The 576716-nt window shown below is 36.4% G+C and overlaps 2 protein-coding genes, 1 long non-coding RNA gene, 1 other non-coding gene and 1 pseudogene across 7 annotated transcripts; 3 read left to right on the plus strand and 2 right to left on the minus strand.

Annotated features, from left to right (window-relative positions):
* Positions 1 to 996: 996 nt before the first annotated feature.
* On the plus strand, positions 997 to 126925 carry PHIP (pleckstrin homology domain interacting protein). 4 transcript variants are annotated; one of them, XM_031455965.2, is made up of 40 exons: positions 997 to 1253; positions 1369 to 1427; positions 1556 to 1585; positions 1781 to 1840; positions 16774 to 16924; positions 17022 to 17120; positions 35516 to 35676; positions 48026 to 48247; positions 48529 to 48629; positions 53020 to 53090; positions 54415 to 54515; positions 54612 to 54652; positions 55565 to 55663; positions 56481 to 56634; positions 57067 to 57201; positions 68521 to 68649; positions 69728 to 69953; positions 73424 to 73561; positions 74281 to 74464; positions 77777 to 77891; positions 83052 to 83192; positions 85350 to 85426; positions 87986 to 88217; positions 90835 to 90954; positions 92549 to 92656; positions 93229 to 93353; positions 93482 to 93564; positions 97104 to 97215; positions 97396 to 97457; positions 99624 to 99779; positions 100855 to 100975; positions 104061 to 104186; positions 107088 to 107157; positions 107476 to 107529; positions 107787 to 107936; positions 115140 to 115292; positions 115916 to 116079; positions 116530 to 116789; positions 117325 to 117522; positions 121442 to 126925. In XM_031455965.2, exons 1-40 carry the CDS (start codon positions 1214 to 1216, stop codon positions 122077 to 122079), a joined length of 5466 nt encoding a protein of 1821 aa, XP_031311825.2. In that variant the 5' UTR covers positions 997 to 1213; the 3' UTR covers positions 122080 to 126925. The 4 variants fall into 4 exon arrangements, with proteins under 4 accessions (XP_031311825.2, XP_031311823.2, XP_031311824.2 ...); XM_031455963.2 differs by having other exon boundaries at positions 999 to 1253; positions 77774 to 77891; XM_031455964.2 differs by having other exon boundaries at positions 1000 to 1253; positions 77774 to 77891; positions 121445 to 126925.
* On the plus strand, positions 80262 to 81880 carry LOC135321567 (elongation factor 1-alpha 1-like; annotated as a pseudogene).
* Positions 126926 to 146215: 19290 nt separating the features above from the next.
* On the minus strand, positions 146216 to 167214 carry IRAK1BP1 (interleukin 1 receptor associated kinase 1 binding protein 1). The gene is made up of 4 exons (XM_010998439.3): positions 166853 to 167214; positions 156284 to 156349; positions 148034 to 148164; positions 146216 to 147926 (listed from the first exon to the last, which is right to left on the minus strand). The coding sequence occupies exons 1-4, from the start codon at positions 167165 to 167167 to the stop codon at positions 147656 to 147658; spliced, it is 783 nt and encodes a 260-aa protein (XP_010996741.1). The 5' UTR covers positions 167168 to 167214; the 3' UTR covers positions 146216 to 147655.
* A 56-nt stretch (positions 167215 to 167270) lies between these two features.
* LOC116154326 (uncharacterized) lies at positions 167271 to 404121 on the plus strand. The gene is made up of 3 exons (XR_004138147.2): positions 167271 to 168142; positions 184287 to 184492; positions 404020 to 404121. It is a non-coding gene; the product is annotated as an uncharacterized LOC116154326 (long non-coding RNA).
* LOC116154525 (U6 spliceosomal RNA) lies at positions 332968 to 333074 on the minus strand. The gene has a single exon (XR_004138500.1). It is a non-coding gene; the product is annotated as a U6 spliceosomal RNA (small nuclear RNA).
* Positions 404122 to 576716: the final 172595 nt, after the last annotated feature.

Raw genomic sequence — 576716 nt, forward strand, 5'->3', positions numbered from 1 at the left:
CTGTCACTACATTACCTCCAGATCGCTTAGAGATAAACATTAGCGTTCTTTCCTTTCTCTCAGGTTTACGTTATTCCTTCTTGTAAACACTTAAAAAAGCTTTAAGGTTCTTTAACCCCAAATCCCTAATTAGCCATTTACCAGCCTTTCTGTCACGAGGAAAAAGAGTATCTGAAGTACAGATCAGGAGTTCGGTTTGCCCATATAACAATAAAAAACATTTTTAAAATGTACGCTTAAGGAAATGGCAGTAATAAAAGATATATGCAGAGGTGGCTTCAGCAAATAACGGGCTTGCAAACGCAAGTGCTTAACAAAAAGCGCCCGAACCTCTATTGCAATATACAGCACTCCAATAAATTACACAACACTTTGCATAGGCTGCAGAAATAACGCAGGACAAGACTTACACAGATGCCAATCCGCAGCATTTATACACATGCACATGGCAAGAGACAGAAACCAAACACTATCATTCAACTCGGGCAGGGTGGCGCGATTCCGAGTTTGCCCAGCGTGAGAGTGCTCTCTGCGTGTGTATCTGTGCGCGCGCGTGAGAGTGAGACCCATCCTCGGGGCATTTCCCCTCTTTGGGCAGTTTTGCTTCATTTGTTTCCTATTTCTGCTACACAGAAACTAACTTCCATCTCAGCCCCAGCCAGCGCCGCTGAATAGAGCCTGTGCTGCGGCTCCGTGTGCGTCAGATCCCTCCGCCGAGCCGTCCCCGGCCCCCTCCCTCTCGCGATCGGCCTCCACAGAGAAAGCGCCTTCTAGCCAACCGGCGGCTCCGGCTCCGACATCTTCGACTGGAATTAAATAAATAAATCGCATCTTCGGCCGGGGAGGGGCGGGCGGGGGTCTCGCCACGCCGGGGGCGGGGGCGCCGGGGGCGCGGGGTCGGAGGCACTCCTTTTTCCGCGCCGGGGGGCGGGGGCGCGGGCCGAGGCCGGAGCCGAGCCCGGGGCCGCGAAGGCGGCGGACTCCTTTCTGCGGCGGAGGGATCCGCGGCGGAGGCGGCGGCGGCTGTAGCCGCTGCCTGAGAGTTGTTGTTTCCTCCTCCTCCTCCTCCGCCTCCGCCGCCGTTGCTTGAATGGTGGAGCCGAGGCTCGGCTCGTGAACACACAGTGACAGCTATAGGGCAGGCGGCGGCACCATCCCCGCTTCCCCTCGGCGGCGGCGTGTCCCGCCGGCGGCCCTGAAGTGACCCATAAACATGTCTTGTGAGAGGAAAGGCCTCTCGGAGCTGCGATCGGGTAAGTCGGGGGGCTGCCGGGGCCGCTGGCACCGGGCGATTCCGCCCGCGGTCCCCCGCCCCCCGCCGCCCGGCCGCTCAGTCTGTGTGTCTCCCCGTTCCTCTCTCCCGCGCAGAGCTCTACTTCCTTATCGCCCGGTTCCTGGAAGATGGACCCTGTCAGCAGGCGGCTCAGGTACGGCGGCGCGCGGCGCGGGCCGGGCCGGCGCTCGCCGCTCGCGGGCGTGGGGGAGGGTGGCGGCGGCGGCAGCGGGGCCGCGGCCCGGGGCGCGGGGCTCAGCTCTCCCCGCTTTGTTGTTGCAGGTGCTGATCCGGGAGGTGGCCGAGAAGGAGGTAAGGGCGGCGGCGGCCCGTCGCGTCCCGCCGCCGCGCGGCCGCCCCAAGGCCGCTGCGCCGCCGCTGCCGCCGCCGCCGCCGGGGCGCGGGGCGCGGGGCTCGGGGTCCCCGGCGGGGCGCGGGGCGGGCGGGGGAGGGGCGCGGGCGGGCCGGGGCCGGGGGCCGGGCTCACGGGGCGTCCTCTCCCCGCAGCTGCTGCCCCGGCGCACCGACTGGACCGGGAAGGAGCATCCCAGGACCTACCAGAATCTGGTGAGACATTCGCGGCGCGGAGCAAAGAAACTTTTCCCCGAGTCGAATAAAAATTGAATTTCCCGCAATTTTTTACAGAGACAAAAACTTGGCCCCAGAACCTGAAAGCTCCAAAGGCCACGGGGAGGGTCGGGAGGCCGGCGCAGGGGCCGCGGGGGGCAGTGGCCGGGGGGACCCGCACCCCGGGGCCGCAGGGGCTGTCGACAATTTATTTGTAATATTTTGTTAATGTGCTAGAAATAAAGATACGTCATGAGTGCTGTGCAGTGCAAGGCCGGAGGAGGAGGGGCCGGCGCGCGCGTCCGTGCGGGCGCGGGGGCGCGCGCGAGGCGGCGGCGGCGGCGGCGGCGGGAGCGGCGCAAGGAGGAGGGCGCGCTCGCTCGCTCGCTCTCCTGCTCGCTCTGCACGCGCGGTCGGCTCGGCTTTCTCCTGCCCCACACAATAGCTGGTGACTAACTGCTCCGAAGTGCTATTAGCATTTCACAAGCCGGCCATTCAGCCGCAGCGGAACCGTGGCAAGACGTTATTATTACTATTATTATTTTTCTTCTTGCGTTTCCTTTGCTTTCCTTACATTGGGAACTGGGTTTTTTGTTGTTGGAGGGGTTCAGATTGTATGTGTCGAGGATGGTCGGCCAGCGGCACATCTTGCATTTACCCGAGCTGATTCGCAGAAGTGTAAAGCCGGGAACACCCTAAAGCCAGAAGTTTAACAAGCTTTTTGTCGTTTTGCTAATTTTCGTGTTAGGCCCCCTCGTTAAGTTAAAAGCTGCTGGGGGGGGGCACCGAAGAGTTTTGAATTTCACACATATATACTTGCTGTGGAATGGAAATTGGCAAGTAAAAGCTTTTCGGCTTGTATTGGGAGGTAGTTTGTTAGTAGCTTGAAAGATAACCTCTTTTTCTTAATTTTGTGGGTTTTCCAAGTGAATATTTTAATTATTTATGAAAATCGACTTCTAGAAGTGAACCCATCACTTAAGTGTTATGGATAGAAGAGTAAGGTATTTGTGTTCGGGAGTTTTGTTTTCCGAATTTTCTCCTCCCGAACTGATGTAGGTCGTTAGTATGCCTCTGTGTGTGTGTGGGTGTGTGTTGGGGGGCCAGTTACAGCAGTCACCGGGGCAAATCACACCTTTTAAATCTATGCCATGCATTGATTTTTCTGAAACATATTTGCAACTGATGTTTTGAGATAGTTATAATGTTACTTCATCAGGGCTTCTGAAAGGATTAGGAAGTTTCAGCTAGTTTAGAATTGAATGTCTTCTTGAGTTGAAGGCATGACGTGATTTTTGATGTCTTTTGTTTCATTTGCATATAGAACATCTCGTAACTTTGTCTGAATGTGTTACGATTTAACATAGGATGTTGGGAAGTGCTCAGAGCTGTTGAAATAAGCCTAGGGTATTTAGATTTACTCAATTTAATGGAGACTTCACACTGCGTTCATTGCCATACTGTTTTCAAGTAGGTAGTGATTTAGGCTAGTTTCATTCAGTACTTGGCTAAAATGAATGGAGTTTGAAGCAAACGCCAATATTCGATAACTGCAGTACTTAATTTTTATGTTTGTAAATATTTGACAATCTTAAGTGGATTTCCATGTTTTTCTTGTTGTAAAATTACCAAAGATTAAAATATTCCATTTTTAAGAATTGGGCAGACAAAACTCATCTTGCATCTCTTTTCAAAACTCATCTTTGAATATCAAAAAAATCTACAACCCCAAACCACTAAAGATTGCTGTGTTGGGTTTTTGTTTTTTTATAATATGGATACTATTGGTAAAATACTTTTTAAAATGAAGTGATCAGTGGTATCTGTCCAAATTATGGGAATGTCTAATCCTTGTAGGAGTATCATTTTATTTTCCAGTAAAAAGTTACCAATGTTTATCAACTTGTTTTGAGTGAATTTCTCATCTCTCAGATATTAATAAAATGAATTTATATTCTTGGTCTCTTTATCAGACTTAGGATGCAGAAGCAGTGTCTTTATCAGTGGGCTCAGAATCCGCATATTTTGTGTGGTGGTTTTTCTTGCTTAGAGTGTTTTCAAACCTTTTTACTAGAACAGTTATGTTGGTACAGTCATGGGACAGTTAAGTATTCTCATTAGACTTGAGTTCTCTGTCCCATTGTCTCATTTCATTCGTTCAGCATATTCTCTTTATAAACTGAATCCGAGGCACCATTTGAGGTACTTTCATATCCATCAAACTAAATATCTAGGTGTGTGGGATTTGGTTTAACTTTGACTTTTTGATTGAGATTTAGTTACCTCTTAAAACATTTTAGAACACTAGGTATCTGAACACATTTTTGCTTAATAGTAGGATCTTGATATTTTATGGTGAGCTAGGTGAGCACAAAGTCTCTTGTACATTATTCTCTATTGTCTAATTTTTTTCTTAAGAATGAACAAAGTTTTATTTCCTAGCAAATTGAATTTATGTAACATTGGTTTGAAGATATTTTGATGAGTGAAGCCAAAATAACTATTGTTTACCTCCACCTGTTAATTTGTTCCTACCGTTAACTGGTAGTGTTTTAAATAGGAGAATTTATGTGTCAGATTAAAATTTCCAGAAAACTTCAAATTAACAGATATTTAGGATATTTGTACTTGTGAAATTAAAAATAGGTATAGATCAGCATTTGCAGTCAGACTGCAGATAAAATCACAGTGATTGAGTTTTGACCAAGTGGAAAGTGGAGTTTTAAAAGCAGTTGAAAAGTTAACATTAAAAAAAAAAAAAATTCAGTGCATTCAGTGTCAGTGTCATTGGTAAAGTTATTATAAAAAAGGATTATTATTATTATTATTATTATTATCTACCTTGTGATTTAAAATATTTTTAATAGTGAATGGAATTTGATAGTTAAAGGGTTTTTTTTTTTTTTGGCTCTATAGTATATGTTTAATCAGATTTTCTATTTTTAAAAAGTATGAGGTTGCTTTTAAAACAAAAGGGCATTTTTTTAAGCTTTCATCAGAATTTTTAGTTTTTAAATTGGGTCAAGCATAGGTGGCAAACTTTACATAACAAGAAAACAACTAAGTTTTGAACAAAGAGAAAGCTTTGTCATTTACTGATTTCTTAGTTTGAATAGTGAAATTAGTTGGTTTATTAAGTTTTGTTCTCTAGGTGTCACTTTAAGTAGTGGCGTTGCATATTTATGAGATCTTGAGGTGGAATTTTTAAGCATTTTTACCGGATTTGGGACTCTGATTACATTTCTTGCTTTTATAAGACATTATTTTCCAAAACTGTGTTCTTGTTTTGCTAATTTTTTATATTTATATATTTTGATAGTGGTTTTTGCTTTTTCAAAAGTAATTCTACTTTATTAGAAATCTTTCTATTCGTGGGAAAGGATTGGGAATCAGAAGCTTGTGGATTGTGATTTTAGCCCTGCAGAGTGACCTCTCGCAAGTCTGAAATTTCTCTAGGCCCCTATTATCTCATTGTAGAATAAGTGAATTGAAATTTTTCTGATCTGAAAATCTGATATTTAACTAGAAGTAGCAATGCATTGTCTTTAAGAGCTCACCTTTTTCATTGTGGAATTTGATTATTCAAAATACTGAAAAGTAGATCTAGAGAAAGCATGCAAACAGAAAAATAGTACAAATGCTTTTTATAGTGCCATTCTTAGGTTGTGAAAAGATGAAGATTTTTGAGACACTAACCAGTTTGTGGAGTACCTCTTTAATTAGTATGTTTTTCACCATGATTTAAGTACTAGTTTTCATGAATTATTGGTGGTCTTAAATTCAGAGATGAATAGGAACCATGCGTAAGATTTACTTAAGTGTGTATCTTAAGTATGCATTTATTTAGAATATGATGGTTAATGTGAAAGTTAAGGTATAAAATCTAAGAGACCAGTTTTTAGGAAAAAATAGGTACATTTAAATGTTTTTGAATCAGAGATTCTCCTTCTGTTTAACAGATAGTATAGTACTCTGAAAACTGAACCAGTATGATTTTAGAGAGGGGTGGTCTGGGTAGTACACTTACCATTTCCTTTTTTAATAATATCAGTGAAATAGTAAGCTATGCTCAGTAGTCTCAATAGCAGGGTTTTAATGTCTCATAATCATTATACTGAAGAAAATGTTAGATGTGAAGGGAATAGAAAGTGTTGAAGGGCTAAAGTGGGCAAACCATTCTTTCTTACACGTGTAATTACTGTGTTGATACTTATACCAGTATTTTATACAGTTTGAGGCATTTGCAAAAATTTTTAAATAAATACCTGTTAAATTCAGTGCTCTTGAATAATTGTGAAGTGGCATGAATAATAAAGGGAGAGTTGGATTATCCCCTCCCCAACTGTGCAGCGCTGTTTTATGGTTGTTATGAGGCAGAATAGTACTGATGGAGTCTGTTACCAGTCTGTACTATGGGTTAATAATAGTTCCTACTTTGTAAGATTTTATCATCACTGACTGGTACAAATCAAGTAAGGGTTTCTGTTTGCTGTTATCATCAGAACTTTAGTAGTAGTAGTAAAGGTTATTCCACTTACAGTTTTATAATGTATAACATTTAAGAAAAACATTATTATTTCAGAAACAAGTATGCATAATTTTCTGAATATAGTGGCTACAGTCTAAAATTAACTGTTTAAAATTTTAGAAGATACTATTAGTATAGTTACTTTGTAGATTTCAAGGATGAAATAAGTAAGCCTAAGATATAAAGTTCAGTAAATATCAAAAAATAAGTCATTTTTAAAGCATTGTGTGTAGACTTCTAGAAAATTTTTGTTGGTCTGTATAGTGATTCTAACTGATTCTATTTGTGAAACAGTTAACATTAAATATTTGGATGGTTGAAATATTCGAAATTGATTAGAGGATATATGAAGCTCTTTTGGTAATGATCAGATAGCATTTAGGAATACATGAAGGGAGCTTGGCTGTTGGATCTGGTTCCTTCTGTACAGAGATTTTGTAATTTAAAATCACAATAGTTTGTATTCTTTTTGGAAATTGTCAGAGAAGAGATACTTTGTTTTATAAATCTTGCTTAAAGATACGTAGTTTTAAGCAGAGTTTAATAAAGACCTTTTTATTTGAATTTATCCTTAAGTGAGCATTAAGTTAAATAAATCCTAAGAATGTCAATTATTTAGTCCATACAGAATTTCTTTGTCAGATAGACCAGAAGTTTTTGTTTCTCTCATCTAGAAACTTTTCTCACCTACTGCAACCATTTTTCTTTTTCCTAAATTTTGTAGTTATCATGTCACTACAGAATTGTAGCAAATAAAATTGTATCCGAAACAACTTACTTTGTACAATACCAGACAGGTTAATTTCTTTCTTATTAGTAGTTTCCACATATAAATTTTAGAATTCATAGTTTTCTATGAAGGTATTTCTATGCAGATATTCTTATATCTGTAATGCTAGGCAGAGTGGCCATTAGTTAACAGAGTACTAAGCATATAAATTTAGAATAATTTCCTATCTTAATATGCTTTTAATTGATTTCAGGAAAGTCAAGCATTGAATTAGTGTATTAGAGAAAAAAATTTTGACAGTAAATTTGTTTAGAATATTTAAGTTGTTTTTTTAATTCTATCTAAAAATGGTAAGGCAATTATATAATAGGAACCAAATTGAAAATTCTAGGAATTCTAAATGTGTAAAGTTTCTGTTATGTTTATGAGAAGCTATGCTGGTGACATGAGTAATTTGTGAAAATAAATTATTTTGGGATTAAGAAATATTGGAGAAATTATTGGAGCATATGGAATATAGAGGAGTGTAAGTATTTTATAACAGGTTGGGAAAATGATAATTTTTTTTCATTATGACATTTTAGAATTCAAGGTACTGAAAAATCAAAAATTGTGATATTGAACAGTGAAATATGATTGAGAACTTTTGGTCAAAACAAGAGAAAACTGATGTGAAGCAGATTCACCTTTAGTTACTTGTCTTACACACACATGTATACACATACATGCACACACACACAAGCAGCTTTATTTGAGCTCAGGGATCACAGATAAGAAAAAGGATGATTGGATAAGAAGTTTTTGATACTAAGAAAATTTGGGTAGCAACGTGATCTGATGCACCTTCTAAAGTTAAAACTAAGTTGTAAGAGGAATGAGATTTGTGTATAAGACTTAGGTTATTCATGGCAGCATGGATGGTGGCAGCCTGCTGCGAAGGAAGCACATAAAGAATCCATGTATTCTGGACTCCAGATGGCCCATGGTCACGGTACATGACCCATTTAGTCTCTATCTGGCTAGAGAACAGGCATGTAGCCTGTCTCAGCAGAGGTTATAGTATAAATGGAAGATATATTTACCTTTACTTGTGTCATTTGATTCTGATTTAGTTTTGGGGTGTGAAAGTACTAAATTCTAGTCAACTTGGAGAAACAGACGTTTTCTGAAACAGTTTTATACTGTCATTATATGTGTCATGTTAGTTATTTTGAGTTCAGGGTTTGAAACTGAAACATTACTAAAAATGAAACTGGTTGTTCTCTTAAGATTATTTACATTGGCATTTTAAGAATAAATAGTTAAAGAAATTTCAGTCTTTAAATTAATGGACAATAACTTTTTCTACAGAATCATAGATTTGAATTTTAAATTATACTTCACCGAGTAAGTAATATTTTAAAGAGTATTTCTTATTGCGCAAATTTTGCTTAGCAAATATGACTTGATTTTAAAACAAAACTTCAGAATGTTATTTTTTAAAGTTAAAGTTTGTCATTTTGTTGTATTTTAAATTAATTTTTATATAGCATCCTTTTTGGTTTGTGGAAACCTCAATTTTGGATAATTTTGTTCTGTATTTTTTTTTTAACAAAATACAGTTAGATTGTAGTGAATAAAATTTGGAAGAGCAGTATTGCATTTTATTTAAATGACAAATGTATATTGATAGTTGTATTGATTATACTACCTTAATTATTACCTAAATGAATTCGTAGGTGGTTGACTAAGTTGTGAATATGACAGTCTTTCAGGCATGTTAGTAAATAGACCAACAAGATTAATTTTGACACTTAGTAAGATTCTATATTAGTTTTACTATACTCTTAATTACAAAGAAATCATAAGCATATAAGAGTTCTTCTAAGATTAGTTACTCAGCTTAGAGCATTTGTCTTGAAAAATGGTTACATGGGTTCTATTAAGTTTATAATCATAAAACGTATGTGATAATGGTGGGAGGGAACTAAAGTTTTGAGAAGGAAACTATAATATAATAAAAATAACACTGAACTTGGAATCAGGAGACCTGGGTTTGATTACTGTTTCTCCTACTTTTTAAATATGTGACCCTAACCTTTGAGCCTCAGTTTTCTTTATCTGTGAAATGAGGAAAATTTGCTTGTGAGGATAAATAGATTTTGAGGATACTTGGCACAAAATAAATATTCCATATATTATGTGGAAAAGCTTATTACAGTGAGGGAAAAAATACTCAGAAAAGGTAAACTTGCTTTAAAGAATGTAGGTGTAATTTAACCTACACTTTGTAATAATGGTAACAGATTCATAATTATGAGTTTAGAAGTTTTGAGAATTTTAGGGGTTGGGTTTTGGCTTTATTTAATTTTTTTGGTGGGGAGGTAATTAAGTTTATTTATTTATTTTAAAGGAGGTACTGGGGACTGAACCCAGAACATGCTGAGCACACACTCTACCACTGAGCTGTACCCTCCCCCTGGGGCTGGGTTTTAGTAATATGCCTTATAGAGTGATTAAATACTGAACAGAATTTTAAAAACATTTTTGGTCCTGTTTATGCCAAAATAGGCCTAAAAATAAGAACTATATTGTATTAAGCTGACCTTTTAGAACTAAGAACTATAGTAGTAAACAGAAGCAACTAGCCTTTCAGATCTAAAAAAATTGTAAGTAAACAGATGTGAGAAGATCTGAAAAACTGTTTTAGAACCAATCAGGTGTTCAAAACATAGGGATAACGTGAAGAGCCTAGTCAAATCAGGTCTTATTGGGTGCCAAACATTAGGTGGATCTTATTTTCATAAGGACGTCCTAATTACGTGCTAGAGGAAGTACTGTCATTTCTAGGTTTCACAGGTAGTTCAGGTAGTTGGAATGAATGTGTTTGATTAACTTCACTTTGAAAAAGGTCCTTAAAAAGATACCCAGTTTTTTTCCTGTTTAGTTCTAGAAGGATTTTTCCCAACATGAAAGGTCAACATGTAATACATAATGAGGAGTGTTACTCAACTAACAGTGAACTCTTTTGTCAGGTACTGTGACCAGCTCCCGAGGTGGTGGCTACTGCAGTCCCAAGTCTTGCAAATGAGGACAGTCAAGACTTAGAGTAAATGTTTCCCCACACTCGGTTAGCAAGTTTAAACCTAGGCTCTTTACTTCAGAGCTCTTAACCCAAACTACTGACCTGTTCTTGAAAAATTGGGTAGAGAAGTTCTTAATCACAGTATGGCTGGTGGCTTCCAGGTTCTTTATGTTCTCTTCCTACTAATAACGCTTACCCTTTAACCGGTAGTGGCAAAATTCTCTTGGCTTAAAACAGGATGGCCATTTGTATGCAGTAACATATCAAGCAGAAGCAGGCTGGTGTAGCCAAAGATGCAGGAAAATAAACCCAAAGAGCTCAGTTTCTTTCCTGGTTCCTTTTTTGCTGTAATACACAGTTGCAGAAAATGATCCTTTTGTTCAAATTGTAATTGATAATTCTAGAAATATTTTACATTTGTAATCTGAAAAAGAATGATAACAGGCTTATGATTTGGGCCAGGAGGGCCAAGGCAAGAGCAGGATTGCCTTTGTTTCACGGAATTCTGTTACCCTTGCTGCTGGAAACTACGGATCATTCTTTAGATCAGGGGTGGGTAGATTATGGCTGCTGTGGGTAAATTGTGCAGGAGACCTGTTTTTGCAAGGCCCCTGACCTAAAGTTACTACATTTTTAAAGAGTTGTTAAATACACATGTATACATATATACATATACACACATACACACAAATGTGACAGAAATAGTATCCCCCAAAGGCTAAAATATTTACTGTCTGACTCTTTACAGAAAATGATTGCTGACCTCTGCTTTAGATAGTATAACATGATTTTTATAAAAAAAGGATATATTTGTTTAATGCTGGTTTTAACTGTTAATTATGGACGGTTAATCAAAGATTGTTGTTACCATATCAAGTGATTTTCAATTGGGATTGGAGGTGGGGTGGAGATATGAGAAGTCTGAAAAAGCTCTGACTAGCCCCCTGATTTAGGAGTAAATTTCAGTGGGATGGCATTAGGGTTTATATCCATATAGCAGGCTTTTGTATTTTAGTTGGAAAGTAGATGAAATATTTATTCAAAAGAGACATAGATTTTAAAAAGTGGAGCACTACTGATAAATATGCATTAAAATTTTTTTAAAATAATAATTATACATTTTATGGTAACTAGTTGTTTAATCTGTTTATACCTTGCTTCTAACTTTAAGAGTTTAAAATTTTAATCTTAGAAATACTGAGAAAAGAAGGGTTGGTCACTTTGATTTCCTTTAATCATTTTGGGAGAGAGTATTTAGGGTTGTCATTATTGTATAATTATAGTTTTATCTTATATTCTTAGATTTTTAAGTATTCCACTTTATAGGAATTTATGCTTTTGTGCAAGTTTGCTTAGTAGTGAAAGTGCATTTTTAAAACATTTCTTTCTGGCTCAGTTTAATGTGTGTGTTGAAAACGATTCAAAATGGTAGTCTATAGCTTTCTCACACGTTGATATATACATACATTTGAGGCAATAGGTACTTTGCAGAGGGTGCAGTATGACTGTGGCTCTGGAGTTAGACTGCCTTGGTTTGACTCATCTCTACCATTCACTAACTGTGTGTGACCTTGTGAAGGTTGTTTTATCTTTTTGTACTATCATTTCTTTATTAATGGGAATAATAGTAGAACATATCTCTTAGGGTTATTAAAATCATTAACTCAGCTTTTACATGTAAAACAATTACCAAGGCCTAGCATTTAGTGTGCAGCCAATGTGTGTTAGTTGTGTTAGTATTATTAGTATTTACCACACTTAACCTTACAACTTGGTCATACTTTTTATGTGCTCAATATCTTTGAGAGCTTGAAAGCAGCTCTGGTCATGAAAGATAATGGGTACGTTAGAATTGAGGATGCCGAGTTTTGCTTTGTTTTGTTTTCCCAAATAATAGTGTGCTGACAATTACTGAGAATTTGAATATAGACACTTTAGATATGGGGTTTTATTACAATAACATTTCAAGTTTTTCTTTTAATTACTTACTGGTAAACTAAAATAGAAGTTCATTCAAACTAAAAAGCCTAAGTTAATGTTGGAGATAAAAGGTTCATATTTGAAAAGTAAAAATCAAATATGTATAGCCATAAATGAGCTATTTTAATTAAAAATTAAAAAATATTTTAAATATTGACCATATGATGTGAATTAATATCCATGAAGAAGAATATTGAGAAAAGGTGGCAAAAATAATTTTTATTTATTTTTTAAAGTATGTTTTGGGTATGTGTATATGTGATGTATTTGGCAACAAAAAGTTCCCTGTTCTCATATAGTTTATGGTGAAGCTGAGAAGAAAAGCATTAAATTGTTCTGTCGTTAAATGTATGATCATGAACTGGTACATGAGTTAAGGAAAAGTCAGGGAGAATGTACAACCAAGATCTGAGACTGAATAGGGTGAAGGAAAACAAAGGAAGTTACATTGAAGGGAAGATCTGAAACAAATAAAAGAGTTGTCTGGGCAAGGGGATGTGGAGAAATGCAGAGTGTACTGCATGGGAAAAGCCTGACAGGCAAAAGTGCAGGTAAAGAATTTGAAAGAAAGCCTACATGTTTGAATGTGGAAAGTAGAGGCTGGAGGTTGTAAGCCTGGGAATGTGCCCAGAGAAATAGTAATGAAATTCAGTGCTCGTAGACCGTGTGAAGAATTTGGAGCTCCAAAGAGCATACCTATGAATTGTTTTATGTAGATGTGACTTGACCAGATCTGTTCTGGGGTTTTTTTGTGTTTTTTTGGAAAGAGCATTCTGACCCAATTCAGGGAATAGATTTGAATGAGGTAGAAGGCATAAGTGGATGTAGGAAAGATGAGAGTTTATTGCAAAGATGATTTGAACTTGGATTGTTATTAGAGAGATAGAGATAGGTACATAGGTTTAAGGATAGGAAGGAAAAAAATTGATTGGACTTGGTGCCTGCTTGGATATTTGGAATGAGGTGGGAGCGGGGAATGAGAAGTGTGAAAAGTATGGTTTTTTGGCTATTGTAAATAGTGCTGCTATGAACATTGGGATGCATGTATCAACTATACCTCAATTAAAAAAATAATTCTAAGAGCCTCTTACTAAAAGTTTATGTTTCCCATTTGGTGTGTACTCTACCTCATTGCAATGACTATTAAAGTCCAAATTGTTCAACTCCAGAAAAACATAAAAGGGACTCTTTGATTTGAGGTTGGATAGGTGGTGGTGCCAGTCACCAAGGTAGGGTCCTTTTTTTTGTTGGAGGAGGGGGTTTGGCTTGAGTATCACGAGTTCAGTTTTGGATATGTTGAGTTGAGGAGGCCTTGGGACTCCAAGGAAAGGTGTCTTTTAAGAAAGTGTGATATACAAGCCTAGGCTGTAGATATAAATTTGGAAATTTTTGGCATAAAGATGGTCCAAGGAGAGAGTATAGAGTGAGAAGGAAAGAGAGTCTAGAACTGGGCTCTGGGATCTCAGACCATAAGGAACCTCACTATTTAATGGCTAGATAAAGGAGAAATCAGTTTTTTTCTACATATTTTTATATATTCATTTATCTAATAATTAAGCACTTAACTGTAAGTACTGCGTTACGTACTAGCTAGACAGGTAAACAAGATCTAATCCCTTGTGTTCTTAGGTAGGACATGGACAAAGTAAATTGGCAATTTTAGTATCATGCAGGGTCTTATGAATGCCCTAAGCAGGGCAAGATAGTGGTAGGGCCTGTAAGTGTTTGCAGAGGAAGAGGATCCTAGCTATCATTAGATTTCTCCTGAGGTCTAGGTATAAAAAAACGTTAAGAACAATTAATGTGGTATGATAAGTACTACAGAGTGCTGGGAAGTGAGGTAAAGGAGTGTTTGGAAGGGAGTTTAATGTGCTGTGGAAACACAAAGAGAATGTCCACAAAGAACGGGCAGAGGTCGTGTAACAGGTAATGGAAGGCAGTGAGGCATAGACTAAGACCTGAAGGAGAACGAGGTGTGGAGATGTGTGTGCCAGTAACGATTTCCAGCAGAGGCTCAGCTTGTGTAAGGTTTTAAAGCCAGGAAGCATGAAGAGTTTAAGAACCAAAAGTATCTCTAATAACTTTAAAATGAAAGTTGATTTTGGAAAGTTGAAATATACTAAATCATTAAGGAAAAATTTAGTTGGAAAAAGTGGATTCATAATATTTTATTAAAAAGATACAGTTCTGCAATAAGAATTTTCAGGTTTACTACCTGAAATGTATTTTGCAAGAAGACCCTAAAGCAAGATCATCTTAAAACTGAAGTTAATAAATAATGAACTTTCTTGATAAAGTAAATACTTTTAACAAGAAGACCCTAAAACAAGATCATCTCAAAACTGAAGTTAATAAATAATGAACTTTCTTGATAAAGTAAACACTTTTAAATAAATTTTGATCAGTTAAAGAAGTCACGTTAGAATAGTTATCATATACAAGTTTAAAACTAGAAAGGACCTTAATAGTCTAGACTTTTACTAAATTTTTAAGTAAATTATTTTAGGGAATATTAAAGTATAAATACAGCTTAAAAATTTTATATTTTGGTATATTCTGAATGCTTTTTCATGCTAGTGCTTGAAAAAGTATGTTTTGAGTCAAGATGATATTAGGGAAAAAAGGATTCTATAGCTAAAGGACTTTGGGAAATTGTGTGTTAAAATTAAATAGATTTATATCAGGATTTTTCAGAGGCTTTAATGTCATTGTGCTTTTGTGACTCTCCAAAGCAGAAATGTCGTATGTATAATTTGTATTAGAACTTCTTTTCTGGAAGTATTCATTCTGCCGATATTTACTGACCATCTACTGTATGCCACAGTCTGTACCGTTTTAAATGATCAGAGTGTGATGATAGGGCTCCATGTTGTCTATATGACAGTGTATTATGATAAAAAGTAAGGTAGGTTCCTTATAATTGGCTTCAGCCTAGGAGAATGAATATCAGCTTACTTTTGAAAAATGTCATTCATGGTCTTCTGTAGTTAAGAGTATAACAGACACGGCAAGATAGAATGAAATGATTTAATCCCTCACTTCCCCCCAAATCTATCTTATCATAAGGAATTCATATTAAAATCGCCATTACTGAGTGAACTTTTTAAAGTTGTCATGTCTTTTTAGGCCCTTCTTGGCTATGACAGTTTCTCAGACTTTACTGGTTTTTTTTTGGTTTGTTTTTTGTTTTTAAATTGAGATGAAATTGACGTACATTATTTTAGTTTCAGGTGTACAACTTAATGATTCAGTATTTGTATATATTGCGAAATGTTGACCACAGTAAGTCGTTAACGTTGTCACCATACATACAATAAAGCATTTTTTTCTTGTGATGAGAACTTAAAATCTCTCTTCGCAACTTTCAATTACGCAGTACAGTATTATTAACTACAGTCACACTACTATTTCTTATGTCCTCGTGACTTATTTACTTTGTAACTGGGAAGGTTTTACCTTTTGACTCTTTTCATCCATGGGAGCGGACAAAGTGGGTAAAAGGAGTCGAAAGGTACAGCCTTCCATTTATCAAAAACCAAAAAAAGAAACCTAAGTGACCTTCGGTAACAATTGTCAAACTTCATCACCTCAGCACCTCTTTACATTAATACAAATTATTGAAGTTCCTTTTGTTCATGTGGATTATAATCTATTCATATTTACCATTTTAAAATTAAATTTTAAGATATTTAAATATAATAAACTCATTTCATGTTAATGTGAGTGAAATTCTTTTTATAAAATAATTATTTCCAGAACAAAACAAATTTGTGAGAAGATGGCATTGTTTTACACTTTTGGGAATGTTTAATGTCTGGCTTAATGGAAGACAGATTCTTAGATATGGTATATTCAGTCTTCTGGAACATCATATCATGTGGCGTCTGGAAAACTCACAGTACACTCATGAGAAACTGAGAGTGAAAAAGCAAATAATGATAAAAATATTAATATTTCATATTTTGGTTTTAAATGCTACGTAAATTAAGCAATATTTTGAAGTTGTTCCAAAAAGTGCTCAAACTTTTTGTGATTGATACATTTATTTTATAGTCAAACTTGTTTAACCATTGGAATTTGGCCTTTCTGTCTATAAGGTTTTTGGTAAATAAATTCTAAAATTCAGCATAGAAATTATCTAAATGTTTTTAAATTTTGTAATGAGAACATGAACTATCAAGTTTCTTTAATCCTGAACTATTTTGGAGTTTTTTTTTTTTTTAATAATACCAAAGATAGAAAACATTTATTATATTTGTAGTTGGATGATTTTTTGTTTGAAGTTTTTGAAAATTAAAGTGTTAAACTGAAACATAACCATTTTAGGTTATAATGCTGTATATTTTTTCATTGTTCAATATTTGCATTGACTAACATCTTTTGATTTATAACTTCCTGTATTTAGGTTACATTAATTCTTTAACATTTTCCTCAGTGGGTTAAATGATGGTTGGGTGGCTATTTTATTCTGTGGGTCAAGTGGTTTCACAGAATAAATGTGAATTTCTACCCCAAGTAGAATGAAATGTTGACTAGCCAGAACAAATCATTGTTTTTTAAAGTATATTTTATTTACTATAAAGAATTACATTACTTTATTTAGCAAATATTTTGTGTCTTTCACCTAATAGGTGAAGTATTACAGACATTTAGCACCTGATCACTTGCTACAAATATGTCATCGACTAGGACCTCTTCTTGAGCAAGAAATTCCACAAAGCGTTCCTGGAGTACAGACTTTATTAGGAGCTGGAAGACAGTCCTTGCTACGCACAAATAAGAGTATGAAAATTTTCTTGCAAAACTCAGTCATTCTTTTTTTCACTTTTTGTCTTTGTGTCCTATCTTTGTATCCATTAAAAATATATGTGTTTAATAGGCTGCAAGCATGTTGTGTGGAAAGGATCGGCTCTGGCTGCATTGCATTGTGGAAGACCACCAGAGTCACCAATTAACTATGGTAGCCCACCCAGCATTGGTGAGTTGTTTGAGTTCATTACCAAGCTGATATCCTCTTGGTAAAGAGATTTTGAAAATAAAAATATTTTTTACTTACTGTGAAGTCAGAGAATTTCATATTATGTACATTAACATTCAAGAGGAAAAAGCTGTCAGATTTTTTTCTTATGTGAGTAATCTATAGTGAAGAAGTCATATTAATGTGTAATTGTGGATTATATTTACTGTACCTATCTAGGCTGATTAGCTCATTGGTATTTTATTTTTACAAAAACTGTTTACTATGGGATATATCATTAGGTTGATTTAGTGGACAACTGTATCATAGTATAGATTAGTTATAATGGTGGAAACGAAATAGTTTGGTTATTTTTATAAAGCATAGTACTTTTTTTTTTTTTTTTTTGCCTTTAAAATTTCAAAGAAGGAAAACTGATGCAGTTAGGTCTTCCTCTTGAAATGTCTCCTAGATTCATCCCTTTCACTTCTACTGTTATCAGGCCCTTGTCTTACTGTAGCATCCTTGAAACTAGTCTTCTTGCTCCCGGTGTCTTTTCCCTCTCTTCTTTTCAAGTCAAACTGTGTAACACTAATATTAATCTTATTTATTTCTACCTTTGCTATGTTGTTCTTCCGCTCAAGGCAGTATAAGAGGTGATTTTAAATATTTTAATGGTGTCTATACATTTGATTTTCAGAGACTTTCATATTTTAATCATCGCCTCTTCTCTTAGTCCCACCCTCCTGCTTAGCCAGGAATGTTATTCTTTGTCTTTCTTCTGCCTGTCCAAATTCTGCTTATTTCTTCCTTTTCTGGATACTTAGACTGATTGTCAATATTACAGTTTTATGTAACTTTTGTTTAATGTTTATATAGTACATCTTTTTCCATTGTTTTACTTTTAGCCTTTTTGTATCATTTTATTTTCCGTATCACTTAGAAATAGCACAGAAGTAGCTTTTAAAAAATATAACAATTTTTATGTTTTGTCTGGGGCATTTTGTCCTTTATGTATAATTTTTGATATATTTGGGTTTAAATCTAACTTGCTCCTGGAAAGATGATCTCTTTCTGGTTGCTTTTAAGATTTTGTCCCATTGGTTTTCTGCAGTTTGACTGTGATATATCTTAGTATCAATTTTTTCTGTTTATCAAGCTTGAGATTTATTAGGCTTCTTGAATCTGTAATTTTTTTACTGGCATTGGAAAATCCTCAACCATTATCTTTTATTTAAAATATCATCTCTGCTCCGTTCTCTTTCCTCTCCTCTGGGATTCAGTTAAACATATGCTAAACTTTCTCACTTTATCTTCTCTCTTACTCTCTCTTTTATGATTTACATCTTTTTGTCTCTGATGCATTCTGAATTGTTTTCTCTGACCTGTTTTCCAAAGGTATGGTAATGATGGATGCTGATTTTTTAACATATGATTGTCCTGGTTAAATAGTGATTTCTGTATATTCTTACTAGAATGAACAGCTATTAAAACAACAAAGGATTTGAGACACTAGAGTATATTTGCGTTTAGAAAATTATACTAGGGGGTAAAACAGTTTACTTGAAAGAAGGAGAGGGTAAATGTAATAGGAGCATCCCCTCTAGGGAAAGGCTTATCCTCTCTTTGGAAAAGATGCAGATCCATATAATAAGGGCGCTATGTTATGTTGTTCTTTCAACACACTGTCAGGCAACCCTGTGGTAGGCAGTGAAAGTGCAAAAATGATTGGTAATAAATAGCTTTACTCTTAATATTGGCTATGTGAGTAATGATTATGTTCCTGGCACTACTTTAAGCATTTTCCATTTATTTTCTCCTTTTAAAACTTAAATGGTCTGTATGTAGGAAATATTCTTAATTTACAGAGAAGGAAATTCAGGCATGAAAAAGTTTGGTGACTTGACCAAGGTTACACATTTAGTGAATTGTGAAGCCAGGCTGACTCCCATTAACTCTATGCCTTATTCTCTTTTTTTTTTATGTTTTCTAGGTGACTTTATTTAGTTTTTTTGGGGGGAGGTTAATTAGAGGAGGTACTGGGGATTGAACCCAGGACGCTGTGCACGCTAAGCATGCACTCTACCACTTGAGCTATACCCTCCCCCTTATGCCTTATTCTCAATAAGCTAAATTTTCAAATGGTAAAACGGCTACTCAAGAAAGTTCATATTAGTCACTTGTTAGAAAAGGATATCAAATATTTATAAAATCACATAAAGTATTTTAGGCCAGGTCATTAATGGTCAAATAAGTAAATATTGTGACATGGGTGTAGGGGATGTAAATATGGCAAAAATACTATGCGTTTTGTGTCTCATCAGAGAAATACAACGGGTATGTATTCAGGTTAATAGAATTAATTACCAAGCATGTAACTGTTTTCTGAAAGACTTTTATTTCATTTTTAGGGTTTAAGATAAATTATTTTTCTTTTATTCAAATTTTCAGGAAAATATTAGTTCTTTATTTAAAAATAAAAACAGCTGTACTATAATAATGACAATTTTACCTGCTTTCTTTTGTTTTTGTATTTACATATAGGTTTTGAAATCTCTATAAAGAGAATCTGGACTAACCAAAATGACTCTGCTTATTAATAGTCATAGTTTAGTGTCATGCCTCATCAGTTCACCTTGATGACAATCTTGAATGTCTTGTCATTGCTGTAAAATTGTGACTAGGGTGGTAATGGAAAGAAAAAAATCATTAGGTTTTTTGGCAGAATAGTTTGCCTGCATAGTGATGCAGTGTATCATTTCGAGTTATCACAGAGTATGAGTCAGATTTCTTTTAAAAATATGAATGTTTGTAGTACTTGACTTATTTCTTCTTTTGTTGATTCCTCTGCCATTTTCTGTCTGGCTGCCTCTAAAGATTTTCTTTGCTCTTTTCCTTGGGCAATGTGGTATTACCAAATATGAATGTAAGAAAAAAAAACCTTAGCGTTTTAGCTTTTCTTAAAATATAGATTGAAATGATTAATCTGTAGAATCAGATATTTAAGTTTTGATACATTTGGGAAATACTTTAAAAAAAAAAACTTTTAATTTTGAAATAAGAGATTACTTATTGAAAAGTTGCACAAAGTGCTCCTGTATACCCTTTATGCAGCTTTCCCTAATGTTATAATCCTATATTATTTGTTATATTTCTCAAAACTACTCTACCAACATTGGTACATTATTATTAACTAAACACCAGACCTTACTCATATCTCACCACATTTTCCCACTAATTACCTTTTCCTGTTGCAGAATCCATTCCAAAATACCATACTGCACTTAAGGTTTGTTTATGTTTTTAATTGATCTTCTTGCTATAACTCAGAAGATCATTTAAGATCAGGGTGATGGTAAATTGGATTTTTCTTTCCTAGATTTTTTCAGTGAGGCCTGTGTATTCTGTTCTAGTCTTTTGAATCTGTTTTCCATTACCATTGTCATAGCTGCATGTTGGGCCTTGGTACTTTTGCCTGGAGCTCATTCATTCATTTACCAAGTAAATATTGAGTCCCTATGTTATATCTGACACTAGGGTAGATGTGGAGTTGCAGGATAAAGAAGAACATGGCCTCTGCTCTTTTAGAACTTACAAGTTGTCTGATCTGCCTCCAGTCTTATTCCTCTACCCTAGGATTTAGCTGTAAACCAGGGTTTCTTAACCTCAGCACTGTTTACATTTTGGACCAGACAATTCTTTGAAGGTAGCTGTCCTGTTCATTGTAGAATGCATACCAGCATCACTGCCTGTACCCATTAAATGCTAGGAGCAACTTCTCTCCTGCAATTGTGACAATCAAAAATGTCTCCAGACATTTCCAAATGCCCCTGGGGTAAAATTGCCTCCCATTGAGAACCACTGCTCTGAACTTTCTCAAATGTAGATATGATCACATCATGCCTTTTCTTCCCCTGTGACTTTGAATAGTCTCAACCCTGTAATGTACAAATCTGACCTTTTCCCACCTTTTCCTCTTCTGTACCTTGTGCTACTATTTGGTAGTTCTTAAAATCAGTCAGAGTCTTCATTCCTTTGTCTGCACCTATTTTATTTCTCTCTGCAGTGTCCCTCTCTTTTTTGTCCCTTCTGTGAACATTTATCTATTCATCTTTTAAAACCTAAATGTAACTGGGTAGAATTAAGTGCTTGTATTTGTCTCTACTATAGCTTTTATCACATAGTCATGGCTGTTTATTCACTTTTGTTTTTTCTACTATACTGTTAGATCCTGGAGGTTAGAACTTACGTTTTAGTGCTCACTATAAATCCAACTCCTCATCACTAGTAAATATGAAATAAAAAGGCAGTAGGTAATTGATGTAACTGATGTACTGCCATGGGACAAGAAAAATTTAGAAGTAGGTAGAGAGTTAAAAAACAGAACAGATGATTAGAAGAAGAGACTTGTTCCAAGGATAGCTTTGAGGTAAGGAAAAACCCCAGGAACTGACTTTTAGGAGATTAAGATGTATCGGTGAACTGGGTTATCAATACATTATACTTGGAATATTAAAACCCATACCTGTATACCTGTATAATTTCAAAACCAAGTCTTGAGTTTATCTCAGTGCTTTCTTATCCTGTTTTATTTTGTCATCTGCTTGTAAATCCTGACAACTTTGTACCTCCTATTAGTTGATGTAAATTGTGAAAATTGAACTAGAATTCAGTCTCAGGGCAGGAGAACCAAAGTGGTCAGCTTCTTTCCAGCCCTTTAATAATGTTTTCAAGAGCAAAAACTCTGAAAGATCCCACTAATCTGTTATCACTAGCTTCTAACTAATTTTCTAAAAGTTATGAATATGTACTTCGCATGGCAGTATTTACTTTCAAAGATACTAGCAAATCTCTGATACGGTCCTTTCTCTTTTACTCACATTATGCCTGTTTCCAGATACAGTTGATTCTGTACTTATTTGCCTATGATAAACAACCCTACTTCAGTAGTAAGTGACATAGACGGGGGCAGAAAATAGGAAGGGAAATACTTAGATACATACATTAAGGCTGCTTTTAAAGTTAAATTTGGAGATTCATTTAATGCATATTTATCCTGTGAAAAGATTATAATATATTAAATTAAAGCAATCTTTTGCTAATTGCCTTGTTTGCATTTTTCTTAGACTTACCATGTTAGCAAAGTAGATGTTTTATCTCTAGGTTTTCCATTTTTCATCTTTTTTGTTGTTTTGCCTGGGTACTTCCATATCTTTGTTGTTTTGCTTCTGCATCAAGGTTGCAGTTTCGATAGGTGTAGATAAGAAGTATTGGGGAACCCAACTGTTAAAAATATGATTGTAAAAAAACAGTTTTGCCTTGAAAAACAGCTTTACTACACAAATATCCAAGTTAATGACCAAAAAATCTTATACAGTGGTTCCCCCTTATTCATGGTGGATACATTCCAGGACCTCCAGTAGATACCTGAAACCACAGGTAGTACTGAAAACCTGTATACACTATGTCTTTTCCTGTACGTACATACCTGTGATAAAGTTTAATTTACAAATTTGGCACAATAAGAGAATAACAATAATAACTAATAATGAAATAAAACAATTACAACAATATGCAGTTGACCTTTGAACTGTACAGAGGTTAGGGGCACTGGTTCCCCGATCCTCTCAATTGTGTAGAACTGTAGAAAGTATTTATTGAAAAAAATCCTAGTGTAAGTGGATCCATGTTCACGGGTCGTCAGCTGTACTGTAATAAAAGTTAAGTGAATGTGGTCTCCATTTCTCTTCTCTCTCAAAATATCTTATTTTACAGATGTAATGTCTTTTTTTTTTTAACCTTAACTAAACACTTAAATGCAATGTGATAGTAAGTTTTGAAGTTTGAAGTGCAACAGCAAAACTGGCACAAATTCTTTTTCTTCTTCACAATTTCACTGATAGAATATTCATTCTTCCCATAGATTGTAGGAGCATCAGCATAGGATGTTTTTTGCTTTATCAGTTGAGAACTTTCACCTCTTCACTTAAAGGAAGCACTTTACAGCTTCTCTTTGCCTAATCAGAATTGCCCGCATCACTACTCTTGTGCTTTGGGATCACTGTTAAGTAAAATTAGGGTTACTTGAACACAAGCACTGCAATACCAGGGACAGTCAGTCTGATAACCCACTCGATCTGATAACGCAGACAGCTACTAAGTGACTAATGAACAGGATGTGCTAGACAAAAGGGTGATTACATCCTGGGTCGCTTGGAGTTGGAGGGCATAAAATTTCGTCATGCTGCTCAGAATGGTGTGCAATTTAAAACTTAGGAATTGTTTATTTCAGGAATTTTCCATTTAATGTTTTTGGACCGTGGTTGACCATAGGTAATTAAAACCTAGGAAAGAGAAACCATGGATAAGGGGGGACTCGTGTACATTAAAAGATGTCTTAGATCTTGTCCACATTTCTAGTTTTCTCTGAGGAAACTAGCTTGAACAAAGGCAGCAAGTACTCGCTTAAAATTAGATATAAATCTTGACTCTGCTTTTGTCTAGATGTATGCTCTTAGGCAAATTGTTTAATTTCTCAGCCTCAGCATCCTCATCTGTAAAATGGGGATAGTACCTACTATATCCCGTTATTTGGAGGCTTAAATCAGATAGCAAAATGAGACACAAAATAGACAACAATAAATGTTACTTTCTGCTCTTTCTTCCTGTAATTATCATTTAATGAATTACTTTGCTAATAAATCTTGACTATGTTTTTAAAGAGAAGGTTCCTTTCCCTTCTCATTTTCACTGTTATATTTTGCCATATTTTTAAAACTGTATTTGACTTACTCTGCAATTGGTAATTTCTTAACATTATCTGGCACTGGGCTAGGATCTGGAGTTGTAGGGTTAATTTTTTCCTTATGTGATTATATTTCTCACATAAATTATTAGAAAGATTGTTTAATATTATAAATCTTTGAGGTTTGACATGTAATGTCTAATTTAACATTTTGCATATAATTCAGTAAGTTACAATGTTGTAATAATCTGCCTTCTTTACTGTTCATTTATTCTTTCCCTAATATTTCTCTATTCAGTCTTCTACTTCTTCCTGCCTTCTACTCAGTCCATACTTAATCCTTAATGAGGTATCTACTCATCACTTATTTGAATACGTTTATTTTCATCTATCATTTTCTCAGTAACCATTTTTTCTTTGAGAACTCATTTTCTTCTGCTGGTTTAGTCTTCTGCTTTTCTAGTTACGTAGTTTTAGAATTTGTGTTGTTCTTTAACCATTTCTGACTTATGTGTGTGCGTATGTGTATATATATATTTTTGGTCTTGGTTTTTGTTTTTTAATCTGTCCCCTGAATGCTATCCATTTATTTACATTTGTTTTCTCTACTATATTGTTAGGGCCTGAAGATTAGAGGTTATGTTTTATTGTTCTTTATAGACCCACCTCCTCAACAGTAGTAAATATTAAATGAAGAGACAGCATATAATTGATGAACTGGGGTGGAACAAGAAGAGTTCAGAATGATATTCATATTTTTACTTGTCATAGGTTTTTATTTTTTTAAACCTCTCTTCTCCCTGCCCTCTCCTCTGCCGCCCCTTCCTTCTTTTTTTTTTTTTCTTCCTAAGAACAGGTAGCTGTGAGAGACTACTAAAATATATTTGCATTTTTGTTTTTTAAGGGAAATAAAGCTAATATTCATTATGCCAAAGTACCGAATATATAAAATAGACATTATTATTTACATTTTTTCTTTTGCTTAAATTTCTTTTCAAATTATGGTTGACCAAAAAAAGGGAGGCACTTTGAAGAATGACAGTTTCCTTGGGTGAGTTTAAATTGTTGTTCTTTTAGCTGTATTTTCATTTCTTTTGTAAATCATAGATGAAATTTGTTTTTAGGTTTTAGATGTAATGAGAGGTCTTCTCCCCCTGCCCCCGCCCCCCCCCCCCAGCCCCTTGTGCTGTGTCTGGCAAGCAATTTCAGTAGTAATTAGGGAGCACTGGGCATTCTGTTTTTAGTTTGCATTGTATATTTTTCCAGATTGATTCTTGGGTTTGATGTTAAATTTCTTAGCTCTGTTAAGTGAAGCAAATTATCATGTTTTCTTTGTAAAGTCTCTGACTTTTTATTTTGAATTTCTTCAGGGAAGCTTTGAAGTTAAGGATTAAACATATTCCTAGACATCTTGAAACTGGGAAGTCCGTGATCAGGCTGAGTCGGTATTTATAAAAACAGAACAGCAATTTGTTTAGATCATTAAGGAAGATGCAAGGGAAAAGTGATCTCCCACAAAGTTTTTAAAAAAGTAAAAGAAGAGCTGTTCAATAAGGTTTACTTTTAGAACATACGACAATTTGACTGCTTAAGGACAGTCAATAGATATTAGTACATAATGCTTTTGAGTTTACAAACATTTTGTTTCATTTGCTTTTCAAAGTAATTCTGGGAGACCCCTACTTTATTAATGAAAACACTGAAACTTAGGTAGTAACTAACTCAATTATGTCCCTGGTTATTTTGTTTCTGATCTTATACATTTAACTTTATATTACATTTATATAGCACCTTTTTGCCTTCTCTGTGAAATTCTTTATCCATTAGTCTTGTACCACATGTGTCCATTTATTGATTTGGATATAGGAGCCTTTTGAATTATGCCCCAGTATATGAACTCCGGAAACAAAACATGATGTTTTCTTTCAAGTTTTTATCTTGCCAAATAGATACTTAAATTTGAGAGAAAATATTCAGTTCCTTGTGGAAGCCTTAGTAATCTTGTTGGCACACTGATTAATTTTTTCTAAAATGACATTTTATTTTTTGAACCCTCTGATTTCTTTTGTAAAATTAGCTTTTGCTTTTATTTATATATCTTTGATCTATTCTCATTGTAATTAAGAGGTAAAACTTCAGTTATCCCAAAACAAATCTTTTATTATATTACCCCTGATTCTTTTCCCTAAAAAACTTCAGCTTATTGTCCTTGGGAAATAGCCCAAAATATATGACATAGCTTAGAAAGAAAGCACTGTGCAGTCTGCCCTGTACCTTCTCGGTCTCTCCTTTTGACACTTGCTTCTTGTGCTCTGTGTGCTAGCCGTACTTTGTTGCTTGAATGTTACGCTCTTTCCAGCCTCAGACCATTGCACATGCTCTTCCCTCAGCCTAGATAGAATATGCTCCCCTCTCACCTACATTCTTTGGCTGTTTGTTTTTTAGGACTTAAACAGTGTTAATTTTTTAGAGAAGTCTGCCTGACTCCCTGATATCCCCCTGCCCCATATGTTTAGGACCCTCTGCTGTATATTTCAAGATTGTCCTGTACCTTTTATTTGATGCACTTATCCTTGTAAGTCCTTGTTTCCTGTCTGTCTTTCCTGCTAAACTGCATTCTCCATGAGGGTAAGTACTATGTCTTTTCTTTTTCTCTGTTATATCCTTTAGCCCATACTTGGCCCATATAGGTGCTCTATAAATGTTTGTTGGCTCACAATTGAATGATTAAAATGTTTGAAATAAAACTAACTTTTAAAAAAATAAATTTTCATTGAATTATAAAGATATTTTAAAATATTTAAAATTGAAAATATTATATCATTGTAGTATTTTTTGTATCTTCACACTAGTTTCCAGGAAAGAAAAGAGGAGAAAAAATACTACAAATCAAGTAATTATATAATTCTAAAAAATTACAATCCTAGTAATTGTAATGTCTTTTTTTTGTTTGGTTTGGGTTTTTTTTGATGGTTATTTATGTATTTGGCTCATGATATTTTTTGTTTAACTCTTGAAATCACTTTTTCACTTTCTATATTTTATTTCAGCTAGTATTTAAATTCTTTTCAGACATTATTCATATTTGTAGTATCTGCTAAATCTTAAAAAACATGGTGTCTTTCAAACAGGAGTTACAACTAAACATCAAAATTGAGTATGTAGAGAGATTTGGAGGGCAGCTACTGTACATACTAATTATTTTAGTTGCAATTGTAAAATAAAGAGAGAAGCTCTCATGGGCATTGTGTCGTCCAGGTAATTTTTTGCCTTTTCTATTCTCTCTTGCCTCCCCCTCAACCCACTCGGTGGGTTTTTGTTGTTTTTTTTTTTTTTTGGTGGACAAGAAAATGCTAATTACAGGATTACCTTTCTAATGTTTCAGCTCCCTCCTACTTTAACTAAAGTGGAACTTCTGTTCATTATGGTTACTATTACAGCATTTTATTTGTCTTGTTCCTATATTGGTCTATTGCTTGTTACGGATACAGGATGATAGAGAGACCAGATGACCAGATGATGCTGTAGAAATAAACCAACCTATGTTGAATTATTTCCCAAATTACCTCTGGCCCCCAAATTACGAATATTAGGCTGTGATTTCCTACTAATATCTATATTAGTAACCTCAGAAGAATTATTGTGGCAAGCTTTTTAATTGTGGCTCTATAGAGAGTTAAAAAGTTCTTTATACGATTCCTTTCCCAAATAAAATTGAACCTAAACTATCTTTGACATCTTTAAAAACTTAATGGGAAAGATTGTATAAATAAAACTTATAAAAAAATTGATGGCACTTTGTATTATTTTACGGCTTTCTAATCAAACTGGATGTAAATTCTTTGTAGCGTATCATTCAATCCATTGTGAAATAGGCAGTGGTTATTCTGTAGTATAGTATACATTCAAATACTTTAATACACATAGTCTTTAGGATTTTTTTTTTTAATGATTAAATAAATTTAAATTCCTTGCTTCTTTATCCCTGGACCTGTTTTTATCCATCTTTGAATTTAAATTAATCTCTTTAGACAGTTCAGGTTTTTTTCTAGTTCTCTTTGAAGCTCCTCGAGGTAGTTTGAGCTACACTTTATTTAATAAAAATTAATCAGGATATATATGTGCTCAACGGAGAAAATTTAGAAAAGAGAATAGGTCAAAAATTAACCAGTCTCCCTGATTATCTTTTATTAATACTTTGGCATGTTTCCTCTCAGTTTTTTTCTCTTATGTTTGTCTACCTAACCAGCATGGTAAGAGTGCACTCTTTGGAATCAAACTGCCTATATTCAAACCTGGGCTTCACTTCTGGGAAAGTTATATTTTGTCCTTCAGTTTCCTTACTGGTAAGGAATATCCCCTTATCGGGGATAATAGTAATACCCACTTTAAAAGATTGGTGAGGATTAAATGAGAATACATGTGAAGTGTCTTGAACAGTGCCTAGCACATAATAAAGCACTCAGTAAATATTAGCCATTATTTTCCAAATCTGCTGCATATCATAATAGAGTTCTGTAGCCTTTTTTCTACCTACAGTTGCAGCAGATAAGACTTTTTCCATCAGATTCTTGAAGTCCCGGTAAGAACCTCTCTGTAGCTTCATTCTCTAGTGACTTGCCTCTTTATAGCCATTTTCTTAAGGATATTTGACTCCTGGCTTTAGCATAACTTCTCTTTTAGAGAATTATTTAGCTATTTTTTTGTGACCCACATAGTCATGTCATCTCCTTTTCATTTGAACATTTTTGTGATTCTTTAAAACAAAAAAAAATTTTATGTAACTTTAGCAAGTACCTTATACCACACAGTACTTTATTTGATGGAAATCGCCAACACCATATAAAGACGACTTTTTGGATTTGTAGTAAATTTGAAAGATTATTTCTGTACAAATTGCCCTCTGAGTGCCTTGTCATGGATATAGCATTATTTTGTTGGGAAAACTAATTATTGTCTAAAGGAGTAAATCAGTTTGAAGTTTGTTTTCATGTGGTCTTGCTTACATGTTTATCATTATTTTGTACAGACATACTTCAGAGATAGTGCGGGTTGGATTCCAGACCACCGCAGTAAAGTGAATATTGCAATAAAGCAAGTCATGCCAATTTTTTGGTTTCCCAGTGCATATAAAAGTTATGTTTACACTGTACTATAGTCTATTAAGTGTGCAATAATAGCATTATGTCAGAAAAAATGTACATGCCTTAGAAAGTAATACTGTTGGAAAAAAAGGCACCAATAGACTTGCTTAATGCAGGGTTGCCACAAACCTTCAGTGTGTAAAAAACAAACAAAACACTTTAGTATCTGCAAATTGCAGTAAAATGAGGTATGTTTGTTGTTTACTCAAGTTTAGTTCTGTAGGTTTCCAAACTCTTGTTTTATAGTTATGGGTTATTAATCATACATTTGGAAAGCCATTATTAACACAAATTGTGGAGATTAAAATGAAATCTAGGTACTGATTATCCAGAATACATTTTTTTGTACTTTAATTTAGGAACTGTTTATGTGGTTATTTATTATAAATTATAACTACTTTTGTATTTTATTTTCAGAAACTCTGGAAGCTTTCCAGGTGTTTTGATCAGAATCACAGAATAAAATTAGTCAAAATATAGTATAAAAATGAATCTAATAAAAAATTAGTTTAAATCTTCTGGTAAAATACTTGATGTTTTTTATCTGAGTACACTTTTTTCTGTATCAGAAAAGGGCCTAGGTTGTACCTTCTGAATTACATGTTCTTTCTTCTCTTTACCTCTTCATCTAATTCTACTGCCACAAAAAATTAGCTCTCCAGGTTTTGGAATCTGTAGCCACATGCTGCTCCTTGCATTCATTACACTGCCAACAAGGCTCTGCTTTCATGATCTGGCAGAAGTTGTAAGCACTAGTTCTAGGCCCTCCAATTCTGACTGTTAAGGAGGAACATCTTTCCTACACTGGAGTAGACATAGTATAGCATACTGTGTTGTTCATAAAAGTTAAAATAACAGCAACAAAAAACCAAACTTCTGCATTGTTGTTAATTCATAGTAATTTAAATTTTTTCCAATTCGTCTTTTTAACTAGCTAATTTTGATCTTGGACAATTCATTGCAGTTGTACCATGTGTCCTTGCCTTGTCCATTTTTTAAAGTACTTAGCAGGATGGTCTTGGAGGGTATTATGCTAAGTGAAATAAGTCAGGCAGAGAAAGACAAATACCGTATGATATCACTTATATGTGGAATCTAAAAAACTACCACAAACCAGTGAATATAACAAAAAAGAAGCAGACTCATAAATACAGAGAATAAACTAGTGGTTACCAGTAGGGAGAGGAGAGGGGAAGGGGCAGCATAGAAGTAGGGGATTAAAAAGTACAAACTTCTGTATAAAATAAGCTACAAGGATGTTTTGTACAGCATGGGGAATATAGCCAATATTTTATAATAGCTATAAATGGAGTATAACCTTTAAAAATTGTGAATCACTATATTGTACACCTGTAACTTACATAATATTGTATAACAATAATACTTCAATTTAAAAAAATGGAAAAAAGTACTTAGCAGAAGGAGAAAACCTTTTGGAGGGAGGTGATGGTATTTATGATTCAGTTCTTATTTGTAGAGACTTTATCATGTATTTTTCTGATGTCCTCCAGAATATAGTCACTAAGGTTATTGCAAATGCTTTTTTTCTGGCATCTACTGATTTTTTTTCCCCATGAAACTTGATTCAGATGGTATAGATTTGTATACAGATTTCCCATGAACTTAGTTCAGGCAGTAAAGATTTGTATAATGAGAAAAACTGATATCAATTTGCTTATGTTTATCTTTTTCTAAAATCATCTGCATTGAAAACTTGGGCCCAGCTATAGGACTAAAGTACCATGTTCCTGGATAGACAGATGTCAGTTGTTTATAAGTGAATGAAATTAAACTTAGATTTCCAGTGAATTAATTATTTAAAACTTTTCAGTCATCTTCAAATCAGATAATAATAAATCAAGAATAAGTCATTTTTGAAAGGATACGTCATGAAGGAGAATAACCAGATAAATATTAAAACATCATTAATTATAAATTTAAAATTTTGGTACTGGCAATATACATAGACATGCCATCAGCGGCCTAGCACAGAAATACATATAAGACAATTTAATGGAATAGAGAAGGATTAGTTAATGAAAAGATTGGAACAAATGGTTGATTATTTTAGGGAAAAAAAATATCTTGGAAAAAAAATATCTTTAGAGACTCACCCAAAAATGTGTACTAAAACTCAAAATATATTAAGAAGTTAAGTGAATTTAAACCACAGGAAAGTAAATGGAGATGTAAATGGGTATTTATTGTACTTTTGGCTGGCAGGAGGACCCTTCATATTAAAGCAGTAGAAAAAGTTATAAAAGAAACATACTGATAGAATTGGCAGTGTAAAATTTGTGAAATTGTGAGATGTCACAGAACAGCTTAATAGGAAAACCAAGTATGTGGTGGAAGTTGTTTCTGGAAGTATAACTTGAGAAATTGAAGTTGAGAGAGCATACCTTGCTTAAAATCTCCAGAGTCAAGTTTAAACACAAGTCTGTCAGACTTAAAGCCTAGCTTTTATTTCATTAAGGAATATATCATAGCTGTTAAAATGCTGCTTATGAGGGAAGCTTTTGCAAAATCTTATGTCATTGCTTTAGGTGATAGAATTATGTAAAACCTTTTCTTCATTTATGTTCTTACTTTCTGCATTGAGTATGCATTAGTATTATGATAAAAGAAATCAATTCTTGAAAAATGACTTGGTGTGAGCTAGGAAAAAGTGACTTTTGGGGAAATTTTATTTCTCATTTTGTTATCTAGACTGTACCCACAGAAACAATAGTTAAGACCCTACTAGTTAGATATATCTAGTTATATAAGTAGTTATATCTAACTTTAAGAAATTGTTGGTCTTTTATCTCTAGTAATTAGTTCTGTAGACTTGTGCACGTAGACTGTTTCAAAGTCTGTTCGAAATGATTTGCTGCAAATGACACTTTTCACTATTTTGCTCTTTTTCTCTCTTAATACTTGAAAGAGACTGGTATTTCAAATGGATGACAGTGATTTCTGGAAGTTTCATTTCACTTTACTGGTCTGTTCACTCAGAAAATTGAGTAAATATTTTTACTTATTCCTTTCTCTCCAAATGAAATACATTTAGCAGGACAGTTGAAATGAACTGTTTAGAGATATTTTGAATCTAAAATCTGTCCAATGAAGAAATTCATTTTTGTTTTATTTCTCAACCTAATTGTTTTATTGATGTGTAATTAATTTATTAAATCCACCAAATATGTATTTATCATCTACTGAGTGCCAGCCATTGTCAGCTTTTAGGCTAACCAAAGAGCAAAACAGATGAGAAGTCCTGCCCATATGAGCTTATTATGTTATACTTGAGGGAGGCAGGAAATAAACAGTGAACGTGATTAGCCAATAAAAGGTGGTAGGTCATGGAAACAGAACAAATACTAAGCTACATAGAGGAGGATCAGGAGTTATGAGTGATGGCAGGGGATAGGATATAATTTTCAGGGGGGCTGATCAGGTTAAGCTTCATTGAGAAGGTGACAGACATCTGAGGAAAGACCTGAAGGAAGTCAAGGAACTAGCCATGTGTGGGGAAAGTATTCTGGCCAGAAGGAACAGCCAATGCAAAGACCCCCAAGTTAGGTACATACCTGATGTGTTGGAAGAATGAGGGAGATAAGAATGACTGAAGCAGACCAGGTAAACAGCGAGAAGTAACAGGTAAGGTCAGAGAGGTAATGGGAGATAAGATTATGCAGGGTCTTGGTAGGCTGATGTATAAGGAATTTGGTGTTTATTCTGGATGAAATGAAGAACGTTACAGTTTTGAACAGAGGAGTGATATTATAGGGCAACAGTTAGGTTGCATTTAAAATGTGCTACTGACTTACTGGAGGAGGTGACATTTTAACAGGCCCTGGAGAGTAAGAAAGAATTTGCCAAGTGAAGAAGATAGAGATTTGCTTTGGCAGGCTTAATTTAAGAGTATTTCCCATCACTCTTACGAAAATAGATGTACTTTTAAACCAAAGTCATATATGCCACTTGATTTAAGGTTAAAACTATAATAATGTCATATAAAGAACTTACTCCTTTGTGACCTCTTATATCTGTTTAACCATGCTCATTTTAAAAATTGATGTTCTGGTTTAATAAAATTTAAAGAGTTCCTATAATCTAAGAGACATTTCCTTTTTACTCAGAAATCCAATTAGTCTATTAACAATTTCTTTAGAAAGTGAATGATTGCCATTTGCCTTTTCCTTCATAAAACTATAAATTTAATTGAACCATCTTGTGTTTCTTATTATTACCTAAGATTCATTTATATACTTTTTTATTTAAAAGGCTCTACACTCAGTTGTAGGAAACATGAATAAGACAGAATTTCTGTCCTTAAGGTTTCTGAGATCTGGTAGGGAAGATAGGACATTACGCAAATGGTATAGTAAAAGAAAATGTGAGTTCACTGAATGAGAGTCCTACAACAGCCTCCTCTCTACCTTTATAAAAATTCTCTACCTGTTTGATCTGGTCAGGACGTCATCAAATTCAACCTCCTCAGTTGAACTTTAACTATGAACCATACTTGTATTTTTTTCTCTAACTCCCTGTATCAAGTTTGAACCACCAGCTTATTAATTGGGAACTCTACATACTGTTTTCTGTGTATGTGATACCTTTTAGTTCTGTTGTACAAGTTTGTAAATTGGTTGAGGGCAGGGACTCTGCTAGGTACCTTCTCACTTAGGATGCAGTCATAGTATCGCTATTCAGTACTTAATTGGTAGCTAAGCATAACATAGGGTAGCGTGGAATATAGTTTTAACTGTAATATGTTTTACTTAGTGTTGTTTCTGGAAAGATTTACTTGAAATGTTGACTTTAAAGTAACTTTTTGAATGGGATATTTTTATCAATTGACTCTCAAAATGAAAATAAAAATTTCATCCCAGTTTAGGTAAAGATTCACTAAAAACTGTTTAAGAGAGTAGTAACTTTCTCTTAAGGGAAGTATTTTTTGCTTTATCAACTCTGAATTATAAATAGTCTTTATAACAAATTCATCGTTAAAAATTATGACATATATAAAAATGCTTGATCGTCGTTAAAATAATAGTTTTGATATTGTGATTATCTCCAACAGTGTTTTTATATCTGAACAGTGTTAAATATTTTAATCAAATTTGACATTTTGAGAATTTTGTAAGTTTTGGATGGAGAGAATTAAACCACGTCTTGGTTATACAGCACTGTCAACGTTTGTGTTGTATGCCATCACTTATTTTCTTTTAGAACAGACAATAAGTCTGAAATGTCATTGATTCTTAGTGTTTGGGTAAGATCATGTGAGTTCTCGTTTGGCAGGACAGTTGATGACTTGTGTTTTTGTGTGATCTTTACTCCAAATATAATATAAAATGATTGATGTAGTAAAAGAACATATAAGCATAATGTAGTTACTGCTTGACATACTATTGCTTTAGAACCTGCAAAATATTCTTCTGTCTCCTCACCAGTTCCCAAGAATTTCTTTTTTGTTTGCAAATGTAGTGTAAGCCAAACATTTATTATATGTGAATAAAATAATAAGTACTGAGATTCTTTACAATACACCTGAGGTGTTTGTATTTTACCAATTTTAGGGCATAATTTTAGGCTCTAAACCTGGGTTATGTAGTACTTTATACATGTATTTAATTTTCTGTGGGACAAAACTTAAGTGAAAACCTGTAATGCTAACTATCCAATGTAGGTGGCAGTCACAGTCAGGAAAAAAAAGCCTTATATTAAAAGATAATCTATAGGTGAATACTGTGCCTGCAGATCAGTCAGCATTTATTCATTGAGCACCCTCTCTGTCTATAATTATCAGTATAGAAAGTAAGTACAGAGGTAATTTAGAGGGAAAAGAACATTTTGGGCTGGAGTCAGCACATCAGGCTTTGGAACAGAAGACAAATTTCGGTTATATCTTGATGGTTAAAATGGATGAGGTGAAAAAGAACTTATAGGTTCTAGAAAAGGAGTCATTACACAGGTCTTGGGCAAGAACCTCAGTTAATTTTTTTTTTTTTATAAATAATGCAACAGATTATTCCTCTGTCTCCATTTCTTGCAGAGGTTTTAAAAACATTACTCAATATGTCATATTTAGAATGTTCAAGAATTGCTGGTTGATGAAAAGTAAAAATCACTGGATTCAGTTTTAACTGCTTTTGTAAGAAAAGCTATGTCATAGAGGCCTTTTAAAGACATAATGTCATATAAAGTGATTTTGGTTTTTAAAGAGCACTAGCCAGAGAGTAAAGAAGTCTGTTTTAATCCTTGCTTCATGCTTTACTTTGTGACTTTAGACAGGTCATTTAACTGAATTTACTTGCTTATAAAATGAGGATGACAGTATATGACTTAACTTATTTCAAGTGAAATAATGGGCTCTTATATTGACTGTTTTGAAGACTTTTTAACTAGGAGCCATATACATTAAAAAGCATCTATTTTTACCAACATATGAGAAATTGAAATATGTGAATTCTTAAAAGATAATAAAGAAAATTAATTTTCTGAATTATACTTATTTCCTTCCCCTCTTTTCTTGGTAGCGGATACCTTGTTTTCAAGAAAGCTGAATGGGAAATACAGACTTGAGCGACTTGTTCCAACTGCAGTGTATCAGCACATGAAAATGCATAAAAGAATTCTTGGACATTTGTCGTCTGTGTACTGTGTAACTTTTGATCGAACGGGCAGACGGATATTTACTGTAAGTAGTTTTTAAAGTATTATCTTAATTCAGAAATGAAATTGGAGAAACATTGCTTATAGTTGAACTGGAAATAAAATCTTTGTTTTCCTTTTAATGGAAAACTAGAAATTCAGGTAATTAAGCTTACTATAATAGAAAGTTTCACTTACAGTTGGACTTAAAGTTTGGAACATTCTTGAAAGACATGTTGTGGCCTTGTTACAGTTGTATTATGGTCCTACATCATGGGTAAGTGTAATTTCCAGCATTATATCAAATAATGCAGTTTGACATTTTGTAAAATGTCATACAATAGTTTTAATTCTAAACCATGGACGTTTCACCCAAAGTATGTTAAGCAGACTTAGAAGAGTCTGAGAAGTTTCTCTTAAAATAGTGATAGAAAAAATTCCAGGTGTATGTAATGTATTTCTGCTTATTACTTTTTATCCTTAGCACCTCATTCTTCAATGTATCTCATGTGTTGAGTCTCTTTGGGTTTGTTACTGTTTCTTTTAACTTGCTGAATGGAGAAAAGCAGAGCTTTTTAACTTTAAGTGAGAAAATTACTTTTGGAAATATTTCTGTTTATTTTTAGGTACCTCAACCATTATATCCACTAAGAGTAATACTTATTACCCTGTTATGGTTGTACTTATAACTAAATACTACCCTGTGGGCTGAAGGTATGCACTCATTCACAGGGTTCCCAATTTTTAAATGGGAAATGGAATTTAAAGATAGGAAGTCTATCTTTGTGTTTGAAGAGAGCAGCTGTGAATTTTATACAGTCACAACAATTATAGATTTCTCTTTTAAGTAAATTTATGCTTGTAAACGGAGATTTATTTCTATCTACTTTCTCTCCCTTACCCATATACACAGTCATCTGTAAAACAGCTAAACAGCAGGATGTGGGAAAGGACTTCATACGTATCTTTTCCCTGGTTCTGGAATCCACTTCAGGCATTTGCAGATCGTTTTCTACATTAATATTCTCCCTTTCACCTTCTCTTTTACCTCTACTGTTCTCTGTGAAGCACAATAGAAGTGAAATTTTAAAATTTTTCTGACAGGTTATTATTTTTAGGGTGAGGAACAGGTATCCCCATATTCGCTGAAGTCCTTGATATACCTACAGCAGTAATTTGCTCTCAAACAGTAATGGAAATTACTTTAGCCTATTTGAGTTCAATATATTAATATTTAAATTTAGCCCTAAAAACAGAAAGTAAATTTGACATTTCTAATGCTTAAAATAATTCTTTCAAAAATAGTAATAAACTGAAAGAATGACAAAGAAGCGTTACATTGTGTTTATACTTCATTTTGGTGAGTATAAGGTTATATTATTGCACTGAGATTATAAAACATACGTAACTTCATACTTAATTTTTCATGTTAGTTAAGTACCTTTTGTGAATTCTTTTTTGGAAAATGATAGGGATAGTAAGTATTTGTTTGTTATACTTTATGAAGTTAGTGTGTGTTTTGATCTGAATTAGACATACAGTGTCCTACAACTTTCTGAGGGAAAATGCGGTGAGATAATGGGCTGTTGCTGTCTCATGAGTTTAGTCGGGTAATAGACGCAGAGCTGAAGAGCCCTCTGAACTAGGGGTTAACAAACCACTACCCGTGGGGCAAATCCAGTCTGCACCTGCTTTTGTACGTGCAGTTTTACTCAGACTGTAGACACTCTCAGCTGCTTGCTTGGGCCCCTGCTCGCTCTGCGCTGCAGCGGCAGAGGCTGGATAGCTGTGCGGAGTCTGTAGCGTTACCATTTGGCCCTGTGCAAAGAGAAATTACAGCCCCGGTTCTGGGCATTTAGTTCCTGCTTTTAAGAGCATTTGATTTGGGGAACAGGAATGATGTGTGAAGAGGAAGCTGCTTTTTGATTATTTTCCTTTAGTTGAAGATAAAGGGAGGAAAATTATCACAGTAGTATTTTATATGGTCTTATCAAGAGTCTAAAAATGTTGATGTCTTATGTATGTGATATAATTTGCTACTTGTACCAAACTTATAGTCTCTTTGTAATTTTTTACTGGTGATTTGCAGTTACAGATTCCAAAACGTTACCTTGTGATAAGAAATGCAAAGATATGAGATCACTATTATTTAAAGCTTCCTTGTATGATTATCACCTCAAGTGGAGTTAGGGTACACATGTGCTCACTGTTACATAACTTCATTCCACTGGGAACACACTAGTTACTAACTAATGCTTTGAAAACCAGTCTTAAAAAATGATAGGGTAAGGCTTTAGGATAGAAGATTATGATTGACCAATGAAAGAGTCCTGTGAGAGAGCAGCACACTGTTGTTATTAACTAGAGTAACAATTCAGTAATGGGCCACTCAGTATTTCCTTTTTATGTATATGGTATCTTAAGACCTTGCACATTTATTACTAGGTTCTAGTGTAGATATATTTGAAAGCTTATTCCAAGGGACTTGAGTCTCTTCTGAGTAGGCACAGCAAGAGGCAGTATAGCACTGTGGTTCAGAGTGTCAGTTTTGGCATTAGGGGCTCTTAGTTCCACTCACAGCTCTACTACTTCCTAACAGTGTTATTTATGAAAGATTACTTTACCCTTCTAATCTCCAGTTTTCTCATCTCTTAAAAAAAAGAGGGAGGGAAATAGATGATGATGATGATAATAATAATAATAATAATAATAACAACAACAACAACAACAACAACAATAATACCAACCGGACAGGATTTTTGTGGGATTACATGGAATAATGCATGTAATCAGCATAGAACAAGATATATAGGAAGCAGCCATTAAGTTTTACCTCCTGCTTTTAATTTTATAGCTAGATTGAAATAAGTTTTATCCGTTTAATTTCTTACCTATTTAGAATCCTATATATAAATGCCATACAAGATTTAAACTGAAATCCTTGTAATTGATAAGTGAAATTCTATATTAGGAAAATTAACCAATATTTTGTACTAGAATATTTTAATAATGGATGCTTCCCCTTCTTCCCAGTAGTATAATGAGAAGAACCCAGAGTGGGAGGTAGCATAATTCACCCTACTTCTCTCTTAAATTTTTTTTACATGGTTTCAGAATCAATTGCCTCAAATAATATTTACTAGAGAAAAGCAGAATTAATGAATTCTCTCAGGAGTAAGCCATTCACTCATAATAAAAGAGTGTGTTGAAGACCATATAAAAAGATTTTCCCAACTTTTTAAGAAACAAAATATATCTCTCCAAATTTTGGCTAAAGAGCATAAACTATTTGCATAAATTCAATAATTTATAATAAAGCTTATGAGTTTACGCATTCCTTTAATGAGCTTTAGTCTTTTAGGAGTCAGATACCATTTTAAATGCTTAGGATATAGAGATGACAAAGTATCTGTCCCTGGAGAGCTCACAGATAGTCAGCACAATATTGATGCAATATGATAAGAAGCTTGATAGGAGAAGCACAAGATGCTGAGGTGTCATAGGGGAGAGGTACCTAGTTCAGTGTGTGTAGGAGATAGTAAGAGAAACTTACTAGAGAAGTGACACTTCAACTGAGTTGAACAGGATATTGCAGACTTACAGAAAGGCATTTACAAAGTGGGAGAATGTAACTGCAATTGTATATTATTGGAATCAATATGGACCATTATTAAGGGCTAGAGATGTTTTTGGGGGACAAGATCATCAAGATTCTTTTGTGATGTATGAAGGGATTTCTTTCCTGAAGGCAGTGGAGCAGAAATGATGGCTTTAGAAGAGTGAGTAGAAGGTTGGGACACGTAGAATTTGAGATACTTCTTAGATTGCCAAATAGAATTGCTCAACAGGCGATGGGAGCTCAGAAGAGAGATCTAGGCTAGAAGATTCAACTTGGAAATCATTGAATATGGAAATTGATTATTTTACTTGATATGTATGTAACATAAGAAGGCTAGAACTTCATCTTTTAAAGCAGACTGAAGAAAAGGAGAGGAGTCAGTAATTAAGACTGAGAAAGAGCTAGCTGCCTGAGAGGCCAGAGAAATATTTAAAAAGAAGTGGTGTCTTAAAATCCAAAGGATTAGTATTTCATGAAAGATGGAAACCTAGAGTAAAACTTGAACTGAAGGACATCTTTTGGATTTGGCAAGGCCATTAAATGACCTTAAGAAAACATGTTTCAGTTTTAGGGATGGGAGTGAGGTTGCAGTGCACTAAAGGTGGATTGGGAATTGAAAAACTGAAAAGACAATATAGATTAATCTTTCAAAAAACTTGACAACTTAAAGAAAAGGCTATTTTCTGAATGTGGAGTACTACCACTGAACTTTATACTTTTATAGTGTTGTTTTTCCTTCAGTGTTGCAATGAATTTGTTTAGAGATCTGTCTCTATTAACTTGTGAGCTTCTTAACAAAAAAGCCTTTTTCTTAAACCCTTTTAGATCTGTAGTGCCTTACAGAGTATCTGGTGCATACAGTAGGCATACAACAAAAGATGAATGAATCAACCCGTTAGTTAGAGATACAAAAATGAATAATGTCCTTTCTTGTAAGAAACTTCTGTTCAGGGAGATACATACAAAAATAACTAAGACATATTGCCTTCTACTGAGCTTTTCTGTGTTTCAGACTTGCAAAGCCCATTTATGGTTTAGAGCCTTTTACTAGTTACTCCCTTTGCCTGGTATTGTCCTCTCCAAAATACTCCTGTAACTGAGTCTCTTTTTAGCAGCTCCGGTCAAGCAAACACTGCTTTCTTAGAGACTCTTTTCTGATGACCTTCCTTCCTCGTATTCCGCTATTGTCTATCACATTACCTTACTGTATTTTTCTTGCAATATCTATCACTGTCTGGAATTCTTATTTTTAAAATTTGGGTCTTATGATATATATATATTTTTTTGTACTAATAAGTTCCATGAGGACAGATGGGACCTTGACTGAGTTGTTTATGATTACTGACTACAGTAGGAATCCATGAGTCTATACTGATGTAACTAAGTAAATAAATAAGTGAGAGAGAAGGGAAAACTGTTATTTACAGTAGAATGCCAACTGATAATTGTAGAAAGAATGATGGCTTGGCAACTGTCATAGTGGTGGTTGATTCATTTGTGTGTCATCGATGGAGACTAAGACTGGTAGATACTGATTTGAAGATCTTAGCATAGTCTTGGGTATGTTCTCACAAGACACTAATTTAATTACTCAAAAGGGGGAAATTTGCAACTTGAGAGGGGAGAAACATTGGAAACACTAACATGACAAAGTTATTTACTTCACTAGTGGTGGGATGGGTTGACATTGTGTATCCTCTGAAGTGGTGCACTGAGAAAAGCACAGCATCGTGTCTGTGGGATTCCTACCAAGACAGTATGGTCTGGGTCTGGTCATGAATAAACGTTAGAGAGATTTAGGTTCATGGTCATCCTATAGAATGTAAGGTCTGTATTCTTTATAGACTTCTGAAGACGTGAAACACAGAGAAAGCCTGAGGAAATACTCCAGATTGAAGAGGCTGAAGTGACAATAACTAAAATTTAACTGTTTGGGATCTCTGGGATCCCAAAAATAAAAATAAAAAATAAAAAATATCCCAAAAATAAAAAAGGAACATTGTCAGGATACTTGACAAAATTTGAATGGGGTCTGTGGATTGGATGATTTCCCTACTTACATAAATGTTTGTCCTTGTTATAGGGAAATACATTGGGATATTTAGAAGGAATGGGACATCAAGTCTTCAGGCTACTCTTAAATGGTGCAGATAAGACTAATGCTAGTGTGTGTATCTGTGTCTGTGTGTGTTATATGGAGAGAAAGGGAAAAAGTGGTGATGGAGCAAATACAGTGAGTTGTTAATAGTTGGTGAATCTGAGTGATGGAAGACATTGGTACGGTTCTTGAAACGTCTGTAAACTTGAAATTCAAAATTACTTTTTAAAAGTACATGGGAGGTAGTGTAGGGTTGATACTGTATATTCAGTAAGTTTGGTAGTAATAGAAGGGAGAGTTCAAGAGTATAGTAATTTATAGGAAGATAAATTTTGAAAAACTAGCTCAAGAGAAGGAACTAGAAGAGCAGTAATATGAGGAGATAATTGATGTACAGTGGTCTTAGGATAGATAAATGAATAAATAGATGAATATGGGATATATAAAGAGCAGTTTATTTGGGCTATTTAGAAAGCTAAATAATTAGGTTCACAATGAACAGATTCTGTTTTTCGATGTGGAATATTTTGTCTGATAAGAGTCTAGGTTAGGGAATGGGACTGGGTTCTAGAAGTGAGTGATAAACCCTGGGTAATAGGGGAAGAGAGATGATGAATACGTGGGAAAAATGGATTGCTATTTATTTGGGAGCCTTAGCCTCTCAAAGAAACAGAGGAGTTATGAATTTGCAGCACTGCAGATTTAGTGTGCTTATCTTCTTTTCCATAATGGTACTTGGCATCTGGGAGGCAGCATAACAAGTGATGATTACATTGATACAAGGTTAGTCATTGGTGATTTAGGTGGACAGGGAGTGAGAAAATTTGGCATGTGTTAAAACAGTTGACCCTGAAGTTTAGGGTAATTTGTAAGGGAAATGAAAAAAGGTCCTAGATAGATTGGTAAGAAAGAAAATCAGTGGCCTCTTCTTGAAAAAAAAACATTGAACTAAATTTAAATTACAAGAATTGTTAGCTGCCTGGGGAATAGGTTACTTTTTAGCTTGAAAAGAAAATGACATTGTAATGTGCATGAACAGATACATGATGTTTTTAACATTTAATTTTGTTTGTTCCAATGACATCAAGAGGTTGAGTCTGACTCATAAGCTCGGTAGCAGTAGCGGTAGAAATTAGGAATTCTCTTTGTTGATTCTGCCAAGGGATGTGAAATTGCCAAAATACTGTAAGTAGAAATCACATAATTTCTCTTCATGTCAAACTAGTAATCTTTGGTTGGTCTGTACAGTTGATGCTTCTCTTTTAGCAGAGAAAAGTTTATAGATCTGCTTTTTAATTTTAAGATCATCTGAGCAGAATCACCCTGCTGTACTGTTGCCAGATGTGTGCAGTTTTCTGCTTGCAGAAGTCAGCCATTCTTGTCATTTACTGCTCCATCTTGTACTTTTCTTCATCATTGAATAGGTCACATAGTTGTCACCGCTAATCTTCTAGCTTTTAGTTTAAATAAATAAATACATGAATACATGTATACATAAATAGTTCACTTAAGCCCTTTAAACCTTGCCTTCCAGAAACTTTAAATTTGACTTCAGATTCTCGTTTAGTTTTTACACTATTGAAGGCTTTGTATCTGAAGCTGACTCATAGTTTTCGTATCAGTAGGTAGGATATTTTTTATAGATTTTAAGGAGAATTTTAGTACTCAGATGTATGACGAAGTAGAAAGCCATGTCACAGAAACCTTTGGAAGTAACTTTCCTTTACCAGAATACCAAAAGCAGATGTGTGCTAGACATTGATTGCCTGGGCTTTCCCTATGGAGAATGTCAGCATTTGTTTTTATTTATCTGAATTTTGACTCCCAGACTTTTTATTTTAAAGAAACTTTGTAGTTTCCAAGAAGGATTTTCAAAATAAGAACTTCTTTTGGATAGACAAAAAAGTATGAATTACCTGCTGTGTTTAAGAGATCCAGTTGTATACTAGAAGGAAAGGGGCCACCATCTTCATAGTCTACTTAAAAGTTTTGTAAAAAAATAAACATAATTCCAGAGTAAATGTCTGATTCAGTTTCCTTCCTCTGTCCTAAGCTGCAGAGCATGTTGATAGTTTTAAAGGCATGTGGCTTTATCATTTTGTGTATGTGGTTTTAGGTATGGCTGGGGGAAAAAGAATATTTATAGGGTACTTTAAATTCTTATGGTTAGGCAAATCTAATCTAAATTTTAAGTTCCACTCTTTCTTTATCAAGTCTTTTCACAAATAGTATCTACACTGATTTTTCAGGATAGAGATAAGATACTCTTTAAGCTTTCTTAGCAATCTTTGCGTTAACAAGATGTCTTGACATTTAAAAGAAAGCACTGTAAGTTTGGTATATCACCTTTTATTTTGTTTGAGGATTTATGTAAGCTAAGTTACATACTGTTTTTGTTACACTGCTATCCACTGCTGAGTGATCCACTGCTATCTTATATTTGCTTGGCATCAAACACTAGCTTATTATAATTTGATTGAAAAATGAATTCCAAAAAGCATCTTCATTTCTCACCTAGCTCATGGATTCCTTAAAACTTACTGTTGCTAAAATATTATGGTGACTATGTTTCGTCTGCTTGAAATTCTTCAGTAGGTTCTTCACCAGGTTAAATTCAAACTCTTTAACAAACTTTTCATACCCTCTATAATCTTTGTCAGATAAAACCTTTGTAGCTTAATTTTTTTTCTAAATTTCCCCCTTATACTTTGTACTCTAAATTTTTCTCATCTTGCCAAATCCCCAGTCCTAGCAGCAACATTTAGATGTTATTGAAAAATAAATGAATACTTTGTTTTCTCCTGGGCATTGGAACTTTGCTGAAAAAACCTGACAGTTGAGGTTTTTCTAAAATCATGCTAATTTTAGCAGGAAGTTCACTGTTGCTTTCAGGTTTTTCCCTTTTCTTACTGCTCTTATTCTACCACATTTTCAAACTTTCCTCACTTTTTTTCTGTTACTTTTGTTTCACCCCTTCTCCACTTTTAGGAAATAATCCTCAGGTATTTGTCTTACTTCCTAAAGTTAGAATCATCTAATTTCTGTCCTGCTTGCTTTAAAATTGCTATCTCCATTACACCTCTTCTTCCTTCATAAGACTTAGAAGCGTTTGTATTCCTCCTAGCCCAGGGCCAGCCCCTGTGTTGTTGATCTCTTTCCTTTCACCATTTAAATAACATTGCTTTTGTTTTAATGTTCATAACTCTCTTAACATTTTGATTGAAAGACTATGTTTTACTCTTTAGTTTATTGTTGACCTTACTAACATTTGAGGTAGGCTTGTGGAAAGAAAGATTCATCTGTTCAAATTCTGCTCTATATTTTGGTCTTTGATGAAACTATGCTTTCTAAAATTTTTAATCCATCCTTCCACATTCAACTGAAACACATGGTACTTTTAAAAATGTTTTCTCAGTAAATTTGATTTTTCTTCTTGTCTGCAGTCCTTTTCAAGCAATTATTTATGTGTATTTGCATTTCTGATTGTCATTTTGAAAGAGTTTAGTTGAATTTGTCAGATTATACATAGTTTCACATTTCCATAAAAATAAATTAATGATCACAAGTAATGATTCATGAGATATAAACTGCCAAAGGATGCTTTAGAGTTCTGTTTGAAATTCTGCCAGGAGTTCTGGGGAGCAGGGGTGTAAGGATGGGAATAGTACACTATTCTGTAGGTCATGGAAGAGGTTAGTGAAGTACGATGAAAAATTTCTCCCCTGCAAGTTAATGGAAGAAAAGAAAGGTTAATTGGGATAATACACACTCAGGAGGAATTGTATATAGTGATTTGGTTTTTTTTCAATTTTGTGGGGTTTTTTTTTAAGCACTTGTCTAAATAGAGCAGAATTACGAAGCAATATTAAGTTGATGAACTTAATAAACTCAATAGGAACATAGTCAGACTTTTTGTTCAATATTAATTGGTGAAAAGTCGCTGGAATTTGATTTTAGATAACAGGTTGCCCCTGTCCTTTTCATTTAAAGCTGGCATTTTGGTCAAAAAGATGTTTTTTTTGTTTTTTTTTTTATTGTTTGTTAACATGGAAAATGTGTGAACTGCTTTCTATAGTAGAATATAAAGCAGACTCTTATTCAGATACATAAGAAATAAGGAGGTGACATAATTTTCACTCTTTTTATATCTTCTGCCTGTATTAGCATACATAAAATTTAATTTTTGTTAGAAATGTAGGTCAGAGCCAAATATTGCCTTAGTTTTTACAGGATAAGCAAATGAAGTTAATAAATTGACTTAATTGTGGAATTTAGAGAAATTGAAAGTTGAATAAATGTTTTAAAGCCTGTTTTTGTTTTTGTTTTTGTTTAGCAAATACCTAGTGCATTTCTGTGTGCAGGGTGGTTTTGTAGAGCAGCCGTATGGAAGTCAGTCTCCTACAGCTCCTTCATTTCCTCCAGATGGCAGTGATGTGATCCTCATCCCTCTTATTCCCCAAGCACCTGTTGTAGCCATGTCTTCTGATCCTTCTCTTCTGTAATAAGCTCAGTTCTATCACACGTTCTCCCCTGCCTGTACTATTGTAACAACTTTCAACTGATCTCCTACTTTCTAGCTCAATTCATACCGCTGCCAGGATGGTCTTTGGAAAACATAAATCTGATCATGATAGTTACTGACTTGATCACCTTAGTGATCGTACCATATTCCTCAGTTTTCCATAGAAAGTCCTTCACAGGTTTTCCCTGACTTTATCCTCTTGCCTTCACCTCACTTAGCTTGCAGACTACTTGCAATTTCCTGAACTCCTCACATTTTCATGCCTTTTGTCATACTTTTCTCTTTGGTTGCTATATGCAATATTTGTTTTTTTTTAAATAAGAATATTATTGAAATAAGAATAGTGTACTGCCACAAACAAAAGCAGCAGCAGTAGATAGTCCATAAAGATAGCTTTTACTGTGTACAAGGCAGTCCACCTTCATTTACTCATTTAGTCTTTGCAATAAACCCTACAAGGTAGGTATAGATAAGAAAAATGAGGCAAAGAAAGCATAAATCACTTTTCTGAGGTCAAACATCTAGAAAGTGGTCTCACCAGGTCGTGAATGCAGACGTTTGATCCCTAGGGTCTGTTCTCTTACACTGCGGTGCCTCTCCAGCAGAAGACCATCCAAGCATCACTGCTGCTGGATTCCTTTCCAGATTGTGGCTCTCCGTATTTGAGGAAAGACAGATTACTGTCCTTTTGGATCTCTACTGATTCACAGTATAGCACTTAGGACATGTTATTGCATTTATAGTCTTCTGCCTTGCTTTATAAGGACAGGAATTTGTCTTTGTACCTCATCCCTGAATCTCCAGTGTTTGGTACATATTTAATCACAAGGCAGATGGATAAATGAATGCATGAATCACTGGGTTTTCAAAGGGAACCTAGGAGATCATCCAATTTAACCTCCTTATTTTATAGATAAGGAGCCCGAGATTAAGTGAACATGATGGGAATACCAGATTTTAATGTAAATAATTCACTAAAGTTAAGTTTTATTACTAATCTTCAGTGGTTGGTAACACATTTAACTTGCTTCAAAGGTCAATCAGAAAAACTGGTTTTATAGTTAATTGAGAATGCTCTGGGTAGTGTTGGCAGAGTCTGGTTTAGGGTAAAGCATTGAACATGTTTTGTTAATACTGCTACCAGTATGAAGCAGATACTTGTCTATATCATTTGTTTTTGTAGATCCTATAAGTACTTTCTAATGTCAGATAAATTTGTGTATGTGTGTATATTTTTTAATGAATTAGATTGGAAGATTGTAAAGAATTGTGACCTACAATCTTTGAAATCTTTTAATAAATATTGTATATTGGGGAATGGATATATGTGGTTAATGATAATACTCTGTACTTTTTTATGTATTTAAAATTTTTAATAATAAAAATTAGGGGGAAATAGGGAGAGGTTGGTGAACTTCGAGCCATAGAGGAAAACAAAAATAAAATACAAATAAAGCCTAGAAGTTCTTATCTCTACTTTGGCTGAGTGAAATTGAAATGTTTATTTGTAAATACAGGTATTCATAGGAACCTGTGTTCTTCACATTTTCTTCCTGAGCTTATGCTGCTGCAGCAGAGTAAACAAGTAATTTATGTACTTTTATTGACTTCATGTAGATAAAATTAACTTTTTTCTTACAACCAACATTGGGTGATTTTTATATATAATGTATTTAGCTGAAGGTCAGTAATGGGAAACTCATTATGTATTACGGATTTTGGCTTCTTAGGAGAGAAAGCCCCCAAATAATCATCCTTTCACTTTCATATTATCATAGATAGGATTAGTCACTATTGTATAGTACATTCATTTTGCAGTTATAGTTTTGTTACTTTAGAAGTACAAGTTCTTTCACAAGATACCAGGTAGAGGCTACCATGGGTGGTGGGTAGACCATGGGTAGATGAAAGTCATTGCCAATATTCTACTTTTCCTGTTAGATGGTGGGCATATGAGTATTCTTTATAAGTGAATAATTTAACAAAATAAAAGCCTCATGTAGGGGAAAATTCCTAACACATGTATTTAACACTTCTTAGTACCTAAAAATATAATTGTTGAGATGTGGATATAACAGATAAGATTTCTGTATCTGTATTAAGAATTTGAATTAAAATTTATAGTTAATTTTGTTAATGTCTATTTTAATTTTAAGGGTTCTGATGACTGTCTTGTGAAAATCTGGGCAACAGATGATGGGAGATTGTTAGCTACTTTAAGAGGACATGCTGCTGAAATATCAGACATGGCTGTAAACTATGAGAATACCATGATAGCAGCTGGAAGTTGTGATAAAATGATCCGAGTCTGGTGTCTTCGAACATGTGCACCTTTAGCTGTTCTTCAGGGCCACAGTGCATCTATAACATCACTACAGGTAATCATTTTAATCCCTGCAAAATCCTATTTGGTTGTAGTTTAAAGTAAATTTTAAGAAGTCACTTTTGTAATCTATTGTATAAAGCAAACTAAAACAAAGAAAGGAATATTTCTCTTTTCTTTATAAATGTATGAACTTTAAATAACATGGTAACCATGACCTTCATCACTTCTGAGTGTTCTCTAACCATTATTGTTGGTTGCTATTTGTAGTGTAAAAATTGGTTTATTATTTGGATTGTGTCACTCTTGTAAAAAATTTTTTTTTTTGTTTTTCAGTTCTCACCATTGTGCAGTGGCTCAAAGAGATACCTGTCTTCTACTGGGGCAGATGGCACTATTTGTTTTTGGCTGTGGGATGCTGGAACCCTTAAAATAAAGTTAGTTGCTCTTTTATTTTATGGAATAAATGTGTTTAAGGGTTGAAATTGCAAAAGTATAAAGTAGTCAACAATAGGAATAATTATACTTTTTCGCCTTGAGTAAATAACAAATTAATTTTGGCTCTTCACTAATCCCTTCATTTTTATGCTTTCCTTTTTGTTTTCTTGCTTTGAAGACAGTTTTCTCATGTTAACATATTGATTTCTTTTTTATCTTTTTCCCTAGCCCTACCTCTTTCAGAATACACCTATCTTACTACTGCTTCTTTTTATGTGCTGCAGTTACATCTCAGTAATTCATTCTGGTGCTGAAAACATAATTTAAGAGTTCCAAATTCTTTGGAAGAATTGTAATTATTTACATTATCGTCTCTATAGACTTTAGATTTTATTTTAGATCTAGGGGAACTTAGGAAAATAGAATCATTAAATTTTGCTAAAATACATCAAAGTAGATAGATACATCCTTACCTCTGCCCCATAATAGCATTTAGCATTCGTGCTTTCACCTGTATTAATATATTGGATTATTGAAATAAGTTGGCTGCACATTATGTTTTGATTAAGGACATTGAGGCAAAGAAAGGCTAAATGACCTTCCCACAGTTAAAACAGTTTTTAAAAATGGCAAAGCCGGGACTGTAACATGTCCCTGCCGTCTGGTTTTGTGCTATTTCATGCTACCTCTCAAGTGGGAATATTGGGGAGAAGTGCTGTACTTAACCCATAGACAATCTGTGAATGAGGAGGTGGTGCCTACGGTGATTCTCCAGTGTTAGCATGGCCACCTCTGCTCTCAGGGCAGAAAGTCCTTCAGATTAGATACATACTTCCATAATTGTCTCTGACTTCTATTTATAAATTATCAACCCAAATTGAGTTACTTATCAAATAATTTGCATACGTCTCTTATTTTGAAACAGTAGTGTTTAGATAAACTTCACGTGTATGAACATTCCTGAAGATTGCCTCCTGGGGCAGGGCATTAGGGGCTGTGGCAGTTTGAGTAGCATAATAAAGCAAATTATACTTCATTTGAAAAAAAGGATTGTGGTCAAAGGCATGGCTCTTTGGAGAAAGCAAATTGATTTCACTGCAGTTGCATTCTAATACTTAGAATAGTAAAGGCTTTCTATAGACATTCAGATAAAAGTTGAAATATTTCACTGATATTTATGGACAGTAGCAATAGTTAATTGTTCTTTTCCTTTGAGTATGTTATACCTCCTATCTGATTGTGATACCTTTGTCTATTCTTGTCTTATTTTTGAAGAAAAAGTGATGAGCAAGCTTCACATCAGCACAGGAACAAAAGTGTGTTTACAGAATTAAACTCACTTTGTGTTTCTGGAGAATTACATTGCTAAGTACAATAAAGTTTATTCAGATCCTTGAGAAGTGAGTTATTCCATATAAATGATTTTTTTTCAGAACCTTTATGTTTACCTATTAACCCACTACCCTAACAGTTTTTTCCTATATACATTTTTTTTTTATGTAGACATAAATAAGGAAATGTATACAAATGACTCTTGAACAAGGCAGGGGTTGGGATGCTGGCCCCTGAGCAGTCAGTCTGCATGTAACTTTACAAGTTGGCCCTCCCTGTCTGCACTTTCTGCGTCTGTGGATTTAGCCAACTGTGGATCCTAAAGTCCTGTAGCATGTATTTACTGGGAATAATCCATGTATAAGTAGGCCCACGCATTTCAGACCCATGTTGTTCAAGGGTCAACTGTGTAATTTTCTGCTGTTTTTCCCTTAGCATTTTATTATAGGCATTTATAATAATTTTAATGGCTGCATTATATTCCATTGAGTTATTCCATACTTTGCTTAGTGATTTTCCTATTTTTGGACATAAAAGTTTTTTTCTAGTGATTTATAAGTAGTACTCTTTTCTGTTTGTTATTATAATTGTCCTATGAAAACTGAAGTTGAAATCAGGCATAAAAGTAAGAGTAATTTCCCTTAGATGTAGTCTTTGAGATACCTATTTTCCTTTCTTTATATATACATGGTTCATAAGTGCCAGTAAATGTGGCATATAGGCTTTAATTACTAATCAGAGGCAAAAATTGTTGCGCTGTAATGCTTTTGTATAATTTTTTGGGGTAAGTGACTTCAGCGACCCAGTCTTCAGTAATTGAAAGAATCAGTTCTATCAGTAAATGAAACCTGATTTGGAAACCCAAATCTCCTGATAAATTCACTTTTATACAGGGATTATGTATATGGTAACAACTCCCACTAATAAAGATGCTGCTTCTTAGATGAGTAATCTGAGTGACTGGTTGACTCAGAAGCTAGCCCAAAAGATCTCTGAGTAGGAGGAAGGTGTCCAAGCATATTTAGATTAGATGTGAGGAAAGAATTAGAATCCTGAAATACACAAATGGTAATAATGATTACAAAATTTTATTAAGCACTTAGTTTGTCAAGCCTAGTATTAAGCACAATATGTTTGTTATGCCATTAATTATTATGACAACTCTATAAGGATGGTGCAGTTATTATCTTCAGGACAGACAGGGGAGAAAACTGAGGCAGATACTGGAAATACAGTGTCAGGACCTCCTCTTAACCACTGCTAGACCAAATAGCAGTTATTTACTGATGGACTATCTTCAACTGGTTGAACCTAATGAAAATACTAATAATACTGCTAATAATTTACTGGGTATGCTGGCTGGGCACAGAACTAAGCAGTTTATGTACATTGAACTCATTCTCTCAGCGACTCAGATATGTTCACATGTTGACCCCCATTTTACAGATGAGGAGGCTGAGGTACAGAAATGTTAACTTGTCTGAGGTCACACCTGCTAAGTGTTAGAACTGAGAACTGAACTCAGAGGATATGAGTCCTAGTCTTGAAATTTTCCTCAAATGTGCATTTGAAAATAAATTATGTATACCTGCTTATCTGACTTTTTCTCTTTAAAAAAATATTATTAACATTTGTTTAAAATGACAATCTATGTGGTTATTTGTGTATTCTGATTATGAGTTCTAACTGGTTGTTTGGCACTTAAAAGCAATTGAGCCAAAAATTAATAAAAATGAAGCACTACAATCCTTAAGATATTAATGAAAGAAGTGCATTTAATTAATTCCCTTTATAGTTGCAGATAAATTTACTTAAATTAAGTTAGTTTAATTTTTACTCTGATCAAATATTCAGGTTTTAAGAATTTTTAATAACTGTCTTTCTCTAAACAGTATCAGCTATGTTCAGCTGTATCAGAGCCTGTGACTATAATGAAAAATTGTTACAAATGTCAATTTAAAAAAATTTATTTACAAATTTATTTTTTAAAATTTTAGCAAATACTTTTTATTGTGTTCTGTATCAGTAAGAAAGATTATTCTTATTGTTCAAAATATATAACTGATAGATCAGAAATATTTTGTACTTTTTTCCCTAAATGATCACAAGACTGAAACCATTCTGTTTTCGATAGCTATGGATTGTGAAAGTTAGGCAGTGTACTCTGGTTGAAGGCTCTAATTATTTTTTACTTATCTCCCCTAATCTGAGAAAAACTAAGTCAGAATGTATATTAAGAAGAGCTTTAAATATAGTCACTGTATTGGAGCATTATATGTACGTTGTATATATATTGTAACGTATTGGTAAAATCTGTAATTTAATTTTTATTTAATATGGTTGATTTTAACACTAACCATTTAATGTCAATAGTGTTAATATAAGACATATAATCTATAATGCAATTATACAGTTAATGTAAATATGTTGAGTGTGACCTATTTTCTATAGATCACTTTTAAATGAGCATTATAGTTGATGTAAGAGTCAGATAGTCTACAGATTTTCAGTAGGATGTAAGATTACTTTTTGGATTCTTAAAAGGCATATTTTATAGAAGGTAAAGAGAGGGAGATGTTTATTTAACAATGTCTAATATTGAAAAAGTTTAGTTATTGATGGTAGGCATACACCACAGAGACAGCACCTATTTTGCTAGTTTGTTCGTGTTAACAAATGACTGGTGTTTCCTTATGTATTTGTGCATTGCTGTTCTACTGTATGAAACTGAGAACCTGCTAAATTTGATTAGAAGTGAATGTAACTACATGTCTGTCATGTAGTTGATAACTACATGTCTGGTATGACAGTTGCTCTGAAATTGTTTCATGTGTGGATTGTTGTATAATCAGGAGCTCCTACAAAATCTATATTTAGAATTTCCACAAGATCATGCTGATATGTCATGTAATGATTTTGAGCTTGTTTTTAGGAAGGGAGCCATCTGTTGCTTCTTATTAAATTTTGTCCTTCTATAATTATTTTTTAAGACCGCTGAGTTCTGGTGTTGCTGGTCCCTTTGGGATGTTTTTAATTGGCTATTTTTTTGTACTACAGTCCAAGACCTGCAAAATTTACTGAGCGCCCTCGGCCTGGAGTTCAAATGATCTGTTCTTCTTTTAGTGCTGGTAAGATTTTTTTTCTTCCTAATTTTCCACTTAAAGATATATTAGAAAGTTTCTAGTGGAACACATTAAACTTTGGAAAATTCTTCCTGTTGTAATATAAATCATATTCTCATGCGTATGCTGGGGATAAGCATAAATTAACTTATAAATATTTGAACTTTTAACACCGTCATTCTTTGGGAGGAGAGAATAAATAGTTTCAGAATTGACTATTAGAGAGTAAATCTTTGAATAGTTATCTTAGTAGAATAAAAGTTTTAAATGTGTTTTATATTTCCATGGATTTTGTAGGTATTCATAGCTAAGTAAATTTGATAGATATTTGTTCATCTTTATTAATTACTTTGCTCCAGATTGTTTTTATTTGCTCTTAAAAAGTAGCTATATAACAATGCTAAAATTCTAATTATGTTTCGAGTTTATGTAGCAGCATTTTAAATGGCTATTCAGATAGATCTTTTTAAGCAAATTATGATCTGGAGATTTAAAATGAATTGATAGGAAAATGAAACAAATTAATGTTCCTCATACCTGTTACTTTCACATTTATTTCTAATTTTACTTTTTCTTTTCCTTTCATAATTGTGAATAGCAGTAGTACTGAAATAAGTGATTCCAAACTGACAGCATGAATCTATTTTTGCCATGCTATTACCTAAACATCTTTAATTTCTAACTTTAAGATTTCCACTGCTACTGCCATGAAGACAGTTTTACTTCTAGTAATAACACAGATATAGGCACTATATATGCTTCAGAGTACTCTGAATGCAATTATATATAGCACTGCTTTCAACACTATGGGAGGGTGTTGTTTCCAAGAGAGAGTAAATTGCATATACAAAAAAGTGTAATGCAAAGTCGAACGTATGTGCTGTAAGACAGAGTCTTAATGAGAGTTCAGAAGAGAGCATGCTCATTTGATTGCAAGTTTGTAAGTGTATACTGAAGGAGTTGGGCCCTAAAAATTTGATAGGATTTTAACAGTTGGGAAAAGGGGCAAGAGAGAGATTACAGCAGAATTAAATGGCATGTTGCCACTGATAATACTTACTGAAATCATTTGTAAGAGAAAATAAATACTGAAAAAGTCTTCCTAGTCAAAGCTTATGTGTTAGTAAACTTTCTTAATTTCAAATTAGATGTATAATACTTAAGATATATACATATATATACATAATACTTAAGATAAATATGAGTAGTTTTAGAATGAAGTATTTGTCATTCAGTATATATTGTGATTATGTTGCTTGCATTTTATTGTCTAATTGTCAGAGATTTTGAAATTGTATTTTACTCATAAATGTTCACTGTTATTCCCCAGGTGGAATGTTTCTGGCCACAGGAAGCACAGATCATATTATTAGGGTTTATTTTTTTGGATCAGGTCAGCCAGAGAAAATATCAGAATTGGAGTTTCATACTGTAAGTATTGCTGAAAAGAGTTAGATGAGTACAATTTAAATGAGTCTAACAGTTTATATTCAGGATCTTCTTTTTTGTTCATCTGTTTATATATAGGACAAAGTGGACAGTATCCAGTTTTCCAACACTAGTAACAGGTAAAATAATTATTTTTGTATGTCAAATTTAAGTCGACTTTTAAAATTACAAAATAAAGACAATTCTTGTGATTAGGTTTTTAGTTAGATTTGTTTATTAGCCACCTAAAATAAAGATCTTCACCGGTTACAATGAAAAGTCAGGATAGCCTTCACATGCATATGAACATATCTTCATGTTTTATCTGTAATAATGTTAGTTTATTTGACCACTTTTAATAATAGGGACTTTTATTCACCCTATGTATTTTCTGTACATATCAAAGTGTAGAGAAACTTTTAGTAGAGATTGGAAATGTATCATAATGTAATATTTGAGGCCAAGCTGTTTATTGATGATAAACTTAGATGATATTTTATAAATTTTCTCACATTCTTGCTTTAAATTAAAGAAAGATATTTCTTCACTTTGAGTAGAATGATCAGTTCTCTTTCTAAGGTAGTAAATAGTGCCTTTAATCACTTTATATATATATATATTTTTGTTATTTACTTATTATTGTATTATTTAATTATTTTTATTTTGGCGGAGGGTAGGTAATTAGGTTTATTTATTTTTAGAGGAGGTACTGGGGATTGAACCCAGGACCTCGTGCATGCTAAGCATGCACTGCTATCTACCACTGGAGCTATTCCCTCCCCACCTTGAATCACTTTTGAATGCTATTTCTGAGGCCTTACCATGAACATTAGGATGTGTGTGTATAAAATTTTTAAAGCCCAGGAAGATTCAGAAGTTCTTAGATTTGCAAAGAATATCAGATAGAATAATCTCTATTATATTAGAATGCTGTGTAAGTGAAGATGAGTGCTGTCTTTTTTTTCTTTTAGCATTTTTTAAAACAACTATTGGAAGGTGCATTTTGGTAAAATACATGTGATTTTTCTTTGGATGATGGCCTCCTTTTACAGGTTTGTAAGTGGCAGTCGTGATGGGACAGCACGTATTTGGCAATTTAAAAGAAGAGAATGGAAGAGTATTTTGTTAGATATGGCTACTCGCCCAGCAGGGTAAGAGATCAAATTTGAAATATTACATAGATATAGCTAGATCATTTAAAGTTGTAAAGCTGTATTACAGGTTGGTGTGACTCTCAGTCTATAAAAAGCCTGTATCATAATCTATGTTAAAATGATTACTTTTCTGTAATAACTAGAGGTGCTTTTGGAGATGAAGATGTTGATTTTAATACAATGATTTTTTTGCCATGTGTGAGAAGACCTGCTGCATTGATGATTTCTTTCAGTTCAGTGTTGTTAAGGGGATGATAGTACTGTAAGAATAGCTGCAAGTTTTACTAGTTTTTTCAGAAAGCAGAATATATTATAATGTTCATTCTGTCACAAGGATGATGTGGTATATCCACTGCTTATCTCCAGCCAAGAGAAAATACACTACACTTTGTTAATTGTTATTTTGGTTTTAATATTGTATCATTTTTCTATGTTTGTATTTGTGTGTAGTAATCTCGGATGGATGGGAGAGCAAAGTAGTCATTAGCAGGGCATGACAGCAGCAGTAAGAGATGGAGAGTGACAGCATGGCACAGAGTTTTCCTGGATCCAGAGAGTGTTAAAGCCAGTGATATTTACTCAAGGTCATCTGTTACTAGGGGCTTAAGAGTGCTGGAATCCTGATTCTGCTACTCCTTGCAGTGATTTTTGCCATCGTTCTGTGTTGGTTCAAACTATTCTTAATTACTGTGTTAAGCAATAGTTATCCATGTTAATGAATATAAACTATATGAAAATGTATTTAGGTTTTTGTCATACTGATATTTTAATAAATAATATCAGTGTAAACAAATACTGCCTCCATCACTTTCAGCCAAAACCTTCAAGGGATAGAAGATAAAATCACAAAAATGAAAGTAACTATGGTAGCATGGGATCGACATGACAATACAGTTATAACTGCAGTTAATAACATGACTCTGAAAGTTTGGAATTCTTACACCGGTCAACTAATTCATGTCCTAATGGTGAGAAAAAAGACTTAATTTTTATTTGGTATAACTAAAGCTGATTATAGAATAGAATACTTTCATCAAGGAATAGTTTTTTATGTTTTCTAGAAACTCTTACTTGCTAGATGGTCTTTGTGGGAGAATGGAAATAATTTTAAAATGCAGTTAAATAGGTTTAGTTTAGAAACAGAGATCCTTGCTGTTTTTAGTATGGAGGGCTGGATCAATAAATAGTGTTGTCAGGTTTTACCAAATGATGGCAAATCCCTAGACAGTAAAACTAGCTCAGCTTCATTATTATACATCAATAAATTTGAAGTTTTTTTTACCACTTCAATATTTCTTAAAAGACATACTTTAGAAATAGTTGCAAATATTAGTGTTTGTTTGAATTTTCTTTTTATCTTTTAATATTTATAATTCTTTGCCACTTAAAAAATATTTCAGGGTCATGAAGATGAGGTATTTGTCCTTGAGCCACACCCATTCGATCCGAGAGTTCTCTTTTCTGCTGGTCATGATGGAAATGTGATAGTGTGGGATCTGGCAAGAGGAGTCAAAATTCGATCTTACTTCAATATGGTAATTAGCAGTCTCTTCATTTTATAGTTGCTACAGATTTGGGGAGTTCTTGACACTGGTACCCTGCATATCACAAAGGAAATCCATCTAAGAATTGGTTTAGACATTATTTTCACTTTAAGTTTCAAAAAAGAGTTATTTATTACACACTTTTATTGAGATACTAAATTTAAAAGAAAATTGTACATATTACAGTACCTGTATATTGGTGATAACTAGTTTTTAAAATAGTTTTAATACTGACACTTTGATGAGAAACTCACAAGTATGAAAAGATGATATAGATAAGAAAAATGTTTGGAATACCATGTGAAGAAACTATAAATAAATATTTATATTGTGTTATTGTTTTTCATCAGCAACAGTTTTCCAGTGCAGAAGAATTTGATTCAAATATAGATAGCCATTTTAAAATTAAAGCCAAAGAATCAGGTATTCTTGCCTTTTATCAAGCTTTGATATGTTAGATATTTATTTGGGCTTAAGCCCTTTTCCTTCCGCATTCTGTTTCTTACATAGATTTTTAACATTTTGCTGAGTATCTGCAATGGTTTAGCACATACAGCTGGTTGTGTAGTGTTTCCACTCTAACCACTGTATGAAGGAAAAAGTGCTCCTCAGATGCTGCTTTTGTGTGTCTAGTGACATTTTTTTTAGTCTACTTTCTGTATATCAGGGATGCCTTTCAATAAGGAAAACAAATGAAAGCATGTGTTTCTACTATTTCAGCAATTTAATTTTTTTAAAAAATTAATTTTAACATCTAGTAATAAATTATAAAATAATGCAATAAATAGTGTGTTGTTAGAATTATTTTGCAAAGCAAAACTTTCACAAAACAGTCATTTGTAAAATACAGTGGCTTGTGAAATTTTTCATAAAAGTGGCACCATACTTGATTGATAATCACAGTAAAGTTGGTTACTTCTCTGCAGTAAGCAGAATAAAGAAGGAATTTTTATTAGTGAAGGAATTAATTTTTATTAGTGAAGGAATTAACTTTAGCTGTTGTTGTGGATATGCCTTAGTGTACGTAAGGTAAGATATAAAATTGGTCTAATTTTTTTTCTAAAAAGATCGTGTTAATTGTATAATTCTCAGTGACAGATGGATTTCCTTAGTGATTATGTGTATAGAGAATTTTTAAAAAGCAGATCCTTAAATATACTGGTAAAGAATTTTTTTCTTTTCTCCTTTTCTGTCCTTGTGTTTCTGATTTGCTCCTTTTTGGAACGTCTTTGTTGAATTAGGAAATACATCGTATCTCAGTTTGTCTTTATAGCTTCTAAAGAAAACAATTTGTGGGCTATACATGTTAATTTCATGTTTTCAAATGTCACTGATGTATTAGTAGAGTGGAGGGAAAGCTTCCTCTTATACTTGAATATTGCTTTCACCTTTAAGTTATATAAAGGTGAATTTTTCCTTATCAGGTAAGTTGATGACACTAATATTCCACATTATGATTAAGTATGATAATTGCAGCACCTTGAGACTGAAGTAATTTGCTCTTAGACCATTACAAATCAGTGATATGACCAGGAGTATGAGTCAGCCATGTTATATTGTATACTATTTAAAATTAGCTAAGGAATTAGTTATATTTTTGCCTTAAAAGTTATTTTTTTGTTTAATACTCGCTTTAGATAAAGATATTTTTCCTGTTCTTTCTACGAATAAGAGATGGAAAAGCCTCTTAAGGGTGGAAGAAGCATATTTATGTAATAAGTAGAAATGTATGGTAGCCATACAATCTTCAAACTATGAGGAAAACAAAACATAGACTAAAAAGGATTAAATATATATCTTGCTTTTAAAAAACCAGAACATGATCTACCCCTCACCTCATTAAAATACAGATACTCCCTTTAAGTTTTTGCGTGATTTTTAATAGCTTCCAAAATACTTCTACTTCCAAAATACATAGTACCTCATTTGGGGCTCATGAATACCTCGTAATATAATCAGGGTAGATTTTGTTGTTACTGATTGTGTGAATGGAGAAACTGTACAGAAATGAAGTGCTTTGCCCAGGTTTTACCTGCATCACAGAGCTATCATATGGGTACTTGGGGTTTAAACCCATGTGTTTCATCTGTTGCTAATGTGTTCTTAATGCTAACTTTAATTATGGCTGGTCATTACAAAGCTAACTTCCAGCTATATTGAGTTAGTGATATGTCCAGGAAAAAAAATGTTTTCATAATGATACTGACTTTGAGTGGATCTTTTGATTATTTAGCTTGATGATTTTCTTTCTGTCTCTTAATTTATAAGTTTCCTAAGTGCCCTACTTTTTGTTCTTCACTCCTTTGTTCATTTCATTGTTGTTCTTTTTTAATCTGTAGGCAGATAGAAGATAAAGCATTCAGCATTGCTATTAAGAAAATAACAACCATTTGAGGGAGAAGTAGAAGCTTGTGTTCACTGTCTGCTATTCATGATTGTTGAATTTTGGCTATAGTTATAACTATTTGGCTGTGTGTAGCTAATCAGTAAGTTTGAGTTACTAAAATAACATAAACATTGATCAGGTACAAATTCAATCCATGATATTAAACTGTACTAGTAACAATAAGTTCAACTTAGTAAATATTTTTTTGAGCACCATGCAGAGGGACTACTTATAGTGTCTTAGAGGATTTAAGGATTAATAATTCTAGTGGAATATACCCCATTTTTAGACAAGAAATTGAAAAATGTTTACACAAAGTATTGAGATGAAGTAATATTTCATGTGAGTTTTAAAATCGAAGCTTATGAAAGTAAATTCACCATAAAACTATGGACAGAAAATAAGGAATGAAAACAGTATCTTTAAAAGAACAAAAATTCTATTTGCAAATTCTTAAAAATACAGATTTTATCAAGTATATTTTGAGAATATTGCTTTAATATTGGTCCTTTTTATCATAATTGAATTTTCTACTTGAAATTTATAATACCTTTGCAAAAGGTAATGAAATCATGTAACAAGGCATTTTGTTGTATTAAGCATTTTTACTGTACTTTTCTCACCTATTACAGAAATTAAAAATCTTTTTAAAAATTTCTGAAAGAATAAAAATTCTTATATTTTCAAAAATGAGAGACATTGAATTTTTAAAGCCCATGTTTGATTTATAGTAATTATGTTTTAATAAATACATTTATTAAAAAGGTTAATAAATTTTAAAATATTATGAAATAATTTTTAATATTATACCTGATTTCATCATTCAGATAAATGTTCTAATTCCTTTTTTCCTATATCAAGCAGTTTTTAAAATTTTTTTTATTTTAAGAATAAAGCCTAAATCTATAAACAGATTAAAAGATTTGGGATTGAGAATTGAGAGAAAGATACATTAATTAATTACTTGTATGCTTGCATAATCCCCTAATTTATTTCATTTTGAAATCTTATAAAGAGATTCTCAACTTGGTGGTGGTATTGTCTAGAAAAACTGATGGGGTTATTTTTCTCATTTTCATTGCTAACTTTTTTCTTAATAGAGGATCTGTGTGATAAAAGCAGCTGGGGAGCGGCTGTTGGGTTTGATTTTGTTACTTAGAAGAAGTGTATGACGAATTAGATGGTATAACACAAGGCATGATATAGGATAGATAATACATCCTCCTTGCATTCCCTCGTCCCCGTGTTGTCTCATCTTTAAAAATAAAATAAAGTAATTTCAACATAAACATTTAAAAGCATTTGTTGGAAGGCCTGAACTCTCTTTTGTTTTTTTAATGAACTAGAGAAAGAAGCTAAAGAGAACATTGTAGATAAGATTGTGAACAGAAGATAACTTTATTCTTTAAAAAAAAACCCAAAACCTAAATTCTAGGCCTTAAGTTTTAACTCATATTTACATTCATATAAAAACTTTGTCAGTTATTCATATTTCAGCTGAACAGACCTTGTATAACTTGAGTGTCAGGGCAAAAGTGGAATACTTTAGGATATTTTATTGAAAGCTAATAGTGTATGATAAGAATATTTCAAACTATTTGTGTATAGTTGAGCAAGCCCATGTTTTGTCTTAGGCAGTGGCAGGAGGTAAACATCAGTATACCTTGTTTGGACAAGAGTTCTAAATTTTAGTTAAACAGTTCTAAACTCCCATTAAGTGCTAAGAGGCAGATAAATTATTCCCCAAAATAACTAAAAAATGTGTGCAAACTGTCTGAACTGAAATTGAGTGCTTTTGTAATATGCCCCATTCCTTGAAAGGGGTAGGCAAATTTAGAAGTTTAATACAAGCATAAATGTTCCTAAATACAGAGTTGTTTTATAGCCTTTTTTCCCTTTAAATTATCACGGTACAGCTAAGTTTTAACTACAGATTTAACAAAATAAATACTAAATTAATTTGAAAAGATATGAAAAGAGACTGAAATGTCTTAGTTTTAGGCCATTGATTATTAGACAGTAAATAAAAGATGTTTGGAGTGGGATTAGAAGGCCCCCACATTAGTAGCTTCCCTCACGTCTCTGGTATTTTTGCTTTATCTTTTCTGTTCTCTTTTCTCTATTTCCGTTGTTCTAGCTGTGTCTATGTCTGTCTGTCTGTCTTTCTCTCCATATCTATTTCTGTAATGTTACTCAGAGCTATGGTTTGTTGCCTTTTGTCTGGTTTTGATTTTAATTGAAGAGTACAGTATGTCTGGCTAGAAAGCAATTTTACTGAATTTGATTTTTGCTTTGCTTTTGTTGTTTCATGGGTAAATTCCAAATAACAATTTTTATTTATTTAATTAAATTTTCCTTATTTTTATAATTGTTAACCTTTCTTTTACTTAAGAGATTTTAAAAAAAAATGTTCCAGTGTCCACTAATCCAGAACAATATATTTCTCCTTGCAACGTTCCAAACAAGCAGAGGCTGCCAATCCACCACTCAGAATTTTTGCACATGCATACTTCTGACATTAACATGTTCTCAGTGTGACCTCTATTTTAGTTTTGGAGAATGGACCTGTGTGTATAGGAAAGGGAGAAGGAGAAGCTCAAAATAGGTGTATCTCATATCATGTTCTGTTGTGAATCAAGCTTTGAAGATCTTTCATCCTCTTCCTTTCTCTCTTTTCTTTTTTCTTCTTCTCTTTCTCTTCTTCCTTCCTTCCCTTTATCTCATTTGCTGTCTATCATCATCTAACAGGATGTCATATACCTGCACAATGTTTGTTAAAAGGATTCTTTGATGCTTCTCCAGTCCTTGTTTCAGTCTCTCTAGATATAAAATTACCTTCAGTCTTCTGATTATAAACTTGAGTTATTGTCATTTTCTTTCAGGTGTCTGGGGTTCTTTAGATTCTGTCTCTGTCTCTCACCTGTATCTTGGTATCAAAGACATACCTTAAGATTTTTTGCCATGAATGTAAGTTTGTCTCTAGCTTGTCATACTATATTTGGTGAATTATTTTTATGTAGTAATTCTTTGATATGTTCTATGAGTCACTATCACATGGATATTTGAGACTTAATAGTTATAAGAAGTATAGAATATTACACAGAATGTAAACATACAGTTGAAAAAAGTTTTGATTAGCAAATATTTAAGTGCTTATTTTGTACGTAAGCACAAAATATGGGGACCATGTGGAAGAATAAGATGTAGTCTTTTTTTTTTTTTCCAGCTTGCAGTTAAGTTAGGGAGATAAAATATACTTGAAAAGATAGGTATTGATAAATAGTTTGAAATGGTAGCATGACATATGAGAAAAGATCATTGCTATATCTAAAGACGTAAGTATTACTTCCAGATGGATGATCAGTGGAGGAAGAATTAGAATTATGCCTTGGAAGATAAAATTGTGTCAGAAGAAAAATAATTATAAGTAAGAGGACTATTATGTTTAAGTAGCCAAATAAGAAATGTTAAGACATGTTCATAGAGTAATTTAGAAAGTTTTTCTGAAATAGATTTTGAAAAATGAGTAATAAAATGAAAAGCATAAATTGTAGTGGCTTGTTGGTGGCCTCAAATTATCTTGTAAGCATAAAGAATAGTTAACATAGTGGGGGTTTCGGCAAATTATATTCCAGAAAATTAAGAGAAAAATAATTTGGTTGCTAGTGGTAATATTTCAGGTATGAAATTGGATAGGTGGGGGAGATCTACTTTTTTAGTGAAATTATAATGAAACATTATAGGGACAGGTGGTAAATTTGTGAAAGAAAAATATATAGGACTTGTTTTGTGACTCATTAGGGCTAGAGAGTGACAGAAAATTTTAACATATGTATTGAGAGTATTGAGCATAGGTGATCTTAATGATACTATTAATGGAAATATGAAAGATGTGAAAGAAGACTGATTTTTTTTATATGTTTATTGTAGTGTAGTATTGGACTACTTTTGTGGAAATGGCCAGCCGGCACTTGAAGGTATAGACTACTTGGTGGGGCTAGGAGTAGAAAGAAAGAAATGTTAGAATGATGTTTACCTCCTCATGGAGATACAGAAGGTAGTGTAGAGGGTTTAAAACTAAACTTAGAAATACAACTGACCCTCAAACAACATGAGTTTGAACTGTGCAGGTCCACTTACATGTTCTTTTCAATAGTAAATACTACAGTACTACCCAGTCTGTGGTTGTTTGAATTCACAGATGCAGACCGGATAAAGAGGAACTGTATATAATGGAGGGCTAACTATAAGTTATATGTGAATTTTTGACTGTGCAGAGGGTCCACCTCTATCCCTCTTCATTGTTTAAGGGGTCAGCTTTAGTCATATTTAGCAGTGGAGAAGAGAGATCTCTGGGAAAGAGATCATAGTCTCTGAAAAGTGTGTTTGAAAGACACCATGCTATTATAATGTCAGAGAGCCCAAGAAGAAGAATAAATTTCAAGGAGGACTTGATTAATAGTATTACTTCCCTCAGAGAAATCAGAACTTGAGTAAACAAGATGCTGTTAAATTTGAAGATTTGAGTTATTTTGATAATATATTTTTCTTCTGATGAACATTAAAGCTGATTCTTCAGAATCATTTTTATGTATCTACTGGTTTTATCAAACCAGTTATAACAGTTTCCTTTTTAATATTAACTTACTTATCATGGCACCACTTATTTTAAATAGCTATCTTTAATTCATATGTAATAATGTTACCATTAATAAAAGAATTTTCAATATTAAAGGAAACATTTACTTAGGAATGATCTTTTAATTTGATGACACTTGGACTATTGCAGTGTGGATATCTTCCCTTAAGATCTATTCTGTGTTTACACTTGTAACTGTAGTAGTAATTAGAAGGTGACCAGAGCATATTTGCATCACAAGAATGACAGTGTCTGTCTCCAGTATCTAGTGTACATGTTTAATTAAGTTTATTTTCCCCCAGGTTGATAAGCTTTAAAGGTTCTTTATAAATAAGGAAGGACTTTCAAGGGTAATTCTCAGCATAAATTTAGTTTCTCAGCTCTTTTATTCTTGGGATATGAGTCTGTCTCATAAAATTATTAGAGTATTTTAAAAGATTCATAATTTAAAATTGTGGAGTATTTTCTGGGTAAGATGCTCCCTTCTAATCAGTGATGTATTTTAAAAAATGAAAGAGACCCCAAAATTGACACTGATCATAGACTTGGAATAAGTCCCTAAGGGGATGATTCTGCCTAAGAAAGTCCATATTTTTGACCTTCCTGATTTGTGTTGAGTTACACTAGGAGTGCATACTTCTCATAATCAGTTTAATGTATAGTTCCTCTTGATTAATATAATTTAGACTCTATAATTGTAGTCTGCATTCTGGTGCTTTTAACATGCCTCATTTCCAGATTGTCCAATTCTTCTAAAAAGCCTTCCCAGATACTTTGTGTTAGGATTTTAGTAGACTTTAGTCATTTAAATTATCTCTGTAATTTCCCAGAGATACTACATGATTTATCCATTACTGGAGAAGAAGTCTCTTTAGTCTTAGGCCTCATTCCTCTGTCTCCTTTAATTATTCATCTTTCTGCTTTACAAAAATTATATTAGAAGTTGTGGATTTTATTCTGCCTTGAAAAAGGTACTAGTATTCTTCATTAAATATGACAATTCTGTCATCATTAGCGTTCTTAATTCATAAGTCTTTGTACTGATTTAATTTTTCCAAGTTCAGTATAAACCTCTAAGATTGTGCTGCTTGTTTCTTGGAAGTATTTCTAGAACTCTTCAGTCAGTATGAGAATTTTCCTACAAAGGAATCATTATATTAACTTGTGTGGTCTTTTCATCTCTTTAAAAAACAAAATAACTATAATCACTGAATACATTTTTCTGTTTTCTTTTAACTCCTATTCTTGAAATTATTGCACTTACTAGTAAATATTATCTCATGCGTTTTCTCAGCTTTCCTTATTGTGATTTAACTTGTATGAGTTTTATTATGTGGTCTTTGTTTACATATGTCGCAAATAATGTTTAGCAAGCATACTTGATTTTATCAGGGGAGTAGTTCATCTGTAATTCACTTATTTTGCAAATTTGTTATTATTCATTTCTTTCTGTTTTTAAACTTAGTGTGGCATGCTATAAGTACTAGCATAAGTAATATACAATATTAAATTTTATCTTGACTTATTGAGCAATAATTTTATGATAGGTTCACACAACTTTTTTTAATTGAAGTATAGTTGATACACAATATAGGTTCATATAACTTTAATATTAGAATAGAAAAGATATTTTCTTCCTTTTAGTTTTTGAGTGTCAACCTCATTTCTTTCTAATTGAACAAGCATATTCAAATAGTGCCTTCATTAAATTTTTTCTTTAGGAATTCTTAATCGTAAATACTATGACCCTGGTTGAAGAAGATGAAATCCTTTTCAGAGAGAAATATTTAACTTTGTGGGGGGGCTTATTTAATCAGCATAAATCATAAAAATAGCTAGGGTATATTTAGTTATATAGGAAAGTAAAATATTTTCCTACTTTTGTATCAACTGGAATGCCTAGATAGCATTTTGTAATTAGGGCTGTTTATTATCTAAGGAGCTTTTTCTAAAGATAAATTTGACATTTTAGATAATATGGTTATGGGTACCTTTTCTAATTGGTTCATAAGTAAAGCAGATCCATTGTCTTCTTTAATGGATAGTTAATCCAAATAAGGTACCTTTGAAGTAAGTATACTTTCATTTTCTCCACATAGAGAGTCACTTTGGAGTAACACAGTTGGCTTATACCAAGAAAATGGGTGCCATCCTGCCATATTCACAGTGGCATGTGTTACTATATAGGAAACACAGTGATCTTCAATAGGATTGCTATTGTTTCTTTGCTTTTTTTTAGAGCTTTGTAAGTTCCACCTCTCTATGTATTCTTTTCGAGATCTTCTACTAACTGTAAATATGGCAACATTGATAGCACAGGTATAGGGTTGACTAATCCTCACCACCACGCAAAAAATGTAGAGGAAGATTGCCTAAGCATTATGAAGGATGCCATACTTACGAACATGTATCAGATATCCTTCGGTGTTGCTGAGTCAGACTTTCAGATCTCTTCCTCTGTTCTACTATGTAGTTAGAATCGTAAACTTAGACTTACAGTATTAGAGTTCAAGAAGCATTTATTATGTTAGATTTTTTAAGTGGTTGGGGTTTTTTGTTTTCTCTTTGTCTTTTGTGAAATTTTGAGTGAATTGAGATAAACAAAACACTTAACAGTGCATCCAAGAGAACTTTAATTCTTTGGTCTTGAGTTCATTATGTAAAATTCTGTGTAGAGATAAATTTTGTTCATGTAATTCATTATTTATTTATAACAGTTCATGTAACTTTTTATTTGCCTAGAAAACACTGAAAAATAGAGGCTTGAATCCTGACATTTCTACTTGCCTTTCATTTTTGGCAAATACGAAGCTATATGGCTGCTAATTCCCCTACGTTAACCTGGAAAAGTAGTGAAGTATACTTGGAATCAGTTCCCTTCCTCTGTTGTATCCTCCAGCTTTCTTCACAAGCAAGAAATGATCCTGTTTGACTTACTCATTTTCTTGCTTTTGCGGTAAATCTTTAAATGTATCAGACATTACTTTCATATTAAATTTTAAGGAAAGTTATTCTTACTTCTTTTCCATCATTATTACCATTCAGAATAGCATTAATAAACACCAGTCTGCTCATTCCTTCTTTTCAACAAGCCAAAGGAAAAACTAGTTTTCTTTTTTAGGCAGACCCATTTTTGGTATTATATACATTTGTTAGGCGGAGCCCTTCCTTTTAGAGCAATGTTTTCTCTTGACAAAATGCAGACATTCCTTAAGAAGTCAACTGTTCTTCTAAATTTTAATTTCACTTCTGTACTTGGTGAACTATGCATTCATCCCTATGCCATATTTTTTAACACTAAAGAAAGAAAATTACCACTTCTCTCTTTTCTAAGCATTTCCTGAGATCCTGGGATATTACTGATAAAACTCAGTTTGTTCTAGATCAGTGGATACCGGAACAGAGAGGAGGCATTTCTTACCTGATAATGTGTGTGTGTTCCGATTCTGCTAATCCAGAAATCCAGTCACATTTGTTGAAAATCATCCTTAGTTGTTATTTGTTAGGGAGTCAACTCCCTATTTTAGTTGTTTTCTGAAATTCAGTCCCTAGATGTGCTTTAGATAGGCTAGAATTTTTACCTCTTTCAGAACACTGCTAAAGAAGTTTTCAACTGGGACATAGTCTGAAGAAGCACTGAGAGCAAAAAAATTCAGAGTGGTGATTGGCCACCTCTGTTTGATTGACAGGTTGCAGGGAGAAACCCATTCGTTCTGGATTAATGGAACTGGAAAACAGAAAACAATTATCAGGTAAAAAAAACCTTTTCTTTAACCTTTGAAATTCGCCATTTAAAAAAAGAGTCAGAACATCAAGGGAATTTATTACCAAAAGAAAAACTGGTTTGTGAGCAGTGATCTCTAGATATTACTTCAAGAGTTAGAAAAAAAATCACTATGGTTACTTCACACTGTCAGCCTTTCCCGAAAGGGCTTGATTTAAATGCAGATAAGATGGACTGTAAGGTGCGATTACATTTGAAATCTGGGTTAAAGACATGAAGCAGAATACTATGGGCGGGGGAGAATGGTGTGTTTTATTTCCTGAATTGTGTCTGGTCTAAGGATAAAGAGAGAATGCTTGGTTCTTCAAGGCTTTTAATCTGGCACTTTTCATGCATATTCACAAATTTTGTTACTATACTGTGTTTGCTATACTTAATCTTCACTTCATTAGGACATATACTTATATATCTTTTATTATTACAATTCTAGTAACAATAGTGATCAACCAGCTCTTCATATTTTAATGGCAGTTTTCTGACTGTTGGTTAAATACATTTCAGATTGAAGGCCAAGGACATGGTGCAGTATTTGACTGCAAATGCTCTCCTGATGGTCAGCATTTTGCATGCACAGACTCTCATGGACATCTTTTAATTTTTGGCTTTGGCTCCAGTAGCAAATACGACAAGGTAGAGTATGATGACCTGTGTATCTTCTTCTTATAGTTGTTTGTTTTGGTTGTTCTTTTTTTTTTTTTTTTTTAAATCCATGCATTATGTTTAGGGGTTGTATTTGAGGCGGTGTGTGTGATAATAATCTTTTTTATATTTCAGAAGAAATAACTTTTTACTTAGCCCATTAGAGCTAGATGGCAGTTCTTAAGTTGGGGTATATAAGGTGGGTGTGGGGAGTGTCTGTGGAGAGATTTCTTGAAATTATGTAAAATGGATAATATGCATTTATCTGGGGTACAATTCTTTCGCTTTCATGTGGTTCTCAAAAATGTATGGCCTACTCTTAATATTTTCAAATATTAAAGACCATATCTGAGATTAGTGACTAAAAGATTTAAATTGCTTATTTGTGGTGAGTGGTATAAAAGGTTATCATAGTAAAAATTGAATAATTCAAATTTAATAAATTCCACATTACCCAATGAAATTTTAAGTAGCAGATGTGTCAGGTATGAGTTCTTATTAATTTTATATTATTTCAGAAATTTGGGAGAAAAAGCTTATTAACTCTTAGAAAAGCATGTCATGTTAATTTTTTACATTATTATATAAACCATGCTTACTGTATACTTAAGGATTTTCTTAAATTTTGTAAGTGATTTCCTTAAAGAGTTAAGTTCAAAGAATAGATTTGTTGATTTCCCATTGCAAAATGCTAAAACAAATAATTACCATATTTAATAATTTTAAAAATAAGATAAAGCATGATAGTTCTGTGAATGTAAGAGTACTGCTTGAAAGATTTATACCTAGATTTAATTTTACCATTTAATTTGGAATTATATAACTTACTTTTAATGTTTTTTATGTATACAACCTCTTCCTTTTCTAGAGAAAATTCAGAACAGCTACTTTTCTGGTCATAAAATTTAATGTGGAAAATTAGACTTATTTACAATTAATTCAAGAAAATAATATTCTTTTATATTATTGCTTAATACCATGATATATATTAAGGTGTTTGCCTTTCATTAGAAATCTATAACGATAAATTCTTCTTTGTTCAATCTTTTATGGGCCTTTCTTTTTATAGATAGCAGATCAGATGTTCTTTCATAGTGATTATCGGCCCCTTATCCGTGATGCCAACAATTTTGTGTTAGATGAGCAGACTCAGCAAGCACCTCATCTCATGCCACCCCCTTTTTTGGTTGATGTCGATGGTAACCCTCATCCATCAAGATATCAAAGATTAGTTCCCGGTCGTGAAAATTGTAGGGAAGAACAACTTATCCCTCAGATGGGAGTAACTTCCTCAGGTAAATGCTTATTTTCAGAGACAACCAGATTGTCCTTTTTCTACTGAAGTCTTACAAAATTGCTAATTGGGTAGAACTGATGTTTTTACTTATTTTGAAAAATGAGAAGTAAAATGATTTTTTATGCTTCTTTAAATTTCTTTGAATAATGCTTAAGTATTACAAGACAATTAAGGGGCATTGGAGCTTTAGAGCAATAATTTTGGTCTATATTTATAACCTTTTGGGTACTAATAGATTAAGTCTGTATATTTGGTATGAGATGAGTCAGTTTATTCACTCATTCAGCATCATACATTGTGAATCTCCTCTGGCCCTGACACTTGCTAAGCTGTGATATTCAGTAGTGAGTTAAACAAATGTGATCCTTGCTCTTATGGAGTGAGTTAGATTATAACAGTTATAAACAAATACATAGTTAAAAATTATGTTATTAAAGCAAATAATGTAGTATGATGGCAGAGAGAATAAGACTAGATAGCCTATTCACATTGAAGATTGTTTTAAGAAGTGATCAACTATTAAAAGATTGTAAGTAAGATAGGAATGAAAAATATTGCTGCTTTTGAGGGCGTAGTAAGGGAGGGTGAAAGTCAGGTTAGTCGAAGAATTGAATGGGAGTTGAAATGAAGACAGGGTCTGCAGACTTCTTGCCTGCTTTTCACAAAATAGCACTAATTTATTAAGTGAAAATAATGGAGAGACTGTAAAGAAGGTTAAACCAATTTTGCAGTTAGGAATCTTTGTTATATTTTAGACTAGAAAAATGTTTATGAGAATAGTTTAAGTTCTTGACTCTAGAATAAATGGACAAAATTTTAAGTTGGTATAAAGGACATTTGTGGGATATAATATATAATAAGTAACTTCTAAATAATGAATTTAGATTCTGTAAGCAGCACAGAAGAAAATCAATTTCATTACATTATAGCAAACCCATCTTTTGTTTATCTTAAAAGATTGGGCATGAAATTGTAATGAAGGTGGACATATTGGATAGGTGGGGCTGCTCTTGGAACTAGTCATGCCCGTTAAGCATGGAGGGTGAGGAGAAATATTAGAGGAAGAGTCCCCGCTGCTAACTGTAGAGAGTAGTACAGGCCAGCAGACCTGAGGATCTAGAGTATGAGAAACTGAAGTGTTTCAGTATGTGAACACAGCGTGAACTCAACCCAAGAACAGGCAGGATTCAAGAAGTCTGGGCAGGCATTCAGATGAGAGAGTTCTCAATTATTAGAGAAGTCTTGATCATAGGACTGAAATTAAGATAAATGTCTTTATTCCCTTACTAGGGAACTGGCAAGAATCAGGTCTTGCCTAGGTCTCACATAGGTACCTAGACAGGGATTTCAGGCACAACGAAATAAGGAAAGGACTTGCTTATTAAAATACCTGCTGCTTAATTATTGTGATTGTTGTTTTTCCCCTCCATTTGACAGTTTATAAAGGGCTTTCATGAATAATGTCTCATTTAATCCTTGTGTCTGTAACCCTAAAAATTAAGCAAAAATATAAACATAGAACAAAAGAAAAATACTTCCTGGGAAAGCTTTAGCATCGTTTCTAATTATATTTCTATTTACAAACCTAGATCTATAGTTAAATTTATTTGGGGCAATCCCTTAGAGTTAGGTAAAAATAGATATTGGCCATTGTAATAAATTGGTTTCAATGTGGTTTTGTTACATCTACACTGAACAGTACATTTTAAATGTTTCCTCAGTTGTAAATTTGAGTTATATCAGATTATTCATCAGTGTTCAAACATGAGATGTTTTCTCAGCATATTGGGAAAGAGGCACCCACAGGCATTTAAATTTTTAACTCTGTCTACTTTTACCACTTTCTAGCTTTGTGACCTTGGTCAAGTTATTTTATCCCATTGAATTTTAGTTTTCTCTTAATAAAATGAAATAACATTATATGCTTAATACATGTAATTTCCCTTTTTCTTATACTTTCCTTAGTGCTTCTTCATTTCAGAATGTCCTTTGTATCTTACCTTAGCAGTGCACTCTAAAAGTCTGATCTCATCAAGTCCTCACTTACATACCCACACACCTAATATTAATTGCTCTCTATTCTGATGGCATATATCTCATAGCACATTTTCTTACTCATTCAGTAGGACTGAGCATCTTTATATTCCTAGCATTGTGCTAGATTTAGAATCAGAAAATTAAGATAGATAAGACAAATCATGCTTTTGAGGAAGTAACTTATCTTTCTGTGTTGGGCAGAGTAGTAAGATAGGTGCACAGTCGGCCTTCTCTATTCCCAGGTTCTGTATCCGTGGAATCAACCGCGCATAGAAAATATTCAGGAAAAAAAATAACTTCAGAAAGTTCCCAAAAGCAATTGGATTTGCCACTTGTGGACAACTGTTAACATAGTATTTACATTGTATTTACAACAATTTACATAGCATTTCATTCTATTAGGTATTTCAGGGATAGTTTAGAAACTAGATTTTACATAGGACATGTCATAGAGATGACATTTTAGTTGGTGATTGAATGGTGTTAGTGTTTATCACATTTGTACTTGAAGTGGTTAAAAGCTCCCAAACATAAAGATCTGTGTATCCTGTTCGGAGACTAGAGTCAGATAGTCTTATATGACTGATATGGTTGAGAGTTGACGCTGGAAAAGTAGGATGAGTTAAAATCACCAAGTGCCTCATACCTCAGAGCTTTTGTACCAGCTCGTACCTTCTGTTCAGACTGTATTCTAGCTCTTCACGTGGATAACTGATTTTTCTTTTTCTTGAAGTCTCAGTTCAAATGCTTCCTTCTCAAAGTGGGCTTCTTTGACTTTTCTGATTCACCATAGGTAGTTCCCTTTTCTTTCTCATCACCTTCTTTATGTTAGCAACATTTTTCACTGTCTGCAACTATGTATGGGTTTATTGTTCAGTTTCCACATTAGAACATTAGCTCTCTGGTCAGGGACCTTGATATTTCTTATTCCCACTGGGTCCTCAGTTCCTTGACATAGTTCTTAATACATAGTGGACTGGACACTCAAGAATTTGTTGAATGAAGCAGTAAGGCTTTTTGAGAAAGTCGGTAATCAGATTTGCCTTTTTTTGAAAAAAACGGTGATCTAAGATGAAATCCTTCCTTTGCCACATACTCAGTGTATGACTCTGAATAGTTATTTTGGTTTTCTCATCTGTAAAGTAAAATTAATACATACATTATTGTGTTATTGTTAGGATTGTGTGAGTGCCTGGATCATGGTAAGCACTTAGTAAAATCATCATCGTTATCTTTAATTAAGATTGAGGGGGGCATGTTTCCTTTTTTTTTTTTTTTTTCATTTTTCCTCCCATCATTTACAGTTGCTCATTTTAGGTCTTTTACTCAAGCAAAATTTATGTTTAATTCTGGACTCAAACTGAGGTTGATGAATAAAATAGTTTGAATAGCTGCCTGAAGCATTCTCAGTGTTGTTGTGGTTTTACACAGGACTGAACCAGGTTTTAAGTCAGCAAGCAAACCAGGAGATCAGCCCACTGGACACTATGATTCAAAGACTACAACAGGAGCAAGACCTGAGACGTTCTGGTGAAGCAGGTATCAGTAATACCAGCCGTTTAAGTAGAGGTAAGCAGTGGTTCTTTTAAGTGAAATATTTAAAAACCTGATACCGTCTATAAACATACAACATAGAGAAGTGATTAAACAAATTATGATAAATCCATAATATGAAATATTAGGCTACCAAAATAATCATATTTTTTAAGATTATTTAATGACCTAAGGAAATACTCAAAATATAAGGTTTCAGATTATGGATAATGAGTTTTTCGTACGTATATTCTTCCAGATTTCCTATAATGAGCACGTAGAATTTAGAAAAACTTTAAAAATAAATTTATTCAGTAATTTATGAAATAACATTCAAAGTCACATTCTCAAACATCTCATCACCCTTATTGTTGTATATTATTATACTTTAAGAGAAAATTTAAAACAAATTTATGAACCATAAATTCCTTGGGTTTGTCTCTCTTTGCTTCTTACATAGTTTCCCAAAAATACACAGTGGGCATTTTTAAGTAATGATTTTACATCTTTGGGGCTTAACAGTCAGTAGTTACGATTCATTAACTTATGTAATCAACTGAATAATGATGTTTTATTTCATTAAGCTTTTGCTTGTGGTTTAGTTCCTAATTTGGTAATTTAATTACTTGCCACGGTATGAAGTTTCATGTGGAGGACAGTGTGGAATTTTTTTCCTGGGGTTTTTTTCCCCCCTGTTACAAGCTAATGGAGAAGTGTCTCTAAATAGAACTTACTGTATTAATTTTTTCACTTAGGCTCTGCAAGTTCTACCTCAGAGGTCCATTCACCACCTAATGTAGGACTAAGGCGTAGTGGACAAATCGAAGGTGTACGGCAAATGCATAGTAATGCACCAAGAAGTGAAATAGCCACAGAGCGGGATCTTGTGGCTTGGAGTCGAAGGGTGGTAGTACCTGAGCTTTCAGCTGGTGTAGCCAGGTAAGAGGAATTGTGAATTTTTATGTAGCACAGTTGTTTGTATTCATTTTGAATTATATAGTCTTTGGAGTAATATGAAGAGCTAGTGTTTTAAATTATTCATGACTCTCGAGAAAAGTTAAATTCAAGTATATGTCCTTTTCTAGGATGATTCATATAAATAATATGAAGAGGGGTATGTTAAGGTGAGTTGGCAGAATTACAAATTTGGTTTGAACAAATAAGATATTGAGTACATATTTAAATCTTAGCTTATCTTGTTTAACTGTATCTTAAAATGTTTTTTAAAGTTTGTTATAATTAAGTTTTTTATGGATTTTGCTAATCATTCATACTATATCATTCATTATAGTGAAAATGCATTATTTATTGGTAATAGGTTATATAAATATTTTTATATATTAAAATGATTCTTTTTTATATTTAAAAGTATACATATATAAGTTTAAAAGTATTGATTTAATGTAATCCTATTAAGGTCATTGCTATGAGGGAACTTTATATTCAATTTCTTTTTATTCTTTAGTAATGAAGTATTCATGAATGAGGTCCATATGAACCCCAGCTAATACCAACTATATATTATAATACTATACTGTAGCTTTAAAAGGTGAGGAGGATCAAATGTGGCTTTAGGATTTTCTGGTTCTTAAAAGATAAGAGTAATTATGTAATTTAAAATATTTTTAATCTGAATGTTTATATATATTATGCTTTTTAGATTGGACAATACTTCAAATTTGTGTTAGATTTTAGGATTATACACCTAAACTTTAAAGTTGAATCATAACTTTATCTGATGACAAACATACCAGATATTCTTAATAAAAACATTAACTCTTAATTTTTAGTTGAGTTCATGTCTACTTCTTAATTCTAAGGTTAGGGTTTGAAGAGGGTGCAATAAATAACACCCATCATTTGAACAATAGTTCTGAAGTTTTGAAAAATAACACAAAATCATAAGATAGGAAATCAGAATGTTACTTTTATTATTGATACACCTGTGAAGAATGTGACTTTCATCTGCATAAATGAGTGCTTCCTAATACTGAACCCCAACACAGGTAGCACTGGGCCATGGTATTTCTCCCCATGTGAGGCAGCTGGTTTGTTTCTTTAAAATGCAGAGCAAAATAAATACATTGCCAGCAGAGCATAGGACTGGGCCGTGCTTATTAGCTGGTTTTCCTTCTGGAGCATACCAGTTAATTAGTTCACTCTTGCTCCCCTGGAGGAGAATGAGTAAGGAGGGGAAAAGAGGCCAGAAGTGGTTTGCTAGTTGGGTAGAGGCCCCTATTTGTTTCTCTCTAAGTATTCTTCGCCTTTTTATCTCTTTTTCATTGGGTTTAACCATTGAGCCTCTGGTCCAGCAAGGCTATGGCCATTACTCCAAAGGCTATTTGGCCTCCCTGGAGCTTTGCCCCCAAAGCTTAGCATTCTTCCTTTGAGAATCTTTCTGGGATATACCCCCTGGTGGGTAATTAAAGGTTTGTCCCTAGAAGGCTCCTAAATTGGTCAGGCTAGTATATTAATTAAAATTAAACCCAATCACATAGCCAACAAAGAGCTAATATTTATTACCTATAAAGAACCCTTGAAACTCAAAGTAAACAGAACAATCCATTTAGAAATGGGCAAAAGTATGAACAGATATTTTAAGCACTTCTTTAAAAACCTAAACATAAGAATATCATATGCTATCTGCTGATTGCACTTTTGGGGATTTATCCTAAAGAAATGAAACTTATTTTCACACAAAAACCTGTGCACAAACATATATAGTAGCATTATTTGTAATAATCAAAACCTAGAAACAACCCGGCTGTCCTTCCATCAGTACGTGATTAAACATACTGCAGTATACCCACACCATAGAATACTGCTGTATTAAACAGGAGAAACCTGTTGATATACAACTTGATTGGATCTTGAAGGAATTATGCTGAGAAGCCAGACTCAAAGGTTATGTATTACCCGATTCCATTTATGGACTATTCTTGAAATGACAAAAGTATAGCTATGGAGAGCCAGATTAGTGGTCACTAGACATTGTTGGGAGGAAGGGCTGAGGAAGAGGAGAGAAAAGTGGATATGGTAATTGAAAGGACACCGCAAACGATCTTTGTGGTAATGGAGATGTTCTGTATCTTGACTAGGGTGATAGATACACAAACCTACACATGTGATAAACTTGGATGGAACTAAATACACATAAGCACACACACAAGTAGAAGTAAAACTCGAGAATTCTGAATATTAGTGGGTTGTATCAGTGTCTAGATGTTATGATATTGCACAGTAGTTTTGTAAGATATTCCCACTGGGGGAAACCAGTTGAAAGATACAAGGGGTCTCTTTGTATTATTTCTTAGAACTATGTGAATCTACAGTTTTCTCAAAAAGTTTTATTTAAAATACCAGAATAAAAAAATTAAAAACGAACAAAATTAAATCCAAGTCCATTCTTTTCACAAGATTTAAGTTTACTCAGTTCCATTCAGAATTATGAGTATCTGCATTAGATTCTGCAGTTAAGTATAAGTTGATGACAATAATATACCCTAGTAATAAAATGTCATATTATAGAGTTCTTCCATCTCTGAATGTTACTTCCCCTTCCAACTGTGGTATCTCCAAGGAAAAATTAAAAGTTTGAAGTCTTAAGGAATTAAAATTTAAAAATTCTCTTTCCCTTGTTAGTTTTGTTTCCATGAAATTAAAGTTTGCAATTAAAGTTCGTCAGAACTTCTGTTGCTCAATTTCAGGTTGATGCCTGGATAGAGCTGAAGTATTTTCAGTAGCTGAAGCCTGACCTGCCTTTCACTGGAGAGTTTAGTTCTTTCAGGGCTTCAGGAGTTAATACTAGCTCTACCTGAAGATTCTGTTGTGCCTCATTTTTTTTAAGATTCCAGCTATCTATATGGCACATAAGATCCCAGCATAAGCCCAACACTGACACAATTTTAAAAGAATAAATAAATTCTGTTTCTCACCCTTGGAGCAGTTATCTTAGGAATAACCATGTTTCCAGATCTTAAAACTTGATTTGCCAAAAACCATAGCAGAAACAGTAATATCAAGTTCAAGTGGACAGGGTCTCTCTTTCCAGTATTCTAGTCATTTAATGCCAAATTTCCAGAGCTCACAATCTGTGAATTTAAACTCGGAAGTCTTTATCACATGCCTTTATCTGAAAAGAAAACATCGGGAATATCATTCCTTCTCTGGTACCGAACATTCCCTTTGGGGAGAAATCAGTTATAAAAATTATAGATTAAGATTCGTGGCTTTTAATTTCTTTTCCAGTAGGCAAGAAGAATGGAGAACTGCAAAGGGAGAAGAAGAAATAAAGACTTACAGATCAGAAGAGAAAAGAAAACACTTCACTGTTCCAAAAGAGAATAAAATGCCCACTGTCTCAAAGGTAAATAGTGCTTCATAAGTATAGTGACCACTTTAAGGCTTTTTTGTAATTAAACATGTTGACATTATAGATGTATATTTAATTAATGAAAAAGTTAATATAGATAATTTTTTATTATCTTTGGATTATTCTTAAGTTTTTAATACTATATCTCTTGCTTTCTAGCTTATCTTTTCCCCAGATGCCAATTGCAGTATGCCTATTGAGTTTAATAAATTATATCACAAGGCTAATAAGCAAGATCTTTTTTTTAGTTCTGCCATTGATGGTACACTCTAAAACAGTGTTTGGTTTTGTTTTTGTCCTATGCATTGTTTGGCTGTTTTGCACCTATTTGTTACTGCAGATAATGAAGTCACCTCCTGCTATAAATAATAGTTCTTTTTTCCTCCATTAAGAGAGGTAAATTGTCTCTACTACTGTTCCTTGTAGGTTTTTCTGTCATTCTGCCTTGGAAAAGTTTTTCAGTCCAGTGGATTTCAATTGATTATGCCCTAATCTGAAAGAGATACATACTTACCTCCTTGAGTGTCAAGGGATAACAATGACCCATTCTTTATTCCTTTTTTCTTTTTTAAACCATCTTAGCTTGAAAGCTTCAGAGCCTTGGGGCTGAAATTGAGAAAACCTTTATGGAACTTCTTTTCAGTTCCAAGTCACCATCTAAGCAATGATCTAAACAAAGAAGAGATGACTGGTCTCATGACCTAGCTTTGTGCTCCTTCTTATTTGAGCTCCTCGGCCCTTCTTAAGTAGTCTTTATTATTACTCTTTTCTGTTTTGTGACTCTTCAAAGGACTCAAGTATCCTTTGCTACTTTATGTTTTGCTTTACTAAGGGTATCATACCCTGGGATCAGTAGGACCCCAACACTAGAATTTCTGTTAGTATAATCTGAAATAATCTTTTCTTTTTTAGATTTGTTGTTGTTGTAAAAGGATGTGATTACTTTTTAATCCAATAGTGGTTCAAAGACCACTTCAAAGAAAGAAAAGGATTGATAAGAATGTATACGTGTGTGTGCATGCACACAGATATTTATAGTGTCTTTGGTGGCAAAAACTGGAATAACCTTTAGTGTCCATTGTAGAAGAAAGGTAGAATGTCATGACATCTATATGTCCATGGAATATTATACAGCTTTTTAAAGAAATGAATTAGAGTTCACTCCATTGCCGTGGAGAAATGTTCATGATGTATTTATTATTAAATGAAAAAAGTAAGTGGAACGGTAATGTTTATAAAATGACCTCTTTTTTGTTTTTCAAATGTTATGTGAATAGAGATTTTGAAAGCACACCTACTAGGTTATCAATAACATTGATAATTACAGATGTACAAATTATGAGGTGCCACCTTATATCTCAGTTATTTTTTCTTCTAATAATAGAGGGACACTTACTGTGCAGGTGAGTAGTATAAATTAATATAAAAACTATTTAGAAAGCAGTTATAAAGTTGATTTTCGTGGTAGATTTGGTCCCCAAATTATAGTACCTTAAATTGACTTACTTCCCTTAAATATTTATTTATTTTTCTTTAGGGAAATGTTTTTCTCTGTGATATAAAAGCCTTGGTAGGTGGTCAAAGTGTGGTATGTTGCCCTCTGTGTTGAGAACTGAAGCTCTTTCAACTTTTCTGATTCTCTTGTGTGTGAATTTGTGACCTCATGCCTCAAGATATCAGCATTCTCACTTAAAGCTACAGAGTGGAAGATCATATTGGTGAGGAAAGTACAGACGGGGTACATATGTTCTCCTGAGGAAGGCTTTTTGAAGTTGTTCTGCAACATTGTGCCAGATATCCTATTGGCCAGAATTTAGTCACATGAAATTCTGACAGCGAAAATTTAGGTTTTTGTGCAAGAAGAGAGGAACTGATGTTGGTTGACAACCAGCTTTCCCTTCTGTGTTATGTATTAAGGCATTAAAAACATGGTTTTTTGACTTGGAATTTATCCTAAAAAAATATAAAGTTTTGGGTAAAGCTTTATAAAATGAAACAACTAGCAATTTTTAATGAAATGGATTTGAGTAGGTAAATAATATTTATGTTAAATGAAAGAAGCAAGATCCATTACATTCTTAACAATAAATTACTCAAAGCTTATGAGATTGTAGTTGAACATTATTTCCTTTTTTATATCTTTTACATAGTTTCCCAAATTGTTATAAAGTTACAAAACCCTTCACTAATCCTTTTAGAGACAATCTGTGTGGAATAAATCTGGTATCCTTGTATGTGAATATGTCTTTAATTTCCCTTGGCTTTTACAAGTGACAGCCCCTACAAGGGTAGCTAAAGTGCAGGGAAGAAGTGACAAGACTGATTGTGGTGAGGGAACTGGAGAGTGGAGATGGAGGGAAGGGAATGGTTGAACTCAAGTTTGTAATATTACAAGTCTTGAGGTTACCCACCCTTCCCGCCTCTTACACATACAGAGTCTTTTTTGGGAGTACAGAGCAAGACCTAAATTTTTGCTTTTTTCTTTCCTTCCCAAGTGCAGTATTACCACCCAACACACTTAGGAAACCAGAGCCAAACATAATTCAGGTATTCAAAGTAGCATATTATTCTGAGAGTGATAAGAGGATATTGGAAACGTGATGTAACAACAAGCTGTTTTGAAGAGGGTTCTGTTTGAGAAATTGGGATGAAGCATATTGTCATTGAAATAGAGAACTCAGTGGATGGATTTAATAGATTATAGAGCACTGAGAAGTGAGTAGTAAGCTGGAAAGAGCTCTTCCAGAACGCATCAACAAGGGATAAAATGATGGAGAGAATGAGGGAAATGTAAAAAACAAATATATGTGTGTTTATGTCATATATGTGTATATACACACATATACAGATTACATGGTAAAATAATGGTAAAATAAGCATTATTAAGTAAGAGTCTTCAAAGAAGAGAAAATACGTAGAAGGAGAAGAGTTGAAAAATAGTGAACCAGAATTTCTTGGAATTAACCTCAAGCTGAGCAGATGCATAGTGTGCCAGTTAGAATAAGTAAGGGAAAAATAATATAAAGTTTAAAATCTCAGTTAAGCACGTTATAGTGAGATTTGAAAATATCTAAAACAAAGGATATTCTGAAAGTTTCTGGAGAGAAAAAGAGAATCACCTTAAAATGAATATGGTCCTGACTAACATTAGACTTTTTGTTTGGTGTTAACAAAATGGATTCCATTGAGTCACCCTGCAGCCAGGAGAGTAAAGGGGAAATTGAGGAATCAGCACCTACGTTAAGAAAATGTCTGCAACCCCAACACAGTAGTGTTTATGCCAGTTTCTTGTTGGTATGATGACAACATGCTGGAGCCAGGTGCTGACATGCCTTGGTTTAAGGGTTGGAAAGTCACCTGTAAAGATGGCAATGCCAGTGGAACCATGTGGCTTAAAGCTCTGAATGGTCTCTTGCCACCAATTCATCTTACAAGCCCTTGGTGCCTCTCCCTCCAGGTGGTATTGGTACTATCCCTGTGGGACCAATTAGAGCCAAACCTGGCATGGTGGTCACCTTTGCTCCAAGTGTCATTACAACTGAAGTAAATAGAGCCTGTTGAAGTGCACCATTGAAGCTTTGAGTGAAGCTCTTGGTGAGGACAGTGTGGACGTCATTGTCAAGAACATGTTTGTCAAAGATGCTCGCCATGGCATTGTGACTAGTGACAGCAAAAATAACCCATTAATGGAAGCAACTGGCTTCACATCTCAAGTGATTATCCTGAGCCATCCAGGCCAAGTCAGTGCTATGCACCTGTTCTGGATTGTCCCACAGCACACATTGCTTGCAAGTTTGCTGAGCTGAAAGAGAAGATTGATCTCTGTTCTGGGAAGAAGCTTCTGAAAGATGTCCCCAAATTCTTGAAAGGTGGTGATGCTATCTGCCACTGTTGATAAGGTTTCTGGCAAGCCCCCATGTGTGTTGAGAGCTCCTCTGACTTTCCTCCCCTGGGTCGTTTTGTGTTTGTGACATGAGACAGACGGTTGCTGTGGGTATCATCAAAGCAGTGGACTAGAAGGCAGCTGGAGCTGGCAAGTCACCAAGTCTGCCCAGAGAGCTAAATAAATATTATCCCCAGTACCTGCCACCCCAGTCTTAATCAATGGTGAAAGAACCATCTCAGGACTATTTGTCTTAAGTTGGCTATTTTTAAGTTGAAGTGAAAGACTAATTAATAATAATGATGCATCATAAAACCTTGAAGGAAAGGATATTTTGTGGACCGTGTTTTTTTCCTTTATGTGGCAGTTTTAGTTTTTAAATCAGTAATTTTTGATGGAAACAACTTGACAAGAAATCTGTCACAGAATTTTGAGATCCAGTAAAACAGAATTTAATGAGAAAAGAAGGAAAAAAAGTGAGGATGTAATTATAGGTTCAAAGGAGTGAAGATATAAATATAGGTTCAGAGTTATTTTCTGTAGTGCTTTAAAGATAGTGCTCCTTTTTCTTACTGTATGATTTATTGTATGCTACATTGTATAATTCTAATAGCAGTCTCATTCTTTTTTTGAAGATAAATTTTAGTATTTTCCCCTTATTTTTTATATTTGCAAGTTGGGATTCTTTTTTCAGGTGTAAATTCTTGTGTTTGTTGAATTTATTCATCTCTGTAATCGTGTTGGACTTTCAGTTATTTTGGTCATTGTTAGTTGTTTTCTCATCTGCTGTGGAAAACTTCCCACACTGGTCTGTAGCAGAAGAAAGATAGCCAGTCACCTGGTGTCTAAGCCTCATAGTGATAGGTTAGTTTTGTGATAACCATTTTGTTTTCTAGTTTGCCTCTGCCTGTTACGCATGCGTCACAGTCTGTGATCCTCCTTCTTACGTCTGTTGTGTAAGTCTGATGCGGGTACAGGAGAGTTCAGTGTTAGGCTTGGTCTGTTATTATGAATCCTTAAGTCTTTATCACTTAGATTATAAAAACTTTTTTTGTCTGATTATCAATCAGCAAGTGAGTTTCAACTATCACAAACCTGTGATTTAGTTTGATATAATGTTAAAATATTTGAGCTGGTACTGTAATCTAGTCTACGTATGTGATACCTTAAATATGAATGGATTTTTTATAATTAAAAAATATATAACTTTTAAAGTAAAAAAGTGTGCTCTTTGAGTATACTGTAAGTAAGTTTAATTTACTTTTTTCCAGAATCATGCTCATGAACATTTCCTGGATCTTGGAGAATCCAAAAAGCAACAGGCAAATCAACACAATTATCGTACAAGATCTGCACTGGAAGAGACTCCTAGACCTTCAGAAGAGATAGAAAATGGCACTAGTTCTTCAGATGTAAGAGCTCAGTACATTCATAAATTTCTGTTCCTGTTTTAAATATGACTTTTATTCTTTGCATTCACTGATACATTTATAGATGTAGCTCAAACATAGTGTTTCTAGGTCTTAAAATGGTAATAATAGCTGAAGACCTGCTGTGTATGTTCTGAGCATGGAACACACATTTATAATCTCAAGTCCACAGAACAAATGCATATGAATTAATTATTCCATCATGAGGGCTCTGGGGTTCAAAGATGTTTAGATTACATATTTACCTAACTTTAGGTGGTAGAGTGGGATAAAACCCAGGTTCTTTTTACTCTAAATCCAGACTTTTAAAATGGTACCATGAGCCTCTAGTCTGTAACTATAATCAACAGATTTGACTGTTTTGGTTAGTTTTTAGTCTCTGTATAGCTTTCTTAGTTTATAGCTTTCTAAATGTAATTTTAAAAATATTCCTTATGTATAGTTATTTCAGTAAATACCGTTGTCCCTACTAGATTACATATTCTTTCAGCAAAGGCTATCAATTTGCAGTCACAGATCAATCTTACTTAGCACTTCAGCTGTTTTCCTTCCCCTGCCCTACTCTCACTGTCACCCCTTCACCTGCAGTTAGGTCAAAGACTATGATCTGACATAAGGACAACTATACATTTTTGAAGTCATACTGTGTTTTACAGTGTTAGACATATATGGAGATTCTTCACCTATATTCTCTATGGATAAGGTATCATTAACTCAAACTGAGAATATTCTAACCATAATTTAAAAGTTAGTCTCCAGTGGCTCTATGTCCTAGTATGGCCAGGTCAAAATATATCCAATCTGGCAAAAAGATAAGTTAAGTTAATTACAAAAACGAGATACATGACAATTTAGCTATGCCACAAAACATAAAATATATATGTGTGCCAATTATTTGTATTATAAAATACTTATTATTGTAAGATTTATAGTATTATTCTTTTATAGTACCTCTTTGTTTTGTATTTGGAATGTAGAAGGATGTTTCTGTTGTTCCCCTTTAAAGAAATATACTAAGTATATTTAGATCATGTGTTTAGATATTTTTCAGTTATATTGAGCAGAGATTAAATTTGCTAAAAAAACATTTACTGTTGAATTTTGATCTTTTCATATTTGCTTAGTTTTCAGAGCTCTGTGGAATAGTTACATAATACATTGTTCATTTTTAAGACATCAAAAAGGGAAAATTTTTCTCCCAGAATATAATATTTTATTAGTAAAAGAATGTATCCCATTATCCTCATGAAAAATGATATGAATTTGCCCAGCAGTTAATAACACTGAACCATTCTTACGTAGAGTGGGTCTGAGCTTTGAAGTAAAATAACCTGAGTTCAAAATAGGTTTTGTTGCTTATTAATTGTGCTGCCATGAATAAATTTCTTAACCTTTTTAAGCTTTAGTTTCTTTCACTTAAATAACTGTTTCCTATCACTAGCACTGTTTTGTCTAGATCAAATGGGATGATGTATACAAAGAACTTAGAATGGTTTCTGACATGTGGTAAAAGCTTAATTAATGTGAGCTGCTATTTTTACTGGAGCAAGATTTTGTGACCCCCCCAAAAAACAATTTTTGTAAAGAAAATAGCTTCACAGGTAGTATCCTTTGTTGACCAGTGAATATTTACTGAAGAGAAACAGAATGTTTGGGTAGTTTTTAATCTTATCATTTGTACAAAATAATCCTAGCATTGGAATATCCATTTTTATGTGATAAAGCTATTTTAATAGTAATAAATAAAACATAAAAATACCTAAATTTAAGCTTCTCAAAGCACCTATAGAAAAAGAAAACTTAAAAAAAAAAGCCCAAGAAGTAAAATTGATTTCAAATGTTAATTTGATGTCATCCAATCTAGAAGATATGTTATGAGGCTTTAAAAAAAAAGTATGTTAATTCATCCAAGAGATTGCTCTAAATCCAATATTAGTAAATATTGTATCTTTGAATACAGTAATATTTGGATACATTTAATAATTTTTGTATAAAAATATGAGACCTGTGTTTTATAAGTAAATCTATCTTTAAATGCCTTATATGATTGACACTATTAGATATCACTGATATTTTCTATAGTCATAGAATGTTACTTTATAAAATTATACAATAAAATACATCTTCAATGTCTCCTAGGAAGGTGAAGTTGTTGCTGTCAGTGGTGGAACGTCTGAAGAAGAAGAGAGAGCATGGCACAGTGATGGCAGTTCTAGGTAATTTAATGAATTTAATGAATTTTTATTCTTCCAAATGTAATGTAAAATCTTTAGAAAGCTGAAGATTCTTTTCTACCAGAACTAGATTTCATAGTCTCTTGGGGTTGTAGTTGGTCCTTCCTCAGAGAGTTTTTGTAGTTGTCTAAAATATAGATTGTCTTTCTGACATGTTTCCTCTAGTAGAAAAAAACTTTTGGTAATTGTAACTAGATCTGCAAAATTATGCTTTTAACTTTTTCTTAGTGGATATTTTATCTTCTGAATGGTATTATATTTGTAATACTGAACCACAAGCTAGTTTCATTACTAGTTTTGAGAAATATTTAAGCATTAAATTATGAAAATAATGAGATTTTATAGAATTAACTGACTTTTACAGTGGGATTTGTTGAATGCTTATAATATTTTCTTTCAGCAATGAGAATAAACTTTTTCCTGTTAACCCCACCCCGTTTGATCATGTAAGTGAGGATTCCTTCAGCTCCTTACACTGGTGATTCACATTGTCACAGGGCCTGATGGCCTTGGCTGACCTTGCAAGTAGCAAGAAGGAGCAAAGCCTTTGGGAATGATAATTATGTTTAGCCCCCATACTTATTCCCTGGCAGCACTAGCTCTTAAAATTGCCAAAGAAAGTAAGAAGTTATAAGAATTCTTCACCTCTTGTTATCATGAACTTTCCTGTTTCCATAACAGTGACTCCCACTAATGATATGCAAGTGTTGTTACGACTGGTAGTTTTCTGTATTTGAAACAGGGCAGTAAAGGACAAATTCACTTTCATTTGGCTCAGTGGTGGAAACAAGAGTATAGGCATACATTGGAGATATCATGGATTTGGTTCCAAACCACCACAGTAAACTAAATATTGCAATAAAGCAAGTCATATAATTTTTGTTTTCCCAATGCATATGAAAGTTATGTCGATGCTATACTGTAGTCTCTTAGATGTACAATAGCATTATGTCTTAAAAGATAAACATTAAAAAACAGTATTAATTTAAAAATAATGCTGTTGAGAAAGTGGCACCGATAGACTTGCTCCATGAAGGGTTGTCTCAGACCTTCAATTAAAAAAAAAAAACCACAATATCATGTGAAGCACAATAAAACAAGGTATGCCTGTATCTCAAAGCATGAGACAGCATAGAGGTTCATGTATTAAAAACACAGTGTTGGCTTCAGCTGTTGTGGTAATTATTGTAAAAAAAAAAAAAAAAAAAAAGGCCTTCTGGAATTTATATTATGTGCTGGCAGCAGCAGATTTTCTGTAAGAGCTGAGTATTCCAGAGAGTAGCATCTGTGAATATTTGGCAGATGCCATTTACAGTGATCATGGCTGGGGTTAGTGTAAATAAATGCTCCTAAGTTAAAGATACTCTATTCTTGGATAGATGTTTGCTCTGCAGATGTATCCAGTATAGTGTCTGAAAATATTTTTTATATAAGTTCTTTAAAATCATTTTAAATTTTAAAATGAAGTCATGAAATCATACTAGAAAACACCTTAGTTATTTGATTTTTAATCTGCAATGATGATTCTTGGGGAGATAACCGGTAAATGCCCATAAAGGACATTTGAGCTAGAGGGATGAGGTAGTAGAATGAAACTCCAGAAAAATACGCCTTCAGTGTTAGCAGCAGTATTTTTAGAGGAGTTGAGGATATACATCAGTAAATCTAAGCAACCTAATTATTGATTTTAACATAGTATAATTTAGTTTCCACTAAGGCAATTACATTTATAAAAGTCCAAAATCAAGTAATTAAATATTCTGTTATACTAAAATTGAGACAGAAGATAGCATAATTGGATTCTTTATTTTGCAACATCAGTTTAGTAAAACCTAGGTCTGTTGAAGGTAAACTGAAAAGAAATGGCAAACATAATTGGTAGTGATCCATAAAATAGTAAGACCTGTATTTTTCTGAATCATCATACAGTGAAGCATAAGATATACCTAGGGTGTATGTAGATGCTCAGTGAAGTTTACAAAGCATGATCTTCTCCCTGGGCAGGAACACTTCTGACTCTGCCAGTTCAATATCTACCTGCTGCTGAAAGCATGAATGCTATACCAGGGGAGTTCCCCCTATAAAGAGCTCTCACCACCCCTCAAAAAAGGAAACCCTGTGCTGCTTTCTCAGTGTTGATACTTCCTGTGCTATCCAGGGCTATCTTTCTACTCTTGCTGGAATTGAGGAAAGTGACCCTCTGCTTCTTATTTTTGCATAACCCACAATATTTTGAACATACTCTGACTCAAAAATCTGTATTTTTCTTAAAATCATAGATGACACTAAATTCATTGTTTAATTACAGCTGCGACCTTATTTATCTTAAAATTTTTTGGAGATATTTAAGTAAGTTAAGCCTATAGGGTTTTAAGAAATTGTTTAGAAGATGATGAGTTAGAAGTTAGGAAATATTTTTAGTTCATCTAGTGTATACTCTTTTGTCATTACTTTTTATTACGATTTTTCTTTATATTTTCATAAGTCAGAGTTTTTAAGTATATTTTGTCTGTGTATTTTTAAATCCCTCTTTCCTTCTAGTGACTACTCCAGTGATTATTCTGACTGGACAGCAGATGCAGGAATTAATCTGCAGCCACCAAAGAAAATTCCTAAGCATAAAACCAAGAAAGCAGAGAGTAGTTCAGATGAAGAAGAAGAATCTGAAAAACAGAAGCAAAAACAGATTAAAAAGGAAAGAAAAAAAGGAAATGAAGAAAAAGATGGACCAGTATCACCAAAGAAAAAGAAGCCCAAAGAAAGAAAACAAAAGGTTGATATATATAGATATATGAATGTAAAAATAAATGTTTTCTATGAAAACAAAGCACTCATTTTGGAAGTGTAGTTGATCAACATAAACGTTGTTCAAGTGTATCAGCAAGTAGTAATAGAAAAAAACTTAAAAGTACATGGTTTTAAAATAAAATATATTAAGATATGTTTACTCAAGTTTTTTAATGTTTAGCTTGTGAGAACATTTACTTGTAGCATCATATTCTGAGTATCGAGCATTTAATCTTATAACATGGGAAGATTTTTCTTGACAGTTTAGTGGGATGTATTTATTTATGTAGAAAATAATGTTACAAAACATAAAGTTTATTGGTTTTTTCATTGCCTTTAGCTTTTAACCATCCTTATTAACTATTATTGCTGAAAATAAATGGAAAGCATTGGGAAACATGACCTGGAATAAGAATGGCAGATAAGAATCTTAAGTAGGATGCTACTGTAGTAACAGGCCTTCATTAATTTACAGAGCATTTGAGCCATTGTAGATAGTCCTTAGGTGAGTAGTATTGGTTTGATTACTACATCCTTTTTCTGTAGATTATTTGAGACAGATTAGAGAAAGCAAGAGATGAATGTTATAGAAATAAGATCTGTTAGCTCTTACAGAGTTGGCATTCTTTAAAAACAAGAGCTACTTAACTTTTGCTCTGAAGTAAATGAAATACAGGGGATATGTTTTCTATCCCCCAAAAGACTAAGTTGGAAGCATGTTTGTTTAAACAAATGGAAGACTTTTTGTAACCTTTGTCATTTTTAGAATTAAATAGAAGTTGTTATTTATAGAATTAAATACTAGGGAGACTATAGGGTCTTTATCTTCAGGGAGCTTTGAAGAGTTTTAAAAATACATCTGTCTTAAGTTTATTTTACTTGTATCAGTTGAGCTCTTGTTTATTTCAGCTTTATAATTATGAATTACTTTAATTTGGATATCATAGCCTGCCATCCTTTTTGTCACTTCCTTTGCTTTTGTCTGGGGAATATTTACCAAAGAAGAATACCACACATTAGCGCACAATATTTCTCTTCTTCCTCATCAGTGATGATAAATGTAGGTTGACTCATTATTTTACATAGTAGACAAATTAAAGAACACTGATTTCACTTTGTATCTGGCTAATGAGGTAAAATTTTTTTTTCATCTCTGGGCACTTTTGATGAACTTCTGAAGTTTGCAGTGTTATATTACATAATGTTTTTGTACCAAGAGTACAGTTTACTTCACCTGGTCACTTTTTATTTGATAATTTTCCGTAAACTAATACCTCAGGCTCCTTCATATAGTACCACATTTGTATCCACTGTTACTGTTTGGCGTATTTTAATTTCACTGTTTTGCTTGAAATATTACAACAGGGTCTGCCTGCCACTAAATTCATATGGGACAGATCTTAAATAGCATAAGGTTAAGATATTACAAGCTACTCATTTTAATTTGAGTTTTGTTCACATGGTTTGTTTTTAGCCTATCAGTGAATCCAACAGTAGATAGAATTGTTTTTATTCCTTAGTTTTCTTATCTCAAGTAAACACAGTATTTCCCTTCTCATGCATAGTGTTCTAGAGCCGGAAAGTAACTGAAATATCGTATGTTTATTGCATCTATGAAAAAATGGAAATATTTTCCATATGATTAGTTCTGTTTGAATTAATTAAATAAAATAAAAAGTAAGGCAGATATAGAAAATGCTTATTGAAAAAAATTCTTCAGAGATATAGTAAAGTTATCTCAGATAGTGTCTGATATATATCTCTTATGCTGTTAGGAGCTCTGGAAGCCAGGCAGTGAATTTTTATCTAATGTTTACAGTTTATAAAGTAGTACAATGGATAAAAAGAAGTATAAGGCATAGTACTTATTCCAGAAAACAATGTGACGAACAAGTTGTTTGAATCCCCTAAAAATAGGAGAAAAAAGTCACATGATATAATATGTTTAATTGGCAAATTACTTTTAAAGATAATAACTCAGAAATCAAATGGGGACATCTTATCTTAGAGTTTCACATACGTCTTCCAGAAGAAATAAGATTTGAGGTGGGCCTGGAAGAATTTCCATGGATAGAAAGGAAAAGTTAATTACCTATATCTCCAAAATTACAAAATCTCAATTCATGAGACTGGAAATTTAGAGAAACATCAGTGCATTTTATTTCCTAAGTGGTTGTAAGTAAGAACTAAGTGACAGAAATCTACTTTAACTAAAAATTCTAGGTTCCTCAATTATTAGGAATAAGATTCATTATTATAATGATTCTTGGCTATGCCACAGTCTTATAGTGTAAGTATGATTATTTCTCTTTAATATTTAACTTACCTGGCTTCATGTAAAGTTGTTAGCTATCCCAATTGATATTCTGGGAAGAAATATTTGCCTAGTGTAATTAATAGTTCATATCAAGGCTGGAATTATTAAACTTTTTTTTTTTAGTCAAAGGAAATCTTTTTCAAACACTTTAGCTGAAAACCTCAAATGTATATAAGACTGATGAAATCTGTGGATCTCAGTCTGATGTGCTCATGTAACAACAATAGCTACTCAGTAACTATTTGTAGATAAAATAATATTACTTCATATTGTTCTAAACTCTTAGAGATTGGCTGTAGGAGAACTGACAGAAAATGGTTTGACATTAGAAGAATGGTTACCTTCAACATGGATTACAGATACTATTCCCCGAAGATGTCCATTTGTGCCACAGATGGGTGATGAGGTACTTTTAAACTTTTTAAAAAAATCCTTTGTTCTATTGATGCAACTTTATATAATTTTTGTAGCTTTTGAAACAGAACTCTAGAAAATTACAGCAGTTTTATGGAGTATTTCATGTCTGTAGCTATGAATAAAAAATGTAAAATTAGGAAGAAAGCTTTAATGATAATCTTTTAGGAGGCTACTGTAAATATTGCAGTAGTAAATTAAGTATTGTAAGAAAATAGAAATTTTGTTGATATTTTAAAACTTAACATGTACTTTTTAATAAGAGGATTTTATTGCCAGTTTTCTTTTCCTAAATTAAAATATATTTATATGATAAAGGAAAAATAAAATTCAGCATTTTGTTTAGTTTTATTTCATAAAAGTATTTCATTTAACTAACTGATATTCATAATTTATTTCTTAGGTCTTTAAAAAAACTATTATCTTAGAAATATTTCATTTTTAAGAAAATATGATTGGCCACCATTTTGAATTATGTTCTTGTGAATTTGAAATGAAATTTATGTGAGATATTAGACCAAAATTTTCCACTCGGGGTTCATATCTCCCTATTTTGTGCATAAATGTTAAGAGGCAGGGTTATCTGGTATCCAAATGATTTGTAGTAATAAATTAGCAATTAAAATAGGGGCTTTCATAACAAATAAATCATTGAGAGATCCTACCTGCCTAAGAAGACTTGAAAAGCACAAAGCACTACCACATTGTTGTAATGTAGAACAGTAATAGCACCTAACAGATCCTGCAGCATCAAGAAGATGCTTAATTAAATTATATTTAATATATTATTTCAAGATGACCAGAAAGTATGTAATTCTTGGTTGAATAATTCCATTTCAAAATGTTTCTGTTGTCTTTTTAATTGTTGGTGCTTAAACAGGTAAGTCCTCATTATTCAGCACCTATACTTCATATGAAATTCCAGGCAACTGGGGCAATAATATTAATGAATAGAATGAATGTGTATAGACTAGTGGATATCCCAGAATGTTGCTAAAAACTTAATAGCAGTTTTTGAGGCTTTAGTAACATTTTTAACAAGCTTAGCAATTTTTCAGTTGTGGGAAGAACGCTTGGTGTCAGACTGCTGTGTTCAGTTAGCCGTTCTGCAGGATGGTAGTCAGAAGTCACTTAAATTTGACCTTCATAAAATGAGGATAAATACATGCCTTGCTCTCTTTATAAGAATAAAATGAATGTGAAAATACATTTTTCATTTTACAGTTTTCTGCATATGTATGAACAGTTGCCTCAAAAGTAGGTGAACAATAAGCTAAACGACTCCTAGTTACATCTTACTTTATTATGCAATGTATACTAACTTATTTTGAACTCAGAAATAAAATAGTGAAACTGAAAAGCCAAAAAAGTGCTTATCTTAAGCTCTTAATGTTATTTAGAACATTTCGGTTATGATTAAGTGACAGTAGCACAACTTGAGGAAAAGAGAAGAAAAATATCATAATATTAGAATTTCTTTTAGTTTAAAGGACATTAAATTCTCTGCATGTTTAGCTGATACTTTGCATCTTGGGTTAAAGGAAACACATTCAGGTTTTTAAATTGTGACTTTATTTACTTTTTAGGTTTATTATTTCCGACAAGGACATGAAGCATATGTTGAAATGGCCCGGAAAAATAAAATTTATAGTATCAATCCCAAAAAACAACCATGGCATAAAATGGAACTGCGGGTATGGTGTTTATAACTTAATAGCCCAAAAAGATGCGATTATGGAAAAAATTGCATTAACTGTTACAATTTTCAGTATAAGAAACTATATCATGAAAATACTTTTTTTAAATTAAAACAATTCTGGGGAGTAAAAGGTGCTTAATTTTCAAAGAAACATAAGATTGACTGAATTTGTATGTTCCAGTAATTTATGAGTTTGGTACAAAATGTAATTACAGTGAAAGTTGGACTACATTAACGTCTAAGGCAAACTTCATCTTTGTAAATTCAGAAGTATTTCTAGATTTATCAGCAGTCGTTTAAAATTATTTACAAGTCTTTGGAACTGTTTGGGAAAATTCTTATTTCAGTGAAGTTTTCCTTTTTCTTGTTTTCTCTTCGTTTAATTGAGATGTAACTTGCATATTGTAAAGTGCAAAGATCTTAGGTACACAGCTCAATGGATTTTTACACATACACACAGAGTAATAATCACCTATATCAAAATTTAAGTGGAGAAATGTCTTTGTTATGTTTAGCAGTTTGAGATTTATTTTGTGAAGGTGGTTTTTTATTTTGTGTCTTTCTCAGGAACAAGAACTGATGAAAATAGTGGGCATAAAGTATGAAGTGGGATTGCCTACACTTTGCTGCCTTAAACTTGCTTTTCTAGATCCTGATACTGGTAAACTGACTGGTGGATCATTTACCATGAAGTAAGGACTGTTGAAAGGCAGTGATTTCTTAGTATTGTAGATTGTTCTTCAAGAATTAGATAAATTTGAATGTCTTTTAGGTATCTGTAGGTATGTGACCTAATAAGCTTGTTTCTATTTGTAATTAGGTACCATGATATGCCTGATGTTATAGATTTCCTAGTCTTGAGACAACAGTTTGACGATGCAAAATACAGGCGGTGGAATATAGGTGGGTAACTTATTTAGAAGCTGTAGATGTGGTGTTTGTTTAATAAGTGATTTGCTGTTTTTCATAATTTCGATAAAGATAATCAGAGAAATCTTCTTTCCATCTGTGGGAATGTTACTAGCAAAGCAAGGTATTGTGTCAGGAATTTTTTTAGTTTTTTTTTTAAAGAATAAATATACTTTTATTAATAAATCTATGTAGTTGATGCTGAAATTCCAAACATTTTCTCTCTTACATTTTGTAATTGTTATAAGATTGTTTATAGCTATTCCTTTAGCTGTTATATGTGTTAAATTAAATTTTAATCCAAAAATATTAATGACAGAATTTGAACTTGAAACAAAAGAAGTATTCCAGTTCAAAATGTTTAATAATTTGGACTGGGATAAAACAAAACTGACATTTTTCTTTTACTGATTAACTCTTGTTAACATTAAAATTGATATTATAGTCAAGGCTCATAAAAACCTAAAAATTCTTAAAAGTTTCCAGGCATTTAAAGAGGCATTAATTTATGTATGGATGGATGTGCTATTCATTAGAATATTTCTTCTAAAAGTTTCCGACAGGGCCACTCTGTCATCTTGGAGTGGAGTGTGGTATCTATATGGCATATTTGATTTGAAAAAGCACATCAGTTGATGTGGCATTTCATCCCTCTTCCCGTTCCATCGAAAGGCATTGGTGTGGTGATGTGTCATTTCTTGTTTGGTCTTGGTAAACTTAGAAATTTACATGTGTGCTATAAAGAGAAAAATTAGGGACGTGGGAGTTATCAAAATGTACAGCAGATGTACCATTTCTCTGGAAGCTTTTTGAAAGATGTGTTCCATCAAATAAGGAAGTAAAACCAAGAAAGAAAAAGACATGGAATCTCTGTAGGAAACAGGAAATTTAGAACAAGAAAGAACCAAAAAGAATTCCCAAATAACAGTCAACAGAAGTTTCAGGATAGCATCTATCTAGCAAGCCTATAAAGCAACCAGTCCGGAAGACGTTGTCCTCCAAGAGTGAAATCTTCAGGGAGGAAAAAAAAAGAAACTGATTAATTACCTAACATGTTTGATTTTGTGGGAAATTATATTTTGAAAATAATTTTATAGTTTGAGCTATTAAAGAAGTTGGGAAACTTAATCATAAATTCAAAGAAAACCTTAAGAAAATGAAGTGATTATACAAAATTATACAGGAAAGGAATTGTTTGCCATTTGGCTCATTAGTTAACAATATTTATATAGTCATGATAAAGGAAACTGAATATGGATTAAATAAAATACACATACCTTTTATATACAGTTATGGGGAGAGAGGCCAATACTTAACGTCTAAAACAGGCAAGTAAAATAATGAGGCTATGTACTCATTATTTAGAAAACTAAATAAATTCAAGAAGAAATAGTTAAAAGTTAAAATTTTTTTCTTGGTTTTGGTTATAAGCCTTTGGTACATATGATTTTTAAGATTATTTATACATGTGTTGCTTGATAAGATAAATTTATCTTTTATTTTTAAGGACATTCATCTGTCAATAAATTGGTAGAACAAACATTAGCCATCAAAGTCCAGGAATATTCCAGAAGTGAGCTGATAATCTAAGCAAAGAAACATGGCAAGCATTGGACAAATCAAAGAGATATTTCAAGTGGATGTACATCACAGTGTTTTCATTTGGATCTTATAATTCTCCCCCCCTCCCCAATTTATAGATTACTATTTCTTCTAAAGTTAGTACTAGCTAGTCTTCTATTTCTGAAGTTACATGCATGTACCTAGCAACCACCATCTAAAATTACATCAATAATAGTTACTTCAGCCTGCACTCAGAAATGTTTGTTTACTCTAAATGGTAGACTCTGTTCCTTGTTTAACTTCATTGTCATTATCCTACATATAGTTCATTGTGGTTCGGCTCACATAATCCGGTTCTTCCTCTTTAGCATAATGCCGTCATTATGTAGGATCGTAAGAAATAACTGTGAAACTCATCACTGTGTTTACTGTAAGGTTGTGGTGATGTCAGTAATACTGTTTATTAAATTATATGCATCTGAGGAGCAATTATGGACTCTCAGTCTAGTAGCAGATCGTATTTTCCTCTTAACATAGGCTGTTAGAATGTTTGAATTTGAATCTAAATTTGGATCTCAATGCATACCCACTCAAAGTATATATATAACTCAGCAGCATGCATGTGTGTTCTATTAACTTAGCCTGGCTCCAGCTTTCTTTTTTGTCATTAAATTTCTTCTTTTTATTTTTTTAAATAAATTTTATGCCATACAGTTAGCCCTCCATATCCATGGGTTCTACATCTGTAGATTCAGCTAACCCTGGATCAGAAATATTCTGGGGGGAAAAATTCCAAAAGTTCCAAAAAGCAGAACTTGAATTTGTCTTGTGGTGGCCAACTATTTACATAGCATTTACAGCTGTTTCCATAGCAGTGACATTGTATTAGGTATTACAGATAATCTAGAGATGATTCAGAGTACATAGGAAGAAGGGCATAGGTTTTATATATATGCAAATACACATCATTTTATATATGGAAATTGAGCATCCATAGATTATGGTATCTGCAGGAATCCTGCAGCTAATCCCCTACAGATACTGAGGGACTGTATGTCTTTATAAATTTTTTAGCCCCTTTTGGTAAAAAATGAGAACATAAACACTTTTTCTTTATGGATTTGAAAATGAAACTGATTCAGATGAAATTAATTTGTTTTAAGTCCCATGGGGAACTTATTTGAACTCAAGATTTTTAGACCCTAATCTGCACTTGCCAGGCGGAAATCACTAAGTACTATGAAAGCCAAGAAAGGGGAAAACATGGCGAAAAAAGGAAGGAAGTCATTTACAGTTTTCATATGACATGGAGGGAAGCTGAGAAGATAGCTTGTTAGGGTCTTTGAGGAAAACAGTTTCAGTAATAGGACAGTAGCTGAATGTGATTGGGTAAGGAAAGGGATATAAGGATTGCTGTCTGTTTTACAAAAATTCGTTGTTTTTGTTTCTTTTTGTGTCTGTAGGAAAGGGAAAGTGAGTGTATAGATGAGTAAGTTAAGGGTGATTTTGAGATGAAGGAAGGCAGGTAGGATTTTTTTGTTCTATTTTTAGACTGGAATCTTAATTGCTACAGAAATAAGAAATTCAAGATAGACTGTAGATATTTGTTGAAAAGAAATTGTCTAACTGTATTTTGATTTGAAGAATTTGGGCATCATCCTAATGATGAATTTAAAATGCTAGATTGGTGAAAATGCTTAAGAGTGAATTTCTCCTTACCCTAATAAAATGTAAAAAATGATGCTAAAAAAGTGATGTCATACTTCAGGTATGTTTATTAAGTAACTTTTTCTTCAGTATTGCTGGTTTTATTTATTTACTTGTTTATTTTGGAGTGTACAGGACATTTTTCGTATGTCTTCTGAAATCATGCAGGCAGCTTAAATACCTGAAAGGTGTACTTTGGGAAGAAGGAGCACAAGAGCAGCATTTCATTGCAGAGTAATAAGGTGGCTTTTATTCTTGTCCAGGTGACCGCTTCAGATCAGTCATAGATGATGCCTGGTGGTTTGGAACAATTGAAAGCCAGGAACCTCTTCAGCCTGAGTACCCTGATAGTTTGTTTCAGTGTTATAATGTTTGGTAAGGAAGTATTGTATTTTGGTTCAGCCTAACTTGCTTTGAATGTTTTCCCCATCTATTAATAAAATGATGAAGATACTGCTTTTAAACACTGAAGTAATTATTTTTACAGTGTGATTTCATAAAAATTGCAATACAATATTTAGATTTTTTTGATATAAAGATTTTCCTTCCTTTAAGCTGGGACAATGGAGATACCGAAAAGATGAGTCCTTGGGATATGGAGCTTATACCTAATAATGGTAAGTGTATGTTAGGCTTTTTGTGTCTGTATTACGGAATTCATTTCTTAAATAAAAATCTACTTTGCTAATAACTTGCAGCTACAAAGATTTCTTAATGAAGACGAAGTAGAAAATACTCACTCTGCAAATATTTATTACACACCTATTATTGACCCTAGAGGTAGGGGACAGCGAACAAGATAGACATAATCCTTACCCACTTGGAACTTGTAGTTTAACAGGGAAGATTAAAATTAATTACAGCAAAATATGATACTCTTTTGTAATTACATCCACTCTGGAAAATAAGCACTTGGGAGCAAAGATATTTTTGTAACTCCAGCAGAATACTTAGAGTACAGTATAATACTGAGAGTTAAGGTTTTTGAGTGAGGCATCAGTTCATATCCGGAGCTCTGCTGTCTTCTATCTGTGTCAGCTTGGCAAGTTCCTTTAAGTCTCAAAACTGCAGATTCTTAGGATTCAGCCTTTGAAATTATATAAACTAATACTTTCCTTACAGGGTTGCCATGAGGATTAAATTACACATGTAAAGTGCTTATTATAGAGCCTGACACATGTAAGGGCTCAATGAGTAGGTAATTACAATTACCAATAATAATAATAATAACAACAACAACTGTCCTTTTGCAAACAGTCTGACACATTGCCTTAGGATTTGGGAGTTAGCTTTAGGCAGTGAGTATGACATTTTCCTCGAACTGAGAAAAGACCAGTGTGACTAAAGCCTGGAGATTGCATTTTCTTTCTGTTTCATTGCCCATTTTTGTTTTAATTAAAAAAATTCAACACACAGAAGTGTATATGCCTTAAGAGTTTTTTGTTTTAATATACCAGACTAAAAATGGTGGGGGGATATGATGACTTACACAAATTATCTTTTATATTATTATTCTGTATTGTTTGGGTTTTTTTTTTTTTTAGCAATGTGTTACTTTTACTGTCAGATAAGAATAAAGATTTTAAAAAACAAAAGGAAAAAAATCTAACTTGTAACATAGTAGAAATAGTCGTTTATAAATGGAATCGCTCGCTGGTTATTGTATTTTAAAAAGTTAGAGAAAAGATAATTTGGAAAAAGTAAACCCAATCTGGTAAACCTTAGAAATGAGAAAATAGTCATGCTGATATTGTCCAAGGCTAGTTCTTTCTAGAAATTATCACTTTGAAATACCAATAATGTATTTTTCATCTCATTGCTAAATTAGAGCTGTTTAAAACTATAAAATATCTCAATCAACTTGTAAACGTGTTACATGGCTTATCTTCTGGTTTTGCTTCTCTCCTTTGTGAAGATTTGAATTTGAAGTCACATCAGACCGTTGTGACTATGAAAGAAGTGAAGCTAATTGGGGTTGTAATGCCTGAAAGTGATTTCTTGAAATGAATTAGTGACAGTAATACAGTACTTATTTCCTAACTAACTATATCACTGTATGGAGGGGGTGATTTTTGTTGTTTTTGTTCTGTTTGGATACACATACATACACACTCATAGAGTTCAGTTACATTTGGAGAGGAGGAAGAATTTTGTAAACAAATTGCATATTTCCAGATGTTTCTCTCATGAAGTCTAGTTCAAAGAAAAAAATTGCTTGGCAGATTTGTAGATTTTGTCACCAGTACCCTCTAATGATTCTTCTAAGATTCAGGCGTGCAGAAAGCATACCTTCATCATTTAAGAGCATCATGCCTAAGAACTGTCTGTCAGTATGCATAGTTCTCTGTTCCTACACTTTAAAAAACTGAGGCTTTGACTGAAGTATTTCTGAAAAATAACCAGTTTTGTTCAGTTTCACCTGGTGTGTTTTATCAAAGCAAATATGGAGATTATATTATGAAATGACAGAGAACTTTTAAATTTGTATAATTTTATAGAAATACTTTTTTCTTCACCTGTAACTAATAATAGAGCAAGTTGTCAGGTATAATTTTGGAGAAGTAATTATATGCTCATCTAGAGGATTATTTATGAAATTAATGTTTTAAAGAATAGATGTTATTGACCCTTGAACATACTTACCTTTAATGAAAATAAAGTGTATATGTATCAAACCTTTACAAAATTATACTTTAATTTTATGACAGTATTAACTCTACTAACCTAAATAGTAAATTACCACATATTTTCACTAAATTTTCTTTTCTTTCTCTGCATTTCAGCTGTGTTTCCTGAAGAACTAGGTACCAGTGTTCCTTTAACTGATCTTGAATGCAGATCATTGATCTATAAGCCTCTTGATGGAGAATGGGGCTCCAATCTGAGGGATGAAGAATGTGAAAGAATTGTTACAGGAATAAACCAGTTGATGACACTAGGTAAATAATAGTAACACATTAATACAGATAGAAAAGTTGCCAGAAAGCAAAGGAAAGGAAAAAGGCTATGATTTACTGAAGCAGTTTTTTTCCCCATGATATCATCAATCAGTGGTTTTCAGATTTTTTTAAGTGGACTTTTTTTTTTTTAATGAGATCCTACACAGGACTCAAATATCTAAAATATTTACAAATGGGGTTGCTCCAGGTGAATTTCAGAGTGAGGGCTCTCAGAAGTACCAGGGGGTACTGCTGAAAAATCTAGATCCACCAAACCTAATTTAAAAACCCCTGACATATTTCAGCTGTATTCCAGCTGATGTAATGTGAATTGGAAGAGGAGAGCTGAAAGCTGAATTATAATTGTACAGGTAGCTATACCAGTTTTCCTCTTAACTTGATGTGCATATACACAACAGAATAATTGTAAAAGGAAGGGAGAGGATATAGGAGCTGCTTTACTTCATTTAAAAAAAGAAAAAAAAGGACAGTGACCACAAAATTTGATTAACTGTGGGTTTGCAAAGTACCTGTAAACTCACATGGTGGTTTGTACTAACCTACTCTTTCAGTAAGGAGTCAGCTTCAGAGAGTCTAGGGGAGAAATTAACATGAGTAAGAGCTGAAGGCATTGGAGACACGTATTGAACATTTTCATCTGAAGTCTTTTATAAAATGGCAGCACTTTATAAATTATTGTTTCAAATACCCTCTTAAATAATTTTAGTAATTATATCAAAACAGTAATGTCAAACACATAACATTCAGGAATGGCCAGGTTTTAATAATAGAAATACATGTGGTTGTTCTTTTAATAGGTCAGATATATATATTATCTGTCATCTGTTTTCTTCTAAGGAATCTATGAAAAACAAATATTCCTAGAATTTTGCAGTGTAAATGTAGACATAATACAAAGTGAGACTGTTGGCTAAACTGCGTATTTACTGTCAAAAGGTAGTGATAGACTAATGGTTATGTGGATTAGAAATTAAGTATTAATTCAAGCAGAATTGTGAAGTATTTTAAGCAATACAACAATAAATTTATAAACCTACTTGTTTGTTTGTTTTAGATATTGCTACAGCATTTGTGGCGCCTGTGGATCTGCAAGCCTATCCCATGTATTGCACTGTAGTGGCATATCCAACGGATTTAAGCACAATTAAACAAAGACTGGAAAACAGGTTTTACAGGTTAGAGCCATTTGCAGTAGCTACTGCCAAAAGAAAGCTAAATGATTCTTTCACCTATTTACTGATTTTCTGTAGCAGTGTCTCTCAAACTTCAATGTGCGTACAAATCACCTTTGGGGATCTTGTTAAAATGCAGTCTGGTTTGGTAGGTTTGGAGTAGGACCTGAGATTCTGCATTTCTAAGTATAGACCACACTTAGAATATAATTCCTAGATACAGTTTTTCCTAGTTACAAATATGAATTGATGGTCACTGTCTTCATTTTATATTTTATGAAGCAATCCAACGTATTTCATTTTCTCCTAGATATCACATTGAAATATTTGTTCATTGATTTTTCATAGAATAACATTTAAAAATGTGTGTTTTCTTATTTGTTCAGCCTATGAATATTTCTGAAAAATGAAATCAGGAAAATTTGGGATACTTTTCAGAGTTATAACTTAGCTTAAAATATAACTAGAGTCTAAAAAAGATGTAATTTCAATTAATTTGCATTTTCTGGTTTTGATAAACACTGAGTTCTAATCTTAGGCAGGCTTTGTAAGTTTATTGCCTAAAATGTCTTACCAGAAAGTCAAATTAAGTCTGTTGTTCTCACATAATGAAGTCAGACTTCTAGTTTTCACATTTTTATGATTTTTGTTTATTTAGCAGGCAAACAACATTTTAATTTAATATTGCATAAAAATTTTATTTTTGTGACCAGTTTTTTATTACTACAGTTCTTTACACTATTATTCTGACTTAGAGAAGTTTTTAAAAATTTAGAATAAATTTTATTGAAGTACAGTTGATTTACAGTGTTAGTTTCTGGTGTATAGCAAAGTGATTCAGTTATATATATGTTCTTTTCCATATTCTTTTTTGTTGTGGTTTATTATAAGATATTGAAAATAGTTCCTTGTGCTCTAGAGTAGGACTTTGTTGTTTATTTTATATCTTAGAAAAGTTTCAAAATCATATTTTGTATTGATATTTTTCTATGTAAAATGTGCCTTTGGTTCTTTTTATTACTTAAATTATAATTATAATTTGGGTACTTTGTATACCTGGCACTGAAAACACCATTTGTTATTCCTTACTGCCTAAAGTAGGGTTTCTCAACAAAAGCATTACTGATGTTTAGGGCTGGAAAATTCTTCAGGGCCTGTCCTGTGCCTTTACCCTTTAAGTGCCAATAGCAGCCCCTCGATCTAAAAACCAAAAATGCCTCCAGACATTGCCAATGTCTGCTGCTGCGCAGAATCACTTGACTGAGAACCCTTGGAATAAAGAAAACTGAAGTATTAGACTAGGTTCTGAAGATTTTTCTGATCTTGTTAGGTATTTCTGCTGGTGCTTCATTAATATTTGTCAAAAGCATTGAGATGACGAGGAAATCACCTGGGATATATGCCTCCCAGCAATCCTCCCCTCGAAACACACTTCTTTAAATAAATCTTTTTCAACATCACATGGTAAAACTTTGAGAGAGAAAATGGAGAAGAAATTCTTAACTATATCCTTCTTTCTCCCTAGACCCCTAAATTGTTAAACCTTAGGAGTTACACCTAGTACTTCAGAGATGGAAAAAGACATGGGAGGATAATAAGGGAGAGAAAGAATTGTTTCTACATACCAGTTGTTGGACTACATATACTTTCTCATAGAAATACTGCTCAACATGATAATTGCCAAGATGTACTACATTTCAATATATATTACAGCTTAAATAGGCTTTTAGCTTGGTAACCAATTTAGAAAAAAATCTTTTGGAGAACAATTCCTATATAAATTAGAAATTGCCTGTTTTCAACCAAATAATGTAGTTATAGATCCAAGGTATGTTCTTATTTCACAATAATGATGATCTCATGTGCGATTTCACTGTTTCAGGCTTTGTTGCTTCTCTTCTACTCATTGGCTTCTGACTTCTTACAGTTTATAATTTTCCTCTCTAATACTTCTAGTTCAGTCTTTTATTAAAAACCACTATCAGCTTGCCCTACTGGTATTAATCCTAATGCCTTATTTTACACAGTTTCTATAGGGTACCCTGAAAATGCCTGTGATTCTTTTATTAGAATGAGCCTTGTAAATGCTATTTGAAATGCACAGAAGCTTTTTTGTATCCTTCTGTATCCACAATTTTATATAAATTTTTCTAATTCCTTATAATTGTTTTCCTGTTCACACATCAGTAAGGTTTTCTGTGTGTTTTCTTCCTTATTATTTTAAGTGGGACCATATATTGGATGATACTCTAGAAGTTGTCCTTGGATTTTTTTTAGTTACAGAAATAAAATAATAAAACATCAAAATTTTAGTACAGTTGATTCTTGAACAACATGGGTTTGAACTGCACAGGTCCACTTGTGCTCTGATTTTTTTTTCCCAGTAAATGCGTACCTATAGTACTACATGATCCATGGTTGGTTGAATCCCTGGATGCAGAGCTACAGATATGGAGGGCCATATATTGTGCTCAGATTTTAGACTTCGAGGACGATGTGTGCCCCTAACTCCCCCATTGTTCAAGGGTCAACTGTAGTGTCAATTCAGTGTAAAAAAAAAATAATAATTTTCACATAGTTGTTTGTAAACTAACATGTTAACCATGTTTTTATATTTTTGTATCTCATAAGCAGGCTGTCAATTAGCTTTTCATTTTTATATGTCATTTGATTACCAGTAATATAATTAGATTGAAATTACGTGTTTCTTTTTTTATATAAAAGTCATATATGTTTATTACTAAAAAAGGTCACTGTGCATGAAAGGAATATGTGAAGCAAAAATTAAAAGCACCGCTGTTTCTCTTCTCCTGCTACTCTTTTTATTAAAGTCTCTCTCCTGAAAAGAAGGTCCTGTTGATAGTGTGGTGGGTAATCCAGACGTTTTCTGTGCAAATGCATAATGTTGCTACTCTTTTTTTTTTTCCCCTTAACACAAATGAGCTACTTTTTGAAAACAGCTTTTTAAGGTATGAGTTTTGTAATTAATCTAAGACTACAGTTGAAAAGTCAGGATGTCTTAGTTTTAAGATATATGCACGTATTTCTAAATATAATAAGGTTAACATGCATTTTGTTTTGTTTAAAGGCGGGTTTCTTCCCTAATGTGGGAAGTTCGATATATAGAGCATAATACACGAACGTTTAATGAGCCTGGAAGCCCTATTGTGAAATCTGCTAAATTTGTGACTGATCTTCTTCTACATTTTATAAAGTGAGTTATTTTTCCATACTTAATTATATTACTGTAATAATGTCAATATTTTAAAATATAAAATGTCAAAACATAGAATACAATCACTTGTTACATACGTCATGTTATACACTGTGCTATAAACTTAGTTCCACTCAAAATAGGAAGCATATAATGCTTGTGTCTAAAGAAGTGACATTTAGTTCATTGGCTGATAATAATTATGAAATCTTAGAGGTCGTGTTCTACAGTTAACATAAGAAATTATGAATCTTTCTCTAAATCCATTGTTGGCTAGTAATAGTAAGCTTTTATTGATCATGTAGTGTTTTACCTAAATTAGCTCTTAAGTCAAATAATAATTGTATAGGTGGGAAAAGTCATTATCTAGAATCTACAGTTAAGGAAATTGAACTTTTTAGAGATTAACTTGTTTAGTTTTCATTATAATTGACTGTCTGCCATTACATTTGAGAACCTTTCACCTTAAGAGTATATTGCCCCTGTCAAGTTTATGAAAAGTATTTAAGTAGGTCAACAGGAAACTGAATTTAACATTTGAAACTCTTCTTCAAAGTCAAGTTTGCTTCCAGATTCATTAATCCCATACCAAGAGTGATAACTACAATTTTTTAAGGCAGCAGGACTTTTATTTCCTTGTCTTACAGATTTATGTATTCATAGAATGAATTGAGCCTTCTAAATTGAAGCAGAGGAATTAATCATATGTTTTGTATAAAATACAGCTGTCAATTCATATTAGGATTATTTATATTATTTTCTTGTTAAGAGGAGAATAGGATATTTTATAATTTAAATGTAAATATTCAGCTGTTATCAGCTTACATTGTTACATGAGGGGATTACTGAGGCTCCCCCACCCCCCCAACCCCAGACTCCAGGTTCATTGTCATTACTCAGCATAATCATAGGGTCCCTTTTCTTGGTATTAGGTGGGTTTGTTTTTATTTGTTTTGCTAAGGAATGTAGGTAATTTCAACACACACACACACACACACACAAAAGGAAAATTAGTGAGATAAACTTTATGCCCTTTCTCTACCTTATTCTCTAAAGAAGTTTATTGCCTTGCAGGTAGTTTTAGAGATGTTATGGCTATGTTTTTGCTTTTTTTCAGTAAAATTGATAATTAGGATTATAAAAATTAGTTATCCTCAGAAAACTGTTTATACAACTTGGTTATAAAAGTTTATAATAAAGTTGTTAATCTGTAATTTTGTGTTTTATGTATGTTATATACATCTGTTTTTCCAAAGAGATGCAAATCAATGGAATCACATGATATATTGTAAATTAATATTTTAGTGAAATAATTTAGATGAAACAATTTTTTTGTATTTGGAATAGTCTGAGAAATTGTATTTCTTTCAAATAGTTATTTTGAAATGCCTTATAAGAACACCTTAAAGTAAAATAATAAAGCATTTATATTGTATATGTCTAAAAGTAAATCCCTAGCACTTTGATATATAATTTGTTAAAAACCATTTTTAGCTGGGAGCACTTTTCAAGATGTTTGATATGTCTTGAAATTTTGATTACTCTACTTTTTAATTGAGTTATTGGGCCAAATTTCAAGCAATAAATATATGCAAAGTGACGTAATAAATATTTAAAGATAGAAATGCTTAATTACCCTCTTAATACAGTTTTGTAGGAGGATAAATCTGTAAGTAACTATGGTATGAGGAAGAAGTAAAAAGAGATTGTGTGAATGTTTAGATGAGGGATAGTGTCACTTCTGGCTATGAGAGTGGGATTTCAGGTACACGTGAGAAGTATGTTAAGATCCTGTGGACAAGGTAGATACTGATTCAGGAGAAGTTAGATGAAAGAAAAGCCATTCCAGGAATAAGGAATGGCATGAAGGAGGGAAAAAAAGAGTTGTTAAGGAAATTGAGTAATTGAAATTGGGTGAAGTAGAGAGGACATGAGCAGAAGTAATACAGTGCTGTAAACTCGAGTTTGGACTATATCATGGAGGGCATTGAATGCTGATCTAAGGAACCATACTTAAAATATGAGCACTGGGAGCAAGGGGCTGTTGAAAATATTTTTACATGAGAATAACATGATGCATTCTCTTCCTTAAAAGTATTAGTCTGACTGCAGTGTCTAATGTTAACTGATAGGAAAGAGGCTAAAAGCAAGGGGCTTTTGAAATGATTTTAACATGAGAATAACATGATGTAAACTATGCCTTAAAAATACTAATATGACTGCAGATTGACTGCTGTATCTGAAGTAGTAAGAGGTGATGGAGGCTTAATTTATGGAATTGAGAAAGAGACAGATGCCAAGAGATTTTGAACATAGAATCACATAACTTGGCCAATGATTGCATTTATAAGGAGCTGGCAAGGGGAGGAATAGTGAAAAACCATGCATTCCTGTGAGAATGGTTAAAAGTTTTTTAAAAAGGGAGGAAGACTGGGGAATGACAATTAGGTTTAGACATGCAGAATTTTAGATGGTGGCAAGAATCTCAGAAGAGTCAGACCAAATTATAGAAATTTGGAGTTCGTTAACACAGGTAAACTGCAGGTATGTAAAATAATCCAGGCGAACGTTACAGTGTCGAGAGAAGATGGCTAAGGACAAAATTTTAGGGAGTGCCTACATTTAAGAATGAAAGGAATAAGGAGTTAGAAGACAGGAGAGATACATTAGCTATCTCATGTAGGCAGGCATTCTGGGCACAGCAGTGACCTGAGCAAAGCCTGGGAGGTGGGAATTGGGTTTGGTGTAATGAAATAGGCCTGAGTGGAGGCTCCACGTAGAGTGGAGAAGCGGGGGCAGATGTGTGCATAGGGTTTTGGATCTTAAAATCTAGTTTTAGTAACAGATTTGAAGAAAAAAATAACTCCAATTCTTGTATCCTAACATTTTCTTGTTATTTAGGGATCAGACTTGTTATAACATAATTCCACTCTACAATTCAATGAAGAAGAAAGTTTTGTCTGACTCTGAGGTATTTAATATTTCATCATGATTACTACATTGGTTTTGACCGATACATAAAAAGAAATTTACACATGGTAGTTTTCAGATAAATGCTGTTATGAAAGTTATTTTTGCCTAATACTGTAGTTAACTCTTTTAAAAAAATGATTCAAATTTTTTTTTAAGTGGTGGGTGGAGGGAAACTTTCAGTGAGTCAATGAAGTGTTCCAGCGTCATGTACATTATGAGTTTTCCAAAGGGTAAAGGAGATAATTGGTATTAAACAGCTACAGGATATAGTGAAACCAACAATACTTTCTGAATCTGGTAAATTCTTGCTTCAAAGGAAGAAGAGAAAGAAGATGCTGATGTGCCAGGAACTTCCACCCGGAAAAGGAAGGTAGTAACTTTTTTGTTTTAATAGAGGTACTTTATATGACTTAAAATGTATTGAGCACTTTTTTACTCTGGTGTTTTTAAAGACAGATTAAGTATTACAAATCAGTTTGCGTCACAGAAGTGCATGGTTTTTAGAACTAGGTAAAAGATATTTCTTTTATTTGAATTATTGTGTATTACTTAATTATCAAGATAAGAAATAAAAATTTTATTATGTAAGTGTTATTTTATTAATATATTTGAACATTTTTATTTTAGGACCATCAGCCTAGAAGAAGATTACGGAACAGAGCTCAGTCTTACGATATTCAAGCGTGGAAGAAACAATGCCAGGAGTTGTTAAATCTCATATTTCAATGTGAAGATTCCGAGCCTTTCCGCCAGCCAGTAGACCTCCTTGAATACCCAGTAAGTAGTTTTAAAAAGACTCTTTACTTGTCACTTTGCTATTTATGTATCTTATACGTGATAATTTGCTATTTATTTTTATAGTTATAGTTTATGTTTCATGTGTGTTCTCATTATATATTTGGTTATATAGAGCATCTAAACTGAACAGCGGTAAAACAGAAGTAACCCCAAACTAAGACTCCAAAGAACTGGGTATGGCCCCAGCTCTGCCTCTTACCAATTGTACGACTTTGAGCAAGTCATTTAGTTTTCATATTTGAATCTATTTTTGTTATATTCTTCACCATGCTTATTCCATGAATTTATTATGGAAATTATTTAGGAAACAAAAATAACAGTACTTACCTAACCCTCCTTACCAAATTATAGAAACGGAATGAGAATATTATTATTATTAAACATTAAGATAGTTTTTAAACTGAAGTGCTATATATATAAATGTAAGGTGGCATTATTTTATATATATATAGGTTATGCCAATTTATGATCTTTATGGAATCACTGTAAAAAGTTTGAGTAAACATGTTTCAAGTATTTATTTTTTGCGTGCAGTCTTGGCAATCTAAAATTACCTTAAAGTGATTTTTTTATTCCATTTTATTAAAGGTTTTACAGTTCTGATAACATTCATGGTTTCAAATGAAAATAAAAATTAAATGTTTTATAAAAGATCATGACCTGGATCTGACATTATCTGTGGGGTTTTTTTTGATGTATGTGTTCTAACTTGCGATGATGAAAATAGAGAAATTTCATCAATAGATATATATCATAAAAGACTTTTTTCTTGTCATTTAGAAATCAAGAAATATATAACCTTAAATGCAAAAGATACATCTTTAATTCCAGCAATGTGATAAACTAGGCTAATTCAAACCTTACCCCCCCAAAAAAACAAAAAACTCTTATAAGAACCAAATTAATTGCTCTGGTTTTCATTTCTCTTTGATTTTGGAACCTGTGGAGTTCCCTTTGTTTCTTGTAAGCCCAAGTATGTATTTTAGAAAATAAGTTATAGTTTATCCAGTGCTTACAGGTGTTTGTATTCCGAACATTTCCCCAGGGTGGGGGGTGTAGATAGAGAGACAGAAATAAGCTTTAATGTCTAGATTCTAGTGGTATAAATATTAACACTATGCAGAGACAGATGGGGCCATGCGAGCCATGGGGAGGAAGGAAATTGAAACTGAGATCCCACCAGGACTGTTGAAAGACTTCAGTTCACCCTCAGTGGAAAGAACAGATAATTCCTTACACATGGAAGAATGTCTCTTTTGTGCTCTGGTGTCAGAGGAGAGAAATTTCCCTTAGCTTGTGGTATGCATGGATTTAGAGTCCAAATATACACTACTCTTGTGATATAGAAATTCACCAGGGGGAAAAATCAATCCCCACTGAAAATAAACTAATGATAAAAAGAAATCACAAATTATACAAGGGAGTAATCCATCATATATACAACAGAAACAACAGATTGAAATGTTAGCACTCTCTCCCCTAAAATGTGGGATGATAGATTATTCTGAAATACCATACTTCATCAAATTTAAAACACCATTCATTCTGTTATTTTATATACCACCAAGAAAAGAAAAGGATGCTGCTAATTAAACTTTGATGTGTCATTTTGGTTTGAGAGATAAATGGAGGGGTAAGCATAAGGAAAAAACACATTATTTGAGGGATATTTTTTAAAATTTAAGCTAAATAGAACTTCTTAAAATGAAATGTAAAAATCATTGAAATTAAACTGAAAGATTAGGGGCTATGTTGAATAGGATGAGAAGGTCTAAAATATATCTTATAGGAGTTTCAGTGGGAGAGAGTACACAGAATGAGAGAGAAGCAATATTTGAGGAGTTAATGGCTGAGAAGTTTCTAGGGTTGATAAACATTTGACAAAGCATGACTTCTGAGCAGGATATATAAGAAAACAAAAATCTTTACCTGGAATAACAGTGAAAAGTCAAAAGTACAGGAAGAAAAAAAAATTTTTAAAGCAACCATACTGAAAATATGGAGGAGCCTTGAGTCTGGTCTGACTCATTTTACTGATGTGGAGCAGAGGCTCAAATTAAGCAGCTCTCCAAGATATGTAGCTATTTATTGACAAAGCAAGAATAAAAAGCCCCTGTCTCCTATATCTGGTGTACCATAAGTATATCTAATATTCTTAGAGAATAAGCAATATATAAGAGTGCAGGCTTTTTTTAATATTCAAAATGGTGAGAAGGAAATTTAGAACCCTTCTTTCCACCAGCGAAATATGTTAACAGACAAAAAGGAGCTGAAATAAGAAAAAATTTTTAATTTGATCTCTTATCTCTTGTGGTACTCATTGATGGAGGTGTGAAGACTTACGGCTATTCACTGTTTTTTTATTACTGTCACAGGGGAGAAAACTGGATGATCAGCTTTTTCCACTTCAGAATTAAGTATTTAAGTTAACTATCAGCATTACTCTAGCAGTCTGTTTAAGGCAGATCATGCTCTTCATACTTCAGTTTTTGTATTAAAATATTAGCTTACATTTTGTGTTTAAATACTCAAAGCAAGATTTAAAAAATTAAACGTTGATGGGAATTAGCATTCTAAGTATTCTACCCCACCCATTTATTCAACAGAGGTGTATTGAGTGACTGCTGTGTACTGTACTGAATGATGGAAACTCAGATATGAACCAAGAAAAATGAAGTGTTCTATGTAGATGAATTTGACATTTTAACCAAAATTTTGCAAAACATTTAAAATTTTTTTGTATCATTTTTATAACATTTCCCTCAAATCTTCAAAGTTTATAAAACCAATGTGTCATAATACTCATTATCCATATAATTACAGACTATCAAAGTGGCTAGTTGCCCTTAACAATGTAGAGAGGTTGGACACTTTTTAGGTGATGTTACCATTGTATAAAGCGGTTTTGTAGGTTTTGTTTTAACTACTCCCCGCGCCCCACCCCACAGCTGTCTTAAGAGTGAGGAGTGCAGTCTTTGGAATATCGTTTTTTTTTTTCCCCTAATGACAGTCTTCCATTAATGATGAATTTAATTTCTATAAATGGCTAAGTCATTTAGACCAGGTTTGGTACATAAGGTAGACTGTAGTACACTGTTTTTACCAAAATCAGGATTTTACTAAAAGGTACTAAGTCAAGTTTTATTGTGTGGCTTTATAAAGTGGTTCTGAAGCCACTTTTATGTGAGCCATTTCAAAACATTTTGGTCAAAGATAGTATAGTTGGACTTCTGCTTCAGCAGAGGAGCAGACACAGACATAATTTCCCCTATTCTTCCCACTAAGTAGAACTAAAAATCATGGATGTTATGTATAAAACAAACATAAGATTCTCAGAGATGGAGAGAAGAAGCCAGACAGGCTAGGGACCTCAGGACTTGAGGAATGACACGGTAGTCAGTTCCCTGGGTAGGTTTTCATATATTTGATTCTAGATGCTAGAAAAATCAGCATTCTAGCAATGCCAGTATGCTGTGACCAGAAAAGCCTGTTCTCTCTAGCCAAAGGACTAGGAAAGGAGGACCATAGCAACACAAAAACTTACAGACAGTAACTGCTCTACCCCAGCCAAAAACCATAGAAAAAATTGTGGCCTTACCCCTTTTCCACCAGCAAAGGCCAGTGGAGAGCCATTTCCATGCTTCCCAAATACCAGCCTGGACTTCTGCTCCCACCTGGCAGTAATGAGGTACTCCTGCCCTCCTTCACTGGGTAGTATCAGTGGAGGCCTAGAGGGGAATCAGGACTTTTACCACCAGTCAGTGATAAGGCCACCCCCATAGTGTCAGTGGAGGCCATGCAGTAACAAAGCCACTTCCCCTCCAGTGGAAGCTTAGTAAGGACCTTGAACTCCTTTCTCTACCCAGGAGTTTCAGGGAGCTCTTCCTCAATCTTCAGATGGCCAGGTAAAACCTAGACTTCTGCCTCCACCTGCCAGTAACGAACGAGACAGTACCCCCTCTTTGCCCACAGAGTGTTGTCAGAATAGGCCCACTGAAACACAAGATCTAAAAAATATCCAGTCTTATTCCCAAAATATCCAGGTTTCAAGACAAAAATCACTTGTCATACCAAGAAAGTCTCAACAAAGAATTAGAAAAACCAAATGGACATAGTAGAATTAAAAAGTTATAACTGAAATAAAAAACTCACTGGAGAGAACAGAGAAAAGAATCAGTGAAGATAAAACAAGGGTAGGGGAGGTTTCCATACTTCATCTGAACTGGTAAAATGTAGTTGACAGCAGTATTTTGATAACTACTTATGTGTTGTTAAACAGTAGGTGAACAAACAGGTGCAGTCATAAACTACAGCGAAATCAAATGGAATTCTAAAACTTGTTCAGGTGACCCACAAGAAGATTGGAAAAAAGTAAGGGAAGAGCAGAACTAACAGAAAAAATGACAGGAATAATTAAAGCCATACAATGTGTTTTCCAACCACAGTGAAGTGAAACTAGAAATTAGTAACAGAAAAATCTCCAAACATGTGATAACTCAACAATATGCTTTTAAATAATCCATGAATAAGGGAAGTCTTATGGGAAATAAAAAATAAATAAATTGAACTCAGTGAAATTGCATACATACAATTTGTGGGATGCAGCTAAAGCAGTGCAGGGAAATTTAGAACACTAAATTAAACACTAGTACATTAGAAAAGGAAAAGTCTCAAATCAATAATCCAAGCTCTTTCCTGAAGAACCTAGAAAAAGAAGAATGAAATTAGCCTAAAGTGAGCAGAAGAAAGGAAATAAAGGTAAATCAATGAAACTGAAAGCAAAAAAAAAGAGATAATCCATAAGACCAAAAGCTGATTCTTTGAAAAGATCAGTAACATTGACAAACCTCTACTAAGATTTTGAAGTTAAAAAGAGAAAAGACACAAATTGCTAATATCAGGAATACAACAGGAGAGATCACTTACAGACCCTGTAGATAGCAAAAGGGTAATAAAGGAATACTGCAGATACCTCTCTACACATAGGAATCTGACACCTTAAATGAACCAGTTCTCAAAGGACAAACTACCACAACTCACCCAATATGAAGTATTATTTGAATAACCCTATAACTAGTAAGAAAACTTGGCTTGTAAATAAAAGCTTTCAAGAAAGAAAACTCTAAGCCCTGGTGTCTTCACTGGAAAATTCTACCAAATGTTTAAAGAATTAATACAAATTCTACATAGTCTTTTCCACAAGATAACACTTCTACACTCATTCTATGAAGCCAGTATTATTCTGATATCAAAACCAGACGAAAACAGTACAAAGGGAGAAAATGCAAAAATTCTTAATAAAATATCAGCAAATAGAATTCAGCAGTGTATAGAAATGATTTTGTACCCTAACCAAGTGAGTTTTTCCCTCAGGGATATAAGGCTGATCGAGCATTCAAAAAATCAGTGTAATTCAGACTAAAGGGTAAAAATCACATGATCATATCGAAGCAGAAAAGGCGTTTGACAAAAATTCAATACTTAACTTGCTTTGAGAATGTACGTGTTGGATATGATATCATATGGTAGTCATGGTGGCCACAGGAGTAAACAAGAATGAGTCTTGGAAGGAAGAAGTTTATGATACTCACAGGTCCCAGAGAGGGTTTCACCAAATGCCACTTAGGGTCACAGAGGAAACACAAGTTTTTAGTCAGGTTGCAGAAGATGGGAGCAAAGTAAAAGCTTAGGCCAGACTCTATTGAGGTTGCCATGAGACAGGCAAGGCAGGGCATAGTAAACAGTTTAAGATTGGCTACTTTGAATAACTCCAGTGGGCATTGTCTGTAGTCATCTGATACCTGACACTGGGATGATTAAGGGAATGATTGGTTTGCATATGCAAGATATGTTCCCAACACAACCCTTTGCTATCTCTAAGAATTACCTAGACCTTGGGAGGGGGCAATTTCCCGTTAGGTCTGTACAGCCCTCGAAGTGCCAGAGTATAAGGAATATAGAAAATAAGAAAATGCAGTTAATATAGTCAGCCTGTGATGAATGAAGGCCAAATAGACAAGTACATAATCTAAGAAAACAGAACACCATTAGTGATAAAAACAAACTCTTAAGAAAACCAGGAATAAAGGGGAACTTCCATAACTTGATAAAGAACATCTGTTTAAGCATGATGTAAGCTGTAGGTTTTTAATCATGACAAACTGAATGCTTACCCTCTAAGACTGGGAATGAAGCAAAGATATCGGTTCTTACCACTGTTATTCAAATAGCCAATACAATAAGGCAAGAAAGGAAATAAAAGGCATTGCAGATTATTAAGAAAGAAATAAAACTGTCTCTATTTGTAAAAGGCAATAATACTGTGTGCTTTATGGTCAAACATATTTGATCATAATTTAAACTTGATAGTGCAAAGTCAAGTTATATTTCAAAAACTATAGTTACATACTCTGGGGCTTTGGAAGAGGTATAGTAGTATTTGTTCCTATTAAAAGATACCATATTTAGATCACATTATACTATTCTATATACTATTCTGTTGCTTTTTTTCTCCTTCCATTTGTCTGTTTTTAATTGCTTCTAATTTGTTGCTTTATTTTATACACAATTTACTAGGTGGAGACTTTGAGTTTTTGCACTTCTCTGTGGAATGAAGTGCAAAAGGCTTTGTGACAGATACTTACATTGATAATTCTTGATTACTGCAAAGTTTCCAATTGTAGTAATTATAGTACTGAAGTTGAGGTTACTAGAACTCAGGCCTCTCCATAAGTAAGATGTTAGCATATCTTCATTGTTTCTATCTCCTAATTTTAAAGTTACTATTACGTTTCAATGAATCAGCAGCCTTTAGAATTTATGGGTGTGTAAAGTTGGGGGTGTTTAACTTCAAACTTGTAGAGCTGAGTTTTTTTCAATATTCTTTTCATCTCCTTTTTCCAACACAACTCTGCTTCTTTCCAAAGGGAAAAAAGCAGAACTTACAGGTTCTTGAATAAGAAAAATCCTGTGTTGATTGCAATAAAATGTAGAGAGCATGAAAAAAATAAGAATTACTAAAAAAAAAAAAAGGAGCCTTAATGAGGGAAGCAAGGTATGATTATTAATAGTTCTAGGACTTGTAGTCATCACAGAAATTGTATGTGAATCCCTGTTATGAGAAGTAATACTTTGTGGTAGTAATTATAATAATAATAATGTGACCCGTTTTCCCTCTTTTAGGACTACAGAGACATCATTGACACGCCAATGGATTTTGCTACTGTTAGAGAGACTTTAGAGGCTGGGAATTATGAGTCACCAATGGAGTTATGTAAAGATGTCAGACTTATTTTTAGTAATTCCAAAGCATATACACCAAGCAAAAGATCAAGGGTATATAGTTACACTGTTTACTTCTTATATTTAAGTTAAATAAATGAAATTAGTAGAAAAGTAGGGTGACTACATACATTCTGCTTTTATTTAAAATTAAGAGCGAAATTGGCTAACTTTTTAGGTTCTTAATGGTATTCTAGTAGAAAAAAGAATTTGCATCTTTCTGCTTTATTTCTTCTGTGAAATTACATAACACTGATGTCACTAATGTTTGGGAATGGTTACTTTTTTTGACGTAGTGTAGTTGAATGCATATCACATACATACTGTCCTAGTATGTATTAGAGCTACCTGTGCTTGACTTTTCCAGCTGTTTTCTGTGTTAGTGGGAAGGAGTATTTTTGTGAATGATTCATAAAAATGAGTCAAATTGTGAATATCATTTACCTTTCTTTGGCCAAATACAAAAATAATATAAGTGTAATAATGCTTAATGCAAAAATAATTTAATTGTAATAATGCTTCAGTTTTAGTCTTTGTCAGAGGAGATTGGGAAAAAGCAATGTTTTAAATTCTGAAGACTTTTTACTAGAAAAATATTTAAATGTTAATATTTACTGAATAGGCATTTCCTTTGAAGGATAATTTGAACAGGTTTTTTTTTTCCCCTCTCTCCATAGATTTACAGCATGAGTCTGCGCCTCTCTGCTTTCTTTGAAGAACACATTAGTTCAGTTTTATCAGATTATAAATCTGCCCTTCGTTTTCATAAAAGAAATACAATAACCAAAAGGAGGAAGAAAAGAAACAGAAGCAGCTCTGTTTCCAGTAGTGCTGCATCAAGGTATTTGATTTCTTTTAAATATCATCAACTGATCTATAACTTTGTCATCTAAATGATAGAACTTGGTGGTTTTTAATACTTCCTTTACTATTCCCTATATTGCAGAATGATATATTTGACATGCAAGCTCCTATGATGTGGAGGATTTTTAATCTTTTAACTAAAGCTATACTAGTGTAAGTGCTTAAATTCAAATGCTAAATCTGTACAGTAAAACAGCATTTTAGGATAGTGATGGCATCACGCTTTCTGTCATATAACTATAGCATTTACAGCGATCCTTCACTAAATATTCACTTTTCAAAGGCTCACAACCATATGAAATCTACTACAAATCTCATATTTTAACATATGTCATAATAGTACAAATATTGAATCCAACAGTGTTATAAAACTTTTATTCATCAATGTAGAACTATAAGAATGACAATGATACTGTTTTATTTACAGCCCAGAAAGGAAAAAAAGGATCTTAAAACCCCAGCTAAAGTCAGATATCGCTACCTCTCCATTCTCTGTGCCTACACGATCAATACCGCCAAGGCACAATGCTGCTCAGATAAATGGTAAAACGGAATCCAGTTCTGTCGTTCGAACTAGAAGTAATCGAGTGATTGTAGATCCAGTTACCACTGAGCAACCATCTACTTCTTCAGCAGCAAAGACATTTATTTCGAAAGCTAATACATCTGCAATGCCAGGAAAAACAAGTAAGAATCAGCTGCAGTTTCTAAATTGTAGTATATGTGACTTCTTAAATGTGTTTACTTTGACAAATGAAATATACTGGATTTTAGTAAATTCCAGTAGACAGCGTTGGTTTTGCTTCTGTTGGTTTTGGGTTTTTTTGTTTGTTTGTTTTTTAACTTTTTTGGTAAAGAAGGTACTGAGGTTTAGTAATATCAGTATAGAATAATGCTTGAAAATGGCAACTCTGATCCAAACTGTCTGAATTTAAATCCTACTACCCAGACTTCCTAGCTGTTTGCCAAGACTTGCCTTCATAATCTTGTAGTGACTGCACAGCCTCTGAAAGGTCTGAAACTACTAAGAGTTTCTTACTTGTGTATGCCTTTGTCGTTTTTGAAAGTAGATTTGTTATGGAAGCTGTAAGCACACCCCAGGTTCTGTCCTATAGGCTAATTCAAGGAATTCACGTTAGAAGTAATCCCAACCTTCTTGCTATTGTAACGTTAAATAATTTAACTCTTCCAGATTTTAATCTTTTGTGTGTATGTGTTTTAGTTCTAGAGAATTCTGTGAAACATTCCAAAACTTTGAATACTCTTTCAAGTCCTGGTCAATCCAATTTTAGTCATGGCACTAGGAATAATTCTTCAAAAGAAAACATGGAAAAGGAAAAGCCAGCCAAACGTAAAATGAAGTCATCTGTGCTCTCAAAGACATCTACTCTCTCCAAGTCGTCAACTATCATTGAGCAAGGTAAGGTGTTGTCTGTATCTTGCAAGCTACAGTAGATCTTACAAATGATACTTCCGTTGGAGATAGCGTTTATATCCACCTTTTAGGTTGCTCCTTTAAAAGTCACATGTTCTTTATTAGTTGATAAATTTAGTGAGACATCTTTTGATTTGCAGTTTTGCTATTAAATTTTAAAAGCCAAGAGAAACTTGCTGTGTAGAAATAAAAGCATATTCTAAAATGAAAGGCTTTTAATGATAATTTGTTTTTAAATTCATTAAAAAAAAACCTAAAACACTGTATCTGAGAAGTTTGAATAAGTTGAATTTAGTTAATCCAATGTAGCACTTTTTTAGAAAAAAATTTTGTTTTTACATCACAAAATTCAATACACTGACCTTTAAATAATAATTCATCAGGATTGTCTATAGCCAGACATCTATTCAAGTATGCAAGTATCATGGCTTCTTGGCAGCAGAGAGCTCAAGAATAAGCATTTTGTGTCATGACTTCAAAAGTGTGCCTAGACCATTTCCTTTTCAGTATTCCCACCAGAAACCTCTCACACTTTTAATTTTTCCACTGAAATGTCCTCATTTTGATTAATGACGTTGGGATCTATCCACCTTTATAAGCCTAAAATCAGGGAGTCATCCCAGCCTTCTCTTCAGCAACCAAATCTGCTTGTTTCTTTCTGCCTCCTTACATCTCTAAAGTCCATTTCCTCCCTCCATTCTCACCTCCATGTACTGTTCTAGTGTCCTAACTGGTCTCCCTGCCTTACTTCTCAACCCTTCCTTACCTGGTCCATCTGCCACGTTGCAGCAAAGTGACCTTTCTGACAGTGTGCACACAGACACACAAAGAGAAATAAAATCCTTCCCTGCCTTTCAAATCATACATGGAATCAGATTTCATTGTTTTTGCTTATTATACAAGACTCCTTCCTCATTGCTTGGCTGTTGTCTAATATTCCAGTTTTTCTTCTCTTTCTCCTCTTTATCCCTTTTATGTCCCAGCCATCCTAAACCACTTGGAAATCCCTAAATATTGTTGTCCTTTTCTTCCATCTTTGGAATTTCTTTTTTCCTCCCAGTTTTCTGTTCCCTTTCAAGTCTCACTTTGGAGTGTTCTCCAAGAAGCTTTCTCCTGGGTTCTTTAGACATAATCAAGCACTTCTTTATGTTCCCAGAACACTGCTCATCGCCTTTTCTGGCCCTCATAATGGTGATAGAAAAATGCTTCTTTACATGGTCTGTCTCCAGTAGAATATGAACTCGTGTTTGTTCATTTTTAAATTGCCTGTATTTACTGTAGTCTGTACTTAGTGTATAGTGGACAATAAGTATTTGAATAAATAAGCAAATGACTTTGTATATAGGTTTTACATTTTTATATTTGCTTCCTTTCTGAACTGAATTCAAAGTTTTGGATAGTATATTGGCCTTGATTCTGTCAGTCCTGAATCCTAGAGAAATGAAATGTATGTAGAATATTGGTTCTAGCATTACAATAAGGAAGGTCTAATAACCAATCTGATTTATAGTTTTTGAGTATTACAAATATACAAGAATACCAGTACAGTATAGAAATACAGTAAGCTACTACATAACTAACAACTTAACACAAAAATATTGGCACCTGAATTAACTATTAAAAACAAGAGCAGTGTTGTGCAATTGACATATAATACAAGCCACATAATGTAATTTTAAATTTTCTAGTAGCTACGTGTAGTAACAGCAAACAGGTGAAATTGTAAATTTTAATAATATATTTTATTTAAACCATTATGCCCAAAATATTACCATTTTAACATGTAATCAGTATTTGAAAATGTACTCTGCTTCAATATTCACATTTAAATTTAATTAAAAATTCAGTTCCTCAGTTACATAGTTACATTTCCCGTGCTCAGTAGCCACATGGTTAGTGGTTACCTCATTGGATAGTACAGGTCTAGATCAGTGACTTTAGAAACTTTAAGCTCTTGAATTCCTTTTTAAAAGAGCTACATTGGTTCTTGACCATTTAGGATTATACACTGCTTTGTAAAGTTGACAAAACCTGTAGTATTTTCCCCTGAAAATACACATAAGCATATCTACACAAAATTTGGACCATTTCAAGGAGTTCGTGGAGTCTTCGAAGCCAATTTGCAGAACTTTTATAGGGTACATGAACGGGATATTGTCAGTAGTCTTAATATAAAACAAATAGAAAGATATACAGACTCTTAGAGAATCTTCAAGCAGTTTAAGTGTAATTGCTTGATAGAAAATACTTAGATACTTCATGCAAACGCACACACATTACTCCCCTCTGCCCATCGTTAGGGAAAATCACGTCTAAGAAAATCATTTGAACTGTGGGATCAGGAAATGAGGGCTTTGCTTTCTTCCTGTGCTAGTGAGTGTCTCGACTGTTATTTCTTGAAATTTATGAAGTACTGTACAATTCAAACTCATGACAAAAATTACCATTTTGAAGACGCATTCTCTTTAACAGCTGTTTTCATCTCTTTATGGATTTCCTTTAAAATACTGCATTTCAGATCACCCACCACAACCAAATAAAAAACTTCAGAATTTTGGAAGAAAAAAAGTTAGTAGTAGTACATGTTTGTCATCTCTTTCCGTCATCTGAAAGGGAAATAGCATTTTTTTAACCATAGAAAGGCAGAAGGCAGTTTATCATGATCTCTAGATCACACAGATTTAGACTTTTTTTTTTTTAAGGAGGAGAATAGGAAAGGAGTTTATAGGTAATGCTGCCATGGACAACAGCAGGCCACACAGACAAGAGGTGCCTGTGTGAGCCCAGATTTAGAATTTGATTTCCAGTATTTTTATTTTTTAATACAGCGTAGTGGCCTTTATCTTGGAGTTTGTTACAGTGGGATTTTTAATCCTGATAATAGTGGCGCAGAGTGAATTTGATCGATACATGTAGTCAGTATTGCTTATGATTATAAATCAGTCATTTGCCATTCAATTACATAAGAAGATAGGAATGTTCCAAAAACAGCCTATGAAGAAAACTGCCATTTAGTTGTTTTTTTAACCTTCTTTTTAAAATTCTGAGAACATAGTCTGTGATCAAGAGTTCTACTCTTGTAGAAAGGATAGATGAAGAATGTCAAAGCCATGGTAGTGTTTATGGAGAATAACTGATACGAATTATCCCAGCAGATGTATTCTGAAACCTCTTGCATAGGAGTTACTAGGAGATGAGATCCTTTTTACTTCTGAGGAAAATAGAGAAATATTTAGTCTATAGACTCTTATCTGATACCAGCTTATGATCATTATATCCAAAAGAGCATCAAATAAGAGGTAGAATCATTCCAGTCTTGATAGTCCCTTTTTCCTCCATCCCTAATAGAAAAAGTGATTAAAGGAGAGTAGAGGGGAATGATACACTTATTTATTCAGATTACCAAGGGTAAAAGGTCATGGATTTTACGTGGAGATTATTTTCCATATTGAGCTGCTTAAAGGTAACATTCTGTATTAAAGAGGTAAACAATAAAATGCTTTTTGGTTAGTAAGTGCCATACAAGTAAACAGGGTCATTTTGTGTCATGAAAACAATGCTTATACATTAGGATGTGTAGTAGAGGTAGTAGGAATAAGAAACCTTGGCTAATCCCTGCTTCATCATATTTACAGTATTACCTTAGACAAGTCATTTATTTGCCCTGAGTTTCATTTCCCTCATGTCATCAATGACTTCATTAAGGATCTTTCTCATCTGTGAGTTTTAAGTAGAAAATAAATAATAACATTAAACTATTAGCCTTCTGTCAGTTCTTTTTCTCATATTAGTAAAAAAGCAAATAGGATTATGTCATTATGCATAGCAGTGGCCCTACTGACTAGTTTGAGGGTCAGATAAAAAAGCAGTTCCATATGTTAAGTGCGCTCTTGTTCCCTTCCAGCAGACTGTAAGAACAATGCTTTTGTACCAGGAAGCATTCAAGTAAATGGCCATGGAGGGCAGCCGTCTAAACTTGTGAAGAGGGGGCCGGGAAGGAAACCTAAGGTGGAAGTTACTATCAGTAGTGGTGAAGTTATACACAAGAAGAGGGGTAGAAAGCCCAAAAAGCTGCAGTATGCAAAGCCTGAAGATTCGGAGCAAAATAGTGTGCATCCTATCAGAGATGAAGTAGTTCCTTCTTCAACCTGCAATTTTCTTTCTGAAACTAATATTGTAAAGGAGGATTTGTTACAGAAAAAGAGTCGTGGAGGCAGAAAACCCAAAAGGAAGATGAAGACACAAAAACTAGACTCAGATCTCATAGTTCCTACAAGTGTTAAAATGCTAAGGAGAAGTAACCGAAAAAAGACAGATGATCCCATGGATGAGGAAGAAGAGTTTGAGGAACTTAAAGGCTCTGAACCTCACATGAGAACTCGAAACCAAGGTCGAAGGACAGCCTTCTATAATGAGGACGACTCCGAAGAGGAGCAAAGGCAGCTGTTGTTTGAAGACACTTCTTTGACTTTTGGAACTTCTAGTAGAGGACGAGTCCGAAAGTTGACTGAAAAAGCAAAAGCTAATTTAATTGGTTGGTAACTTGCACCAAAATATTTTACTTCAAAATCTATAAAGCAGGTACAGTTAAGGAATATGTAGAACTAAGGCTTCTGCTTCCTTGCTGCTATGGTGGATTAGGGAATGTTATGATTTGATTTGCAAAAAAACAAACTTACAAGACACTTCACTTCTTTAAATGAATATATATATATATAAATATATACATATATATTTTAAATGTTTGCTATTTATTGCCCTTAGATAGGTTATGCATTTCAACATTCATTTAATTTACTGTTGAAAACAAAAGAAGTTGAGGCTCTATAATGAATTCCCAATTTATTTCTGGAAAAGGCAGTTCTGCTACACTCTCATGGAGCATAACATTTCTAGTGATAGAGCATTTCATGTTAAAATGGATTATTTTTGACCAAGCCAGGTACATTTCTGTTGATACAGAAGTCATGCCCCTAGGAGGACAGATGTTACCAGAGTAGCAGTAAATTAAGAAATGTGTTTCCTCTAAAGATACATACAAAACTCCCACCATTTGATACCTTAAAAAGCTTAATTTTAATTACAGAATGTTCATCTACAAAGAATCTAGAGGAGGCTTTTGCTGTATTCCATTTCTGCCAAACTTAAGAGAAAATGTACTGATGGAAAGGAAACATATCCACATTGGAAAACATTTGACTGTCTAATTTTTCAGACCTTGATTCTTATATCAATCACTCAATCTCTGTTTATTGTGCCAAAGACTGAGAATCAGTGCAGTGGAAAGCCTGTTTTTGACTGTCAGGACAGCATACACTTTTCAATATTGGAAAGGCTATATATTATTCTAAAGAGCAAGTTATTAAAGAGTTATGCTGGGTTGTATCTTTTTTGGTACTAATAGTAGAAAATAATGCACTGGTGGGTCCTTTGACAGAGATGTTTTAGAGAAAATGTTTAAGTGGTTAAAGGATTCAAGGAAAATACAGGAAAAAGGTATGGGATTTGATGTTTACTTGTTAATCTGGATTAATGTCATTTCTAAATCTTAGACATATCTAATAGGCTAAAATGACTTACAAAGAAATGTGTCTGTGTGTGTATGTGTATATATTGATAAATGGGTATAATTAAATATATATACAAACACATACTTATATACTATTACCCAGGTATAAATTCTTTTTTCAGGATTTTTTAGATAGTGGTAGAATAAAAGTAATTTTAAAATGTCATACTTTATAGTTTAATTTTAAGGGGAAGATTGGTTATTTTCAATTATTAAAGGTTAAAATAGGCCAAATCACTTTTTATGCAATCATGTTTTATACAGTGGTCTCATTGCACATTGTGTTTTTTCTGCACTTTTTACGGTATCCTTATCACGCTGGTATGTCAATATACACCCTAAAGAGAAATTCCATTTAATGATTGTGCCTTGTATTCTATTATTTTTTGCATCATTAGTAAAATTAAGTTGTCTATTGTAAATGATAACTATATGACTTAGGAGAATGTATTGCTATATGTACTGCTATGGAAAAGGAAAGCAGTTATTTATTTGTTTATGGTACAGTTAGTTATTTTATACCTTAAAAACCAACATAAATACCATTTCTATTGTTTAAAGATTATTGTCCATTTTTTAAAAAGTTTAAAGAATGTAGTATTTTCTGAGGACTGGTATGGTACAAAAATGTAACCAAAATTTTCAGATACTACATTTTTAAAAAGCGAGGATGGGGGGAAAAATATGTATCAGCATGACCCTGATGTAGAAAATAAAGTCTTTAACTGGACCTTGGCAAAATACATTACAGAATTATTTCCTTACGTATTTCTGGTAGGGATAAACGTTAGTTGTCATTTGATTGTCTTGAAGAATGGAAAAGTGACACATTTGGGCTTTTTAGATCATTTTTAACTAAATTTGTACAGAAATCCTCCTGTGAAATTAAGTAAACCATTTTCCAGATCTTAACTGGATTGCTGTGATTTTGCAGTTGAAAAATAATTTCAAAATTTTCAGGTTTTTTGTATATTTATTTTTTTCTAACAAATATATTTAACTATATAATTAAAATTCAGTAGTTAAACTCTTCATAATGCAGAAATGGATGGCTTGGTTGTATAGTAAAAGGAGTCTCTCGGTTACACCATTACTGAAAATAGTGTGTATGTTTGAAATTTAAGTCATTAAAGTAATTTGTTGCTTTTGAAGGCAATCTATTTGAAATACGTGATTTCCTGATGTTATCTGCATTGTGCTAGAAAAAATAAGACTATAAAGTCCATTTTTGTAAAAAATATGTACAGTTTTGAGGTGTGTACAGAAAAAGCATACAGTCTTTAAGAGTGGAATATACCTCTAGTATGGTGTATGAATTCTAACTCTTGAGCAAAGAAATGAGTATTTACCATCTTACCTGCAGCAAGTAAATGTATTATTCCTGTTCTAAAGACACTGTATATGTATGACCTTATTTGGATATTATTAGACACTGGTTTCTTAATAAGGCAAAAATGACTTGGATCAGATTCTTTGTAATTGAAACACCTAAAAATCTATTAGTAATAACCAGATATATCTAGGTTTTATATTTTTATGATTTAGCTTCCATACATTGGAAAAGTTGAATTGAGAAACTTAAGTCATCACCATAGTTTTGACCACTTGGAAAATAGGTTCTTTGAGACAGTACACCACATATGTACTGCTTATAGGTCAAAAGGAAATGTTGGCAGTTGTCTTAGGTGAGCAATAAAAAAATTTCGTGAAAGTTTCAGAAATAAAACTTGTGACATATGAAAAAATGTAAAACAATGTATTTTCAAGTACCCTAACCCTAATAACCCTAATATTCTCTCCCTCCACCCCAACATTCTCAAGTCCCAATCAAATCTTAAAAATTATAAAATGTTGCAAATTAGCCGTTTAAACAGTTCAGTCTAATTACAATCTCATAACTCTGGGCAATAGACATATACCTTCTTAAAGTTTTTTTCTTTGCAATCTGCATTGGACTATTTTCTGTGCGTATTTATGAACTAAAGACTTGCTGGCTTCACTATCATTGTTTCTAATATTGCACAGCTTCCCCACATATTCGAAGACTATTTGATAGCATTGTAACAAAACTATCTTCCTCCTTAAATTTAATTAGACTAATTGTATAGCATATTTGTGAGCTTGTTTAGGTCACATTTGAGACTTGAAGTTTGGCTGAAATCTAGTATCCCTTGGAAATGAATTACGTAAGTTACACTGACAGCAAAGAGCTCCTTGTGCAGCATGTACAGTAACATCTAGGACTGTCCCTCATCTGCAGTGCAGTAGATCAGTCAGGCATCTTAACGAAGTATTCAGATAACATTTTTAGCATATATGATACTATCAACATTTACACATTTTGAAGTATGATTTATAATGTAAATTAGTTCCTCTAGTTTATAGTGTTTACTTTTAAATTCTAGCATTCCATTTTATACATGCAAACACACCTACATCTCTCTCCGAAGGCAACTGGAAGCAGTTTTGATTTTCTATTTTCTACCTAATGAAAACAAATTGTTACTCTGAATGTTTTTGTTCACCTGAAATTTATTTTTGACTAGGTTGAAAGGACCAAGATACTTGAGTGTTTAAAGGGCTGTAAGTGTTCTCCTCATATGCAGGAAATAAATGATTTTAAAAGTCATAATAGGGGAAGTACTTTCATGTTCGGTGAATTACCCCCCTATTTAGTATTTTTTACAGGTTGAAAGTGGTTAAATTTAGGTGACAATTTAATTTTCCTATTGAAATTGGAAAATACATCTTTTCCTCACTTCCCTCTTTGCACTTCCCCTCAATCAAATTTCCAACTGATTTGAACTAAACTAATACTGCATTTACTAAGAAGCTGTGTTCTTAATTATATTGAGCTGAGCACTCCAGATGTAAAGTCATTTTGTACTATGTACAACACCCAAGAAGAGGTCACACTAAGTCAGAAGACTGTAAGTACTGCTTTTGACACTCCAGATATAAACCCTGTACACACTGTAGTAAAATAATTAGAAAATATTATGAGCTATAATATATATATATATATTATTTTTAGTTTTGATAGCTCTGTGTTGAAATACTTTTTTAATGCAGATAAAATCATCAGGAAATTAACCTTATATGGCACAAACCAAATACATAATAGTGGGTGGCTATGAGTTTCTACATTTAAGGAGCTAAGAAAATAGGTTTGAGGTGATACATAGTACACACACCTAAGATGCAGATGCACACATGCTCATTACTTGTAAGATTGTGCGTGTTGATTGATCACAATGAAAAGCTACAAATTGAGACAAAATACAAAGTTACATTTTTGGACCATATTAAAACTGCAAGATGTGGTCTTACTAAAGATCTTTTAGAAAACTGTTAAATCCTGTCACACGATATTTAGACGTGTAGAATGTAGCTCAATTTTTAAGAAGTAACTGACCTAGAGGGTTAAAGTTGAAACTGACACATTTTCAAATTAAAATTATGCTTATTTTGTACAGAAAACAATGTTAAACACAAGCAAATCTGTTGTATGTAATTAACAGTTTAAAAACAAAATTATTTAGCTTTATTGAGGTTTTTGTTTTTTTTTTCTTTCTGGAAACCTGGAGTATTATGTTATAAACAGCAGTCTCACACCAGAATAGCAGTGCCCTTTCTTTTTGTACATATTGATTGGACCTTTCTTTACTGTTACGTGGACACTTTCTATGTTAGTTTTGATGCATAATTCTTTGAATCCTTTTATACAAACTAGAATGTATGTGTAAGAATTCCTGTCCCTGCAATGTAGTAACTACAAACTTATTTTTAAATAAATAGAAAACTTGTTTTTCTAAGCTATTTTGTAGAGCCTCATGATTTCTTTTTTATTTTTTGTAACACAGCACTCAGCACATAACTTCAGAAGGCACTTTATACCAAAGAAGCTGTTATGTAAAATGCTGGTTCATTAATGTTTCCAATGCCCTGTCTACTTAGCAAAATGTTAAAATATACTAGCTAATTAAAGGATTGTGGGTACCCTAATGTAATTTAATTCCAAAATAGCCAAAGATTAAAAATAAGTCATTTGCTTTTCAATGTGTATACTTAAAACTGTATGGATTTATTACTATGCATAAGTTACTGTACTGGGTATAATATCAGACTTTTTGTAAAGAGATTTATTTCAAAGGAACAGTTCAACAGTTCACGTAAGTGTTTTCTCAAAAATGTGAAGTGAAGTTTATGGGAAAAGTAGATGGAGGAATGATGAAGACTTTTTGCTTGTTAAGCAGTTACACAAAATGAGATTCATAAAGCTAGTGCTGCTTTTCTAGAAATGTGTTCAGATTGGCATACATTTTTATTGACATCCCAAGAGTCTAAATTTTACTTTTTTATTCTTTTATATATTTTTATTCATTTATTTTTATTGGTAGGGAAAGGTAGTTAGTTTAACTTACTTACAGAGAAGGTACTGGGGATTGAACCCAGGACCTTTTGTATGCTAAGCATGTGCTCTACCACTTGAGCTATACCCTCCCCTGAACAAGAGTCCAAATTTTAGTATAGAGTACATAAGGCTATAATAAATGGCAATTCCAATTAAGCACATGAGATGATTTGTGAATTTGGGCTATTAAGATCATTTTTCCTTAAGAAACTTTGTTTAAATGACTTTGTATAAAATAAATTTCTAAGTTGACAAAATCAGATAAACATTCCCAGCAGCCTTTTTCTTTCTAAAGTATGCTGATTCTAATGCCTAGGTTATACTTAGGAGGACCAGCTAAGAAAAAAATTATTTTTAGCAACCAGTTTTTACTGGTTTCTCTTTTGTAGTAACATTGACTATGTTCTAGGCTAAGCTTCTCCATTAAGACCAATAAGATTAAAAACCAAAGCTCAAAATTTCTGTTCTTTGCAATATAGTATCTTGTGTTCGTAATCTTTTTGCATTTAACACATGTAACACATTTACCATATGTTGATTACCCTTTTTGGTTTTGTTTGGGGGAAAAAATAGAAATTATTCAAGAAAGTACCTTTCTGCGTGATTCATTAGACATGCTGACAACACAGTGTAACTGGCTGAACTGGGCTTGGAGTTGAGTCATTTCATCTCTGAGCTTCATTTTCCTCATCTGTAAAGTAAAAAAAAAATTTGATAATCTGCAAGGTCCCATTTAATTCAAATAGCTTATGATTATTTCTCATATGCATATAGTCTTCTGTACTCAAGGCTCAATCTTGGCTTTTCTATTTAATCCCCAAATAAAATATCCCATTTAATGTAGCTTCCAGGCAACCTGTGTCTTATAGCCATGATCTCATTGTAATGAGAGCTTTCGAACCCTGAGTTTTAAGTGTCCTGTTGCAACACACTATAAATTGTGCGTTGAGTTGAAATATTTGCTTTCTAATAATAAAAAGTACTACAGTTGGTGGGAATGTAGTTTGGTGCAGCCATTATGGGAAACAGTATGGAGATTCCTCAAAAAACTAAAAATAGACTTACCATATGATCCAGCAATCCCACTCTTGGGCATATATCCAGAGGAAGCTCTAATTCAAAAAGATACAAGCACTCCAATATTCATAGAGTACCTTTTACAATAGCCAAGACATGGAAGCAACCTAAATGTCCATCAACAGGTGACTAGATAAAGAAGTTGTGCTATATATATGCAATGAAATACTATTCATCCATAAAAAAGAATAAAATAATACCACTTGCAGCAACTGGATGGACCTGGAGATCGTCATACCGAGTGAAGGAAGCCAGAAAGAAAGAAAAATGCCATATATCACTTTAATGTGGAATCTAAAAAAAATGACACAAATGAACTTATTTACAAGACACTCATAGACATAGAAAACAAACCTGTGGTTACCAGCGGGGAAAGGAAGTGGGAAAGGATAAATTGGGAGATTAAGATTTGTAGATACTGATTACTATATACAAAATAGACAACAAAGTTCTACTGTAGAGCACAGGGAACTATATTCAATGTCTTGAATAATGAAACAGAATATGAAAAGGAATATATGTATGTATATATATATATATATATATATATATATATATATATATATATATATGTATGTATATATATGACTGAAACATGCTGTACACCAGGAACTGACACAATATTGTAAACTGACTATACTTCAATAAAAAAAAAAAACCACATTTACCTCTATAAACCAATCAGAAAGGAGTTCCTTTAATTTAAAATCCTTCAAGAGATGTTATGGTTCCATTATTAATACTCTCTGGTAGTAGGAAAACATTTCATACTTAACTATTGGGTAAAGGCTTTTCAACTTTAGTTACAGACACAAACAGAAACTTTATAGCATCATTTCTACAACTTTAGTCACAACTCAAACATAAACACAAAAATCTCACCAGTGTAGATTTTAAAAAGGTAGTCTTCTTAACTGATTGGAGCTTCACGAAAAGAAAAAGAGAAAACAATGAGATAAGATCTTTAAAACCACCTCTCACCCAACAGAAGTTAGATCCTCATTGTATCTCAGACCATAAAATAAAACTCCCAATCATTAGTGTCCCCAGTGAGGAATAACTTATCAATCATGAACAAAGCAAAAGCAAAAACAAAACATGACATATAAAAGGAAACTATAACTTCCAAGGTTCCTCAAGTCACTTAAAACTCTGGACTAATATGAAATTGAATTAATAATCATTGGATCCCTTTAAATTGTAAGATTCAGTACTGAAATATTGTCCACTAGGCATATTAAATGTTTTATTCTACTCACTTAGTAAGAGAACTGGTAAGATGTTAAGACCAGTTGAAAAAGCATTTGAAGAGGCAGGTATTTACAGAAAATTTAGTATTATGTTAAGATTGCCAGAGGAGTTATGCCACCAAAAATGGTAGAGTAGGGAATTTCAATACTCAGCCTTCCAGTTTAGTGAATCAATTTTTTCAGAACATGAGGGTAACTCACGGTCTGAATCTCACGAGGGGAGTGTTTAATAAAGAAAGCAGCCATTGAATTTCAGCAAGAGGGTGTTACAGTGTTCTCACTTACCTGCCTCCCCTCGCCGACTTCCCATCTGGCATTGGCGGCTGGGGCTGTGAACGTGGCCGCATGGATTCCTGGTACAAGCATGTGAAGCCATATGGCCTTTGTTCTGCAAGAACTGTACTTGTGTGTTTTGACCTGTCTGGTGGCTGCCGGGGCGGGGGGCGGGGGTGGGTCAGCTCGGGGACTCGCCTTCGTTTCAGCCACCTCTGAACTTTCTCAGGGCTAAAGTGGACCCCTGGGTGGGGTTTGTCAAAAGCATTTAAAGACAAATGCACTAGCCACAGCTGCCAGGCAGACTGAAAAGCGTGGAAGGGAGTAAAGGCTTTGGAAAGCTTCCGTGTACCCTGGATGGTCTGGAAGGCCACGTACATGTCCGGGGCTAGACACGTGCTCAGAAATGACTTGAAGATGCTAAGCTTTCACCTCTGTCTGACCTGTAGGCTCCTCACAACAGGAGAAAAAAAGGCTAAGGCAGGGTTGCAAACAATCTACCTAAACCTAAAGCAGTGTCCCGACACAGAGCCAGTCTGGGGGGACCTGAGAGGGGTATTTTCGGGGGACTCTAATCGTTTAAGGAATCCTATCAAATCACTAGCTGATCCCCAAACTAATGGAACAGAGACTTCAGTGGCCACACACGACAAAGAATGCAGTCTTCACAAAAACAGTTTAGAAAATTCACTAAACAAACAACTATACGTACAACAAACAGCAACAACAACAACAAAAAAACCATGGGTTGGAGGCATCATCTGATTTCCAGTTACCACGGAAGAATATTCAAAACGAGTCCTGCGTACAGCCTGGAGGGAACAAGGACCTGAGCATCAGCTGACTGTAAGGTGGACAGGACCACACATGGTATTACTCACCACGCACTCATCTGTCAGGTTAGCTGGGGTAGAGCCATGCATCAGAGCAGCACCACTGCCATCAGAAAATGACCCCGTTCCTGAGAGGCCTGGAGGACAACGGGTTTCTGAACCCTTAGACATAAGGTCGCACTTTAAAAAAAAAAGTACTGAGATTGTACCTTTATTGTAGCTGGAGATGGGTCAACCTATTCAATTTTGCCCAAATAGCACAGAAATTTAGTATATGTATTGGGAAGTGGAACCAAAACGTCCAATTTTCAACAAAAATCTGAGGCATGAAAAGAAGTAAGAAAGCATGGCCCATTCACAGGAAAATAAGGTATCCAGGTTGGCAAGGATGTCAGGCTACGTCAGTAGCACAGGCAGACCTGTTGGAGGCAACTCATGAACGGAGGTCAGTAAGGCGCTCAAAGTTGTAACGTAATTGGCAGATGCTAGGTCTTTTAGAGCATTTATAGGTTCTCCCACCTGGGCAGAATCCTCGGATGGCCTACCACACAGCATTTCAAAGGGGCTTACGTTAAACCTGCTTCTGGGAGCCACTTTGGTCCGGAGCAGGGCAACCGGCAAGGCGTTGTCCCAGGTTAAGTTAGTCTCAGCATATTTTAGCAATATTCCTTTTTAGTGCGTGATTCACTATCTCGGTTTTTTCCTGTTGGTTGTGGGTCTCCAGGATGAATGCAGTTTCAATGCCTTAATCCAGATCAGGGGATCACTTCTTTAAGGAGGGCTTTAACCACTTCAGAGACTTGTTTCTGTCCAGGTGGGATGTGCTTCCACCCATCCTGAAAAAGCATCCGTATCTGAGCCATTTGAGTAACTACTTGCCAGTCCTCAGTGGGGCAGGCTCCTTTGTGTTGGGTTCCCACCCAGGGAGCTCTGACAACAGTCTCTGGGTTATTTTTAGCTCTAGAACTTAAATACCTTAAGACTTATGCTTTGTCTTTCATGGACATACAATTTGAAGGGTTTCTTTCAATCTGGAGTCCCAAGCCGGGGCGGAGACTAACTTTGTGTAGTTTTAGAAGGTGTTTGGCACTCTTCAGTCCAAGTGAGGGGCTCAAGGGCATGTCCCTGAACAGCCTTGTTAGAAGGGCTTTCCTACAAGACCACAGTTTGGGATCCAAATCCAATAGAACCCTGTCATTCCCAGAAACCCCCTCCGTTGTCTGTGGGTCTTAGTTGTTCAAGCCTGCAGTTAGCTGCTTGTTTTCTAACAGGCAAAAATCCCACTGTCCTTGGGAGTGGACAGTGCCCAGATGCATGACTTGCCACTTACTATCTGGGCCCTTTTCTGGAAGACCTTATATCCGCAACCGGCCAAATGGTTCAGGGTTCTGATGGTACCTTGTAGATATCTTGTAGGGCTTGCGATGAGCACATCCTCCACATATTGGAGTTAAAGTCCTTCACCCAATATTAAGTTTCCAAGGTCCCTAGCCAACATTTCCTTCGAACAGGAGAGAGGAATTCTTAAATCTTTGAGGCAGGACTATCCAACAATACCACTGGACTACCTGTGTTTCTGGGTCCTACCATTCAAAAGCAAGTTGCTGGGATTCTTCTGCAACAGGAAGGCAGAAAAAAAAAAAAAGGATCTTTTAAGTCCAAAACTGAGAACCAGATGTATTTTCCCAGGGTAGTTGTGAGCAGAGCGTATGGATTAGACACCACAGGGTGCAAGTCTTGGACGACTTCATTAATAGCCCTCAAGTTTTGGACAAAGCAATACTGTGCTGAGTTTGGCTTTTTTTATTGGGAGAATAGGGGTGTTGCATGGGGACCTGCAGGTTTCAATCAGTCCTGTTTTAAAATTTTTTGAGAATTGGCTGAATTGCCTTTGGGGTCTCCTGCCTCAGAGCACATGGTTTTGGATTCAGTGTCCCAGTGTCCCTTTTTAATGGGATCTGTAGTGACCACGTGTATTCGGCCTTCCCTGGGGTGCCGTCAGCCCACAAATCTGGTCTTAACCTATTCATAGAGCTGCGGCGGGGGTGGGGAGGTGGGGGTGGGAAGAGCTCTGTCTCCTTCTCTAGGGTTTCCGTGAGCACCGTCTGCAGGTTTAGAGCATCTTCTGGTGGGACTCTGACGCCAAGCCGTTCTAGTGAAAAAGTTCCTCTCACATTTAATTTACAAGGAGATTTGTGCCGAAAAGAGGGATGGGACATGCTAGCATATAGAAGAAGCTGCTTTAGGTGAGGGCTCTCAGGAGGGTAATCAGCTCTTTAACCCGGGGCGCCTTTGCGGAGATTGGAATTGGGTGTCTCAAGTCCAAGTGAGCCCCTGGGCCTCTTTATTCATCAGAATCCTCTCTTTTTACCATACGAGATGCTCTCATTTTTTCATTTACTGCTTTCCTTATTTTACTTTAGCCTTAGGCACTCTGTTTCCCAGTGTTCTTCCTCCTTTTGGTAAGCACACGGCTCCTTCCCGAGTGGTGGTCTCCCTCCCCTCGGATGACTTGCCTTCTGGGAATCCAGTGCTGCTCCGGGAAAGTGGTGTTTCATTTTGCAGCTTCTTTCTCCTGTCCTTGTTCCCAGCTAAACACTTTAAAAGCAACATCTACCAACTGAGAAGGGTTCATTCCAAATGCACCGTCCAATTTTTGCCAATTTCTCCTGATACCTGAGGCACTTTGCTACCAAAAGTGTCAAATTTACCATGCTAGTATTTTCAGGGACTTTGGAATCTGCCTTAGTATAACAACATCTGTAGGCCTGATAAGTTCTTTCCAAAAATTCAGAGGGGTCTTTTTTTTTTGGCCGAATTTCTTGATCTTTATTCAAGCTCTTTTGCTTTGGTTCCCCCTTTCAAAGCCCTGCCAAGCAGCACTTAAGGGAGTGCTTTAATAAGGTCCTTCCTCCCTCATCGGGGTCCCAATTGAGTTCCACTGTGGGTCCCACCAGGGGGGCTTCAGGTGTAGACGATCCTCCCTGGCAGGAGGGCTGTGACCTTTCCAATTAAACAAGTCTGAGAAACCCAGTGGGCCAGTTGTTTGCATTAGGGCCCCTATGAGATAAGGACCTAATGGAAATTGTCCTGCCCAGGGAGGGGCTCCTGGCCCAAAGTGGGGAGCCTATAGGGTCTTAGATGGTGATATCAGACAAGGTCCCTGTGCCCCAGGAACTAACGCAGGATTTGCTAGTTGACCCCTGTAAGGAGGGGTAGTCCTGAGCCCCAGTGTCAGGAACCGGGGCTGGATCAGAACCGGAGGTGGTGGAAGGGCTGGATTATGGGCATGATGGCCAGAGAGGCCGGGACAGCACAGCTGGAGGAGTTAAGATGTGAAGCAACAAATCCTCACTCTCTTTCCCTTCCTTTTCTAATTTTCCATGATGTAAGAGCACAAATGCACACAGGGAATTTCATCTTCTTCACAGAATAGCTAGAGAGCCATTCAAAAGCCACCATGAAACCGTAAATAGCAATTGATCATCCCTAACCGTTCAAAGCATGCCGTTTTGCTTTGGCATCAACCAAACAGGCTGAATTCTGGGCTGGGGCTTCTGGTGATTTAAAAAAAAAAAATTTTTTTTTGAGGGGGAAGGTAATTAGGTTTATTTATTTACTTTTTTTTTTTTTTTTTTTTTTTGATGAAGGTACTAGGGATTGAACCCAGGACCTCATGCATGCTAGGCTAGCACTCTCCCACTGAGCTACAGCCTCCCCTCTTTTGGTGATTTTAGAAACCAAGTGAAACCTTTCTCTTCTCCCCGGGAATGCCCCACTCTTAGGTAAGGACAGACAAGGTTTGTTTTTGTTTTTTTCCTGTTGCTTTCCTCCATTTGGTATCAGTAAAAGTTTTAAGTATCACAAAACTGATTTGGCTGTCAATAGAGAAATAGAACCACGATAAAATGAAAACCCCAAAGGGCAAACAGAAAACAGAAAAACAGAAAATAAACCCCCAAGTTTGGTCTTGGGGTTTTACAGATACCAACAACACAGGAGACCACAAACGACATAATGAACACAGCAGGGGTGACAGGACGAGGTGCGCAGGGTCCCCAGATAAACTTGCCTAAACCCCTTGTGGAGATCCTAACAGGGACTGGGGCCATGTGTTGTTACAATGAAACATCCTCTTCCTCTGACTTGTGGGTTCAGAGCTGTAATCAGATCATGAATCCAAAATGCTCCTCAGAGGAATTTCTTTAGGGACAGTTGCAACATTCCCCATTTTTTAAAGACAGAAATATAAAACAAGCAAAACAAACAACACACAGAAACAAACCCGTTCACAAATCAGGTAAAAGTCCAGCAACTATTTCCTCTCTCCAGAAGGGAACCCCCACGCAAATACAAAACAAATTGGCTTAATCTGGAGAAAAAAGCGCAGAGAGGAGTAAAGTTTCTGGGTTTACACACGGGAGAGTGTTTCCTTACCGTGCGGAGCCCATCGGCTCCCAAAGGTCCATTCCTTGCTCCAGCTGCCAAGTGCTGGGGCAGCCTGTGTCGCTTCGGGGAATTTTGAAGGGAAGCCCCTCAGGACAAGCGGTCCCGGCAGCTGCTGGTTCCTTCCCCGAAAATTCTCCAGCTGGGGCCGGCTGGCCATGAGCAGCAAGGCTCTGGTCTGGCTTTGCCAAAATTTGCTACCAAGTCCAAGCTCATACTGCTCTCCACATGACAGGCCAGTCAAGAGGGAGACAAGCTCCTGGGCAAGGAGAAGATGATGGACTAACCCCTCCCCCAAAGAGCCATCTTTCCTGAGTTAGAATTCAGGCTTCTTTTATACTAAAGGGGGATGGAGTGAAGTCAAACACTTCCTGTTTCCGGTCAGCCTCCAGAGGGGATGTGTTCATTGCTTCCCTCCTGCAGTCATTCACAGGCGGGGCCTGGTCAGGATGTGTCCTCTGAGCTAAACAAAGGTATTTTAGCTTAACACTCATTACCTAGGAGGCACGGTTACTGAGATGGGCCATTATGTGTGATTTAAGCTTGTCGGCAACATCCCTTTAGTGATTAACTTGTAATAAGATGCAAATGTTCTTCCCTATTACACTTTTTATTGAATACCCAACAGATATTTCTAGACAAATGTGTTAGTCCAGGTCCTCCAAGAAGTAGATGACAAGATGGGATTAAACATGCAAGGATTTGAATAAAGAAAATGCTATGAAAGGAAAATGGGAGGGAGCCAGGAAAGCCTGGGCCATCCAACAGATTGCAAAGCAAGCCCAACCCCAAGCGAAGGAGAAAGGGGAGCGAGGTTGGGTGAAACCATCCAGACGGCTGTGTGAAGAGATTCTGCGGGACAAGTAGGGAGTCCTTGATTCAACGCTGACCATCACAGGTAACCCCATCTCCCAGGGACTGCTTGAGCATCCCTCGGGGAGGGTGAATCCACAGCACAAGTGCAGTGATGGAATTCAGAGGGCAGCTGCTCGGGTTCCAGGTCTACTGAGCTCCCTATGGATGGAGATGGAGTTCTTCGGGTTACAACAACATGCTTAAGAATTTCTGGCTTTATTTCAGTCATGAGGTCTGTGTAACTTTTCTGCTTACAGTATTGCCATTGCTTCTAACCCCTTGATGTATTTATTACATCGTTTAGGAATGCTGACTCGCAGTCCTGGAATAAATTTCTCTGCCTGTTTCAGCTGTTCATAATTTAATGCATGTTACGCAACCCAGCATACAAGAATCCAGGTGATGTGGCCAGAAGTATATGTGTGAAGCATGATGACAATTCTGTGAATAATAATTAAGATGTAAAAACTGTAACTTGTTAGTATTAATTCTATTAATTAGTAATGTATTCAGCATATTAAGCCAAATGTCATAATCACCTAACAAGCGAGCTGCTCCTTCATTACATCTAGGCAATGGGTGATTCACTGAAAATCTTAAAAGCAATTCTATATATGCCATATTTCACAGCAAGCTTTGAAATTGTTTAGGGGTGTTGCCTTGAATTAATTTTTTACATGAAGGACGTCATCGGCCAGAAGACTGCAGACGTGCAATTTAGGCAAAACAGCTCCACTGAACATAATGCAGGGGTATCAGATTCTAACTGCGTGAAGGGAGCTTTGCAGGTGGAGAAACATTCGTTTTCTCACGCAGTTTAAGTGCATGTCCACCAATAGCCCTGCTGTGTGAAAGCCAGACATTTTATATTGGAAGCATGAAGTATTATAATAAATAATTTTAATGTGCTGGATATTGTGATCCCAAAACTCAGATAATATCTTCTCTATTAAATTAAGATTCATTTCAGTCCAGACTTTAAAAGAAGTTACCCTCTGGGTTAGCCTTTTCATAATTCTTATTAGGTGAGAGGAAAGTTAGGAGACACACAATTTTCCTTGAATTTTGAGAAAAAAACTTTCTCTTACAAGTTATTAAAATTACCTTACAAATGTATTAATTGGTTGATCTCTAGTTAAATCAAGTTTCTTTACATTTAGAAGAACTGTCAAAATGGTCTATATTACAAATAAAATTTTATTTTGGAACACTTCATATGACTCAGGCATTTTGGCTTAGTATATACAATATTGTGGTAATTACAAATATAGATTGTAAATTTTGTCATCTTGCAGTTATGAAGGAGCAGTCAATGTCACAAGACATTCCTGACTCCCTGTTTACTTCCCCCTATTTTACTTACTACTTTACCTAATATCAGTGTTTTTCCAAGAAATCTAAGAAATGCTAATGTTTTTTACTCCTTTGACAGAAATAGTTGAAATATTTCTAGAGAAAAAAAAGTAGAAGTTTCATTTTAAACATGTTACTTAGTCATTCTCATCACTTTTTGGTCTAAACTCTATTTTATTCCCCCCCCCCAGACTTATTAAGATATAATTGACAAATAAAAATTGTATATACTTAAGGTGTACAACATGATGGCTTGATCTATACACTGTGAAATAATTACCATAATTAAGCTAATTCATACATCCATCACTTTACATTAGTTATCTTTTTTCTTTTTTGGGGGAATGATGAGGACACTTAAGATCTACTTTTTTAGCAAACTTCTTTTATACCATGCAGTATTATTAAGTATTGTCAGCATGCTGTACATTAGAGCCCCAGAACTTACTCGTCTCATAACTGAAAGTTTGCACCCTTTGACCAAATTCTCCCCATTCCCACCTCCTCCCCATCTCCTGAAAACCAACATTCTACTGTCTGGCTCTGAGTCTGACTCTGTTAGATTCCACAGGTAATAAGTGAGGTCATACTGTATTAGCCTTTCTCTGTCTGGCTTATTTCACTTCGCATAATGTCCCCCAAGTTCAACCATGTTGTCACAAATGGTAGGATTTCCTTCTTTCTGGTGGCTGAGTAATATCCCATTATGCATATGCACCATATTTGCTTTATCCATTCATCCACTGATGGACCCAGGTTGTTTCCATATCTTGGCTATCGTGAATAATACTGCAATGAACATGGGGGTGCAGACATCTCTTTGAGATGATAATTTCATTTCCTTTGGATATACACCCAGAAGTGAGATGTCTGAATCCTATGGTAGTTCTATTTTTAAACTTTTGAGGAACCTCCACACTGCTAAACTCTAAGGATGCAGTCATCTTTGCAGGAGTAACATTTCTGCCATCAATCATGCTTTCACAGTTCATTTTATACCAATTGCATAATGTGCTTATCCAGGCCTTGTGAGTTATAAACATTCAAATACTTGTGAAATTGCATGTATTGTGCACACATGTATACGGGGAAATCACATTTCTCTTTAACAAATATGGAACCTGAGTGCTCGCTAATATCCTTTCTCCTATATTTTTGGTGGCTTACTCTTTTGACTGTCTCTTCACATGGCTCTAATTTTGTAATATTTCCAAGCCTTATTCATGGTTTTACACAAGGTATAATTCATTCACTTTCATTTCTGTATAATATTTATTGTGTAAACATATCACAGTGGAACCATTCTGTTGCCAGGAGACATGGTGGCTGTTTTTAGTCTTTTGCTAGTATTAACAACCCCGCTATGGACATCACTTCCTGCGTTTGCTTTGTCCCACCACAAACCATCCCCTGCACTGTTGCTGGTGGTGAATGTGTGTGTGTTCATTAAATCCAATTCTGATCATGTTACTCTTGCTTAACAATCCTTCAACCTGGTGTCTTAGCATAACCACCTGGAATAATATTCCAGATGACCTGAAGTGATCTGGCCCTAACTTCAGTAGTAACGGAAGGAATTCCTCGGACGGACATACAGCCAACTAGCACTGGCGTTCAGGAAGGTGGCTGCTCCTCTCTTTTTGTCAGCAGAACCTACGCTGTGCTTTTCTACTCTGTACTCAGCACTACAGATGTTGTAAATCCGATGTGAAAATGAATCTCTTGTCACCATAGTTTTCCAGGAAGAATCAAAAGGAAACCTTTCTCTGGGGAGGCTGTCCCAGAAAAAGCTACGATGTGAAAAGAGCAAGAGGTGGAGGGGGAAGCCAGATGTCCCTGCCCTTCAACATGCGCTACCATTTACAAACTGTCAAGTCACTTAGCTCTCTGGATCTCTTGGCACATCTTAAAAAAAAAAGCAGTTATGATTCCAGAATGGCCTGCCTTCTAGATTGGTATAGAGGATCAAATATTACCTCCATTTATTCCACCAATTCCTACTGCGTCCAAGTCACTTGGTCCAGAGCTGAAGCAGGTGGTCTCTTGTCCTAAAGGAGCTCAAAGGCCACAGCAGTGGTTCTCACCCTGGTGGCACATGGGAATCACCCTGGAAGGTGATTTTAAAAAAAACATGTGGATGCCTGAGTTCCCTGCATCTGGCCTTGTGAGATTAGACATATTTCTTAATTTCTTAACCTATTCTACCTAAGTGCGATGGGAATAATGGAAGCTACCTCATAGAGTGGTTTTAAGTATTAAATAATTCATAACAGCTGCTTAGCCCTATGCCTGGTACGGAGTAGCAGGTGCTAAGGTGCTGGGAGTGGGGTGGGAAAAACGGGTAACTACGTGGCCAGAGTAGTGATGTTTGCTACAGTCAAGGGAAACATGCAGGTTCTCTGAAGACCCCAGAGCGTCGTCTTGTTCTGCTGGGATGGACTTCCCAGGAGCATGTGATGTCAGAGCCAAGTTTTTAACTCAAAGGTGAGTAAATTAGCCAGACAAGCGGGGCAGGTAATGGAGGTGAGGAACATCCCAGAGAAGGGAGTCAGGGATTTTCCTGGAGCCCGCGAGAAAGAATGAGATGGCTGAGAGCACAGGGGCTAGATTGTGAGGGGCCTTAAAACCACCCAAGGGATTTCATCCCCTCTATGCTGCTGGCATAGGAGCCACCAAAATGTTTTAAACTGAGTAGAACGCGATCAGAGTCGTGTTTGAGTTGGGTCACTGCATCCTGGCCTGGATTAGCGGTGATCATATTTTGAGACTGGAGGAGGGTGATCAGTGGGGCACGTGGCCTGGTCTCAGTTGCAATAGGGACGGATTAAGAGGTCTGTGGAAAAAAGGGCTAAAAAGAGGTACAATCTACAGCCTTTGTCGGCATAAGGAAGGTGAAGGATGCTGAGGACACGAAGGCCATCCTGACCCTTGGCACTAACAGTGGGCAAAGCAGGGCAATGCCACGGCCTTGGGATCGGGGTCAAGGCACGAGCTGGAGCTCCTCCGGGTGGACTGCGGTGGATCCCGCCGTGGGCGGGTGAGTGTGAAATGCCGGAGGCCACAGGCCGGGGCTGCGCGGTCCGGGGTCGGTGCGGCGGCGCCTGGGAGCGCCAACGCCCGGGCGGAGCGCGCGCGGGTCCCGAGAGCAGGGCGCCCCCAGCGGCGATGCCCGCCGAGTGCCCGCCCAGAGGAGCGCCGGGCTCGCCTCTGCGTCCGCGCAGCCGCCAGCGGCGCGCCAGTCCCGGCACAGGAGCCGCGGGGAACCGACCGCGCGGGCCGAGTGCGGGCTTCCCGGTGGCCGATCCCAGGTCCTCTGCCTTCCCGCCTCCAGCCCCGGGAGGCTCCGCCCGGCGCGCCGGCCCGGATCCCGGCTTCCACCGGGGACAGGTCCACGCCGCTGCGTGTAGATCGAGACCCCGTGTCGCAGCGCGGAGACACCGGGGACAGAGTGCGGGCCAGGCCGGGGCCTCCGCTCCCGGACTGCTTGACCATAACGGGATCGAGGGGGGACTCGGCGGAGGGCGCCTCTTCTCTCGCCTTGCGTCATTTTATATATTTTGGAGCAAGGAAGAAAGCGACATGTATAATTTTTACTCCTTTTTGGGCCCTGGGCAGGGCTAGTGTTTGTAAAGGCTAGTTTTGGTTTGATGTGTTCTTTGTCGTCTGCACCTTTCTCTCCCTTTTGGTTGATGGTTATGTTTCCTCCCGTTCGTTGCTATAACCCATTCGTCAATTTGGGATCTTGTAGCGATTACACAACCTAGGTCTACTCTGTATATTTATGAGTTTTCGAACAGTAACTACTGACTACCAGAAATGGAGTTTTCTGTCAAATGTTACCACCAGGCTAACTACTTTACATGAAGTGTTTACTGAGGAGATTATGTTCTGATGCTGATTTCTGAGCTGTATTCTGGCATTTATGTATCTCTTGAATATTCCATAATGCCCAGGAGTATGGTAGGCACATGGTAGGTAGACTTTCAATATATCACGTTTTTACGTGGAGGGAATCCAGTATACTCTTCTCATTCCTCCTGTGACCCGATCAGACCCCCCACCCTACCCCCAAGCACACCCTCATCCACTCTGGCAGATCCTGCACCAGCACCCCAACCAGGAACTCCAGTTTCTCCCATGATAGTCCACCAACCCCCTCTCCCATGAAATTCCTAAGGCTTGCCTTTAGTATCACATGGATAAATGTCCAGGCGTGGGCACCTGGCTTCAGCCTGCCTTTCAGACTCTGCGTGTCCATCTCTGTGACCCATCCAAGTCTTTTCATGCTTTTCCTTCCATCCTTTTCTTATGTTCTTACTGGAAATGACATACTGTCATGGGAAGATGCCATTTTTAATGGCCAAACTGTGAAAAAGAACAAACATATAGAAATAACATCATCACACATCTGGTCTGGATTTAAATTCCCAATGTCTCCTGCTATAAATATTTTTGTTTAGTCTGTTTGAATCAGGATCCAAACAAGCTCCAAATAATTGGTTAACATATCTTAATTAAGAAATCTGTAAGTTCCTCCTCCATCTGGACTTCATCTCAGCCTCTGTACAGCTTTCTACTGATACTGGAGTAAATTATTATTTTTTTAGGACCTTCTCCCAGATAGCGGGACTCACTACAGTAATGTTCAGATTTAGAGTTGTGGAATTCCTCTTTTTTTTCTATGAAGCTCAGAATTTTGTCTTGGAATCAGGAAGTGAAAAAGAGGGTACAAAGGCCAAGTCTCATTCAGGGGGATCCTTGATGTACTTTAAAAACACACACAAGTACATACAGTAGATTTGCTGAGAGAAGCTGGGTTAAAATCTTTACATTCATGGATGTGAGACCCTTCAGGTCAACCTGTTATTTGCCTGCTTTCCCTTCTTAAATCAATTCTTTTCCTTCTCTTCAATATACATTCTTCTTTCTTTTTATATTTTCTCTCTCATCCCAAGACTGGCCTTTCATGCTATCATCCTTTATAATTTTTTTTTACCAGTGATCGAATGTCAAAGGCTGGGCGCCCACTCATCCAAGATGCTGTAGAAGAAATTTGGGTTTAGGTAGAAGGCAGGCCCAGAGCTGACCTCTATGGTCCTTCTGCTCGAGATTGCATGTAAATCAAGATACATACCAATAGGCACGTGAAAAAATGCTCAATATCACTAATTATCAGAGAAATTCTAATCAAACCTACAATGAGGTATCACCTTACACCAATCAGAAAGGTCATCACTAAAAAGTCCATGAATGATGGAGAGGGTGTGGAGAAAGGGAACCGTCCTACACTGTTGGTGGGAGTGTAGTTTGGTGCAATGTTATGGAAAACAGTATGGAGATTCCGCAAAAGACTAAAAATAGACTTACTATATGATCTAGCAATCCTATTCCTGGGCATATATCCAGAGGGAACCGTAACTCAAAAAGATACATGCACCCCAATGTTCACAGAAGCACTATTTACAACAGCCAAGACATGGAAACAACCTAAATGTCCATCAACAGATGACTGGATAAAGAAGTTGTGGTATATTTATACAATGGAATACTACTCAGCCATAAAAAAGAATAAAATAATACCAGTTGCAGCAACTTGGATGGACCTGGAGATTATCATTCTAAGTGAAGTAAGCCAGAAAGATAAGGAAAAATACCATATGGTATCACTTAAATGTGGAATCTGAAAAATGACACAAATGAACTTATTTACAAAACAGAAACAGACTCACAGACATAGAAAACAAACATGGTTACTGGGGTGGGTGGGAAGGGATAAATTGGGAGTTCAAGATTTGCAGTTACTAATATATATATAAAATATATAAACAACAAGTTCATACTGTATAGCACAGGAAACTATGTTCAATACCTTGTAGTAATTTATGGTGAAAAAGACTATGAAATGAATATTTGTATGTTCATGAATGACTGAAGCATTATGCTGTTCATCAGAAATTGACACAAATTGTAAAGTGACTGTACTTTAATAAAAATATACTTAAAAATATTGAAAACAATCCATCTCAGAAAAATGAGAATATAGTAAAATAAATTTTAGTGCATTTAATAAAAAAGTGAGATAATCAATTCTCCATTTCTATTCAAAGTACTAAACAACTGAGTATTTTAAATGAATGTAATGTTCAAGAGTAAATTATCTGACAATATTGTGAGGTCTTAATATTCCCACAAAATGAAACAAATACAGTTATTTCTCAAATATATGCTGACTTTTGTGGTTTGCAAATAAAATTTTCAAAGGTTTCAGCTGCATATTCATATTGGCTTCTCTGCAGAACACATTAATCTGTATCACTGCATCTTCATCATTTTGGGAATAGATACAATGAAATCTATGCTCACCCCGTTGGTATTGAGCTAGTGAACATTTGATATATTAAGATGATTTTGTATGTTGATTTTATTTTATTTGATTGTATTTAATTTTGTATCAATTTATTCAACTTTAATTATACTTCATTCCCTACTCCAATATAGAATGTAATACTTCAGAATTTTCATAATTAGTTTAGCATAAACCAAGAGAAATTTTCTTTTGATGCTATTTACTTACTTGGGCTAGGGTTGATTTATTTGAATCATTTCATTCCTTTAAAATGGAATTACAAAATAATATGACTGACTCGGTAAAAATAAAAGCATAAAAACTGTTTTTGTAGGAGGTAAAATTCATTATTGCTACACCAAGTGCAAATATGATCTTTCTAAAATAGGTTTTGAAAGTAAAATTAATGGTAATGGAAACATTCACTTTGAGCATCTGTTTATTAGAAGCTGTAAGTTAACTGAATTTATTAGATATGGTTTTATGTGGCTGCAGTCAGAATTTCCAAAGCAGCTTGCCCTGAGAGTGTGTTACAGCCTTTTGGTGAGCAATGTGCGGCACAGGGATAATCACTCACTGGTGGTACGAGGTTAAGGGCCAAGGTACTCACTTAGAGCTGAGCCGGTGAGCTTAAAAGGAACGTAAGTTCTGAAACAATTTAAGAGACTAGTTTAGACAACAGTACGTCTGGCGTTGGTGTTGCATAGCAACAGACCTCTCTTCTGAGAAAGCTAAGCTTTGGAGAAATAAAAGCCTATTAGAGAAAATGTGCAAGCACAGCATGAACTCAGCTGGCTACTGAGAAGAACCTCTGCAAAAGAAAATTGAATAGGACGGTCACCAACAAGGTATCTTTGCCTTGTGTTCTGCTAATGTTGCTTGTTTGGGAAAAAGGTGTTTACGTAAAGAAAAAGTGAACTAGAGCCAAAAGAAAAAAAAAAATAGGCCGTAACACACTGCTCAGGGAAAGTTGTTTTTGACATTCTGACTGCAATCACTATAAAACTCCATCTAATAAATTCAGTTAACTTATAATTTTTTATAAACAGATGTTCAAATTGAATTTGTTTCCATTACCATTAATTTAACTTTCAAAGCCTATTTTAGAAAATTCTGTTTGTACTTGATTCTGGAATCAGTGCCCTGCATTTCCCCTCCCCACTTCTATTTGTACCAACGTTCAGGTGCACGGCTGTAAATGCTATTCTGACTTGGGAATAAAGCAGAATAACTGACAGCCGGCTTTTCCTCCTCTTAGCCTTTTATTAGCCAGGTGTAAGGAAGTGTTTAAGACACAGCCCTCCTCTTGAGGAGTTTATCATAGTCTTGTGCAGAGACAGATAAGAAAGTAATTAGGATATGATTAGTGTGATCAGTGTAAATTTTTATGTTTGAAGTCCTGGAACTATTTATCTGTTTTTTCTCTTTTGCACAAAGTTGTTTATAGAAGGGAAGGAGCAGAGGGTAGTGACAGAATCTCTATAGTTTAAAAAATGGCCACCACCCCCCCCCGCACTGCCGCCAGATGGTAAGTAACATGCTATTTGGAGGACTTTTTAAAATTCAGGGATCACTACTTTGTTTTAGGATCATTTAGGTTAATATTTTCTCCTGCCACCGAGGCTTTAATCTCTTAGGTGGAAACTAATTTTAGTTTTTTTGGTTCACTAATATTGCTTCTTATTAATTGTACTGAACATATGAAACTGATAAATCATCAGCTCTGCGTAGCAACTAACATGTTTTTGATTAGTCTTTTTGTTTTTTCACTGTTATAACAGAACCAACTCACATCCGAAGTCCAAAGCCAGCATGTGCTCCTGTGAGGTGGGACTGGTGCTCACCCACAGAGACACGGCTGTCTAGGGCTCGTTGCTGGTTGGGGTGCTGAAGCCAGAGCTCTAAAAGAGCGCCTGAAACAGAAATTTCCTCCTGCTAAACAGCTTATAGCAGGATCTTACTCTTTTAACAAAGCAGTACAAATAACCCCTCCTGAAAAGTGTCTGTTAACTCACCCGAGGACAGTGTTCCACTCGGATTAGCCACAGTGAATTCTAGTCTTTTAACACAGCTAAACAGGTTGAAGTGGTTTAGGCCACAATAGATTATGTGTAGAAACTGTTTTGCTACAAATATAATATGAATAAGATAGTAAGTGTCACTTTGATTAAACTAATTTACATAGTTTTTTCTGGAATGAGTAATAAAGCATTTGTCTCCCATATAATTTTATAATGTAGATAATAAATATGTCAACTCCCATTTTTGACTTCATAATTCATGTTTTTATTTTTATTTTTTTAGGCCAGTGAGAATTTCTCACTATCACATTTTCATCAAGCCTGACAGAGTTGGGATATCCTCAACCTACACTTACGAGGAGGACGTAACAGTATTTATGGAATATGAGGTATAGAATCTTAAATGAAAAATTATTTTTCTAGGTCTTATTTATTTACATTGAAAGTAGATGGGAATGGAAACTACATACTTTTGTAGAAATATGTTATAGGAAAGAAATATTGGGAAATTGGGTACCAAGATATATCAAAGGAAAAACCCTAGGACCCAGCTGTATGGTGGGGAAAGGAAAGCCTGTGCTGCGTTAACAGTTGGCTTACAGACAACACCTGCCGACGGGGTGTAGTGCAGCAGCAGTGACAGGCACTTGCAGTCACATTGCAAGCAGTCCTAAGGATCAGTATGCTCTCAGTGCAGAAACCTGCACTGTCCATCACGGCAGCCATTTAGCCATTCATGGCTTTCAAGTCCCTGAAATGTGGCTAGTGCAACCAAGAAACTGAATTTCAAGTTTTTACAAATTTTAATTTAAAAACTGACACTTGATCCAGTTACTAGGTTTTTCAAGTATGTCTAGAACAACCTGGGTGGGTGAATCTTTTTTCAACTACATTTGAGGAAACTTAAACACAGATCAAGTATTTCTGATGAAAATGTAATATCTGAATTGAGATGTAATATAATTATAATGTAATATAATATAGATGCTGTAATATAAAATATACACTAGATTTTGAAAAATTAGTATAAAAAGAATATAAAAATCCATTAATTATTTTTAAATATTGACTACATGCTGAAATGATAATATTTTGGATATACTGGATTAAATAAAACATTATTAAAATTAGTTTCAACTGTTTTTTACTTTTTAAAAAAATGTGTCTACTAGGAAATTTTAAATTACATATATGGCTTGCATTATATTTGTACCAGAGAGTGCTGGTATAATCAAAGGAGCCCTGGAGAAGACAGGCTTGTCCCTATATTGTCTTTTATGTCTGGCATCAAAATATTTTCTTAGTATATCTCATTATCCTTTTATCAAAAGTTACGTATTGCTCATTAATTTTTCTATTAAATGTTAAGAATCATGTTAATAACTGTGTATTTCTTCCTGTGGTAGAAATATAAAATTATTAACACATGCACTTATATGAACTGTCAGTATACAAGTATGTACATATAACACATTTATTTCCAAAGAGTATTTCCCATAGTAAGTTTGTGAGAATAGAAATTAAACGTTAAGTATTCTGTGGAACTATATTCAAGGGTTGACAGATTCAGAGGAGAAACACTTTTATATACTGTACAATATATATATTCCGAAAAAAGGAAACATTATAAAAAGTATAAAAATAGACAAAGATATGAATACAATGTATTTTGGTCAGAATTTCAGATATGTTTTTTTTTCTTCTCTTTCCCCTTTACTTCAAAAGTTACAAATACTCTGGAAGCAGCATGTATTGTTGCACTTTTGATTTTCTGTTGTACAGTTGGAGAGCTTGAGAGTCTGGGTGACTGGTGATCGTCTGTTTGGCCTTCCCATTCTTTCGTTTCTTCTTCTTTGATTAATAAAGGTTTTCCTAGGGTCTGGCCAACAAGGTTACAGACTCCTTGAGCTTTGCGCCATGCATTCTCCACAGCAACAAGACAGGCTTGCCGTCTTAGGAATTAAATGCAAAGATTATTAATACGATATTCAAAGAACAGCGGCACTGAATAGTTCTGTTTAATTAATTGATAATTTAGTTAAAGATGTGCTTAACTTACCGAAGATTCTCAACAGAACCTGAAGTATGATAGAACTGGGGCTGGCTGATGACAACAGAACTATCTAGCTTTTCAACCAGAAAGTTACAAATATTTTGCATTTTTCCAAATTCAGTAAATGTAATGCAGACCTGTAAATGAAATGACACTTGAAGTTATTTTCATGTCTGATGCATCATTTCAAATTTTGCTCTAAACGTGAATTAAAAAAAGTAAAGCCACATTACAATGAGGTCATTTTATAGTACGTAACAGGTAAGAAAAGCCTACTTGGTACTTACAACTATTTTGTCATTAAATTTATTTTTGCTTATGAATTTTATACTTTATCTAATATTGACTTGAATATTTTAAAATTAATTTTAAACCAGTCAGGGAGTTTTTACGAAAGTGAATGGAGGGTTTCCCCTTCAACTTTTTTATTTGGCTAAATTCTAACTGATAAATGTTTCACGACTCCTTAGTCATCTTTGCCATTAGGAAGCTTCCCGATTAGCAGTAATTACTTCATACTTCTCTGCTGTCACTGAGGTATGTTTCTTCTTCCAATAGTTATTTTCAGATCTCTTTGAGGAAGCTCATTTATTTCACTATGTCCTCTACCTTTAAATACACGAAAGCAGTTCTTATAAGACAGGAATACTTTAAACCTGTAATCTTAAAACTTTTTTTAGAAGAAAACTAAATCTTTTCTTCTAAGGTAACTTTACACAAGCTCAGTATGTAAAACAAAGGACAGGTACTGGAGAGCAGGCTGGAGTAGCAAAGAGAAAGAGGGGTGAGATGACCCCGAGTCACCTTGTACAACACAGAACAGTTGCCTTTTATCACGTTATCCAGTGAAGACTCATGTTGTTCTACCTGGTTTCAATATTTAGTAAATAACGTCTTTTATAATCAGTTTGTCAATTTCTATTTTTTAAAAAGCTGACTGGGATTTTGACTGTGATTGCACTGAATCTAAATACACATCAATTAAGGAAGAACTGATACCTTAATGATACCGAGTCTTTTAAATCAGGAACAAGGTGTGCTTCTCCTTCTATTTAGGTCTTTAATTTCTTAGCAGTGGTTTGAGTTTTCAGTGTACAAGTTTTTATATATTTTAAAAATCAGATTTGTCCCTAGGTATTTTGTATTTTTGATGTTTACTAGTTCTGATAGATTTCTGGAGGTTCCATTAAAATTTCTACAGCAATGATAAAAGACACTTTTACTTCTTACTTTCCAGTCTGGATGTATATTTATTTCTTTTTCTGCCTCACTGCACTGGCTAGCACTTCAAGTACAATGCTGAATAGAAGTCATGGAGTAGATACCTTTGTCTTGTTCCTGATTTTAGGCACAAAGCAATCAGTGCTTCATAGATAAGCATGATATTATTCGTAGATTTTTTCATACATTCCCCTTTATCAGTTTGAGGGAGTTCCCTGCTATTCCTAGTTTGCTGAGAATTTTTATTAGGAATGAATGTTGGATTTTGTTTTATGTTTTTTCTTCATGTATTGAGATGATCATATGGTATCTTTTTTACTTTGTTAATATGATAAATTAGACTGACCAATTTTTGATTCTGGCCATTCTAGTACGTGTGCAGTGACATTTCATTTTTGTTTTAATTTGCATTTGCCCAATAACATATGATGTGGAACATCTTTTTCATATGCTTACTTGCCATCTACATATCTTCTTTAGTGAGGCATGTGTTAGGGCCTTTGGCTTATTCAAGTATTTTTTTCTTACTGTTGTGTTTTAAGAGTTCTTTATATACTTTGGACAACAGCCTTTTAAAGTAAGTGTGTTTTGCAAATATTTTCTCTCAGTTTGTGATTTTCTTATCCTTCTTCTGATATTGTCTTTCACAGAGGAGAAGTTTTTAATTGTAATGAAGTGCAGCTTACCAATTATTTCTTTCATAGATCATGCCTTTGGTGTTGTGTCTAAAGAGTCATTGTGATACTCAAGGTCTTCTATGTTTTCTTCTGTTATTTTCTAGGAGTTTTATAGTTTTGTGTCTTACTTTTAGGTCTACAATAAGGTCTGTGTTAATGTTTCTGAAGGGTGGGAGGGTGTAGATTTGTTTTTGTATGTGGATGTTCAGTTGTTCCAGCACCAACTAGTGAAAAGATGATTTTGCCCCATTATACTGCCTCTGCTCCTTTCTCAGAGATCGGGTGATTATACGGAGTCTTCCTTCGCACTCCATTCTGTTCCACTGATATGTCTGTCTAGTCTTCAAACACTATTACCTTATATTGTTTATTGTAGCTTTAGAGTAAGTCCTGAAGTCAGGTAGTGTCGTTTCTCCAACTTTGTTCTTCTCCTTCAGTATTGTGCTGGCTATTCTGGGACCCTTGCCTCTCCATATAAACTTGAATCATTTTTTTCAATATCCTCAAAATAACTTACTGGGATTTTGATTGCGACTGCATCAAATCTATAGATCTAGTTTGGAAGAAATGACATCTTGACCATATTGAATCTTTCTATCCATGAACATGGAATATTCTTTAGGGGGAGGGGATATAGAATGGTAGAGCTCATGTTTAGCATGCACAGGGTCCTGGGTTCAATCTCCAGGACCTCCATTAAAAATAGTAATAATAAAAGAAGTTCTTCAGAACGAAAGAAAATAATATAGATCAGAAACTTAAATCTATATAAAGAAAGGAAAAACATCAAAGAAGGAATAAGTGAAGGTAAAATACTTTTATTGTTCTCATTCTTAATTGATCTAATGGATAACAGTTTGTTCAAAGCAACAGCAACAATCTATTCAATCATGTCTGCTTATGTATATTTCTTACATATACACATGTATGCTAGTGTGTGAGTGAAATGAATGACAGTAATGACACAAGAGATGGGAGGGAGGAATTAGAATTATTTTGTTATTATAAGGTACTTACAAAACCCATGAAAAGGTACAGTGTTATTTAAAAGCAGACTTGAATTAGTAGTAAATATGTATTGCATAGTTTAGGGAAATCACTAAAAAAGCTTTAAAAAATACAACTGATAATGCTAAGAAAGGAGAAACACAGGAATCATGAAATACTCAATTAAAATCACAAAAGGCAGAAAAAAGAGTGGAAGACCAAACTAAGAAAAAAGAGTAAGGGCAACAAATATAACAGTAAAGAATGTGGTGGATATTAATCTAACTATATCAGTAATGCTTTGAATGTTTGATCAACAGTCTAAACATATCAATTAAATGACAGAGACTGTCAGAGTGGATCAAAAAACACTGCCCAACTACACGCTGTCTATGAAATAGCCACTTTAGATATAAAGACATATATAGGTTAAAAGTGAATCCACAGGAAAAAAAAATCACACTAACGCTAATCAGAAGAAACTAAGAGTCACTACTGTAATTTCAGACAGAGCAGACCTCACAGCAAGAAGTTATTGGGGGTAAAGAAGGGTATTATGTAATGATAATGGGGGCAATTCTCTAAGAGACATAACAATCCTTCACATGTATGCCCCTAACAACAGAGTGTCAAACTGCATGAAGCAGAAACTAATGGAACTGCTAGGAGAAACAGATGAATCCACTATCACAGTTGGAGTCTCCAAGCCCCCTATCAGAAATAGATCCAGCAGGCAAAAAATCACTAAGGACATAGCTGAACTCAACAATACCATCAACTGACTGGATATAATGGACATCTATAGGTTACTTCCTCCCAAAACAGAATTCTTTCAAGCTCTAACAGAACCATCACCAAGATAGAACACATTCAGGGTTTGGGTCTTTTGAGCACGAGCCACCTGTCCCACTTGCTTGGCCCACTTCTCTGCTAAAAAAAAAATCTAGGCCAAAACATACATTAACTAAAGAACTTTTAACATTTGTTGCAAGGCAGTCCTAATGGCAACAAATTCCATCAATTTCTGTTCGTGTGAGAAAATCTTTATTTCTCCTTCAATTTTGAAGCATCATCTCATACTGTAGAGAATTCTAGGTTGGGTATTTTTTTCCTTTCAACATTTTAAATATTTTACTCCATTCTCTCCTTCCTTGCATGGTTTCTGAAGAAAATTCAGACATAGTTCTTATTTTTTTCCTCTACAAGTAAGGTGTTTTTTTCCTCTTGTTTCTTTCCCAATTTTTTCTTTATCATTGATTTTCCACAGTTTGAAAATAATATGCCCAGCTATTGAGTTCTTTTTTGGGCATTTATTGAGGAAATTCTCAGTCATTACTGTTTCAAACATTTCTTCTATTCCTCCCTCTTTTTTCCTTTTGGTACTCCCATTATGTGTATGTTACACTTTCTACAGTTGTTCCACAGTCCTTGGATATTCTCGGTTTTCTTTCTTTGTTTCTTTTTTCTTTTTTTTTTCTTCCAGTTTTTGTTCTTTTTGCTTTTCAGTTTTTGACGGTTTTTTTTCTTCTTCTTCAGTTTTTGAGGTTTCTATTGTCACCCTCAAGCCTAGGGATTCTTTCCTCAGCAGCAACCAGTCTACCATAAAAAGCCCATCAGAATCATTCTTCATATCTGTTACAGTGATTCTGATTTCTACTATTTCTTTTTGGGTCTGAGGATTTCAATGTCTCTCCTTATGTTGCCCATGTGTTCTTGCATAGTGTCTACTTATCCATTAGAGCTCTAAGCATATTAATCATATTTGTTTTAAATTCTCAGTTTGACAATTCCAACATCCCTGAGGTTGTATCATTCATTTGTAATAAGAGCTAGGCTAATTTGTTACAGTCTGGATTCTATTCTGGATTTTCTTTTTCTTTTCTTTTTTTTTTTTTTTTGATGTCTTTTGGTTCATTCTGCTCCCTTGCCATATCCCTCAAGGACTTTGCATGTTTTGTTTTCCTCTTTGATATTGCCACAACCTATTCTTTTTTGACCTCTTAAGTCTCCCTGGCTTCTTTGTTCCTGTCTCTGAAGAAAAGTGAACAGGGCTTTCTCATTTTAATGGTCCTTCAGGAAGGCATTCAGGGAATAACCAAATAAGGACACAGGAATTTAAGACTAAAATTTTGTAACGTCCCTGGAATCATATGTTCAGACTCTAGTTATAATGAGTTTCTTTGCTGGGATGTTAAGTAGAAAACCTAACTGATTTCTAACTTTGCTCGATTCCTGAGAGTGAAGTTCACCAATTCTATACTCTCCTTCTAATCTCTACTTTCTGAAACTCTGACAAATTATTTCTATCCAAAGGACAGTCTATTGAGCATGTAAATCTGAGATCATTAAGAGCTAGTCATGATATCCTTAACTTGACTTCCTAGTTGGTAAGTTACCAAGAAATACTGTAGCCATATGGGGTTTATATTTTACATAAATAATTAGACAAGTCTTAGGATATACTGACATACAGTTTTACGGCAACATTGTTGGTTAAGGTCATAGCTGATTAATGCTACTGAATATTTCTGTTAATTACATAGGTGGATCCACTGATGATCAAATCAGAAGGTGACATAAAGCTGATAGGACTAAGAATAAACACTGTTTGATAAAATCAAGATCTAAAAAGATCCTAACAGGCTGGAAATATAGATCAAATCTTGTGGGTAAACTTTTACAGAGATAAATGTAAAATCCCACACTTCATTTTTAAACAGCAATAACAGAGTATAAGGTAGGAGAAATATGATTTAAAAGCCACATGTGAGAAAGACACTTTTTGTTTTAATCATTAATTATGACTGTAAACTCAACAGAAGGGAACAATGTGATGCAAGTGCCAAAAAGTTAGTTCAGACTTTTGTGTGTTATTAGAAATAAACATTCCAGAATAAGGAAGATAATCATCTTTCTTTAATATGGAACCACAGTTAGGACACTATAGTTGTAGATGCCTTAGGAGGAAACTGGTTAACTAAAGAGTTTGCTATATAAGAAATGACCAAAGAAACTGGAGATTCTTACACTTGGTGAAGAAAAAAGTAGCATCAATATGATACAACTTAAAGTATGCATTTCAAGGAAGAAATATTAGTATTGTTCTTGGAGAGGTACACTATTATAATGGATGAGTACTCATGAGTCAATTCTGATTTAATGTTAGAAAAGTTTGTATAGATTAGATGTCTGAAAATGGAATTGGCTTTTTATGCTCATACCTATTGACATATAAAATATTTCACAACAAAAATGAAGAGTTAAAAAAAGATTAAACACCTGACACATGGAAACATGCAAGGAAAAGGAGGGGGAAAACTACATGAGTGGTTATACTTCTTTCTCCATTTAACAGACTTCTAATTGAATGCCTATATTATCCCAGGCTTTTAAAAATCCCTCCAAACACTGAGATTATAACGAAAAAAACACGAGAAGTGAAAAGAACAGAGAAAAGAATGGCAAAGTCAAGGTTTTAATCCAGCTCCCTCTCCCCAAACATACCACTTACCCACCCTTAAAGAAGTCATTCAGGTAATTTCTAACTTTCAATATTCTTACCTTTAAAATAAGGAGAAGCAGCCGGGTAGGTGGGAGGTTAGAAAGAGAACCTCTAAAGTGCCTTGCAGGATGAAAATTTCAGATACTATGTGAAAAGCAATGTTTTACCATCTAATCTTATTCTATATATTTAACTATCCATGAGAATATTGGTATAAGTTAGACATTAGGATTTAATGTTCACTACAGCTATAGCCACAAAGCCACACGTTGTTCTTTATGCATAGGTTGACATACTTTGCACCTTGTGACCCTCCTGTCCTGGCCTCTACTGGTGCTGACTTAAGGGCAATGATGTTCTGGACTGCATTATGTAAGAGGTCTGGCTACCAAGGAGCCCTATATAAAACATAATTAGCTTCTTTCCTAAAATTTTGAATACAAGACAATAGAAAGGTAAGTACAGAAAAGGAAGAGGAGCAGAGTTCAGCCAAGTCCTCATGTAAGCCATGTCTTACAACAAGCACACATTGTGTAGCTGGTGGGTCAGTCCCTAGAACAACCCAGTCTGAAGAAATGTTCCAGTTTTCCATGAAGCCTGGCTGTGTGTTTGCTGGAACTGTTTCTTTTCCTCCTTACTTCCTGGTGCACCCCCACAGCAAACCCCACTGACACGTGACCTGAGCCCACCTGTGTTCACTACATCCTGAAGTTCCAACAGGTAGTAACTACTGGGAGTGCTAGACCAACTCCCAGCCTGTGACCTCCATAATATCAAATTTTACCAGACCACTCTCCACGCTGTTTGGAAAGGTACTTTTTGGTCCCCCATGCTACAGAATGACATTTGCCAAATGGATCCCTAAAATCCTCGTGAGTATTTTTAAAAATGCCTTCAGATAGTTAAATTTTAATTGGAGAAATCACAAAACTATGTAAGTAAGTATTGGGACAACAGTGTGTTGTGGAAGAGGTAAGAAGCCAGGATTCTAATTTCCACTCTAAGTCTTGTAATACGATCTTTGACAAGTCTGAGCCTAAGCGATCTAAGCCTATGGTCACATCCTTAACGTTAGAAAAGTAATATATTGTCTGCCTGAAGGTAAGACTAGGTGATTCTCTGAGGTGATTCTACCTCTAAAGATTCGCTGATTAGACAAACAAGATTCCACTACTCTAACACCATTTCTGTTTGCTTCCTGTGGCAAAAAAGCAGCATGGACTAAGCACAGACCCCAAGATGCTTGGAATCAGAAACAGACAGCAGTCTTGTAACTAACCACAACTACGTGTAACATACTCTGATTTCATAAAATCCTGATCATAAAATCTTTAAGAATAAGCAAAAAGCTTGGCAGTTGTAGGAACTGAATGCTGTCATTAATTGACTGTACAAAAGTATTTTATTCTTTTTAATTTATGCAAAGGTTGAGGAATTTTTATTTTTAAATAAGCCTTAACATAACACAATAAAATTGCATTGTGAAACAAAAGAATGTTGAAAAGTGTTTCAATTCTTCATGCTATCACTTTATTAGTTTGCTTTTTATTAGGAGAAGAAATCTCTCTCCTGTAGTGTTTCCTGCGTAGTGTTAACATTACTAAAATTTTATTCAAGTGGCAATTAGATGCTACTTCCCCCTTGCTATTTTTAATCCATTTCAAAACAATTTCTCTTAAATCTCATTAAATTTATTCTGAAAGCTCACCCAGCTATGTTAACACCAAAAAATGATTTTGAGAAAAATGATCTTTTTTCAATACCATGAGAAGCATTTCTCCTATACATTGAGTTTAAGAGTAAAAATAAATGCAAATTGTCCCCGCAAAGTCATGCTGTTTCCAATTATTTGTTAAGGTAAGTACATACCTCTGCTTCCATGTGATAAGCACTTTCTACTCTTTTAAAATCCTTTGTCACAGTTACATTTTCTGACTGAAACAGAAAGTACAAGAGTATGATTACTAAATGTTTGGCTACTAAAGACAATTACGCTAAAACATAAAGTAGAAACCTGAACTTGTTAAAATCAGAATGACAAAGTACAAACAAAGAACTGGTTTGCCTGGTTTTAAAGCCTTAAACATAACATAAAATAAATTCAGAAATCTACAAATATTTGCTGAAAATTTCATCATAATTGTCACTCCATTTGTAGTAATTTTTGCCTTAGTTTATACAAAAAGTATGAACTTAGGGTGGTATATATACGAGGAATTATTTGTACATAAAGGATTCTGAATGTTGTAGGAGTATTAGAGTTTTTAAAAATGTTTAATTTACAAATAATACAAATTTACTGAGTATCTGTAGTATGCAACTTTGGGCAAGTTACTCAAGTTTTTTGAGGCTTAGTTTCCACATTTATAAAATTAAGTTATACTACATAAAATTACTTTGACGATTTAATGAGACATTGTAAATAAAGTGACGTGGAAGGCACTCAGCAACGTAGATGTTTATTATGATGTTTCCTGAAATACTGGACCCAAGCCAGTCTATTCTTAGAAAAGGAATATTAATGCTCTTTGAGTCTCTGGGTAAATAATACAGGGTACATAATTCTGACAAAAAAGTTAAATTTCTCATTTACTTTTCAAAACTGTTTTAAAATTTATTGAAATGAATCATTGACCTACTTTCATCCTTGGGGACAGGCAGAACTTCTATTTTATAAATTTTTATATCTTTTAAAATATATACTAAATAAAGATTATTATACCCATTAATGATTTAATTATAAGTTATTTTTTAGGGTATGTAGCTGCACCTGAATTTTAGGATATAAATTAATTTCAAGTCATTTCTATGATCTGGGAAACTCTAAAGAGCTTTAACCTGAAAATTTGAACTTAAGTTCCAATTATAGTTCTGATGTCTGTCACTAACATGAAAATATTAATGCATCTTTTTAATGGTAAAGGTAATACCTGTTCATTGTAGAAAATTTAGAATACAGATAAGTATAAAAGAGTAATGTATATACTGCTTGAATTTGAAAACATGAAACTTGAACTTTTCTGTCATTTAATATTCTTTTATGCATGTAAACACATCTTCTATTTCCTTGGATATCTCATTTCATATTTTTCCCCTCACTTCACTTGATAAATACATATAAAACTTCTGACTGAAAAATTATTAGAGAAATAATACTAGGAAGGGTAGCTGAAAAGAAAATATCTTTTATTGTTGCAGTTAACAGTGCTACTGTTTTTATAAAAATAACATAGGCTAATTAAGGAAAATCTAATACTAGAGAAAAGAGCAAGGAAAGTAATTATTGTCTCCAAACCTTTTTCAGTAAACATTTAATTAAATCATCTATCAATGCATATAAACATATCTAGATCTATGTACAGACTTTTTCATAAATGTAATTGTATTATACACACTGTTCTGTAACCTTTTAGTAAACTTTTTTTAGAAAAATTTAAAATCTACAGCAGAGTCGTCAAGACAGTACAGAGTTCTGTATACCCCAGTTTCAGGTATCTCTGATGTTGTCATCTTACATTACCATGGTACATCTGTCAAAACTAAAAAAACAACACTGGTACATACCATTAACTAAACTCCAAACTTCACTTGCATTTCATCAGTTTTTCTATTAATGTTCTTTTACTATTCCAGGATCCAATCCACGACACCACATTGCATTAATTCATGTCTCCTTAGCTTCCTCTAATCTAAGAGAATTTCTTAGTCTTTTCATGTTTTTCATAACCTTGAAAGATTTGCTCAGGTATTTTGCAGGATATCTCTCAATTTGGGTTTGTCTGATGGTTCTTTCTCATGATCAGACCAGGCTTATAGGTTTTAGGAAAGAATACCACAGAGGTGAAGTGTCCCTCTCATCACAACATATCAGGGGGTACACGATATCCACGTGACATCACTCATAACGTTAACCTTGATCACTTGGTTAAGGTAATGCCTGCCAGTTTTCTTCACTGCAGTTACTGTTTTTCCCTTTCCACACTTTAACTATCGAAGGCAAGTCACTAAGTCCAGCCCATATTCACTCAATATATACTACATTATTTATTTTTTTGCATAAATTATTCTAGCTTTGGCTATTGAGGTTTCTTTCAGGTTGGCTCCTATATCCCCTTGACATACTACCATCTTTTAATTTTTTCAGTACTTCCTTACTTTGTGGTGCAAGATCCGACAGGCTCATATGGTGGTCTCCCTGCCCAGCCCTACAGTCAGCCACTTTACTAAGAAGTTTAGCATCTTTTCTTTGAGACTGGTATTTGGAACCAAGACCTGGGTGTTGAGAATGTGCATCACTACTCAAGTGTCATTCCTTATAGGTCCTCTCAGTGAACAGAGTTTGATAATGTATGTACATGTTCAAACTCACATAGAAGTACATACATTATCAAACTCACATATACACAAATACCTACAACTGTTTCTCTATCCAGCTGTATATGTACTAAGCTAAACATGAGTTCATATTGGTGTTTCCAACTCTAATTAAGAACCACAGAGTTCATTCTAACCTTCCTCTCTTACCTATAATTTTCCTCTCCAACAGTGAGAAATCTGGCTCCGATAACCCACCAACCACTTATATTTCAAGCCTAGAATACATATAAAGCAGTTTCAGAACTGTTAGCCAGTAACCTGTTGGAAAACAAATTTACCAACAAGAGTATAGTGTTTATGAATCGTTCATCTTTATCCTTAGTTTCTAGTAAAACACAATTTTCCAGACTTACTTAGGATATGCCTCTCACCTCCCACCCCCACATTCAGTGCAGTTACATCATTATTTATAATAAAGTGAGGTTCATTTGTCACAATCTGGATTCTGTCCTGGAATTGAACCTTTTTTTCTATTTGCATACATTAATGTTCACTCTTTGTGATTTATAGTTCTATGGGTTTTGACAGATGTATTCACCACTCTAGTACCACACAGAATAGTTCTTTTGCTTGAAACGTTCCTCTGTGCATCTCCTTGATATGACTACTTGATATGACACTTTCCCATCCAACAAACCCTGTTAACCACTGATTCATCAGTTTTCCCTTTCCAGAATGTCACATGAATGGATCATAAAATAGAAACCTTTTTGGATCTGGCTTATTTCACTTATAATATGTATCTAAGATTCATCCACATTGTTCTGTGAATCAATAACTTGCACCTTTTTGTTGTTGAGTAATATTCCAATGCATGGATGTACTAGTCATCCAGTCCCCTGCTGAAGACATCTTGATTGTTTCCAAGTTCTAAAGTTTTAGTTTTAGCGATGAATAAAACCGCCATAAACGTTTGTGTGCAAATTTATACGTGAACATAAGTTCTCAAATAATGTTGAGGATCTGTTCATGTGTTTACTTGCCATCTGCATATATTCTTTAGTGAAGTATATGTTCAGATATTTTGTGCATTTTAACTGAGCTACTTGTTTTCTTATCATTGAATTGAGTTCTTTATATATTCTTGATGCAAGTCCTTTATCAGATACATAATTTACAAATATTTTCACCCAGTCTGTGGACTGTCTTTTTAAAAAAGACTTCATTTTTTCAGAGAAGTTTTAGGCTCACAGCAAATTTAAGTGGAAAGCACAGAGATTTGTCATTTGCTTCCTGTGCCCACACATGCACACCATTATCAACCTCCCCCACAAGAGTGGCGCAATGGTTACAGCTAATGAACCTATGACACATCATGATCAACCAAAGTCCACGGTTTACATTAGGGCTCATTCTTGGTGCTGTATATTCTGAGGGTTTGGACAAATATATAATGATATGTACCCACCATTACTGTAGCACACAGAGCATTTTCAGCACCCTAAAAATCCCCTGTGCTTTATCTCTTTATTTCTCCTTCTGCCCCAACCCCTGATCTTTTTAATGTCTCTATAGTTGGCCTTTTCCAGAATGTCATATAGTTGAAACAGTTCAGTATGTAGCCTTTTCAGATTGGCTTCTTTCACTCAGTAACTTCCATTTAAATTTTTCCATTTTTTATCATGGCAGGATAGCTCATTTCATTTTGACATTGAATAACATTCCGTTGTCTGGATGTATATGTCTTTATCCATTCATCTTCTGAAGGACATCTTGGTTGCTTCCAAGTTTTGGCAACTAGATTGTCTTTTCATTTTCTTAATGATTACTTTCACAAAGTAAAAGTTTTTTAAGTTTGATCAAGTCCAATTTATTTTTTTGTTTTCCATGGATTGTGCTTTTGGTAATGTGTCTAAAAAGTCATTTTCAAACCCAAGGTCACACAGATTTTCACCTTTACTTTCTTCTTTCTTTATGTTTTACATTTAGGTCTACGATCCATTTTGAACACATTCTTGTATGAGGTGTGACGTACACGCTGAGGTTCACATTTTGCACATGGACATTCAACTGTTATGGCACCAACTGTTGAAAAGGTTTTCCTGTCTCTACTGAATTGCATGTGTATCCCTAGTGCTGTTCTTTCTGAAGAAGAAAAAATTCTCAGAAGTAGTAAAATACTTCTTTAGTTTATCCTAGTGATTCTTAGAGCAAATTAGTGTAGTTTGAAAGCAATATATGCAAGACAGTTACCTTGCTTATAAATGTAGTTACATAGTTGGTAAACACTGAAATTCCAAATAATATTATAGGGATTGGGGAAATAAAAACTGCCTGTTGGCAATCAGACTGAGAAGTTTTAAGCAAAATATAAATGCTTTTCAACAGGACACAGACAGAAACAAAGTTTCTAACAAAAACTAACTGAACTGCAACAACAAAAGTGATTAACGTTCTTTCTCTACTTGATTGCTGCCTTTATGTAAGCAAACTCTAGCCCAATTTTAATCCTCTGGGTTTCCTATGAAAAAAATGAATACAATAGCCAATCACCAAACTGCCCCTACTTCACTGTTCCTTCCTTAGAACCACTCACAGCACAAGTCCAAAACTGTAAGAGGTCCCTCCTTATTCCTCCTTTCTGAAACACTCCTAAGGTTTTTTGAGATGCATTCTTTGCCACATCATGCTAAATAAACCTCAATTTGTTTCACTGTAGATACATTCCTGGTTGTGTTTAGCTAGGGCATCCTACATAAAGTATGGGATTTTTATTTACCTATAAAGCAGTGGTTCTCGACCAGAGGGTGCTTTTCCCCCTCACAGAACATTTACTAACGTCTGGAGATAGATTTGATTGTTACAGTGGGGTAGGGAGAGTACACTGCTATGATGTAGTGATTGGACAGGGTGAACAAATGTCCCGGTTTACCAGGAAATGACGGAGGTTCCTAAAACATGGGGGTTTCAGTTGTAAAGTTGGGACAGTCCCAGGTAAACTGGGACAAGCTGGTCACCTTATGAGCAGGGCTGAGGAATGCAGCTAAATATTCTACAATGCACAGGACAGTCCCTCACAACAAGGAATTATTTAGTCCAGGATGTCAGTAATAGTGCTGAGACTGGGAAATCCTGCCATACTGGGTATGCACTGAAAAACATTAAAATATACCAGCCTAGTCTATTAAGTTTTCCCAAGTAAGCTACTGAAAAGCTACTTTATATTTAAATATAAAGGACAGTTTTAAAAGACAGAATGGTCAGTACAAGAATAACTATATTAAATCTATGAAAGGAGCAAAGTAACATTTTAAAATAGCCATAAAAACCATGTTATTGTAGAAAGAGCCTTACAGAGAGAGGCTAAACAAAAGAAAACCATAAAAGGTTACAGAAAAAAAGGTTTGAATAAATGGACTAGAACAAACAGTGTAAAATCAGCAATTCTCCTGAAATTAATGTATGAACAACGCAAAATATGAACAGATCTTCAACTTGTAGAATAAAATGTAGACTTTTCCACTGTCTGGATTTTCTGATTGTATCCTCATGATGTCACTGAACATGCCCCTTGCAAACAGGAAACCTTTTCAGTAGAAGAGCAATGAGGGGAGAACTTGCCCTACAAGTGTTTTACAAAGATATAATAATTTAATGTTGTACTGATACAGGTACAAAACAAGGTGATCAAAAGAACTAGAATTCTGAATAAAGAATGTCTGAATATTGCAAATATAATACCGGTAACATTTCAAAACAACAGGCACAACAAATACTATGAAGTCCTCACGTCATACATTCTGCCCCTACTCTCTGCGCAGTAACTCTGTGGTTCAGGGTAAGCCCTGACAGGTCTAAACCATTCAGGATTATCACATCTAACTTGCCACAGGGTTAGGTTAAAAAAAAAAAAAAAAGCAATCCAAATCTAATCTAATTAGTACGTGACATTTCCCTGGCCACAAAGACAAGTTTTGGTTGTCCATTTAGAGTGAACACAGGAGTTTTTATTTTTATGTGGTTGCAGGAAATGAGACCTATGAAGGGTCCCTAAAAATTCCAGGAAATATTAGTCAATGGCTATACAGCCTCAGACTTGGGAAGGACCCAATATGCATTACACCAAAGGCAGAAAACATACAGAAAAGATGAATGAATTTGGCTAAAAAAAATCTTTAAAATTTTGAACATTTAATACTGTAAACAAAGTTACATGGCAAATATGAAATTGGGAAAATTTCTGCAGTATATGAGAGAGGTAGAGTTATTGATAATCTTAATTTTTATAAAGTTCCCATAAATTAATAAAGAAAAGACAACAGAAAAATGGGCAAAGTATTGTGAACTGGCAGTTTACATGAAAAAAGTTTAACCTCAAATGTAAAAAAGAAAAAAAGCATAAGAAATAACAGTAACTTTTTTTGATTATTGAATTGGCAAAGTTAAAAATTCACTGTGCCAAGGATGTATTTCTAGTGAAGATGTAAATGCATCTTCCTAATTTTTCATGAGCCTTAAAAATATCCATAAGCCATGAATTAATATCAAAAGAACATAATTAAGAACATGTAAAAATACCTAACAACAAGAATATTAATTTTGTCACCATTTTTAATAATGGAAAACTGAAGCCAACTCATATATGTTCAATCTGTTCCTACTACTCCCCATCTTAATTTGGATGTACTCAGGAACAGGCTCTGAGACAAGGATTTGAATACAAGCACTTAATTTTTAAGTTGATTCCAAGAAACACCAAAGCAGAGTAGGAAGAGAAACAGAGAGCAAAAGAAAGCCATTAAAGGGTATGTTGTCAAGCAGTCCCCACTGTGGGCAACTGCAACTCATTCCGCAGAGAAACTCTGGGTGCTGGGGTAAAACACATGCCTCAGAGTTATCCTGCCCAAGGTGAGGAATCTGGGGTCTCTGTCCAGGCACTCCCTTCAGCTGTTAGTTGAAGGCTGCTGGAGCAGGGGGAGGGGATGTTAATTTTCTGGCACCACTGGCTGGCCGACCTGTAGGTGGAGTGAATTCCTGCAGCCGGGGAAAGTTGTCAAAGAATTCACAAGTGTTGGAGGATGAAAGCTGGGCCTGCACGCACACAAACGTGAAGTGCCAAGGGATACAAAAATGGGGTTTTGACAGCATCTGCTACATTCTCCACCTGAAACTCGATTACCTGCTGCCAACACAATAAAGCAGCAACGTGTTATGGTGGTTAAAGAGCATGGGCTTTGAGGTCAAAGTTCTTGACTGGACTCTAAACTCTGTCACTTCCTACTTGTATGACCTTGGGCAATCTACCTGCCAGTAATCACTGCGGTCCTGAGAGTTCTCATCTGTAAAACAGCAACTGAAATACCACACTCATATAGTGGGAGGGAGTATCAAATGAGATAACATTTGTAAAAGGTCTAGCAATAGTAAGCAGTTTTTAATTATCCATAATACCCAGCCCCTCAGTATGGCACACAAGGCCTTCCTCCATGCTCTGCCTACAGCTTTCTTCTTCAGTTCTGTCTCTTCATCCCTGTCCATTTTCTCCAGGCACGCGTGTGTCCTAGTCCTACTGAACTGCATCAAGTGCTCTGAACACACATACGTGCTGCGTTCTGTGTGGAACTGGAATGCTTTCCCTTCAGTCACTGTTTAAGATTTGACACAAATGTCACTTCCATTATGAAATCTTTCTGGAATTCCTCATGTAAAATGAGCATAATTTCCTTTCTTAATCTGCTGTATTGTAACACGTACATACTTTGATCACAACACTACACATTAATCTATTCCTATAATGAGACTCCTTCAGCACAGTGCCAAAGTTTTACTCATTCTCTATTTCTGATGCCTAGCAACATGCCTGAGGCATTCATTACACAGCTATCAAAAAATCAATTATGAACAGGCAAATATTGGAGTTTACAGCCTATGAGGGGAACACAGAAACCAGAAAACAAAATAATTACACATTATGTTCAAGCTATTTAAAAAAGAACAGTGATAGGGAATGTTTAATAAATGTTTGATGGTTGAATAAGTAAATACTACTTAGAACTTTAAAATATTTTTCCATAGAAACAACATTAAAAATGAGAGTTATGCCTTCCCACGTAAAATTATATATGACTGTAAAACTATATATGATCGGTAAGAGAGCTGAACTAATAGTTTATTCATTTAGTTCTTCGTTCATTTTTTTCTTTCATTCATTTCAAAACCATTTTCTAAGTACACATTATGTGATGTGTATGAAACATAACCCATGAATGCAAAGCAAACAAGAGATAAAATGGTCTCTGCTCCAGAGAGGTTTAGAATATGGAGGAGAGACAAGTAAAGTGATAAACACAGAGTGGTATGTTTTATTAAAGGTGGGGAAAGGAGTGTGGGATGGCAGGGAGTGGTGTTATGTTAGGAAAGGAATGCCAAGGAGGTGAGCTTGGGCTGGTTTTCAAAGGCAAAAAAATGGGAGTCAGTCAATGAGGGGAGAGAGATGCCAGGAGATGACAGAGTTAGGCTCCATCTATTAAGCAAAGGACTCTGGGATATGAGGGGCCCTTTAAGCAGGGGAGTGATGTTTATAAACCCATATTCCAAAATTTAAAATGAATAAAGACTTTGTGAAGACCCATTATAATTCATCCTTGAAAGTAATATAAATGGTTTTTTGCATTATCTACTGAACAAATTATTTACCTGATTGCTTTCCTCCATCAGCAGAGATAACTGGGAGATTACTGACCTTTGTATGTCTTGCCTTGAACACTAAGTCTTAATGTAATTACTGTAAGTTGACCATAGTAATTTATTTTGTTTTACATACTAGAAGTTACAGTTATGTGAGCTTAGTATACATTCTATGGAATTAAGGATTAGTTATGTTTTTCAAGCAGGCCTGCAGCAATGACAGCCATTTTTGTGAGAAAACATTTTTCTATATGTTAAACTGACTTTATTTACATTATTTATAATTAGCATTTGAATTCTTCAAAACTATAAAATCATTTCGAGACATCTAGTCCAAATGATTTTTAAAATAACTCTATGTTTATAAATGCAGTACAAATATTTTTCCTCCTTAAGATAAAGACTTGTTTTGGGGGGTGTGACATTTCTAATAATAGACTGGAAGCTCTTTTATGAACTCAGTGTTAGGGTACATAAATCACGTAACTCTAGCTGTTAAGAGTTCTGTCCTGTAAAATGAGGGGACCGAGATGGTTGACCCATTCTGTACTTTCTAATTTTCGTTCATTTTAATTATCTGCAGCCTAGGATAGTTGGAAGCAACATAGATTTTGGTTTCAGAAATACAGGAGTTCATATATGGCCCTGGCTGAAATTCAGAGTATTATTTAACCTCTTTAAATCTGGAAAACAGGGCCATTAAAATCTGTCTAACACAACTCTTGTGTGGATTAAATAAGGCTGGTTTATTATTTTTTCCTTCTTAGAAACAGGCTTAAGGTAAGATTTCTTTAGTGATCTGTGTTATGGACATCTTTGGTAAGTAGACGTATCTCCCATATGTGGCATCTACAATATACTGCATTAATTTTTTTTGTAAATTAAAACTAAAAAATTTGGAGAAACTTTTTGAGTCTATAAAAAGAAAATGGGTGCAATTTCCCCCACACGTTACTGTTTGTGAAAAATACTGAAAAACCACTTCATGCAAAGCTTAACATGGTTAGGAGGAAGCAGGCCGTGATTTTCACTTGCCAATTTCGCGGTGCAACATAAAAACAAATCATTAGTGTCTAGCACACCACTTAGGCAAGCATTTACAAACCTAACGGTTCAAGTTTAACAGTTCGTCAGTTCATGGTTAAAAACCAAATTACTGCAGCAAATATCGCCGAAAAACTCCCACTCAATCTGCATTCCTTTATTGTATAAATCACGGCGGCAAATAATTACTTTCCTCTAGAAGGACGGGCCAGAGAGTCACTCTGCCAGGTCCTTGAGCCGAGCCCTGTTACGCCGATGGGACAAAGGTGTCCCAGACGTTCAATACCCTGCACGCTCCCAACCCCCGCCCCAGGGGCGCGTCCCGGTCAGCACCCCGGTCTCCGGGTTTCTGCAGTCGGGCTCCAAACACCTCCCCGGCGGAGCTCTCACCTGCACGCCTTGCTGCTGGAGGGTCTGCGTGATGTAGTCCAGTCGGCGGCAAACGCTCTTCTTGGCCTCGGCCGCCGCCTCCTTGGTGCTGCTCACCCGCACCGCCACCTGCGCCCGGTCGGGGCTGGCAGACACCTCGGCTGTGCCGCTTACGTGCACCTCTCGGCTCGAAGTTTGGGCCTGCGCTGAGGAGAGAGGGCGGCGGAGGGCGGATAGCGTCTCTCCGCCCGAGACTAGATTGTTCTCTCGGCCCCGGTCAGTCCAGGGAACCAGTTCGACAAACACCCGCGACGGAGGGGCTTGTTGTAACGACATAGTGATGGAGGCTGGGTTTCCATAGCAACTCAGAGCCGACGGTGGCCGAAGGGGCCCAAGCAAGGCAGGGCTTTCTCCCGCGCGGCGCAAAGAATGCTGGGACGGGCTTGCCGGCCCGCGAGCTTCTTGAGGACACGAGCGAGAGACTTTGTGGAGGATTTTGCTGCATCTCCTTTACAAGTTGTTGGCTGAGCGCGTTGTTCTGGTTTCTAACTTGTTTCTTTACGGCCTTCAAAAATCGTAGCGAGTTTTCTCTGCGGCCTCCCTCTTGGTGAACCCCACCTTTCCATGCCCTCCGTGTTTGCACCTTGCCCACCTCGGAAGTTTCTAGAGGCCCGCCGGACTCTTTCGTGTTTTCCAGACGCCGGTCTGCGATTGTCTTTATTTTTGTCTGACTTTACCGGTACATTGGGCACAGCTTTTTTGACCCCACAGCGCCATAGATAACGAGAAATTTCTATTGGAATGAACTCTTATCAGTTTTACCTTGGGAGTTTGTGATTCCTGGAATCTCAGTTTCATAGTCTCTACAGCCGTATTGATATGTTTCACATGTGCAATGTGGTTATAAAGTGCTTGCCGTATGGAGAGCGGAAAATAATGGATAGCAAATAGTAGTAATAGCTAAAGCTTTGGCGTCATTTCCAGCCCTCTCGAATTTTCTGTACAATTGCTGGAATGGTTCTGGCCTTGACTATGGACAGGAGAAACTCAAGCGGCATCAAAGCACATTCTACGTGGTCATTGCAGGCCCTGTACAACTTAGGTCTTGTCTGTGCCCTTCTTCAACCCAGTGATCCCCCCATTAAGTAGATTTTTTTCTTACCACTGGAATAATGAAATAATGATCCGTAAAGTTAGCCCTACTGTCTGTCCGTGAAGGAAAAAATCTTTTTGGATAACTAATTAAAAAAAAAAAAAAAAGGACAACTGTTCTCTTGAAAGGAGTCTGAAAAAGCCAACTGCAACCCTCAGGTAGTTTAACAGTTTTCTTTTCTTTTTAATTAGTGAGATCATTCAACTAAAACAGATGGTAACCCCTTCCTCTTTCATTTGGCTCATTATTGGGTAGTTTTGTATATGTTTATCTTGATGTTTATTGTTGACTAAAAATAATTGTTAATTGTTCTTTAATTTATTATTTTAATTTAAAAGCTTTTAAAGCTTTCCCACTATAATTTTTTTTTTTTAAAATTTGAGTCACCCGAAATAATGTTACTTAAATTTGGTGGAAAATTCTCTTTCCCTAAATGATAAATGTGGAACAGTTTTAGTCTCCAAAATGCACTATTGAATGAATGCATGTTATAAGTAAAACAAAACAAAACAGTAAGAGCTTTAAGTGCATATGAGTACTTAGGATTTGATAAAAATAGATTTCAAATAAATGGAAAAATGAGGAAGTGGTACAAGGATAATTCGTTGGCTGTGTGAAAAAAAGCATTGCTCTGGGTCTTATATCATGCACTAAAAATAAAATTCAAATGAGACAAAAAAAAGAATAGGAAGGAAACATGGGTGAATATAAATATAATTCTGGGAATGGGAAGGACTTTAAGCACAGTGTTAAATGCAGCAATCATAAGGAAAGGTCTGAACTAAAACAACTTAAGTATATAAAGCAAAAAAAAGTGTGTGTGTGTGGGAGCAAATAAATTGTGAAAATATTTGCATGACAAGCTAATAGGTTTAATGTTCTGAGAAATCTTACCAGAAAAAAAAAAAAAGAAAAATGGATAATGAACACAGAGGCAAATCATTGGTCAGCCAGGGCTGCTATAACAAAAGACTACAGATTGGGTGGTTGAACAGAAACTTGTTTTCTCAGCTCTGGAGACTGTAAATCCAAGATCACTGTGTTGCCAGGTTTAGTGTCTCTTGAGGTCTCTTTCCTTGATTTGCAGACAGCCTTCTCACATGGCCTTTCCTATGTGTGCAAGCATCCCTGGTGTTTCTTCCTCTTATAAGAATATCAGTTCTATTGAATAAGAGCTCTGCCCTAATGACCTAATTTAACCTTAGTCTTCTGTTTATAGGCCCTATCTCTAAATAGTCATATTGGGGGTTAGCACTTTAACATATGAATTTGGATCATTCAGCCCATAACACAAGCCAATAAAACAGAACTATTAATAGTCTATAAAATGAGAAAAAATTTTTATCCTTACTTAATAGTTAAAAATACAAATTTGACCATAATGAAATATCCTTTTTATGAATTATCATTTTTGGAAAATGTAAAGGCAATAGGAAGGCGATGGAATAGATGAAAGTAATTTTGGAAGAAAAATGGAATAGTTAGTTCATGGTAACAGAACTGTATAGTAGATAAAAGAGAAGTGATAAACCAAAGCTGACTGAAGTTTCCAGTCTGTGTAACTGGGAAAATGAAAGAGAATGATAGAGTATATCTATTTTTTCCCAGCTCACAATGACCTAATTCTCCCTCGGAGTCAGCGCTGAGCCTTTAGCAACCATTTTTGAATAGCATGACTTTTTTTTTTTACACTTTTATTTATTTATTTTTTAAACATTTTTTATTGAATTATAGTCATTTTACAGTGTTGTGTCAAATTTCAGTGTAGAGCACAAATACATGAACATATATTCATTGTCACTTTTTTTTTTCACTGTGAGCTACCACAAGATCTTGTATGTATTTCCCTGTGCTGTACCATATAATCTTGTTTATCTATTCTACATTTGCCTGTCAGTATCTACAAATTTTGAACTCCCAGTCTATCCCTCCCCCCCCCATCCCGCTGGCAACCACAATTGACTCTATACTTTATGCAATTTGATTGGACCCAGAGTAGGCATCTGATTCAAGCTGGGCCAGTTAGAGATGTTTTTGTTTTTGTTTTTGTTTTTTATTCATAGGAATCTATACACCAGATTTTAAAAATTCAGTCTCTCAGGTGTTAGACCATGACATACATTCATATATATATATATATGAATATGTACATTTTATTGTGTATATAAATACATATATATAAACTGGAGAGACACAGATTTGCCATTTTTCACATACCATTTCTAGTAGAGAAGCAAAATATCTCAATGTGTCAGTGTATAGAGAAAAGGAAAGAAAATGAGAGAATGAGAGAGAGAAAGGAAATCATACATTCTGAGAGGAACAGAGATGAGATTGAGTCCAAATGCAATTCCAATCTAAGTTTATAGATTTCCTTAGGCCTGGTTTCAGGATCATACAATATAATCAGGAGTTCTATAAGATATTCCTGTATCCTTATCATAACATCTCGCCCACCTTTTTCTAATGTGTTAGTAGGTTGACTGATAATAGAGGAGAATTCAAAGCTGACTTGCATGGCTTTCAGCCTTAAGGAATTTATAGAGCTCCACACAAAGTGGATCATCAGGTGCACAGGTCAAAGTTTCACACTTTGAGAAAATTTTACTTTTCACTGTAATTCAATTGAATGATTTTGTCATGCAGCTGCTTTTCATTTCCAACTGAAATCTGTTTATTGAACCAGTCTACCCATGCACCTACCCATAAAACCTCAGGCTTTTTCCTTCTCCTTTAGCTCTTCGTATAACTACTTCCATATAACCATTGGTGTAAGCTGAGAATGGTGGTCTAGTGCAGCTTTGGTGGGTGGCGTGGAAGTATAGGATAACCTCCTCATTCAGCTTGCTTATGCCCTCTGGGTCTGCTCATTCTTCCTTTTGTTAATGCGGCGTATCATGTTGATTGATTTGCAGGTATAGAACCATCCTTGCATCCCTGAAATAAATCCAAGCTGATTATAGTGTATGATCCTTTTTATATATTGCTGAATTCAGTTTGCTAATATTTTGTTAAGGATTTTTGCATCTTTATTCATAAGAGAAACTGGCCTGTAATTTTCTTTGTCGTGTCTTTATTTGGTCTTGAAAGAGTGTGTTTCTAGAAATTTATAATTTATCCATTTTTTCTAGGTGGTTCTTTTTTTTCTTGGCATATAACTGTTCATAGTACTCATGGTTCTTCGTATCTCTGTGATATCAATTGTTATTTCTTCCTTTTTATTTCTTATTTTATTTGGGTTTTCTCTTTTTTCTTGATGAGCTTGGCTAAAGATTTGTCAATTTTGTTTATCTTTTTGAAAAACCATCTCTGGTTTCATTAATTTTTTTCAGTTGGTTGGTTTGTTCTCTATTCTGTTGATTTTCTCTCGGATCTTATTATTTCCTTCCTTCTGTTGACTTTGGACTTTGCTCTTTTTCTCATTCCCTTAGATAGTAAGTTAGGTTGTTTATTTGAGATTTTTCTTATTTCTTGAGGTAGGCCTGTATCACTATAAAATTATCTCTTAGAACTGCTTTTGCTGCATTTGATAGATTTTGGAAAATTGTGTTTCTATTTTCATTTGTCTAGAGGTATTTTCTGATTTCCTCTTTGGATTCTTCATTGACCAATTGGTTTTTTAGTACCTTGTTGCTTAGACTCCTTGTGTTTGTGTTTTTTCCCATTTTCCTCCTGTAAATGATTTCTAGTTTCATACCATTGTGGTTAGAAAAATATGCTTGATATACTTTCTATCTTCTTAAATTTGTTGAGAATTGTTTTGTGGCCTGGCTTGTGGTCTATGCTGAAGAACATTCCATGTGTACTAGAAAAGAATGTGTACTCTGCTGTTTCTGGATGGAATGTCCAGTAGATACTTATTAACTCCAATTTGTCTAATATGTCATTTAAGACTGTTTTCTTATTAATTTTCTGTTTGGATGATCTATCCATTGATGTAAGTGGGGTGTTAAAGTCTACTACTATAATTGTGTTACTGTCAATTTCTCCCTTTATGTCTAGTAATATTTGCTTTATATATCCAGGTGCTTCTATATTAGGTACACACATATTAACAAGTGGTATAATCTCTTCTTTTATTGATCTCTTTATCGTTATGTATTGCCTTTGTCTTTTTTATAGACTTTGTTTTAAAGTCTTTTTTGTCTGAAATGAGTATTGCTACCCCTACTTTCTTGTCATTTCCACTTGCATGAAATACCATTTTCTGTTCTCTTACTTTCAGTCTATGTGTGCCATTAGCTCTGAAGTGACTCCTTTTAAAACATTTTTTATTGATCTATAATCATTTTACAATGTTGTGTCAAGTTCCAGTGTTCAGCACAATTTTTCAGTCATACATGGACATATACACACTCATTGTCACATTTTTTTCTCTGTCAGTTACCATAAGATTTTGTGTATATTTCCCTGTGCTATACAGTATAATCTTGTTTATCTATTCTACAATTTTGAAATCTAAGTGACTAAATCCAGTCTAAGTGACTCTCTTAAAAGCAGTGTGTAAATGGGTCATTTTAAAAAAATCCAATTAGCCACCCTATGTCTTTTGATTGGAACATTTGGTCCATTGATATCTGAAGTTATTGTTGATAGATATATGTACATGTTGCCATTTTGTTAACTTGTTTTCTGATTGTTTTTGTAGTTCTCTGTTCTTTTCTTCTTTTAGGTTCTTGTGGTTTGATGATTTTCTTTAGTGATATTCTTGTGCTCCTTTCTATCTTTTTTTGTGTGTCTATTGTAGGTTTTTGATTTATTATGATTACCATGGGGTTCATATATGTTGACTTATAAATATATCTGCTTGTTTTAAATTGGTAGTCATTTAAGTTCAAACACATTCTAAAAGATCTACCATTTTTACTCTCCTTCCCTACATCTTTGAGCCTTTCTCAAAGAGAGCGCAAGGTTCCAGTTGACAAATCAGATAACTGGATACACAGGATGATTATGGGAAGGTGTACAGCACACTGCTTGAGACATAGTAAAAATTTAAGTAAGCACTCAACTTCCAATGGTCTTGTATAGTCCTGCAACACTTTTGGAGCTGAGACAGCCTTGACTTTGAGGATTATCTCTGAATAAGGTAGTAGGGAAGCTCTGATGGAATAAAACTCTTACATGGTATCTAACAGAGCATAGGGGAAAACTGCTTACCTGAAACTGCCATTCACCCAGATAAGGGACAGTACGTGGTAGAGGAAAAGGTTTAAGTCAAGTCATGTCTCCCTAAGAATGGAGTTAAGACATGTAATCTTTTTTTCCCCCCAAACTTTTAGAAACATGTTCAAGTCACATTAAACTTAGAAATTATCATATATTGTGAGAACATTAAAGATTGTCCAAGGAAGGTTGTCAGATAAATAATATTCTGAGAATGGTAATAGAACTGAAAAAGAAAACAAATTATATTTTCTCAGAAACATGTTCATAAAATTTAGTAGTCAGGAATACTAACTAACATGATAACGGAAGTTCTCCTGAGATGCAATGAATAGAATGAATATAAAAATAGGGAAAAAAAATAGCAAATGACTAGCCTCATTGGATCTGCCCCTTTTCACTATCATAGTTACCATCCTTCTAGATAGCTTTCCTGTCTGTTTGCTTCTAGACTTCCCTACTGAAACCTATTGCACAATTCAATGGCCACTGCAAGAAATTTGATCATTTGTGTCAGCAATTTAGAGCCCAAGGTGATCTTTCATATAAAATTAAAGCTTCAAATCTGTGAACCTCACGGTTTCTTTTAAGTTGTTCCAGAAGTTTTTACCTATCTCTTGATATGTCTTGATTTCTATCTCATTTACAGCCAAATTAGCTTAATGATTTTCATGTATACCTAACAATTTTATCTACACTGTCAGCCATCTCACTAGTCATCTGCCTATGAGGAAAATGTTCCACTTTCATCTTAATCACTTTACATAACATACTAGTGTCAGGTATATAGTGTAATGATTCGATATTTGTATATATTGGGAATCACCACAAGACATCTAGTCAATATCCAGTTACAGATTTTGATATCACATATTTAATCCATTTACTGGCCTATTAATTTTACCCTCTGTCATTGTAACATGTGATACCCCTAACTTAAGTCACATGTTTGTTACCTATACTTGTGTAACCATTTAGGATCCAAGAGAGACTAGACCAGTGCTGTTCAATAGAAATATAATGCAAGCCACAAACGTAATTTTAAACTCTCTAGTAGTTACATTAAAAAAGTTTAAAAAAAACCGAGGTGCAATTAATTTTAATAATTAATTATTTAACCTAGTCTATCCAAAACATTAAAATTTCAACATGTAATCAGTATTATTTACATTCTTTCCTTCATGTTGATTCTTTGAAATTAGTGTGTATTTTACATTGACAGCATATTTTGATTCAGACTAACCTAATCTCAAGTGTTCAACAGCCAAATTTATATAATGGCTACCATACTACACAGCTCAGGAAGGGGCAAATCAGAAAAAACCTGTCACAACTTCTGAAGAAAAATCTTCAAAGTCATGTGCTACATTTTCTTTGTAGATGGAGGATAGCGTTATTATTATTGTTTAGGGAGAATAGACATGGGGGGGGCAAACATTCACATCACCAGGTTCAGGAGACAAACATTGCACTTATGAGAGATCATTTAGCTGGAGATACAAGTCTGGAATCTTCTTTGCAGCTCCACCTTCGGTGGTACTTTGTAAATAGAAGGCTCTTACTGAGAGTCTTCAATGGCAAAGATCAATATTCATATAATTACATATTCAACATTTATAAACTTGTAATAAAATATTTATAATTCTTATCAGAAAACTAACATTTTGAACTCATGTGCTAAGGGAAGCCACGCAAGAGCCTGAAATACAGTGACCCCAAACTAAGTTAGCAATAAAAGGTTTATTTTTCTTAAGGAAATCTAATTATTCCTGGTCTCAGTTTTCAAAGGAAATTTAACTTTTTTTGTGTAGAATATAGACTTCAGAAATCCACTATAGTGTGTTGAAATGCACATCTACCCTTGTTTATTGAAAACATAGGAATCAGTCACTTTCCAGTATGTAAAACAAAAACAGAGACATTGTTCAAAGACATTGGATTTACCAAAGTAAATAATATTTGAATGCTATGGTTACTTTAAAGATGATGGGCAGTCACTCCCAGGAAGGTAATAATATGTTGCAAGTTTGAAAGAAAATGGATTATTCAAGATGTCATTTCGTGAAAAGGAAATAATGTCCTTTATATTCAAAGCACCAAAAGAGAATTTAACACACTGTGCTAGAGAAACCAGAGATAACATTTGATGGTTAGAAAACATAGGGTTTTAAGAAAAGAAAAATGTTACCTTGTTTTCCACTTCCATCATAGAAAGGAGATTAGATACATGAAGCAGATTGGGGGGAATTCAGGGGGAAAGTATACAAATCAGATGATATAAAGAAAAACTAATAAAGCTAAATACAGATTGTTAAGTGATAATAGAAAGAGACAGATCATGTTTAACATAACCATATTTTTAAAAACTATAGTCATCATGTTGTATATTATATCCCCAGACCTTGTTTATCTTATAAACATACTGAATATTAAAATTAGAATGCAACTGTTGGTGGGAATGTAAAATGGTGTAGCTGTTATGGAAGTTCCTCAAAAAATTAAAAATGGAGGTACTATTTGATCCAGCAATTGTACTTCTCCCCTGTCATTTCTCCACTCTACCCTTCACCCACCATGCTACACAGAACTGAAGGCTAGGCTTGCTCTTAATGCAAATGGCATAGCTTTAGGGTCACAAATTAGGAGTAGAGAACTAGCCCAACTATTTTATTTTTGGTAGAAGAGAGTTGGGCTTTAGATGAACTATTCAAAACAAAGCCATCATTTTGGAGAAATGTTCCCTGGCCTTTAATTTGCTTGTAACTATCAACCTATTTAATAGCTGACACACTAGGTGACTGAGAATATATTTTGCAACTTTTTATTCTTGGAAGATTTACCAAAAAATTACATTATTAAAATTAAACATTCTATGGTTGTTATGCTAATGACATTCTTAAGGCCAAAGTGGGTATTAGGTGATTCTGACCTTAAAAAAAAAAAATCCCTGATTAATTATTACAGTCTTGATTTATATCATAGAATTGTTTGGTTTCAAAATTGGTTCTCTCTCTCCCTCCCTCTCTCTGTTTTTGAAGGAACAGGAAAAGAGTTTTGGGTAAGAAAGATTAAAGAAAAGTTTTTCATTGAGTAAATGTAGGCCTTAAGCACTATAGCTATAGTGTCTGATGGATAAAATTGCCTTATCTTTTAGGTAGAGTCATAATACTTAAAAATAATTAACCCTCCTAAGAAAATTTCAACATAAATTGAACCAATGAAAAACTCAGTTCTTTAATTCATCTCTTTGTATCCTACCATATAGGCTTTAATTAAAGAGTAATAAAGATATGTAGAAAATAAAGCAATATAGTTTCTCAGAAAGATAGTTTCTTTTTCTTTCATTATCAAAATAAGTACTTTTCTTAAGTAGGATGAAAACAGTGACTCACTTCTATAAAATTGCAATCACTATAGGGGTGACTCCTCCCGTTGATTTGCTGTGGGTCTCTTAGAAGCTGAACTATAATGGCCCCTTGACACAAAGAGCAGCAGACTGCAGTCTCCTGACAGAATAGGGAGAGCAATGAGAAATCCTGATTTCTAAGGATGGGATGGGCAAATGGTATTATACTGTGTAAGCTTTTAAAATGTATGAAATGGGAATAAAAATATGAAGTGGAAAATGGGAAATAAAATCTATCAGCTGTGAAATGGGAAGTGTGAAATAGTATAAATGTCAAATGTAAAAACAATAAAGTATGATATATTAAAGATGGAAAAAAAGAAACCTTGATTTCTAGAGAGAAGACATAGCAGTGGAACTGTTTCTTAACTTTTGTGGCTGTTTGCCACAACTCTTCAAAGTTTAAATTTAGAGTCAGAACATTTATTCATAATGCACGAAATGTGCAATTATGCCTTTTGCTACTAATTGAAGATACCTAAATTGTGCATTTTTGGCCTATTGTTCTATGGTCAATTTGGAAGAGAATGGTTTCATTATATAATATCATCTACAGACTCCTTGGACCAATCTAGAATTATATGACATATGATTACAAGATTTTTATGACACCTAAATATTGATGTTCCCCTTGGTATTTAAAACTAATCACGATCTCCTAAATTCACATTTTAATGAAGCAGAAAAAAAATGATTAGGTTCAAGTGCATAAAGCTTATGCTACAAGAAATATTGTTTTAAAAATTCCTCCATTTGCTAAAAAAATTAAAAATGGCTCTCTTAAGGAGCCATCTGTGCACTGAGTATGGAAAGGCATATATACTGTATTAAAATTTAGGAAAATACATATATTTATAGCTTATTGTACACAAAACACTTCTGAATTGGCGAGTTCATATATGAAAAACATGAGTTGCTATCCCATCATGGTGACTAAAAACTTCTTCAGACTGTTTAGTGACTTCAGAGACCTTAAAGTAATATTTTTAAGCAGTAGTTCCCCAAATTGCATGTTACTTTGTAAGTTACATACTTAAAAAGTGTGGTTTTTCACATGATTTTAATAGATATGTTTTAAAAGACTTGCTCCTCCCTAGTCCCTGTTCTAGGTTGTATTATTTTTCCCAAGTATTCATGGTCTTTCCTATAGAAGGGTTATGCTTCCCAGCCCCAGTTTGGCCATGTGCTTTTCTTTGGCTAATGTGAGTATGATCTATCGATTGATTGATCGATTGATCTATCTATCTATCTAGTCTAAGCAGAAACTTTACCTGCCATCAATTGTTCCATCGTTGTTTTTCCTCTGTCACAAGAAGGGTACATCACAGACAGGGGCTGTTCCTTTAGTTTGGATCCTGGAAAAAAGATGTGTGGGACAGAGTAACAGTCAATCTGCAGTCAGTTTATGATGTGATGTGGACCAGAGATAAACCTTCATTCTTTTAAAGAACAGGATTTGGGGGTTGCTTTTTAACCACAGCAGAAACTAGCAAAGGCTGACTTTTCATGTTACTGGAGAGTAGGTTCTTGTCTCATTGCGGAAAGAATTCAGAAACCAGGAAGCCAAGAAAAATTTCCTTATTCATCTGCTTTTAGTGTTATTCTCCGTTATAGGTATCCTAAAGCAATACTGCTTGTTTCTTAGTATTTTACCAGATTTTAGTGAAATGACTGATTTTTAATATATTTTTAATATTTTTTTTAATATTTTATATATCTGTAATAAAGTGATGAACACATTGATTTCGCACATCCATTTCATCACACATTACTCAAAACAGATTTTCAAGAAGTATGATGCAGTTTTACTTTTGGGGACTATGTTTTTATAGAAATCAAAATAGACTATGATCTAATTTGAAAGGCCTATAATAACATTGCTGAAACTTACATTCTTTGCTGAACACTGATGAATGAGACTTTTAAACATATTTACTCATAAGAAGTCAATGTGTTCAACAGATATGTGAAGTGATGCTAATAACAAACATGTATTAACTGTTTATTATATGCCAGGCATTGTGCCAGATTCTTTCCATATATAAACTCTTCATCCTCACACAACTATTTAAGATAGATATTAATGTCCTCATTTTAAAGATGAGAAGAGTAAGGCTCAGAAAGTTTAAGTGACTTGCCTTGGTCATATATCTAGGTATTATCTGAGTGAAATTCTCACTCTCAAGTTTAAGCTTCTAATCAGTATTCTACACAGATTTTGGTGCAGGGCAAAATTGAGAATTCACTGCATTGTCACTTTTTCCTCCTTCAGAGACCTCATTCTTACCCTTCAGGTACACATACTCTTCCTGATACCTAGTCAATTATCTCTATCAAGAGATTTCATTTTTCATTTGTGTGTGAGAACACTCACACTAATGTGTTAACTATGGCCTTTTAATCTTGTCTTCTCTGTTAAAGTTTCTATTTCCTATTGAATAAAATTTAGGCAATATTATGCAGGAGACTTATTTGAACAAAGAAAAATTCTTATCTCTGAAATCATACAATTCTTGAGGTTAAGTCTATATTGCCAACCTGCTTGTGTTATATTAGGATTCTTTGGAGTCTGGGAAAGAAACAGTGGAATTCTTGGTCCTGTTGCATTCTTCCTTCTGAATCTGCTCCTGATGAGCTCTTTGAAATTGGACGAGTCACCCATCTCACTTAATCTCAGATTCCTCATCTACCTTTTATTCTAGGTGTGTTTAGCCTTCATATTTTGATACCTCTATAGCGTGATCTTCCCTCTGAATACAGTATTTAAAAGTGAAAGAGTTAATGCTTTAATCATCAGACTTTCTTTAAAAAGCAGAGGGACAGTATTGAGAACTTTAGTTTCATTTCATGCATCTTATGCATACCTCTGACTTACTTTAGAGCCTAATTTATTGTATTTATTCCTTATTATAGCAAGGTAGCTTTTGTAAGAAATATTCTGTTCTGGCTTTTCCTTTTTTTATCTCACCAAGCGTTATATGAACATTACTCTTGAAATGCTTGATCTGACCTAAGTTGACAAGTACTTATTTTCCTTCCTGAAGCAAAAGCCCATTAACACTTCAAAAGGTTTCAAACCATAAGATTCCCATTACTCCAAATATTTTCTCCAATTCAGATTGATGGATTCCCACTCCATCAAATGTTTGGTAAAAGAGCATGATCATCCATGTATTCAGAAAAATGTGACACAGAAGGTGTAAAGCAGTGTTTGTATATATAATTTTTACTTCCAGACTAGCAAAAAACCAAAAAACAAGGAAAATTACATTATATGTTCTTTCAGTAATCTACTTATGAATTAAACATTTATTGAGGGCCCACTATGGATGAGACACTGATGATGCAAGATTCAGACCATCTTTTATAACATTTGAATGTACATGATTTTTACCTTGTATTTCTTTGTAGCTATACAGATTTTTTGATCAGGATAAAATGAAAAATGTATTAAAGTTGTCTGAGATAATACTTTCCTTATATTGTAGTCTCCTTCTATACCTCACTCTCAAGGTCTCACCTTCAACCCTCATGGAATTTTACCAAGACATTTTCCTAAATGAAGAAAGTTCCCTAAGTGAAACTCTAGTACCAGTGGTTAATAATATTTTCTGAAACGTATCTTTCATTTAAAAAAATAAAGCAACTAAGCCTCAGAAGACATAAATTTCATAGCTCATATCTTGAAAATAAGTCATTTTACTCTAAATACCTTTGACTTAAAACTACAATGCTGTATTAAAATTTTAATTAATAAACTATATTTTCAGAGCAGTTTGAGGCACACAGAAAATCAAGCAGAAAGTACAGAGTTTCTGTATACTTCCTGTACGCCCTATTCTACAATCTCCCCATTATTGACATCCTGTATCACAGTGGTGTATTCATTAAATTGATGAACCTACATTGATCCGCCATAACCACACAAAGTCCTTACAGTTATATTAGAATTCACTCTTTGTGTTGTATATTCTATGGTTTTGGATAATGTATAATGATGTGTATCTATTGTAGTATCATACAGAATAGTTTGACTGCCCTAAAGACCTATTCATCCCTCGCTCCACTCAATCCCTGGCGAGCACTGATCTTTTTACTGTCTCCACAGTTTTGCCTTTTCCGGAATGTCATATAGTTGTAATCGTATGGTAAGTAGCCTTTTCAGATCAGCTTCTTTCACTTAGTAAAAGAATATCCATTTAGATGTCTTCCTTTTTTTTTTTTTTTTTGGCTCGATAGCTCATTTTATTTTAGTGCTGAATAATACTACATTGTCTGGATGTACCACAGTTTATTTTTCCATTTATCTACTGAAGGACATCTTGGTTGCTTTCAAATTTGGACAACTACAAATAAAGTTACTATAAACATTTGTGTGCAGGTTTCAGTGTGGACTTAAGTTTCCAGCTCCTTTGGTAAATACCAAGTAGTGAGTTGCTGGATTGTATTGTAAGAGTGTATTTAGTTTTGTTAGAAACTACCAAACTGTATTCCAGAGTGGCTGTACAATATTATATTTCCACTTGCAGTGAGTGAGAATTCCCTTTGCTCCACATTCTTGCCAGAATTTGGTGTTGTCAGAGTTTTGGATTTTGGCCATTCCAATAGATATATATAGTGGCATTTCATTGTCACTTTAGTTTGCATTTCCCTGATAACTTATGATGCTGAGCATCTTTTCGTATGCTTATTTGCCATCTGAGTATCTTTTCTGGTGAACTCTCTATTAAGGTCTTTGAGCTGTTTTTAAAATTGAATTGTTTGTTTTCTTATTGTTGAGTTTTAAAAGTTCTTTGTATATTTTGGATTAGTCTTTATCAGATGCATCTTTTGCAAAGATTTTCTCCCAGCCTGTGGCTTGTCCTCTTGTTGCCTTGACATTGTCGTTAGCAGAGCAGAAGTTTTAAATTGTAATGAAGTCCGGGCTCATCAGTTAGGTTTTTCACAGATCATGTCTTTGGTGTGTATTTAAAAAGTCATCTCCATATCCAAGGTCATCTAGGTTTTCTCCTCTGTCATTTTTTAAGAATTTTGTAGCTTTACATTTTGCACTTATGTCTACGATTCATTTTGAGTTAATTTTAATAAAAGGTGTAAGGTCTGCATCTAGATTCATTTTTTTGGTATATAAATGTCCAGTTGTTCTAATACCATTTATTGAAAAGATTAGGTACTATACTTTTGGCTTTATGGTCCCTGAAGCTTAAATACTTCTGAGTTCTTAGCAAAAGTGGACATGGTAGCATGGATGGTAATGATAATGATAAAAAATATCAATACAAATAATTAGAACAGTCAACATTAATGAAAATGGTAGGAATAATTATAATAATAGTAATACCCAATACTATTATAATGGCTAATATTAATGTCATTAATAATCAGACCTTGGTATTAATAATGAAATAGCTACTATCAATAGCCCTTACCATATGCTAGGCAATATTCTGTGCATTAAACATGCATTTGGTCATATGGCTCAAAAGCAAAATGCAAGAGAAGCCAGATGGAGAGATCTTGAGAGGCATACTGAGAAGTCGTAAGGCGTGTTTTTTACTTTTTAAATAAAGCACTGATGATGAGCACTTGTGAATTTTTGAAAATGAAAGGTTTATTTTAAACTTTTATCTTTATACTTAGGTTCTATAGATTTAGCTTTGGTATCAACTAAATATCATCCCAGATGGCAGTAAACCAGGTTGTTGTCATGTTTGATTCCTTTTTAGCAATAAAATGTCAAGAAAATAGTGAGGGAATATATGGTACATTCATCAGTAAATCATATTCACCTTTAACTTACTGATTTTCTGAAAGCTTAGCTTAGGAAATATTAAGTATTTTAATTTAGGTTTCACTTGGAGGCTTGAAGAACTGTCACTCTCCAAAATCAAAGTTGTTGCATCAAATCATTTTGTTAGATTAAGTTTATCTACTATATAAAAAGTGAGTTGTAATATATTCTTTTAAAACTACTTTTATCACAATATTATATTGTTTAATAGCATTTAATTGTTAAAATATACATTGTGTAAGAAAGAATTTATAGTACAATAAAATTTTTTCCTATTTTCTTCTCTAATTTTTTTTCAGGTGAATCTTCTGTCTTATATCTTTACCATAAGCACTGTTGTGGATCTTATGCTTTATTGGTAATTGAACACCTGCTCATGTGTGAATGCTGGCGATATGCTTGCTTTAGTTACCTAAGTGTTAGTGTTAGACAGGGACTTAGGAGTCCAGCGGTAAATCATTTGAGTCATTTACAGCTGTGTGCATATGTGCTTATCATATCCTTCCCTAAAAGGTTTTAATAAGGGAAAGAGGAAGAAGATCCTAGATATCTTTAAGGGTAGATACATGATAGTGGAAATGGTGGCTGGAGCCGAAGACAGACTTAAGCTTTGTAATTTTGTTTAGGACTCATTGTACTAGAATGCTAGTTTTGATTGAGTCTGCCTTTAAACCATTAGGTAACAAAGTGATTCACAAATTCTGAATTTTCAGAAAGAATATCTTTAAAACGTAGTTTTGATTATTTTGAATTCAGTGTCTCTGCCTAGCTTAGTCTACATCTGCTACCTTGATGTTTTGAATAGTCAAACCATTGCCTCTCTGATTATTTAAATATATAACTGTGGTTTATGTCTAATAGCATCATAACCAGGATTCTTGTCATTCATGCTATTTTTTTTTTGGCTTTCAGCATTCTTTACTGTAGATTTTTCTTCAGAAATTTTTTGAAAGTACTTCCAAGGTAAAAAACTGAATTCTTTTGCTTTAACTTTTTATTTTGGAAATTTTAATACAATGCAAAAGTAGATAGTGTATATCCATGTACCATCACCCAGTTTCAACAGTTAACAACTCGTGCCAATATTATTTTGTTTCTACCCTCAGCAACTTCCTCTGTCATATTATTTGAAGGCAGAAGCTAGGTATAATATAGTTTCATCCACAAATGTTTCTCCAGTAGTGACCAAGTGGTTTTTAAAATCCTGATGAAGTCATGATGTAAATATATTTGATATCTTTAAGTCCACTACAGTTAGTATCTTTATTGATACTTAAATTTTTCTATATTTGACAGATAGGTGCCTCTCTTTGGGTTGGTTTCCAAGCTCTTTTGGTTAGTTGTCCCCCTTTTCAGAGGTTTTGATCACTTCCTTGTTGTCTGTTATGACAAAATGTCCCAGAGTCATCTTGTATATTTCCTACTCCATACTTTTGGTCAGTCTTTCCTCCGTTGAGTCCTGATTCTTTCTAGTGGAGAATAGAATTTCAAAACAAGAATTGGGGTACAAAGGGTGCTCATTGTTCAGAAATGACTTTCTTTTTGATACTTACAAGCTATACTTATATTCTGTTTTGTATTCTCTGTTTTATTCAGTTTATTGTATATATTTATGTGTAAATGAATTACTGTATTTATTCCATTATGTGAAGCCATAATGCATACTATAAACTACTGAATTAATGACAGTTTTTTAAAAAAAATTTACCTAAAAATATTAAGTGTCTGTAGGATAGAATATCCATTTAAAATATTCATGATTTTTTCTTCAGTATTCCAATGAAAATCTGAGTCACTGGAGTCTTCACATTTAGATGCTAAAGATTCTTTTTAATTAATTTTTCCTGTTAGCAGTTATGCATAGCTTTGTGCTGTCACACTGCTCTTCATAATTTCTGTTTAAGATCTTGACATCTTTATTATCTTGCCTCTTTTCCAGCACTCAGAATTTTGAAGAACTGGTATGAAGCTCAGCTGGGCAAGTCTGTCAGTTTGAGTGGAGGAAAAAAGGGAGGTAGAGGCAGAGCTGGTGACAGAATCTAGGGCTGCTGATCGGCTGATCTGGTGTCTGAGCAACATCAGGAAGGACTCTTCGCATCTCCTTCTCTTTGCCGTATCCTGTCCTGTGCTAAATGAGATGTAGAGGTAAGTAAACAGCAAATGTAAATAGATGATGTAGTAGAAAAAGCATGAGATGGAAGTCAGAGCAGCACTGCTCTCTGGCTCTGTGGCTTGGTAAGTTCATTAGTCTCTCCAAGTCTTAATTGCATTCTTTATCCCATTACTCTGTAATATTTTCTTTATAACACTTATACTATATGAAACCATCTTTTAAAAAAAAGTATTTGTGTTGTATCTTCTTTTTCTAAAATTCTATGAGACCAGAAACTTTTTCCACTACTGACCCAGTGCTTTGCATTCTCCCTGGCACAGGGAAGTGCTCAATAAACATTTGATGAATTATTGCTGAGTGTTTGAGAAGATAAAATAATGAATGAAAAAGTTTAGCACTATGCCTACCAACTGATGAGAGCTCAATAAATATTAAAAAAGACTCTGGAGGACATAATGCCATTCTGATTCATCATCATAGCTCTATAAATCTAGCTTGTGACAAAACATAAAATAATTAATAAATGTTTTTACTAAATGAATGAAAGAATGAAATAAACAATACTTTTATTGCCATTGGAGCTGATTTTTTGAAATAAGCAAATGATAAATAAAAATAGAGAAAGATGTCCCATTGATCTAAGTATCTGATAGTTGTCATTTTTTAAATATAATCAGTAGGCCATTATAAATAATAGGAGAAATCCCTTTATAGTAGACATATTTCTCCCTATATAATAGTGACTTTTTCATATAAATATTTCAGAAGTTTAAAAAAATTATAGTCTGACTTGTGTAACTTCCACTTGTTTGCTATTTATACTTATTAATTTTTCCTTATGGATTGCATTATTTAATGGATAGAGGACCAGCTCAATTAGAACCTGCATTTTAACAAGATCCTCAAGTGATTTATTTGCACTTTAAAGTTTGAGAAGCACTGTCTGGAGAAATTTCTGCTATCCAGGAGTCATGTATGAGAGTATATATTTCAATTTGTTGTGTAGTAGTGTGACAGTGGACAAACTGGGGTACTATTTAACTAGTGCACACAACAGTTAAAATGAATTACTATGTGTATGAACATGTATAAACCTTGTAATAATACAGCACTGAATGAAAAGAAAATGTATATATGAGAAAGATACATATATTATGATACTATTTTTTATGAAATTTTAACATAAAAGAAACCATACTATATATTGTTTGGAGATTTATACATATATGGTTAAATTGTAAAAATGTTCATGGAAATGATAAACATCAAATTTAGGATAGTTCCATTCATTTAGAGAGGGTTAGTAGGGGTGGGAGAGGTAATGGGAGAGGAAGAATGCCGAAGACTTCAATTATATTTTTAATGTTTTATTTCTTAAGGTAGGTAATGGATTTGTGTTCGTTATTCTATACACCTTGCAAAACAGAATTAGAGGAATGACTCAGTTTATTTAGCTCTAGGAAACTAGGGGAACCTTATGTGGCTTTAGGCCTAATTTGTTTAAATTGACTAGATAATTAAAGTTGATTTAACAGTGATTTGTGTAGGCACTTTTATCTTCAGAAACCAGGCTGAAAACTGATCTGTTATGTGTAAGTGTTCCTGTATATGTCATTGTCTTAGGAAGAAGGGTTATAAATCATTATGATTGAACTTTGTTCCATTTCTATGTGATCTGTTGCTATTTCTGGGAGAATGATTTTATTTATGTTCCTGTGTAATTTTTTGATCAATTTGTATAGTTCTACTGTATAATGAAGCAGAACATGGTTGTTACTGAAGCTTGGCCTCCTTACCCTGATTACCGAATTGAGACTCAAGGACAGAGTTTTGGATGAAGCAGAAAAGGCAGCTTTATTTCTTTGCCAGGCAAAGGAGATCACAGTGGGCTAATGCCTCCAAGACTGTGAGCCTGCTGGGGCGGGAAGAGGGGAATTTTATAGTAGAAGTTCAAGAGTTCAGGGGATGGTGCTGGTTTCCACAGAGATCATATACAGGGTATAAAACTGTTGCAAAATTGTTCTTGGTTTTGCAGATGCAATCCTTTCTTCTGCATATGATATTTCCTCTGGCTGTGGGAATCTCCTAATATTCCTGTGCCTAGCAAAGGGTGCTTAGGAAGTGGGTACAGGGGTCTGTGGAAAAGTGCTCTAGGGAAAACCTTGTGCAATGTAAAGTTAGGTTCATATAATGCCTTTAGCATTTAAGACAAGATGAGGCCTGGGATCTCTTGCTGTGATGTTTACACAGGCTGGGACCTGCACCTTGCACAACAGAATACCAAGAAACTATGAGGGACTACAAATCTAACTGTGTACATGCACAGTTGTGGCGAATTATGAACAGCAAGATACCGAAAACAGAAACCCAACTGCCATTTCTGAGGTGTTGGGAGCAAAAGCAGGGTACTGGGGTTAAAAGCAGGGCACTGAGTATGATCCCCGCATGCAGCACTGTGAGAGGGTTGAGTGGACCACCTAAGCCTCTTTCTTTTCCAGCCTAACCTTGGTTGGCAAGAGCATGAGAAAAGCCATTTAAACTATTATGCAATTAAGCAGTTACAAATACCATATGGTCACTGATGACATTAGGGTCCTGCCTGGTTACAATGTCATTGTTCAGAATCTATTCCTCTATGTTCACTGTCATACTTATTTCTCTATATAAAGGAAACTAAAAACCTGGAAGGTGAGTAGGTGGGACAATTGTCATTATTTTCCTTTCCTTTTCTTCTTTTCTTTCTTTTTTCTGAGATGATCAATACAATGTGGTCTTTTCTCTATTACACTTTTGAAAATTTTTATTTTGGAAGGGAACCTGCAACTCCTCACCACCTCCACCATCCATAATTGTTACCAAAGAAGTTAGATAACTAATCATCAAGTGATTGAAAAGTTAAGATCTTAATAATTATTACTAAGATATTGAAGAACTGATTGAATATATTAATATTACTAGATTTTATATTAAGAATAATTAATACTAACAAAAAAGAACAATTCGTACTTTAACAAAAAATACTGACACAGAACGTAATTTGTGGAAGGACTTTTTCCTTATAGAATAAGAGACCTAGAGGGACTTCCACATCTCTCCACCCTCCTTTTTCAGGCAACTGATGATCTGAACTAAGTTAGCATTTCAATTTTTATTTTTTGATATTATTTTATTATAAAAGGTAATACTCACTTAGACAATCCAGCAAGATACAGAGAAGAAAATGAAAATCACTCATCATCTCATCAGGGTTGACTCTTAATAAATGTCTAGAAATGGAAGTTAGTTCCTGACCTGATTTCAGGGGTTATTGTCTTGAAAGTCATAGATTGTTCTTTTTGTGTATCATTCCTGTTCCAATTTTGATCATTTTTTTTCTCTCTGAGAACAATAACTTAATTTTCTCACAAAACACCTGGAATACTTTGAAAGAAAAATTTAAACAGAGCACTCATGTATCTTCTATGTGAAATGAAGTAAATCCTTTCAATCCTTCTCCTAATACTGATATTCCCCATTTACTGGACAAATTTGCACATCTTTTAGATCTTTCCAGTTTCTCTAAAACTCATTTAAATTTGTTATTTAATGAAATTAGGACTGGAAACAAGCCTGTGGATATAGAAAGAAGAGTCAGCAGAAGAGTCTGATAATTTGTGTCTCTTTCCCCACACCACAGCTCTTTCAAAATTCAGCTGAAATTTCACCCTGTTGAGGATGCTTTCCTTAGCTGATGCCCTCACTGGATCTACTACATTCATCTTTGTGAGGATGGTTTGGAGACCCACAGGGCCAGGGAGTTTGTCTTTGCAATTTTCAGTTGTATGACCTTTGCCCTATATCCCTTAGCTCTCTTAAATTCAGTTGGTTTTATATTGATTTATTTGTATAAATGACTCTGTGTCCTTTAGTCCTTTCATTTGTTTTCTTCAAATGACATCTAAGCTCATTTTAGGGTCATGTGAGGAAAGGGCGAGTCAGATTTTCTGTTTCTTTAGTATTTTTTCTTGATCCCCTTTTGTAAATCCCCAGGAGCAAGTATGGATTATGTTTTTGGTTCTTATTTATTAAAGTTGAAAGAGTCTGACAAAGACTAACTTTGGAAAAGACCCTTTGAGATTGCTCTATTCTCAGTGGCTTCTTGGGCATGATTTCTGCCATTCATTGTGTTTTTCCTTATTTGCCAGCAACTTTATCTTTTGCATCAATAATCTTCTGTGTGCTCTGGGTTATGGAAGTGTCCCTTTGAAGAAGTTTTATGGTTGTCAGTTACAGTGTACAGGGTTTACCCTTTCTAGACCACTTCCATCAGTTCTCTTCTTGGAATTTTATTCTGGGTGATTTGTTTGAGAACTCGGGCTCTACCTCTGCATGCAGTGCAGGCCAAGTGCTCTGATTTCTTATAAAAGATTCCAGTTTGGCCCAGATCTGGGGTACAGTGCCCATATCTGTATGGGTCTTTACATTGGTGGGAGGTGTTCTCCTGGCCAGGCCTCCTCTTCCAGGTCAGTGCCAGCTCTTGCCTGTACATTGGATCTGGCATCTCCACTTCTGTCTCTGGGTATATTCTTCCAGTTACCTCTGTAAGATGCTCCCAAACTTTATCATTGGTTCCCTTTGTCTCTGACATTTAAAAATTTCCCTTACTTGCTTCAAACTCAGCTCTGTATTTTTTTCTCTAACATTTTATCTAGCATTATTGTGTGTTTGGAAAGAGAAGGAAGCTTACTCCTTCAGCTTAATCCACTGTCTGGACTCAAAGTCTTAATTATGTATCAATTTTTAAAATTGAAGTATAGTTAATTTACAATGTTGTGTTAATTTCAGGGGTACAGCATAGTGATTCAGTTATACATATATATTCTTTTTCATTATAGGTTACTGCAAGATATTGAATATAGTGCCCTGTGTTATATAGAGTAGGAACTTTTAAAAAATCTATTTTATATTTAGTAGTTTGTATCTACTAACCCCAAAGTAGATCAAGTTAATCTCATTCTTTGTGGCAGACATTGTTTCGTTTTAGTATCCATTCCTCCCTTATATCTTGCTAATTTTGTTCACAGTGACTGTGCTGAACTAAAACTCTTTTTGCCCAGCTTCCCTTGCAGCTAGAAAAGGCCAGGTGACATACTTCTGACCATGAGACTAATGAGAATATAACAATAGATGCATCTAGCACTCTCTGTTTTTCACTTTGTTCCAATACTGACTCTAATTTATTGTTTTGAACTATAGCAATGATTTTCTGACTGAGGTGACAAGCATGAGGACAAAGGTGAATGTCCTAAGGATGGTGAAATGGAAAGCTAGAAAGATCTTTAGGAACAGATGACATTGTTGGGGAATAGAATCAAAGGCAATATATCCTGCTTGTGTAGACCAACTTTTAATTGTGTAAGTCATGGTTAATTAGCATTTTTATTGTTACTTGTGTATAAGCACATTTCTAATTGTTATATTTTCTAATGTATAGAAAATATATATTTCTGTTGATATTAGACAGCCAAATAGAAGTGGGGAGACTCTGAGTGACAGCTTTCTAAATTGTATTGGACTATATGGTTTTTTGAATGATAATTGATTAGTGATATATCAAAAAATTGCTAGAATTTATAGAAAAATCAATACAAATTTGCCTATTTACATTATTTTTAGAATAAAGTGCTGGCATATCTTTACAATTGGTACATTAAACTAAAATTCTTCATATACAATTACTGGTTCATGACTTGGCTGGTTTCAGAATACACTTTTTTTATTGAGTTATAGTCAGTTTATGATGCTGTGTCAATTTCTGGTGTACAGCATAATTTTTCAGTCATATGTGAATATACATATATTCATTTTCATATTCTTTTTCACCAGGAGCTACTATAAGATCTTGTATATATTTCCTTGTGCAGTACAGTGTAAACTTATTTATCTATTCTATATATACCTGTCAGTATCTACAAATCTTGAATTCCCAGTCTGTCCCCAGAATAAACTTTTTAAAGAAAGTCTGTTGACTTCTGTTGCTTTAAAGAATAGAACTGTGCTTTGTTTTTGCTTTATTTATATGTTTTAATTTCTGGCTTTTGCATTACTCATGCATCTGAATAATATATAATATTACATTGCATTTTACATTATAATAAACTATTTGGAAGAGATAATAAATATGACCAGAGCAGAAAATTTAAAATATTAATAGGAAAGGAATTAGAAGTAATTTGCTAAGTGACCAAACTTAAAAAAAATGCTATTATAAATAGATGGGGAATAGAACAATAGATATTAGATTTTTATGTGGAAAATGGGTTGATAAGCAACTTCCAGAAAGTGCTTTTGTTTTTCCTTAATGTATATTCCTCTTTTTGTGCAGTGACAAGACATTACATAAGATGGCAGTAGGAGATTATAAATGTTCCCTCTCAGAGTGACACATTCCAACGAATTGGCCAGTGAAGTATAATAAGCACAGTTATATAATAGCTATTTTGGATTTCCAGATTTCTCACAGTGATTATTTTCTTTGTCTATCCATCTCCCTGTTTAATGGAAAGAAGAAATCTTCCAATTTTGAGTTCATACACATTTTCAAAGGAATCACATACAATGTTATACTTCAGTTTACTTCTCTCTGCCTAATTCTCTAAAAATTAAAATTTTGCTTAATTTTGTGAAGCTGTGACTTACTAGAGTAAACCAAGATTTCTTAGAATATTTTAGCATCTTAAAAATATAAGTATTTTATTGCCCACTGTAAAACCCCATTAAAATGGTATATTTTCAGAGCTTAACCATTTCCTTGTTGTTTTTTTCCCCCAAGGGTTACTGGATTATTTTTTAGACTATAGTGTTATTTTAAATCTTAGAAAATTAATCTGAGATGAGCTAGGTTTTCCAGGATGTCGTTAGATGGAAGAGATTGACAGTAAGCTTAATGATGTCCTTTGCTGCTTCCTAAAAGGATGAACAAATTGTTTTCTGTGCCTCTCTGTATTGGAGAAGCCCGTACATGAATATGACCCATCATGATTGTATATTGATAAAGAGTGAAGAAAATTTTCTGTATTGTATTTGTACTTGTCTTTTCTGAAGTAACTTCGGTGTTCTTAGCATCAATCTATAAACACCAGGGGATCATCCAAATGTGGAAAACAGTGCACATCTGTCAGTTAAGTTGGGAATGGAAACATTGAATCCATCTATATAGAATCTATATATGGATTTGTTATTATCCCTGGAGAACTGATTTCCACAAACCAGTGAATAAGTTACCATGGGAGAAACATTTCATAGATGGCAAATGTGATCTTGTTCAACGATTACTTTTTAGATTAAGAAAACTGCACTTCAATTCTCCATATTAACTTTCTAGAATACTAAGGGGCATGGCATTTCTTCTAAAATAATAAATACTGAGAATTTGGGATTTGGCAGGCTTTATCTTCTGAGATAAAGGTGCGTAGCTTTTGTCTTACAATATCATGTATCTTAAGCCTGATAAAATGTGTTGACCCAAAATACAATTAAATGTATATGAATTTATAGGCATAGTATAAACCTATTATATAACTAGATTTTTTTGTAGACTTACTTTTCTTAGAGCAGTCTTAGGTTCACAGCAAAACTGAAAAGAAAGTAGAGTGTTCCAGTTATCCCCTGGCCTCATGCACATGACCTCCCCCACTAACAATATCCTGGACCTCAGTGGTATATTTGTTACAACTGATAAATCTGTATTGTCTTGTCACAATCACCCAAAATCTATAGTTCACATTAGGATTCACTCTTGGTGTTGTATGGGGTTTTTCTGTTGTTGTTTTATGGATTTTGACATAGTGTAAGGTATAATGTGTACCTACTATTACATTATCATACAGAGTAGCTTCACTGCCCTAACAATCCTCCGTACTCTACCTGTTCATCCCTCCCACTTCCTCTACCTCAGCAATCACTGATCTTTTTTAATGTCTCCATAGTTTTGCCTCTCCCAGAATGTAATGGAGTTGGAATCCTATACTCTGTAGCCTTTACAGATTGACTTTTCTCACTTCAGCAATAGGCATTTAAGTTTCCTCCACGTCTTTTCATGGCCTGATGGCTCATTTCTTTTTAGTGCTGAATAATATTCAATTGTCTGAATGTACCACAGTTTATTTTTCCATTCACCTACTGAAGGGTATCTTGGTTGCTTTCAAGTTTTGGCGGGTATAAATAAAGCTGATGTAAACATCTGTGTGTAGGTTTTTGTATGGACTTAAGTCTTCTTTTTTATTCCAACTCCTTTGAGTAAATGCCACGGAATGCAATTGCTGAGTCATTTGTTAAAAGTATGTTTCATTTTGGAAGAAGTCACTAAACTTTCTTCCAAAATGGCTGTACAACTTTGCGTTCCCACCAGCAGTAAGTAAGAGTCCCTGTTGCTCCACATGCTCGTCAGAATTTGGTGTCAGTTTCTGATATTTTTGTCATTCTAACAGTGGTCAAACTGAACTTTGATACCTGCAAATTGGTAGTTACAAGCCACAATGTAAGATGAAATTGTAGGATATGATTGCTATTATTATTTTAAATTTGAATTTAGAAATTTTATGTTTATTACTTTCTGACCATTTAAATTTTATTATTAATCACTTTTAAAATATAATAGAGTTTACTTCTATTCATTACATGTTTATTATTTCAAGTTTATGTATTAACATTTTTTTATCTTTTATTTCTCTAGTTACTTAATACTCATTTAAATATTTCATAGTGCTACAACAAAATTTATTTTAAATTTAATAGTATTAATATTTTATAAGATTTTGTTAAAGAGTTAGCAATAAAATATTCTTGAATAGGAGGTTTTAAAATTTTTATTTTTTAAAAGAAACTGCATTATTTCTGCTTGTGGTCCTAGCTTCACAATCTTTATATTCACACCCTTGTCTTTTTATATTCGACATACCCACTGTACCAATTCTTACCCATGCAGCCTCGACGAGTGATGCGGTTCCATTCACAGTTCCCCAGCAAACTTCCATAGTGAGTATCCTTCAGTATCATTTATAGTTCTTTTCTGGGCAGCTCTTCACAGTGGAGGAATCTATCAATACTGCCCTTTACTTCAGGGTCTTAAACTATTTCCACAAATTCTGAACTAAATCACTGATATTGAACAGTTTCAGCAAACTAATTTTGCTTCCCTCTTTCTAACTTAAAAAAAAAAGCAATTTCTCATACAACTAAAATCTAAAAATCAGTTTTTTGAGGTCTGAAACTCAAACTCAGCCAGTGCTGTATCAATCCTGAAAATATGTGAAATGATAAATGCGGTGTTTCTACAGAGTTTGCCTGGGAAGTAAGTAGCATTAGGATGCCCCATCTGAAAAAGGGCAATGATAAGTTGGTGGTTTGGGGAAACGGCACAGGGGGTGTTAATGCCAGGTCCTGATGTGGATCCTGGGGTGCAGAAAATTCCTCAGGGTTTTGGAATTATGAGGAATTAGGGATACCTGCCCCCCTGCTTCCTCAGTCCCCTATTAAGGAAATTTCACTTTTCTTATGAGAGGGACCCAACTTAACAGTAATGTTGGGAGCTGTTTTATTGAGATCACGGGAGTCCTTTCTTGGGGCATTGATCCTTAGCAGACAGTTTTCTCTTTAGCTTCTGGTTACTTTGCTGTACCGACTTCCCCCACTAATTTGAGTTTCACCAAAGGAAAAACCAGTGTAATCAAAAGGCTTTAATTAAATTTAACTCATATTTGGGTACTTGGCCTTGGAGGAGAAGGAGGTGTTTTCAGGCACAGAAAGTAGCCTAAGGAAAAATTTGGAGACTTGAAAGAACATTCTGTTTGGGTAATGGAAAATAGTCTGGTTTGTTAATAATATTGGTGCTGAGGCCTTGGAGGGAGGCCAGTAAAAGGGGAAAGATGGACTTTTAGATCTCTAGAATGAAAGTGTCTTTCAAGTAAAAGACACCTCCAACTCAAAGGCCCTCTCAGCTGTGTATACGTTGCTTTTCTTTTTCTCCACAATTTCTCCCTGTCAGTTCTGTGCAGTTGGTAACTGAATTACGCTGGTAACGCTGGCCTTGATAGACAATCTTAACGTGGCCAGAGCCCTGTAAATCATGCCCCTACTACCTGCTTTCCTACTCCTGTTCTTCTATCTTTTATTCTTTTACTTGAGACTCTCTTGATTGAATCCCACTTTTGCTTCTCAGATGCTTTGATTTCTTCTGGCTTGCGCCCTAATACCCTTCTGTTTGTTCACTAATTTCTGATTGTTTATATTGGATGGAATTTCTTTCCCTGACTTTCAGCCCTGTCTGGACCAGATTCCATCTCCACTCTACCTGCACCTCACCTAGTGTTCTAGCCATATCTCCCAGGCAAAACTAATCCCTCACATAACTTGCTATTGACTTCAGCTCCCTGTATGCTGTCTTGGAGTATAATTTCCCCCTCTCCTTCTCTTTCTTAATTTTTCTTTCTCTCCATTTTCTCTCAGTAAGTTTCTCTATGGCAAGGTCTAATTTATCTTCACACTTTAAGGGATTGCTTATAAAAATATTCAATAAGTGTTTATAGAGTTGAATTCTGTTTAAGAGTTGAAATTTTAATTTCCTGTTCTATACAGTAACTCAAATTACTGCATTGCTTTTTTTCTCCTCAGATTTATTGAGGTATAATTGACAAAAAAATTATATAACTTAAGGTGTACAGCTTGATGATTTGATATACATATTCATTGTTAAGTCACCACAATCACGCTAATTAACAGATCTTTCACTTCATATACCTTTTTTGGGGGTGATAATACTTAAGGCCTATCCTCTTAGTTAACTTCAGGTATACAACACAGTATTGTTAACTATAGTTACATTGCTGTACCTTCGATCTTCAGAACTTACTCACCTCGCATAGATAAAACTTTGTGCCTTTGAGACATCTCTGCATTTTCCCACCCACCAGCCTCTGGAGTATCATTCTACTCTCTATTTCTATGAGTTTGACCATTTTATATTCCACATATAAGTGAGATCATACAGTATTTGTCATTCTACATCTGGCTTATTTCACTTAGCAGAATGTCCTCCAGGTTCATCCATATAGTTGCAAATGGCAGGATTTGCTTCTTTTTAAATGCTGAATAATACTCCATATTATGTGTATATACCACATTTTCTTTTTCTTCTTTCCCAATTTTATTGAAATATAATTGACCTATAATACTGTGTTATTTTAAGGTGCACAACATAATGATTACCACAATAAGTTTGGTTAATGTCCACCACCTTATGAAGTTACAAATTTTTTCTTGAGTTGAGAGCTTTTAAGACATACTTTCCACAACTTCCAAATATACAATACAGTATTTTTAACTATGGTCACCATGTTGTACATTATATCCCCAGAACTTAATTATAAGTGGAAGTTTGTACCTTTTGATCACCTTCCCCCATTTCCCCCACACACCACCCCATTCTGACAACCACCAATCTATTCTCTGTTTCTATGAGTTCATTTTTTTTAGATTCCACATATAAGTGAGGTCATACAGTATTTGCTTTTTCTGTCTGACTTATTTAACTTGGCATAATGTCCTCAAGATTCACCCATGTTGTTGCAAATGGCAGGATTTCCTTCTATTTTATGGCTGACTGAAATTCCATTATGCATATCACATCTTCTTTGTCAATTCATACATCAGTGAATAATTAGGTTGTTTCCATGTCTTGGCTATTGTAAATGATGCTTCAGTGAACATGGGGATGCAGGTATCTCTTCAACACAGTGATTTTATTTCCTTTGAATACATACCCAGAAGTAGAATTGCTGGATTATATGGTAGTTCTATTTTTAATTTTTTGAGGAAACTTCATACTGTTTACCTAGTTGCCGTTCCCACGTACATTCCCACCAACAGTGCACAAGAGTTTCCTTTTCTCCATATCCTTGCTGACATTTGTTATCTCTTGTCTTTTGGATGATAGCCATAGTCTCATTGTGGTTTTGATTTGTATTTACCTGATGGTTAGTGATGTTGAACATGTTTTCAAGACATTCATATGTCTTCTTTGGAAAAATGTCTACTCAGTTTTTCTGCCCATTTTTAAATGAAATTGTTTTTTTGCTATTGAGTTGTATAAGTTCTTTATATTTTGGATATTACCTCTTTATCAGATAAATAATTTGCAAATATTTTCTCCCATTTGGTAGGTTGCTTTTTCATTTTGTTGATATTTTCCTTTGCTGTGCAGAAGCTTTTAGGTTTTATGTAATCCCACTTGTTTATCTTTTGCTTTTGTTGCCTTTGATTTTGGTGTCAAATCTAAAAAATCATTTTGGTGTCAAATGCCAAGACCTATGTCAAGGAGCTTACTCCCCATGTTTTCTTCTAGGAGTTTTATGATTTTAGGTCTTATGTTCGAGTCTTTAATTAATTTTCAGTTGATTTTTGTGTATGGTGTAAGATAGTGGTTCAGTTTCATTCTTTTGCATGTGACTGTCCAGTTTTTCCAACACAATGTATTGAAGAGACTATCTTTTGCCCATAGTATATTCTTGGCTCCTTTGTTGTAGATTAATTAACCATATATATGTGGGTTTATTTCTGGGCTCCATATTCTATTCCACTGATCTATATGTCTGTTTTTATGCCAGTACCATACTATTTTGATTACTATAGCTTTAAAATATAGTTGAAATTTGGAAGTGTGATGCTTTTAGCTTTGTTCTTCTTTTTCCAGATTGCTTTTGCTATTCTGGGTCTCTTGTAGTTTCATACAAATTTGAGGATTGTTTTCCCTATTTCTGTGAAAAATGCCATTGGAATTTTGATAGGGATTGATTTGAATCTGTAGATTATTAAAATATCTATTTTAACAATATATGAATTCTTCCAATCTTGTTAACTTCTTGTTGTGTGCTCATATGCATGGTTTGGTCCAACATACTGATACCACTAAATCATCCTGTTAGCCATCTAAACTGGGACCTAGATCCTCTAAAAAGCCCTCTTTCAGCCTCCTTGTTTCAGCTAGTCATGCTCAAAAATGCCATTTTTATGCTCCATTATGAATACTTGTCTCATTGTTTTGCAATGATTTGTGCACACAGCCACCACTGGACTTCCGAGGCAGGAGTCACAAACATCCTGTCCATCTTTGGCCATCAATAACTGTTAGTTGTCTGATGTGTTGTATCTGATGTGTTGTGTCTGATGTGTTGTATCTGATGTGTTGTATTTTATTATCTGGCAAAGCTGGTAGCTCCTGCAGGTCCCCCATGATCAGTTTTTGGTGCTCAGAGGGTATGAACCAATATAAACACCTATTTATGCTACACTTGATAAAGTTATTCTTTTGGGAATCTTAGGCACAGTACTTTTAGCCATATGAGAATAATATCTAACTTGTTTATTTTAATCACCTTATTTCTGCTGTTCCTTTATTATTCTGAAAAGGAAAGTGTAGATCTTTATGTGAAATTATAAATATATTTTCTTCTTGGCTTAGATTGAAAGGAATAGGAATTTTTTAACCAATAAACTATAACCACGTTTGAGTTCTCAAGTAACGTAAAGTGACACAAGGTTTCCCTAGAATAGTGGGCTTGAAATTTTGTTGATTTCATACACATATCTGTAAAAATAATTAAGCATATACCCCAATATATAAATTTCCTAAAATATTAATGTTTTAATTTAATGTAATGATACTTACGTAGAATTTACTATGTGCAAGGCACTGTTGTTAGAGCTTTACAAATAGATTTTACCTGATTCTTCTTCATGACAACCTGTGACATAGGTTCTGTTATTTTATTACCATTTTACATATAAAGAAATTGAGGCAAAGAGAGATTAAATAAATTGTCTATGTTAAAACAGTAGTAAGTAGCAGAGCTTGGCAGTCTGGTTCCATGTTCCTGCTACTAATCAATCCAGTAACTTGCCTTTATAATAAATAAAAAATAACTATAATGAATAAACTTCTATATATTATAAAAAACCAAAATATTAATATAAAAGAATAAGGGAAAGGGGACTGAAACAGTGTTTTAAAATGTGAGGTTAATTTTATAAGAGCTGCATGTTATCAATGACTAAATATCATAAGAAAGAATATATACATGAAAACATTTATAATTGAATGATTGTGGACATAAAGTAACTCAAATTTTTTGACTAACTCTTTATCTGATCTAATTAGATCATCTTTTTAATCTCGTAATAAAGCCAATAAAGAACTTTACTGGGAGTAGAATTCTCCATGATGCCATTTTCTTGTTCACTTAAATCTTTGCATCACCAGTATTACCTTTAACATATGGTACATCCGTGGTAATATTTTAAAGTAATTGGTCCTTCTTATGAAGGTTATTTTAGATAAAACTCTACAATATAGTATGCAAATCCTCTTAACTGTTCTCTTGTAAACTGCTCTAAAGTGTAACCGAGTAAAATCAGAGAATGAATGCATGAAGATACCAACATTTACCCCTCTGTGCCTGGATTGTTCACACTTCCTTCAGGATATTTTGCTCACTGTATGAGATATGAGGTCTCTGATCCATATATTAAATATAGATGCATATTATTTTTTATTTAGAAAAAACAGAAATGGGAATTCTAATATTTTTTCTTTACATGTACCCAAAAGCATCGTCTTGAGATTTTCCTGGGAGTATGCACATCTTCCTTTTGATTAGAAAACACTTTAATGTAGCTGAAGAAGTCACCTGAATGTAAGGACTCAAATGTGAAGTCATCTGAACATAAGGATCAAACATGAAAATACTGTCATGGCTCAGAGAGACAAAGGAGGGCTTGTAAACCTGAAGTACAGTTGCAGCAGAAATTTGGCCTACAGATAAGGAGAGATACTGTTAACCTATTAAAAAAAGTGGGAAAAGTTTAAGTTGCTCTAGCTCTTTCTGTTAAAAATATTCTTTCTTTTTTCCTTCCTCCCTCCTTCCTTTCCTCCTTCCCCCCTTCCTTCCCATCTCTCTTTCTCTCTCTCCTTCCTTTCTCTCTCCCTCTTTTCTTCCTTTCTTCCTTTTTCTTTCTCTCTTTCTTTCTTTCTTTTAGTTCTTTCTTTCTTTCTTTCTTTTTCTTTCTTCCTTCCTTCCTTTCTTTTCTTTTTCTTTCTTCCTTCCTTCCTTTCTCTCTCTTTCTTTCTTTCTTTCTTTCTTTCTTTCTTTCTTTCTTTCTTTCTTTCTTTCTTTCTTTCTTTCTTTCTTTCTTTCTTTCTTTCTTTCTTTCTTTCTTTCTTTCTTTCTTCCTTCCTTCCTTCCTTCCTTCCTTCCTTCCTTCCTTCCTTCCTCCCTCCCTCCCTTCCTCCCTTTCTTTCTTTCTTTCTTTCCTTTCCTTTCCTTTCCTTTCCTTTCCTTTCCTTTCCTTTCCTTTCCTTTCCTTTCTTTCCTTCCTTCCTCCCTCCCTCCCTCCCTCCCTTCCTCCCTCCCTCCCTTCCTTCCTTCTCTATCTCTCTTTCTTTCTTTCATCAATTGCTTTGTGGTTATGTTTAATCCTTAATTCATATTTTTTGGTTGAGGCCTATAGGCACATTGTGGAGTTAACAAAATTGGACACACCCCATTGCTTCTCTCTTTACACTACTGGGCTGGGACCCATTACTTGATTCCATGAACTAATGAGCCATGAAATGTTATTCTTCTGCTAATTTAACTCAGAGAGGTCATTGGAGATTTGTCTTAACAATTGAGAGAGGGATGGAATACTTAGCTTACAAATTAGTTCACTGAATATATGAGATTTTTCTTTGAGAAAAAAAAAACCAACAGTCAAGAAAGTTATATGACAAAAAATAATTATACAGTTTAAACAAATAATTTTAAGATAAGTATTATATTATTTAGTCACTATTTAGATACGTAAAGAAGACACCTGTTTTATAAAATAATAAAATGCTATTTTTCTCTATAAATTGCATGGTCTTTATAGTTTTTCCCTTTCTAACCGATCTGAGCCAAGAAATTTCACCTTAACATTTTGATGTTTTTCACTTTTCCTAATTTAAGATTTTATTTTACCTTTTTGTATTTCAGTAAGTTTAGCTAAGAGAAATTAATAGGTCTGTCATCATACAAATGTAAACATATTTACGTAAACATATTTGCCAATGTATTTGGATAAATAAAAAATGAAAATATCACAGGGAAAGATAAAACTCCATTTTGTTTGTTTAAATTTAAATATAAGATAAATAATAATTTCAAGAAAAACACTTCCTTAAATCTGAAGTGTTATTACATCCTCTATAATGCAAAATTATTTTTAATATATGCTGATCAATACAGAATGAGTGGCACAGCTGAATAAGTTAAATTCATAAATTATATTATTTTTATAAAATATGTTCATCCTCCATTTTCACTAAATTAACATTTTGATTTTCATGCAAAGAGCAAATGGCAAAAATATTCTTTAAAAATACAGAGTTTGACTGTTTCATTCATCCTCACATATTTTTCAAAATAATTCCTGCATATGAAAAATAAAATAATATCACAGTGAAAAACTGTTGTCCTCTGCCTGCCCCCTCCAAATCTCTAGTCCCCTTTTCCAGAGGCAAACATTTTTATTTCTTTCTGCTGTTTCTTCTGTTATTCTCCTCCATATTATCTGTTTTTTTTTTAATTGAAATACAGTCAGTTTACAATGCTGTGTCAATTTCTGGTGTGTAGCATAATGTTTCAGTCATACATGAACATACATATATTCATTTTCACATTCTTTTTCATTGTAGGTTACTACAAGATACTGAGTGTAGTTGCCTGTGCTATACAGTATAAGCTTGTTATTTATCTATTTTATATATAATAGTATCTGCAAATATATTATCTGTTGATTTCCCATCAAAGTAGGGCTCTTTGAACTGCTATCATATCTTTTCCCTCACACTTCATTTTCCTGCCTGACTGTCCTTCTGATATAATAATATAATAATTTGAGAGGCAAGTTAATATTCAGTTTTTACTTTCTTATGTCTGAAAATATTGTTTACTAAAGCAAATTGGTAGTCTATGATTGTTTTTTTCATTAAAACTTTTTCTTTGTAGATAATAATTTCCTTTTTTCTTTTCACTTTCATTGGTTTTCAGTGTGCCTGCCATCAGTTTTTTAGGGCTCCATCGAATGCTTATCAATATTAATTTCCAAGTGTGTAACATTTCAAATAGTCTATCAATTTCATGAAGTTTTAGACTTCCTTCCCAGATACTTCCATACTTCTTTCCGCATCTGGATTGGTGTTCCCTTGGCCTGCTGAATTCCTATCATCCTAGGACCTCCTTTTGCAGCTCTATCCTGTGTTGGCTCTACTGTTTGCTGGATTCTGTGTCTTCATCTTTTTCCCCCTACCTTTTTATAAGGCATATCTTCCCTGCACTTCCTAGGAAGGGACAACTTTTAAAATTTATTGCGTATCCAAAATTCACTTACTTTGCCCTCATATTTGATTAATATGTTTGTTAGATTTTTTTAAGTTAAAATAATTTTTCTTTAACATTTTGAATGCATCGAATTTCATTTTAAATATAGGTCTTTGGTGTGTGACCAGACTTCTAATCTGGAAGATTTTAGATTCTTATCTTTGTCTCTGGTACTTTAAAAATGTCATCAAGATGTGCCATGAATAGGTCTTTTCACCTTCATTGTATTGAGTATTCAGTGAGACTGTTTACTTTGTAAACTCATGTCTTTGAGTCCTTGTACAATTCTTTGTCTTTTTCTTTTCGTGTGTGTTTAAGTTTTTAAAATATATTTTTCTTGAAGTATAGTCAGTTTACAATGTGTCAATTTATGGTGTACAGCACAATACTTCAGTCATACAGGAACACACATATATTCACTTCCTTGTATAGTTCTTTTTGATGAATTTCTCCTTTCCAGTTATTTCTGTTTTATCTTTCTGTTACTCCTATTATTCAGATGTTAGACCTGATGGGCTAATCCCCTAAGTCCCTTTTCTCAAATAGTCCCTAACTCTTTGTCTAATTATTTTTATTTTTTGAGAGATTTCCTTTACTGTATCTTCTCGATTTTTAATTGAAATTTTTTTCTGGATTTGATATTTTAATTTCCAAGTGCCTTTTCTTATTTTGGGGTCATTCCCTTTCATAGTGGTTTTGTAATTTATCTTTCTGCTGATAATAAATGTTTCTCTAAATTTTCTACCTGATTCCACGTTTCCTTCTTTCTGTTTAGATCACTCTCTTTCAGTGTGGTGGCTTTTCTCAAATGTTTAATGATCCTTTGCTGTCTGTTCATATTTAAGAGCATAGCAGGAAGGAACTGATTAGAAATGGCATATGAGTAGGTGGGGCTGGATTATTAAATGGAGCGTTAGGCTTTTGAAAAGGGGATCCTGAAGTGTAAGTGTTGGTAGGTCTTTTATTTTGGTTGATTGGTTTCTCTGGAGAAAGATCCTCCAGCCTGGTACTTGGGGAAATGCTAGGCTGCTTGTTCTGGAGTTGGATAGAAGAAGACAACTCTGGATGGGGTCACATCTCTGCCCTTTGTTGCATTTGAATTGCCCAAGTCTACAGGCTTTTTGGTTCACAATTTCCAGGGAATTAATCTCTACAGTACTTCCTAGGGTAGACATGTGGTGGCAGTGGGAATGGAGGGTTTGCCTGGTTAAACAAGATGATGGAGGGGACCAGTATATAGACTCAACGAGTGTTTGTATTCAGCCTGTGTGTTCCTTCTACCTTCTGATTCTTCTGGAGTATCAAGTATCTCTAAGTCTTTAGTGTCTCATGAGTCCTACAGACTAATCCACTCACCTCACTCTTGTCAACAGCCATGTCTGCAGAGACTTTAGTTTGGGTCTTCTCTTTCCCTGTTGGGTCAATCACCATTCTCCATCTGCTTTCTACTGGCAATATATTTATTAAAATCCCTCATCCCTTGATGAATCTCATGCTGTTCTCTCTGTCCTTGTGCTATTTACCCTTTTAATTCCTTTGTTCTTTTTTCAGAGGTGTCTCAGGAGGTAGAGAAGAGTTGTGTATGTGGTCATTCCATTCTGTTTAATTAGACTGACTTTTTCAAAGGCCCTGAATGCCCACCTCCTGCACTATTACTGTACTTGTTAGAGCCAAAAGTAGCACCATTTTTCAGGCTGTGAGCTCTCCCTCAGTGGTCTCACCCAGAAAGTTCTTTATTCTATTTTTAAAATTCCTCAGGGTTTGGTACTGTACATGCAGTGCATTAGTAAGCACTTTGAAGCCAGGAATACAGTTTCCAGTTCTGCAAGATATGATTATTAAGAGCTCCCTAACTGGTGTGCTGGGACATATTGATGTACCAAAAATGAATATGAGTATAACATTGATCCTCTTAGTCCTTGGGAGGCCAGGCTGGTTCTGGGCCTGTGGCCTCATGCATTCCAGTTACTGCAGTTTGTTTTACAAATAGTACCATTTTCTGTGTGAGGTACGATGTGAAAAAGGTTGGGAACACTGCTGTAAAGCAATGTGACTGATATTTTAATTTTAGGATTTGACATTTTGGACTGTTCAATCTATTTTTTTATTCAAGTATAGTCAGTTGACAATGTATCATTTCTGGTGTACAGCATAATAATTCAGTCATACATATATATATATATATATATATATATATATATATATGTATTCATTTTCATATTATTTTTCACCATAAATTACTACAAGATATTGAACATAGTTCCCTGTCCTATACAGTATGAACTTGTTGTTTATCTATTTTATATACATTAGTTAGTATCTGCAAATCTTGAACTCTCAATTTATCCCTTCCCACTCTCTTCCCCTCTGGTAACCATAAGTTTGTTTTCTATGTCTGTTAGTCTGTTTCTGTTTTGTAAACAAATTCGTTTGTCTTATTTATTTATTTTTTTTAGAGTCCACATATAAGTGATATCATATGGTATTTTTCTTTCTCTTTCTGGCTTACTTCATTTAGAATGACAATCTCCAGGTCCATCCATGTTGTTGCAAATGGCATTATTTTATTCTTTTTTATGGGTCAGTAATATTCCATGTATAAATATACCACAACTTCCTTATCCAGTCATCTATTGATGAACATTTAGGTTGTTTCCACATCTTGGCTGTTGTAAAATAGTGCTGCTATAAATGTTGGGGTGCATGTATCTTTTTGAATTAAGTTTCCCTCTGGATGTAGGCCCAGGAGTGAGATTGCTGGATCATATGATAAGTCTACTTTTAGTTTTTTGAGGAATCTCCATACTGTTTTCCATAATGGCTGCACCAAACTACATTCTCACCAACAGTGTAGGACAGTTCCCTTTTCTCCATACCCTCTCCAGAGTCCAATCTGTCTTTACAGACCATGAAGTTTGTTCTTTGGTTAATGCATTAATGCATTTTGGGAGGTGCATAAGTAGATGAATTTGACATTGATTTACTCTATAATCTACATATAAGTGACTATATATTTCTGGAATAATTTGAATTAAAAAAACTATAGGAAATTTGGAGTAGGTGGTGATGATTTAATAGAAGCTGGTATGAATTTAATGAGAAGAAAATACTCCAGTTTTCTGTAAACATCTCAAATATTGAAAGCTAACTCTTTTATTGAGAAGCTATTGAATTGCTTTTGGTCAAATTTTGCTCCCCTTCCCCATTTCTTTTTCTTCTTTTCTTTTTTTTTTTTTTTTTCCCCTAGATCTTGGTAAATGGACAAGGGGAAATTTTTGTCCTTCCTTTTAGCTTTTATTTTCTTTTGATGACTTTTTGCTTCTTTTGGGTCTCTTTCTAGTCTAGCTTTTAAATGAATACTATGATACTGTATTCTTTGATAAACATTCTGTTTTTCACAAATATTAACTTCCTCAAAGTTATTCAGAAAAGGGAAGTTTGATCTCTTACAGGTTTAGTGAATTCCTTTTACCACAACACTGTTTGCTACACTTAGTGTATTAGTCAAGATTCTCCAGAGAAGCAGAACCAGTAGGATATATTTATGTTTATATCTATATCCTAAAACATATATAATAAGGAATTAGTTCACGTGATCATGGAGGCTAAGTCCCCAGATCTGTAATTGGCAAGCTGGAGACCCAGGAGAGCCAATGGGTAGGTCTAGTCTAAAAGCCAGTAGGCTTGAAACTCAAGAGGAGCTGATGTTCTAGTCAAAGACCGCAGGACAGAAAGGACCAACGTCTCAGTTCTGTCAGGCAGGAGAAATTCCCTGTTATTTGAGGGAGGATCCATCTTTTTGTTTTATTCAGACTTTCAGCTGACTGAATGAAGGCCATCCACATTAAGGAGGGTCATCAGCTTTACTCAGTCTACCAGTTAAAGTGTTAACCTCATCTAGAAATGCCTCACAAACACACCTAGAATAATATTTGACTCAAACCTCTGGGCACCCTGTGGCCCAGTCAAGTTGACACATAAAATCAAGTGTTAACGCTTGTAGGGAATGATGACTAAAACTGTAACTTAGTAGATCCTTGATTATTATCCTAGCTCTCTGCTCAAGATACAGTATAAAATTTCTCATCCTTTGAGATTATTTAAAGATGTCTATTACTTAAAAACAAGTACCTGAAACAAATATGCTAGGTTCAGTTCTCTTTTGGTATTCATTTTCTTATAATATTTCATATATCATTCTGAGTTGGGCATTTTTAAGATGTCTACATTATTCAATAAAATTTTTATAGTTAAATTGTTATTATACATATTTAATAACTATAAGCTTCTATTTTCTTAAGTAAAATTAGCTTTCCAAGGGGAGATGGGTTACAATATTGTAGATACAAAGATGCAAAATATTATATATTTTATTTTTGGTACATTTAAAAAAAAAAAGACTCCTTGACATGTGAATTTTTTATTTAATCCTAGTAATTAAAACTCTAATTTTATATAGTTTACCAAAATATGTTATTATATTAGATTAGAACCACCCCTGAATTTTACATGGGTGGTGATAGAAATATATTATTTAACCTCATGTGTTTTTCAATGAAGCTCAGAATCTTTTATAAATGTTCTCCAGTGACAAAAACCTAATCAAAAATTTCCACTTTGCAAATATTAATTAACACTAGAGGGCATTCAAGGTGGAAATCCAATGTACTGATCACAGCTAGTGTTAGGTGTAGTCAAATGCAGTCAACTCCAAGGTGTATTTTGAAGAATGCTGACAAAAAGCCCCTCTAGTCTTAAATGCCTGCTGTTAGGAGAATGAAGGGAGAGTTATCTACCAACTGGTGATTGATCTTGCTTAACAAGAGTGTTTATGGGGGAAACTTCCATTGAGAAGTTTAAGCATATAACTTTCTATTTAATGCCAAATTAATCAAAATAACAAGTCACTTTGGTGTCTGGGAGGAGAATAAGCAGGATTTTAAATTCCTTTTACTACAAACAGGTTGTCACTGACCAAGAAACACTGGGACATCCTATACCAATTCTAGCTGGCCACTCTTTTACGTAACATGTCCTCTCATGTAACTGTGTAAGTTTCAGCTAAGCTTTGATGAATCTTCTGCTGGAACAATTATACAAAAGAATAGATGTTTAGGTACAGTTAAACATTTCCTTTGTACATCCAGCACTGATTTCCCCTGATGTTCTCACATCTTACTTACAACTCCCTTTGAAGCTACTTTGGAGATTCAGCCTTACAAGCATGCTGCCAGTATTTTTTCAGACATCTCTCTAATGGGTCTGCAGGGAAGATGTTAGATCTTTGGTGTTTAGCATAATTAGCTGGGGATGATCACATGCAGAGCCAAGGAAGCCAAGGAAGTCGAGTCCCCATTTGGTTGGCATTTACATGCACATCTTCCCCCCACTGCCCCCAAAAGCCCTTGCTGTGTATGCAGCCTTGTTGCATGGGCACCCTGTCTTCCTTTCTTTAGCACTGGGCATCTCTGGTAGTGTAATGCAGTCGTGTACATGCTCACCTTGAAGGATCAGTCTCTGCTGTTACAGGTCAAGGGCCAGCAGGCCTCAAGCTGTGTTGTTTGTAGGAGACTTCAAGCCCTGTATTTCCTCAGTGTGAGGCCTGAAATGCCCCTCTCCTGACTTGCCAGTCTTCAGTTATGTACTTCTATTGTCCCAACATGACTCCAAGAAATTTACCTTTTTGGTGCTTCCTTTTGTTCTTAAACTAAAAAAAAGTTGCCAAACAATGAGGTCAAAACAAGTGATCAAATGGGTTTAGTAAAAAAAAAAAAAGAGTCTAACGTCTTTTTCTGAAACATTGAGATTATTCTCTAATTTTTATTAAAAAAAAACTGGATTTCACATCCTGTATGCACAGCTGTGTCACTCATATCTTGGAGATGTCAAGATTAATCTGATGTCTCAGAATATCAAATGTTTGTGTGTAGCCAAATCATTCATCAGATCATCCAGATTTGGTTGTGGTTGAAATGAGACTAAGAATATTCTTTTAGGTTTTATGGTTTCCTGTTTCTACTATGAGTAGGAACACTTTGAACAGCTTTTTCCTTCTGTGTTTCTGGATCTTTTGTCTTCTGTTTATTGTATTTCTCAGAATGAGACACAAAAGGAAGAAAAAGACAAAGTAATATGTTGAAACCCCACCCCTACACCAAGCATCTAACTTGGAACCCTCAAAGCTGAAATTTTGTCTTCTTTGTTAAAGAAAGAGTTTCTGGCTACAAAAATAAAAGTGTAGATTGTGCTCAGCATAATCTCTAGTATAAAGCAGTGTGGGTATCATAAATACTCATTTAAAAAATTCAACTGACACCTATTCAGTGCCCATTATATGTTGCAACAGGCTCTCTATTTTGCCATTGGAATAACTGCAATGACTCCAGTATCCTCAGTGCTGAAGCCACGTTTAACAGCTTTAATAGAGTTGGTTTAAATAACAAGAGAATTACAGCCCTTGGGAATGAAGGGCCTCTCATAGATATTGATGTTTTCACTAGTTTGGTGCTATCTAGATAGTCAGCTAACTAGCAAACATACCAAAATCAGGAATTTATGTCTGAAATCTATAACTATAATGAACTCTACGAGATTTATTGACTGTATAATTTAAAGTCTGTAATTTCAAAATGGAAGAGAGAAGAGATAGGGCATCAGGATCCTGCCTTATTCTTCATTACACAGTGTGCCACTGGCATGAACTTATTTTGAAGAACAACTTGACGATTAAAAGATAGACTTCCTTCTACAGTTAGCAGTGTGGGTTTTATTTTTTAAATATTATTCTTATTGAAAGAGGTCAGAGAGTTCTTCTAGAAACCATGACCTAATTTGTACTTATAATTTGTAGATTACAAGATTGATATAATAACTCTGCTTTTTTTTTCTTCCATTTTTCTGGCTCATAGTAAGTACTAAACAAAAAGTTAACTATTATTAGGTTGTGCTCTTTAATATAATAGATTCTACACAAAAGAGTGATGGGCAACTGCCATTTGCTGGGTGTGTACTTCCTGCCATGTTTTAGAATAGTTGCTGCTTCAATCAGGATTTCTTGGTTGCTAATAACAAATACCACTTGAGCTAGTCTTTCAAGAAGGTTTATTAAGTTACATTGGCTTAAGAAGTGATATTAACTGAAATCCATTGCTGGATTGTTCTAGGGCAATCCTGTCGGTCCAGCTGCAGGGTACAGCCTACAGCTCATACTGCCAACACTGGGCATGCCCGCTAGGAGGGGCATATAACCAGGGAGGAAGCTGGGGTCACGTGTCTGCACCCTACGTATAAACAGCATTGGAATTCTTGGCTTCTACTTTCAAGAGAAGGGGCAATAAGGCTGGAAATTTCCCAGACTTTGGAAGGGTGTTCAAAAAGTGCTGGAGAATCAGAAAACATAATAATAAACACTATAGGCCCTTTACATAAATTATCTGTTTTAATCTTCACAACTACCTGGTAAAATGTCATCATAATTGCCCTTTTCTAGACAATGCAGAGACTGAAATATAGTAGGACTTTTTCAAAGCTCTCCGCTAGTAAATCTCCGCTAGTAAATCCGCTTGTAGATCTGGGATAGGCTATCTGTCTGCAAACCTTATACTTTTTCCTTGGCATCATTTTGCCTCCTCATGAAGCAGATGAGGATGAGGATTGTACATTCTACCCTGGCATCCTTAGCCAGTAACCAAACAAAGCAAATTAAAATACAGGGTTTTAAACAGATAGGATCAATATGCAATAGGAATTTCCTTCAGAAAGCCAGCTTCAGTACAGTCCAAGCCAAGTAAATTTTTATTTATTAGTTATTATTTGATCTAAAATGATTTCAGACTTGGTATATTAATTGAAACATGTTGATTCTTCAGGTATAGTTAAGGTATTTTGGAAGATGGAATTTTTGATGTAGAAGAAAGGCCTGCTCTGCCTACAGGCTTTGGGTGAGGGCGTGAGAGTGATTACTGAGCACACATGGTAGATTTAAAAACTACGGTCTTTTGTATTTCTTTGTGTTTCTAGAAGCACTTTTTAAATACTTAAAGGACCTGCTCATTAATTCGCTTTTCTGCTTACTCAATGAACAAAGAGAACTAAGGAACTGATTTAAGACTCCTTCAGTGAATGACCTAGGATTCTCCAACAGAATGTGTTGATTTGGCCATTACTGTTTAACTGTCTCAATGTTTTCAAAAAATTTTACTTAAAAGATTTACTACTATTCAAATCAGAAGAATTATTCTGAGAACTGAATGTTGAATTACCATGAGTAGCATTTACAAAGGAGGAAGTCTTTTCTTACTTTACTATTTCCTTTCGCCCAGTTTCTAAGCTGTTGCTGCTGTTGTAACCCAAAGATGACCAAATCCATGGTATTGTAATCCAAGATATATGGAGTGAATGTTTCATTTTTTGTTAGTTTAAAGAAAAACCCTGTGTCCCAAGCCAGTAAGGGCACAATCCTTTATAACTTGTCCTTTTTTTAGTTTTTTGTTGTTGTTGAGGGAGGCCAAATTTGACTTTTAATATTTCCTTCAAGGGCAAGTCCAAACTGGGACTGAACATGTAAAGACCAAGTTCTGAAAGGGGTGCCAAGAATGAAATTACTAAAATAATGGGAGAAAAGTATTTTCCTATTAATAACAAGGAAATAACAGTTTAAAATCTTGCTATGTGCTAAGTACTCCCTTAAAACCTTATCTAATTTTTACAACATCCTTCTAAGGAAGGTATTATCCCTGTTTACAGATGAGGCAACTGAGTCTAATAAACATCAAATAGTTTACCCAAGGTCACATAGTAAGTGTTGGAGATGTGATGCAAACTCAGGCAGCCTGAATCTAGAGCTTACTCTTTCCACCACCTGCCAGCCTCCAGTAAATGCATAACCACCATCTGCCAAGCTAAGAAAGGTTAGTTATGCAATGTCTTGCCAAAAGCTTAAGATTTTGCATGGCAGTTTTGGTAGCTGTTGTTAGTTATTCCTGGATATCTTATTTACAGATCTATATCAGAGTTTTGTTACCAAATAAGACTCAATTAAAATGATACAGAGAGCAGCAGGCTTTTTGGGTATCCAGAGAAACGTGCTCATAGAAGAAGAAGCAGTCTTTGCAGATTTGGTCCTTGACAATGCAGTTTTATTTTAGCAATTACTTATTGAGCATTTGCTATGCCAAGCATTGGGGAAATGTCTTTTTTCCAGGAATACTTAGTGACTTGACTGTGTCTTCTAAGAAATAAAGACTGTGTCATACCTGCATCGTTGTATGTAGTTTCTCCACACTTTTGGAGACCAAGGGAAAAGGGTTGGTCCAGAAAGCTGGAAAACAAAAGGAATTTGACTTGGACACACTACTTAAGGCTGAAGTACTTGGCAGGTAACTCCTGCAGCCCCAGCTCTCTGGATCGACTGACAGAGCTGAAGAGGACAGCAGGTGGTGTTCCTCAGGCCCCTGCACTGGCCTCGGAGACTTCGGCTTTAAACCTGGGTGGAAAACACTGAATCATCTGAACTATGCCATGATGGACAGCAGAAGGGCTCTTATTTGAAAAAACTCTATAATAGTGGAGAATCACTGCAAGGAATGGGAAGCCCTTATGCTTAAATTACCTTAATATTCTCAAGGGATAGAGCACTGCAGGTCAGAGGAAAGGAAAGCCACACTAATGGAGTCTTCTTGTTCACCTCTTAGGTCAGCATCACTCCTAATATAGTCATCTGACTTTTGAATAATTAATCTCCTCTAGGGAATTGCTCTATATTTGCTTCTCCTTATGTTTGCCTCACAATACATACTTTTTTTTCTTTAGGAAACTAAAAAGGGATATATCATGTTATTCCCTTTAAGCATTTAAGAAATTACCATTTCCACAGAGTGAACTATCTGTGAAGCATTTTACCAAGTGATTGTTATTAAGGATGAATATTTGATGGTAATTTATATATTTAAAATATTTAGAAGAGAATGAAGTGCCTGGCTGAGCTCTCTGTGATCTGGAGCCCAGGAAAATCTCCATTTCACGTTCCTTTTCTTGCCACTGGTATCCACTTGAACCACCACTATATTTTTTTCTTGTCTTGATCAGAAGAGTTAGAAAAAGTAATGTACACAAGCGCACTCCTTTCTTCATTTCCCACTCCAAGCTTAGGTCCTGGTGTCAACCTCTACTACTTACATAGAAATTTCCCTCTAAAAGATTGAATTGCTAAATAATTTTTTTCTCTGGCTTCATCCTTTCCCGTCACCCCAATGTTGACAACCCCTTCCATCTTGAGATACCTCTTGCCTCTGTTGCCCTACATTTTCATTTCTCCTACTCATTACTTCTTCCTGTTGGAGGAACAGATTATGGGAGAAGAGTTGGTTCCTTTTGTAGCTGTGACCTTGAAGGAAGGATGGCAGGATGGAAGGATGGGAACCTAAAGATGTCCTGGTGCTTTCTTGGACCCTTTAGAGTCTGGGAAAAGTCCCACAAAGTTCAAGGAGTCTTCCCAAGAACTTCTGTCCTGTTGAGCCTTTGCAGCCACTGCCTGGATTAGTTTCTATCCCCTTGAGTGCTGCTAGGATTGCTAAGAACTTTCCCTAGCTCTGGAGGCTTCAAGAACAACTCATCTTTAGTTCTGGAAAATATTAGGGTCAGTTTAGCTTCTGCACCATTGATATAGTGTGCATGCCACACAGGTATGGTCTAATCTCCAACTCAGAGTTGTCCTTTCATATGAGGTTATGGAAAAGAGTGTTTGTAAAAGCAACCTCTCTTACTTTGCTAAGACCTAAAAGGAAATTTTAGTTACTTGTTCATCTGCATGTTTCTGAGGAAATTATCAATATCAGGAAAACTGAACTTATAAATTCAGGCAGGAGGCAGGAAATGCTATAGATAGCCCATAATATGTATTGACAGCATAACTTTGAACACATTGATTATAGGAATGGACAAAAGTTCAGAAAATTATGTTTTTAGTAGGCAGGGAATTTTGTAGAAATTTCACATTCAGCTTTCTGTCACTTCAGTATAGGACTAGCTGTATAGTTACATATGTATGGCAGACACTATGCAACAACAATTTCTTCCTTTCTTTTATAATCCTGAATTTGCTGTGAAGCAGCATGCCATTGTCTAAGCCCATCATGACAGTAATGTTCTTTGCTACAGACTCAATCTCCCAGACTCCTTTTCAGTTAGGGTCATCTGACCCGGTTCTACCCAGTGCTGCACAAAGGGTATTCACTGTACTGTCAGAGAGAGCAGTTTTTCTCCCTATTTAAAAAGGAGAGAGTAGCCTGGCTACCATTTTCTTCCTGCCTCTGAGTGTGGTCATGATGCCTGTAATTGTGAGACCATTAGACAATAAACACAAGGTAAAAACGCTAACATGCTGATGATGGTTGACAGGATGGATGGAAAATGTCTGGGTCTTAATGATATTGTTGAACTGCCAGACCAACCCTTGCCTGTCTATATCTGAACTTCTTATTAAGTTAAAAAAAAGCCCTACTTGTTTTTCCTACTGTCAGTTGTTTATTCATTTATTGTAAGATACATTTCTCAGTAATGTAAGAGGTAGTCTTGTCTTGTCATGAACATCAATAATACCTTCTTATTAAAAGCATTCATTTGGATTTCTTTGGATATATTATGCTCTGCAATTATCTTTTAATTTGCTCTTCTAAATTCTTAATCAGTTTTCTTTAATACTTTGTATCAATTTAGATGTTCACAAATTTATATGAAAATAATAATGATCTCATAGTTATGTAGCAAATGTTGGGGTTATATCATGTGGAGGATATATCTGCATACTAACAAAGCTAGTATTGTAGCTTGTAAAATTTGTTCCAAAATTACTCTGTCATAGAAGTAGTACATTGACTTTTTTTCGTCTAGCTGTTAAGTAAAATTTTCCCTTTTGGAAGATGAAAGTAAATATGGGATATTTCAAATGGTTTATTGAATAAAAAAACCAAAGTAATGCATTTCATGTCTTTCTACATGAACTCCATTTCATCCTCCTCGCCTTTTAAAGCCACATATTAGTTGGAATAGATACTTTGGGACTTGATTGTGAGAGAATATTCTAAAAATTATATAATACTTCTGCATATTTATTCGCTTTATCAGTAGGTGTGAACTGGGGTTTTAGTAGCCAATAGGTTATTAGAATAGGGTAGCTTGAGATCATCTGAAAATATATGGTATGAAGAGAGAGAGATTACAATATGTAAAAATGTGTTCTAAAATATAAGCACCATACAAATGTAAAATGTTTTATTGATGAAATGAAGATTTGAAGCACTACTGAGTGCTTTGTGATCCGAAGGGTCCATGGTGAGTAGAAAGCCTTAGAGAAGCTTGTTTGTTTATTTTTTCAATATGAAGTAAATGTAGTCTTGAATAACATTTTAGAATTAAGTACCAAGTGGATTCTACTTGAGTGTATTATTATGTTTATGTAAAAGATGTACAAAGTTGATTTTCTTATATGTATTTATTAAAACTAAGATTTTAAATTGTAACTATGCAAATTAAGCCTTATAAAACATACAGGGCAAACTTTGTTTTCTTGTTTTATAATAGTATATATATTATAACATATACTTTAATAGTATGAAACCATAATGTATTTTAAATATTCTTCCTATTAAAATAGTATATATTTATTTTGATAATCACAGAAAAATGTAAAGAAGAAAATACAAATAATTTATAATTTTGCCTCACATAGAAAATCATTTGTATTTTGTTGTACTTTTACCCAGTTTTTAGTTTTTGTATGATGTACATATACATATATAATATTTCTATTATTATAAAATTGGACCCATGAAGGAGACTTTTCAGTTATGGCTTTAAAGCATTTTCCTCCACAGTATTAAAATTCTTTGAATCTGTATTAAAAACATTATATATGTTCTTTGATATACATACACTAAAATGCACTTTTTAATATGTGTTGTTTCATGAATTTTGACAAATGCATGGAGTTCATCTTTTCCATTAAAGCCTTCAACATATGATTATTTCATGATCTTTCCTGATAGCTCCAACATCTGTGTCATATCTTAGTCTGGTTATATTGATTGCTTTGTCTCTTGACAGTGTGCTTTCATCCCCTCTGCCCCACCTTGATTTTTGTGTGTTTCTTAATTTACTGCTGAAAGACAGGCATCTTGTGTGGGACAGCAGAGACTGAAGTGAATGGTTTTTATGCCTGTATATGGGCACTCCTGTCCTTCTGCTAGGACTTGAGTGTGGAGTTTTGAGTCAGTCTAGTCAGGGGTTGAGCTGATTTAGGATTTGTTGCTCCTGTCACTATTCTCAGTGCTCTGTGGGTTTCAGCTTCCTTTAGTGTTACCTTCCATTTGTCAGGGGCTGTCTTTCCAGGGGGTTGATCTAAATGTCTGCTCCATATTTATCTTTAGGTTTTCCTTTTACATTGTGCCTCAGAGAGAGCTTTTTTCATGTTCTTGCCCTTCTTCTAGTAATGTATCTCTCTTACTAATTATTTTATGTTAATTAACCCAGTGGTGGGGTGTGACACCATAATTTATAGTAATGTTATTCTATTGTTGGAAATGTTGCTTGTTTTATTCTGTTGTTATTTTAAAATATTTTACTACTTTGATATTGTGAAGAACCTCTGTGTCATATTTTAAAATTGTGATTATCTGAGCCAATTTGTATTTGGAGGTATTTCTATTTTGCCAGATTTGAGTTTGTTGTTTCTTTTTGAAAAAAAAAGTTTTTTTGAGTTCTCCTTGGCAGAATTGGGTATTATTTCTTTATGCTTTGTGAGTTGGTCTCATTGTGTGCTGTTAATTCAGAATGTGTTTATGAAGTGGCACAGTGGCTCTTGTTAGTGTTCAGTATCTCAGGGCTCCTTGGTTTTGGAAGAGCTGCCCCTTCAGAGTGATTATGACCATACTCTACTCCAGATTTTGTGCTAGTAGTATTTTCTTCATGTTCTGCAATACTAGGTTTTTAGGTTTGTATCAGCCATAGACTGCTGACTCAAGTGGAGTAATAGGAAAGACTAGTCACATTAAAGAGTTCAGACATTTACATTGTCTAAAGCACTTATAAAGCCCTGTCGATTTTTTTCATTGTCCCTATATTGCTGAAGATAATCAGGCCTGAGCAAACTTGTTGCTTGCTTATTGGAAAAGCTCTATCACCATAGGTCTCTTGCAAAGTTGCTGCCACCTTGGGATCCCTTTACCTTAGACTCCCACACTGCCAAGTGCCCTGTCATTTCCTCTTTTAACTTTTTGCTTATACATCATGGGTTTGATAGTGGAATTCAGAGCAAGTCAGGCCATTTCTCATCCCATCTTCTCCCATTTCTCTGCAAATTGTCCCTAAAACAAGAAGCATGAAAATGTTAGAGAGTTCTGAAGGAAGATATTTTTTCATCATTTTAGTACCAGTATTAAGACAGATATTGAGACTAAAGATTTTTCTTATTCACACTTCCTATTCCACACCCATTTTGCTCTAAGTGTACATGGTATACATCTTAAGGGTAAGGTTTTGTAGTGAGGATGACAGTGTGTTGAGCTTTAAATGACTGATGGAGAGGAGCATGACTGTAGGTGAGGTTCTCCTAGAGGTCTGGAGAATAGGGGGAAGGATGGAGGACTTTTATCATGGGTGGATTCTTATGTTACTGTGTAAAAAATGAAAGCAGCTGTGATTATTGGTGGCCCATTCTTACTACAATGGCTCCTCCTGTGTTGTGTATTTCTATAACATGCCTCTTAGCATCCAGCCTTACCTTTTGATTCTTGGTACTTACTTAAAGAGCAGTGTTATCTCTGCCTGATCGTTCTTCAGTTTCATATGAAGGAGAGGCTCCCCTTGCTGGAGTGACCACATTTCACATATATGTCTTCTTCCTTGTGCTCTTCTGAAAGCATTTATAGTTTCAGATGATGATCTACATTACCTCTGTGCTTACTTGTTTGCTCCTCACATAAAACAGAAGGCTGTATATCAAACTTCAGAATTTTCTTATTGTAACACTGCAGTTGCATGGTGCTCAGTGCATTACTTGGAGCTTCTTTTGTATTTTGAAAATAGAGTTTTTGACACTCGGATGTCCTCATGTTGTAGCTCTGTATTATTCACTAAAACAATACTACAGTTTCTTATTGTAACATGCCTTCTATTTAATAATAGGCATGGCTATCTCTGAGCTCATATTTTTATTATGTCTGAGGGATGAGAGGAAGGTTTGGTTATTTCTTAAGCTGTTCATCATAGGAGACTTCAAATTAATGGGTGGGTCCTTGTTAGAGAAATTTGTATTGGAGGTAAGTAGTTGTATTGACTACTAGCTAAGCACTGTATCTCAAACATTTCTGACCATAAACGCTGTGATCTGGTGTACCTATGAATTCACACACAAACACACACACACATGCATAACTGAAACAGGGTTTCATGAAATAGTACTATAGTATATGTGATACCCTCCAATATTGTCATTGTATTATTTTCTGTAGACATAGATAGAATATGTATTTCTTTAAAATGAGCTGGTCAAACTGATGAAGTTGCTTTTATACACAGTGCATTGTGATGCACAGTTTGGAAAATACTAGTTTCGACTCTCGTAGTTTGCATCCTGGAGTTCTTGAATTTGTTTTTCTGGGGATAGGGTTTTTAGGTTTTATCAGGTTCTCAAAAGGTCTGTGGCCCCTGAACAAAGATACATAAAGACCGGTTCGTTAGGCCTGCCCTCCCCACTCTGACTTCTCTCCCAGCTTTTACTGGGATCATTTCCCCTCTTACTTTCCTTCTCCTACTCCCCAGATTCACTAAGATCAGATCCACCCAAGATTTTCGTATGGATAAGGAAATCAGATATGCTATTTTTTCATCAGAATGGTAACAGCAGTAACAAAAGTAATACTCATGTATTTAAAATCTATTCTTTGTTAAGGGATGTATTGGAAGCTTTGCATAATTTACCTTGAATTCCCATGGTAAATGCTGCAGGGTAGCTCCCTTATTTTTTTATGTGTAAAAGCTGAGACTGAGGCAAGGTGAGCAGTTTGCCCACCGTCTCAGGGGGCAGGGAACGATCCTATAACAGTCATGAGACGCTAAGCAAACACACTGCCTGCTGCCACGTGCCTGGTGTGCTGGGAGACGTCTCTGTAGGTTGTATTTTTTGGCTGAATCAGGGGTTGAGGTTGTGGGTGAGAGAACAGCTCTGCCTGGGTTAGTGACTGGGTGGGGCATGAGGCTTAGTCTAGGGAATACACCTGCTGAAAGTGCCCCTCATTGCTGAGGGGCCCTGAGGGAATCGCTCACTTTAATAGGCTCAGGTTCCAGGGTCTGACTGTGGGAAGTTTCTGAAAATGATCCTTTTGGATCAAGAGTTTGTGGATCTGTAGCCTCATAGAGCCAGTTTCTCACTTCTCTGAAAAGAGTTCTTGTCTGATGAAGGGAAACAAGAGCCTTCCAGAGTGTCTCTGGAACATGCTCTTAATCTATCACTGATTTTTCTACCAAACAATTATAGAGGAGTGATGATACGCAGTAATTAATATCAGCAAGAGATTCATAAAAATGAAGTTGTTGAAACTGTGGTAAGATAGCTTAATTCATTGCTGTCTGCATGTGATTTCAGAGCAATCACCGAGGCTTTTGAGTGCTTCCTCTGTGCCAATGACTTCCCAAGGGAGAACTAGGTGCTTTCACCAGCATCATTTCCATGTACATATGGGGACACTGAGGCAAAGGGACATTAGGAAATGTGCCCAAAGTGATGGAAATGTTAGCTATTGTGATTGTGGTGGTGATTTCATTGCTGTATACACATATCAAAATTCATCAGATTGTGCATTTGTAATATGTGTAGTTCATGTGTACAGAGTACAATAAAGGTGTTAAAAAAAGGGAAGAAGCGTGCCCAGAGATGCGCAGTCGATAAGGAGTAGAGCTCGGTTCTCAGAGCCTGTGCTCCAGCCTCTAGGCACACGGCTGCTTAGAAGTGTCTCCTGGGAGGGACAGCCATACGAGGTCTTCAGCTGCCATCGACATGGGTTTGGTGCCAAGATGGGTCCAATTCAAGCTGACTGTTTAGCCATGAAAGATACTGCAGCCTATAATCAGTCCCCTGGGACACCTAGTTTTTCTTGAAATAAAATGAGAATCAACATCATAACAAAAATGTCTCCAACAAAGAAAGTAGATTTGCTGTTGCCTTTTTGAGGCCTCTCACACTGAGAAAAGCCTGCTGACAGAATTTTTGTTTGTTCAGTGAAAAAATAAACCTAGTTCAGTGTAAGTGAGCCTCCACGAGCAAAAGCACCTTAAAAAAAAAAAGACTGCATTTTTATTAACTAATGGAGAGAAGGCTATGCAGGTTTTTATTTTTCAAAGCTTCCACCTCTCATAGAATTTCCAACTCTGCTTTCAAATCAGAAGAGAAGGAAAAAGCCAGGAGGGAAAGTAATTCAGAATAAAAAATGAGGACAGAGCAGCATGTTTTTCAGAACTTCAGATAAAATTTTTGTTTGAAGGAAAACTTTCAGAGAGAAACAGGAGGAAAAAAAATCTCCTTTTTAGAACAAAACACGTAGTTTAAAAACGCAATTTCAAAGAACTATCAAATTTTAAAAAGTAACACAGAAATGAATTTTCAATTCCGTTTTCAAATTAGGCAGGTATCCACTTTCATATGAGGTTATATTTTTCAGAGACTAAGAAGGTTCTCAATGCTGTTTAATCCAGTCTTTTATTATTTTTTCTTAAACTGTTCAGATACAAAGAGACAGCTGACTTGGTGATGCGTTATCACAGCCAGAGAGGCTCCCCTCTGACTAGGAGGCAGGAGGCTGTGGGAGTAATGGGCTGTAATTGTGGAAATCGGTATTTTCTTCCTCAAGCAGAACTCATTTCCCTCCCTCAGCTGAGGAGGCCCATTTGGTTGCTCACTATATCTCTTATTCCCCAAACAGTGGCGATAGCATTTTGATTACTGTTTTAGAAAGGTTGTGCATGCTGATTACCCACTACCACTAGCATGCATTCTTTTTTTTTTTTTCCTGTAGGGTTACTAGATTGTGTCAATTTGTTCATGTTCTCTTACTTGTGTTGTTCGTGTTCTTTTACTTGTGTCACATGCGGCCGACTGCAGTAAAAGCAGCAATCCAGCGTCTAGGAGAGATCGTAACTGCCTCCCACCTGGAGATCAAATGCGTAACTGCCTCTTATGACATTCCTCTAACCATGTCGAAGAGGCTCTGGGCTTCAAACTAATGTTTAGGTTGGTTTTAATCCCAGTTATTCCATGTTCTCGTGATTCAAACATTTTTTTTTGGAGGCAGGGAATAGAGTGGCAATGTAGGTAGTATTAAATTCAAATAGTTTCACAGTCTTAGTAGTCTGTCTTGTTACAATCTGGGGAACCTTTCCATAATAAGATATATTTTATAAAATCACTGGCTATTTGGAAACAATGTCACATAACCCTGCAGCATGCCTGTTAGGCTTGTGGGTATTGTTTACCTGTGAGAAACTCAGGGAAACAGGAGGAATGGTTATGTGCTTGGTCAGTGCAGAGACCTGGCAGGGCTGGATGTCAGATTCCAGGGTAGGGATTCTAACCCTTTGATTGGTGAGCTTTTAAGTCGATTAAGGAAGCACTGAGGGGGAGGGTATAGCTCATTGGTAGAGAAAGGTCCTCAGTTCAACCCCCAGTAACTCTATTTAAAAAAGAAATAAAATAATTACCTCCCCCTTCCAAAAAAATTAAAAGAAAACCCAAACTCCAAGGAAGCACTGGTTATCTTCTGATCGATCAGAGTCAACAGTCTTTTCACCATAGCAAAATCTTGGCTTTTACCCTGATCTGCCAGTTTAGCACTTATGGTTGGGGAGTCCCAGATGTACCCCTGATGACCCTGATGTAATATGAGGATTGGGCTCAAGCCTTGCAGTTGTGCCATATGACACAGTGAGCTCGTAGCATGATTTATTATCTCAGTTTTCACACTGGTGTGATCAGGGCACTGTGCCCCTAGCCTTGAAGTTGACCAGGACATTTCCACAGCACTGTTCATGGCTGAGTTCCAAGGAGCTTTGTAGCAAGGCAGTGCTTCTTTTGGGAGGCCAACATGCAGGGGATCAGTCTTCCATGGATTAACTCTCACTTCTCATAGGTATGGAAAGAAGCAGGACATTTGAGCAAAAAGATTGTTACCTAAAGGGGGTGCAGTATTGGGGTGGCTTCAGAATAATACCGGAGACATTCAAAGTTGGGATCCATGGAGTCTCCCCCTCCTCCACAACTCCCACCATTTGCACAAATCTTGAGATGAGTTTTCAGCATTCATAGGCCATAGGATGGAGGGAAGAAGATGCAGACCAAGATTTGTGTTACGCGTATCTTCCTGTGCTCAGCACTTACTTCTCCTGTTTCTCTCTCCTCTTTCCTGTCTGTCTTCCTCCTAGTTTTGTATTCTCTCTAGCTCTGCCTTGTTCTCATTTGTGTTCTTTCTGTTTTCTCTCTCCTTCTCTGAGTCTCTGTATGTTTATTGCTCATTTTCTTGCTAGTCACACAGAGTAATGAAATGAAATTACTTTTCTTCATAAAGCTGGGTCTCTTCTACTTACAGAGTGTGCTGTCATGGGATTGTTTTGGTAAATTATCAGAACTGAATTTTTTTGGTGGCTCTGAGGTATACCTTGTTATCATTGTCCCACTGTTTTGTCTTTCTTTAATAAGTATTTTTATATTCTGTTAGGTAGTACTAACTCATGCAGATTAAAAAAAAATCTTCTTACCTTGCCTTTTGCTTTTCTTTTTAACAACTGGAGTGGGCTACCTGTTAGGTTAAGTTAGTTCAGAGAGAAAACAAATGACTTGGATCTGTTGTTGGTAATTAATGAGACAACCAATGAACATAAAGAGTGACTCTAGTTTCCCTTTGTAAAAGGTGAATAATGGTGAGAAGTTCAAGTCCTGTCACAGTCATAGGTGGTTATATCAGCAAGAAGATACTATACTTAGAGCACTGGGATACACTGAAACTGTCGAGCTGAGTATTTTCAGTCAGAAGATGTCTGGTCACTGAAGCCACTGAATCCTATTAGAAGAAGTTGCAGATTGCATCTGAGCTATTCCACTTCGAGGTTTACTGAGATGTGGTGGTAAAATAGTGACAGATGTGTATTTTTTTATCTATCACAATTCCTTGTGCCTTGAACCCAAGAAGAATGCAATAATATTGTGTGAGAACTTAGACTAAGCTCATTCTGAGGAAATACATTTCCCTCTCTCCCTCTGATGCCCTTCAGGCAAATGACAGTGGAAATCTCTCATGCATGTTAAAAGCTGATACCTGCCAGGAGAATGAGTCAGCAAATCCTGGATGTACTTCCAGTCTCCTAAGGATGTAAAAAGAGAGAAGCTGCCGCACAGTCAGCTCACTTTAGTGCTGTGGTGACAGGTCTTTACTCTGCCCGAGGAGGGGACGGCCTGAATGGACTGCAGGAAAGCCTGTGTCATTGAGAGCAGTCATTCAAGGGTCTGATGTAGCTAAATTATCTTACCATTAATAGTTAACTTCAAATAGAACATCATTAGAACTCACTTAATGAAACTGTCTTCACTGAGAGTTCCCAATGTTCCAAAAATTCTTCCTCAGAAAATGAATATGACAGATGGCAGACAGGAAACTAGCCATAATTGCCTCTGAGCTTTACATGATTTTTGATTTTTAACAGAATTATTGGTTCAAAGAATGTTAAAATATTTTCTTTAATTTAAAAATGTGATGGAGTCCTTTATTCACTCAAAAATCTTCGTGGCATGCCTATCATATACCAGACCTGTGCTAAACACTGGGAGACCAGGGCTCCAAGATGGTTGATCTTTTTTGTGATAGACCATCTGTAATATAATTTCATATTCCAAGAGCACTGTGGGACACAAAATGAATCAGTGGTGTTTTATAATGGAGGTAGGGAGGGTGGCTAAAGATGCTTTCAGGCTTTGTCTCCTCAGAGTATGCAGTCTTCTAGCGGTAGTGCACATTACCACCAAGAGCTGAAGCTGAGTGTCTGAAGTGATTTTTAACTGCAGAGTATAGTGGAGGTAATGGAGACAGTTTGAGACATAAAAAAAAAAATCTATGCTATCCAGGAGTTAGCCTGACTTGATGAGCAGCTGGACGATGGATTCCCCAATCACTAAACGACAGCCATGAAAGTGAAGGCAAGGTAAACAGAGTGACCTGGTATTTATTACTTTTCTTAGGGCGTCATCTTATTTAATCTGCACAAAAAAACCTATGAGATATGGGATATCCTTCTCAATTTCTTCATCTGTCAAATAATACAATCATGCTATTACCTAATTCTTAAAAATGATCATTTCTGGGGGTTCACATGAGCATTAAATCAGATACAACATGAAAAATGCTTAGAGCAATTCTTGGTACAAAGCAAGAACTCAGTGTAGGAAATAGATTATTATGTGAAACAGCATGTTAGGGGATGGGGGTGGGGTGGGGATAATAGCAGGAAAATGAAGAGAAAAAAGAAAAGAGAAGACAAAGTTGCACTGTGGAGAGGCTGGAGAGAGAGGGAGAGAACTCTGTTTCACTCTCACTACCTGGGGCCATCTCTAGGAAAAAAAGGTGAAGAGGACAAAAATTGTCTAAGATGTTCCTCTTCTCATTTGTCTGCAACCCTATTCTCAAGGTCTGACTTTCCAGAATATGTCATGATCTACGCCCTCTGTTCTCAACTATCCTCAGTTCATGTTTTTAAGGCTATGGTCCCTAACCCCCAAAATACTCTTGCCCCTATTCTGTTCTTTCAGTAGTCAATTCACCTCTTTGTTAGCTTGAGACATAGATTTATAAGTTATTCTATCAGTGGATATTATCATGTGTTCTCTTTCAAGGAACATATTTTTATTTCATTAGATGACTTACAGAGACCAAACCTTAAAGAAGACACTATGAATGAGTGTTTTAGCTTCTATGCCAGGATGGTTGCAGAGATAGATTGAGTGAAGGTAGTCTTCCCCACTGTCTTTCAGATCACAATCCTAAGTCTTCTGTTTTCTGGGACCTGTTCTCCTCAACACCTTTAAACAGCTTAAATGTCAAGTGCATTTAAATGCAGTCTGGTGAATTTCTGAGGTGGTGTAACTTCAATGTTTGGGAGGGGAAAACTGGAGAAATCCTAGTCCTTAGGATTCATTCTTTCATTTCTTCACATTTTGAAAGCTCTTCACTTTTCATAGATTGTGCTATGTCTCCAGTTGTTCAATAGTCTTCTAATGGAAGAAACAGAATTAGCCAACTGTCACTGCTTCAGGGGGAAAGAATTTATAATATATTGTATTTTGGTGAACCTTTATAACTGGATGAATTATTTTTCATTTCTAAGAGGCTCTCTTTATTAAATGACCACTAGACAATCCATAATGCTAATACCTTTTTGAATTAGTCTTTTTGGATGAGTGCTTTCCCTTTGGCTCGTCTGTATCCCAGTGTTCAGCTGAAGGAGACACTCTGGGTAAGTTTCTTCAATGCTTTAGTTCTATGTTAGAGTACTCAAGTCAGATTTCTAGTTGGATTTCAAGGAGTTACACTAAAGAAATAGAAAATTTGTACACTATTAAATACTTTTTGATTTCTGTGACTTCATGCTTTGAAGTGTCCCAATAGTCTTATCAACTTAAACTTTGTTAAGAAAAGCTTTGGTCTGGTCTAAAATATGCTTCTTTATTGGATCACATGGGAAACATAGAAAAAGGTTTCACTCCTTTGCACATCTTATCTTTTTTTTTCCTGCCCACTTTACAGCTGTTTAGAAGTTACCTCCTCATCTACTCTCTCCAGAATTAAAACTGAGAATATCATTTCTGTTTTTATCCGCAAAATGTGTGACTAACTAAAATTACATCCTTGCAGTCATTAAAAGATTTTTGACTAATCTACTAGGAATTTATACATAAGGTGTCAGTTTTTAATCAAATGTACTTTCTATAGAAGCAAAAGCAGCTCCTTGTACTTCATAGGGAGCTGTTCGGTAAGAATAGCCTTTAAGACAGGATTTGTGATTTTTAGAAGGTCCCTTCTACACCTCATGGAGGAGCAAGCACTCCAGGAAATGTTGCTGGGAAATACTTTGCTTCATTCTGAGATTTTCTAAGAGGTTTTATATAAATCTGGCCTAGGGAAACTCTGTTTTCCCAAGATTTGGAATAGTTACTAGCAGCTTCTAGAAAGAAAATCATTTTAATAATTGGACAACATTGGAATTTTCCTGAGGGCTGAAATGAAATATATAAAATAGGGACAATTCTTTTGAATTCCCAATAATATTTTCTTCTCCTTATGTTGACTGAGAAGGCTTTTCTTATGCAATTTTCAAATTAAGATTTTATTATGGCTCCCTTTTAAGAGAACTAGTTCAACTTTTCCATTCTTCTTCCAGCACCTCTATTATTGGGTAGAACTGCCCTTCTGCCCTCACAGGCTCAGTGTGAGTGGGGCTCAAGGATAAAAGACGTGGAAGGAATGATGACAGCTACTTGCAGGTTTTCTTAGGCAGCTAATGCTGACCAGAGCTTAGAGATCTATTTTTAGAATCTATTCAAAGAAACTAATCAAAATTCTGGGTTTTTATTTTTTTATTTTTTTGGATATTAGAATCGGAAAAGGGGAAAGAAAATGTTGCAGTTCAATATCCACAGTAGGAGCAATGATTAGCACACATACGTATTTTATTTAGATGACACATTTTTCAACCTTTAATGAGATTGTTGTACTGACCAGAATACAGTTTAAAATGTCTTTTTACCTATTGCACCCCTGCAATTAACTCCTGGTGGATGGAACTTGGGTCCTCACAAGGGCTGCTGGCAAGAATTTTTAAGATAGCCACCAGTAAGAGCATTTATGGACTCCTTGCTTTGGTAGACATTTTGGCTGTTAAGAAATATCAAGGAAAAGGCTAGTTACATCTTGTCCTTCCTAGGAACAGCGGCTCTGGGAGCCTGGCTGACACATAGGCTGCGCTTCACATCTGCACTGCATGGAAATCATTTTTCTCTAGAGATTATCAGCCAGGAGATCTTTGTTTTCCATTCACAGTACTTTAGGTTATCTCTTAGTGTAACTTCCATATATGACTTACAGTTTTACATGGTAAAAAAGTCAACAAATGTATGAAAAGCTAGACTAATCTTATAGTTCACTGGTGTATTGTGATTGTAAGTGCTTGTAATAGTTTGAATTGGCCAATTATCCCTCCATAATTACCTGTATGAGTCTGAAACTCTACCAAGCCTTTCACCTGTTAACTTCACTTAACACTTATGATCCTAGGCAAGCATTCACTTTTTTCATGCAGGGACTTGGAATACTGCAACATGGTAACTTGCCCACCTGAGATCACACAGCAGGTAAACTAGTAGAGCCATATTTTCCTGACTGTAAAGTCCACGCCCTACCCCAGTGTTTTACGACTTCCTTCACATCAGGGCTTCCGCTGCCCCAGCAACAGACCCTGCCCCCAGTTGCTCTCCTTGAGGGTGAGAACTGAGGGCTTTGGTGTTGACGGCACATTGACTGGGAAGCTTGGCTGTAACCCACTGTGTATATCTTCCCCGCTAAGCAGGGCCATTGTAGTTGCTTCTCATACCCAACATATTCCTGCTTTAGCACTCATGCAAGACTGATGCCATTGTCAAGATTGGAGAAAGAACCTAGGATTTCTGAATTTCTCATTGCCCTCTGGCTAATTCCCCTGTGATTTTTTTTTTCCCTAATCCACCCTTCACTCCCAAATTTTTATCCATTCTTCTCCATCTATTAGAACTACCACATATATAATATATTCATCCCAACAAAGTGTTAGGGGGAGCTGCTTGAACAAACTGATTCTTAAGTTGTAACTGCCTGATGTATCATACCTACTAGGAATATTTGCTTAGTAAACAAAATGAATTTCTGCATGTTGCAATTTCAGCCAATATGAGGGTGATAATTTGGGGCTGAGCACTCAGCATTCTACGTGTATGGGCTCTGGGAACAGGTATGGGAAAGAAACCTTAGTAGCCCTGGGTGTCTTCTTCCAGCTGTGAGTTTGGAAGGAGGTTAACGCTCATAGATGGAGAACTGAGGAGATTAGACATCTCAGTCCAGACAGGCCTTTAGAGGGGACTCAGAGTGGCTTTACATTTGTTTCACTGTCCTCTTGCCCTCCAACAACTAAGCCCTGAATTACTTGGTTGAGAGTGCATAAAAGTATTAATAATTCACAGTCATTAAAGTCACTTGCTTATAAATCATAAGCACAAAACCAATTATACCATTTTAAAGAACTGGTTTAATCTGCCTGCCTGGACGACCTCTTTGATGGCAGACCCACCCCAAGCTCTCCCAGGGTGCTCAGCCTTCATGCCTTGTAGTGTATACAAATAGCCATTTTATCTGCTCAGAATCTTGAGTCAGAGAGGAAAGCATCTTCCAAGGTCAGCAGTAAGTCATGCTTAGCTATTGGGAAATCATAGAAACATTATAGTAGAATTATAAGACAATGGGCTTTGAAGACAGTCAGAAATGGGTTTAATCCCATTTCTGTTACTAGTTAGGCAGTGTATGATCCTAAACACACTTCTTAATCTTGGTTTCCTCTCCTATAAACTAGAGAAGATAATATATTACTTTCAGAAATGTACATGAGAGTTTAAATAGCACAATAAATGTTAATTCCTTTACAGGTTATTAATACCCAGGGCTATGGGGCTGCTCTAAGCTGGCTTTTGCATACATAGGAACAGTTTATGCATGCATTCATTCATTCTTTTGTTCATTTAAAAATGAGTACTGGGCGCCAAGTAGAGGCTTATTTAAGAGACTTAATGAAATCCAGGGCTAATTATATTTGAGTATTGCTTCTTATTTGCTGGCATTTTCTTTATGCTCATTCTTGTTTGGCAGATAACTAGCTGACCTGGCATTGAGCTTGAATGTTCTCTGTAAGAGAAAATTTCTCTTCCCTGTGGATAGCAAATCCCATCTTCAGGCTTATTGATGAGATCACATACAGGGGAGCCCTTTCCATAACTGAGAAAGAAATGTCGTTTGCCTGTGTTCTCTTCCAGCAACTTCAGAGCAGGGTTTTCCTGTCTTCTATGCACTTGGTAACTACTCTTCTAATTTAGCTTTATGGTTGTATTTTAAGGTGCAGCAGGAAGAGCCCAAGTCCTGATTCCTTGCTCTGTTCTTCCACAGTCCCAGGTTGATTTTCTAGCTGTAAAGAGCCATTTTCTTGATGGAATAAACTGAGACTCAGAGGTGTTAGCTGGCTTTAAGTGTGAAACTGCAGGGTCAGGGCAGAATCAGATTAGCAGTGTCTGTTAGATTCAAAGTCAGGAAATGATGCTTGGGTCAGAACTATTTTGGCAATTACTTCCAGGATGCATGTATTTTTGTATGGAAGATCAGAAATGAATTTCTATGAAACTCTAAAACATGCTTCACTAGGAAACACTCTAATTCCTCATCCTGCACCACCCCTTGAAAAATATACAGCCCGGACCTGTGGATAAAGACATCATTTGCATTAAACTAGTAACTGCTGACAGTTTATCACCCAGGCTGATTACATTACCGGATAACACAATCAGTAATTGAGAGGGCCAGAGGGATCAAGTAAAATTTTAAAAAGGCCTTCAGGATCACTGGGGGAAAAGGCAGCTCAGTGCAGTTTGCCTTGTAGAGCTTTGAGGTTCTGGAGGTTCATTCACTTTAGCAGTTGAGCACGTACTTTTTCCCAGCCGATGCTGAGTCCTGGTGGTACAAAATAATTGGACACAAATCCTGTCCCAGAAGGATTCACAGGGGTCAGTTAGAAACATAAATAAACACTGCATCAGGACAAGTACTCTAAGTGAGTTATGTGGAAGGTACTGAAGAAACAGAGCAGGTTTCTGTGCTCAACTTTCCTCCACTGGCAGAGATCTCAGTGAAGGTGTCATTTGAGTTAAATCAAAAAGCTGAGTTGGAGTTTTTCAAGGGTAAAAGTGGGGAAGGATATTCCAGTCAGAGGGAAGAGGATGCATAGTGAGTTGTGAGAGAACTCACGGGCACTTAGGGCTGTGTAACTGAGCGGGACCCTATGGGGCCTTCCTGGGACAGACCACTCCCCTCATGTTCTCTGCCTGCCTCTTGTTTGTGGAATAGGTGTAGTCTCCCAGGCCACCCCTGAGTCACAGAAGCCTGGCTTAGGAATGAATGATTGCAAGGATGTGAACATGTGGTGACAAAAGTAGCAGTTGGGCCAGGAGAACTGGTAACAATTTAAATAGTAAATCAGCCATGTGGCAGTCACAGAACCTTTGGTTCCCTCCTGAAACACATGGATAACAGTGCCTGATGCACATTTCCTGAGCTGTTTCACAGATTAAAAATCCCCAACCAAATGGAAGAAGATGACCGTGATGACCTTGATGACCATGAGTGAGTAGGCCCCCTACTTACTGGAGCCTGAGGATTGATAACATTAATCCCTGTGATGCTGCCCTGTTACTTCACCATCAGCCAATCAGAGAACTGTGTGTGAGCTGATCACATGCCTTGTGTCTCCCCTCCCTCATCTTGCCTCTAAAAATGCTTCCCTGAAACCCATTGGAGAGTTTGGGTTTTTTGAGCATTAGGTGCCCTGGACTCCTTGTCTGGCACCTTACAATAAATGCTGCACTTTCCTTCACCACAACCTGGTGTCAATAAATTGGCTTTACTGTGAATGGGTAAGCAGATCCAAGTCTGATTCAGTAACAGGTGGGTGGAAGGTGAGGCTGGGGGATGAGGCTACAGAAGAGACAGGCATGTAGTTTCCAGGACGGTATCATTATCCAAAAGTGAGCAAATATAGAATGTTCATTAACAAACAAGTTGTGATTTCAGATTTGTTCCCTAAGAAAAATAATTTGAAAGTACAGATATTACACTAATTGTGTTTAGTTAGAAGAGATCTTTTCCTGAATGTTTTAAATTCAATTTAATTGAATCCAATTATAATTTTTGGTGCAACTGCAAAGAATTTTGAAAAAAAAAAAAAAAAGTCTAACTAGGAAGGCAAAAATAAAAGTTAAAAAAAGTTTCTACTGCCCTGGACTTGATAATCTAGAGCAGAAGGCAAATGTAAACTCCAATCCAAGGAGGGCTTTGAGAAGTGCTATTTTAGATGCTCATGGATCATAGATCTAACCTGCCACCTGAGTGGGGTTGAAGTATGGTTACATTGCTTTTGGAGGACATGGGGTGACAATTGGGTTCTGAAACATGTGGAGGTTTTCAAGAGGAATATATACCCCAAACTTAGATGCAAAGAAGACAAGACATGGTTCCTACCTTCAAGAAGCAATTACAACGGGGAGACACAGAAGGCTTCTGAGTGGGAGGACATCACATAAACCCTCCAGCTACTCCTAGTTGAAATCACCCGCAGTTTTCTCCTAGATGACTCTGGTCAGATTTCTTGTCTGTCGCAGTATCTGTGCAAATATTCCTTCCAACATGGTCTGCTCTCTCAGTTCCTTGGCATCCTCATGGCACAATTGGTTTAGTTGTTCAGAGTAAAACCTTGGACTGATCCTTCACTTCTTTGTTTCAGGGACCACATGCAATCTTCAGTACCTTATAGCAGCTCTATATTAATATATCCTGAATGCAGCATTTTCATTCCCTCTGACTCTATCATCCTAATTGCTTGTCTGGATCACTGTACACGGGGTCCCCAGTTCAACTGGCTTTTTCCAGCCTTTTTCAATTTCACAGTCAAAGGAATTCTTATAAAATAGTAAGTCAAGCTATCTCACTCCCTGCTCACGACCCTCTCAAGACTTCTAATCACATGTAGAACAAGATACAAAGTCCTTACCAAGGCCTTTCTGCACTAGTAACTTGAGATAACATTCTCAGGTCAGAGCTAAGTCCTCACTTCCTCTGGCAGCCTTCTTTGAACCACTCAGGCTGGGTGCTTCTCATGCTCTCACCAGCTTGTGTCATGCTGTCTGTGTTTCCATAGTCATTTCTGCCACATTGTGTTGGAGTGATCCGTTGATATGCCTGTCTCGTTCATTTGTCTTCACAGTCTGAGCATCTAGCTTAGACCCTGGCATAGAGTAAATGCTCATTGAATAGTTCTTGAACAGAAACTGTACTAAGGTAAATAAGACGTGGTCTTTGCTGTCAAGTTGCCCAATGATGCCATTTGGTGAGACAGGTGTATAAATGAATAATTATGCTACAATGTGATAAGAACTATAGCAGTTATATAAAAAAGTGCATCTGGCGTCCAGTGGCAGGCACAGCCAGTACTGAATCAGTGGAGTGGTCACTGTGCTTTTTCCTTGGTGAATTTGAGCAGAATTTATATTCATTTAGGAAAGGAAGAATATTGACTGCAGAGATATTAGATTTTTTGTAAAGTTGTAAAACTCTTAGAAACCCTCAGATAGGAAAAGTTGCTATATGATAGTGAAATATTAACCAAAGAGCACAGCTGGCAAGCTGGGTTTTCACGTGCCTTTAAGGCACATCACTGAATCTATTGACACATATACAGTTTCCTTCTTGTGAATTAAGGGTTTTACAAAGCCTGGCTTCTTTAATGTTCCCTTTACATTATCCTGCAAAGGGTATTTTTCTAAGTAGTAAAGATCAGAATGATTAAATAAGACAGCTAAATAAGATGGGTCTAATAACAATGAAAATGAACAAGCTCTTTACCCCTCAGTGGTTGGGGATGTTAACTGTTGTGTATTCTCTTTGTTGAAACCACTGCAGTTGTTACAAATGCTTCATAATAACTTAAGCTGATGTGTTTTCACACTGAGCATATTGATTCATGGAACAGACACAAATTGTGGTGGAAAGTGTTCACTGAATATATTGTGAAAGCATCTTGGTTTGATGAAAACATGAATTTGGAGGATGCATCCACCTATGTTAGAAACTCATCTTTGCCTCAAATAAGCTGGGTAGTATTGTGAAAGTGTCTGAAGGTCTCTTAAATTTGTTTTCTTTCCTGTAGAATCACAATACTTTCAACCTTTTCTATGCAGAGTTGTTTTGAGAAAGAAATTAGATAACACACGAGAGGCTAACACAATGTTTGGAAGATAATACCTGTTTGATTTTTAAATATCTGTTTTTTTTTTTTTCCTATAGCTAATACTTTTCTACTTAGAATTCTCCTGGGTAAATATTTCAAGCTCCTTTTAGATTTTACACTCAAGAATCTTTTGCCTTTATGCTCAACACCCCATATTTCTATAGTAATAATGCTGTCTGATCTAGTATTTAATGGGTATATGTCATGTCAAACATATACCGAAAAAGTGATTAACCTCAACAATCTCATTTCTTTCTTATTTATTTTGGTCCATTTTACAGATGAAGAAATAAGATGTAGAGAGGCCAAGTAATTTGTCCAAGTTAAAACTAGCAGACTTCAGTGTTAGCATTTCAACCCTCAGAGTTTGACTCCAAAGTTGTGTTCCTAAGAGCTGCCTCTTAATATGATAATCACTTTCTATCTTTTCTCTTCTCCTACCACATTAAATTCTACTACATCAGATAAAGAGGATTATGTAATGATAAAACAAATCTGTTTCCCATCATCTTTATAGCTTAGAGCCAGAGCCAAAGAGCTAGAGCAGAAAGGAAAGAACATCACTGCTGAGAGGACAGCAGCTTCAGTGGCCGGAGGGGTTGTGAGGGTCATGGGAAATCTCAGCTACAGGAGGGGTGGTGATGGGCACTTTAACCTCAAAGCTCTCTCATGGTAGAATGACTGGGCTGGTGCTTGGCCATAGGTCTTGGTTAGTCTGGGAGCTCACTGAACACGGAGAATCATTGGTTTCTTGTCAGATTAAATCACTGAGTCTGGGTATGACAATATCCATCTTGGGTCATCTGTACCTAAGGGGGATTCTGGGGTCCAAAGTAGAGGGCTATTCTCTATAAATCCCTAGTCTTTGAGCTCAGGGACTGTTCTGCACAAATTAAGTTGTACATAATGAAGTATTTTATTCAAATGCTGTTTTTTTCTCAATTAAAAAAAAGAATCAAAGTTCAAAAGGTAAAAACTATAATCCGTGGCTGTTTGTACCAGCGAGCTGTCAGGAAATCTACTGGGCACTCTGTAGGGTTGTGGTCCCTGTCGCCGTCCAACCCATGTAACACAGTCAGGTTAGATGGCTCTCCTCAGCCAGCGGTGTTCTTGAGGACCCTGACATTCAAGACTCAGGCCTGCAGGCACACAGAATAAAGGCCACTCAGCTCCAGTCTCAAGAATGTGTCCTCTTCGTTAATATGTGATCACATGTTATGCATCTCTTCAGGTTGTGGCTTGGATTTTGAGTCTGTAAAGGATGAATGAATGCTGCATGGAAATTTATGCAAAATTGGCAAACTAACAAACCACTGATTTTTACTCTGTTTCACTTTTGCTGTCCTAAACTCTGGTCCCTAATCTATCCTCTGAGCAGCTAGGCTTGCTTGTGAATAGCTTTTGTATTCACTTGCCTAGAGCTTTTGTACAGCTGTTAGAAAAATTTTGAATTGAATGTAGTTGAAACTGGGGTTTATGTATTTATTTATTTTAACATCACTCTGTTACTGCTGTAAGGCTCTCTCTTCCCTCAGTTGCCACCGATTACCACTGATGAAGGGGAACTATGCACTAGTGCTTAGCACTTTCCTAAGAGAGAAGAGTAAAATTTCCATTCGTAGATGAAAAATCAGAATTTTAGAAATAGTAAAGGACACATACAGGTAGTAAGAGTTGAAGTCAGAAGTCTAAGCCTCATGGACACAAAACTTCTAACCAATGAGTTTGCTTTTATCAGCTCTATTTTTCTTCAGTTTTGCCAACATAGCAAGTTTGTAGCTACAAGGTGTCTTGAAAAACTTACCAAATAAATAAATCTTCGGAAATAATGTTTTATTCATCCTACGAGGGAATTAATTCCCAAAATCAGTGAATAAATCTTTCTCAGACTGGTGATAAAAACAGTACAATTAAATTTTTATAGTGTTTACCGTTTTCATGAATAAAAACACATTTTTTCCCTCTTAGTTCCATCTCAAGTTAATAGAATGTTGGAAAGCAGTGAAGTCTGTGAGCAGAAGTTAGTGTTGAATGGGCATTTTGATGTGCCAGGTAAGGAGAATTTGCCAATAGTGAGCTAACTTCTCTGGCTACATTTCCCCCTCCTCAGTCAAACAGTGTTTAAAAGGAAACATTTCTGAATTGTTTTTACTAATGATTGAACAACAGCATGGCCACATCTTCCTCCTGGCTCTAATCTTCCTACTCCCCAGAACAGGTTAGAAATAAAGACACAATGACATGGAAACAGCTCCCAGAAACTGCATTTCCAACTTTGTTATTAATCTCTCAGATCTAAGATAGAAGTACGAAAGTGGAACACGCAAGAAAATAAGGTAGGCACTTGGAGTGAAATGAGATCAATTTGTTTAACGCAACTAGCATTTCTGTAAGCTGGATTTCATGAGTTAGCTTTTTTTGCTGGCCATAATTCATAAGAAAAAAATCCTATGTGAAGACTTTAATACAGAGTACAAGAAGATATGCATCCAGAGTGAGATACCATCTTAAAATCAGAGGAAATTGACTTGATTGAATCTGTGGGTTTTTCTGCACCAGGTTTTTGTTTATGCTGAGTCAGGGCTTTTATTGTGTTTTGAGCCATCATAATAAAGGATATCACAGCTGTGGATATGAATAATAAGTGCACTTCCCCAATTAAACCAAGTCATAAGGAGCCCAGTGGAATCAACTGGTGTATGTTTTCTGTATTAACTAACCCAGGAAAGGGATGGGGGCTGAAATTTTGAAAGGATCTTCGTAACTGTTTACTCAGAATGATTCATTTTTCTGTACTGAAGGACAAAGATGTCTTTGATGTCAATTTGTGGTAACAAAGGTCTATACTTATCACTTGCATTTAAATATATTAGATCTAGGAAAAAATGTCTCATTTTCTCTATAGTAAAAAGTGTATGAAAGTAGAAGTTTTCATCATCATTAATTTGATGTTTGTTTATGTTTCTAAGATCAAATTTTGGCTTCAGATCATAGAACAACTGTGATTTCAATTTTGTTCTTAGCCTCAGAAATACTGAATTAGAAATGCAAAGAAAAACCATGGCTGTGGCAGGCTCACATACAGCAGGTTGAAGAGAATGTTTAGTGCTAAACTGAGAAGAGGAGAAACGAATTTGTATTTGAAAGGTATTTGAAAGTTATAAAACACTATACAATATGTATTTATTGCAGAAAACCTGAATTTAAAATAGAATTTCTCACTCTGAGAATCCTCATTGCAATTTTCAAGATGTTTTTATAGTTCTAAACTTTTCCAGTTCTACATTTTTTATTGTTGTTGCAGTTCTAAGCATTCGGACTGAGTGCAGTTAATAATTACTAATTTTTGAGTAAGGCACCTCAGAAGATAACAGAATAGCTCACAGGTGGGAAGCCAATTTCTTTGACTCTCATACCATCTCTTATCAACTTAACACTATAATGAGGCTGAGTCCTGCCTCTGGCAGGAGAGAGCACTGTGACTGATTAATAATGTCTATAAAGGAGTCGGGAGGGAGGGGAAATTGCGGCGTACAGATCTTGTAATTGTTCTCCCTAGACTATTTAATAGGAAAGAAGTCACAGATCCAGTGGAAGTGTCTGTCCAGCATTTAAAATAAGAGCATACCCTGTAGTGCAACTCTGTGTTCATTACTACAGGGTTAAACCCCGTTCCTAAGAAATTTGCCTCCTCAACTCACATCCTGATTTACAGGTATTTAGCTTCGTAGAATGTAGCCACTGCTGGCCTATTATTCTCCTACAACACATGAGTACATCTGAAGTAGAGTTCCAGGTATTTAAAGCAGAATTACCTCAATATAATACAATCTGCAGTTAGGACTGAAGTATACCAAATATTAAGTCAGTGTCCTAAGAAAAATGTAGCTCTTTAGGTCAACAAAATCCAAATCTGTAGATGCCCTTCCCTTTAACCATGTGCCTAAAGAATACTGCACCTTCATAGGTAGGGCTCGTTAGCTGAGGACCGACCTAGACTCTGTTTAGAAATCTAGGAAACACTGTTGATAATGATGTGGGCTTTGCCGCATGTCTGCTTGGACTGTTAAAAAATCCTTCGGTCATACTTCCTTACCTTCCTCGGAAAAGGAAGGTGCTCTTGTTACTCTGTGGTATCTTTTCTGTTCTGTTTGCCCCATGTCTTATCAGTTTCCTTCTGTCTTCTCTCACACTCTCTCCCTCTCCCCCAGGACCTGTGGCAACCCCTTTTTCCAGTCAATCTTTTGTGAACCTCTTCCCATTCATGTCTCTTAACCCTTCTCTCTATGGTATAGTCTCCTTACCCTCATTTCTGCAAATTTATTTAGTGCACAGATAAAGATCAAACCAGGATTATTCAAAAATCTTAAAAGTAATGGAACTCAATTAATGAAATTTTTAAAGAAAAAAAATTCCTTTAAAGTAATTTAGTCAGGATAATTCTTTTAGGGGGAGAGGTTTCAGTCAACTGCTGTTTCACATTTGTTTGTTCCAAACTGCAAATTACTTTTTTAATTGTTCATGGAATGCAAATAAAATGACAATCCTTTCCTACCAGATGTGCTGGATAGGCATGAGGGCACAATCATTTTCCTAACCAATGTTTTCATCAAGAACCAATTCAGAGTCTTAGAAGTACTTCCTACTTCCATTTTAATTGAACTCCGAAACATTGCCTGAGGCAGGTTTGCGTTCTTAAGTGCTCTTAAAGGCCTGGGGACCGGGATGCTAGGAGTAGTACAAAGACCGCTAAATTGTGGCTTGATCTTGTATTGGAAGGCAAAAACCGTATTTACATTCTGTTACAGGGGGCTTTGAGATTTACACATTTGAATAAGAATCAGGATGGATGTGCTGAGGTCCCAGTAGGATGGTACTGTGTCAGACTTTCCGTATAAGTGCCTGAGTGCCAAGGGTTCAGCAGGAACACGTAGGAACTGAGCCAAGTAGAGTCTGGAGGTAGCTTCCTTTTTCCTTTTTTTATCTCCTCCCACTTCACAGCAATGTAGGCATTGTTCAAGACATGTGAAAAATTAAAATACCATAAAGAAATTTAAAAATAGAAAATCTTGGAGCCTTACCTCGTATCTTGTGTTGGAGGAAACATGAGGGTAGGCCGTGTGATGGAATAGTAACTGTACCGTCAGTCTGAAGTCTGCAGTTTCTTAGAAGTGTGACTTTCCTTGCTTCTCATCTGGGACATGTATTCCTCATGTGTAGAATGACGGGAATTGAGAAAATGATCTCTGCAGTCTTCCCTAGTCCTAAAATGAGAGGAGTCTCTGGAAGCTGACAGAATGGAATAATTGCGGTGATGCCTCCTCAGAGGACACGAGGCTTGCATTTGTTCTGTTCCTCTCTCAGTCTTTCTTCTTTTGCCCCTTCCTTTTTTCTCTTCCTGTATCTTTCTATAGTTGACCTGCTATTTTGTTGGCCAACCTTGGTCATCCAGTCACTTCTTAGTTGGTATCCATTTCAGAGACTGCAGTACAGGAAGGGACTCTCTGGCCTCCCATCTGTGCGGAAACCAATCTGCCTGATGTCACTGTGGCACTGATTTACTAGTTGTCTATCGCATCTAGACCCTTCTCCGTATTCACCTTCCCTGTCACTGGAACATCCTGTTTTTCCTCTTACATATAACTGGCTCTATTTATAGTTATTGTCCAGATGGTACTTAATTAATGCCGTCTCACCTACAAGTTCCATCTTTACTTGCTGGGCCTGGCTTCTAAGACTCGTATTGCAGGATCTGCCTCTTAAACTGCTTCATGTTCCCTCAGAGTTTACCTGTTACAATTAAAAACAATATAGTTTTATCTGTCATGTTCCATTTCTTGTTTTGCTCATGTACACTGGTATTTTTCCTTTACAAAACAAGACTAAAAGTAAACCAACTTGCTGGAGGTGTGTCTGTTTTATGTTTTAAACAAAATTTAGATGATCAAATCTAGTTTTTCTCTTTAATACTCATTTTTTTTTTGTATTTAGGACTTTATGTCTCCCTTTTTGTTTTCCTTATATTTACATTTCTTAGGTTTTTCTTTTCCTATGAGCTGACTATTTAGTTGGTTGATTTTCATTATGCTTTCTTTGTTAAACAGTGAAGGCTTAAGGCTTAGTACATACGGTGAGCTGAGCATGGTTATTCTCTTTTCCTTAACAAGTCTGTTATTTCCAAATGTAATTAAAGTAGAAAGTAACTTAGATGTCATTTGTCCCTCAGAATTTGGGCATAAGCATTTAACATTTTTGCATAACCAAAGCTTAAACTTACTTTTATGATTTTTGAATTTTAAAAAATTCTTCAAAATGATAAACACCTTATCTTGTTTTAAACAAGTTTTACTAACATGTAACTATCTACATCTCTTGATTTGTCAACTTTAGTGAATATCTATTAATCCCCTACTTTGAAAAAATGAGGAAATTAGCTCATTATATTATCTTTTCCTTTCTCCTCCAGTACCTAAACTCCGCCACTCTCTGTCACATACTTACTTTTAGTTCTTTTATAAGTTGCCTTTATAGCATTGTATGATACACTTAAACATCTATTTTTTGACCAGTTAATCTCAGGCAGTACCTGTTGGCTTTGTGCTGTCCAAGATGGAAGAATAAGCACATCTGTGCTTCTCACCATCTCTCCCAAGTTTTCCCCTCCCCACCTCTGTCCACCAAACATATCATGGCCTTTAGTTATCCATGTTTATTTCATCTACATTTTATCTTTAATTATAGTTAAATCTTTCATGCTCTGTCTACAGATTTAGTCTAAATACTTTACCAATAAGGAGCTCGAACTGTTGAGTACATAGATAATCTTTACTGAACAACCAGGAAGGGGTTTGAAGCTATAGGAGGTGATGTAATCTTAGTTCATTAAATTTGGCTTCTTGAATGAGAACTATAATTTTACAGTTTTGAGGTATGGAAGTAAATATTAAACTTAAATAAATTTAATATTACAATATTTGTTCATCTTCTCATTATGATAATTCAACTTTTTCACCAAGATTTTGTCACCAAGATTCATTCTCTTCAAGACAGTCTTCTCAGAGCTTATGACATCCAGACCTACTTTGGACTGTGTGCCTTTCCATCTGCTATAACCTTGTTATCCTGGGGTTTTACTGTACTCTTTTGGGTTTGGTTTACTGTTTTTGTGTCTCAGTTCTTATGTTTTCCTCTTTCTTTTGTTTCTTTTTAATTTGCTAGAGAACATCTTTTCATAGTTCTTTGAAGAAGAAGAGTATGTGAGTAGTGAGTTTTGAGTCTGTGAAATTTTGAAAATATTTTTATTTTGCCAGCATATTTGAGTAGTAGTTTAGCTAGGCTCAAAATTATTTATTTATCTTGGCCCAAAATTATTTTTTTCTCAAAACTTTGAAGGCATTTTCTCAGAATGTTTCCGGTATCCAGTATTGTTCACAAGAAGCCTTATGCTATCCTGAGTCTCATCACTTTGACAATCATCTACTTTTTCCCTTTTGAAAACTTGTTAAATTTTTCCCTTTGTTTCTGGAGTTCCGAAATTTCTAAAGAGTCTTCATAAGAAATGTTTTTTACAGTTTTTTTATTAGTAAATGTTAATTTTTAGAATAGTTTTAGATTTACAGAAAAATTGAGCAGATAGTAGAGTTCCTATATGCCCCACCCCATATACTGTATTTCCTCACTTAGTAACATCTTATATTAGTATGTTTGCTATATTTAACTAATCAGTATTGATACATTACTGTTAACTAAAGCCAATAGTTTATTCATCTTTCCTTTTTTTCTTATTAAATGACTTTTTTTTTCTATCTTAGGATCCCACCCATGTTACCACATTACATTTATATTTCATGTCTTCTTAGGGTCCTCTTGGCTTTGACAGTTTCTCAGACTTTCTTTGTTTTTAATGAGCTTGACAGTGTTTAGGTGTATGGGTCAGGCATATTGTAGGATGCCCCTTTGTTGGAATTTTTCTGAAGTTCTCATCATGATTAGATTGAGGTGGTGGGTTTTCGGCAGGAAGATCACAGAACTAAAGTGTCATTTTATCACACCATATCAAGGGTGCACATTGTCAACATGATTTATGCTTGTTGATGTTGACCTTGATCACCTGGTTGAAATAGTGTTTTTCAGGTTTCTCCACTTTCAAGTTACTCTTTTCTCCCCCTTTCCATACCATACTTTTTGCAAGGAGGTCACTGTGGGCAGCCTACACCTAAAGAGCAAGAAGCTCCCCTTCCTTTAGGGTTAAATATCTACATAAACTTATTTAGAATTCTTCTGCAAGGGGTATTTGCCTCTTCTCCCTCATTTATTAGTTAATTTAGTCATTCATTTACATCAGTATGGACTCATGATACTTACTTCATACTCTGGGTTATGATCTAATACTGGTTTGCTCTGTCGCTCAAATTCCCCCTTTGGACATGGGTGCCCTTTCAGTTGGCTCCTGTACCTGTCTGACGTACTCCTATTGCTGTGCTCTGCTTTGCTTTTTTAAAAAAGTACTTCCTTCTGTCACTATAAGAGCTCACGTTGTGTATTTTCTGCTCCAGCCCTAGAGTCAGCCATTTCTGCAAGGAGCCTGGGTCTTTTTACTGAAAAAATGGTATTAGAAACAAGATCTGGGCCTTAGATATTCTTGTTCCTGCTGGGATGTCACTGCTTCTAGGCTCTCTAGAGGACAGAGTGTAAAATGTATGTGTGTGTAGTAATCCAGGCACACACGCATATTTTTCTGTAACCAGTAAAATGAGCTCTTACTGATGTCTCCAACTTTAATACATTACCACATGGATCACTGTAGCCTCCTCCCTTGCTTATCTGTGAATTTCCACTCCAATAGTGAGAAATCTCGCTTTCTACCTACTGCTATTCATTTACCTAATTGTTCAGTTCCAGTGTACACGTATAGGAATATTAGAATTAACTTGTATAGCACGGAAACAGCTTTATTAACCGGAGTACCGTGCTTATGTGTAGTTCCATTTGCCTTTACTTTTATAGATTCTGTTTATTTCCCAAGTTACTTAGATCAGCATCTTTTCCCCCACCCCTTCCAGTGAGGTTGCTTGATGCATTGTAATACAGTGAGATTCTTTTGTTAAGTTATACATTCCATCCTAAATTATTCCTACTGAAAGAGGGATGTTGAAGTTTCCAGATATAATAGTGGACTTGTTTATTTCTTTTTGCAGGTCCCCATGTATATTTCCTTTTTTATTGAAAGCATTTTCCCCAAGCACAAAATAAAAGTGGATTTCATTGACTTGCAAGTGACCAATACATGGTACTAGATTTATCTTTGTAGCTCTGTTAGTTGAAGAATTTTAATTTCACAATTGATGGGAATGGTTCATTTTCAAAACAGACTTGCAAATTTGCCAAGAGGGAGAATATTGTTCCTTAATGATAAAGTGGGAAACTGGGGCATCTAGAAGTTAGGAGTTATTTAGAGAGTCTCTTCATGTCTAGATGTAGGTCCAATTACTCTGTCTCCATCGTGTTTTGCTGAATAACAAGAGACACCTCTGTTTCTGAAGAAGTTGATCTGAATTTACCCTAAATTATAAATTTTAATTAGTGTTGGCATAATGGAGTTTATGGGGTACTTGATTCTCCAAAATTAATGTTCTGTCATTTAGCACAAGAAAACTTCAAGGATTTTGGCATGATAGGGAAATGAAAATTTTTATTTAAATTCAGAATTATCTTTCTTAGTTTTAAAGGAAACTTGTGAAGTCAAAGCATTATTGAATTGAAATGGAACAAAATAAATGATATATGATTTATTTGTATGGTGCCTATTGGTCTGCCATGAATAATGAGAACATTTATGACTAATAGCAGATTTAGTACTTATATCACACTGGCATTGGATTAAAGTGCTAACACTTTATAATTGCCTTTTTGTAAACTTGTGCCTTGATAATAAAACATATTTTTTAAAAGTACATGACTGGTTATATAATTTTGTGTAAGAGTAGTTCATTAAGAAAGGAAAAAGCAACTTTAGTGAGTCTGTTAAATAAAATCACCCAGTAAAAGCTCTGATGAGCCATAAAAGATAATACTGAATAACAAAGACTTTCTTCCCTCCCCTACCTCATCCCTTCTGTCTGAGAGTCATTAAAGTATGTATAATATGCTCTTAAAATTATGTCTATCGAAGCATACTTACCCTTTGCATAGAAAGAGATAGTTCAAGGTTATGCTAAATAAAATATTACATGTGCCACCTCCGTGAAAAATTGCCTAAGGCAATAAGGGTTAAATACATTTATCTGTCCATCTGCCTTGTGTCCCAGATTCAGCACCAGTGTGTGCCCTGAACTGGATTGAGTTTTCAGAAAAATCCTCAAAAAGACCCTCAAAAAAAGAACCATAGCATCAAAGAGCTTTTTAATTAGGGTTCTTTGCCAAAAAACAAAGGTATGTCTCTTACCCATCATTATTGAAGTACACAAGTTAATAAAAGGACATCTGTACTTTCCATAGAGAGTAGTTAAAGGTAAAAGAAATATGGGTGGGGATAGAGAGGAGAGGGATAGCACCAACAATTATTGATTGTCTGCTGTATTCCAGGTTCTTAAAAAATAATTAAGCCATCATTATACTAAGTGATTTATGTGGATTATTTCATTTCATTCCTCACAACAAGAAGAGGCTTTTCTTTATTGGCTGCTGTTGTTGCATTAATCTCCGTTAGAAACGTCCAGATAGGGTGAGTGTGAGGTTGCGTTAGGAATATGGATAGTACAGTATATTACTAGTCCTGTGTCCTGGGCTGAAGAACCAATTAATAGCAACTCCCCAATATTAACCCTGGGAAAATAAATTACTGTGGCATCCATCTTGGAAAAGGAGGTTTGAAATGATGAAACAGGTCTTCTAATACATTGGAAACATTTTAGAAAATCCTGATTAATTTTTCAGCAACTTCTAGTGAATTTCTAATTAATTAATTAATTAACTTACTTATGCATATAACTGACATATAACATTACATTAGTTTCAGGTGTACAATGTAAAGATTCAATATTTGTATATATTATGAAATGATCACAGAGTCTAGTTAACATCTGTCACCATACATAGTTGCAAACTTTTTTTTCCTTGGGATTAAAACTTTTAAGATTTGCTCTCAGCAACTTTCATATATGCAATACAGTATTACTGACTATGGTCACCTTGTTGTATATTACATCCCCATGACATTTATTTTAAAGCCGGAAGTTTGTACCTTTTGACCCCCTTCAAGCATTTCCCTTGTCCACTCTCCACCCCACCCCTGGAAACCACCAATCTGTTTTCTGTATCTATGAGCTTGTTTTTGTTTTTTAGACTCCACATATAAGGAAGGTCATATGGTATTTGTCTTTCTCTTTCTGACTTATTTCACTTAGAATATACCCTCATGGTCTATCCATGTTTTGCAAATGTCAAGATTTCATTCCATTTTATGGATGAATAATATTCCATTGTAGTGGAGTCCTATTTTAATACTTAGAGAAAGAATTCAAAATTATATTTTGACATAAATATTGATCTAGTTACATTGTTATCATGTTGATTATTTCTTCTGTTTCAAAACATCTCAACAAACACAGGTATTTAGAGAAATTTTCAAACAGCAGAATATACCATTCCTATATGTGTTGTTTCTGAGGACAGAAGAAAGATTAATAAGTGAAAATACAGGAGGTTTATTTATGGGTCCAACAAGAGAAAAACAAAGCAAATAATGGATGTGGTAGCAAATAATGGATTGGGTTCCCTGGAAGCAGTCTCTGAGACACAGTTTAGCACGGAGGGAATTTATTGAAAAGTGCCCCTGGAAAGAAGGAAAATTGTGTGGGATTTTACACGAGAAGTTGAGCTGCAGTGGAAGCCCAGTGTTCCTTCAGAACTGTCTTCAGTTGGGCCACAATGGCTAGGCCTTCTTACTCCTACATCCATCATTGACCATGGGCATCCTGAAATGGGGGTGGTGCTGGGCAAGGCAGCTCTATGCAGCTGAAGCAGTCTCTGGAGAAGGCTATTTACTATTAACACTGCAGTAGCTGGGCAACAAGTCCTCCACTGAAGAGCGTCTGGTAGCACATCACATGTCCACCATGAAGAGTAAATTTTCCATGACTGGTCATGTTCAAGTAGAGCCTTCATGATCATTCACTAGAAAAGCTGAAGAGGAAATTCTTGTGTTGGGAACAGGCATTGGTGTTCTTTGAGATTCCTTCCAACTCTGTTTTTCTATAAGCCATCAAAAATAGAAATGACTTGACTTAGCGCTGTTTAATCTAGCCTCATGAACTTCTGAATGGAGATCAAACTCACTGAGACTGGTAGAAATTTGATACTCAAAACAGGAAAGAAAAAAAAAACACCTTGAACTTATTTTTTTACTTTAGTGCCTCTTTGACACCAAGTAATAAGTAGGAAAATGAAAGACCATACCTTAATGAAATTGCTGACCGTTAAGAAGACCACTAAGAATATCAGAAAAGGACTTACATTTTGGCGGAATCTCTCAGAATATACCATATATAATTTTTCATCATGCAGTGTAATATGTCTGCATGTTCCAGTGAAAAAAAATTAAGAGTGAATATGCAAGTTTACTTTCTTGAGCACATTAGTTAATACTATTTCTTGCAATGAAAATGGGACAAGTCTGCAAACTGAGAGGTGGGTATTGATAGGCAGTTGCTGAAAGACCTACCTCCTCATACTTTGTAAGAAGACAGATGGCAGGTAGAGTAAGATAAAGTCCTACATGACATACTTATTTATTCTAAAACTCCTAACATAGAGAAATACATATAGTTAAATGACTATAGCAAAAATGCTTAATACAAGTATTAGCAGAAAACCTTAAAAGGAAATATTTTTAAATTGGTGATAAATTTCTTATGAATTGTGATGGGGACACCGTCAAGTACTTTGCTTGCTTACAGTTTTGTGATTTGTTATAAGAAACAGAGAGCTCCACATTCTGAGGAATTTACTTACTTTTAACTGAATCTATCATCCATGAATAACCTCCATCATTCTCAATCTGGGCCACAGGAGAGTCTCTCTTCACTTCTCCCTCTCTTACCACAGGCAAAGTCATCTTTAGGATTCTAGGCTAAAGAAGCAGGCTTTTTACCCCCTTGAAATGCCAGCCTTCACTGCAGAGGTGGATTGGAAAATAGATTAGAGTGGGTGTTTTCACGTGAAGTTTTCCTGCAGCCTCCTGGTGCCTGACGCACCCTCCATCTGATTGTGTGGACGTGGGGTGGAGGGCGGGTGGTTAGTCAGGCATCTGCAGAATTGGAATGTAAGCTTTTCAAGGTCTTTCTGGTTTTTATTTTGGAAGAATCATGTTGTCTTTTTATTTAATAAAATTTGTATTCAAATGATAAAAAAAAAAAGAAGCAGGCTTTTAAATGTACTACAGGATATTAGCTAATTTGAAGTGATTCAACAGTGGAGAGAGTGCTATTTTTTTTTTTTTAAACTTCATACCACATGGTCTTAGGCCTTCATTTTAGTGACCACTCCTCCCAGGAATAGACTATCCTAGGATGTGGATAGAATCCAAGGTTGTAAAACTCCCTCAAAGAGTTCAGTAAGTGTATTTTGATTTGTCCTAAATCTCTCTTCCAATTGAAGACACCAAAATCCAAGATACAAGAAACAAGGGCTGTTTATTCATTTCTATTTCTTCTCCCTTTGGACTCATTGCCCCCAAGATGGATAAGTGCTTCCCCTCCTAGCACACTTGTGTTCAGCCATGGTCCTCCTCTTTTTGTACTGGAGATGCTGAGTGTGCACCCACAGATTCATGGGGGATTAAAAATCACTATGTAGGAGCTTCTGGTATTTCTGTCAGGAGCCCAACTACATGACTTCTAAGAAGAAAGAGGAGAGTCAGACGTAGAGTCTTATTTTTCCCAAGTATGTGTGTCTATTTCCATGTATTTTATTCTAGAAATGTCCATGGGTTACATTTTCCAATAAACAAAATTATTTGAGGTTAATTGTAAAATTTGAGTTTGACTTTAAAAATTTTTTTCACTTCATTGAGCTTATTTTACAATAGCGTGTACAAGGAGTAGGTGAAATTTTAATGACTGGCTCAATATCGTGTAATTTTAGTTGTTCACAGTAAGAGAAAGAGAGAAAAGACCTAGTGAACTGGGTCTTCGGGCCTGAGATCATAACTGTTTCCCTTGTTTTCATTCATTGCTGTAAGTTAGAGAACTTTCACAAAATCTGCTCAGTTTCCTGTCCTACAAAATAGATATAACATCTGTTGTCACCTGAGGTGAGACAAATGAAATTTATCATGCAGTAATATGCTTTGAGACTCTGAGAAGAAAGGTTTAAATCAATAGAGATATTATTTGTGTTTGATCTTTGAAAACTGTGGGGATTTTTAGAAATTATTAAGTTCTATACATACTTTCTATATATAGGATATTTTATTCTATAAAATTTCTGATAAAGCACAAAGATTTTCAGGTATTAATGAAATTTTTGTGCCTAAAATGCACATTTTACTTTACCTTTATGATCTCTGCATTGCTGTTTATCTAGATCTCTTTTTCTTTGAAATCTAAATTTTAAAAATAATTCAGTATTATAATTTTGGGGGCATCCTTGTGAATTTTTTATTAAATAGATTTGATATCTAACATTGTTTAAATTTAAGATGTACAATATATTAATTTGATGCATTTGTATATTATGATTGCCACTGTAGCAATATTTAGCATCTCTATCATATTACGTAATTATCCTTTCTTTTTAGTGGTTGGAATAATTGAGTTCTAGTCTTTCAGCAAGTTTGATGATTATAGTACAATATTGTACTATATTATTATGCTGTGCATTGGGTTTCCATGGCTTATTTATTACTTGCTGTAAGTTTGTACCCTTAAACAGCATCTAACTTACTCCTCCAACTCCCACTCCCTGGTAAACACCAGTTTACTCTCTGTTTTTATAGATTTGGCTTTTTTAGATTCCACATATAAGTGATTGATATCAGTACTTGTCTTCCTCTGTCTGACTTATTTCACTTAGCATAATGTGCTCAGGGTCCATCCATGTTGTTGCAAATGGCAGGATGTCCTTTCTCATGGTTGAGTAATATTCATACACACACACACGTACACACACACACACACACACAAACACATATCTCACATCCTCTTTATCCATTCATTCACTGATGTGCATTTAGGTTGTTTCCATATTTTGGCCATTGTGAATAATGCTGCTATAAACATGGGAGTGCATATATCTCTTTGAAATCCTGTTTTCAAAATGTATCTTTTGAACAAAGTTTACTAACTTCTTAAAAATCAGAGACTTAGTTTTAAAATTGAAGCATGTTTTTTATATTAAAAGGGGATAAGTAGGATATTTTGAGTCCTTGATTGTGAATGAAAGCTTCCCCAACTTTTTTCCCTCTCTTTTGCCTTCTGTAATATCTGCTTTTCTCTGAACTCCTCTTGTTTTCTGTAACCGAGATTGTGTTTTACCTAAAAACTCCCAGTATAGTCACTTGATTTTACTTCTGTCGGGTACAGTCTCTCTTTTTATCATTTTTCTTCTTTCTGTGCTGTGACAGTAATCTTTCTTCTTTGCTCCAATCAAGTCTAGGCGTATTTTCAGCTTTCCCTCCCATCTGAGAGCATTTCCACTGCCTCACATTATATTAAAAGCACATGAGCAATCTCCTGCAAAGGAACCATTATAGTTCTTGGGTGGAATTTTTCTAGCTAGTTATTTCTGTGGATTAGTTGTTTAGAATCACAGATTAACTGGAAAAACACAGTCCAAGCTAATGTGCAACTAAGCAATCATTTGTGAGGCTCTTGGTGATAAATCTTCAATTTTCTTTCTTTGTGATATTGTCTCTCTTATGTTTCTATCAAGTCCAATTCAGTTCAACAATTATTTGAACACCTACCATCTACTCAGCTGCATGTGAGCCTGAGTGTGTGTGCGTGTGTGTTAAGTAGAATATTGTCCCTGTTCATGAGGAGTTTACCAATGGAGTTAGGGAGCTGTGAAGAAGCAACAAAGATTCTGTTGTCTACTATTATTTCTACAGTTTTCAAAGATGAAGTGATAAATCATAATAGCTCCATTGAATCAAACTTTTCTTCCTAGGATCTCAAAGAATATAATTTCAGGATAAAATCTATTTGAATGCTATCCACTATCATAGTGCTTATTCATTGAGTTGGTGAATTTCTTTCAATACCAAAAGCAATACCCTCAAGTTACTTATAGTCACTCTTTTACCTGATGATTTGCATAACTTCCATAAATAAAAGCACTGCTTTCAGGATAAGAGCCACCATTGATTGAGCATTTACAAGCATCACAAATATTGGTAAAATTTTTCTTTACTCAACTCTTATTTGTTAAACACTTACTATGTGCCAGACACTGAAGATAAAGAGTGGAGAAAATATTCTGCCGCTGAGGAGTTTATATTCTGATTGGGGAAACTAGAAAGATGACAACAACAACAAAATAAGATAATTAAAGCTTATAATAATTGCTATTGAAGGTAATGAGATACCAAATAACATAGGATGGCCGTTTAAAAGTGGTATGGGAAGACATCTGTAAGGGGATGGTATACTTAAGAAACTATTCAGGAATTAAAAGTTGTTGTTCATCTGGAGGGCTGGGGAAGGGATTATAGTCCCAGAGAAGAGTGTGTCCCCTGACTCTGCAATGGGAAAGGACTTGCTGGGTTTGAGGAACAGACAGGAGGATGGTGAATGTGTGAGGAGCAGGCTTGTGATGAAGTTGGTGGACAAGAAGAAACTGAATCATGCTGGACAATGCTGACTGTGTTTGAAAGTCTAGTTTTTTCTTAAAGAGCAATTGGAAGAGCCCATTAAATAGTTTTAAAAGGGGGAAGAATGTGACTTGGTTAAATGTATTTAGTGAAAAAATAATGCTCAAGTGTAATAAGATATTGAAGTTCTTTCCAAATCACCAATGAGAGGCTATGTTTGTTTAGGAGTATTTTATTCTTGACTTTTATTTTACTGTGTTCTAGGACTTTGAATGTTAGTAATCAATCGGTATAGCCTTTGGGAACACAGTTTAATCTCATCATCATAATCCATCAGGTATCCTTACCTCCTGAGAGGCCAGGAATAAGTGGGAATTACTTAAATTTCATCTTTATTTTGAGAAAGCAATGAAATTTTCTTAAATGAAAGCAAATAGGTTAGACTGTCTTCCCAGAAGAGCGGAAGATCTTACATTTTAGTGTGGGTTGGGGAATAAGGGGGCAAGAGCTCCGCAAACACTCCAGCCCCTGCCATTCCTGCTTGCTTTTGTAAGAAGATGTTTTCACCAGGGCTTGGTTGACGAGGGAACAATGAATTCCACTGAGTTAGGGTAATGTCTAGTGAAAAAAATCTGCGTATGAGTCAATGGGTTTTGATTATACATATATAACTTCCTGTATTTCTTTGCAATTTGAAGTATATATTATAATCTAGGCCAGATGTTTATAGCACTATATGCTCTGATTAAGATATATGTGTTTTGTTAGATGAAAGCATTGGGGGGTTGGGTGGAGAGGATGCCTCTCAAGGAAGGCCAGATGGGTTTTATTTTTAAAAGTGGAGACAGTGTTTGAGAATAGAAAATTTGTCTCTGGCAGAGACAATATCTAGCAGACATCACAATTTCTAGGGCATTATACATGGGAAAATGTTATAATTTTATTTTTTTCTAGATACCAGTATGTCCCATTGTTCCATGTTCTCTTACATTTTACTTTCCAAGTAAATCTCTGGAAATTCTTTCATAATCAATTTAAAATGCTAAGCAAATCATTTCAGTGGGATAAAACACAAAATTTTCCTATAAAATGTGTTACATTTATTGGGAAATTTATGCCACAATTTCATATTTAGAAGTCTTTTAATTCAAGACACCCTACATACAGCTTTTCCTTTATTCTATTTGGTTGTTTAGAAATACGGCCTCTAATAGTGAACACTTGAATTTACAATGCTGGAGAAATGTATTAACAAACTTTTTTGGAATCCAAGTGTAAATACCGTTCCTCAAACATAAATCTTTATTTAATTTAGTGACACGGTAATCTAACCAAACCATTTATTGTTTGCTTCACGGAATGGATAAGACAATACGTACTTCACCCACGTGATTGTAAGATTTAGTAAGTACTTCAATACATTTAGTATTATTGATTTTACTATGTAGGCTTTTATTCCTAATCTTTCCTCATAGCCAAAATGTATTTAAAAATAGCTGATGGAGATTTATCTGTATGCCTGATATCTGTTTTTCAGGGTTAAAACCTTTAATCCATTATGTTTCTTACATTTATTTTACAGATTTAGATTATAAAATTATATATGAATCTATTTTTGGCTCTTATTCCATTAATGTTACACATAATAGAAAGTGATTAAACCCTCAAAATTAGTAGGACTGCTTGCTCGGTCACACTGTGTGAACACACATTAGCTGACAGTCACAGTGGCGATTGCGTACTGTGATACTGTTCCTGACGTGTTAGTAGAGCATGTGTTGGAGTTGTTTTTCTTCAAGTACTGATGCAGTCAGTCTCAATGCAGGGTTGCCAACACAGATGGGATTGTACTTGTAGAATGGGTATTTTTAAAACATCCTTGGAAGAGCATGAGGAACTGGGATAACATTGGTTCTGTAGATGGTGTTAACACACAACATTGAAAGAAGTCTACAAAATATAAACAAAACGCTGATCCAGAGCTTGTGGTTTAAGGATGTGTGCCTGTGCACAAGATACTACTACCTAAGTTTCACTTAGAAATACTAAACTCTTTCTCTTTAAAGCTAAAAACTGTCACCTGGTTAAAAGATAATAAGGATGCACCAACAGAAAGTAAAGCAGGATGGTTAACACAAACTTTGTGAAGCTGGTAGTGGGTAAAGCTTCATAAGGAGTATAGGTCCTAGGCCCATTAAGATGGACATTTTGTTTTGTATCAAAGGAGTAAGGGGCCATTTTAGTTTGTAAAGTTTGTTGTTAACTGTTCTGGGAACAACAAATATGCTTGCAAGTGAAATTGTAGGATAAACCCAACATAAAGTAAAACAAATGCAATATTCTTTTGCATGTGGATATTTTCAATACTCCCCCTTCCCCCAGATAGAGACCTAGACATGGATTGAGACCTTCTCAGTTCTTTGAACGTAGGCTGTGGTAGGTGAAAGGCTGCACGCCGCACAGGAGCACATTCGAGCAGCTGGGCACGGGCAGTGCTTCCAGCCCAGCTTGTCAGAGTGATGCTCATCACCCCCTGTGATAGTGCTAGTCACAGCCTCGAGTCATGGGCTGAGATGTTTGTGACAAGGCAGCTAGATTTAGCCCAGCTAGTCACCAGGACTATCTAGGATGGTTAAGCCTCTGCTTAGGGGGAAGATGTGACAAATAGCTTTCAGTATTTGTGATAGATCACTAAAGCGATGCTTTATCAGGATGAGGAGGTACAAGAATTTCTGGGTGGGAGGTGATGCATCCTAGATGATTCTGAGATGTCCCACTTTTCTCACTTGTGGGGGAGTCCACTTCGATTGAGAGTCACTGTTCTCAAGATGGATACAAAACTTAAGAATTTTAATTCCTAAAAGGGAAGCACAAGGCAACTTCCACATTTCTCAAACATTTTCCCACTGAGATCCATACTAAGAAATACATTTTATACCACAACCCACTACGCTCACGTGTGTTCCCTTTCACATACAAACATAAGCACACACACTGTTGAATAAAACTTTCAACTAAAAAATACCACAATGTTCTCTGTTATTTTCTTTTCTCATTTATTCTATTGTATTTTAGAAATTGGTGGTATTAATCAATGAAATCAATTCTCTTGTCAATTAATGGGTAGCCACTCACATTTGAAGAACAGTGAGCTATCTAATATCTGCCAGTACCTTTAAGTAGAAGGCAAGTGTGTGTTAACCAAATGCAGGAAGAAAATCTTGCCTCTAACACCACATGCCTGGCACACCCTCGTCCCAAGGCCTCCACGGTTTTTCCCTCTTCCTGGAGTGCTCTTCCCCAACTTGCCCAGTTTGCCAGCTCACTTTCTTCAGGCCTTTGGTCACCTCCTGAAGACGGCCTTCACACCCCATTTAACTTTGCAGGCTCCTCAACACTCGCTATACCTCTTCCTGCTGTACTTTCCCCTGCAGTTCCCTGTTCCATGCTATAAAGTGTAGCGCTGCTCTGCAGTATCATAGCATAACCACCATCGAACATGCTAAGTGACGTTAGTGCTTTGTGATTTGTGTGTTGTCAGTCTCTCTCCACTAAGATGTTAGCTCCCACACGTCAGGGGATTTCTGTTTGTTTTACTCATCATTGTATCCCCAGGACCCAGAACAGACCTGGTATCTAATAGGTACCCAATGTATATTTGTTGAGTAAGTGAATAGTTGACTGACTGAATGTGTAAAAAAATAATCCTGTGTCTCAGAATAAAGGCAATTCAGCAGAGGAAGTAATTAAATGTAATTCCAAATTTTATTTCTGTTTCTCTAAGAATTTTAAAGAGGGTTTAATTTGTTATCTTTAGCTGCATATATTTGTCTTTTTTCTTCTGCCAACTCTCCCACACGTCAGCAGCTGTGCTGCGTCTTCTCCTCCTCTTAACCCCCATCCTCACCTGTGTCCACAACGCTCTCCTGCAATGCCCATCTGCATGGCTTTTCTTCTTCTCTCCTCCTTCCCATGCTTCCTCATCTCCATACCAACAGTGGAGGAGAGAGATTCCTCTGTTTTTACCCCTCTGCTGTGCTGGGGCTAGAAGCTCCCGAGAGCATCTGGACACTCTGTGCCCCATCATCACCCTCTCTTCCTGTGGGGCTGCCCAATAGGAATGCTGAAGCATATCAACAAATCAGGGACAAAGGTATGTTATTTTGTAATAAATTTCCTATTTAGAAAATGCTGCATCTGAAAAAGACTGAATGAGAAGGGCTCAGCTTTTCTTTATTAATAACACCACTATTGGAGAAAACTGAAAGTTTGACAGGAGTCTAATGAAGACTCATATCTACTGCTTCCAAAAAAGAGGTGGAAGGCACATTTCCTCCTCAATTATTAAATTGGCATCAATCACACCAGGAACTCAATTTTCATGTTGATGTCTTCTAGTATAACGCAGCTACATACTCACAAATTTGATTTGAGTTACACAGCACCAGTTTTTTGCAGTAGAGACCATTTATACCAATTAAAGGCAACAGCCTTTCTATCATCTTGTTCCACTTGGTTTTTAACACCTTTTAGAGAGAAGAGGTAGAGAAGATGGTTTGGTTATTCCTTCAGCTTCCCTCCCTTGCCACTAGTACGCCTTGTAGAAATATTATATATCTTTATATGAATATACTATTTAGTATTTCCTTGCCTTTCCTTTTAAGGATTAATTTCAGTTTCTAACTTGGTCTTGGATTGATAGTGTGCAACTGTATAAAATATAACTATGATGGCACTTACTCCTTGGAATATCAAGAGACATCTTAAATCATATTACTGACTTCTTAAAAATAACATTTCTGGAAAGTGGAACAGAATGAGCAATTAGATGGTTCTCATTTTTCTCTGATATTAGTATTCTAGGCATGGAATTTCTTCTGTGATAAGACACAGATTGAGGTCTGGCTAAGTATGAATATAGATGTGCACTGCATGTGAGCAAAAGACAGCCCCACCTGGATCTCTTTACTAGAGAGGTGGACCCATCTCTGAGCTGCTGTGAGTGTTTTCCAGCCAAGAGTCCAACCCCCTTCCTTCCAGGTGGAAAACTGTGGAGCCATTCATACCCCTCATGGGATCAGATTGAGCTGAAACTCATCTTTGCTTATCTTGTTCCTCTGTTCCATCTTTATTTCATTCCTCAAAAAAAAAAAAAAACTCTCACATAAGTATTGTTGTCTGAAGCTCTGCTTCTAGAAAACCTAACCAAAGGTAAGATTTGAGAGAGTAGCAGTTCCAAGAAACAGATCACCCTGGGAATAACTGAGAAAATTTTCTTTATTCTTTGGGCCTTTCTGTCTTTTTGAAGATCATAAGAGGGAGAAAGTCACACTGTAAATTGTATTTTATGTTTTGGTCTGGTCAGGACAATTCAATCATTCTTTTTGTGGAACTGTAGGTCTCTGTCTTTGACTTGAGTCAGTTAACTAGAAATGTTTTTCCTGTTCTAACTTTCTCCTTTCATATATTTTTATCAGTAGTTTATAGATATTTAAATTGGATGTATTGAACACCAGAGATATCCATTAGCACTGGACCAGCCCAGTTCAACTCCAAGGCACATAAATGGTAGGGGACTGAAGGCTGCTGCAAACACCTATATTGGAAAAATCCATGTATCTGCTGAATGTTGGAAGAGGGGAAGAAACCCAAAATGATTCCATTCCTCCTTCCAAATCTTGAGCAAATACCTCCTTACAGCAGAACACTAATTGCACTTAGAATACTGGGGAAGGGGGAGTTGGGAAAATGCATTTCTTAGGGTTCCATCCTCTGAGAACTTAGAAGAGAATTGGTAGCAGGTGGTGAGGAGGAAGGGAGAGGAGGGAGATGCTGCTTTCCCAAAGAACACAGTATTCAGTAAAACCTCCCTCTCCACTCTAATAAGTACATTTAACCAAAGATGGATCCATCTGCCTCTAGGAACTAGAAAGAGGGAATAGTTCAGCATATTGAACATGCTTGATTTAAGTTGGCATTAATATTTGATGTCAGCTCTCTGGCTTAAATAATGAAAATATTGAGATACAAGTAAAAACAAGTCCAAAGCTAGCTTAATGCATGACCTTGATTTTTTTCATAAAGGGAAATTGTACAATTTTATAAGATATTATATTATTAGGTTTATTTAGATTAAAAAAAGATGTATACTTTCTTAAAAAAATTGGAGACATAGATGGCTTCATTTGAGATTAGTTTTGAATTTGATCCACAGGGAGAAGTTTGTGAGAGGAAAAGGAAAATTTAGCTATCAGAGCCAAATGGTTGGATGTAAATGGAGTTCAGATAAGAGTCTTAGAAAATGTGAATTCTGAAAACAAAACAATAAAACTGATGTAGAAGCATAGAACAGGAAATCTTGTTTTCTTGTTAAAGAAATATGAGCATATTTTTAATTTGACACAAGATTCAGCAAAATATGAAAATTAAAGCTTTCTTCTTCCATTTTACCAAATGTTCCCTGAGGAATAATTATTACTGTCTGTATATTCTCTTAATGATATCAGCCAGAGTGCAGGCCTATTTCTTGGCATCCTTTATCATCAGTTCCAAATGCATTTGGTCTCTTTAAGCCCCGCATGTTCAATTATATAAGTGCATATTTCTAAGTCCAGAGCATTGGCTATAGCTGTTCTTGGTGTGAACCTGAGGGCGCCTGTTTTAATCCACACAAAGCCTTCCTTAGTGGGGCAATATACTCCTCTACTTATCCGGCCTTGTCTCTTCTACTCCCCAAGACCTGTTCCCAAAAGGGCCTTTCTTTTTATTTATCTCTAGGGATCAAGCATCTCTGGATCTCTCTGGCAGTCTCTCCCCTCTGTAAGGGTTCTCTTTTTTTCCTTAGCACCTATTCCACTGCCCTTTTGGTTCTTAAATCCTTGTTCTCTGCACCATCTCTTGGGTTTCACCTATTCTCCTTCTTGGCTTTTGGCCTGATTTGTTGGCCTCGTATTTTTAATTTTTTAAAATCCTTCTGGATTTGACTGGACAAGGCTTGTATCAGTATAAACGTCCCTCTTAAAAATGCTTTTCCTGCTTCGAATAGATTTTGTTTTATTGTGTTTTTATTTTCATTTGTCTCAAGGTGATTTTTCTCTTTGATTTCTTCATTGATTTATTGGCTGTTTAGTGGAATATTATTTAGTCTTCATGTGTGTGTGTTTTCAGTTGTCTCTCTGTAATTGATTTCTAATCTCAACTGCTGGGCGTAGCCTTCAGTTCTGTCCCTCTGAGAAGCCTTGCCTCAGATGCCTGGCAGCTGTGGAGCATATCATGTGGTCTGCCTGGGCAAGGGGCCCAGTCAGCAGCCCTGTCCAGCTGACAAGCAGAGCCTCTGGCTGCATGTAACCGGGGAGCCTGAACGGTGATCCTACGCAGCCTTAGAGCTCATCCTGTGGTCCCACCTTCATGGAACCCAGCCTGCTGCTCCAACCAGGCAGGGTGCAGCCTCCTGCTCTGACTGACTGTTGACCATAGCCTGTGGCCTGGCCCAGGCAGGGAGCCCAGGGAGTGGCTACACACAATTGTGAGCATAGCCTGCAGCCCCACCTGACCAGGAATCCCAGACAGCAACCCAGCCCGACCACAGAGCACAGGCTTCAGCCTCACGCAACTGTAGGGTACAGCAGGAAGCCCAGGCTGACCAGAGAGCCTCTCCCAACAGCAGAGTACAACCAACAGCCTGCACAATTGCAGATCCCAGCTTGTGGCCTTGCTCAGCCTCAGAACACAGGCTGCAGCCCCACCTGAACATGACGTCCAGCCAGTGGCACCATTGAGTCAGGAAGCATGTGCCTGAGACGCCACTTGACCAGGAGTGATTGCAGAGTACAGTCTGCAGCCCTGCTCACATATGCATATGGAAATATAAAATTCACCAGTAAATGTATAGTCAAATTCATATTCTCTAATATTGTAATGGTTGTGCATAGTCACTTACAATTCTAGTTTAAAAGTTAAAAACAACTATAGCTATAATAATTTGTTAGTGGATACACAGTATAAAATGCACATTGTAACATCAGTAACCTAAAATGGGTGAGGGGAGTAAAAGTATAAATGAAATTATAAATGAAGAAGAAATTATAACCAATACCAAAGGAATACAAGGGATCATGAGAAACTGTTGTGAACAATTATATGCCAACAAACTGGACAAACTAGAAGAAATGGATGAATTTCTAGAAACATAAAAATATCAATACTGAATCACAAAGAAATAAAAAATCTGAACAGACCAATAATGAGTAAGACCAGTGAATCAGTAATCAGAAACCTCCCCAAAAAGAAAATTCCAGGACCTTTTAACTTTACTGGTGGATTCTCCCCAACACTTATAGAAGAATTAATCTCAATCTATCTCAAATTCTTAAAAAAAAAAAAAAAGAGGATGGAACACTCCCAAACTCATTTTTTGAGACCAGGTTTACACTGATACCAAGGCCAAACAAAGAAACTACAAGAAAATAAAACTACAGACCAATATCCCTGATGAATAAAGAAGCAAAATACTGGCAAACTGAATTTAGCAGAATAGTATAAGGATCATCTCACTGATCAAGTGAGATTCATCCCTGGGATTCAAGGATGGTTCAACATATGCAAATCAGTAAATATGATACATCACATAAATAGAATGAAAGATAAAAATCATAAGATTATCTCAATAGATGCAGAAAGAGCTTTTAACAAAGTTCAACATCCACTTATAATAAAACATATCAACGAAGTGGGTATAGAAGGAACATACCTCAGCATAATAAAGACCATATATGACAAACCCACATCCAACATTATACTCAGTGGTGAAAGTTTGAAAGCTCTTCCTTTAGGAACAGGAACAAGAAAAGGATGCCCACTCTCACCACTTTAATTCAACATAGTATTGGAAGTTCTAACCAAGCAATCAGACAAGAAAAAGAAATGAAAGGCATCCAAATTGGAAAGCAAAATGTGAAACTGTCACTGTTTGCAGATGACATGTTACTATTTATAGAAAACTTTAAAGACACCACCAAAAACTATTAGAACTAATAAATTCAGTGAAGTTTCAGGATACAAACTCAACATACAAAATTCAGTTGCATTTCTATACATTATAACAAACTATCGGAAAAAGAAATAAGTAAAAACAATCTAGTCACAATATTATCAAAACAATACAATACTCAGGACTAAATTTAAACAAGGAGGTGAAATATCTGTGACTGAAACCTAACTATAAGACATTGATGAAAGAAACTGAAGAAGACACAAATAAATGGAAAGATATCTTGTGTTCACAGATCAGAGGAATTAGTATTGTTAAAAAGTCCATACTCCCCAAAGCCATCTATTGAATCAATACAATCCCTATAAAAATTCCAATGGCAATTTTACAGGAAAAAGATACTAAAATGTTTAACCACAAAAATGTCTCTGAATAGCCAAAGCAATCTTAAAGAAGAATAAAACTGGAGGCACTATACGTCCTGATTTCAAACTGTACTGCAAAGATATAGTAATCAAAATAGTACAGTACTAGGATAAAAACACACATAGACCAATGGAACAGAATTAAGAGCGCTGAAATAAACCCCTGCATTAAATGGTCAACTAATATTTCACAAGGGAGCCAGAACTCTAAGGGGAAAGGACAGTCTCTTCAATAAATGGTGTTGGGAAAATGGATAACAACAGACAGAAAAATGAATTAGGACCCCTATCTTATAGCACTCACAAAAACTAACCTGAAGTGGATAAAGACAAACCTAAGACCTGAAACTGAAACTCCTAGAGGAAAACATAAGTAAGAAAGCTCCTTGACATCAGTCTTGGGATTAATATTTTGGATATGACACCAAAAGCACAAACAGAATAAAAAATCAATAGGTGTGACTATATATATAAAAAAAAAAGCAGATGCTAAAAAGCATCTGCACAGCAAAAAAAAAAAAAATCAACAAAATGAAAAGGTAAGCTACAGAATAGGAGATATTTGCAAATAATATATCTGATAAGGGGCTATTATCAAAATATATAAGGAACTCATATAATTTAATAGCAAAAACACAAGTAATCTAATTGAAAAATGGGCAAAGGACCTGAATAGACATTTTTCCAAAGAAGGTGTACAAACGACCAATAGGTACATGAAAAAGTACTTAATATAATTAGTCATCAGGGACATGTGAATCAAAACCACAATGAGATATAATTTCACACCTGATAGAATAGTTGTTACTAAAAAAGACCAGCAGTAACAAGGATGTGGAGAAAAGGGAAACTTCCTGCAGTGTTAGTTTTGTAAACTGTTGCAGCCACTATGGAAGACAGTATGGAGGGGCCACAAAAAATTAAAAACAAAATTACCATATGATCGAGGATTCTCACATCTGGAGATGTATCTGAAGGCAATGAAATCATATTATCTGGAAGAAATGTTTCACCCCCATGTTTATTGCAGCATTATTTACAATAGCCATGACATGGAAACTTCATCAGTGTCCATTGATGGATGATTGGATAAAGAAAATGTAAGATATATATGTATATAAAATATTGTTTAGCCATACAAAAGCCATTTGTGGCAACATGGATGAAATTTGAGGACATTATGCTCTAGTGAAATAAGTCAGGATGACAAATACTGTTAATCTCACTTATTTGTGGAATCTAAACAAAGAAACTCATAGAAACAAAGTAGATTGGTGATTGCCAGCATGGGAGCACGGGGGAAATGAGAGAAGGTGGTCAAAGGGTACAGACTTTCCAGTTATAAGATAAATAAGTCCTGGGGTTTAGTGTACACGACTATAGTTAACAGTGCTGCATATATACCTGAGAGTTGCTAAGAGTGGATATTATAGGCTCTTATCACAAAAAAGAGAGGCAACTGTGAACAACAGATGTACTAACTAACCTTATTGAGTTAATCATTTCTCGGTGTTTTTACATGTATCAGCTAATTTCATTGTACACCTTAAACTCACACAATAGTCAATTATAGCTCAATGAAACTGGAAAAAATAAACCCTCTTCCTGCTTCACCCTCATGTAAGAATGCATCTCATGGGGCATATTTTTTGAGTTCCCATTCTATATTGAGGATTTCCTATTCATGAAAATACTGAACTTCAAAAATGCCACAAAGAAAGACATTGAAACAGAAAAGGAAAGAACTAGAGAACATTAAATACAAACCAAAATATGAAACTTGTTTAAAAATTTTCTAGCTTCAGTGTCCTACACCAGGGATGTTTTGAAAACTTGGACTGGAAACTCCAGGAAGCCAGGCTACTATGTAGTAGTTTAACCAAATAGTCAAGGAGAAAAAGTGTGCAGGTTTGGAAAAACATAATTCTGAACTGTGATAAATTTGGCATAAGGAATAGAAGAAAATATGGCCACCTGGCTCCAAAGAAGTGGAAAGAATAGTTTTTATGTCAGGTAGCAATTTATCTTGGAATAAAATTAGGGTACAACTAAGAAAGAAAATGAAAATGGATATTGGAAACTATTTAGCAGACTCTGCCGTACCTACAAAAATAATTTGATTTACTGCAAAATTTTAGATGTAGGAAGAAAATGTTAGTGTAATGATGGCTCCCAACCAGTGATACTACTGGCTATAATAATCAGTTACTGGGTGTCCAAATGCACTTCACGGGAGTAATGACATGCATGGTGTATTTCCACTGATTATAATGAAGTCTACTTTGATTTTCTTTATTGAGTTTTCAGTTTACGATGAAGAGAACAGCGATAAGACAAAAAGAAATCTATTATATTGGTCTGTGCACAGAAAACACATACCAATTTTATTTAATAATTTTTAAATTTTATTTAATAATTTTCCCCTGTCAATTTTATTTAATAGAGAAAGGACGCCAATAATCTTAGCTCATAAACATTGATTTCTTGGTTCCCTCACTGTGTCTTGTATTTGTTCCCCAAACTTGGACTTTGTGAGTACTTTGTTTTAACATTAGTGAATGATATTTAATATGGAAATGACTATCAGAAAACCATTACCCCTCTGTGGAACCAAGAAAAATCTTAACCCAAAGTAAAACTCTTAAAATATGCCATTTTTAAAATCCTATTTCCATCTTACAGATCCTAAAATTGTAAGCTTCAAAGCACAGGAAACAAAAGTTAGCTCCTTGTACATATCTTATATGCCTTTATTTACTTAAACTTAAACTCCTCACTTATCTAAAATAGAAGAAGGCTTTTGAAAGCAAAAACCCTTGGCTCTCCATTTGCCTTTAAATGTACTTTGATTTCCATAGAAATCAGTTGTAGAGTTTGCTATTTCTCATATGACAGTAGTAACATATTTTGTGATAAAATTCGGGAAAGATTATTAGCACAATGGTTTATTTGTACTCTCTGCATATCATTTACATACAGAAAATGTACTTGTTTACAACCAGCTTGTTAAACTTGAAAGAGATATATTAATTCATGAGAAGTAGATAAAAAATGGAATTTGGTGTTGCATTCTATCATCAATTCTTCAGGTTTTTATTTAGTTCCTACTGTGCGGGAAGCACTGTGCTAAGGCTGATTGGAGAAATCATGATGATGCAGATAATGGAGCTGTCCTTCAGACTGACCGCAATCCAGCTGGGAATTAGAAAGGGGAAGTGGATGGGAGAGCAAAGTCTGGTTTTAGTCTACACTCTAAGTAAATGCAGCCCTATCTGACACACTCTTGAGTGACCTGGAAGTCTGTTTTACTAGGGGCTATGGGGCTTTTTGATAATGAGCTCACTTTATGTGGAAAACAACCTAACCTAGTAATGAGGCCTTAGTTACCCACTGGAAGGAGAGATTTCAGTGTGACATAGTTTAGTTTCTGGCTCAGACCACCATGTACTCCTGTCCATAGACAAGCCATATGTAGACACCACATGTGGTGCTTTTAGCTAAGATATTGGGGCCTCCAAACTAACTTGGTGGCCCTGTATTTGTGTGTCATATGAAAGGGGCTTAAAGAATTCTCTCTCAATTGTAGATGGACTGTCAGGCAGCAGGTACTTCAAGGGTCCCAAAGCGAATTCAGGTGAATAGAAGCGGTGGTACAAAGAAGGAACATCGCACGTTAGGGCCGGCAAGGAGATGTGACGTGGCAGATGATTAGATTTTTATCCCAGGATACTCAGAAACAATTAGTGGTGGTGGTGGTGGTGGTCATATATGAAACTCTTCTGGGGGCAAGTGCATGTTCACAGGAAGTTGTAAATATTCTAGAAGAGGCATGTATAGAATGCTGTGGAAGTTCAATGAATGGAGAAAGTACTAGCTGGGAGGGGCAATGAAAACCTCATGAAGGAGATGACGTTAGAATAGGTCTCGAGTGACTTGGATATTCAGAGATGGGAGTGTTTCTGGTACATAGAGTTCAAATCAGGCAATTTGGTTTTGGGATGAAGGGAGACAGGCAAGAGAAAATACCACAGAGTTTATTGGGGGAGATTATAAAAAGAAAGAATTGTTAATATGATCAAATGTTCCAGAAAAGATGAAAAGGGCAAAAAAAGAGTATTAGATTTATTATCAGTAAGAGGAGGACTATTGAGAGCATTGAAGATTGGAGAATGGATGGTGAAAAAAATACACAATGGATTTTTGAATAAAAGTCTAATGGATTTTATTTATTGTCCATCCAGATAGTTATTTCTTGAATTTCATGACAGCAACATACACAGCCTGGCTCAGTGACAACTGTAACTCAGGGCAAGGACTTACGCCTCCATACCAATGTTCTTCTCTCCAGGTAACACTGTTTCTTTAAATGCAGTGGTGTGTTAGGTTCTTGTCACACACTGTATCCAAACAGTGAGACTTCTGGGTGTTCACCAGTCAGAGTACAGATGACCTAGTAAATTTAATTTAATGCTGTTTTAAAGGTAGCCACTGGAGGGCATCACTTTATTTAAATGAAGGGAGTTGTAACTTGAAAATATACTGAACTTGAAATAATACTTTCCAGAGAGGACCTAATCTAGTATAAAGGAAACTTGGTTAAACTCACAAGATTCAAGTTCTAATTTTTCTAATCCCAGTTCTTTCACTATCTTGCCTGCCTTTGAATGCATTTTTTCAGTCACTGATCCCTCTTCTATGAAATACATGCTACTTTCCAACCCATAAAAAACTAATTCCATAGAATAGTATAGGTTTTTAATTTTGTGGATCATCTGTTTTGTTTCCCAAAGCCCAATTTATCTCCCCTCCTTCTCTTCCAATACACTCATGGATGAATGTGTGTGTGTGTGTGTGTGTGTGTGTGTGTGTGTACAGTTTGGGAGGAAAAGATAAGGTGCTTATAAATGCAATAAAATGTAGTATCTTATTAACATGGAACTTTTATCTCGCACATAAGTGATTGATTTGACTTTCTTTAAAAGTTACATCGCTTCACACCCTCACTGTACTAATTTCAGTATTCCCTTTCTCCCAACAAATATGCAACCAAACCTGATATACAGCTCACCAAGGACAAATGAGCGTTAGGAATATGATTCTAAAAATCTAAAGACAACTTTCTCATGTTTCTCCTAGAGATAAAAGCTTCTTTATTAATTTTTGACTCTAAAAGTAAAATATTACCTTATTAATTTAGGTGGAGCCCAGAAATAATGGAAAGCTTGGTCATGTATTTCTAAATCTTCCCAGTTCTGTTATTGACTTTGCCTGTCTTTGGACTTTTCCAGGGAGGGAAAATAGGCCCAGGTGTTAGCAGGATCAGGTACAACAGAGACCTCTGACTCGGGGCTGGAGTAGGAAAATGCTGTAATGATAACTGAGGTCCTGCGGTCACCTTTCTATGATCTCTGTCTGCTGAACTATTCCTCAGGCCACAGTAAGGAATTGCCAGGCCTCCTCCTTACAGTATTCTGTCATGTGTTCCCATCTAATATATATGGCAATACACCGCCTAGGCCCCCAGCTGCAGGTGGAAAACTGTGATATGTTCCAGATTTGAAAAGCAGAGAGTAACGTTCAGATTGCTGGACCCAACTTTGTTTCCTTTCAGGCAATTTTGAAATAAATTCATTATTTGAGCATACCTAACTTACTCAAATAGAAAAGTTGTACAATTTTAGTGCATTTGACTGTTGAACTTCTGTTTACATTCATTTTCTTCTACAATAACCTTGTTGTTAAAAATGCACACCATTTTATATTGAAAGCTACATTTTTGTGTTTTAATCCAAGGCTATTGCTCACCAATGAGGTTAGCTGAAAAGCAAGTAGGTTGGTTCTAATTTTCCGTTTTCCAGAAATGTTTTTATTCATCAACCACATTTCAATTCTAGTAAATGCCATTTTCTAAATAAGGTTATATGTGGGGATAGGCTTTACTGGAGGGCATACTGGGGTTTCCTCAGATCAATATATGTGTCATCTTCCTTGAGGATGATAATAGTAAAAATTTTTCTCAAAACTCTCATCAACTCTTTCTAACTTCAACATCAATTAAAGTTTCCAGTTTGTTTCACTTTTAGTTCAATTATGAATTCCATTACTGTCTTGCTTGAGTCTGCATAAGGCAGATATATTTAGTGATAATCATTTTATGTTTAATCTAAAAAGTCGACTCTTTCATGACTGTCTATCAAACATCCAGTCTGATGCAAGGAACATTTTTGGATCAATGTAGATGCTGGTCAAAGTGTAGTCTTACAGAGATTTTAATTCATAGGCACAGTCATCAGATTTAGCCTTGTGTATATGTTCAACCTTGACATGGTTTCAATGTTATCTGCAGTTTTTAGTTCAACTTGGGCATTATTTAAAAATGTTTGGTACTTTTTTAAAATACTGATTTTTTTTTCTACAGACACTTTGCAAAATGCATGTTCTCATCTAGTGTGTAAATATGCCATGTAGCTGTCAAATAGTCCATTTAAGTGACTTCAATAACACAGGAATAACACTGTTATGCACTTCATGGTAACCTTATAGACTGCAATTCTTTATGTTTAAGGCGAAGAGCAGCCCTCACTTTCATGCATAAGCAGCTCCATGCTGCAGCATGGAAGAAGAATTATTCCATTGTCACAGTCCCAATCAGTGTGCGGCTCCTTTTTAACCTATAGCCCAATTCACAGGTCAATATGCCATTTAGACTTTAAAGAAAATGAAGAGTTGATCTGAATTCTTAGTTTCCTGATGTCTTAACTAACTTTTAGAGATCCATCAGTGTTAGCACACTGAAAGTATTTGCAACTCTTATCTCTTTTTTCTTTCTGTCATTGGCTTTGCAATCTATCTGATTATCTAATTTTATACTACTATTGTGCATTCAGCTTTAGCAAAAGGTGTGCATACCTGAAAGAGAAAGTAACTTATTTTCATTAGTGCCAGCTAGAAGTTAATAACCAAATAAATAAGAAATTTTAATGGAACACAAATTATTCCCTGAATCAAACAAACTCCCCTAGATATTCCATCTGTAAAGTCAAGATAAGACTTCGAAGACAGTAATAGCTCACAGACTAGCTCCCTTTAACTCTCAGGTACGTTATCTTGAATCATACGTAGACTGCATACATTGTAGTCAACTCTTGATTGTCTGTGACTGGTGTCAGAGAAGAATGAGACTTTGGGATGCACCCCACACCCTTTTTTCTACCTCTAGCTACCCTTACCACCCACTAAGATAGGTCCTAGGCTACTGATGATGGGGAAATGTCACCAGGAAGAGGGATAAGGGAATTATAAATGCTTCAGTGTCTGCAGGTGTGTGCCCCTGCCTGCCTTGAGCTGGCTGGAACTACAAGCAGTGAGTTACTAGTCATTCTGAGATTCAAGCATGATCTAAAGATTGTATTCCAGAGATGCTTTAGAAATGATTTCTCTATGGGGTGTGAGGGTGAACTACTAGATATAATAATTCATTCATACAAGTAGTTTCATTTTTCAAGATAAGTTCCATGTAATTTTCCCATCTGATTTCATAGCACTGTGAGGAAGATCTGTGCCACAGGGATTATAAGTTTTTTCTATCTCTGAGGATAGGGCATGTTAAATGACATGCTCAAGGCCCGTGGTAGGTGAGGAAACTGACACTGAGACCCTGATCTTCTGATTCCTGTTCCTACTACTTCTCCCAGCTGCTCTGTATCCCGTGTTTTTCTTGTGTCAGGATATGCACTTTAGAAATGTAATCTTTTTGGATCCTCATAATAGCCCTTTTAGGGAGGTACTGCTCCATTTTACAGAATCCCGTGTTCTCTCCAACAGTTTGCGTCCAAAGCTGGAAGCTGATAAAGCAACAGTTACAAATGTTGTCTTAGATTATCATTGCTTTTCCATTGCTTCTGAGGTGCTGAGTTGATAACTGTAACTTCCTTTCTCTACTTTGAGATAAATTCAATTTCTTATTTAAAAAAATACAGGCTTTTGTGTTCATTTCTAGTCCCTTTGTAATAGCAGGTGTTAAAAATCACATTGTATATACCCCTTATTTTTCTCTAAATCAGTTGGAAGAAAGACCAATAGACAGTTCTCTGCACCACAAAATGTCATACAAATAAATTATTGACCCCAGAGGGCACTGGTGTCACGCTGTCCTCTCAACAAAGATCGAAGTTACTAGGGTTAGAGACAGAAGAGAAATATATTGGTTATGTGCCAAAGGATATATTTACAATATAATGGTTTGTAGGTCTCAGTGAAATACTTAAAAGAAAAAAAAAAGACATGAAAAATTTACTTTCTTGTTTACTTCTGCTGTAGGTTATTAAGTGACAAAATACTTCCTGATGGCACAACGGCTGGTTTTCTGTGTGTGGGTGAAGGGTCTGTATATTCAACTGTGTTTCCATTAAGAGACTGATTCATGCAGTTCTGAGCCAAACTGCAGACTCCCTGCCCCCACCACCAAAAAAAAAAAAAAAAAAAAAAAAAGAGATCCAGGAAATAAATTCCAGAATTTGGGGCCTACACTTGACATGATAGCAAGAACTTGATTCTGAGTTACAGTAACAGATAAAATTGAATTTGCTCCTTGATCTCAAGCAAGTAACCTAGGTTCTCAAAATTCTAAAGCTGTTTTAAGGCTGGATGTGCTATGATAATTCATTGTGTGGTAATAATGCTTAAAGTTCTCCTTGCTCTTCTTGTGACTATATGATTTTCATTTTTAAAACGAATAAACTTGTCCCTATTAATCACAGTCAAGAAACATATGTTTTGAATAAACACCAAATTCTCCAAAATTAGTGAATTAATCATTATGTCTGTTTCTATCTTTCTTGAGTCTAAAAAATTGTATCTTTAGTTCAGTCAAATAACCTTTATGCCTTGATTGAGAGGAGTTGACCATGAAAAGATTTACTGAACTTGGCTTTCTGACTGTGACTTGAAGAATGAGTACTATTCAAACATAGTAGAAGAAGTCAAATTTGGTTTAATCTATTAAGAACTATTAACAACTAAAGACAAATGATTTTAAGAAATTGAAGAAATAATTATCTTTCAAAACCGACTTCTAGAAGAAGTGTAAGAAGAATTCAGTGTTTGTTGAATATTCCTCTTCAGCTTCAGATTTTAGACCCATTCTGTCCTTAATTGTGACAAGCTCCTCCTTGGCAACATTGTTAAAGCAGCAGAAGTGGTCAGGGGACTCTGGTGCAAACTAAATTAAATAGACATTTTTTTTCCTATCTCACATGTAAAGGAAGACTAGCTGGATTCATTTATATTTTAGTGAAAAGTATTTTTTTTTTCCGTAAAGAGCCAAGTAATTAGAATGCTCCTCTCCTTTTAAAAAATGTTCTGGGTATTTCTACAGTTGCATTAATCTAACCTCTTCTCCACCCTGTACCATTTTATTAGTCAATTAGTCAAAATTAGTCAATTAGTCAAAATATCAACAAATTAAAATAAATTTATTCTTTCATCTTTTTTATTTGAAAAATATCATTGCCTGATAACTATTCTGAAATAGAAAGTAATAAACACTATTTTTTGAGCCTTTTATGATAAAGATTACTATGGTGTAATCCTCAACTTGTAAGAAACTCAAAAATCCATATATAATATATATGAATGCACCGATATATATTATAGGAAAAATTGTGCTGCGTATCAAAATAGTAGTACAAGTGCAATGGAAATGCAGGGAAAAGACTTATTTGAACCAATGGGTGTGAGATAAAGTAGCATTTGAACTGGACACTGAGGAATGGAGAGGGGTTAGGAGGAAGATAATAATAAAAGCCACAGAGAGTAAAGTACAGATGCAAGGGATGGAGAGGAGTATGGTGTGGTGTGTGTCCAGTGTGTGCCTAGTGGCAAATAGTTGTGAAGAAGACTGAATCTATATTTTTGAAGGCTTAGAATTCAAAGTTGAGGAGATTGTATTTTGCTTTGTATTTAATGGAAAAACATGTAAGAAATTTGAAGAGTCTACAAGCTATTGTTTTAAGGACACAATGGTGGCAGCAAAGCACCAGATGAATCATAAGGGGAGAGATTAGAAACAGGAAGACTAGCTGCAGAACTGCTGATGTCATTCAGAGGAGGGAGATCAGCACAGACTTTGCAGAAAAGATGGAAATGGAAGGCAGGTAGAGTTTATGAAGGTGCAGAGAGGATGATGTGTGAGTGCGTGTGATGAAGAAAGTACTTTGAGAGTAGAAACTGGGACATAATGGATAATGTCTGCAAATCTTTGGGTTAAATGATCTGCTTTCAGGTGTACGTTAATCCTTTTAGGAGAAGCCCTTTCTGTTGCTATGATCTGCAGCATTAAGATAAATAGGTTTGATTGTGATTCAAAGACTGTGGTGGTTTTATTTTTGTTTTGCCACTCTTGTTTGAGCTGTTGAATTTAGATGAAAATCTGGTACATGAACTTTAAACTATATCACAGGAATGTTAGGAGATAGTAAAAACCACAAAGGAAGAGTATTTCTGACCCAGTCCTTAGAATCATATTCTTAAGTGTTTTGTTCAATGTTCCATACTTGCTGACTACATGGTCTATTTCTAAAGGTTGTTTTTATTCCCATGGTATCCAGAGTATAAAAAAACAGCAGGAAAGTAAACTACAGTATGATTGCATGAGAGGGAAAAAAGAAAGCTTATTTCATTTTAGGCTGATTGTATGCATCTCTGGGATTTGACTTTTCTTTGTGCTGGCATACTTGGAGGGCAGTTGGTTAAATAGGAATAAACTGATAAATTATATGTATAAATTCATATAAATAAATGATATGTACAAATATAAAGACAAATTATATACATATATAAGTTTACAAATATAAATTTACTTGGTATCTTTTGAATATTATCACATTAATGAAATAGGTGCATCCTGTAAAATCTAGAAGTCAAGTCCACGTCAAATAAAATATCTTACTTAAAGTCAACTAAGTAGTTATATTCTAGTAACTATCAATTGAAGAGATTATTCAAATATAGATTCTTAGATCTTTTAATTTTCTTCCATATTTCAAATGTCTGTTCCTTCAAATATTCTACCCTCTTACCTCTGCCTTGAAATAAACTTGAGAGGAAAATATCAAACAAAAGCAGTCCATTTTGTTATTTATTGTCTTTCTGCAGACGGTTACTCAGTGGAAACCATTTTCCTGACATGTTTGCTTACAATCATGCAAACACATGTAGTATGTGGTCTTTCTGTTTGTCCCCTGCATGTTTTATTAGAAAAAAACATTATAATGTAATCAACATTTCTAATTATTTACTCCAAGAACTTCCTTAATGCTCAGGACATGTTGGAATTACAATTCCATTGAGTTTGGGAAATCTCTCTATTCATTATTTCTTTCAGGAGCATTGTTTTGTCATTGGATTAAATAGAAGTGTATACTTGATTTTTAAATTTTTGTTTTTAAGTCTAAAAAAATGCTCAGTAGTTTTTGATATGAGCTAACAGAGCCCCAAGTGGAAGCTGGGGTGAGAGTCAGTGCCAGATGTCCTGCCAGAATTTATAAGTGAGGTATCATTATGCTATTGAAGGAGAGATTTTTTTCAGGTAACATCAAAGGATGACATCAGGTTGAAATCTGCAATAACATTGATAGATAATGAAAGAGGAAGGTTAGCTTTTGTAATGCAAAGAAATGTACGTTAGAGTTTCTTCTGGGAGCAATAGAACTTTTGACATGTAAGACTCTGATATTTTATGATCAGTGAAGAATAAATTTGTGCTTGTCAACCTGTCCCCTATTTGGAAGAGGTCATGGAAATGTAGAGTCTCTGAAAAAGGGAAGAGGGATTTTATGCAGAGTAGAGAGTATTGCTTTTGAATTAGTGTTGCTTCTGTATGGCAAGAAAGGTGTATAACTTCTGCAAGCACTTGGCAAATCCTACACTGGGACAAACTAAACAAACATGTGACGGAATAAAAATGAGGTCATGGTAAAATGAAGATAAAAATAGAATTGCCCCCAGACTAATTACTTACAAGAAGCAAGAAGTCAGTCCTTTCTGGAATTAAAAAAAAGAAATCTCTTTTCCTTTGAGTAAGAGAAAAAACACTCATTAGCTTTTTTAAAGTTGGCAACTAAAATTTGGCAGCTAAAACTAAAGTTGGCAACTAAAAACATACAAACAAGTCTTTGACACTCAATCAAACATTGATATGCTACATTTGGATATAATCATTAAAATTTTTTTAAATGCCAAGGCTGATGATTAAAATGAAACAGATCACTCTGATGTTCGAATAAAATAAATATAATACCAAAATTCAAATCAAATTTTTGTAAAGAAAGTTGCCAGTTTCTGTCTATAAACTTGCATCTAACAAAGGTGGGGCTAGAGATGGCACTGCTTTTTAAGAAGTGTTTTAAAATCTGTGAATTTGACACAGTGCTGGTCAACACAGAGGGCTGTTGAATGAGCTAGGAATTTGCACAGACACAGGCCAACTCACTCAGATGTTCCCCGAGTCATACCCTTTGTTGCATCTCTTGTCCTCCTGTTGGTCATTAGCTTAGAGTGCATCTACTCCATGAATGTTTGTGTTTATGTCAGCTTTGTGAGCCTTCCCTGCTGGAATCAATTGCTTCCTCTTCAATATTTCCACTTATACGTTCTGCCTTCTATTCTAATATTAATATATATTCCTCTGTCTACCACAAATGTACATTTCAAGATAGGAAGTTTTGCCCTGGATTTAATCTTGGTAACAACTGGCACATGCCTTACACATGATAGATTCTGGGAAATATTTGTTTAATACATGAACAAAAAGGGACATGACACAATCAACTGATTATAATCACATTGAAACCGTATGTCATTCTGATTGGAAAGGATTTTCTTGTCATTCTGCTCATGAAATGATATTAATATGCCTCTGGGTGTAGATACTGCTATGCTGACTTGCTGAGTCCAATTAGTGTATGAATTCTGTTTTAATTTCGAGAGATGTGTCCAAGGTATGTCTTAACTCATAATTGGAATTGAATTCCCATAACATTTCATTAGGGAGCACATCAAACTCATTCTCAGTTTAAATGAGAGTGAGAGAGCTTCATGGTCTTGCAAGTGGACTGGCTCAGAGCTTTTCTAAATCCTGCCCAGCAGGACAGTGCACAGAAGAGGGCATTCAGTGCTGAGACAGGGCACCTCAGAATTGTGAACATTTTTATTTTGAACTAATTGCACGAGTCTTTTGTCAGGCAGACATGTTTAATACTGGGGTTTTGAGGTACCCAAATACAAAGATAATCTGGAAAAGAAGTAATTTAATTTATATTTTTTCTACCTAAATATTCCTCCATTTATCAACATTAATAAATCTTCTTTCTGTCATCCCTAGTCACTGATGGTAGATTTTCAGGAGATAGAATATAAATTATTTCCTCAAATATACTGACTTTTGCCTTCACTGAACTTCAGCTCCATGATGACACAAAGCCATCTGTTTTCGGTGCTGCCTCTCCACCAGCAAGACCACACATCATTTGAAGTTATGTTCCATCATTTTGAGTTCTGCTTCGCCATTTGGGTTATGCTACCTCTTCGATGGCAAACTCTAGGTAGAATATAATGATAGCTAATGTTTACTGAGCAGATACTAAGTATTTGATCTAAATACTTTACATATATTCACTTATGGACTCTCAAAAAAAAAAAAAATCCTATTTACCCCAGTTAGTGAGGCAGGATTAGGATTTGGTCCCTGAAAGTCTGGCTTCAGAACGTGTCTACACTGCTGGTCAGTGAATTGTCCTCATCTTATTTAAACTTCCCTGACTACCACTTCCCCCAGCTCCTTGTTTCTCTTGCTTGGAGCCTTCAGTATGAAATCCAGCCACTTGGTTCCTTCGGCATCAAGTCAGTAGTCATCCAGTGCAGCAGTGGCACTGGCCATCCCTCAGACATCCTCTGTCCCCCCAACCCCAGCCCTTTAATCCCCCACCCACTCTGGTCATTCTCCAAATCTAGGCAACCAACCATTTCCTCAGTTCCCCTTCTTAAGAAAGTTATGTTGAGTAAATGCTTTAAAAATTCAAGCTCTCCAACCTTATTTGGAGGTTCTTGCTATTTAGGTTCTTGCTATTGTTTAGTAAACTGTTTATTCAGTCTCTTAATTATCCCCTATTACCTCCCTCAGGGTGAATGCACCTAAACTTTTTCATAATTCTGAAGTCCTCAATATCCTCTAGGTCTAAAGTTCCGCAGATAAACTCAATTCTTAGTTTACTGAGAAATTTATATATATTTCCTCTTTCTAAGACTCACAATTGTAAGATTCTTTTTCTTATAGCTTTTTAATTAAAATTTTTTTTGTATATATTTATTTTTTATTGTAAGTTTCTTTTTATCCCAGTTTCAGAGGAAGAAAGATTCTTCAATTTTAAGGTTGACTTCTTGTTTTTCTTCCTTGAGCAAACATCTTTTTTATTGAAACATAGTTGATGTGCACTATTGGGTTAGTTTCATATTTGCATATATGATGAAATGAAGCAAACAAAATCGTGACACCTACACCCCAATACCTCTGAAGAGCGTAAATGCAAAAATTGAACACCTATCCGTGGACAATAGTGAATTAAGAGGGAAAGTAAGAACATTAAGGTTGACTTCTTTACCTGTGATTTTGATCTATTCCCATATCGGCTTCTCTTGTTTATTAATTACTCCTTCTTGATTTTTCAGATTCCAACCTCTATTCTTATTAGTGCCTCCTTACTAGCAGCTTCACTCTTTTCAGTCATCTTTACTGTGAGAACAATGCAAAGCAGAACACTTCTATACCTTAACCATCTACACTTTAATTTACCTGCCTCATCCTCTGTTCTTGCTTCCCTGACAGAGTAGTTTACTTACTGTCTTTTATTAATATCATTCCTGTACACTGTGCCATGAAGCTTAGGGTAACTGGCCTAAGGCATTCACCCCATGTCCTCTTTTCTCATCCTGATCCCTCTTTAGCTTTCTAAAATTGGGAATCTTGGTCCTGACCGGTTGTAGGAGCTCTGACTTATCATGCTGCCCCAGATGAAAGCAAGAAGAGAGACTAGAAAATCAGAACACTAAGTGATCCTAAAGGCAGGATCGTGAGAGGACGCTCTCAAACGTGGGCTGTCCATAAAGAAGTAAGAGCTTGTAACGTCTCCAAAACCTTTCCGCTAGCACTGAGGGCAGCTACATCCTGGCCTGGAAACTAAGTGATGAAGGAAGGGGGGACCTGAACTCCCTCTTTAGATAGGAGAGTGCCACTGATTTCAGGCTTGTTTCAAAGCTAATTAGTCCTAGGCAGTAATGGATCATTTGTCCAAGAGTTCACCTGAATGCCTGATGTATGGCCTGAAATTATGCCAGTTTCCAGAGCTTCTATTGGCAGGGCTCATATACCTGTAACAGCATGGGCAGGCAGCCCATGTGGAATTCTGAAGGCGATAGGTGTGGGTGAAGACCATGATTCATTATCTTTAATTCTATGTGGTTATTAGAGCTCTCATTTTTCTCCAGATGCCTTGCCTCTTTTGGGACAGCTCTGAGGCATAACCTGCCCTTCCACTTCTCCTTGCAAATAGCTGAAGCTAGGTTAAATCCTATATGAGGTTAAATTCACCTAAAATAAGAGAAGTTCGTGTATTACTTTTAGAATTATTAAAAAACAAAACAAAATATGAATTTACCATTTTGAAAAAAAAATTATCCTTCCAGATTTCAATACCTGTCTTTACCTTGAGATCCAGGAAGGGCTGTTTGTAATGGGCTTCATGATTTATATAATTGTGAGCACTGACAGAATAAGAAAAGAAAATTTTAAAATGTATTGTAGGAGCTGCTTCTACTTGGTAGATGAGCACGCAGGGCCCATGGGATATCATTTTATAATTTAATTAAGTGCAGCTTCCTTCATGGTAAGCCTGCTAGCACATCTTTAAATGAGTGATACCAAATCTTTCAAAAGTCGGTAGCCTTTACCTAAATTTGTGCCTATCACACAGTCAGTGGTTAATTCTCTAGTGCATCCAGTGGATTGTCCTAACGTTTATTATAGAGTGTGAGAAAAATTTCAGTGAATTTTATGACTAAAATTAATGTGTTGACATTTGATGAGTTGGTATGAGGACATAGGCATTCACTCAAATCCCTGAAATCAGTACTTTTCACTAAATATTTTTTCAATAGAAAAAAATGAGTTATTTCATAAACATAATTAAAAAAAAATGGAACTTTTGAAAATAAAGGTTCACCAAAACCACTTTAGAAAATTGCCAATCAGACTAAAGCTGTTGTACTATGTATACGTTGGTAGTTAATTTGCTAAACATATTTTTGAACAACTTTGCTACTTTCTAACACGCAAGTCCCATCATCCTTCAGTAAAAACAAAAGTCATTACTTTGACTGAATGAAATCACTTGTCTCACTGCTCTATTAAACTACACCTATTTTCAGTATTGCTTTGTAGTTATTAATATGTAGTAAATTGCTTAAACTATATAAATTTAATTCTAGGGATAAGAAAGTATCTTGCGTTGAGTGTGGCTCCACCATTAGCATCCCCCTCACTCTGTCCCTGGCTCAGTATGTGGCTTTGGACAATTCATTTTATGAACTGAACTTACATTACTTAACTGCAGACATCCATTTTTTGTGATTCATTACTGATCTGCAAAATAGAGGGACTAAATTAGATATTCTCTAAGATGCCTTCCCCTTCTGAATATCAAAACATTGTTAAATAGAATCTATTTTTTGTTACCAGTTTGCAAAATGGAAATGGGAAATTGAGGCAAGTATCAAGGAAAGTGCCTCTTGTGATGCAATTAGGAGCTCATTATGTCTCTGGAATAGCTTCTTCACAAAGCTTAGAGGCTAGAGAAAACAGCTTCAGTACAATTTCAAGTGTCAACAATGATTTAAGGGAAGCGGTTTCAGGCATTGTTTCCTTTTATTACTGAGCAAAAGTTCTTCAGATGGTTATTGAGATGACCTCGGAATCAGGAGAGAAAACAATGAATCACTGATGAAGAAAAAAATGAATCTTAAAGAAAATCTTAATAAAGCAGCATTTATCATTCTTGCTTCTTGATTTATCTTCTCAGTCTGAATTAACATTAGCTTTTCCTCTGTGTGACTGATGCAGCTTTGAAACGGCATTCTTCTCTAACTGAGCATGGTGAGTGAAATCCGGATCCCTGTGCTGAAGCAGGAATATCAGCATTTACAGCTTCCAGCCCCCTCTGCTATGCTTTGGTAAATGTGTAGACAGCACCTGATACTTAAACCAATATCTTAGCATGGTAAAATGGACTAAACCAGGAATCTCCATTGGTTGGTCATTCTGTTCTCTTTCGATGATCATTATTCAGTTTAAGTATCATAGAGAAAAAATGAGGGCCAGCCCGGTCTCTGATACATAGTTTTCTTGTCTGCATTTGTTTGTGATTACCTTTTGTCTTCTCTTTGGTTTCCTTTGTAGCCCTTTTTTCATCCGACTAGTTCTCCAGAGCTCTTTAACATAAAATGATCTATGGAAGTAATTCATATATATATTTAACACCTTAAATATATATAACTTTTGTCAAAAATAAATAAAAATTAAATAAAAAAATGAAAGTAAGAAAGAATGGTTGAACAGGAGGCTGAGAGTGGTCAGCTCAATAAAATTACATGATCTTGCCATGTTTCCAGATGAGAAACAATATTTAGACTCAGGACCCATTGACCGTAGGGATGGTCCAGTCGCCAGGAGATAGAACCCTGCAACACCATGGCAAGTATATACTATAGTGATTCTCCCATGTTCTTCCCAAAGGTTCACACACTTTTTCACTCTGATGATTATACAGTGAGGAAAGGATAATACGCAGGTATTTCTAGGGCTGTTGAACATGGGAGACCTGAGATCATGGCTCCCCCATTAGAGAAGTGATAAGTGGGGGGCTAGGAAATACATAGAGTCCTTGGCAACATCCAGTTTACAGTGGATCTACTGAGTCTGTGGTCTCACTCTGTTTATTCCCCCATATCTGGATGGATAACTGGGATTGACATATTTGGCAGCTGAAGAAAACCTTACACTGAGTCTGCCTGGGAGGGGGGTCAAAGCCAAAGCCATCATACTAGGTAAGACCAAGTGAGAGGCCCAGATACTGTCCCCCACCGCTTTGCTAAAGTAGAGTATTAAAAAAAAAATCACAGTTTCTGTATTTAGCTAAGATGAAGAAACAAGAACTATTATAAAGAACTAAATGAACTGAAAAGAACTGAAAGGAAAGCTAGATGAAATATATGAAACAACAATTTCCAAAATACTGGCTATCAGGCAAGGGAGGACGGTGGTCCCTGAAAGAAGGAAAACAAATTCGGTGAACCCTACAGTCCCTACAGCCTGCTGCCTGGATAGTGTCTCTAGGCTGCTGTGCAGAGAGGGGAGCCAGGTGGAGCCATCCTCCCGAGTTGAGGAGACAAAGCTGAAAGTCCAGGGAGGCCCAGGGTAATCAGAGTTCTCGGATCCAAACTCTGGAGAGTAGAGAGCGTTGCAGACAGAGAGCTCCAGTGGCTCAGCATGTGAAGACACCATCTGAGGCTGGGGAAAGAACCACCCAAAAGGAGCAATACACAGAGATCACAAAAAGCTGGCAAGAGTTTGTGTTCCCACCAGCCAGAGTGGAAAACCCCATAATTCATGGGGCATAGGGTGGAATATTCAGAAAAGCATTGCCTAAGGAGTGGGGAAAAATTAATCCTGTCCTGCACTCACCTCAAAACACTTAAAAAGCAAGTCTCAAGAGGATTATACTCTTTCCAAGTAATTTAATTGCACTACAGAACAAAGCTCTAGAATATATATATATCTCAAGCACATATTAAGTTTTTAATAACTTAATATGCTTCCTTTCCTTAGAGTTAAATCTTCGCATTTTGAAGAGAAGACTCTCCAGTGTTAGATTTTCTGGAAACGAGGCAGATGTGAGGAGGAGCAATTCAGGCCACGAGGTCGTCTCAATGGCCCTGCGGTCACATCCCACGGAGCTGTCGTTATTAAACTTGATAATACCATTTCTGGGACCCCATTTCAGATCTACTTAATCAGAATCCTGTTCATTTTCTTCATAGCACTTTTTGTTTTCTGGTTATTTTTATTTCTTTGGAGTATTTGTCTCTTTCTATATTAGGCTATAACCACCAATGACAGTCAGCAGATCTATGAATACTTTTGTGGGTCTATGTTGGAATCATAAATTCTAAATAAAATTTAGAGACAACTATGCATAGAGAAACTTAGATATTTTTGCATTTTTCTTGTTGCATATTTAATAACTAAAGGAAAATATTTGTTAGTAGCAAGCAAATGCAAATAACTTTTTAAGCACTAATTAGTAAATGGATAGTTGGATATTACTCTCTGGAATTTAAGACTTGTGAAGCTCCTAACGTGTTGGTGAAGTGTAAATATGTTTTCACTTACTAACAGCTGTAATCAAGATAATAGGCTTTCCTGTCGCTATTAGAAACATGGCAATTGGATGTGCAACTTAACGAGGAGCACAATTCCAGCCTTTGCTGATTGCTTCCCTTCCTTTGAACAAGAGTCAACCTTGGATGGATAATTGCTGTTAATTTAAATTCATCTAGCTTCCAAGACAGCGGTCTGAGAGGAAACCGAAGTGTGGTGTGAAGTTTATTTAGCTTTAGATAGAGCAGATCTGGGAAAACGAGGGAAAGAATAAGGGGGAAAAGTCTTTAAGATTTCTGACTTTTCAGGAATGAGGGCGTTTTAGACCACTTTGCCTCTTTATTTTCCTCTTCTTCCCAGCACTGAGTGAAGATTTTTCTGAGTCTGTGTTACCTATTGCTGCTGAGGGGGATTTTACTGGCTAAGGTGTAGCCCTCGTTTTGCTCACGCTCCACTTCTTCATGTCTATTCCCTGATGCTGAGACCAAGTGATGAGTGGATTGGGCCCTTGGGAAGAGATTAAGTGTGTGCATAGGAAATTTGCAAGTTGGCAGTTCTTCTCATTTGCTTTCTCTTTTATGTGAAATATGTGTGGCGAATTCAGGCTTTGTATGAGCTTTTCAAAAACAACAATGTGATTTCTGGCATGAACTGTAAGACAGTGCAAATGCGTGCATATTTCCCACACTCTTCACACCCCCGAGGCATACAGGATATTCCAAAAGGACAGTAGTGCTTAATTCAGTTCTCCCTTTAAATGCACTTGGTTTCATAATTTATTAATCATGAAGACATAACTATGTCCCTATTCTGTTGTGTACTGACTGTATGTACATACGTGTGTGTGTGTAATATAGCTAGGTATGTGCATATACCTTAATATAATATTGTGTGTATATATGTACACATACAACATTGTGTATATGCATACACACCTATAAGCAACACTGAGCAAATTTTTCCAAATAGTTATTTTTTCAGGTTTTCTGTCTAAGTGGGGCAGGAAGAAGTGTAGATAAATATAGTTCAATGAGTATCACTCTAGGGCTTGAAAAAATATTGATCTTTATGTTTATCAACACTTTTGTTCTTCCCTACTTACACAAACCAAACATGACCTGAAAATGAACTACCTGAATATGTGTGGAGAATATTGCATATATATGCGTGCGAGAGTTTTTCAGGAGTGAAAGTCCTAGCGTCAACCTGTTCTTTTTTTTTTTTTTTTTTTTTGTCTCTAAAAAGTTAACTGAATTATAGGAAGAAGATAGGGACTGTGAACGAATTTTGTTTGTATGATTAGGTTGTAGATGCCTACCTCAGGACTGGGAGTGAAAAGCAACTCAACTTTCTCATAGATTTTTGGGGTTATCTGTTGTGAGGTGATTCAAAAATATGTCTAAAACTTTTACATGTCTAAAACTTTGACCTATAAATGTAGCATGCATTTCGAAGGAAGGAGGATCTAAATTAAGGAAGGAAAAAAAGATTGCCAAACATAAAAATCTGTTACGTTTTCACAACTTGTGGTAAAGAAACTACCTTTTACAAATCTTCGTTATTATTGCTGCTAAATAATTGCTTGCTTATACAAATAATTACCTTTATTTTATTCATTTAAAATTTTTTTTTAAATTTAAGCAATCTCAGATGACAAAGTAAAGAGCAGCTCAAAATAGTGATATATTTTGGGTTTGCTAGTAGGAGAGAGAGTGAGAGAAACAGAAAACAAGAAAGAAGGAAGAGAAAGGGAGAGAACAGGAGAGAGGAAACACGGTGAGAGAGAGAGGGTGGGGGGGAGAGGGAGGGGTGCTCTAAGGAAGAGAAGGATGATGAGCACCGAGGGAATCTTCCTCTCCAGGCCTCCTAAGTAGCAGCGTCATTGAGTATTTCCTGGGATTGCATATGGAGCATCAAAAGACAGCTGTCACCATCAGAGCTGGATGTTTATTGGAGCAGAGCAAAGGAATTTGGGGATTGGCCTATTGTATTAAGAGGCCCAGTTATTCCATTAAGACAAATGATAGTCTTTAAATGAAACTGATCATTTAGCAGCTGAGATTTGACTTCCCTGTGTACCCAGTCTCCCACTGTAATTTGCTGCCACTAAACAAAGCAATGAATGGTGTTCAGCTTCAGGTTAGGACACAGAAAAAAGTGTCTGCCCCATTAAAATAAAAACTATATTTCAAAATTTGGCAGGCAGTGGAGTTAGTTGCAGGGGGAATTATTGGAAAAAGATTGAAACTGCTTTTATGAATAGAACACTGAGAAAAGCAATGGCAACAGAAATAAAATCTACTGCTACAGTGATGTTTCTTAATTGACACATTAAATCAGGTTAAATCCCCAGAGGACAGTGGTCCAAGCCAGGATGTTGTATAGTTGTGTCAAGGGCCTCCTTTTCCATTGATATTTTTCTTTTAATATTACTTTTTAAAAATATTATTTATTTTTAATTGAAGTATAGTCAGTTATAACTTGTCAGTTTCTGGTGTACAGCATAATGCTTCAGTCATACATATGCATGCATACATTCCTTTTCATATTCTGTTTCATTGTAGGTTACTACAAGGTATTGAATATGGTTCCCTGTGCTCTACAGTGGAAACTTGTTTATTTTTTAACACTACTTTTTGATGCTAATACTTCAGTGTGTCGTGGTTGAGTGTCCTCCGCAGATGTGGATGCAGGTAGCTCTTTCTCCCTCCACCTTGGCTCTCAAGGCCCTCTCCATTGCCACCTGTACCCGACGTCCCTGAGCCTGTAACAAACGCCATCCCTGCCTGGGCTCTGGGTCCCTTCCCTTCCAGCCTCCTTAGGAACCTACTCACTGTCATCACTTTTCTTTCTCTCTTCAGCTTCTTTCTCATTAAGCTTTTTTCAAAGAAGCATTTAAATTTACTCAAATCTTTCTTATATTAAAACAACAACAGCAACAAAGCAAAATTAAAAAAAATCTTTTTTACCCTACTTCTTACAGCTACTGCTCTACTTGACTTCTTCCCAGCAGACTGTCTCCCACCAGTGGACTGGTTTGACGACTGCCTTATACTCCTGCAGCCACCTCTCCACTGCAGACAGGGTGGCCTCAGGCATGGGAGCAGGCAGGGCAGGTCACACAGGGCTCCTTATGCTGGTGCTTTGATGATCTGCAGTGTCTGGCCTCACATTCTTCAGAATTTTGCCTTTGATGGTGTGTTTTGTGGGAAGTCTGATGAGATAATGGATCATGTTTCACACAATGGATTATACTTCCAGGGGCTTTGAACTTCAGCTCTTGCATGGGGTTGCCTCCTGGGAAGGGTTCTCAGCACCTGGCTTTAGGTCCCTGCCCAGGGACTACTGTCACTCTTGCCCCAGACAGCGACCAGGTTGCTTTGTGGGGAGAGGAGGGGCTGCATTTGCTGTCACCCTCTGCCGCTAGAGGTCACTGGGGCAAGAGCATGAGGGGGGTGTTGGGAGGGCACCCAGTGGCCTGGGGGTGGTGATGTTAAGGCAGCAGCTGTCTCCTCTGCAGGCAGCACCAGGGCAGGTTGAGGTCGGGGAAGGGGAGTGGATTATCAGGGGCCTCTTGGTAACCCCGGATCCTGGTACCTCGTGCATCCCTTCACAGAGATTGCAGTTCCTTTCGGGTGCTGGTCCATTGTGGGTTGGCGCTTGGAAAGAGGAGATTGACCTCTTTGCCCCTGGCTGGCCTGCAAATTCATTTTGCCCTGAGCCTTGAAAATTATATAGCCAGTCCTGATTGGAAGCTGTTCACTGTGAGGTCACCGTGACCTACTTCCTGCAAAACTCAAGCTGCTCCCCAGGGCTTGTTCTCCCCAAACTCTCCAGAGCATCAGCCACCATCGACCACTCCTTCCTCCTCTTCACCTTTCTTCTCTCCCCTCCACGTGCCCCTGTTTCCCTCCTGTCTCTGCATCCCCATCAGTCTTCTTTGCAGGATTGTCTTCCTTAGCCCTTGCTCACTATTAGTGCTCTGGGTGGTGGGGTGGGTGGGGAGGGGCCTTGGTTTCAGGGTTTCTGCCCTGCTCATTCACATGCTCCCTTCTGATGACCTCCATCCCACTGTGTGCTGACTGTCCTGCCCAATCCACATCTTCTGTTCAGACTTGAGTTTCAGCCCTGGCTGTGTCCAGTGACTGAATCTTACTTACAGAGCCCACATATTCTTCTCAGGTAGCTGAGCAGTTCATCTTTGCTAATTATAGCTGCTGCTTATTCAGCACCTCCTAAAAGCTAGGCTTGTTGTTTATATATTTCTTTCTAGGACTCTCAGTTTTGCTTCAAGGTAAGAATTGTTGAATACATTTTATAGATGAAGGCTTGGAGAGCTGAAGAAACCATCCTGAGGTCACACAGCTGTTAGATTACTCAAAAGTTGGTTAAATTCCAAAACATATTTCTATCTGCTATAGACACAAAGTACACAATGATATTTGTGTTAGACACTAATGAGCTATTTTGTTTACCTCTTCTAATAATGAGCACTGGTTACGTGCCGAACACTGTGTTCTAACTGCTTCAATATGGTAACTCATTTCATCAACAACTTATGAGATAGATACCATTACTGGAGAGTTGGAGAAACCAAGGCACAGGAGGGTTCAGTAACCTAGGTCACAGGTGGGAGGAGGGAGCCAGGATCTCAGCCCAGGCGGTCCACCCCCCAGCTCTGGGCGTAGCTACCTCTCTGCACTGCCTTCCTGCTCTGTTTGGTGGTTAACCAACTCTGGGAAGCTTGGAACGTGGTTCGTCTCACATTCTCAGCATGTTAAACAGTGGCAGTGGTATACTTTTACACCATCTCTCCTGGGGAAATATCTGGGAGAAAGGTAGAAGATGAGGTTTCTCTAGATGAAGCATGGCAGATGCTGTTTTAATCTTGTTTAGCTTCCTGTAGTACATTTCCCGTTCCTGGATGGAGAGCTCGAGTATCACAGAGTCCTGAATAATTCTTTTGAAGTTTGAATTAGCCATAGTTATATAACAGAGGGGACTAATAAAATGCTGAAAATGCTGAGATAAGTAACTATGGAGTCACCATTTAAAAATGTATAATTGATTCATTAATCAAATATTTATCGAGTGACTGTTATATGCCAAGTATAGTGCTAGCTTAGGGGAGACCACAGTGAACAAGGCAGTTTCTATCCACAGAGGCTTCCTTCTTCTAGGTGAGACCAGAAAGCTCCATGGGGCACATGGGGAGCAGCACTTAGAGAAATCCCCAGGCAGGAGGAAAGCTATCTGTTGAGGGCAGGAAAACTAAAGAGTCTCAGATGAGGTCTACCAGCAGTAGACTTCACCTTACTTCCTGTATGCATACTAACTATGTAAGCGCTCAATGCCTCACTTTTCTCATCTGTGAAATGGGTTCCGGCCACGTTGTGTTATGAGAAGGATTAAATGAGCTAATCTCTGTAGGGTTTAGAGCATAATATGCAGTTACTAAATGTTAACCAGTATTACTATTATGATTACTGTCATTAGAGCTGAAGCTGAGTGCAAGGAAAGGTAAACCTGTCTCTTATAGAGGAATGTATTATCCTAAACCTACCCAAAGGATTCAGTCAAATAAGCACTCATAGCATTTAGTGAGACAGGCCCCGTTTGGGCATAAGAGTCCTGTAGCATTATCTGTTCCTGTCTCTGGTTGCCCCTGTACCACACAGGGGATTCTCCGTAGTTGTGGCTGGAGACGGAGTGGAGGGTGGCAACTCCTGCTGAACCCTGGCATGTCTGTTTCTGAGTTTCTATCTCAGCAGATTGTTCTAGGGGGAGCTGAGAAGTAGATTCAGCACTCCAGGCTTCGTCTGAGTGTATCAACATCACTGGCTCCAACTCAGGCTTCTCGTGTTGCTTTCCTGGAACCGTGTCTCTGGGACCTGGGAACTGCTCTCACTGGTTCTCCTCCTCCAAGTCGGACGATTCAGAAACAAACTTGATTTTCACTAGATTATGGCTTCTAAATTCATTTGAAGAGATACAAAATAAGGCAACAATAGAAATAAACTCACAGTTTACTGTTTAGAAAATTACTCTTACTTTAAAATGAAGTCACTATTCTGTTCTCTTATTTTTCCAAGATGAGATCATTGCAGCCAAACTTGTAAAGGTAGAGTGAGAGGGCACTCTGTCACTACTGTGACTGACAGGAGTCTCCACTTGTGTCCTGATCAGTCAGGGAAACAGGACCCATACTAGAGATTTTGACAGAGACAAGCTAAGGGAGGAAGTTCTTTCAGTGCTGGAGAGCTGAAAGAGTGAAGAAAGGAGTCGGGATGGAGATCATAACTGAAGCCAGCAGCTACCACTCCCTGGGCTGGGGGACAAAGGGACGGGGTTGGTTTATCAGAATCTAGAAGCTCAGAGGTGGTCCTGGGACTCAGACCTCTGAGGAGGGTTGTGTGTCCTGCTGCTGCTGGTACGATGCAAGGGCACAGTGAGACTGGGAATATGGGGGAAAGGCTCAAGATTGGAATTAACTGTCCCTACCAGGGCGATGGGTCATGGCTGAAGCAACTTGAGAGGAATGAAAACCAAAGCAAGGGTGTAGGAGGCTCTGTTTTCCCTCCTCCAGCCTCGGTCTCCTCTAGCGCCCTTACCCCACAGCCTGCAGGAGCCCACCGCCCAGGGTGCAGAGGAGTGGGTCTGCTGCTGAGGGAAAATTGTTTTGTAATCAGAACAAATCCTTTGCCTGCTTCAGAGGTAGGCCCCTGGATGGGCCCAAATCTCTGCAAATGCATGGCTGCTCCTGTTGGGGGCTGGCTACCGGCATAATTGCTGAACTGGACACGTCTGCGTTTTGGTGTTGATGCTATGTTATTCAGGGACAACTTAGTGAAACTAGCTCCCTGGAGATTCTGCGTATACTTAATGTAATTTTCATCACATTCACATGGGACAGCCACTTCAGTCTGCAGGCGTGCATTTCATGTCTTTTAGAACAAAGAGCATTTTTCTTTTCAGTAAGCTGACATGAACTCCTGGCCATCAGTTTAACTCCTGCTCCTTTTTCTTCAATCTTTACACCTAATCCAATTACATTAATCTTAAATCAGTCAATCTATCTATCTATCTATCTATCTATCTATCTATCTATCTATCTATCTACAACTGTAAAGGCAAATACAAATTAAGAATAAGAGGTTTAATTTTCTCTGTTGAAAAAGCAGGAAGAGACTGGTCCCCTTTTCTTAGTGCATTTACTTCTAGAAAATTTATAGATTCTTTCTCTGTCTCTTTGAAATGTATATAAATCTTTTTAAAAGCTAAATGTTCTCTTCACAGCTTTATGACCCAAGAATGCCTTTCTCTAAGACTTGGGAGCCATCTCTTTGACATATAAATATCTAGGGACTTAGCTCCCCAGTGTCCAGGTCTCAGTGTGAGGTAGCAGTCTGACTTGGCAGTGCCTCAATGCAAGTTTTTCTAAAGATGTGAGAAGTTTCTTCGTTTATTTTCTTTGATAAAGCCAATTAGCAAACAGATAACCACCCCAGTTACCCGGTGAATCTAGGATTACCTATATAAGACAAAGGGAGTTGTCAAGTCCTCTTACTTGAGACTAGTCACTGTGTATCTTGAGAATATGCAGGGGGTGGGTTGTATCTGCTTGGCTGTATAAAGGCTGGGATTTCTTTCTGTCTTTGCATCTCTTAGCAGATTGTCTGTAATGCACATCATGTTCTGGTTTCATGTTTATTCCGCAGTAAAAGAGTTTCTTTCTCCACTACTTGTGTGGAGAGGATTTCTGGGTTGGGAGATTTTGTTTTTAATTGCATTTATCTAACTGGCTGCCTGTCTACCTGCTTCTCTCTCTGTTTCTGTCTTACCACATCACTTGCCATATTTATCTGCCTTCAATATTTGTCTCCTTGCTTCTATTCTTGCTTCCTCTGTACAGCCAGCTTGTGGCCTTTAGAAAATTCAGTTCAGCTCATGTCATTCCTCTTCCTAAAACCCTGCAGCAGCTCCCACTGTAGCTCCGATGAAACCCAAGTCCTATAAGCCGTAGGCGATCTGGCCCTTTTCCAACACACCGCCTCATTCTTGCCTCTCTCCTACTTGCTCATTCTGTTCCAGCCATGCTGGCCTTTTGTTTTAATTCCCCAAACCAAGCTCTTTCCCTCCCATGACTTCCCTATGTGCCGCTCACTTGCCTGGAATGCTCTTCCCCTCACTGTCTATGGTTTATTACTCAGCCAGTCTTAACCTAAATGTCCCCTCCACAGAGAGGCCACCCTTCACCCAATCTGAGTTAGGCTGGGCTCATTCCTTACAACATTATACCCTTTTTTTTCTCATCAGAGTGTTTGTCAACATTCATAACTATGTATATACTTGTTCCTAGCTTGTCTGTCACACAAAGACAGACACCGTGTGTCCCCCGCACCCCACAGTGACTGTAGGTCCAGTGCCTCTGCAGCATCTGAAATGTGGTACACCCTCAGCAGCTGTTTGTTAAATACGTGGATCTCCACCAACGTTCATCTTAAAGGGAAACGTCTCTAAATATCTGTCCCCTTTTTCCTGTTTGTGGTCTCTCCTGTCAGTCCCGAGGGTGGGACTCACACAGAAGGGCTGCGTTTGGAACATGAGTCTTTCCAGGGAATATATCAATTTCAGTGCCTAAAAGCCTATGAATCCCAGCTTAGAACTTTCTGGTTTTCTTGACTAGCTCTCTGTTAGTTAAATCACAGGTCTGAGGGGCAAGGCCTGTAGCACGGCCACTTCTGGTGGCACACTGGGGAGACGAGCACTCCTCGCGGCTGAAAAGAGCTCTCGGCCATCTGTTAACCCATCGGGACGCTTTTTAGCTTGCGTTAGAAGCCAGCGCTTTACTGGAGAGAACGGGGTGGGGGGTGGCCTGGCTCCCACTTCAGTAAGATGGATGGTGGTACTGGTTTTGCTGTGGGTCTGCCTGAAGAAACACGTCAGGTCACTGGGGGTGAGGCTGGCCACTGCCGCACAACTTACTGCAGAAGTTCAAGAAAGAGTGATTTTAATGAAACAGAAGCTTAGCTTGTGAAGCCTGCAACCAGGCAAACAAGATTGCTTGTAAGTAAGTGGTTTGCAGACTCTTTTGGTAAATGTTTTCCCCCTTTGTTTTATTTATTTATTTTCACTCCAATAGCACAAGACATTGGTTACTAGTTTTATCTTTCAGTGCCCTTAACAAACACATCAATGGACCTGAATAGCATTAGTGATGACAGTGAAGAGCTCGCTGCCCGGTTTCAGTAATGAGGCACAGAATGCCTTAAATAATATGTTTTAAATAGAGATGTTGTCCACCTCCCCCTTGTCCCCTCAAGGACTGAGTAGGAAGGATTTTGGGAACAAACAGATTTGTCCTCAGGCACGGACCACAAGGCTGGTACCCACTTGTGGTCTGATATTTAGTTTTGATTAAGTAGAAGAGCAGAACTTTGGCTCAACTGCAGGCTGGTTTTGCGTGCTGCAGATTGCCCGTGGGCCGTCACTCTGCTTGGCCCGGGCTGCTGCTGTCCTGCTTCTGCGGAAGCTGGAAGCCGCCAGGCCTGCCGCCCTTTGTTTCGGAGCCGCCAGACTCCAGGTCAATAATGCAAGGTGAGCTGACTCTGCCGCCTGCAGAATGCCTTTCCAGCCTCTGAAAGTGCTGCTTCAGCAGTTGTGGGCTTTGACCCACAGCGAGGAAACTATCAGATGCTCTCAGGGGCTGCCTGTCTCCCTGCTCAGCTCCTCTCTACAGACAAAAGGGGATTCACATCAAGTTTAACCATCGCTGAGAACAGAGAGGTCTGTGATTTCCCAAGAGCTTCTTCAGAAAACTGAATCTCATCCCAAGTCTGAATCCTTGGGCAAAGGGAGCCAAGAGTTAAACAATTGACTCTCTTAATGTGCTTGATATACTGTTACTATCAATCTTTTATTTGACCTCTGTCTGCCTAGGATTGGAAGCACCCTTCTGTTTCCAAAACCCTTTTACACTAATTTTTAATCACGATTTCCAGGATTTCTGCAGGTATGCTGCACAGAATTATCTGGGGGCTTGGGGATGCTTCCTGGCCTAGCCCTTCCTACCAAGTCAGATTCCTGGGGGTGGGCCTGGGAATCATTTTTAACAAGTGCTGAAAAATATTCTTATACTCATGAGCAAACATTTGAAATTCACTGAGGTGTGTAGCACAGAGTAGATATCCCCATAACTGTTAATACGTTAACCTATTGATATGAAGCCTCATAGAAAATGAGATCTAAACAAAAAACCCGTCATCTTTTTTAATGCATCCTGCAGAGTGTTTCTACTTGAGAGTATGATCTCCTTAAATAAGACAGCTAACTCGCTGTCCCTAAATGAACTATTTGATAATAAGGGCAAGCAACGCATTTGTCATTACAGCTTTGCTGATTTTTGTAGATACTGAAGATATACCTAAGTTCATGGTTAATGTTACCACAGTAGCGATGTAATGTGGGGAAGAAATTATTTGGTGGCAGAATTTCTTTTAAAAGTTTTATATATCATACTAATTTCCTTTTTATGGAATCATTAAGGATTTGAGTCACTTAAATTGTTCAGTTATGATTTACCATCTTCAAAGGGGAAATTGTATGTTGTAAAAGCTATTCACACTTGGATTGGGGACCATAAAAAGTGTTGGAAAATATTTATTGTAGTATATATGGGGGCACTTTAAGAGCTTCTCTTTACTCACTTTCTGTAAGGAAGAATCAGCATATCTGAATAAATTAGATACTTGTATGAACTGACTTTTTACATCTTTGAAATGGGTAATAAATGCTGTGTTGCTTGTACTGGTGGAAGGCAGAGTGTTGTGACACTGTGGAAAATAATCTCGGGGTTCCTGAAGCTTTAGCACACTGTACCTTATGTCGTTTCTGAGGGGAATTTCTGTCATTCGACATTTGCTGATTGCTGAGATCCTCAGACTGGCTGTTCACGGGGATAAGTGTGTTACCTGACTTGTCTGCAGAGCCGTTACCATGCTCAGTTCCTAGAGAAACCTCTCACATTGTGAACTATCTCTTACTGGAACCCGGAGGATAAATCCAAAAGGATCATAAGCAGTTTGCGAGTCATTCAGTGTAGCTGGGGCTGAGACTTCTTACCGTGAAGGCTTTCCCTGTACTAGTTAGGGTCAGAGGCTCGGAGCCCGGTGCTTCGTGCAGTTATTTTGTGCTCTGAATACCAGCAGCACAGAGCTGCAGAGACATGACTGGCTTGTGGAGGCCAGTCAGTCCAGTCATTTATCCTCTGTCTGTCCCCTTGATGGAACTGGTTGCCTTCTTTCCTAGTCACTCTCATATTTTTATACATTGTTAGAATTACACCAGGCAGAGTCCGTGACGGCAGATCTTATTTATGGAACCGTATTGTGTAGGTTAAAGGAAAATTACATGGTACAAGAAAGTGACAAGAGCAGAACTTTGGTTTATTGGGGGTTTAGAATTGTGTTTTTTCCTTTGTCAGTGTGCAAATTAGTGTGTACCTGAAAATGAGTAGAGGATTCTCTCCACAAAAACAAAAACAAAAAAAGAGAGAGGGAAAAGAGAGGGAAAACCCCCCTAGAAATTTTGGAGTCATTTTCTGTTTCTCCCCAAATACAACAAATAGAAGAGAGCCTTGCCTTATACATAAGAAAGATTTAGCATTTCTTTGTGAAAATGACACACTGTTAAACTTTCTCTCCTGGATTACTCCCACCACCACCTCCCTACCTCCATGGCTCTTTTAGTCATTGGATTTAGTCTGTGAGGATTGCTAAGTAGTGAATGACAAGGAGAAAGCATCCATCCCAGGAAAAGGGGAGAGTTTGCGGCAGAATCACTGAGTTTTGTATTTAAAGAGAGAGGGAAAAAAAGGAGAAAATGTATGTATTTTGCTTTATCCAGTGTGCCTGAGCTGCACTGTAAAAACTTCTTTTAAGATATTTCTATTTTTAACTCATTGCCTTAAATCCTGCTATAAGAGGTCAAAATGACTACAATTCATTTTGTACTGGAAGATGTTTTGGGAATTTTAAACTTTAGTAAGTTACTCATCCCAAGGAAATGGATAGAGTAGAAATAATTTCTTTTTTAAATTGAAGCATAGTTGACTTACAGTGTTGTGTTAGTTTCAGGTGTACAGCAAAGTGACTCAGTTTTATATATATATGCACACACACACATACACATACATGTAAATATTTATACACACACACATATATGCATTCTTTTTCTTTTTCATTGTAGGTTATTATAAGATATTGAATATAGTTCTCTGTGCTATATAGTAGGTTCTTGTTTTTTATCTATTTTATATATAGTAGTGTGTATCTGTTAATCCCAAACTCCCAATTTATGCCTCCCCTCCCCTTCCCCTTTGGTAACCATAAATTTGTTTTCTATGTCTGCGAGCAGTAGAAGCAATTTTGCTTACGTCCCTTAGGCTATCAGATCAGTTAAAAATTGTACCACTTACTCAAATTTCAGTTGGATCCAATTTGCCTGACACTTGTCTTTTCTTGTTCTGCACAACCTCCTTGGGATCTCAAACACTCACAAAATTTCAGCTACCGAGCATGAACTAATGGGTCCCAAGGCTAGATTTCATTTAGACCGTTCACATGGGAGTATTTAATATTGTTTTGTAGAGGCTAACAGGTAATGCTGTATTTTGCAAGAACCATTGGCATGTGATGATTTAAAGGAAGAAGTATCTGTTTAATTTATGATGACGTTATCAACAAAAACTCTACTGATTTCTTTTATAATTCAAGGTTATGATTCTTATTATAAAAGCCATAATTGTTAGCTTTATATTTAATCAAGAACAAATGTATTAGATCCGTGCAAAGTGTACCCAAGTAGATTCCAATAACTGTGGGGAACTATGATGGACATAAGAGAATTTGTTCCTTCAGGTGATCAAAAATCATGTTTTGTTTTTACTTTAGTAACTTTAAAAGATACTAGTTTGATACACATATTTTTTTCTTCTTTTTTCCCTGTCTTCTTTTTTTCTGTGAAGATGCCCCTCCTAAACATTTGGATTCATTTAAAGCATTTTTACTCATGTCACATGGGTCCATTAGATCAAAACAAAACAAAATGGTGAGAATATGTAATCAATGGCTGATTAATGAACTATCACCCGTGAGGATATAAGTCCATCTCGTAACCTACTGTGCATTAACCACAGTAACTACCCTAAACTAACTAAACTACCCTTAGTCAAGGGTTGACTATGGCTTTATTTTAATGGTGATTTTGAGTTATCTTTTGACTGCTATTCATCACTACATCTCTTTATCTTAGTTATTTTGTCTGCCAAATCTCTTAATATGTTGTTATACTGCAGATATTTGATAAATATTTTTAATTTTTATTTTTTTATTGAAGTGTAGTTTATTTACAATGTGTTAGTTTCTGATGTACAGCAGAGTGATTCAGTTATACATATATATTCTTTTTCATATTCTTTTCCATTATGGTTTATTATAGGATATTGAATATAGTGAGGACGGGGGAGGGATAAATTAGGAGTTTGGGATTAGCCAGATACAAACTACTACATATGAAATAGATAAACAACAAGGTGCTACTGTATAACACAGGGAACTATATTCAATAAATATTTTTGAATGAATGACTGATACTAGAAGGTCCAGACTTTGGAATTTCCAATTAAAGTTGAGAGAAGGACCTCTACAGTGGGGTGTCTGAAGGTTTGTTAGCTCATACTGAATCCCTCTTCTTCTAAACTTTAAGCTTTTTTTCCCAGAAGGGCAGAAAAGCCCCCAAACCCTATTTTGGGGGGAGTAGCTTCTTTTGGGATTATGTGCATGTCTCTTTGTCTTGTCATATTCATCAGTGATAAGTAGATTTTTTTTTTATTGCTTATTGACTGCTCGAGACTCTGTAAAACGTCTTAATTTGGAAGACAGTAAACAAATACAATTGAAATAGGACAGATCACACTTGATTTTTGGACCAGACACCCTGAAAGTTTAAAGTAGTGTATGACTTTGGGGGCAATGCCTTGCATGGAAGGGTATTTGAATTATCATAAACCAATTTAATTGCTGAGTTCTTTACTACTCTGCAGGGCTTCGTCAATCACATCTGTATGAAATCATCAATAAAGTTGGGGGGAAGTTGCAGCTATCTTGCTGAAAACCTTTCCTTAGGCAGAGTTAAGGAAGGGATCTGAGAGGAGCTGGAGTGGGCTGGGCTGAATTAGAGTAATTCCATGAGATAATGTCTATAAGATGTGGAAGAGGCACTAAGGGACTGCTCCAACCTCAGGGAAAATTCAAAAGAAAGTTTAATGTGAGGTCTTTTCAACTGTGTGCTATCTCCCCTCTCTTAGACTGCTGGGTTTTCACTCTGACCTGTGGCTTTCTTCTAATCTCTTCTCCCATCTCAAACAACTCTAACTTTGAACTCTACCCAGATCGTCTCTTTTGGGAAAGTTCAAGTTAGTGCTTACTTGTTCTACACTCTCTTTTTGGCTCTTCTTTTCTCTGCTTCTGTCTTTTTCCAACCTCCTAAATAAAACTTTCAGCAAGATATATACAGAAAATATTGCAAAATTGGAATTCATACAGACCCTAAGTTCAAATCTTTACTTTTTTTCCTTTTATTAGCTGTTGTGGGCAAGTAACACCCTGACCCATAGAGTTACATTGGTGAAATTGTGCTAATTATATACATATTGGCAATAGCTAGAAAAACTTATCAACTAAGTCTGTCCCCAGAATAGACCCAATCTTGTATGCAGCTTCTTAGAAATACATATAGAGTCCAGAACAGTACAAACAATTCTTATGTGTACTCTCAGGGTCAATTCTTGGAGCCAGTTTTACTTCTTGTGCCTTTTTGTCTGTCTCTCACTTCTTTTCATTTTCTTTGCCTCTCCTCACCTAAATTCTGTCCCCCTGTAGCCAAAGCTCATTTGTCTGTAAGTTGCTCTGAATCTTTGGATTTTTTTTCAGAGTGGTACAGCTGTAACATAGACTATTCTCTTACTAATATTGCTGTCTCTCCTAGCATAGTTTTGATGCATTCTCATACATGAAGACCATCTGTCCTCCAGGAACAAGGATGAGGGGAGACTGAAGGGATGAAGGGGACAGAGAACAGCAGATTGAGTGGGGGGATGGGGCAGACAAATGCATGAAAGGGCACAGAACTAGTTCTGCCACATGTATAAAGCACCCACACTCAAAAGATAGTCTAAAACAAACAAAAATCCTCACCTCATACCCATTTTTTTCATTAATATCTTGCATTAGCAAAGTAAGAGGACTAAGGTGAATATCTACTAACAGATTAAAATACAGATGGTGGGGAATGGAAGGCACCAGGCTGTTTGCTGTTATCAGTGCAGTCATGTGAGTACCAAATGCTGGGCATGCTGGTGATCAGGACAGATGGTTCCCTGCCTTTTTTGGAGGCTACAATCCAGAAGACTCAGAGTAATCTTTAATCTGTATAGTTTGAGTCCATTGGGGGAGACATTTAGGTAAACTGAGTCCTACAACAGCTGGATCTTTATATAGTCAGGGGAGGGAACGGGAAATACAGACTTTAATGTGATAAAGGGTAAAAACTGCTCAAGGAATATCAGAAACGACTTCCAAGAAAAGTTGTGAAGTTTTCCATCCATAGCTTATCGCCGTAGTTACCAAAGACTCCTGGAATTCCTTTATCTCTCTCCTTCTCCTTCTTCTTTTTCCATATTTATTGAGATATAAAGGACATATGACATTGGCTTAGTTTAAGATGAACATCATAATGATATTGACATATGTATATACTGTGAAATGATTACCACAATAGATTTAGTTAAACATCCACCACTTCACATAGTTATTTTTCTTGTGGTGAAAACTTTGAAGATTGAACCTTAGCAACTTTCAAATATACAATACAGTATTGTTAACTATAGTCACCATGCTATAAATTACATCCCCAGAAATTATTTATCACTTATCTAGAAGTATGTGTCTCTCTCTTCTTGAATACATACACCCTGCTTGCCCCAACTCACACTTACCTAATCCCCTCTTTCGGACTAAGAATTCCAAGAGGCATTCTTGACAAAGTATTATGTTTTATAATGATTGAGACTTAACATAAATACAGAGAATTTGTACATATGGCTTAAACTCAGTTTCTGCAATAACTTCTTGGAAATTCTGAATCTTTCCCTAATGAGATGGGAAAACAAAGTATCTAGGTGAGAGATTACAAAATTGACAGGGTCATAAAACTATAGATAATTGTCACTCTCTAGGGTTCTTAATAAAGAATAATAAAACCATAACTATTAGAGCCTTCCATAGTGGTGTTGATTTACATACTTAATGAGCATCAACTGTTTGCCAAGCACCATGCTAGATGCTACATATAAAAGGATGAGGAAATTGTTCCCATTTATGAGAAGCTCACAATCAAGCTAAAAAGACAGGTATTACAAAGAAACAAACAATTAGAGAAAAATGTGGTACCTATTTTAAAAATGACATGGATGGAATAATGGAAGAATAGGTTCTAAAAATGCTGAGAAGTTGGGTGGCAGCTTAGACAAGGAGGATGTCTGGATCAATGCGTATCTGCTTTAAAAGAGGACACCTCAAACAGTATATAAGGAATGAAAAGGAATTCTGCATAGAAAAATGACAGAGGAAGGTCAAAGATGTTAGTGTGCTGGCTCATGCAGGATCATTTATCAGGCCATCCAATTATAAACATGTTGTGCAGGGTGTGAAAGGCTAAAGAATGATGCTAACTCTAATCAAAAGAGATTTCCGATGAGACAGAATCTGACAAATGAACTGGAGTTCACCAGCATATACCTTTTAAGGAAACACTGGGATGGAAAATGCCACTAATGTTTCTTGCAGGGGCAGTGAAAGCTTCCTTTAGATTTCAGGAACACTCAGCTGGATGTGGATCTCAGCTCTGCTACGTATTTTCTCTGCAGCTTGCTGACTTCTCTGACCTTTAGTTTCCTTGTCTCCCTACAGTACTCTCATAGAGCTTAGGAAGTGGGGGTGGGATTCATTCACTCACAGCTCTGCTGAGCATCATGTTAAATTCTTTTCTTATTTTATCTAAGATAATCTTCAATAGCCTCAATATGTTATATTGATTCAACAGGAGAGGAAATGAAAACAATTAGCCCAAGAATATATGGCTTGTAAGTTGTTGAGCCTGGGATGGAATCTTAATTTATCTCACTCCAAAATCCAGGCTTGTATAAACTATGTACTCATTTGACAAACTGTAATACGTGAAAGCACTCAAAAATATTAGTTTTGTTGAGTTAACCAATCAATAATTATTTAGCACCTACTGTACTCTAGGCACTCCATCCAAAGCCAAAAGTAAAGAAGAGCATATCAATAGAGAGTTCAGTGAGGTTAAAAAACGATGCACTCTTCTATCTGTAAAAGGGAACGATAAACTCGAAGATCAGACCTCATCTCCCATGGAAGCAATTTGTTATTACTTGGAAATTTCATTGATGGTTATAACCATCAAGAAATCAACTTAAGAAATAATTTTCGATCTAAAACCGCAGGTATACAACATTAAGGTATTCCATGCATATATAGCTATAAATGTATAAGCTAAAAGATAAGAATTCTAACAATGAATTCTAGAAAGAGTCTGATATAGATATCAACATATATAAACTCATATATCTATATGCCATTATATCAATCTGTCTGTCTTGATACATATTTATACATCTATCTATCTATCTGTCTATCTCAAGATAATATCAGAATTATGCAAGAAAAATAGTGAAGACCTGATAATGGTTTCTGAGTTTAATAGCAGTGCTCATTGAGAAGGACTTTTGGGGTTATAGTTGGGGATATATAGGAGTGGCATTAGCTGAATAATAACTGAAAGGGTGGTTTAGCCAGCAAGTGCTGTATGAAAGCGTAGAAATGTGAAATTAGCACAGGATGTGCAAGTAATTACAATTTGTTATCACTAGAATATGAAGAATAAGGCAGTGGTTGTTTGAACGTCAGTGGGAGAGGCAGAGAGGCTATTGTGATTTTATTGGAGGAGATTTTCTCTGCTAGAATTTTCTTCATTGTTAGATTTTGCAGTATTAAAAAGGGACAAAAATAGATAGCAGCATAGGTATAGAAGCATTAGCATTAGCATTGATGTCAGCAGTATACTGGAACAGTATAGACCAAAATGGGATGGATATAGAAAAAGAGATCAGAAGATAATAAAAAACAATGACAAAAGAAGTGGGTCCAGATCAGCATAAGGTTGCTCTATACCTCAAAAACTCCTGGCTAACATATTTGCTCCCTGTTGAGGAGGAACTGATGATTAACATATAGTTACGAGTCTATATATTTTAATTTATATAAATGCATTTACATATATATATAAATGTACATACATGTATCTATATCTAATCTGTATCTATCTATAAACACTTAATTGTGAATTTATATAACCCATGTCCTTGTACTTTATAAATATACAAGTTACATTTATTTAAGTAATTAATGTGCTAAGCATCTACTATATTTGAGGCACTATATGAGAAACTTGGTTTACAAAGAAGGATAAAACATGGATCCTGGCACTTTAAGTACAGGAGGAGCAGTGAATGGGCCAGGTGAACCCAAATGATGATTGTAATTGCCTTTCTGGTTCCTAGAGCAAGTGGTTTTACTCCTTACCTTTCTAGATCTTCCCATCCTGACTCATGGCTTTTGTGCTTCTTTGGTTTTGGTAATTCACAGCTGCAGGAGAGAGAAGCATTTCCCCAGTGGTCCAGCTCTGCAGGACCAACCTTAGGTGTTTTCCTTGGCCTTACATTTAGGGAAAGAGGATCAAATAGTCCTGCCTTCAAACCCATTTAACATTCTCAAATAATAAGGACACGGGAGATTCCTTATATTTAACATGGATTCCCTAAACTCTACCATAACATAAATTATACTGCATTTTCTCAGGTATGTAATTATGTGGAGTCTGTAACCTGCTTGGGTGAGACTGAAAAGAGGATTTATGTACTCAAATTCTAGACTAAATAAATCTAGGAAAAAGATGAAGGCATTTTTCACTTCTACTAATAATTAGCAACATAGCTAACATGGATCAATTTTAATTGGAGAATTGAAATAATAAACCAGTTAGCAAAGTCAGCTGTTTAAAAATCAGACATATTAGGTTTTTCTGCCTCTAGCTCCATTGCTTTTTGAGTATTAGAAGTTTCTATGGATATATTTAAAATTGTGCTTTTCAACAAGACAAACATTGATATTCAGTTAAAAGAATCTAAAAATGTGTCATATGACGATCAGATTATTTAAACAGAAAATTGATAATTTAATGTTCTAGATTTTTGGTCATAATGCTAGGAAATATTTTACATATATATATATATATACATACATACATACTGAAAATGTTTCTTAGCTTGAAAATCGAAGTAAAGCCTTTTCAGAAGAAAACAGTGTTACATAATATGATTAGAAAAAAATTCTCTGATACAGGTTATATTTTTCTAATTCACGGAAGAGGACATTAACACACTTCATCCCAAAGCATGAGACAACTTGATTTTTTATTGTTGTGATTGAAAAACCACATATATGAAATCCACCCTCTGAGCCAATTTTTAAGTGTACAGTACCTTATGACAACTTGAGGTAGAATACAATGCATCTCTTCTAAAACTTTGCTTCAGAAATATATTTCTTAAGATGAACTTCTTTGTGATGATGCTCAATTGATCTATCCTTCTAAAAATATTCTATTTCAGTTCAGAAAATATTCTAGATGAGTTTTATTCTCAAATTCTTCCAAAGCAATCACGTTTTCATTAGTGATTAACCTCTCCATATATAGCTATATTTTATTTCAATCAAAATAATAGTATTTTATTTGAAATTTGTCCATAACAATTTATCAACTTGTCCTAGCTAATTTTAAATAGTTTAAAACTTTTAATTAAGTGCACAAGAAGATGGCTATCATTACAATGGCATATGTCACAGGAAGCAAATGGATTCATCTTACTCAGCTACACTGTGTATACCAAGTGCAGATGGTATTCTTTTTTTTTTTTTTAACAATCGTTTCCAGAATAATCATGCTAAAATCCTGGTACTCTGTGCCATGTCTCCACTCAAAATTATGCAAAGATTCTCCTTTGATTATTGGGTATATCTAAATTCCTTTAATGTGGCATTCAAGATTTTCTGAAACCTAGTTCCAACTTAGCTTTCCTGCCAAGCCTCACTACCTAGGGACAAATTATAAATGTTTACTTGTAGTAGCACATCGCAGAAGTCAGGGATTGGAGAGAATTGACATGGCTCAGGATTCACACAGCAGAACAGGAAAGAGATGAAAGGCAGAGCCTGCACTAAGGGATTGCTCTGGAGGTGGAATAACTAGGCATCCTCAGAGGATGCCCAGTACCAGACAACACAAGGTGAGGAATGAGAACTAGTTCACTCCAGTGGTTTGAGAACAGTATCAGTTTCTAGTCTACCGAAGACATAGTGGAGAAGGTTGCTGATCAGAAATAAGAAGAGGCAAGAGATGCTCCCAAAGGAGGTAAAGGACAGACCAGGTGCTGTGCTCCATCTGAAGGCTGGGTTCAGAATCTGGTAGAGACAGAGCAACAGTAGCATAGGATTCTAGTGCTCATGAAAAGTCATTGGATTTTGGATCTGTTTTTGAGGATGGCTTAATTTTAACTTCCATCAGGTTTGGAAGGGCTGGGATTGTTGATGTACTTCTTGCCTTAGTCAGGACTGACTCAGGGACCAGGGTAGACTAAACTCTCAGAAAAATATCCGAAAACTTAGATGTGGGCAGCCAAGAACATCAAAGAGGAGGAAATAATCAGAAACTGAAGCCTCCAGCCTTACCTCTCCCTCCTCCAAACTGCCACCTGTCTCCCTAAGTTAGCGTTCTTTGCAAATGATTCTTTTCCCCTTTCTTCCAGCCATTGTGCATGGCGTACTTTGCTTAAGTGAACTATCTTCCCCTATAACTAGCAACTGTTTCTTTTCACAAACATTTATTAAACAAACACTGCATGACAAGCACTGCTACAGAGATAAAAGACCTGGTGTCCGTTCTCAAGATGCTGTCTAAATCCCAAGTTGTTCACTGTTTGCTCTTTTCTGCTAATTTCTTAAGCTGTATGACTTTAGATACTTTACATTTTTACGTAAATGTTAATATGAAATTCAGAATGTGTATTACCAACCACCACCGTTGGATTGCAACTTAATATGGATATTGTGTATTAAAACATCTTTCTGCCTAGCATTATAGGCAGGATAAAACCTTAGTAAGTACTAGCTGATTTATTGGCTCTTTTAGTCTTAAAATTTCCTGGTTATAAATTTTGCTTGTCACTAGGGCTTTTGCAATTATTTGTTCATGTCAATATCTACACAATTTTTTCGGATATTTAAAAATCTATTAAATACTTTCACATTTTAGAGGAAAGGGTTGAACTGTGAAAACAGAAGTTCTGTGGCAAATGATTCAAACTTCAGGATGATATTTATTTATATCGTTAGAATTTATGTAGGGGATGTCTTTATTTTATGGTCCAATTGGCACAAGTTTGCTTCCAGGGGCTAACAAAGTCCATGGCCCTGCAAAGCTGAGGAGAATTACCTAAAGTCTTTAGATATATAACTGAATAGCTCAATCTTAGTACAATGTTAACGTGATCTTATTTTTGTCTTATCTTATTGCCTATAACATTATTTATTGCCTGTAATGAGTTAGATTATATTAAAATTTTGAACAATTATCTTAATTAGATATTATCCAGTCACTGATGAATCACAACAAAATTTAAGGAAGAGAGACTTAGATAAACACCTTGGTCAGTTATGGAGAAAATTATAATTGGGGAAATTTAATTCAAATAGATGCTGGCTGTAAGAGACTCAATACATAATGCAAGAAGCAATTCTACTGGCCTTCTGAAAAATTATACCACTCTGTTTTTTTCCTTCAAATTTAGAATTTTTCCTTAATAATTAATCAACTTTATAGTTGAGGCTAGATATTTTCCAGTACTATTGAATTTGGGTAGGGCATTCTCCTTGATAACCAAATATGACAAGATTCTCAGGTAGAATGTAATTCTTGAATAGATTTTTCACAGTACAAAAGCATTCTGGAAAAACATAGTTTGTATGACACAAGTTATTCTTGTTTGTTGTTGTTACATATAGAATATTGGGTAAAACAAAACATCTTTATTGAAGGGATGTTTTTCAGTCCCTTCTACAATAGCTGTGTCTACTGCACTTACTGTACTTTTCTGCCAACTCCAGTAAGGGTGTCGATATGGAACTCGGATGGTAATTCTTTACATCTGATTCTCACAAGGCCTTAGTAAGAATGTCTCCATTTTTTTGTGGTTAATTTGAGACTAACACATACATAGCCACATTTCCCTTTTCAGATTAGGTCTCATTTAAAAGGAAAAATACTCCTGTGTTTCTCCTTTACTGCTCTCACAGAACACTTCTGTGATCAGATGTGTCAATTTTCCACACCAAGATATTTTCTGACACCACATGGGTGTCCTACAATTCAATTCAATTCTAACACTAACCAGAGCTAGGGCAGACCCGACAGGTTAAGGGCTCAGTCCTGCAAGACTGCCCCTCAGTTCAGATGCCAGTCGCAAGTTCAGATTGTCACCTGTGCTTCTGACCAATAGGCTCTAAATCAGGGTTCCCATGATCCCCTCTTCAGGTGCAATAATTAGCTAGGGTGGCTCATAGAACTCAGGAAAATGCCTAAGTTGACTAGTTTATTATAAAGGATATAATAATGCATAAGATAGATAATCAGATGAAGAGGTACACAGGGCAAGGTCTGGAAGGGTCCTGAGTGTGGGAGCTTCTGTCCTTGTGGATTTAAGATGCACCACGTTCCCAGCCTATGGGTGTGCTCACCAACCCAGAAGCTCTCCAAACCCTTTTGGGATTTTATGGATGCTTCATCCTGTAGAGTCATGATTGATTATTATCATGAAATCGTGACTCTCCAGTCCCTCTCCCCGTCTTGGAGGGGTTGGAGTGAATATTCTGAGCTCCCAATCAGGGCTTGGTCTTGTGACCAGCCCCCTAACAGCCCACCAAGAATTGCATCATTAGAACAAAAGACACTCTTATCACCTAGGAAGTTCCAAGGGATTTAGGAGCTCTCTATGAGGAAGTAGGGTCAAAGACCTAATATTAGAACCAAAATGCTCCTAGTGCTCTTATCACTTAGGCAACCTTACAAGGGTTTTAGGAGCTCTGTGCCAGGACAGGAACAGAAAACAATATATAGATTTTCTATTAATTCACTGACTTTCTTCCACAAAGAACTGCCTCAGTTTACATTATTTTCTTATGCAAGTTAGTATAGCTGTGTATACATTATAATAATTATTCTCTTTTCAAAATAAAAAATTTTTTTTTCCAGATTCCTCTAATGTTTCCTTCCCATTTTCTTCTACCTCTTTACCTGGTAGGTGAGTAGAAGAAGGAACACACCCTTGCTCATCCATTAGGGAGAGAATCTTGCACTGACTGAGGACCTGACATATTCTGGATCACGGGAGTGAGTGACTGCACTACTCTCTGGTAGAAGCAGCAGCAAAAACAGCTACATCACCAGAAGGGGAGGAAGTACTACAATGCATCATAGTGACTTTAAGTCCCTTGAGCGTCACCCTCCTCCGTAGTGACTGGTGAGAGACACAACACTGCTTAGGAAAGAGTTAGGGTTGAAGAAACAGGGCCTGGGTGAAGCTCTAATCATAATAGCAATAATATGGCAGGTAGTCATTTTTAAGTGCCGATGATGTGCCAGGCCCAGTCTTAAATAGTTTCCATAAATTATTTTATTCAATTTTAAGAACAGTTAATTGTTAAATCATCTTATTATTCCCATGCTCTTTCTCATGAGAAAACCCAACTGTATTATTAGAGTGAGGTCTTTTCTGGTTTTATTAGTGGAGATTATTTTGTTTGGTCTTCTTTCTGAAGACCTCCAGTGAAATGATAATAGATCCATAATTGAATCTACAGCTGTGAAAGTAAGATACTGTGGAAAATGCTGATAAGATTATTTTCTTCTATTGAGCACTTTTCTAGATTCCAAAGGGAGGTGCAACTTCATTGAGGAGTCTGGAGTATGATGCCTCTTGTTTTATACCAACTTTTTCTTCCAACTGAGATCGGCTCAACTCCTTATTTTTTTTTTTTTTTTGAACTATCAAACTTTTCAATGAATTCTCAGAGTCTTCTGCCTCTATTTCACTTACAGTCTATTTTTTCACAGAACCATCTGAGAAATTGTTCTTAAACCCAATCCTGAATAATGTCGCCTTTCTTTCAGAGAATTTTGCACATTGCTTACAGAGTGAAAATTGACTCCTTAGAATGACAGAGACCTCATCCTCTTGCTCCATCTACCTGTTCAGTGTTTTCACTCTTTCATTCATCCTACACTCCACCAATCCCGATTTTTTCAATCCTAAGGAAATCTTAAGTTTGCTACTGAGAAGGGTAAAGAGTGAAGATTTTTGAGCTAAGATACCCAAGGTTGAAATCCTGGTTCTGCTTATTCCCAGCTGTGTGACTTTAGGCAAGTCATTTAACCTTTTTCCTTGCCTCATTTTCTTCTTTATAATGGGGATAATTTCAGTTGCTATCTCATAGAGTTATGTTGAGAACTAATGAATGAGCTGACATATGTAAAGCACTTAGGACAGTGATTGGCATAAGGAGAGTGCTATGTAAAAGTCATTTATTCTTTTTTACTTCTGTTCATTCATACTGTCGTATTGACCTGGAATATCTCCCATTTCTACCTCTCAAATTTGACCTTCAAGAGGCTACTCAGATGCTATCTTCACTGTTAAATCTTTCTAGATTCACTCTCTCCAGCCCAGCAGTTTGTCATTTTACCCCCTCCCCATCTATGCCTGTATCTTACTGGATTTGCGCTTATGCCATCTGTCACATTGTGTTTGCACATAGTGTTTTTTCCCCCCGGGTCTACTGTTGTTCCTTGAGGACAAAGACTATATGCTCAGTGTGTGGTGTAGTAGAGCAATATTTGGATTCCCAGAGACCTGGGTTCAAATTAATTGAAGCCCATTGAAAGCCAGTTACCTAATGCCTGCAAGCCTTAGTTTACTCATCTTTAAAATGGTGCATAACAGCTACTTCATATTGTTATGTCGTTATTAATCATCGCTGTGATATTAGCTCTAGCCCCTTTGGTATTTTGGCAAGTTCTATAGCTATGTTTTTCACAGTTCTTTTTATATATTAATATGTAGGCAAGCATGAGAGTTTATAGGGAGAATTCATTAAAAAGAAATGGTAAGAATTTCACCGATAACTAGAAATATTAACATTATGGGACACTTCCCCCACCCCTAACACTTGAAATCATGTGGTTTATTGGAGAACATTTTATGCCTTTCAGTGTTTATATGACATGGCCTTGTTCTTTCCTTAGTGGTACCATCAACTATAATCTGAGCATCTTTTTTTCCCACATGTCCTCTCGCAGCAAAACTCTTCATGAGCCAACATTTCAGAGGAACAGTTGTTGATTATTTTAAATCCTAGAAGTTTGGAAGTTATATGGTTTAATAATTTTGGAGGGCTTCTTTTTGGAGTTAATTTACTTAAGGCATACTCAGTATAGTATTTTTCTTTATGCCACTTTCTGCATAGGCTGTTCTCAGAAAATCAGTTAAGACTTCTGTTCAGTGCAGATATCTACAAACAGAGCTCAAATGTTCTGTATGTACTTTAATCTAGTATCACTCAGCTGGGGCAAAGAGAGCTTGTATTACTGCCTGCACCTTTTCAGATAAAAAAAGTTGAGGATGAAGAATTTGAATATAGGTTGAAGAAAGACTTTGTGTCTCTGTACCTGTTAATACCTGCTCATTAGGTTGAAGGTTTTCCTCAACTTGTATTTTTTCTTCAATTATTCTTCTCCATATGTTTTTCAGATAATTTATTGGGAAAATATAAATAAAAAATATTTTGAGGGTATTCTTTTCTATTTCAACCACTGTTTTCCACTACAGAAAACTTTGACAGCTTTGACAACCTGCCTTTAGAAATAACAGAATGGAAGAGCAGCCATAAATAAATATGTTTATTGTTGTTGTATTAGTCAAGGTTCTCCAGAGAAACAGAACCAATAGGAGATCTATATCTATATCTATATTGGGAGAGTTATTAAGGAAATTGGCTCATGTGATTATGGCAGCTGAGAAGTCCCACAGTCTTCCACCCGCAAGCTGGAGAACTAAGAAAGCTGGTGATATAGTTCAATCTGAGGCTCAAGGCCCAAGAACCAGGGCTGGTGTCTGAGGGCAGGAGAAGATGGATGTACTAACCTAAGCAAAGTGCAAATTCACCCTTCCTTTGCCTTTTTGTTCTATCCAGGCCCTCAACGGATTGGATGGATACATGCCACACTGGTGAGGACAATCTTCTTTACTCAGTCTACTGATCCAAATGCTAATCTTTTCTGGAAACACCCTCACAGACACAGCCAGAAATGATGTTTTACCAACCATCTGGGCATCTGTTAGCCCCGTTGAATTGGCACATAAAATTAAGAATCACAGCTGTGTAATCTAAAATAAAATTGATAAACAAAATTGAAATCTACATGAATGTTTAGTGTTGGGGAAATGCTTAATACTATGATATTTTTTCTAAGTCACACAATCCTAGGAAAGTCTAGTTCCCCTCCATCCCTGTTGTAGAATTTTGTAATTTTTAGGGCTTGATCAGAGAGAGGATTTATGGTGAGTGGTAAGAAGGGTGTTTTGAGACTTATCAATATAACTTAGAGTTATTGAAGTTGTAACATACTAAGACAGGAAACACCTTTAATAAAGTAACCTTCTCAGAGTTGAGTCTAGCTCTTCGATCCTCATTGAGTATTACTTTGCTGCAAGTATCCAAACATTCAATATATCTACACTTCTGAAAGTTTTAAAATTTTGAGTAAAACTTGTTAAATATAGCAAACACACACATGCACCAAGCAATACTCAGAATTGAGAGTTATTAACAAGTTATTTTATTTGCCTCAAATCCTATTGTAATGTCACAAAAAAGTTGTCTCTGTAAATACTCAACCTTATGGAGACAACAAAAATTTATTTAGGCTAATTTAAAATAAATTATGAAATGACAAATACATATAATCTGTGGTAATATAAAGCATAGTTATAAACACTCCAGATGATATACAGTGAAGTTTTGTTATTAATTCCCAATTCATCTAAATTGAAATTATTGAGCACTTTTAGTCAAATATCTGTTTTTCTTTTTCTTTTAAAATTACAAGTCTTTACTTCTGTGATTTTTGAGAGTTCAATTAAAAAAATTTATTATCACATATATAGTTTAAGTTGACTGCACCTCACTGACTCCAAGAATACCCCAAAAGAGTAGCTTAAGCAAGAGAGAAGATTTTTCCTCATGCAAAAGAGGTCTGGAGGCAGGCAATTCTCCATTATCTGGTGACTCCTCGGTTTCATCAGAAATACAGGCTTCCATGTCTTGTTCTTCATCCTCAGCTTCTGGCTTTCCTGCTTCAGGTTACCTTGTGGTCTGAGATGGCTTTGGGGGCTATAACCCTTACATCTGTATCTCAAACAGCAGGCAGTTAAAAAAGAGAACATTGCCACTTGATGTTAAACCAGGGTTTTATAATTAAGGGAGAGTGGAATAATGGATATTGAGTGGGAACCAACAGGCTTTGAATCCCTCCATATAATCTGCAAAATGCAGGCTGCTAATTGGTTATTATAATCAAAAGCTTATTTCTCTATTTGTGTCATGCTGTGGCTTTGAGCTGTGTCTGTGTGTTTTTCACTCCACTGCCTTTGTGTTTTCCCTCTGAAATGCACGGATTTTTAACTGATTTGTTTTTGGTGGGAAAAGTAACATACTAATTAAATTGTTGTTGGAAAGAATCCTTTATTATTCAGAAATGTGGATACTGTAACACTTCCTACTTAGAAGGATTAAGTATCTTCCTTGGCAGGCATATTATTGTAAATCATCTCATATTTGATAATTTTAAAGACTATATAGTGGTGATATTCAGAAAACAAACACAGGATAGCTATGTCATATTTTTATTTATTTGACATCATATCTCACTATTTGCCAGGTACTCTTTTTAAGTCCTTTGCAAATATTAACTCATCTGCCTTTTCCACTCTCATTTTCTGAAGAACATATAGTGGAGTTTCCCAGAGGCCACATGACTTGTGATGATATCACCTCTCTGATGGCTAATGGAACTTGTGTTTATGATTCTTGCCCTTTAAAATTTTTTCAGCTTTAATTTCTTATATAATAGATATCAATAGATATAATCCACACCAACAATAGCTTTTTGGAGTCCTCAATAATATGTGACAGTGAAAAACAATTCTGAAACAAAAAAATCACTGCTAGAACATTTTAGTAGATTAAAAAATTTGATTATCACAGTTCTCTAAATTCCATCTATCAACTGGCATTTTAAAAACCTATTAACTATGTTCACAGTATAGAGTGCTAAGGTGAAAACTAAGAAATATGAGATTACAGTTCTGTTGAAGTAGCCAAGTGTGTGTGTGTGTGTGTATGAATCAATGAGCTACTGGAATGATAATACTAAGCAAACACACCAAAACTAGTGGCATTTATTATTGCACACAAATCTATAGATTGATTGGCAGAGTCTGCTGATCTCGGCTGGACTCATGCATGTATGGCAGAGTCTGCTGATCTCGGCTGGACTCATCCATGGATTAATTGCAGGGCTGGGACTGGGAATGCTTCAGACAGGATGAAGGAATATGCACCTCTTCCTCACATGGCTCATTCTCCAAAAGAGTAGCCCAGATGCGTTCTCATGGTTATAGGAACAAAGTTACAGGAAAAGAGATGCTAGGGTGAGCAAGTGAAAATGCTCAAGGATTTGCCAAGCCTCTGCCTGGTATCATGTCTGCTAATAGCCCATTGGCCAAAGTAAGTCACATGACCATGCTCAGAGTCAACAACTCACCCACCATGAGAAAGAATTTGGGCCATCAGTGTAATCAGTGTACCAAAGGGTATGTATCTGAGAAAATATTTAAAATTATATTGGAGAAGTATTTATATGTAAAGAAAAATGTGACACTGTAACAATAGGAAGGACATAGTACATTATTTTGATTTCTTTGTTCCAGAAACTCATGAATCAGTCACCTTCAAAATGGAAAATGAACATATTGTATAAGAAACTTATAGCATTTAATTTTTATAATTTTCATTTTCTTTCATCTTTAAAATTACCTTCTGTTTAAAAAGGTTGATTTTTGAAAGGAAATGTAACATCCATTTTCATTCTGGTGGGATTTGAGGAAGAATTATTAATGTGGTAGTATTACCAAAAATAACTTACAGAATCTCATGGCTCAATATTGAGAGACAAGTTTGCTGTATAAGAAATGTAAACAGAACAATGCGGTGCTAGATGGAAAGTCCAACAGGTGCCCTCTTTACTGAAGGTTGGTCTCTTCATTGAACTCTACCCTATTCTTAATCTTGAGTCCTTTGCTTCATGATGTCTGCATTCAGTCTTTGTCTGGGGACTTTTCATCCTAACTCACCTCCAACGTCTGCTCACCAGTGAGAACCCTTGAAGCCATGTCATATTTTCATTTCAAACTCACGTCTTCTACTTTGTTGCTGCTTGCTTAATTTATAGTGTTTTTACTCTGTGCTTCTTCATTTTAACACCTTTGAGAATTTGTCTCATATGAGGATTTTATTAAGAGAATGCTTTCTCTGACATTTGATTTTGGGGGAGGCCATTACAGATTCTAACATGGTATTTTCTTCATTTATCCCATCGTCTTTTTTCTTCTCTTTCCATATGCTATTTTGAAACCATGTTACCCTAAATCCCTCTTGCTGCTTGGAAGATGGGGATTGGTTTAAGGACTCCACACAATAGTGTTAGTGATTGGAATAGTTTACCTTTCCCACGGTGAACTTTCATTTAATAAAAGACAGCTGGAAAAGGCAATGAATTACTATCTAATGGTGGAATATCAAATTATTCGGAACCCATGTATAAGTTTTTTCTTTCTTGTTCATAATAAAATCTAACATTTATTTAATGCTTTTTATGTACCAAGCACCATATTACATTATCTCATTTAATTTTTACATCAATCACGTAGATTTTTATTTGTATTTCAGACATACATTGAGGCTGAGCTCAAACAGCCTGTGGTCACAGTGCTAAAAAGAGGCAGAATTTCAGGCTTTAGAGATTGGAAAGATATTTCAAAGTTCCTCCTTTAAGGAGGACCTTTCCTGTAACCCCTAAGAGCCCATCAGGCAAACTTAGTATTGGACTTGGAGAAAGAGATTCTCTGCTTGATTTTTCACATCAGAGTATTTCTTTTGTCCTTATGTGTGACTCCACCCTTCTGCAGAGTTTTGATGCTCCACCCTCCTGCTCTTCCTGCGCTGGCTGCTCTTGCCTTAGATTCGTGTTCTTTTTCTTTGTGACTTTCTCTGCCTTTCTCCTCACTTTTGCCTTCTTTCCTTCTGCTCCTCTACCTCCTCATTTTAATAGTACCCTAGAGAATTTTTGTTTGTATTCACACTATCCTGTTACAAAGTAATCCTATTTTATTTCTCTCTAGACCTACATTATTAAAAAATTTATCATGGTTTTGATGCATTGAGCAAAGTCATGATGTGAAAGAATCTAGTGCAACCACTTTACGCAGAATAAAGTATCCTTCTGTAATGTGAGAAATCACCACCTAGTTTTTGGGTCTCAAAACAGTGAGATGTCTTTTAGTCATCTAATTGATGGGGTTAAAAATGGCCTTAAAACATAAGTTTTGTTTTTTTATTTTATATTAATAGTTATTTGCTATTCCATATTTAGATTGCCTGAAACCAAATGCAATACCATTTTTTCAACGTCCTTCCCTCGTCCTGTGTGGATGGCATTCCTAGCATCATACTTGCCTAGATTAAAAGCATTAGTCATTGTCACTTTCTCCCTTGTCCTCTCTCTCACATTTAAGGCTATCTTTCCCACTTTTCTCTCTTTTTCTTTCTCCCTCCCACTACTACTGCCCTATCTTGGTTCAAAATTGTTATTTTTTTCTTTATTATTATTGTCTCCTGACTGGCCTCCCTGTATCAAATGCTTATTGTTTCAAAATACCCTCCATAGTTACACTTTCAAAAATGCGTCCTTGAAACATATTCCTCCATTGAAATACTTCCAGTAGCTCGTCCTTGCTTAGAGAACAATTCACGTCTAAATTTGGGGCTGACTTACCAGATCTCTCTAACCACTCTCCAGTCTACCTTCCCAGCCTCAACTTCCTTTTGATCCCTCATATGTCATGTGCTCTGACTCACATTTACCTTTTCTGCAATCCCGGCAAGCATGTTTATCTCTTCCACTCCCCGTTCATCACCCAACTACCTGTACCATCCCAGGATCCGCATAAGCACAGAGACGAGGAGAGAGCTAATGAGCTCAGAAGGGAGAAGCCCCAATGGTAGGACCCTGAACTGGAGCAGTGGTCAGCAGTACCCTCATTACACATGTTTGTGAATTAAATAGGCAACTTCCAGTCTCCTTACTCTAAATAACATCCCACGTGTTTGTGGCTGAGAAATTTGCCTGCCCAGGCCAACTGTTTCTCTCTATGGGCTGAGCTCCATTTTTGCACCCACAGCCAGTCCCCATCGAGGTTACTTCCACCATAGCTACCACCTGAAGTCCTGCTTTAAACTAGAGGTAAATTCCCTCTTGCCAATCCCCTTCTCGCCTTGCTGCTGGGCCCCACCCTCCACATCAGAACTCATGGCTGTCTCTGTTCTCCAGGGTGGAGCTCAAGTTCTCTGAGCTTGCAAAAGATGTTTGGTTTAACAAGCTACTTAAATCAATTGCCTATAACTTGAAAGTTTCCTTTGTTATTAAAAGTTATCCTTCACTTATACCTTTAATGCTAACTCGTATCTCTTCTTCTGCCACCCCCGCTCGAAACTAGGGCCCTGTCTATGGCAAAGTAATTACAGGAACAGAATAGAGCTCTGAAATATCTCCCTGCTTCCCTCCCCAGCAGCTTTTCTGTCTAGATAATTGCAGGATAACTTGCTGTAATGATACAGATGAAATTGTACATAGGACCCCGTTGCAACGACAGCCTTCAGATGCCTGTGAAACCTGGGCAAGTTCTTCTTATTCCTTTTCTCTGAATTCTGCATATATATATATATATGTTATATATATATATATATATATAATATTTTTTTTCAGTAATTTGAATGGACGTTTGTTTAGGGAGGTTTACAGTCCCTGAATGTCAGATGTTTCCTTATTCATGGACATATCACAGTTCAAAATGCTGTTTGTATTTTCTTTACACCTCCAAGAGAAACCAATTATCTCATCTTAACTTCTTTTTTTATTTTGGAAAAGTGAGAATATGCTATTTTCAGTCACAGGGAGGAATGCAAAAGTCTACGCTAGTGAATATTCTAATTCAAGCCTTGCCTTCAATCTTTGAAGGTTTTGTTCACTGTCAAGGTAATTATTCCTTTCTTGCTTTGCTCCTCTAAAGTGGTTTTCCCATCATGCTTTAATGATGCTTTTTGTATTTTATCATAATTGTATACTCTTCTGGATACGGGGCTTTAAGAGCAGGGATCGTGATAGCATCCTTTGCTCTACAGTCTAGTACATTATCAGACAGAGCTAATACAGCTAATAAAGTTTGACTCACTTATCTTCACAACCATGGAGATGAGCACTTAGCTCCTGACAGACAGGCTTTAAGAATTGTGGATGGAATTGATACATCAAAGACCTTTAAATAAAAGTTCTTTTGGGCTTAGGAAATATGGCATTCCATAAAACTATACTAGCAACCACTACCATCTTTTGAGCCCTAGGCAGTGTAATTTACATACAATCCGTCTTTAATCCAAATCTCATCCTAACACTATTTGCCAGGTATGATAGTCTTTTACAGTGGAAAACTGAGGTTTAGGAGTTAAATAACTTCCCCAAAGTCATCAGCTATCAGAAAGTAGAATAGGTCCTCATCCCAGAACTGCATGAACTCAGAGCGCATATATATATATAATTAAAGTATAGTCAGTTACAGTGTGTCAACTCCTGGTGTCCAGTATATAATGTCCCAGTCATATATATACACATACATGTGTACATACATATGCATGTTTGTTTTTATATTCTTTTTCATTAAAGGTTATTACAAGATACTGAATATAGTTCCCTGTGCTATACAGAATAAATTTGTTTTTTATCTATTTTTACATATAGTAATTAACGTTTGCAAATCTCAAACTGCCAAATTTATCCCTTCCCACCTCCTTTCCCCCAGTAACCATAAGATTGTTTACTATGTCGGTGAGTCTGTTTGTTTTGCAGATGAGTTCATTAGTGTCCTCTTTTATCTTTTTTTCTTCTTTTTTTTTTTTTAGTTTCCACATAAGAGTGATATCATATGGCATTTTTCTTTCTCTTTCTGGCTTACTTCACTTAGAATGACTATCTCCAGGTCCATCCAGGTTGTTGCATATGGCATTATTTTATTCTTTTTTATGGCTAAGTAGTATTCCATTGTATAAATGTACCACAACTTCTTCATCCAGTCATCTGTTGATGGACATTTAGGTTGTTTCCACATCTTGGGTATTGTAAAATAGTGCTGCTATTAACATTGGGGTGCATTATCTTTCTGAATTAAGTTTCCCTCTGGATATAGGCTCAGGAGTGGGATTGCTGGATCATATGGTAAGTCTATTTTTAGTTTTTTGAGGAATCTCCGTACTATTTTCCATAATGACTGCACCAAATTACATTCCCATCAGCAGTGTAGGAGGGTTCCCTTTTCTTTACACTCTCTCCAGCATTTATTGTTTGTGGACTTTTAAATGATGGCCATTCTGACTGGTGTGAGGTGATATCTCATTGTAGTTTTGATTTGCATTTCTCTGATAATTAGCGATATTGATTATTTTTTCATGTGCCTATTGGCCATTTGTGTGTCTTTATTGGAGATCTGCTTGTTTAGGTCTTCTGCCTATTTTTGGATTAGGTTGTTTGTTTTTCTGTTACTAATTTGTATAAGCTGTTTATATATTCTGGAAATTAAACCTTTGTCAGTTGCATCATTTGCAAATATTTTTTCCCATTCTGTAGGTTATTAAAACTCATATTCTTAATTCAAGGGTTATATTGCTTTTCAATATATTTTATGAATGAAAATCCCAATTTAAGTTTTAAAAAATAGAACTGATACATTGACCTAGTATGGGTATTTAAATGACAGCTCTAACTCAGGAGTGCTCTTTCTTGGCACAGAGATACACCTCCCTAAATCTCTATTCCTATCTGCATAATCTAGGCTTAAGTAAACACAGTCTTTTCTTACCAAGGTTATGGGGCTGTACAGTAGCTATTCAATTCTACATTTCCTGAGCTGTGTCTGTGTATTACACCTTGATTGTATTTTCATAGATAGAGAAAGCAATGCTTGTTTTTCCAGGATTCAAAAGCATATATTTATTGGTTCTTTAGTAGTTTACCATACAAAAAATCAAAGTTTACTCACCATTTTTCTATTCACTCTATTGTTGGGATATTTAGATAATTTCAGTGTTTAAATTAATGTTGAAAATAACATCCTTTCCTATAATTTTTGCTTCTGATTATTTCCTTAGCAGTGGAATTACTCAGAGAACACTAACACTTTTTAATAGCATTCCACAGATTATTTCCAAATCTATTTCAACAAAGGGTGTACATATTCACATTTATATCAGCAGTTACAAAAGCAGATCATTCAAGGTATATTTAAATTACTTTAAACATACAATTTCCTTTAGTTTTTGAGCATTTTTAAAGTACTATTTTCATAGCATGAGGTTAACATAAATATTTTATTGATTAAATCAAGCCACCCAAGAAATTTGGAAATACCTTAGTTTTAGTGGTCATTTTTTTTTTAACATTTTAAGAAATTTGCTACTTTAATAAGCAACAAATGACACTTTGATTACTTTATTCTTATAAAGGCAGAACAACTATTCATTTGTTTAATGCCCATATATTTCTTTTCCTTTAAGCTGTCTATTCATGTCTTTGTCACATTTTCTGTTGGAGATTTGCTGGTTTTCATGTTGTTCTATAATTGACCTTTATATTTGAAAATGTCATTCCTTTGTTGTATCTGGTATATCCTCCTTTTCCTCTTTCCTCAAGTCTCCAGGTGATTATAGTGAGAATCATTTTTACAATCTGGAATTCATCTGCCCTCCAGTTTTCAGATTTTCCTCTACCTTAGATTTTCCTTCTATTAATTTTGTTTCCTGCCTTCCTGCAGTCTATAAATTCAGCATATTAATTTCATCTGTTTGTAACATAGTTAAGACAAACTTTTGTCACTTTTATGCAAACATGAACTCAAATTTTGTCAATAACATTTTGCATAAGACAAACCTTCATTAATTCAGATTATACTTCTTGTGGATTTACATTTTTTCAGTGATTGGACAGGGTAGTAGAGGAACTCACACATATATTCTACTATAACCCCAAAAGTTATGCTTTGTTTAACCTTAGTTTATTTAAATTTCACAAAATATAATGAATTAGGCATCACTATTCCCCTGTTTTCCAGCGTAAACACTGAGGCTTGAATGTTCACTTCCTGAGAACTGCATGTTTTACAGAGCCCCACAGGCCTCCCAAGGCAGATACCTATTGTATTATTATGTTGCTTCCTCACACTATACGTGAATAAAATGCCAACTTTCTAAATTAATAGTATAGAAAAAGATCATTCAAGGTTTATTTAAATTACTTCAGACATACAATTTTCTTTAGTTTTTGAGCATTTTAAAGTAATTTTTTCATAGCATGATGTTAATACAAATAGTTTATTGATTAAATCAAGTTACCCAAGAAATTTAGAAATAACTTAGTTTCAGGCCTTTGCTATATTAGACAATTTGCTTGAAAATACTGTGAATTCCGCCTACCCCAGCTGAGAGTGGCTGACCTCCCCTTGTCAAAATTAGGGAGCTCTCCCTCTGCCCCATGACTGGGTAGAAAGCCCAGTCAAAGGACTGGTTGAAATGTAAGGAAGCCAAGTATATTTTGGGAGGAGGATCAAATTCAAATCCTATCTCCCAAGCTAATACAAAATAATTGTAAATTCTGGGGGAAAACAATGGAATATGTCCCCTGACCTTTGAACTGTATTCAGTTTCTCCTTAACTAGACGGCCTGGAGTCTACACTCCCTGATAAATGGGCAGACATTTCCTTGGGCTTTTCTCAGCTTTTATTCTTCGATTCACTGAGAGTGCAGCCTACAAGGATTTGATTTCTCTCCATCTCTCAACCATCCTCTGTGGAAAGGAGATTGAAAATAATCTGTGGTATTCTCTTAAACTCATTTGAGCCTTTTAAAACTATGTTCAATCAGTTTAAGGCAGGGAACAATTGTGTAAACTTAAAGAACATTGCTGCATCAATAAAAATATATCCTTATAGTCCTATTCAGAAGTAATCCTCTTTACTAAAATCTAATTCAGTGTCTCTAAGGATAAAATAGAATTTCAGGTAAGATAAGATTACTTCTAGTTAAATGACTTGGAGTTTTAATAGCTCTTAGTCCTAGGCACACAGACACACAAGCTTTTTCTAATTTTCTGTAAGGAAGCTTGTTTATATCTAGCTGTTTTTAACTAATGTTCTTCAAGGCTGTTATGCTTGCTTAGAAAAGGAATAGAAAAGAAACTAATTAGATCCTTAGAAATGCATTAGATTTTTATTGGGCTATTCTATGACATATGTTTGCTTGTTCCATATGTTTTAATATTTATTTTCTCCTTTAATACTGAAATGCAATTGTTATATGAAAATATTTAAATGGTCCACAGTATTTCTCTTTTCTCCTTAATATATGCAAATTATGCTGTATCTTAGTATCCATGTAAATGATGCTTGTAACTTACAAAATATTTTATAATTAAAGTCTTTCCAAGAACAAAATAAAACACCCTATTAGATTTTATGGAAACATAAACTGGGGCTAATAAAGCCTTCAGATTGGGTCTAGGTAAATGCTCATAAAACCATGACAGCTAATTATGGTTCAAATGCTCGTGTTGCTGGTGGCAAGCTTAGGCAAGCTTACCTCATTCTAATCTTCATTTCTTTTCTTAATCAACACATGCCTATCACATGCCAGGAACATTGTGACCCTCAGCATAATTAGGACCCCTGAGAATTTAAAGCTTTGGGTTATAAATGAAAATCTCTATCAAATTGCTCACCTGGCAACTTCCTCCATCCAGTTTTGTTCCCAGAGTCTTATTTCCTACACAGCAGATAGGATGAACTTGGAAAATATAAATCAGAACAAATCCCCACTCTGCTCAGAATCCCTCTAAAGCATTACAATTGGGATAAAATGAAAACTCTTTGTTGTGGCCTATTGGGCCACACCCAGTCCAGTTCCTTCCTGGAGCCATACTTCCCTCCCAACCACTCCTTCTGATTCATTCTTCTCCAGCCACTCTGACCTCCTGGCTCCTCTGCCAAATAGACCAAACTTCAGTCAGTTCCCAGCCCTTTATATTGATGGACCTGCTTTCCGATCAACAGATAGCTCACGCTTCCTCTTCATGTAAGTTTGTGCTTCAATTCTACCCACTTTGGGAGACTTATCCTAATCACCCCATTGAAAACAGCCCCTGCTTCTCCATCATACCTTCCCCCTTCTGACTTATTTTCCTTCCTAACATTAGTTACCACCTCAATCTAGAATATCATTGATTTGTTTTCTTACCTATTGTTGGCTTTCCTCACTAAATGTAAGCACCTTGAGGGCATGAGCATGGTAACCACTGTGTGCCCAGAACCTAGAACTCTGTATGATAATGGCGGGTCACTCAGAAAATATCTGGTGAATCACTCAATTTGAAACAAAATGAGCCATGTTTCCCTCTCCTGAATCCCAAGTCTGTATTCTGAGCCCTATTTCTTATCACTTTATACTCTCTCTCCCAAATTACACCTTCTTTGTGCTCTTTTTCAGTATTTTCCCCTTGTGATAAACTTCTTTTTTAAGGTCAGATAGCCTCAATTAGAATCCTATCTCCAGAACTTAACTTTTGAGTGATCTCTTTCTAAAACTCTTGTTTTCTCAATTTTAGAGATAGTAGTAGTAATTACCTCAGGGCTATTGTGAAAATTTATTAGGGATATTTCTTTATTCTTATATTATTCACCTACTTGACAGCATTTGGTTACTATATCCCTCTTGGAATACTGTCTTCCCTTAACATTGACTGTAAGCTACTCTCCTGTGTTTCTTTCCATTCATTCTGCCCTTGCCTTTCTACTTCTGTCCAAATCCTGAAGCTAAGGTGGGCCCTCTTTTATTTTTTTCTCTCTCCCCTTCCCCTTTCTCATCTCTCCCTTCCTTTTCCTCCTCTTTCCTTTCTCCTCTTCTCTCTAATACATCATTCTTTGGTAAAGCAAAGCATTTTCATTCTTTAAATAACTTCTACTTCGTAATATGCTCCAAGCATTTATCTATTCCTTGACTCCTTGCTGACTTGAGACATACAACTAAACGTATACATCACTTCACTTGTTCAAAGTTAGATCATATCTTGCTTTATTTGCTCAAAACAGTTGTCTTGATTCCTCTCCTCCACCTCCCCAGTTATTTCCCTCTATTTCCTACTCGTAAATGTCACCATCATGTTTTCAGTTGCTCAAATCCAAACCTAGGTCTTACGCTTGATATCTTTCTGCTTTTCATTACCCACACCCAATGGACCAGCAAGATTTGCACGTTCTCCCTCCAAAATATATGTTCAATCATGCATCTACCCTTCTTTATCATTTTTTTGTATCACTGGAGAAAGTCTTCCAACTGGTCTTCTCTGTCCTTTCTTGAATCACCCTCCAAATCTATTTTCCAACATGCAGCCAGAGCATGTACTTCTAGTCACGCTACTCTCTTGCTTAAAAACATCTCAGTGGTTTCCCACTACAAGTTCAGTAATACCAGCTTCCTCATTATGGTCTACTGGGCCCCCCATAGCCTGACCTTTGTTACCTTTCCTAATCCACATCTTACCCATCTCTTCCTGCCCAATCATGCTCCAGCCTCCCTCATCTCTTCTCTCTTTTCAGACAAACCACATTATTTCTTGCCTTAGGGTGTTTTTTTTTTTTTTGTTCTTCCCTTTGCCTGAAGCCTTTTTCCCAGACTTAATATGGTTAGATCCTTTTCATCTAGATTTTAGCCTAAATATTATCTTCTCAGAGAGGCCTTTCCACCAACCCTGTGCCCCCACCTCCAAGTTCTTCTCTTATATCTGCAAACTTATTTCCTTTATTACAGTTGCACAATCTGAGCTTTGCTTATTTATTACTGATTACCTTGTTCACTGTCCATATTCCTTACAACCCTCATATCCATGAGGGCAGAGAACATACCTGCTTTGTTCACTGTTGTGTCCCTGATGCTTAGAACATTGCCTAAACCATTCATTCAACTAATGTTTGTTGAATGAGGTAATGCATATAATGTACTTAGTATTGTGTTGGCAAGTGGAAACTACTTATGGGCAAGTGGAAACTACTCAATAAATGTTAACTTTTGCTATGATAAGTACTGTTTCTCTTTTAACCTGTGACTTCAATGTTGTATCCTGTGGGTGCGATAGAAGGGAGAGACTGATTATTGTTTCAACTCAATGCTTGAAACAGTCAGTTAGATTTCCTTCTCCCTTTGAATTAAACCTACAAGAGAGATGCTTTTAGCAGCAGGGGAACTGCTGGGTTATGTTATAGTCTTTAGTCCTGGTAAACTTGGGTTGAGGGACACATATTCATTCATTCATTTACTTATTCAAGTTTTCTTGAGCATTTATTATGGTCTCATGTCTACTTTAGCTTTGTGAAAGGAAAAATGATTCAAATTAGCTCAAATTTCCAAGGCCATATCCAGGTGACTAAACAAATCATAAACTTCACAGCAACAATAGATTGATGACGCACACAATAAGTGCAGACAGGGAAAATTTGTATGCCTGGAATAGCGTCTGGCGTGAACCTGAAAGAACACGTAAAGGGGAGTGCCTGTGATGGCCATTCCAAAAACTTTAATGCGTCTTTTATGGGGAGCTTCTTTCCAAATATGTTCTTCTTTTAACTTTCACTCTCCTTTCTGGGACAATTGTGGAACCCATCATTCAACTGAAAAATCACATATTTACCCTTCAGATAATGACCAGACTGGGTTGACTCTATGCCCATTCATTAATTTACTTTCTTTATATTCCTGTTGTTACTGCCTTTTTTTTTTTTTTTTCTGGCACTTGCTCCTCCACTCCACCCTCCATTTTACCGTCACAATCATTTTTATAAAGCAGAGACCTGATATGTCATTGTACTACTTAAAATTCTTCAACAGCTGTTGATTTCCTTTTGTTTCTTGTGTGTGTGGATGGCTTGGTTAGATGCCGGCTTGTATGCCTGTGATACTACTTCCCGTGACAGTGCGTCTTTTTGCACTGTTTTTGAAGAGAGCACTACTGCTGTGCTCTTCCTGTAGAATCTTTGTCCTTCATGGCTGTGTTTCCAGTCCCCAGCACAGTCCAGGGTGCACACCAGGCCTCCTGTTTAGAGAAGCCTTCACTTTTCACTCTAGCAAATGCCCCTCCTTACACCAGTCTCTCCTTCACAGTTTGCTGTTTTGTGATCTTCATAGAGCCTTGCATCTTGGGAACTGTCTTTATTAATGTGTAATTAAATGAGCTTGATGTGGTGGATGCAATTATGAAATAGCATTCATTTAATCCCTCCCAAATCCTCAAACATTGTAGGCTCTTCCAGCCCTGTCTCAGGAGGTTCCTCAGACAAATCTCATAGTTTTTCCCATCTCACTTGGATATTCGAACAGTCTCATTTTTTGTTGTCAAAAAGTTCAAATTTTAAATTTCCATTACTCATCCAATTTAAAGAATTGTCCCCATTTCCTTAGTTGAGAACCGCACTTGGCTCAGAAATGTGTACTTTGAGGGGGTAGGATTAGGATGAGGGTCTGCTGTTTTGCTCTCTCCTTACTTTGCGCTTAGACATTCCTTCCTTTCCCAGCATATGGTGCTGGATCTGTTCAAGCTGAAGCTGGGACCATTGTCATCCTCTCTTGCCCATCATTTCCACTCTGTCTTAATAGGTGTCCTAAACCTGGCTCTTTCCCTGAGCCTGTATGTGTTCTGCACTGGATCCCAGAGTTGCCGCATAGAAGTAAGCATTGGTTGCCCACAGTTGTAGCCGGCTGGTCCACACTTGGGTGACCATCGCCTCCTTTTCTCTGGCATCTTTCCTTAGTTCCCAATCAAAGTGTTGTGCACTTTGCGAATAAACTACTTACTGAAATATTTGACTTAAGATCTTTCTATAGAGCAAAGGTTGATTACCTTTTCTGTAAAACCAAAAAGTAAGTATTTCAGGCTTTGTGGACCATATCAGCTGTGTCTCAACCACTCAACTCTGCCACTGTAAACCCCAGAGCAGCCGCAGATAATCCATGAACAAGTGATTGTACCTGTGTTAAAAATTGAAAAAAACACTCCCTATAATGGGGAATTTGCCCCTTTCTTTCTGTGTATCTATTTGCTTTTGCTTTATATATGTTATTTTATTGGACCAGTAGAAGCTTGGAGCTGTAGTATCTTCCTGTTGAACTGAACCTCTTATCATAATGTAGTGTCTCTGTCAATTCCCAGTGATAATTTCTGTTTTAACATCTGTGTTCACTGATATTTAAATAGTGACCCCAGCTTTATTGTGTCTAGTATTGACTTGACATATAAAAGATAATCTTTCCTTTTACATTCAGCTTTTCTATATCCATAAGGGATGTACATAAGTATGGTGTCTATGTTACAGACTGAATGTTTGGGTTCCCCCCAGAATTCATATATTGAAGCTCTAACCCCAGTGTGATTGTATTTGGATATGAACCTTTGAAAGGTAATTAGGTCTAAAAAGAGATCATGAGGGTTCCTATGATGAGATTAGTGTTCTCTGTTCTCATAAGAAGAGGAAGAGACTAGAGCTCTCTGCCGTGTGAAGATACAGTGAGAAGGGGGCCATTTGCAAGCCAGGAAGGGAGCCTACACCAGAAGCGGAATCTGCCAGCGCCTTAATCTCAGACTGAGCATCTAGAACTGTGATATATGAATGTCTGTTGCTCAAACTAGCCAGTTCTGTTAAGCACCCTGAGCTGAGTGAGACAGTGTGCCTCTTGTACACGGCATATATAACTGAGCAAAACGATGTTCGAAATTCTCACTCTCTGAACTTTACTTGGCAGGTTTTTAAACTTTATTTTGATTAGTGACATATTTGTACATGTTTCTATATTACTTTGTGATTTCCATTTTATTCCACTTCTTTATTTATTTTTTCTTTTCTTGTCTTTTAGATCTTCTGATAGACTATCTTTGCTTTGTTATTTCATTTTCCCTCTTCTGTTTCGTAATCATATTTATCTTTCCAATTAGTTATTCTTGAAATATCATATATATCTGAGTCTAAATATTATGTCAAAATTCTTCTTCAAAAGAAACATGAACCATAAAATATAAAGACTCCAGTCACCTCCCACAAATTAGATATTGTTTTCCTTTTATTTCTTAATTCAAATAGTTTTGATTGAGCATTGTCTACATTTTTGCCAATTATTTTTGCTCATTATTTCCTCTTGCATCTCATAGTTCTTTTTGGTGTCATTTTCCTTATATTTGGAGTACAACTTGGTAGGTCTTTATGTAGATCTGTGACAGTAAACACTCTCAGTTTTTGACCATCTTATTCCAAAACATAGTTTTGCAGGTTTACAATTCTAGGTTGGCTATTTCTCTTGACATTCTGGTAACATCATTCAACTGTTTTCTGATCCTGAGTGAGTAGTTTAATCTCTATAAGACTTAATAGCTATGGTTATAGGAACAAAATAATTCGAGCATGACTGGGTTGTTCACTCTGGGTCACTTGGACAGAGCTTGCTGAGACCTGGGTCTTCCTTTATGTCAGTGGGAGCAGCGACTCCTGGGACTGTGTCTGTTTCTATGATACAAGAGGCTAGGGTATCTCTTGGGCCTGTTTCTAGGGCCTGGGAGCTGCTTTTCCAGACAACATCTGTATACTGCTTGCAACCAAAACCAGACTGCACCCAAGACACAGTCTATTATTTCCTTCTGACACAACTGCTATTGTACATACACTGTTAAAGGTAAAGAACATGGAATCACAGTGAGAGTTCAGCTGACTATCCTGCTCAGCATGTGTCACTATGAGGGAATGAGCAGACGGGAACCTCCACCTTCTGTGTGCTGACTCTGGTCTTTGACACTTTCTCCTTTCCCCGGTAAAGTCTGCTGCTTGGCCAATGCTGTGTGATTTTTCAGAACTCATCTTGTTCCTGGGACAAGAGATTCTCATCACTGTCATGATAGTACCAACACCATGTAGTTGCTGTGAAGGTTAAACGAGGTCATAACATGTGAGGTACCTGCTACAGAGGGCGAGCTCAGCAGTTGTTGTGTGCTATTTAGGTTGCTAAAAATATGAAATTTATTGATCTCTCTCTAAAATGTTTCACCTTTAATAGTGTATGGACATTCTATCCAAGGCAGATTTTCCTCCCCATATATTCATGTTGCCTAGTAACAGTCACTGGCTTCTTAGAGTAAAAAATAAAATCAACGATAGCTTCTAGACACCAGAGTCTTTGCTAATACTTGGATGAAAACATTTGCTTAAAAATTAATCCCATCTTGGTTATTAATTATGAAGTGCTTTAACAAACACAAAATGGGTAATGATTGTTTATTGTTTTTCATTTGAGAGAGTGCATCCACAGCACAGAAGCAGAAAGAATCTGAAATTAATTAGCAGTTGATCACAACAGCGTGTCATCCTATACAATTTATACAACACCTGCCTTGATTATTGTTGAATCCATGAAGGAGAACAAGCATAGCAAACTGTCATTTGACAAACAAGCAACCTAATTAAAAGGCCATCAAGGACAACAAATGAAACAGAAATGAATCAGAAAAAATACTGTTTGCTAAAGTCAACCGATTATTACTGAAAAGTGAAAACACTAGTGCATAAAATAATGTTATCTTTCAAACATATATTCTTGGTACAGCTTTTGGTGGAGGGCTCAGTTCAGCAAATTTTCTTATTCTTTTAGTTGCTTGAGGGTACATATGGAAGACCAGATGCCATTGCTGTCTCCAGGGGTTTTGGGAAGGCAAGACAGGATATTAAGCAATTAAGAAAGACATTACAGAAATGACAGGGTTTTTTAAGCAAATTTAACACTATTGATGGGTCTTAAGTTGCCTTTTAAAAATATAGGAGAGAGATGAATATAAAATACTTGGTGACCGTGGGTCAGAGTCATTGTGCATTTTGTAATAGATGTGGTCTGATATTGTATATGTGTAAGTATGTGTGTGTGTGTGTGTGTGTGGATGAGGGTACAGAGAAAACCATAATACTATTAGGGATTTCAAAGCTTTCAGGATTTAAATTTTTTTTCGGTTGATAAAGCTCTTAATTCTGATTCTTTGCCCTAGGACTTCTCAATAATTTTTAGTAAAATAGTGCAAAACTTTATATTATAGTGAGTGAAGACAAAGACAGTTATTCAGTATATCTGTGCAATTCTGGAAGTTCATCCTCTTTATTAGACAGCTTGTTCCTTATTTTGAGCAATGTTCCAAGCCCAGGGTTCATCTGTATTCACATCTTCCAAAACATCTTGGATCAAACATGACCTTGACGGAAGTTCAGAAACTAATGCTCAGAAAATTGTAAAGAATGTCAAGAGACTTAAGTTTCTAATATTGGCAATAGAACAAACAGAGAGAATAGATGAGCTACTTGGCATCAATGGTAAAATTTTTGTTAGTAATAAAGAAATGATTATAAATAGTGCTGCTATGAACATTGGGGGTGCATGTATGTTTTCAAATTAGCATTTCCTCTGGATATATGCTCAAGTGTGGGATTGCTAGATCATAGGGTAAGTCTATTTTCAGTTTTTTAAGGAATTGCCACATTGTTTTCCATAATGGCTGCACCAAACTACATTCCTATCAATAGCATAAGAGGGTTCCCTTTTCTCCACCCATCTCCAGCATTTATCATTTGTGGACTTTTGAATGATGGCCATTCTGACTGGTGTGAGGTGATACATCATTGTAGTTTTGATTTGAATTTCTCTGATGATTAGCAATATTGAGCATTTTTTTCCAGCCAAGACATGGAAGCAACCTAAATGTCCATTGACAGATGACTGGATAAAGAAGATGTGAGACACACACACACACACACACACACACTCACACACACACTGAAATACTACTCAGCCATAAAAAGAATAGAATAATATCCTTTGCAGAAAAATGGATGGCTCTGGAGAGCATCAAACTAAGTGAAGTAAGCCAGAAAGAGAAAGAAAAATACCACATGATATCATTTATATGTGGAATAAAAACAAAAAAGGTCATAAATGAACTTATTTGCAAAACAGAGACAAAACTCACAGACATAGAAAGCAAACTTATGGTTACCAGGGGAGAAAAGGGTTGGGGAGGGATAAATTGGGAGTTTGGGATCTGCAGATACTAACTACTAATATAAAATAAATAAACAACACAGTCCTACTGTATAGCACAGGGAACTATATTCAGTACCTTTTAATGGAGTGTTATGAAGAAGAATATGAAAAGGAATATATATAAAACTGAATCACAATGCTGTATGCCAGAAACTAATACAATATTGTAAATCAACTATACTTCAATAAAAAAATAAACTAGATATTTTGCTTCTGTCTTTTCTACCAAAATGAATTATTTTCTGAGAGAATTCTTAATAACTGATATCTAGCCTATGCTTGAACAAGTCCATTGATGGCAAGGTCACCCCCTCTTGAAGTGGTTCGTTCATCTTAGTGAAAACAAAAATTTGTAGAAAGTGGCTATAACTGAGGCTGAATATGTATGAAAATGTAAACAACAGTAGGAGGTGAGAGAGGGCAAGAACATTTTTCTAAAAGCATGAAAATGTAGAGTTCATAACTGTAGACTTGGGAGCATAATCTTAAATAACAAATCTAGAAAATATCATTACAGAGATTTACTGGTATGAAATGAAATATAAGACTCTAAGCTTGGATTCAAATACTAACTTCACAAATAAACAGAGGAGGGGATTTAGCAGCATCACACATGAAGGGGAAATTTTTCTAGTTGAAACTGAGAGTAAGTTCAGTATGAGTTAAAATGGTTTGTCTGACAAAAGAGATGAAACAATTTTCTGTTTTAAAACTTTCTTTTAGGAGATAATTTTCCCTGTTAGAGAATACAGAAGCATAACAGAATCTATTTTCTTTTATTATTCATCAGAATTTTACCACAGATGTCAAGAAGTCACTCTATCCCTTTTCTGTTTCATTTATTGCTAAACACAGCCATCTTAGGATAATTAAAAGAAAGATAATGTCTAGAATGAGGGCATGATAATTCCTCTGCTATCTGTTCTTACAGTATAATGTTTAGACTGCTCTTGGAACATGGCATTCAGTTTTGGAAACCAGATTATAAAAACTGCGTGAACAAACAGTAAATATTCAGAGAATGGCCAGAAGGGTGGAAGGACTTAAAACCCTGCCCTACAAAATATGGTGGGAGGAATTAAAGGTATCTAATCCAGAAAAGGGTAGATATTGGAGAAATATGATGTTGAAATGTTATGTTCTGTCATTTGGGAAGGAATTTCGATTTGTTTGACCCATTAGATCAATGACTGGAAGCTAAGAGGAGATAGTGTTTCCTCAACTTAAAGAAGAAAATTCTAAAATTCCAAATTATCTAGAAATCAATGGACATCTATAAGAGGAATGAGCTTCCTGTCAGTAAACATGTCCTTTTTTGTCTCTGCTGGGAATGCCCCGACCATGCAGAAACACGAGAATATTCATGGAGCACCGAATCCTGACATTATTTAGGATTCTTTCCTTGCTCTCCCTCATTTCTTTCTCCCTCTCCTCCCTACCACCTGCCCCCGCCATGTGTCTCCTTAGTGGGTCAGCATTTCAGATTACTTTGACCACCCATCTCAGGATATTCAGAGCATCTCGTGATGCTTAAATGCAGCTATGAGCTCTTGAATTTCCTTAAAAAAACACAAAATGCCTTCAAACTAAGTTTGTGTGTGTTTTTAACAAAAATTTGTGTGGCTTACTTAGTTGATCTGTCATGAAATATAGTGATTTTCACAGAGTATGGTTTCCTGCATTTTGGGCAATAGATACATTCCTGAGATGTGTGAAGACTCAGTTTCATTAAATGAATCATATGAAAAGTGTGTGAAATAAGTGCTCCGTTTAAAGAAACCCTGTGATGATTCCTTTTATAAAGTGGTCTGCAACATGCATAATAAATCCTCATTGTTACTCTTTTACTTTTTTGTCTAAGTTGGAATGAATTTTAAACGTATTGTGTATGAATAGATCATAATTGCAGAGAGAGCAGGGTTTTTGTGAGAATATCATAGAATTTTCGAACCCACAGAAGCAAATTACAACTTTAAAAAGGAAAAAGGATAAGAGAGAACATTATTTTTAGCAAGGTTGGTTGAGTTTTCTTTCAAGTTTCATTATTTATCCAAGTATTAAAGTTCAGATCCAAAATCAATGAGTAAAAACTATTAAACCAAAATTGAAAGCTTAGAAAATCCTGTGAGAAAGTTGAAACTGAGTGATGTCTTGGGAATTGCAAGGTGCATCATGGAAAAGCAGGCATGGTATTGCATATAGAAGAAGCACTGACTGAACTGAATTAAGGAAAAGTATTTGGGAGGGGGGTATAACTCAAACGGTAGGGTGCATGCTTAGCATGCAAGAGGCCCTGGGTTCAATTCCCAGTACCCCAATTTAAAAAAACTAATAATAAATAAACAAATAGACCTAATGACCTCCCCCCCAAAAAAATTAAAAAAAAAAAAAGAAAAAGTATTTGGATAATTTTTCAGAGGTGTTACTCATATGTCCTTTTATCTCTGGCTTTTGTCAATTGTCTAACCTCCATGTTGACCCACATGAAACTTCTCTCCTGAGAGCACATGGAAACACATTCAGAGAGACTTATTTCTGAATTATTTTCTATTTGTCTGTCTGTTGGATGCCCTTAATTTTGTATGCTGCAGAAAGTCCTATATCCTGTGATAATTTTAATGGATTCTGAACTGATAATATTTATGTTTAATGCTCTCTAGCTTTGGGCAGTTGTGCTGCTCCGCTGAGGAGAATCTCATCGTCCATACATGTCATCTCCCTGTCCTACCCTCTTTACTATGCTAGTTGCTTTTAGGGCTTATGTGGCTGAGCTGTATTCAGTAGTGTGTTCTGAAGAGCTCCTGGTGTGTGGAGATTTACTTAAGACAGTCCCTTCAGTCCCTTTGCAAATCATCTGGATTGTTTTGGAAAAAAAAATACCTAAAATAGAGACCTTTTAAAATACAAATCTTGTTCTGTTTTGTTCTTTATATTACAGCAATAATTTATTATTATCTGACAGGATTCCTCTCTTAGTTTAAGCAAATACAAGAAGATTATTTATTAAAGCACTCTAGGCAGGGAAAATTTATGTCTACCGGAGAACAGTTTGCTTTTTTTGAACTTTAGGAATTTTCTGATATTTTTCTCTTTCTTGACATTTCATCTCTTCCTAAACATATCTACAGAATTAGGCATAATTTTTAGTATCCACAGGCAGCTTGCATGTATTATCTCATTTAATTCCCATTTATAACCCAGTAGAATAGGTATTAGCTCTAGAGGAAACATTACAGTGGCATTACCAGCTGGTCATGAACATTACTCACCCGGAGCTGGAAAGTTCAGGAACAGCACAAAGAGCCTGGGGTGGTGTCCTGGTCACTTTGAGTGCTGGGGTTCTCCCTGTGCAGATCTGAAAAGGGCAGAGTGGCCCATGGTGGCAGCAGCAGTGGCGGTGTCCGTGGTGGGGGCTGGGGATTGAAAAACCCCCTTCACGTAAACCACATAGATGTACGAGATGTGCACCAGGCAGATGTAAGAGAGATTGATGGACTACAACTAATTTAGTCCCAGGAGAGGAGAACAAGGTGGCAGTGTTTATGTTGAGGTGATACTTTCAGTGTTTGCCTTTGGAAAGTCTAAGGGGTGAGCTAGTTAACTACGTTTTAGCAAATAAAGGATGTTTGATTCATAAGTTGCATTGCTTGTTCTCTGTGTCTACAGACAAGCAAACCAGAGGAAATGACTAAATTTAAATTTTGCCTGGACACAAGGAAAATCTCTGCATATCAAAGTTATAAGGTCACTCATTCATTTATTCATTCAGTCAGTCAACAATATTTATGAGCATTTAATAGGTGCCAGAAATGTTCTAAGGACTGGGGATATAGAAGTGAACTGAGAGTCCCAGGGCTGACATGACTGTGTGTGTGTGTGTGTGTGTGTAGGCAACAAACAAATGAGTAGCTAAACAACAGCAATAATCAGAGAGTAATAAGAACTGTGCAGAAAAATAACATCACATAATGTCACAGAGAATGACCCAGTAGCTACTGTTGATTAGCTTAGAAAGGCCTTTCTGGAAATGGCATTTATTCTGAGATCTGCATAGCAAGGAGCTAGCCGTGAAAAAATGGGGGTTGGAGTGGAGGGTGAGGGAGCCTCAGCGTAGGGACTCTACCCAGAGAGAACAAGCTTGTTGAGTTGGGAAACCTGGAGTGTGGGTGTTGGTGAAGGGTGAGGAGTCATAGAGGGAGGACAGGATCAGCTCTTGTAGGGCTGGGCGAGCCAGAGTGAGCGGTCAGGATTTTACTCCAAGTGTGATGGGGAACCTCTGGAGGCTTTTAGGCAAGATATTGAAAGATTGTGATTTGCTGTCTCCTTATCTCTAAGATAGGGTAATAATATATCTTATCTCAATATATATTCTATTTTTGTGAAAAATAACTTACCACATATCAAATGCTCAATAACTGTTTATTAATGATAATGACTATTTTTCTTAAGAGTAAAATACCATACAAGCTGTAAAGCTGATCTCTTGGAGATTTAGAGAAGAGTAAAAATGCCAACTACTTTTATTAAGTGCCTCCTCTTTGTTTATATGATCCACTCTAATCTGCACTGACTTTCTGCAGAGGAGACTTACTTTTAAAGAAGTTAAGATACTTGCTCAAGGTCACACAGCTGATAAGGATAGAGTCAGAATTTCAATGTCACCTTTGGTCTTTCTGACTCTGAGTTAATACTCTTTCCTCTGCGCCAGGCAGCCATCTGGAGAATGTGTGCCCTGTATTTTCCTGATGGCCTGCGGTTCTAGCAGATGATCCTTTCTCAAAGGCCTCTGGCTTTTACTGAGCCTGGATTTCATGCGTAGTTTGCACATAAGCCATATATCACAATGCAGCCTGCAGTCATTTGTTCTGGGCATCGCCATATTTGATTAAATGATCCTATAAAGTGATATTTATAATTCAAAGATTCTGTTCTCTACATCTCTCCATTTGATATGTAAGTATCAAGAGGAAAACCATCAAAGAAATAGCAATCGACTGATGAGAAGGTAGTGCTAAAGGCACTCTTTAAATTTAAGATGTTATTATAATTGTTATTATTAAATGGACTACTGGGAGATGAACGCAGTAATAAAAAGATTTCTTTAGCTAACGAAACTGATGCATTCTGCATGGAAGAAAATTGTTCTAAGGCACTAATACATGGAAGATGATTGAATGAAGGGCTTTGTAGTGGGAATTGAAGCAAACCTGGGACAAGGAGGCTGGTACTTGGGTTTCATGGATTGGAGAAGCCTGCAGAGACATGATGGCTTGCTCAGTTACTCCTGGTGCAGGTGACGTGAGCTTCTTCCGCTGCTGGGAGCTCACTTCCACTTTGACCTCCACTCTGATGATACTGCACTTTGCTCTGTCATTATTTGGTAGGCTATTGAAATTCTTCTGTCTTCAGAGACAGAGAAATGCAAACAATTAGGCAGACGTCTGTAGTTAACACGGAAAAAAATAAAAGATCTGCCCTCATCTGCTTTTGCTCCTCTGTCATTAAATCAGTTATAATAAACCGATTTGCTACAAATACTGCTATTTCTGTTTGAATTCTAAATAGCTTTCCAGTGAAACAACTGACATTAGTTACTATGATGATTTTTAGTAAAGTTTTTTTCTAAAACTCTGAAGACTTTGAATCATCAAGCAGGTGTCATGCATAATGCAGAATTTAATCTATATGCACAAATGTGTCTCTTTTCCCCTCATCTTATTCATCTTTCTTTCCATGAGACTAGAATCAGGGATTTGGAATTAGAAGATTTTAGGTGGTTTAGTTTTTTTTTTTTCCTATATACCAAACACTATTTTAAGTTTTTCAGTAAGCAAGAACAAGAAAATGCCTGGCCTTGTGGGAAGAAGCCCACTCTAGCATGGTGATAGCCAGCAAAGTATAAACGGCAGAAACCCCTGAATTAGCTAGTCTGCTGGAAGATGTTGGTTGCTACTGGGAAAAGAAAAAGGAGAGGGAACATTTGAAGGAGGTGAGTGTGAGCTCTTGGTATATTTAGCCAGATACCTTTTTGTTCAAAAGGATCATACACCGGTGTCCAAGGTAAAAAGGAGAAATTAATTATATCTATGCCATAGAAAATGGAGGAATTCATATGCCTATTTGTGCAGAAAATTTTCAAATAGATTTTGCAGAATGTTGTTTCCCCCTGAGTTAATTGCATGCCTCGTTTAAATTACTCTGTTAAAATCAATGTCTCACAAGGAGCGCCATCCCCTCCACTACTGGATGAGCATGTGGTATTGATGTCTCCCCTTTTGTTCTGAGGAGTGTGCATTAAATCTGATTAAAACAAAGAGTAAAACAAAACATCCCCCAGACTTTGGCAAGAGAAACCAGATTCGTATTGAGGCTGCAAAGAACAAAGAGCTTTAGGTCTTAGGAATTGCAATTTGGGAGACACAGACTCGGGTAAAACAGAACCAAGAGAGTGTTCCAGGGAAGAGTCAGGGGCTTGTAAAGGCAAAGGCCACAAGGCTGTTAATGTTGTCTTACAAGAATGGTAATTGGCTCTGATATCAAAAGGAAATATTTGCCCTTAAGAGACAGGCTGTCATGAGTTATTTAGGGTAAGGGACTCATAATTGTCTTGAGTTTCTGGAACACTGTCTGGATGTTCTGGTTGCCTGAGTTAAGACAGTAAGTGGTCAAAAGTTCAGATTCCGTCCAGGCTGATATGTGCATAAGTCCCACTTCCTCAGTTGCCTCCTAGCTGCATTTTAGAGAGCTCTCTTAGCAATATCAACTACATTTTGATTTTCCTTTCCTAGCTCCAATATCTTAATTATTTTTACATCTGGATTCTGTTCCTCTCTGATCTGTGTTGACTTTGATTTCTCAACCATCCCTGTGTCTACCTTTTGGAGATATCAAACTAGACCGAGTTCACCTAATCATGAATACTGTGGCCTTGCAAAGAGCAACCCTGTCTGCTCCACGTGACCTGCCTTCACTTGTCAGGCTATTCTGGCCTCATTTGCTAGACAACAGTCCTATAAGATAAACATCCTGATTATCTCTATTTTACAGACTAAACCATCAAAAGTCAAGAAAAAAGTAGAGAGTTTCCTCAGTGTGACACACTTGGAGTTACTGCTGAGATAGAAACATCAGATGATGGATAACTTCATAGAGAGTGAAACTGAGGACAGTCATCAGTTAGATCCCTTAAACCATAACTTACTTAATAAGTAATATCCTGTAACTTGCCGTCACAATCAAGCTTGCCTTAATTGTGCTTGCAGATTGCATACCCTCCCAGCTTCATGTAGCTTCGACAATATATCATAAGACTCCTTTAACCATCCCCTAGAGAGAACACCTCTGATGTACGGGTGCTATACTAACAGTTGCTTAAATTGTTTTTCAGAAACATGGAGCTAGTCTTGTCCAGATCAAACTAGTCAGACCCCTGACCATTCAGCTAGGCCTGTGCAAGTGTCCAGTGGATGACCTTTCGATGTCAAAGTACCGAAACCTCCACCCTCTGATCATACCTACGCTGCCATTTTCTGAACATGCACCCCACAAAGAAGCATGTAACTGAGTTACACTTGCATAGACGCTGATTATTTCACCTTTTTCTTGCTTCCAATCATCTTTTCCCATGTCTCAGACGACCCTGCCTTTTTATCTCAAAAATATCTCACACACCAAGCCCTTGTTGGAAACGGATCTGAGAGTTGACCTCCTGTCTCCTCACTTGGCTGCCTTATGAATAAACTCTTTCTCTGCTGCAACCTTTGCATCTCAGCATCTGGCTTGCTTCATATCAGGCAAATGTACCTGGTTTAGTAACAAGAGTAAAAATTCAGAGTTCAACCTCATTTTGAATTTTTAAGATGTATGATTTTAGATGGATTGTTATGATAAGTCAGAGCTGACATTATAGAACCCAAACCTTGTGCCAGTGATTGTTCTAATACTTTACATATATTAATTCATTCTGTACAACAGTCTTTTTAGAGAAGCACTATTATGTGACCATTTCACAGATAAGCAGACTGAGGCACAGAAAGGTTAAGAAATCTAGAAATTACCAGAGCTAGGATATGAGCCCAGGCAATCTGTCTCCACTCCACTATACTGTCTTATAATAATAAAAAAAAATGTAGAATGTACTTAAGAAGGCACAAATATGGGTGTTTTCAATTATTCATAACGCCCTGAAGGAGGTAAAAGTTTTGTAAAGGGCTGGAAGCTCAGCTTTAGAAGGGTCAGGTGCAGTAATGCCTGATGTTTGTACAGAGCTCTCCTCCAAAGAGATCAGTAATTTGCTTCAGATCACTGCCTACCTTCTGACCTAAGGCCTTTTTTTGTTAATAAGGAAAAAGATTAAAGGAATCAAGAGGAAAAAATGCATTCCTCTGTTTAAATGATCAAATAAAGTGGTGATTGCTTCTGAATAGTCAGCTAAAAACCTTAGCGTTAGATGTGAACCAGCCTGAGATTAGGAGGGTTTAAAGCTCTCAAACAAATCTGTGAGAGTGGATCAAGGTCCATTCTACATCAGAGCTGATTGTAGGTGGATGTTTAATGAGCAGATGATATGTCTCCCTAAAACAGATAAAAACACCTTTGAAATGTAATTTGACATTCATACACCTCTCCAAGGCTCAGCCTTTATATATCATTGTGGGCTTCATACTCCCGTGCCAGGAAGAGGAAAAGAATCTGGCAGCAACAGGAAGGTTGCAGGGCTCCCTGAGATGGGCTGATGGCTTGAGCTGCAGTGGAATCAATGCCAGCCTGACAGCTCAGCTCATCCCCTTCACTTAGACGTGCACAGGGAGATGGCCTCGGGGAGATGCGCTGGAATCTGGAGTGCAGCTTCAGGCTGGTACTTCTTAAACCACGTTTAGGTGCTTAAAAGTAAGCCAAGGAGGAAAATTTCTGAGAAGGCACCCCAGAACTCCCTCTGGACAGTCAGTGACTGTGCGGGGCTCCCAGTCCTATAGCATCAGTGGGCAGTCACACTGTGGGGACCTGGAGAACATCCTCCAAAGAAAACCTCTTTTTTTGCTTCTTATGCTTGCTCAGGGTTTGGGAGTGGAGGAAGGAATTGGTGCAGGTCATCTGAGGATGACTCCAGAGCTACTCTGAGCTCCATGCCGTGTGACTGAGAGACGTGCTTTAGTTTTCTTTTTTTTTTTAAATTAATTAATTTTTTAAAATTGTAGTATAGTCAGTTTACAATGTGTCAATTTCTGGTGCACAGCATAATGTTTCAGTCATACATACACATATATTTTTTTCATATTCTTTTTCATTATAAGTTACTACAAGATATTGAATAGAGTTCCCTGAGTTATACAGAAGAAACTTGTTTATCTAAAAAATATGGAACACTTCAAGAATTTGCGTGTCATCTTTGCGCAGGAGCCATGCTAATTTTTTCCATACCTTTCCAATTTTAGGACGTGTGCTGCCCAAGTGAGCACCATGCGTTTGTACTGATATAAGAGCTCAGGGGTCGTTTGTGTCCAGTGGGGCTCAGCGCAGCCCTGACTGTCAGTGGTCTCTCTGAAACTGGTTGGAAGCTGAGAGGAAAGCAAGGGAGTAGGGACAGAGCCTGTGAGCTCACAGGCTGGCCCTTCTTGGTTTCCTGTGGGGTCCTCTGGTCTTCTCCGGAGCTGGCACTCCGGGATGCCCCTGGGACATACTCAGTGCTACCAAAGCTATTTGAGGCAAGGCACCTGCAGCAAGGAGGCTTCAGCCTTCAGTTATTGGAACCCAGATGACTACCTGGAACACTGCATCTTGTTTGCAACCTTACTACAGTGTATGCATTTATAGAACACTCTTTGATATTAAAGAAATTGGGAGTGAGAACTCAGATGCGGGCACTTTAGCTGTAGAAGGTACTAAGTGAAATGTTTCTGTTCATTCCTAATGTAATTTCACCTTTTTTGAGTCATATTATTCATCTTCTGAACCCTTATGAATGCGATAAAACAATCAATAATTCTTTATTTAACAGACTCTAAGATTTCTCCATGTTAGCCACCGTAGAAGGCAAGTACAAAATTCTTGTTCTTAGGATCTTGATGGGAATACAGGATATATACTAACATAAATGAAAGAAAAGACATTCTGGGAGGTAAGGAGAGGAGCTGTTAATCAGGTGACTTCAGACAAGTCATTCACTCTAATCAAAATGTAATTTCCTCAAAGGAGCTAAGTCTCTTCTCAAAAGCAGTTCTTCAAAAAGCCATCAATAAGGTTGTGGGATCGCTTTCTGACCCTTAGAGGAGAAAAATTTCCTCAACCTTCCACTTCTTTCCAAGCCTTGCCCTTACAGGGGAAGGGCTCTGCTCAGAGTGGTCAGATGCAGACATTACCAGGGCCATGTTTTTCTGGTGAGGGAGTGTCACTGTGTTAGAGGGCGAGTTTCGTCTCTGACCTGGCCCTCCCTCCACGTATGGAGAGCCTGAGATAGGACTTGGCTTCTCAGGACCTCCAGCCTCCATCAGTTCCTTTGCTCCTTCACTCCCTGTACTTTATCCCAGGACCCTTACCTCTCCTATTGGAAGATCCTCAGCATCCTTCTTGTCCAAATGGCAGCTTGTGCTGGGCGATTTCCCAGACATGGACCAGGGAGCACCTGCCACATGGTGCTGAACACCAGGGGAAACAAGGTCCTGCCTGCTGCCGCTCTTCTTTCTTGGATTCCCAACACTGGTGTGCGTGTTTTATGTCAGACTTTCCTTAGATTGCAGTAGTAAGGCCTCACCCTCAGATCTGGGGGTGATGTACCCTCAGGTTCGTTGGAGAGATAGGAAGTAGGAAATCTCATCTGGAGTTTCCAGCATATGGTAGGGTCTCCATCCAGCTTTCACTAGACCATTGTTTTGAGGTTTCAATGGGCTTCATCAAGCTTTTAACATATCTAGTACTTTATTCCCCATTTGGCCTTGTGTCTTTGCTTGTTTTTTTCCCCAGTTACATTCAGGTATTAATAAATAAAATTATCTCATTTTTAGGAGTTGAAAAATCTAGTGCTAACTAATACCAAAGTTTCTAATCTCATGTAATCCAACTTCTTCTCTCCTCCAGGTTAGGCTTGACTCAAGTTCCAAGATCTGCAGTGTGATGAGTATAGTCTCTCTTTTCCATGACCTCCTCTGGTACTTTCCTTCTTCTTCTTCTCCCTGTTTTTAGCTCTTCTGGAGTTGAGGGGAGTACAGTAGGGACGAGACAGGAAAGGGAAGCAAAAGTGTTGTTCAGAGCTGGGGTGATCTGAAGAGTCTCTTAGCTGTGGAAATGCTCTCAACTGGGGCAGACTGGAAGTCAGTAAGGGAAGTTTGAATAGGAGAGGTGAACATAAGTCAGGCCTCTAAATAGTGTTCTCTTTCAAAGTACATGGTTGGGTTTGGACTGCACGGTTGGCATCACTAATCAAAACATAATGTTCTTTGCATCTAGTGCTTCCTTAATTGTTACCCGTGGCAGGTATTTGCACAAGAAAATGGAGGTTCTGACAACCACTTAAGAAATTAACAGTTGAAAATAAAAAATTTATAAACTGACAATATAATTTAATTTTCACCATGTTTACTTATTAACTTTCACCAAGTTTTTTCATACCTTCCCTGAGCAGTAAAAAGCAATTTATCAAATCTCTTTTGAAGAGGCATTCAAATCTTCCTCCACAAAGCATGCCTTTCACTAATCTAAGTGAAAATTGTTTAAAAACAAATACATTTAGAAATGCACCAAGGGGATACTTGAGGAAGCTTGGTATAATCAGGATTAGTTCAGAAAATTGAAGCTGGGAGCCTCCTTTTTATTAACTAATTATTTTCTTTCAAGATGCTATTCACTCTTGGGGGAAAAGCACTTCACTTTATACTCTAATATTTCCATAAATTTAATTGGAGTTCTTTTCTCAGGTCATGTCATAGAAGAATATTTAATAGGTTTTATGACTCTGGCCTTCTGGAGTCTCCCATAGTCCTAGAGTCACAAAGCAATCTGAACGATTTCTTTCTTACTTACTTCTTTTGAGGAAAAACATAGATGTACAAACTCTAGAGTTGGGTTATCTAAAAAAGTAAACATTGATGTCTTTTATTTTCCTCTTCTCTGCTTTAACCAGTCTTTCAATTGTTAGAAATTGTCATTTTCAGGAAAATCAAAAGCTGCACACGAAAGGTTAAATAGACTTCTGAATAATCTGGAGGTGAGCAGGATTTCTAGAAATAAAGATGTTTGGATTCTTTCCCTTATTATAGTTTCAGATATATAGAAACTCACTGGAGAGTTTGCTGATGCTTAGTGAATTAGAATGCTTTTTGCTGTGGGAGTTATGTATAACTCCCACATGTCTGAGCACCAAAGGATCCTTTGACCTTTGGTCAAAACAATGAGGTGGGGTCTTTTCATTGCAATGGTGTAGCACGTCATTTGGCGTAATACATGTGAGACTTTCATTGGTGAGGAACAAAATCAAGTTATTGAAATATTGTGCATTTTTAGATAATGAAGCCAGAAATAATGTCTTCTTGGCATTTTCAGGGTGGGCAAAGAGTCAGATTAAGGTGAATGGAAACGGATTGATTCTCTATGATAACTTTAATCAGTATACTTGAGAAGGTCTTGCTGCTATTTAGGACAAGTGGTTGTTCTAGGGAATCTGTCTGGTTATATTTCAGGAGAAATATGTTCCCATATCTAATAAATTTCACCCTGCCCCCAGTTTGAGAATTCAATGAAGTAACCTCTGGGGAGGTGCCTACTCTGGGAGGCAGTTCCATGGATTGCATTGGGAGCTATATTTGTACGTGTCACCCGGCCTGTGTACAGGAACAAGCACACAGTGTTATTTTTTTGGGATAATGATCTGTGCCCTTATTAATTTATTGCCTTTCAGCTCCAAATTTGCTCTCCATTTATGCCCTGTGATAAGGCATCTCTTCTTCACACTGAGTGTGGTGTTAACTTTTCTCAGTAAAGGGCTCTGGAGGGACACGGCAAGGAAGGGGCTCTCCTGCTGTTTCCTGCTGCAGCAGATGGAGGTGGGTGGGTGGTCATAGCGGTGTCAGAGTGCACACATTTGGTGGAACTCTGCCCTCACCATGGGCCTGGAACCCTGAGCCACCTCGCAGTCTCTGCTTCATTATCGCCTTTCTACACCTCTCTTGAAAAGAGAACTGATGTCCCAATGGCTTCCTGTCTGCATCAAAGTCTCCCCGACTGCTTTGGCTCCCAGATTCCTCTGCAGCCTGGAGGGGCCCTACCCCTTCGGCATGCCCCTACCACTGTGCTCCTCACCTGTTCTTCACCTCCTTTCTGGAGGACTGCATCCTGCTTGCCCATGAGACTGCAGACCAGCTCCAGGCTGGACAAACCAGCAAGCTTTCCTTCTCTCTTTGGGCTGAAATATACCTTCTTCAATATGGTCTGATCCCCAGCCTTAACAAGGGGACCCCCGCCTCCCACATTTGTTCTTTGAGTATTCTCCCACAGCCCTAAGGTACCATACAGAACTTCTTTATATTTTATCTTTATCATGGTTTATTCTTTATATTAATCTTCCTCTGTTTAAGCCATTTTGTGGTTCTGTCTCCTGATTGAACCCAGGCTGCTACATGTCAAATCTTAGTTGTCCACATGGGCATAAAAAAGTGACTTCTAGGTAGCATCCTGATTGAAAAGGGAGACACTTTGATGGAAGCCAGCATAGTATCCTCCATGCAGTGCCTGTGTTGGGTCAGCAGATGTTTCATGTTGAGGCGATGCTAGAGACGACGTGTAGATGGGTGCTCCATGGGGCCACCCTGCAGGGTTGATGCCTCCCTGGGTGTCCTGTAGAGAAGGCTGATGGAGTTCCAAAGGCAATACCTGGGACTGGGTGGCAAGTGTGAGTGATAAAGAATAAGAAGTTTCAATGAAAGAAGTTTCTTTCAGTGAAAGAAGTTTCATTCAGTAAGTTTTACGCAGTGCCTCGTATGTGCCGCTGGGTACTGTCCTAGGAAGTGAAGGTACGGGAAGGAAACACAACACAAAACACAAATCTTTGCATTTGGTTTTACTCACATCTCCTTATCACGTTATCTTTTGCCTATCTGACACTTCATGGTGCTTCTCACTTTGTACTGCTATTCTTATAATCAACAGAATAAATCATTTCATATAAGTGAGTCTTATAGAGATGCTAGAAGTGTATGTGTTTGGGGGAGGGGCTGGAGCCATGGATTATGTGCCAATGGCCATGTTGAAGATAAACTTAAGTAAAAACACCTTACTTTTGGACAAAGAGATTTTACTACCTTCAAATGAATAGCAACTGAAAATTAAACCTAGGTGGTGTGTAGAATTGGCTTTGAACTTCTCATTAATTAAGAGTGCTGGTGGTTAATTAGAGCCTGGTGGTTCTAATTACATCGGTTGGGAAATTTGATCATTAGTGAAATGAAACATGCAGCTCTACCACTTTCTTAAGAGACCCAAATGGTACCTGGCGTGGTCCATGGAAGAATCAACGTGACGGTTACCTGTTCCCCACAGGAGGCTCCGTGGGGCAGGGCCTCACTTCTTGGATCCTTGTAGGATTTTCTTTCGGGTGTATTTATTCCATCCGTTTGGAGCTCTGCTTTGCTAGTCATGAGAGGGACTAAGTCTGTCATCAGTGGTTTGATGACAGGACATTTTAACAGGGCACCTCAGGACAGCCAATTGTTGATTTTACCTCCAGTCAACAAACAGTACCTTCGACATGTTGGAGGGGTTCATGTTTTCACTGAAGATAATCAGTGCTTTTTTTTTTTTTTTTAAAGGAAGGAACTGACAGAATATTTTTAGATTCTCTTGTTTGTAGTCCAAATGGCCTGAGCTGGAGGGAAACCGATGTTTTACACTCCTCATTTCTGTGTTTTCACATCCCGCGTGTTCACATTCTCTGGGTGGCTGTGGACACACAACTACATTTTTGTCCTCTGTCTTTCTCTTCACCTTCCCCAAAGTAGGAAGGAAGAGGGTGGCCAGTGGAGGAGGAAGTCCTCTCTGGATATGTGATGTGATAGGATATAGAGACGCAAAGTTCTTTTTTTCCCTCATGCACCTCAGTTTTTCTGTAGATAAAGATAAAACTTAGCTAAAAAATTTACTGCCTCTTTCTGAAGGTTAATGCTACCTAATCCTTGGGGAAAATACTCCCCACACTTTAAGTAAGGTGACAATATGTAAAATCATGTTCAAGTTTCATGGTATACACATTACAAATAGCTATTTCCTTAAACTGGTATTTTCATGTTTAAATTCCATTAGGCTTTAATTCAAAATCCTTATTTAAGTGATACTACAGAGCCAGCAGTTTAAAAACGTGTGTAACATTGAGATGAGTGACAGTATTTCAATAAAGGGCTTATAAGGATCTTGAACTCTGGGATCATTTTATATTAATAATTTGATTAATGAGTCTAACATGCTTTATTTCACTATAAATACAATTTAAAAAATACAAAGTATTTCCAAAAATAATTTTATTAAGCCTTTAATGCATGTTTGTTATAACCGTAATTACCTATGGTAATATTATCTTCCACTTATATGTCCCTTTTATTAGGCTCTGAGTGCAGACCTTGACATATTATATAGACTCAGTAAAGGGGAAGCTGTTATTACCACCATTTTCAAATGACAGTCTTGGTGAGCAGAATCAGGCAGTGCACTCTGCATGCGATGCAGTTATTCAGAGAACAGAACGGGATACCTGTGCCTTTGGGCTGAGGGATCAGGGTTGGAAGAGCTCCCGTATTATCGAGGCAAGAGAGCAGGAGAAAAGAGAGCTCATCCTAGAGATCTGGATTGTAGCTTCAGCTTTGCTGCTAACCTACTGTGTGAATGAGAAAGTCAATTAACCTCTCTGAGCCTTGGTTTCATCATCTATAAAGTGAAAGGATTGAATTAAGTGTGCTCTAAGATGCTTCCAGTGATCAGATATAGGAATTTAGTTTTTAGTTCTTTTGAGGATTTAGTTTTTACGTCTGTGAGATGATTAATAGCCAAGTGCAAACCAAGGAAAGGGCGTGTTTAAGTTATTTGCTAGCCTCAGATTTGGTAGTCAAATCAGTGGTATTTCAGGCTGTGCAATTTATATATATTTCCATGTAGAAGCTCTGACTCCACAGGTCAGACATTCAGAGCAGCAGCAAAATAGCATAATCTATTTCTCTAGGGATTGGGAAAGGAAATCTGGTGGTTTTGGCAGTTCATCTTGGCTTCTGGTAAAAAGCAGTTGTATCCAGGAGCTTTAAAAAAGCTGCTCTTTATAGCTTAAAGCGGAAAGGAGATTTAGTGGAAACAGCAATGAGAGGATGTTTTCCTGGATCTGGTTCAATAAGCACATATTGAGCTTCTATTAAAGGTCTACAACCTTTTATTTATAAATCTGAAATCCAAAACGCTCTAAAAAACCTGAATTCATTTAGTGGCAAAACCTGACCCAAATGATAGGAGGCTGTGTGAATTTTTTATTTATCCCATATTGTGTGAATACTCATTTCTCTCATGGAAGAAACTGCGATGCATTTGGTTTGGGAGTGTTGCCCCAGGACCCACCAGGAATGCTCTGTAAGATGTCGTACATGGTCTGGAATAATATTCTAAGCTTGGAAGGTTTTGAATCCCAAAGCTCACCTGGCTCTCAGGGTTCGGGGAAAGGGCTTTGGGTATGTCTGTGACCGGGGTGAAGGCAGACAGAGGATGGCTGGAGAGGAACTGGGTGAAATGCAAAGGTAAATAGGATCATATCACTGTTCTCAGAGCTCCCAGACATAGTCACCAACACAATACGGTGTATTTTAGAGAAGAGCTATGTACAAAATTTAAAGGCACTCATAGAGGGCACAGTACTTCCGCTGGGATTTTAGGGTGTATCACAGAGAAGTGGAGAGTTGATGTGGGTCCTGAAGGATGAGGGGGTGTTTCTCACGGGGAAAGAGGTTCTAAACAGAAATAAGAGAGGAATGCACATTCATGGTGTATCTGGGGCTCCGTGGCTTCTCTGGGGCTGAATTAGGGAAGCCATGGAGAGGACGGAATGGGACTGACTGAAAATGAAACTGGGATTATTGTTCAGTACTTGGATGCCATGCTCATAGCGTTCCTTGCTCCTGCTTAGGCTGGGTTGCCTAGAGACAGGCCCCGAGAGGGATGTTTGTGTGTAAATGCTTTGTCAAAGAAGCACCCCCAGACCTGCTAGGGCGTAGGGCAGTGGGACAGGGAAGTGCAAGAAATCAGAGGAGTATTCTTCTTGGGCAAAGTTCCAGAGGTGGCTTTAACTTGATCCTAAAGAGGGCAGGATAGTGAAAGGTAAGCCTTAAATACTCCTGTGCCTGTAGTCCCTGGGCACGGGGCACGGGAGACACAATGGGTTGGTGATGTACATTTGCAGGCACTGCACCTATCCCGGCCTGGGTTCTCCCCAAAGCAAGTGTGAGTGCTGGTGAAGGGGAGGGGTAGGTGACATGCACTAAAATGATGACTGGAGATCCCAGGAGAGGGGACAGAGTGCCAACATTCTCTGCCGTATCATTTGGTGACCTCTTATTGCAACTTACTGCACTGAGAACTTCAAACAGTCATCTCATTTAATTCTCATAACAATTCAACAAGATAGGTCATATTTTCCACTTTACAGATGAGAATTCTGAAGCTTGGAAGGTCTAGTTAGTGGAGTGCTATGCTTAGAACGCAGTTCTTTCTGGCCCCAACTCCCTGTGGACCGCAGGATTCCCTAGACCATTATTCCCTAACTCCCTCCACTTTCCATCCAAGCAACTCTAATAATCTGTTTTACACACTGCTTCTCTGCAAACTTTCTTCTCTGAAGGAATTGTTCTGAAATTTAAAAAGTTTCCAAACTGCCTCAAGTAATGGATAGTCAACAAATGCTTTGAAGAGAAATGTGATGAAACACTTCTAGAAAAGTGCCTTCTCTTTCCTTTTGTTTGAATTTTCATTCTAGTTGATGTGTTTAAGAATTCCCAAATAAAGTTTTCATAGTACAAGAAAGCAGATTAATCTTCTTATGTAAGTTTGGCCCAATTAAGGATGTTATCAAATCAGGACTGATATTTATTTTGTTATTGCTAAATTTTGTTTTTAATTTAGAATTCCTTCAGAACTTTTTAGGAACCAAGTTAAGTTTTCAGTGGTCAATAAATGAAAAAAAAAGTGTTGAAACATTTAATTCCTGAAAGTTCTGAATTATGTCCTGTCCATCTAGACTTAGATAAATTCTAACTCTGTTCATTTCCGGTAGTTATAAACGTCATTTGGAAGGTTCTAAGCAGGATAGTCAGAGAGGCTTCTCAAATAAATTATGACACATGTTTTTGGAGGTAAATGTGTACATGTGTTAAAATTACTAAGACTATCTCTGTCTTTCTTTCACACACACACAGAGGTGTCCAGAAAGTCAATTTTGCTTGCTCATTCATTTAACAGATATGTGTTGAGAATCTTTTATATGTCAGGTAGCAAAGAAAACAGTCAAGATTTCTGCTTTTAAGGAATTTATAATCTAGTAGAGGGGAATAAATTACTATGATTCTATCTCATTGTTGTTACTGCAAACAAAACAAACAAAAACAAATCCTAAGCACTGGCATTTGAGAGTCTGAAAAAAGCCGTTTCTTTAGAAATTAGACATTTTATATTACATGTTTAGCTGCAAAGCAAATAAATCTCCTAAGAATTGAACTCAACAAATATTTATGTCTACTCTATGCCAAGCACTGTGAGTGAGCACTTCTAAAATGAGTGATAGGAATTTCTCTGTTGGCTGCAGTGAGAATGGCAAACTAAAACCCCGTGAAAAATATTTTCATGTGAGTGATCGCTTAAAATTTCACTAACTGCCCAAATGGTATTCATAGATGGGATTTCAAAACAGAACAAATACTCATAGACACCATACATAGCCTAATTGAGTTTTTAAAAAAACATTATCACAGAATGGGCTTTTTTTCCTTACTTAAAAACACTTGGGGAAGAGTTGCCTTTTAGTGACTTCTTTATTCATGTGCAGTTACTCCTGTTGGAGTTATTTCAGAAGTATTTTGTTGTCTGTAGGAAATGAGCAGTCCAGCAAGAGTTTTCACTTTAAATACCTGCAATCTTTCACTCAGCTTCATTTCATCCCACCTCTCCTGGCTTTTCTGTCTTTTCCTGTGGTGTTTTATCAGTTGTATCAATCTTGATGTGCAAAGAGAAAATAAACATTCCTGAAAAATAAATCTGTTCCTGCGTGTTTCTCCCAGACTGCCTCCCAGATTCACTGCCAGCATCAACACGCTGGCTGGGGGTGTCACGAGCCCCAGCCAAGTCAGCCGCACCAGCTCCAACAGGGCACTGAGGAGGAACTGGGACTTCAGTCTGGGGAATGGTGGTGCAAAGTAGTTTCAGTACACATGTTCAGCAGAAAGGAAGACCGGCGTGAAACGTAGTCACAGAGCCTGTGTCATCTTGTCCTGTGTCTCTGCTAGAGAAAAGAGCTTTCATCTTGTTCGCATTGCCATTCTCTTCCTTGTTGCATCCACCTCGGGCTCCCCTGCCCTCTCCACCATGTTATTCTGGGCTAATTCTGGCTTCTCCTGCAATTTGGTGATGCCAACACAGGTACTGAATTTATATTCCCTTCACTTATTTTAAACCCACCCCTTTTCAAAGAGCCAGATAAAATTTTACCTCTTTTTACTAAACTTTCCTTGTCAATTCTAGGACACCCAGATCTCCCAATCTTCATGAATAGTTTTATGGCCAGAATCAGAGTTAACATTTTCTCCAAACTTTTTCATGTGTGTTAGTTTAATTCTTCCAATTATTCAAGGGCAGAAGGTGTTTTTATTCTTTGGGATTTTGTCTCACGGTGCAGAGTACGCTCTGCTGTTTTCCATACTACTAGTGTATTCATTCAACCACTGAAAAAAATTCCTTAACTGCCAAGTTCACAGTTGGGTGCAAAACATGCTATAAAACATAACCAGCTCTGGCTTTCCAGAATTCTACAGTCTAAACAAGGAAAGAGTCATGTAAATATGTGTAACAAGATTGGTGTTAGAGATGCATTATTCATTCGTTATTGAGTACTTCTCGGTTGGTGAGCAATGTATTCACAGCCCTTGCAGTCCTGGAACTTGTTTCCCATAGAGCTGAGGGTGTCAGAGGACTGCAGAGGACCAAGGATACAGAAAGGCAGACTCGCTCTCTCTCTGTCTCTCTCTGTCTCTTTCTCTCCCCCTGGATGACAAGAAAAGCAAGCAAAAAAGAAAATAAGATGATAAAGATGATGAATAGCTATGAAAGAGACTGAGTTCTGATTTCTCCAACAAAATCTGAGAGGCTCTTGCTGTGGAAGTATCTTTTGTCCGTAGGCAGGTAAGATATATTCTGTGCTGCCTCCCAGAAGGTGGGGTGTACAGAACTTAGAGTCCAGGTAACTGGAGGTGTGGAGAGCAAAAGTGGAAATAGAGAGACCACAACTGCCATGACAGCCGCCCCACCAGCACCACAGTGAAGTGTCTTTAACACGCATCCTTTGCTCTGGAGACCTTAGAGAATGGGGTGCTAAACTCAGAAGCAACAAAGCCCCACGGTTCTTACACGCCAGTCAAGGAAAAGTCCTCTCCATTCCTTCACTCTACATGTACTCTGTTCCCAATGCAAATAGGCTTTTGCATCCACTATTTTACAGAAATTGTTCTTTAAAAATTCGGAAGTTGCTCTTCAAAAAGTTAGCAATGGCCAAAAAGACATTTTCTGTACACACACTACTGGGCTTCTCTGTTGAATTTAATTCTGCTGGTGTCTGTTCTCTTCAAACTATCACTTTCCAAATTTGAGTTCTGTGTTGCTGTAGAGTGCTCCCTTCTGCCTCTGGACTCTCAGTCCTTTTTGTGTCTGGTCTCAGCCATTGTTTCCCCTCCTTCTATGTACTCTCCAGGCTGATCTCAGCAGAGCTCATGGTTTTCAGTACAACTCATATGTTTGCTCCTGACAAATCTGTCTTATGTCTGGATTCTTCACCCAACACCTTCAGCTGTGTGTCTTACATGCCCTTCAAGCTCTGCACAGCCAAAATAGAACTCTTTATTTTCCCCTATAAAATATTTCCTTTCCCTATCTTTATTTCGATTGATAACACTATCCCCTTCGTTCTTCAAACCAAAAACTTAGGAGCAATTCTTGAGACTTCTTTTCCCCTCACCAACCACATCCAATCAATCCCTAAGTGTTTTAAACATATATCTCCACCTGCCTGTCTCTATTACCCCTGTTCGGGTTGGCTTGAACTCCTGAAGTCTTCCTAGGCAGTCTCTGAGCATTCAGTCTTTATTTCCCTCCAACTTCATTTTCTAAATAGCTAACAGACTAAACTCTTTAAACACAGATAGATGTTCACTATCGTTTTTAAAGCCTTCGATATGATTTAATTGTCTACAGCATCATTTCTCTTACTGGGCAATAAAAGGTCCTTCACGGGTTTCCACATACTTCTGGTCCCATCATCTGTCCAACCGGCATGGCCATGGAGCATGTGGCTGGGGCGAGATTGCACATCCCTGTCTCTGCTCTGTCTGAAATGCCCTCACCACTTCACCTCCTCAACCAGCTGATTCCTGTTTGTAATGGCTCCTATGAATGATCTCCAAATATGTTGTGGTTGTGACCCTTTGGGGCTCTGGAGCAACTTGAATATAAAAGAAGTCAAAGGGCATTTTTAGGCAGATTCTGTGAGATGATTATAGTAGCTACATGCTATTCTATGTGACATGGGCTACATGTCAGCCAAGTCTGGATTTAAGCCTGATGTAGGCAGAGAAACATTCACAAGGCTTTCATCAGAATGCTTCCTCAGTTTCACCCCCGAGCCTGCCCTTTCCCACATTATCATGAAAATTCATTTAGTGAAAATGGGCAGAAGGAGAGAATTTTTTTCCTATCTTTTCTGAGATATTGTTTGTCCCTTTCTATTCCAAATAGACTGTGGCAAAATTTTATGGTGCCCCCATGCCAGACATTTCAGTGATAATTACTTAAATTTTATATACGGGAAATGTGCACTCTTGCTTTTCCATCCTCCATGTTGGTCACAGGGAGCTGAGATTAAATAAATGCTTTCAACTCCCCAAAGATCAGTTATTTAAAAATGGAGGAAATACGGATTCCTTTATTGATGCCTATTCTGTGTAAGATCCCTAGGAAGAGACTAGGGGTAGGTAAGATGCTTCTACCCGAGTTATAAAGATTTCTTTATGATTAACCCTAGGCCTCCACATGATTCTTTATATTACACCACTATCCATTCTTGAAGATTCAGTTTACGAATGATGATCTCTGGGAAAACTGTCATGGATTTTCAGACTAGGTTTTGTTCACCAATCCTCACCCCACCCACTATTTTGTGAGTAATGCTATCATTGTGCTTAAAATATTGAATTACATGTCTTTATATCTCTACTTTCTTCTACTGTCATGGGTTCCTTGAGGGCAGGACCCATGTCATGCTATTTTTATTGCCCCCAAATTTAGAACAGTGTCTAGCAGGTATGTAATAAAATGTTTATTGAATGATTAAACACATTGTTATTGGTTTCAATGAAGTTTAGGTTTTAAAGAATCTACTAATTCTCAATGTCTATAGTAACCAATAACCTCTCTCTCTTTCTCTCTCTCTTTGTGTGTGTGTGTGTGTGTGTGTGTATATACATATATATTTTATGATATTAAATTTCTTACTATCACATTGAGGCAAGAGTTTCTGTATGTCCTAGAGGTAGTGGGTATAGGGAAATAAGTCACCTGTCAGTGTTTCATGAAGCGAATAGCCTAAGAGAATGCATATAGGACAGTTTATTAAGGATTGCATGGGTTAGGATGTTGCACAGGCTAGGATGTATAAGTGACAGCAAGCTGACTTGCAAGCATGGGTAGAGTTGCCCTCAGAAAGTGAAATAAACACCTAATGAATTGGAACAAAAATATATAAGTCAGAGAGAAGGAGACAGCAGATTTACTTCTGAGGGAGACAAACACATGATGACTGAAACCTGACCAAAGATATACCTGAAGGAAGGTGATATCAAGCACCTGAGGAGCTTGACTAGAATGGAAATGTGCAGACGGTTGAGTCATGTCCTCATCGTACTGGTGCTCTTCTAACCTCTTTGCAGCAAAAGGAGCGACCCTCTCAGGGCCAGGTGGCAGGGGCCCCCCGCCCCTGGAGATGGCTGTTTCAGGTTGCCTTGGCCTGGGTGGTGGTGCATCTCTTTCACGTAGAGAGAATGGCATGAATGGAGAAGGCAGGGCAACAGGTAGTCCAGCCTAGAGGGACATAGTGGTGACAGGAGGAGGCTGTGCTAATGGCCAGGTGATAAAGTGTGAGGGGAGAATGGTACTTAGTCCTAAGGTATTTGCTTATTATTCTTTAAGTTCTAGGGGCCATTGACGGTAACTAAAGCAGAGATTGGAGTTAAGATGTAAGATCAGACTTGTGTTCTTTTTATAAAGAGTAAAACGAATAATGAATAATTAGGGGAACCTACTGCAGGCTTTTGCAATATGAAAAGGTGAGAAATAATTAAGGCATAAACTAAGCCATGGACAAGAGAGAGTGTTGAGTGTGACCTATGCTGCAAAGTCAACACTAGACAAAATACATAAAGCACTTCTAGCGTTGGCAACTGGCAGCCAATCTTTCACACACTCACCTGCCTCAACTTCAGTTTGGATCAATAGAACACCTGGGAAGGATGTTGTTAGCCAGGAAGCACTATTTTTTAAAATTACTTTTTACTGTGGTAAATATACATAACATGAAGTCTACTATGTTAACACTTTTTAAGTTGCACTGAATACATTCATAATGTTGTATAACCACCACTGCTACCCACTTCCAGTTTTTTGTCATCCTGCACTGAAACTCTGTATCCATTAAGCAATAACTCCCTGTTGTTACCTCCCACCTCTAGTCTGCTTTCTGTCTCTGTACACTTGTCTATTCTAAATACCTCATATAAGTGGAATCATACATTTGTCCTCTTGTGTCTGCTTATTTCCCTTTGCATAATGCTTAGCATAATACTATTATGACTGATATTATTATAATATGACATGTATTATATAATTAAATTATAATATATTTGTATTTTATTATATTCATATGTTATAAATATATTTATATATTAATTATATATAGCTATATATTTAGAATATAATTATAATACATTATAATAATTAGCATAATACTCAAGATCCATCTATGTTGTAGCATGTGTCAGAACTTTATTCCCTTTTTGTGGCTGAATAATATTCCACTGTATGCCTGTTCCTCAATTTGTTTATCTGTTCATCCATTGATGGACATTTGGGTTGTTTCTACCTTTTGGCTACTGTGAATAATGCTGCTCTAAACACTGGCACACAAGTATCTGTTTAAGTCCCTGTTCTCAATTATTTTCGATCTCTACCTGGAAGTTTTAAAGCCTTCCTTCCCTGTGATAGTGTGTAGGAATGAAATGCCAGATGTGTGTACCGGAGTGTCAAGAGCTCTGAATCCCCATTACTGTTCCCACTACTCAGGGGAGGGTCAAATCATTGAATTATTCATTCTGGGATGTGACATTGCCTTGCATTTCAAGGAAATGGCACTTCTGTTTCTTGAAATCCAGGAAAACAATAGTGTGTAATCTTTTTCCTCACTCCACAGCCTGTGCATCTGTCTGGGTCCTTCACACAAACACCTGGGATTCTCCAGCAGAACACAAGCATGGAAATGCATACAGGGTTCTGGGCTGCGGGACTGATTCCCTGCTGTGAGAGCCTGCAGAGAATTAAATCACACCATCGAAATCCCCATTTTCTTGATGACTCCCCTTACTTAACAGCATCTGAAGTTGATGCTGAATTGTTTTCCATGGGAACACAGTGTTGTGGCTGAGAGGTACTAAAACTGAATCTCAAACATCATTAAGATCAGAATCAGGGCACCGATGTGTGTGCAATAGTGATGTGTATCGAGAGATCATACCATTTGCCAGGAGCTTTTCTGAGTGTTTTACACGTGAAGTGCTGGGCATATAGTAGAGGTGAAGCGTCTGTTTTTCAAATTGAATTGCCTTCTTTGTTCATACAGCATAATCGGCATCTGGCACTGTGGCAGGTCTGTCTGCAGATGGAGTTGACCAGAACTCTTACCTGGCAGTCAGGGCCTCGGCAGCATGTTTTGGTTCGGAGACAGTCTAATCGGCATCCCCCTTGGGCATGCGGAATTTGCTGAAAGACAGCACAGAGTGAGGCTGGAGTGAACCTAGCCTCCAGCAGGCCCAGGGTTTTTTTTTTTTTTTTTTTTTTTAAGAATATTTTAAGTATTTGTAAGTTTTTATAAAGCTAAGATACAGAAAGAAATGTCAGAGGTAAGAAAATGTATCAAATACAGTCTCTCCATTATAGAATCTCTTGAGAATAGAAAAAGGAAGATTTTTTTTTAACCCAGCATTTTTATACATCATTAGCAGAAAGATAATTTCAGTAACTCTCTTCTCTGTTTCATTTTTGCTCACCATCTCCTCCGTAAGGGTCACAGCTGTTTACATCATCTTTGGAGATAAAGTTTAACCCCTGAATCCCTAGGAGAAGTAGCACAGCGACTTGAGTTTATATGAAGGTTCAAACAAGTGGGTTTGGGTGAGGGAGCACATGGGGAATGGACAGAGAAAGAGACAAGAGTCACTGAGTCCACGCGGGGAGAGCTGTGCCGGGGACGCTTGAAGATGGAGACTTAAGACACTGGGGATAAAAACAGCTGACTTTAAAACTGTTCAGATCTAACACTGTGTGCACATTATTATTTTCTTTGACATTAATGATTGTTAAGGTAAGCCTTGGGGACTTAACCATGTTGGAAACCATAGAGAAAAGCAATTTTTCGTATCAAGCGTCTTCCTGCAGTGTGTCTGTGTGTGCTGTTTGCAGGCTAAGTTGCTAGGCAAGGGGGCAGAAGCATAAATTCAACATCTGGTTTTGCAGATTTGTCCCCAGTGGTACTGGGGCTTTGTTCAGGCAGAATTTCATACTGAGTGTTTCCTGCCTTAACTTGGGAAACACCCATCCTTGGGACTTAAAATTGCTCTATTGCTGAAGCTCTCCATTCTTCAGTTTCCCTGGGGAAACACAGAACCATTTATTGTCACAAGGGTTTGCTGGTTTGGTGACTCCCTTTTCTGTCACTGTGTCACTCTTTTATTGTACATCCATCAGTTTGGTGTGAGGACGAAAGGTGGATCTGAAAAATTATTGACCTTGTTCTTGGTTTGGCATGGCTCTGAGAGCTGAAGGGTTTGTGGGCAGCCCTTAACTTTTTCTGACAGTGATATTCAAAGAAGAGGCAAAAGGGAGCAGGGTTTGTTCAGATATTCCCAGGGAATGAGATTTTCCTTTATTCTGTTTTTCATTTTTAATGATAATGACAATAGTACTTTAATGCATTTGAATTTGTCCCGTGGATCAAACAAGGTAGTTTGCTTACTGCGGTTTAAAAACTACATATATTGATTGTCAAGCCAAAACAAGAGCTCTTCATACAAAAGCGTCGAGTTTGTTGTTGTTTGGGAAACGAAGCATCAGTTTGGAGGCACCTCTCCACTTGTCTGAGTTCTTTGTCAGGAAAGTAGAATACGGACAGAGCAATTAGGAACCTCCATGCAGGAATTTAACTTACTTGCATTTTTACTAGACTGTTATTAATTGGCAAAATGGAGTTCTCTGTAAACTTAAAAAATTACATTTTTTGAATTTTTTATGTGGGAAAAGCAAAGTTGAGATTATACTCAGAAGATAATTAAATCATTATAATATTAAAGACAATTTGAACTTGTATCTAGGAGGCTCTTAGAAAAATAAAATTTAAGCTATAGCAGCAAGTATAAGCTGAACTCAGAGGACAGTTCATCACTTGGTCCTGGTAGAAGAGCTGATGATCCAGAGCTCATCTTAGATTCTGGGAAAAAAAATATATCATTTTGATGAAAACTTTTTGAATATATACAAAGTAAAGCAGCAAAGTCTAAGAAGACTGGGCATTCATGTGCATTATTCTCTCACATCTGGAAAAACACATTTGAAAGTTTCACCATCAACCCCAGTCCTGGCCTGAGTTTAATGTGAGCAGAATAGATAGTATGTGTGTCTTTCTTGGCTGAAAAGTCTGCTATTGACATGGATTAGATACCGACTTTAGCAATAACAATCATTCCAGTGTGCATTTATGCTTTAAAGTGTTTAACCAATTACAAATGAGCTGCCAGGGTGTTAGAATTATTAATGTAATAAATTTGCTAACCAATATATCTCCAGTCTGAGAACAATGCCTGACTCCTGTCTTCTATTCAATAAATATTTGTTGAATGAATGAATTAAATTGACAGAGAGAGGCACCTCCATCTTTACAGTGTAGAACTTTAATCTTCCTAATAATAAAAATGGAAACTTTCCTCAGGATGTAGGGGGAATTCCGGGCATCTGGGAATTCATATGAGGACATTTTCAAGGAAAGGAGAGAACCATAGAAAGATTGGTAGGTTTGGAGGCTGGAGAGAGCCACAAAGGCAGTTTACCCTGGAATTAGGGAGTCTTTCTTTAAATTCCATACAATCACAGTTGCACAGAGAATGGGTTGGCGCAGAGGTTCCTAAACTTTCTTTGCTCCTGCTGCATTTAGTGTCTTGGTGAACTTTTTTTTTTTAAATGATATTCCCAGACCAAAAGAAAAACCATACCATTCCATTTCACCATTTCATTTATTAAGTAGTTAGGTCTAAACAACTTAATAAATATTTAAGTCCTAACAACTTAATAGCCATTTGCATAAATAACATACATACATTAAAAGAAGAAAACTGTTTAATTTCATCCCCAAAAAGCCGTAATTACCTACCTACTAATGGGATGTGTCTGTTGAGTGTTGTAGGACTTCTCAAATTTTGGTACCACTGTCAGCCTCAATTTTCTTTTCACTCTTTCTTTCACGCAGTACTTGATTTTTATCACAGCAACCACTGAAAACCCAGTTTCACAAAGGTATGATGTCTCAAAAGGAACAGAACAGTCTAATGTTAAAATGGTTCGTACAGTGTCTGACAGGTATTGGAGACTGTTGTGTTTTCCTCAAAAGTTCAAATGTCCCTCTGTATCCTGGAAGTTCACTACAGTGTGTCAGAGCCCCTTGGGTGACATTTAGAAACCATGAGATTATACAGACAAAAGATATGCATGGTGATGATGCTGATGATAGTAGTAGTAGTAGTAGTAGTAGTAGTAGTAGTAATAATAATAATAATAGTGTCAACTACTGACCCACCCAAAAGAGCATCAATGTAGAGCCGAACTACATTTATTCTTAACCCAGTAAGGGAGAGCAATGTCTTGTTGAAATCTTATCAATATTTCTGAAGGGGCAGGTGAAGGCCAGGATATTTATGAGGTTTTTGGAGTCAGTTTAAGACAGGTCTTCCAATGCAGTGAACTGATTGTGGTCTACAAAGTTTGTGACTTAATAGTTTACTATTGGTGGCCACAGTGAGATGAAGGCTTCTGAGGGAGTGTGGAAGCATAAGTAGTCATTTGAAACACCCAGTTGAGTGGTCTGTTATTATCCTGAGCAGGGAGGTAATTAGGACTTATTGGAAGTTCTGATGTATGGATTTGGAGGAAATTCCTGACTTTGAAAATGGTTGTTTGTACCTCCATCCTCTTGGGCAAGAATTTTCTGGAAGAATAAAATCAAGTTAATGGACATTGGGCTGTGGTTTTGGTTTTTAATAAAAGTGATAAACATAACAAGAGTTATTGAGCCTTTTTCTTACTAGCCATGGTTCTCAGCACTTTCCATGCATTCTATTTTAAACTTTTCTCAACAGTTTTATGAGGTAGGAATTGCTATACCCATTTTTACAGAAAAAAAGATATGAAAGGAAGGCACTTGCCTAGGTCAGGGAGTGAAGACAAGACAGGGAATGTGTCATTTGGGTTTTGATTTTAAACAGTGGAAACACACTGCAAGTATGGTAAGAGTGGTTCACAGGTTTGTGCATTGAGTATTGTTTTCAAAGTGTTCTTTCAGCTCTCGAGTTGCTCTTGCTGTGGCCTCATGGTGGTCCGGGAGCCTCCATGCACAATGACAGCGAGGCCCCTCTGGTTTGGCCATACTGTGGATAGAGCTTGTTGCCACCTTCTGATTTGCTAATCCTGGCTGTTGGTGACCACCTGGGGCTGACCTCATGCCTCATACTGCTGCTGACTGTGGGAGAACTCCTGAAGGGCAGCAAAGCCTTGGACATGGAGAACAGGCCTTCATCTGGGCAGCACAGAGAGATGTGCAGTCTCATACTTTATGTTATGTTGACTGCTTAGTTATTAAGCCATGTTACAGACTGGGACTTCATTCTGGAAAAGAAAGCAATGTTGAAGTGATTTGCATTCTTTCAAGCTTAAAAAATATTTTACTTTAGATAGCAGTATCATGTAGTAAAAGAACAACAGATTTTGATATAAAAATGGTGGGGTTAAGTTGAGGCTCTTCCATTTCCAAGCTGTGTTGCCTTAAGAAAGTTTCTTAGCATCTCTGAACTTTAGATTTCTCTTCAGAAGACAATGGTGAATATGTACTTCACAGGGTTGTTGGGAAGTTCCAATAAGGTGACATTAAAGTATATTAAAGAATTTTTTAACACAAGAGAGCATTATATATATAATAATAATTATTATTGTTGTTGTTACATGGTTCTCTGGAAGTATCATCTTACATACAGTCAGTTATTAGATAGTCCTATAATTTTAGTTCATGAAGCAGAGGAGTTCATATAAATCATTTTCTAATTCTGGGCATGTTGTAAAATCTAACACCCTGGTGGCTCATTTACAATAGACTAAACATTTCTAAGCATAGATGCACACTAGATTGATAATAGACTAAACATTTTTAAGCATAAATGCACACTGGATTGATAATTATTTCTTCAAGCTATATTTTGACTTGGTAATTTAATTTTTATGAAAGCTTCTAATTGTGGGATTCATATTATATGCGTCAGCTTGAACACATGCCCACAGGCACACTCACACCATGACAGAATTTTCCACACTCCGAATTCCATCTTTAGAAAGCTTCCTCACTCCAAAGGCAAAACTCAAAGGGACTTCACCAAGACCAGATGATCTCTGAGGAATTGTTTTACTCTTTGATGTCCTTTTAGTCCTTCAAGAGGTACAGCTTTCATTTACATCAAAATAAATTCTGGAAATGGAGGAGATGAAGAAATACACAAAAAGCAACCATATTTGTTTCTTCCACAGTACTAAACTCCACCGAATTTATTAAGCATTTTAAAAGGTCAAGTTATCATTCTAATTTATTAAATCAAAAAAGTTGCTTAGTTTATCCAATAGATTTTGACCGTTGAGTCTGAAGATGGAGAACATGTAATTTACCAATTAAAGATTCACTTCAGAACTTATCTTTTATTAAGTGAACAAGGACATCTAATTTGCAGTGTGACTCCAATAATTGTAACATTTATATGGCAGTTGTCAGGTGTGTCTTGGAATCAATAAAATAACAATAATGCCTTTGTATATAGTGATTTATTTTGTTTTTATGGGAAAGGGACTTAATTAGAAGGGTACCAGATTTTTTCCATGGATCCAAGGATAGAAAGGTAGTGGGGACATCACACCAGGAACTAGAACTAAAATTCCCCAGGGCAGGTTTTCTTAGTATGTGTCTTTCTCTGGTAATGCATGGGACCATTTCAAGACATTTCTCATTGTCTCTTAGTATGTGTCTTTCTCTGGTAATGCATGGGACCATTTCAAGATATTTCTCATTGTCCTTTTCTTCCAAAAGACTGGTTTTCTTTACTCTATTTGCATATCTCTGTCACAGCTTCCTCAGAGTGGATCATTTGACCTAGGAGTTCACACCATGTGACAAGGAATCAACCACCACTGACTGACCTTTCTGCTTTTTGGTCTAATTCCAAATTTCTTGGAGAGAAACTCTCATTAGCCCAGCCCAGTCTTTTCATTATTAGTCCTTGTATAAACTGCCCAGTGGGTTACAGCCATGGAATGAAGCCCTGAAGTACAAACATGACTCAAGGGGCAGGTGGAGGCAGCTCTCAGAGAAGGGGACTTTGGCAGGTTAATTACCCCCAAATTACAGTAACATAAAATATTTTAATCATAGAAACTCTCCACTGTTGTCACAGAAATATTAACGTGCAAACACTCAGGTTTACAAAAGTTTGGATTTAGTTTATGTCCTTAGTTTTATGTAATGACCAAGTTCATGAACATTGTTTGAGCCAATCCTTTATAGTGCTTGGAGTAGTTATTTAAAAGAATTTCATGGGTGAATCCTTTTAAAAACTCCAATCAATCAGTATGCCTTTATGGAAGGTTCATTTACAAGCACACTATGTTACTTATATGATTTCCTGTGGTCAACAAATCATTGATCTACTTTACATTATTTGAATGGGTATGTTATAGAGTTTTATGGTTCCTTATGCCATGGGGTTAGGTCTGTTTGGTAGTAAATATTTTGTGGTTGCTCTTTCCTTTAGTCTATATCTGCTTGTATACTATCTATATATGGAAATGTCTTAATTCTAAAATAAGCACAGGAAATAACTTGAACAATTGAAAGAAGGTGAATGTGACTGGAGTCTGGCCAGTAAGTGGAGAGTGACACACATGCACAAACATCATGAAAGAATCAAGGCACATGTCAAGAAAGTGCTTTGTGAGTGCTGTGAGTTTTGTTTCCAGTATGTGAATTTGCCATTTATAGCAGACCTCACTGAAGACCAGTGCAGCTTGCAAAACTCACTCTCAGGATGGTCCATGACTAATTAAGTTAGTAATGCTTTCTTGGAATGCAGGAACATCTGTACCAGGTACAGTTAGACCCCTCTCTGGATACTAGGAGTCTCTCCCCTGAGAAGGAGACTTGCCGTTAATACTCAGCGGAAAGGGGAAAGGAGGTCCAATCCTTAAAGGGAATCCTTCTTTCCTTCCTGCCTTTGTGCCTTATGTTTTTTCTTTTCTTCTTTCCTTCCTTATTTTCCCATTTTTAGCTTGAAAAATGATACCAAATTTGAGTCTTGTAACCTAGAATCTGTAGGTGTTTACAGCTCTTAATGCTATGCCCATTCCCTTTGTCCAAAATAACTTTTGGCATCCTGTCGTTAATGAGTCCTCTGGTTACTGACAGAGTGATAAAGAGATGACCAAGAGTAGAGTGGCTAGGGAGAGAAAGAAAACGTGGAGGAGAACGCTGGAACTGGTGAAGAGTATGAGGAAACCCAATGGAGAAATTCAGGAAGCAGAATGAAAATCAGAATAATGTTTTCCCCTAGACAGAAATGGAATTAAGGCTTGGTGGGAAAGTTTGAAGACTTATCTTGCAAAGCATCCTCAAAGCTATCAGATTATTTCATGCTTTCATTAGAATTTCTGCATCTCTTTAGACCCATGAGTACAAATTAATCATAAACATACTGAGAAGCAGCTGAGTTGAAAATTTGTTGTAACAAACAACTTTACTGCATACCAGAGAAATAATTTTAGAAGAAAGTTGGCAATGATTTTGTCAAATATTGCCACTCAAATCTATGGTAAGCCTGCTCATATGTGTATGTATTATTCTATAGTTCATATTGAATGAAGAGAAAAGTAAATCAGTTCTTTAGCATGCTGTACCTGATCCTATGTTTTCATCAATAAGGTCTCCGCTGGGGAAGCATCACTTAGATGAAACCATTTATTCTGTTTCACTGTGTTTTTATAGAAGTACTTTGATGAAAAGGAAATGGAAGAAACTGGTCAGTACTGTAAGAAACTGAAAGGAATGGGTTTGTGAACTGAGTGTTCTCCCTGTGATAATTTATATGTATTATCTGTCTCTATTGATATACTTGAATATGTATATGCTCAAACATATCACTGATAGTGATATGTTTCTTAAACACACTTACAAAATTATACATTTGAGAGACAGTGATACTTGGGTCAGACCTGCACTAGCCACGGATGGGGCAGAGCCATGTTTGATTCCTTGGCATCATCTGAGTGGTTTGGAAGAATTCTGAAGTCTTTTAGTTCTCTTCTATCTCCATCTATCCTGATATCCTTGTCTGCCTTTTCCTGTCTTCTCTCTCTCTCTCTCTTTTTAACTCAAGTTGAGCACCTAGAGTATGTCCAGGCCTCGATGGGGTCTGTGTACCATGTTTAATGCTCAGTTAAAGTTTTCTTTCACCTAAGGCTACAAAGAAATTAACACTTGCAAGATTGTAGGTTTTGAGCCAGATTACACAGTGAGTGACATTTCTTCAAGAAACAAAGCTTGAGAGGTTTGTGTGAGTAAATATCTCTGAGCCAATATCTAAACAGTTATTTGGAGTGCTCTGAAAAAGCTTGCTGCTTTTTCTTGTTCAAGGAGCAGGCTATTAAAGAGATTAATAAACAGTGATGAATGTTATTCTATTCAGAAGATTTATTCAATTATACTCCATTTTTCTTCTCTTTCCACCTGGCTGAGCTGGCAGTTTTTGTATTTACTTTTCTGACTGCAAGTATGCAATGCACAAGAAGGCACAGACTACTGGAGGAAGAGATGAGAAGTATCTGAAGGTCATTTATGACTATGGACACAAAGTTAAAACTAAATTCATAGTTTTGAGTGTTGAAAATTCCTTGTTTTTTTGCATGTGACTATGTTATTAAAAGGAATTTCATGTGTTTTTTCTTTCACAGGTTGGGTTTGCTCATGGCTCATTTATGTAGCATGTGAGATGTAGTGTGAGGCTGGATGTTGTGTCCCTCCCTAAGAATGAAGAGACTGCCCACTTGAGTGTTGACTCTCTCATTGGCTGTGCACTGACTTAAACATTTTTATCTTCAGCAGTAGATGGTTTAGGTCTGCTATTTTTCTCTGCCTTTCAAATTCCTCAAAGTTGGTGTGTTTCAGAAGTTCCTTCTCAAAAATTTCCCTATTTTGTTGATTGTATTCATTACTAGTGCAGATAGTGTCACATTTCCATTGCTAACATCTGTCTACAAGTGGTCAATGTTAACATTGGTTTAGCTTGCTAAATATTTAAAATGTAGTTGATATATTATGAGAAAAAGAAGTAATGAATTTCAAACTTTAACGTTTTACTAAAATAAATACACAACAATTTCTGTAACTCATAATTGCAGACTTGGCAAAAGAAACTGTTGGAAGGAGAAAGTAAATATTTAAGAAGAGATTATAAGGGAAACTTGGTGACAAAGATAGAAGATGAACTCAACAAGGATTGGCTTTAAATAAAGAATAGAAACAAAATCACACTCTTATAGAGGAGGAAGATTTGAAAGGACAGTTGGACTTCAAAAGAAATTTTAAAGTGTGGAGGAACTGAGTTGAAGAAATTTATATTTTGGCTCTGATCGATTCATAATCACGCCCTCCCCTCCCTAATCGTCCTTCTTACTCTATCAATCTGATTATTTTCTTCATGATATCTACTACTACCTAAAATTATTTTGGTCTAAGAATTTCTTTAGTTGTTGAATATCCACCAGCATCTTTAGAATGTAAACTCCATGAGGTTAGGACACTTGTCTGTCTTGTTCATACTGCATACCTACCGTGCGTCTGGCATATAGTATGTGCTCTATAAATATTTAAATGAATGGGCATTGTCAATAAACCTTCATTTGAGAACAAAGGGTGGGTACATTAGGATTAATAAAAAGCTTTGGAATATATACTGGTAAATAATTTACTTAATATTCATGGTACTAATTATAGCTGCAATTTATTGAGTACTTACTCTGTGTTATGAACTAGGCAAAGCAATTTGTATATCCAAGGTCTAACATTCACAACAACCTCTGAGAAAACTATTACTATGTCCAGCTTAGTATGAGGGAACTGGGGCTTAGAAATATGTCTGAAGTTAGGAAGATAGTAATTAGTTTGACCATGTATAGATTTTCATTCAGCTAGGGATAAGTAAGCAGATTTCCAGAAATATTTTTATGACACAGTTTTGTTGAAAACATAAGCTTTTAAAGGATTCATTTGCATGGTAAAATAGTTTTCTCCATTTATTTCAATCTGGAAGCTGGAGGGGAGAAAAGTTCCCTGGATTTCAGATAAGCAAGGGCAAATTTGGCGAGGTCTGTGCGGTTCAGATGAGAGGATCAAAGTCTCAAGGATGATTGTAAATAGTTACAGTGACTGGTCCCTGGGTCTAGATCAGGTAGGAAGACAAACAAACCTTAGAATGCAACAATAGGCTGGTGCTATTTGAGAATATTTCAGTGGGAAGGAGTGACCAAGTGAGATTAATTGTTCTCTCACATCGCATTTACTTTCTAACCTGAGTTCAGTCCTTACTACCCTACTGAAACAGTTCTTTCCATTATCTCTTATGACATCATGAAAAAATTTCCTCATAATTTGCTTCTTTTCCACCATGTTCATATGTAATCTCTCTACAGCATTAAATCCTGTTGATTGTAAATTTCTAGAAAGTCTTCCTTTGATTTATGTAATGCTGCATTCTGTTGACTTGGTTCCTATTTCTGTCTCCTCTCTTCACCCTGGCCTTTCTTCATCTCACCTTAAGATGTAAACATTCTATAAGAATTGGTAATTTCTTCTGATTCTGTATTACATTCTTTCTTTACCCATTTTATTGAGAATTTCTGTCACAAATTGGTGTTGAATCTTGTCAGATGTTTTTCCTGCATCTATGGAGATAATCATATGGTTTTCATACCTCATTTTGTTTATATGGTGTATCACACTGATTGGTTTGCAGATGTTGAACTATCCTTACATCCCTGAAATAAATCCCATTTGATTATTATGTATGATCCTTTTAACAGATTGTTGTATTCAGCTTGCTAATTTTTTTGTTGTTGTTGGAGATTTTTGCATCTATGTTCATCAGAGATATTAGCTGTCATTTTCTTTTTATGTGTTGTCATTGTCTGATTTTGATATCAGGGGAATGCTGGCCTCATGAAATGAGTTAGAAAGCATTTCCTCTTCTTCAAGTTTATGAAAAAGTATGAAAAGGATTAGTATTAATTCTTCTTTGAATGTTTGGTAGAATTCACCTATGAAACCATTTGGTCCTGGAATTTTGTTTTAGGCGAGTTTTTTTGTTTGTTTAATTTTTGCTTGTTTACTTCTTTACTGTCTTTACCTTCCTCTGGAACATTAGCTCCACGAGAACAAGGACCTTGCTTGTCTTGTTTATTGTGGTATCCCTAGTGCATAGAACAATGTCTGGAACATATAAGGTGCTAAGAAATAACTTGTTGCATGATGAGTGAATGAAATCAGTGTCTGTTGATCTGGGATCCTTCTCTTTTCAAGAAAATTTTCAGGAAGGTTTTTGATTACTGTTTGAATCTCCTTACTAATGATCAGTCTATTTAGGTTTTCTATTTCTTCATGAGTCAATCTTGGAAGGTTGTATGAGTCTAGAATTTATCCATTTCTTCTAGGTTGTCCGATTTGTTGGTGTATAGCTGTTCTGAGTATTGTCTCATAATCCTTTGTATTTCTGTGGTATTCATTGTAAATTCTCCACTTTTGTTTCTGATTTTATTTATCTGAGCCTTCTCTCTTTTTTTCTTAGTGAGTCTAGCTAATGCCTTGTCAATGTTGTTTATTTCTTCAAAGAACTAGCTCTTAGTTTCACTGATATTTTCTATGGTCTTTTTAGCCTCTATTTCATATATATACACCCTGATTTTTATTACTTCCTCCCTTCCACTGACTTCAGGCTTTGTTTGTTCTTTTTCTAGTTCCTTTAGGTGTAAGGATAGATTGTTTAGTTGAGATTTTTCCTGTTCTTGGGGTAGGCCTGTATTGCTATAATCTTCCCTCTTAGTACTGCTTTTGCTGCATCCCATAAATTTTGGTATGTTGTATTTTCATTTTCATTTTTAAATTTCTCCTTTGATTTCTTCATTGACCCAGTCAATTTTTTGGGTAGCATTTTGTTTAGTCTCCACATATTTATGATATTTTTCATTTTACTTCTTGTAGTTGATTTCTAGTTTCATACCATTGTGGTTGAAAAAGATGCTTGATATGATTTCAATCTTCTTTAATTTTTTGAGACTTGTTTTATTCCCCAATATATGGTCTATCCTTGAGAATGTTCCATGTGCTTTTGAGACAAATGTGTATGTTGCTGCATTTGAAACATTCTCTATAAATCTATTAAGTCTATCTGGTCTAATATTTTATTTATAGCCAATGTTTCCTTGTTGACTTTCTGACTGAATGAGTTAACCATTGGTGTAAGTGGAGTGTTAAGTCCCCCTACTATTATTCTATTGCTGTCAATTTGTCTCTTTAGTTCTGTTAATAATTGCCTTATACATTTTGGTGCTCCTATATTAGGTGCATATGTATTAATCATTCTTACATCTTCTTGATGGATTGTTCTCTTTGTTATCAAATACTAACCATTTTGTCTCTTGTTACCTTTTTTTTTGACTTGAAGTATATTTTGTCTGATATGAGTATGGCTATACCTGCTTTCTCTTGGCTTCCATTTGTTTGTAGTATCATCTTCAATCCCTTCACTTTGAGCCTATGTTTGTCTTTAAGGATGAGATGAGTCTCCTGGAGCCAACATTCAGTTGTGTCTTGTTTTTTAATCCTTCCCTCCACTCTGTGTCTTTGGATTGGTGAAATCAATTCATTTACATTTAGGATGACTATTGTTAAGTGAGGACTTAGTACTGCCATTTTATATTTTCTTTTCTGGTTGCTCTGTATCTCTGTTGTTTCTTTGTCCTTGTGTTCCTGTCTGCCATTTTAGTTTGGTGGTTTTCTATCACATTTTCTTAGTTTCCTATTTTTTACTATTATATGTCTTTGCTCCAGATTTATGTTTTGTGGTTACCAGATTTGTATAAAATATTTCATAGATACAATAGTCACTTTTCTGCTGGTAGAATCTCATCTTCATTTTCTGTCCTTTTCTTCTTTCTCTTTATGCTTTTGTTGTATCAAATTATCTCTTTTTATGTTGTGAGTTTTCTTGTAACTTGTTAAGTTTCTTCATGACAGCTGTTTTGATTTCTTCATCAATTAGATTACAATCTTCTGTGACTTTAAATTTGGTTTTGGGAGAATTGTCATTTTCTTTTTGTGATATTATGTTACCTTGTTTTTTCATGGTGTTTGATGAGTTGTTTCTCTGCTGGTGCATTTGAAGTAGTGGACTCTACCTTTCTTATTTGGGTAAAACTTTAAAAATGTTTGATTCTAACATCAACAGGTTGGTAATTAAAAGTCTTTCTTTTGTTTTTCAGTAGGTGGTGCTATAGCACAAGATTTTTGGTTTCTCTTACCTGTGCTGCCTCTGGCTATATTTGAGAATTGGCACTTTCCACCTCCACTGCCTCTGCCAGAGGTCTTGCCAGTGCCCCTCTTCATCACTGCTTCTGCCTCCAGGGTCTCTGGTGCCTTGGTGCTGACAGTTTTGCTGCTGTCACGGTCATCATTGCCAGGGGCACTCGGATGGCAGGTACCCATCATGTGTCTGGGGTCACCTGGGTGGCTGCAGGCCCTACTGCTGTGGTGGGGGATAGGGGAGGGTGGGAGGACCTGGACACCTCCTCCACATCCAAGATTGTCAGGTTTGCTGGTGCTGCCACTGTGGGTGACAGTAGAGCCGAGCAGAATCACAGGTACCCCCATGGCTATAGAAACTGGAGTTATGAGTCTCACTCCTGCTACTGTCCTGTTTCCTGTGACCATAGGCACCTCTGTGGCTGGGGAACCAGAGTCATGTGTGCCAACTCCCCTGCTACTGCTGGATTCTCTGGAGCTGTGGGCTCAGTCACCATGGCTAGAGGGACTGGAATTGTAGGCACCACCTCTGTTCCCCTAGATCCACCTCCTCTGTATGTTCTGATACACTCACTTTTAGTTATACAGATGTGTGGATCTCTCTGGCATCTTGGTGTGTTGGGCAGAGGAACTTCTGTTGAGTTATGGATGTTTTACTAGTTGTACATTAAAGAGGAGGGACAAATGGAATGTCTCATGCCACCATGATGTTGACATCACTCTATGTGACTTCTTAATCCGTGATGCTGACAACTTGGATAACTAGCAAAATGAGGTTATATTCTGTTATTAGAAGCTAAGGAGTGGTGGGGTTACTGGTTCAGAAACATGCTTGATTTCAAGGGTAAAACATCTAGGGAACAGGAATTTATATTTGATAAATACAGCTACCCCCCTATTTATAGATTTAAATGTGTGAAAATTTTGGCTTCACTGGGGTTAAAAACTATGCTACAAAGATGCTAGAAAGTAATTTGCCCTTAAAGTATAAGATTTTGAATGTTTGTATGCTTTCTTTTGCCACATCCAAAATGGCACAAAAGGCAAACATAAATCTTTTGGGGGATGAGTCTGGGCATAAATGAATAGTAAAATGGGCTTGAAATAAAATAGTTTCAAAGCAAACGTGCTGGTGGCGATCGTCTGGGACATACACTCTTATTACAAGAATGAGTATGAGAACAATTATTAAAATGCTACTAAAATTCTATATAACCTAGGACAGAGGCTACAAGGCAAAAAAGCACCCCTTTCTCTCTTCTGTGTCATTGTGTTTTTTCTCTTTTTAAAAATATTTTGTTGAAAAGGATCCTACTCTCTTTTGGAAACATCTATTAAAAATGTGAGCACGTTTTTCTAAATCAGAGATTTTAATATAGACATCAAATCTACTTTCCATGGCAGTAATCCAAATTACATTAATGTGACATTCTAATGCCTATCATCTTAACCCCCACTAAGACAGTATAATCTATGAAAATTCATCACAAAATGAGCAGTTGTTTCTTTTATTATATGCTTCTACAACTTTTTTTTGGCATGTTATCCTGATCATTAGATTTATAGATATTTGAGTTGTACCATTGCCCCATATTCCTTTTTAGTATGATTTGTGACTCTGTCAAAAATCTCACTCATGAGATGATTGGTAATCCAAGTATGTTTTCAATATTTTTTCTATTTTTATTAAAATTAATTGCTTATCAGGGGTGATGCTTTATAAATGTACAGTCAGATATCAATGGAGAAGATTAATAATGGTGAATTATAAATGGAAATCAATCTCTTACATGAATTAATAAGGTGTAGGGAATTAATTTTTCATATCCTTAGCTACTTCATTACCCACATTAATGCCTTAAATGAAAAACTATTCCATGTTTCCTAAGATTTGGTTGAATCATTTGTCACAACAGGTCATTAAAAAATTCTTTGAGATCTTCACTAGTATTGTTTTAATATAATTTTGGCCAGACATCACTTTTGTTATTTTTTTTTGTATACTTGAGGCCTGGATTAATAATTCAATGTATTTTGAGCAATAGACAGTTCAGCTTATATTTGTATACTATGTTTTTTCCTTGTTTTTATTGAAGGTGGTACTTGGGAGCAGCTATGAAGTACCCCTAAGAGCTCGTAAGTAGTGGTAATGAGATTGTCCTTTGAGAATTAAGGTATAAAATCAATAGATAGTGGATTGGAGCAGAGTTATATAGTCAAATGAAAAAAATAATGGATTTACTGATAGGGTCAGAGCAAGACTTGACTGAATACATAAATACATCTAAAGGAAAAATAATAGCCCATGGAGACATTATTCAGCAGTAAAGTCAGGAAAAGTTGACCCAGAGAAACAGACATTGACTGTGTCAATTCTAAACACAGAAAGAACATATTGACCAATGGATTTATTGTGGAGATTCATGCTTCAAGCCATTACTTAAATTACTTATCTCTTACTGTGATTTTATTCTCACCAAGGACCCTTCCCGTTAAAGTTTGACTTTCCTTGAGGATCTGCCTCTGGGAGAGAGAGCTGCTTTTGCTGTTGTGTTTAAGTACATAAGACAACCCTATTTCTATCTATAAATTGAAATTCTAATTTTATACATCATTGTCTGTCTATTAGGTATTTAAGTACATAAGACAACTCTATTTCTATCTATAAATTGTAATTCTAATTTTATACATCATTGTCTATTAGGTGAATGGAGTCCCTCACTGAAAGATGGATTAATTTATATGCTGACATTTAGTGTTTTTCCTACAGCTTTATTGATATTTAATTGACATATAATATTGTGTAAGTTTAATGTGTACATGATGATTTGATATGCATATGTATTATAGAATTATTACCACAATAAGTTTAGTTAACACATTTATTACCTCACATAGTTATCTTTTTTCTGTGTATGTGGTGAGAACTTCTAAGATATTTGATTTATTTCATGTAGCATAATGCCTTCAAGATTCATCCATGTTGTCACAAATGGCAAAATTTCCTTCTTTTTTTAACAGCTGAACACTATTCTATAGCATATATATATATATATATATATATATATACACACACACACCACATTTTCTTTACTCATTCATCTATGATGAGCACTTAGGTAGCTTCCATGTCTTGGTTATTGTGCATCATGCTGCTGTGAATATGGAAATGCAGATATAGCTTCAAGATCCTGATTTCATTTGCTTTGAATATATAGCCAGAAGTGGAATCCTGGATCCTATGGTAATTCTATTTTTAATATTTTGAGGAACCTTTATACTGTTTTCCATAGTGACTGTACTAATTTTAAATTTCAAGCAACAGTACACCAGGGTTCTCTTTTCTCTACATCCTGACTAGGACTTGTTATCTCTTATCTATTTGATAATAGTCATCCTAACAGGTGTGAGGTGATGTCTTGTGGTTTTGATTTGCTTTTCTCTGATGATTAGTGAGCATTTCTTCATGTATGTGTTGGCCATTTGTATGACTTCTTTGGAAAAACATCTCTTCGTGTCCTTTGCCCATTTTTAAATTGGGTTATTTGTTTTTCTGCTATTGAGTTGTATGAGTTCTTTGTATGTATTGGATATTTATCAGATAATATGATTTGAAATTTTTCTCTTATTTGATAGGTTGTATTTTCAACTAGTTGATGGTTTATTTTGCTCTGCAGAAGCTTTCTAGTTTGATATAGTCGAATGGCATCTTTTTGCTTCTGTCACTTGTGCTTTTGGTGTCACATCCAACAATTCATTACCAGGATAGTCAAGGAGATTTTCTCTGTTATCTTCTAGGAGTTTTATGGTTTCCACTTTACTCTTAAGTCTTTAATTTATTTTGAGTTAATTTTTGTGAGTGGTTTAAGGTACATTTCATTTTATGTACAGTTTCATTTTTTTGCATATGAATATCCAGTTTTCTCAACACTATTGTTTTTGAAGAGACTATTTTTTTCCCATTGAATATTGTTGGTTTCCTTGGCAAATATTAGTTGATGATATATTTGTGGGTTCATATTTGAGTCATTGATTCTATTTCATTGGTCTATGCCTGTTTTTATGCCATACTATTTTTTTTGTACCATATTGTTTTGATTACTATAGCTTTGTAGTATAGTTTGAAACCAGGAAAGGTGATGACTTCAGCTGTTTTCGTCTTTAGATTGCTTTGGGATATGCAGGATCTTTTGTGGTTCCATTCAAATTTTAAGATTTTTTTTTTCTATTTTGGTAAAAATTGCCATTGGATTTTGAGAGGGATTGTATTGAACATATAGATGGCTTTTGGTAGTATGGTCATTTTAACATTAACTCTTCTGATCCTTTAACACAAGATATCTTTCAGTTTATTTGTGTTTTATTCAATTTCTTTCAACAATGTCTTACAGTTTTCAGTGTATAGATCTTTCACCTTCTTGGTTAAATTTTTTCCTAAGTATTTTATTTTGTTTGATGCTATTATAAATGGGAATGTTTCTTCATTTCTTTTTTCAGATAGTTCATTGTTAGTGTGTATAAATGCAAGTGATTTTTGTATGTTGACTTTGTGGCTTGCAGCTTTTCTGAATTTGTTTATTATTTCTAATAGTTTTTGATGGAATCTTTAGAGTCTTTATATAAGATCATATCATCTGCAAACAGACCGTTTTACTTCTTTCTTTCCAATTTGGGAGCATTTTGTTTCTTTTTCCTGCCTGATTACTCTAACTGGGGCTGCCAGTATGATGCTGAATAGAAGCAGTAAGAGTGGGCCTGTTCCTGCTCTTAGAAGAGACGATGGTGTTTTATCATTTAGTGTGATGTTAGCTGTGCATGACATTTCAGTTCTTAGCTTGTATGACTGATGGGCAGACCCATTTGTCAATGACTTTACCACCATAAATTCAATTCTAAGACCTCCGGAAAGAGGGAAAGAGAGATGGAGAGAGAAAGAGAGAGTGCTTCTTTCTTGGTCGAGGCTCAATTTCACTATTTTCTTTGAAAATTGTTTACATAAAATATAAAAGCAGAGTGGAACTTCTTGTTTTTGCTTGGGAAACATTGCTCAAAACTTGTTCTAAACTTTATTATATTATACTTTTGCTGTAATTGATTCTTTTGTTTAAGTGACAGATCAGTGGTATATTCAATGATGTAATAATGAGATGGGTTATAACAGAGTACTGTAATGGTTTTCATTTCCACCCACAAGAATTTTTGTGTGTGTGTGTTTAGAGGCAATCAATAAAAATGAAGAGCCTCTCTCTCTATAAAAGTTATTAGAATGACATTCTTTCATTTTTGGTTAATATTTTAGAATTTGTAAAGTAATTTCATTTTAATTCTCTCTTGATCCTTTCAAAATTATGGAAAGCATGTGAGGAAGTATTATTATTTTCAATTTATATATTAGGAAATTGTGACCCAGAGTTTAATTGACTAGCCAAGATCACATGACCACAAGATTAAGAAATGATGGCCAGCATAAGCTGATATGCCTCCAAACACTAACCCAGTACTCTTCCAATGATTTTACTCTGCCTTGCATATAAAATTAAAGACATTTTTAAAAAAAGATGCCAAAACTAAATATTGACTAAAATGTGTTTTTACAGAATGTCCCTAAATTTGACTAAACCGTGATAAGAGGGAAAAGATGATTTGCAGTTAACACATTCATGAAATTTTTATCATGCCCCTACCATGGGTCAGGCACTGAGCTAAGTAGTAGAAGTTCAGTAGGGTTCAAGGCAGATAGGGTTCCTGGTTTCATAAAACCAACACTTTAGTGAGGAAGACAGTCATTATGGACATAATCAAACACACAGCTATGTGAGTGTGGTTGTGATAACAGACCATGGGCTTGAGAGCCTTTCTCCTGGGAGTGACACTTAAGTTGAGGCCTCCTGGAAAGCAAGTTAGCCAGACACAGGGCATGAGTGAGGAGTGACTCTCTTATCTAGAAACTATACATGTTTAACTTAATTATCTTAAATAAAAACAGAAAATTGAGTTTCTCTTACCACATCTTTTTGTCAGTATCTACATTTGACATGAGAGAGAGAGAGAATGGGAGGAAGAAGGAAAGAGAGGGTACTTTCAATGAGCTGATCCTTGGTAATTAATTAGCATGGCTTCTTGGTTCACATTATCATAGTTTAGCTGAAATTTTGAACAAAAAAACGCCCCACAAGATTTGGGGATGTCTAATCGGATATTGTGTCACAGGAAAAACGATTAGTCAGAGGTCCAAACTTAATTGTCTTGATAAGTCACTTAATCATTCATGACAGACAAGGGAAGCCACCAGGGACCACAATTCTAAGGCCTTCAGTTTTAAGTTTTCAAAAATTCATTAGTGAAGTAGGAAGTTGAAAAGCAGGGTGTAAAATGATTTTTTCCTAGAGGTCTCAGTTATTGTTAATCTACATTTGTGTAGTTGCTTTTAATTAATCCTTCTCAGTAGCATGAGGAACATTTTGAAGGAGTCCCCATACACTAGCAATAATAGGCATTGTCAAGACAAAGCAGAACTATCCAGAAATTACTTTGAAAATAAAATTTTGACCATGAGAGACTGAATAGCTTTCATTACAAGGAGAACGATAAATAGAATCTAGACCTAGATTTGCTGGAAGCTTTGGGAGTGGATTTTTTCCCAATTATTAGAAATATTTAAAAGATGAACTTACCTTTTTAAAAAGAAGATTTTTATACTTGTGTCTTTTCTGATTATAATAATACATGCTTATGTTGGAAAGTTGGAAAACTACGAAAAAAAACCTTTTTCTTTTTAGATTTCATGGAAGAAACAATAATCTCCAGTGATTAAGTTAAAGTAATTTAACAACCTGTTACCAATTACATTTTAATATAGTTCTTTCAAGTCCTTTAAGAATGTGTACATTAACTAAATATATAAAAAATTGACACAGTACTGTGTATTACATTTCAGATTTTTGTCAGTTATAGTATGAACATTTCCACATAATATTAAATATTTTTTAATTTAAAATTTTTTATGTCTATATACTATTTTAACAGGTCAATGTGCCACATATTATTTAACCATTGTTATCACACTAGATATCTTGGATGTACTTTTTTTTTTCTTTCATAAATAATGCTTCATAAACAAAGCCTTGCTCAAGAATCTGCTTTTTTAAAACATAGATTCCTATAAAGGAATATTTACAATGTATTTTAATACTTACATTTAAAGAGTATGAATGTTTAAAATGTATTTATATAATTATAAAGTTGCATGTTCATATGCCTCATTTTTTATAACAATTAGTACAAAATTTACATTCATTTGTTTTCATGCCTAATAGTATTGAATAAAAGTGCACATTTCACTACCTCTTATAAACCTTGAAAATTACTCATTAAATAATTGTATCTGGTACTAATGGTAGATTGAGCTAATATATTTTCATCCCTCCTCATCTAAAATCCCTAAATTTACAGAAGATTTATTTAAAACCTTAATCTGTAACAGCACTGATATTTAAAAGTAGGAAGCCATCAGCAGATAAGACTTTGGTAGAAATTCCTAAAAATAAAAATTCAGAGGGCTTTGGGACCTCAGACAAACGAGAGAAGAGAAGAACGTAGCTGAAAACAATTGGGAAAACTATTGCAGAAAGAGGAAACATTCCCAGGGATATTTCAAGCTTAGTGTCAGCACATACAAAGGCAAGTGATATGCATGGAGGCATTATCAACTGAAAAGACTGCTTGTGTGTTCACATTTCCAAACCTTAGAGTTCTCCCTAAATGAACTAATGGGTGTCTGGAGTGAGCACCCAGAATTAATGCTTTGGTATGAAAGAAAAGTAGAAAGTACTTCTTCCCAGCAGGGAAACAGTTTAAGTTGCTCTCCATGCCCATCCTGAGAGAAGGCATCTCTTTTTAGGATTCAGGATGCTGGCCTACAGCTCACTTGTTTGTTTCCTCAGTGCCCTCCTTGTAGGCATGCTCAATGTAAGTAGATACACAGAGACAGCATTCAGCCCTCCATTCAGAGGAAAGCCTGTTGGACAGCCAGAATGGTACAAGTGCAGAAAACAAGGTACCCATACCCATTACCATACAAATTGACATGGTCCTTCATTCATAAATGTGCACCACCAACCAAGGGTCATCAGACATTTGAAGAAAACTAGTAGCATCCTCCTTTCAACATTAGTTTTGTTAATTTTCTCTATTGTCTGTTTTCTATTTTAGTAATTTCTGCTTTTGTCTTTATTATTTCCTTCCCTCTAAAGTTGACCCTTGAACAACACAGGTTTGAACCACATGAGTCCATTTATACACTGGTATTTTTCAATGGCAAATGCTACAGTACTACACTGTCAGTAGTTGATTGAAGTGTGGATGCAGAGGAGTGGCAGATACGGAGGTCCCCCAATAAGTTACACACAGATTAACCCCCATGTTGTTCAAGGGTCAACTGTACTTACTTTGGACACATTTTACTCTCTTTTTCACAGATTCTTAAGGGAGAAGCACAGAACATTGTCTTAGACACATTGTTTTTTCTAAAGTAAGCATTCTAATACAATGGAGAAAAGACAGTCTCTTCAATAAGTGGTACTGGGAAAACTGGACAGCTACATGTAAAAGAATGAAATTAGAACATTTTCTATTACTGTATGCAAAAAGAAACTCAAAATGGATTAAAGACCTACATGCAAGATCAGATACAATAAAACTCCAAGAGGAAAAAAATAGGCAGGACACTCTGACATAAATCACAGAAATATTTTTGGATCTGTCTCCTAAAATAAAGGAAATAAAATTAAAAATAAAAAACTGGGAACTAATTAAGCTTAAAAGCTTTTGCACAGCAAAGGAAACCGTCAACAAAATGAAAAGACAACCTAATAAATAAGAGAAAATATTTGCAAATAATATGACCCATAAGGGATTCATATCCAACAGATATAAACAGCTCATACAATTCAACATCAAGAAAACAAACAACCTGAGTGAACAATGGGCAGAAGAACTGAATAGACATTTGTCCAAAATGGGAAAAAATTTCCAACAGGCACATGAAAAGATGCTCAACATTGCTAATCATTAGAGAAATGCAAATCAGAATCACAATTAGATATCACCTCACACCTGTCAGAATGGCCATCATCAAAAAGAACACAAACAGCAAGTGTTGATGAGGATGTGGAGAAAAGGGAACCCTGGTACACTGTTGATGGGAATGTAAATCAGTGCAGCCACTGTGAAAAACAGTAGAGAGGTTTTGCAGGAAACTAAAAATAGAACTATCCATGACCCAGCAATTCCACTCCTAGGTTTTCAGAATATCTGAAAGAGACAAAAAGCTTAATTTGGAAAGATGCATGAACCCCAGTGTTCATAGCAGCATTATTTAAAATTGCCAAGAAATTGAAGCAACCTAAGTGTCCATTAACAAGTGACTGGATAAAGAAGATGTGCCATATATGTATGTGTGTATATATATATATATACACATATATATATACACACAATGGAATACTACTCAGCCATAAAAAGAACAAAATTTAACATTAGCAGCAACATGGATGGACTTGGAGGGCATTATGCTAAGTGAAATAAGTCAGATAGAGAAGGACAAATACTGCATGGTATCACTTATATGTGGAATCTAAAACATACAACAAACTAGTGAATATAACAAAACAGAAACAGACTCAGATACAGAGAACAAACTAGTAGGTAACAGTGGGGAGGAGGAGAGGGACAAAATAGGGGTGGAAGAGAGGGAGGTACAAATTACTGGGTATAAGAAAGGCTCAAGGATGTACTGTACAACATGGGAAATACAGCCAATATTTTGTAATAACTGTAAATGGAAAGTAACCTTTAAAATTGTGTAACAAATTTAAAAGAGGAATTTACATTTACAAAACAAAAATAAATAAAATGAAATTAATAAAATGAAGTAAGAATTCTACACACTGCTTTAGCTGCATTCTACAAATTGACATGCTGTATTTTCATTATTGTTCAATTAAAAATATTTTCTAATTTGTCTTGTGATTTATTCATTGATGCTCAGCGAGCACATTTGATGACTATTATCTTGAAATCTCTATTGTGTAAATCATTTATCTCCATTTCATCAAGATGGATTCCTGGAGATTTGTTTTATTCTTTCGTTTGGAACATATTCTCTTATTTCTTCATTTCACTGACTCTCTTTGTTGGTTCTGTGCATTAGATAAAACAGCCACCTCTCTCTATCTTGACAGACTGGTATCTTGGAGATGAACCTCAGGGATCAGCTCAGCCTGAGCTCCTTGTTGCTTTTCAAATCTTTGTAATCGTCAAGGTCATTGTCTTTGTTTATAGTGGCTCCCAGTACTCGAAGGTGTGCCAAGACCTGTCAATGTCTAAAGGGAGGACCACAGTAGCACATAGATGCAGTCTGATTGGAAACTGGAGCCTCAGGCAGCAGCTAAGAAAGTGTGCAGTCAAACCCTTCCAGGGAGAAACTGGGAGATGGGTGTTTTTGCCTACTTCCTTTGCACTGAGCCTGGGTTTATAGCCATGGGACTGGATGGTGCTGTGTGTCTGTGCCCATTTGAAAACTGCTTCTTTTCTTGCTATAGTCCTGTGGGACTCATGACTTCAAGTCCCACTGCATGTCAGCACTAGGTGATTTGGGGGTCCCTCCCTTGGAGAGCAGCCATGAAAGTTGAGAGGCTAGATGTGTGGATAGGCTCCTTCCAGGGAGATGCAGATGACTTGTTTCTGTTGTTGGAGCCAGCTGGAAGTACCCACTGTCTCTTTCAGTCTCTGGAAAGGCTTGCAGCCAGCTAAATAGAAGCTGAATCTGTGGGCAGTTGTGAAGTACGCAGTCAAAACCCTTCCAGGGCAGAACCGGGAGACGGGGGCTTCTGTCTGCTCCCTGTGTGCAGAGCCCTGTGGGGAAAGCATGCTCAAAAGCTCACTCACCTCAACGATCAAGTACTTCTTTGCTGTAGCTTCGTGCATCTCGTTAACACAAATCCCACTGGCTTTCAGAAGTAGGTGATTTAGAGGCCTGTCTCCCCAGGGGCTGCCTTAAGAGTTGGGGCACCAGATGTGTGGTTCAAACCCTTAGGTACTTAGGGAGAAGCTGGGAATAAGGGTCCTCTCCCCATTGTAGGCCACTGTGGGGTTTTGGTGAGAGTGTGTCTCAGCCTTTCCTGCCAGCATTGATGTGGGTGTTTTCTGAGTCACTCGATGAATAGGAGTCACTCAGCTAGTTTCTTGGTTTCTCTTCAAGGAAATTGCTTGATGAGTAGCTGTATATTTGGTGTATCTGTGAGAGGAGGGCAATTCAGGAACCTTTCGTACTGCCGTCATGGTCCAGTCTCCTTTGCCACTTCTTGCAGTGCAGGTCTGTGGGAGGCAAATTTTTCTTTTTTCTGAAAATGTCTTTATTTTGTTTACCTGACAGACAAATATGTCACTATTTTTCCCCCTAATTTATTTGCTTGCACTGTCCCTCCCACCTCCTGGCAAAGCCACAAAAAAAGGAGGAAAAAATTTTTGATTGCTTCTCCAGTTTTGACTACCTTCCACAGTATATCTACTTTTGTTTATTCTTTAGAATCCTTTGATTGTTTTTTGTATTTTCCCAGAGTTTATATTTGTTATCAGCATAAACCAGAGGGTTGCTGTAAACAGGGGTCACATCACCATATCAGAGACAAAATTCTTTTCTTTAGTTTTTATATCTAGAATAGTAGCATAACAAATTTTGCATGCTTGCTACTTTTTAATATCCTTTTAAATGAAATTTATTGTAAAAGGTGATTAATTGTACTGTAGACTATGTAAAAGAGTGATATTGAGTTATATATTGAAATATAATTATTTCTAAAAAATATGAGTAACATAAACCAAGTGTGATTTATTTCAAAATAAAAACAAAATAGAAAATGTATATTTGAATATGTGTATCTATTTTTAAATTTTAGAATAATTTTAATACCGGGTAAGACAAATATCTTCTCATTATCCTTTTATTTCTCATTCTTTCATGGAGATGTTGTAATATCTAAAGAAGTTGTAATATATAAAGAAGGAGTTGTGTTTCATTGTTTAGGTAACAAAGCATAAATGAGTTTGTGTATCACAAGTCCTACATTGCTATGGTTCTTTGACCTTCAGTTACTTAAATGATGTTATTGTTAGCATGAAAGTCTGTTTTTTGCCCATTGCCAATCGAACTTCATGATAATAAACATCTGGGATATTAACAGAATTTACAACTTTGACCAAAACATATGTGGCCTCAAATTGAAGAGGAAAGTTAAAGCCAAAGAAAAAAAATGACAGATGTCTCTCAAGCTGTTGCCTTGTGCTCAAATAATGGTAGATGCATAGCCAGCTCAGCATTTCCCAGAGCCTGATATTCATCATGGCTCTGTCAGCACAGCTTGATCAATGTCTTCAATGGATATGTGAAGACAAACGGATGATTAACTTGAAGCATTTGTCACTGAGACCAAGCTTGAGCAGTCCTGGGCAGTGTGATGGATGTCACAGAGCAGCCTCTTTGTATCTGCCAGTCAAGTGGAGTAACTGTGAAAGCATTTAATGGGATAGTAGAATCCTCATTGCTCACCTTCAGCGTCCCTGAATTTTTTGGGGCAATGTTAATATTCTGCAGTGCCAAATGTAGAGCCAGGAAAGGGGAATTAGGGACACAGAAGGAAAAAAAAAAAAAAAGATACACTCCTTTCAGCTTACTTCTATGTTTGAATTGTCCAGAAACTGTTTTCTCTCCTCCATCATTTTACAAAATACAATACATACTTGGATATAACTGGATAACACCTATGGTAGAACAAACTTAGGGTATGGATTTAGAAGACCTAGGTTTTGGTACCAGTTCTGCCACTCACTAGATGTGAGACCTTCAGCAAGTTACCTGCATGTCCCAAGTTTCAGTATTCTCATCAATAAAATGGGAATAATAAAGCCTGATTCATAGGATTTCATAAGGATTAATGTACATGTAAGTATCTGGAAAATGGCAGGAAAGGCCTTATAAAGGTTTACAAGAGAAACACATATAAATGTGTATTTGTGCATTATACATTTACATGAGAGGAAAACCAAGGGTTCTTGTCTATTACTCTTTCTAATATAACTTAAGCCAGGAAGAGACTATTCACAGTACTATTTTTATTAATAAAATTTAAATAGTAAACAATTTTGTTATATGTATATACATGAAGGTCTTTTTGGTGGAGTGTTTCTTCACTCTTACACAAATGGTGCATTAATTAGTACTCTAGCAGAAAGTGTCAAAACTAATGGTCTTTGTTTTATTTAGAAAGCATACTGCTTTCTGGCTAGACTTTGCCATCCTTCTGGGACAATTAGTTGATTTTTAAATAGTACAATATGATAATATCATTTATAAACCATAATTCTTTTAATAAATAATCTTCAGTTATGTCCAGTGACTGAAAAATATTACTTGATATGTACTTGCCAAGATGATTGGTTTCTTTTTTGATAATTTTATAGGTTATGTTTGAGAATCATTTGACTTTTAAGATTCTAACTTGCTGTTAAAGGATTAAGTACTTTTCTGTAGGACCACCCCAGCTGGAGAGGATGTTCCTTTGGCAAAGATGCTGGACTCTATAGGATTCATCTAATTCAGGAGCACTGGGGGATTCTTCTCTCACACCAAGGAAGTGGTGTGGTGTTAGATGGTAGGAATCACAGTCTTTGTGAGGGTGGAGAATGCACCCTTACCCTGGAATTAGCTGACCACAATGCTCAGTGGGTAAAAGAGAAAGGGAAAAGGAGAATGAAAATATAGGAAAGTCCAGGAAAGAAAGGAGAATGAAAACACAGGGAAGAACACACACATGCATACACTATGAAAGAGAAAGAAGAAAAAGGATAAACACAAAGGTACAAATAGTAGGGGGTGAGGATAGACATTGATGTTTAAAATGTACTGTTGGTGTATTAAGCATTCTTAATATAATGCCTCATCTTCTCATCGTTTTTCTTTTCTTTTGAGTAACACATTGTATTTAAAGGAAAATCATGGTTTGGGAGTCTTCAAGCACAATAACTTATGAGATCCCACTACTCAGATGGGCCTGGGCCCTGGGCATCCCAGGGAAGCTGGCTGGATGTGTCAATGGGGCATCACTTCCCTGCAGGCTGCAGCACAGGGAACCATGGGGCAATGTGGATGTGGGGGGAACCTCTCCTTAGGAAGGAGGAACTAAAGCTCTTCAGGGTCGCTGTCAGACGTTTCCTGTGGTATGGCTATGCAGATGAGCTGATTCCAGATGTAAAGTCCCTGGACAGGAAGGGGAGATACCTCATAAGGTAGAATTACAAAGCAATGTGTGGAGGATAGAGCTGAAGAAATGTCCCGTGCCTAAGGAATGCACCTGTCCACAGGTGCCACGAATGTGCCAGTACAAACTTGAAAGGCATTCTGTCTCTCTCCCTGTTCCTGTGGTGTCCCATCCCCTCTGGGAACAAAGTAGAGAACCAGCTTTTCCTTTCAAGCTTATTGTACAGGACTGGTCCTTTCATTTAGCTCTTTCCCCCATGGCTTGTAGGCTGCACCTCTGCTGAGGGAGCTTTATCCTGGGACACACATTTGATCTAGAGCTGGATGGAGGACAAACAGTAGGGCTGTTTAACCACATTCAGGGAAGAGAAAATTCCTTGCATTTTAAATAATTGTCTTTGTAGCTCAAACTCCTATTTGTTGATTAATTCTTATTTTATTTATTTATTTTAATTGAAGTATAGTCAGTTTATAAAGTTATCAATTTCTGATGGAAAGCATAATGTTTCAGTCATACATATACATATATTCCTTTTCATTATGCATTATTACAAGATATTCAATATAGTTCCCTGTGCTACACAGTACAAATTTGTTGTTTATCTATTTTACATATAGTAGTTAGTATCTGCAAATCTAGATCTCCCAATTTATCCCTTCCCACCCCCTTCCCCCTCTGGTAACCATAAGTTTGTTTTCCAAGTCTGTGAATTTGTTTCTGTTTTATAAGTTCATTTGTGTCATTTTTTTTTTAGATTCCACATATGAGTGATACCATACGATATTTTTCTTTCTCTTTCTGGCTTATTTCACTGAGAATGATGATCTCCAGGTCCATCCATGTTGCTGCAAATGGCATTTCATTCTTTTATGGCTGAATAGTATTCCATTGTATATATGTGTGTGTATGTGTCTATATATATATATGTACCACAACTTATTTTGTTGATTAATTCTTGAAGTCAATGATAGCTTCGTGTAGCTTTGTACTTAGCATAAAACTCCAAAATGTTTTCTGAGAATAATATTTTTCTTAATTTCATTTCATCTACATACTTAGATTCCTGATTTTCTGACAAAGCTAGCTTAAGTATTTTGTGAGATGCAGCGTTAAGAAAGTTCAGTTCTGAATGTAGTGGTTTTGGGAGTCATAGCTTTCAGCTCCCGATTCAGTTTCACACAAAATTTCTAAGAGTCAAATGTTGGGATATCACCTGCATCTGCTGCATTCAGTGATATTTTTGTACCTCATTGCCTCTCTGGAAGAGTTTGAAAATATGAAAATCTGTAATTAAAATGCTTGGGGAAATATTTTTACTATAAAGGTCAGACCAAATCCCTTTAAACCATATATATTTATATTAAAAAAATCTTTGTTTATAATCCTTTCCTTCTGTAACACCATTCCCACTCTAAAAGCCATTAAGAAACTTCTTTGAATGTATAATGTATATATTAAATATGCAAATTTATATACATATGTATGTATAAATCTCTGTTTTATTTGATACGTGTGTTTGTGTGTAGAAGATATCAAAACATAGCTTTTCGTTTCCTGACAAATGAAGCCCCAGTGCCAAATGCTGAATTCTAAGCACAAACTTTGTATTGACAGTTGTCAGTTGTCCCAGTAGATTTGCACAAGCAGAAAGACAAACACACTTGTTGGGTCAATCAAATAAGATTCCCTTTTCTAAATAATAGAGGGAAGCTGGTGCAGCCAGCAGTAGTCCACAGGACATTTAGGGAGGTGTTAGCTTCCAGAAGCCAGCAGGGCAGGGCAGACAGTTGTAGATGAGTAAGCAAGAGCCCTTCAGAGCCCCAGGAATCTCGGTGGCCAGCCCTCGCCCCCAAGTCAGCATTAAGTGTGTAGTGCGTGAGGCTGGGGCACGTCTGCAGACTGTGCCTAAAGCAGTCTGGGTGTGTGTTGAGAGCACCTCTTCTGAGCTGGGTGTATTTATCTCGTAGATCTCAAGATTGTAAAACAACAGGGTGACTGCTGAGAAAAACAGCAGAACATGCGGGCGTGAATATTTATCACCCTTGACCTCCCCAGGCTGAGTAAGCCCAGTCCAGGAAAGCTCCTAAACTTGAAGCTGGAGACCAGGGACCAGGGCTGGTTCCCCAAGCTCTCTGGAAGCTGTGTCAACAGAATCTCCGATTAGCCCAGGGCTTTTTCTTCAACCACAAGTGTGGCTATGCTGAGTTATTCTATTCTTTCCCTAACTTGTCGGCTTATTCCAGAGTTACTTATTTTCTTCAGGTTTCTGGACGTTTTTTTGTGGGGATGATTCAGAGTCCTGTGCCCTAGTTGGATGGAACAATATCTAACACCTTCCTCTGTTTCTCCATCCCTTCACTGTCCCAGGAAGTTCATCCAGTTGAGAGAAGGAAGTTAATCACTGAGAGCTGGCCTGGTGAGCAGGGCGGGGCGGTCCTGTCAGCACTCTCAGAGTCAGAGTGAAATGCAGAAGCACAACAGACAATTTTTAAAATGAGCTAGTTGACAACCATCCCAGTAGTCTGCACATTTCTACCTTAATTCATCACGTGGTTGGTGTTGGCAGTTAAGGCATTGACTAAAATAGATAACGAGTGTAGAAATGCCTTTCTATCTTAGATGGATAAGTTCTTTAGCAAATATAGGAGAAATAAAGGTACTTTTGGGTAAATCTGAGACCTAAACTTTTAGCAAAAATTCATGATGGTATAGAATCAAATAACTATGTAAGTGCTCCTACTGACACCATCTAGACAGACATTTTCATAGTTTTAGACGTGGCTGGTGGAATGTGTCTTCAGTCCAGCACCTCAGTGGGACGATACCAGTACTGACCTCCAGGGCGGCTTCCTGGCACGAGCGTTGGCTTGCACTCGCAATATCACTCCTATTTCTGTGCATTCTCATGGTTTGCTGATATGGTCCTTGGACTCATCTTCCTTCCAAAGTAATTTCCTTTCACTTTTCAACCTCTGACTGTCTCACATGGGTTGGTTGTTCATTATCCATACCCAATAGCTCAGTGAATATTTATACTCTTCCTCTGGAGTGAGTCGAGCTGCAAAGTGTGTGAAGAAAGGGAAGGGGCAAAAATGAGCCCAGGTGGCATGCACGGCTATGCCTTCATATGACTTTCATTTTAGACACTCAACAAAAGCGCTAAATGGGCCAAAGACTGCTAATATTTGAAAAGATTCCCAGCTCTTTCAATATATTCTGATTTTTTTTTATATTATAGAATGCAACTGAAGGGCCATTGTTCACATGATTTTCCCTATCTTCTTTTACAATGACAACTTTATTGCAGAGCTGGTTAAAAGCAAAATGAAAAGAAGAGGAAGGTTTCTTTATTATTAGGCTTCTGGGCTTTGCCAGCGCATGCCGTGTGATTCTGATGGCTGTATAAAATCTCATCTCTAAAATGAATGTGATGCTGCTGCTCCACAAGACTACTCATTTGATGTGTAGTCCGTGCTCTTCTCCTTTGAGCTGTATTCTGGGGATGGAGCAAGGAGCAAAACAGATAAAGGCCCTGGCCTCAAGGTGCTTCCATTCCAGTGAGAGAAGCAGGACATAGATAAATAAGTAAAATAGATAGTTCGTCAGATGGCGATAAGCCCTTGAGAGAAAAATTAACTGAGAAGTGGGGAGGGAAGTGGAAGGTGTGTGTGATGACAAGTACCCAAATCAGAGATACCTTCTCTGACAATGTGATCGGGGATATCTAAGCAGAGATCGAGGGAAGTCAGGAAGCGAGGGGATTTTTCCCTCTCTGTCCATAATGTTATGTCACTAGAATATGAGCTCCCCTAAATCAGAAATTTTGTCTGTTTTGTTTATTGCTGCATTTCTGGCACCTAGCATACTGTCTGGTATTCAGAGAAAGTATATAAACAGTTGCTGAATAAATGGACAAGCCAGTGAACTGGGAATAAGTAACCAGGGAGTTAGGAGGAGAAGAGAGCAATTGTCTTGGAGGCCAGTTGAAGCAAATGTTTGAAGGAGGCTGTGATAAACTGTGTCAAATGCTGCTCATCGGTTGAAGAGGAGTGCTGAAAATAGCACTCTTGGGGCAGAATTCTTAAGCTTGTGTGGCTTTTCTCAATTCTGCATCACACCAGTGTTGACAGCCTCCATTTTGCTTTCCCAAGGGTGGTACTACAGCTCAAGTCTGTCCTCCTTCCCTACTCTGCAGGTTTGGGCCGCCTTTCTTTGCTTGCTCACTAGTCTTCTGCCAAAGCTCCTTCTTGCTGTCACTGGGAGCGTGCACAGGGAGCAGGGTGGAGGGGTGCAGCATGTGGGGCCCTAAGGGTACCCGTGGCCAGTTGGGTGGATTTGCAAGTGAGGCACCCCAGAGGCTTGTGGGAGGGCTTTTTGATGGCATCCATGACCTGGTTAGTAGGACCCATGTCCCTTTAACACCCTCTGAGAGTCCTGTCTGCTACTCTCCCAGCCTCTTCCTGCCCCCTAGTCAGCCTGCTCACTGCTTAGCACTCTGGATGGGATTGGAGGGAAAGGGCAGCATCCTGCACAGCTGAGGAAGCCAGGTGCTCACTCCCACAACCTCACTTTCCCCTGCGGGAGAAATCATGGGCCAGGAAGGTCTCTCTTGGCACTGAGCTGGGCTGCCTTGGGAGAGGGATGATGCTGGTGAAGTCAAACTCTTCCTCTTACCCCCTCCAATCAATGCATCTACATACATCTACCTATCTATATCTATCTATCTATCTATCTATCATCTCCAGTGACATGCTGGAACTTCTTCCCAGGTTCTTGGACTTTCATGAAAGCTCTCTCATCCATGCAGGTTTGTCTAAGACAGTGACCTCCAGGAGCTCCCAGACCATATCTGACTGGAGCTGGAGCTGGTTCACGGGCCGCTGTAGGGTCCACAGCGAGGACTGAGGTCTGTACACCTCTTGCCCCATGCACTAGTGAATGAGACTTCCCTGGGCCCCTTGGTGTGTGGTGCTGGACTCCACAGCTCCCATAAATGCACTTCTGTCCGTGCAGGGATGCCAGATAGTTGTTGAGGGGGGATATGAGTGGAAAACATCTTTTTTGATTATCTTGTTGATATCACTCCTCTGCCCCTTGTTGTCGAAACCTCAAAGTCATTTTGCAGCATCCTCATAGAGACAGAAGTCTCACAACCTGCCGTGTATAAGCTGGAGACCCAGGAAAGCCAGCGATGTAATTCAATTTGTCTGAAGATCTGAGAATCAGGGGAGCCAGGGCTGTAAATCTCAGTGCAAGGGCAAGAGAAGTTGAGATGAGCTGACCCTGCTCAACTAGTGAAGCAGGAAGAAAAGGGATCATCCATTTTAACATAGAGAAGGCAGGATATATGGGTACAAGTGTGGGTAAGTGATTGAGTTTGGTGGTGGAAGTGTGATATAATATTTTTTCGTTTTCTTTTATTTTAAAATTTGCACACATTAAAATTCACTCCTTGTGATATACAGTTCAAAGACTTTAACAAATGCATAAAGTCTTGTGTATATCATTACCATCCTGATACACTCCAAAAATTCTCTTGTACTGCCCCCTTGTAGTCACCTCTCCTATTTCCAGTCCCTGACAATCACTGATCTGTTCTTTAATCCAGTTTTCCAAGATGTCATAAAAATGGAATCATATAATTTGCAGCCTTTTGGATCCAACTACTTAACACTTTGAAAAATGCATGGGAGTTGCAGTCACATTGTAATGTGTATCAATCGTTTGTCCCTTTTTATTGCTGAGTAGTGTTACATGGTATGAATGTACCACAGTTTGTGTATCCTTTCACTAGCTGAAGGACATGTAGGTTGTCCTACTTTTTGTACTTAAGCATAGGATTTCTGGGCCTTATGGTGGATGTATGTTTAACTTAATAAAAAACTGCCAACTTGTTTTCCAAAGTAAAACCAACAAGATATGAACCTTTCAGTTGCTCCATATTCTCATCTGTGTTTGGCATTGTTAGAATTTTTTGTCATTCTAATAGGTATGCAGTGATTTCTCATTGTGTTTTAAATTGTATTTGTCTAATGCCTAATAATGGTAAACATTTTTTAATATGCTTGTTATATGCACATCTTCTTTGGTAAAATGTCTGTTTAGTTTTTTTGCTCATTTAAAAAAATGGATTGCTTCACAAAAGAAAATAATATTGAGTTTTAAAAGTCCTTTATATATTCTGGATACAAGTCCTTTGTCAGAAATACGTTTTGAAAATATTTTCTCCCTGTCTGTGACTTGTCTTTTCACTCTTACAAAATCTTCACAAAGCAAACATTTTTAATTTTGATGAAGTCCAATTTATTGATTTTTTTCCTTCATGGACTATGCTTTTGGTGCTATATCTAAGAAATCTTTGTTTAACCCAATGTCAAAATACTTTTCTCCTATATTTTCTTCTAGAAGTTTTTTGTTTTGTGTTTTCATTAGATCTCTGATCCATTTTGTTTTTTGTTTTTTTTTTTATATGGTGTGAGGTTTAAGTTAATTTTTTTTTCTTTTTTGGACATATTCATGCCTAATTTTTCCAGCACCAGTTGTTTAAAAAACTCCCATTTCCCCATTAAATTGTCTTTACACCATTATTAAAACAATTTGTAAAAAATAATTTATATTTATTTGAGCCTTCTCTTCTGATTGCTTTTATTTTCTTGGTAAAATAAGCAAAAATCATCACCTGAAAATTAGGCAAGTAGAATTGTTGGAGTTTGAAAGGAAAGGAGATGTGAAATTAATTTATTCATTCAACAAATTATAAATATGTCTATTGTGTACCAGACACTATTTTAATTTCTGTGGATACATTGGAAAGCAAAACAGACAAATCTTCTGCTCTCATAGGATTCTCATTTCAGTGAATGCAAATAGACATATAGGAAAATAGGCAATTAAAGTAAAAGGAAATGAAATTGCAACCCTAAAGGGGGATAGTGGTTGTGAATTTAAATTGAGAGCAGTCAGCAAAGTTTTGTGTCTCTTCTCCAGCTTTATTCAGCTGCATATATGCCAGTCAAGACTGTGGACTGGTCAGAGATTTGATTTCACTGGGGTAAGAATTTCACCAGGAAAGTGTGGTTCAGGGAGAATGTGGCCAGGGAATCGAGAGAGTATGTGGGAAACTAATTACAATGTGAGTCCTTGGAATCTCAGCCAGGTGAGGAGGAATGGAAAACATGAGATAAGGGGCAGCAGGAAACACAGGTAGGGTCAATAGACCAAAAGTTTCTGTGGATCAAAGGATTGTTGAGGAGGGAGCACAGAATGAGATGGAAAGATAGAAAGAAAGATAGAATGACAGATGGTAGAACGATAGAAGTCAGTAAATGATTTAGATCCTAGAAATTAAGATTATGGATGGTCAGAGAGGTCCAGTTACTGGTAATGACAGGGAATGATGAGTTATTTGCTGAGATAGCATAAAGGCAGAATTATTGGGGATAAAGTGGGCAAGGAATTAAGAGGCCAAGATTTGGACAGTGTCAGTGAAATATCTTAGCATCTCTGGATATTGAAATCACAAAAATCATTAGAAGCAGAGTGTCAGTGGGTAAGATAGTAAGCTAGATGCTAAGTCTCCTAGGAATGAGGTGAGACTGGGTGTCCTGGACGTCTGTAGATGACTACGTCTAAGTAGGGTGTATTAGTTTCCTATTGCTGCTGTAAAGAAGTACCACAGACTTACTGTTCTGGAAGTCAGAATTGCAAAATCACTAGGCTAATGTCAAGGTGTCAACAGGACTGGTTCCTTGTGGAGGCTCTGAATGAAGGGAAGGATCTGTTTCCTGGTCTTTTTCAGCTTTTAGTGGCTTCCTGTATTCCTTGCCTTGTGTCCCCTTCCATCTTCAAAGCATATCACTCAGATCTCTGCTGCTGTTGTCACAATACTTCCTCCTCTTCTTTTCTTAAATCTCTCTCTGTCTTCCTCTTATAAGGACACTCGTTATTACATTTAAGGTATACCTGACCTGAATAATCCAGGATACTCTCCCCACAGAAGATCTTTAACTTAATGACACCTGCAAAGTCTTCACCATGTAACATAACACTCACAGTTTCCAGGGATTAGGACCTGCATATTTTAGGGGTCTAATATCTAGCTCACCATGCGGTGGTTTAGACTGATGGAATGAGCTTCATGGGAGCCTAGTGAGAAATTTAATGGTGTAGAAGCAGCCATGAGGAGTAAGCAAGACACCCATTCCTACACGATAAAGGGCTGGGACAGAAGACAAGCTCCATTTCAGGATTGAGGAGAAGCAGTGATGTCAGGGAATAGTCAAGTTTCCACTGGAGCATGAAGGTGGAGGGAACTTTCAGAAGAGGTTCAAGGTAGAGATTTTGCTGATAACCTATCTTGAACTCTGAACATAAGGGAAGTGTTTAGAGAGAGGGAAGGTGTGAGATTGGGTCAAATTTAGAGATATGCTCTACTTTCTGTGGTTATAAAATAGTATGGAAAAATCTGAGACCAACCTAACATTTTTTCTCTCATATTGGTAATTTAGTGCATTTGTCTGAGTGTCCTCAATTTCCACCCCCCCCCATCTTTAAAGTGCAGTGGTAGCTTTACTAGATATGGGTTGGTGTTGATTACTCTGGGCCATGTTTTTCACGTGCTCAATGTACCTATTCAGTATGTAGATACAAGGTTCCCCCGCAAAAAATTCTATATTGTACTTAAAAGTTTTGTTTTGTTCAATTGTTTTATTTTTCTTCTTTAGATGTTTCAGTTACATCCGAATGAGCTTTCTTTGTGTGTTCTCTTTATCTTCTGCTTTCTTTAATATTTTTAAATCTTTATTTCTGTTTCTTTCATGAGTCACTTCTTTTTCCTTCCTCCTCTTTCATACTTTGTTTTATATTCATATATTCTTGTGTTTCTTCAATTTTAGCTTTATTTCCATTTTTTTCATTTTCTTCTCTTTTATTCATGACTTCTGTTAGCTTTCTAAAAATTTTATAGCCTTCTGTTGTCTAGTCATTTTATCTGAGGTGTTATAATTTTGATTTATGTTGTTCTTTCAGAGCCTTGATAATTTTCTTAATTTTTAATTCCTGCCTGCAATAATATGCTACTTTCATTTTCTTTGTAGTCATATTTTCTTAGTGTTTTTCATTATCTGCCAGGAGATAATTTGGATTTTTTCATCTTTAATTTTATATCTTATATGGGTTTTGATTATAATCTTGTTATTTTTTTCATATGTTTAAATGAGATTACATTTCCTGGATTATTAGGAGAATGTTTCTATATGGGAGACATGGATGGGACAAGGCAGTTTTTCCCTTCATAGCTCAGAGCTTTTTTCTTTTCCTTCCTTCCTCCCTCCCTCCCTTTCTTCCTTCCTTTCTTTCCTCTTCCTCCTCTCTCTCTCTCTCTCTAATGTTTTAACCACTTACACATCTCCCAGGGCTTAGCTTGATCCGATTCAGGTAGGTTTCCTGACTGTATCTGTACTATCCAGCCTTGCTTTTCAAGGTGGTGATCTCACTGTTAAACATTCTATTTTGTTAATATTATCAGCTCAGTTCTATTTTTTTATTCAGTAAGATAAAACATGTTTTTAACAGAGTATTAGACCATTCTATTTTGCTGGACTTTAATTTATTCTGTTTCATTGTCTGCTTCCATCTGTTTCTTCCTAATCTCTCAATTACCATAATATCAAATCTATGCCCCTGATCTTAAGATACACGTTACATTTGTGAAATGCCAATGGAGACAGTTTTTAAAGATGTTATATTCTGAGCTGCCACTGAACATAATAAAAATCACAGATATGTCCTTATCCACCAGTAGAAAAATCCCAATTGAATTTTATATTGCTTCCATATCAACCTTTTTATTCTCCTGTTTCACTTATATCTAGTACTGATACATTTTTTGTCCTGATATATTTTTGAAATTTTCTCCCTTTAGATTATCTCCTGAAATATATTAGCAAACCCTGAGTATCATTTTATCATTTATTTGAGATCTTTGCATTATCTCAAGAAATTGATATCTTTAGAAAGAGAAATGCATTGTCAAGAAGTATCTAAAAATTTCATTTTGATTAAAGTTTACATTAAAAAATATGATGTGTTCCTTCATGAAATACTAAAATAATGTAAATACAATTAACTTACTATTACAATTCAGCTATCCACACCTAGCATAAAAAACACCTGCCAAAGCTACCTATGAGTTGTCACATTATGGTAAATCCAGAAAGTAATTCTCAAGTTAGCAAGAGTTCTTCTGACATATCCTCTTTTCAGCTTGTTATTAATCCATTCGCACATCAGACTTGACACTGACATTATGAGAGATGATGGACTAGCTGTGATCATTTACTGAAGATTTCTGAATTAAAAGTAATAACACCCTGTAGAGAGAAGAAAACACGATTCATCTAAAGATTAAGATGTGTTATAAAAACCCCTCTAAATACCTTTTTCAATTCTTCAGGGAAGAATTTATCTTGTTTGAAAGATTGTTAGATTGAATCACCTCTTAAGAGAATTAGTTTTGTGCAGAAAGTCACAAGCATGCAATACTGGATATCACTATGCCATTACCATCAATTGTTTGTTATGTTTCTTTTAGCCTCTCAGTTCTATTTCTCAATGTAATTAACTTAATCTTTACTTTAACAAATGGCTTCCCTTCTAAGACTTTCTTGTCCAACTGTAGTACTTAAAGTTCTGTTGTTTTACTTACTAGAGACAGTAAAATAATTTTACTGATTTATTTCCTGCTTTTTAAAATGCCAAATTACAGCACAATTTGTGATTGAAATTTCATCAGCTTTAGGTGAATTTTCAACATCAATGAACTACAACTCGTTTGTTCTCATTTGACGTTTGCATCTCGTTGACATGTTGACATTAACTGCAGTGTTAAGAAAGGTTAGCTGGAGTCGTGAATGGATTGAATTGGTTGTCTATTCTTCCTAAATCTCCTCAAGTTATGTATTCATTGCAGACAAATGTCTTTTCTGGAGGCCACAATTGGATCCTTCATCCTGTCCACTACAGGAATTGTGGGAAAAGGGAGATACCAGTTTCCTACAATGCTGACATGGCATCAAGGAGTATCTCACGTTGTTCAAAGAAGCATAAATATTTCTCCCAAATTCTGAAATTAGAAAGAATTTCAAAAAACTTTAATAGATGAACATATGAAATTAAAGTTTTGGTTAAGTTTAACTTACTAAAGTATTTGGTCTGGGTGTTCTATGATTTCTTTACAAAAAAATTAACTTATTTTGGCTATTTGTTGTACTATCTTAAATTCCGGGTATGTTTTAATTTCCTTATTAATATGTATGGAAAAATAAAAGAATGTGTCTTCTCTGAGTGAGACTAACTATGCATATGACTACTGAAAAATATATCTCAAAAGTGTCCACTTCACAAAAGCGCAGTCTTAATTCTCCATCAATGAAGGAGAACTGAATAGTCTTTTCTGTTCTCTCTGTAGGATGGGGATTCTCAAGCATGGGTGATTTTATAGCACCCAGGCGGATTTTACAACGTCTGAAGACGTTTCTGGTTGTCACAAGTGGTGGTGTGGTGTTAATTAGAGACTAGAGGCCAGGGATGCTGCTCAACATTCTATAAGGCACAGGACAGTCCCCCATTATATGCAATTAACTCCAAGGCTGGAAAATCCCACTCTGGGTTCTTCAGCATTATGTTGAGCAGATTGAAGACCACTGTACTACTGAAGGCTGTTTATAAGTTCTGTGGCTTTAAGTAGAGGCCGATATGTTGAACTAAGAAACCATTCAATAGGGGCATAATTGAATGAGTTTTCAATGTTGTGTATGGAAGAGGGGCAGGAAGTATGTTTTCATCATTTGTGCCACAGCAATGGTCCCCTCATATCCAAATACGCATAGATTTCTGGGTAGAGAAGAACATCCAAAGCAGCAGAATGGTATTGCAGTCTAGGTCTGTCTGGACCTAAGACCACATACTTTGGAGCTGCTTGTTGCTATAGCCTATTCTTTGGGTGTTTCATTTAACAGTGTTCCCTGCCTATGGTGACTGAACAGTTTTTCCTGTCCTTATTTTCTTCTCTCATAGTTCAAAAGTACAATTCAAGATTAACAATTCTTCTGTTAAACAGGTTTGCAATCAAATCTTATGCTGCATATATATGGGAAAGAACATGCTGAAAATATTGAAATTGAAGTAAACATAACAATACTTTTTGAAGATAAAAATGTTAAAAAATAGTTTCAAGCAAAGAAGTGAGGATAAGATCATGTTATTTCTGCTACCTTTTCTGGGAACAATTGTGATATAAATGGGGAAGATGTCAGAAGCTTCCAGCTACTAAATCAGAATCGAGTATGTCTTTCTGCTTGGGGCTGTGCTGGCTTAAACTATAATTTTGGCAACTGGGTTGCCTGTCTCTGAAATACAATTTTCCCACCGGGAGAATCCTTGATTCCCGAGCCCAGTCTCTGAAATGCCTGCGTGCTGCTTGTTTGTGTTTGCTGATTATAGGCTTCTGGATTTACATGCTAAGATCTTAGGTGCTGCTTTGATCTCTGCTTATTTGTCTCTGTCTTTTTCTGTTCTTTTAAGCTGATCTTTCTGTCACAAACCCAATTATCATATTTACATCCTTAGTGGCCTTTTCTAGGAGCAACAATCTTCTGCTCTTAATTTATTTGATATACACATTTAGTATCTCGTGCACAAAAACATGTTTCTTATCCATGGTTTACACTGGATCTTTGGCAAATAGAACATTTACTAAAATTATCAGGGAGGAGAGTATAGCTCAGTGGTTGAGCGTGTGCTTAGCATGCACAAGGTCCTAGGTTTAATCCCCAGTACTTCCATTAAACAAACAAACAAACAAACTTGATTACCACCCCCTAAACAAACAAACAAAAGAAATTATCAAGTACTATGTCACAAAAACCTCATGATAAATTCCCAAAAGTAGGACTTTTGCCAGTCATTGTCTCTGGTCACAATATTCAATGATACAAAATTGATATAAAAATAAACAAGTTGGAAAAGATTAACCGCTTTAAAATTAAATTCCTGAATCAAAAATGACCTGAACATTGAATTTCAAATTACATTAAAATTAATAAAATATGAATAATTTGATGAATACCAGTTCCATTCTCACTGTGGCCCTTTAAGGTAGATACCGACTCTCACTAAGGGACTAAGGATTATGGATGTCCTAGTTCTTACTGTAGGCACAGAGCAAGACTCCTTGCACTCCTTAATTGGTTTTGAACAAAAATCTTTTACTTCATTCTGGATTTTCCGTGGGTACTTTTTAAACCTATTTTCTTCTCAAAACAGCAATGGGGGGTGGGCAGGGATAGTTCATTGAATTTTTAGTTTATTTATTTTGTTGTTGAAAGACCAATCTTTATTGGTTTTCAAGGTGATTTTTCATCCTTTCTTTGCTCCTCACATGCGCCCTCACTCTCTCCCATCTCAGGAGGTGACTATTTCATTGTCTTTAGGAAAGCAGTAAGCATCCAAAGGGACCTCCAGAGGCATTCTGTCAGGAGACCCACAAATGTAATGATGCCTCCAGTCCCTTTCTCCTCCTCTAAACACAGGGAATTCCTTCTTCCTACCCAAGATCAGCCCTTGCGTTTCTGTCCTGGGTCAGTCTGGTCCAGTTCTGCCCTCAAAAAGACTTTTCTCTTGGTTGTATTTCCTCTCACTTTTGCATTATCACATTTTCTCTACTGGATTATTTTCCAATATACATGTATGATCAATACCTACCATCTTAAAGAAGGATGTCTCCCCCTCCAGCCCCCTCCAGCTCTTTTCTCCATTTCTCCACCCCATTTCTCTAGTCAGTTTCATAGTCAAGCTTCTTTAAAGGATGGTCTACTCATCTGTTTCTAAGTTGCCAACCTGCATTTACTTCTCAACTCACCTCCTTCTGGCTTCTGTCACCATCATTCCTCTAAAAGTGCTTCTGTCATGGTTACACACTAACTCCCTGTTATCAAATTCAAAAAAAAAAAAAAAACCTCTTATGCCCTTAACTTCCTTTTTCCTTTAAATTTATTTATCTATTTAATTACTTTTTTTTTATTGAAGTATAGTCAGTTGCAATGCAACATTGTGCTCTGACATCTGTGAGCATCACCAAAAGTCTAGTTACCATCCAGCACCATGCCCTTGACCCTTTTTCCGTACTTTGCCCACCTCCAACCACCTTCCCCTCTGATAACCACCAATGTGTTCTTTATGTCTATGAGTTTGTTTTTGTTCTGTTTGTTCTTTTGATTTTTTTTTTTTGTGTGTGTGTGTGTTTTGTTTTGTTTCTTTTGGATTCCACATATGAAGGAAGTCATGCTATCCTTACCTTTCTGGACTGTTTAGCGGCATTTGATACATTTCACCTTCCATTCTCCTTGAAACACATACCTTTTCTTTTGGTTTTCTTTTTCTCTCTCTGAAAACTCCTTTTGCATCTTTTTTCCAGCTTGTCTTCCCTCATCTGATGTCTAAGTGTTAGCGTTCTTTGTTGCTTAGTTCCTCGGTGCTTAGTTTTTTGAGCTGCTATGTATTCTATGTATAGTCTCCCTGGTCAGTCTTGTCTAACCCCATTTCTTTAAAGTAATATTCATATGCTAATGTGTCCTAAATTAGTGCAGTACAGTAGTAATTTAGTACAGACTTCTGTTTATGAGGTCAGCTTAGAGTTTGTCAGATTCACTCGATGTCAAAACCACTTCACATGTAAGTACCTGAGATTAAACTCTGATCTTTCCACACCCTCCCCCAGACATCTACTCCAATATTACTTATTTTAGGATTCAATGCTATCATCCATTGTGTTATTTAAGTGAGAAACCAGAGAATCTTCCTTGATTCTTCCTCAGTACTAGCAATCTCCCTCTACCTCTGCCACCACACAAGCTAAGTAAATGTCTATTGTCATAAGGAACATTCAAATAGTCTCCCAGTTGGCCTCCTACTTGTAACTCTCTCCAGTCTGTTTTCCAAACAGCAGCCTAGGTGATATTTTGAAATTGAAATCAGATCATATTTCTCTGTAAAAGCCTCCATGGCTTACCATTGTACTGTGAACAATATCCAACCTTTGGGAGGACCCAAAGACCCTGGGTAATAGCTCCCTGACAATCTCCTCAACTTCAGCTCTCTTGCCCACCTTGCTCGCTGTGCAGAAGTGTGATTGACCTCGCTGCAGTTCATCACACATGACCTTTCCTATCTTAGCAGCAGCACAGAACTGCTCTTTTTGCTGGGAGTGCTCTCCCTGCAAATCCTCACACAGCTTCTCATCACTCCAGTCTCACTTTAAATGCTGCATCCTCAAAGTCGCCTCTGTCCATTCTCCCTTACTAATTTGACATTTGGCATTCTTCTTAGTTTGTACTCACATAATAATTTACATATTTAGGTACTATGAACTCTTCCCCTCACTAGACTCAAGATTCATGTCTGTATCATTTATCACTGCCTGCATAGTGTCAAATGTAGCATCTCACCCAAAGCAAGTGACCAACAAGTATTTATTGACTTATGAATGTAAAATGAGACAGCTCACAGTATTCAAGAGAAGTATTGCACATGTATAAAAGATTTCCACAGTCTTGCATAAATAATGCCTTGTTAGAGTTGTTACTTGGTGCCTTTCACAAACACTGTAGTTCAATTGACAAAATATAATCACTTGGAAAGCACAGAAGAAAAAAATCAAAACAAACAATTTCAGACTCCATTATGAATTATTTCCAGAGTTACTCTATTCTACTAGATGTCTGTGTTAGATTATAAATGAGCAAGGAGTTCTATGGACTGAAGACCACCTCCAGTGGCCTCTGGAAATGGGGACAAAATTGTTACTGCACATGTCAGGGTAATCCTTCCTTAACTCCCTCCTCCCTTCCACTCTTTTCTTCCTCTTTTTTCTCAAATCCAGATAAGTCAAAGAAACACTCATTCCATTGCTTATAATCATGGAGCAACTTCAGAGGTCAGAAGTCCAAATAGAGCCCATATTTGAGCAGGTGCCTGTCCAAAGGTATGCTGTTTCCTCTCAAGAATGAAAACAGGATACCTTCATTTACAAAACCCTTCCGTGACATGATTTAAAACAAGGAGGATTTCAGTAATAGAGGGGGAGAAATGACAGAAAGCACGTTTTAATACCATTTCAAAGAGACTTGGACACTCATTAGGTATAAAAGGAGAGAGAATGGTTAATGATGATTCTAGCTTGTCAAACGAGCCACTAGGAGAATATCAGAGAGGCTGCAGGAACTCAGTGCTGAATACCCACTGTTTGCTTAATGTGGCCCCTTTGTGTGCTCTTTAGATTTACTTAAATGACATTGCATTCTCTCTCTAGTTACTACATGGGGAAGGACAGTCAGGGACGTAAACAGTGATGCCCAAAATGAACTCTCAATGTAGGAAGCAAAAATGAGCCTGACTGTCAGGTGGGAGGAAAATTTCTGTACTTTAGACACACCAAAATTACATTCCCGGGGACAAGGAATAAGAGGAAGTTCCACCTGCCATATATCTTTAATTATGCAATGATATCATGTGGCTTATATGATGAAGATTAAGTTTCACTAAATATGTGCTTTATTTTAGGGGAACGATGTAAAAACAAAACCATTTGGACAAAATGTGAAATGCCTTTCTTTTAGGAGTGTTATAATCTAGTTTTTAGGTTTAGCTGAATGTCATAAGAAAGCTGAAAAACAATCTGCTGGTATTCTGGCATCAGCAGGAAGGGCAGGAGGCTTAAATCACGAGAAGCCAGTTCCTCTCGTTACTGTAGCGTTAGGAATTAAAACTGACATACCCATTTTTCTACATTACTTCAACATCTGGCTCACAGGAAACATGATTTGTCTACCCTGCCAGTATACACAGCCATCAGTAATTTAAAACTAGTGAAGGAGAAATTTTGAAATATCATTAGTCTTCCACTTTCAATATTGCCACTCAGAACTTCTAAAAGCAAATTTTCATTTATGTTTTATTATATGAAGCATATGGATTAATGCGGGGTATGCTTATAGCATTATAAAAATGTATTTTTATAATGTATAATCTGTGGTTGAATTCATGTCTCAAAGATCTCTATCTCTCGTGTGACTTGGATTCCATTCTTGGAATTTATTACATTTCTCTTAGCTTAAGCCCTAACCATTGGGCAGTTGTATGCTTCTCCTTTGCAAACATTTTGAGACCAAACCACCAAGGAATTTTAATGCCCAAGATTATATTAAAATTTATGTAAATCCTTGGCAATGACAGTGGATTATTTTTGCAGTCCTTCCCACCAACTTGGTTTTTCTTTCTGGAATCATTGGTGTGGCCTTAGAATGCATTTAGAGCTAGAGTGACCATATGTCCCAGTTTGTCCTAGAAGTTTCTGTTTATACATCCTGTCTGGGAACCTGTTTAGTTAGTACTTCTTTTTATTGTCAAGAATGTCCCAGCTTGGGTGATTGGCTATACGATCACCCTATTGGTAGCTGAGTAGGTGAAGATGGAATCCCTTTGAATTCTCTTCTTCCTAAATGCATGTATCTCTCACATTACCTTCTCTCGAATGTATTGTTAAAACCTCTGATCTGTTCCTTCCCTTTGTCGGGGGCTGGGAGCCAGATCCACTGAAGCTGGGGTTTCTTACGCCTGAGGGTTGAATTGGAAACTTCTCAGCCAAGGCAACCAGTGAAGTGAAAAATGAAGGAACCAGAGCTAAGATTGTACAGGAAAGCTAAGATACAAAAAGCCAACCAGGGAGTCTTTCAGACATGAAAAACTAAAACTCTAACTGAAGTTAGAGTCAGCAGTCCAGAATTTGGTCCCAGAGATGAAAACAAATGCAAAACAGATGGCACTTTCCATAGTTTTTGGCTAGAACGAATGCTGTGTTTGAGGCTTCTTTTTAAATGACTCTGGCGATGGGTCACTCAGGGCTTCATTTTTCCTTAAAAGGCAATGGGTGTTTGTGTGAAGCTTGTCTTACATGCCTTTTCTCCCAGGTAACTCCAAGTCTTCTTTAACACCTACAGGTCTCCTTTTCTTGTAAAACATTCTTAGTGGGTCTCATTTTCCAAAGCCTTTCTGCTGTATTTTTATTCAGGTTATAATTTAGGTTATCACTTTTGTTATATTGTTTAGTTATCCTTAGGCAAGAAAAACAGAGTTGTCAGAAGTACAAATAAAGGGATTGTACCTTATAGAGATCTTTCTCTTTCTGATATTGATTATGGGTTGATGAAGATGATCATTTATCTAAGTCTAGTGACCTGTGCCTGCCTTCAACCCTCCATGTTGTATGTCTAATCAATCCCACCCATCAACTCACCTATCAAGGTCCTGGGACCTGGGCACAGAGAAGGACATGAGGAACTCTTTCTGAATGCCAGCCCTGTCCCAGGTGTGGTCCTTGGCTTTCAGAATTACTCCTCCAAACTTCAGGTTCCTTCCTTCCCCCTTTCCTTCTTTCCTCCTTTCCTTTCCTTTTCTCTCTTTTTCCTTCCTTCCTTCCTTCCTTCCTTCCTTCCTTCCTTCCTTCCTTCCTTCCTTCCTTCCTTCCTCCTTTCCTTCCTTCCTTCCTTCCTTCCTTCCTTCCTTCCTTCCTTTCTTTCTTTCTTTCTTTCTTTCTTTCTTTCTTTCTTTCTTTCTTTCTTTCTTTCTTTCTTTCTTTCTTTCTTTCTTTCTTTCTTTCTTTCTTTCTCTTTCTTTCTTTCTTTCTTTCTTTCTTTCTTTCTTTCTTTCTTTCTTTCTTTCTTTCTTTTCTCTCTCTCTCTCTGTCTCTCTCTCTCTCTGTCTCTCTCTCTTACTTTTTTTTTTTAACTTTTAGACTTATAGATTGAAAATTTTTCAATCTTACACTGGTTAGGGCAGCTAGAATTAAAATTTTTCTCCTATGACTACAAAACAAAGATCCAAGTTTGCATCCAGCCATCATACTTTCTTTTTGCTTCTTTGCCCTCACTATTAGCATGCTTTTCTGAGGGCACTCATTCAGGCTTTCTCCATTTTGGTTCCTTCACAATCATCCAGTATAAAAAGGATACTTTCTGATGTGTCGGATATGACATACTCAATGGGTACAGATTTTTGATGGCCAGTTTTGTTTCTAACTGCTCCCATAAATAATCTAAATGCTGGAGCTTTTAAATGCAGCTCTCTCAACCTCTACCCAACCAACAAATTAATCTTCCTCTCCTAGACAATAAAAATACTATCTGAGTTGTGAGATGACAACTACAACTAAATTTTTGAGATTAGCTTTAAAGCATGGTTTTATCTGAAGCATAAATGCGAGGTTGTGCCTAGAATATAAAAATAATCTAGCAACTGGAATAAGAAAAAGCTTCACATAAATAGCCCACTGGCTTAAAATATATAAACTTTCTAACTCAAATTCTAAACCACCATTCTACCAAATTTCAATGATGATATGGTTCAGTAGAGCATGCTGAGCTCATTAAACTCTTTCCAAGATGTATTACAAATAGAATTCATGAAAGTTAGAATTTCTGCCTATTTCCGTATGACATTGCTCTAATCAACATTTAACATAATTTGTTTGTACAAGGATTAATTGAATATACCAATAAAATTTCTCAGTTAATGGGAGTAAGCACAAGAAAATATAAATTTAGACTAATTGATATTTTTGTTAATTAAAGGTTGGTTAAATTGTCACAGAAAACTGTGGAATATTTGTCCTGTACACACACTATGTTTTTAAATCAGTTTGAGGACAAACGAGAGTAGGAAATGTCATATTTTTCTCACCCTGGAACCTAGGTATGGTGGCTTGATAGCTTGAAAATTTACCAGGCCTGTTTCATGAAAGATCTAAATCTACCTTGAAGACAAAGGCCTTATTTTGCTATTTATTAAAAAAAAAATTAATCTCCTGTTATTTATCTTCTAATTCTGCATATTTACTAATTAATACAGCAAGAATACATTTACAGTTAATACAGCAAGGAGAAAATAAAGAAAAAATTAGATTTCTATGTATCTGCTCTGCAGTGTTTTGGCAAATGCCAATTTAGTTGCCCTGGCAAAGGAAGAAATTCTATTCAGTGTCCAGATGAAAGATCTGGTCAAGAGTTAAAGGTTAAGGAAATATTAACTCAAAATGGATTAAAGACTTCCACATAAAACCTAAAACCATAAAACCTGGAAGAAAACAGAGGAAACCTATTGATATTGATCTTTGCGATGATTTCTTGGACATGACACTAAAAGCACAAGCAACAAAAGCAAAAATAAATGAAAGAGACTACATCCAATGTAGGCTTCTCCATGGCAAAAGAAATAGTAACATGAAAAGGCAATCTATAGAATGCAGGAAATATTTGCAAGTCATATAACTGATTAGCAATTAATTTCCAAAATATATAAGGAACTCCTTCAACTCAATAGCAAAAAAACAAAAACAACCTGATTTTTAAAATATGAAAAGGGTTTAAGTAGATATTTAAATTCATAGTTCTCCAAAGAAGACATACAAAGCCAATAGATATTTGAAAAAATGCTCAACATCACTAAACATCAGGGAAATGCAAATCAAGACCATGGTGAGGTTATCATCTCACACCTGTTAGGATGGCTGTTGTTAAAACAACTGCTGATGAGGTTATGGAGAAATGGGAACTTGTGGGCAGTGTTGGTTAGAACGTAAAATGGTGCAGCTACTTGGAGAACAGTGTGGAGGTTCTTAAAAACTTAAAAATAAAATTACCATATGATTCAGCAATGCCACTCCTGGGTACATACCTGAAAGAACTAAAGTCAGGATCCTGAAGAGATAGCTGCACTCCCATGTTCATTACAGCATTATTCACAATAGCCAAGGTATGGAAATAATCCAAATGTCCATGGACAAGATGCATAGATAAAGAAAATGGAATTTACTCAGCCTTAAAAGAGAAGAAAATCCTACCATTTATAATAACATGGATGGACCTGGAAGACATTTGCTAAGTGAAGTAAATTCATTCCAGAAGAGCAAATACTGAATGATTTCCCCTATATGAGGCATCTAAAATAGCCAAATACATAGAAGTAGACAGTAGAATGGTGGTTACCAGAGGAATGGGGGAGAAGAACAAGGGAATTGTTGTTCAATGGGTATAAAGTTACAGTAAACAAGATGGGTAAGTTCCAGAGATCTGCTATACAATATAGTGCTCGTAGTTAACAATAAGTTATTGTGCACATAAAATTTTAAGAGGATATATATCATATTAAATGTTCTTACCAAAACAAAACAAACAAGCAAACAAACAAACTTAGAGGAAACTTGGAGGTGATGGATATGTTTATTACACTGATTGTAGTAACACAAGTGTTGTTACCATATACCCAGACTCACCAAATTGTACATATTAATCATGTGCAGCTTTTTTGTATACCAAGTATACTTTAATAAATCTGGGGGAGTGGGGGTGGAAATAAGGTCGTGGGAAGCTGCATATGCTTGGAGAGAAAGACTTATTTGCTTAAATAAGAGCTATAATGAATTGCATTTTGGCGGAAGGTTGGCATACGTCTTATATAGGTAAGACTAAATGCTCAAATTACAGTTTCAATGAACTATTAAACGATGTAACATTAACTGTCTTTTATAAGAGACTATTCGTAAAAATTATTGGGAGATTATTATAAAGTTGAAGAAAATCTTCAAAGGTCATTAGAATATTTTGGAGTTTCACTCTCCACTGAAGCAGAAGAACATGCACTGTCTTAAACTGTCCCCTTGGGAGGAGAGTCTCTCTCTGCCAATTATTCAAGCCATTAATGAAAAGTAGTCCTGGTGGACCCCCTGCTGTGTCTTTTTCAGAAGTATAATATAGAATATGTTGACAAATTTTCAGAATAGTGTCTGTTTTGTTAATTACAGACCGAGAACAGTGTTTAAGACAAAGTGTTCAGGAAGAACTTAATAAAAGAAAGTGGTGAATTTAGTTTTCAGTTACATCCACTTGTAGGATACCACTAGAGGAGTAATTTTACTGGTCATTAGTTCATATTGCTCAAGGGCTGCTCTACAGTGAAATAATGAGTCTTCAAAATTAATCCTTTGTCCTCTCCACCCCCCACCCCATGCTCATAAAATCCTTTTTAATAGAAGCTGGATAGGGATGTCTTATTATGAATACTCATTACCATATTAAGTTATCAATATTCACTTCATGTAGAAAGATTTTGTTATTATTTTGTGCTTAATTATAATTGAAATTAAAGATAATTTTCTCATCCTTTGATAAAACCAGATCATTAAGTTAGAATTCACTGACTAACTCAATAATTAAAAAAATACTATTACAAAATTGTCTCTTAGAAAATAAATAGGTCTAAAGTCCTGCAGAAAAAAATAAAGATCTTAGTATTTATAAACTAAAAATAGTACCGAAATATAATCCTTAGAGCATATCAGAAGTTGGGCTCTTTTCATTGTATCAAATAATAATTTGTTATAATTTTAATTTGATGACTTAAATATAGGACACAATCATTAAAGTCAAGTTTTAGATGCAGTGCCAGTCATACCTTTCACAGCATGAAAATTGTTGTCTATCAGCTAAGTGAGACTTTCACACATGTTGATTTTTGTGTTGTATGTATTTGCTAGAATAATGGGGGAATCTATCAGCCTGAATTTATACATCCTGCTTCTGAAAATTTATTCCATGAATTGTTAACAAAATGAAGTTGATATCGGAATTTTATAAGCCAGTGATTCTGTGGCAAAATCACAAGATACTAATTAGAATTTGCAGTCTGGATTTTAGAGTATCACTTTGAATTAATACAATTTTTTTTTTATCCCTATTAGACTATTAGCCTTGGTAACTTTAATAACATATAAATCACATTAGTAATGCCACACATATGTTTAATGCTTTTATATAAATTCATGCTAACAATTTTTACAAATTGAATCATTTTGTTTTTTTGACAAGTCACGTAAGGAAATGTTTGATCAAGAATAGAAAATGTATTTAAAGGTAGGAAGCAAACAACTGGGGTAAGAAGAATTTAAAAAGTATTTGCCATGAGATACTTCAGAGAAGAGAATGATGCTTTATAATACACTGTTATGAAAAGATATGAAAGAGAAAGCACACAATGAAAACTTGAATTTATAAGTAACCATTCAAGATGATTGGGGCATAATTCAGGGTGTATGGAGGGTAAGCTTTTGATGGACAAAATTTTATGCCAGTAAATGAAAATACATACTTTCAGAGGACCGTCCAGTCCACCGATGAGGAATTCACTGGTGTCTCTGCTTGCCACTTGTACTAGTTTTCTAAGGCTGCCATAGCAAAGTGTCACGGCTGGGTGTCTTAAAAGAACAGGGATTAATTTTCTGAAAGCCAGAAGTCCAAGTTCGAGATGTCAGCAGAATTGGTTCCTCCTGACGAATCTGAGGGAGAACTGGTTCCATACCTTTGTCCTAGCTTGTGAGGGCTGGCAGTCTTTGGTGTTCCTAGGCTGGTAGGTGCCTCACTAAAATCTCTGCCTCTGTCTCCAAGTGGTGTTCTCTGTTTCTTCACACAAACAGCTCAGCATGACAGGGAAAAACACTTATTCCATTAAGATGGACTCTCCTAAATTCATGACTAAATATGAAGAGGTCCTCAGTGCTGCCCAGCAGTCTTACCACTTTTCCCTAATTAACTCACCTTTACACTTTTCTTCATAATTAGTTCACACTTTCTCCTCTTTCCTCAAATCTCCAACTTCACTTCCACCTCCTCACTATCAGTTAATACCTTTGTTATCTAATTGAGAAAACAAAAGCAGGAAAAAAAAAGAAGTTCCATCTCCTATCACTAAAACTACATGCATTTATGTACTTTAGTTTTCCACTTTTTCAAGGTTTTATTTTTATTAGAAACATATATACATGTTGAAAGACTATTTGCATAATAGAAAAAATGACTTTCATAATCTCATAATTGCAACCTAAGATTATTTCTGATTTTATGAAATTTCTTTCTAGTATATTTTCTCTGTACCCATTTCCCTCCATCCAGTTACAGTTATGTAGTTGGTAATATTTGGTAGTCCTCTCCACTTAATATTAAAGAAGAGGATTTCTTTTTATTGCATAAGCCTCCTGGCCATCATTGCTATGGGACAGGGCCAGTGGGTTACTTCTAGGGGCACAGATGGGCATCTCTTCCTCTGGGTCTCCGTGGACAGCGCCAATCCTGGGCCATGCCTGGAAGGGGTTGGAGCTATGTTACGGGGCTGCTTCACAATCCATGGTCAGACCAAGGTCAACGGGCCCACTTTTGGGGGCACAGACAGACATGTCTCCTAGTGGGTGCCTGGTTTGCAGGAGTGTTCTTGATCCTTGGCTGAGAGGGGCCGGAGCCTAGTTACAGGGCCACTTCAGGATTTGCAGTTGAACTGCAGTTGAAGGATCTCTCTAATAGGTTCCATTGATTGATGGGTCTGTTTTTCGTGCCAGTACCATACTGTTCTGATTACTGTAGTATAGTTTGAAATCAGGGCTCATGATACCTCCAGTTTCGTTCTTCTTTCTCAAGACTGTTTTGGCTATTATAGGTCTTTTGTGGTTCCATACAAATTTTAGGATTTTTTGGATTCTATTTCTGTGAAAAAAAAAGAAATTGGGATTCTTATAAGGATTGCATTGAATCTATAAATTGCTTTAAGCAATATGAACATTTTTACAATGTTAATTCTTCCAATCCATGAGCATGAAATATCTTTCCATATCTTTGTGTCTTCTTCTGTTTCTTTCAACAGTATCATATAATGTTCAGTATACAGGACTTTCACCTCCTTAGATAAATTTATTACTAGGTGTTTTATTTTATTTTATTTTATTTTATTTTTTTATTTTATTTTATTTTATTTTATTTTATTTTATTTTATTTTATTTTATTTTATTTTATTTTATTTTATTTTATTTTATTTTATTTATTTTATTTGTAATTGTAAATGGGATTGCTTTCTTAATCTGACTGACTGCTTGGGATTTTTAACGTCCTAACTAGCACTGCAAAACTTCAGTGGGATTTCGGAATGATGCATTTCTCAATCACATTTGACCTGGAACTTCCTGTGACTGAGCATCCAAAGGGACCACTATACAGGAGGAGTCCCTTGGGAAATTTTGGTGTAGAAGCAGATGTTGAACAAGGATAGCAGCTACCAACATAAGTACCAAATATGACTCAGCTTATACTATGGTCTTTTGGTTTATTGGTTTCTGAAGTGAAGAATGCAATTTTTTAGGCACTTCTGGCCTGACTTGTTTCCCAAGTGTTTCACTCACTATCAGACCCACTATGCTCAGCCTTCTTACTGTACGTATGTGGTCTGATGTCTCTCCACTATACTCAGTGCTGAAGAATACAAAGATTGTGACCTTCAGTCGTTATATTTGCAGGTTGATCCCTGAAACCCTGAACAGTTTGTGGTGTGGATAAAGGAGAAAATGTCTTCTTCGCAATTGTTATACTTTCACCTAGTTAGGTTACTGAAGTGTCGCTATGACAAAGGTTATGTTATCTTAATACATATGTGCCCCCTCCCCAATTTCTATAAAATATTTTATTCAGAAGCACTGAACATAAATGACGGCAGTGAATTTTGTAGTGCACTTACCCGTACCTCCTTTTAGGAGGAAGCACTCATTCTCCAAATTGCCTGGTTGTGTTGGCTACCAACAGCTCAGGGCTGAGTGCCTTGTCAGCAATTGCCCCTAGCAACAGGGAGCTGCCTCACCCAAGGCAGCAACTCACACCTAATGAGCAGTGATGCGGCACACAAAGGCCAGGTCGCACCTCAGCTCTGGGTGACCCTAAAGGGCCAGGCTAGTCCACGTCTCCCTGTGCATTCAACTGAGGCCTTTACTGCAAGTTCATCAAGATTTAAGCTCTCCCTTTGCTCAGGCTGGCTTCTTGCATGCTTTTCACAGGCATTGGGCCTATGAGTCTTGCTCAATAAACTTCCTGAACAAAAATCTATATCTCACAGACTGTTTCCCAATGGATCTGACTTAGGGCATAGTGTTTTCCAGAAGAACTGAGGCCTGCATAATGTCCACAAGCATGGAGAAGAATGGGCCTTGTAAGGCTGAGCTTGTGTCTACTTGAGTCTATCGAGGCAAATGTCTGTAGTCTAAACACCTAAACGTAACATCCTTCTAAAGCACAGCAGCCAAAATGCTTGCATAGAGGGAACTTACTCTCCAAAACAAGGAGCTCCTACTTCTCTGAATTTAGGGGGAAGCTGAAGAAGATAAGTTGTTATACACACATAGTCAACATGACCTTTCCTGGGAAACTGAGCTTGGCTCCTATTGTCAGTCATTTTCAATCATTACATCCCAAGTACTAGGCCTAAATCAGCTGAGGGGAGGAGGTGAAGCCAGCCTGATTCTTCTAATGTGGCTGACATTTCTAAATGAAAACATTTGGACATCTTAGAATCTGCCAATTCTTGATTACCTATCAGGCTAAGTTAAGAGGCTACAAATCTGGAGAGATTCCTCTAGTTTTGAGAAACACTATAACATATAGAGAAGGGCTGTACTTGAAGGAGTGAGGTTATTTAATGACGGGGGTGAATGAGGGAGAGTTGGAGGGAGGGAGTGGCATCGCTGACTTTACACAGTAACTACTGGTTATAATAATCCTCTCCTTTCCCTCCTCCTTCATTTTTATTTACCACACATGATCCGGTGTCAGGCACTGGGTGTATTTTTATCTAGTCCCATGAGGTAGTCAATTTATCCCCATTTAAAGATAAACTAATGTTCACAAAAATCAAGTAAACCAAAGTCACCTAGCTCTCTCTACAGATACATTCTTTCCATTGTATGTTTATAATGCAAAGTGTGTTTAATGTCCTTTTGTAGCAAGAGAATTAACTATTATTTGTGTTCAAAAGGTTTGTCGACTGAAATAAATGCACGGCCTAAAAGTTAAGAGTTATGTTTTATTTGGCGGGAGGACTTGAGCCAGGATGACAGCCTCTCAGATGGCCCTGAGGGACTGCTCTGAAGAGATAGGGGAGGAGCTAGGATATATAGGAGCTTTACAACAAAGACCAGGTAGTTGGAACAATAAAAGATTGCTTGTTATCTAAAGAAAACCAGGCATCTCAAGTTAAAGAATTTAGTGCTTTTCTATGTATGGGAGGAAGCAAACATTTGGGCTCACTGAATTCATTCCTTTAACAAGCACCTAGCTATATAGGGCCAGTATCCTGTCCTTTCTTATTCTGAGTCCGCACAGAGTGCACCATTGTGAGTGGCTGCAGAGGCCGGGCTGCAGGCTTGTCCTCACTTTGGGGTGGTGGCAGCTACTGAAGACTTGGTTTCAGCATTCTTTGTTTACTGATATGGTTGCAGTATTGTCATTCACACTGCAGTGTTTTGGTTCAGAGGTTTCAATGATTTAGTTGGACAGAATAGTGAATTATTCTCAATACACCAATTAGGTTGAATTTTACCTAATATATTGATGAGTAGATAATTTCATACTTGGAGCTATAACTAAGAGGAGTAATGGCAAAAGCAATAAAAATTTCAAAGGGAGTTCATACACTAATGAAGCCTTTTTTTTTTACTTGTAGAGTAATGAAGCATCTTGGAAAGAAAAATACAAGTGCTCACTGAAAGCACTGACTTGTAAATGAAGAAAAAGGTACCGTAATTATACCATTAAATATATTGAAAATACCATTTATCAAGTTGATTATTGAAGATTAGGTAAATTAAGTTGGCTACCATAGTCACTGAGTTTATTATTGACCATTATTTTTAGAGTTTAAAAGAAGTTTGGAAAAACTCAGAATTACTGTGAAAACTCTCCTGTTTCTGTGGGGTCAGAATATAACTACCTATGGGAATAGAAGGAAAATTTATTATTATCTCATCTCTATATCATTTGTAGGAGTATCTCAGGGGAGACAGAATTGTATCTAAGGAGAATGGGGAAAGTAGAAATATAAGAAATTTAGCTCGGTCCCCTTGGTATCTACAATGAAACTAATTAGAATTTGAGAAAAAGTTTTAAAAATAACTCAGGTTTACACATTCACTCTAGGATGAAGTTGGAATTTTAAATTAGGTTTATTTTAAGCTGAAGGATTTTATAAAAAGTGGTTATGTTAAATATTTAATGTTAACGCTGTTGCTGAATTAGGTAGTAAAATTAGCAAAATGGAAATCAGGAAAATGAAGATGTTTATCATTGAATCACTGATTTTAAAATATGAGGTATATATTACACAGGTTTACATGAACTTTGGAGTGATGGGATAATCTTCAAAGTATAAACAGATCTAATAATCTAACAAGATTATTAATATAACTTCTGGTATCCATTTTGAAATACGCATTAAGAGGCATCTTGGCAGTGTAACAGAATCTTAACAAACATAGATTGGGATAAGGCAGTAAAAAATGTTTCAGTAAAACATATTCTCCATTTTCACATTTAATTGTGGTTGTACATAAGAAATAGAATACAGATAAGCCCATTTTGGAAAGAGACTTTTTGAAAGTATTAGTCAAATTTTTGTTTATTATATTTTAAATGCACTAATAAAGAGGCTGGTCAGTGGAAACCAATGGTGATCCCTCAGTGAAATAAGAAATTCATTTGAGATGTGAAATTTACTTTCTGAAAGTATCTAGTTTATGTTTAACTTTTTATATAAATTAACTTAAAATTAAGCATACTGTTTTATTATATTTTTTGAATTTTTGATAATACGTGCACAGGTGAGTAAACACTTTGTTATCTTGTACATAAATATTGCAATGGCTCTATCAGATATTTACATCCAATCATGTAATGGGTATTATCTTTTCTGCAGGAATAAGCATTTCAACGTGATAAGGTTTTATTTTTCTTGTTTACTATTATGATGATGATTGACTTACAGCTGATATTCTCTGAAACATGCTCATTTCAGCGGCTATATTGGCAGTTGTACTTTGTGAATGCCGTTGTTTGCCGACATGACAATTCATTGACTAACGATTCAAATACAATTTTTTTGTTTTTACTGTACCTCATTCAGTTTCAAACTACTAAAGTCATAGTTACTGAACAGGTTACTTTCAGATGCCAGCACTAACAGTAAGGGATGTGACAGAATTCTAGTGCATGTAAACAATAAACTAAAATGAACTTTAGATACAACACATTTTGGTATAATTTTTTTTTATTCCTTAACGGTAAAAATAATGTGTCACATTGAAATATTAAATAGTTTCAATATTCTACTGCATTAAAATTTTTTATTAACTTAATTTTATTTACTAATTTATTTGGATTGAATGGCAGAAAAAGTGAGATGTCGTTTTTCTCATTTATCAAATTTTTTGAGGCCTACAATCTCATTTTATTCCAAAAAAGTCAATGGCTTAGAACATAGTATTGGGTGTTAAGTATGTAAATATTTACAGAAAACATGAAAAAAATTCTCAAACCCCTTTCCGTTTCTTTTACTGTTTTGTTTTGAGTTATAGTCAATTTATAATGTTGTGTCAATTTCTGATGTACAGCACAATTCTTCAGTCATACATACGTATACATATATTCATTTTCATATTCTTTTTTTTACCTTTTCCTTTCCTTTTCTTGTAATAACTTATGGTGAAAAAGAATATGAAAACGATACGTATGTTCTCATATGACTGAAGCATTATGCTGTACACCAGAAATTGACACAACATTGTACATTGACTATACTTCAATAAAAATATATATATATATATATACACATTAGAAAAAACCTTTCCTTTTAAAGAGATGCTGTATAAATCATGTTTTTTAAGCAATTAACTGGTACAGATCTGCTTTCATAGCTGACTGCAAAAGCAGGCTGTGGGTATTGGCTGCAGATGTAGTTTGTGGAGGGAGATGTGAACCCTCCTCTCATGAAATCTTCCAAGTGAAGCACAGAGCCCTGAGAGACACAAATGAGCTTTTACATAATGAATCATAGGATGACTTTGGACAGGTAGATAATTCTGAGATTTTCAGATCATTTTTGCCTCTGAAATTTCACATTGTCTCCGAAACAACTCTGTGAGGCAGTCAGGGCAGCTCCTTTAACACCTTCTCTTCCATTTCTAATAATCTTGCCATGTTTACAGTCATCATCTTGGCTCAGAACCGCATTACCTCGCACATGGTCCACGGGCATGTGATCTTTTCTGGGGCCCCTGCTTCTGATCTTTCCCCACTGCTCTCACAGAGATCTTCATCCAGGGCACCGAGTATGGCATCCCCTTTCTTCAAAACATTTACTCATCTTGTTGCCATTTGTATATTGTGAAGTCCTTTATGTGACTTTGGTTATGCATCTAGCTTACTAAGTAGTTTAAAATATTCAAAATTCACTAGACCCATTGGTTGTCTGTGCAAATGAGACCAAGAAAAAAAAGTAGTAGGATATTTAAACAAACAAAACATAAGGATATTTTAAGGAAAAAAATCATTACAGAAGCATTTCATATTTGATTTAGGGCTTGCCAGCTTACTTCTAGTCAAGGAAATTTAGAAGTAAATGCTTAAAAATGAAATGATTGTAGTCTTCGAGAATGTTGACTGACAGGCTTTGACCTGCTAATGAAATTGACATAAATATTTTAATGAATCATAACTGATAGAATGAGAATATTGAGATCTAGAGTTAAATTAAATGGAACAGATTACATGGGAGATAGAGTTAAATTCCACATAAAAGATACCTGATGACAAAGTAATTATCAAATAATTATGCAGTAAATTATGTTTTTTATCTCTGCCAGTGGGAAAACTCTATTTGCTGATTAGTGTTAAATTCATTAAATGAACTTTCAGTAAAATTAATCAGCCTGTTAAAAATAGATTTCAAAAATTAAATCAATATGATATACTGGAAGAATGAGGATGGATTTATTAATTATCCTAATTCTACTTTTATAAGTCTCAACCACCACCAAGTTACTTTGGTTACTGTCATGATTTTATAATTGGAATACATAAGGATATTGATCTGTCAATGCCATAGCTGAGAATTTTGCATTTCCAGGGCTCGGGGATGATTCTCATTCATCCTCTCCTCTCTCTCTCTCTCAACAACCCCCCTGCCTTCCATCTTATACATTACATAAATTTTTACAAAATTTCAAAATTGGGAAAGAGTGAACCTGACTGACTCAGATGCTGGGATCAGTGGTTTCAATGATACACACCTTCACCAGGATCCTGACTCATATTCCTTCTCATTTCCCCAACTATAGTCAGCCTTCAGACATCTACTAGTTGATGAATCCAACTCTTCATTTTCTTTAATTCTGTTCCCAAGCTGTGAAGTGTTGCTGGACAAATTTCCATAATAAGCCAATAAACTTCACAATGACTTTATACTTATTGTACCATTGGAGCTCCCCTCCCCCATGCTTCTTCATGGTCTCTTCCCCTGTGTCTAGTCATTTTCTCTGAAACATAGTAGCTTTACCAAAAACGTATTCCTCTTGTCAATGGCATACTTTATCCTCCCAGTGCTGCCAAGAAGAAAATACCACCATCAGACATGCCTCTGTACTTACATAGGACATCACCCATTTGGCCTCCTTCTCCCCTGTTGAAAGAAGAGGAGTTGATTGTCCCTCCCCAGTTGAATCATTTCACCTCTACTCAATGTGGTAGGCAGAATAATGGTCCTCCCCAAATATTGACATCTTAATTTTAATCTCTGGCACTTGTGAGTATTTTACCTTTTATGGCAAAAGAGACTTTGAAGATTATGTTAAGAATCTTGAGATAGGGAAATTATCCTGGATCACCTCGGCTGGCTCAGTGTATTCACTAGAGTCCTTATAAGAGGGAGATCAGAGGGTCAGATTCAGAGGAGATATGAAGATATGACAGTGGAAGCAGAGGGTAGAGAGAGACAGAAGCAGGGACAGAGAAAGAAACAGAGAAACAGTGACTGAGAGAGAAACAGATTTGAAGATACTATGCTGCTGGATTTTAAGATGGAGGATGAAGCTACAAACCAAGAAATGCAAGTAACCTCCAGAAGCTTGAAGCAAGCAAATGGAATCTCCCCTATAGCCTCCAGAAAGGAGCACAGCCCTACTGACATCTTTATTTTTAGCCCCATTAAACCCATTTCAGACTTCCAGAACTGTAAGATAATAAGTTTTTGTTGTTGTAAGTTACCAAGCTACATCGATAGGAAACTAATATACCAGTGTCTCGGTTTCCAGCACTTATACAGGGATTTTATCCTATTATCTCCTCTATTTTCTCTACATCAATTTTGCTTGTTCTTTTAGCTCCTTCTTTTCTGATAGGAAGGAAAGAAGCCTTCCATTAACTTTTGGCTCAAACTATTGCCTTTATATCTCTATTTCTCTTTTATCATCATTCTTAATAAAAAATAATTTGTCTTCCACACCTGCCTCTCACACCTTGGTAATCTAGTTTCTGATTCCTGCTTCACTCTAAACGGCTTTTCCAACCTCCAAGGCAGATTCTTCTTATTTGACAGACAGTAATGACCTATTCTCTCATGGCTTCTAGATAATCATTTTGATTATTCTTTCTGGGGTTCTTCACAAGTTCTTTTTCCACTGGCCATTACTTACATGTTGGTAGATGACTCCAGGTCTACTCTTTTTCTCTCTTTCATTTTTGCTTTCCAAGTAAACCCTGGTGATCCCAACTACTCTCATGGTTTTGCAGTTACAAGTGGACAACTTCTAATCGGCCAGTCCCAACTTTACTCTTGAATTCCAGATACATTTATCTACTAGACATTTCTGCCTGTATGATCTGTAGGCATCCCAAACATTATATAAACCTAGAGAGATTCTTCTCATTTTCCATGTCTTGTAGGGGAAGTGGGGAATCACCCTTAACTCCCCCGTACTACTGATTCCTCTTTCCACTGTGTTTGGTTGAGTCTGTTTCACTAAAGTCAATCAAATTAATCTTTGCACCCCACAATTCCTACACATTTGAAAGGTCATCTCATCTTTCTCTAGAGATTTTTAAATTTCCTCATTGGCCTTTCTACCACAAACTTGCCTTACCTCCAAACCCATCCTTATTCTGAACCAGCATTCCTAAAGCTGAGTCTGACTACGTATTTACCTTGTTTAAAGATTTCTTCTGTACTCATATTGACAAAGATAAAGTATGCATTTATTAACATTGCCTCTAAAGTCTGTTCTGTTCCTTTGGCTAACTTCCCAACCTCCCTCCTGTCCACCTCAGATACCCTGTGCTCCAAACACAGAGAGTAGTTCCTTACACTACATCTGCCTGATTCCTTTTTAACTATGTCTTTGTACACATTCTTAAAAAAAAAAAAATTGCTTCCTGTCTTATTTACTTGGCAAAATATACCAATTTTTTAAGCTCAAACATACCCTTTTCTTTGAATCTTTTCTCAAATGGCCAGATTCAGTGACTAATTATGTTTCCAGGTTACTCTGTCCCTGTCTATATTGTAGAAGTCATTGCATTGCATTGTAATGATTAGCTTTTGTATTCTGTCTAACCAGTCTTTGAATTCTTAAAGGGCAGACTGTGCCTTGTTACATTTACAAGAGATCTAGTACCTAACTCTATGCTTAACATGTAAGGAACATTAAGTAAATGTAGCCTGGATTAATGAACATCATAAATTAGTGTGAACAAAAGATCATGTAATGGTTTTCTGAAAAACAACACTCAAACTTTAAGTAAAACCAGGGGAAGCTGTGAAAGAAGTGATTATGAAAGAAAACGTATTGGGGTTGACGTGACAGTGGACACAGCAGTCCAAAGGTTTGATGCTCCTTATGAGGAAGACCCTCTGCCTTCCCTCAGGTGGCGCACACAGATGAATAGGATGGTGGCTGTGTTCTCAAGAGATTACAGGCTGTAAGGAAGAAGAGTTACATGAACTTTTTGGTGAATAAGAGACTACAAAAGTTATAGTTGGTGTGCTTACTGGATACTAGAATTGTACAACATGGGTGTGCTGAGTTCTTTATGGAGATAGATAATGCTTCCTAGAGGAAGTAACTAAATCAAATAACAATGTAACATTTTCAAGGGAAAAAAAGCAAATACTAATAACAGAAATTGTAAGATGTCAAGTGGCTGATACATTAAGAAGAACATTGGTTTTTGCATTCCTTTTCTAAGCCAATTGAACACATTATATTCATGCACATTCATATATATTCAAAAGGAGTGTTCTGATTGAAAACATTTTTTATTACTAATTGGTGTGTCTCATTGATTTTTATTAAGCACCCATATTGAATTTGTGCCAGAGGAGAAATTGAAATATTTCATTACAAATGCTGATCTAATTCTGGTGGAAAGAGATCAAAGCATGGAGTCAGGTAAAGTGATGGAGCTCCCATTGGGCCTGGCGTCACTTTACAGAAAGTCCAGACTTTGTTCTTAACCCTGCATTCTTCGGGAATGTGATCAAAGACATTCAGATCTCTCGGGCCACACAGTTTGAAACCGACAGTCACCTTAGAGAACAGACCCTGAAAAGTCTACGGGCACATCATCAGAATTGCACCAGTCAATTACTGTTGTAAATTAAACAAATATCTCTGATAACAAACATTAAAAGTCAAACAGATAATTAATAATTTACTCTATAGTTTAGTCCCATTGAGAGAAAATTAATTTATATGCCAATAGTACTTTTTAATAGTTATTTGTTGCAATTTTGATATACAGTGAGGCTAAGGTGTCCACATGCATTTGATACTGAATTTTTCCCCAGATGAATACATTTACTTAAAGAGAAAAGTAATCATTACACATAACGAAGATTAGATGACTTTGAACTGTACTATGTCTGGATAAGACAAGTTCCCAAAGTTTATTTGTCCTCTTTGTTAGGAGTGTCTTAGCTGTTACTAGGTTTTTGTACATTCATATTATGTTTATAGTCAGCTGGTGAAGTTTCTTTGAAACTGTGTAAGATTTTTACCAAAATTGCAGTTAATCTAGACGTTAATTTAAAGAGAATTGAAATTTTATGTCAATCGATGAACATGGTCTGCATCTCTATTTGTCTCTTGTCTCAATAAGGTTTTAAATTTTCCTGCCGAAAGGTCTTGTAAAATTTTTGTTAAATGTATTCCTAGTCATCTGTTTTTATTGTTGTTGTTGTTATTACTATAAGTAGTACCTTGACCTACTTCATTCCCACTCTGGAAAAGCCTGTCCAAGAATTTTCCTAGCATCATTACTTTTAATTACAATAACAACCAAAACTAAGTGTTTATTGATCAAAGAAAGCATAACTAAATTGTGCTGTATCCACATGATGGAATATTGCACATGGTTTGAATTGAATGAAAAACAGTATATACAAGAATCTTAGAAACAAAATACTTTTGGGGAAAAAAAACAATTTCAGATGGCTATATGCAATATATTGTTTTTGTAAGCTCAAAAATAAACAAATTGAATACATAATGCCTTAGCAATATTCATATATATACATGGCAAAATGTTTTAACAAGCAGAATTATAAGCTAAAAATTAATGATAACATCTGCCTTTGGGAATAGCAAAATGGAGGGTAGGTAGGATGAGGGAGAAATGAAAAATGGCTTCAAAAGTAGAGATAATATTCTAATCTTGAATTTGAATGGTGGTTCATGTACATTCACTTTATTATTATACTTCCTTAGTTTCATATATTTTACATTTATTATTTTGTGTGCATTAAATATTAGATAGTTTTTTAAGCAAGAAGTATAGTTCAATGGCTTTTAAACATGATTAGGATTTCGCAAATAAGTAACAGATCACTAAGAATTAATGTAAATACCTTTAGTGCTAACTTGTAATGCTCTTACACCAGGCAAGTGAACACTGAACCTTGGAAAGAGGCTTCTATGAGCTTTGCATATAGCCCTAGACATAATGAGAAATATGTTCTCTTAATACATTAAATTTATTCTGTGATTGAAAATATGATACTCTTTAAAATAAAATATTACAGTATATTAATAGGATATCAATATTGTAATATTACCTTCAAGTCATTACAGAACCATCATTTTTTTCTCAGTGAGGCCTACTCTGACTCTCCTGTTTATTACTGCAAACTCTTCTCCCCGTTCCCTAACTCTGATCGTATTTTCCTTTTTGCTTATTCATAGCACTTAACATTGTTGATCATATCGTATAGTTTACTTATGATATTTATTGTTTAACATCTGTTTCCCCTCACTAGAAGGCAGTATGGAAGCTAGCTTCTGAAATGGCCCCCTGTGCTTTACTTTGCTTCTCCTGGTATTTGTGCCTTGGTGTAGTACTTACCCCTTTGAATCATGGATGGCCTTTGTGACAATTAGAATATTGTAGAAGTGGTTTTGTGTGATTCCCAAGACTAGGTCATAAAAAGTATTTCAGTTTCTAAATTGTTTTCTCTTGGATCATTTACTCTGGGGAAAGCCATCTGTCATATTGTGGAGACATTCAACTAGCCTTGTGGAAGGAGGCATCTAGGGATGAACAGAGGCTTCCTGCCAGCAACCAGAAACAACTTCCCAGCCATTTCAGTGATTCACTTTGGAAGTAGATTTTCCAGTCCCTGTCATGACTTCACATGACTGCATCTGGCCCCCATTTTGACCATAATCTTATGAAAGACACAGAATCACCCAGATGAGTTGCCCATAAATACTTGAGATACAATAAATGAAACTATATGAAACTTGAGATATAACAAATGCTTATTTTTTTAAAACCAGGAAATTATGATTTAAAAATAAAGCCACAAGTGTGATTATAAAATCTTTTGTTGAAACTCACAGCGGAAAAAAAATGTAATGAATATATGTATATTCATGTATAACTGAAAAATTGTGCTCTACACTGGAATTGACACAATATTGTAAAATGACTGTAACTCAATAAAAAATGTAAACAAGCAAACAGACAAAACAACAAAAAACAAAACTTCAGAGAGCAATAAGGTGGTAATTCAAAGAACCATTCAGTTAAACAGTCAGGCTTTGCTCCCACAGCCCCTGCTTAATCCAAAGAGAAAATCTTGCTATCTTGAAGATGCTTATGGGTATGGCTTTGTCAAAAAAATAAACCCCAGTATGATTCATAAGAGACCAAAGAAATTTTTTGAGAGTTATACAAACAGAAACACTGCCAGCTTGATCTGAAAAGGTCAGAGATAGTACAGAATAGAAAGAGGAATTTGGATCCTCAATCATTTTACATGCAGGAAGCAAACTGATAAAATTACTTAGCTGTAAACATAAGCTGCATTTCCTGACAAAGAAAGACTGACTGGAAAGGCAGAACAGAGGGCCCAGAGTACAGAGGAAAGAACCTGGCCTTTAGTCCTAATGAAGGAACTGGCAACATGTGCCTTAAGGGATTTCAGAATTGCTCGGACCAGCAACTTCTACATGCCTTCCATTGTTTTTCCCTCTTAGTGAGACGGTTTATAGTGGTTATCCTTTGTCTCTCCCAAAAATCGTTGGGAATGTGATGGATAGATACCTTGTCTCTTTAGTTTATGAGTCTTCATACTGAGAGCTCAGAACTGGATCCAGGGGGCCTCATTTGTACCTGGACTTGGTATAGATGACTGATGCACTAAGGAACTGAGACTTCTGGGGACTTAGGAGGAAATGCCCATGATGTATCTGGGAGGAATGTGAATCATTGTAAGCCAGGGGGTAACTGAGATACCTAGTTTCCAAATTTGCTTCCAATACTCTTCATGTTCTGGTAGTCATGGCTGTGGAATCCTACCCACATGGAATCATGGCTGGCCTGTGTAACCAGTAGGATATTATTAAAACAACATATGATTTATGACTTCTAATGTAGGCAAATAATTTTGTTCTGTTTGCCAACTTTAATCTCAGGTGCCTAGAAGAGTGCCTGGTACATAGCAGACATTCAATAGATATTTACTAAAAATAAAGAATAAATAATGAAGACATGTATTTTTCATTACAATAAATTATTTTGAAATAATTTGTATTTTGTTACTCATTGTTCATGCTGTCTGTGAATTTTAGCCATCACCCTACACTTTGATGACAGTAAGAGAACTTTAAAATACTTTCACAACAGTGAGGAGACAAACAGCTGTCTTGAGGTGGTAGCAATCTACCTCTATATCGTCAGCACATCTGACTTTCTAATACACAATCATCTTTTCTGTTTTCAGCTAACACTTGTATGTCTCTAACTCCTATAACTTACTGCATCACTGAAGCCTTCTCTTTTGTTGACTTACCTAACTTGACTTTGTGGTACTGAGATACAGACTTTTTAATATACAACTGCAGTGTGCTACAGCTACTACTTCTGGGAGCCAACTACTGAGCATTTACCATGTGTCATATATTATCATTTACAATTCTATATGAGTCAGTACTATTAACTTCATACTAAGAAATGGAGGAAAATGAGGAAAGTGGGACATAAAGAAGTTTAACAGACTGACAATAAGAGAATTTGAACTAAGACAATTAGACTCCAAAGACTAAGTTCAGTGAACATCAATTTACCATGCTTTCCTGCCTTAGATTTTAGGTCTAACGCCTGATTTCAGATGGATGGCCTTTAAATGCAATGAAACCAAGAAGGATCTCTGAGGCATACTTGTTGACTTATATTCTGAAGATGTAATTGTCTTTCACATCCTTTGGCATGTTCTGAAGCAGAAACTTTGACCTTTAAATATAATACCTGCTAATATTTTATAAATGTACATATTTATTTTAATATTACATATAGTTGATGACAAAAAATAATCCTCATGGACCAATTAACTATGTATAAATTTTTAATTTTTCACTCATGAATAGATATCCAAAGAGCTTAGCTTTTATGGAGATACTAATTTGCATGGTTAGTAGTTAATTATAATATTGTTGCCATGGTCAGAACAAGGGCCAACCAAGCCTTTGTTATATCACCATGGAGCCTAAGAAGAGACAATATATAAAATCCTTCACTAACAAAAGCTTTTACTAATCCCAGTCAACAACAATGTGATTTAGTATGCAAATTAAATAAGAAAACAAACGATGAAACCAATCTTGACTTCCAGATGGTTGGTCATTGAATATTGTGAGCAACTTGGTTAGTGTAGTTTATAGCTCTCGATGTAAAAGGCAGTGTGATTTATTGAGAAAAACAATTGAGTGGAATCATCAGATTTCATCTACTAATTTTCTCTGGAAGCATAGATGTATTCATTAAGTTAAGCCTTAATAACTACCACAGTAGAAGAACAAAACAAAACAAAATTTCAATGCCTTAACACAAAAAAAGGATTATCTCTTTTGTATGTTTCATGTTCCACATAGATCTGTAGAAGTTGTAGGAAGATCTGACTGACAAAATCACTCAGTGATCCAAGTTGATGGACACCCTATTTCCTTGTGCATGCAACATTTGGACATATGATTCCAGAGCTATCACAGAAGCAAAGAGGGATTCAGAAGGCACCCTAGTGTTTACCTGTCTGATCTCATTAGAGACACAAGATGCTAGTACAAAGGAAACAAGAGCTAATCTACCTATATTTTATATTGATCCATCTAAATTTGCTAATCTTGTCTTCTGACTGTGTCTAAATCTTTCTGTTAAACTCATCTAGCAAGATTTTAATTTTAGATTTGTGTTATTTATCTTCTGCAATTTGCAGTTGATTCTTTTTTATAGATTTCAATTTGTTAAATTGTCCATTTTATTTATTTTGTCAATTTTTTCTTTATTTTCTTGAACACATCAATAACAATCATTTTAAAGGTCTTCAGAGATAATGTGTCTATCTGGATCACCAGTAGATGTGCTTCCATTGTTTATTTTCTCTCTGCTTCTTTTGTCTTGCTAAGTAATTTTTTATTTAATGCTAGACATTATGAAAAAAAATCTGTAGAAATTTCAGATAATGTTCTTTACTTCCAGAGAGAGTTCTTTGCCTCTGATGGGCAGAGAGATGGGTAGAGAAATGGGTAACTGATCACCTACCAGCTAACTTTAACTAGGTACTGAGCAGAGTCAGTGCCACATTGCAGCTCTGAAAAATTTCAGTCTACGGTAAGCTCACACCTGTTCCTATGGAGTTTTCAAGTAGGAGTTTGGTGTATTCTATATAATTATTCTCCCTAGTTAAGGAACCAGACTCTAATTTTTGTCTTATGAATTGTTTGCTTTTCAGAGGTTTTTCCTTTTAAGCTTTTAGCCTGCTGATCCAGTTTTGGTTATACTAGCTACATGCTTGTGGCTCTCTAAATCTTTGCTTCTATGTTCTAAATCTCTGCTTCCACATAGCAACCAGAGTTTTCACTGGATTTTCTGCCTCCTATCAATGTAAAGAATCATCAAAAGATCCCAAAGAAAAGCAGCTACAGAAGCCAGCTCACTTCTTCAATATTCTTCTCTTTCCAGAGATTCAGCCCTTCCATTTTTCTTGCCTAAGAAGCATCTTGCTACCTTCAGGCAAATGAATGCTATATTTTATTTTGCCTTTCTAGTTGTTCTAGGTAGAAACAGTGGTCTGCTGCTCAACTATTTCATCAATTCCCAAAATAGAATTCCTAGGGAAATATATTAAATATTTGGTAAGCACTAGCTATCCTGGCACAGTCCAAAAACTTTTCCTTCTTCTCACATATAGAAAACAGACAACTCCTCTTTGAGACTACTCAGTGTTCCAACAAGTCACTGAATCAGATTCAAATCCATGATTTCCAAGAGACATACATTTTCATTACGGGTCATCTTGAGCTGGAGATATATGAACTAAAAAGACAGGTTACCTCTTCACTGTCATATCAGTTTGCAAAAGTGGAATATGAACAAGAAAATTGTAATGAACAGTCCTACTGGGAAAGAAGATGACTGGGTGGCACATAGCAGTCACTTGTGTAGCAATTCTGGAATCCCATTCGACAGACATTTTAAGACCTCCTACCCTGAGATGGCAGAGTTCCTTGATTGAGTTTCTTGTTCTGCTCTGGAAGGCTTCTTCCATCTATTATTCTGCCTATTCTTTGACTCTGCCTTCTGAAATGTTTCCTCTTTTCTATTATTCTTGGCTTATCTGAAATAGGAATTGGAAGCTATGTCCAATAAAGAGCTTTTTACTCATTTTCCCCCCATAATTTTGAGGATTCACAGTATTTTCTTGTTTGTTTATTTAACTCTGGAACAATCCAAGATGTTTTGTAGTCTGAGTCTATAATAAGCATTCCTTTGAAAATTCAGTAAGTTTATGATTTATTTGCTTCCAGTCAGTTCCATGAGTCATAATTCTGGAGTCCACTTTACTGTTTCATTTTCCTCTTCCCTGTGTCTCTCCTCTAATATTGGAAGCTATCTTGTGGTTCTCTGGAACATATATGCCAGCCACACCTGTAATCTAATCTTTTCCCTATTTTATTTTATCCAGTAGAAAATGTATACATCCTGGCCTTTGTCTCTACAAGCCAATTTAAATCTATTTTCTTACTGTGAGAGTTTGTGAGTTTTTCCAAGCAGGCAAGGGCCAGATTTCTGCTTGAAAACTTACTAATTCATCCTGTGTTATCAGTTTTAAAAAATATATTGTCAAACACAGCCAATAGCAAATAATATACTTCTACTGTTGGTGGCAGATTGTTTTGCTTACAAAGAGGGTAAGGAGAAACTGAAGAAACAGGAAGACCAGATTGGCAGGTGGCAGTTTAATAAGCAAGGGAACTTAATAAGAGGCTTGTCTTGGGCAGCTGCAAGAGGAGAAGACCTCTACACCTGCATCCAGAATCTTACAGTTTATACAGAGGCTTTGACTGAGTTTGCATACACTGCCCAGATGGTCTCAACAACACAGTGCTCTTGGCCCCCACAGTAGGAATGGTAGGCAGAACATATATTTGAAGGACTCAGGAGGGGCGAGGAGCCTCTGATTTCCCAGACCCAGCTCACATCCTCTAAACGACCTCCTCTGACAACTACCAGTTTAGCAGTATGTCCTATTCCTCCTGGTTTATCAGCATTAACGAACTTGTAGCCTACGCATGATTGTGTCTCCATCTTTCCAGCTCCTGTTGCTGGTTGCTTGCCAATCTCAGCTGTTCAAGAGAACAACACTTTTCTTCTTACTTACATTTCTTTTCCAAAGCAACTTGTCAGGAGAAGGCACTCTACACGTCATTCAGGGACCCTGGTTACTTGAGGGGCCATAGCTTGCTAGGTTACTAAAGGAGGAGTAGACATTGGAGGTACACTGATCTTAAGAGCTCAGTGGAGAAGTAATGTAACACTTTCATTCATAAACCCTTGGCTAGAACTGATCGCAAGGCTCCAAGCTGAGGGCAAGGGAGTGTGGGAAAAATTGAGAAGTACATTGAACAATAAGAATGTAGACGAGATAATATTTTAGGTCTTTCTAGCTCCAGATTTTTGTGAATCTGTGCTTAAACAATAATCTATGTTTTAACAGGTTCCTTATAGATAGTATCTTCAGAATATTAGAGGAAACATGATTTGTCCAAATACAGATCACCTATTTCATTTCAGAGCAACGAAAAGTCCCTCGTTTCGCCTCCCCCCCCCAAATCACACGCATTTCTGTTGTGTACTTTAGCATTTACTCTAAATATTTTGAGTGCACTTTTCTAACATGTATTGCTTATAGGGACAATGAAACAGGTTAGATTAAGAGCAAATGAAACAAAATGGCCAACTATTTCTCCTGTATTTTTGAAAAAAAAATGCTAAGTAACAACTAATACAAAAGAATTTTTATGAATCCAGGGACTAAAATTTCTTCATTAAAACTCTGGGTTGTATTTACATTTTTAATCAAAATTGTTCATTTTAAGGAAAGGGTAAGATTGATTACCACTGTTGTAAGAAAGGCTAATTTAAATATTCTTGATTTCTATTTTCTGCTGTTATGTTGATATAAAAGAACATCTTTATTTTCTCACTTAAAATGCAACATTTTGTATTTCTCTATGGAATGAAAACACTTATTTTGTATTCTCTAGCTAGTGTCTTTAACTGCATTTACTTTGTATTTCTTATGGTGGTAAAATTCTATGTAGTTTAAAAGCATTTGGGGATAAAATGGGAAGGAAAGGAAACTTTCCTCCTAATGTTTTATGCAATTTGTACAATTTGGGTTCTGGAACAAAGAGGGCAATTTCCAGACTGATTATGTGTGTGCGTGTGTGCCTTAAATATTACCTACAAGGAAACAAAATATTCCTTTGTAAATGAATAAGAACAAAATCTAAGTGCAGTAGTTTTTCTCTGGCAATGAGACACAATGATTATTATGAATAATACTATTATTTGTTTAGAAATATTTTTAAAACATAGAAATTCACAAGTGTATAGTTTTGTAAGTTATATGCCTAATCTGAATGATTGCTTTATTAAAGGGAAAGCCCAAGATAGGGGATGTGCTCATCACCTATAGAATGACGTCCAGATAACTCAGCAGGACACACTCTGGCTGGCCTCCTTCTCCATCCCCACTTCCAGCTCCTCATCAGACCTAGCCTTGTGTGGTAGCATTGCTAAACTGCAATTTCTCCAAATGTAATTTCTCCAAAATGCCATACTACATCAGGACTCCGTAATGTCTGCCTGGCATTGTTTTCCACATTTTTCCTTTCTAAGGGACATGTTCTTTACATTATGAACACTTACTCAGTTTACTGTTACATATTTATTACTGTGACTATGTGGTCCATGCCTGTTTCCCCAAGTAGTCTGTGAACTCTCTGTTATCAAGGACCCACTGAGTCTGACATACTCCTCATGATGTCCCTGCATGTGGCATGGCACCTGTCACATGGTAGGCACCCAGTAATTGTCAGAAGATCAAAGGAATGAACCATCTTTGTTGTCTGTCTTTGAATATGGTTAATGGAGACCTAGAAAAAAGATTACTATGAGAAAGTATAGTTGCCAGTTTCTGAAGGATCTACTTTTAGTTTTAGTTTTTTGTTTTTCCTTTTCAAAATAAAGAGGAGAGACAGCACTGCTTATTGAATACACATTATGTGCAAAGTGTTGAACTATGTTTGTATAGATGCATGAAGACTCACTTCATCTTTTCCTTTGGGGAAATTACAATACAAACAATGGCCAGGATTAAAAAGATGAAAAATACACAAGATAAACATATTTTTTTCCCAAACTGTGTTTGTTTTACTGCTAAGACCCAAACCAGTAAGTCAAAATAGTCTTTTTCGCTGGGGTCTTACTTCACTTTTCTTTCCCCAAAGGCATTTTATGGTGCCTATTTGAAATAGTTTCCTCTAAAGACTAACTTGGAAATGTTGTTTCATTTCCACCTCATTCAGTGAGTAAGAAGTCCAGAACATGTAGCTATGATGAGGACAGGAAATAGGAAGAAGCACTCAGCAAGAGACCTTCAGAAGGTATTTACCCCTGATTCCAGATGGGACTCCTGCCAAGTCAAGTCCTCACCATGTGTTTTGTGTCCTTCTCACCCTTTACAAGACAGCAGGGCCATGCTTAGCACGTACTCTCACCTTAGTGCCATTTTTCTGAACCTATTTTTATTTTCTTACTTAAATATCCCTTCAGTGAAAGTGAAAAAAAAATGTAGGTAGAAAATGGTGAGTGAAAATAAAGAAGACTTTGAGCACCTTTCCCCAAGTATGCCTATAGTTGCAACGGGGGAAATTTGACCAAGAATTTACTGGTACTTTCTACTGTTGAGTAGTATGATTTGTTCAGTAAAAATTTTTAACACTTGTTAAGTTCTAGAAATGTTCCAGGGAATGGGCGTGCAGTGTTGTACATCAATATTTCTTACCTTCATGGAGCTTACATTGTAGAAGAGGGTCTTATTTTCTAACATCTACTTAATACCGTAACATTGCTATAAAATTTACTTTTCATGTAAAATCCACTCCTCTCTATGCTTTGAAGCAAACTTCTATAATAGCCTGATGGGCATATGAGGACCTAAATAGTTAACTCTTTAACTCTGTATTAGTTTTATGAAAATAACACAAGTTTATCACCTCAGAGTTCTGTAGGTCCAAAGTCCAGGTTGACTTAGTTAGTTTCTCTGGTCTGGGTTTCACAAGAGTGAAATCAAGGTGTTAGGCACCTTGGGCTTTCTGGAGACTCTGGAAAGAATCCATTTCCAACTTCATTCAGGTTATTGGCTGAAGTCAGTTCCTTGTGGTTGTAGGATTGAGGTGCCATTTCCTTGGTGGCTGTCAGTCAAGGCTGCCCTTAACTTCTTAGCCACATGCCTAGATCATGGCCCTGTTCAACTTCAGAGCCAACAATAGTAGGATGAATCTTTCTGACTGCCCCCCTTTTCTTCATCTAGCCATAGTTCTCCAGCTTTCCTTAAAGGTATCTGATTAAATCAGCCTCACCGCAGGCAACCCAGGACAGTCTTTCTACTTTAAGGTCGGTGACTTCCTTATTTTAGCAAAGTCTCTTTTGCAGGCAATTTAATACATTCACAGGTTCTTGGAATCAGGTCATGGATCTTCTAGGGGGGCATTATTCTAATGGCTACAAATTTCAATTTAGGTTATAATCTATCCTTCCTCCTTACACTCCCATCCTCCTTCGTAAAAATTTCCTTTCACACATTTTAAATCCCTAATCAGGATAAATCAAATTCTTACAATGACTAAGTGCCTCTGTTTTCTTTAGCTCCCATGCTTGTGTCTTCTCTCTATGCTTCCTCCAGGTCTCAGCTGGAAGTGCTTTCTTTATGGAGTCCATAGTGCCTCTCCTAAATTTCTTGTAGAACTTGGGGCCTTATCTAAGCATATTTATTAGAATTACCTTCTAAATTACCACTCCCAGTGGGACAGTGTTCCAAATTATAGGAGGGAAAATTATCTCAGTCCAGGACTTAGCCCAGGGCCTGAAATAAATTAGTCAAGAACTATTTGTTAAATAAATGTGTGACTAACTACTGTTTTGTAAGCCTCTATTTGTTTCTTGAATCAGCTTTAAACTCTTTAAGGAAGTGATTTTTGTCCTAAGTGTCAGTGTCTCTGATGCCTACCACAGTATAAAATAGAAGTTTACTGACTGAGTGCAGCAAAAATAACACTTGCTTCTTCATCGAATAATCAACTAGTAAATCAACTGTCATCAATTTATAGATTTCATGTTAATCAACACAGTTATAAATCGAACATTTTGAATGTTTGCTTAGAGCTCGTGAATCTAAACTCAACTTAGTTAGGGGATATATAGGCTAAAGCCTTCACTTTATTATTAATTCAACTCTTTGGTTCTGGATACTATTTTTATTTCCTTACAGTGAATATGTCAATTTCTGTTCACATTTGCTATACTTTCAGTCATTTGTTACAAATTGGTATTCCCATTTCCTTACAAAAAGGATTTTAGGTTGGCTAATTGTTTTATTTGTGTTAAAACATCAGGCAATGCACAATGGATTCATTCAATTATAGAGTTCTGGCTCAGCACAACTGCTCACATCTCACAGATACATTTTTTGTTGTTATTGGAGTTACTCCATTTACTTATAGAATAGACATTATGTTTCTGTACTTGAATTAAACTTTAATACTTTTACATGTTTCAGGTAACACATTAATTATAATTATTAAAAGCCATAAATAATTCTGTATTGCCTTCTGAATGAATGAATGGAATGAGAATTTTGCATAACCAATAATTATTGTGTCTATATTGTATCTACTCTGGGAAAATTAGAGAGCCACACATTGTGGAGGCTATGTGAACTCTGGATTAATAAAATTATGTTCTGAAATAGCACACCTCATTTGCTAACTATATAGGATAACAGAGTTTATTATGTGTATTTTTTTAAAAGTAGTATCTTTGTGTCCTCTTAATGGCTTTTCCTATTTATCAGAAATTCTACCTTCAATGCCTCCAGATCTAGCAAGAAGAAATTGCTCACACTGTGAATTCAGAATCTAAGGGTCCTTAGAGCTCACTCGGTGTCTTCATGCTTGGCCATTGTGTGCTCATGGCCCCAGGAAAGGCATACAGTAACAGAAAGGAAAGGGAAGAAAGAGTCCTTCAGGCTGTCAGTTTCACTAGCTCCGTTGAAATGGAAATAGTATAAAGAATAAATAAAAATTAGGGGAAAAAACATTACAGGTAAGAGCAGAGCTTCCTCATACTTAGTTTAGGCAAAAGTTCTCTTTCTGGGGAAGGGAGAAACATCAGGAAGCATAAATTTTGGTGGATCTGAAGGGGTTTTTCTATGCTCTGCTGCTTGGACCAAATGCCAAGGAGGGCCAAATGGCAGCTGGACTTGAGGTTCCTGAGAGCAGTGAGTACCTGTTCTCCATTTCTCTGGGTAGAGCTCCCAGAAGCTGCAAGACCTCAATGAAAATCAGCCTATGTGGTGAATCCTCCCAGAGTTCCCTGGGCCCAGTGTGGCCTGGGAACACAGCAGTGATCCCACTCTAGCCTTGAGGGCATGGAAGTGGCCAACAGCCTCTGGACTAGAGATAGTCTCCTGGATATGAGTAAGTGAGGTCTTACAGCAAGCTAGAAGGTATAGCTTACAGAGACACACATCTACAAGCAGGTGAGAGAAATTCAGTCAATCACAGGATTCACCAGAATTTTTGGCCTGCTTATATCAAGACTCTGATGAACCTGTGATTGACTGAATGTTTGTGTCCTTCCCAAATTCAGGTATTTCATTGCCTGTTCCCCAGTGTGACAGTATTTGGAGGTGGTGCCTTTGGAAGGTGATTTGATCATGAAGGCAAAGCCCTTGTAAGTGGGGTTAGTTCCCTTATAAAAGAAACCCCAGAGAGCTCCCACACCTTTTCTGCCATGTCAGAAGACAGCCATTTATGAAGCAGGAAGCAGGTTCTCACCAGGCACCAGATCAGCTAATGGCATGATCTTGGATTTTCCTGCCTCCAGAACTGTGAGATAGAAATTTCTGTTTACAAGCCATCCCCTCTATGGAATTTTGTTATAGCAGCCTAATAGACTAAGACACACCTCCACATCACATCTTCTCCCAGATCACACACAGGCTCCATGAAGTGGCCTATGTAAGACACCTGAAGTTTAGATGCAGCCTAGAGGGATTTGAGAGGGAGTATACAAATGTACTGAGGCCAAATTTACACTAATCCAATTGAGTAGAAATTAAACTGATTTAAAATAAACGAATGCATATAATTACATTTCTAGAACACAGTACATCTGAGGACTTTGATTTTGACTCACTGCATTTAAAAAATTTAAAAATGTGATTTAAAGATTTTATGTAATGTGCCAAATGGTATGCTGCAAAGTAGTGAGAGAGCCAGGTAAAATCAAAATTTCTGACTTTTACTTCAATAATTTTTCCATGACACATCACTGACACAATTGCTAACCATAACGTTAAGTTTAGTTTTTAATTGTAATATAGCCAACTCTCAGACACTTCTTTGGTGACTCTATATCCTCTTAGCATTAATGTTTTTAATCTCAGTTTGCTTATCTAAAACCACGTATCAAATCTACTGACCAACCAGCTCAGTTTAGAATATAGTCAAGAATACGGTCTAAATTTAATATTTACTTTTCTAGGTGTAGCCAGAGAAGTAGGGTAAATACTTCATTAAGCTTCTAATTATAATATGTTTATTTAAAAAGCACAGCTAACCTCCTAGCTTTTTGTTTCCATTTGTAGTTTGTGGTTTGTTTTCTCAGGATAATTTATTGGTCAGTAGGACACACATGGCTACCAAAGAATTTAACAGGAGGTCCCATCTCACTAACTACCTGAACTTTTGTTGCCAGAGGAAAACATACTTCCAAACAACTGCTGCAGTGAGAGATCCCTGCTTTCAAAGATCTGTGTCCTGCTATGACCTCTTTCTACAGTGTTCCCAGAAAGTTAAAATGGAACATAATACCATGTGCAGGTCTAAATCATTATATTGGTTTCAGATGATTTTGATAACTTGAGAAAGGCAGAATGTTTAAAAACATCCACTGTTTTCATTTCCATTAAACACCATGTCCATTAGAGTTCTTCCTATATTTAAATTCTTACCTGAACGAGTTAGATTTTGATGTATTTGGAGACAGAGAAGAGTAACTCCCCAGGTCACAGCCACAAAATAAAAACTACAAGCCCCTGAGGATAGCTGAAGTGAAACGGTGCCTGGAATTTCCGAAAGAGTTTTTAGTTATCACTGTACCCACTCATGTAGTGTTCAGTCTCTCTGTCTTTAAACCCACAAGCCTCACTTCCTTATGGCTTATGGTCCTACATTCCTCCCCTCTAACATATACTTCTCTTGAAATCTGACAAAATTTAACAGCACAGTATCACAGGCTGTCTCCACACTAGATTCCTACAGAGGCAAAGTGGATCAGACCCCCTGCACTGCACTTTCTGCAGTGAATTTAGCAGCCACTTGTCTTCCTGTTGATGTAGAGGCGACTTTGATCAGCCAATCAGCAGCCTCCTTCAGTGTGCTAGGTCCGCTGCGTGTGCGTGTGCGTGTGCGTGTGCGTGTGCGTGTGTGTGTATGGGGGAGGATTTAAGAGGATTTAAGGCCTGGTCCCATGTTCCCATGATATTTCCAGTATCCCTGTAGTCACAAGACTGTCACACTCAAAACTATTGTCAATTTTGGTCGCTGTTGACCAGGGTGAACTCTGCCCATTTAGAAAGAATTAAAGCAACGTGTTTGTAAATGTGAAAAAAGAAGAGGTGTTTAGAAGTTTTTTCCCCTTTCTCAAAACACTACCTTTTGGCTTAGTGTTATGTTTACATATCAGATCAGCAGCGTTTTGCCCTTCTTTGTCTTGCTAATAAGTGGGAAGTGTTACAAAAATATGAGGTGTTATTATTTTTGGTATTATTATTAATGATAGTGATTAGTTTCCTGCTTGGACCCCTAACTGGCTTTACATTTATCAGAATACAACCTAAATTTCTTACAGTAGTGTACAAATCCCTGCGCCATCTGGCCTTTTCCTCCTTCTGAGAATGCGGGTGGGGCCACTCTTCTCTCCTTTCAGGGTCTTGAGCGGGCCAAATTCTTTCCTCCCTCAGTGCTTTATAGCTGCCTTTTCTTCTGCCTGGAAAGCTTGACTACTTACTCCTAAATCCTTTCTAAGGCTGGCTCTGTCTTTTCAAATCTCAGCCTGAATATCTCATCAGACACACCTCATCCTACTCAAATCAGAGCCCTCATTATTCTCTAATAAGCTCTCTGCTTACTCCGTTAGAGTGATGATCTAGTATGTAGTTACGTTAGCCAACACTTGTATATTTACAGTCTCTCCAGACCCCAAAGCCCCATGAAAAGTGGGACTTGATTTTGCACTGCAGGTGATCCAGTGCCTAGGACAGCGTCTGACACATTGTGGGCCTTTAATATGTGTTGAGTGAAAGAAAAAAAAAGACTAAGAAAAAGAGAGAAAGATGATGGAAAAAAAGGGGAAGGAAGAGAATGAGGAGGGGAAAGAAAAAATCGCTTCTTTTTCATGGTATGGCATGAAAGAGAAATGAAGAAGGAGAGGTTTTTAACTCTAAGAGGCAGGTTCTCTGTGTTTTTCATCTTGTTAATCCCACCACTGTGCCTGGCACTTAGGGCTCAAGAAAGTTTTGTAGAGAGTATAAATGAATGAATAAATGAATGAATGAGAGAACAACTATATTGCTACTTAGTCTCTGTCTAGAGCAAATACAATCTGAAAAAATCAGGCACCTCTCAAAAAGAAACCCTGAAAAACTAAGAGTGAGTGGTTTTAGGATGGCAAGCCCTGTGATAAGAACCCTGAAGCAATTTACCCAGTATTGGAAGCTGTGAGGCTGAAATAGCTTCAGTTCCAATGAAAACGAGACAAAGCTGTGTTATAAGATTTGTGGCTTTGGGGGCTATTTCCATCTAAATGTAGATTTTCATTTTCTGTTTAATCTGTTTGTGTAAGCCTACCATGATTATGCCCAGACGAAGAAATATACATTTAAATTGCACCCCTTTTGAGAAAAATGTAAAACTTTTGGAAAAATATTTTGTCAATTTGAGGCAGTTTCGACTTTGTTTATCTTCAGATAACACTAAAAACATGGCAACACTGAAAAGGATGGAAAAATTACTCAGATTGTATTTGAAATGTTAGCCTTGGTTCTTACTTGGCCTCAATAGGTTAGTCCAACACGGAAAACTCTAAGTGGCATTTAGAGAAGACATCTTTAAGTTCTTTTGTTCCCCAGGGTTACTATTTCTTCCAGCTTCATAGTATTATTAGTTGCATGTAAACTGGTGTCAGTTTACGAGAGAATTACTTGAGTTAGTAGAAGGAACTATTTTAAGATGAGTGAGATAACTCCCAATAATCCATCGTGTGGATTAGCTGGCTCTAATGCCATCTCATGGCACAGGCTGACAGCTCTGGTTACTTTGTGGCGGTCTAACTTGTCCCTTAGCCTAATACTCTTCTCCTTCCCACTCAGAGATGGAGAGAAGTCTCATCTCTTGATACCCCAGTGACCTGACAATTCCATATCTGGAAAGACAGGATGTTTTATTAAAATAAGAGCAAAATCCGTAAACAGTGGCTACTCTGAACCAGAATGTTCGTTTTAAAAATCCTCCAATTACCCCACAACAGTAGTTCCCAGTCGCCTTACAAACCCTCCCATACTTTTATGCCTCGATTCTCCATGGTCAAATACAGTTATCTTTTTCTCATCTGTCTGGGAAAAGATTTAGCCTTCATGTAGGACTCTAGATATTAGCAAGGCGAGCCTGGGCATCTGTGGCTTGATTTGGCTAGAGACTGCTCCTCGCCCTAAGGAGGACCAAACTTTGATAAAAATATGTCAGATCTAATTCCTTCTCTCAGAAGCAATCCTAATTGTTTACAGTTACCTGTCTCTGAAAGTCAGAGGCTTACCTGGAAGACTGAGGCCTGTATCTGTTATTGAAACTTTGATGCACCGTGGTCAACAAGAATGTAAATAATGTTAGACCAAAGCATTGCATGATGAAGAGTTTTTTGCAAAGGATGGAAGTGAAGGAGCTGGTATGGGATGGGGTTGTGATCAGATTAGAAAAGTTATTTATTTCTCTTTTAAATAGAATGGCTCTGGTGCTGCTGGCAATGGAGAAGTCAGAAAGGACACATATAGACAGCCAACACAATGCCCAGAAAAAAAAAAAGACTGCATAAAGAGATGTAAATTGTGCACAATTAATAAATGACTGCAGATATTGGAGAAAGGATTCTACATTGTAGTAAAATTCTGTCAGTTGCAAACAGAAGCAGACTGCTTAGAAATTAGTTACAAATGCCTTGGATAAAAGGAGTGACCCTTTCAAAGGAGAACAGCCTGTGGGAAGGAAAGGGTAGGATGTAGGAAGATCAACTGAACAGGAGAATCTAGCCCTGTTTGGATAAATCAGGCCAATAGTTGGTGGCCTCCTACCAAATCCCACCCAGAGATGTGTGGTTTGGCCAGCACACGTTTTACAAAACTTGGATGTGAATGAGTGGCACTGATGCCCCCAGGTTATGATGTCACTTTCTGTAGCCATATAGGTATCCCATTTATACACTTATGTGACTTGTATGGCCCCTGTGTGATTTGAACTTGAGATCCAAGGAGGTATTTTTATACATTCCTAGAGACGAGAAGTGAGATGCTTATATCAAAGCATCACTGATATGCTGCAAAGTTTATTCTATGTAATTATGCTTAGATCATCATATCAATGAGTGAGCAATGTGTAGTTCTTGTCACATAGACGTTTCAGTAGATGTGTCAGCTGTTTTATAAAGGCTCCACTTAAAACTCCTTTTAGACATTGCTTGGTATAGATCTGGACTGGGTAGATCTCAGTGGACACGGCAGCTGAAATATCGTCAAGTAATCCTTAGTTACAAAATGCCATCTCAACTATGATTTGTTTAGGATTCATTATGCTGCAGATAATAATGTCTGTGGTTCTTTTCTCCCTTCTCCCCCAGCTCGTCTCTGAGCTGACTGTCACCAGTGTATTTTCTATTTTTCATTAGAATGGAGGCCATTTCTCTCCAACCATGGTGACCATCCCTTCTTTCTCACCAGGGTGAGCGCCCCTGCCCAAGAATGGTTTGTTCAGAGGCTAGCAAGTGATTCCAATTTTATGTTCACTAATTATATAATGAGTCACTGAACACTTCTCCTAAGAGGATATATATCCACACACATCCACATCCACAAACATACACATAAATAAGATTACACATAACTCTATACACATAAATGCACACATACAGATGTGTGAGTGTGTATTTATATTTCCCCTCCATAAGCACCCTTTACAGATAAAGGTAATTGATGACAACCTACTTTCCAGGTGCTTTATCTACTTAACTTCCACAATGCTATCAGTTGGGTATTTTAAGTTTTAAAAATAATTTGATAATTGAAGATCCTGAGGCTAGAACATACTCAGTCCTTTTTCAGGTCACTCAAGAAGGGAACAGCAGAGCCAGAATGTGAATGTCTGTGAATTACATTTCTGTTTCACGTGTTATTTCATGTGGACCTCTGCAACAGTGGTTAAGGTGGTTCAGATTTCACTTCCCTTTACCTTATGCTGGCTAAAACAGGAAACACTCTACTTGATTATGTATGTATATCTTTTTCCTACCTAAACTAAGAGATAAAAAAAAACTCTTCTGTTTTTACTGTTGTTGTTGGCATTAACGCAAACAGAAGAGGGTCAAAATGTTTTGGATGATTTCTGCTTAGTTTTAATAGGTAATGAGATCAGAACCCACATCTTCTGAAGAAGAGAAATATGATCTTACATTGAGGTGTGCATCAACATCATTTAGAGTAGCAAATCTTTGTCATATCTCTGAGACTTGTTTTGTCAATCACTGGCCATCAGTAGTGTTTGTTCTGTCACTTTGACTGAAGGTAACAAAGCTTATTTGATGGAAAACACTTTCTCTTGAGGAAAAAAAGTGATACTCAGCTGTCTTCTTTGTCCCTGTAAACAAGAGAAACACACTTGTCATCTTTTATCTGGCAAAGTACTGAGATATTTTAATTGAAAATAACAGAGAGCAGAGTTTTTTTTTTTTAATGTTTACGAATTTTGCATTGAAGAGAGAATCCCTATGGAGTCATTCTGCTGCTTTTCTTTTGGAGACTAGATTTCTTGAATTCAAAATGGAAGTAAAATTATTGTTAATTTGCATTAGCTTGCTTTACTTATTTCTAAATCAAATATGTTAAAAATTCACAATATTTATGACCTAATTCTGTTGATTGATATAAATGCAATATATAAGTTATGTAAAAAGTACGCTGCAAAATAATTGAATATATAATTACTTTGTTTCTTATCCTCTATGCCGAGAAATGAAAGGGAAGAGCAGAGTACATCAGCCAAGCACAGGAGCCTAATCTTTCCTCCGTTTTACATTGAGAAAGAACAGATTTCCATGGTGTCACTGTATTTATCTTTAATCTGTATCTTTGTGTTGTATATGGACAGGATTACAGATTTGTGCTTTCAGCAATTACATTACATTACAATTACAAAACACCCAACTTGCTGAAAAAGTACAACACACACCTTTCAAAACACAAATATGCACCTGAAAGAAGGAAAGTCCTTAGACAGTGAAAAAGAATTGGGCAGCTACAAAATAGTTTCAGAATCACAAGCTAATGCTGGGCTTCCTTGAGGACATTTGGTGATACCAGGAACTTAGATCTTTGGGTTTTAAAGCCTTTGAAGATGACATGAAAAAAAATATTGAGTCCAAGCAGGTGAGGGGAAGATGACCATTACTTAATGTTTTTGTAGCCAAAGTCTCCAACTTAGTGAAACTGAAAAAATATCCAGCAAATAACAAAAGAACATGATAATGGAACTTGTCTTTGTTGGACTTGGCTTCAAGTGGAGAAAAGACCCACAGGCTTACCCTCATGTTCTGAGACAAAACTTTGGCTCCTGTGTGACCAAGAAAACCCCACTCTGAGGAATAAATTCAGGGTGGACCTACTTTGCTGAAACCCTGATATGCGTGGGGAAAGCTGACTCAAATCCCCTTTGGGGAAGTTTGCACTCAACTCAGGCCTTTTCTGGTTCTCATACATTAAGAGCATACAAATCTGAGTTTTATGCTTCGAATCACAAAACAGATGAGAAAATAATTCACAGTAGGCAAGAGTGAGAAATAAGAAACAGCAGAACTGGAAAAACATGATTTAAATAATTAGGAATCATCGATTTTAAAATATGAAATGGCTATGATTAAAATACTTGGATAAATAAAAGAGATTTAAAATATAGTCAAGGAGGAGGAGGCTAACAAAACATATCTGGAATTTATTTTAGAAAGCTAAATATATTACTGAGTAATAGAAGCAATGCAAAATCCAAAACTTCATGGAATTAATAAACAGTAAATTAGACACAAGTGAAGGGACAATTAGTGAACTGGGTCTTATAGATGAAGAAATTCTCCAGGAATAGAGAAGAGATTCAAAGTGGGAATATAGAAGGAATATAGAAGAAAAATTAGAAGATATATCATAGACAGAATAAAGTCAATCCTATGTCTTATCAGAGTTACAGAGAAAGAAAATAGGACAAATGATGAGTCAATAACTGAACATATGAATGCTAACTAGTATCCAAAGTTGACAGAGGACACAGAATACCCAGATTCAGGAACCATTAGAAAACCCACAGTGAGATAAATACAATAGACACTTGGACACATTGTAGCAAAACTTTATGTTTATGTATGTCAAAAATCAAAGAGATGTTTTGTGCATATAGTTACTTATTTATTTTAAGAAGAAAAGAACAGAAGACGAAATGTCTACGAAAGAACAATAATTAGAATGATGCCTGATTTTTTAACAGCAAAATAGGTCACAAAAGGTGGAATAATATAATCAAAGTACTGAGAATGAAAACGACTTGTCAATCTTAATTCTGTGCTCAACTGAACTTTCACTTAATAGTATGGATGATATAAATATATGCTCATAAAACCTTGAAGAGCGTTTGTATTTACTAGACTTGCTGTAGGAACTTGAAAGGTTAGACTTCAGGAAAAAGAGAAGCAAATTCAAAAGGTAGCCCAGAGATTAAAAAGGAATGGTGAACAAAAAAAGCTGATGAACATGTTCTATCTAAATAAATATTTTTTGTGTAAAAATAATAATGTTGTAAAATTTGGGGGATAAAAACTAAAGAACTAAAGTTTTTGAATAAGAAGGTAAATTTGAAATTAAAACTTTTGTGTTGCCAAGAAGAAAACAGATTTTCATTAACTTTGGACTTTTAGTGAAATACACGTATATATTAAAAGTAAAGAAATTACTGAAAGAAAAGAAGTAGCATGTAGCTTTTCCATTAAAGAAGTAAAATAGGGGGGTGTCAAAAGAATTAAATAATGCAAAATCAATTAAGCAAAGTAAAAGAAGCATAAATAGAAAATTTGTGACAAAAGCAATTTCAAATATATTAGTAATGACAATAAATGCAAAGGGATTAAATATTCCATCTGTAGAAAGAATCTCAGATTTGATACTTTGAAATCCCACTATACACTATTTCATGAAGATAAATATAAAGCACATAAAATGTATGGACAGAGAAAGCAGAAAGTGGAACAGTGGAACAAACGTGCTTGGGAAATATTAACAAAAATGAATGTACCTAGATTAATATCAGACAAAATACACTTTAATTTAAAAATAATTTTTCAAGGATAAAAGACTCAACTCAGTGGGCATATAAACCATTCATGAACTTAAATGTACCTCACATAGCCTCAAAATATTGATAGCAAAAACTGTCAGAAATCCTATGAGGAGTTGGTAAGTCCAGCAAGAGTAAGAGATTTTAAAAACATGTTTCTCAGGAACTGATAGAGTCATAAAGTAACACTAAATAAGAATCATAGATTTGAGCTTTTTTTTTTAAGCTTTTTCCTCAGATAATAACTTATCCTGAACTTCGCTCAGTCTGAACCTAAACTGCGCCTCCTCAGGACTGTTGCCTACCGTATCTAAATAGTCTTCCCTCCCCACTCCCATCATTCTGTCTTCGCTATCCCAGCTTGTTTTTATAGCATTTTTATGAAATGAACATATGGCAAATATTCATTCGTATATGGCCTTATGTCCCAAATGCCTAGAACACAGCCTGGTACATTGCAGGTGTTTAATGAGTATCTGTCGAACAAACAAACAAACTCAGGGTCTTGGCAATGTTGTCCTCTTTCTTGGTAAGTTCTGTTCTTCCTCTTCTTCCCTTTTCCTGGAGGTGGCTCTTTTATGTCGAGGACGAGGGCAGTCCTCACCCATTAGATGTTTTTAAAGAGAATGTGTAAGTACATGAGGGGCTGGCCTTGAAGATAAGGGGAAAAGTGATCCCGTCAGAGGAAGCAGCAAGTGTAAGTGCCTTGGGGCAATAATGTTCTTAACGTGTTCTAGGAACAGCAATGAACCCAGTGTGGCTGAAGCACAGTGAACAAGGGAAAGGGCAGAAAGAGTTGAAGTCAAAGAGATTTTTTTGGACCCTTTTTTTGGACAAGTGATATCATTGTAGTTTTCGCAGTTACCACTGTGATGGACAGGTTGAAGGCGGAAAGGCCAGGGTGTGGGTTCCGGCTTGGCCATGTGGTCATAGGCACGCCAGGTCCTGAAGGTGCAGTGTTAGGAACAGCCACGAGGTGGCGCCAAGATGCACAGGCTGCTCCTTGGCCTCCGTGTGTGGTTCAGGGCTGGGAGCTGGGAGGTTAGTGATTCCAGTGGACTCCAGGACCAGCCCTCCTCAAGGGCTGATGGGCCAGGAAACTCCCTTCCTCAAACCTGATAGAGGTTTCACTCCAGGATCTTCTTCAGTTTCTTTCATCAATTTCTTATCATTTTCAGTGTACAGGTCTTTCACCTCCTTGATTACATTTATTCATAGATATTTTGTTCTTTTTGATGCAATTGTAAATGAGATTGTTTTCTTAATTTCTTTTTTGGATAATTTGTCATTGGTGTATAGAAACACACAACTGATTTTTGTATATAGATTTTGTATCCTGCAACTTTAGTGAATTCATGTATTAGTTCTAACAGTTTTTTTGATGGACTCTTTAGGGCTTTCTATACATAATATATCTGAAAATAGTGACAGTGATACTTCTTTTTTTTTTTTTTCAGTTTAGATGCCTTTTTCTTCTTCTTCTTGCCTATTGCTCTGGCTAGTGCTTCCAATAAATGTTGAATAAAAAAATGGCAAGGAAGGACATATGTGTCTTGTTCCTGGTCTTAGAAGAAAAGCTCTTAGCTTTTCACCACTGAGTATGATGTCAGCTGTGGGCTTGTTATATGTGGTCTTTATTATGTTGAGGTAATTTCCCTCTATACCACTTAGTTGGGAGTTTTTAAAATCATAAATAGACATTGAATTTTGTCAGATGCTTTTTCTGCATCTGTTGAAATGAACATGTGATTTTTATCCTTCACTTTGTTGATGTGGTGGATCACACTGATTGATTTGCAGATACTGAATCATCCAGTATCCTTGGATTAAATCCCTCTTGACGATGGTCTGTGTTCCTTTTAGTGTATCATTGAATTTGGTTTGCTTATATTTTCTTGAGCACTTTTGTATAAGCAACATTAATGCATCCAAAAATTAGAGAAAAACACTTTCACAAGTCTGCATGAATCACTTATGAAAACTGACCATGAGCACTCCATAAAGCAAGTTTGAATGCATCTCAAGAAATGAATTTCAAACAATTAATCATCCCTGATCACAAAGCATCTCTGTTACAAATCAAAAATAAAAAGACATAAAATAAAAGTAAAAGCACAGTTCTAAATAAATAATGAAAAAAGAAATTATAATGTGAACTAAAATACTTAGCATTGAATGATCACAAAAGTGTACAATATCAATTAGGAAAAGAAAGTGTTCTCAATAAGCTTCAGGGTTACAGAGCTGTATTTTATGTTGATGTCTCGCATCTGTGGGGTTTACCTGCTCTTTTGCATTATTAGCAAAAATATTTGAGAATTATTAAGAGTGAATCAGAGATGTTAAAGCAAGAATTAAAATATTGTTCTGGGCATTGTAGAGGAAACTAGCCATAGTTGAAGGACAAGCCAGTCAGACTTGGAGGTGACACACAGGCTGCTTTAGCAACGTAGAGGAGAAGATCAGAGCTTCCAGGTGCTGGATGAACTCTCCAGCAGAGGACACAGCCCTCATACAGTCCAAAATGAGACCCAGGTGCGGGCTCCTAATGTGTGCTTTCTTCAGTGATAAAAAGGACTCATTTATTATTGCAGAAAAGAGTGGCTTTCAAAACAGTACCCGTCCAAATAGCTACAGTGTGATGACAAAACCTGAGAAGCAGGGACAGGGATGAAGACTTAAAAGATGAATTACTGTCCCTTAGGTGACCAACCACAATGTTCTTTAAATGACAGTGATGGAGATTAAGAGGCTGTGGAGCCAGGGCACAAGCAAGGACAAGGACCAAATCACCCCGTGGATGGGTTTCCGTATGATAGAGTGGAATCTAACCGCAGACGTGTTCTCAGCCCCCAAAATGGGAGTGGTTTTTAGCAATTTCATTATTTCAGACCGTGTATTATTAAAATGGAGTAGAAACAATAAATCATGAAGTTTATGTTGAAAGAAATGATTCATATTCTTGCATTTTATATTCATAGGTTGTACTATTGCTAATAAACATAGATAACTAAAAAATGTGTAACCAATATTTCTTTAAAGGTAATCCCCATACTGTGAATGAATGCACAGTTATATAAAATGTTCAGACTCCACCTTATCCTTCTCTAAAGGATTTCATATATTATTGGCATAGTAATTGTAGTTTCTTATAGAAATGATTAAAAATTTAGGGGTCGCAGGCTGGAAACTATTTTTGTTGTTCAGAGATTCTGTTGTAATGGCATATTTTGAAATGGGATTTGACTTGTACGATGAGAAATAGCTGCTATAAAGTCATACCCTGAATCCAAACCCTGAAGAAGAGCGTATCATTTTCCCATGCTGATAAGGGCAGTCATTCATCTTACTTCACTTTTCCTTGTGAAGGGCTCAAATCTCAATTGAACGAGAACTTCCACCGAGAACTGTTTGATAGGGAATCAGGGTCCTCTTCTGCCACGTTAAATGACTGGTTCCTGAGGGGGACATCTGTCTTCTCTGCTTCAGAAATCATCAGACATCTGTAAGTGGGTCTAGTCCTGCCGGCTGGTTCCCAAAGCTTTCATTCATTTTTTACTTAGGGAATGTAATATTAATGTGATTTCAAACTATGTGAAACAAGTGAATTAAAGTGCGGCAGTGCAGTGTGTACACTTGGCATTCCCGTTTGGGGACATTTCTTTGCCCTAACTCTAGCCTAATCCTCTTGCCGCTACTCAGCAAGGTACATACTGTGAGCAGGAATATTAATCACCTCGGCACTGAAAATACAGAGCTATGTATCACTGTATAGTGAAAAAAATACTGTGAGGGAAGTTTTTCTTGGTTAGCTGGTGAGGAACTTGAGTTGCAGAGTAATAGAGAGACTTGTCCATTGTAGAAATTTTGTAAAATGTAATTTAACGAGGAAAACCATTCAAAATTCCACTGTATGGACCTAGCCTTCATTAGCATCTTGATTTTTTTAAAAAATTTGAAGTAGCCTTTAACAGTAATCTACTTTTTTAACTGAGTTCATAATGAACATTTCTTATTGTTTTTCACAAACACTACTTTAAAGATTTCATAGTGTTCCGTTGTGTAAAACTACAGTAATTTACAAAACTAGTCACTTTTTGTTGTAAATTTAGCAGAAGTCTTTTTATGCAAATCTTGAACATCTGAATAAATTTTCTTAGGTTTTCCTTAGGACACATTTTTGAAGTGGGACACTAGACTAAGGGTCAAAACATTTAATAATATCATTGATACACATTTCAAAACTCTACTGATTTGAAAATATCTTTATTATTATACTTATTCATTTGCTGCTTTCAAAAGATATGAGGTCTGTTGATGTCCAAGATACTGTGCTCAATTCTAGGAATACTTCTTTAAATATAATACTATCTCTTACATCAAGGGGCTTACATTCTGCTGGGAAAGACGTACAATTAAACAGGCAATCTCAATTCAGAGCGCGAGCACCAGTGTTAGGGCACCGTTGCCCATGAGAGCAAATGGGTGAGTGTGAATAGTTTTAGGCCCAGGGTTGCAAGGTCACGAGAAAGAACCAGTCTTCATAAGTTCCCCAGGGAGATGCCAGGTTTCAATTAGAGACATTAAGAAAAGAGATTTTTCTGATAATAGACTGAATTTCAGTGGGCACAGTGAGAGTTTCAGGACTTTAAGAAAAAGAGGAGAAAAGGAGAGATGGTGCAGCATTTTTTGTATGTGTAGAGAGAGATGAAGGTGAGCTGAAAGTATGGGATTTTTGTGTAACCACACAAACAGAATCAAAGGGCAGAATGAAATCAGCCCCAGCGGTGAGCAGCCTGAGGCTGTCAGGTGGAGAGCGGTGGGTTTCTGTGGAAGGACTCTTTTCATCCCTGAGGAGGAAGTAATCTTCTTTAAAGCACTTTAAATATTAGGAAAACAAGAAGATTCCATAAAGATGAAAATATTCTCTCCTTGTAGGGCTCTCTGCTCAGCACGCCCTCTCCTCCTGGGGAGTGTTCTCTGCCTTTGCTGCATGTGTAGGCACCTTGCTGCTCTGAGTATGAAAGAGGAGGAGCTGTTCAGTAGCCACCCTGTGCGTTTCATTCGCTCTGGGACCCTTGCCCAACCAGGAATGCAGAGAACAAAGACGACTTCCACTGAGGAAGCTCAGAGATCCCACGCTGTCACTCCATCGAACATTAGGCACAAACACCGGGGGCAGCAGTCGCATGACTGAGGTCCCTAGATGGGATCAGCTGTAGCTTCTGGCTAAGGAAGGGGCAGAGTTTGGCTTCTAAAAATATTTAAGAACTGAGCGTAATCCATACTGATATAACTGCATCATTAACTGAAGAATAATTTTGTGATGGATTTTTTTATAGTTGTTTTTTTTATAGTTTTTTACAGTTGTTTTTTTTTATAGTTTTATAGTTTTAGTTATAGTTATATTCAATCAAAATTAGGAAAAGGGTACCAAGAGATCTCCAGTGAATCATCTCTGGACAAACGTGTTCCTCCCTGTCACCATTGTGTAACAGCAGTTCTGCACCCTCCTCATAATTGGGGTCACTTCTCTCTGCCAGGATGTCACCGTTTCTTGTATGTTTCTCTTTTGCTGTGTCTGTGGCAGAAATATTCCCTTTGCTGAATCTCAGGACTGTCACATCTGCAGAGCATAGACTTGCAGGGATGGGAATCCAAATTCTCTACTGAGAGTGAGGCTAAGCAGAGCCTCTCCAGCTCTCACCCCTGAGATCCTGGACCTTTTCTACTTAATGATAAAAACCAAAAAACCTAAAAAATACTTGTTGATTTGGGACATGTGCTTCAACTTGGAGGATGTGTCCGTATGTTTGTATGGTATCTGCTTCAAACTGGCCCCTCAGATGTGCCTTCAAAAGCTCGTTACTTTGCTCTCATAGGTGGTGTGCTATGTTAGAGGGCCAGTACATCATCCTATGTTCATATGCCCATTGTTTGTTCATCTTCCGTAAAATGGGTTACTTAGTGCCATGGTAGTGGAATGCAAAGTCAGAAAATCAAACACTCTAAGCCCTGAGACAGTGGAGCTGGTTCAGTCACTACAGGTAGAAGAGACTGTGTGCTCATGAACTGCTGCCTCTTCCAAGGTGAAGTTCGGTGTCATCAACTTGACTCAGAAGAGCTATTGGCTTGCTAGAGGGGTGATGCCATTCGGAAACCTTGTGTTGGTCTTTCCAGGTGGCAGTTTGGACATTTAGTCATGGCAGCGGCTAGATAAGCCTTGGTGAACAGAAGCTCATGTTTTGGGGTTCAGAATGCATCCCCTTCCCTGCCCTCATGATTATTACTCCGTTTGTGTTCCCACTGTGTGAGCATTAGAGTGGACGGTGACAGAAGTTGGCTAACATCAAATGGTTGAATCATTATGTCCACTTGGTTATTTAGTGCCTTTTCTGGTGGCGGATGCTCTCTGGTAGGGAATTAATGTGATTTTGTCCACTCTTATAGATTATCTACATGTCTCTTGTCCCCAGTCTTTCCATTTTTTTCCTTCTATGCCCCTCATCAACAAGTTAAGCCATTCTCCATTGTCCGTAAATCCATGTATATTCTTACTTCAAGACACCTCTCTATACATGAAATTGATGACCAGATGCATTTCCCAAAGCATTGACCTTTGGGAGACTTGCTCCTACTGTTTCCAGTTTTACACCACTGATTAGGGCTGTAATGTAGCAGGACTTAATTTTTGGCTTATAGCAACATCAGAGCTGAGTCATCTGTGAACCAACTTTGCCCTTTCTCCATCTCCATCAGTTGTGATGTGAGGAAGAGACGCTAGTGACATAGTGGATGATGTAGGAGTCTATGAAGTCTACTTGTGCTCTCTGGTCCTATTATGCCCAATTCTGTATACACCATTACCATTTAAGGATGGATTACTACTAGCCTGCCCGAACACATGACTATGTGGGCTCATTAAAAAAACCCAACCACGACAGTGCTGGCTGCATGTTCGCTTGATCTCTGCCCACCAGGACCCAATAGTATAACAGCAGTGGTTTATTCAATGCTATATAAGTTCTGCGGAAGCTGGTATGATCTTGCTCCAAAACCCTAGGGGCCTCAGCTGTGATTCTCCTGTTGGGATTTGCCATAAATTCTATGCAGCAAAATTCTTCACCACTAGCACCTGTAAGACTGGTGAATTAAATGGGATTACTGTGGGAGCACCATCCTCGTATCCCTTAGGTGTTTAAGAGTGGCATTGATTTCTGCTGTTTCTCCTGAGATACAATATTGTTTTTAATTTAGTATCTTGGCCAAGGATTGAGGCTTCAGAGGTTTCCATTTGACTTTCCTGCTATGATAACTCTTACTTTTCAAGGTAAGAACCCAATGTGGGGGTTTTGCCAACTATTAAGTATTTCCATTCCAACTATATATTTGGAGACCAGGTAAATAATTACTAAGTAGGTCTGTGGACCTAATGGACCCATTGTGAGCTGGATCAGTGCCAGGACTTCATGTGATTCCCATAGGAACCCTTCCTCACCCCCCATTACTCTAACGGAGGACCATGATGGCATTTGAGGTCCTCAGGTTAACTTGGACCTTATCTCCAATAGTCTGGAATGTCTGGATATTCTCGATTTCTCCATGGAAAACATTATTTTCCATGTTTACCCAAGGAAATGACCATAGTGCCCTTTGTGGAAGGACTCGGAGAATCATTATCATGTAAACCTTCTGTGGTGCTATAGGGTCCTTCTTCCTGAGGACTTGCACTTTCCTTCAGTCAGTGACTTTCAGGGCTAAAAACCGACCTAAGTCCAGAAACTGAGCAAGGACTGTGGCATCTTATTGGAGCAATTACTCTCAGATTTCTGATTGTTTATTCTTGATTTCCATTCATTGTGTAGATTGAGAATCCCTTAGTTGGTTGCTTATCCATTTTGCCCTTGAAACACTGCATTCTGTGTACTATCACCATAGCTCCCAGGGGTCTAGCACCATGGTTGCCACTCCGATCTTGCTGCTGATTAATATAACTGAGTCTCCTTACTTGTGATGCTTCAACACTGCCAACTGACCTCTAAGGTTTGACAGTGTTATCATCCTCTTTGCTATTAGGAAGCATTTTCTTAGATAGTTCCTGATGTGATTCCAATGTGTTGCCAAGTTTAGGAACCAGTAATTTGACATGCTAATATGATTTTGACTTTAGGCATGACATTGTATCTTGTTAACCTATGTCAATGAGAAAGCAATTTGTAAAATTGTAGTAATTATTTTAGATCAATTGTTTTAAAAATAGTCCCTGAGTCAAAACATCATAGAGTCACTACTGATCAGGAATATGTATTTTAGATTGTATTTGAATTATTATTTGTTTTTGGTTAGGTTTGTTACAATGGGTAACCTTACGCTAAATAATACAAATTGCAAACTTAAAAAAAAAAGATCACTTTCATAAGAGCTTTTTTTCTATCAGGTTTTCCCAAACCATGCTGTATGTGTATAATATACATTTTTAAATATAATCTTATTAGTGTCAGTCTGTTTCCTCTTATCATATTTAACATTTATTTACCATCTGTTATTGAGATCACATGAAAGCATATTCTGTCATTTCATATTTACTTGTTTCTTTAGTGTTAGGTAATGTATCAATTATGTAAGTTTGTCTGCACTTTTCTCTGTTTTCACTGGTGAGACTGGTGAATAGGAGAGGGCTGAGAGAGACCCTGCAGTGTGCCCCCTTCGCAGCGACCAAGATCCAGGAGTCAATCAATACCTTTGGGCTGCGAGTGCTCAACAGCGTGATCCACGTAATCGTTCTGTCACTCAGCTCATATTTCATCTTGTCCACAAGGGGATCATAGGAGAGTTTGTCTAAGGCACTGCTGAAACTGAGAGATAGGAAGTCTACAACATTTCCTTTGTTGTGTTAAAACAATCATGATACATGATAGTTCCCCTTTGTTTGGAACTGTCTAAGCACTTAAATTTTTATCTCATTTAATTGTCATCACATCATTTGAAATTCATTACTGTTATTACATTTACTTTATACGTGAAGAAACTATGGGTAAAAGAGATTAAGTGATCTGTTTATAGTAGTTCAGCCTTTGGATCTTTTTGAATCCAGAGAATGTTGCCGGAATAACAATTGCATCAAAAAGTGAATTGATAAGTAAAGCTCCCAAATCATCATTTTGTGTGTCTTAGTGCTATGCCTTTTCTCTATTTCACCGTTCTAAATTTCTGACTTAATTCTCCAATTTATATTCTTAAAATCTTTTCAGGAAAAAAACTTTTAAAAAATAGAGCTTCCATTTAGTTAGTGCCAATATTTTAAATAAACCATTCGGAGAGACACCACTGTGGGAGAGGGGAAATATCTTCTAAAGAGATTTCTGAGATGGACTGGAAGTTCCCATTAAAATGAAATAGACTTATCTTGACAAATATTGCAATACTAACAACACTTCTCTGGATGTGGCTACTACTAAGAGATTGATAGCATTCCAGTGACTTTATTATATATATTCAAAATTCAACATTTATCATCTGTTATGTCATTTTATCATGTATTTCAAATACATTTTATTACGTATATTAAAGAAATTTTATACTACCTTCCATATACATTAATTTCATTAGTCATTCATTTAACAGTCATGATATAGACTGTGGCATCCTTTACATTTATTTTTATGGCGTTGTTAATATATGTTTAGGCAGCATATTTTCAAATAGACGGAAAGGATGTGGAGACCAGGGAACACAGGTTTTAAATGTTTTATGGAAACCAAGATCACTTCCTTCTTTACACAGACTTTCTCCTTTATGCTTAATGTTTATATTTCACTGCAAAACCCCATCAGATGCAGCAATGAGGTTGAAAAGTGTCCACCTGAGGCTTCACTAGAGTTTCTATATTTAACTTTTTCAAGCTCAATGCATGTCAATTAGAAAAATCAGGGATAGATTTTTTTCTTCTATTTTCTTCAGAGAAGAGAGGAAGGACTAAGAGATTACACATTTCAACCCAACACGAGGGTGAATATTCTAACACAGCTTTCTAATGTGGAATTGGCCATTCTATAACATCTGAGTTCCTGTCCCTGGATATTTTCACTTAGGGTGGATGCTTTATCAGGCTGATAAGTTAAAGTAGATTCTTGCAATCAATGAGACGTTCAACTAAATAACCCCAAAGTCCATTCCAATTCAAATAGTTCAAGGATCAATAAATGTCATCATAATTTTGTGTCTTTCCTGTATGCCTCAAAGGAGCAGTATAAGTCAAAGTGAAGTTGACTACTGCATATTATTGTCTGGGGTATGTCCATGGAGAAGGTTGCATGACAAATCTTATTTAAACAATCTCTACAATCTGCAGCCATGCACCCTCTGGACACAAGCGTCTCCAATCAATGATGACATACTTGATTGAGAAGAAAACTACTAAAGATCCATCAAGAAATGAACATTGGATGCTGGAAGACAGTAGCAAAGATGGGACCAGCCTGGTGTATACCAATCAGAAGCACAATAATGCACAGACACTAAAGCCACATGGCACGTTCGATATATGTTGATGCAAACAGGCAGGCAGGGGAAATATCACGTTATTTCTAAGACAAAAATGGAATAAGATCATGTTATTAATGTATAGATTCGCATTAATGTGATAGACAAATACTTCTTAGTATCAACAAGAAAGAGGTTTCGACAAATTATGTGGTATGTTTTCCCAGTATTAATTATGACCTTGTAAAGAATATAGGACTGCAAGTCTGATTCTTTGACAAACAACTGTAGGAACTTGGGTGAGTCAGTTCAGCCCTGTTGCCTCAGTTTCCTTAGTTAAAAACTGAGATTGAACTTCATTCGTATTTCATTTTCCACAGCGTTGAATGGAATATGCTCTACAAAAAGGAAAATAAAAGTTTCCATGATCAAATAAGTATGGGAAATGATATGCTACATAACGTATTAATAAGTAAAGAGATATGTTAGATAGTTTTTCCCCAAATGTGTTTTCTTATTTGGCAACTCATCTTTCTTCTTCTTCATCTTCTTTTTCACTTTGTTCCTCCCTCCACCATATCTTTCTCCTTCGAATTTTGAAACTTACCAACATCTTATTTTCTCTATAAAACTTTTTGGGAAATTTCAGCAATTCCCAGGCTTAGATATCGATGTAAGGCAATGTATGTTCCAAATCTCTGAAACAAAGCTCTTGTGAGCCTGTCTCCATGGAGAATTCAAATGTAATTTTGATGCTATTTAAAATTTTATGTGGTAATAGTCAATGAAAAAGTCTAGAAAAAAAATTTGCATTTAGAATACAGGTATATACTGAAACACAATAGACAAATTTACTCTTCTTTCTGCTGCCAAAATGATCTGGGGTTGTTTTTCAATTGTGATCTCTACACACTGAAGACAAATGCTGTTTGTTCATTGCTAACCTAATGATAATATCTACGTTAGCTGATTGCTTACTTTGTACCAGTACCAGTCTTCCGTCAGTGTTCACAGTAACAGGATGCAGTGGTTCTCCCTGTGTTACAGATGATGCAACTGGGGATTGGAGATGTTCAGTCACTTGCTCAGGGTCACACACTGTAAGTATCAAAGTTATGTCTTGAAACCAGGTCTGTATAGAGAATTTACTCTCACTAGTGCTCGGTACTGCTACACCCTTTTTATTACCTCAGCAGCAATTTAAAAAAATAAACAAAAATAAAAACTGGGATTCAAATTATGAATATGTATCTTTTTTTGTGAGTTTGTAAATGTGTCCACCTTTTCCTTTCCTTTTTTTTTTTTAATTGAGGTAGAGTCAGTTACAATGTGTCAATTTCTGGTGTACAGCATAATGTCCCAGTCATGCATATATATGTATACATACATTTGTTCTCATATTCTTTTTCATTAGAGGTTATTATAAGATATTGAATATCATTCCCTGAGCTATACAGAAGAAATTTGGTTTTTATCTATTTCTATATATAATGGTTAACCTTTGCAAATCTCAAACTCCCAACTTTATCCTTTCCCATCCCCTGTCCCCTAGTAACCATAAAATCTTTATCTTGGTAAATAATGAGTAGCAAAGAAATTGCTGGATTTCCGAGGACCATATCAGAATATGCAGAGTTTATCTCAATGCAGGGCTGACTTCATTTCCTCTTCTTGAGACTGGAGGTAACCCTGTATTTTAGGTCTCTTAGTGGTAGTTTAATATTTACTCTCACTGTCTAAATTTCTCCCTTTTCCTCGACATCACTGGCATTCCCTTCACCTCGAGTGCTAATCTCCTCATGTCTTCAGGAGTATATCTTACCCTTCCTCAAGGTCCATTTTAGACACCACCTTCTCCATTCACTTTCCCTTTTTTCCCTTTAAAAAATATAAATTTGCTTCTTCCCCAAATAGAAATTAGTACTTCTTTCCCTATTTTAATTAATTGCCTGCCACCTCTCAGACACATGCTAGAGGCAAAGGAGTTTCAAAAAATTAAAAACGTGGTCTCTTTCCTCAAGGAAATTACGTTTTTGTGGAGAAAAAGATACATAAAATAAAACATGCAATAAAATGTCATGCATAAAAATTAAGGTGAACATATAATTAGTTGCCCAATCAAGGTCATTTTTGAGGATGAAAATGGAAAATTAGTGATTATGCCTGGACAACTTACATGATTTGGGAATGTCCTGGCAAATTCAGATCATACGTCACCCCAGAACAGACCTGTGCTCATGGTGAATATGATCAGAGGAAGAAGAGGGCTAAGCCTAGAGGCGAAAGTTTGCAGTGTTTGTTGCTTTTTGTCTTGTATGACTTGCGTTTATGCATGCACCTTGTTTTACCACCAGACTCGGAGAACTTTGAAGGTGGGATCCAACCCATTCAGCATCTCATATCCCACAGTGCTCACAGAACACTTCCTTGTAGGTGGTCACTGACTACATGGTGAATGAATGCTTTAGTTTCTCCATCGTATCAGTGCTCTCTTCCTGCCAGGTTGAGAAATGTGTAGCCATCATTCTCAGGTCCATTTCCACCATCCGTGCATGCTGGCCATCTTTTGCTTTTTAAATGTATTTCTTTATTTGCGAAGCACTTTAATTATAATGTGTATTATTTAGTCTGTTATAAGTTCTGTAAGGTTGACTTGCTACTGGTTAACTGTGTGAGGAAGAAACAGAAGAGAGACAGCAATGGATGGTGGAGAAGTCCGAGGAGAAGGTGGAGGAAAAAGACAGTAAAACAAGCCCACTATTGTGGAACCCTGGCAGTCACTGAGAATGCCTCTGGAAATGAACACTCCTAATTTTAAGCTTGAGGGTGAACAATTATTTGATCCATCCCAGTGGAAAACAGCCCAAGCGTTGTGGCAAAGGGAAGGAAAATGTGGCTTTTCAGGATCCTTCCCCTACAGCCTCTGCGGGACACAGAATCCTGTCTGGAGAAGCCCACCTTCTCATCTTGCTGGATGTGAATAAAACCTGCTCTGTGTGGAATAAAGCATCCCTCTTCAGGATTCCACACACATCCACTGTGGAAAGAGCTGGAAGGATGGCCCAGTGCACCTCTATCTCACTAGAAGTCTCAGACAGCAGGGTCGGGGGAGGAACCAAGGACCAGAGAAAGGAGGTCACTCAGCCAAAATGAAATGCATGCTTCCCAGCAAACAAACCTTGGGAGTAAATGTTATAAAAGTATCAACATGTTTTGACAAAAAAACAGTCAAATATATGCTGTTTTCTATATATAATGACTGTTTAAATTCTGAACGTTAATGTTCTATCAGGTGTCCTGAGCCTTTCTGAGCCCCTCTGTGACCTCGTTCATAGAGCAGACCTCTGTGGTGCAGAGGGCTGAAGTTTGGATCTAGTACAGCCTCTCAACCTTGGCTCAGTGCTGGCACCTGAGTTAGTCACAAAACAGCAACTCCCTAAACAGCCAAATCCAAGAAGTCACACCCAGGGGAGGGTTGCAATTAGCTGAAGGCAACTAAGTAGCACATGGAAACTAGCAGTCTCTCTACTGCGTGTCTCTGACTGCAGAAAAGTTCAGATGGGAAGAAATTGTCATGGAGCCTGGTGTTGGGCTCAGATAGACTGAGTTCAAAGACTGACTGTGTCAATGGTCCCTAACAAGTTACTTGATCTCTCTATGCTTTCATTTTCTCATTGGTAAAACAGCAATCATATTAGTACTTATAGAGATTAAGTTATAAACCTCTTTTATTAAGTTAGGTAAATGTAAAATGCCTAGCATATAGTAAGCACTCAATGAACTTTGAGGTTATGAACATAATTACTCTTAATGCTACTTCTTGGTGTCCCAGAGAAGTTTTCTAGCTTAAAAAGAGAGGGGGCAAATCAAAGTAAGGGACATACAACCTAGAAATTAATGTATTGATTCAAACATCCATTCTTTCTATTTTTGTTCTCATTATTTACCAAGTCTTGAGAGAATGAAATGTTATTTTTCCTTAATATCTTCTCTTGATTGTAAGGAAAACATCATGCTGGTCCTGACAGTGAAAAGGTCTATGAGGAAGTAAGAAATGAAAAAAAAAAAAAAAACCTGCTGAAAAATAACAATTTTTAAAAAGCTAAGCCAGATAAAGGTGACTTTTCATTGTGGTCCTTCTTGTCCAGAATTCTTTCCACTTTGGAAATAACAAATCCCTTATGCAGTGACTTTTCAGAATCCGAGGATTATTTTTTTTTAAACTCTGTTAGTCTAGGGAGTGAAGGGGTGCAACCAAATTTGAGTTAATTAATGTTATCCAATTGTTCATGCTTTACAGGCAGAAGTAATTGGTGCATTTCTGCAAATCTAGTAAAATGGCTCTGGGAAATAAAGATCTTCCTTTTGAAGATTAAAGGTTGGCTTCTCAGCAAATTCACTTAGTGGAACCAAGAGGATTAGAGATCATGTACTATACCACTGGTGTTATTTATCAAGGCTCACATGGGCACTGGGGCCACCATTCTCGGGGTCTCTCCAGGTTAAATCTTGTTAGAGCAATTCCCATTGCAACAAAAACCTCTGAATAACCAAAAGTCATGGGAACCAGGTTATGGCACTCGTAAGTGCAACAGCACCACTACAGGGGAACTTGTAGTCCAGCCACAGCAATAGGGGAATAAGATCTCTGCTGGGGTTTGTGGTAATGGGATTGCGCTATACCTAGCTGCATAATTTACAATGAAAGTGATGGGAAAGCAATAATGAAACAGACAAGTGAGAGATGGAGGCTGCCATTTCCTTGCCTTCATTTAGAAGAGTTCAGTGGCCCAGGTGCTTAATCAATGTCATTCAGGTACACAATCTTCAAGTAGAGTAAAAGGGTTTGATAACATGACATTTTAAGTCCCTGAAATCACAATAGCGGTAGAAGTGTGTGCTGTTGGCTATAGCCCAGCAATTTCAGAAATCAATAGTCTTTGAGCAAGCATTTTTCAAGGCATGTATAACATAGCTTTAGGGCAACCCACTCCTAAAATCAAGTGTAGTCATCAAGAGAATGAAAAGTAGATTCAAATAGGAGACAAGGGAACAAGTTAGCAACATGAAAACATTATGCAATCTGCTTGAAAAATTGCTGTAGTCAGCCTCCACTGGTGGTAATTTAGAAGAAAGGCAGAGGAAAAGAAAGTCCAGTAGAGTGGGTAGAACTGAATATGTGTGCTATGATACTAGAAAGCATCTTTTCACAACCAGCAGAAGGTGTATTCACGTCATCAAATCTGGCACGACTTAGGGCATTCCTCACTGCTTGGCATCTTTCCTGCAAGTTTTCAGTTCTTGGCTGGGGGCCCAAACAGGTGGCTGAGAGGGGATGGAAAGTCACTCAGTAGTCCATAGTTCTTAATTAACAGAAGCTCTCTGAGGATATTCAGTTTCTCACTGCCACGTCAATTAAAAATACCTAAATGAGTTCAGTGTGTAAAGCAAAAATGCTGTTTTCTTGGCTTGAACTATTTTTCTAAAATGCTTGGTCTACTTTCTTGAGCAAAAGAGTCCTGGAAGGGTTATTCCTCCAGCTTCATTCTTTTTTATTTTTTTTCAGTATTGCTCTGGCAATTCTTTAGTGATTCCATAAATTTTAGGATTATTTGTTCTAGTTTTGTGGAAAATGTCTTGGGTAATTTCATAGACCTACCCAATATTTTAGACAAATGCCTCATGTTTCTCATTTGTCTTAAGATATTTATACACATTCGCAAATATGCCCAAGCAGATAATGCTATAAGCAAATAATTTCTGAATTATATTCTGAGGTCAGTCTGTGTTCTTTACTTTGAAGAACAAGGGTTTAGAGGACTTTAATTCTTTCTCAGGATGGTTTTCTTTGGGATACATGACCCTTAAGCTTGAAAACTTGTGTTTGCTCTAGGCTCCTCTTTGCAATGCACAGGTGCAATTTAAAGATTCTGAGAGGTCCTGTAACAAAGGTGTGATATCTTGTTCAGCCTAACATTAACCAAACCACTGATCCCACCGTGATTTCTCTTGAAATTCTATGGAATTTAAATAGAAAAACTCAAGTGTATGTTCCTATGATTCATTTTTGCTTGACTATGAATGAACGATATGAGAGTGAGTTTTAATGAGAAGTGCCATAGTCAGTTGAGCAGAGGGAGGGGGTTTGAATTGGTGGGAAATAAGAGCACAGACAGTAGGAAAGGTAGATGGCTCTTTACAGTCTAATGTGGTGTCTGCCCTATGGTCTGGCTTTGAAGCATAAAATGGAGCCCAGGATGGGTGAATTGGGGTGTGTGTGTGTGTGTGTGTGTGTGTGTGTGTTAATGGAGACAGGTGAGAAGAGATGAGTTAACCAGGGAACCTACTACTTGGGTTCGGTGTTTTGTTCATTTTTTTGACCAGGAGGAAAGTGCCTGTTCTCTAGAATGTCTTTGAGGACTTAGAAAACAATGTCCTGGGAGCACATTCTAACTTAGTGAGGATGAATTGGGGATTCTGGAAATAACGTGATGTGTATTGAGAGCTAGTATTTGGAGACCTAGAGCGAGGCAGTGGGGAGAGTGTTGGCCTCCATGAGCCGGATCTGGTTTGCATTCAGCCTTAACCACATCTGAGGAGCACTGGACGCACTTTGATTTCTTTGAGTCTCAGCTCTTTCGTTAAGTAAAATGCAGGAAATTTTAGAGTAATTGAAAGGGTTGGAGACCATAAAGGTAAAGTTCCTGGCATATGTTAGGTCATATTAAGTGTCCAATCAATGGTAGCATTATTGTCCGTTCTAACTGAGCACTTACTAGGGGCCTAGCTAGTTGCTGGGCAACAGTAGGAAGCTGATACAACTCCTGGTGCTATAGTGATAAAGCCAGAAGTTAATAATCGGAGCCCAGAAGTCAGTGCTTCCACTGAGAAAGAGCCATCAAGGGACACCCAGTGAGAGCCGAGGTCATGGAGGTGGTGGCTGTCCTGCAGGATCAGGAACCACAGAGGGAGAGCGCACCTGAGATAAACCCTGGATGTCCCTCCTTCCTCCTGCCAAGCTCTGCCAGTGCCTTTTGTTGGATGAGCTCAGTCAGAAGACAGAACACAGGAGCCTGCACAAGAGAAAAGCAAGTGTGGGGATTTGGGGCTATCAGATTAATGACTCAGTTCACCAGCATACCATCTGTTTTGTTCCATTATTTGCCTACCTATTTATGTATCAAAACTATATATTTTTGCTGTACCTCTATAAAATATTTTTTCCATCTCAGAAGACTAACTCCTCATTATTTTTCTTAAAATTGAATTCGCATGATTTTTCCCACTCTATTTTTCCAAATGAACTTTAAGTTTAGCTTGTTTACTTCTAAAAATATCCTGTTGTAATGTTATTGTATTCATATTAAATAAAGAGATTGATTTAGGGATAACTGATATTTACAGGATATTGAAGATTCATATGGAGAAACAGTGTATATCTTCCCTATTTACTCAAGATGTCTTTGAGTCCTTTAGTAGAATTTAACGTTTTCTTCATAGAGATTATGCATGTTTATTTCTAGGAATTTTCCCTTTTTTTGGTTGCATTGTTACTATCGGTTTGGGGTATTTTTTTCCACAACATGTTTATATCGGGCTGTTTTTGACTATGGGAAGGCTGCATTATGTGTATCCCTTTTGTGCCTAATCACCTTATGGAATTATTTGTAATAGTTTTCAGCTGATTCTCTTGAATCATATTTACTATCAACTTCAGACCACAGTGTCTTTTATTTTCTTCTTCCCAAATTTTATAACTCTTACTTTCCTTTTTTTAAAATTTTGTTTGCTAGTTCCTCCAGAACAATGTTCAAACATTGTGGTGATAGTGGCCATCACTGTCTGGCTCCTTAATGAACAGGAGTGATTCTCCATATCAAACACAGTTCTCTCTTGTGGGTACTTTCCTTCATTTCTTTCCACTGGAGCAGTTCAGAGATCATCTGAGTTGTCAAATCCTCATTTTTCCCCCCGAATTATGTTGCAAAATAGCCTAGGCTATATGTAAAGCCTTTTGTAGGGTAGTTCCCTGACAGCTTTTTCTTCTCCATGTTAATTAAAGAGTTTAGAGTTTCTTTTAACTTCCGGGAATGATTTTGGTATTTTATATTTTTCTGGGAAGTCATTATTTTCATGTATGTTTTAAATTTCATTTGCCTAGATGTGAGCAATATAATCTCAAATTATTCATCTAATTTTCTTTATGTCTTTTTTTACCTGTTGTCATTTCCTATTTTGTATGCTTATATTCCTTTTTATTTCTATGAATTAAATGAACAGTATTTTACCTATTTTATTTCTAAACAGTCTGCTTATTCTTAGGCTTATGTCTTAGTTTCATTGGTTTTCTTTTTTCTAATTTATTTATTTATTCATTAATATTTTTGTATATATATATTTATTGAAGTATAATCAGTTTACAATGTTGTGTCAATTTCTAGTGTACAGTACAATGTTTCAGTAATACATAACATATATATATTCGTGTTCATATTCTTTTTCACCATAAGTTACTACAAGATATAGAATATTATTCCCTGTGCTATACAGTATAAACTTTTTGTTTGTCTATTCTATATATATATCAGGCAGTATCTGCAAATCTCTCTCAATTTATCCCCTCCCAACCCCCTTCTCCCCATCTTTTTTCTAATATATTAGTGTCTGCTTTAATCTTTATTACATCTTTCTGTTGATTTTGCTCCCAGAGTGGTCTAAACTTTGAAAATCTGCTGTTTGAGATCTGCAGCTGTCAGAGTACAGTCTCTGGATGACTTCATACTTCTGTCTTCCTAAGTGTAATTGGCATCCTTTTCTCAAATTCTCTGTTACAGGATTATGTGTGTCTCCTGGGTTTGACAAAGGTGAAGTTTGTCTTTTCCTATTTATTATTTCATCTCCTAGTTTTGTTAAAGTGTCTTTTCTGTTTCTTATTCTTCTTACTGTTTTGGTATGATTCACCTTAGCAGAGGATAGCAGTGAACATTTTCACTGCCATCTTAAACCTGGAAGTTCTTCTCTCATAAGTAAATGTTAATGTTTTTGTTTTGGTAGTCTCTTAGTTCTAAGAAGTTATCATTCAATATTTCAGAACCATTCCTGAGACTTATTTCTGTTACTTTAAAATTTCAAACTTTATCTTTTCAAATAAAACTTTACTTCCTTCATGAATTTTTGGAGATGTTCTGACTTTGTTTTAAATAAATAATTTAAGAATTATATAGTGGATCTTACTAGTTTCATAAAATGCTAGGATTCTGGTCTTGGGGAGAAACATAGATGATTAAAATATTTCTGATAGTTAATTTTATCTCTCTGAAATGTAGGATTTCACCTTGATGAAAATTTATGGAACAAAATGCTTGTTCTTGGTTGAATCTTGATAATGAGTTTTAGAAACTCTATTTTAATAGCGGAGACCATTTATCTGATATTACTGTGTACCAGAGACTACTTAATGCAAAACAGCATTTAATCCTCATGCCAACTTTATAAGTAGATATTTATTTTCAACAGTCAGTTATCATTTTTACCTTGAGAATCTGGCAGCCTCTCAGACCCAGTATATTACAAATTGAATTCTATTTTCTGCCCCTTGGAATCTGCTTTTTTTTCTCCTCTTGTGTTTCCTATTGCTTTTAATGGCTTTATTAAACCTCCAGTCATCCAGGCTCAAAAATCTCAAAGTTATATAAATTCCCTCTCTTCCACCTACGTCAAAAGAATATTGTCTTTATACATTTTTTTCCTTAATTGTTATCACCATCATCATTATTCTTCAACCTCTTACTTCTTCATGTAATCATGGTGACAGCCTCTAAATGTTCATTTTTTTGGAAGCTCAATTCTCATCAAGGTATTTCTCTGCACAGAAACTTTCAGTGTCTTCCCACTGCTGGTAGGATTAAGTCAAAATGCCAAAGTTAAGGATCTATGGTCCAACATGCTGGTTCTAAGCTAATTTCCTAACTTAATTTCCTATCATTCTCCCAGTAGGCATCAACTATAAAAAAATGCTTTGACATATCCTGAAACATCAGGGAGGAGCAGTGTTATATAAAGATGGAAATTAAGAAAATTATTATGGAGTTCATAAAAGACAAACTGTATCCCAAGTTTTAATCTTAGCATTCCATTCATTTAAGTCAACATTTCAGCCTTAAGTTCATCTCAGATAGTAGCTTACCCTAGAACCAAGGCTAATAAAATATCTTAGAGAAATTGTACCATCTTTATTTTTATGCCTTAACTTTTCAATAAGAATTTTGTATTTGCTTGAAAAAAACACTGTGTACTTGTGTAAAATTCTATTCATTGTACCCTAAAGCAGATATAATACAGCTGGAGAAGGTCCAGGCAAGGCATTTCCTATATGAAGACAACGTATGCCTGAAATTCTTCAATCAGGAAAGGTGAAGGTGATAACATGTTTGGAATAGTAGTGTTCACCCTTGTGATGGGTGGAGAGAGTCTAATATGAGATTGGTTATTGACTACTGGAATGCTGGAGATGAGTGTCTTTTTAAATCAAGAAAGAGATACAATTTTTGGCAAATACATGTAGTTGTTAAATAATGGTACTTATTAGCCCAGGAATTAGTAGAAGCAGAAACAATAAATAAATTCTAGAGGGATTTTGATGCATTCATTGATGATAACAGAATTCATGTATTAAGGTAATCCAGTTTAAGGGGGTTTATCAACCTTCTGAGAAGAAAGGAGAGAGCGAACATGTCATCCTCAGAGCATTTCATGAAGTCATTCCTTCATTTATGTAAGAATATTTTTTGAATACCTACAATACATCAGACTCTGTGCTAGGCACTGGTGGTGAATAAGGCAATCAAAGTCTCTGGTACATAAAAGTGAGACAAAGATAATACAAGAATACATTGTGATTAGGGCTATGTATGAATAAATAAAGGGCAGTAAGGAAGTACACAAGAAAGTCCCTTTGTCCATACCTGCATCCTCAGAAATTTTTCTTGAGGCTGCATTTTTACGGACTGTAGAAATTTTTACCTAGGTTGTGTGTTCTTATGAGAAGTTTAAGAAGCTGAAGGAAATAATGAATGTGGCTGGTTGAATCTAAGATCCCTGCCTCTGGGCATTCATGCTCTGGTGTAGTCCCTTCCTCTTGAGTGTGGGTAGGAGCTGTTTCTTTCTTGTAGCTAATGAAATATATCAAAAATGATAGGCTGTCACTTTTGTAAATCATTTGCAGAAGATTCTGGCTTCAACTTTGCTACTGGACTCGATCCCTTGTTGGTTCTGATGAAACAAGGTGCCGTGTTGAATGCTGCCTTGTGGCGAGGACTACATACTGGCCATTGACTGGCAGCCAGCAAGGACCTAAGATTCTTAGTCCAACAGCCCACAAGAAATCCTGCCAACAATTGCATGAGCTTGGAAGCAGTTCCTTCTTTAGTCAAGCTTTCAGATGAAAGTTTTTGATTTTGGTATTGTGAGAGAACCTGAAATCTAGGGCTCAGCTAAGCCATACCTTATTCTGACTCAAAGACACTGTGAGATAACAAATGTGTGTTGTTTTAAACTGTGAAGTGTGTGATAATTTCATGCAGCCACAGGTAGCTAATACAATGAGGATGACAAAAGACCTCCACAAAAAACAAACAAACAAAAAAAACACCCCAGTCAATCTTGTGCTGCCATAGGTTAGAAAACATTTGTAATATTTTAGATAAGAGATAGTTTTAACCAAATGACAGTAGGGTTACCAAGAGATGTGGATGTATCTGAGAGAAATTTAAGAGGTAGAATTGGCAACACAGATGATTAATTTGATGAACAACTCAAGAGAAGGGCAATGTCTAATGTAAAACTTCAGTCACTGGACAAGACAACAGTGCCATTCACCAAGGCAGAGAAATAGACGAGGCCAGTAACTGGAGCTTGAATCAAGGCATTCTCTTCTTCAGTCTAGTGTTTGTTTGTTTGTTTTTTTTAAGTATATCACATCACATATCAGGAAACTGACACAATATGGCACAAGATATTTATAAGATATAAATCATAGTTCTGAGAACTAGTGAAAGGACTCTACTGAGTTGGCATATTGCCAATTCCAAGCCTTGAAAGTGAACCACAAGGTAATTGGAAGTGTTCAGAAATTCTTAAGGGAACATGGTGGCTTCATCTGTAAGACTGGAGATAGGTTTTTTTTGGTTTGTTTGTTTGCTTTTATTTTATTTTTTTCTGTATACTTCAGGATCTTTACACTGAAATGTGAGAATACACATAAGGATTTGGGGGAAATTATACAGCATAAATACATGGCATAACTTTGTCTTTTGTTATTATTCTAAAAGTGTGCATTTGAAAGTCATCTACCTAATATTAATATTTGTTAACACCAGAAAGATAAGATCACATAAAGGGAAAGATGGCCAAGAAAATCTCAGTTGTTCACATCACAGTAAATGAATTCAGAATAGTGTCTTTCTCTGTTAAAGGATGAAGCCCTAGGAATACACGTCTTACAGAAACCCTCAGAGCTCATTCATGTCAACAGTATGGGATGGAGAGACCTAAAGTAGATCTAAGCATCAGCCGCCCTCTTCATGTGGTTCAACATCTTATTAGCAGAGGTGGGATTTTTGTTGTTGTTGTTATTTCCTTACTGTTTCATTGCTTGATTGTCTTGGCGGCATGTGCAGACAGAGGCAGTTTCAACATCAACACTGCACTACTAGCATAGCGTAAGAATAGGTTCAGAAGGTTCTAGATTTTACAATCGCATTATTGAAACTAGTACTTTTAACTTCTGCACTTATGATGAAGGTACAGTTTTACTTTCAGGTAGAAAAAGGAATATTCTTTTTCAAAACATCTTCATAAATCTTGAAATATTAAATTCTGAGTGACAAATCTGTTCATTAGTAGGTCAATTTCTTTTGTGTAGCCCATTCAATTGGTAATGAAACATAATCACTACTGCTGAAGTGAACATTTAGAGATCCTAAAATGCATATTATACTTCTTATAAAGTAAAGTTATCCAATTTTTACATATTTTTTTTCGAGTTCAAATGTCCTCAAGGCTGTCAGATATAATTATTTTTACAATTTGACCCAGGTTCTGGCTAAGGTCGACTTTCAGTGAAAACTTTGGAGACAAATAAAAAGTCTTGGACATATGACACCATCTGCATTACATAGGATATATTAAGACTGATTTCAAAAGCATGATTATATTCTTTCAAGGAGCCTTGATGTCAGTACATCTTCAAAGCAAAAACACATCTGAAAATTCAATAGTCAGTTCACTATGTAGTCAACACTTGAACTCTGTAGTACTTTTCAGTTTACTTCTTTAGAGAATGGCTTTTGCCCGTAGCTCTCTGCCTGTTACAAACAACTTGGACTAGAAAATAGTGTATTGCAGCCATAACTTTTCTCTTCTAAAGCCCAGGCCTATTTCTTCAAGGACAGTATCTTGGAGAGCAAAACAGCCTCGTAGAAATGTTACCAAATGAGGTGGTATTTGTCTAGCTTAGAAAGGGTGGGTCCATTCAGTTAGATATTATTGCATGCTAAATTTCAGGTGGTCCAACTCAACTGAACAAGAATACAGAAACCAGAGTTGTTTTATCATCATCTCTCCACCTACCATCTGTCTCCTCTTTACCTTCTGGTGAATTACCAGGAATGCCCTTCCCACTCTTGTTGTCCTGGCTCATTCCTGCTCATCTTTGAACTTTCAGAAGTCTCCAGCATTTCCTGAATCCACAGACTCTGCTAAGTACTTTACTCTGTGTGTCAGTAACATCAGGAGTATGTGTTTGTCATGGTACTGTCCTTTTGATGGAATAGTAGCCTTTTGTGACTTTGTCTCTCCAATTAGGCTGCAGCTTCTTGTAGATAGGGTAGTCAATCATCTCAGTAGACTGTATTGAGAACTAAGCATTGTTGTTAACACTAGCTGCTCTGCTTTACTGATTAGTTGAACTTCTTTGTTGATAAAGCATATGCTATTTGAGAAGGTTAGCATATTAAGGTGCTCTAGTGAATGCATGTGAATTTGTCAGATTCATTGTGCAAAAGGCAAGAAAAGACTTGATAGGAGAGCCAGATTTTGAGGATGGAAATGGGCTGGTCACTGCAGTAAGCGGGAACCAGGGGCAGTGTGGAGGAAGGGTCTTTACGATGCACATTTGTCCACACTTGTCAGCACCTGGAGCTCCCATAAACCAGTGTACTGACTTTACTGCTCCAAACAGAGACCCCAAGCCTTTGCCTGTTAGCAACAAATCACTGGAGCAGCAGTTCTGAAGTAGCGTGGATATTGGCTTGCTCCAACACACGGCCTGCATAGTGTGGTTTACAGTGAACCACTCCATCCACAGGTGCAGGTGGTGAGAAACACAAATATAGAGAAGAATGATGTTAGGACATTCACTCATCTCTCAATATGCCTTCTGCCTGAGTCTTATCACTAACAAATATTTTCTCACTCTCCACCCAAATAATCAGTGGCCACAATAGTTTGTGAACTAAAACGTCTAGAGAAGAAGAGTCTAAGAGATGGAAATTATTTAACACTGCTGCTGTATGCACTCTGAGGAATGCGCTTTCCACTGCGTGAAATTCCAGTCTGGTACAAAAATGCCATGGTCCTCTGCTTTTCCACCTGTTATGCAAACAGAGCCCACGTTCTTCTCTGAAACATCCCTTCACATGTTCACTAGATTGCTTCCTCTTTCACTGCTCAATGTTTCAACCATTCTCTCTTCTCTCTTCTTCATGATTATATTTTTCTTTCTCTGCTAGATCTTTCCTGTAAACAAAAAGTACCATTAATCTCCTATCTCAAACATTCATCTTCCTTTGTGCTCACTTCCTTAAACGTGTGCATTACATAATTTCCTTACCAATTTCAAGACTATGCTGGAATATCACTTTCTCAAAGAGGCTTGGCTTTTCTTCTCCTTGTTTCAAAAGTTACAACTCGCCCCCACTCTCCAGCACACTTATCCTGTACTTATTTTTTTCTTATAGCATTTATCACCTTCTAACTATGTAGACATGCTTATACTTGGCTGATTTCTGTCTGTATCCTCTTACTTAAATAAAAGCTGTAGAAAGCAGGAATTTGTGTTTATTTTGAGTATTATTTTCCAAGTTCATAAATGACTTCCTGATACTAGTAGGTACCCTATAAACAGGTGTAGAATGAATGAATTCATAAGTGATAACACACACATTCATTTCATCTCTTGAGAAAACTCCGCCATAAGATTTTCACTATAAAAATAAAATTTCTTAATTAGGAATCATCCTATTTCTGTTATAAAAGTTAATGTTATTCTATTTTCATTCTACTTTGTTCTATAGGGTCTGATTCCATTCTTCACTCTAGAATTTGCATGTTTTCTGAATTTTGTGCCCTTCCAGGTAGTATCTGACAAGGGCTTCTTGATCAACAAAATCATATAATTTGCAACTATTATAAAGCAGAAGAAACAGGTCTCTGGTGATTTTTAAGAGGGCTCCCTTTACACCCAGAAGACACTCAGTCAGAAGATCTACCTTTCCGGGTGCTTCAGCCCCTTTTGGACCAGGCATTGATAGAGAACGTACTCCAAGTTCATTATCTGTGAAGCGGGTCATCATGTCTACAGGAAACTGCCCCGTGTGGTTTCTATTTGACTTGATTTTGTAGTGTAGATCTTCACTAATTCCTTGTTAAATTGAATTCAATTCATTAATGGATTTTAGTTAGAAGCTAATAAGGCAGCACGGGCTGGAGACAAGACCAGTAAGATTTGGTGAATGACTTGGGGGAAGGCTTCTTAATGTGACTAAAAACTCCACCTTGAGTGAAAATGGAGTATGGAACTGAAATAGAAATGTAAGGAAATCTTGGTACACAGTCGCTATTTTCACAAACTTCCTCTTTTTAAACCGTTTGGTATTGCTTTGTAAATATCTGTGCTGACTCTTAATTGCATTATTTCTCCTGATTTATGACAGAGATGATGCTTGACTTCTGATGGATGTATGCTCCACCTGGCTGTAGACTTCTAAATGGCCTCTTCCAGCCCATCATCATGTGTGCAGGCACGTATGCACGCACATGTGCCCACGAAAGCTGTGTATTTTGCATGAATAGCACTCCCTGACTTTTGCCTGAGTAACAGAGCTCTTTTTACTTGGAAAGTGGGGATGGGCCTCTGTTCTAAGATATTATAGAAAAATAGGGGACAATACTGTATTTCCCTCTAAGACGCTGCTCTCAGCCCCATTTGTAATTAAAATCATCTGAGGAAGAACATTTAAAATAACCAGTGCATGGGCTTCATCTCAATACAAATGAATCAAAATTTCTAGAAGTGCGGCCCAGGCACCAGTACATTTTTAATATCACAATTCCTGTTTAATAAGTTCACGTTATTAATAATACACTTTGCTCTTCTCTACTGGTAGGACTCTGATTTCTGGAGCTCTACCATTCACAATTTGCTGGAACAAAGTTCATATTGCTTTATCTGTAAATTTTTTAAGTTTGTACTCTTTCTCAAAGATAAAAGAATATCTTAAGTCATTTATTCTAGCCATTATCTTTATTATAATTTTGGGGGAAAATCATGGTGGCAATGTTTCTTGAAATGATATTCAAAGTCCTTTTGTGGTTACATTAAATTTGCCATGAGAGAGAAATCTGGAATGCTGCAAATTATTTATACGAAGAAAAAGAACAGGTGTCATGCTTCCCGTCTTGTTTAAAGTAACTGGCTCATCCACTCTGTACACGTGCTTACACTGCCATGGTCGAACTTGAGAAGAGATCATTTCTCAGTATACCTGCTAATTTCCATGCATCTATGCATTCTCTTGTTATTTTCTAAATGAATAATCACACTCTCTAAAACTGCATTTAGCATTTAGGGAGCTAAGAATGGTAAATCATAAAGCAATGAAGTAGCCAGAAGAAACACTAGGCTTAAAAGTTTTACATTGTCTTTTTTTGAAGTTAATAATAAGCTACCAAGGAAGAGAATATGGAGGCGTGGAAATGCTGTCAGCTTTAGAGTAAGATAAACCCACATTTAAATCTCATGTTTTTCACTCACACTAACAGCAAATGCATTGGCAGGTCTGAACCTGACCATCCCTCACCATGTCCACAGCTACAGCCCAAGTCAGAAGTGATGTCATCAACCACGTGGACTCTTGCAGCAGCCCCTGCCCTCTCCCACCCCTCTCCGCCTTCCGTATCTTGTCCTTCAAGAACCTTCTCCATGTAGTAGCCCAGGGAATCCTTTTTGGGTGTTGTTATTGTTTTCAGCTTTATTGAGGTATAATTGACAAATAGGAATTATACATATTTAAGTCGTACAACTTGATGATTTGATATATTGTATACGTTGTGAAATGATCACCACAGTCAAGCTAATTAGCATGTCCATCACCTCACAGTTGCCATTTGTTTTTCTTTTTCCTTTCCTTTTCTTTCTTTTTCCTTCCTTTTCTTTCAGAAGACTAAGATCTACCCTCTTAGCAAATTTCAAGTGTACAGTACACCACTGTTAACTGTAGTCACATGCTGTACATTAGATCTCCAGAATTCATTCCTCTTGCATGACTGAGGCTTGGTGCCCTGTGATGCTTCTCCCCACTTCCCTCTCCCCCTGCCCTGAGCATCCACCATTCTACTCTCTGCTTCTGTGAATTTGACTATTTTAATTCTACCTATAAATGGGATCAGTATTTATCTTTCTGTGTCTTAATTATTTCACTTAGCATAATGTCCTCTGGGTTCATCCATATTCACAAATTGAAGGATTGTCTTCTTTTTTAAGACTGAAATCCTTTTAAAGTATAACTCTCACTGCTTAAAACCTCCACTTGCTTCCTATTATAGTTAGAATAAATTCCACACTCCTTATCCTCGTGCTGAAGTGATGTCGTCTTCTACCCTCTCCCTCTTCTTACGTCCTCTTCAGTCACACAACTGTCTCTGGAATAGGCTAAGCTCATTCTTATCCATGGTCTTTGCACAGATAATTCCAGCACAAGTCAGAGATGAGAGCAAGGGCCCACTTCATGCCCTCATCAGGCTATCGTGTATGTAATATTTTGCAATTCTTTTACTTCATCTTGAAGCTTTTTTCTTTTCTCTCATGAGATCATGAGAAATTCATTGGAAGTATCTAGAAGTTATTCTCAGCTATCCAAGCTGATAGAGTGGTGTTATTCATTTTAGGCATTGAAAGATTATTAATTAAATCATTATTAATCAGGTATTTGAATTCCTCATTAGAACAAAGATTATGACCATTATCAAGCATATGTAATATACCAGACACTCTATTGAATGCTATAGAAGATAAAAAAGTAAATGAGAATAAAACAACCTTTGCTCTTAATTTCTTAGCATCTGGAAGAGAAGATAACACAAGCACAGTGATAATGCTGCCACTAAGCAGAATGTGTCATGAGAGTCAGAATTTATAAGGCACAGGGGTTTTACAAATGGCAAGTGTAATGGGTCTGACTCCCTCTGTAGGCAACAGTGATTTAATAATTTGCACATCTGTTCCCCAGTCTGTTAGGCTTGTTTCTCTTTCAGTGAATTGAAATATAACATTAGTTAGGTTTGGCGATGAATTGAGGAATGCTTCATGAAGGAACCTGGCACTTGAGATGGACCTAGAAAATGAGAGAGAGTGGAATGTGTTGTTATTTATCTCTTTAATTTTATCATGGTTTTACTAAGTAAATAAAATGAGTTTTGTGATTTTGCAGTAGTGTGCTTTCTGAATATTACTGACCTAATGATAATCTTCCAATTTTTTTTTAAAGGAAAATAAGACTCCAGTCTCTAGAGTGAGAAAGACCTTACACAAGTAAATTGACCTCTCTAAGATTTTCTTCCTTGCCTGTAGAATGTCTCCAAAGATTAGAGGGAATAATGCAAAGTATCTGACATTAGGTGCTTAATTAATGCTAGCTCTTACTTTCTCTTTTTAATAACTGGAGAAACTGTATTAGAGAAAGTAGGCAGAATTGTGGAATGGTTAACAGTGCATGCTATGAATCAGACTGCTTCTATCAGATGGCCTTTGTTTGAATTCTCGCTCTGCCACTTCGTTTGCATTGTGATCTTGAGTAAGTAACCTAACATCACTTTGCCTCACTGCCTTCGTCTGTTAATTGGGAGTTATAATATATCCTATCTCAGAGGGCTATTTTGGGGATTACATTAGATAATTTTCCTATAAAGTATCCGGCATGTAGTAAGTGCTCAATAAATATATAATTATTTTATAATAATTATTCGTATTTTTAATTATGGGAGTTATTGCCAATCTGATGATCTGTAGTATTTGACATGTCAACACATGCCAGGTAGATTACTTTTTGATCAGTTTTATTCTCAAGTAAATAAAAACCCCTCAGCTAATTACACATATAGGTCTGAAATGCCATTTTGAAGCACCAGCCACTTGATACTCAGTTTATTTGGCCATCTTGCCAGTGTTTGCTTTTGACATTAGTTATGTTTTTATGATTTGTTATTTGTCTCTGATTTTAAAAAAATGAGAGAGGTCAAATTCAGGAAGCAATGGAAGCTAGGGTCCCTGATTTCATAGCAGCTAAGAAAGATGAATGCAAAGGAAAAGGAATCTTGTTAGAAGAAAATGCCTTCAGGGGTCCTGGAGAATTAAGGCTAGAATCCTGCATTTGTGAGCCAAGCAGAATTTAAGAGGCACAGATTTGTTGCCTATGAGAAGAATTTCTTGCTTGACTATTTCCTCTTAAATCTCATTATATTAGTTGACTGATTGCTTTTCCCAAACTCAAGTTCAGGTCCTAAGTATAGAAGAGCAATTCTAGTGAAATAGTTATATGTAAAATCTCTTTGGAATAAAACATTTTCTTTTCATATGCTTACAATTCTTTTCTGGCATATTTAGGATAGTGTATAGTTTGAAAATTCTGGTACTGAAAATTATATTCCCTAAATATTCATGAAAAATTATTTGGTCCACCTCAGTAAGAAATGAGGTTTGTTGATTCAGTTTCCCTTCAGCCAGCCAGATAAGCAGAAAGACTGTCACCAGCAGAATTTTGGAAGAGGAAGATATTACACGTACTGCACCTAACCTCCTAGTGCAGGTTTCATATCTAAATGCAAAGTGGCAAGGACCTGCCTACTTGCTAAAGGAAGGGGAGAGTCACATTGCTCATTTCAAAGACCCACATAGGCTATTTGCTTCTCTTACATGCCCAAGTTACCTCCCTGTTCTCCTTTTTATGCCTTCTATATTCCAGCCAAATTGAGTGACAATATATTTGTTCATTCTTTATTTCCCAGGATCTTTGGCTCTGCATACAGTCACCTTCAACTGCAGGGCATCACTGCCACGTCCACACATCAAAATCTAACTTGTCGTCTAATCTCAGTTCAAATCCAACTCATCCTTTCAAGCTTTTTTTTTTTTTTTTTTTTAAATAGAGGTACTGGGGATTGAATCCAGGACCTAGTGCATGCTAAGCATGTGCTCTACCACTAAGCTATTACCCTTTCCCCCTCAAGCATTTTCTAATAGTTTTGAGAAATTATTCCATCCTTTAAAAAATCTCCTTGAGGGGAGGGTACAGCTTAGTGGTAGAGCGCATGCTTAGCATGCACGAGGTCCTGGGTTCACTCCCCAGTACCTCCATTAAATAAATAAATAAGCCTAATTACCTACCCCCCAAAACAAACAAACAAAAAATCTCCTTGCTCTTCATCAGTACTTCTAACATGGCATTTTATTCAACAAATATTTATTGTGTATGTACAATGTGCTGAACACTCAGCGCTAGGACTCTATCAGTGGTTAAAACAGTCGGAAATCCCTGTAAGCTGAATAAATGAGTTAAAGTTGTTACATATTAGACAGTGATAGAGGCTAAAGAGAAGAGTGTAGAGGAGGGAAACAGGAAGTGGGAAGACAGAGAGTTTATGTGGGTAGAGGAGTCCTGACAGAAAAGGAGACACAGAGCAGAGACCTGAAGCGTGACAGGCAGGTATCCAGACCTTCAGGCCAAGGAGAGAGCGCGCGTGGAGGCTCTGGGTGGGAGTATCCGCTTATGGAATGTCCCTGGGCTAGGATGGAAGTGAGAGATTTTCATCTGAAAGAAACATTTGGATTATTTCTTTGCAAGTAGTAATCCTGCTGTTAACTCATTAAGTATAGTCGAGTATAAGTATGAAACGTGTACATTTATTGAGTAAAATATGCTCAAAATATTTGTAGGTAGATATAATTGCTTTTATAATTATAGTAAAGAGGGTAAGTGTTTTCAACCTACCCATGTGGTAGGTGTTTATCACTTTTTCCTATTGATTCTCTGTTTAGTTTGTTCTCAGTGGGTCTTTTCTGTGTGTTCATAGATGAATTGGCAGCAGAAGAAAGGAATTCCAAAGGGAGTTAAGACTGAGTTTTCTACTATAGTACTTCTAAATTTGTTAAGCTGGGTGACCTTGAACCAGTCACTTAATATCCCTTTATCTCCAATTCTTCATCTAAAAAATGAAGAATATAACGTCTGGCCTCTATAGATGTGCTGCTGTGAGGACCAGAGCAATGTTAAATACAAAAGTACCTTGAAAGTATTGTCACTAAACACACATGAGCTATTATCAGCCTTGCAAGTTTCAAAAGTGTAAAACTTTGCTACTGTTATACCTGTGAATGAATATTTCCCAAGGACTTTATTACTAAGAGAAAGGAATACAGTCTTGAGTTTTGCAAAAATATATGCATTCCTCAACGTCAGCATACAGCAGAGGTAGACCAGATTACTCAAGCCCATCCTTCAGATGGGGATAAAGAGGAAGTCTGAACAAGTTTTATATTTAAAAAATTTTGCCTGAAAGCTTTGGAGAGCCAATAGTACAGTGAGGAATTATATGGCCAAGATCATTTAAGGGAAAGAAATGAATAGAAGGGAACATGGCATTTCGGGCTGCTTTCACCTAACATTGTCAATTTCAGAAAAGGTAGCTTTTCTTTTTTCCCCCCTATGGAAGCTGAAAAGCTAAGCAGAGCTTTTGATTGCCTTGCAGATCTAAGGAACAAAAAAAATTGAAGTAAATTAATGACCATAGAGATAAACACATGGCAAAGTTCTTATGCTTTGCTCGGGACCATAATAGGGAATAGGAATGAGAGTAAAGAGGAAACAGGATGGCTTTTATAAGTTGAAAAAATGGTTGTTTATAGCTGATTTATTCATAATTGCCAAAACTTGGAAGCAACCAAGATGCCCGTCAGTAGGTGAATGGACAAGTAAATTGTGGAACATCCAGATCGTACATTATTATTCAGCATTAAAAGAAATGCATCTTCAAGCCATGAAAAAGCACAGAGGAACCTTAAATGCATGTTACTAAGTAAAATGAGCCCAATCTAAAAGGTACATATTGTGTTATTCCAACTACATGACCTTCTGGGAAAGGCAAAACTGTGAAGACAGTACAAGGTTAATGACTTCCATGCACTGAAGGAAGGGAGGAATGAGTAAGTGGAGCAAAGAGGATTTTCAGGGCAGTGGAAATACTCTACGTGATATTATAGTGATGGATATATGGCATTACATTTGTCCAGACCCATAGAATATATCACACTAAGTATGGACACAATGTAAAGTATGGACTTTGGGTGATACTGATGTGTCAAAGTAGGTTGATTAATTGTAACAAATGTACCACTCTGATGGAGGATGTTGATAATTCGGGAGAATATGCATGTGTGGGGACAGGAGATTCTTTGGAAATCTCTGTACTTTCCTTTCAATTTTGCTGTGAACCTAAAAGTGCTCTAAAAATAATGTCTTTAAAAAATGGGTAGCTCTTTGCAAATAGGCTATTGACATGATGTTTGAATGTAAAAATAAATCACACAGAAAAAGATTTAATCAATGAGGGTATAATAATACCACCTAACATGTCTTGATTTTATTTATACAAAACTGTGCAAAGCAGTTGACTTTTTCTATCTAACATGCATGGAAATCTAGGCACTAGACATTATCATCAGCTTCATCTTGGAAATGGGAAAACCAAGTCTTACAGAGCGTAAGTAACTTTCCCAAACTTTGGATCTAGGATTTGGAAGTAATCAGCCTCATCCAGAGTTTTTATTCTTACTATACAAAAGAAGTCAAAACGATTTCGTGAACAAAAACTTCCATTCAAGAGTTAAAAAAACAAACAAAAACACTTCTATTTAAGATTTTCAACTCAGGCTGGTGAAGAAAACCTGGCTGTCATATAAACAAAGAATCGCAGATTTTCAGGAATAGAAGGGGCCTCAGATACCATCCTTCTATGTGAATACTTTCTATTAAGTGATCATTCAGCCTTCTTTTGGACATCGCTAATGAGAGTTAGCTCTTCATTCTAGTAAAACTCCACAATATTAGGAAAAAAATAATCTTTTTGTAGAGCCGAAATTTGTGGGGTTTTTTTTTGCTTTGTTTTAGCTTTCAATCACTGGCCCTAATTCTTTCCTTGATTTGTTCAGAAGATGTCTAATTCATATTATACTCAGTAGTTCTCATATATTTAGATAAATCTATCCGTTTATGCATAATTTCTTCTTGAAGCTAAGTATTCCCAGTTCTTTCTTTTTCTTTTTTCTTTTTTTTTTTTCATTCTTACATGGCATAATTCCTGGTAGCTTTCCTCAGGATATGTTCATGCTCCTTTGTCAATGTCTGTTATTGGTAAAATTGGGAAATTTCATGGAATGACTGCAGCTAAAAGAAGTAACTTACGTCAAATATCTGAAATGTGATAAAGTCTTGTTCTTTCAAATTTCCTTGAGAATTCAAAGCAGCAACATTCTCAATTTTTCTTGTGTTTACTAGAGTAGGCTCATTTCAAAATTGCAAACTTTATTTGTTTTTAATTTACTAAAACATTCTATTCTTTGGGGGCTCAGAAAAAAGTCACACAGCAGTGTTATCTTTCCCAATGTCAGATTATTTCTTCAAGATACATTTCTAGCAAAAGAATTGCTGGATAAGAATTTGTATAAGATAGAGGCTAAGTTGATATAACAAAGAAAATCCTCAAATACAGTGGCTTGAATACAACAGAATTTTATTTCCTTCTCAGAAAACAGTCCAACTAGCAGGGCGGCTCCACCTCATGGAACCTGATAGAGATGGACATTTCCTCCAGCTTGTTCTTGTTCAGACACTGTCCTCATCTTCCTGACCAAAACCATGCCTCTGTCAAAATCTGCTTTCCAGCATAAAGGAAAGAGAGCAGCAATCCAGGACAAGCAATTTGACTTTAAATTTGGAACTGACATGGGAGTTGTGTGTATCAGTTTTGCTCTCATCTCCTTAAGGAGAACAGAGTTAAATAGCCACGCAGGTTGCCAGAAGGCTGGGGAATGTGACCTCTTGTCTTTATACCACATTGCCAGCTTCAGTTATTTTCCTGTGAAAAGAGCCAGGGATTAAAGTTTGGTGTATTTTAATCATCTCTGCCACGGAGATTATATTCGTTCCCTTTTATGAATCTTGAGCTAGTTTTCAAAATTATTGTACAAAATATTCATTAACTAAATTTCTTCAGAATGTTAGCAACTGTGGACGAGGAAAGTCACCTGCCATATCAGTAAACAAAGGATGTTGTGGCCATCAAGCCACCAGCCACTGCAGCCGCCCCAACTGTGCACCCAGAGGGGATTCAGGGTGGAGAAAAAAGGGACACTGGCCCTAGATAGTTGAGGTTCATATCAAAAGATGATTTCAGTGAGCCTGGACTCTTGCATCTTCCCATACATAGAAAAGTACTAAATTCATTAACTTGAGATGTCTGGTTTTTTTTCTTTAATTAGCAATAATCTTTTGATGTTCTGACTACCTGGGTTTTGTTACAAAAACTCCTATAAATCCCTTACCTCTTGGAAGCAGTCACTTGGAGTGACCTGAGAGGCTGCCTCCCTGCCTTAAGTCCCCAGTAAGTCCACTGAGTAAAACATAGTTCTCAAGTTTTAGTTGTGCATTTCTTTTTAGTTGACATAACTATATTAACCAGTAGTGTAAGTAAATCAAAAATTTTAACTACATGAAATCAGTCATAAGATTAACATCAGCAGCTTTGGGAAATGTATTTGACTCAATTAGCAAACATTTCAACATATTGAAACAAAAGGGTGTGGGCATATCAGGAGTTTGCATATTAGCCACAAGCGTTTATGGTGTCACAGGCTTTAGTGAGTTTGATTTACATGCAAGATAGAGAAGAGAACTTCATCTTGCAGGTTGGTTACATGAAGTCAGTTAAGACAGCTTCTTTTGTACCACCTTCTCTGTGGCCCTTGTTTGGCTCTGAACACCACTCCCCAAATGTCCCCTCAAAGCCATCTTCTAATAATACCGCATTGAAAAAATAGTACACATCTCCCAAGGATGCTGGCATTATTTTGAGTGAATACTGTTTACATTGGAGAGTCATTTGCTAATTTTTTACAATTATATCTAAAACTGTTTGCACACACAAGATAATTAAGTGGAAACCAAAATTTGCATGAGTGTTGTGATTTTAAAGGACATCAAAGTAAATGATAATACACATTAAGAAAGTAACCAAATCTCATTCTGCATTTCTTCAATTCCAATCAGACAAAGAAAGCTTGTGCTGTTCATTTCTCACATGCTGGATTCTATTTTCTTTCTCTGAAGCAGTTTTCTGTTTATATTCACTTTTAAAAGTTTTACTTCAAAATATTCTCATTGAATTGCACAAATTCTGAGGGAAGAAGGCAACATGTGCAGACTTTAAAATACAGCCTTGCTCTTGAACTTGAGATGGCTAGTCCACATGTTGCCAATGATTAGGTTCATGTCTCATGGCAGAAAGAATTCTAAGCCAGGAGAAGGAGGTCAAGAAAGTAAAGAGAGGATTGTTAACGGATAGATTGTACACTCTCAAGGGGAAAGCGCGCAGGCTCAGGTGAGCAGCTGCTCTGAATTTCTTTGGCAAGTTAGTTACATGGAGTGTAAAAATAAATGAGTGGAATAGTCAGTGGGGAGGGAGGGGTTTGGAGTCATTTTCCCTGATTTTCATCCCAACTCCAGCTTTCCAAGGGGAGGAGGGATTTTGTCCTTATTTATTCTGGATTGGAAGTTTCATGGCTTTGGTGCTTGATGGGTACTTTTAATCTGCAAGGCTAGTTTTATTGTAATGAGGGCATAAGGTTACATTCAGACACTGGAGATTCCTGCCTTTTCCCACCTCTCTTTGTTGGCTTCCAGGACACTTGTCATCCCAAAATGTGTGATCTCTTATCAGTCTGGAGGTTCCCACTTTTCTCTGTCTGCCCAAGGGCCCCCATTGTTGACAAGATGTATGATTTCCTGTCATTTGGCCCATGCCCCTCTTTCTCTGCTCATATCTAGCTACCTGCCTGCTCTAACACTCAGCCATTCACTAGAACCTGATCTGGGAGAGCTCTGTACTGTATACAGTCAACAGGAAGGAAATAGTCCCTGCCCTCCAGATTGTACATTTCAATGGGTAAAGATTAAATATACTCAAAGAAGCAACCATTTACCAAGCCTAGGTTCAAAAATAAGCTTTGCTTCACTCCTTTTCCTCATTCCAGCATCCAAAGAATCATATATTCTCTCTTATAATCTGAATTGTCATCCCCACAGCCACCAGTTCATAAGCATTCTGACAGCTTTCTCACCTGCTCTGTGGGCTCTGGTCTTGTCTCTTTGCAGTCCAGTCTCACTGAGAGAGATCCCCTCCACTCTTCACCTTACTTTGGAACATGAAGAGCAAAGTTTATTGATAAATAAATTGTCACTTGTGGGCAAAATAAAACACAACTAAGGTGAGGACTCAGGCCACATGCACATAACCCATCTCTGAATCATCAAGGCAATGTGTTCCCTCCTTTCTCCATATTCTCACGTGACATACTTACTCTGTACCCTTAGGAAAGACGGATACCTCCAGGGTTGAAATCTGATGATGTCATTCCCATTCTCAGTTTTAAAACTTTCAAAGTGCTCTCAAGGTACAAAGTCCAAACTTTCCTGCCTGGCTCTAGAAGTTTAGAATGTGTTGTTGTCTTGCTCTCTGGGTTTATCTCTAATCATTACTCTCTGCATGTGCTGAAGGCTGCCATTTAAACTACTCACTGTTACATCTTAGACTCTTTCTGGCCTCTTACTTTTGTACATGCTGTTTTGTCCCTAGAAGTTCCATCAAGTTCAGTTTACTTATAAATTACTCCTTGTCTTCCACGGCCCCAGCCAGTATCCAGTGGTGTATTACACCCAAGAAGCTACATGATATTTGACACTCTACTCAGAACTTCCTTTGCTCTACCTGCAGGTTTTCTTCATAAGAGATACAGCAGGCGTAGCACAAATTGTTTTTTGTTTGTTTGTTTTTTAAGGCTATTTTCTTTTTTTAATATTCTATTTATAAATTATCATATTATTTAATTTTTGTTTATTTTGGTGGTGGGGTAATTAGGTTTGTTTATTTTTAGAGGAGATACTGGGGATTGAACCCAGGACCTCATGCATGCTAAGCACACACTCTACCACTTGAGCTATACCCTACCCGTGCAACAAATTGTAAATCCTAACAATTTGGTTAAGGAAATGTGCTCAGTTGCTTTAATTTGAATATAAATTGGTGACAGTACATCACAAATAATCAAGACTTTCATTAAGAATATAAAATAGGAAAATCTTTTCTAAATGGAGAGATTTACCCTTTGAGTCTACATGCCTAATTGTTGTTACATTGCTCATTCAATAAAATGCACAGCATTTTGTTTAATTACTGTCATTTGTCTCTAAAAGCAAATATTTGCAAATGGCTTGAATTCCTCAGACACTCCATAGTTTTTTCTTTTTGAACTGAAAAGACAAGCATCAAACCCATAGCTTTTGTTTAAAAAAGTTTTTAAAGATACAAACATCTGAAGAAATATAAATGATTAATTTTTATTGTTATACTAGAACAAAAAATAAATGAATTCTCTTTATGCAGACAACCATTTTTTTTTTTTCAAACATAAACCTTAACCTGGGAGCCATGGGAGCCCTGGATGTGAGGAAACTCTTTTTGTTTAGTCCTTTGAAGAATGGAAGTGTTCCTAAACCACTGTGTAAACAAGGCTTTTTATATCAGTTGTGTATATTATTGTCTTGATTAAAATTTGAAGCCTCTTACCAGGTTGTTTTTTTTTACCACATAAACAAAAATACAGACTTCTGTGTTTTCTACATACTCTGGTCTTTGGAGAGAAACGCATCCTTCCAAGGGAGCCCACTCAGATGACACTCTGTTGCAGGGGCTGTCTTCTCATTCTGAAATGTAGAACCTGACCACAGTTGTCAGATTTATTGTAGTTCTTCTAATGTGCATAGATCTGAAAATAACCAAAAGGCTCCATTTTACTTTGGGAGACATCGAACTGTTAAAAAATAACCTAAAGCATATTAAACATTTTAAGAGTTTATTTGAGCAACAATTGATTTGAATCAGGCAGCACCGAATCGGAAGTGGTTAGACTCGCTTGCTGGCAGGAGCTGGGGAGAGACTTACATTGAGAAAATTCTCAAGCGAAGAGAGCAATCTGTTCAATTGGCTGTAGCTTAAAGCCTGTTTGACCATTGGTGATTAGTTGTCCTTCCAGTTCTGATTTTGTAAACTTGAGGCATTTGTGCGCCTAGATTTTGGCTGTTTACATAGTCGGCCGCGGCATTAGAGCCCCCTCAATCCAATGGCCTCCTGTTTAATTAATTTAACAGTGTATAATCAAGGACAATTTAAATGTAAAGGGACCTCAGAGGCTTTCTAGTTCCCTTTCCTTGTTACCCAGGGGAGGGAGAAAGAAACCCCAGAGAACCATGTGACTTGCCCAATATTAATGCACTCTTTAAAGTCAGAGACGCCCTGAACATAGACTTCATTCTTCTAATTCTGTGATTTTTTCCCCTGACTAATTCTTGCTGACTACTCAGTGATCATCTCTTACTCAGGTAAATGGAGATATTTGAAAGTGGTTTCTCTATCTATGCTTGATTCTACACTTCAAGTACATTCAAGCTACACACAAGATAATGTAACAAATGCTTTTACTTCTGTCACACTTAAGCATAGATGTCCAATTCCAAAATACAGTGGTCTCAGACAGCCAGCCAACCACATGGATTAAGCAATCCCTGGTCAGATTCCAGTCAGATTCCATTTCCAGCAGTGGCGATTCTTGCTAGCCGTGTGACACGAATCATTGGGTATTGTGATTTCCTGATGATATAAATAGTTTTCAATATCTGCCTTTGTGGCACTGAACTGTCAAAATAGTAAGCCCGTTTGTACAATTCGTGGATCTATTTGGTGGCTTGTAAGCAGCCTTTGAAAGAAAGATTGGTGTATGTTGTAGGGTTAAAGGTTGAAGAAGGCAATGAAGCAGAAAAGGACAAGGTGCTAAGTGAATTTACAGCTACACGTATTATCAGGTTTTAGAAATTGGGTTCTTATTGTATCAGAACAAAGAAATATAGTTGAAAGAATTAAAGACACATTTTAGAATTACTCAGTTTTTTAAAATAAATAAAGCATATAACTCTTGAATGAGATAAAAATCTTTATAATAAATACCTTTAAAATAAGATAGCTATTAAAGTTTCCTAGCCAAAAGGAAAATGAATATATTTTAAACTAAGACTAAAAGAACACAACTTTTTGGCTATAAAATGTTAGCTTTTCTTCTATTGTGGGGAGAAATTAGTTGAGAAAATGCTCACTGAGGTACATTAAATGATGGGTCTCCATTTTGAAAAATTGGATCACTCAATAGAAAAAGAAGGAAGATAATCATTTCCTTTAGGTTTTTAATGTAACTCATAGAACTTTATAGAATTTTTATGGGAAAAAAGTGACGTTTTTCATTGTCAGTGAATTATAAAACTACCAATTTTGTAAAGTAGTATGGTTTTTTTGTCTTGATTTTGAAAAGAGAGTGGTTATTAGCAAACTGGGTTATTAGTCAATTGCTAGTATTAAGAACTAGCTATATATTATGAAGTAGAGGGTAAACATATTATTTAAATGATTCTGTCAATAGAATTTTTGTTTGGGATTCCAAGACGGGGTAACTTTATCTGAATGTCTTAGAACCAACTTAATTATGTTTCATTTTGGAAATTGTGTCTTAATTAATGTCTATGTAGAATAGGTTAGTGAACAATACACTGAGATATTACTAACTATATTGTAATATCAAGTAACAGATCAGTGTTCAATGATTCTGTTTTTATTCTTAGTCACCAAAAAGCAATATAAAATCTGAGGTAAAATTAGAAAATGAGAGAAGAAATCAGGGGAGGGACATTTGTAACTCTGGTTAAATATTAGTAACTAATTTATAACCAAATATAAAGTGAGAAAATAAAATACTCGTGGTATGAATTATAGAAAATAGCACAATAGCAAATAGAAAATAGCAAAATAATGTGTTTGTGAAAAACAAAACCAAACCAGAAGTCTATTATCTGAGGAGCTAATTGACTATGAATAAAATAATAAAGGAGAAAGAATTTTTACATGTTGGGCAAGTAAGCAAGATTGAAAACTTCAATTTTTTATAGTCATAGAGTAATATATTATTATTCAACAATCTAAAGGTATCATTAGTGATCAAAATACTAAATAGATAAATGCTATTTTCTTAGATTTTTGTGTATGCAAGAATGTGAAGAGAAGGGGATGTTTCAGGATGTTTCAGTGGTCTATTCCAGCTGTGAACTAAAGATGTCAATTAGAATCAATTTTCCAGAAACGGATTGACCAGTTAACCTATTTCCATGTTTATTCCATTGTTTTTTTTTTTTTTTCTTTTCCATTGTTACCAAAAAGGAGAGACAATGGCTTTGGAAGTGAAAGTAGTTGATTTTATGTCCAACGCTAACCTGAATTTGAGGCATAGTTGGGGATTAAGAAAGCCTCTGAATTTAAATACAGATTTGGCATCCCTTGAAGATGTCACTTATTCATATATTTTATGCATAGACAAACTACTTTTAGTTGGTTTGTGTATTTCTACCTTGCAATAAGATGTTGACAAATAATGCCAGAAATACTTCAAAAAAGTTTTTTTTTCAATAAATTTATGAGTATGCAATGATGGACAAATGATTTTAATGATCCTTTCCATATTAAATGCTTGATTATTTGTTTCTACTGTTAAATAGTAAGCTGAGGTACTTCCAATTTAAATCAACCAATTGTTACCTGATAATAAACTTTGGGTTTTGTTTTGTTTTTCTCAGAGATGCTTAGTTTATGCAATTCATATCGTAACTACTTCATTTTTGTACTCTTCAATTGACTGTAAGTTAATAATATTTGAATGGGGATTAAAATGTTCTGCCTGATTTGCTTTCTAATTTTCCAATTTACTGTGTAGGTTAAATTTCATTATATTTTAAAGTATTTTTATATTGATGATAAGAGTTTGAGAGTCTTCCTGTCAAAAAAAAAATAACTTTGAAAGTATTGAAAGAAGAAACATAAGTTTGTAATTTATTACATTAAATGATGATACTAAAAGTGAATGTTCCTTTTAGCAACTACAAAATAAAAATTCATAAGGATGATATTAAATAGATAATATTTGAATTTTATCGTTTACTTTATGTAAACTATTTGATAATCTCATTGCATATTGATCATTTATTGTGTCACATTAATTGACATTCATGGTCTGGATACAATGATGGAAAAGAGAGACTTCAGTTTCTCCATTTCGGTCCATTTCATCCAATGACCTGCCTGGTGACCTTCATGGTCATTTTCAAGTGGTTGCAATGAATTTGTCTATGCAGTAAATAATGATTTTAAAATATAAAAGAAGTGCTTTGTGCTTCTAATAAATTAGAATTTCCATTCAGTTTAATAAGTAATCTGAGATTGTAACACTCCTGTTAATCCTTTCGCCCACTTAGATGTTACCGTTTTACAAAAAACGATCCAGGCAATCAACTGTAGACACAATGAGCATTTCAAAGAAGAGAAGGGCCCTTATGAATTCTCTTTTCAGGTTCTTTGCCCATTTTCCATGAGTGTTAACTTCCTCTTATTTGTCAGTAAGAGACTGACTAGACTATTAGCCCCTTGATAATACAGCGTAGTAAGTAGACATGTAGGCCTGAGCCAGGTGGCTTGAGTTCATACCCCAAACTTCACGATTTATTAGCTGAAAAACCTGGGGCAACTTTCTTAACCCTTCTTCACTTTTCTCATCTGTAAAATAATGGCAAGAACATTGACTGTTTAATAAATAATTAATATTAAGGCTGTATCACCAGTGATAGGTTGACATCAGCAATCTAGATGGAGGAAATACATTTTTGCAGAATTTTCAGTGTAGCTGGGAGTGTCTCGCTTTGCTAAGGCTGCCATAACAAAATACCATAGAGTGACTGGCCTAAACAACAGAAAGTCATTTTCTCACAATTTTGGAAGCTGGAAGTCCAAAATCAAGGTGCCAGCAGAGCTGGGTTTTGGTTAAGACCTCTCTTCTTGTCTTGCAGATGGCTGCCTTCTCACTGTGTCCTCACATGGATTGCACACACACAGCTGAAAGAGAGGCAGAGACAGAGACAGAGTGACAGAGAGAGACAGCAAGAGCAAGAGCAAGAGGCAAAGTCTTGATTTTTTAAAAAATAATTAATTACTTTAAAAAAAGGAGAGAGGTAGCTATTGATTTTGACAACATAGGTGTCACCTGTTTCTGTGGAATGATGGGAATGAAAGCCTGATTAAAAGGGGTTCGTTCAGTACATAGGAGGTGAAAAAGAAGACTTAGTGACTATGGACAACTATTTCAAAAAGTTTTGCTGAATGAGGTGACAAAAATGGAGTAGGAGCACAAAAGGTCATACTGTTCAGTGAATGAATATAAATTCATTTATAGATGACGTATGTCTATAACTAGGAATCAGAACATGAGGAGAATGAGAACATGGGACAAAGGGGTGAGGCTGACAAACCTACATTATTACTTTTTTTTAATTTAATGAGAATTTTAATTTTAATTCTTTGTTTTGCTTACTTAAAGCTCCCAATATTTTGTCTATATTACTTGAAAAAAAATCTTTTTGAAAGTTTCGTAAGCTCTGTTTTCTCTTGTAAATCTTTATGTTGGTTGTTTTAGCTGAAAGTTATAAGATGTAGTTTAAAACACTGGAACGCTAATTTTAGAGTCTTTGTCTTCATAAAAAGCAACACAAAACTTTATAGGTTTTCATACATATTTTGTTCACCCCCTTGTAAGTGTTAGAGCAACAAAAGTAAATAGTGGGAGAAATATGAAGGCAAGAAAAAAGATAAACATTTTTAGCCATGATTTATAACTTTCCATGAAACTGATGGAGTTGAAAGATGGAGAAATCTGTTAAGTGAAAATATGGAGGAGAGGGTCACCCTCATGTTGGAGAGTCTATGATGGTTATAAAGGAGCCTGAGATGGTGTCTTATCGTTACCTGGAAGGTGAGAGATCATGAAAGTTACTAGAAATTAATGGTTGGGGCAAGTTTGGCTAAAATAGAACAGACGACACTAAGTCCTACTTTCTTGAGACTCGCTTGTCCAGGAGAATATAATTGGTCTTACTGTATTACAGGAAAGACAGGCACTTGCTAGGTTAATCAGTCTCATATTCATTTTTGGTTAAACTTGGTTTTTTAATTATTCATGTATCTGCTTTTGTTGAATTGCTCTTGCTAGAGTGAAAAAAAGTTTCCCATTAACTTTCAGAAAACTTTATATTCAGAGGATTTAGATCGTGGCTTTTCCCCCCATTTGGATATTGAATAATTAATGACTGACTTATAGACTCATGTAAATAACTTTGGCCAATGATTCATTGAAGATCAAAGTCCTTTTTGTGATACAAATATCCTGAAGGAACACATCTCAGCTGGTAGTTCTCACCGTCTAGAGCCCAGAATAGTCCTCTAAACAGTGTTCCCTGAATCTTCCCTCAATTCTTAGAACAGTTCCCCATTCTAACTACAACTGTTGGTCTTTTCCCAGTTTCTGAATAGGAGACAGGGTTGTCTGACCTTGTTTCTCCTCTTCTTTGCACGATTTCTTAGCAGTGACTGCACACGTGCACTTTCTGTCTTGTTTATCTACACTCTCCAAAACAAAATGACATTTCCTCAAACTTACATTGATTTTTTTTAAGCTGTGGCAAATAAGTAAAACCTACCAAATTTTCTTTCTCTGATGATGGAGGGCTCTTGAAATCTGATTTTATTTATAGACACGACTTGTTGAAGAGTCATTAATGTTTTAAAGAAAGGCCATGTGTGGCAATTAAATGAGATTTGTATTTTTAAGAGAATTTAAAAAAACCAATTAACGTATCAGTAGTTTCCAAAGAGTCTGGGACCCAGTCCCATGGAGATTATTTTGAAGTCTTAGTCAAAGGGGAAATAAACTAAACATTTTATGTGCTATATAAGAAAAGTGATCACCAGAAAAAAAAAAAAAACGAAAAAGAGGTGTTAGTTTAATGCCACTATTGCTGTTAAAAAATTATTTTGTCTCCTCTCAAAATTGAAGACAGACGTTTTTGGTTTGAAAAACAGGTATTGATTTTTTTCTTTCTTTTGATTCACTAAAAGATGCAGAAAGTGCCATATTCTTATGTGATTGAAATGGGTTTTAAAACACAGGGTTGACAACTCTTAACAAGTGACTGGATTTATGGCTTCTTTTCTTTGAATAGTGCACTCTGAGATGATCAGTCCTGTCTCCTCGGGTGATAACACAAAAGTGAAGTCTTCTGACAGGGTGATTATCTGAAGATGTTTTTGAGTGAATTCTGAAGCTTTCTTTTCACTGAAATTTAGGGGTATATTCTTGTGTTTGAATTACTTTGATCTTTGCGAAATTCTTTTTCCTTACAATATTCCCTTTTTTTTTATTTTTGCAAATACAAAAACAACTCTGGGCCTTAAGAGAATTGCCTTACACAATATGGCTCTTGAGGCAATGAGAGAACGTGGCTCAAGAAAAAGCTAGATATTTCCTGCGTGAAATGGCTGGTATTTTGAGAAGGCTCACCTTCAATTTCACCTTGGAAAAATGCCTTTTCTGCTGGAAGTGATGGACATTGAGTTTTGAGTTGACATACACCTTACCAGAGAACAGAAGAGTCAGACTGAGCAAATGTTGGTCACCTGTGATGGGCTGCACAGTGGTACCTCCTGGTATTGATCTAAGAATCCCCACAGATTTTTACTAACAGACACGTAGACGGTTTGGCAATGTGTTTTAGGAGGATGCAGATAGGTTATAAATAAGCAGACAAGAGCATGCCTCCCCGCGTCCCTCTTCCCCAAGAAAATGTATTCTGTTTTTAGTGAGCGCTACTTTTTTTTTGGTTTCTGTTTCCCTCTATCATTCTGCCGGGGATACATGTGTTTGAATTCCTGGCTCTGTCATGTACATGCAGGATGAACTCTTTGCTCCTTAGTTTCCTCACCTGGAAAATGGAAAGAAGACAGCACTTTCCTTGTAGGGCTGCTGCTTGGATTAAATAAGGTTTCGAATGTAAAGAGTTCAGTGTTTTGGAGACATGTGAACAGCATATGGTCACAGGAGCCAGCATCATCATCCTGCCCTCCTCAGCCCTCACCTGGTTCTGGGTGGGAGGAGATGAACACGTCGAAGTCTAAGTTGAGCCTTGCGGAGGAGCCATCGCGGTTATGTTTCTTTTTCCTCTGCCTGACATTCTCTACATCAGCTTCTCCCCATTATTCCCACATGGCAAAGCTGAAGCCTACTCCTCCTGGAGGCCTCAACTTAAATGCTTTTTCTGTTTTGTTTGACCAAGCAAAATTTGGTTTCTGATTATGGGCCCCCAGATGATCTCTACTTTGTGCGTTCACCGTATTTGAGCAGTTGAGTGCTCACTTGGTATGGTCAGGCAGGTGAGCACATAACTGCAAGGAGGTTTCATGGAAATACTCTCATTTATTCCAGTCACAGCCTAACGATTACACTTTTATTTAATTACAGTTTGTGCTATCATTTTTAAAGCTTCCTATGAAAATATTAAGTGATATTAATAACTCCAAGGTGGTACTTAAAGTAACAGAACTTCTTTTAGCCAACACCTGTATGGGGCTTGCCATCTGTCCAACAGTGCTTTCAAATAGTAACTCATCTAATTCTCACAATGACACTGTGAAATAGGCACTATTAGTATCCCCATTTTCCATATGCAGAAGCTATGTCTTAGAGAAGTTAAGTGGCTTTCCCAAGGTCATCCAACTAGTGGCAGAATTAGACTACCAAGAGAGTACTGAGAGACAGCATCGCAGACTGGTCGTGAGAACGGACTCGTCACATGACCTGGGTTTGCAATCCTAGCTTTGTCACCAATGTTGAAAGGCCATTTATCCTCTCTAAATGAAAAGAATGAATTATATATCAACATTCTGGGAATAGCCTTCTTGAAATATTTTTTCTTTTAAAGAGTTATCCTAATTTAATGAGGAAACCAGAGCAAAGTAGGTAGGGAAACATTAGTACACGTGCCTAAAACCTTGGTGGTGGTACCATTTGCTGTCAAGATTCTGAGAGTAGACATTATACCCGGGGCAGCCGAGGAAAGCCAAATGCCTTCAGAGCCTTACTTTTATGTTGCACTTGTCACCAACTTTAATTTTGATATATCACTTGGGAAAGAACTGCTGCAACCATGAAGGGGCCATATGTTAGATATCTCTTCTGGTTACAAGTCCATGGCTAATGATATTCACACCATAAATATAGCCTGTTACACAATTATGGAGAACCTAAGGTTAGAACAGATGGACACGTTCTGTTGCCTGAATCCTGTATATTTTATTAACTGAGGCCTGTATTTCAAGACACAGAATCTATCAGAAGAAGTAACTCAAGCAACATGAAAATAAAAGGGACTTACAAAGTCTGAAAAGATTGATGGAAGAAAGTTGATTCTTGGATCCAGGTTCTGTCTTGCGAGTGGTGATCATGAGTTTTTAGGAACAATATTAATCATTGCAATTTGGTATTGCTGATTAGTGTATGAATACAGACTTTTAATTGAATTTTACTTGTAAAAGCAATACAAGTTTCAAGGTGAAGAGGAATGATATTTTAAATTGATATGTGGGCTATTCTAGCCTATTTGGGTTTTTTTGGTAGGGACAAATAAAAATAAGATAGGATGTGGAAAATTCAATTTTGAGTTTATTGATGATAACCAAGATATGGACTACAATGGGGTTGCTGACTTTTTTGTGAGGAAAAGACTTCCAGTGTTCATGAATAGAGAACTGGGGGAGTTACCAATACCTGAGCCACACAGCGGAGAAAGATCAGCCACTATATCATTTTCCTTTCCTGATGAAAGGTGAGTACCTGAGGCAGAAAAAGCAGGGAGGTGGTGGTGATCAGCCTGGAGTGGTCAAGTAAGGCTTAGATGTGCTCAGGAACCTTTGGAATAAAACCAATGAACCTTTTTTTTAAGTGTCCAAGTAATAGTGAGCACAGCTGCTATCATTTACTAAATCCTTCCTCTGTGTCAGGAGTTTTGTTAAGTATCCATCTAATTCTAGTACCTCATTTAATCTGCCCAAAACCCATACGAATTGAATACTTTTTTAAAGTCCTCATTTTGAAGATGAGGAAGTTATGATTAGAACATTTAAACTATTAACCATAGTTTGTTTTAAATTTATTGCCTAATTCTAACATTGGGGTCTTTTCTGAGTCAAAATCATTTGATTGCTATATCTCAGTGGGTTCTTCTTTCCTTTTTTCCTGTGTGTCTTGTAACTTTTTCACTGAGTTCTGGACATCAAGGGCAGCACAGTACAGACTAAGATATAGCAGTTTTTCATAGAAATGTGTGTGTCTCCTCCACTGGGCTGTTAATATGGAGACTCGAGTCAACCTAGTCATGAGTTCAGCTGGTTTGGGATTTTTTTCTGTTACAGTGTTTACCATTTGTGCCACCAGCTTCAAATTCTTCTAGCAATAACTTAGGGATAGAAACTTAGGGTTGCTGGGGTGTTTTTCTTAATATTCCTCATCCACTCTAAACCTTAGCCTACTCTGTTGCTCTTGTACCTGACACAGGGGCTTCCACATCCTTGTTCTCTCTGTGATAGCTTGCTAGTACTTATTTGTGTTTGTGATCCTGGCTTTAAGGGGCAGAAGGATTTTCTTTTATTTACGTCTAGCTTGAAACTTAGACCAGCTTGGTCTCAAGGTTGGGATTTTCTCAGTGAACCTGCCTCACTACCAAGGGAAGCCAAACTCTGGTATGGACCTTTAGTAGACCTTGTCTAGGAGAGAGTTTCTTGCTCCTCCCATGGTGGTAGGTCTGGTCCCAGGGCAATGTCCTACTCCTGTGCCAGTGATACAGGTTATTTTTTCTTTCTACCATTTCCCAGCTTTGAGTGTGCCCTCAAGTGGTGGTTTGTGTGCAGTTTCCCATCAGTTTAGGGCTTTTGACTTATAGAGGAGAAAGCTTTATTTATTTTTTTTTTATTGAAGTATAGTTGATTTATAACATTATGTTAGTTTCTGGTGTACAGTATAGTGATTTAGTTACACACATATATGTATATTCTTTATCATACTCTTTTTCATTATAAATTTTACAAGATATTGAATATAATTCCCTATGCTACACAGTAGGACTTTGTTGTTTATCTATTCTGTATATAGTAGTTTGCATATGCTAATACCAAACTCCAAATTTAGCCCTTTCCTCCATTCCCCTTCCCCCGTAACCATAAGTTTGTGTTCTGTGTTTATGAGTCTGTCTCTGTTTTGTAAATATGTTCACTGGTGTCATTATTTTGATTCCATATATAAGTGATATCACATGATATTTGTCTTTGTCTGATTTACTTCACTTAGTATGATAATCTCTAGATTCATCCATGTTGCTTCAAATGGCATTATTTCCTTCATTTTCATGGCTGAGTAGTATTCCATTGTATATATATACCACAACTTCGTTATCTAGTCATTTGTCAGTGGACATTTAAGTTGCTTCCATGACTTGACTATTGTAAATAGCTCTGATATGAACATTGAGGAGCATGTATCTTTTTGAATTAGAGTTTTCTTTGGATATATGCCCAGGAGTGGGATTGCTGGGTCATAGGGTAACTCTATTTTTAGTTTTGTTAAGACTGTTTTTCTTAGTGGCTGCACCTAATTACATTTCCACCAATGGTTTAGGAAGATTCCCTTTTCTCCACACCTGAGGAGAAAGCTTTAAATGGGGGCTTATGCTTTTTCTATATTGGTGAATATTCTCCTTATCCAAGCCTGTATAGCCATGAGAGTGTTTCCCTTCTATCTAAACATGCCTATATTGTTTCTTTGAGCACCAGCAGAAGTCTGTGGAGAAGGGCTTGTAAATAGAATGAATGCCTGATGTCTTTTTGCTCCCAGGGGTCCTCTATTCTTATGCTAACCCATACTTGGACCTTATAGATTTGTTTAGAAATGGATAAATACTTTTAACCTCTTGTGTGACACTGGTGACTCTTTCCCCATGTTCTGCCATGCATGTTTCAGTGTTTGTATCCTGTCTGCATGGAGACACCTGTCTTACCTTGGATTCCAAGCTAACTGGTTGTCCTGAGACCTCAGTTCTCTGAAAGTTTCAAAAAAGTTATAATTTTGTAGTTTATTCAGCATTTTCTCTTTGTTAGTGTGGGAGCAATGCTGTTTCCAACTTTCCACATCGTAAGTGAAACTCCCAATTATTTCTTAAACTAATATTATTTATTTGTCTTAGTATAGATTGTTACAGATGTATGTAATGAGCCAAAGATCCAAGTGCAAGTGATTTACCAAAGAGACCTCCCAGAAAAAAGCAAGTAAGAGTATGGGAGAAACAGGAAAAGGAAGGGGAAGAAGTCCAGAATGGATACAATTGCGGTGACATCTTAGACTGCTTGATCATTTGGTGAACTCTGGAGCACAAATTATACATCAGAGTGTATCCTGACTTGAGGCAAAGGCGCTGAGTTTTTGTGGTCCAATAACTGTTGAACACTAGTGGTAGGCATCCTTGTGGTAGAACGTAGACCATCAAGCATTTCTGATTCTCTATAAGAATTAATTTGCTCCAGTGTCTACAGGCAAGCCACTAAAGAGGGCAGGTGTGAGTCATTTGCAGGAAAGCATGCAGAGGTTGAGAAACTCATGGCTGCTATAGTAACATACTGCTTTATCAATACTGATGATTCTTACTTTAAATGCTATCTTATTGATTTTTGTTTTGGTTCCTTATAGATGCTACTTGTTTTATGTCTTGAGCTTCAACTTTTCTGTACGTTTGTTCTAGTTGTGTCTCTCTTGAGTAACCAACACTTGCTATTCATTTCCTACAGTTTTATAATCTTTATTGCATAACAGATGAGTTTAAAATATTTACTTGCACTGTGAAAATTGATACATTTAATTCAGTTCTATGACTTAATGTTTAATGTTTCTGTTACTATCATGTTTTTGCATCTTTTCCCCCTCATTTCCTGCCTTCTCTATAGAACTCTATAAGTTATATTTTTATTTTCAGTAGAATTTTAAATTATTTAAATGCATACCTAATTATTTTTCTGCCAAACTGAGATCTGTTTCAATAGTTTCAATAAATACTTACTGAACCTAACTATAATCTATGCACTAAGTCTTACATTCCAGAGATAAATAAAATCATCAAGAAACTTATGTCCTCATGGAAATGACAGAGTTGTTATTTTATCATCTATTTCTGTGTACACTGATATTCTTATATCTACACCTTTTCTGTGCTCTGATTTGGGTTTATTTATCTATCTTCCTTGTATTCAGAGTGTGATCTCATAACTTAGTTCTCAAAAGTGATCTCTTTGTATGTTTCTGCTTTGCCATTCCCTTCATTCTATTCTTCTGGAACTTTGATTAGTCATAATTAAGCCTTCTCTCAAAACTGTTTTTCATGTCTTATACCTTTTTCATATTAAAAAATTATTAATCACTTTGTGTTTTATTTTGAGTAAATGTCCTAATTCACTAGTTCTCTTTGGGTGTTGGCTAGATTTTAATTTATCTAGTAGTTATGAGTATCAGTTACCTATTGCTTATAATAACCACTCCTGCAAACAAACTTTAGATTAAAACAATTATTTATTTCTTCATGATTCTTCTGTTTCACCTGGGCTTTACTGGATGATTCTTCTTTTGATCTTGCCTTGATTTGCTCATGCAGGTACAATCAACTTAACTGGGAAGTATGCTTCAAGATGACCTCGCTTACCTGTCTGGAAGTTGGTGCTGATGGTTGGCCAGGGTGCCTTGTTCCTCATTGTTGTAACTTCTTATCCTCAGTAGGTTATGTTTGGCTTGTTCCTATGATGAGGGAAACATTCCAAGAAGTTGAAAGCATAAATCGCAAGCCTTCTTAAAGCCTAGACTTCAAATTTATAAAATATAATTTTCCCCACAGCTTATTGGTTGGAGCAAGAGCAAGGCCAGCCCAGAATCAAGGTGGTAGAAAATTAGATTCTACCTGTTAATGGAAGAAACTTCAAAGTCATATTTCAAAAGGGTGTGGACAGAGATAAGTATGATTTGGGGGAGGGTCATTATGGAAGCAATCTATTATAGTACCCACCACCTAGACCAAAGGGCTCATATATTTTTCCCATATGCAAAATATGCTTAGTCCCTCTGTATAGTCCCACTATTTTATCTGATCATGGCATCATTATCTACAACAGATGAGGTGATAGACGAGACAACTCATTTGCAGCTCTTCAAGTACAGCCACTCTTGATCTGGAGACTTGTAAAGTAAAAAGTCATGTTATCCATGTGAAATAATATCTTTAAGATTCTTAGAAACTCTTTATCTAGCTATTAAGGTTTACTGGGTACTCCTATAAATCTCTCTGTGTTCTTAACTAAGAGTCTTAATAGTCACACACTTGATTTGACTTTTACTCTGAGACCATAGCTAGAAAGTCCAGAAATATGAAATAGTTTTATTTTGTAACCCAGCATGTCTTGATTCTTTATATTTCCTCTAAATTATGCTTGACAGCTGAATGGTTCTTTCTTCAGCTCATTTCTCTCACTCCATATTTATCACAGACAGACACAAAAAGCCAGTCATCAGTTTCAATGTTCTACCTGGCCAGATGGATTAGTTCGTTGAGTACACTTTCTATCTTCCCAGTTATTGAAGGCTTACAGTGTTACCAACAGTTTTGAATCACTGATCCCCTTCTTCCCACAAAGAGCAATTTCTAACTGTTTTTCTATTTAATACTGATGGTTCCTTCAGTGTCTTAAAGCCTTTACCTACCACGCAGTCCCCAAGCCAATGCCAAGCTTTTAGGTTTTTGCGGTGGCAGCACCTGATTTATAGGTACTGATTTTTGTATCAGTTATTAATTTCTGCATAACAAACCACTTCAAAAATGGCATGGCTTCAAACAGTACCTATTTGTTACTTACTTTAGTTTGGGCTCTGTTGGGCAGTTCTTATGCTGATCTTGTATGGGATGACTTATATATGTTTTCAGTCATTTGAAGCTTACCTGGGTGGGTATTTCATGTTAGTCTCAGTTACGTCTGGCAGTTGATGTTGGCCTTTGGCTGTAGCTTTCTGTGTCTTCTCTATGTGATCTGTCATCTTTTGGAGCCCAGAATTGGCTTCTTCACATGATGAAAGATTCATTCAATGATAGAGAAAGCGGAAGTTCAAGATATCTTAATGTTAGTCTTAGGAAGTCACACGATGTCACTTTTGCCATATTCTATTAGTCAATGTAAATCTCAGAACCAGGCCAGATTGAAGAGGTGGGAGACTATTAAGATATCAGTTCTTAATACGAGGAGTAGGGAAATCATACTGCAAAAGGGTGTGGAGTAAGGGGCCGTTATTCATTGGGGGCCGTTATTTTAATAGTCTACTAGAGTGTTCATTACAATGACTATATTTTTATAGCACATTTCTAGTAGATTATCTATCTATGCTTATTTCATATACATTTCCTCTGATTTTATTTAACGTTTCCTTTTTAATGTTTAAATCCACTTATATGTTAATCTATAATTTAAAGCACCTTAAAGATGTTTACTTTAAAAGGGTATCAAATACTTTAATGAACTGAGTTCATATGGAGTGAATTCATGTTGTAGTTGTTGATTTTTGTTTGCTTTTTTATTGATGTGCACATCTTTTTCAGGCAATTCAGTATTTTTGTTTTCAGGCTCATTTTGACTAAAAAGGATTTTCTCTCTTGCACGCACTCTCTCACACTCTCTCTCCCTACTCCTATCTGATTTTCTGTCCAATGGTTGATCTGAACCTTGTTATGCAGAATCAGCATCTAGAATAGATCCAGCATTCTGCTTTTTCTACTTAGTGGATATTGTGGATCCAGCTATTTACAGAGTCAGTCCTGGTTTATTTCCCGTTTATGAGACTGTGTTTCTATATTCCCATCTCTACTGCCCACATGTTCTGACAAGCCCTACCACAGATAGCCATCAGACGCAGTTGTGCTTTAAGTAATGAATCTAAATTAGGCTCCAGGCGTATGAAGGACTGTTGGTCTCTATTAACCATCGTGTTAACTAAATTTCTGTCTCTTGCTACCTTCTCTCAAACCCGAGATTCAATAAGCCTTTGGCTTCGCTCTCCTTACTGCTTTGTTTTTTGTTTTTTAATTTTTTTAAGTAGCTTTATGTTTTGTTTATTATTGTATTATTTAATTATTTTATTTTGGTGGGGGGAGGTAACTAGGTTTATTTATTTTTAGAGGAGGGACTGGGGATTGAACCCAGGACCTCACGCTAAATAAGCTCTCTACCACTTGAGCTATACCCTTCCCCTCCTCACTGCTTTGTATTTAAGTTCCTTTTTCAGTTTACAAAAAAAAAGTTTATCTTTTTCTAGAGGTTGTTCGTTCTTTTGCTTTTCTCCTTTCACTTTTTATTTATTGGTACTATTGTGTGCAGTTAAGAAGGCCTAAAAATTGTGGATTTACAACACCAATTTTGCCCCATTTGTTCTTAGTACTTCCCTAAATCCAGAAAAAAAAATATGTTTCACAAATGTACAATCATTGCTTAAATTTAAGCTGATATTTAGCATAGAATCAAACTTTTTGTCTCTTGAGTGATATTACCTCAAAATAGCATTCATTCAGTGGCCTAGTGATAAAAGCTTACAGTGCTATAGGAATCTTTTAAAAATGTTTCAGATTGAGTTGAATAAATATTACATTTACCATTCTCAGGGATACCATCATTTTGCATGAAACGTCACATAGTATCTAATTCGACAATGTACCCGATGAGGAAAGTCCTCAGAGACACACAAAGCTACAGTGTTTAGGGCTTAAGAGTGGAAGTTTGGCTATTAAGACAACTAAATAGAATCCATTCTTTTCAAACCCATTTTTGTCTCAAGCATTTAAAAGGGCCATCGTGTGTCAATACGACTGTATGGTTGGAATCCTTTATCTGACATTTTTTGGGTTTTTTAAAATAAGGTGGAACAGAACAGGTAAGATTATGTACAAGGACACACAATGGCAGAGCAATAAGCAGTGTAATGACTGCTAATCGTAGGAGAGAGGCTAGTTACCTTTTGCAATTTACCATTTGTCTTTATGTTCTTGTGAGTGGACTGTGGTGGTGTCATTCGGGCAAGAGAGAAGGAACTGTTTTCACTTTTCCCAGGCCTTTATCATGTTATCAGGATGGACTAAAGAGGAAAAGCTGGGTTTTCTTAAAATATGTCCAGGAGAGGCTGCTCTCTATGTTACTGAAATCGATAAGGTAGCAAAGAAGTTGGAGGAGTATTATTTGTCTACTCTCCTGTCCATACTTTAAGAAAGATTAATGTAGGAACATTTACCAACATGAAAATACCAATACATTTAGTGGTTATATGCATATTACTGAAAAGTTATATTAGAAAGTGGATGTGCAGGTATTTGGAAATCTTAACAAAAATTCCAGGAAATGAGAGCCTTCTGAACAATCTTAACATTTTTGGTCCATCTGTACCTCAGACTGTGCTTTCTTGGGAATGTAACATATTTTATTGCAATTATGTCACCCCCTGATGAGCCATCAAGGATTGGTTGGGAGAATAAATACTAAATCCTTGCATTGAGATTTTAAAAGATCCAGTACTTTCCTGCGCTTGCTTTTCCCACAGGAGCATTCTCAGTGGGAAGTTTGATAAAATAGCATTCTCTACATAGGCTTCCTGGAGTTTCTCAAGCCACCAGTGGCCCCTTGTTATGTGTATGCAGTTCCTCCTTTCATTTGGTTTGCATTTATTGAGACATTGCTACATTTGCTGTTTAATATTTTCATTAGTGGAGTTGGTTTCAGGATTTGTTGTTGCTAGAGCTTCCTTCAGAACACCACGCACTTCAGGTCCTCCCAGCTGTGGGCTGCTGGTGTCCTGCACTTAGTGTTGACCCTCGGTTCCCCAGGGACCTTTGTCAGGGTTCCTGCTCCACCCTCAGCTTTCAGCAGGGCCTGCACACCTGAACCACAGAGGTTTCCTCCACAATCTCGCTCTTCCCCCTTGGTAAACTATTGTGATGTCTCACCTGGTTAAAAACTCATGGTGGGAGCAGGGAGTGATAGTTCTCAGTTCTCCCGCTCCAGCCTTATTCTTAGTCAGACTCTGCCCATTAAGTACCACACACCCAGCTCTTTTCCTCATTTCATCCAAATACTTCCTTGTGTCTGTGTTGTGTTGATATCCGTGCAGCATGGTGGGTACAAGCTCCTTGCTCTGGGGCAGATAGCTTCTGCTGCTCCTTCGGTGGCAATGTGCCTTTTCCTGAGACCCTGGTTAGGATGAGTGCCTGGTCTCCCTACAACAGTGTGTATGTGTATATGTATATACACATATATACGTATTCAATTGCTAGTGTTGCCATATAAAATACCACAGGCTGGGTAGCTCAAGCACCAGAAATTTGTTTTCTCACAGTTCCGGAAGCTAGAAGTCCAAGATCACGGTGGACGCAGGGCCATCAGGGAAAGACTTGCTGTAGGTCTCTCCACTGAGCTTGTGGACAGCTGCCCTCTTACTGCCTCTTTACATGGTGGTACACGTGCCCCTGGTATCTCTCTCTGTGTTTCCTCTTCTTATGAGGACACCAGTCAGATGGGATTAGGGCCACCCAGAAAGCCTCATTATAATTTAATTTCCTCTGTAAAGGCCCTGTCTCCAAATACAGACACATTCTGAGGTATTGGGGTTTAGGACTTGAACATATCAACATTACAGGGAGACAATTCAGCCCATAATAACAACTATAAAACTTTTTATTTCTCATGACTATTAAATGAGATAGATATTATTATGACCATTTCACAGATGAAGAACTGAGGCTTTGAGTGATTAAGAAAGAAACGCACATCAGTAATTCTTACAGATTTTTTAAAATACACATTTGATTCCTGCTGAAGCCCCCATTTTGTCCTCCCTCTGTCACTGTTATCTCCAACCACAACAGCTAGTCGGAAAGATTATTTTTAAATCGTACATGTCATTAACCAAAGTACATTGTGCATTCAGAGAGGAAGCTGAGCGTTAACGTAACAGGCTATTATATTAAATCAGTAGGAGAGCCTAATAATGCAGACTTGTCATTTTATGTGCTCTAAGGAGCGGTTCTTTAAAGACAAAATATTTCACACAAAATATACCTTGATATAATCATGGGTAATTTTTAACAGTGTTCAAACCAAAATTAACTTGAGCCTAAGGTTGGCATTGCAGAATTCCACAGGGTATTCTGCTTTATTAACTCAAATTAATTAAATATGTATCTTGACATTTGAGGAAAATAAAAAACTAAAATCAAATATGCTGAGACCTACTTGACTCTGGAGTGAGCCAGTCTCAGTTAGAATCAAAGCTCTGTCTGCTGCAGGCTATTTTGGGCAAATCTGTTAACATCTCTAAGACTTAGTTTCTTCATTTTAGAATATGGGATAATGTTAGTTACTGCATAAAATGGCCGAGAAGATTAAATGGGCTAATTTATGACAGCACTTAATTCATTGTAAAGCACTTAATGTGTGAAAATGTAGTATAAGCTGGCACTGTCATTGCCACCCCTCTTAACCCTGCCATCATCACCATGGCATCCATCATTACCATCCCCACCAACATCATCACTATTTATAAAAGAAATATTTTGTATTCCCTCTACATTTAAATTTGCATGAGTATCATGTAAGATACATGACATTCATTTAAAAATTAGACAACACTACGAATTGCAAATACATCTAAATAGTGAAGCTATCTTTATATGAAAATGTAATTTAAATAGTAGTTTCTATCATCTATAAAAATGTAAAACTGTTGAGAGATTGAGAAAGACAAATGCAGCTGACTCTCGAACAACACAAGTTTGAACTGGTAAGTCCACCGAAACTGCTTTTTTTCAGTAAATGTGTACCACAATACTACCTAATGAGTGGTTGGTTGAATCCTTGGATGTAGACCATGGATGCAGACGGCTGACTCTAAAGTTATTCACGGGTTTTCAACTTCATGGTGGGTTGCCCCACCCCAAACCCTATGTTATTAAAGGGTCAATTGTAAGTAATCACTATTAGAATATATTATAGCTATTTGTATTAAATACGTCCAACCAGTACTTTATTTTCTATTTGAACAATCTGGAGACCTCTCACCTTAGGGAATATATTGCCAGTAAGGCCTGTAGGAGTCATAACTCTATACTGCTTGACTATGGACTTGTAGGTGAGGGCGTTCTCACACTGTGTGAAACTCTAAAAAAATGGAACTAGGCTAAAGGAGAACTTCATAAAAACACAGTCATCAGTAACACAAATCTCTACGTTCTTGTTTAAATGTAACATGCTCTTTAGGGGCAACGATAATGATGGTGGTGTATTTCTGTGTGAATTTCTAGAGGTGACTTTTGGGCCTTATAACTCATAAAATATGACTCAGTTACTTTTCTGAGGGCTTTCCATCTGAGATTAAAATAAAATAATATAAAATAATTGAATGTAAAATAATATAAGCAGGCAGTTCTCAAATAATTTCCCTTAAGGTCATCACAAAGCTCACTTTAAGAAAATGTCCCTGAGTGTCCATGAAATTTTCTCAAATGTTCTCTTATATCTAAAGCTAGGAGAGCTGTAAATAGTATTATAAATGCACAGCAAATGCATATAGAGGCACTATTTTAGGAGCAAATAACTAACAAGACATATTTCTTACTCTTTATTACCAGGAATATATTGTTGATATTACCTATTGGTTCAGCTTGAAATTATTTAACAAATGCCTTTTAAACACCAACTAGGTGAATTGCCATCGAGTAAGGTGCTTGGAAAAGAAAAACAAATACTTCAAAGCGGGTCCTTCCTTCTCTGGGCTTACAGTGTAGAGTGAGAGATAGACATAAACACAAATACACTGCACAAGGTAAATGCTGACAGAGAGTGAAATGTGCTTTGCAAATAAATGGCAAGAAACAATTTCAGTGCTGCCCACTGAGATCTGAGGAGGCTATATCTATTAGGACATTTTTAGTAGAGAATGTTCAAGGCAGAATGAACATTTTTGAATAGACAGAAGAGCATCAGAGTACCTTCAGACAATAATGAGAACACCAATACAGCCAAAACACTGAATCCCTGGAGGAAGAGCTCCAAGAAATACATCTGGAGATAGACTGGGCTTTAGGATGGGCTGGAATGTCAAATTTTAGCAATTCATCCGAAATAACTGTTCAGAGAACGAAAATGATTAGAAGTTCAAAAAGTCTTCAGTAAGGCTATGTAAGATGGTGAGTTGAGGGTGTGATTTATAGGCAGGCTTAAGAGACAGTTTAATAGCCTGTCAAACTTTCTTAAATGTGTATTCATATCACAAAGAACCACCCCCCACTTCCCAATATATGTATATGTGTACATACATATTTTTACTGACTTCTTACATACATTGTAAAAACACAAACAGAATTAGAAAGGAGATGAGAAAAAGTTAAGTAGAAATAGAAGTTCTGCTTTCTTCTCAGAATCTCAATGGATCATCTGATATATATCCCTTGGGATGTATGTTGGAGGCAGTAAGACATAAGGTGATGAAACTTAGAAATAGTGACATAGAAAAGAGGTGGAGTGTGCAATTGAGATCATTCCCTAACTCCTTTTGTGCAGAGGAGAAGACCTGGGGCAGCCTGCTTCTAATTCCTGGGGAACTGACTGTTCTTAATCTCACGTAATTTTAGATTTAGATGAGAGAAGTTCCCTATCTTCAATTACTGTGACACCTGGTGATTTGGCATGGAAATCTTCAAGTCTTTTCAGAAATAAAACAACTTTTGTTAGAATCGTGTTCAAAGACAAATGCAAGTAGAGGGATTTCTGGCTGGATGGCATCTCCAATGATATTTAAACATTACAATGTAAGATTAAATACTTGGAGCCTTAGCTCTCTTCTCAAGTAAGAGTTCCTGGCCAGATCTGATAGGAGGGGAGAAGGTTTTTCTTTTGTTTATGCAAAGAGGCAAGATTTCTCTAAGAAATCTGCTAAGTTAACAGGTGCATTAAAATGTATCATTTCACTGAATACCTGGTGGGCAGGAGAAAATCGTCTTTTCTCACCGACAAAGCTTGCTCTACAAGAAGTTGCTTCCTTGGGTATGAATGACTGTTGGGTCAGCAGGGACGAGCCACGTGTCAGAGCAGCACGAAACTTCTTTTATATTGTCACCAGGGTAACTCAGTGAAGAGTCTGCGGAAAGATGTATTGAGTTTGCATGCTATCCAGAAAATCAAAGAGAAATTGATCAAAGTTAAAAATAAGTTTTAAAAAAGTAATTTCCCATGGTTAAAATAGAGAACAGGAGCGAATTTAATAGAGATATGCTTTACAAATGAATGTTATTTTTTATGTCCCTTCAGCAATTTCCATACTGCCTTCCCCTACCCCATTTATGTGATTTCTCTGTGGATAATTACCTGTTAGAATCACTAGGTATGATTCTTCAGTATACCTCAAATTTCCTGCATATTCCCCCTTAAAACATTTAATTCATACCACCTACAGCATGAAAAGATGAACATATATGAAACAACGATTTTAGATCTTTGATGTTTTTCTGGGCATATCAAACGTGCAAACTCTGTTTTACTGAACCAAATAATTGGCTTGGCATTTCAGTTTCTCATGGTGACTGAGGAAATTTTCAGTCCAACTGTTTTTCAAGGATGTTTCTCATTATTGGAGGAAACATTGTATCTTGAATTGATCAGTTTGACTGCTTATTTTGCCTAAGAATGTTCATATGTTTAAAGCAGAATAGAGTATGTTTATAAGAATATGTAAATATTGTTAACATTTTAACTAGAAAATACCTGTTTGGCAAAGTCAGATACTGAAAGCCACATCATAAGGTCAGAGGGGAGAAAGTAAATATTTGGGGGAATGGAGAAAAATATCATGCTGAAAATCTTCAATTTTAAAATTTGACTTTATTCACTGAACATAGTAACTAAATACAAAATTAAAGTACAAGATGTAGAGGAAGAGGACAAAATAGATGTCACTAATTTAATGAGTGATGAGCAATCTAATTTCAGGAACCTCTTTAGAGCATCTCCTCAATGTGGTCCTTCCTTTGTGTCAGTCCAGCACTTTGGTACCGGCCATGGTATTTACGGTCTCGCCAACCATGGGAAGAGAAACAGTGGGTTTTCTTAGTGAGAAAAAATGGCTGTTGAAGCAAAGGGGCCATGGAATAAAGAACTGCATAGCTTGTCTCGCGATCCAAATACTGCTACCTGGCCCTAGTCCCATCGTGAAATCGCAGGGTACATGTACATATGCATGTGTGTGCACGTGTGTGTATGGATTATTGGGCTTGCAGAAATGGATTATAAGTGAGTTCAGAGTGAGGCCAGGGGGATTAGGAAAGGCTTTGTTCTAGGTAAAAAAGGAGCTCTTTGAAATAAGTATTTAGTGAAAGTCTATGTTACGAGAATAGTATACAGAGAAATTCTATATTATTTGGGCTAAATATGGAATTATTAATTTAATTGGCAAAGGGAACATGTCAAAGGTATACTAGGAAAAGCTTCACTTTGTAATTTGAAAATTGACGCAAAAGAATTTTACTCCATAGCAAATGTATTCAAAAGCCTGATTATTATAGTCATGTACAGTATATTTTCTGTAGTTTCTGAAATTTCAGCTGAAATAATTTTCTTCCTTCAGTGATGCAGAAACAAATTACATGTTTAATTGTTGTTATAAGACATTTACTAATTTTAAGATATTTAATTATAAAAAGTTAAAGTGAAAGAATTTGGCTCAAATAAATTCTTACTTCCTGCAGCAAAGATACATGTAACCCCCAAACTACTGCTTTCATAGCAGCGAGGAAAAAAGATGAAATTGTAAACTATAAAAATTCTAAATCAATGTAATATGACATTCTTTCTGCCTTTTTTTGTTTTCTTTTTCCTTTCTAGCTAGTCATTCTCAGGCCCTTTCAATGATTTTTCCATGAGCTCATGGTCTTTCCCACACCTAATTCCTTAAATAATGGTGTTCTGAAGCTTTCACTCAGGACTCTTTCCTTTTAAATCACATCCCACATCCTTGCTTTATATCCCTATGGACCGCCATTCACATTGACTTCCAGTCTTTCCTCGGTAGTTCGTATTTCCTTTATCAACTTCAGGACAGTGCTTCTGACTTCTTACCTTTCATCTTCGCCTGGGCACCTCACTCACTCAGTGCATCTAAAAACTCATTACACCCCCAAGACTGTTTCTCTTCATGTCGTCTGTAGTTTGACCGATGGTCCCCTGTTGATCCACATGCCTATGCTATAAACTGAAGAGTTGTTTTACTCTCCAGCCCTTGTCCTAAACTTTTACATATGATTAATTACTAATTTTAGTTGACTCTGTTTCTTTAACCTCTCCTATATTTTCCCCTACTCCACTACTCCTACACTTATTGCCTTAGTTTAGACATGTTCCATCTATGCCAGAAAATAGAAAAAAATTAGACATGGTCTTATTTCTAGAACACCCTCATAAAACTCAGAGAATACAAATTAAAAAAAAAAAAAACTGCACTGAAAGTGGAATACTTAAGGGTGAAAAGTAAAGAAACTCTCGATGTTGTATTCTTCTAGACTATCACCATTATGCTAGACAAATCTGTCATTATCTCTAGCCTGAAAAGTCTTTGAGAAGCCTGGGAGCAATGAGACTTGTTCAGCATTTCTTAATCATAACTTACTATGATTAAGCAATGATCTGTGAGAGTTGGATCATACACACATTCCCTGGCCTCATGGATACTGTTGCATGTGACTCTGAAGACTGTATTTTCATTGTTTAAAATTCTGTGGTCTTTGTGAAAATGTTCTTCCTTGCCTATATGCCTTATTGATTTGTTTCCCATTTAAATTAAAACACTAAGCAATTGCTTTCGTTAGCAGGAGAAAATGCCTATTAAAGATTCAATTTAGCTTTGACTAGATTGATAAGATACTGATAACTTTAAAGGCAAAATAGGATACGATGGTGGATATCTTTGTTTTTCTCCTCTCTTTAATACTTTAATACTTTATTAGATTTCATTAAATTATTATAAAACTGCACTAAGTGAATTTTAGAGTTATGTTTCTAATACTGAGTACTAGTACTGAGCCAAAATAATATTTTCAAGTAGAAAATTTAATAGTGGCCATAAATGATTCCTACTCTTCAGCTCACTGAGGACTCCAGTAGGAGATTCTTAAAAACAAATTTTTTTTTTGGTTAAAATAACAGAGTTCAGATTCACCTCTTATTTCCTTTGAAAAATGGTGTCATATGAACATTCTTTTCTGAATGAAATTCAATAGAGTATCACTGTTTATACACGATGAAAGTTAACATAAGGATACAAAATATTGTTTTATGCACTCAAGATATATAGATTTAATTTCATTAACTCAATAGTGTTTATTTCAAGGAGTTGTTTTAAAGTTCTATTTAAAATATGATTTGGGGTAAATATTTCCCAAGTCTTCACAGTTAATGATAGATTAATTTTTATGTTATTTAATTTATTTGAAAAATTCTCTTGGTAATGTGTAAACTTTGAGATTACAATACGCACATGTACATACACTCATGTACAAACAGGGAGACTGAAATTGATTGTTAAAAGAATAGTCTGGGATTCCCGAACTAATACTCATCTTTATAGCATCATTGTTTAGATTTAAAAAAAAAAAAAGGTGTCCTTTCCTAAAATTAGTTACCTCCTTATCTGTTAGGAAAATTGCAATAAAATTATGCACCTGCAGTGTGAGCATCATACACATGACAGTATAATGGCGCCTCCTTGGGTGTGCTGTGGTTGTGCACTGTAAAGTCTATGCCGTCATCGACAGTTGGAATTACCTGTTTTTACTCTGTAAACTTCACACAGTATTTGACTGATTTATACTCACTTTCTACCTTGTTACAGCTTTGCTTTGAGAGTGTTTTCATATATGAGGGATTTGTGTTTTATTCTTTAGTGTGGCTGGTCTTTTCTACCCTGATTATCAAAGGCCATCAGTCAAATGCCTTTTTTTGTCACAAACAAAATTAAAACTCTAGATCCCCCACATTCCAAATATTGTCCTAGATAGAGCAGTCTGTGAGACTAAAATACAGTTTAAATTCTACTGAGAACAAACACAGGAAACCTTAAAGAAAAAGATCCAAATGGTTCTTTCTGAATGTGATTATGCTTTTAAGAGATTGCTTCTTTGCTTTGCACAATTTATATTTCAGTAGATATATTAGAAAGCATTTCACTGTTGACTAAAAATCTAAATATTTCAGAGAGTTACAAAATCAGAATCATCCTTTAATCACTACTCTCAGGTCAAAAGGAATCAGTAATCATTACTATGTTATGGCCTGAAGTTCTACCCCAGTTAAGATACCTCCTACCACAATCCCATTTGAAATAGAGAAAAACAGTGAACTTTAATAGTCTTTTCTCATCCAAGCCAATGAACTCCTATGTGTGATAGGAAATAAACTAGCAAAAAAGCACTGTAGGTATTTGAATGTAATTATGCATGCAAAACATACTACCACTGTGATGAAGCCTCTTTAAATCTCTGTGCTAAAAATCTTGCTTTCTATTTAAATCCCTAAGAAATATAAAGTTATATCAAAAGTGTACCAGAAAGCAATTTAACTTAATTTGAGAAATATTTATATTAGAAGCAGGTTTTAAATACAATACCCTATGAGAGAATAGCTGAAAGGCACCACTAATCACTGTTCCCTTAAGCAAGTCCCTAACTCGGTCTTGGGCTAAGCGGAAAGCATGAGGCTAGCGATGGTCTACTCTAGTTCTGAATTTCTATGAATTAATTTACAGTCTTTTGTAATATCTAGCTAGCGGCTTTTGTTGGAGAAAATAATTAGACTGTTTACAAGGTTTCTTGCTTAAGAAGATATTGGGCAGTTGTTCCTGTTTACCTTGGGCAAATAGTCACAGAGATAGAATCACTGAATTGTAGGATTTTATAGCTGGAAGGGTTTTTAGAGCTCATTAGCCCAATGTCTTTGTTAGAGCAAGCAAATAGCTAGATATGAGCGGAGAAAGGAGGACACAGGCCAAATGGCAGGAATTGGGCAAAAAGAGGGGCACAGGCCAAATGCAGGAAACTGTACATCATGTGAACAATGGGGGTCCTTGAGCAGACAGAGAAAAGCAGGAACCTTGGGACTGAAAAAAAATTGCACACTTTGGGGTGACCAGTGGCCTGGAGGAAGACCAAGAAAGGTGGGAAAAGGCAGTAATCTACAGTGTCTGAATGTAACCTTTTGTTCATTGTGCTCTCAAATTGGCCTTGCAAATTAGAAGCACCCATCATGCACCAACACCATGACACTTCCAATCCAGACTAAATAAGGACAAAAATCCCTCCTCCCTTTGGGAAGGTGGAGTTGGGATGAAAATCTGGGAGCATGACCCCAAACCCCTCCCTCCCCAATGAATATTCTGCCTATTCATTTTTACACTCTATATAACCAACTTGCCAAAAAAACTCAGGGCAGCCGCTCACCTGAGCCTGCCTGCTCTCCCCTTGAGAGTGTACTATCCATCCCTTAATAAATCCCCACTTTACTTTCTTAACCTCTGCATCTTGTCTCTGAATTCCTTCTGCAAAGAGACTAGAGCATGATCACCAATAACACCCTCATTTTAGAGACAAAGAATAAAGGCTGGAGTGTTTGAGTGCTCTGCCTCATTCCAGTAGGATCTCATGTCTCAACTTCAGGAACATTTTCCTTAAAAGAGTGATGCGTGGGTGATGGCTTTTGCCATACTAAACAAGAATAAGTAAGTGGCATCACCCCAATCAGTTTTGTCTCTTTCTGCTTGGATCAAGAGAAAAAAAAAAAAACCCACAAAGATATTCCTATCTTTTTAGGAGCTTAAGAAGAAAAATGAAGATGTTATATTAAATTATGTCTAACAACCATTTCCATTGTCTCAAAAACTTGTGGTGTGAAGGAGAAAATCCCTCTCTACAAGTAAAATTCAAAGAAGAACTTTAACATTACCATGTGCAAAGGAGATTGAAACTCTGGACTAGAAACCATGATCTTTTGAAGTCCGTGGAGATTATGTTTTTCAACATTCACAAAGTCAAAGTCGTCTTGAGATCCTAACAGTGTATGCCATTCCCTGCTTCCACTTATCCCACCATTTCGTTGTGAGATAAACACAGTCGTTCACATCTATCCTTATCTTGGTTAATGCCCAAGATAAAAGTCCCTGCAGTAATTTCTCCCACCCACTAACTCTGTCCTCTCTGGTAATGTGCCTCCTCTCTCCTTAAGAAATTGCTCCTCCCTGTCTCCTGAATATTTCTATTAAGTCCTTTGCTACCCTTAACCTTCAAACATCGCTCTAAACGGGACCTTCATCTACTTTCTCTAATGCGCCCTGGATCTCTCTCACGCTCACTAATTTTTTCTTAATCTGCCCATCCGCAGCCTAAATAGAAAGGCTGGAGGTGGGTTCAGAGTCTTAGTTGCTCCCTTTGCTGCTTCCAGATCAGTATGTCACCACCTTGATGAGAAAACAAACCTTGTCACTAAGGGGCTTGAACAATCCAACTGCTCTGTCCTCTGCCTCTCAGTCACGGCAGTGTAGGCATTACCCCTTCAAAACTGATGCAAAGTTCCCTTAGGAGAGGGTTGGAAACTAGAGAGAAGAAGAAGATCAAGGGAAAGGGAGCAACGTTAAAGGTAGGCCCCCTAAGGATGCAACTTCTGCACAGATCTCATTTCTGCAGCTCCTTGGACATCAAGACAGCAGCCCTGGTTTCCTACGGGACTGAGCTAAACACACTCTTCTTTGGGGACCTTGCTTCTGTCTCATCCAGAAAGCTTGTTTTTACTTGGCTAAACCAGCCTTTGCTAGAATTAGAAAAGTGGGGTTATGATTGTACTCTACGTAGGGTTTTTACATTGAACTTTGCCTCAGACCCATATTTACTAGTAATGCCAGTGTTCTGCATTCAACCTCTTCTCCTGTTACTCAGTAGGGGTGTTCTGTTCTCTTTTTTTCTCATCGTGTTTTTGATTTAGTGTATTTAGTTCTCAGGACCTTGTCTGTCAATTCTGTTTCCCCAGTATCATAAAATGTTTTTTATTTATCCACATGCACGTATATTCAGCTCTTTTCCATATTATGAAAGAACTTTTCCTTGACCTCATGCTACTCTGTAACTACTGCGCCACTGATGCTAAACTGCTTAGAAGAATTGTCTCTGCCCAGTGGCACCTATTACCAACCTCCAATACAGACTTTTTCAGTGTTGCTGTTTTTATTTGGTTATTTTTTAAACAAGCAGAAAACATAGGTTACAATGCAACAAACACAAAATGCAAAAAGCCAAATCTAACAAGTGTTAATTCTTGCTGTTTCCCTCATATATGTTTTTCTAGAAAATAAATCCCTACAGAGATTCTCTTTGGCTTCTCACTGATTGCATTTCCCTTTCTCTTTTATTCTAATCTCAGTGCTCATCCCTACCGTAGGTTTATCTTTTGACATGAAGATTGATTTACAAACTAATCAGTATCTCTTATTCTTGAATAACCTACGGTATCTTAGGTTGTTGCGTTACTTCTGATCCCTTTTCCCTGCTTTCATGTCATTCCTGTCTTGCATTTTAGTTCGTGCTTTTTAACCGTCTCCAAATTAGTCAAAATATCATGTAAGAATTTTAAACAATGTTTTCCAGCGCCTACTTGAGTTGTCATTATCATGCATATAGCAGCTGTTTTTAAACTGTGTTCTGTGGATCCCACTGGGATCATGATCATACACGTGTATTAGGTGCTGAAGTGGGTGTGAGAGAGGCCAGATAGGCAGTGTTCCAACTTTCATCTCAACTCTAAACACCACCTCTTTCTGGCTATAGGTTTTATTCCCAATTCTCTTTTATTATATGTTACTTGTATCTCAACTGAAAAAAACACACATTTTTGTATAGAGTTTGGCCAAATATATATACACCCTGTAAGCACTACCCTGTAAAGGATGAAACCACCATTCAGAACCTGAAACACACACACACACATACACACCCCCCTCACACACACACATACACAAACACACACACACACACAGAGCTGAACTTACTGCTTTCTTCAGGTTGGGTAGCTAGGCTGGTCCGATCAATAATTAGCTTCACTGAAGTTCAGAGACATGAGTGATTTTACATTACTGCAGATGTGTGGTTACTTGAATGAGACTTGGTGATTGGTTAGAACTCAGGAGCGTCTTCAGTGGAACAAGTCTCTCCCTGATGGGCTGCCTGTCAGAAGTAAAGGGCTTTTCTGTTTGGTTATACAATACATACATTGGCTACTTGGATATATTCTTTTATGAAGTGCCTATTGAGGTCTTTTGCCCTGCACATCTGTAGCTTAGGAGAGCACAAAGGACTCAAGGGAAAATTTTAAGGAAAATTTTGGAATTTGTTCTCAATGGATCCTTCCTCTACGTTTCCCTCTCCCCTAAACCCCACCTTCAAATCAAACTTCTGTTCTTTGTACCCAGTGATGCCACAGCTCTCTGTTTGGCTTCTATTTTCCTGGGCCGTATTTGGAAATATTCTCAGGGAGAAATCCCAGATGAATATGAGCTCATATTATGTGCTTCCCATCTTTCAAAATTCATAGCCCCGTATTGGTTGCTGTCCACTGCCTACAACAGCTGTTTTATATATTTTTGTACAGTTATAATGGAAGTTTATGGGGAAGGATGAGTCTGACATTGGCTACTTGATTGTGCCTGGAACCAGTGGTCCTCAAGTATTTCTTATTGTTTTATTTATTATCATTTTATATTTTTAGTTCTGTGTTCTTCAGTTTTTTCTCTTAATGGTTATCCTTGAGAGTACAACATTCATCGTTAACTTATTAGCGCTGAATACAAATTGGTATTTTTTCACCTTATGGTAGTACTTAGAACTTCAAAATTGAAAGTCCACTTATTGCCCTCTCATCTTTTATGTTAGTGTGTGTTTTTTTTTAATTTTAATACAGGTACTTGGGATTGAACCCAGGACCTCCTGTGTGCTAACCATGTGCTCTACCACTGAGCTATATCCCACCTCATCTTTTATATTATCGTTGCCATACATTTTAATTTTACACACATACACATACACATACATGCATATGCACACACATACACATTTGATTCTGTAAGGCTTGTTATTGGTCTCTACATAGTAAATGATCTTCTATACTCTCACATATTTACTCTTTCTAGTATTCTTTCTTTTTTTTCTGCAATTCTTCTCTTTGATTTAAGATTATTTTCTTTCTACTGAAAAATTCCCTTTGACGTTTCTTTAATTTCTTTGTTTCTTTCATTTTTGATTGCCTTATTTTGTGAAGGGTAGTTTCACAGAGTGTAGCATTTTAGGTTGGCAGTGGGTTTTTGTGGGTTTTTTGGCATGTTGAAGAGTCATTATATTGTCTACTGGCTTCCATTTTTTTCTGTTGCTACCAGTCTTGATTTTGCTCTGGTTTGTTGTTACCTAGCAGCTTATAGGTTTTAATCTTAGAAAAAAAATGTTTAGTATTTTTACTGTGTTGCATACAAGTAGGATTTTCTTTTTATTTATCCTGCTTAGGGCTCCCAACCCTTCTTGAATCTCTGGCCTAATTCCTTCTGTTCATTTTAAAGAATTCTGATCCACTGTCTCTTCAAATAATGCTTCTCCCTTCAAGCTTTCTCCCTTACTTCTCGAACTCCAACTACCATGTATGACTTTTTCCTGGTGGTCTTTTCACTGTGTCTCATATATTCTTTATTTCCTCCTATATTTTCCATTAATTTACTTTACATGTTTCAGTGTAAATATTTTTGTTTTCTATTGACATACCCTCAAGTTTACTAACTCTTTTTTTTCAGCTGTGTCTGATCAGCTTGATAAATTCATGTGTTGAGTTTTAAAGTCCTGTCAACTTCATTTTAAACTTTTAGATTTTCTACTTTATTCTGCTTCACAATCTTCAGTTCTCTGGTGAATTATTTAAGCTTATTATGTTTTTTTTTTTTTTTTTTGTTAACATATTAACCACAGTTATCTCAGTGTCTGTGTCTGGTAACTTCAATGTCTGGATTATCTGAATTTGTTCCTATTTATTATCTGTTTTTTCTCTTTGTTCTGTTCCTTAGTGTCACTGGTAATTGTTAAATTGAATGCTAGACGTGCATTTAAGATATTCTGGTTGCCTCAGCACCTCCTGAGTAATTTTAAGGAGTTTTAACAACCTAACTAGAAGATTCTTGACTCCTAACTTTGCAATATATGCTCATAAAGTAACACAAATATCAGAAAGTCTTTTTATGTATTAACGCCTTTCCCTTATATATTGCATTATATGTATACACTAATACATTATTATTATGTGTTAAATTTGTTTCTGGAGACAGAAGTATTTTTTTCCCCTTATGAAAAACTACCTCCTATTACATGTTATTTATCACATTCCTTATGAAAGCTAATTATAGCCCCCAAAATACCCAAACAAACAAAAATTTAAATTTAGGGAGTAGGAACTAATACTTCACATATACTTCATACATTTTTACAAGGTTATCAGTTTATACTGCAGACCTATTTTCCCCATTTCCTTTCTTCCTATGATTCTTTCACTGTCCCAGGGCCATCATGTACAAATACAAAGAAGATTAGCAATGTCTTTTCACTTTTCAGATTCCTCCAAATCGTATAACATTGTGAGTTTGGGCTCCATTCTATGTCTACTGTATTCAATGAATCAGAAAATTTGACTTTTAAATTAGACTTTTCTTTCTCTGGCTAGTGTCAGTCTTATTCTTGCCATAAGAGAACATATTCTTTCAAAGCCAGATTTCCCACACAAAAAAAAAAAAAAAAAAGAGAGATAGATTGACTTCGCCGACAAATGCATCCTGGTAACATACATGCCTGAGGAAATCAAGTAAGAAACAGTTATGAAAGGAATAATGGGCTTGTCGGCCCGCTTAGAGTTTAAAAAATGGTATTTGATGCACTCTCACATTAATATGACCACTAAATATCTAACCCTCAAGTGGTGTTTGCTAAAGATGCTTCGCAGACGGGCTTGACATCAGAAAGAATATCTAGACAACAGCAAACCAGAGGGGTGTATGCACGGTAAGCAGGTCATCTCAGGCGTAAGGACTGGGGATATAATTGTTTCAATTCAGAACATTCCAGGGGCTCTGCTTGCCTCTTCCAGTTCTCCCCATGTTGACTAGTGCAGATCTAGGGTCAAATCGTAATGAAGAATCTGCAAAGAAACAGGCCTCCAGAACTGACTTTCTCCTTGCTGCATCGAATTTCAATTATCTAACCACTGTGGCAGTGCGATTTCCCAACTAACATTTCACGGAGAATGCCAGGGGACTACAAGGGAGAGGAGGATCCTCTATCACAGACAAAGAAAGATGAAAGGAGTTCAACACCTATAATCCCTTGAGAGGAGGACTGAAGATCTGGCTGTCAACTTAAATACCACCTGAGAGCACAGAAAATAAATGACAGGAAGTCAGAAGGTACATCAGACATGCCGTCCTTGAGCACAAAAATGAAGGCTGGTGTTGAGAAAGGCCAGCTCACACACAAGACGGCGGAAATAAGATTTGAGACCCTGGAGCACCAGAGCAGATTTAAAATAGCTGAGTTTCCAGAATAATTGACTATGAAGTTCTTACAGCTCCTTCTGTTCGTATTGCCTTTTCCTGCTTTTTCTTTAGAGGAAAGGCATGTAGTTCAAGCCCTACAGGATCTCTCTTAGCACACCGCAGTAGTTAAAATTATGAAATGTGATGTCAGACAGACCAGGGTTCAAGTCCAAGCTGCCATGTGCTAGCTCAATGAACTGTGTCGATGTGCTCAACCATCCCGAATCTCAGCGTCTTCATGTGCAAGTTCCCACCCCACGGGAATACTACATCTGTGGGCAATAGGCAGAACAAAGCCTTGCGGGTAACTCTACAGACACATTTAAGAGATATTTGAAAAATCAACTTTGTGCTTTTTTTAATTCTTATTCTTTTATAGAGTATATTGAATTTACAGTGTTAGTTTCAGGTATACAGCAAAGTGATTCAGTTATACATATACCTACATATACATATTTTCTTTTTGGATTATTTTTCATTATATGTTATTATAAGAAATTGAATATAGGTCCCTGTGCTATACAGTATGTCCTTGTTGTTTATCTATCTGTATATCCGTCTATCTATCTATCTCTCTATAGTAATGTATATCTGTTAATCCCAAACTCCTAATTTATCCCTCCCCAGCCCTTTCCCCTTTGGTAACCATAGTTTGTTTTCTATTTTTGGTCTGTTTTTGGCTTGTAAATAAAATTTGTATCATTTTCTTTAGATTCATATGATATTCACCTTTCTGTGTCTGATTTACTTCACTTAGTATGATGATCTCTAGGTCCATCCATGTTGCTGCAAATGGCATCATTTTATTCTTTTCTATGGCTGAATAATATTCCACTGTATATACATATATATACCTTCTTTATCCAGTCATCTGTCAATGGGCATTTAGGTTGTTTCCATGTCTTTACCTTTGTGCTTTTGGGATTGAGATTATGAAACATGGGCTGGCTGACCTGGAGGAGCCATCTGTCATGCCTTGGTTAGCAGACAGCATTTGTTCCATGACCATGGGGACAGGATTGAAGGCAGCACATTTGAATTGATCCACATACATATAACAAGATACTAGTGTGAGCCCTTTAAGCAGGAGAACCATTAATATGCACTTTAAAATGCATGTTTTCTTCGGAACATGTATTAAACATGATAACATAATTATCACCTTCAACAAAGATTTGTTGGCACCTGCTATATTCAGGGCAATGTGTTAGGTACTGGGAACTCAGCCCTCTTTAAGGTCAGCCAAGAGCTGAACACAGTTAGCACTGAATTACAACCATACCTCCTCCCTACACGTATACACAAAGAATTGTTGTTACTAAATTATGTTTAGGTGTGATAACATCAGCTTTTATTGATAGTGTTATTAAAAAAATCCCTAAGGAATTTGTTGAATTGTGAGAATGCTGTTGACTAAATCAAGGCCCGGGATAAAATTCTGCTTGACCCTAGTTTAAAGAATAGTTGTCATTATCTTAAGCAATTGATTTGTTTTTATCTAGTGGATATTGTGACTCTTATCTAGTGGATATTGTGACTCAAGGATTCCTTGTTTGCAATTGTTTATGGAAAAGCAGTAAACTATGGCCTAATCATGGTAAACATGTAGATCAAAATAATATTCATTTTAACATCTTGCTATAACTTACAATTTTTTAAATCTCCTAAAATATTTTCTGAAACACCGCAAGGCACAAATAGGTACATAATTAACATTCTGAGCCATTTCCGCAACGTCGCCTAAGAGAGAGGGTGGCTGGTCCTCTCACTGAGCTAAATGAAGTGGTGTCTACAGATGAGAACCAAACTGGAGAAAGCATTTTGTGCCTCTCATATTCTTCTGTGCTTTCTCTTACCTCAATGTGACACCAGGATTCCTTAGAAAAATTGAGTAGAATAAAGAGGGAAATTGTGCTGGCAGCCAGAGTAATTCTGGAAAATTCTGGAGGTCCATGCTGGGCTTTCAGATGGACAGCTCTAGAAATGAACACATCCCATGGGTGTCAGGTAGTGGAAGAACCAGGGACAGGATAACAGAAGACCTAGTCACATGCCTTCAGGCACAACATCTGATTCTCTCCCAACTATAAAACTGTGTCCCAGTTATCATTCCCTGAATTGCATTTGTATATGATAAAGTCAAATTATTTAGCACAAAACAATTAGAGGTATAGGTGGCATCAGCACTTTCAAACTATGTTTCTGAAATATAGTTTCCTATGAGCTATTAAGGAGTCATCCTCAAATTTTAAAAAATAGTTTTATGATCAAATATATTTAGAATATTTTAGGCTGATCAAAGACTTTGTGAAACATGTTTGCTTTGTTTTGCTGTAAAATTTCCTAATGTACTTTATAAATATTTGAGAGGGAGATATAGTGGAATGAGTCGTTTTCCCTAATTACTTACCTACAGAACACATTTTTTCTTGACTAAGAGTTACTAAGTATCTCAGGAGTCTAGGGTTCTGTGGAATACAGTTTGAAAAATCATTGTTTCTGGTAAGAACAGTAGAGTTCCTTGAAGTTTTAGTGAACCACAGAAAATGCATATTTCTGACTAGAAATTAAAATGCAGTAAGAACGTTTTAAAATTTAAAATCATTAAACAATAAAGTTGGACTAAATATTCTATGACACATTTCTTCCTAAATTTAAAAGTTATTTTGAAAACAAATTTTGCATCTCTAGCAAAACAATCAGTACCACTTTAACATGAGACTTCTTCCTAGAAATACACACAATCTCATACACACACACACACACACACACACACAAAACAAGTATCAGCACTCAACCATGTACAGATTACTTTAAAATCTTAAAAAATACGAGGTTTGATAAGACTCAGGCCCAGGAAATAGTATTAATTACAATTAAGTAGATTAAATAAAGTAATTCAATGTAAAATAAGGTTTAAATTCAGAGAACAATAAAAATGCAAATGACAATTTTGAAAATACAAACGACATTCAAAATTTCTTTTTAAATTTTATTTTATTGTCCGTGTACATAAGAGCCTATATGACTGTGATATTTAAATAATAATGGACAGAAACTCCTAGGGCAAGGCTTCTGATTCGAGATGTCAAACTGAACTCATTTATTTTCCTCTTCTTCCTCCCAGAACCACAGTAAAATGATCATAAACTAATATAAAGTGGTTTATATGCCAATAACCATGAGACAATAGAAGCGGGTATCAGAAGAGGCAGTGGCCAAAAAATTTCTAGTAAACATTTTATAATAGACAGAATAATGGCGTAATAATGTCCACACTAACCCCCAGAACATGCACATATGTTACCTTACATGGCAAACGGTACTTTGCTGATATGAGTAAGGTTACAGATCTTGAGACTGAGAAACCATTCTGGATTATTCAGGTAGGCCTAATCTAATCACATGAGTCCTTAAAAGCAAAGAACATTTCTTGGCTTTGGGTAGTGAGGGGCAGTGGGGAGGGGGCTGTGGAGAGGGAGAGGTGAGGTTTCTGGCTTTAAAGATGTAGGAAAGGGGTCATGAGCCAACAAATGCAAGCATCCTCTAGAAGCTGGAAAAAGCAAGGAAATGGATTCTCCTCCAGAGGTTCCAGAAAGGAGGGAAACCCTACTGACACCTTGATTTTAGTCCTGTGAGACATGTGTTGGACTTCTGGCCTCTAGAACTGTAAAGTAATAAATTTGTGTTGTTTTCAGGTACTGTAGTCAGGGTAATTTGTCATAACCACAATAATATATAAATATACAAATAATGGAGGGATATTGGTCGAAGAAAGCTACGATCCAGCATTTGCCAACATGGAACAGTGACCAAAGAAAGAAAAAAAAAGAATGATGAAGTTTTAGAGGATGGATGAAATATAAAACTCCGTGAAGTTCCAAAGAAGAGGTTACAGGAAACATGAGACACGAGGCATCAAAGAAATAATATAAGAGGTTCTCAGAATTAAATGAGGACATGAGTGTTCAGACTAAAAGGGTCCATCAGTTGCTCAGCACATGATTGACTGAATGAAGACCTACTACCAGATACATTGCTGTAAAATCATCACTGAGTAATTTGAGGAGTAAGAAATGATGCTAAATATCTTAGAGAAGGAAATAAATGACCTTTAGAAAGTAGAGAAAATAAGGTTGTCCAGGATAAGTAGCATCAAATATTGAAACTCAATGGAGAAATACAAAGTTTTGAGGGAAATTATCTTCATGAATTTTGTACCAAGGTCAAATTATCAATCAAATGTGGTGACACAGAAACCTCAGACTGAAGAGAAACAAGTTTTCTCATGCACAGTTTCTCAGGAAGTGCAGGAAAATGGAGCAGTGACCCAAGAAACAAAAGATGCAGGACAGTGGCACCAACTCAGAAGGCAGAAGCAGCCCCTGGACTACAGCTCAGCCACAGGCTGGCAGAGCAACAGACCCACCAGCCCAGCCTCACCTGGAGGAAGAATGCTTCCCAAAGGTAGGGCTTTGGGAAAGAAGGGGTTAGGTCCCAAACCCAACCGCGCCGCTTCACCGCCATTGCTCCATCTCATACGAGCCATCATCATCTCATGTCTGAACTAGTACAGCTGCCTCCCAAATTCCCCCTGCTTCTTCAGTGATCCAGCAGGACCCTGTGGGGCCTTCCTGGACAGACCCCTCCCCCATATCCTCTGCTGTAGCTCCTCCCCCAAGTACTCAGATAACAGTATCTCATGTAAATTTCCTGAGTTTTTCAGATGCTAAAAACCACCACCAAAGGGAAGAAAGTAACTACTTGATGATCTTGAGCATGTGGCCCCCAGACCTTCTGGCGCCTGAGGGTTGACAGTGTTAACTGCCTGTTACCTCCACATCAACCAGTCAGAATTGTGCACGAGCTGATCATGTATCTGCGATCTGCCTCCCTTACCTGGCCTTTAAATATGCTTTGCTGAAACCCTTCAGGGAGTTTGGGGTTTTTCTGGGCATGAGCCACCTCATCCTCCTTGCTTGGCCCTGTAATAAATGTTTCTCTGCTCCAAACTCTGACATTTCGGTTTGTTTAGCCTCACAGTGCATCAGGCACACGAACTTGTGTTCAGCAATAGCAATACCTCTATATATTCTAAATATGGCATCCAGAGCTATCTTTTTAACACATAAAGCTGAACATGTTACTCGTTTGCTCAAAACCTGATGGTTTCCCACCTTACTTAGAGCAGAATTCCACTCCATGTGATACTGAAATAGCCTGGCAGCTGGCTGACACCCACTCCAATTTTATTTCTTACATTATTCCCTTTCTCACTTTTTTCCCACTGCAGTGTACTCCTGGAGGTTCATCAGACATGACAAGCACTTCTCACCTCAGGGTCTTCACACTCACTTTTTTATTAATTCTGGATACTAACGTGTTCAGTCCTCACTTTGTTCAGGACTCTGTTCAAGGGTCCCCTCTTCAGAGAGACCTCTAATCACGCTGGAATAGCACCCCTGCTCCCCTCTGTTACCCTGTCTAACTTTATCTTTTTCCTTCATTGCATTTCTTACTACCTGAGATTAAAATCCATATTCATTTGATTTTGTATACTTTTCATCTCCTTGTTATAATCTGAGCTCCCTCAGGACAGAGGTTGACTTTGGTTTGCCTATAAGTCCTATCACCAAGAACAATACAAGACATGCATTAAAGGCTTAAATAAGTTTTAGGAAATTTGAGGATGTGACAAAACCAGTAAAGTATAAATAAGGAATCTTCCCCATCATAGGGTCCAGAGGTCATATAATCCTAGCATCCTCCCTACACATAAATAAAAAGTACACATAGTGATGCAAATGTGGCTTATTAATTTCTAACTTTTAGAATAAATTATATAATAAATTACAAACCAAGTATGATTACAAAAAGGAATGCTAATATCATCTCACTTGCCAATGTAAAAGTGGGTCCAGTTTCAAGAAAAATATAGAGTTTGGACAGAACTGGAGGGAAGCATGAGAACAGAAATTTTCCATCCTAAAAATGTACAGGCAAAAAAGATCATATGTTGATGGTTCAACAAGAAATGATGAGTATGTTGCTTGAAGTTGAAGAACTGAGTAAAAACAAACACCCCGAATTGAAAACAGTGTTGTGGTTCTGCTTTGAGGAGGCAGGGCGGGGAAGGTGGAGGGTGTTTACGTAGGTTAGATCTCCCTCTATCCCTGCGGGGATTGCTTTTAAAAGGTGCAAGTCTGGCCCGGATGCCCAAGGTTCTGATTTTAGTACACGTGATGTGGAGCCCAGTGATACGCCGTTTGTTTTGGGGGTGAGGATCATCTTGCACTTATTTCTGCATGTGCTTTAAATCGACATTGAGCAAAGTGGGCTTTTTGACATATAGTCTATGACTGTTAACGCATCTGCAGGAGTGGGGGAGAGGTGACCAAAAAAGGGTGGCTCTGCGGAGTGGTTGGGACTGATGGGACTGTTTGCATCCTGATTTGGGTGGTGGTTTCAGAAATACTTCATTACAAGGCGCATCAGAACAAATTCTCAGGCCGATGGTTTGCAGGCTGCACCTGGCTCGACAACTTTCTTATAGTCCTTTATTGTGTCCTTGCTGTGCCCAATCCAAGTGCCTTGCCCACTAACCCTTCGTGGCAGAGGCTCCCCACCTCTCGCCTGCTCTTGCTCATTTACTTCCTGTGCACTAATACGCACCGCAGACTCCATTAGATTCAAGGATCGGCCCCGCGGCTGTGTCCGGTCCATGCTTGCCTCTCTCCGCATGTCCCCTTTCCTTCTCATAGAATGCCCCAAATTCTACTCATTCATTCAGCTCACAATCCATGCCTGTGAATTTTCTCAAAGGAGTCAACTTATGTCTTTTTCTTAAATTTCTCATATTCTACTCTATTGATTCCCATAGTTCAGTTCTTAATGGTTCTCTAACTCAGTTGTAAGTTTTCGTTTTATCCATCTAAAATGGATGGACAGCTCTAAGAATGCCTTTCTTGTTCATCTTTGGACCTTCTAGGTACAGTGGATGAATACCCAGGAAGTGGTCAAAACTTATGATAGATTGAACAAGGCGGATGTACTTCAAGGTCACCCCTAGGGTGGGATACATCTGAGGAAGCAAGGAGTTCAGAAGGGAACAATAGAAATGTAGTAAATAGTGCAGTGTTTGTTCTTTAAGGGAGACACTAGAAAAAGCATTTTTGAAGTCAGATGCCTGGGAATTGATAGAGAGATGCATAGTCAGGGAAATGTCTTTTAAGCGGTGGCTGAGTTCATATGGAATCTGGAAACACACGTAACCCAGTGTACTTTTTTCGACATGGGCAGGCTTCCAACTGTCATCACTTAACCCCGCAGTGTTTGGAAAAACATCTAATAAGAGCCATGGCTCATGAATTCCCTTCCTGCTAGTTTTCAAAAGGTAGATTGGGGAATAAGAAAGGCCTCGGGAAACTTGGAGAATTGAGTGGTACCTCTTGGTATGTTACAGAACACAGTCAGAGAAGTGAGATGAGGCAGAGGGCGGGTAACTGATAACTCTGAGCCGTCCAACACAAATCGGCCAGTGACCCACAGCGACTCTGCATTAGCTTTCCCCTCTGTAAGAGGAGAAAATAGGACTGGATAACAAACAAGCTTGCTTTAAATTCTGACACACCATGACTCTAGCCCAGTCTTGTTGATTCTTGGAGTTTCTGGCTAAATCACAAGCAGAATACAAAACAAAACAATTTCTATTTCTCAGATCGTCTTTGTGGAATCTCCACAGCACTTCAGATTTAAGCCTAGAACACGATATACATTCAGAAGAATCCCATGTCTTTATATGGGGTCAACGGATTCTTCATTTGAATCTTGTCCAAGTGTGTCTGACTTTGTTTAGGAATTATCTTTGATTTCCTTCAGTAGCGTTGTAAATTCTCCCAGCCATCTCCAAGAAGGACATGGATTTTGTTGTAAAAGGCTGAACGTTCTTACTGGCCTTGAACCAAGGTGTCATTTGTGTTCTAGGAACACAAGAGGGCAAGAAAATTGCAGCCTCACAATTAGAAAGTGGGAGAAAAGATGGTGGAGGTGGGGCCAGGTCATCAGTCACCTGCCAAGGAAGAGGCATGTGTACCAGACCAGCGTGGGCTGTACACACGGTAGGTGTGGGACAGGGAGACACGGAAACCAAGGCACACTCAGGGCATCTCCTCAAACCCAAATGGCATAATGAGCTCAGGAAAGCAACATTTTCTTAAAAAGCCAAGCTTATGAATCTCTACTTGATGTAGAAGGCATTTTAGAGACTTTCTATATACCGATTCAGGCATGTTTACCCATGTGCAATAGTGTTGGTTGTACCTGGAGGTAGAACATCTTTACATCTTATTTCTTTCACCCTCAAAATGAAAGGCTAACTGAATGGAGGTCTGTAAGTAATGAGCTCTCAACTTCAGTCACACAAGACAAACGCCACATACACTACTGCCTGCTTTTCCTTGCCCACACTGCAATGGACAGACCCGCAGCCAGCCTAAATGAAGCACGGTTTCCCTCTAAATAGTAATAGATTTTCTGCTATGTTTATCATTCATTGAATAGAAAATATTTTATGGCTTTAAGAATTAATAAAATTGAATTTAGTAGCAAAGCATGCTCTAGTTTCAAATAAAGTATAGATGCATTCTGTTTTGTGCAAACCTAATCTCAAAAATTCACATTTACAGTGAACAAGTGAAGGCATTTTTCACTTTGCATAAGGATTTTCCAAGGGGACAAGCAAGGTGTGGCCTCACCAGACAGGGGGCTGGGGACTTAGTCTCCTTGTAGGGCTAAAGGATGATCATACTTCCCCTCTCCGAGGGGGTCCTTAGTAACAAAAACTGCTAGTATGAAGCTGAACCATACATAGGATCTATGCGAAACTCCATGATGGTGTCAGAGGGAACCAGGCAAAGTAGAGAGTGGCCGTGGAACACTGCTGACCACTGCCAGGTACCTAATTACAAAAGATGTTCCCTGCTTCTCTGTTCCTTATTCTGGCTCCTATGTTGGAGAATGAGACCTCAGAAAGGAAAGGGGAGGAAGATCCCAGAAACTGATAGCTCTGCCATACACTGCACGAACTGAGCATGCTGCTGTGAAGAAGACTGCCCAACCGAGAGCCCCAGATTCAAGAGGCAGGTACAGATGCCAACTCTTGCAATCCATCTCTACCCTCCATCCTCATCAATGTCAAATTCTGCTTAAGATGGCCAAATACTTTGATTATTGTTTAAAGTCCCCTCCAGAAGGAAGAAAGGAAGAGGTATATATATCCCTCAGAAAAGAGAGTATGAGAGATGGAGGGTGAAGGAGAAGGGAGGTCTTCGGGAGGAAGACTGAAGGGTGGGGTGGTGGGATGAGTACGGCAGAGTGGCAGTGCTATGAATCAGAATGCTGAAATCAAACTGCCTGGCTTTGAATCCACCACTATGAACTACTTGACATTGAGCACCTGCATATAACATTTCTGTTCCCAAAGACTCCTCATGTCATAAAATGGGGCTACTGTTTTCCCCTCCACTCAGACTTATGGTGAGGATTTATTCCATTCAAAAATGGCGAGCACTTAAAATGGTCCCAGCTTCTAAGAAGTACTTCCTACACGGTAATTTTTATTATCATCACCCATGAAAAGAAAAAGATAACATCAGAAGAAAGGTGAGATAAGGAGTCATCTCAAACCCTGGGGTGAGACCAGGAGGTACAATTCATTCGTAATTACGCAGGAGAGCATGAGGAAGGTGGGGGATGGGAGGGAAGGCCTTCCCTTTCAGAACAAGGTGAACTAGACGTGTAAACTCTTTCTGCTTTTGGGGCCAAAGTGTGTTGTCTTCTGTCTATCGGTGAAAGGAAGTAGAACAGAACACATTAAATACAGTAAGCTCCAAATTGGACTGTGATGTTCTGAATCATCTGTCACCTTGAGGGAGCTTTTTTCTTGTGGGGAGGGGATTTGAGCCCTATTGCTCTATTGCTGAAGACACCAGAGGATCCCGTCCCACTCACTTGTTTGAAAAATGAGAAATAACTAAAACTTTGGGTTTTATTGAGGCTGAAACCTTAGAATAATGATAACAGTTTCTACGCAAGATGGTTGTAAATCATGTCTAAAAACATTCTTGTGTAACTTAACCTTTGCAGTGGGGTAGGACTCCCTGTTAAAGCTCTGAGAAAAATGAGAGACAACGCCGTTGAGCTGCTGACTCCTTTCTGTTAGTGAGCACTTAGAAGGGGGGTGTTCGTCATTTCCTGGGGGTGAGGGAAGGAGGAACACATCTTTGCTGTTAGTGTTGAAGCTGAATGAGTATGAAAATGTTCTTGGATCCAAAAGTCTGGGTGTTGAAAGGTAGCAGGTAAAGCTGATTCATTAAGAAGATAAACGATGTAAGCTGGTCAAAAATATTTTGTTTAATGTGATCCTTTTTTTTTTTTTGAGCTGTCTTATTTTTAATTCTTTTTTGGGGAGTAGGGGAGATCATTAGGTTTATTTATTTATTTTTTTTGTTTTTACTATAGTTTCTGGGGATTGAACCCAGGACTTTGTGCATGCTAAGCATGTGCTCTACCACTGAGCTATACCCTCCCCACAAAAAAATATTAATATAAGTGTTCTAACATGAAATGTGAAGATTATATCAAGAGGAATGCGGACTCTTAGAAGCACAGCTCTGGGCATGACTCTCACACATGCTGATGAGGATGAAGTAGTTCCTCAAGAAGGAAAAGGGGCACCTCAGTGGCCACAGAATCCTTCCAGATTCACTTTCCTAACTCTGGCACCCTAATTCTAAACGGTCTGCTGATGATATAGAAAAGGTACATTTCCACGTACAAGTGCGACTCTGAGTTTTCACTTACAGGGGCACTTCTCTGAGGGCTGGGTTCCGGTGGAGGCTCAGCTTTACACACAGAAATAACAGGCAGAGCGGGGAGGGTACAGCTCAGGGGCAGAATGTGTGCTTAGCATGCACAAAGCCCAGGGTTCAATCCCCAGTACCTCCAGTAAAATAAACAAACAAACAAGTTATCCCCTCACAAAAATAAATAAATAAAAGTAAAAGAAATAGCAGGCAGGCCATTAAATGTGGCATCTCAGACAACCTCTAGATTTCCCAAATGCATATTCAAAACTAGACACTTAAAAATGTGTTAAGAGGATACATTTCATGTCACGCATTTTTAACCACAATAAAAGAAGCCTAGGAAGGACCACTTTCCTCCCTGTACCCCAGCTCTGCTCCCCTCTTGAGTATATTTCCTTCTTCATAGGATTTCTCTCACCTCTTCCTCTCACATTTAAAATGATTAGTTTTTGTATCCCAGGAAATTTATGTTTATTTTTATAGCCACACTGATCAATGTATAATGTTTAAAAGCATTCAAGGTCATTTGTCTGAACTTAACTTCCAGGGGTAATGCTCTGCTATCTGTTATGTATTTAGTAATATAATATATTGAAATACTTTATATTCTTGTCACAGAGCAAAACTTCAAACATGTTCCTTGTGACCAGACTCTGTGGGGTTTTTTAGTACTCTGTTTTTACTTAAATATGAAACTGACATTCAGCTTGCGTCAGGTTAAATGATTATTTGCTATTTAAAGAAATAAGCATTCTTAAATAAATAACATGCATGCAAAAACAGAAGAAAGGAAATTGATTTCAAAGTAGAATTGTCATACATTCCCCCTTTTTAAGGTGTCTGTAGCTCAGCTTTTTCTTAATATTAGTCAAAAGATGAAAGTGTAAGTGTTTTACTTAGTGCAGATCAGGCACTGAGGCAAGAAAGAAAAAAAAAACCGTGTTTTCTGCCTTCCCCTCCATACTCTTGACTTCACTAATTTGAGGCTTCTGTGAATTTCCATGAGCTTTGGTACTAATTGTGGTGCTCTGTGAGCTGTTCCCCTAAGGGGTGAGGGACAGGACAGTTTGGCATGTTAGCTGTCTTCCACTTTTCCTTCCTTTAGCAATGCATCTGCGGTCAGGCGTGGAGGGGGCTTGAGGAGGAGGGTGAGTCCACATGTTCCTTAGCTAACTGCCCTGTATTAGGTTGCCAGGGCTACCAGAACAATCAGTAAAAGCCTCTGTTCTGACTTTGGTAAGAACTTGCCAACTTGATGTATTCTGACTACATTTACAATGTTTCAATCCCAGTAAGTGCACGGGTTCTCATCAGTGACTGGGACTGAAACAAAGCAAACCTGGAGACCCAGTTCCCTTACTGGTTATAGCCTCACAGGAAGTTCTTTCAGTGAGGGGTCGTGTTTAGGGGCTGGGTAGCATTGAACTCCGACTGGAAGTTTCTGGAAAACCTGCTTTCTAGTTTGAAGCCAGCCTCTAAGTAGCTGAGATTCCTTGGGCAAATCAGCTTACCTCTTTGCACTAGTTTGTTGGTTAGAAAAAAAGAGCATAAGGCCATCTTGAAGTCCTCCTCCAGCTATGAAAGTGTATGACTCCTGATTAATTTTTTTCATTGCATGATAAAGATGTGTTATTACTAAGAAATCAAAAGTCCCCTAAAATGCATTTTACTGAGTATTTTTTTTAAGTTTGAATCCACTATTTCTCCACCCCTGCCTTTGAAGAATGGTGTTATCTGTTACCTTAGTTCATTTGTAATATCTGTGGTCTACTTTATCTGCTCTATTGAGCCGGGAGACTAGAATATTCTCCAGCTATTTCAGTTCTGGGCTTCCTTGCTGGGGTTTGGAAACAGAGGGCCAGTTGGGACAAACTGTGCCAGGAACTTTGGCCACAAGCTACTTGTCCGCTAAACTCCCAACAAAGAGCACACGTTGACTTCACAGCTGATGTGTATTGAAGGTCACTCTGAAACTGCCCTTGCCGGGAACTGATGCACAGATAAAAGATCCTGTGGGTAGTGAACTCTCCCCAGAGCCATCCCATCACGGGGACAGGCTGCTTTTGTAACACCCACATACCTTATATTTTATGCTACAGATGGCATTTTAAGCTTCCACTTCGGAATAGTCATTGTCAAGCTCAGAGGTCAGATGCACCGAATAAAACAGGTATCAGGTTAATAGGAACTAGTATTTGAAATAACTTTCCCACTTTAGGAAATTCTGTGAGCCCTGTAGGAGCCCGTAACAGGTCCAATGGAAAGACCTCTTTAAACCACCGAAAGCTCATTTACACACTCCCCGTAACAGATCCTTTATTTCGAGGCTTCTCTGAGCAATTGCTTTCTTTGTACTAAGTTTCAGAGCATACAATATTAAAGCAATTTACAAGGTCTAACATTTTTTGAAGAAATTCAATTGCAGAAATCTCTCGGCTGACCTCATGGTCAGTATTCTGCTTGAAAAAAGCAGGAGGCTTATCAATGAGATGTGAGTGTTCTGCTTCCTTTAGGAGATAAAGAAACAGAGCTGTTTGTCCTCATTTTATCCAGGCACCCAGATCCCATCTACGGATTTTCCGATGACAGAGGAGAACAGTTTCATAAAAACAGCCAGATGATTTTCAATCTTAACTTCACTTCTCCTTCCCTATAGCTCTCTCATTAACATGTTTGAACTTGCCTTTCTTCTTCATATCATGGGCTTTGTGTATTTTCTGGGTGAAACTTAAAAGTTGATGAATATTCAGCAAGTAAGTGTCTTCTTTTACACATAAAAGTCCTTTTCCAGGGGTGGGTGTATCTCAGTGGTAGAGTGCATGCTTAGCAAGCATGGGGTCCTGGGTTCGATTCCCCAGTACCTCCATTAAAAGAAAAAAAAAGAAGAAAGAAAGAAGTTCTTTTCTGTAAGAGTCTATCCCATAACATTCTGCCCTAACCCTGTACCACAGCCTACACAAAACCTTCAAAAAGGACAAAATGAAGACACTCTGAAACAGTTCATGACACTCTGCCAGGGTTGTATTATTTTCTGTCTGCTTTGTTCTAGTTCATTTTTAATTTCATTCCATTCCTGAATGTGTTCCTGCCCACTCCTGTCCTCAAGACTTCATTTTTGATCTTCCTTTCCCTGGGTTTGACACTACATGATTCTCATTTTTGGCTCAGCTTCATATTTCTGGGAATTGTGTTTTTTTCTCAAGGTAACTTTTTGTGGAACAACTGATTCCAGCTTTAGTCCGTTGGGTCCAGAGTCTTGGTCATGGTTTCTTTGGCCCAGAAATTAACTCTGTCTTCCTGGCATGTTGAGAAGAGAGACTTAGCAGTAGTTTTGTGTAGAAGGATGTTCCCTGTGTGTTGTATATTCTGGGTGCCCACCCTCCCAATCTTTCTCATGTCTCTTCTTCACTTCGATCAGCCACCTTTGAGGGCTGCATTGACGCAGAGCATAATGAGAATCTTCCTGGAACCCAGGCTTTATCTCCAGGCTAGACAATCAGAGGAAAGGTTGCTTTGCACCTGGACACCTAAGGCATTATTGTAGCGGATACTGCTGGCTGTTGGTAGCTCAGCATTGATTTCCTCTCTGAAAGTGTGCCTCTGGCTGAAGGAAGCTGTCTTACCCAGATTATGCTTCTGCCCCAGGGACATCCAGAATCCTAGGACTGGTTGATTTTGGGTTCCAAGGCCCAGGCTCCTTGCCTTGAATTGGAACAACTTTAAGGGCCCATCCCAGCTTCAAATCACCCCTTAGTCTCTGCTGTTGCTGCCTCACATCTCAGCTTCTCCCTCAGTCTCATCCTGTTGTTTTTTTTTTGTTTTGTTTTGTTTTCTTTTTGCTCTCTTGTAGGTATTTTTCCCTCTGATGAACACTCTTTAATAAAAAGCTGCACACAAATCTCTTCCTTGGAATCAGTTCCTAAGACAATGGTGATCTTTTCTTGCCATTTAATGTTCATTGGGGCTCCAAGGCTGTGTTTTTGAAAACACCCATCTCAACAGGTCACGGCATCTAATGTAAATTCACATGTCATTGTCATTATAGCGGCTTCGGTATCATCACAGACATGGGCATCACATGTTGATAAGCAAACATGACAGGAGAACAGCCATACTGACATGCTTTAAATAATATTATGACTATAACAGAATATATAAATAGCTGCCTAGTGCCTTGAATGTTGAAGTTACTCAGTACAAATCATTGCATTGTGAATGGGTCTCACGAGACAGCCTTGTAAACCATAAGACTCCTCAGTTTTCCATAAAAACACATGAAGAAGAAAATGCTTAACAAATTGATAGGGTAAGTGCAAGAAGCAAGACACAAGTTGGGCCTCTTACAGCTAAGTATAGCGAGTTAGCTTTTTTCCCCATTTTTTCTCTTCTCTTTTCTCTGACTCATTTTTAAACTTCACACCATATTTGGAGACTACACATGTGCATTTGGGGCAAGGGGAAGGATTTGGGTAGAGAAGAGTTTCAAGATAATAGTTCAGCGCTCTCTTAGTTTTATAAATTTTAAAGTAGAATATTAATATTTCACAACCCCATCACACACACCAAGTTAAAGCTGCCTTCTAATTATGCCTACGGATGACTTGTCTCTTTCAGTTTCTCTATCTGTAAAATGGAGATAACAATATTTACCCTCCTCATAAGGGTGTTGAGACGATGAATTTCCTAATGTGCATGATGTGCTTTGAAGACGAAAAGCTTCATATAAATGCTGGGTGCTATTATTGTGCATAAATTTATGATGTATCACAGGTGCCCAATTCCAAAGAACACGTTAAAGCTAAAATTCATTATGAATAATCTTTGAGGTTGTAAACCTGAAGTAAATATTAAGGTAAGAGAAACCTCCTAAACATTAAACACAGATAGGAGTGATTTTGTTTAGATTTTTCTTGTTTGTAGGTTGATTATATCTTACCATTAGACAGAGAGCTATATAAGCATAAATTAACTTTTAAAAATGTGAAGCTCTGCTTTCAAAGCTTCGTCCATTCTTGTTAAAATTTTCAATTATAAAAGTTTAATAAAAAAATGCTGTCTTTCATTTATTTTGTGACTTTGGGAATTGATTGATACAGCATTAAGATTTCACTCCAACTCATCCACAAAAAAATTTTAGTCAAAAGGCATATGGTTATAATATTCTTGATTCTTAAATGCTTCCCTCATTGCCAAAAAAAGGTGTATTTTTGTTCAATATACTCCTTCTGCCTCTGGAAAAACAAAGCCTATTACTGTAAAGGAGGCCTTGCTGAAATTCTCTTGGGTTCATAATCAAAGTCACTCTCATGTGTTTTCTGACTTTATGCTCTAGTAATGTATTTCAACACAGATGACATAAGCCTTTTTGCTTAACTTGTGACATGTGGCATTTTGTTCCCAGGCAGCTATCTGTTTGAAATGTTGTCTGCTTCTCCTTGTCTGTGAGCACAAACCCCGAGGGACCTGGGCTCACTAGCCAAAGCATGGGCTCAGCAAGAATGTCAGTGTCCAACACCTTCCTGGTTTATTCCACCATCACTGTGCTGGAGCTGGGGCTCGGGCTCGCCTGTCATCCACCCTGGCACGGTCGGGCAGTCTTGAGAGAAGAAAGATGTATATCTTTTTCAACTTTCATTTTCAGCTGTTTTAAATGCAAGTATTCAGAAAAGTGGGGTGGCCTGTTCTAGATACGGTGAAGCAAAGTCACACTGAAGACTGCTGCAAAGGCCGCCTGACCCCCTCCGATTGCTTCCTTTCATGTCTCTGAGGAATTGCCATCCTTTATAACCAATCTCTAGTCGGGAGGATGTTCAGGCCAGTGATGCATATACCTGACTCACAGTGAAAAATATGGTTCTCCCTCTTAAGAGTAGCATAAATTTGTTCTGAGTGTGAGGGCTGCCAGCACAGGAGACAAAGCTGTTTACTGCAATAGAGCTTCATTGGCTTGAGAGCTGACACATGTCTAGAGAGGATGGAATTAACTCCCTGCTCATCGGAAGCATCAATTCTCTATTATAAAGTCCTTTAAAGAAGTTCAAATGAAGTTATTGTAAAAATTAAAGGCTTTTTTAGATAAGTAAAACATTGGTTTGGCCAGGGTCAAGCATTAATGACCTGCTTCTGGCAAGATCAGAGGAGGGCATTCATTCTCTTATTCATTCAATTTTTTTTTTAATTTTTTGAGACAGTCCACTATGTCAAGACTGTGATCCATGAAAGGATACAAAGAAGAACAGGATAAAATCCCTGCTTTCCCAAATATGATGTCTAGTGGAAGGAATCAAACAACTGAGGGGACAGAGAAATCTTGTTCTTCTCTACAGTGTAGGCTACCCCATGTCTCTTCTAGGATGGGTTATCTGGGAGCAGGTGCAGAAAAAGAGGAAGGAAGGAAGGAGAGAAGGAAAGGATAACTTTTCTCAAAGTCCAAAAGAACAAGATGCTTTTTTTTAATAGAGTTATAGTCAGTTTACAATGTTGTGTCAATTAAGATGCTTTTTTATATAGACATTTCATTTTCATTGAGAAGATGAGAACTAATTTAAATGAATCGTATATTCTTTCTTTATCCCAGTAGGGTAAAACGTTATTCTTGGTTTTCAAAAATATCAAAAATGAATAGAATGAAACCAATTTTATTATCAAGTACCTAGGAGTACAACCAATTTTGGAAGAAAACTTACTTATCAGCGATTACATCATCGGCGGGTTTCTTACGTATTTTTATTTTAAAAATGGAAGCGTGGAAAGGAAGGGGCCATGAATATCTATGACATATTTGTTTTATAGCCTATGAATACATAGAGCACGATGAAGAGTTCATTAAGAGCATCTCACCATCACATTGCTTGCACCACTGCCCACTTCCCCCACATCAGGAGGTCTGGGCCCCACAAGCCATCCCTCCTCTGCCTTCTCTGCCTTCTCCCTATCCATTCCCACTCCTACACCACCCCCAGCCCCTCAGCCAGGTCCCAGCTCTGGTGGCACAGAGATGTGTGTGAGGAGCTTTTTAAAAAATGTCATACTTGAGTCCAACCCAAATTTTAGATTCAGTTTATCTAGTGAGGGGCTCAGGAACTGGTGTATTTGAAATCTCCAGTTGATTCTAGAATGGAGCCAAGTTTGAAAACCCCTGCCCTAAACTCTCACTGCTCCTCTGGGACTCACCGTCTGTTATCACAAAATCTGCTATGTATTTACCGACTTCTTTGAACATTTTCTTCTTCTCGCTCTACAGAAACCAGGCTGTCTCCTGAGGCTTCCTCTGAAGCCTCCTGCTCCCTCCTCAGACCTCCAGCTCCTCCTCCCCTTTTCACATTCAGCTGATGACCTGACTAGCTTATTTCTCTGCTTAAAGAACAATGACAACCAGAGGGAAATCCTTCACTATCCCATCACCCCTCTTCTCTACCGTCCCCCTGTATCTGTGCCTATCACTGTCTTCCCTGCGGGTAAGATAATCAACCTGGCCATGCTGGCACAAAAGGCCAGCCCTTCAGCTTCTTCTCTAGCCTCTCACCTACTCAAGGACTTTGAGTTAACTCTTCTGTCTTCTCTGTCACTGAAACTTTCCCTCTCTGATAAATTTGCATTGGTAGGGTTGATACTCAAATCATCTCAATGTAAGGCATGAGCGCTGATCAATCGTTACAGCAGTGACTGGAACTTCTTGTGTTCCGATAAGTGTCGTGTGTCTTGCCCATCATAGAATCAGCATGTTTTCATGTGACTCATCTTAATAAACGCCTTCCCTTGATTGCACAGACCCATCCTTCCCTGCTGCTTTTTGTTGTGCAACTTCTCGCATTGTTGTCTTTACTTATTGTTTGGCCTCATCCTGCTGACTTCTGCGCTTCCTCCAATCAGGCATCTCCTCAATGCTCCAGTAAAATGTCTTATTCAGGTCACCAGTGTTCTCCACACTGACCAGTGGGGGCTCAGTTCTCCATCTTCATCTCACTTAACACCTCAGCAGCATTTGCTATCACCCTCTGTTCCTTGAAAAACTTACATAGTGCAATTAGGATGAAGTTGATACTTGTGCACTTATGTGAAATTTCAGTTGATGTGTCATAGTCATTGTTTCATAATAATGATTAACATGACTTGTTCAAAACTTAAAAGAAAATATTTGAAGATCCCTGCAAAAATATCAAACCATGAAATGATGCTTTCCTTATGAAATCATGTTAGTTAAGGCACAACTTTTTGATTTCCATTACTGAAACAAATAAAATGCATCCAAAGATATGACCGTCAGACGGAGACTGTGTAAAATGACCAGAAAATTTCTTGTCTTTGTGTTTGGAGAGTCATGAAATGTCTGATTGTCTAGACAGATGAAAATAAAAATTTGAGTTTGTCTCAAGTAGGACAAAATATGAAATGAATCTTCCATAATTCAACTTAGGACCTATTAAACTTTTTTTCCCCAAATGGAAGTAGTTTGACATTCTAAACATCAGGGACAGAATACATTAAATTATGAGTGGTTTGCTGAAAGAATATATTATAGAAACCTATGCCTTGAAAGGCTGAAAGGATTCAAGAAATCAACATTATTAGCTATAATAAACAACCAAAGTTATTTTTGTAATTGTATCTCTAATTAGTTCCTAGTATTGCAGATCTAGCCAGGCAAGCTGTGCAAAGTCGTCATATTTTAAGTTTCTACCATGGCTGAAATGGAAAACCAGGTCCTGAATAACAAGGAGATAGACTGAACTCTAGGAGACTTACGTAACCCAGATGTGACCGGCCCTAGCAGGCAGCTTCTCTTCTCTCTGCTCCCATCCTAAAGGTGGCTTTGCACTTCAAAACAATTCTAAAACCAGATTCAACTTGATATGCATTCAAAAGAGGCAGTTATTTTCCTCGAGGTCAACAAGGACATGAGGAGTAGAAATCTCTTTATAGCTCACACAGCAGAACTTAATAAAGTCTTTTAAAAGTCTCCGTTGTTTCCCAGAAAACGGCTTTCGCTTGCCATCACCTCATTTCTTCTCTGTCTCTCCCTCCTCAACCAAAGGTTTTCGAAGCTCTTTGCTGGTTCTGCTGTCTCCCTTAACTTTGAGAACAAATGCCCAGTGGCAACCAAACAATGGCTCCTGGCCGCCTAGGATTCCTCAAGCACCTGTTGCCCTCTTTAAGTGACTCTTCAAGGTTCTAGAAATGATTCTCTATTTATCCTCTAATATTGCACCAGCTTAATATTTTTAGTTAAATAACTAACATTTTTTTTTAGTGGTTTTTGTTTGTTTGTTTTTATTGAAGTATTGTCAGTTTACAATGTTGTGTCAATTTCTGGTGTACAGCATAATGCTTCAGTCATACACATACATACATATATTCCTTTTCTGATTCTGTGACTTTGTGACTATTACAGTTGACCCTTGAGCAACACCAGTTTGAACTACCTGGGTCCACTTATATGCAGATTTTTTTCATAGTAAATACTATAGTACTACACAGTCTGCGTTAGTTCAATCTGCAGATGTGGAACCTGGGATGTGATGGATCCATGGACACTGAGGGAGGATTGTAAGTCATACACAGATTTTCAACTGAGCAGAGGGTCAACGCTTCTAACCCCAAATTGTTCCACAGTCAAATGTAATTTAAATTCCTGGCCCTATAGTTTTCTCATTTACAAAATGGAAATATAACTAATACCTATCTCAGGGATTGTAGTGAGACGTAGGTAAGACAGTACATGTAAAGCCCTTAGCATGAAACCTGGGACAAAGGAGGATCTCGATACATGTGTGCTGTTGTCAGCTAAGATTACTAGTGCTGTCACATGACAGAGAGATGTGATACATGGTAATGGGTGTGTGTATGTGTGAGGGGGTCCCCTGTGCATTATTGATTTTCAAATAAAAATGAACAAATATCCAACAATGAAATAAGAAATTGTGGTACATCTATTATTGGGTGCAGCCATTAAGACCAATGATCTTTCTTGGGGTAATATTGACTTTTTTCAAAAAATTAATACACTGTATTTTTTAGAGCAGTTTTAGGTGCACGGCAAAATTGGGCAGAAAGTGCAGAGTTCCCATGTGCTGCAATCCCCACATTGCACAATCTCCCCCACCATCCACATCTCACACCACAGTGGTACATTTGATTATTACTTCTCTGATGCTCTTCTTCTCTTTATATAGATCTGAGTTTCTACCTATTATCATTTTCCTCTCTTTAAAGAACTTCTGACATTTCTTGCAAGTCAGAGCTACTGGCAAAATATTTCCTCAATTTTTATTTGAGAAAATCTTTATTTCTCCTTCACTTTTGAAGGATAATTTTGTACGGAACAGAATTCTGCATTGGTAGTGTTCTTCTTGCAACACTTTAAATATCTCACTCCATTCTCTTGCATGTATGCTTTCTGATAAGTCAGATGTAATTCTTATTTTTGCTCTTCTATAGGTAAGGTGCTATTTTCCTCTGGCTTCTTTCAAGATTTTTTTCTTTGTCTTTGATTTTCTGATGTTTGAATATGATGTACTGGGCCATAGTTTTTTTAAAAAATTATTTTATTGAAGCATAGTCAGCTTATAATGTTGTGTCAATTTCTGGTGTACAGTATAATATTTTAGTCATATATAAACATACATATATTCCTTTTCATATTCTTTTTCATTATAGGTTACTACAAGATATTGAATATAGTTCCCTGTGCTATAAAGTAGAAACTTGTTTTTTAATTATTTTATACATAGTAGTTAGTATATGGAAATATCAAACTCCTAGTTTATGCATTCCAGTCCCCTTCCCCTCTGGTAACCATAGTTTGTTTTCTGTGTCTGTTTCTGTTTGTAAATAAGATTATTTGTCACTTTTTTATTTAGATTCCACATATAAGTGATATCATATGGCATTTTTCTCTCTTTCTAGCTTACTTTACTTAATGTGACAATCTCTGGGTCCATCCGTGTTGCTGCAGAAGACATTATTTTATTATGACTGAATAGTATTCCATTGTATAAATATACAACAACTTTTTTATCCAGTCATCCATCTGGACATTAAGAATAATGATCTTGATTGATATTTATTAGTATGAGAAAATATTCTCAAATATCAAGTGAAAAGAGCCATAGAAAAAGATGTACACAGGTCTTACAAAGGAATGAACATTGGACAAATACCAAAATGTTAATAGTTTTGTACATTTTTTTTACTTCTTTATACTTCTAAGCATTTAAAAATTTCTATAATGAATATTACATGCTATGAATATAATTATGGAAACAATGGACTTGTGTTTGAGAATAGAATGAGAACTTGGGGACTGAGAAAACTCGTGGTCCTTCATTGTCATTTAACACAAGAATGACCCGAAAATGAAGAATGTCTGAGGCCTGTCAAGGGTCACAAGGGTTGAGCAGCTGTGTAGTTTGGAATAGGAGGGATGATGATTGTGCTTAATTCCTGGCTATTGGAGGCTTTACAAATAAATACCCAACTAAATATTTTAGAAGTGATCCTAGAGATGTTGATTTCACATCTATTTCATATCGTAGCTAATGAACAGAAGCTGCTGAAGGCAGAGGCACCAAGTGTTTGATGATGACGTCATATCACAAAACTGATGGTCCACAAACACCTGCCGCAGTAAAGCCCGAGTGCCCTCTCCTCTGCCCTTGGCAGGCAGGCAGTGTGCGATCCAAGACTGAGGGTAGGATGTGTCCACAGCATGTTCAGGCCATGTGGGGACTTCTGGAGCCCCTTATGGATCGGCCGTAGAGGAAGGATGTGTAGGAAGAGGAGGTAGATATATAAACGTGGCCTAAAGCAAAAACTCCCTAATGCAAGTGCAGAGGCAATTTTAAACAAGGGGCCTGTGCCTGTCACTTAGGTTTATTCTTATATCCACCTGATAAAAGAAATTTTCACACAGTGAGATATGGAGAAGTCTTTCTGGCTTATACATGAGTTAACTGGAATTTTGTGCTAACTGAAACAGCCTATTTGTGGCCTGTCAAACATACATTGTCTATCTGCTTTAATTATTAAAGAAAAGGGCACATTGACCAGAAGTAAAGAATGCCTATGTTAAAACAAAGGTTAAATGCCCCCATTCCCAGGTTGACAATCCTGGTCCTCCCTTGATGATAAGGTCCCTTCTCAGGCGTCAAGGCCATACTGACTCACTTTGTACCTACTGGTCTGTCCTTTTTTGAAACCTGGAAGAAATGTATCCCTGACTTGTTTCATGTTCTTTCTTCTGACAAGATACAAAACTGTGCTGGAAACCCTGCTTCTCCTGAGCAGTGCCTCAGAGTAATCTGGGAAGCGGGCTTCCATGCTAGTCCTCAGTTTAGCTCAAATAAAACTCTTTCCTATTCTTATTATTGATTATTGATTATTGATTATTTATGTCGACGCAGCACTACTCTTACCTGGAGAATACTCACACGCGTGCATGCACATATGTACAAATAAACATGCTCTCTCTCTTTACCAGAGAATTATGATCTGAGTCCTGAGTAAACTGTGTTGTGAGAAAGAGTGGAAAGAACTATTTTTACTAAAAAGATATTCAGGGTGCAAAATGTAATTTAAAAGGGGTTGAGAGGTATTCTCCCCATTTTTGTGACAGATGCAGAATTAACTGCTTCAGAGTCCTGAGGACTCCTGAGAACAAAGCATCAGTTTGGCATTGGTGAAGGCCTCAGGGTATCGGCAATGGAGTTCCCTAGGGGGATGCAAAGTAACAAGTGGAAAGGAAACATCAGCAAGCACGACGCTACCTGGAAAAGTGCACGAGAGACAGTGGAGCTGGTAGAATCAGCATTCTTCTCTAGGTCCTGGAAATGTGACAAGGCATTCATGTACTGTGTCCTGTGCGAGGTGCTAGGAGACAGCACAGGTGAAGCAAGTTCTCAGCCCCTGCCTCTCCAAGAGGTGAAATCAAGTAAAGAAGTTGGGCATCAAACAGATGATTACACAAAGGCTTCCTTAATTCCAATTTCATTAAGTGCTCAAGAGAAGTACAAGGGCTATGTATACGATGGAGAAAACGAATCCAGTGGGAGGCTCAACTATAGAAGACTGAATGGGAGACACGTCTCCAAGGAAACCAGAGCGAGAAGACCAAACAAAGCCTCCCAACATTGTACTGGTAGATGAGTGGGTTTGATTGTGAGTATGCGTGATTTTCCCACTATGAATTGAGGGTTTATTCTTACAACATCAGGAGAGGAAAAAAGAAGTGACATATAATGATCACTCTGCCAGTGATCTTAAATTTAACCTCAAGTTCAGATAGTTTGACACTGTTCATGCTTATAGCTATGTTATAAGCTGTTCATGTTTATAACTATGTGTCCTTAGCTATAAAACCTAAGAGGGACATTTAGGACCCAGTAATGGGAGATACTTAACTAGATTCAAAATCCTTATCCTAACAAGTAAAAATTATAGACTGGTCATATGTCTTAAAACAACTTTAGTAAGTCATATTGCAGTGGATACGTTCTATCTTTTCATATATTATTGAGTAGATACATTCAGTTTTCTGAAATTGTAATTAGTAAATTTATACCAACTATAATTCACATACTATGGTTATTCTAATTTATATCTGTTCTGTTCTCTCAAACGTGAAATGTTAGAAATGAAAGTGATCTTTGAAACCCAGTCGAACCTTACATTTTGTTGGGAGCAGAAGGCCAGATAGTTAAGTGATTTGACAGCGTCTAGAGAGCAGTTAAGACTCTGCATTGCTCCATTCTGGAATGGTATTAGCTTTCGTGTGTTTTCTCTATTTTCTTCATTAACGTGTTCTGGGGAGCTTTTTTTTTTTTTTTTTTTTTTTTTTAACTTTCTGGTTTCACCACCCCTTTTGCCTCATTCTTTTCTCTCTTTTTTTTTCCACAATTATTTTACAACTCTTTTTCCACCTTATAATTTCTTTCTGATTTTATCATTGCACGTTTACTTATTATATGAATGAGAGAGAATGCAATTACAGAAGAACAGTTGGCAATGAATTATTTCATGTAAACAGCAACAGCAAAATACAAAAACTGAAGGAAAGTGAGAAAATACAGAAAACTAAAACGTCCTGATCCTTGACCACATGAAGATCTTACAGCAGGAAAGCATATCCTTATTCTTATATTATAATCAGAACCATTACATCTTTTGTTCTACTGAAAATGTTAGGAAGAAATGAAGTTGTATTCAAAGTACAAAAAAACTGTATTAAAACTAAATATTTTTATTAATAATATAAATTACATGTGAAAATCTAAAAATTAAAACTATCTTTATATGCTTTTTAAGTTATTTTTCTTATATTAGAAATTATTAATTTCCATTAAATAGAAAATTCAATCTTAATAAATATTGAACTTTAAAATTATTTAAGTAAATATAAAATTTAATATAAAATTTTAACTATTTTAATAAAATAATTTTCATTTGAAATGCTCAATGTCCCTCTACTTGTAAGACAGGAATCATTGTCAAGGCACATGTTCTATCTAGACCTATACTTAGACAAATCTAAGAGTTTAATTCTTTAAGAGAGCAGAATGTTCTCCAGGTGCCTCATGCAGTGTTGCTAATACCATGCTAATCTGTGAGTGCCTGCAGAACTACACTTTGGAACAGAAAGAGAACAAAAAACGACTCTTACCACAACTGGGAAATGAAACATTGTAGTACAAGAAGCTTTGAGTTCTTACTGAGGTAACATTTTTCCCACCTACCCAAACACTCTGCTGCTTAGATCCTTCCAGCACTCTGAGATAGCACTACTCACAGAGTTGTGACATTTCATTTTGAGGACAGAATGCAAGGGTGTGGAAAAATGTTTTCTTAGATTCTGAACAGTTTAATCAGAGGAATGAATATTTATGATCTCAGGTATGATCTGCCATATTAAGTGCAGAAGACTGCAGGGCAGAAGTGTATGTTTGTTCTTTAACTATGTGTATGTGTGTGTGGTTATCTGTGTGATCTGTGGGGTTCCCTGGACCACAGAGTTCACATCAGGGGAACATTTTGCCTTAGTCATAACGTAGCACTGCTGACTTAGTCTATTTTCTTTAAATGAATACTGACAACAAATGTTGGTTGGATTTACCCAGTAGAAATATGTTCATAAACTATAATCAGTAGCATTCTTTTAACATTTGAAAATGTCAACTATATATACATATATATATATATATATATATAAAATTCATTATAGAAAGTTCCACTTATATAAACAAATATAAATCTGTGTAAATACATATGAACAAATTTTAATAATTTGGATTAGGTTTGGCTGAAATTGAGAGAAAAGCCACAATAACAGTGGTTTAAGTAAGATCAAGTTAATTTATCTCTCACACAAACAAAATGCCAGGTTGATTTGGCTGCTGTGCTCCATCAAGTCTCCAGAAACCCAGGATCTTCCCAGCTCACCACCCTGCCACTGTAACATGTGGCCATTGACCCCACAGTCCCAGATGATGGTATCTGTACTCCAGAGAGCAAGATGAAGGGAACTCTGAAAAGGAAAAAAGGCAGTGGTGCCAACTGTATCTTAAGGAAGTTTTCCAACAGCTCTCATGTGACCCTTCTGTTCAAATCCTATTGGTCAGAGTTAGTCACATTGTTACCAAAGGCAAGTTCATGTACCTGCCGCACCATAAGGCCAAACAAACTGAAACATTGAAGTTTGGAGCAGAGAAAGGTTTATAGCAGGGCCAAACAAGGAGGGTGGGATGGCTTATGCCTAAGAAAACCCCAAACTCCCTGAAAGATTTCAACAAAATATATTTAAAGGCCAGGTAAGGGAGCAGGGGTTGCCGGGTACGTGATCAGCTTGTGCAAAATCTTCTGATTGGTTGATGTTCAGGGAACAGGGCAGTCAACGCTTTCAACCCCCAGGCGCCAGAAAGTCTGGGGGCTATGTGCCCTTGATCATCAAGTAGTCAATTTCTTCCCTTTGGTGGTGGTTTTAAGCATCTGAAAAACTCAGGAAATATGCATGAGATACTATTATCTGGGTGCTTCAGAGAGGAGCTACAGCAGAGGATATGGGGGAAGGGTCTGACCCTGGAAGGCCCCCAGGGTCCTGCTTGGTTACAGCATGGCCACATCTAACTACAAGGAAAGATTCATTCTGAGCAACAAGAATCTTTCCTAACATAGAAGACAGGAAAAACAACTACTGAGGGATAATTATCACCTTTACCACACTTATTTTACATATATATAGTTCTTTTTTAAATTGAAGTATAATCAGTCACAATGTGTCAATTTCTGGTGTACAGCATAATGTTTCACTCATACATATACATACATGTATTTGTTTTAATATTCTGTTTCATTACAGATTACTACAAGATACTGAATATAGTTCGCTGTGCTATACAGAAGAAATTTTTTTTTATATATTTTATATATAGTAGTTAGTGTTTACAAATCTCAAACTCCCAATTTATCCCTTCCTACTCCCTTTCCCTCAGGTAACCATAAGTTTGTTGACTATGTCTGTGAGTCTATTTCTGTTTTGTAGATAAGTTCATTAGTATCGTCTTTTTCCTTTCTTCCTTTTTTTTTTTAGATTCCGCATATGAGTGATATCATATGGTATTTTTCTTTCTCTTTCTGGCTTATTTCACTTAGAATGACATTCTCCATATCCATTCATGTTGCTGCAAATGGCATTATCTTATTCTTTTTATGGCTGAGTAGTATTCCATTATATAAATATACTACAGCATATTTATCCAGTCATCTGTCAAAAGACATTTAGGTTGTTTCCATGTCTTGGCTATTGTATATAGTGCTGCTATGAGCATTGGGGTGCATGCATTTTTTTTGAATTTGAGTTCCCTTTGGATATATGTCCAGGAGTGTGATTGCTGGATCTTAGTGTAAGTCTATCTTTAGTTTTTTGAGGAATCTCCATACTGTTTTCTATAGTTGCTGCACCAAACTGCATTCCCACCAACAGTGTAGGAGGGTTCCCTTTTCTCCACACCCTCTCGAGCAGTGATTATTGATAACATATAATACATAATACTGCAGAATAGTTTGTATTCATAATTCCTATTCTCTAGGATACTTATAAAACCCTTTGTTAAAAATGTCTGAAGTCTGTATTTTCTATTTTACCTTCGCATGCTTACTCCACTTTGTGTACTTTCCTAACTGCATGCCCATGACAATTTATTTTGGATCAGTCAGTGAATTCAGCATTGATTAATACACTGATTGTAAAAAAGTTAATTTCTATATTTGCGGTTGTGTAAGGCCACTCTTAAGTATCCCAGATGCACTTCTACTGTTCTGTTCCATTTCGTGAAAGCATTAAAATTTCGGAAGTATGATAATGTTATGCCTTCTGCAAAGAACATACCTGCTAATACTGTCTGGCATTGTAGTGGCAGTGATTTTAGAATGTTTTATGGCTTGATTTTAGGACATAAAACATAAAGTCTGGTTTGATTATTGCCTGAAAGATTTTACCATCATTAAATGTCCTTTACTCAAATTTAGTTCTCACGATTCATTAATAAACACCTCCATCCCCCACAAGCACAGCCGTATCAACTAGGGTTAAAATTATTGTTGTTCGATTTGGGGGGGATTTTCTACTATTTTTGTTAACATTTATTACATTTAATTATGTATGGGTATTGCTGATGAATTTTGTGTCTTTTTTTCTGGATTCTAAATCAGGTATCAGAGAAGTGTGTGCCTAACACAGTGCTTAGAACATAGGAGCTCAAGAAATATGTATTTAATTTACTAATTAATGATTTATACTGCATGAGCATTAACTACAAACTAATTATATTCCACTTGACAAACGAGAAGTTTTTATTTCAAACACCTTCATCAGTTTTTATCAAACCAGGAAGAATCAAATAAGACAATCTGACTGAATTGCTGTAACCATTAACTATACTTGAAAATAAGAATCAGTCAACTCTCTACTCCAACCTCTACTCAAGATGGTAAAAGAATTCAGCTAAAGCAGGGAAAGTATAAGTTTCTGACAGACATTTTGGGTAAACATAAGAATTTAAATTCAGTGGAAGCAAAAATGATAATCCCTAAAAATATTTAACAGAGTAATATAAATCGATCTTTTTGAAGTAGATTTTATTGTTTTGGAGCATCTCAAGAAGCTAGGAAGTGCCTTCCAGCTCTGTGGTTCTACTGAGGGCCTACAGAAACATAGCTTTGTGTCCAGTCCTCACTAGGATAGCTGGGGTAAGAGGCCCACTAAATGTCTGGGGGCTGTGATTTGGCAGTTAACAAGTTATGTCAGTTACCAAGATCATTTTTCCTGTGGGGAGTGATAAAAATACTTCCACTTAACCATTCTGTTGTCCATTTCACACTCGGTCCTATCCGCTGTCCTCAAACTCCTGCCTGCAAACCGTAACTCACCATGGAGTCTCCACACTAAAGTGCATCTACGTCCATGAATAAAGTTTAAAGTAGATCTTTATTTTTGCCTCATTTCCTTGGTTTATGAAGCCTGGGTTTTCCGTTGTTCAAGTACAGGGAGTTTATGGTTATATAAATAAGCATGTATAAAGGAATGTGTTGATTAAATTTAGACTGAGAAATATAGGATGAGTCAAGAAATTTACACATTAACTGCTCTGGCATACACTTTTATTATATAGATTTAGGGGATAAGTGGAATAAAGTGTGGGGATAACTCATTTTTTCAACTGCTGTAAAATTTTCCCAAAGCTAAATGTTTATTTTTGTTTTTTATTTCCTTGAGAAATTAAAAGTAAGATGATCAGATTTCCTCTCCCCAATTTACTCAGCATTCCTACATATTTACCACTTATTAAGAGTTAATGATATAAAAATAAGTCTAAAAAGTTTTTATTAAATATCAGTTCTACCCAAACTATCACATTTTTCAGTAATTTAATTTTATGTATCCTAGTTTATAATTAGAAATTTGATTTGTTTGAAATAATGAGAAAATGATTTGCTTCTCTTTGCTCCTAAAAGCTTCTTGGAAAAATTACTAATATTCTGCAAATGTAACAGTTGCTATGAAACAAGTTTTTGATTTTAACAAGAACAACACATAGAATTCTTTAATCTTCAAATGGGTTTCAAAGCATTTGTTGATTAATATTAGTTTTTGAGGACAATACCTATTAAAGGTGGTTGCTGGTATATTAGAGAATATTTATGTATGTGTGTTTACTCATTAAAGGCATAGAATTTTTCAAAGTTTTGATTTATTAATATAGTATGTATTTAAGACAATTTAAGTACTTACTATAAAATTTTGTCCATCTTGTCAATTTTAATGTTTTCGCTTAGAGAGGTTTTTACTTTAAACTTCTTAGAATTATGACTTAAAGGCTTTCTGGGTTATCTGGTATTCAGTGAAGGAGCTAGAACAAAAGTGGGCTCAGTCATCCTCAAAGTCGTATGAGTATTAGAATTATTATAAAAGCAAAAGTCAATTATAAGCGTGATTGATTGATAACAAGGTAACATAAAGCAAGTTAGCTGAAAAGATTAGCAATCAACTTTTCAAGAGACTTATAAAGAAAGTCCCAGGCACATAACTTATAATCAATGTCAAAATTTATCCAAATCTGTCAGTTGAGTTTTCTGTTATGCTCTCAAAACAGTTGAGGAAGGCAATTAATTAAAAAAAATGGCAGAACAGTGCCACTACCTTGTTAATTGTCAACACCTTTGAGTAGAGGCTCCCATGTTCAGAAGACAGGGATATGGTAACCACCCCCATCTTGTGACTTGGTCCCACACAACTACGTGACCATCTTCACCCACACCAAAAGGTCTTCCTGATCTTGAATTTGAGAGGTAAAGAGAACTACACCAAAAATGCTACAATGAATCTAAATGAACAAAAGCAAAGAGTCTGGAATGTGTCCAAAACAAGGAGATCAGTTTAAATAACCCTATCAGAGCATTACAAAGGAGATGCTGTTAGGTTCATGGGCTTCATTTAGAAAAACCATGTTGCTGTCATAAGAGGAGAGTTTATTAGAGAAATTCATCAAATATTCATTTACTCAATATAATAGAGTTTTTAAGTGGAGTTGACAAACTGTATGAAACTTTGAGACTTTATTTTTTTCCAAGAGAAAAGTTTAAATAACTAAGAAATCTGTATAAATGTGACAAAAGGATTGTTAGAATAACAAAAAAGTGAGTTTACGGAATGTCTGAAGATGTGTCTGTGAAGGTTGTTATGAAATTGAAACACAATTCTCCAGGAGCAAACCTTGGGGAATTTCTAACTGGGAGATCGCTTGACAGGAGATGCTGCTCTTTCCTCTCTACATCTTTTCTCTCTCTTCCCCTTCTCCTTTCTTTCTTCTCCTTGCTCTTGTCTTCCTCCCACAGAAGTTCTCAACTGCTGATGAAGTAGTTGCTCTCTCGTCAATCTGTGAGTTAGTCATTTTAACTGTCGTATGGAAGCAAGTCTTCTTATTGAATATTCATTAGATGAAATATTTTAAGAATTTGTGAGTTTGTATAGAAACATAGAAACTGTTTGTTATACTGCTAAGAGCAAAAAAATTAAATTTTAACTAAACTTCTGTGGTCTATGAGAATAGTGACTATTTTAGCTGAGTAATAAAATGTCTGATACATGTGGCCAGACTATGCTTATTGGTGTCATACATTATGTGTCTTATTGTTCATGTTGATGAACGACGCAGGAATTCAGTTTCACCTGAGATGCAGTCTGCATCCACCCTGGGGAAGTAGCGTGAACACCATCCTGCCCCACAGCCAGGGAAGAACAGAGGCAAAACAGGTAATCAGACAACGGATATTCAAGTGCTGGACCAGGAAGGAGAAGCCTCCCCAGTAAGAAGCAATAGGGGTAGGGATTTTACAATGGAAATGATGTTTTTAGGAATATAATTGAAAACAAATACCTACATTCTAAAGGACCTTTGTATAATTGCAGATTTAGAGACAGATCATTTTCTGCCAATAATAACAGAGGCTTTGAAAGAGGAAAACAGCATCTCAGTGCACACTGGCAGGCAAGGTGTGATACACAGAGGAGGAAATTAGGCTGAACGGAGATATTTCTCTGTCCCATTTGACCAAAGATTTTCTGGGAAGGAGTCGGAAATTAATATCAGAACTTTACCATTCTTTATTGCAAGTTGTACGTTTTTAAGTTGGCTTAATTATACGCTTTGCTATTCCATTTTTAAATTGCAAGTGATTTCTTCATTGTCTTTCTAAAGGACCAAATTTGAAGAATCTCTGAAAGTAGATTCTAGGTAGGCATCTAGCCTGGATTACATTTTACCTATGATAGTACAGTTTCTGTTTTTCTTTAATTGGTAAAACCATGTGATCAACTCTTTTGAAGATATTGACTTGCACCTTGTGCAGCATGAGAGAATTGAAGTTATATATGGATATGAACATGGGATGCTAGGAAGCAAGGGAAAACTATAAATAATTCTGTTAGTGGGATGAGGTTTGGGACTGATTTCCTTTCCTTTTTATAAGATTTATGTTATTGTTACTCTGTTAACATTTATTTGCATATTATTATTTCAGAAAAAGTAAAAATTTATAACAGTATTAGCTATGAAATGTTTTTATTTAGTTACCACAATAACTTCTTATTAATGTCTATTGTCACCTAACATTGTGAATTTTAACTACTCTTTTGTGTTCTGTAGTGTCAATGCCTATCAGCCAATGACCACTAGAAATACACCTGCAGGATTTGGGATTTAAAGGTTGAGTAATTTGGGGGAAAGTCTAAGAAAGTGAGGCTGGATTTGGATGCTGTTGGGAAGCTGGGGTGGTTCTATGATTGCATACCTCAATACATCTTATCAGTAAGATCTTATGTTTATTTTATATTTGATATTTATTTATTTATTTATTTATTTATTTATTTATTTATTTATTTATTTATACATAGATATGGTTTATTGGGATAAAGCTACAATTTATAAAGAAGCAGCAGTCGTTCACATTAGCTGGAAATGGGGAATATTTTATATATGGCTGGTAGCAGAGACTAAAGGAGATCATTTTTTTGTCTCATTTTATAATGATTTCTGAGTAACCTTGCCTAAGTGTGGTCTTCTGTGAGACTATTTATCTCAGACATGAGAACAAAGTAGAGGAGCCGTGAACATCACACAAGGTGTAGACGTCAGGAGTTACTTTTTTTCTCAGTGGCAATGTCATACTCTAAGGCATTGCCATCATGTCTGTTTTCACAAGCTTTAATATTTGGGAGCTTTGGCTGTATTTGGCCAATGAGTAAGATACCTAGAAAATAAGCTCTGAAAATAAAATCAGCAAAAGACATATTTGTTAGCCAATTATACTCCTAAGGAGTTTCTATTTCCACTGGGAAAAAGCCTATTCCTTGTCGTTGCTGGGAATGGTTTCTCCTTCCTGTTCAAGTATCAGAATAGCTGTTCCATCTTTGTTTTTCTCCAGTTGAGGGACACGAGCCTCACTGAGTTGGGAGGAGTCAGTTCCTCTGGATTAAGAATATGCGGCTGTTTCAGTGGGTTGTACCAAGGAGAAGGAAAACACCAGTGAGATAAACACACAGGAGCAGAAGGTCTGTGATTGGGAGAGTGCAAAGCCAGCCAGACCAGAGGTCAGGGCTGCGAGGACTGGAAGTCAAGACCCTGTGAGCTAGTGGGACCCAGGGATGAGTCAAAACAAGAAACAAGGATGAGGTACATGGGGGCAGAGTCCAAGAAGGGACCTTCACCTGTGGAGCACGCTGCCTCTGGTGAACAGTTTGCTCCTCCATGTCATTTTGAAGGTGAATGCCATCTGCTAAAAGTGGCCGTGTCTCCAGATAGTCAACTGACCCCCAAAATACAAAGGACAGAGAATGTAAAAACACATACAGATTCAAGAGTAATTTTAACAGGAAACACATCGACCCCCATTAAAGGTGTTCACTTGAAACTGGTATGGTTACCATGCTATTTTTAAGAGACCCTTTTACAAAGCCTCAAACAACACAACCACAAAAACAACAGCACTTCGGAAACAAAACAGAAGTTACATACTGAGAGCTGAGACTACGTATGAAGTGCTTTGCAGTTGGTGCCTGACACCCAGAAATAAAAGCCTTGGTTCCAGGCAATAAAAGCTGACTATCCAGGCTTGATCTTTTCCTACCCAGATTATTCTCAAGGGGCTTCTTAACCTCCCTCTAGCCCATCCTCCACTTAGCATTCAGGGTGACTCTTTGCTAAATAAGACTTGGTTCATGTGTTGTCCCAACTTGAAGCCTTCTATAACTCCCTAGACTCCTATTTTCTATGGGAGAGCAGCTCTCTAATTGTTTTCCGTGGTTATTTTTAAGAGAGGTTAAAAGACACTCCATCTTTTTAATGTCCTTTGGGCAAATAAGCTGGAAGACATTGGTTCCGCAATGTTAAAGAGGCTTCTGTACCACAGGATTTTTCAAAGCTGTGATTCAAATACGGGACTTAGCATTTGTGAGTTCCTTCTTCACATGCTAGACATGTTAAGACCACAGAGGACCTGGTGTACCAAAGAACGCTGTCAGAAATGTCTCTAAGGAGTCCAGACTCGTTGACCTTGGGTTTGAGGACACTCATGATCCAGTTCCTGGATCTCCACGTCCCCAAACCTGCCCATTCTACACAATTTTCCTTTGACTTCCTCCAGCTGTCTTACTCACTCTGGCCATTTCCTTTATGCCTCCTCCATACATCTCTTCTTTAGTACCATTAACAGCCATTTTATTATATACCTGCCCCCTTCTTCCGAAGATGGGCTCCTTGAGGGCAGACTCCTGTCGTGTGTTACTGCATTTCTGTTACAGTGCCTGGCAAGTAGTAGGTGCCTGTTGAGTATTTGCTGAATGAATTCTGCTTTAAACAAAGGGTTGCTCCTTCCACATGTCTGCCTTTTCGCTTGGACCTTTTTTGGTACTATTGCATGGACAGTTGCTTTTAGAAAGAGAAAAGGAAGTAAATTTTAAGAAAGTATTCTTATCTCCTTTATTGTATTATAAACCACTAAGTCATAAGTACTGCTCCACTTTGTGGTGGTTTCTCTCTGAAGGCTTATAGTTAGTCATTTTGGTTAAAAATGGCCTCGTGGATAAAGGTCTGGCATGATAACAGCTTTGAGAGTGAAAAGCTAAAATGCTGCCAAAAAAATATAGCCACAGGAACTGAGTTCTGCTTTTTATTTTTTTGCTATTGTTGTTTCAAGGTTAAACACTAGACTGATGAAAAATGTATAGAATTACGAAATTTCAAAAGATTTGAAATGACTTTAAAGGTCATTTGGCTCATCTCTTTCTTGAATCCCAATGTTTCTGCTACTAAGTGGATGTTCATTTTCTGTTTAGACACTGCAGTTACACTGGAATGGAATTAAGCTCAATCTCGTGATAAATTTGACTGGTGTAAGAGGTATTTCTATTGATCTGAAAAAATGTATAGACATTATACACACACACACACACACACACACACAAACACACACACACACATTTTGCCAGACCATTATATGTATATCTTTCCCTATAATTCTAATGTGTCCCTAAAAGGCCATCTGGAAAAATGTCCCATTTCTTTGTCACATAGCACCTCTTCAAATAGTTACTATTGTTGCTTCCCCATGCATGTTCTCTTCTCTAAAAATAATCAGCCCAAATCCTTCAACTCTCTTACATATGCCCCTTGTTTAGCTGTCTCTTGCCTCCTATGCTTTCTTACCTAAATAATTACAGTATTTTGTAACTATTAAAAGAATAGAATACAAAAAATGGACCCTAAATCCCATATGTACCATGATTAGCACTTAAAACTTAGAACTACTTTTAGTCTAGGTATAATAATCCAATTAAAGTTGCTTTTAGATAATGACATCATACTATGGAGAATTTTAAGATTGTATGGTCATCTAAAACCTCTGTAGCCTTCATTGAATGCATGCAACTTGCCAGACCATGTGCTTCATTATGTAGTCATAAATTTTGAGCTTTGTAACCATGTGTGGAGATATACATTTATTCTTTTAAAATTTATTTTTTGTAACATTTTCTCCCCGCCTCTTGTTATAGTCTATCATGGCTTGGTTTTCTATTATACATTTACTGAGCATCTAAAATGTATAAGACCCCGTGTTAGGCAGTAAAGACTCAAAATCTGATAGAATGTATTCTCTGCCTTCCAGAAATTAGAAGCCTTTGAGAGAAGACAGACAGTAATGTCAGTAATTACAGGGTAACATGGAGGTAACTGTAACCAAGTTATTGGTAAAAATGTTAACATTGAGAAGGATCATGGGAGCAGGCTAGTAATAATTTTCCTCAAGAGTCGACTCTACATACATGTTTGCAAACGTGTTTTAAAATACACTTTTCTTGCTGGAACTAAATAGATAGATGCCATTTCTTCAACCTATTGAGCTAGTCACATTTTCATAATTTTCTTTCTTTGCTGGAAGTTAAATGAAAGATTTTGCTAAGTTACATATTAACAGAAACCTGGGGAATATGTATAGATGAATGCTGATTGTTCTAATTCTAGAAGAGAGAGAGATTAGTCTGATTTTATTCATGAGACTACACTGAGCCTAGTGCAATTCAGGAGGTCCTCAAGACTGTGCTCAGGTTCAATAATTCACTAAAAAGAACCACAGAGCTCAGAAAAGCTATTGTGCTCACGGTTACAGTTTATTGCAATGAAAGGATACAGATTAAAATCAGTAAAGGGAATCAGCAAATGGATGCACAGGGCAGGAATTAGGAGAGAACAGGTGTGAAGCTTCCAGTTGCCTTCTCTTGGTGTTGTCATGTTTACAGTGCTTATTTCTCCCACAAAAGATGTTTGACAATTATGCATAGAGTACTGCCAACCAGGGAAACTTACCTGAGACTTGAAGTCCAGGGTTTTTATTAGAGCTGGTCACATAGACATGACTGTCTGTATTCTGATTGTAGTCTTCAGCCCCTACTGAGGTCAAGCTCATACCACATGGCCCAAGATTTTCATCATAAGTCACATTACTAGCATCAACTGTCTGGTTGGCCCAAGATCTCCAAGTAAACAAAGATGCTCTTAGCAGGATATTCCAAGGGCCAGAGGTTATCTCCCAGGGCCCAGTCAAGTGCCAAACCATTCTTTGGGCAGAATTAATCCTTTATTGCACAGATGGATTCTGAATTTAGTGTTTAAAACATTTGGGAGAGAATAAATTTGTTGGTGGAAATAATGAGGCGTCAGACTGTCAGATACCAAATCACAGAACTTAACCACCAAAGATAAGATGACAACAGAGCCAACAAGATTATCAAAATGGTTTTGACCAGGAAGCACTGTTTGCAGAGAGAAGTTGTTCAGGGGACACTAGAACATAAATGAATAGACACTCTTCAGAGATCCTACCTGATCTTCACAACTTGAAAAACTGCTTCCGGCACATAGGTCTTGATTGAGTTGGACAGAGAGTCATGACTTCTCGCTAGTTTCCAGAGCTTAGTCAATAACAGAATCACTTCCTTTCATAAAGGAAGAGATTGGAAGGAGGAACAGTATAGTAATCTTCCTTCAAATCTTGCTCAAATATACCCATGGCCATCTTCCAGAAAGTGCTATAATGGAGAAAGAGAAACATCTAGGAGGGATTGTTCACTGGGCTCTGGATCTGAGATAACACCGATTTCTGGGATCCAGACAGCACTGTTGTCCATCAGTGCTTCTGCCTAATCCAAGATTAATGCTACATCAAGGAGTTGACTTGCCTCGTTTCTGTTATGTTATCTCTGCTAATAATCCTGTGTGTTGTTCTTGGGTCATTCTTACTCCCAAGATCCATCTTCTGCAGGTGTGGAACATTCTTTGGACAAAGCACTCTCTCCTCTATTAATACTTTCTTGTTGCTTGTTTTGTATTTTGATGTTCTCTTTTTTTAATTGAAATATATTTGACATACACCATTGTGTGTATTTGAAGTATACAATATATTGATTTGATACAATTATATCTTGTAATATGATTGCCATTGTAGCAATAGTTAGCATCTCTGTTACATCACACAATTATCATTCTTGTGTGTGGTGGGAATAATTAAAATCTAGTCTCTTAGCAAGTTTGGTGATTATAATATAGTGTCGTTGTCTATATGCACTGTACTGTGCATTAGCTCTCTAGGACTTACTTATCTACTTGTTGCAAGTTTATACTCTCAAATAGTATCCCTCCTAATCCTGAAACCTCCAGCCACTAGAAACCACCATTTTACTCTCTGTTTTTACAAATTTGCTTTTTTTACATTCCACGTGTGTTATATCATACAGTATTTGCCTTTCTCTGTCTGTCTCATTTCACTTAGCATAATACCTTCAAGGTCCATTCATGTTGTTGTCAATGGCAGTATTTCTTTTTTTCTGATGGCTAAATAATGTTCCATTATCTGTATATACAACGTCTTCTGTGTCTGTTCATATGTTGATGGGCACTCTTTAATTGGATCTTACTTAATTTTCTTCCCAAAGGGATTCCTTACCTCTTTTAGTTCATCAAGGGCTTCCACTTTTGTTTTCCCATGTTGTGATAGAATTTTAAGTCTATATTATTCAAAAGAATTTTTTAAAATTTTATGGATTTGAGAAAGAAAAGAGAGGCTGCGTTCGGTTTAACGTTTTGAAACAGAATTCATGATCTTTTTTTCTACATACCTCCAAAGGTTGCAACTCTTTGCAATCTAAATATTAAGAATTAGGGGAAGACTCATAATTCACCCTTTTGTTTTTAAAATAGAAATTATTTCTCTTTATATAAAAGTAATATGTGCTCAGTGCAAAAATATTGGGAAAAAATGACAGAAATCAACAATAATCTCACCACTTAAATATTATCATTTTTGTGTTAATTCCTTTTTCTCCTCTTACATATAAAACAAATATTGTGTGGCTATCTACATATAAGAGAGATAGAAGATCAGATTTCAGATGTCTGAATCTGAATCAGGTTAGTTTAACATCTCGCAGACAGAAAACCTATAAAAACATATTGAATGGATGAATAGAAGTTTGCATGGATGGATGAATGGATGCTGGGAACTGACCTAGGAGCTGAGGGCAATGGGATAGATACAACAATGGAATTGAAATCAACATCTTGATAAAATCTGGGAAAAACCATGGGTGGAATCTGTAGACACTATTGACTAGTAATTACCAGAAATGGACATATCTATCATTATTTAAGGATATGTGAGCAAAGAGAAAACATTTTCTGCAACACAAGTGAGAATTTCATCTGAATCACTGGTATTGTATCCCTTACCTTACAAACATGCTTTAGGAAGTCTATCTTTAAAATTCCTTGCATAGCTCCTCTTCTACTTCCTTTACATAAGCAAACATCTCAAAAGTGATAACCATTCGCAATAAGTCCATTTCAACTCCACTCATGCAAACTTCTGAAATTCGAATCCTTCTCCTACCACTGCTTTTGTCGAGGTCAACAATCATCTCTGGTGTGAACGAAAAACACTGCAAACCATATCAGTAAACAAAGAATGCTGAAACCATCAAGTCATCAGCGGCTGCCGCCACCCCCCAGTGAGGACAGGCCTGCAGCCAGGCCTCTGCAGCCACTCACAGTGGTGCACCCTGAGGGGACTCAGAATAAGAAAGGACAGGATACTCACCCTAGATAGCTAGGTGCTTGTCAAAGGAATGAATTCAATGAGCCCAAATGTTTGCTTCCTCCCAAACATAGAAAAGCAGTAAATTCTTTAACTTGAGATGCCTGGTTTTCTTTAGATAACAAGTAATCTTTTATTATTCCAACTACCTGGTCTTTGTTGTAAATCTCCTATATATCCTGGCTCATCCTCTGCCTCTTCTGAGCAGTTCCTCAGAGTGATCTGAGAGGCTGTCATCCCGGCTCGAGTCCTCCCGCCAAATAAAGCAGAACTTTCAACTTTTAGGCTGAGGGTTCATTTCAGTCAACACTGGCAAGATTACCACTGCCAAATCCAACAAAAGCATTTCTGTTTTCAATATGTTCTGCCTTTTAGGAACATGTAAGTTGATCAAAGCAGCCTTTTTCAATTACATACTTCTCTTAGCTTTGACTCTTCCTTAAAAACTGTTGGTATTATAACTATAATTTAATTAAATTCGTATGTTAGTTTTAGAGATTTATACAGTTCTAAATTTTAAAATACTTTTTTTTGCTATATTAGTGGCTATGATAAATTATAGCAGTTTGTCAGGTCTTCATTATTAAAATATTGATATCCCAAGTTAGCAAATTGGTTGCTTATTTTGGCAATGCAGGAACAAGTGTGTGAATATTATTTATGTGGAAAAATTTGTCAACATGTGAAAAAGTAAAGAGACACTAGGAGATACTGGTTTCCCTTTTCAAGGAAATGTCAAATAGTTGTTATTTACTTGATTTTTAATATCATCTTTCTAAAAGTGAAAGATCATGTATGAAGTTAAAATTTATAGCTATGTTAACTGAACTTTTAGTAAATAATGATCAAATTTAGATACCAACTGATGCAGGAAAAATGGATGTGGGGTGTGAGGAGGGTCATGTCCTAGGCTTCATTCAACTGAGCCCCTGGGACGTGCCCCGCCAAGTGTGGGTCCTTTGCTTCGCGCAGGGAAGAATTCAAGAGCTAGCCACAATTGAGTAAAGGTAGATTTATCCAGAGAGGTACACTGAAAGGCGAGAGAAAGGCTATGAGGTGTGGGATTGGGTGCTCAGATTAAAAGTAGGTACACACTCTATAGACAGAGTGTGGGTCATCTCCGAAGAGGGAGAGAAAGAGGGGGTGGTGGCAGAGAGGCACTGTGTTGCCAGTTTTTATGGGCTCAGTGGCTTCATATGCTAATAAGTGGAAGGAGCAGTCTAAGTAGCCTGGGGAAGGGGCTGGGATTCCCAGGAAGCTGGCCATTTCCCACTCTTTGACCCTTTGTGGCTCGCCTTGGGACTGTCATGGGCCTGTGGGCATGTTATTCACCATGTTAATATATTACAATGAGTGTATAATGAAGCTCAAGATCTGCTAGAAGTCAAATCTCCCACGTCCGGAGCCTCAAGGCCTACTGGGGGTTGAATCTTCCACCATTTTGATGTTAATTGCTGTGTTAGTCCTTGAATGGCTGTGCCCTGCCCTCTTCCTGTCTCACAACAACTTATTTTTTTTTTTTAAATCAAAACAAGAGCAACTATCCCTAATGCTTTGAGGCTTTTTCTGATTTTTTTGAGGCAGTACTTAATTGTGTCTTTATCTTTAGTTTGCGTTTTCACTCAGATCATTCCCACAGTGATATGACTTTAAAGAGGATCCTCTGCATCTACCTCCTTTCTAACAGGTGAATATGGCTTCTTTCTCTCAAGGATCGTACTTGCTTGCTTCTATTTTCTTTTTTTCATGGGAAATTTTTTTTTCACATAAAGAAATAAAGCAACGCATTGGTTGGTTTAGCATATTCCCTAAGCTTGTCTGCCAGTACCAATTTAGGTAGCAGGTTTAGATTTTATTTTGAAGCTTGGAGCAATATTTAATACCCTACTAGTTTCTATAATAAATAAAAAGGGAAAGTTAGAACTCTTCTAAGTTTGTTCCTTTTAGTTGTTACATTTGTTACAATGCCAGTAACAAGTTTGTAATTTGCTTTTTCAGTATTCTGTTTTTACTCTTTTTTTTTTTTTTAGGCTACCTCATTCTCTATCAGCTCTTTTTCAAAGTTTTCCTCCCCCTTTGTCCTTCAAAATGCTTTGTTCCATGTACTTGTCCTAGATGTAATTTGCATCTCATTCTAAGCCTCTTTTTTTGCAGTCGCACCCACTCTGCTGTGTCTGGTTTGCAGAGTCCCCATCAACATTTCAAGTTCCAGTCTCTTTAATTTCAAAATCCTTACTGCATAACTCTCCCTGCATTGACCAGTCACCTAAGGGAGAATGTTTATAATGCAGGTAAAATCATCATACTCCTTACAGGTCCTTTTTAATGACGCCACAATTTTCCTGGTTAGTCAAGCTAGAAAACTGAGTAGTACCCACAACTATGTACTCATCTCCTCCAATGTCCACGAAATTGTGTCTCATCCAATTCACCTTCTATTCGTTTATTTTCCAATCTGTCCAGTTTTTTCCACTATCACAGTGACTACCTAGGTTTAAATCAGTACTGTCTCTCACTTGGATTGTGGCAGTGACATCTAAATTGATCTGGCTTTCCTCTGATCTATTACCTACCCTCTGATTATGTCATGTCCCAACTTAAAACCTATGCATGATTCTATGTTGCACTTAAAGTAACCCCTTATCAAGGCCAAAGATTTCTTTCATGTTGCCCTCTCGCTCTTCAGCGTCTTCCCCTTGGTGTCCCTAGCCTTGCGTGTCTTGACAAGCCAGACTGAACCACTTTAAAATCTCCAAGTATGCCATGTTTTTTCTCACCTCTAGGTGAGAACAATCACGTGCTTCTTTTTTTTTTCAAATTGAAGTACAGTCAGTTACAATGTAGCAGTCTCTAGTATACAGCACAATGTCTCAGTTATGCACATATATACATATATTCGTCTTCATATTCTTTTTCATTACAAGATATTAAATATAGTTCCCTGTGCTAATACACAAGAAATTTGTTTTTTTAATCTGTTTTTATGTATAGTAGTCAACATTTGCAAATCTCAAACTCCCAAATTTGTCCCTTCTCCTAGTAACCTATAAGGTTGTTTACTGTGTCTGTAAGTCTGTTTCTGTTTTATAGATTAGTTCATTAGTGTCCTCTTTTTTCCTTTCTTTCTTTTTTTACATTCCATATATGAGTGATATCACATGGTATTTTTCTTTCTCTTTCTGGCTTACTTCACTTAAAATGATGGTCTCTAGGTCCATCCATGTTGCTGCAAATGGCATTATTTTATTACTTTTTATGGCTGAGCAGTATTCCACTGTATAAATATACCGCAACTTCTTTAACCAGTCATCTGTCAGTGAACTTTTGGGTTGCTTCCATGTCTTGGCTATTGTATATAGTACTGCTATGAACATTGGGGTGCATGTATCTTTATTCTTAGAACATTCTTCCCCCATCCCAGTTTGCACTAAATTTTATGCCTTCTTCAAGGTTCAGTTATCATGTTACTTCCTACAGAAAACCTTCCATAAAACCACCTCCCAGGTTACCCTGCCTGAGTCTAAACCAGTGTCTACCATTTAGTTTCCATGGGCAAATTAACCTCTCTGTCCTTGGATTTCTCATCTGTAACACATAAGAGGATATATCTTAGGTTTGTTTTAGTGGGTTAACTGATATAATGCATACAGAGACCTTAGAACAGAACTTAGAAATCAGTTAAGTGTTAATTATTTTATTATTTTCATGATTGTAATTGCCTCTTACCCTTTCTGTGTCTTGTACTTAGTCCTAGCAGAGAATCTTATGATTTGTTATTTAATGCCTTCCATGTAAGAGCAGTAACTAAAAATATTTACAGTGTATGAATGGGCAAATAGATGTAGAAAGAGAAAGGGTAAAAGTTCTGGAAAATATCTCTTCATTTTACTAATCTTATTATTAGTTTTTTACCATGAAAGCTCCAAGGTCATATCACTAATACAAATTGAAGATGAATTTTGTAATGAGCCAGGTTTAGGACTTAAAAATAAGTTCACTTATCTTTGCTTCTGACCTTTGATATTTGGGATCGCTTTTAAATTCTACACCTTAGTTTTATGTCTTAGCAAATTATAAATCATGTGAAAATTACCCCTATTTTTGAGTGTATTATGAAATATTTAAGGCATAGTTTAATTCCTCCCTTAGAAGCAACTTCCCTAACCACAGATATCAAGATATAATAGGCAAAATGTTTTAATGTTTCTTCTGTAGTTCCTAAAATCTCCTGAAATCTTTTCTTTTTATTGGACTGTATATCTGCATAGAAAAGAGCTATTGCTTTCACCACATTTTCAAAGGCTAGATTTGCAAATACTAACTACTATATATAAAATAGATAAACAATAAGGTTCTGCTGTATAGCACAGGGAAATATATTCAACATCTTATAGTAACCTATAATGAAAAGAATATGAAAAGGAATATATATATGTATATGCATGACTGAACTATTATTCCTTACACTGGAATTGACACAAAATTGTAAACTGACTATACTTCAATAGAAAGAAAGAAAGAAAGAAAAAGAAAGAAATAAAAAGAAAGAAAGAAAGGAAGGAAGGAAGGAAGGAAGGAAGGAAGGAAGGAAGGAAGGAAGGAAGGAAGAAAAAAGATCCAGTATGTTAGAAAGATGAATGATTTAGAGTTTAGGGAAAGACAATCCCTTTTGCTAGTCAGTTACTTTGTTGTTGTTTTATTTTGTTTGTTTGTTTGAAGTTATTAATGATTGAAATATTTTCATTTACAGTCTTGGTAAACTCAAATACAAGCCCCCAAATCCTAAAGTTAGAAACTAAACAACAATCTGATGAATTTCAGAACCAAGGCAGGCTATATCAGGAGAATTCATACCTTAAGATAATATAACAAGAGAGAAAAATGAGACTAATGACCATCAGTAAGATAAATGAGAAAGAAATGGCAGATTTGAAAAAGAACTAAATGCACCTGGAAATAAAAAATAAAATTTTTAAGTTAAAAACTCTCTGGGTTGAGTTAAAGAGCAAATTAGTCTCAGATGAAAAAGCACAAATGAACTACAATATATACCTGAGAAGATCACTCAAGATGAAGCATGGAGTAGAAAAAGGATACAAAAAAACAGAAACAAGAGATACAGATACTAGAATCAAAATGTTCAACTTGAGAAGGAATGCAATTAGAGAAGAATGGGGAAATTAGAAGGAATGGATAAGAATTTTCCAGAATGTTAATGAAAGACTTTTATGTTCAAATTAAAGAAAGACACATAAACTGAAGCATGATGAATAAGGAGAAATCCCCAGCTAGACATATAGACAAATTGTAGTGGAAATGCAACACACACACACACACACACATACACACACACACATACAGAGAAAGAAAATCTTAGAGAAGGTGTCTAAATGTATCAGTCAGTTCTTGCCTCTGTCTCAGATGTGTGTGTGTGTGTGTATGTATATGTGTGTGTGTGTGTGTGTGTGTGTGTGTGTGTGTGTGTGTGTATCTGTGTCAGTCCCTTCACTGGCCATAAACTGGAGTTTCAGAAATTAACACAGCTTGAAAATGTAATATTTGAGAAGCAAACCACACAAAGTATCCACAATTTACCACATTATGTTGCAAGCCTTTTATTTAAAATCTCAGATGTTATGTATTTGCTTTCAAATATTTTAGAGAACACGCTGACTTTTTGGCAAATTGTCTATCTCTGAGCTCCTGTGGAATATATTAACATAAAAGACTTAGATATATTACTGCTAAAAGGGAGTCTTATTTTGCTATTTCCCTAGGTCTAATCTGATAAAATGTATAGATACTTTCTTTTGTTTTGTTTTGCTCTTCAAGTGATTCAATCCATGCTTAGTTATGAATGGTCCCTTCTCAAATACTGGTGCTGACTGATGGTTTCCAGGGCAGCTGGATTTTATTTGTGATTGGACATATTTCTGTCAAAGACAAGTAAAGAATTGCTGTAAAATACACTTCACTCTTTCAGATCTTAAAGCTTTGTAAAATAAAAACAAATTATTTAGTCACTTTTGCTTTTTAATTCTTTTATTAGAAATTCATTAACAGTAGTCTAATCTCCTGAAGCTCATCAAATTATGTTATAATTATAAAAGGATCTTTCATAGTCTAACAGTAATTCTTCAATAACAAGGGACTGCTATACTCCGTTTCTCCTATCATGATACATGTTTATTAAATGCTTTATTAATTTTGCACACTATTCCTGAAAATAAAATTAAAACTCCATTAATGCTTTAAGCCCTTATCAATGTAAACATTAAAATATAAAATATTTATAAGTTAACAAGGTGAGGAGTTCCGTGGTTTCTTTCCCCAGTGAAACAACCATATCTGGTAAAAATATCAATCAGTCAATCCGTCTGTCTAGATAACTGGAAATTACCCTTTAGGAACGCAGCAAATGAAGGTACAGCTATGAAAAGGAATCTACTAAATCTCAGCAAGGATAGTGAGAATGTGTGGTATTTGAGCCACAACCCAGCTCACTGTGATGGAAGCTTTGTTCCGAATGGGTGGATCCAAGAAGCTGGGGCTCCCGCTGTCCACAGCTCCCAGTTGTTAGAGCAGGCAGACAGCTAGATATGAGCAGATAAAGAGGGACCTGGGCCAAATGGCAAGAATTGGGCTAAAAGGAGGGGCATGGACCAAATGCAGGAAACCATACATCATGTAAACAACAGGGGTCCTTGGGCAGACAGAGAAAAACAGAAACCTCTGGACTGATAAGCAGTCATACATTTTGGGATGACAAGTGTCCTGGAGGCTGACAAAGAAAGGTGCAAAAAGGCAGGGATCTCCATTGTCCAAATGTAACCTTTTGCTCATTATGCCCTCATTTCAATAAAATCAGCCTTGCAGATTAGAAGCACCCGTCACGCACCAACACCATGACACTTCCTATCCAGACTAAATAAGGACAAAAAACTCTCTTCTTCTCGGGAAGGTGGAGCTGGGATGAAAATCAGAGAATACAACCCCAAAGCCTTCCCTCCCCAGTGAATATTCTGCCCATTCATTTTACACCCTATGTAACCAACTTGCCAAAGGAACTCGGGGCAGCTGCTCACCTGAGCCTGCCCAGTCCCCCCCCTGAGAGTGCACCATCCATCCCTTAATAAATCCCCACTTTACTTTCTCAACCTTTGCGTCTTGTCTCTGAAGTCTTTCTGCAATGAGACAAGGACATAATCACTGGTAACACAGTCAAGAATCACAGTATGTACCCAGGAGGGGGAGGCCACCAAATTTCTCATCCTCACCTCCCCCACAAGCTTCTTGTCACAGAAGACCCATTCCAGGCAACAGCAGCTGAAGATCTTTTCTGGGGCTCTTTTCCCACAGAGTGGAAACCTCAACCCCAGTATGGGAGTCAAATAGCATCAGGCCCTAAGCACTGACTCCTGCTCTCTTGTAGGACAGAGATTCCAGCCTAGAAGACACAAAGATCCATGGCACTGCCCTCACCCAGCATCCTCCTCGTAATGCAGGGATGTCACTCTCAGAGAAGTGGTCCACTGTCTTTATCTCTGGCTCCTAAGTGGCACAGAAGTTTCACCAGGGACAGAGACAGACCATAAAACAGGGAGGTCTGAAGATCTCCTTGACTTTCAAACAGTGTGGGAAAGGTCAAACCTAAGGGCACCCTTGTAAGTGAAATTCTGGTGATAAATAATTGAGAGGAAGCTGGTAGCTTCCTGAGTGTAACAAGCTAAGATGTAGACCAGCCACACATTCACCAGAGAAAATCAGGGACAGGAGAGCCCCTAGGGGTTGGAACAAACCTCAAAGACTGGCATCAAGCAAAGGAACCCAAATTTAATTGGTAAGACTGTAGATTGGTTTTTGCCCAGAGCATTGTTGAAAACAACAGAGAAATCAACTAGCAAATAGGGGAAGCTAACACCTGGCTGTGGTACCTACAGAGGCAAACAGCTTGACAGATCAGGGGAAGAGACAAAGAGAGCCCTGCTCGAGCTACAGCCATGCCAGGGTGACCATGAACTTGAGGAGCAAGTCAGAGGCTACACACTGCAAAGGAGATAGACTTCTATGAAATACTGCAGCCAAGTCATTAAACAAGCAAGCAAGCAAGGCTTAAAGAGGAAGTGGGGAGGGGAAATCATTATCCAGAGTTGTTACATTAGTTTATCCAAAATGTCCAGTTTTCAGCCAAGAAAAAATTGAGACATACAAATAAACAGGATAGCATAACCCACACCCAGGGAGAAAAAGCAAGGAATTGCCTTTGAGAAGACCCAGATGTCAAAAATATCTGACAGATATCAAAGTAGCTATTATGAACATGTTAGAAAAACTAAAAATTATACTGAAAGAAGGAAAAGGAAGGCATGATGACAATGTCTCAAAATAGAGAATATTAATGAAGAGATAGAAACTATAAAAACAGAATCAAACATAAAAATTCTGGAGATGTCAAAAAAAATGGAAAGATATCCCATGCTCCTGGATTGGAAGAATCAATATTGTTAAAATGGTCACACTGCCCAAGGCAATCTACAGATTTAATGCAATCCCTATCAAATTACCCAGGACATATTTCACAGAACTAGAACAAATCATAATAAAAATTTATATGGAACCACAAAAGACCTAGAATTGCCAAAGCAATTGAAGAGAAAGAAAGAGGCTGGAGGAATAACTCTCCCAGACTTCAGGCAATACTATAGAGCTACAGTCATCAAGACAGCATGGTATTGGTACAAAAACAGACATATAGACCAATGGAACAGAATAGAGAGCCCAGAAATGAACCCACAAACTTTTGGCCAACTCACCTTCGACAAAGGAGGCAAGAATATACAGTCTCTTCACCAAATGGTGTTGGGAAAACTGGACAGCAGCATGTAAATCAGTGAAGCTAGAACACCCCCTTATACCATACACAAAAATAAACTCAAAATGGATCAAAGATTTAAACATAAGACAAGATACAATAAACCTCCTAGAGGAAAATATAGGCAAAACATTATCTGACATACATCTCAAAAATGCTCTCCTAGGGCAGTCTACCCAAGCAATAGAAATAAAAGCATGAATAAACAAATGGGACCTAATGAAACTTACAAGCTTCTGCACAGCAAAGGAAACCATAAGTAAAGCAAAAAGACAACCTACAGAATGGGAGAAGATTTTTGCAAACAATGAAACCAACAAAGGCTTGATCTCCAGAACATATGAGCAGCTCATACGACATAATAAGAAAAAAAAAAACAACCCAATCCAAAAATGGGCAGAAGACCTAAACAAGCAATTCTACAAGGAAGACATACAAACGATCAATAGGCACATGAAAGAAAGCTCAGTATCACTAATTATCAGAGAAATGCAAATCAAAACTACGATGAGGTATCACCTCACACCAGTCAGAATGGCCATCATTCAAAAGTTCACAAATGACAAATGCTGGAGAGGTTGTGGAGAAAAGGGAACCCTCCGACACTGCTGGTGGGAAGGCAGTTTGGTGTAGCCACTGTGGAAAACAGTATGGAGATTCCTCAAAAGACTAGGAATAGACTTACCATATGACCCAGGAATCCTGCTCCTGGGCATATATCCAGAAGGAACCCTACTTCAAAAAGACACCTGCACCCCAATGTTCATAGCAGCACTATTTACAATAGCCAAGACATGGAGACATCCTAAATGTCCATCAATAGATAACTGGATAAAGAAGAAGTGGTATATTTATACAATGAAATACTATTCAGCTATAAAAACTGACAACATAACGCCATTTGTAGCAACATGGGTGTTCCTCGAAAATGTCATTCTAAGTGAAATAAGCCAGAAAGAGAAAGAAAAATACCATATGAGATCACTTATATGCAGAATCTAAAAAAAAGGAGAACATAAATACAAAACAGAAACAGACTCATAGATATAGAATATAAACTTGTGGTTGCCAAGGGGGTGGGGGGTGGGAAGGGACAGACTGGGATTTCAAAATTTGTAGATAGTGACAGGCATATGTAGAATGGGTAAACAAGATTATACTGTATAGCACAGGGAAATATATACAAGATCTTGTGGTAGCTCACAGCGAAAAAAAAAATGTGACAGTGAATATATGTATGCTCATGTATAACTGACAAATTGTGCTCTACATTGGAATTTGACACAACATTGTAAAATGACTATAACCAATAAAATGTTAAAAAAAAATTCTGGAGATTAAGAGTACAGAAATTGACATAAAAAATAATCTCTCTCTGTCTGTCTTCTCTGTATTGCACAAAGGGAGTTAAAATATCATTTTATTTACCTTTGAGCCTTCCTATCCAATAATTAGCAACAGTAGTTCAATAATTTCTAACTTAAAAAAATTTATTCAATTATCTACTCAACCCAAAGTTTACATTCTGGAGTTTTAACTCAAATAGTGCATATGTATTTTAATAATTCATATATGCATATTTATAATAATTGAAAGATCACCATTTTGCTTTAACTAGAAAGAACAAAAGTCAGATAAACAAGATGGATAAGCCTAGGATTTGAACTTGGATAACTCTAAAGTAAAGAGCATGCATTCATTCTATAAAACAGGTTTTTCAGTACATTGAATGTAATGTTCTATTTCCTGCTGAGAGAATCATTTCACTCCCCTTCTCATACTGAAAACCTGAAGTTAAGAAATCGTATTTTACAGAATTGTGAAAGAATCTTCATTTTAGCAAAGTAATACAAAATGAAAAAAAATCAGCTGTGTGTCCTGAAAATTGTCCCTTAATGTTGAACTGACAATGAACAGAGTTTATAGGTAAGTGATCAATCAACCAATTTAGGGAACACATACGATATTAAAAGTATTGCCTCAAGTGGTCCAGGAAACATAAACAAGCATAACCCTAAGTCTCTCCAAGGAGTCTGCATATTTATTGTTAGATGACTTAGAAATACATGATTTCTAAGTAAGCGTAACTCTTTTATTGAAAATGGCGTGAACTCCGTAGAAGCATAAACAAGAAAGAACTGTATCTTTCTCCCACTATGACCTTCAGGTCATATACTGTCAGATCACCTTTTCTTGCATTTGGAGAAACTGAAAAGTTTTATTTTCAGGCATTAAAAAGTCTAGTCTACTTGAGCCACCAAAACTCACATACTCATGCCAACAGTGATGGCGTCGGTGATGATGCAGCTTCTTTACTTGTTGACGTTGTGGATGACTCCGAGTAACCTCTTTCTGCATTTATGCCTCTGATTCCTGAGAACACACATGGGCTTCTCCTAAGAAGCCTTTCATGCTCAGCTACAGGAACAGCATAGACCAGATATTTGAATATCTGTGGGTTAGCAAACGTCCAGCCAGGATAGAAGACACCTGTCTCTCCAGTCTTTTGGATTACCCTCCAACTTGGATTGATGAGTGAAAAAGCCGACAGAACTCTCTAGTCCTATAAATTTCATTCAAAACCTTCATGGTAAATCTCTAGCCTTGCCTTACAAAGGCTAGTTACAGATGCGAAAGAAAGTGGTCAACAGACCACCATGGCTACCTCTTAGTAAATCTCCTTGGATGTGTCTAGAAACTCTGTTTAGGATTTAGGATATGTATGATCCATCACCCTTTGCTTTGCAATTTCAGCTACAGCTTTGGTATAACACAGATCGTGCCAATCCATATCCTATTATGGTAAATGTAAGTGAATAAAGGATCCAGTGTCCTTAAGCTACATCATGGGGCCTGATTTGCCTCAAAGATTAATGAAACATAAATCTCATGGCACCTCATTTGCCTCCAAGGTCCTGTGCCTCCTTCTGTGTTCATAATTTTGTATTCTTTCCCTTAAAGTGCTCTCTCCCAAATGTATAAGCTTTCAGCACCCGAAAAGTTGGATTTGCTCCTGAGAGCACATGATTAGTTGAAGATCTGTTAAGTTCTCAACATTGAGAGATGGCAGAGTCATTACTGGGGCTTTCCAGGAAGGCTTTATAAAGGAGAATTTAAAGATTTCTCATTTTATCACAGAAAGAACAAACTGTCTTGGATGTTTAGGGAGACTTTCTGAAGGAATTAGTACAAATCTTATGTAGACTGAGAATTTTAGAGGACTCTTGGAAATAGCAGACTATCTCAAGAAAAAAATCTGTCTCTGCACTGTTGCCCATAAAATCTTACCATGAGATTAATGTTTTGCTTCTAGAATAGGGCATAATCATCTATTTCCATTCGTCATGAGTAACGCAGCACTATATGTGCTACCTCTCACTGTAAATCATTCAGGGATCTTATTCAACCTTTAATCCTAACTGACATTTTAGAAGTTTTTTGCAATACATAGAAGCCAAGAAATCCTCTTTTCATACTAAATTTAATCTTAATTTCATATACATCGAATATCCGTGAATCTTTTCCACATGTATTTTTGGTGATATCTCAACTTATTATCTTATTAATAACAGACTACCTTCTTCATTAACAGAGTGTTTTTCCTTCTAATTCTGTCCATTGTTCAGTTTCTATTTCTCTGTTCTAGCCTTATCTTTCTGTAACTTCAAAAGCCACTTTGGTCTTGGTTTTACTTTTGCATTTCTTTCTCCTTGGACATTGCTATTTGTTTTACTAATGCTTTTCAGGTAACTTTCAATTTGCTTTGAAAGGCTTTCTTTCATGTGAAACACCTCTTTCTATCAAAAAAATAATAATTTGTCACTCAGTCCTCGTTTAGTTCTTCGTTTGTGAACTACTGTTGCCTTGTAGTAAAATCTGAGCCAAATGGGGCTCTTTGGTGTATTTTGTATTCACAAGGGATGTAGCAAGCCTTACAATCATGAAATGGCCCATCCTGCAGTGCCAGGCTCTCACTGAAACCTACTGAAAATAAGATGACCTGCTTCTATGCACAGACCTCAATTTACACGGCTTTTCAGTGTCTTCTAAGACATTGTTCTTCACATCCATCAAAGAAATAGTGCTTTTTTCTGCTTTTCCTCTACCATTACTTTCAAAATGTCTTTTGATCATTTATGTCCTATCAACATCACCAACCATGAATTTGAAGTCTGGAGGCAGCCAGGACTGTAAGAAATACAAATAGATGAAGTTAAAAAAACAGACTGTCATAATCATTACTAAAATAGAATATTATTTTAACTGCATATTTGGAGAACCAGTAAGAATCATATCAACAACTTTGTGATGAAAAGATAGTTGTTCATTCATTAATGTGCGTTAAAACAATGAAACGTTTCTTGTGGTTTCTCTCGCTAACAAATTCTGCCTCTAAAATAAAGTTTTGTGCCTTGCACTTTATAGAATATGTATGTAGATAAATACATATGTATGCATATGCTTGTAACAATAAAATATAGTAGTTATGCATTAAACAAGACATTCATTTTTTTCCCTCAGATTAAAAAAATAAAAACAAAACTAACCAAAAATCCTTTTACACTAACTTCAAGGAACAGACTCATTTAGAAGCTTGGTATTTGGTCATCCAGGAATCTGTTTAATCATGACTTTCTTATGAAGATCTGAGGATGTAAAATATGTATATTTTTATCCAAAATACATTAACTTTTTCTGGACTCTATTGTATAGTCTCACATTTGAAGAGTACACCCAGCGTCTGAAGGCTGATGTCAAACCCGTGTCAAGGCAGAGATGATGAAAGTGTTACTGCTTTCTAAGGGCACATGAGCAACAGCAGACACCTTGGGGGAACACGTTCTCAAATCTAATGTGGAATTTTAATTTTGTCACTGCCCCCACTCCAATTCATACAATCACAGTACACTTTGACAGTCTTAGAGTTCTTTTCCATAGAAAATAACTAAAAACTGGTATCTTTAGAGAGCATAATGAAGTGTTTTCTAATCACAGACTTGTGATGTGTTCTCGATATGTCATTCCTCTAATTGAATGCCTTAAAATAGCAATTGCAATGCTCTAAATCTAATGTATTCATATGACAATAATGGAATTAGAGGATGAATACACAGATAAAAATCTCTTCTCAAAGTGAAGAATAATTATTCACGCTGGAAAACTATCAGAAACAATTTGGGGCTTTTCTAATAACATACAAGGTAATTTATTATTTTCAGTGTAGTTGCAAATATTTACTACTTACTAATTCCTATAGAATTCAATGCAGCCTACAAGTAAGATTAGTGGGGAATATGAATGTTACATTAAAAAATCACATTAGAGTTTACTTTAGGTTAAAAGGAACTTAGCAATAACATAGTTTAATCTTTTCATTTATGAGTTAACCAAATCCCAAAGAGGTTAAAACACAAGTAGAAAAGTATATTAATAATCTGTAGCATTGGTATGATTAGACGCTAGCTCACCTAACCCCATGCCCAGAGTGCCTTCCATATTTTCACCAAGGACTTATCTATCACACAGGCAAAACTGAGAGCAGAGCTTGGTCATTTAAACAACAAATGAAGTCTTGGTCATAAAGAAAGGCAACTCTCATTTAATTTTTCTCTATTCCTACAGTAAGCTCTTTATTTCAAAAAAAAAAAAAAGTAGAACATACTGTTTATCAAAACGTACAATCTACCATAACTTGCCCTATTTTGAGATTGTTAAATGTCTGTAAATTATAAAATTGCTATTTACATTAACCCTTCCACCAAACTGAAAGCAATATAAATGTCCAGTTACTGTGGATGATTTGTAATTTAGCTGTGTAGTGCAGCCACTTAAGCTGCTTGGATTTTGATATCCAAAGGCTTACCATTTTTGTTCCTGTGTACATACCTGCTAGAAATGCATACACACGTGCATCAAAAATGTGCAGGAACTTCCTCAGAAACTTTATTCGTAATAGTCATTAGGTTGAAACAATCCAAACATCCAGTAATCTTAATATGGATAACATTTACTCATGAAATGGGATAGTACGTAACAATGAAAAATGAACAAACTTCTGTTATACCTAACAGCATTAAGGTATCTCACAAGCCCAGAGTTTCATGAAAGAAACCCAGATAGCAAAGGATACATACTGTATTTTCTATTTATACAAAGGGGAAATAAACTATCAAAACTAATCTCTTTTGTTAAAATTCACAATTGTGGTTACCTCTAGGGAGGAGAGAGTTGAAGTGCTTTGGAGGAGGTAAAAGAAAGGTTTCTGGGGTGCTGGTAATATTGTATTTCTTGATTGCGATGATATGATAATTATTTAAGTTAAACTTAAAACTAGTGTACTTTTCTATATGCATGTCGTATTTCAATAAGCATCTTTAAAATGCTGTGGAAGAATGTATAGTGATGATGAGAAATAAAAATGACATTTTTTCAATTACTAAAATAATTTTAATCATTAAAACATAAAGATCTTAATCATATGCTAAAATATTGACATATTAATAAACATGTTAACCATAGTTATCACTGGATAACAGAATTATAGATGAGTTTAATTTTCCTCTTTTTACTTGCTCATTTTTTAATTAATTTATACATTAAATTTTTTATTGACATATAGTTGATGTACAATATTATATAATTTACAGATGTACAACACAGTGATTCACAATTTTTAAAAGTTATACTCAATTTATAGTTACTATAAAATATTGGCTATATTCCCTGTGCTGTATAATATATCTGTGTATCTTATTTTATATAGAATAGTTTGTAACTCTTAAGCCCCTAATCCCTATATTGCCCCTCCCCACTCCTTCCCACTGATAACCACTAATTTGTTCTCTGCATCTGTAAATCTGTTTCTTTTTGATTATATTCACTAGTTTGCCTTATTTTTAAGATTTTACGTATAAGTGACAAAATATAGTATCTATCTCTCTGACTTATTTCATTTAAGCATAGTGTCTTCCAAGTCCATCCATATTGCTGTAAATGGAAAACTTCATTTTTTATGGCTGAGTAGTATTCCATTATATATACATATACACTACATCTTCTTTATCCATTCATCTGTTGATGGACACTTAGTTGCTTCCATATCTTAGAAAATGTAAATAATGGTGCTATGATGATTAGGGTACATGTATCTTTTCAAATTAGTGGATTTTTTTTACAGATATATACCCAGAGGTGGAATTGTTAGGTCATATGGTAGTTTTCTGTGAAAACTGCATTTTGTCTTCTACATTAGCTGCATCAGTTTACATTCCCACCATCAGTGTATGAGAGTTCCCTTTTCTCCACATCCTCACCAACATTAGTTATTTGTGTTCTTTTTGATGATAGCTATTCTGACAGGTGTGAGGTGATAGCTCACTGTGGTTTTGATTTGTATTTCCCTGTTGATTAGTTGAAAAGATGTTGAGTATCTTTTCATGTGCCTGTTGACAATTTGCATTTCCTCTTTGGAAAAATGTCTGTTCAATTCTTCTGCACAATTTTTTAATTACATTGTTTTTGTGATGTTGAGTAGTATGAGCTATTTATATCTGTTGAATATTAATCCCTTATTGGTCATTATCATTTGCAAATATTTTCTCCCATTCAATAAGCTGTATTTCATTTTGTTGATGGTTTCCTTTGCTTTGCAAAATCCTTTAAGTTTAATTAGGTTGCATTTGTTTATTTTTGCTTTTATTTCTTTTGCTTTAGGAGGAAGAGCCAAAAAAATATATTGCTGAGATTTATGTCAAAGAGTGTTCTGCTTAGGTTTTCCTCTAGGAGTTTTATGGTTCTGGTCTTACATTTAGGTCCCTATTCCATTCTGAGTTTATTTTTGAGTATGGTGTTAGATAATTTTCTAATTTCATTCTTTTATATGTAGCTGTCCAGTTTTCCCAGGTCCACTTATGGAAGAGACTGTCTTTTCTCCATTGTATATTCTTGCTTCTTTTGTCATAGATTAACTGACCATAAGTGTGTGGGTTTATTTCTGGACTCTCTATCCTGTTCAATTAAATTATCTGTCTGATTTTATGTCTGTATAACACTGTTTTGATTAGTGTAGCTTTATAGTATTGTGTGAAGTCAGGGAGCATAATACCTCCAGCTTTGTCCTTTTTTCTTAAAATTGCTTTGGCTATTCAGGGTCTTTTGCACTTCCACATAAATTTTAGGATTATTTGTTCTAGTTCTATGAAAAATATGGTTATTTTGATAGTAATTTCATTAAATCTGTAGATTGATTTGGGTAGTATGGACGTTTAACAGTATTAACTCTTCCAATTCATGAACACAGGATGTCTTTCCATTTCTTTGTATCATCATCAGTGTCTTTCATCAGTGTTTTCTAGATTTCAGAATATAGGTTTTTCACCTCCCTGGTTAAGTTTATTCCTTGGTGTTTTATTCTTTTTGATGTGGTTTTAAACAGGATTGTTTTCTTGCTTTCTCTTTCTGATAGTTCATTATTAGTGTATAGAATGCAACAGATTTCTGTACATTAATCTTGTATCCTATAACTTTACTGAATTCATTTGGGCCCCTTGGTTTTAAAGGATCGTTCAGTTAAATATCCAGCCCAAATGTAGTAAAAAATTTTATCTTTTTTCCCACTTAAGCAATGTTTTTAATAATTAATATTACAACAATGTTTTTTCAAAGAAATATAGAAATAGGCAAGGAGAGTTCAAAGATTATGTACCATAGCAAACAGCAGGATTTATAAAGTACAGTCATCCCAAATTCAACCTCAAGAAATCTCTTTCTGAAAACCCGCAGGATAGGAAGATTGGTAGAAGCAGAAATTAACACATTATGGTAAAATAAATTTAGAAACAAAGTATACAAACACATTTTTGATATTTTAATATACTGAAATAAAGCAATAAAAACATCATACCAAGATAACATTCATACCAGCTTACACATGCCCTCACCCAACACCAGGGGACCTGCTTTTTTAAACTTAGGGGATAAATGACATCTGAATCTACATTACAGCATTCTTCTCCACTATTGAAGTGTAAACGATTGACATGGGGAAATTCACCTCAGGTTACTGAAGTAGAAAGTTGAACATTTACCTAGCAGATTCACTTGGGATCTGAGCAAGCCAGACAGATAAGATGCTAGAAATGATAAAGACAATATTCATAATGTATAAACATTTTCTCTCTCCCTATCTCAATATTTCCTAAGTCCTTTCAAAGTAACCTATGTATTCTACAAATGCCAGAGCTTGCACATCCAAAGCAAAACGATATAGAGGCATCTTAGTTATCTAAACTGGGTGTCTGCAGTGGCACAAATCACCTTTCTATTCTAATTTTGCTGAGCATTTCCAACCACAGGTTGATGAGGAGCAAAATATAAACATGCCCAGATTAAATTAAACACAGCATTTAAGGAGTGACTGTTTATTAGTCTGCTAGTAGAAACTAGACCTAAAATAATTTTGTTTCTTACATGTCTGAATCGAAGAAATATACCTAGTTGTTAGGAACATGAGATCTGAAGTTTGACTCCCTGGATTCAAATCCTGGCTTTACATTACCTACAGACCTTAGTTATTTTGTAAGCACTTCCTGCCTCAGTTTACCCATCCATAAAATGGTGTGATAATATTAACACTGACCTCAGATAGTGGTTATATGGATAAAGCACATAGAATGGTATCTGGAACACAGTAAGCATTTAAAATTGTTATTATTAGCTACTACCTAATACTCACCCATGCTTTTCATCAAACAGTTGCTGCATCAGTTTTTGTATACAACAGTCAGTCAAAAGATTGATGGGAAATGATCTGGACCTAAGTTGGAGTCCTAGATCTGCAAATAAGAGGTTACATGACCTTGGCAAGCCACTATCTCTAGATTCTTGGCCTAGGAAGTGGACCTGATACCTGCCCCACCTACATCATTATGAAAATCAAGTGTGATTGTATTTACTGAATGTAAATTAAGAAAGTCCTATATAGATGTGAAGGCCTGCTATCTGTTCATTTAATCAATTCTCTTCAAAATAGTTAAGACTACAGCCAGATCCTGCAGCTGATGCTCCACAGCATGTGCCAAAGAAATGTATTTTTTAAGAAAAAGTAAATAAATATCAGAATATCCACGGTTATTTTTGAGTATATAAGGGTTCATTTTCCTACCGATCAAGAAAAGGAAACCTAGTAATGAAACAGTTATTTAAGTGTAGATGGATTTCGCTAGAGTTCCCTCTCCATCCTCTCACGTTCACATTTTTTCTCCCACTGTTGATGTGCATGAGCTCCAGGAGCAAATTGCCTAATGTCCCTTCCCTGCTTCTGTGGCTCATCAGTTTCTCTCCCCTGCACCTGCCTGGGTGTTTCTGCTGTTCTTCCTTCCCTGTCTGGACTGATTCTACATCAGAGAAAAACAAGAGATCATCTACACTGGGAATAATGAACACTGATCTTCCAATTCAGCCCTGAAACACCTACTACAGTGGACCGACTTAAAGAACATTCAGGTTACATTGACGAAAATCTAATCGTCACCCTGAAAACAACACCAAGCTATGTTTTGATGGAACCATGTCTTCAGCTGTTTGTATGCTGTCCTCCGTCACAGACTTTGAAACTAAAATCATACTTGGCTTTACTGCTTTGGACGCCACATATTTTTCTGAAAAGAAGAAAATAATTATACAAACATTTTAAAATGATAGGGGCTTTATATTAAAACATAGTGGGAAAAAAAAACTATGCTGGCAAACTGGAATACTTTGGTCTTCTCTCCTTTCACGCGTTATCAAATTCATGTACAAATTTGACAGTTAAAAGAGAACGATTTGAAATATCCAGACAACTCCTTGTAGATTTTCGTGTTGTTCTCTCACTTAATGCAGCTAAGGATTCTTAAGGACATTTTTGCTAATCCACCATATCCTGGTTGCCAAAAGACTTTCATAGCCCTGAGGGAGTCTCCAGTGTTTAAAAATTGATTATTATGCGATCTTCAAAAATAAGGGACCGGGGATTGTCAAGATGGTGGAGTAAAAGGACGCAATGCTCACTGTCTCCCAAGAATACAATAAAAACTATATCTGTGTACAGAACAGTTTGCACAAAATACTCACTGAACTTTAGCAGACTATCTCTTGCATCAGAAATAGAAGGAGAATCCTCACAAAACCGGATAAACAACAAGTTTATAATGTATAGCACAGGGAACTATGTTTAAAATCTTGTAGTCCATATAATGGAAAAGAATATGACAAGGAATATATGCATGTATATATATGACTGAAATATTATGCTGTACACCAGAAAGTGACACAACACTGTAAACTGACTATACTTCAATAAAAAAAGAATGTCTTACATCTCAACTAAAATCATAATTAAATACAAGAATGAAATACATTTTGAAGATCAAAAAAAAAAAAAAAATGAGGGACCAGACTTGCTTTCAGATGTATAAGGTGATTGGACAATGTCGAGAGGCTCTGTTTGGCTGAGTGTGCCTCTCTAGTCCTCTGGTTAAATAGCCTTTCCTCTCACACTTTGGTGAGCCTGCTATGGACCCATTTATCAAGTCTGCTCACAGTTCCTCCAATGTTTGCTGTTCGCTGTCCTTTCCTGCCCCATCTCTCCATCTGCAGAATGTAACAGCTATCTTGAAGACTTAGATCAAAGGTGAATTCTTCCATAAAGACTTTCCTGATTCTATATGAGGAATGAATCTTTCCTTCCTTTGATTTTTCCAATTTTTTTAACCTATTCAATGTAAATTGCCTTACACAAGTGTAACTACTAAAGCAGATTGCAAATTCTTTTAGGCCAGGGACTTGTCCTTGTCCATCTGATCATCCTCTGTATCCCTGAGAACAATGCCTTGCAGATAGTTGATTGTTCATAAATATTTGTAGGAATAATTTTAACCAAATAAATTTATTGAGTAAAGTGACAACTAGATGAAGGAGTCACATCACAGCTATGTTACAAGGGATATGCTATCCGATTTCCAGTGATGAAAACCTAATGAAAGTCCCAGTGAGGTAACACCAGTAGAGACAGAAACCTGTCTGAAGATGCAAAAACAAACTAACATTCATTGAGCATGAGGTTAGTTTCCCATGGCTTCTGTAACAAAGTACAACAAACTTGGTAGCCTTAAAAAAAAAAAAAAACCCAGAGATTTATTGTTTCACATTTCTGGACACCAAAATTCCAAAATCAGCTTCACCAGGCTGATGTCTCTGTCACCAGGCAGGACTGTACTCCCTTCAGACATTCTTAGGGGGATTCATTCCTTGCCTCTTCCAGCTTCTGATGCTTGCTGACATACTTTGGATTGACCACATCCCTCCATTCTCTGCCTCCATGGTCACATTGCCCTATCTGCTACTGGTCTTTTTTGTTTTATTTTGTTTTTCTCTTTCCTTTGCCACCATTTTCTTTTAAATAAAGGCACATGTGGTTGCATTTTGGGTCCATCCGGATGAATACTTTTTTTATATCAAGAATCTCAGCCAAGCTCCAAGTATCCTTTTTTCCATGAAAGGTAACATTTAAAGTCCCCAGGGTTTGACATCTTGTATCTTTGGGGCCATTACTCAGCCTGCAAATACCAGCTAGACATTTTTGTATGTGTGATCTTACTCAGTCTTCACAGCTGGTCTGTGAAATAGTTGTGGCTGTTCTGAATTATAGGCAAGACCACTGAAATCCAAGAGTTTGAGTGTCTTTCCCAAAGGTACACACAGTAAGTGGTTGAATATTTGATTCAAACCTAAGTCTGACTCCAAATTGATTTTGTTTTTCTGTTATATCCTAGCAGTAGACACACCGTAGATTGTTAATAAATGTTTGTTGATATCAAACAAAACCCTCACTGAGATTTTGAAGGTTGCTGCTTTATCATTTTGTCACAATTTCTAAAAGTTCATTGATTTTTAAAGCATTTTTATGTATCAGATGTCTCTTCACAAAGTGTTTTCCAAAGTGAGTGCAGTGTTGTCTCCAAATGGGTCACCACTGAGAATTAAATTTTGTCAGTGTAATTCAACATAGGGAATGTTAAGATTTCATGTAGAAAGTTAAAAAAAAAGGGGGGGAATTGAAAATCTGAGAGGGTGAAAATATACACCAAAGTCATACAAAAGTCTACAAAAGCTAAAAGCTTCCATCTTCAATCCCATCCAAGAATGTTGAGAGTCAGCTATTTTATCACTATGAATTAGTGAGGTTTCTGTAGATACTGAACATAAGGTTAAAATTCATTCAAACAACGTTGTCTATTATGTCTGACTTCTCCTAAGTCTTAGATGATTGTGAAGTTATATTGCTGGGCTCTAGTAATTTAGTATAAACTTTCTAGTGAACATTTGTAAATATCTTATGTGATAAAGCTATTTTTGAAAATTCAGGAAGCACCACTGGATCATTTCTACTCTACTAGTTTATGCTAATGTATAATATAAATATAAAGATACTGGTTTTCTTGGTCCACAAAGGCATGTATGAGTGTTTGCTTGCTGATGTAACAAATTACCACAAATACAACAGCTTGAAAGATAGAGGAAGCCTGGATCACTGAATCTCCACATGAAGGAGACCTCCTACCGATCCGGAACTCCTGCATTGGAAAGTTCTATGAGCTAGAAATATATTTCTTTGTATTTCGGCCTTTATACATTCTGGATCTGTTTTTTTCCAGCAGCTAGTATTACCCACACTAATACATCCTCCGTTTATCCTACTCTAGAATTCATAGCACAAACCATGGTGCAAATTCTCCAGTCCCTGAGTCTTTAGACTACATAAATCCTTATCACTCTCAAATTTTACTCAAGGATATTATTGATGTTGTAAAGGTTAAGAGTGTATTTTGGAACTCAGAGCTAAGAATTTGAAACAAATCCTAAAATGTTTTGTGCATTATTTCCATGGGAGCAAAACACTTCAACCTCATTTAAAAAATAGTTTTAATAATGGAAAGGCTGCACAGCAAAGAGCACAGTTTAAAGTACAGTAAAAAAATACATGGACAGAAATGCTGAAATATTACTCTCTTGTACAAGATTAGCTAAACAGTACAGACTGCTCTTAGCAGAAAATTAAATTCAGGATGAAGGAAAGGCACACTCAGGTCTTCTTTTATGTGGAGAGGGTCTGCATTTAGAGACTTATTATAATGCAGAGTTTAAATATGCTCACATAATATTGTCCTTCTGGAAAAGGAAGGGTCCCAATACATAAGGTCAGTGACTGGGTTAGTGCCTAAGATCATGGGTCTATACTGATTTTATGATTTATATAATCAGGTAATTATTTTCTAAAAATTTCTCATTTGAACAGAAGGTTTTGGGTAAGATGTGGGAAGTGAGAGGAGATAATTTGAAGCTGATCCACATATGACAGTGTTATCAAAATTAAATGGTAGAACTGGGCTGACATCTGAGAAAAAGCTTACAGGTCAATAGGTTCAATAATTATTAGTAAGAACTACACTAACATTCATACTTCTACTTAGAATATCATTTACATCTGTAATTTCTCAACAAGCATGAATATAATTAATATTAAATATTGTAAATGTATGAGAAAACAAGCTCAGAGAGATTTCCAGCAAATGAGCCAATGCCACATAAATAACTACTACGCGCCTGTTTCAGAATTCGGAGTTGTGGCCAAGTCCTTGCATCATTTTTAAAAAGTCCTGATTAGGAGTTTCTGACTCACCATAAGAACCACCAACAAACAGGGATTTTTGATAAACTACTCCATCCTGATTATTTTAGGATTCTTTCCATTGTGTCCATTTCTACTAGTGTTTTTACTAATTCTCTTGCCAATATCCCTGACCTCAAATGAAAAGGTAATATTGCTTCAGGTGTGCTTTCCTGAAGACAAAGTTAACTCATCTGAAAAATAACAAGTTCCTATTTTAAAAAAACAGCCATTTGGACTTACACAAAATGACATTTTAGGGTAAAAGTAAAGAACCACCGTGTCAAGCTATTTTCATGCAATAAGTACAACATCCAGATTAAATGCTTTTCCTGATTTAAAGTTTCTTAAAAGTCAGTTGATATACTATTTCTGGTTACTAACATTACCTAAAGTTTAAGGATTTTAAGAAAGCCAACTATTTCACTAAGAAAACAAAGCAAATAGAATTTGCAACCATAGTGACAGCTTAATTTAAACTGGGTCATTTATATATGATATTCAGACTTATGATTATTTACAAAATTGCATTATTGATTATTTTAAGAAGGCAATGAACAATTGTATAAATGAAGGCAAACTGTTCACACAACGCTGGGTTACATTTAGCCATAGGGAGATTAATGAAGGTGGGTAGGAGCTCAGATTCAAATAATTAATCAGAACGTTCATTAGGAAAACAGTCTGAAGAATCCCATTACTAAGTCACTCCATTTAACATAGAATTTATTCAAGTCATTTGACAATAATTTATCTTTGTACCAGAAACAATGGTGATGTGTTGCAGGTGTAGGAGGCATTTTGGAGAAACAAGTCATTCTTGGTCTCATAGTTCTTACTTTCTAATAAAGAGATAAGAAAGAAAGCAAGGAAGAAGAGAAAGAAAAGAAGAAGGGAGAGTTAACAAATAATTGGTAAATGTTGAGTGAATTAATTGATAAAAATATTAATAGAAAAGAAGTGTACAAATGAATACCAACAAACATATTCTCCATAGCTCAGCCAGGCTTTCCCCAAGGAAATGGAACCACTGTGAGTATCACGCAGTCAGGAATTTATCACAGGAATTAGGCATTACACAGTTGTAGGAGAAAATGTGAAAGTAAGGGTCGACAAAGTGGAGCTGGAAGATTACTTAGGAGTCATTATAAGTCATTAGATGGTTCTCCTGGAGCACTGGCACTGGGGGACATGTTAAAGCTTACAGCAAATCTGGAAACAAGGAACTTCAGCTCCTGGAGCAGGCTGCAGTGGGTGTTGGTGTGGAGGGATGCGCAAAGCTTTTGCCTCTTCATGGTTACTGCTCCTGTGAATTCACAGCCAAGCATGTAGTCGGCCTGGGAAGCTATGGGTCTAGGGGGGTCAGTGGTCAGGAAGAAAAGCAGAACTCAAAGTAGGAAAGAAGAATGAGGATAAACAGGGACCCATCACATTGCATCACATCTGTCTTAACCTCTGACTATGAAGACTTTCAGGGAGATACGGCTTCTGTTTCACTGGTCCAGATCTCATGCAGATTCTCTTGTGGCCAATTCCAAGTTGGAACGCATAGGGAAGGTGATTCTGAGACATGTAGTTCCAGATTAACCAAGCTGACATAACTCAAACTATCCCATTATATATCTATATATTTCCTATATTTCTATATTTCCTGTTTATAACATGTTATTTCAAAATAAGGTCATAAACAAAAATAATTACTTTTAGAAATGCTGTTAAAATCAAAAGTCAGTAAACACAAAGCTATAAAGGTATAAAATCCCTTTTGAGTCTTCCTTTCGTGATTTTGCAGGTTGCTCTGCTTATTCACCTCGTGCTCTGCACTTTGCAAATGTCATTTCAGATTCTTAAGAAATTCCCCCAGAATAGTGGCAATTTGCCAGAGCATCTTCTCTCACTTTTCTGAAAAAGATCAATGAAGTGAAGAGAAATGTAGTGGCTTATCCAACATTCATGGTGGGGTGAACTCCCCAGAAAATGCTAGCTTGATGCCTGCTCTATTCACTGGTCTACACAGTGAGGACAGTGTTCTCTGATGCAAGAAGTCAGAATAGATAACAGGGATGGATTCGGCTGATCTGCAAGTGTAGCATTTACTCTCATCCCTTAAATGCACGGAATAGTTCCATACAATTCAGATCATTTTTCCAGAGAATGTTAAGGATGGCAACCACATCCAAAACTCTGGCAATCTTCATTGAGTGAAAATAACTCATTGCACACTTACCCTGAAAGAGTGGGCTTGTGCATAATTTAATAAATTTGGTGTTGGATGTTTCAATATGAATTCACTTTATTGTAGTAATTCTCTGGAGTCTGATATTGTTTCATCCTCTAGTAATCAATAGCCAGAGTCAATCAATTTGATTTCTTAACATGATTCACCTGTTGTATTTAGACAGTACCAGTAAAAAACAACAAAACACAAGAAAAACAACAACAAAGTAATTTGAATTGGAGAGGTATTTGATATTGAAGACAAAGTCTTAAAACTGATTTGTAGTTAAGATAAATAGACATTTCTATATTTCCAAATCTAATATCATCAGAATTGTGTAAAGATAATATTCATAACAAAGGACACTTTAAACTGACAATTGCTGTAAAATTGAAGTGGAGAAATACAGTGTTTGCTCCAAATGAATTACTACCTTAAGGTCAGGATAAATGTATTTTTAACTCTACATCTATCAAGTGGATTTAGACTGTGTCATTAAAATGAAAGAAACCTCTTATATATTATCTTCTGAGATGGATGGGAAAATTCTCTAAGAGGAGGTAAGCTGCATATCAAAGTAACCAATTTTACTAAAATGTAGGGTTTCAAGTAAGAAGTTACTTCAGCAAAACTACTAGTTAGAGTCTTACTGGTATATTCTTTGATTAATGGTTGAAACAGCTGGAAATCACTATTCATTGTGCTAGTATTTTAAAAAGCATCTCTACAGGATATTGGCAGTGACCCTCCCTGGAATAAAAATAACCTCCATAATGGGTGTCTTTGACATAAAATACTTATTAGGAAAATGCATATTTGGGAAAGTTTAATATTGGAAGTGCTTGCTCCAAAGAAAAGAAAGTTGTTGATAACCAATATTGAACTGCTATTTTTTATAAGGAAACATGCAGCCTCACAATTAAAAGTCCATATTCCATTGTGACAATGACCATGAAGAAGCCCTCATTAATACCACAGAACACTAAGTTGGCTCCATATATTAAATAACTTTAAAAAACCTGTGTCAGATGTACTTTCTTCATCCAGAAATATGAACTAATTTTTAATTCTAAGAGTTGTGGGGATTAAATGAGATAATCCATGAGAAAATATCTAGCATCTATTGATACATGAGGGTACATGCACTAAATGTTTATTTTCTTTCTTTCTTTCCCTTTCTTTCTTTCTTTCTTTCTTTCTTTCTTTCTTTCTTTCTTTCTTTCTTTCTTTCTTTCTTTCTTTCCTTCTTTCCTTCTTTCCTTCTTTCCTTCTTTCCTTCTTTCCTTCTTTCCTTCTTTCCTTCTTTCCTTCTTCCTAGATTTACTTATTATGGCATAATTCATAAAGTTAATTTACTTGCTTCAAAGGATTTGGATTCACTCAAGTTTAAAAAGGGCCAGGAGGAACTGTGAGAACAAATATCAGATTGCCTTAACATACAACCCATTATTGCTTCTAATAGGCTAACGTTTTTTCCTTCCTGGAGCAGAAAAATCTTCCTCCCACAGAATAGGGGAAAAAAAGAATGTCACTGCTGAGACCGGTGTTTCCTACCAACCTCTCCCAGTATGCCAACACCTAAAATTATTTGACCAAACAGGGATCTACAATCCATTTATCCGAAAGTTATTTCCATGTCTCTTACCACCTTCTCTATTCACTTATTCACCAAGACAGCCTTAACATTCCCCTTGGCTTGACTAAACTTTAGACAAGTTCCTTTTCGATTGTAGGCCCTTACCAGTTCTTCTTTTAGAGCATTTATTTTAGAAAACTTGCAAGTGTAAATTCTTCTTCTGCCTCTTTGAAATATAGACAAATCTTTTCCCAGCCTCTCACCAGTTTTGCAACCCAGGAATGTCTTTCTCAAGGACCTGGGTGCCATCTGTTTGAAATGTAATCAGCAAGAAAGATAGTACCTCCATCTCCCTGTGGGAGGATAGCACCCTAGCTTGATAAGTGCCCATTAGCAAACACAGATGGTCTAATCACAAAGAAAAACATCTCTGCAAATTCAGGGGTAACTCAGTGTGCTGGACACATCCCACTGACCGACTCCATCCTCCAGAGTCCTCCAGCACTTTCCCACAAACTTACCCCTCTCTTAAAATCCTTCTTGCCTTTTGTTTCAGTAGAGTTGAATTCAGTCTCTCTCCTCTACTGCAGTAGTCTTGAATAAAGTCTTCCTTGCCTGTTCAACTCTGGTGCACTTTTTCTTTGACAGTTCCCTCCTTACCAAGTGAGTTCTAGGATTCATCATTAAAATAACACCCTTGCCAATATCCTCAGCTCATTTGCTTCTCTCATGTCCAAGCCCCAATTCCAGATAGTCAGACTCTCCAATACTTTGTTTGGAGAAGAATACACAGCCAGCTGACTCACTTCACTCTCTGCCTGCTGACTTCCAGTTCGAGAACACTATTTCATCCTCTGTTTGCCTTAAACTCCCCACGCCTCCTTACCCACACTCAGTTTCAGCAGATGCCGTCGTTTCCTATTCTACAGAGATTAGAAGCAACTGAAAAAAATCTCTACCAGCTCTCATCTCCATATCCATCTACTCACCTGCATCTGGGACTTGATACTCTGCCTTCTCTGCTGTTATGTTGATAAGCTGGCTGTTCCTGGAGCTCAGGCAACCATTCCATTGTTTCCCAGATCCCATTCTCCCTCATTTTCACTCAAGAACACAGCTGTAGAAGCTCTCCCCTCTCTAACCTGTGCTACCAATTTTTCACTACTCTACTCAATCAGTCCAGTCGCCCTGCAACATTTTTAGGTATTCCATCTTAAAATAATTTAATAATAATAATAATAATAATAATAATAATAATAATAACAATAACAATAACAATAACAATAACAACAACAACAACAACACTCTTTTAATCCCAAATGCACTTCCAGATACTGCAGTGGATTTCTGCTCCCTTTTCCAGCAAGTCTTGAGAAGGTGATCGTAAGTTCTCTCTTCCCATCCTCTTTTAATACTTCCTAAGTTCAGGCTTAAACTCCCACCCACCAAAGTTGTTACCGTCTAGAACACAAATAAACTTTTAAATCCAATTCTAAGTACTTGACTTATTTGACTTAGCAGCATTTGTCATAATCATTAATAACCACACTTTCTTCACATGGCTTAAAGAACCAAACTATTTAATTTTCCTCTTAAATAAACAACCCACCTTTCTCAGCACTGGTTCTTTTCATCTCTCTACCCCTTAGTTAGTGTGACTGGAGGTTCTTTCTTCCTTAATTGAACTTTCTCCGTAGGGGATCTCATTCAGTTTAATGGCATTAAATACCATCTACATGAAAATGATGCCTTAATTTTTATCTCCAGCTCGGATTTCTCTCCTGCATTCAGAGTATTTATCCAACTACTGGCCAGATGTTTCTGTTTGGCTGTCTAATGGAAATCTCAGGCATAACATGCCCAAATCTAGACTCCTGATTTTCACCTCAACTCTGCAACTTCAGTCTTCGCCATCTCTCAATGTCAGTGTCAACGTCAGTGTCACCCTTTCACTTGCCTGGGAATGAAGGGTGAGGGTGGGATGTCTGAATTAACCTTGATTCCTGTTTTTCTCTGCCTCACAGGGTGCTGCAGTGTGAATATAAGTTATTACAACTTTGTACAAAATACACCAATAACTTCCTGCCGCGTTTCAAGTGAAAGCCAAAGGCCTCACAGTGGCCGTCCCCGTCCAGTGTCTCAGTTACCTCTCTGAGTCACCCCTGCTGCTCTCTGCTCTCCACACACTGCCTGCCCCCTCGCTAGTCCTTAAATAGGACGTGGTCCTGCCTCCCAATGTTTAACCTTGATTTATTTTGTCTGAACCCTCTTCTTGCAGGTTGCACGGCTCACTCTGTCATCTTCACTACTCCCTAGACCATTCAATTCAGATTGCAGCTCTACCCCTGTACCACTCCAGCACTCCATCTCCCCCAGCTTTATCTTCCTCCAGAACCCTTCTTACCACCTGCTATAACATACACTGATATATGCATATGTTCATCATCTGTGTGTCTTAGTTTAACACAAGCCTCGTGAGAACAGAGATTTTTGTTTTCTTGGTACCTAGAAAAGTGTCTGACACTGAAATATTTAAGAAAAGGGAGGGAGGAAAGGAGGAAACTAATTTCAATTCTATAGTATTAAGAATTCTGTATTATTAAGAATCAGTCGTCTATGTGGTAATTATTAGCACACTTATCTTCTTAGCCTTCTTTTTGAAATTTCATTGAGTATTTGTCTATACTTAGAACTCGGGTAAGAGAGAAAGATAGGGCCCTAACTTGAGTATAAAATGTCAGGAAGAGATATAAAAGCACTTCACCCTCTTTCTCCCACTAATGCTGCCCTTGCAACTTGATGTGATCTCAAATCCCCGTCCCACCAAACCCCGTGTAACTGCTAGAAAGGGTTTTATTCTTAGAGATTATATGAATGAAGTATCATCCTCTCTTAAAACTCTTGGCTAAGAGAGAATGATTAGACCACCCAGTCAGGGTGAGTTTGTTGCAAGATCTAATTCTTAGTAGAGTCCCCTGGGTAAGGATCTGATTCTCAGGGTTGATGATTCTATATCTTGAAGTCATTTAATTAAAATAATAAACAGTTTCAAGAAGATACTGATTTTTAGAGTAAAGGGACAGTTTGTTATCGTGCCTTGATTATAATGAGAAATGTATCTTTCCACTCATCAGGAAAGATGCTTCACTGTACTTAACCTCTAATACCTCCTCCACACTAATCATCTGTTAAGGACTGTGATGTTAAACTCCTGCACTTAAACGCCTATAATGGTTCTCTATTACTTTCCACATTAAGTCCAAAATCCTTACAGTTACACAATTATTATTAAGTATCCAAACTCAAAGTCAACTTAATTTTCTGTAATTCAACTTAACTTCTGTCTCTCTTTTATCATTGTGGGTGAAAATTTCAGCTTCTAAGGTGATATATATAGAAGAGACTGAAATTTTCACCCACAATGATAAAAGAGAGACAGAAGTTAAGTTGAATTACAGAAAATTAAGTTGACTTTGAGTTTGGATACTTAATAATAATTGTGTAACTGTAAGGATTTTGGACTTAATGTGCAAAGTGATATATATATATATATATATATATATATATATATATATATATGTTTTTATCTGAAAAAAGAATATTAACTTTTACTACCATTTAATGCAGTACCCACTCCCCACGTGTACAGTATACCTCCTAGGGATTTGATATAGTACTAGGGTCTTAGGTTGTGTCAAGGCAAGGGTTAAGGGAAGGAGGACAATGTGGTCCTCGGCTTTGCTCCAACAATTTGTCAGTGAGAGGTCCATCACCCCGGTTGGTTTGGCTACTTCAAGTTCAGTTACTTGACGCTAGTCTTGTGCCACATGGAACACAGAATACTTTGGAGGCAGTGTCTAGGGCTTTATCTTCAAAGACACACCATACACTTCTCTTGGGGACTTGCCAGAGCCCCTGTGAGATGCCAGGAGGCACTCCTGTTCACAAGACCCAGCAACACGTCTCTCTCTCTCTCTCTCTCGTGTTCTTTCCTCATCTATCTGTCTTACTTTTCTCTTCCTTCCCTGTCTCTGTCAGTCTTTCTCTACCTTCCCGTCTCATTACAGCTCAGGGGATCTCTACGTGATCTAACGGGTTGTAGGTGGGATCATCATACCCCCTCTTTGCTTCTCTCAACGCATGTTGATTATGCCAGGAATATTCTCCCTGTCTGATGCATCTAGATTCTGGAGATAAAAACATAAGGACTTACTTACAAATCTTTTCCTATTATCATCTCTGCCACATCCCTCCCCTAAAACAATGAGCACAGAGAACACTAGCTTCTTGAGTGGAGAGTCAGGTAAAGGAAGGGGGTGGAATTATGATTTAATATCAATAATGTAACATTGACAATTGGATTCCCATTTCATTTCCTCACTCGTCCGCATTCTCCCTATATCCCTATAGCATCAGAGGGTTCATAGCTTCCTGAAGGCATTCACTCATTCATACGTCCCAGTCATTGAACAGTGCACTTGTCCTCTGTCTGCTCTGAATGACCTTTCAAGTGTAAACAGAAATGTGTGCAGTATGATGGGGAGAAGGAGATAAGGATGCGACTGCCATGTTCATACTTAGGCTCATCACCCTCTCCCAGGGGAGGATGTCAGTGTAAACCTCTGCATTAAACAGTGGGGAAGGTTAATTTTTTTCAGATTAAAAACAAACATGTAGATGTGTGTCTATATATGCCCATATGTGGATGCGCAAGTCTTATACTGACATATGTGTACCTTTAGATGCAGAAATATTTTG

This window comes from Camelus dromedarius, chromosome 6, assembly GCF_036321535.1.
Source record: "Camelus dromedarius isolate mCamDro1 chromosome 6, mCamDro1.pat, whole genome shotgun sequence".
In the NCBI taxonomy this organism is placed as follows: domain Eukaryota; kingdom Metazoa; phylum Chordata; class Mammalia; order Artiodactyla; family Camelidae; genus Camelus; species Camelus dromedarius.

What these genes read in the sequence shown, in the direction of transcription:
- PHIP (XM_031455963.2), top strand. Translation starts at nt 1,214, where the DNA reads ATGTCTTGTGAGAGGAAAGGCCTCTCGGAGCTGCGATCGG. An exon ending in AACTAATTCATGTCCTAATG is followed by an intron (nt 56,635 to 57,066) that starts GTGAGAAAAAAG and finishes AAAATATTTCAG; the next exon opens with GGTCATGAAGATGAGGTATT. An exon ending in GGTGGATCATTTACCATGAA is followed by an intron (nt 93,354 to 93,481) that starts GTAAGGACTGTT and finishes ATTTGTAATTAG; the next exon opens with GTACCATGATATGCCTGATG.
- IRAK1BP1 (XM_010998439.3), bottom strand. Translation starts at nt 167,167, where the DNA reads ATGTCGTTACAACAAGCCCCTCCGTCGCGGGTGTTTGTCGAACTGGTT. An exon ending in TCCAGCAGCAAGGCGTGCAG is followed by an intron (nt 156,350 to 166,852) that starts GTGAGAGCTCCG and finishes TTTCTGTTTCAG; the next exon opens with TCAGAAAATGTAACTGTGAC. An exon ending in GGTTCTGTTGAGAATCTTCG is followed by an intron (nt 147,927 to 148,033) that starts GTAAGTTAAGCA and finishes TTAATTCCTAAG; the next exon opens with ACGGCAAGCCTGTCTTGTTG.